The 576,716-nt window shown below is 37.4% G+C and overlaps 3 protein-coding genes, 1 non-coding gene and 3 pseudogenes across 17 annotated transcripts; 2 read left to right on the plus strand and 5 right to left on the minus strand.

Moving 5' to 3' along the window:
• Positions 1-28,292: 28,292 nt before the first annotated feature.
• Positions 28,293-54,383, plus strand: PON1 (paraoxonase 1). Its single transcript, XM_004045777.4, has 9 exons — positions 28,293-28,426; positions 34,421-34,491; positions 36,020-36,075; positions 37,315-37,483; positions 41,186-41,312; positions 44,530-44,730; positions 46,373-46,454; positions 50,405-50,533; positions 53,643-54,383. Exons 1-9 carry the CDS (start codon positions 28,353-28,355, stop codon positions 53,799-53,801), a joined length of 1,068 nt encoding a protein of 355 aa, XP_004045825.2. The 5' UTR covers positions 28,293-28,352; the 3' UTR covers positions 53,802-54,383.
• Positions 54,384-56,337: 1,954 nt separating this feature from the next.
• On the minus strand, positions 56,338-439,800 carry PPP1R9A (protein phosphatase 1 regulatory subunit 9A). Of its 14 annotated transcripts, none has more exons than XM_055347427.1 (20): positions 439,653-439,800; positions 435,478-437,088; positions 233,852-233,984; positions 224,406-224,526; positions 183,419-183,523; positions 155,892-156,027; positions 126,723-126,878; positions 105,201-105,254; positions 102,468-102,697; positions 100,866-100,962; positions 100,594-100,765; positions 84,046-84,203; positions 83,246-83,492; positions 78,756-78,843; positions 78,574-78,657; positions 68,515-68,713; positions 66,409-66,528; positions 65,601-65,624; positions 64,017-64,199; positions 56,338-62,644 (listed from the first exon to the last, which is right to left on the minus strand). In XM_055347427.1, the coding sequence occupies exons 2-20, from the start codon at positions 436,870-436,872 to the stop codon at positions 62,432-62,434; spliced, it is 3,915 nt and encodes a 1,304-aa protein (XP_055203402.1). In that variant the 5' UTR covers positions 436,873-437,088; positions 439,653-439,800; the 3' UTR covers positions 56,338-62,431. The 14 variants fall into 14 exon arrangements, with proteins under 14 accessions (XP_055203402.1, XP_055203397.1, XP_030869100.1 ...); XM_055347422.1 differs by lacking the exon at positions 439,653-439,800 and adding an exon at positions 439,272-439,603 and having other exon boundaries at positions 83,246-83,546; XM_031013240.2 differs by lacking the exons at positions 65,601-65,624; positions 439,653-439,800 and adding exons at positions 150,640-150,705; positions 439,272-439,603 and having other exon boundaries at positions 83,246-83,546.
• LOC115935516 (uncharacterized) lies at positions 76,060-76,154 on the minus strand (annotated as a pseudogene).
• LOC115935535 (U4 spliceosomal RNA) lies at positions 246,538-246,678 on the minus strand. The gene has a single exon (XR_004071144.1). It is a non-coding gene; the product is annotated as a U4 spliceosomal RNA (small nuclear RNA).
• Positions 439,801-514,388: 74,588 nt separating the features above from the next.
• LOC101145583 (ADP-ribosylation factor 1-like) lies at positions 514,389-514,933 on the minus strand (annotated as a pseudogene).
• A 3,480-nt stretch (positions 514,934-518,413) lies between these two features.
• Positions 518,414-519,199, plus strand: LOC109027668 (gametocyte-specific factor 1-like). The gene has a single exon (XM_019030653.2). It carries the CDS (start codon positions 518,481-518,483, stop codon positions 518,982-518,984), a length of 504 nt encoding a protein of 167 aa, XP_018886198.1. The 5' UTR covers positions 518,414-518,480; the 3' UTR covers positions 518,985-519,199.
• Positions 519,200-566,140: 46,941 nt separating this feature from the next.
• LOC101145956 (grpE protein homolog 2, mitochondrial-like) lies at positions 566,141-566,788 on the minus strand (annotated as a pseudogene).
• Positions 566,789-576,716: the final 9,928 nt, after the last annotated feature.

Raw genomic sequence — 576,716 nt, forward strand, 5'->3', positions numbered from 1 at the left:
AGTGAAAGGAAAGAAAGTATACTTGGAAGAGGGCCAAGCGGGCAACTTAAGAGATCCAAGTGCCTCATCCAACCCTTCACTTGGGGTTTTTATACATTGGCCTGGTTCTGAGGTTTGCATCTCTCCTTCCTTGATTTTTCCTTAAGGTGGGATTTCCACATGTGCAGTGGCCTGCCAGCACTTGGGAGGGGCTGCATATGCAATGTGTTTATTGAAGTTTTGTGTGTGCTTACTTGAGGCATTTTTCCCTTACCAGTTGAGCATTCCTAGAGGAAGGTCATATACCAGTTAAACTCCACCATTTTGCCTCTTAGTATGCATGCTCGGGCCCACTCACCCAACTCCTGAGACCTTATTGGGAAGCTGCTGATCATGTTTCAGGTGTTTTCTATCTGTTGGGAGCCTGCCTGTCCCTGGCATCAGCTGCAACCAATTACTATTTTAGTGAGACAGCTTAACAATCACCTGGCCATCACCTGATCATCTGATGGTCGCCTGAGATTCATGGAAGCAGCGGCGGGGTGGGTGCCTCTTTTGCCCTGTTCATGTCCGCCAAACTACCTACTCTTAACATTCCTGACCCAATTCTTTGGGAAAATGGACAAAGGTCAGTCTTCTGTAACTGCTTCCTGCTGACAGAAGGACGGTGATGATTGTTCTGAGGGTCTTGGCGTCTTGCTGTCAGGGCAGGGTGGATTTGTGGGTTGGTGAAAGTGGTATCCAGCAAGGTCCAAGGGAGACAGGGGCAGGATTTTGCTTCTTTCGTGTCTCACTGATGGGCAGTCTAGTGGTCCTCTGTAGAAGTGTGACTCTTGAATATTGAGACGATGGTATCTCTCACTGAGGATCATCTGAAGCTTGATGGCCTGAAGGTGTGAGGAGACAAATCGGATTGCTAGATTTAGAAGACATGGCCCAAAACGGAACAAAAGTAGGAGACTAACAAGTGGGCCTAAAAGGGGAATAACTCAGGAGAAGCATTTTCAGCTTCCTTCCCAATCTAACCAACCCTGAGAGGCTTGTTTCAGTAAACTGGAGGCTCAATTTAGGAGTTGTCTGATATTGTACTTTTCCCGATTGATTGACCCATAAGCAAAATTTTTCACCTAAGGCTAAACAAATTTCTCTCTGTGCTGCTGTTAACTTATCTAACTCCTGATAATTTTGGAGGACTATAGCTGCCAAAGAGTCAATTTGTTCTTGCACAGTTGTTAAGGTTTTAGCCGTGGCATCAATGTTCTTGGCTATTTCCCTTGAGGGCTGGCTATGGGTCAAGGAGGCTTTTGTGATTCTAGCAATTCTGGTTCCCATACTGGCTATAATACCAAGTCCTGTGAGAAGGAGAATTAATTGGATAGCCCTCCTCATCCTGGAAAAGATGGAATGCCTGTAGATTGGTGCTGGAAGAGAGAGATTGCCAGGGACTATGAAGATGTATAGGGATACATAGCCTATGGTACAAGTTCCAGTCCAGTTAGTGGGGAGGCACTGGTGAAGTGGCTGGCCACAAATATAGAAGGCTTCTTGGGTTTTAAGATAAGTAGAGATGTAAAAATGAAACAAGGGGGTGAGGACAGCTCCAAGAAATGCCAAGGCTGCCAACACAGCCAGGTAGCTGGTGGCTATAGTCATGCCTGCTAAGACTTGTGTGCATGGGCTTTGGTTCTGTTTAGTTCCCCTGGTTTTATTTTCCTAAAAAAGAGAATTTTGAGTCTGGTCCAATAGAACCCATTCTTCTGTAGAAATGAGATTGGTAATTTGCAGGCATTGGTTGTATCAGCAGGCCGGAACCAGAAATTTTGAATACTGCAGGAGCTTGGGTGTCCCTGGCAAAACTGGGTGGATTTATCAGCAAAGTTCCCAGAGGAAAGGTAATATTTGAAGGTTTGGGAAATCTTGTGTGACGGTAGAATTAGTTGTGGGTGTATGTTTGGCAAGTTCGTTGGTTAGGATCTACAGTGAGAGTAACATTGCTAACTGTACTGGAAAGAGCCCCAACATCCATTCCATTTTTCTTATTGGCCATAATGCAAATAGGGGCTAGTCCCATTAAAGTGGTATTAGAAAAGATGGATCCAAAATTGGGAGGTTCTTTGCAGATATCAGGGAAATCTTGCTTTACTTTTGCAAGAAGGCTATTTGCAGGCCCAAACATCTCCCATTAGCCTCCCATTGATAGAAAATATGCAGTTCTGCCTTTATACTTGTCCAATCTCTTGGTGAGGCTGAATAAGCTCTCCCTGCTGTTTTAGCAGAAGAGCTGGTACATAACCAGCAATTGGTGGAGTAAGGGGATCCTGTGCTTTGGAGCAGTTACTGAGCTTTTTCCAATAATGGGAAATCAGGATGGTAGTGTCCTGCTAGTAAAGGGGTGAGATTGAGAACCAACAGGAGCAGGCCCATAGCAACCTAAGGTGACTGTGAAGAGAGAAACTGGTCACAAAGAAAGTTGCTACTGGAATGCCTAGTGGTGTACAAGTTAGGGTTAAAATAGTGATAATAATCAGAGCAATTGCGAGTAAGATTTCTAATATTAAGATCATCTTACTCTGAAGAGAAAGGATGTTGAGGGGCATTACTTATCTTTTCACTTAAAGAGGAATCACAGATTTTCCAGTGCCTCTCAAGTGTGTTCCGGAGCTGAGGGCATTGCTTCCAGATCTGGTGTTTTGGATTCTTTCCATGGCTGCACTCAGGTGTGATGTATCCAACTGACAATCTCTGATACTTTAATGGCTCTAAGGGTGAAGAGGCCCCTTCAGACTGGAGTTAGTTGGGAATTCAGAGTTCCATCTCTCCAAGCTTTAATGAGAACTAGTGAGCCTGGAGGATACAGAGGCTGGTATTTTTCCCCTTCTGATTTTGGCTTTCTTTGTAACCAAAATTCCTGGAGAGCCTGTTGGAAACCTGCTAAAGAAGAGACACAGTAGGTGATTTTGGCATTTTTTCATCTAGCATTAAGTCTGAATATAGGAATGGCCTACCATGTAAGGCCTCAAAGGGGATTAATTGCAAGGGAGTCTGAGGGGCAATATGGATCCAAAGGGGGGCTAACAGTAAGAGGTCCACCCATGGCTGTGCTGTTTTCTGACAGAGTTTATTGAGTATGTGTTCGAGGGTTTCTTTAGTTCTTTCCACTTTTCCTGAAGGTTGTGATCACCAGGCAAAGTGACGGTACATTTATGCCTACTAAGGGCCCTACTCACCTGTTGATTTACTTAGGAAATAAAGGATGGACCATTGTCACTTTGCAATGACCTGGGTAGCTCAAACCAGGAAATGCGTTCCTTTAGGAGGAATTTAGCTACCTCCTGTGCCTTCTCAGTCTTTGTGGAGCAGGCTTCTACCCATTTTGTGAAGGTATCTACACAGACCAAGAGGTACTTTTACCTGAAGCCTGCAGGGAGATAAGTGAAGTCCATTTGCCAGTCCTCCCCAGGGTATGTACCTCTCCTCTGGATTGGACTTATTAATGGAGGGGGCTTCCCTCTCTGGGAATTATTTATGGTACACAGGGTATAGGCTTGACAAACCTGTTGAATAGTTTTGTTTAGTCCCTTCCTACTGAACACTTATTTACAAATTTGTCCTAGACTGTCCTTTGCAAGGTGGCAGAAGTTGTAAAAACTCTTAATGACTTTCCATTGGGAGGTTCCATTTTTGGACCTATCTTTTCTAATATCACTTTAATGGGAATAGCCCCTATTTGCATTATGGCTGAGAAGAAAAATGGAATAGATATAGGGGCTCTTCCCAGTACGGTTTGCAGTGTGACTCTCACTGTAGACCCTAACCAACAAACTTACCAAACATACACCCACAACCAATTCTGCCATCAACCAAGATTCCCCACACTTTTCTCCATATACCTGCCAATTTCTTCATCTCTCCTCCAATTTCTCCATCTACCTCCCAGTGGAAAGCTTTTCCCTGGGAGGCTTTCCACTGGGAGGTAGATGGAAAAATTCTTCCAATCTGTACCATCCACTGGTTTCTTCTTTATACCCATGTTGGGTGGCCCAATCTATTTCTTCCTTAGTGTATTGGAGAAAGGGCAGTTCACTGGGGAGAGAGAGGAACAAGTCTCCCATGAAGGTATCATTTGACATGGCTGCCTCTTCAGTGTTTTTGTCAGCTAACCTATTTCCCCATGTAGTTTAATAGGAGCCCCTGTGGTGTCCTTCACAATGCGCTACTGCCACTTCCTGGGGCAAATGAGCAGCCTCCAGTAGCTCTGAGATTTGAGGCCCATACTTAATAGGAGCATCCTGAGCTGTTAGGTACCTTCTTTCCTTCCAGATAGCCATGTGGGCATGAAGCATCAAGAAGGCATATTTGGAATCTGTAAAGATGGTTATTCTTTTTCTCTCCCCTAGTTTTAGGGCTCTGGTTAGTGTGATGAATTCGGCTAGTTGCACTGAGGTCCCTGGGGACAGAGCTTTAGTCTCTACAACTTGGTGATGGGACTCTATAGCATACCCTGCATATCTAGTTCCATCCCTGACAAAGCTACTGCCATCTGAAAACCATATTTTGTCTGGATTATCTATGGGCTGATCCTTTAAGTCTTCCCAGCTGGCATAAATTTTGTTAAGATTCTCACAGCATGAATATGTTGAGTTATCATCTCCTGGTAGTGGCAGTAAGAGGGCTGGGTTAATGGTGGAACACTGATCAACTGTTACCTGTGGGTTTTCCAACAACAAGACTTGGTACTTTATCAATGTGTTGTCAGTGAGCCATTATGGTCCTTTTAAATTCAATAAAGGGTCTATTTAGTGGGACATTAGGAGCCAGATTGATTGTCCCATTGTGATATTGAAGTCCTCCTCGAGAAGAAGGGCTGCTGTACCCACTACCTTGAGGCAATGTGGCCACCATTGTGCTGCTGGGTCTAGGTTCTTTGAAAAGTAACCTACAGCATGTTTGACTGGCCCAAAGGTTTCAGTTAGAACTCCTAGTGCTATACCTTGCCTTTTCAGTGATGAAAAACTGGAATGGTTTGGTTAGTATGGGTGGCTCAAGGGCTGGGACTTGTGAGAGGGCAGTTTTTAACTACCTGAAGGCTTGCTCCTGATTCTTTTCCCAGAGACTGTGTCCCTATTAGTCCCTTCTTTTAAAGCCTGATATAAGGATTTAATAATTCCACCACATTCCAGTATCCAAAGTCTGCAGTATCTTGTGATCCCCAGAAAAGCTCAAAATTGCTTTTGGGTGGTTGGTGTAGTATGCTAAGGATTGCCTGTATCTATTCTGCAGAAAGCTTGTGTTCTTTGAGGCTCATGATTATCCCCAGGTATTGGACTGCTTGTCTTAGTAGCTGTGTCTTGGCCTTGGACACTTTGTACCTTCTGTCTGCAAGGAAATTTAGATGTTGGATTCCTAACTCTCTTGTTGGGGAGCAGATTAACAGGTCATCCACGTACTGTAGGAGATACCCTCCCATATAAAGACTTAGGTCCTGCAAATATCTATCCAAGGCTTGCCCAAACAAACGGGGACTATCTCTGAAACCTTGTGGAAGCACTGTCCAGGTGAGCTGTTAACTTCTTCCTCTTTTATTCTCCAACTCCAATGCAAATATAAATTGGGAGGATGGGTCTAGGGGGATACAGAAGAAATTTTTGAAGTCTAAGACTGAAAACCACTGAGCATCTGGAAATCTTCTAGAATTACATAAAGGTTGGGGACCATTGGGTGTATTCGGACTACTGCCTCATTTATGACTCACAGATTCTGGACTAACCTGTATTCTCCATTAGTCTTTTTAACAGTTAAGATAGGGGTGTTATAGGGTGAGTTACAGGATATTAATCCATGTTTTAGAAATTTTTAAATCAGGGGCTGAAGTCCCTCTTTGGCCTCCAACTGAAGAGGAAACTGCCCTCCGCAAGGATAACTAGAAGGATCCTTGAGCTGAATTGCTATAGGCATGGCCATTACAGCCTTTCCTGGTATTCCTGGGGCCCAGACCTCTGGATTAATTGGAAGGTCTGTGGGCAGTTCATCCTTGTGTGTGGTTTCCTTGAGGAATAAGATTGCATTTGGAAAAGGGGGTGTTGGCCCTGGAGGAAAGGTTAACTGAACTCCTAGTCTAAACAAAATGTCTCTACCCAAAAGAGGCATAGGACATTCTGGCATCACTAAAAATGAATGAGAAAATACCATTTATCCCCACAGGCAGCACCAAGAAGGAGCAAACCTCTATATTATGGGCACCCCATTTACCCCCATTGCCTGGCAGGATTTGAGGATAATTGCCCAGAAAAAGAGGTAAGCACTGAACAGGCAGCCCCTTTGTCCAAAAGAAACCTTACAGTCATACCTGCCGTGTCCAAAGCAGCCCTTAGCTTCATCCCCTCAATAGTGATGTTCAATCCAGGAGCTGGCCAGACCATAGGGCCCCTTCAGCTCAAGGTCATCAGGGGTTGGGATTCTGTCCCAGGGGCCCTTTGGCCCTCAGAGAAGTCTCAGATCCAGTGGCTGAGCTTGTGGCAGAGGGGCAAGCCATGCGGGGCTTTTTCCCATCTGCTCCACTGGGGCTGTTTGCCTTCCAGTGGCCTGACTTCTCACACCAGTGTCAATTACCTGGGAGGGTTGTCTGAGGGCAACCTGGATGGGGCTAATGGACCCGTAGAGCAGCCAATAGTTGGAGCTCCCTCTTTTCCTTTCACTTCTCCTTTTCCTGAACACTTTCCTCTTCCTCCTGGTCCTGGTTGTAAAAGACTGAGGAAGCTATTTTGAGGGTGTCAGGCATAGGAGTGTTGGGACCCAGTGCTAGTTTCTGGAGTTTCTTCCAAATCATCTGGGGCTGCCTGAGTTAGGAAATGGTCCTTTAGGACCAGTTGCCCTTCTGGTGTCTCTGGGTCTAGGTTAGTATATCTCATTAGGGCCTCTTGTAGCCTCCCAAGGAAAGCAGAGGAGGTTTCAAGAAGGCCTTGATCTATTAAGGCCAATTTATTGTAGTTCACAGGCTTTGTTCTGCTAGCTTTCATTCCTTCTACCAGATAGAGGAATATGTGGTTCCTTGTCCACATGCCCCACTAGGTATTGTAATCCCAAAAGAGGTCCACGTGAGAAACTGTTGTGCCCCCTACCCGCCCCCACCCCCAGAGTAGGCACCAGGGTCAGCCATATGCATTGCATTTGCAAATTATTGGGCCACTTCCTTGATGGAGTCACATTCTCCCTTAGAGTTTGCCCTAGTATGACTGAGAGGTCCCTCCAGGTGAGTTTAAATGTTAAGCCTACCTTGTGGAACCCTTTCATGTATTTGTCAGGGTCTTCCATAAACTTACCTAGTTCCATTTTAATTTGGCTCAGGTATTGCATAGTGAATGGAGTTTGGACCCTAGTGGCTCTACTGGGGCTGCTAACCTCTTGAAGCGGCATAACTTAAGGGGGTGGTGTCCAGAGGATGGCCCTGGTTAGGGAAGGAAATGATCCAGGGCTGGGAGACTTGGATATAATAGGGTAGAAGGGGAGTTTGAGCTAAGCTCTGCCCTTAGTTTCTCTGGGGCTTGAGCCCTGGATAAACACAATAATGGTCTCCCAAACCAACCAGAGGGGGCTGCCTACTGTGGCTGCTATCATTGCTGGATCCATTTTACAAGCCTGACAAAGGTCAGGGTTGTTTCTTAGGACTATGAAGGCCTGTACATAGGGGATTTTTGCCCAATTTCCCTGCTGCCAGCAAAACAAATCCAGTCAATAGATCATATTAAAATTTATGATCTCATTTTCTGGCCAAGATTCCTGGTCCCTGAGCTTGGATTCAACCCAGGCTATATTACAGAAAAATGTTAGCCTTTTCTTTTTTAGGGTTTGGGGGTCAAACTTTTCCCAGTTCTTGAGGATGCATCTAGGGGTGTGTCCTGTCATATGGAGAGGCAATTACCCATCTGTGAAGAGAGAACAGAGGAGAAAAAAAGAAAAAAAGAATGCATTCCCTCTTATTCCCCTATCATCCTTTCCTAAACAGGGCATCCCCCAATTCGTCCTTACAGTTCCAAAATAAACCAGTCTCACCAAGTACCCCTAACCTTGGTCCCATCTCATCATGATTACCCACTTGAGAACAGAGGAGATACTGGAGTAAACAGGGGGCCCCTTCTTCATCCTTGGGGTCCAGAATGAACTGGTCTTATTGGGAACCCCTAACCTTGCTTTCCTTCATCCCTATTCTAATGGCAATCTGTGCCTATAGCCTGGGACCAGCCTTCATCTCTGTCCTATGAGTACTTTTGTCTGTTGTGCCTGAAGCCTTGGGCTGGCTCATATCTGTCTCTATGACCTTATGGTGACCTCACTTGGAGCATTCTAGCAACAAAATGATTATTTCTTTTCTGATGTTCCTATTTTGGGGGGCATAAAATTTGAATAAACTTTAATGAAAAAGGCAAATTAAATGTAAAAACATTGAAATTATTCTTCAGGCTTTCAAAGAAGTTGTTGGGTTTTTTATAATTATACTTTAAGTTCTTGGGTACATGTACAGAACGTTCAGGTTTGTTACATGGGTATACATGGGCAATGGTGGTTTGGTGCACCCATCAACCCATCATCTACATTAGGCATTTTTCCTAATGCTATCCCTCCTCTAGTCTCCACCCCCTGACAGGCCCCGGTGTGTGATGTTCCCCTCCCTGTGTCCATGTGTTCTCATTGTTCAACTCCCACTTATGAGTGAGAATATGCAGTGTTTGATTTTCTGTTCCTGTGTTGGCTTGCTGAGAATGATGTGCTTTAAGTAGATGGGAAGACTGGTTTTCAGCCAACGGCTGCAAGGGGTTGGACTTTCCTCCCTTCAAATATGGCCTTGAAGGTCCTTATACCTATTGAGAAGAATCTGGAAGTGATCGGAAGAATGGGGAAAATTTTGTATTTGGGGTTCCTTATCCTCCCGGGGTAACATGGAGAACAAATGCTTCAAAAGACAAGATAATCCCTCTGCTACAGGAGGAAATGGGAAGAAGCAAGAAGAATTCCCACGGAAAGCCTTCATGTGCTTGCAAAACCAGCAGCCCTTGGATTCGAAAGGGCAGCGTTTTTTGCCTTCTTAACATAAAGGAGGAATCTCCAGAGGACTTGGGGCTTGGAAGAATAAGGGTTTGCAAATGGCAAAGGAAGAATTTTCCTTCCTCCCAAAGGATTGCTTACTCAAAAAAAAAAAAAAAAGGGGGGGGAGCGGTGGTAGTAGGTGGGGTCCTTAAAAAGCCACAGAGTGAGATCCTATGCAGTGGATAAACAGCATCAAAAGACACCAAAAAACTTGGCCCTGGAGCACAGCATAAACGAAATGCATATGGTAAGTCATAAGGAGCTGGCAGAGTCAGGGTTCTGGTAAGTGTCTGTCCTAGGAATGAGCCAACAGACATCCACGAGGAAGCCCATCTCTTTGCTGCTATGCAAACAGCAAGAGCTTCAGGCATATAAATAACAAACCGGGAGTGTGTGTTTAAGGCAGAGTAGGAAGTCGTGTGGCATGCAAAGTGAAAGCGGGGAAAAGGCAGACTTGCCCCCTGGTGGGTATGCAAGACCATTTCAGAATTCACAGAGAGAAAACAGAATAGGTGGTGTTGGTTTTAGGGAAAAAGCCAATTTTAGTAGGAAAAAGAGAGGAAACCCCAGACATTGCACAGTCTTAGGCTTTAGCCCTACCCCTCTCATGAGCCTCCTATCCAGGAGAGCTGTTATTATCTCAGGTCTACTTGGTGCAGTCTCCAAGGTTTTATTCACCCCTGTGAGCCACCATCAGGGCCAGCTGAGAGATCAGCTATGGGGACCAGAGCTACTGTGACTGAGAGGAACCATTCTGGGGGTTAATTAATAAGCAGGAGAATGAAAGGGGAGAAGGAAACCATGTATGGGTATGGGGGTTGGATGCCTCCAGCCTAAGAAGGCAAGGCATAGAGATGTCTTACCAGTAGAGAATGTATCCAAGTCATGGTAGCAAAGTATTTTTGCACTGGCAAATCTGTACAACTCTACAACAGCTCAATTCTTGCCTCCTCAAAGGAAAGAATTCATCTTACTTGTATAAGACAGAGTGAGAGACTGAGGCAAGTTTTTGAGCAGGAGTGAGAGTTTATAAAGTTTTAGAGCAGGAATGAAAGGAAGTAAAGTACACTTGGAAGAGGGTCAACTGGGTGACTTAAGAGATCCAAATGCCTCATGTGACCTTTGACTTGGGGTTTTAATACATTGGTATGATTCTGGGGTTTGCATTTCTTCTCCCCTGATTCTTCCCTTGGGGTAGGCTGTCCACATGCACAGTGGCCTGCCAGCACTTGGGAGGGGCCACATGTGCAGTGGGTTTACTGAAGTTGTTCACATGCTCACTTGAGGTGTTTTTCCCTTACCAATCGAGTGGCAGGTTATATACCAGTTAAACTCTGCCATTTTACCTCTTAGTGCGCGTGCTTGGACCCACTCACCCAAGCCAAGATACTGAGATCTTATCAGGAAGCTGCTGATCACCAGCTTCAAGTAGTTTCTATCTATTGGGAGACTGGCTTTCTCTGGTGCCAGCTGCATCCAATTATTATTTTAGTGAGAGAGTTTAATAACCACCTGACCATCACCTCATGGTCACCTGACATTCCTGGTGGTGGGCAGTGGGAGGGGGAGGCTCTCCTTCCCTGCACATGTCTGCCTAACTACCTACTCTAACCCCAATACCGGAACCCCAACATGAACCCCAACATCCTCACTTCCTGGTATTCATGCCCTTGCATATCCCCCTACAACATCAAATAGGGCTGACCTGTTTAACCAATAGGATACTCTAGAAATGATGATGTGTGATTGTCAAGATCAGATCATACAATAACGCTACCATTTCCACCTTGCTCCCAGAAAGAATGTGTTATGATAAACATTTCTGATTATTTTTAGCTGCTAAGTTCCAAAGTAATTTGCTACGATAACCAGTACAATTAATGAAATAGAAAATGAACATATAATGGAGTGATTCAACAAACCTTAAAAGTTCATTCTTTAAAAAGATTGATAAAAACTAATACCCCTGTGATGAGACAATGAAGAAAAATAATGGCTCAAATATCCAATTTTAGAAATGAAAAATAAAACATGCAGATGCTATAGACAGAGAGGGAAAGAGGAGTCAATGAATCATTTTATGCCAACAAATTTGAAAATTTAATGAAATGGACAAACTTCTAGAAAAAATATATCATACTCTATTAATTAGGGTAAGACAAAATTACTATAACACATAGAACAGAAATATAGTAGCTTAAAAAACATGGATGTTTATTTCTCTCTCATCTAACAGTTCTTGTGAGAGTTATTAGTAGGGGAGTTTCTCTTGAGGGGGTCATTCAGAGACCCCACTCATCAAATCCTTCAGGAAAGAGAAGGCACACTCAGAAGGGCTATTGAGGGAAGTTCTTTAAGGGGACTATTGATGTAAGGATGGGAAAACTAAGGGAAATTAACAAGACACAATACAATACTCCAGTGCTAGCAATGGGATAGAAGAGGTGGGGTGAGGGGAAGGCCAGGAGCTCTTGCCATCTCTAGGTTTGAAGGAATAAGGAGTGGAAGCAGATACTGGCACAAGAAGAGGGTAGACAAAGTGGAGACTCTCCCAGTAGATGCTGTGGCCATTGGTAGAAGGATGAAGCCAACCTGTGACAGCTCAGCACAGAGGGCATGGAGGGAATAGATATCCTGACTTAACTTATTCCACCCTCTGAACTAGAAGCCAGAAGGCAAGAGAGCTATTGGTGGAGTTCATAATGCCTCCAGGGACGGAGCATTGAGGGGGCTGTATAGAGAGTGAATCTTGAGCAGTGAGTGGCTCTTTCATGTTGCTAACCATTCCTAGGTGACTGCAGTTATCTGCATGGTTGAATCTAGGTCACTACTGTGTCTGTGTTCTGTCAAAGTGGAAGAAGAAAGACTAGAGGGAATGTAAAGAAGTACCCAATGTCTTAAGGCCCAGGACCAGCAATGGTACTCAGCACTTCAAATTCCCTTCTAATGGTAAAATCTAGCCACCTGGCCATACCCAACTAATTGCAAAAAAGAAATGGGTAATGTCAAATGACTGGAGAGACATGTTCAAGGAAAAAGAAAATAAATTTTAGTGAGCAATTAGCAATCTGTGCCTGCCATTTGGCCACCAAATAGCCATCTGCACCCTTCTCTCACACATTGACTCCCTCATCCCTCACCAACGGATAAAACCCCAACCCCCATCCAATTTCTGCCCCCACTTCAAAGTACAGTATCTCCCGGTGATGTTCCGACCTCCACGTTAGGTCCACTAGGGCTGCATGAGGAAGCCTAGAAAACAAAATTATTATCCACCAACACATCTAGATTACAATCTAGAGTGTGATCAGAGTAACTATAATAAGCAGTCTTAGGAAAAGAAAGGAAGAAGGGAATACACTTAATAGTCACTGAAAAGTTGTTTCTTTTCTTTTCACATTGCATAGCAATGAGATTATTATTCCACCAGAGAGGAAGTGAGATGGTCCCCTGTCCTGACCATGGTGTACGTCCCCATGTTCTTTATGATTTCAAATTTTGCCCTTTGGAAGTTCTTCCTAGTCTGTTATGCTTTAAGGCCACCTCTGAAGTGGGTCTTGAAAAGCCCATGTAATTTTAGTATCCATTTCCTACAGGTATAGTCTGAGAGTCTGAGGACATTTTCAGGCCATGCTTCTGGTTGCTTTTGAAATATCAATACCTTAGAAATGTGATAGGCTTCTGGGTCTGTTTGGTTCCATGTGCCAGCAATGTCACCCAGATTTCATTTCAGGGCATGGTGTTAAAGCCAACTTTACTTCCTGGTTACCATGACCCATTTCCCTCTCTCATTTAAATGCTGTCTCTTTTGAGGCCATCAGAATATATGGGCAAGAAGAAGCAACACCTTTAATATAATCTCCCATGGCTAGTTTTCCTAATTTGGAGGCATTGGGAAGGGCTGTGAGCCATAACAATCTTACCTCCTGGTGTTAAGGACATAGCACCATATTTCTAGACATTCTCTGTAGCTTTTTCCTTTATACCTGCTAGTTCTCTCTCTCTCTCTTTTTTTTTCCTTTTTTTTTTTTTTTCGAGACAGAGTCTCACTCTGTCACCCTAGGTGGAGTGCAGTGGCGTGATCTCAGCTCACTGCAGCCTCCGCCTCTTGGGTTCAAGCAATTCTCCTGCCTCAGCCTCCTGAGTAGCTGGGATTACAAGCACACACCATCACACCTGGATAACTTTTGTATTTTTAGTAGAGACAAGGTTTCACCATGTTGGCCAGACTGGTCTCAAACTCCTGGCGTCAGATGACCAGCCCACATTGGCCTCCCAAAGTACTGGGATTACAGGCATGAGCCACCATGCCTATCCTACTAGTTCTCATTTGAAAACACAATTTTTCTTTTACTGACCTCTGCTAAAAGCATCAAGGAATGGCCAACACACATCAACATTCTGGTTGCTCTCTGGGTAAATGATCAATCTTTCAAGTTACTGCCAGAGAGAGTTTTACAAAATATTTTGTGATGACAGTACAAGAGTCCCCATTTTTGCAGCCTGTATGTGAAATCTGTTTCCTCAGTTCTGCTCTAACCACGTATTTATCTAGGTTCAAGTTTCTATATTTTTAAGGTCATGCTAAGCTGTTGTAATGAAGACTCCAAATATAGTGGTTTAAAGGACGTAGACATTGCTGGAAGGTAGTGCATCACAGTGGGTGAAAGCACAGATTTGGGAGTCCAATTTTCTGGATTTGAATTCCAGTTCGGTCACTTACTAACTGTGCAAATCTGGCCTTCTCTGAGCCTCAGTTTAAAAAAAAAAACTAGGTAATAATAGTTACTACTACCTTCAGCTGGTAATAAATCTTTAAAATTGAGGTAATAATATTACCTAGCATTGGTAAGAATATTAAAAGAGTTAATATATATAACATTTAGAGTTAATGTATATGACAATGCTATAGAAGTATCTGCTAATTTTTTTAGAACATTTATATTCTCTTTCACATAGGAGATCTCAGATAATTATTCCAAATCAGTGTGAAAATTCTGATACTTCAGGGGACTAAGAGCTTTCCATTGAGTTGCTTACACTCTATGGGGCATTGTCATTAGCTTCCTGATCAAAACTCGCTCACCATCACATCAGATTCCAGCCATGGAAAGAAGAAAGAGAGGATAAGAAAACACGTCAAATATCTTTGGGCCCAATTTGGAAATGGCACAAACTACCTCCACTGACATTCTATTGATAAGAGAATAGTTATACGATTACAGCTAATTGGAAGGAAGCTGGAAAATTTAGTTTAGCTGGTGGTATGGTTTAGCTGTGTCCCCACCCAAATCTCATCTTGAATTGTAATCCCTATAATTCCCAAGTGTCAAGGAAAGGATCAGTGGGAGGTGATTGGCTCATGGGGGCAGGTTCCCCCATGCTGTTCTTGTGATAGTGTGTGAGTTCTCATGAGATCTTATGGTTTTATAAGGCAGTTTTCCCTGCTCTTGTTCACACTCTCTCCTGCTGCCTTGTGAAGAAGGTGCCTGCTTCCCCCTCTGCCATAATTGTAAGTTTCCTGAGGCTTCCCCAGCCATGCAGAACTGTGAGTCAATTAAACCTCTTCCCTTTATAAATTACCCAGTCTTGGGTCTTTCTTTCTTTTCTTTCCTTTCTTTCCCTTCTTTCCTTTCTTTCCCTTTCTTTTCCTTCCTTTCATTCATTCATTCATTCATTCATTCATTCATTCATTCATTTTGAGACAGAGTCTCACTCTGTCCCCCAGACTAGAGTGCACTGGTGTGATCTCAGCTCACTGCAACCTCCGCCTCCCGGGTTCAAGCAATTCTCCTGCCTCAGCCTCCCGAGTAGCTGGGATTACAGGCGCACACCAACACACTGGGCTAATTTTTGTATATTTAGTAGAGACGGGGTTTTACCACTTTTGGCCAGGCTAGTCTTGAACTCCTGACTTCAGGTGATCTGCCCACCTTGGCTTCCCAAAGTGTTGGGATTACAAACGTGAGCCACTGCACCCAGCCTCAGGTATGTCTTTATAGCAGTGTGAGAATGGACTAATACAGCTGGGTAGCCTCTTGCCCAGAAAGGAAGGATTTTGGTAGGCAGTTAGTACATTCTACTACAGTTCCTTAAACTGACTCGAAAAGAGCTTGGAATGTATTATAATTCTATAATGATTGAGGAAATTAAGTTAGTGAATTAGTATAAAATATCTTTATATTAAAAGAAACTAAAAAATAAAAATGATGAAAGGTCTATAAACATTGAAATGGATAAATAAATTATAGTAGATTCATACAATGAAATATGGACAGCAGTTTATCCCACAACTAGAGATACATGCTAACAACATGTATGCATTTTACAAATAATGTCGAGCTAAAGAAAACAAAAGCAATTCATGTAGTATGATTTTGTTGTGGGGGAATTCCAAAAGAATCAAAATCAAACAATGTTGTTTGAAGATGCATGCCTAGGAGGTTAAACTAGAGAGAATAGAAAGGTGATGATTATCATAAGCGTTAGGACATTTGTTGCTTCAGGGAAAGCTGTCAAGGGAAGATACAGGGGAGGCTTCTGGGTTGTTAGTAATATTATATTTTAACCTGGATGGTGATTTACATTGGTGTTTGTTTTATAACTGTCCTATAGAAGGATATATGTATTTTATACACTCTCAGGTATATATGATGTATGTCACAATTTTCTAATGGATATGAGAGAGCAAAGTCAGCTTCAAAAAATAAAGGGCAAAGGTAGGCCTAATAATAAATTAGTTTAGTATTTGTGCAAGAAAAAACAAATAGACCAATTGAACAGAAGAGAGATCTCAGAAAACAACATATTTATGTATGCAGAATTAATATAAGATAAAGTTAGCAGCACCAGTCAATAGGGAAAGGATGTTTTGTTTAGGAGATGGCATTGGGAGAATGGTCTCACTCTAAGGAAACAAAACTATATCTCATCCAACATCTCTAGATAACTACCTAAGAAAGGTGGACTCTGGATGGGTTAAAGATCTTAAGGTGAAGGATAACTCTTAGTTAATAGAAGACAATAAAGGAGAGTATCTTTATGACCTAAAGGTAGGGAAGAACTTCTGAAACAAAATTTAAAAAGCATTAACCCTAAGACTAAAAAACCTGATTGAATTTGAATCATCACAATTAAGGATTTCCACTCGTTGAAAAACACCATGGCAAAGATAAACTGACAAGGTATTAGTAAGTAGACTATATTAGGAACTCTTAAAAATGACGAAGTGGGGATAATAACACCAAGGAATAACAGACAAATGGTGTGAAGAAGCAATTTACAGAAGAGGGGGAAAAATGACACACATGAAAGATGCTCAGAATCCTAGTAATCAGAGACGTGCCAATTGAAGCAGCACTTTTAAATTACTTTATACCTATTAGACTAGCAAAGAATTAAAAGGCTTAATATTGCCAAGTGTTGATGAGGAGGCGGGGATGTAGGAGACCTTATGCATCATTGGTGGCAGAGTAGATAGTTGTACCCGTGACAGTTAAGATCCAGAGCTCAAGGAACCACAAGAACTGTAGGCTCCAGAGCCACTCCTGCAGCCACAGGCTTCCCTGCAAAACAGATGCTTGCAATATTGCCTCTTTCCTCAATTATTTCTAAATTTAATTTTGCTCAAGTCCTGGCTAACTTAGATACAAAATTACATCCTATACTCTGGCTTCAAGGCAGTTGAAGGAATATAGCCTTTAGTTTCTATCTCTGCAGGGCAGGTATGCACACTAGAAGAGTGAGGTCCAACCCCCCAGTTGGGGTTCAGGAACTGGTATTTTATAAAAACTCCATACATTATTCTAATGTATGAGCCGATATTTAACAACACTGCACCAAAAGGATGCTGGAAAAGAGCTTGAAGGTCCTGATTTAGTGTCCTCACTACACATCACAGAAGTAAGACCTAGGTGCACACTAAGTATTATTGATGTGTTCATGTTTCATTGTCACAATACAGCAGAAATTTGTCTACAGCAAGAAAACAAATCATTTACTTTTTGCCAAAGTTCATTTTTATTGTGCAATGAGATTTTCTAGAAAAGTGATTCACTAGAAATGTAAATGACCATATTAGCACAGCCAAGGGCAAGTCATCCAACTGAGGGAAACCAAGAGGAATGTTCTTAAGCAGAAGCAGAGAATGTAATGAAAATTTCTAACATATTCAGTTTCATATTCTGTCTAACAGATGTATCAGAAAAAGCTCAGTCCTTTAGGGATGACTTTGGGAAATGGTGAATGAATAGGTATCACATACTTGTGTTCATCAAGCTCCAGGCTTTGCATACCAGAGGAGTTCTGTGGTTTCTGACAGCTAACTGGTGAATCACATAAACCATAGAATGTAATTGATTCTATCAAGGAGTAAAATCAAATGAAGTATAGATGGAGCATTCTGTGGACTGCTATCAATTTTCTCTAAGGAAAAAAAGAATTGGCTTCTGCCATGAATCTGAAGATTGTCTGTGGGTAAAATGCAAATGGAAAGTAAATTGTTCATGAATGAATTCTAGAAAAGCCCACTGGTATTCAGAGAGAGAGAGAGAAAGTAAATATCTATATAGAAATTTTGGGAATAATAAAGTCAGATGTGCCCTACTATTAATAGGTTTAAACATTTTGATCATTTCCCTATCTTTATCTTGCTTTACTCACTACTTTCCAGGACTTTTCCTACCAGGCACTGTCAATAAATCATGTGCTTCTGAATTCCTCTGTCTCCCATTCTAGGGAACCAGACAGACATCAAACATGTATCTAAGTTGCCCAAGACAGGAGCCAGATACTCACTTTATCAGCCTTTGCGGTACACTGGACAACTGTTTTCCAAATATTCCATTTCTCTTCTTGCTGTGCCACTCTCAGTGGGCTGAGTATACATCTCTGTGTTATTAAACTCAGGAATGGCCATGTGACTTAGTTTGGCCAATGAAATACTGGTAGATGCAACAAAGATCACTTTCAGATAGAAATTTTAAGAGCCACTGTAGTTCACCGTGTCTCTTTTCTCTTTGCCCCCAGACTGGTAATGTTGTAGATATAGTTTGCTCTGCCAGACTGGACCCTGGATTAGTGATAATCAGAAGCAGAGCCAGAGCTAACTTGCAATGGACAAGTAGCATGAGCAATAAATGTTAAACATAAACAGTAAACCATTGTTGTTACCAGCCTCTGTTGCAGCATGCTGCAGTAGTTCATTCTTTTTCATTTGCTGTGTGTGGTATTTCATTGTATGAATATTTCACAATTTATCCATTCCACTGTTGATAGACACTTATATTTATCCAAGTTTTTGTACATTATGAATAAACTGCAATGAATTTTCTTGTAAAATGTATTTTAATGCATGTATGTAAACATTTCTTTTGACTATATAGAATTGGAATTACTGATTAATAAAGCACATATATGTGCAGCTTTTGCAAGTACTGTCAAGCAGTTTTCCAAAGTGGTTGTAGCAGCATACTCCTTCACGAATAATGTTGGAGAGTTCTAGTTGCTTCATTTATTTGCCAACACTTAATAATATGAGTTTTTCTTCTTTAACTTTTAACTATTTGGATAGTTATGTAAGAATATCTCATTGTGGTTTTATTTGCATTTCTTAGATAACTAATGGAGTTGAACACTTTGTCTTATGGTTGTTGGCCAGTTGGAATCCTTGTTTGTGCAGTGAATATTTAACATTTTGTTCATTTAAGAAATTAGGTTGACATTATTTTTCTTCTTGATTTGTAGGTATGAATCCTTTGTGCATACATGTATTGAAAATATATTCTATTTTTTAGAATCTTTTTCTTAATCACTTCTGTTGATGAACAGAAAGTCTGCAATTTTAATGAAATCTAGCATCAATATTTTTGTTTATGAATGTTGCTTTGAATATCCTCTTTTAAAAATCTTTATGTACCCCAAAATTATGAAATATGCTTCCTTGTGATCTTATAAAATATTTATAGTTATTTTTCACATTTAGATTTTTCATCCACCTGGAATATAATTTTGGTTGTCCTGTGAGTAGGAATCAAGATTCATTTTGGCCATATGTATATCCAATCTATACAGCATCATTTTATTGAAAAGAAAATCTTTTCCCCACTCATTGCAGTGGCACTTTATCATAAATAAGGTAACCATTTATGTGTTGGTCTACATCTGGACCTTTTTTTTTTTTTTTTGAGATGGAGTTTCGCTCTTCTTGCACAGGCTGGAGTACAGTGGCACGATCTCAGCTCAGTGCAACCTCTGCCTTCTGGTTTCAGGCGATTCTCTGGCCTCAGCCTCCCGAGTAGCTGAGATTACAGGCGCCCACCACCACGCCCAGCTAATTTTTGTATTTTTAGTAGAGATGGGGTTTCACCATGTTGGCCAGGCTGGTCTCTAACTCCTGACCTCGTGATCCACCCACCTTAGCCTCCCAAAGTGCTGGGATTACAGGCGTGAGCCACCACGCCTGGCCTATATCTGGACTTTTTGTTCTGTTCTGTTGGATTATTTGTCAATCATTGCACAAAATCACAGTGTTTTAATTATAATAGATTTATAATAAACCTTGATTTTTGGTATTAAAATCCCCCAAATTTGTTCTTCCTCAAGATTTTTTATGGATATTCTTAACTCTTCGTATTTTCACTTAAATTTAGAGTCAGATTGCCAATTTGTACAAAACCTTTCTAGGATTTGTGTTGGAATTTTATTGAGCTCCTTATAGATCAATGCGGGGAGAATGTACATCATTAAATTGTCACCTTTCCAAGATCTGAAGTTGGTATATGTGTCTCTTTAAATGTTTAGTTTCTGTTAGTGAAGTTGTAGATTTTCGTGTAGAGATTTTGAACATCTTCTGTTACATCCTAAGAGTTTAGCAGTTCTGATGCTCTTGTAGATAGTATCTTCTTAAAATTTCATTTTCTAATTGTTTGTTACTACACAAGAACAAATGATTCTGTATACTGACTCTATAGCTAGCTACCTTAGTAAATTTATGTTTTTATTTTAAAGTTTGTCTGTAGAGTCTTTCGTATTATCTACATACCAAGCACACACTGTCTGTAAATAATGAGTGTTCTAGATCTTCTTTTCCAGCCTTGACATCTCCTCTTTCTTTTTCTTACCTTTAGTTTAATACTGGGCATAAGGGATAATCACAAATGTCTTTGTTCCTTTCTCAATCACCAGGGAAAGCTTTCAAATTCTCATCGAGTGTGAAAATTGCTGTAACTTTTTCTCTTTGGCAAATATTCTTCACCTGATTAAGAAATTTGCATTCTCTTTCTAGTTTACTAAAAATGTTTTTAATTGTAAATGCGTGTTGGATTTTTAAAATACTTTTTCTGCATCTATTGAGATCATCATTTTCCCCCTTTATTCTGTTAATTATATGTTGATTTGAAACTTCAAGCCAAACTCCCATATGGTGTATAAACCTTACTTGATTATGATATTATTATGTTTTTATAATTGTGGACTTACTTGACTAATATTTTAAGATATTAATGTCCATGTTCATAATAAAGATTGGCCTGTAATTTTAATTTCCCTTTTTTGTAATTAATTGTCAGGTTTTAGTATCAAGGTTATATTCACCTGGTGAAAGAGTTGAGAGTTATTTCTTCTTTTTTTATTCTCTAAAAGTTAGTGTAAAATTTAGCATTTTTTCTTCCTTAAGTGTTTGGAATAATTCACTTATGAAGCTACCTGGGACTAAAGATTTCTTTAAGGGGGATTTTAAAGTATAGATTACATTTATTTAAAGAATATAGAAATATTGCAATTAAATGTTTCTTCTTGTGTATGCTTTGATAAATTTAGCAATTCAGGCCGGGCGCGGTGGCTCACGCCTGTAATCCCAGCACTTTGGGAGGCCGAGGTGGGCGGATCACGAGGTCAGGAGATCGAGACCACGGTGAAACCCCATCTCTACTAAAAATACAAAAAATTAGCCGGGCGCAGTGGCGGGCGCCTGTAGTCCCAGCTACTCGGGAGGCTGAGGCAGGAGAATGGCGTGAACCCGGGAGGCGGAGCTTGCAGTGAGCCGAGATTGCACCACTGCACTCCAGCCTGGGCGACAGAGCGAGACTCCGTCTCAAAAAAAAAAAAAAAAAAAAAAAAAATTTAGCAATTCATTCTTTTCATTTAAATTTGCAGATTTAGTGGAATAAAGTAGTTCATAATATCCTTTTGTTACATATTTAGGATCTGCGGTAATATCGTCTTTATTTCTCACATTTAGAATTTGTTTTCTTTCTCATTTTCTTTCTGTCAGTCTTACCACAGTTTTATATCTTTCATTAGTCTTTTCAATAATCAACTTTTGAATGTTTTGTCCTAAGTTTTTATTGCAGTAAATTTCACATAGTATAAACTTCATCATTTAACCATTCAATGACATACAATTCAACGGCATTAAGTATGTTCACAATATTGTTCAACCATCACCATGATCTTGCGCCAGAATATTTTTCACCATCTCAGAAGGAAACCTATATGCATTAAGTAGTTATTCCCCATCCTCCTCTCCCCTGCAGTTCCTGACAACTACTAATCTGCTTTCTGTCTTTATGGATTTGCCTTTTCTGACTATTTCATGTAAATGGAATCCTATAATATGCTGCCTTTTGTGTTTGGCTTCTTTCACTTAGCATAATGATTTCGAGGTGCACCTATGTTGTGGCATGTATTAGGACTTTATTCTTTTTTTATAACTGAATGACACTTCATACAATGGATAGTCTCTCTTCAAGTTTGTTTTTTATTTCATTGATTGCTGGTTTTATCTTCATTTCCATCCTTCTCCTTTCTTTGGATTTTTAAGCTTTTTGAGATGCGTGCTTAGACAATTGAAGTGAAGTGACATAGTTCTGTTAGCTTTCCCTTTTCATACTTTCAGTTTCTGTTTTTAGGTGCACATCAGTTTTGGATTGCCCATATCTAGACATACAAACTTAGGGCTCCTACACTTCCTAATTGGATGACTTTGTATGAATGGGGATAATCGTATTGATCCTATCTCCTTGTCCAGGGTCTTGTGAGAGAATGTAAGGTAAAAGCATTTTGTAAACTAACTTCCAGACTTGGATAGTACCTTGTACTTTGCACTGCCATTGCTTTATATCTGCATAGTGGTTTCACAGGTTTTTAAAAATTTAATACAGCAGACCCACAGGAATTATCTCCATTTTACAGATGTTATTTCTGCTACTATAGAATTTTCAGGAAGTGACCATGAATTTAGTATTTAAAGCCCAGGGTTTTTGGGTTTTTTTTTCTTCCAGCTTTACTATAGCTGCCTCATGCAGAATGGTATTATTGGCATTCTTAAAACATTGGAATTTCACACTTTCAGAAACTTGAGAACATTGCAACAACTGCCAACAGGGCTCAGCATCCTCTGCAGATGAACAACACCAAGTGGTATAGTCACCCAATCAATCCTTTTGCACTTCTACAAAATTAAGCTTGGCAAATTTGGCTCTGGCTTTCTACCAATTCATTGACAGTTTTTACTGACTACTCCGTGAATTAGGCTTTTTGTGGGAAAATAAAAGAATGGGTTGATGTGATTTTTACCAAATATATTTAGGAAGAAGTATTTGAACATGTGCAAATAAATACTTAGCACATGAGGATCAAGGGAGGAAAGGAAAGGGATTCTAATAGTCAAGGTGAGATCTGAGTTTTTTAAGAAGTTTGCTTTTTAAATGTTTGGTTATACATTTCTGGTGATAAAAAAATTCTAAGTTTAAAACACCTTCATAATTTCTCATAACATTTAAAATCTTCACATTGCATGGACTCATACTCTTGTTTGCACATTTTAACATGTGTGAAATAGGAAATTATTGTATAATTAATAGTTTCTTAGAATTGTGTTGTAGATTAATTGTAGTTTTTCTTTTTTAGTAGTACATAAAATAAAAGAATAATAGTAAGCTGGTTATGTATTTAACACTGATGGCATTACGGTAAATAAAATATGGAACATTAAAGTATTCCAGAGGATTCTGTAATAACTTTTAAACATTCATTCATTCATTCATGTATTCAACAATATTTATTGAGCACCTAGATTTTGTTAGGTGCTGTACCAGGCGTTAGAGCTATAACAACAAGCAAGGCATTTTTATACAGGCTTCTGGTCTAGTGAGAAAAACAGTACCGTGATAAAGTATTAACAATACAGAGTGGCAGGAATAATAAAGAAGCAGCATGGTGCAATGAGACATACGAGAAGGGTATCCAAGATTTAGACATCAGGAAAAACTAGTAGAAATAAATTGCAAACAGTTGCCTGAAGGAGCAGGTAGGATTTGATCATGTTAAGAATGGGGACTAGTATTCATACCCTCATGTAATTCCTTCACCTTGAGAGAACAGAATGAATACAACATGGTAAAAATGATATGTCACTTTGAAAATTAGGTTACAAAGAGTTGGTGACTTCCATCTTGCTTGTTAAAATGAGATCACAGTCCTGGGCAATGCCTGGGCTACAACCTTGGGAAAGACCCTGAGGCAGAGGCACCAGGTAAGTTGTAGTCATACTCCTGGCCTGCAGAAAGTGAGAGGTGATAAGTGTTTGTTGTTATAAGCTGATACATTTCAGGCTTGTTTGTTACATGATGGTAGATAACTAATATATCTGTAGGGAAGTGGGGTGGACATAGGTATGAGAGGGATTGCAAATAGGCATGAAGAAATTTGGAGGCAAAGGATATATTTATTACCTTGATGCCTGTGATGGCTTCATGGGTGAATATATATGTCAAAACTTATTGATTTATATATAATGACATATATTGAATTATAAACATATATAATTATATTTATATATTATAAATGTGTGCAGTTTATTGTATATAAATTATATCTCAATATATTAAGATGTTTGTATTTTAAAATGGGGAATAAAAAGCTTATGGAAAGACAGTGTTTCAGGCAAAAGAGCAAATGAAAACAAAAGCCCAGAGCAAGAGCTCCAGAAAGAGCAGACCATTTCACAGTGTGCACTGACGTGGGAAACCTTTGCTCTTGGATTTGAAAGAGATAAGTAGGTTAAGGGAAGGAAGGAGGACAAGATTGGTTGTGAAAAGAGGTAAAAGAGAACAAAGAGAACAAATAGTCAGTGACTTCAAACAAATACCATGGATTTTTGTGCAAGAAAGACCACTTGGGTTCTTCAAGGCCCATAGGACAACTGGGTCAGAAAAGGAGAGAGTGGCATCTCTAGTCTACTCCCAAACCATCTTTCACTCCCTGCTCCTCCTGCCTCCTTTATCCCCAACCCCTTGCCATTCATTTATACTTTCCTTCCCTTTACAAATATTTGAGCATTTACTATGTGCCAGAAACTGTTCTAGGAGTTAGAGAGAAGGTAGTTAGCAAGTTAAGGTCTGTGACCTCTAAAAGTTTACATGCTAGTAGGGGAAGGCAGGTGGCATTAAGTAGGAAGATGATTTCCTATGGAGTGCTGTGAAGACAGTGGTGATAGAGTCCTTAACACCGGGTATGGCACAGCCTTAATCAGTCAGTTCAGTCCCAGCTGAAAAAAACACTATTTGGGAGAAGAATCCTAGAGACCCTACTGTGCCAGGAAATAATACCTTGGTTGCTAGATCATGGTAAAGTGAGGGAGGATTCCAGGGAAGAGAGAATGGTCAGTATTGTGGAGGACCTCTTGGAGGGTCTGAGGAAGTGGTTATTTAACAACCACTGTAGAAATATGTCATTATTCTAATAACCAGTAATTCTGTACTGGTGCTAACCATTTGATATCAGCACTGAGGTCTTAGTAACTGGTGCAGAGAGAGGGTTCAGGAGAAGAGGGTGTGGAGGAAGTCTACTCTAGATGGTAATATTGGGAAAGGCCTCTCAGAAGAAGTGACATTTAAGCTATGACCTGAATAAAGAGAAAGAGAAATGCAAGGGGCAGTTGGGAAGTTAAGTCAGGGGGATGGGAAGAGGATTCTAGCCAAAGAATAGCAAAGACAACGATGGTGAAGTGCAATAAACTTGGTGTGTGTATCGAATGGTACAAAAGCTAATGTTGCTGCAACGTTATGCTGAGTGAATTATAAGAAATTAGGTCAGATGATAAGCACAGCCCAGATCTTGTGGGGCCTTTCAGGCCACAATAAGAAAATAAAATGAGAAGCCACAAGAGGGAGGATTTTAAGCATGGAAATGATATAATCTGATTTACATTTTTAAAGGATTATGTGGGCCTTGGTAAGAAGAATGGATTTGTGGGGAGGGTGATTAGGGAGAGAACAATGGAGAATCTGTTCTAGCCTGGAGATGATAGCAGCCTGAACCAGAGTAATGGCAGTGGAAATGGGGAAAATTGGGTTGATTCAAGATTATTTGAAAGTTGTGGTGGTTTCAAAGAGCTATCTATACATTCTTTGATACGTGGGCTAGGCATCTTTGCACTGCTATAGACACCTGAGGCTGGGTAATTTATATAAAAAAAGTTTTAATTGGTTCATGGTTCTGTAGGCTGTACGGGAAGCATGGTGTCAACATCTGCTCAGGTTCTGGTGAGGACCTCAGGAAGCTTAAAATCATGGGGGAAGGTGATGGGCATCACTAGCATGTCACATGGCAAGAGAGGGAGTGGGGGTGGGGGGAGGTGCTATAGTCTTTTAAACAACCAGATCTCACGTGAACTCAGAGCAAGAGAACTCACTCATTACCATGAGGATGGCACCAAGACAATTCAGAGGGATCTGCCACCATGACCCAACACCTCCCACCCTGCCCCACCTCCACCATTGGGGATCACATTTCAGCATGAGATTTGGAGGGGACAAACATCCAAACCATATCAATATGCCTCAAGGCATAAGAAGGGGAGCCTCAAAAGGTGAAGTTTAATTCTTCTCGCCTTGAATGTAAACTGGAGTTAGCAGTTTGCATCTAACAAACAGAATATGACAGAAGTTAGGGGATGTCATTTCAGAAGTTAGGTTAATAAAAGATTGTGGCATCCATTTTGGAGGCTTGCTATCTCGCTCTTTCAGATTGCTCATTCTAGTGAAAGTCAGCTACCTTGTTCTGTTGTAGTTCTGTAGAGAGGCCCACGTATCAAGGGACTGAAGTCTCTGAAGAGCTGTGTGAGTAATCTTGGAGGCTGATCTCACCTCCTTCACCCACTCCAGTTGAGCCTTCAGATAAGATGGCAATTCACACTGACAGCTCAGCTGCTAACTCATGACAGACCTTGAGCCAGAGGTATCTAGCTGTGCCATGCCTGAATTCCTGACCCACAGAAATGATGAGATAATAAATGTTTGTTGCTTTTAATGGTGAGACTTTAGTGTAATTTGTTATGCAGCATATGATAACTAATACAAAATAGAGCCTATAGGACTGACTGATCTGTTTGGTGCAAGAGGGTGTGAGGAAAAGAGATGGATGAAAGAAGATATGTAGATTTTGGACTTGAGCAACTGGATGGTAGTGATGCCATTTATTGAGGTGTGAGTTTGGGCAGGGGGGATTAAGAGTTTTCCTTTGGACACATTTTGAAAAGACTATTAAACACCCCAGTGGGCATGTCAACCAGGTAGCCTGCTGGGCCCTGCCCAAATTCCTTATGCACTGTTTATGAGCATAAGAAAATGATTGTTTGGTTTAGCAGCTAACCTTGTGAAATATCTCCAATCTTCCATTCTCACCTTAACACATTCTAATATGGTCTATGTTCTTTTGACTCGTGTAGAATTTGTTCTTATTAAACCACCTATTGTATCCATGTTATCTAATTCAGTAGTTACTTCTCTGCCATAAGCATACTCAACTCATAGCCACATTGGACACAGATCATCACTCCCCCTCTTTTCGAATACTCTTCTCTTTTGGATTCATTGGTTCTACTTCTTAGGTAGATTCTTCTGCTCCACCTGGTGTTAACCAGGGTGGCTTAGCCAGTGGTATTCAATTGGTGGCCAGGCTGTGGTGGCTGGGCTTGTCTAATAGTCCACTTCATTCATTTCTGCTTCCTTGGTGCCGATGGTTAAGAGGTTGGCTTCAGCTGACCACTTTCCCTCTCCATATGTTCACGGCCTTTCATGTGGATGCTCCAGTGGAGTGGTCAGGTTTTTTACATAGTAGCTCAAGGCTTAAGAGCAAGTGTTCAGAAGGAGCAGAGAGAGAGGGCAGTAGTTACAATGTGAGGCCAAAGAAGCTTCCCCCCAGAAAACTAAAGGTGATAAGTAAAGCATGTTGGTATTGGCTGGCAATATTCCAGAAGAGATGAAAGGACAGATATTGCAGAAGAGAGAAGGTATAACTGGGACCAAAAGCCTTGAGAAGGAAAGAGACATGGAGCAAATCATTCATAGTAACAGCAGACAGCAGAGAAAAGAGACATGGTTGTACAGAGGCACCTCCTTTGGGTCTTTACTCAAATGCCCCATTATCAGTGAGAACTTCTCTGACTGCCTGTTCTTAAGCAGAGGGTATTCCTTATCCCCTTTCTTGCTTTATGTGTTTTCTCCATAACATATGTGCATATCCATAACACACACATGCATCACCTAGAGCATTATATATGCCACAGTGACATGTTTTGCTGATTTCTCAATTGACTCCCCCCATTGGAATGAACATAAGCTTGAGGAAGACGTTTTGTCCTGTTCTGTAGCATCTAGAACAGCGCCTGGCACATAGTAGGTACTCAATAAATGTCAACTGCATGAGGAAATGAATGAGCTGTGTGGGGAATGTACTTGAGTGAACTCTAAAGTCAGAGTGGTGTTGAGAGAAAAATGCTTGAAATCCAGATGTTGGAAGGTGACACAGAGTAGTAGCCTGGTGAGAACAGTTAGATCTTAGGGATTCCTACTACAGCCCTCCCTTCCGCACCTTTTTGGCTGTCACCATGATCAAGCTACTGAATCTCTCTGAGACGCAAGGACCGGGATGGCACAAAGTGTGTGCTCACCAAAGCTTGACTGTCCTTTCCCATGGCAATTTACTTCAGCTTGTTTGATTTCCCCTCCCCGACTGGACTAGGCACCTATTCTCTGTCTTCTCTCTTTACAGTTGGAAGGAGCAAAATGGGGCGTTTGGCTGAAAGTGCTGAGCTCCTGCGGTGGGGGCTGACCGCAAGCCCCCACCTGGCGCCTTCTGTGCACCTGGCCGGCCCAGCTAGCTGCGGAACCCGCGGGGAGGGGCGGGGCGGACCAATCGGCGCTGCCCCAGCAGGGCTGCGTCTGCAGGCAGGCAGAGCCTCCTAGCCCGTCGGTGTCTGCGCCCATCGATCCCTTTGTCTATCCCCGACCATGGCGAAGCTGATTGCACTCACCCTCTTGGGGATGGGACTGGCACTCTTCAGGAACCACCAGTCTTCTTACCAGTAAGTTGGGTTGTGGTGAGGGCTGCAGCCTTCGTCCTCCTCACTCCCTGCCAGCTCCACGAGCCCCCAGAAAGTTGGGTCCAGGCTGTTAACAGAACATTTACAAGCAGGTGCTAGATGCACACTCTGCCGGGGTTTCATAAATGTTTGTCCAGCCGTCATGTGTCACTTGAAAACAAACTCTTGCTCATGGCCTGAGGCATGGGATAAGGAGGCAATTGCCAGGGGTGTGAGTGCCCAGGTTGTCAGCATAAACGAATTAATTTTTCATGAAGATTTGTGTGCCCTGGCTACAGATTCACTTCTCAACCTGGAAAGAAACAAACTAACCTGGCTGGGGGTTCTCCTGATATTTTGTGTATTAGAGAAAGGAGCCCCTGTCGCTTCTGCGCCTTGACTGCCTGGCCATGGCAAACCTTCCAGGCTTGAAGATTCTCAAATTGAGGCTACTGAGGGCCACAGCAAAACTGCGTGTGGACCCGAGCAGGTGGAGCTAACGTGTGCTGTGATGGTTCGCTTCAGTGGGGGCAGGCGGGGAAGAGGGAACCCTGGAGCCAGCATCTGATGTCCTGGGGTTTAGCTCTGCCCCATGAGTATGGGATTTTGGGCAAATCACTTTACATCTCTAACCTTAGCTGCTTCAGTAAACTGGAAATAGTAATACACACTGCCTGCGACAGAGTAGCTATTCAATAAATGTTAGTTCCCTGCTTCCCTTTAAAGTATTTAATAAAGGGTTAAGTGCTATACAAGGGGGGGTGGGGATATTTTAAGAATGTATCAAAAGTTTCATAACTTTTAACAGGAGTTCAAAGTCTAGAGATCATCCTAGTCTCTAAGGCTTAGTCAACAATGCCTTATTTACTTTAAAGTAAAACCTAATAAAAATTAAATATAAAAAATTATATGAGCTTATGGACTAATTAGAAGCTTACATTCAGAATGGGTTTTTACTATTTATTGTGGAGGTTTTTCTAATTTTTTTAAGTTACAGAGTGCAGAAAAAAAGTAAGAAGCAGTTGGTATTCTTGGCTTTTAAATCATGTAAAAATTACAGTTTGTGAGTTTTTATTAATCACAGTGCTGGTGGCTGCCAAAGGAGATTATAGGTATAGATAAAAATATATAGATAAAGGATGGGTTGCTGAGCCTCCTGGAGTGGCCCAGACAGAGGAAGGAAGGGAAATTTTACCCACTGTTGGAAACCCCTAAAACCTAGCTACTCAACTGGGTCTGGGGACCAGATGCCTGAGCATCACCTAGGGGCTCCCTGCACAGGCAGAATCTCAAGCCCTACCCCACACTATTGAATCAGAACCAGCGTCATGGAACAGAGAATTAGAGATCATGAATCTGCCCCAGGGAGAGAAGGCAAGAGATGATATCATGAGGCCTGCATCAGGAGCAAGCCAAATCCCCAGGGTAGATGCATCCTTTTTTCTTCAGACTTGGAGTGTATGTGTGTGCGGCTCACAGGAAGCTATATATGTCTGGGCTGGAGGGAACTTAAGGAAGCACACAAGGGATGCCTCAAGAGATTTCTGAGTTTCCCAGGTGGGAGCAGTACAGATAAAAGAACTGAGAGAGTTCCCCTAGACCACGAGTCTCCCACCCACGAGTCTCCCACCTTTGTAGTCGGCTGTATGTGCCGCAAAAGTCCAGGGAATGCCTTGGATGATGGTAGAAACAGCTCCCCTCCCCTACCCCAACTTGGGCTATGGAATGTTGCAGCATCTGTATGGCAACTTCCTTGTCCCTACATTGCTAATTGCAATACGTGAGTCCACTGAGTTTCCCTTCTCAGAAGGAAACCACAAAGCTAACGTTGGGCCTCTCAATGCATTTCTGCCATTCCATGCTTACTGTAGGCAACACACAGTTGTGGGAAGACAGTAGTTGTGGATTCCTGATGACCTAGGTTAGATCTCATTTCTGCAACTTTCAAGTTATTTTACCACTTTATTCCAGAAAAGTTCCAGCCAGTTTCTCCACCCGAAAATTAGGGGATAATAATACATATTACAGCATATATATATATATATACACACACACACACACACACACATACATATTATATTTATATTTATATAAAACATAAATAAAACTAAGTATATATATATATACATATATATATATAAATCAGGCATATAGCAGATGTCCTGTAAATGTTAGCTTTTATAGCTGTCATATGTGATCTCAAAAATCTAGAGTGATACTTGAATATGTATTATAATCATACTTCATTGAAAGTCTGAGATAAGGACAAATAATCCTCCAACCCTCCAGTCTCCCCTATGAATGCAACCAACACCATCTTCTCAGTCCGATGTACTTGCCTAGTATCTCCACAAAACACTTCAGTGGACATCTGCAGAGTACCTTCTCTTTGCAAACGTTGTGTTTCTGCTGGAGGTTATAGGAATGAATAGGTTGCAGTATTCACTCACCAATTTTAAAGTCTACTGGGAGCAAAAGAACAAAAACTGACAGCTGTGAAACTGACAACTATGACAACTATGGTAAGAAAGTTGACAGATGTATATTTGAAGGTTCCTGAGGGTAAACTAAGGAGTTATTAATCCCAATGCAGAAGACTGGAGAAGCTACAAAGCATCATGAGTAGGGGTCTTCCCAGTGGGTAACGGGCTAAAGAGCATTCTAGGTGAAGGGAAAAGTGTGAGCAAATAAAAAGAGGTATGAAAGAAATACAGGGAAGAGTCCTTAGTATCATGACACCTGATTTCAAATCCCAACTCTACCCTCTTAAATAAGCAACCACATGCAATTTACTCAGCCTTTCAGTGCCTCCATTTCCTTACCTACAAAACAGGGTAAATATTCATCTTTTTCTCAAAGGTGGCTAAAAAGATTAAATGAGGAAGTATGTGTGAGAGCCCTTATTGGAGCTTGGCACATAGTAGGCCATGAAAAGCAATTTGAATGAATGAGGCGTGTGTAGTAGCAGAAAATAGACTGATTAGAGTGAATTGGCCCCAAGAAGAGTTTGAGAATGGATACGGATTTCTTAATGCCTAGGCAAAGATCTCTGCTTTCTTCTGCAAGCAGCCAGCATGTATTTTCACCGAATACTTCTGCCTTGGTTTGGATGTTCGTCCTCTCCAAACCTCATATTTGATCTCTAATGTTGGAGGTGGGGCCCAATGGGAGGTGTTTGGGTCATGAAGATGGATCCCTCATGAATAGATTAATGCCCTCCTTGGGAGTGAGTGAATTCTCACTCTATTCATTTCGAGAGAGCTGGTTGATTGAAAAGAGCCTGGTACCTCTCCCCTCTCTTACATTCTCTCTCATCCCATGATCTCTGTGAGTACTGGCTCCTCTTCATCTTCTGCAATGAGTGGAAGCAGCCAGAGCCCCTCACCAGATGCAGATACCCAATCTTGAACTTTCTAACCATCCAGAATCGTAAGCCACATAAACCTTTTTTCTTTATCAGTTGCTTAGCCTCAGATGTTCCTTTAGAGTGACACAAAGCAGACTCAGACAAGTTCACAGCAAAGGCTGTATGGTTTCTGCACAGAGTTCAGAGTCTAGTGAATCAGAGATATATCTCAGACATTGACCCTTATCTCTTAGGCCCAGAACATTTGGACTTAAGCCTTTGACAAGATATTTCCTAATAAATTGAAAATGAGGTAGAAAAAATATGAGTTGGATGATAATAACACAGGTGGGTCAATTTTCAGGTGCGTCTTCCAGCTTTTAAGCAGTGTTCTCTGTAGATTTTGCCTGGTCAGAGAGCTAAATATGAGCTTTGTGTTCATACTTGAATTCCAATCCCTGCTCAGCCACTTTGTAACTCTGTGGCCTTAGAAAGCCACTTAATCTTGGTCAACTATAACTTAGGGAAAATAACACCTCACGGAGGTGTTTGAGGATTAAACGCGGGCATATACGGTACCTGAACTATAGTAGTAATGATTATCCTGTTGAGATATGACATGTTTGGGCCACAAATTGGAACCCAAATCAACAAGTGCTGACTTAATGCCTCCTTGCCCACCCTGGGCTCCCTTTAACTGTGATTATTCTACGTTTTCCAGGCTAGAGATCATCTTCTATGAGATAGAAGCCTGAATTAGAATAGGAGCTGACCAGTTCTGCCTTTCTCCATCTTTTGTGAACCCATATGTTTAGTGACCCTTGTGAGTCAGGCAGCGTGAGTATTCTTCCCATTGGTTTTGAGTCTAAGAAAAGTGAATTTGACTATCCTTGGTGTTTTTCACAAGTCTTGGCCCATTCAGTGATTTTATGTCCTTGAATCTCTCCTTCCATGCCAGTCTTTGTGTTGTCCTCGGTTATGACCATCACCCTTAACATCTTGTACCTGCCCTTTGGTTCCTTGAGGGCATGCTACAAATATTCACTACACTTTCCCTAGACCAGAGTTTTTTCAAATGGTGGGTAACAAAGTCAATTTAGTAAATAATTACCAACATTTTAAAATAAATAAAACAGAATTGAACAGAGAAGTTATGAATGTATGACACAGATTAGGACGAGTATTGTTTTGTGAAGCTTGATTCAGATGTGTATGTGTATGTGTGTGCATGTGCTGGGTGTTTGCACCATATAAAATACTTTTCCTACTGTGAGTCTCTGTCTGAAAAGTTTGTAAGCCACTGCTTTATCACTTCCCCTTTTATTTCCTTATTGTGAATATTTGCAATTATAATGTCAGATTTTCATTTTGAAAATACCTTTCCCTTTCTTAGGTTATGGGACAGATTCCAACTTTCCTTTGAAGCCTGCTTTCTAAGTTCACATCTATCAATTAGGAAACCACAGTCTCCTCACAGTCCAAGCCTTCATCATCTATTCATTCATCTCCGTATTTCTAGTACCTAGACTGGTGGCTCTTTACTCTGGTTATACGTTAGGACAAACTGTGGCACTTTCACAAAGCAGATTACTAAGAGGCACTCCTTGCCTCTTAGGTCAGATTTTCTCAGACAGTGAAAATGATAGCCAGTGGCCTGATGGTAGGAATGTACTCATTTTTTTCTGAATGAATAAATGAAAGATCAATCACCCCCAAATTCCTATCATTTTGTACCACGTCGGTAAGAATTTTATCTAGCGTGTCTGTTCTGCCTGTAGCCCATCCTCCTCCTGTGAGTTCAAGTCATCAGGAGGACAAGTAAATTTCTTAGCCTATCTGAAGCCAAATAAGATTTCTAGGGATATTTGGATAATTGTCACTACTTGCTATGACAATACTGTATCACTAGTTCTCTAAAAAAAAAAAAAAAAGTTTATTGTTTAAATCTCTTGGTTGTGCTAACGTCGTCTGTTTCAAATGCAGCATCAGTAGCTTCGCTCTGCTCAGGCAGCCCTCTCACATCTGTTCATTTTTCCTTTGTCCTTTACTCAGATATTTTCTATGGTGTTTATGCACTCATATCTAATAAGTCGCTCCTGTGTATGTGTGTGAGTGCACCTGTGTGTGTGAAGTGCCTTTTTACATGCAGGCCTTGTGTATGATTTTCTGAAGTTACAAATCCTTTCAACGTAGCTGTATTTTTCAAGCACTACATCACAAAGCAGATGCCCAGTCCAGGCTGCGGAGTCAGATTGGGCAGATGAGTAGGAGGCTGCCCATCTGTCAGCAACTCTAAAACATCAATGGAATAAACTGGAACCATGTTGCCATTTACCCGGACTTTCCACCTAGGAGACCTTACACACTGATGAAATTGCTCCTGTTCCTGCCAAAGTACACAGAGCCCTAGAGAGGATATTATGTATCTCTTATGTGTACCTATCCACCTCTGCTAAATAAAAACTAAATGTTGTACCCAGAGTTCCCCACTTGTCTTGCCCTGGCCTTGCCTGGAAAAATTGCAGGAGAAACTCTGGAGTTGAAACTCAGGCAAAGTACAGTGAAGGAGAAATTTGTGGGCTGCCTACTTTTGCAACTTATTATAATTTCTGAATAGTTTTGTGTGTGTTTTATTTCTTTCTCCCCCACAGAACACGACTTAATGCTCTCCGAGAGGTACAACCCATAGAACTTCCTAACTGTAATTTAGTTAAAGGAATCGGTATGTATGTGAGAGGAAGAAGGGTCTCATTTGAACTTCCGATATTTTTTTGCTGTTTGTGTGATTAATGTGCCTGTTCAATTCTGTCCAAAAATAAAATTTTGAATCAGGAGAGTCAGTGGTAGTTAATGATAAATACCATGTTGTTTGACTTTTGACTTCACCAACATACTGCCAAGGTGTTGGGAGTTTCGGTTGTTTGTTTTTGTTTGATCAATAGAGCAAAAAAAAAAAAAAAAAGAAAAAAGAAAAATAGAATAATGTTTGATTCCATGGTAATCTAACCTGAGGAGATGGCAGAAGAGGGGAGGGAGAGCCAGATAAAGCAGTGAATAAAGGTAACTTTTTTTAAGAAAGGCTCTGACAGGACTTTGCAATTACCACAAGGCTTCTCCTTATGCATCTCTCTTTTGATATTGGACAGGAAAATTTTTTCCAGAAGCTCTCAGCAGATTTCCTCTTATATCTTATTTGTCAGAGCTGGAGGACAGGCTGGTGCCCTAGTTGCAAAGGATGCTGGGAAAGTAATTATCAAGCCTCCAATGTGGGAGGCAGGCCCTGTCAGCAAAGATAAAACGGTAGGAGAATAGCAGCTGGGAGGCAACCAACAAGGAGAGTTCCCGGGCTCAACTCTCCAGCTGGTTCCAACCAACCAGCTTTGTTATTTGAGGACAATTGGTTTGAGATCATGCTTTTTTGTGTGCTTTGGGTGTTTCTTTTTCTTTTTTCTTTTTTTTTTTTTGTTCTTTTAGAATTATTCATCTCAGTTGATTAAGGCTCAGGAGGCTAGATCAGATGACTTAGTACCACTAAATTTCACTAGATATCTTATGGTGCAATTGTTTTCTAGAAAAATATGATATTGATATCAAATATCACTGGGTTTTTGAAAAGCAAACTTTCCACTAAGTGTATAAATACCTATCAAATAGTTCATTTTTCTCTAGATAAATTGAAATGTTAAAAATTTACATGTACTTAAAGTATAACTAACTTGAAGACAGTAATATTTAACTGATGTTTATAATTAGTAGTAAAAATTCATATTCTTGATCACCTAAAATGTATCCCCATTTTAACTCAACTATTTGGAATTTGCTTATATCTTCAATATGGCTTTCCAAGGGTTTAATTGATTTGGAACTATTAAGTATCAACATATATTTGTAATTTACCTTGTATCTTTAGAAAACAAGTTCTTTTCAAATAATCATGGCTTTTGTACGTTTTATGAATTTCCATGAACTTTAAGAGGATTCAGTCTTTGAGGAAAAAGCTCTAGTCCATCAATTTAAAACAAATATACTAAGTGTAAATTTTAATTAAACTTGTTAATGATATTAATATATTTTTAATTTCCATATAATCGCATTCATCAATTTGAATAAATGAAAGAAATGAATTATTTTGAACCTATTAAAGAGGAGTGATGTATAGCCCCAGTTTCAAGTGAGGTGTGATAAAGAAATGGATCCACATCCTGCAATAATATGAAAAAACCTGTACTTTCTGTTCTCTTTTCTGGCAGAAACTGGCTCTGAAGACTTGGAGATACTGCCTAATGGACTGGCTTTCATTAGCTCTGTGAGTGTTTTCTTTCACTTTTCTGTGTTCTAGAACATTTTCTAGGACTGGCAGTTTAAGTCTTTCACTTAGGCTTTCTGTATACCCATGCCCACTTTCAAATAAAATGAACAGTCATGGTTTAAAAGACAAATTGTGTATGCATTTACACTTGTGCTATAATTATGATCATGTGTGTTCTATGCATATTTGTGTTCTTCGGTCTACATTGAACCATATTACGTTAGCTTCTATTGCAGCAATTTTTTTGTGAGTTCAGTGTATTCAAGAATTGTTTTCCTCTCAATTGTCTATTCCCTAAGCACTTAAAATTGCCATATTCAAATATTTGCTAAATTAAATATACATTTAATGTATACTACTTCACAGGTCATTTCAACTTTCACATTTTTAAACAAATTTCAGAATAAGCCCTTTAATTTAAAATTGTTGATAGGTCCCAATTCCCAATTCCCAGGCTTTGAAGACAGAATCCACCATATTTGCTGAAACTGTCCTGCATATAGATTGCTATGGTAGCTGATATAGTGCAAAACAAAAGAAGTCCACCATCTGGCCTAGGGATCATAACATGAGTTGATAGGAAATGATAGACAATCATCCAGCCATTTAAAAACCTTTGCTACCCCTTGTAATTTACTTAGTCCAGTTTTCTCTTACAAAGATGGTAGACTAGTCATCCTGCAAAGCAATGTCTTGCAAACTTTCTTGAGCAACATAAGGTGTATTTCAAGCAAAATCTTATATGGGAACACAATATATAAAACAACAGCTTTATTGTTTTGATTGAAGGCTAAGAAAGGAGTAGTTCCTCTGGCCCACCAAACCTCTGTCTTTGAGATGCTTCCAAGGACCTACCAGGGAACAGTTTAAAAGCCATAAGCAATATTCTCTCTGTATTCCTTGCTTATATCATTGAAGGCTATTATTAATTGCCTTTTTGGTCTGCTCTTCCATTTTTGATCTTTCTCATGGGCTGGAAGCTATAGTGTGGTGCACATATGACTTTGCTGCAGGGGATGAAATGGTTTGTGTGGGGTGGCCTAGTGGAGCATGTGGCTTCCAGAAGACTTCTCCTGGGGACCCATTACAGAAGCTAACTAAGAGGCTTCCTATGTGGCCATCTGGCTAGCCCTGTGGTTTGGAGCAGTCAACATGAACCCATGGGCCATGCAGCGCCTCTATTAGCATTTGAAGTACTGGTATTGTGCTTGATTTTTCTCCTCCATGGTTTATAAGGGATTAAAGTATCCTGGAATAAAGAGCTTCAACCCCAACAGTCCTGGAAAAATACTTCTGATGGACCTGAATGAAGAAGATCCAACAGTGTTGGAATTGGGGATCACTGGAAGTAAATTTGATGTATCTTCATTTAACCCTCATGGGATTAGCACATTCACAGATGAAGGTAACAATATTTACTATTTATTAAAACCAAAACCAAACTTAAAACAAAAACAGAAAAACATGCCAATAAATGAATTATTTTTTCTCATTCAAACAAAGCATAGTCATGAATAATGTTCTTACTCTGGGTTTTAAACTTACCCTCTATGTTAATTGAACTTTATAGTAAAACCACTTAAATACTTGAGAATGCTAAAATATTTAACATTTGTAAAGCATCTAATTTTGTAAAATACTAACATTCACATTATCCCTATAATTACCATAATAATCATATCCAGCCGTGATCATTATAGCTTTTCCATTTTAAACGATTTTCAAGACTCGGGCATTTACAGGAACAGATTTTTCTAACTCAAGGCATCTGTAAGCTATAGGTCCAGTGACAGAAAGTCACCATGGTCAGCTTTCTGCCGGTCCCATCACCTTCAATGCCTCCTGTCCGCTGGTTCCTCTGTTCTGTGTTCAAAATTCTCCTCTGCATGTTGGTCCCTTTCAACATAACTTGGTGTCATCCTTTATGTCTTTACTCCCTTTCTCCCTTTCCATTTGCTGTCACTTCCTTGTCTCTGTATTAATTTTCAGCCCCAGTTGCACAATGGTAGCACCTGAAGAGTTTAAAAAGACTCGATGCCCAGCCCCCAGCTTGACAGATTCCAATTCCGTTAGTCTGAGGGAGGCCTGGATCACAGTACTTGTTAAAAGTTTTTCAGTTGATAAAAATGTCAGGCTAGGGTTAAGAACCACGTTTATACCCATTACCTCCATTTCATCATCAGACGATCCCTCATTCAGTTCCTCTTCTGGACTTTCCCCACTGTGGGTGGCTAAAATTGCTACCTTGAGAATCATCAGTGATGTTCCTACTAACAAATCTCCTCTCTTCCCTTCCTCCCTCTCCTTCCTTCCCTCTTCCCTTCCTTCCTTCCTTCACCTCCTTTTGTTTTTTGTTTTGTTTTGTTTTTGAGATGGAGTCTCGCTCTCTCCCAGGCTGGAGTGCAGTGGTGCAATCTTGGCTCACTGAAAACTTCACCTCCCAGGTTCAAGCAATTCTCCTGCCTCAGCCTCCCAAGTAGCGGGGACCACAGGTGCATGCCGCCATGCCTGGCTGATTTTTCGTATTTTACTAGAGACGGGGGTTTCACCATGTTGCCCAAGCTGGTCTCGAACTCCTGAGCTCAGGCAATCCTCCCATCTCGGCCTCCCAAAGTGCTGGGATTACAGTTGTGAGCCACCGCGCCCAGCCTCCTTCACCTGCTTTTATGCTGTTTACCATTTTCTCATTCACAAAACTTGCTCTTCCCTGATACTGCAGTGCACCTAGCTGTTCCAGTTCTCATCCTACTACAGGTTTTCTCCCCAATTCATTGTTTTGTCACTCATTGCTACTTCCCTGAGCACTACCCCAGAGGTTTGATCTTTTATTTCCTCTATATTTTCTCTATTTTAGAACTTTCAAACCAGTGTCACACTGCCTGCTTTCTAGGAGGACATCCCCAAATAGGGGTATTATTATTCTTCTTCTTTTCATTAGCCATTCACTTTTAATGCCGCAGGTGCTTGCTGGACACTTCTATTTGGATTCCTTTCCTATAGACACTTTAAACTCAAAATGTTGAAAGTGATTTTCCATCCTTTTATCTTTCCTTCTCTTCCCCATGTAAGACACACACACACACACACACACACACACACACACACACACACACACATACATATACATATACATATATATCCCTTTCAATGGACTTTCCACTCATCCACCCATTCATCACCATTATGTTTTATTTTAAAAATATTTTTAAGTACAAAGAAATATAGTGTTTGATGTGTGGATACTTTTTAAAATAAAAATGAGGTAATATTACACAACCCCTTCTATAAATTGCTTCTGCATTAAACACTACATCATGGACTCCTTTATATATAGCACATTTGCAGTTGCTTTGCCAAGGCAGTTCGGGATTCAGTTGTGTGGGAGCACCGTAATATAGCTCATCTGCTAACAAATATTTAGGTTGTTCCCACCTTTATACTCATTGCAAACAATGCCAAAATAAACTTTCTCGCACATGTATTTTCTGAGACTATATCCTTAGCATACATTTCTAGAAGTAGAATCCACTGCACAAAATGTGAATTCAGGTTTTAATCCTCACTTGAATTTGATTTCCAACACCCTCCTTCCTCAGCTGTATTCAGGGCCTTTGGATTCTTCCTGTCAAATGCCTCTCATGACCTTTCCTGCCTTTTATTGCCAGTGGCATCCTCTTGGTCCAGTCCTTTCTCTCCACATTGCTGGATTACTGCTGTAGCCTCAGCTCATGTTACTCCTTGGTTCAAATCCCCCAGTGAGCAAAGCTTGGATCTTCATCTTAAGCCCTAACAAGACTGATTCTGGCTCCCTGTGGTTTCAGCCCTCTCACTCTCCCACTCTCTCTTGCCTTCACTCTGCTCCCAGCACAACCTCACAATTAAGTGAATATGTCCAGGAAGTTCTGCCCCGGGGCCTTTGCACACTCCCAGCACAACCTCACTATTAAGTGAATATGTCCAGGAAGTTCTGCCCCGGGGCCTTTGCACACTTTCTCCCCTCAACCTGGAATGCTCTTTCCCTAGATATCCACATTATTCATTCTCTTATTTCACTTAGGTTTTTGCTCTAACATCCCCTCATCAGAGAGAACATGCCTGACTCCCATGAAGATAATAGTTCGTTACTCTCTCGTTTATCCTGTTGTATTTTTCCTTTGTAGCATTTAACGCCAACTAAAATAAATTAAACACTTGTTTGCTGAATGGGGTAATGAAAAGCATCTTAGCAGCTTTCTCTGTTCAAATCTTCTCAATTCAACCTGCCAAATTTTGCATCTTAACATGGTGAAACCCCATCTCTACTAAAAACACAAAAATTAGCCAGGCATGGTGGTGGGCACCTGTAATCCCAGCTACTTGGGAGGCTGAGGTAGGAGAATCGCTTGAACCTGGGAGGCGGAGGTTGCAGTGAGCCGAGATGGCGCCATTGCACTCCAGCCTGGGCAACAGGACTGAAACTCCGTCTCAAAAACAAAACAAAACAAAACAAAACAAAAACGCCAATTTGATCATGTCAGAGGTTTCAAAAGACCTACTCTTTCTTAAGGCAAAGACCACAATCTAACTTCTTTTACTTGCCAACTCTGATCACACATTCTTGACCACTTAGACTGGTCACCTTTGTGTTCTTAAAGTCCCACTTATCCAAGGAAGCTGCTTCTGTTTGTTTGCTACTATTTCTCAGATGTTCTTCTATGGAATGTATCATCTCACACTGTGTAAATTATACCTGATCACACCTTCTCATATTGGGAGTTCCCATGGTTTTTATCCCTTTCATCACAACTGTGCATCTCGTGGAGACCATTTGAACTGGAAAACTTAAAGGGTTCTTTGGAGTTTTAGTGTCAGTGATACTCATTCTTGAGAATTTTTTTTTGTCCTGTGGAGTTTTGAGTTTTCAGAGACTGTCACTTGTTCTTCCTTGAGCCACTTTTGTTTGGAACAGGAGCAATCACAAATGCTTCTCTCTACAAACAGATGAAAATATTCCATCTGCCTGACATCCTAACTACTAGCTGGAGATGGGTTGAAATTGGTTTTTGGAGAGAGGGCTGACAGTGAGAGCTTAGTTAATGTTTCATTTTTGTTTTTAATCTCCTCTCAGATAATGCCATGTACCTCCTGGTGGTGAACCATCCAGATGCCAAGTCCACAGTGGAGTTGTTTAAATTTCAAGAAGAAGAAAAATCGCTTTTGCATCTAAAAACCATCAGACATAAACTTCTGCCTAAGTACTGAGATATATCACATTTCTATTTTCCTTTAGCTGTAGCGGATAGTTAATCCACTTTTAGTTTTTCCTTTTGGCCAGAGTACGTATGGCTGTTCAACTCTCATTTCTAATGATCACAAACTCCTCCACATGCTCTCCTGAAGAACCTTCTGAGGACTCAAGCCCCTCAGAGATGACCCATTCTTTTCCTCTCTTGTTTCTCGAGCTGATTGGATGCTGGCTCCTGGCCTCAGGATCTCCATTCAAGTTATTACCAGGAAAAAAATCCTCTTCTTCAGAACCAGACTTAGTATTTCAAACCCAAACAGGATTCATAGATAAATTTGACATCATGAGCTTATTTATTTATATTAAAAAGTAGACTCTTAGATGTTTCCATGAATTAGAAACACAGACCCAAGAGGAGACCCTGAATCAAGTGCATCTAAGACCTCCTTATACTGCCTCCGCTGCTGTTTGATTGCACAAAATTTATGCAATAGCAGATCTGTGGTAACACTCAATTCCCCCCTAGGCACCTTGTTCACGTAACATATGGTGAAATAAAACACTCAAGAATCTCCAATCTCAGTCAACTTCCTCACATGCCCTGTGAAGGTTTGGCTTGTAAGGCCAGTGATGGATTTAGGAGAACAATCCGACACTATCTTCTGAAACATTTACCTCCAACTGATTACGATTTTCTAGAATCCCAACCTATTTTTATATAATTTATGTACAGCATTTGACTACCTCCATATTTGTAAATCTAGATTTGTACTCTTTGCAGGTACCTAGCTAAGGGCCTGGTATGTAGTGTGCACTCTGTGTTACCAGGACCCCTTCCTCTTCTTTCTTATCTGGTGGTTTGAGGATGAGGAAAATGAGATTGGAGAGAAATTGAGTTACTGGATGAAGGCCAATCAACTCACTAGTGGCCAAGTAGGAACCCCAGCTCAGGTCATCTTCTGCCCCACCAAGATGAGTAAAAGTTCAGAGAACAGCTTTTGGTGGAAGAGTTTATTCATGCATTTATTTAACAAATATATTTTGGAGAGAGAATAAGGTCACGGAGTGGAGAATGTGAAGAACACCAAGATTTAAAGTAGAGAACAGTATGTAGAATGGAGAAGCTGGGCAAATGATAACACTAATAAATGAGCTTTCTCTGTAAGTCAGGTGCTACACTAACTAATTCAGATTATTTTATTGATGTTTTACAAATACCTTCTGAATTAGGTGTTATTATTATATCCATTTTGGATTTTTAAAAAGTTGAGGCCTGGCCTAATTGTTAAGTTTCCCCAGATGACATCATCAGTAAATGGTGCAGCTGTGATTCTAATCCTGGTAACATGAGTTCAGAGCTGGTGCTTTAAACCTCTACAAAATAGTGAAAAAAATTATGTGTTTTAACATTTAATCTTGGAAATCTCAGATTGGTCTACGTTACCGGATTGGAGTATTTTTTTCTTGAGCCAGTTGCAAAAATATTGGTCTTAGGCAGCATTGGAGACTGAAAATAACCACAGTGCCGTAATTAACTAGAGTTCTGCTCTCTCAACCCAAGGATTAGCTGTGTGTATTTTCTTCTTTGTATTTTATGGTTGTTTATAACATTAATATTCCAATAACTAAATCTATTATAATTTAAACCTGTTAATATTCATATATCACAACTGTTATTATTGGTCATTTACTGTATGCCAGGCATGGTGTGAAGGCCTTTGCATTCATTATTTCATTTTATTCTTACTCTAGCCTTTCAAGGTATACAGAGAAACAGAGGTTCAGAATAGTGGCTCAAAATTTAGTGACAATGCTGTGGCCCCACATTATGAGGATAGCAAGCAGTGTCAGGATGCAAATGAAGTCCATCAGATTTCAAAGCTATTACTCTATTACCCTTTAAAAATTTGTTATTTATTTACTTATTTTACTACACCTGGGGGTAGTAAATTTTCAGCAATAAAAAGCTATTGCTCTAAACCATTCCACTCTGCCCCTTTCTGTGAAAAACAGACAAATGATAGTCCAGCATACTAATTTAAGAAATTTACTTTTAAAAAAGAGAGAGTAAAATCAGATTGTAGATTTATGTCTGGAGCCCACCCAGACTAATCCTAAATTCTGAGACCTTTTTTTTTTTTCATGTTGTAATAGTGGCTAGCATTGATTGAGGGTTTATTGAATGTCATGCTCCCTGCAAAGCACACAACAGGCATTGTCTCATTGTAATTCCCACTGCAACTCCACAAATTAAGATCCTGACCCTTAGTCTTCTACTAATGAGCTGTATGATTTTGAGAATATCATTTAACCTCTCTTTACAGATGAGAAAACTGAGGCTCTGCATGCCCGTCTAACTTGCCTGAGAGCTCAGAGCTGCGTCAGAGCTGATGCGCTGGCCATGACGCCTCTGCAATAGAGCAGAGATAATTTTCTCCCAGATCATGCCCTGGGGAACTTCCATCACCTCAATCAGCAAAGAATGACTCACTTATGTGTTCCCTATTGTACCTATTAAAGCAGAAAAATAGACTCATATATCTTATATTTTCAGTAACAGAGAATCCTAATCAGAAAGGAAAAAAAAAAGCCATAGCATTCTATTTCTGAGCATTCTTGTTCATGGACATTTCATTCAGTTTAGAATCACGAAATCTTAAGGCTGGAAGATCAACCAGTCTATCATCCTGCTTTCACAGATAAGAAAACTGAGGTCCTGACATGTGAGAAGATTGATTTTTCTTAGATCACACGGCTAATAGTAGCAGAGCTTAAACTAAAATGCAAGTATCCAGGCTGCTGGTTCAGCATTTTTTCAATTTCTTATGGGAGTTAGTTCTATGTGAGCCCAGATATGTGAGCACATTTTTGCCCTGACAATGATTTCTGGCCTAATTTAATTTCTACTGAATTTAGTGTATTTACACACAGACACACACAGATACACACACACACACACATGACGTAACACTATTTTAAGATACATATAATAGGATTTTTATGTTACAGTGCTATAATCACCTCCTCAGATTTCTTAGACCAATGATTGTCTTTAAGGATTGTATCGGCAGGACTAATTTCATATTAATTGTGTTCCATTGTAGCTAGCACGAAGGCTCCATCCCATATCTTGATTTTAGGAATAGACAGTGAGGAATGCCAGTTAATAATCCTGTAATGTTCAATACCTTCACCTTATATATTGTGTGTGTATGTTTTAATTGCAGTTTGAATGATATTGTTGCTGTGGGACCTGAGCACTTTTATGGCACAAATGATCACTATTTTCTTGACCCCTACTTACGATCCTGGGAGATGTATTTGGATTTAGCGTGGTCGTATGTTGTCTACTATAGTCCAAGTGAAGTTCGAGTGGTGGCAGAAGGATTTGATTTTGCTAATGGAATCAACATTTCACCTGATGGCAAGTATGTGAACTCTGTGAAATGTAGTGGATTTACTCAGATTCTCAGGAGATATCTTGGAATATATTCTTTTTTTAAGTAATATGATACATTTTAACATGTTACCCTAGTGAGATAAAATTAGGAAAAATGTAAAATGTCTTAATTTTTCAGGGGGTGAAATTTATCAAATCAAAAATTTCATTGTGAAGGCATACTGGTTTTATTTCCTTTTTGGAAAGAAAGTACATTTTAAGAGGGGGAACTGTGATGAAGATTTGATATGTCTGAATAGCTTTGTTTTGAGTAAAGATGTGAGTGTATAATGAGTTGAATAGTATGCAGGTATAGATACGTCAGTAGTGCAGGTTTATGACAAGATGAGGAATTTGTACCAAAATGTAAATCAAGGCAATACTTCCTTCATCAAGAAAGTATTACTGTGAAAAACAAGTCAGTTTAACTAAGCAGTGTGCTTAGTGATGTATTTGATTTATAATGTTATCTCATGGTGAGCTACAACAAACAATTTGCAAACCAACATTGGTCTGGAGACTGCATTTTGGGTAGCATTGGTATATACATGAAATATCTATATCCATCCATATATATGCCCTTTCTCATCTTGTGTCATCATCAAGGATTTTAGAGTCAGTAACATATGCTTAGAGAAAGCAACAGGGGCCAGGTGTGGTGGTTCATGCCTGTAATCCTAGCACTGCGGGAGGCCAAGGTGGGTGGATCACCTGAGGTCATAGACCAGCCTGGCCATCATGGCGAAACCCCATCTCTACTAAAAATACAAAAATTAGCCAGGCGTGGTGGCGCACTCCTGTAATCCCAGCTACCAGGGAGGCCAGGCAGGAGAATTGCTTGAACCTGGGAGGTGGAGGTTGCAGTGAGCTGAGATTGCACCACTGCACTCCAGCGTGGGTGACAGAGCAAGACTCTGTTTTAAAAAAAAAAAAAAATAAAGAAAGAAAGAAAAGAAAAAGCAAGCAAGCAAGCGAGAGCAACAGGGACAGGGACAGCGTTTAATTATTCATATCATAGACCAGTTTTCAAAAAATAGAAGATAATTGAGCAGTAATTTCTCTTTTTTTTTTTTGTTGGGGGGATGCACAGTGCTTAGACTAACCCCAGATCTTTGTGGGGTATGACTAAAGCCACAGGGTCAGGACCACACTCAGGGCAGAAGAGGAGGAAGACTTCTCTCAATCCAAGCCAAGCAGCTTTTCTTCTCTCATATTTTCTCTGGATTAAAACAAGGGGCTGTTGTCCAAGGGCTTTCCTGCAACTTTCCCGAGAAAGAACTCACTAGCCCCTGAAATGCAGAACCTGGGGCTTGACACTAAATTGTCAAACCAAAAGAGAAACACTGTAATGCATTTTACTCCCAGATACTAAAAGTTAGTGTTAGGGCTAAGTTCCTTCCATAGTGATAAGGACAACTATGTCCCCTCCTTCAGAAACAACTTTTCAGAGATTAAACCCCTCTGTCACTGTAAACTCACTGAGTTCTTTCAGAATTTAGTGTGTTTGAGATGGGTTCCATTTTCCATTCGTTAAGCAAAGTTCTTCCCTATGAATAGTTATTACAACTTCATCTTAATCTCTCAAGTTGTGTTACTTCCAGTACTTTGATATAGCTCTTTCTTCTTTGAAGGTATATCTACATAGCTGAGTTGCTGGCTCATAAGATTCATGTGTATGAAAAGCATGCTAATTGGACTTTAACTCCATTGAAGGTAAGATGTATTAACACTGTAAGTCTGCAGAGTGATAATTAGATTCTAATTGATTTGTGAAATTAAATGTGAAGAAAAAAGGACTGCTTAATTGGAGTGGGTGAGAACCAATTTTTCACTCCTTTATTAAGAGTCATTAGCTTGGTTATGTGTTTGTTGTTCATTTTTACTCAACTGCAGAGTGGCAAACAGCAAACCCCACCTCTCACCCATGAACCTTGCATTCTTTCTGCTCTAGCAAATTTTAAGCTTGGCATTGTGTTCCCAGATCCTCCTTCCATCCCTCCCTTCCTGCCTTTCTTCTGATCTCCCTCTCCTCTACCTTCCTTCCCTCTCCTCCCTTTTCTTTCTCTTTTTTCCTCTACGTTGATGGAACAGCCAAGAAATAGTCTCAAATTGTACTTTATGCAGGGCTGCTCTCCACAATGTTTATGAAGTCCACGCGCTCACGATGGCTGCTAGGTGACCTGGCTGCCCCTCACCTCTCTGCCTTTAGCTCCAACCATTGTGTCCTTGCCCCACGTCTCCTGCCACTGTCTCAGAACGGGGCACTATTCCCTCTGCTAGGAGGAGAAACCTTCCTCCGGATCTCCATGACCCCCTGCTTCATCTCCTTTCATTTTTACTAAAACGTCACCTCGGCCTTCAAAACCTGGAACTGCTCCCTCCTGCTACGTATTTTCCCTCGCCTTTCCTGCTTTATTTTTCCATTCAGCACGTATTGCTAACATACTATATATTTTATTCATCCCCTTTATTACCTGATTCCCCAACTAGGGTGTAAGCTCCACAAGGACAGGCTGTTTTTCTATATGCTTCTGGTACAATTCGCATTGCCTAGTTGGCACTTAACAAATACTTGTTAAATTACTGCGGTGGGGCTGGGCATGCTTCAGGGATTCACCTCCTGCCCCCACCAATTCTGGTCATCTGAAGGTTGGAGTCAAAAGGGGTGAAAACACAAAGGAGAGGAAAAAGAGACCAAGAGCAAACTAGAGCCCTAAGAAAGCAGCCCTCTACCTCCGAAAAACAGCAAGACGTTGCTTTCCTGCCATAAACGCCCACTGCAGGAAGCACTGTCAGCGCCAATTGTATGACTGTTCCTGTCAGCACATCTGAGAGACTGTCATGAGGGGCCTCACTCAGAGAAAATTACCTTAAAGCAACATCAAATGTAACATCGTGTTTGACATTAAAAATCACTGGCAGGGCTAGTTTGGTATTAGCTCAAGTAAAATGGAATTTCACACGCTCATACTGGCTAAGGGAATAAAAAACAAGCTGCGGTTTTAACAACAGGTATTTCTGTAAAACAAAAGTTAAAGAATTTTATGAGAATAGAACCCAATGTAACAGACATTCACCACAGAATGTCAAGGCTCTGCTCTCACCAGGGCGAGACTGAGGGCAAGGCCAGTTTCAGCAACAGACCAGGCCTGTCTCCCATCATGAAAACCCCAAAAAGGTTATCCATCAATTGTCACATTATTCTTTCTTTTGAAAGACCGTATTAATTAATATCAGTTAATTAATGCCCGAGAGTGCCAAGTAATTTGATAAACTAGCTGAGGCTATTCTTAAATTTGTGATGAGGTGTGGATGGGTTTATGTCCAATTGGATATTATTCAGCCTTAAAAAGGAATGAAGTTCTTGGCCGGGTGCGGTGGCTCACACCTGTAATCCCAGCACTTTGGGAGGCTGAGGTGGGTGGATCACGAGGTCAAGAGTTCAAGACCAGCCTGGCCAACATGGTGAAACCCCGTCTCTACTAAAGGTACAAAAAATTAGCCAGACATGGTGGCACATGCCTATAATCCCAGCTACCTGGGAGACTGAGGCAGGAGAATCACTTGAACCTGGGAGGCGGAGGTTGCAGTGAGCTGAGATCACACCATTGTACTCCAGCCTGGGCAACAAGAGCAAAACACCATCTAAAAAAAAAAAAAAAAAAAAAAAGGAATGAAGTTCTGATACCTGCTACAACATGGATAAGCCTTGAAAAACATGATGCTAAATGACATAAGCCAGCTGCTACAAAAGGATAAATATTGTACAATTTACTAATAGGAAGTACCTAGAACAGGCAAATTCATGGAGACAGAAAATAGAATAGAATGGTGATTACTAGGAACTTGGGGGAGAGAAGAATAGGGAGCTATTGTTTAATGGGTACAGGATTTCTATTTGGGGCTGATTAAAAGTTCTGGAGAGGGATGGTGATGATGATTGCACAACATTGTGAATATACTTAATGCCACTGAGTTTTAGACTTAAAAATGGTTAAAATGTCAAATTTTATATATATTTTACCACGATAGAAATAATTCTGTCCTCTCTCCAAAAAAAGATTCCAGGACTTAGTCAATGAATTAGTCACACTTCAATGAACCTCAATGCGCAAAAACCTGGAATATTTGTTAACAGAGAATACTCTGTTTTTCCCAAAGAGAATAATTTATTATGTTTTCTTGACCAAGGAATGAGAATTTTTCGAGTTGCCTTTGTGGGAGTGTGAGATGTCATACGCAGGGGTCTTGCATGAGTTAGCATGGAGAGGAATTATTTATTTGCAAGGCAAAGAGTTCATTGCTGGACTCAGAACAGGCTCCCTGCTAGACTGTCAGCACTTCCATGGCATGAGCTGTGTCTGCTGGGTACCTGGTGCTCTCCAGGTGCTGCGTTCCTTGCAGAGCTCATGTAGGAGCTCAGTAATTGTGTCTTGAATGAATGGGACCCCAGGTTTCTGTGTCCTTCTCCAACTCCCACTCTCATCTCAGGTTTCATCTGCCATGGAATTCACCAATTGGCTGTACTGCTTCCAAAGATAAGAGCAAAGCCCTGAAACAAACATTTTCCTCATTTAAAGACATTATGGTATCAGAGTGGTGTGCTGACACTGGGATGGACAGGGGTTTAGGGATGGAGAAAGCATGGAGCCGCCTGTCTTGCCTGTCTCTGGGGTAAGAAAGACTGATGGCTCTGCATGGTGGCGAGATTGAGGCTCTGCCATGATGCTTGAGCCCTCTAATCCCTCCTTGGGCATGTGAGGAACAGCTCTCATTTTGAGTAGGAGGCACAGGGAAACGTTGGTTTTCTGCAGCTGTCTGCTCATGCCCTGGCTTTTGCAATGAGTCATGACCAGTTATTTACAGGTTCTCTGGGCACTGAGGTATGCTGGCCTCTGAGGTACATGGTAGATATTATTTCTCCAACTGAGAATTAGAGGTAAACAAATAGATGGCATTTCTCCCCAGTAGAAGGCAGCCAAGATGATGAATGGTGGAATTAAGAATCATTGATATTATTTATGATCCTTGTACAAAGCCTCGACAGCAATCTGTGCAGTCATCAAATGCTTGCAACTTATATTTAGAGAATAAACAGCAGAAGAACAGGGAGTTGAATAACATCAGGAAACTAAAGAGCAAACTTTTCCTCACCTACAAGGCAAAAATGAGACCCCGGGTGATCATTTCTTCTCTGGCTGCACAGCCTATGATTAGCCATTAAAGAGTCCACATTTCATTGATATTCTTCTGAGAAAGAATCTACATTTCCTGGTTGTTTTCTGAATGCTTATAAAAATATCATTAGCACATGCCATTTTAGAAGGAGCTATTTTATGATGCACCGAAAACTTCTTTTTTTTTCAGTTTTAGGTTCATGCACAGATGTTGGTACAAATGATTTTGTCTAACTTTTAACAGTCTTTCTTGGCTTTCTGTACCCTCACCCTACCCAATTCTGCCCTGGAAACTGACAAAATACTAGCATAGATGAAAGGTCAGAGGAATTTTGTGAGTCTTATTGAAATGGGGCAGAATTGTATCCTTGGAAGCAGCAGCGTGGTGACCAAGGACAAGAGGCAACTTTTCTCTGATATATTTTGCTCCATCACAATTGTGTTTTACTTTATGTCTTGTTCTTTTCTTGTTTTTAATCTTTTAAGTCCCTTGACTTTAATACCCTCGTGGATAACATATCTGTGGATCCTGAGACAGGAGACCTTTGGGTCGGATGCCATCCCAATGGCATGAAAATCTTCTTCTATGACTCAGAGAATCCTCCTGCATCAGAGGTAAGTTTTAAAAATGAACCAGATAAGTGACTTTATTCCCAGCTACTGTTTTTTCAGTTGACAACATAATTCTCAATTCTTGGTTTTTTTTTTTTTTTTGTGACAGAGTATCGCTCTGTTGCCCAGGCTGGAGTGCAATGGCGCAATCTTGGCTCACTGCAAGCTCCGCCTCCTGGGTTCACACCATTCTCTTGCCTCAGCCTCCCAAGTAGTTGGGACCACAGGCGCATGCCACCATGCCCGGCTAATTTTTTGTATTTTTTTTTTTTTTTTTTTTTTTAGTAGAGACAGGGTTTCATCCTGTTGGCCAGGATGGTCTCGATCTGCTGACCTTGTGATCCACCCGCCTTGGCCTCCCAAAGTGCTGGGATTACAGGCGTGAGCCACCGTGCCCGGCCAATTCTCAATTCTATGTGCAAATAAAAGGGGGGACATGGATAGATGATCCAAATGATCAGAAATGAAGGCTTTTGGAGGTGCTTTAGTCAGAGTCTAGGCAAGAAACACATGGCACACTTAAATTGGATAATTTGAGGGGAGTTTAATCAAAGGACTATACACAAAATGTGTGGACACAGTGTAGGGTAATCAACAGAGTTATAATGCAGTACCCCAGGGCTAGCAAGGGAGGGAGGAAATGAATACCAGAAGCCAGAACAGGTAGACGGTGGTGGGTGGAGAGGGTTGCCTGACAGGAACTTGGCCTCTGGTTAAGGGATCCTCAAAGAACATAATGATGCCATACTGCTATGGTTTAATCATTCATTACCTGCCTTCCTATTCAACTCCCCCTTCCTGTGTGGCGGTATACGCACAGGTCCATGCAATGGACCAGTCCTGGAGCACATTGGCCAGCCTCTCTAGATCTTCCTGCAGGTGGCAAGATAAATAGCTGGAATTATTCTGGCTTAGAAGATCTCATCTTCCACCTTAGTCACAGTACTCAAAGGTCCCATTTTTTGTCCACGGTCTTTATTCAGTGAACTATTTTGGGTACAAGTAAGAATTTGCAACCTACTTCAATATAGGTATTTGCACATTTACTGAGTTTTCAGTATCTACTGAGGATACTTCTTATTTACATCATATATATGATATCATTTTGACATATTTGTCTACTGCTGTGTATTGTTAAAGGTCAGTTTTATGAGTCCATTTCACCTGCCCAACAGGAAAAAAAAAAGTGTTAAAGCCCACATCTCTTGGGTTAAAAAAAAAAGAAACAAATGTGTATTTCCATTTACATTATGGCTCTCTTACCTTTTATCTCTAGGTTTGCAGGACAATTGTGATCATGTTTAATGGCAACCCTTTGTGCCTTTTGCTAGTTTTTAGCTATTAGGGTTGCTGAATGGTATGCTTAATAGAATTGAAGAAATGTATGCTGTGGAGTGTTCAATGCTCAGAACTGAGCAGAATGTTAGATTCTAATTTGTTCTTGCTTGTTAGCTCATTTAGTAATCTTGGGTCATTTGCTATAGCATGGACTTGGTTTGTTGTTCTGGAAAAAATACTTCATTTCTAATGATTGATCTGCAAAGGAATAGCAAAAAGTAGTAACAATTCCTTATCCAATGCACTGCCCCTAGAAGAGTGATTTAGTTTTATTAACAAGAAGCTTAGCTAAGCCAAGGTGTACCATCAACTATTTCCCTGAAACTACTACATGTTAATGCTATGGCAATTTCCTAAGACATCTGTCTTTGGTGCCAGCTGTTTTTAAGAGGTCATTTTGAATGTTCCCACAGACCCTTTTATATCCACGCAGTGGCCTTCACAGTCTGCCACATTTGTGATGTAGATATCCTTTCTTCAAGTCATTATATATTATCATAAAGGCTTAATAATAGAAAGTTAGAGCTGAAGGGAAATTTAGAGATAATCTAGTCCCACCCATTTCATTCTACAGATGAGAAACAAATGTGAGTGGAAGATCCAAGACATGACCCAGGTCTCCCACCTCAGTGTAGTGCTTGTCATACTAAGTTGTATCACACGCTATTGCTCTTTTTTACAGCCAGAATGATCAAATATTGGCTATTTCATATGGTTGGCTTAACATGATACTACACTGTTATTATTGATACAATCACATTTCTCCTCAATTAAGTGAAGGAAACTGAACTTACAAAATCTTATACATTTAGAGACAGGAGGTTAAGTTCAGAACATATGAGTATGGTACAGAGATATGGTTTTTTGAGGGCCACATTTTTTTTCTTGCCTGCATTTTAAAAACCAGGAATTAAGTGTAAACATCCAGTTCCCTGGCTTACCTGAAAATACATGAAAACGGACCTTAATTACTGCATGGCAACAGTTTGGCTATTGCTGAGTGTATTAGTCAAGGTTCCCTAGAGGGACAGAACTAATAGGATAGATATATATATATATATATGTAAAGGTGGTTTATTAAGTATTAACTTACCTGATCACAAGATCCCACAGTAGGCTGTCTGCAAGCCTGAGGAGCAAGGAGAGCCAGTCTGAGTCTCAAAACTGAAGAATTTGGAGTCTGATGTTTGAGGGCAAGAAGCATCAGCACGGGAGAAAGATGTAGGCTGGGAGGGTAGGCCAGTCTCTCCTCTTCATGTTTTTCTGCCTGCTTTATATTCGCTGGCAGCTGATTAGATTGTGCCCACCCAGATTAAGGGTGGGTCTGCCTTTCGCAGCCCACTGACTCAAATGTTAATCTCCTTTGGCAACACGCTCACAGACACACCCAGGATCAATACTTTGCATCCTTCAATCCAATCAAGTTGACTCTCAGTATTAACCATCATACTGAGTAACAGCTTCCTCCCTCCACATTTACTGAAATCCCCACTTCTCCCTAATGTCCCACATCCAGGATGCGCTGCTCATTTGCATTTCCTGCCTCATCCCTGTAGGTCTAGATACTCTCCACCTCTGCTAAAGATCACTTGAGATCAGTACCCACCTGTTCCCAAATGAAGGAACAGGTGTGTTAAGTGTAATTTTGGAACAAAATAGGATTTATCTCATTGTATAAGATTATATGGCTTCTTATGGAGGATGACCCTATTATGCATAAGGTTGTTTTAAGTGACTTAACAAAAATATTAACCCAATGTTATTTCTTCCACAGGTGCTTCAAATCCAGAACATTCTAACAGAAGAACCTAAAGTGACACAGGTTTATGCAGAAAATGGCACAGTGTTGCAAGGCAGTACAGTTGCCTCTGTGTACAAAGGGAAACTGCTGATTGGCACAGTGTTTCACAAAGCTCTTTACTGTGAGCTCTAACATACCGATTTGCACCCATGCCATAGAAACTGAGGCCATTATTTCAACCGCTTGCCATATTCCAAGGACCCAGTGTTCTTAGCTGAACAATGAATGTTGACCCTAAATGTGGACATCATGAAGCATCAAAGCACTGTTTAACTGGGAGTGATATGATGTGTAGGGCTTTTTTTTTGAGAATACACTATCAAATCAGTCTTGGAATACTTGAAAACCTCATTTACCATAAAAATCCTTCTCACTAAAATGGATAAATCAGTTATGTCAATTGTCAGATATTAAATAACAGTGTGTGACCCCAAAAGTACTTACCCTAAAACATGTGTTGCCTGAAAGCACATGTGTGTATCGCTGCCTTGCCATGTCTTGTTCAGAAGACACAGGGGAGCAGGGTTAGCTCACGTGTCTTTAGAACTCCAGTACTCACCCAGGGACTCCAGTTCACAGGCCAGAAAACATATGCATTATGAAGTTCCCCTCTACTCCACGCACATAGTAAGTCTGACTATGGCAGTCAGACTTACTCCCATTTTCCCTTCGATATATGACTTTCTCAGTAAATATTAACCTGAATTATTCCAACTCCCCTTGTACTCTTGCTTTTTCAATTCTCCTGTTGCAATGACACATAGGAAAATCTTAAAATTCTTGGGAGTGTTGTCACACCTGAAAATTATGAGTATGATCTTGGCACAAATTGTACATTTGAGTGTCTTTGACTCGGTTAAAGGAAGTTTGTTCACTTCGATGATTGGATACAGAATGAATCCCATAATTGACGTGGGCAAAGCTAAAAGTGTCCCCAAAGACTACACTGTTGTTGAGGTGGTGGTAGTGCTGGTGGGTTTTTGTTTAATATTTAAACTTGTTGTGGAGGCTGAAAAGAAAAAAAAATAATAGAAAGGTAAACAAACAAATAGAAAAGATCAACAACCCCTTTGGCTATCTACTGAGACACGACTAGGAAGAAAACATGACTTTATCATTTTGTTATAGAAGCTGATATATAAAAAGGTTACACATTTCATTATTTGTTTTTCTGATTTGAAGGTATAACCTTCATGATGAATTACTTCTTCGGGGTGTTAAGGCAGTGACTTTAGAAACAAATTTTTTTCTTGTTTTTGTTTTGTTTTTGAGACCGAATCTCACTCTGTTGCCCAGGCTGGAGTGCAGTGGTGCGATCTCGGCTCACTGCAACTTCTACCTCCGAGGTTCAAGAGATTCTTGTGCCTCAGCCTCCCGGATAGCTGGGACTACAGGCACACACCACCATGCCCGGCTAATTTTTGTATTTTTAGTAGAGACGGGGTTTCACCATGTTGGCCAGCCTGGTCTCGAACACCTGACCTCAGGTGATCCACCCGCCTTGGCCTTCCAAAGTGCTGGGATTACAGGTGCGACCCACCACACCCAGCCAGAAACGAAGTTTTTCTAAGGCACTTGTTATGATGATAGTCTGGCATTTCCGGGAAAATGTTTTGCCAATAAATTGAGAACCACCAACAGTTTAAGAAGAATCACTGACTTGAAGTAATAAACAGGAACATTTTGTTTTCAAAAAACCACTTTCTTCACAGCAAGATTGGAGTTACTCATGATTCCGGTGACATATTATCCCGTGCCCTACATGGGCTCAATTATTCTGAGATGCTGCTCACAGCCCAGGATGCTGGGTTCTCTGAAAGACTGTCCTGAAATTATCAATGAGTGTGATGCTTAGGGAACACCCCCAACATATTTCATTATTTAGAAAGAAAGAATTTCCTGAGTAGTTAGGCTCCCTAACATCTTCAATAAAATGACCACATTCTGTTCTTTCTTGTTCTTGATAGATAAGCAAATTCCACTGAAGAAACAAAAGCCTATCCAATTTGACACAGCACATACTCAAGATCACTCAAAAAGGGACATGGCTTGGTTAGAAATTTCATAACATACATTGTGAAAAAGAGGAAAACAGCTTAATTCATGTATTCTGTGATTCCCAGATCTAAATTTTCGCACTGACATAGGTTTAGTCACATATAAATTATAGTTTGCGTGTGTAAGAATGAATGAAATTAATAGCCCTCACTTGTTATATCCAAGTCTTCTGAATTTTTAAGGCTTTAGAAATAATATTGTTTAAAATAACCCCATACTCTATGATGGTCCTGATTCTTCCTTAGCTTGCCCCTCGCTATGTGAGACTGACTACTTAATGGATTTGTCACAGAGGTTTTCCTGGCTGAGAGATATCAGAGACTTTGATGGTGAAGCAGCGACAGGGGAACAAAATGACGGGCGAGGAAGCTTCGAGTGCAGGCTTTGCTCTTTTAACTTTATGCCCAGTTCCATAATTGTGCTTTCAAATGTAATTTCTAGCTGCCAATTTACACTTTACCACAGTTAAAACTTAGTTTCATTTCCATGAAAAATGTGCACTTTGCTCTTGATTGACAGATATGCTTTGACAATTGATACAGGTTTACCCAGTCAAGGCTTGTTTTAGTTGAAGGTGAAAATGGAAGAGGGAAAAAAAATTGCTTCAACAGACCTCAGTATTTCTTTTTATTGCATTCGTTGTCTAACAACAATAATACTCATTGGCAAGAAATTTATTTACACTAACAAATTAAATTTAATCACAGGTATTGTTAGATTGGTCAGAAAACAAAGGACCACTGTGATATTTTGCTTGAATGCCTCTGAAAACCAAAGAGTAAGGAATGTCATTTGAAACTTTTTGAACAATCTAGAGAAGTACATATTAACCAAGCACAAGAGAACAATTCAGACGTGGCACTATTGTCTCTTCCATGCAAATGATCAGACATCAAAATGTACAAATTAAAAGCTTAGGTAACATGCTATCCATACTTATCAGACTTAAAATTATTTTCAAACAATTCGTGTTCTTTACTGATATACAAAGAAAGCTGAAAAGAAATCAACTTCTTACAGTGGAATAGAATTTATTCTCTTTTATTTTCAGCTGCCCAGTTTTGTCAGTAGGGTGTAGCAGGTGTACAAGTGGTTGCAACACCATTAAAAAATATAAAAGCAGTAGTTATGATATTAATGTTGAAGAAAACATATACATATATATATATTTAAGGAATTTCACTAAGCACTAACTAAATTTCATGTTGTTGGGAGGTGTTATCTGGCTGGAGTGCCTCTTAATTCTTTTTAAGGTAATTTAATTATTTCTTGCCAATTGTTCTTTCTTGAATGAATGATTACATCCTTAACAGAAAACCTGGGTGTATAAATAATACAGCTGAAAGAAACAGAGGTGTACACCTTCCAACAACATACACTCCCAACCACTTGTGTTGTTTTTGGCAACAACCAAAATGCCATCGCTTGCACAAAAAGTAAATAAATGATCATATGATGTCAACATTCATCATAAGAGAGCCAGTAGGCAGTGACTTTAAGCATCACAGCCACCAATTATGTCATTTTAGAATTGTGAGCAAATTCACAAGAACACACAGTGCAATTTTTAGCTGCATACATTTCTTCTGAGCTCCAACTCAGCAATATGCAGTCTTGACATCAAAGCATTAGCCAAATATTTGAGGAAATTTTCTTACTAAAATACTAAGTATCTGATAAATCAATTTTACCAAAATATATAAACATATAGAAGGATAAGTGCATTTAGTAGAAATACTTACAATAAAAAAATCTCTTAAAATCTATGAGCCATTCAATGTATACACAACGCAAGAAGTGGCAATAAGGCTATGATTACAGCTCCAGGTCCTGACTGACCTCGCCAAGTTCCATACACAATATATTTTTTAATGCCATGTGATTGCAGTGTGTGTGCACATGTAAGGTGGGAGTGATATTCACACATATGTAGCTGAACATCTACACAAACGGCATGCACATTGTTGAGAAGTTATCTGTTCTCGTATTCCATACATCTTACTCACTGTTGAATCCCTAGCAGTTTTGGGGTTGGGTTAGGGTCAAGCATAGGAAATCATCATATTTCTTTCCTTCTCCACTCTTGAGGATCTGGAATCAGGTCACAGACTGTGCTGGGTCCACACGCTTACATATGTGAACCTTCAAGTAACTACCATTCCCTCAATAGGCCCACATAGACACCACGGACAAGCAAATAAGGACCCTCTGTCTACCATAAATAGAACTTGATGCTTTCACTCTCCAGGAGAAGCTGATTCTGTCGGCTTTCTCTTTGCCCCTCCAACTTCTTAGTTGGGCCTATTCTATGCTGCTACTTCAAGTTACTCAAATGTGTTTTGTCTGGTGTTATTTTTTTCTCCAGTGTTTTGGACCAAGACTAGATTTCCTGAGACTTTAAATACGCAAGACAAATGCAAACAAAATCTGCCAACATACCCAGGCTGCTTTTCAGGAGTGAATCACTGAAGCGCATTTGGATTTCCTATAACACTACTTTCTTTTGGGAATGTACAGCCCTCCCCCAGCTCCCCATCCCCCATCATAATGTAAACCATTCTAATAGAAAATATGGATGTTTTGGCTGGGGGTGGTGGCACATGCCTGTAGTCCCAGCTACTTGGGAAGCTGAAGCAGGAGGACCACTTGAGCCCAGGAGTTTGAGTCTGCAGTAAGACATGATGGTACCACTGCAGTCCAGTCTGGGTGACAGATGACAGAAAAAAAAAAAAAAAAAAAGAAAAGAAAATAGGGACATTTTATTTCTGGACTTTATCCTTAAATGCTTAGCTTTAGAATAGTGCACAGGTACATCCTTAATAAAAAGTAAATTTGAAAAGACAGGAAAGGACTGTGCTTTTCTCTTCCATTTTACCTTTTCATTCTGAGACCACTAAGGTCTTTGCATTAAGTAGGTGACGTGAACCCTAGTGACCACTGCCCACCAAAATGCCCCTCATCTGCAGCTCTGTCAGGAGTACCTTTAGTTACTCAAATGGAAATATCTCAGTGTAATGATGGGGCTACAACATATCCAAAGTATAGATGGTTCTCTCAGGGTTGCTGGGGCAGCTTCCTTTAGAATCCTCTAGAACACTATTGTTAAACACTGGATCTCCTCTTGAAGTTTAGTCTGCATAACCTTTAACACTTAAACATGAATCAGAGAATCTATATAAATGCAAATTTTCATTTCCCTTTTATAAAATGCAATTTTCAAGCACATGTTAATTCTGGTGCACAATGAACCCAGACAAATTTGTCTTCAGCACAAACTCTAATGGCCGAGGTGCTAGATCAAACCACCTGTGACCATTTTTGTAGCTTGGGACTGGGATATTTTAAGATTTCAGGCTAGTGATGATTACAGGGTCACAGATAGTGGCAAAGGTAAATCTGGTTCCTCATTTTCCCTCTTGCCACTTTGTTTCCAACAACAATGGAGCAAAAGGTGACAGTCCCATTTTGTGCCAGTTGAAAGCTGAGTTTGGCTTTAGTACCTATCATACTGCAATCATGAACTGCTGTGGGTTAAAAAAGCTTGTGATGTTGAGGGTGTGAAATCAATGTCAATCCCAGCTAAAGGATGATAGCCACAGAACAGCTTTATTGTCATGAAACTAAAGGGGGACTTCATCAGGAGTGTTAGAATGGATGAAATGAGGTTTCTTCCCTAACTTAACATTCTGCAGAAAATTCCTGATTCAGGTAAAAAAAGAATGAGATTAGTATTACATAAACTGTGAGTTACTTGAAGGGAGATGGTCTTAAACAAAGTAATCTGTTATAAAACTAACATCCTTTAATGGGAAACCCTGACCCAGATACAGCTCATACAATGCTTTCTGTCTGCAGCTTGGCCTCCTCGCCACACATTCCCTCCCAACAAAGCATAACCTATACCCCAAAACACTTTTGGCTATTGTTAGAATCATACTGAGCTCTCCTTTAGGGAATACAGTTCATAGCAACCAGATATTCCCTTTTTGTTCATTTTCTGATAATAAAAAACTGCAGTTTTTAAGGTTGATGAAATAACAATTCTGTGTTAAATTGTAAGGACACTGAAAACCACTAGCATTAAAGTAGGAATTGTGCAAGACATTGGAGCCTTGATTAGGTATCATGCACTACAGTCAATAAAAGAAATAATAGGAAAACAAAATGTGCACAAGATCCGAGGTCTTTCACTTTGCTTTCATACCCTTAATCAGTTTATATCTTATGCTTTGTGGGGCAATCAAACCAAATGACTTTTACAATTTCATCCGTTTTAAGTGGTAATGTTACAATAACTCATTTAGGCCTAAAATTACTATAATTTAACTTAAAAAATCAAAATACTTATAATACTAAATGATTTAAGGAATAAGAATTTGATTTATAACATTGTCAGTTGGACATTTACCTAAACATTCAATATACAAAGTTATAAAGAAAAATACTTCTAAGATATTTAAGAAAATGCAATATAATAGATCATAAATTAGGTGCAAAAACAAGACACTTACAGACATTTCCAGTATATACATCCATTTTCAAATATTACCAAAGTGTAAACATAACTTAAGATAATCATCCTTCTATTTCTACTCTTGAATACAGTGAAACTTCCAGTGTGATCCAGGTCACTTTTTTCCCAAAGATAAGCAAAAATGGCAAAAATTTACAATAGCAAGCACTAATATTACCAGATTTTTACTAATTTAGTGTTTTAGTATTTGAAAAGTTTTGCCAAATTGTATCGCTCATTAATAGTGGCTTCTTATTTCTCATGTTAAAAAATAACAAAGCACCAGACATCTCAAGACATTAATAGAGTATCCAATATGGGAGTTTCATTATCATACCCCTAATGAAGACAGACAGAAAAACATAATGGTGACTTTGATAACTGTAAAACACAATGTTACTTCATGTCAGCGTTTCTGAGGATTGAATGAATGGTCTGTACCTAATGACAAAAGAGCTGATGCATAACCGACAATACTCTGGCAATGAAAAGAAAACAGGCCTTGGCGGTAAAACAGAATTAAAAATGTCCAGTTTAGATAATTTCTGAATTCAGATTTTCAGATAAAAAAAATCACACTGTTATTAAAATACAAGATGGGGCTACAAGGGAGTTCCCTTAATCTGTTACACTCAAAAGCCTTGCTGAGGCTCTAAATATGGAATACTTCTAGTGGAAGATACGAGATGCTGGGAACAGAGCAGAGATTCCCATAAAGTAAAAGAAGTAAAATACTGTCCAAGAATTCATGTGGCCTAAAGTCTTATTCTGAAACTTGTCCTTTGGAAAGTGGATAACCTCATTTTTAGAGTCAACGCAGCAAAGAGAACCAGATACATGAGCATAAAAAACAAAAAACCCTCATCACATGAAATTTCTCAAAACGAGTTTATTTTCTCCTTCTTCTGCCCCAGTCTCCTGCACTTGACTTAGTTTGGTGAAACATGGAAATCCTTAATACTGGCTTAAAATTAGTGTAACTTCCCCCACTACTAAAGTGTATCCTATGCACTGCCTTAAACAAACTTTTTCTGTAAAATTGAGAATCTTTGAAGTATGGAAAGGAATGGTTCGGAAAAACCATTCAAAATCTCTCTAAAATGTTAACTGACAGTTTCCTCTAACTGGTATTTCTATTTTTCTTAAAAGTACATTTGTTAAAATACTAACTGAGCCCACCTGGGAAATCTTGAGTAGAAAATATGTGATGAGTTCCTGATTGTGACATAGGCAGGCTGAAGACCAGCCAGAATGTTCCCCAGGAGAGGAAACCTGAAAATGGTGGTTTCCTTAAAAATCAATTCCCTGTTCAATTTCTTGGGTTAGGTGGGGGGAAGAGGAACTGTGTTGTGTTTGCCAGTGTTGCTGAAATGCTGAACACACAGCAGTAGCAAGGTCAACAGATCCCAATATCCCATGGCTGCATTAATGTCTGATTTTTTTCTTTCTTGTTCAGCTGTATCTAGAGGATAAATATTACCCTCAGAACCCCAAGGTAATACCCACATCCACATTCTTAAGCCTTTTGCTTTTTTCAGTGGTTAACAAATAGCTATAATTTCTTTTCTTTCTTTTTGATGCCTAGCAAGCAGAATGACTTGCTTGCCTTTTCCCTTAGTAGGTAACTACAGAGCAGAGCACCCATGTTTCCACAGCGGGGTGGTCTCACTGTCCAGACTGCGAATTAAGAGCAAATCTTTCCCACACATTGGAGTAGGTGTTGCAGCCCTAGAAGTTAAGTACTGGTCTCAGATCTCATGGCAGGGTGCTCTCTGCCATGCAGACATGTGCAATTGCCATTTCAGGATCCCACACTGAAAATTCACGGCGCTCCATTAACAACACCAGGGTGTGTCATGCTCTTGGGTGGGGTCACACTAGTTCTCCAAGTGACAAAACACACCCAACACAACACAAGATGTTGGTAAGTAAGAGAAGAGCAAAACACAGCTACTTAAATGAAATCTCTGGTTTGTTAATGAACCAAAGGTGGCTTGGGATTATTTTAGTAGTTAAAATTAAGAGTGCATTCTATTGCAGAAAATGCAGTTATTCAACACAGTTCCTCAGCCGGCCTAGAGCCGCATTACCCTTATCATTTAGTTTCTTTTTCATCCTCTGGAGGAGAGCAGGGCAGGAAGAGGTGGGGACTTCTCTTGGAGCATCTCCATCATCTGTAAGAGGGTATGTGTTACTGCTCACCAGCACCCTCGGCTGTAGTTGACGTCATCTTTTCTGTCTTTTTGGACTTCCTCTGCATTTGCTCTTGCTCCTTTCTCCTTAGCTTTTCTCTTTGTTTTTCCATTTTCTCTTGGGCCTTCCGAGCCTTCTCTAGAGACATCTTCATTTCCTTGAGTTTCTTTTTGACCACTGCTCGGTCCTGGGATGCTGTCATTCCAAGAGCCTAAGAAAGAAACACACACACAAACTGAATTTGAAAACCAATGAGCCCTCTGATGATGTTAACATACCATATATCCAAGTTCGTAAACTAATTCAAACATTGAAGAGGTAAGAACAGAGGAAGAACTAGTTACATTTGCTAAAAACCAACACACTGGGGGCTACCCTTTATTTTTTCTTTTGTTCTTTGAAGTCCCTTGCAAAGTATACCCTAAAGCTCATTAATTAAATGCTTTCCAAATTAGTAATTAATGGGTGAATGAATGGAAAAAGGGCACAATTCTACTTCTCCAACCTTTGGGCTGTGGACATTTACAGGTAAAGGTATTGCTAAACTCATCAATATTTTCAAAGCATAGGAGTGAGCACCTGCTGTTACAGAGGGCTCCAAGAAGGGCAAGAAGAATTGAAATGGCTTCCTTTCTGCCAATGTTTTCATTACAATGAGAACCAAAAATGTCTTTGGGGCCAGAATGCTCGTGTCAGCATAACTAGCCATTCTTTCCCTGTAGGCAGACCTATAAAGGAAGTTGATTATAATGAGGAGGTTGCTCGATGAACTTAGAATTCAGAATAAGGGGAGTTGCTTATGTACTTTAAATGTTTTGTGACCTTCAGAATCAACAGCGGGATGCATCTATCTATCTCCCCAACAGGGACAGCCTTGTCAATGGGGCCTTCATATTCACAAGCTATTGATTGATCTCTAACCTTTTCAAGATTGTCAAGAGATACTCGTCTGCCCGTCAGCCCAGCAGGGGGCTGAGGCGGGGGTGGGGCTTGGGGGTACATGGAGTTGGCTGTAAGCTCCTTTTTCCCTTTCCCAAAGGGATGGATGCCACCTTGGTCTCTAAGAGAGATGGACTGGACAAGTGGAAATGAAAGTGCCATGGAGGGGAGGGAAGATGTGTGTACATATTTGGGGAAAAAACTTCTGGGGAGAACATCATCCCAGTTTGGGAGTGGTGTGTAAGGAAGAGTGGAGGTGAAGGAGAAATGAACAAGGAAAAGAAGATTCGTGGATCTGGGTCTTAATTCTAATGTGATGAAAAAGTCCACAGTGGCCATTATTAAAACTCATACTACATCAGATGTAAGGAGAGTTAATATATGGACCATGTGTTGCCAGGTGGAAGCAATGGAGTGAGTCCCTCGCTCTCCTAATCAGCAGCCTACCATTTGATTTGGAACCCCTGATAGACTTTCTGAGACTTCATTTACTACTCAGAAAGAATTCAACATCCTTTCTGCTGAATATTGATGAGAATTACCTCTCAGATATGCAGAATGCTCTTACCTAATGAAAACATTTTAGGTGATATGAGTAATACAAATTATACCTGGTAACCTAAGACAGACATATAATTCTTTACCTTAAGTTTATTTCCATCCAACTGCAGGAGCTGTTCTCCAGTGATGTTTTGGGCACTGAATTCAGATACATACTGCTCCAGATTTAGGCTCATTAACCAGTGAGAAACCTGCTGCACACTCCATTCCTGAACGGCCCGATTCTGACACTGACTGTGTTTGGGAGACTGTCCATCATCAAGGATCTGAGATAGGAATGTTACGTAGTGTTGTTAAAGGACCAAGATACTATGGCTCATATTATGCTATCAAAAGGAATTTCTTAACCTATGAGAGCCACATTTATGTTTAAACCAAAATATGATAAGCTAATGGTTCTAGTGGTGTTGGAAAAAATACTTATTACCTATATGTTTTTATGTTTTTAGAAGTTTAGAAATTCCCCATAATAAAAAAGCACCATTATTAATGTAGGAAGTTTAATATTGAAGAAAATATACTAATGTTGCAAGCTTTTACATCAAAACAGTCTGGACAGATTATAAGATGTAGAAAATAAATATTTCATAAATTTCTATATGCAATGCATCACTTATCCTCTAATAAGACATTGGAATTTTGTAAAAACATATTAACAAATACTGAGGTATCTTTCACTTGGGAGAGGAGAGCATTAAGCTCTCAAGCCTTCTTAGGGGAAGTTTCACAACCATTATTTCACTCGAGCAGCAAGCAAACTGTGAGGAAGGTAGGGCATATAATATCCATCATTACTTTCAAGAAATGAGGAAATGGCTGGGCATGGTGGCTCACATCTGTAATCCCAGCACTTCGGGAGGCTGAAGTGGGTGGATCACTTGAGGCCAGGAGTTCAAGACCAGCCTGGCCAACATGTTGAAATCCCCTCTCTACTAAAAATACAAAAATTAGCCAGTGTGGTGGTGGCGCATGCCTGTAATCCCAGTTATTTGAGAGGCTGAGGCAGGAGAATCGCTTGAATCCAGGAGGTGGAGGTTGCAGTGAACCAAGATTGTGCCACTGCACTCCAGCCTGGGCAACAGAGTGAGACTGTCTTAAAAAAAAAAAAAGAAACAAGAAAACTGAGGCTGAGAAAGTCTATGTGATCTGCCCAAGATCACACAGTTAGTAAGTGGCAGAGCTCAATAGTTAGGAGTTTATTCTAAATTTCTGGCTCTGTCCACTGCAGAATATTCCTTTTAATAGTGCAAAGGGACAGGTTGGTTCCTAGACCCACTAAGCTGAGAGGAGATGAAGGTGATGATAGGTCTTGAAGGAAAGACAGGAGTCACCTTGGTGACCCACACAGGGAACACAGAAGAAGGGATAGGGTAAGCTGAGATGAAGGCAAAGGAGAGGAAGAAGAATGGACCATGTCAATGTAATGGTGATGGAAGAGAAATCAAGGAACTTTGGAGGTGCAATGCGGAGATCCTCTTAAGTTAGGAACATCTTTTAAACTAAGATATGACAAAGGCAGAGAGTAAAGCTATTTAACACAAGGAAACCCTTCACTACAGAGGAAGGTATTCTTGTATTGTCTGATTTTTCAGTCATCTCCAAAGAGCGAAAAAACACATTCAAACAATAGCACACAAGCCACCACACACAGCTCACTGATAGCTCACCTCGTCATCTATCATATCCAGGCTCTGAGTGAGGGAGCAATAAAAGAATCAAGAAGAAAAGTGTTACAGAAACAGGAGACACAACATATATAGTACATAATTTTAATAAAATTAAAATTGCACCAAGCTTGAAGAATACGGGCAGAAAAGCTTACAAGAAAAAAAAAAGTTTTGTGAATAAAAAATTGTGTTAGAAAGAAATAGTATGAACAAATATTTAGAGCAAAAATATCTTTATTTATGGTGCCTTCTGTCCTCCCTCCATTTTTCAAGGAACTAAATCACTAACCTCATTTCCTGACTCTCTTGTACACATTTATCTCCTGATAATTTGTAGCAATACTAATTTTGACCCTTGTTTTTAAATAAATGGTTCTCATGCTATTTTCCCTCTTTATCAAAACTATTGATTCTCAATCAGAGACCTCACCCTAATCAGAGGCAGTATCAGAATCTTGGAGTGAGGGTGGTTGTCAGGGGAGGCAAGGAAAAAAAGAAAGGAGTAATTAGTAAACTTCTATGTGATTTCTGAGCTGTTCCCCCATGTTTAACTCTGCACTGCCCAGCCTCCCCATCATGTGTGTTTACATATACGTGTAAAAGGGGCCCCTGGAAAGCTTAAGAACAAGACTTTGCTTTTCTGTTGAGAAAGGGAGGGAGAGAAATCATGAAGACTTCAAATTAAATATAAACCATGGTCCTGATGATTTCTATGCAATATCTACCCTAAAAACATTTTCCTGGTGATGGTTCATGGGTAAAACGTCAGATTTGACAAAGCAGCTCTGTCATAGTGCCCTGGAATTACCTCATCTGATGACAGTGCTAAGGACTGAGAGAGCCCTGGTGTTTTAGGTTCTGCTCCTAAGCCGCTGAGGTCTGCTGAACTGGTACTGCTGGGACTGAAGTCATCATTGAAGGTAAAATTCTGTAAAAATAAATGAAGCTCAGTGTTAAATGAGTGCAGTGAGTGAGCAAGAGGTAGGTGTGTCTACAAGCTCTAAAAGGGCTCTTTTAAACAATCTTAGCAGAAATTCATGTATGATTTGGTGATGACCTTCAATGGGGCAGCGGTTGAGAATGCTGCACCTTGTCTGGTTGAGGGAATTCTGGGTGCTTTCTCCATGTGATGAAAGGATAGATGTTTTAGAGAGACAATTCTTCAATCACTCTTCAAGGGTACAGAATTCATTATCCTCTGCAACTGCTCAGAGGAATAATATTAATAAGCCTATCTTCTTTGACCCTAATCATGATGAGTAACAGTGTAAGTAAAAATACAAGATGGTGTGGAGAGGCTGAGTTATTAGGAACAGATGGCAATTCATATTAGAAAGGTAGCTAGAGCACCCCCTGGGAAGGATCGCTTATTGTTGGCCGTGATAAATACTGTGAGAAATGGCAGATCCTCTCCTGGATGTACCCTTCAAGATGATGAGTTCTGGGGGAGGTCACAGCCTGACAATACACTAGTAGTTACATGCTGAAATACAACTCTCTCACAGCACCCGCAGAGCATCAGAGAGGCTGCCACACAGCACAGACACAGGTTTCCAAATAATCACCTGGGGGTGGGGGAGGTGGGAGCGTGTAAATAAAACTTCCCCAGAACTTCATTAAAATATTCAGTGGATATGAAAATCAAACAACGACTACGTAGCTGCACTTGTAAAAACATTTTTAACCAAATCTGGAGTCTCTACAGTGCAAGATAATGGCAGAATTCTTCGAATAGCATTTAGATGCCTCAGATCCAATACCGAAAATGTTTCCAGACCAAAGTGATGTGCTGCTGTCAAAACTTCTTTTGCTAGTAATTCTAAAACGGCTGGATTTCCGGGAACTCTAAGCACTTCACCAACACCATCTTGTTTCTATTCCATTTCCTTAGGAATGGGACTGTTAGATTTCCACTAGGTTCCCTTACACTGGGTTTAGTTGGTTATCAAAAATAAATACCATGCCAGAGGCTGGAGAATTCAGTACCGAACAAACTCCAAAGTTTGCTAAAACTTCAGAAAAGAAGTCTAGGTTAGAGCACATGGAGCTAGGCCAGCAGAACATTTAAGCAGCAGGACATTTAACATGAACATTACCATTTGGTACCCCAGTCAAAACCCTTTGAGCTGTTGAAAAGATTTAAATTGAAACTGAAAAGAATTAAATTCAAGTAACATTAATCACGTTTCTGTTTGAGAAAGAAAAGCGAACACAGATAAAAGGAGACCAAACAACGTGTGAAAGTTAGCCACCATATGTGTTTCAATAAAATGTTAGATAAGGTTTGCAGTGTCATGCTGGAAATAACCATCATGCATTTAAAAACAAGTAACACCCATGCATATATTTCCTAATTCTGTTAAAGAACTTTGGTGATAGAATTATACAGCAGTTGTTCAACACAGAAGTTTGATATTAAAAGAAGAAATAACTAAGGATGCTATGTCATCATTGGTTTGTTTTAAAGAGTTTCACTTAGATGTACTGAACTCATATTCAGTCCCAAATTTATTTGCTTTTCAGTAAATCTTGAGAAGCACAGTGAAATAGTTTAGTAATGTAATTTAAAGTAGAATACTGGGTAAACAGATCTATCATTCTGTTCTATGATTCAAATGCATCTTTCCCAGCATGGCTTAACTGTCAAACTGAGATTAAATAGCAATATGTGAAAAGACAGGCAAATCAAAGAGTAATGTACAATCTACAATGAAACAGTATTAAAGAAGGTGATAGTTAAATGAGGCTTTCTTTTCCCCACATAAGAAATACCATGCATTGTTTATTGCAGTGTTATTACATTGGTTTCTTGGATCCAGACTACAGACATAAGTTGAGAATGCCTTCCAAAGATTGAAGAAGAGGAGGGATTTGGGTTTCTCTTGTTTGCTTTTGTAATCCATGTGTTTTCTACCTTGGACCCCTTTTTATCTGAAATTAGAGTCTCAGGAGAAGGCTGAAGGGAACTTGTAGGTGCAGGCAGGTTCCTGAAGGAATAGGATCCTTTCCGGCTGTCATTAAACCATGAGAAAGGCATGCAAGGGGAACGAGTGGAGGTCTGAGCTGTTGAACGTGGCTTGGGTGTCCAGTTTTCCAGTCTGCCTCTGAAGATCCTGTTTTGTGAAAAGAATGGGTGTGTTAGATAAAGAAAGGGCGGACAAAAGACCTACTGAACCAAAGGACTCTGAATACAGTTTGAAGCAACAATTTGAGAAACTGTTCTATTCAACAGAGTAAAAAGTTTGCACTTTTGACTACAACACTAATCTTAATAGTTATCTTTTTGCCTCTAAATGGATTCTGTGACAATGATCAACATTTTCGTATTGCTATTGCCATGGTGAATTTTTATAAAATGTGCCTAATAAGTGTACGTAGATGAATTATAATCAGGGAGGGGCACAGTCTTTTAGGAACTGCTATTAGGTTAATCATCACTGCATTCCCTTTATCTGGGTGACATGCCTCACAGCTAGGGACATTAGCTCATAAGCAGCATTCTTTCCTGTCTTCCTCTGGACTTGTGTTCCGAAGGGTCTGAGACTTAAGAAAATGATATATTTAAATAATTTTGAAATTTCAGGGTTCAAAATACTTTAGGTGGAACACATAGTTTATTGGTTTTTCACCAGAATCTTAGTGCCTTTTCACAGGAGGCGTAGGAGATCTGAAGTCCTCATCTCCCACTTGGAGGGCCAGGGTTTACCACCTCCTAAGTACATGGTCTCAGGCCTTCTCTCGGCTTTTAGTTCTCCATCTGTAAAAGGTGGATGTTTTTACGTATCTCATATGTGTTTGTTAAGAATTAAATAATATGTGAAAGTGCTTACAAATTGTCAATGGTCTATGTTTATTGTTTAACATTTAAAGGATTCGAAGGCATTTGAAGAATGCAGTTTGAAAACAGATTTTTTTTTTCTTAATGTAGGTTCTTTCATATCTGTAATTATCTTTTGGTTAAGAGAAAAAATAACTACCAGAAACCAAAGTAGGAACAGGCAGCAGTTTATGTGCATCTTGGAAGAGGTCACCCTTGCCGTTTGATGGAATGCCTATTATTTGACAGCTGCTGATACCACGATAACACAGAGATTCCCTTTCAATTAAAAGTGCCTGGACACCACAGCCAGACAACTTCTGTCCCACCACATGTATACTGAATTTCAGTCTTCTTACATCTCATTTCAAATATATTTTGAAATATATTTCCAGTTTATATAAATAGTATAACACCTAACAATTCCCATTTATTTCCAAATATTATTGTGAGGATCGAATGGGACATAAATGTAAAAGCATCTTGTAAACTGTAAAGCAAGATACAAATGTAAAGGGATTATAAGACTGATAACTAAAGAGAATGAAGAAGTCAGTGAGGTTCTGATAAAATATTGAGATCAGCATGCTGGGGGAACCAGATGTCATCCTACACATGGTCTACACTCTAGGTGATGAACTCCAAAAACCTGAATCTGGTTGATTATATAGGAGAGGGAAAGCTGTCCCCTCTGCAGCCTCTGGGGAGGGTGGAGGGAGGAATCTTATCTCCTTAATGTGAATTCAACTTGGGAAGGATCTTGGGCTCTGACCCTTTGGGATGTAAACATGTGTCTCTAGGGAAAGATATGACTAGTGGCTCCAGCTTTACAACTCTAGGAATGTCTCCATGGAGATGGTCTCATCCCCCTCTTCCACTTAGTCTCCTTAAAATGTAACCACATTACCTCTGCAGAGGTCAATCTCTCTGGAGTTCTCACTATCTATGCACCCACAATTCAACTTCTGTTTTCTTTTTTTTGAGACAGGGTCTCGCTCTGTAACCCAGGCTAGAGTGCAGTGGCACAGTCATGGCTCCCTGCAGCCTGGACCTCCTGGGCTCAAGCAATCTTCACACCTCAGCTTCCAGAGTAGCTAGGACTTATAGGCGTGTGCCACCGTGCCTGGCTAACTTTTTTATTTTTTGTAGAGATAGCGGTTTATTATGCTATTGAACTCCTGCCTTGGCCTCCCAAAGTGCTGCGATTACAGGTGTGAATCACAACACTCAGCCTCATAATTTATTTTCTGAGGCTTGTTTTTTAGCTTAGGTTCCACATTCTAGTAAAAATGCCTAGCAAGCTCTAGCTGTGTAGAAACATATAAATATTTTCTCTGCAGTCCCATACTCTTATAATTGGGTATCTCTGAGCAAAAACTAGACCTGATGATCATTATCCCCTCTGGTTACAGATTTCTGAATCAAGGGAATTTTTAAAAGAGTTCATCCACAATTTGCAATAAAATATAGTAGTGCTTAAATATATGGATATTGTTTTAAAGTTTATAAATAGGCCATGATTAATGACAGCATGACAATCTTGTCCTACTCCCAGTGAACAGCCTTTGTAACAATGCTTTTAGAACAATCACTATTACCTTTAAAAACAAATAGGGAGAAAATAAGAATCGTTTTCCACTTGTGGTCATTCCATTGCTTTAGTTGAAAAGGACTTTTGGTAGTCCAAATCCTGTCCAAGCAACATTTGAAAAGAAAAAAATCTGAAGGTCACATCTAATTAAACTCTTTCACAACATTTTCACTGTCAGAAAAATATTCAAGACTAATAATTCCACAAGGACCTGTGCATCCAGCACTGAGGAGGGTCTTGAGGCCATGTGGTTCTTACATGTGCGGTGAAGGAGATCACGGAAGCTGGGCCTCTGGTGATACCCAGAGGCTTTCTTTCCCTAGCTTTGCACACCAAGTAATAGACAGGAAGGAGGAAGAGCCAGGCAGAAGGCAACGAGAGGCCACTTCTGAGAAGACATCTACGTCTCTACAGTGGCAAATCACCAGATTCAGGGATATTTTGAAGAATATTTTTCAGTTTCCCATGAGGCTTGGCTGTGCCCCTGCTGAAGTTGTATCCTGTATCTCTCATTCCTCTGTGAGTATCTGTGATTTTAAAACCCCATGAACTGATGTAACCCCTGGGTACTTGCTAGTATCCTTAAAGAACTGAACAGTGAGTGGTATGCTTTCATTTCTCGGACCTAGAGAACATTCATTTAAAAAACGAAATTTTTACTTTAAAATTACAGACCTACCAGCTTAGCAGACATGCTTTCTAAAATAAATGTCAATTTCCTTCTGAATAAATTGAACTCTTGGGCCCACAATAGAAGCAGAAAGGGTTTGGCAGCAGTTATTCCATGTTGACCACTCTTATAGTCTATTTCACTTTGTGGAGAAATCCATTAGGAATAACACAAAATCCTTCTTTCCTTTCTTATTTGCTTCCTCCCTCCCTTTCTTCTTCTCCTCCTCCTTCCTTCCTTTTCATCTTCCTTTCTCCCCAAAATTGAGATTGGTAGAAATGAACGCTTGATGAATCTGAAAACAATTTTTCCAGTGGATCAAAATAGGTGGATAGTCTATATTCCCTTCACCTTCTTTTTTAGCTATAATTTACTGGCTTGCTATCATTTTTGGAAAAAAGAGAATCATACGTCACTCCTAGGAACTGGGAGAAAGAATGGCTTCAAATTCAGTTTTCATAATCCAAAGATACCATTTCAGAGGTAGCTGTTTCCTGGCATTTAAATGGTTTATGTAATATCTCTTATAAGTAATGAACTCATTTACATATATCTTGAATCCAGTGTATCCTGGGGCTGGCACCCCAAAATTAAATTGCCAGCTAAACATTCCAAGGTGATCTTTGTTGTTGTCATTCTAACTTTGAATACAGGTGTGTGAAGTATTCAGCATCTAACTGGATGTCATCAAAATATCATTAAGAGTTCAGAAACTGCCAGAACAGATGAAGTATAAAAGAAATACAGAATTTAAGCCAGGAGTAAAAGAAATTAATTGAAGAAAATTAGCTGCAACCAGAGGAAGATTGCAGACTTGTATTTACCTAAATCGAATGAAGTAATTCTATAAGGTTCTAACATCCACCAAGGAGTTTGAGGTTGTAAAGCTAGCCTCATCTAAATGGGATCTAGAGACCCTAATGGATAACAGCTGTGAGAAACATGTCCATCTAAAGCTCAGGGCCAACCCCCGCCCCCTACTCAGACATATCCTGCTCCCAGATCCTGAGTTCTGATCTAATCAATAATAGTTCATCTGAGATGGTCACTGTAGTGTTCAACTCTGAATCATTCGAGATGGTGAAACTATTCCCTTAATGAGTCTTCCCCATACTGGAAGGGTTTAAAATGAAATAGAAGAGGATCATGTAAATAAAATCCATACTATCAAAATATAAATGCTAAGTTTAAGAATAACAGATATATTGCTTAGGTGTTTAAGGAAATTTGTATGAATAGAAATCTGAAAGAGAAATGTGTCCACTGATTCCACCTTAAAATGTTAAACTCATTTTAATGATCTAAACTCATTTTAAATTTGAGTTTTTAACAAACACACAATATATTAAGCACTTTGATAACTACATTGGGACGTTTAGAGTCACTACAGTTAAACAGTAACTTATTAGATTTTCAAGAGCTTTTTTAAGTATGGAAAAGTGTTTGCCTGTTAAGAATGTAAGTTTGTCAGGCTTCAGGCATTTGAAATACTGTACTTAAAAAGAAAACTGAATATTAAATTGATAAATGCAGCTAAAAATGGGCTAGACAGTTATGGGGAATAAGTCCGATCTACTAGGGCTAAGCTGACATTATTCAAAGGTCTCCATGAAAATGACTACATTCACTGGGCCAGGCTTAGGCAGAGATGGGGTGTTTTTCTACTCACACACATGTGCTCATCTCCGTCAATTCTTCTAAAAGGTGTGTTTCCAGCCAGCTCAGATGATTCTTAAGCAGGGGTTTTGCTCTTACTCAGCAACAGGGGCAGAGCGGACCCTCCAGGTACTTGTCATAGGATATAATTTCAAACTCACTGTCATGCCATGATTTATCTAAAGCCTCTTTGAGAGAAATAGCCTATGAAGGACAGCCTGAAGTATAATCCATATAGCCCATTCATTCTTCAAGATATAACAAAAGTCATCCTTGGATGAACAAGACTGCCAGCAAAATACGCAAGAAGAATGTCATTTTGTATCCTTCCCATCAAACCTGCTTTAATAAACAATGATAACAATAGACATTTTTATTTAAGGATTTGAAATGTACTTAAATGTGACCATCTTAATCCTCCTAATAACATGAAGAGGTATGTGAGGGGCGGGTGTGTGTGTGTGTGTCTATGTCTCCATTTCACAGATGAGAAAACTGAGGTACAGAAAGGTTAAGAAACCTGTCCAAGAAGTAAGTGGCAGAGGTGGGATTTCAACCCAGGCTTTTAACCATACTGACATTGTGTTTTTGGCTTTCACTGGAAGGTCACTCTTATACTTACTATGAAGATGTTATTGAAGATGTTGTATTTTAAGTAACAATTTTACTTACTTTTTAATCTAACTTTTCCCTATTCAATTTACTTTTTAATAAATTATATTGTTGTAGCATATGTACTTTTGTATGTAAACAAATTATTTTGGAATAACGAGGAGAATATAAACAAGAAAATAAACAATAAATGAATATGTGCTCACTCATAGACCAACTGAATAATGGGGTAGAAATTAAAGGAAGATTTGTTTTTCATGGAATCCTACAGATCAACACTATCCAAAAAGAAATATAAATGAACCACATTGTAGACTAAAATTTTCTAGTAGCACCATGGAAAAAAAAGAGGTAAAATAATTTTAACAATAATACATTTTATTTACCCTCCAAACCCAAAATATTATTTTGATATGTAATCAATATTATAAAATTATGAAGATATTTTATGTTCTTTTTGTTCATACTAAGTCTTTGAGTCCAGCATTCATTATTCTCCTACACATATCCCAATATAGACTAGCCTTATCTGACTAGAGGCAACCATACTGGACAGTGTACGCAGAGGTGAATGGGAAGTCAGAGCCATGCAGTGTTAGCCCAATCCACTTATTTTCTGGTAGGAAACCAAGGTCCCAGGAATTCAGAGACTTGCCTAATGGAAAAGTAAGGACTACTACCTTGGATTCCAGCTCAGTGTTGTTTCTGTTGTTCACACTTTCTACTTGAATGCAAATTCATTTCCATAGAAGAGTGCCATCTCCTTTCCTTATCATTTTCTCAACATACTATCACCTAGCCCCAGCTGAGATACACACATCTCCCCATCTGAGATACACACATCTCACAGAGTTTTCCATTCCGTGACTACACTGGAAACTTATCTACAGAGCTCCAAAGTAGATGCTCCACTGACATCAGTGGCTACTTACTCTAGAATACAGAACAGGATTTTATTTTACCCTTTGGTATACATTTTAAGGGGTGAACAAGCTCTGACAACTAAATGTTTCCTGCTTTTGTTATCTGCTATGCTGTCTGTTTAAAATCAGAATGTTGGCTGGGTGTGGTGGCTTGTGCCTATAATCCCAGCACTTTGGGAAGCTGAGGTGGGAGAACTGCTTGAGCCCAGGAGTTCAACAACAGCCTGGGCAACATAGCAAGACCCCACCTCTACAATTTTTTTTTTTAAGCTGGACATGGTGGCACACACCTGTAGTCCCAGCTACTCAGAAGGCTGAGCTGAGAGGATCACTTGAGCCCAGGAGGTCAAGGCTGCAATGAGCTGTGATTCTGCCACAGTACTCCAGCCTGGGCAACAGAGTGAGACACTGTCTCAAACAAACAAACAAACAAACAAACAAACAAACAAAAAGACAATGCCACTGAGCACATATTTGAAAAGGGATGGAACCAAGTCATATTTCTTTGTTGGGTTTGTTTATTATTATTAGCCTCATCCATTTTCTCTAGTTGTCTCATGTCACGCATGTATCTGAGTCATTATGTATCCACAGAAACACAACAAGGTAAACTCTTTATAGAGAGGAAAAAACTAAAACCAAGACCAAATAGTGAAAGTCTTGCCTCTTTAAAATCTAACAGCCATAGGTTATAGCTGATGAATGATCTTATCAGAATCTTAGCCTAATAAGAATTGCATGAAATGCTTCAAAAAGATAACATTACTCAGTCCAAGGATCCTTCCCTCCTTTTTCTGAGGAAGTCTCCCAGGGTTGGTGAGTGTATTCCCAGTTGCCCACTACAATCATAGTGCGACCCTGCAGCTGATGGTGCTTACAGCCCACAGACTTTCACGACCCTGAGAATCCAACTCAATTGCATTAAGCTCCTACTGGGCAGCAATTCTGTTCTTCCTGGGATAGGTTTTATAAGGTTCTGTACCCATTATCAATCTATACAGAAGAATATAGCTGTCAACAGATTTTATTAGTGTTAACCAATTACTATGGCAGCTCAAAATTTTTTTTCTTGCAAGAGAAAAGTGTCCTTCTTCTTTCCTTGTTCTTCTATTTCAATTATATGAATTCCTTTCCATCCTGCCAAAATTCTACTATAATTACTAATAATTATAAAACTATGATTTTATTTTTTTTGGATATGCCAATGTCATAATAAGGTTTGAGGGAGGCCATCTCACACATGCCTGTGAACACCCAATCATCACACTTAGGAACTACAAAAGATCAAAATCATGATTCTAATTAGAAACTAGTTTGTAGTGTGGGTATGTGTACAATAATTTCTGACTGCTGAATCAGGGGGACTCCAGAGTTTTAAAAATACAGTGGTGGTGAGGCAGCTAATCTAGAAGTCTAGCTGTGGGTTCAAAGCAGGCATCGACTGTGGTGAAGCAGTGTGCTGATGGCCACCTGCCCTTGACAAGCTGTGGTTTTGCCTATAGTGAGGTGGGCGGGCACTCACCAACACAATCAAGATTGGCTTGACTTTCATTTGTGATTTATACAAGGAGGTGAATCATCTCTGGCTACTATGGCAAAATTCCATCAAACACCCTCCGCCTTTCTGGCTGCAGGTGCTTACATCCCTCTCAGGTGGTGCCTCAAAGATGAGAGGGAGTGACTGTCTTCAAAGCCCAGAGACCAAAGGAAGGACAGTGTCATTTTCAGTATCTGAGTTTCTCTCCCATCATGTATTTATGCATCTCTCCCTTAAACGGTTTCATTATTTGTTTTTTTCCTTGAGTATGTTTGATTTTTTTTTCTATTCTTAATTTTAACACACAAAGTGGACCATTCTCACTCCCGAACCACACAAAGTTAAACTACTTTCGAGTTGCATATAGCCTCAGATTTACCTTTATTTTCCTGAGATTGTTGTCCTCATTATGAGAGCATTCTACCCTTTTCCAATGTACAGTATAAAGGAAAGCCACACTAACAAAGATAATTAATTTGGGAATTCTCTCTCCTCATCTCCCGCCCATTATGCTCCTTTAATGCTCCTTTAATTCCAAGAAGAAGGTACAATTTCTCACCAAGGTATATGTCAGAAAAGAGAAAAAAGAAAAGTAAACAGCAGTGGACAACCTATGAAGTGGAGAAGTGGTCCCTGCATGATTTTATAGTCTTTTATTTTTAGTGTGTTTCTTCCTTAGTCTATGATATTGAGATTATTTCCAAATTTTATAAAGAAATTTAAGCATCATTAGATGCATAAGTAACTGAAGGTGGCATAGTATGTTGGAAAAACATCTACACAGGAGGAGCAAGCCCCAGGTTGACATTAACTGCCTGCTGCATAACCCTGCGCAAATCAATTAAATTCTATGAAGGTAAAGTTCTTCATCAATAAAGTATGGTATTATTATCTACTCTCCCAATCTTTTTTTTTTTTTTTTTTTTTTTGAGACGGAGTCTCGCTCTATCGCCCAGGAGTGCAGTGGTGCGATCTTGGCTCACTCAAACCTCCGCCTCCCAGGTTCAAGCAATTCTCCTGCCTCAGCCTCCCGAGTAGCTGGGATTACAGGCGTGCGCCACCATGCCTGGCTAATTTTTGTATTTTTGGTAGAGACGGGGTTTCGCCATGTTGGCCAGGCTGGTCTCAGACTCCTGACCTCAGGTGATCCACCCGCCTTGGCCTCCCAAAGTGCTGGGATTACAGGTGTGGGCCACCAAGCCCGGCCATCCTCTCAATCCTACAAGGATCAAATGAAATGATAAATATAAAACTGCTTTGTAACTTGCAAATAATAATAAGGTAATAGTAATGGCAATAGCAGCAAATTGTTATCTTTATTATTCTTTGAATACCTCCTACATGCCAAGTATCATTTTAAATGTTTTACATGAAAACTCATTGAATCCTTACACTGACCTTATGTAAAAGGTACTGTTATTACTCTCATTTTACATGAGGAAATGAAGGCACAGAGGATAACTCACTTGCCCAAGATTTAAAAATTATAAGTAGGAGAGCCATGATTCAAATCCAGGCAGTTGGGCTTCAGAGCTTGATGCTTTACTGACTCCCTATACAAATCTCAGCTTAAAATTATATAATCTCAGAAAAAAACTGGGAAAATTTGACAACATGCTGTTCAAAGCTCGCTCTTTATGGGAAGGTCTTTATTGAAGACTAAGCATAGTTGACAGTGCCCACAAAATCAATTAAATAGCCAAGTGCAGCAAAAGATGGTGGTCACTCCTACATACATGTGGACAAGACAATCTTGAATGTCAACAAGGTACTTAAATGCAAAACGATTATCCTTTTAGACTTAATACAATGCACTAGCATTGTGGGTAGCCAGGCAAAAAATCTGAAGTATCACATAAATATATTTGATATTTCTGAAGTATCACATAGATATATTTGTGCTGAATTTAGATAAACACTTATTGAAATGGTTCATGTGGCCATAATTCTGCAATTAAGAACCAATGGATATGCCCAAAGCTAGATGGAGGCTATAATTGGAGTAAGACCAATATAAACTAATTGTGCAATTTTTCTTCCATCTCAATTCTTGGCATATCACTTTAGCTCAAAGATACTGACCACTGATTTTGGTTAACAGTAGAAGAAGAGGGGGCCAGAAAGTTTAGGTACAGAAATACACGTGTTCTTAATCACACAACCGTACCTGCTACCTGCAGAAAACCTACTGGCTTCTTTTTCTTTTTCTTTCCACTTCTTTCCCTTGTTGGAATTCCTTCGCAAAGGCGCCCTATAATGATAGTACACAGTCAGAAAGGGGAAGCTGAAATTTTCTCTTTCAATCCTCCTTTTACAGAGGGCTTTCTTTTTACATCACGAAGTGCTTACCCCAGATCCACAAACTTCCGCTTAATTTTTCCTCCTTGCACCGCCAATGAACTGGATGCCCTTAGTGATTTGGGATCTTTGGCATCATCTAGGATATACACATTTGTGAAAAAGATCAATTATTATTATTTTTAAAGTCACAATTCAAAAGTCAATGCATCTCTGAATCTAAGGGCTTTGCCTAAATTCCTAATTGTAAAATAAATAATCAATGCCTTCTTATACGACCTAGGAGACACAGTTACATTGAGGAACTCTCAGTTAAGCAGGGGAGGTCCTCTATAGGACAGAGGCTCAACATTCATCACAAAGAGTTTTAGCTTCAACTGCATAGGAATGAACAAGGGAGAATAAATACTCTCAAATCATCCTCTGCATTCGAAGTAGGGACCAACATGACTTTTGTTCCTTCTCTGGCTCCAAATTCTTGGCTTCAAGTGCCTGGGCTCTGTCCTCCATTCCTTTCTTGCCTTGGGGTTGTAGTGCCTTCTAACAGGAACATAGCCCACTTCTCCCATATCTCCAAAGCCCAGCGCAGAATATCACCTCTGAGAGTCTGGGAGATTTAGGGGGAAAGTCAGAGTCAAAGTTTTCTTCTCTGGCTCTCCTTTGCTAATGGCCTGTGGCCAGTCCTGGAACAGAGGAGGGGAGGACATGGGGGAGACTCCTTAAACAGGGGCTCAGCTACAAAACATTTATATCTTTGAAAGGGCCTTCTTAATAGTTAGGTTACAGCACAACTTGGCTGGTTCCCCTTAATGTGGAAGATGCCAAAATCTCCTCAGTGTTCAGAGCAGACTGATCTTTGCCTCTAGGACTCTCAAAGGTAGCAGCTGCTGGGGAATGGGGACCCTCGAAATGATACCAAAAGCCAATAGGAAGACAGGCTTTGCAAATGGAGTTCAATGTCAAGGTGGGAACCAATTCCACTGGTGGCACTTGTTCCATCTCGGACAGGGTAGACAACTCGTATGGCTCTACCCAAACTACTCAGCAGAGGGTACTGATCGGCATCATGTTTCAGCATATCCAATTAGCTCAGATGATCAACAAATGCTGTTTTAAATTTGATGTTTTTTATGTGTGAAACTCTTCCTCCCCAGTTCTTTTTTGGTATCTGTTTTTCTGTCTCTTTTAAAATGTGTTTTAAATTTCTAGGAACTTTCTAGTATGGAAGCAAAGAGAACGGCCCTCTTAAAAAAGTGTTCAATTAACTTTGCAGGTTAATGTTGCTCATGATTTTTGTTTACTTCAAGAGAAATTTCTAAACACACATAGACATACACCTTTAAAAAACATGAAGTACACACACAGTTCATGGATAGCAGTCTAGGTTCAAAGCTCTCAAGCAGCACAGGACACTGACAAATACTCCAAGTGTTTTTAGCAATGAGCTTTTCATATTTTTAGTTAATGATACTTAGATTACAATAAGCAACTCACTGAAATGTACATAATGAAATACAAGAGTCAGAAACATGTCTGTGTCAAAAATCCACTTCAAGCCTCAAATATTTATTATGCATATTTGCATCATTACTCTTTGGGTAACTGAATTGTCACAGATGTGACACAATCACATAAAAAAATCCATAGACATAGACATGGCACAAACACCTCTAAGGTGATTTTACTAATGGATTTTATTTTTAAAAGCAGGATTTAAATTTTCTTAATAGAAGCTGAAGAAAAGAAAGTGCCAAATTCTTCCAGATCAATCCTAAAGCAACTCTTAATGGCTAGGACTATGCAAAGTTAAAAGGAGACTGCCTAATTATTTCCTGAATGAGAGGTAGCTGGGAGATGTTACAATGAGTGCTGAGAAGACCAGCTGAGGCAATGTACACGAAAACACTCTGTAACCCATGAGTGTTGCAGTTATTTGGACATCTCGCGACTAAAAGCCTGATTCTGCCTATCACAGAGCTTGGTGCTAGGCAACCTTACATCTTTATCTCACACATTTGCCAAAGTGTGTTCCCAGGAACACTGAAATGAATGCTTCCATAGGGCTGAAGAGGTTAAGAATAAGGAATAATGTACTTTCCCATTTAAAATCGATTAAATCCATCTTTAATGCACACTAGAACTTCTAGTCTGCATAAAATCCAACATTAGATTGGTATGATTTCAGGAAAAAAGAAACATACATTTTGTTTATTTAGCTCTACGTAAGACTTCTGTTAGGCTTTTTAAAATCTCTCCAATACTACCTTTGTGACCAATTATACATCTGAGCCCCCAGATTGGGTGCCTCAACTTTAAGCTGTGGCAACCTGGTTTTCATTTTCAAATAATAAATGATCTCCTGATGGCCAAATCCTAAGGTCTTGTACTGGACTGCATCTCCTTAATCTCACTGTAATAAGATACTTGACTATCTCTTCCTTTATAATGGGGACTCCCAAATCTACCTGGCAGCCCTGACCTCTCTCTTGCGCTCATGACCTCCTCTGTTAAAAAAATGAGTTAATCCTATTTCCCCCATCATGTTCCTGATTTCCTATTTTCTGTTAATGACAAGACCATATGTTCTGAGGTGTGAAGCCCATGATAGTTTTGCCTCACTTTCTTACCTGTTACCTAGTCAAGGTATGTCTCAAGGGTCCTTGAATCATTCTTTCCTGTCATTGTCTACTGCTCCTCTTTAGAGGGCACCACCTCATAAGGTCTCCTAACTCAGCTTCTCCATACCTGGTGGTGTCTTTTCCTTTTTATTCCTCTGGTCAAACTTCTTGTGGTTTCCTAGTAATATGGCAAGTTATCTAAGATGTTTAACTTCTAAAGCTATATACTTAACCTACCGGCTCACTTTTGTGTGTAACTACTCCATCCTGCATAAGCAAACTGCTTCAGCCAGGCTGGGATAGCCCTGTACCTTTAAATCATATGATATGTGCCTGTTTCTGTTAATGACATCACTTTACCCTCTATTCCCTCCTTACCTACCCTTTTTTTCCCTTAAGTGCTTTGACGGCTATTCTAATTGTACTTCCTTGGATAGGTTTTGTTTACCGACCTCAGCTGGATGCAACCTCTCTCTCTTCTGAGCGTTGATATAATTGTACTCTATCTATACTTGCAGAGGCCCAATGCTTTTAATAAGCAATAAATCCTGTAAATCTTTAAAAAAGCCAGTTTCTATTTACTAGACATTAATTCAATGAATATTTTTGAACACATCTTCTGGGTCAAATAATGTGTTATTAACCACGCAAAAAATTAGAATAATAATCTCTAGTAATTGTGAGTAGAAAATTGATAGTGTTCAATTTACTTTATTTAAACTTGACTGAACAAAGGCCCAGTGCTATGTAAGCTTCAGGACCAAAACTTTAGTATTAGGTTGTTTACATAACAGGAACGAGGAAAATATTTTCATGCCTTCTACTGGCATATAACCTGTTTTACAAATCTCTAGAAAAAAATCTTTTACTTCCTCTAATTTGATATTCCGTTAGATGCTTATCATTTAGCCAGTTATAATGGGACTTTTCCATCCCAATTTCCACTGATGTCCCTCAGATATGAAAAAAAAATGATTTGTAAATGTGGTATTGACGCAATTCAGAAAATCGCCAACTCCTGTTAGGGTAACCAGAGCCTTATCCTCAAGCCTGCAATCAAACATGGCTGTAATTAATCATCTTTGTGGTAACTTGATAGACCAAAAGTAAAGGTATAACACTTTTTAAAAATTCTAGATAAATGGCAACCAATGATGAAGCCATTTTCAGAGTTTATCCAGCAATTTTGAGTATAAGAAAATATACTTCTAGACCAGGCATCAGGAAGCTTTCTTTACCTTTCAGGGGCCACAGAGTAAAATATTTTAGGTTTGTGAGATACATAGTCTCTGTCACAACGACTCAACACTGCTACTGTAGCATGAAAATAGATAGTGTCTAAGTAAAAAAGTGTGACTGTACTCCCATAAGACTTCATTTACAAAAGCAGGTGGAGACTACATTTGGTTGATTATCCCTCTTCTAGAAGATCTGCACTGGTTACGTGGAGAGGTATATTAGCAATTCATCCAAGAACATTATTAAGTATCAATTATATGCCTGTGTTACTTTGATCTTCGTCTTTTTTTCCTATATGACTACGTTAGTGTTTACTGAAACTCTGGGCTGCTATTCTACAAAATCGCTCTATATTTTTCTATATGACTATGTAGTGTTTTTTTCTTTATGACTGTGTTAGTGTTTGTCGAAACTCTGGGCTGCCCCACTCCCCTGAAGAACTCCCTTGAGTAGTAAACTTATAGAGAGCTGAAGAGATAAAAATACTGAACCAGATAGGAAAAGATAAAACTAAATTAAAGTAAAATACATGGAGGGGTTGTTTCTCTTATTCTATAATATAAAAAGAAATTAATATTAATTATTAGCTATGAGAAAACAAATGACTTATGATTATGAGAAAAAGTCATTTTTATACTGTACAAGCTGAGGTGTTATGAAGTCAGAAAAAGAAATTAACAATACCTTTTTCTTGTAATATTTTCTTGTTGGTGGTTTGGTGATGGCAAGGAGATTCTTCCACATCATGATCAGACTTTGAAGTAGAAAACAGTGAAGTGTCTCCCCACACAGAGGAGAGAGGCCCCATTTCTGGGTCCAGTGGTTCTTCTTGAAATTCAGCTATGTGGTCAGACGAGAAGGGCACATTGCTATCCACCGGGGTGAGGGGTGGAACACCAGAATCTGATTCTGGAGAAGACGTTCTCAAACCCTTAGGTGGAAGTAATTTGGTAATATGCATGTGGTTATAGAAACTGTTTGATGGCTGTTGGTATAAGAGATTATAAGGAAGGTTATGCCACTGAGTATCAGTTCTATGCAATACTTACTTTGAGATAAGACCAACCTTTTATTACTGAATCCCCATGAAAACCAGTTTTTGTTGATTTACAGATGAGAATGCATGGTTCATACCAATTCACCATATTAACATCGTTACTAATACATATACCTAAGACCTACAGAAATAATTACTTGTACGTTCATTATTTCCCACTAAGTAAAACCAATAGCTGAATATCAAAAGCACCATCATGAAATATGACAATACGGATAACGCTCTTGGTTAGTTCACTGAATGAACAGACAAAATATTTTGAATTACAACAATATAAAGAATTCAGGAGACAAAGACGTGAACTATTCTAGCTGCTTACCAACTAGGACATAGACTCTGTTTGCAGAAAAATCATAATCTTCAATAAGCTGTAGGAACAATGATATACTTCAACAGTACAAATCAGAAAACGGTCAAGGGTGCTCACCTTTCTCTCTAGACTGTCCTCCCCATCTGTGGAACTAACACTATCATACAGTCTTGTCCTAGAGGGTCTCTGGCGTCTGTTCTTCACAGAGAGCTGGGCTCGAGTTTTCAGTGCTTTTGAATCCAGGCGCTCTGTCTCTGGGACTGCTTCATTCAAGTCTAAGAATATTGAAAGATAATCAGTGAGAGAAACCTTTGGAGAGAACTGATGAAGAGACCACAGACACTGATAAAATCTCAAGGTAACCAGTAACATCAGGTAAGGATCAGGTGACCACCATGACAGCCTGTAACCAAGAAATAACCAAGAAATCAGTGGGGCTTAGGAGAAATATACAAAGTCAAAGGAAGAAACCAACACTAAAGATGATGAAGGCGCTATAAAAATCCAACATCCGAAAAGCATACAACCTTCCTGCAGTATAATTATAAAAATCACTAATTTGTATTTACTATTTATGTGTATGCATGTTGGGAAGTTAAATGACCAAAGATATAGAGGAAGGTATATCAAAAGTTGACAGATCTTAGAAACCAAGGACAAAAAACCTACAAAGTCAGGTTTCCAGTTCAACTACAGGCAACAGAAGGTAACTATGATAAATTTACTGTAGCAAAATTTACTAGTAGTCTTCAGGTACTATATCATTTTCATTTTAATATATAATTTTCAACCCAAAACAGTTTCTGAAACTCTACCTTGTTCCTTTTTGAAACCTGTAGAAAGACCAGTGAGGAATTTACCTAATCAGCAAATTGACGATAGCTGGGGAAACGAAACAAGGTCTGGCTACACAAATGAAGAAACAAACAGTTAAAAAATCGTAAGTACTTAGTTTACTAGTATTGTGGATGGAGTAGGATAAACATTTCCTTTTCTTTCATTAACATCTAACTTTGTATTACAAGTTATTTGTATGTGCCTCTGACTCATCTCTGTGAATACCTTCTCTCCCCACCAGAAATGACGCTGATTTTCGAAGGGTAAATACTTAAGTCTTTAAATAAAAAGGCTAAAAGAAAAAGAGAGTAAAGTGGGACACAAAGAAAATGAACTATTAACAGCAAAGGCCACAGAGAGAATTCAATTAGTCCTCTTTAGCCTGGCTCTTACCACCTTTAATTTTGCTACCTAGATTTTAAGTTAGGACCCCAAAGTTAACATTCTAAAGGAAAGGTACCCATTAACATACCTGGATATTGGTTAAGGAAAAGTACTCTCTGGTGGAACTTATTTGAAATGCTACTACTCCTTTCATTTGCATATGTAATCACTCCTTAGAAATAAAGGAGTTTGATCATTAATCCTATTTTATCTCTTCAGAGTGGCAGTCATTAGCTGAAGTCATGTTCAAGGAATTAATAATTGAGTGCAAATAACTGAGTTGCAGAAAATTATGTACTTGTATTAACAGAATAAACAATTTCTTATAATATTATTAGCTCAGGCAATTCCTTTTTACAGCATTATTCTAGATGTGCTCTAAATATGCTATACTACAAAACCAAAGCAAGGAAGCACCTCAGTTTGTGCCTCTTGCCTATGAAACCTAGCACTTAGTATATGGCTCTAACAAACAAAATTAACTACATTTTTGCCCAGGAGATACATCCATTGAATGACAATATTTAGAGAAGGTTTTGACTTTTCATTTCCTACATCTGAATGAAGAATGAATACTCAGAAAATTCAGACCATTCAGGTACTTATAAAGAACAGCTAAATATTTTCTAATTAGCAGTCTCTTTACTTTTTACATGTCAGGGGAGAAAAAATAATTCCTTGATCACTTTAATTTCCTCCTTCCGATAAAATCTATATTTGTAGCTGCCCACTAAGAGTTCATTAGTTGTGATAACTGGGAGAGAGTCAATCTTATAAGCTCTTGTTTAAATATAAAATGTGGAACACCACATAGATGAAAGCTATAATATAATTAGAAACACTGTATGTAGTACATGCACGTTTTATGCCTTATCTAGCTCATATTTGGATTGTATGCTCTATAATACAAATCATGCCACATACTCTATCTCATTTGTTCCTTACAACAGCCCCATGAGATACCAATCAAGTATTTTTTTCTCTCCTGAAGCTCAGAGAACTTGAGTAGCATGCCCTCATTTACATAACTAATTAATGCGCTACCATGATTACTCTAGTGTCTTGATTTCCAGGCTAGTAGGCTATCCACTATGATTTAGCTAGTGTTGATAAACCTCCCATTGCAAGATTTTAATGCCATTAGAGTTTGGTGTTTTGGGTTATAAAATCATATATGACGTGACTAGTCTAGGAAACTCATTTCTCCAATAGGCTCCATCTAAAATATTATAATTAATCTTCCCTATATGTTAGATAACATGATAAAAAAAAAAGGATGACATGTTGAAAAGTATAGAATAAATTACTTCCTGGATGATTTTTTATTTTGGTCTGGTTGGTTTAATAACAGCTTTGGCTACTAAGTGACAAAAAGACCCAAGGAAGAATCTCACTCCACTTTTGTAAACATGGTTCCTTTTGCAGTAGAATGCTGGCCCTGAGGATCTGGTATGGAACCCAATATCCAGGACTACAATAGGTACTCCATCAATGGGAGCTGAACAAATATAAGTGAGAGAAAATCAGAACTACTTATTAGCAGGTTTTAATAGTGCAGAAAATTTACTCTGGGACTCCTGGCTCTATTACTATTCAATAATTTGTCTGGTGCTTGTGTCAGACAACCCAAAAATGGCAATCTGGTGTATCTGCTTTACCATTAGCTGACTAGGTGCAAACTGCTTGAGCACACACATAAAATTATATCTATTTATGATGCTGTTAGCTGGAATCTAAAAAGTTGTGCCTTATATCCAGTACCTAAGTGGCCAACAACACATTGTATGCAGTTAACAATTTTTGAAGGTCTGAAAGCAAATATCACAGAGCTACTTTATTGCAGTGATTCATGGATTACAAATCAGTAATTTATATTCCATTCTAAAAATAATTTTTTAAAAGAACCAGAAAAATAGGATGGAGTTGAAAACTTTCGCCTTAACAGCATTTACACCAGAAGGAAGCTGGAAGGAATACTGTCCACAAGAAGCACCTACCAAAGACACTACATGCAATATGTCTCCCTTAATAGTATTAGAGGACACGTGTGTACACGGAAGGAAAATGTGTATAAGATTTATGCTGCTGGGTAACTAGAAGGGTGACTGACCATCATATGCTATCTTTTTCCATCATGTAATATAAAAATCCTAATATTACAACTCCAAATAACCTTGGGATTCTGGTCTCAGCTTATTTCTCATATAAGAAAACTGAGGCTTAAAGAAGGTCAATTTGTGTATTAACTTGCACTACACAGTTAATCTGTGACAGAGAGTGAACAGAGCTCAGGCTTCAGAAGCCTATTCTCCTTCTGGAAGGTCAATCTCAAGTCTGGAAGTAAACTTCACATTCTTCTGCCTTCTTTGAGTCCTCTTTTTGGTCTTACTTTATGTTCCCAACAAAAGTACATGTCAAGGGCTAACTTTGCAAACTTGCAGAAGCATATAGCATCAGAGGAAACAAAAACCCCCAACACTGAGGGATTTTTTTTTGGCTTTACATATATCCAAGAATAAAATTCTTACAAAGAAAAATAGCTGTCAGTTTTGTGGATGGCAGTGTGGCAGGGGAAATCCAACTGGCTCAGTGTTTCTAAGTTATGTGCTGCTAGATGTAAAGGCTTAAGTGGCCATTTCTCTCATTGTCATTTGTTCTCTACAGATATTTTAGTCAATAATATTACACTGCTTTCATAAGCCCAAGACCTCAGTTCTTTCTTTTCCTCGTTTCTCCAGTGTGCCTTGTTCTGTTGTCCATAAGGGTCAGAGGAAAATTTCCTTTTCCTCCTCTGCTTTCTTATCTTCCATTTTTCTCAGACCCTCCAGTCTCTGAAATAGCCTACCTCTGACTCAATGCAGCTAGAAATACAGAACAGGAGAAGACTGAGGTGAATCAATAAATACAGACAGATAAATACACAGAAGATATGAAGTAGCTAACGACAGAGCAGTTTTGAGTGAGAGAGACTCCACCTCTATACCTGCATTTTAAGACTATTTTCAATACTGCTACAAATTGGATCCTTTAAAAGAATTTAATGGATTTGATGATTTTAGCAGCTGTTATGAAAAATGCTCTATGAAATTAGGATGCTATATATCATATTACACAGAGACCAGTTCCCTACAGTAATACTGTGAGTCATACAGTTTTTTTCACTAGATTGACGTTATTTTTGACGTAAGTGGAATGCTGCCCACAGATCAGATACAGGCAGCGAGGGAACTAGGGGAATGGAGCAGCATAACAATGGGGTCTGCTCCGCACAGTTACGCGCACTAACCCACTCAGAAACAGCCATACCTCATGCCATCACACTGCCTCGCCTGTGCTGTTACCAACGGAGGTGCTGAGCATCATGAGGCACTTGGTGGCATTTTAAAACTTGAACAGTATCTGCATATCATTTGCAGCCACTGCAAGTTCATAAAAGGTGGGCCCGCTGGGGTTTGGGCTAATAGATAATTGCCTTCAGGAGCTAAGTTTATGTACCTCAGAGAGGCAGTGTAAAACACTTACCATGAGAGTAGACCTGGAGTTGTTCCTTGAATAGAATTCAGAACAAGCGGCTGTCCCATTAAATTGGGCAATTTATTTAACCTCTGTCCCTCAGGATCCTCGATTGCAAAACAATCATGATAACAAAACATAATAACTGTATTGCTATGAAGATTATATATGCATTAATAGATATAAAAGTGCTTAGAAGAGTGGTACGTAATAAGCACTCAATAAATATCTTTATAAAGAGATTAGCAAGATGTTAAGTGGGTAAAGCAAGTTGCAGAATAACATGTACACTCATTTAAAATATTTAGAAAACATTACCACAAAATACATTTTCTAGTGGTAAACATACGCATATAGTTGCATAGAAAAACTGGAAAGAGGCCGGGTACAGTGGCTCATGCCATGCCTGTAATCTCAGCACTTTGGGAGGCCGAGGTGGGCAGATCGTGAGGTCAGGAGTTCAACAACGTGGTGAAACCCTGTCTCTACTAAAAATACAAAAATTAGCCAGTTGTGATGGCGTGCACCTGTAATCCCACCTACTCAGGAAGCCGAGGCAGGAGAATCACTTGAACTCAGGAGGCAGGTTGCAGTGAGCCGAGATCGGGCCACTGCACTCCAGCATGGGTGACAGAGCAAGACTCCGTCTCAAAACAACAACAACAAACTGGAAAGATATACTTCCTACTGATATAGTGGTTACTTACAAAGAAGGTATTAGATTAGGAGATGTTGGTCAAAGGGTACTTTAATCTTATTTGCAATGCTTAAAAATTTGGTATTATATTTTGTATTACGTAATTGTTTACATTTATGTATTACTTGCGTAGTTAAAATTAATAAAAATAGAGAAAAACATATATTTAGTATATTTTCTCTTAAAGGCACCTTAATTCTATTTTAATTTAATTAGATCTGGTGTCCTAGGACTCAGTATCTCCACATGTTGATATAAGCCCAGGGAACTTTGTCAAAATCTGCATGACTATCAGTCTTCCCCATTAGAGAAGGCTGCTCTTTCATTACATCTGTGGTGATTGTCTGCCTGACTTGCTACCTTACTAACTGCTAAATAATTTGGCCTAAGGTCTATGGCTTAGCTTTCAGTTATTACTTCATTTTAGTATTGTATGGGGAAGATGTATTGAATTAGACACGGTCATGGAGGAAGGGTATCTTTCAACAGTTCCAGAACAAGCAGAATATTATTGCTATTTTCTAATCTTCTAACTAGGTCTGAACTTTTGTTGTATGAGCTATACATTTAATTTGCTAATCGTTGAAAGAATATTAAGAAATTCCTTTTTCAGTTTTTTTGTCAATACATGCAATCTCAAAACTATCTGTATAGCCTTCAAAATGTAAGTTGGTTATTTGTTAGTGTAGTGCTTCTCTGGTGCAATCTGATATCTAATATACCCTTCTTCAGTTTATGATCAGCCTACACTCCTGTTCTCAGTGGGCAGAGAGGCTTAAATTCTGTTATCCATATCTCAGAAACAACTCTTCAGTAATACCGCTAGACTACCTGGAAAGGCAGTGACTACCAGTCAGAAAAAACTATAGGAAATGTCCTAACTGCTATCAAATATCATTTGAAACACTTGTAAGAGTTGCTTGATTCTAGACTATGAAAGGATATGGAATTTAGATTTAGACCACAGGGAAAGGCATTTAAATATCTCAGGGTTCTTTCAGTGTCAGATGTCTTTAGATTCTGATGGAAAAGAGATCTGCATAACCTAAAAGCCAGGGAAATACAAAAATGTAATCAAATGACAAACTGGTTGGGGACTGCAGGCATCTATGAGTAGAACTATGACATCATGTGGATAAGCTGGGTCATGGGAGCTAGGATATGTGAATGTCTTTTTCTTGACATTGATATTGTAGTGTCTTTGACATGGCAACAATAAGCAAGATTCTGTGTTTTCACTCAGGGTTGCCTACAAGAATCTAATCAGTTTCTCAATCAAAATCTATGGATATTAGGTAACCCCAAGCATGCTAAGTAGACACCCTCCCATTACATATTGTGATACAATAGCATCCTTGATTAGTACAGGAAGAATTCAGATTGTAGGCCTCTTATAGAAAGTAAACTCAGTTACCTGAGATGATAGTTATTTCCCTAAAAAGGAAAGCATCTTTCAATCATGGGAAGATTTTGTTATGTAAAGCATTAGAAAATGTAAGAAAACCGAAGGTTCACAATCCTTGGAAGTGTAATATAATAGATGTGTAAGAATTTTTTAAGTACTTGCAAAGACTGTCAGTCTCCTAGTAATAGTACTTAATAGTACTTAAATAGAAAATGGAATATATCAAATTTGTAAATGTATCATTAAATTTTTATAGGTGTTTCATTAGTTAAGCTTGGAAATAGTTTGTAATAAAGTTTGTAAATAAACTAAATAATAAAAATCCCTCAACAGTGACTTTCAACAAATTAAAAAATTTAAAGAATTAGCTTTTTGATAATGTCACTTGAGTAAATCAAACATTAACTTAAAACCAAAAATTAATACCTGAATGACTTTTTCAATGTTCAAAAAAAAAAACCCTTAGTGTCATCAAAAACTCACAAGCAACAGTGTTTTTTGGTATACCTATGTTCTAATGTTTCTTTAGTTTCCTTGTAAGTGGATTTATTCCTTATAGGTCTTAGACATGATTACTGTATAGTATTAAAACAGAATTATTTCATGTCTACTTAAAGGAACTCAGTCATAACCTGATGGACCTGATACTCTAATTACTGAAATAATATGGTTGGCACAATTTTCAGAACCATACACAGAGCAGAATTTTCTGGTACTAAATAACTGTTCATCTGTTCAGTTTTAACTTTACAGATGTTTCAACCTCTGTGACTGGTCATGTTTCCCTCTTGGCTATTAGATATCTTACATGAACACTGTGACCCACCTTGAAAACAATGTAGGAGCCCCGGGCAACACGTCATATACAAACCACACTGGGTAGCATCTTCTCCTTCATACTTTTAGATCCCTCTACCCTGATATCCTAGCCTAGTCAATTTTATCTTAGCATAGCTATATGGTTATTATTTAATCTATAATTAGAATTTCATGGTGAACCAGGTGAACCAGACCATAATATCATGTATATATCATGGTGAATCAGACCATATATCAATATAAGAAATAATTTGGAATACAGTAGTCTTCTGAAGTTTCCTTGAAAAGAAATTACTCACATTTGGGTTAAAATGATCTTTACTTATAAAAGATCATAATGTATCTTGTTCTATTAAAAGCAAGTAAAATTCAAAAGCCAAAACAAAGTAGCCCACTTTTCCTAAAATGAACAGAAAATTACTAAGTTAAAGCTCATTCTGACAAAGTAACATTGTGTTTCCTCTTGAAGCAACTTTTTTTTTTTTTTTTTTTTTTTTGAGTCAGAGTCTTGCTCTGTCCCAGGCTGGAGTGTAGGGGCACTATCTTGGCTCACTGCAACCTCCGCCTCCCGGGTTCAGGTGATTCTCCCATCTCAGCCTCCCGAGTAGATGGGATTACAGGTGCCCACCACCAGGCCCAGCTAATTTTTGTATTTTTAGTAGAGACAGGGTTTCCCCATGTTGGCCAGGCTGGTCTTGAACTCCTGACCTCAGGTGATCCACCCGCCTTGGCCTCCCAAAGTGCTGGGAAGACAGGCATGAGCCACCGTGCCTGGCCTAGATATCTCCCAGTACTATTTTATAACTCAGTATGACTGAAGGGTCTGGTGGATTCTACGAACTTATGAAGATGCAGTGAGAAATATGAATGAAGCAGAGCTGTCAATTTGCAACTGAATACCTTCTTTAGAATGTCTCATTGATTTGGCAACAAAAGTTTTAATAGTTTACAAGTAGTCAGATTCAAAACTTGCACAAAACTAGACAGGCAATTTAGGTGCTTTTCTTTTTAAGTAAGAGGACAGATTTTGGCCTTAATGATACACCAGAAAATAATCAATAAATATTGATTTCTCATTCACTTGGCTTGTTCATTAAAATTTCCCATAGTGATTTACCAGGAATGTTCACCCTTTAATTATTAGTGCAATTCAATATTTCACAGTCAAAATTATTTATTGGGGATTAAACAAAATTGAAAATAAGTTTTCAGGAAAAATGAAAATTGTGAAAGTTTACCACATTATATCTGTATGCATAATATATATATATATATTTTTAAAAAGGCTGAATCTACTCTAGAATTCCCTAGGCTCCAATTTAGAACTAAACAGTGTGACAGCATGAAATAATTACCTCATTGCTCTGTATCTAATGCTCTTGTATGAGACTCTCCTGATAATGCAGTGCAAGCATTCACTTTTCTTTTAATGACTTTCCATTTAATAAATTCTGGCTTTAATCATGCCTTTAACCTTATTTTAAAATTCTAGGTTCCAATGCTAAAAGAGAATGCTTAATGTACTCTCAAACTCTATCAGGAAATAAATCAGATATGGTGGTAGGGGTCTGGCCTGGCCTCAAACCCACAGGTATCTGAAAAGAGCTGCTGATTTTGAGGGCTCAAGAGAAAGGCAAAAAGGACAAAGGAAATGATTTCTTGGAGGAGTCCAATGACCTTAGGAACACCCTTATGGATATAAATGTCTGGCTGATGCTATCCTTTTTTATTTTCTTACTAAACCTTAAACTAATATATATTTTTTAGCTTAAAAAATCTTTTGTGGTTTTCTTATTCTTACCTTTTAATTATTTTAAAGTTTCTAGTCTAAAACATTTATATAAAAATGTATACCATATATGTAAGTCATATGAAGAAAGAAAAAAAAAAGACAACCATGTACCTCCATCAAGCCTAAACTATAAAATTATTACTTTTGAAGCCCTCTCTGTTCTCTATTTCTAGTTGTAACCCCTGTATTTTCTTCTAGTTATTCCATAAATTTATCCCTAAAGAATATATTGATTAGTCTTTCTTGCTTTTAAACTTCAGATGCATGGTAGTGAATTGTATATAATATTCTGCAAATTGTTTTTTAGTTAGCTGGTTTGTTTAACATTATGTTGAAAGGTGTAACTAAAATTAATTAACTTTTTACTGCAGCTATACAAACAATGCTACATGGAATGTTTTTGAATATGCCTTTTGGTATACACTGACAAGAGTTTCTGGAGGATACATATACACATCGAAGTAAATTTGTCGGGCCATAGGATTTTCACATCTTCTATTTTAATGGATAATGCCAAATTATTTTAATGAAACAGTTTTATGAATTTTCCTGTTTTTCCATGTGCTGGCTATCACATTTTACTGTGACACTTTATCTTTGCCAATTGTTTGATTTTTGCTAGTGAAGTTGAATGTCTATGTTTACTAATGTTTAGGTTCCTGCTTTTGTGAACTTCTTATGCATTTTGCCCATTTTTCTACTATGTTGGTTGTGTTTTTCTTATGATTTATGTGAGTTCTTAATTTATTGTGGACAACAATATTTTTTTCTTAGTTATACGTGCTACAAATACCCTCTTCAACTTTCGGTTTCTCTTTCCATGTACTTTATAATGTCTTTTAATGATCAGATTTTCTTAATATTACTGTGGTCAAATTCATCCAACCTTTTTACGATTTGGAATTTTTGTGAACAGGCAACCTACAGAATGGGAGAAAATTTTTGCAATCTACTCATCTGACAAAGGGCTAATATCCAGAATCTACAAAGAACTCAAACAAATTTACAAGAAAAAAACAAACAACCTCATCAAAAAGTGGGCGAAGGATATGAACAGACACTTCTCAAAAGAAGACATTTATGCAGCCAAAAAACACATGAAAAAATGCTCATCATCACTGGCCATCAGAGAAATGCAAATCAAAACCACAATGAGGTACCATCTCATACCAGTTAGAATGGTGATCATTAAAAAGTCAGGAAACAACAGGTGCTGGAGAGGATGTGGAGAAATAGGAACACTTTTACATTGTTGGTGGGACTGTAAACTAGTTCAACCATTGTGGAAGTCAGTGTGGTGATTCCTCAGGGATCTAGAACTAGAAATACCATTTGACCCAGCCATCCCATTACTGGGTATATACCCAAAGGATTATAAATCATGCTGCTATAAAGACACGTGCACACATATGTTTATTGCAGCACTATTCACAATAGCAAAGACTTGGAACCAACCCAAATGTCCAACAATGATAGACTGGATTAAGAAAATGTGGCACATATACACCATGGAATACTATACAGCCACAAAAAATGATGAGTTCATGTCCTTTGTAAGGACATGGATGAAGCCGGAAACCATCATTCTCAGCAAACTATGGCAAGGACAAAAAACCAAACACCGCATGTTCTCACTCATAGGTGAGAATTGAACAGTGAGAACACATGGACACAGGAAGGGGAACATCACACATAGGGGCCTATTGTGGGGTGGGGGGAGCAGGGAGGGATAGCATTAGGAGATATACCTAATGTTAAATGACGAGTTAATGGGTGCAGCACACCAACATGGCACATGTATACATATGTAACAAACCTGCACATTGTGCACATGTACCCTAAAACTTAAAGTATAATAATAAAAAAAAAGAAATCATATGAAATCCTACATTTTCTTCTAAGAGTGTTAAGTATCGTCTTTCAAATTTGAGACTGTAATCCATTTGGAACTTATTTCATGAATAATGTGAGGTAGAATCCAATTCATTTTTTCCATATGGATGGTCAATTTTCCTAGCACCATTTATTAGTCCATCCTTTACCCACAGAACTGCAGTGTCTGCTCTGTATTATTCTCAAACTGACATAAATGTGTCAGTCTGCTTCTGGACTCTGTATTCTGCATATTAGACCACCTGACAATTGCTGGGACTATACCACATGGTCTTAATCACTTTTACTTCATAATGAATCTCAGTATCTAGAAGAACAAGTTCCTCACCTTGTTCTTCCTTAGGAGAACCTGGCCCTATTCTGGGCCAAGCAATTCATCCATATATATTTTAGAAACAACTTACCAAATTCTAAAGAAGTTAAAAGCCCTGTTTGAATTCTAATTAAAACTGCATGGGATATATAGATTAATTTTGCATAAAAAGCATTTTTATAATATTGAGGCTTCCTTTCTCTTTCAATTTATGTAAGTCTTCTTTCATGTCTTTCCATGGGTCTTGAGATCTTTTGTTAAATTCATCACCGACTACCTTATACATAGTTTTTGCTATTTTTATGGCATATTTTAGAAAATTACATTTTGTTTGTTGGAAATGATTGATGTCTGATGCTTCTTAAATCCATCTACCCTGTTAATTCTTATAACATCTAATAATCAGAAGACTCGAGTTTTTTAATGTATTCAATTTTATTATCAGTGAATAATGAAAATTTTGATTATTTTCATTCCTTAAATTTTTGATTTCTTTTGCTTATCTGGTAGTACTTACTAGGACCTCTAGAACAACACTGAATAGAAGCAGTAGTAATACACTTAGTGAAGAAATATTAAAAGCATTCTTAATTTTAAAGGAAATTCTTGGAGTATAACATTTTTCCACTTCATATAATGTGTGACAGAGACTTTTGTTAGCCTCACAATATCAAGTTATGGAAGTTCCTCCATATTTTTAGTTTGATAAAACTTTTAAACTTGAAAAGGTATTAAACTTCATTAAATGTTTGTCTTCATCCATTGAAATAATCATATGTATTTTTCCTCTAGTTAATGTGTTAATTATATGAGTAGGTTTTCTAATGTTAAAACAATTTTGTGTTGTTTACATAAACTCAAGTTAGTCATATATATTTTAATTACATTTCTGGATTCAGGTTGCTAATATTAACAGGATATTTAATAGCTTTCAATGACACTTTTTTTTTTTTGAGACAGGATCTTGCTCTATCACTCAGGCTGGAGTATATTTTTTTCTTGCTCAGTTCTCATTAGAGCTAAGGAACAGTAAGTAACTAAGGGAACAAAGTATAAAATGCCTTATATAACCCTCCTTGTTCACACTTTTGGGAAGATAACATGCAGTATTACCTAACTGGTGGTCCACTCACTGAGTAGGTAGGTGGGAATGAAATGAAGCAGCACTTGGTAGCAATATTCAAACTTCACAGAAATCCTTGAATTACATTTACAAACCTACAAGTGACTAAGTTCCTGTTATGCTTCAAAACTGTGAATGGGTCACAATGCTTACAAGATAATGTACAAACCCTTCTGCAGTCAAAGCCCACTTCTACTCCAAGAACACACTATACCATTTCAAATGGCTCTACCTTTTCAACATAAAGACCATGAATCAGAAAAAAAATTATGCTAATGTTATTCAATTTTCTCTTCTTTGAATTTCCTCTCATCTTTTGAGATGCTTACATAGTGCCTTAAATTCTATTTATTTGTCTCCTACCAAACTTTTCCTCTTTCATTCTTGATCCCACAAATCATATAGCTTGCAGTATAATCGGCAGGACCTAGAACTTTCTTTCTGCCTAGTAGCCACTTTCTCTTATAAGTCAGTGTACCACCTAAGGCCTGCCTGGAAGCAGGTTTTCGGTGTTCAAAATAATTTTTTAAATGATATCACACTTACTCCTGATCTCTCACGGTAGAATAGTCAGAAATATGCCTTCATAGGTAACTTCCACCTATTGGCCCTAGTCTTTCTTTCAGTATCTCTATGGGATATGCACAATCCTTTAGCAAACCAGCCTTCAAAATATTTGAAGCTGCAAATGGTATCAACATAAGGATCCTGGAATATCTAGAAGCTCAGAATGTATTGCTTCTGTGACTTTTCTAGGAAATCCAATAAAACTAATATTACAAGCTTTTAGCCTACCAAGATCACTCTAACATACCTATTCTCTGTTTTTATCCTAATCCTGGCATTATTTAGGCACTAAGAAATGACAAGCATGAAACATAGCAGCAGGGCATAATTATCATTTTTCCTTTCCTAGAACACAAGGAAAATACTTTACCAGCACATTGATATAAACTAGAATGGATTTGGGGTCTGTTATGGCTCTTGGTGGAAAAACATTTGTTACATCTGCTTTAGGTAATCATGATAAGAAAAAAGTGTTACAATATATTAAATAACAAATTTATACTGATGATTGTTATCAAAATTTTAATAATACTTGAGTTGGCTTAGGTTTTAGTGAGAAACATACAAATGGTGGTCAAACGTAATTTTAAATTTGTGCTAAATTTCTGTATGGTTTGGAAAAAGGTTTTACTCCTCAAAAATTTATAATTCAATATTGAGAGTCACATCATTTTGGATGAGCATGAGTACACATGAAGAAACGGCTGCTCAGAGGCTCTTCCTTTCTTCCTCCTTAGCTTGCCTTCCCTTCCTTTTACTATTTCATTCTGACCATTTTCATTGACCTACACTTGATCATTCTTTTGCTTCATGAGCTACCTCAATGCCTAAAAACATGCTAAACCACTCATCCTACCACTCCAGTGCCTGAAAAGCAAATCAGAATTGGACAGTCGGTAGAAGGTCGGGAGGATAACACTTGCATCTAGGAACTTTGGGAACTACCGGAAGTGCTATACCTCTCCTGGTACAAAACGTTGGTGGTGGATTTTTAAATGGGGAATGGCCTATGTTAGGTCTGCAGCCTTACTTTCCTTTCTAAACCTCTAGTATTTCAGCATTCCCTAGCAACAGAAGCAAGAGATCAATTTCGAAAAGTGCTTTCCAGAGCATTCCTATCTAGCTACTGACCAAGCCATTTTAGTTTATGTGATCAAGCAACTGAAATTCAAAGAGATTTATCACTGACTGTCCTCACAGCAAAACAGGAAGAGCACTTGATATGTATGCTACTAATGCCTAAGATGACTGATTCTACCTCTACTGCACAAGCATGGATTGGTTTCAGTAAGAATTAGTAGTCTCCACATCTCACTGTGAACCGACAGTGTTGCTAGGGAAACTGATAATTATGTGGCAAAATGGAGGGTGTAGAATAGAAAAAGGGTTCAGATGAAATGTAAGGTTTTGATCCAAATCAGCATGTTAATAGTATAGTGTGTTGATCTTCTGTAGTCATATAATTTAATAAACACCATTAATTATATGTTTGACAAGATACAGATTTCTAAACTGAAAGAAATGAATAGAAATGAAAAGCTACTAGATACTGCTCATACTTTGAGTATGCCACAGCAGGAATATGTATTTATTATATATAAACTATAATTTTTTAAAAATTAAAATATTCAAAAAGGTAAAAAATGTGGTTTGATTCCTGATGTTTTTCTTTAGATATCAATCTTATAGTGTTCCAGGTATAAAAATTATAATTCCATAAGAGCTCAAATAAATTACTTTTTTGGCTTCAAAGACTAAACCATATAGTCTCAAAACAGGCCTTAAAGTGGTGAAGAAGGAAATACTACTTTTAAAATAATATGCACAGTAATATCAACCCAGAGAAGCTAAATACTCTTCCTGAAGTCACACAGCTCCTCACTTAGTGGTAATGCTAATGCTAAATCCTCCTCTTTCAGCTGCCTAAGAGGCACTATTTATAAATTACATCCTATTTAGGGGAAACCCATTAGAAGGATATAAACCCAGTGAATGGATTCAAATATCCAGATATCATTTTAACTTTAAATGAAGATTTCTAATACTTTCCATTTTTAATGGCTAAGAGTTTAGTTCTAAAAGTTCATGATAGGATATAAACACTTGCTTATCAGGAAAACTTCACTGGAGACAGTTTAATATGTGAGAAAGATCATGAAAAAACTAAAAAGCCCATTATAACAGGGTTTTACTGCACGTCAAAGTGTTGCCTCTGAGTTGTCAGTCCTGTCATGACAACTCTGCTGCACCACATTCTTTTATTTTCATTTTCCAGGGACTACTATGTATATATTTAAAAAGATGAAGCCACACATTCCTGTGTATTTATCTTTATAATTATTATGTGTTTTCTAATTTGCAAATATACCACAGATATTAAAAGTCATTCATGTTCATACACGTGCAATCTAAGAATGTTGTGTGTGTAAGAACATAAGTAATTTATTTATGGTTGGTGTATGAACGAAGATAATCATTTATAATACCAAATATTTCCAGTGTTTTGGTCTTATTTGGTCTTTGACATGAAAGACCTAAGAGGTATACACAGTACACCATGGTAAAAACACAAAACTATATGGACTTCGTTAACTACATGAATCTCAAGTGCTGAAAGCAGCAGTCTGCCTTCTGATATTATGAAAAAGATCTTTAGTCTAGTGACTTAAACATTCTAAAGCTTGGCTGGGTGCAGTGGCTCATGCCTGTAATCCTAGCACTCTAGGAAGCCAAGGCAGGTGGATCACCTGAGGTCAGCAGTTCGAGACCAGCCTGGCCAACAAGGCAAAAGCCCACCTCTACTAAAAATACAAAAATTAGCCAGATGTGGTAGCACATGCCTATAGTCACAGCTACTGGGGAGGCTGAGGCATGAGAATCGCTTGAACCTGGGAGGCGAAGGTTGTAGTGAGCTGAGATTGCACCACTGTACTCCAGCCTGGATGACAGAGTGAGACTCTCAAAAAAAAAAAAAAAAAAAAAAAATCTAAACCTTAGTCATTAACACGTAAGTAGTGTAGTTCATCCTAGATAGGATGAACTACAATTTGTAAGGCAGTTTATTAAATCTGTCAATTGTATGATGATTTTAAAATAGTATTTGGCTTATCTTTAGTTGTGATTTGTTAATGCTACATATTAAAGTATTTATTTTTGATAAGACGAGAGCTAAAATGATTGACTCCTATTTTGATAAGCCTTTTCTTCTTTCCCATAGTAGGAAGGTATTTCCAACTTTTGAATCTCTGGGTCAGAAAAAGAAAAATAAAAGGCCAAATTACACAGTCATCAAAAATGATTTTTGTGGTTGGGTTAAACAAACCTTGACTTAGGCCATCTTGGCAAGATGTCTGCTTGCCATCCAAGTTCTCCATGGTATCCCCTTTAGAGACTTCACCAAGAGATGTTCTTCTCTCAAAGATGTTGTTATTATTATTAACTTGAGTCCCATTTTGCTTCAGTAGCCTGAATACCTCAGCTTCCAAATCTCTAATCTAGGAAAAACAAATCCATTTATAAAACTCTAAACCAGCACTCCCCTCCAAGTACAGCAAAACCATCTTATTATTTAGTGTCTTAGGGAACACAACTCACCCGCACTTGGAGGCCTTGCACTTCCACAAGATGAGCTTTTTCCAAATCTTCTATTTTCTTTCTTTCTGCTTCCTGTCTTTTGATGAAATCAAGCTCTCTTAAGAAGAAAATAATAGTTCTGATTATATCATACACTCAGTAAATGAAAGTTCTTATCTGAAACAATAAACTGCATAGTAGGATAAGCAACTGAACAGTTATTTAAATGGACAACATTCAATCAGTTAGAGGAAAAAGTACAGTAATGAAAGAAACTAAAACATCTTTAATGGGTCACAAGGCAAAGAAAAATGATTTGATTCTGCTTACTATAATTTTCTTTTGTAGCTCCTGATTCTAGAACACCCATACATATTTAGATAGGAACAACTGCATTAATGACCCACGTTGGGTAATTTAGTGGAGATAATTACTTGTCAGGTAGAAATAATTCCATTTTTCCAATGTCATAAGCATAGTATAGTAAACTGATGTAACTAGATAAGAGTTCGAAAAAGATAATTCTAAGATTTCTATGAATAACAGTGAAGAGGGGGCTGGGTGGGTCAGAAACATCGAGAGGGGCACTCACTTATAGACCTAAGGATAATATGGGGAGAAGAGAAACAGCTCCATTTTGAAAACCTGGAATAGAATATGCAAATTTAGCAAAATTTACTATAAAATTATTTCATGAAAAAGAGTTTGGCAAATAGTTAAAACAGTGATGTATTGAATTTATAGTCACAGAGAATAATTACTCCCCTTTTAACAAGAAACTTTTGATAGCAATCTCTTTTAAATATTAAAAACAGTCTTTCACATAATAGGAAATAACAGAAATATGGTTAATCTTACATACATGCTTAGCTTCTGAGGCTTGGCATGGAAGACCAGAAAAGGTACTGGTACTACTTATTTGTTCTAACTAGCCAGAAGTAACTGATGAAAAAAATCTAGTAAAAATCTCCATGGTCAGTCTCCGTGACATTACACCAAGATCCAAGAGATGGAAGCAAAGGAGCAGTAGCTCAGAAACAGCTGTTGAAAATCAAAAGCAGAATGTGGTAATGGTCTCTCTCCCTGCAGTGAAAGGAAGCCCTCCTGATTCTCTCAACAGCTGAGAAATGCAGAGTGGCAGGGCAGGGGGCCTTGCTAGTCGATATGTGCACTGTCTGTAGTGGGAAATTCTGTAGTTACTGATCTAAGAATAGAGAGGAGCGGCCTGATTCAGGCCCCAGCTGTGGCTTGCGTGCTCCACATCCAATAGTCAGTCATTCTGCATGACTTTCCGCTGGGCTTCTTGCTTCTAAATCACAGAGGTGTTTCAAAAAGAATAAAGAAATTCAGATGTTTTAACAGTTATAAACAACGATTAATTATCAAAAATAGCAAAGAGGCCCTGGTAGCCAAAAACTATAAAATATACAAAACATAATCTCATGAAAAAGTGATAGAAGTGACTTCCAAAACTTAATGTGTATTTATGCTGTAACTATGCTCCTGGATAGGAAAGATATCTCTAAGGTCATCTTTTCTGTTCCACTAGATATTACAAAATTATTGGACATAAACCTTCTTTAGACAAACATAACTATTCTTTAGTTATTAGAAGCGGCTTACTTTTGTTGAAAATCCTTGATCAACTTCTTTGCCTTGTTGTATTTCTTTTCCAAGGCCTGATACTGGCTTTGAGTCTCTTTGAGATGCTCATTCACTGTGTGGCATAACGTTTGGGCCTCAATCCAGTAGCTTTCCAACTTCAACATTCTTTCCTTATTCTCTTCTATGTTTTGTTGGAGTTGGGTTTTTTCTAGTTCCCACCTCACTTTCTCATTTTCTGCTGCCTGCAGCTGGAGAAAGCAAATGTCAAGGCAAAGATAATTTGGCCACTTTTGTGGCAAAAATCTCTCATTTTTATAGCATGTTGAAGATCAAGTTCTATTATCATAAACAATCACTGAAACCACTTGAGATGAGAAAAGCAGGTATTATTTTTATAATTCCACAGATGATAAAATGGAAGCCTTGAAAAGTGAAATGATTTGTCCAAGGTCACACATTTGATAAGTGATAAAACATGGATTGGATTCCACCTCACATGATATTTCCATCACACCATGTGATCTGAAATTCTGTGAGCAGTAAAAGATGTTTCAGAGTTTGATATATCCAACGAATGTCAACATGTTTTGAAAGTTTTTAAAAAATATATAATTACATATAAAAAATTAACTAAAAAGGGAGTGGAGAGGGCCAGGGAGGAGAGAAGAGTTAGAAGCACAGTATGGCTTAATGGTTAAGAGGGGATCTCTGGAGTCATTCAGCATGGATTTGAATCCCAGTTCTGTCATTATTGGCCATTAAACCTTGGACATGTAATTGAAGTTCTCCAAGACTCAATTACATCATCCATACAACAGAATTGTGATATAACACATCAGTATGCTTGAAATAGCTCCTTGGGCATAAGAATCATCTGATAAACATTAACCACTTTCACTCTGTTTTTAACCCTTTTGGTGATCTTATTTCATTCTTTATTTCAAGGAACATGAACATATTCTATAGCTCATTATTTTACATGTAGTGTAATGAATTTCTCAAGCTTTATAAGCCTCAATTCCCATAAAAATATAAAAGATAGTGTAAGTAAAAGTATAAATTTTTGCTTGGTTAATTTAATTCCCTCCCACGGAACAGAAAGCCATAACCAGCTTTTTGTTTTTCTGCTTCTAGGGACTCTTAGGAATAGACAGTAAACTAGTCTAATACCCTCATTTCTACAGAAATCCAGGACTGATCATTTAGGTGAGGGCTCAAAAGTCATTCCCAATAACTCTCTGGCCTTCAAACTGGTACTTTATCTACTTTATATGCCTTCTTTAAAGCTCAAATGCATGCAAAGTCATTATAAACTATTAATGTTCAAAATCATATAGCACTTAGCAAAAGTAAACATGTATTTATATATACACACATCTATGTTTTTGCAAATATTTTTAACTAAACACATTTGCAAAACAGTTTACAAAGTTAGAAAGCATCCAAAACAATGTCAAGATTAGGAATTCTATTATCAAAATGAATAATAAAGAATCATAATAAAGTGCGAATCTGTGGATATTACATGCCAATATAATGATGAAAAAATATAAAATGCTAATTTATAGTATTTTCTAAGTTAAATGTCTATAGTCTAATACATAAGCGCCATTAAAACATTCACAATCACAGGGAAAAAGAGACCTTTTTAAAACAACAATTTAAAAAATCTTCAATTCTTTCTATGTCAAGAGACAATGACAATTTTAAACAGGAATAGGTTATTTACTGCATCTTTTATTAAGCAATGTTTTGTATCAAGTTGTTTATTTAGCAACCGCCACTAATTTAAAATTATTATTCACGGAGCTGGACTAACACCGTGAATGATGTATAGTCGTATTTTGACTAAAGAGCTGCAGAGTGAATTAGCTGAGAATAGCATTTAACCAAAATAGCCTTGCTAATTCATCTCCATTTAAAACACATGGAGAAACCAAAACAAGTGTTCAATGTGAACAACAAAAGAGATCATTAGTGGTAGTGGTGGTGGTGATTGGGGGCGGGGGAGGGTAATTATGTTTTAATTTTTAAAAGACCATCGAAACAATAAAGAATATTGCTTTAAAAGTAATTTAAAAAATATTTTTAAATCTTTGAAACTGTATATTTGATAAAACTAAACAAAATTGCTAGAATTGTGTCTCATACGAGTGCCTTAAAGTTTGTCAACGAAAATATATAGACTAATAATACATACTCCCTTTTATCAAGACCTTTTCTCCCCCACAAATTTAAATTATGTGAACCAAACAACTAAAAATTTCCAGTAGTACCTGGCACTTAAATTATGCATGTATTAAGTTTATAAGATTTAATTATTAGAAATTAGAAATGGTTTATAAAACATTGATGTGCTATACTAAATTTGTTCCTACAAATGATTAAATCTATTTATAATAAGGTAAGTAAAGAGGAGATATAGTAGCTTTGCTTAAGGAATTAGTAATCAAAACATACTTTGCATGCTTGAACCATTAAAAATATTACTTTTTAAGGAAATCTCAGAGGCCACATATGTGCAAATACATAAATATATATATCTAAAATATTGTGTTATTTGCACTGAGGGGGATGTGGGTGTTTGCTCTCACTGGCAGGTTTGTCTATGTACCTGACAGTGAAAATGAATCTATCACATTTGTATTCTTTCAAATATACAGGGACAAATCCTTTAGTCCTAGGATTGGATTTATTCATAGTATCTGAAGTTTAAAAAGTAAAATTCAAACACCATGTTTCGGTGCTTACCTTGGTCTTCAATTTTTGAATCTCTGCTTCTGTAACTGCATGTTTGATTTGCAACTGAAAATTGAAAAGAAAGAAAAAATCTGAACTAAGAAAGTATCTATAATTGTAAAGCCTCAGCAGCTACAAGAATGCCTTATTACATAGTAAAAGGCCTAGAAAAGTGCTGCAGTGCAGCAAGTTGTAAATTAAAGTGTCTACTGTGTGAAATGACACTGGGTGCAAACTAATTAAACACAGTTTATGGTCTATACTCCCTAACATCAGATTAGGTTACCAATTTAATTGCTCAGGGACCAAGAGAAGAAAACACTTTTTATTGCCCTCTTTGCAGCTCTTCCTTTATGATTTGAGCGTCAAGGAACTGTTTCCTTGCTAAGTCTAGCTAACTGAACGGCATACACAGGCAAGTGAGCTGATAGTGTGATTTAATTCCAAACCTGGAAGTGTGAAGATTTATTCCAAATCTGCAAGAAAGGTGGCGCTATGGTCCTGTGAGTTGCAAGCACATTCTGATCAGCAGCTCCACTGCAAAGGGAGAGAGGAGGAGGACTGCAGTTGCACGGGGAAATCTCTAATACATATTTTTTTCTTTTAATTGCAGGAAAGGTACAGATCCAGATTTCTGTCCTCCAAAAGATCTGCTCCTTTTGAAGACTCAGAACCCCAACAGCTTCTGCTACAGCTTATTAGCATAAGAGTCACAGTTTACATTTGTTTTGCTTGTCCCTCCCCCCCAGCTTTGTTTTCTTTGTAAGGGAAGAAGAAGGAACTGAACGAATCATTCGTTTCCTTAGGGGATCAATAAACACTCCCAAATTTAAGAAAAACAACTTATGGGTTCACAATTTCTTGTCTGAAATCCTTGGGGCCAGATGATTTTGGAAGTCAGCATTCTTCCAACTTCAGAAAAGTAGTTACGATGTATCTTCTACAAATTGCTTATTATCCACAGCAGGGTCTTTGGAGGCACTCTATAGTCAAAAACACATGCATTATTTTTGCCACCAAACATGAATATTCCCACTAAGCGAGGTACATAAAGACTGTAAATAGCATCCTGTTAGGTCAGGTTGTACCACTAAATTAGTTTGACACAAAATTACAAAAAAGACTGGGAGCATTTTGGATTTAAGACTGTACATGAGGGACCATAAACTTTTACTATTACTGTAATCAAGTAAGGCTAAGAGGTTTTCTTATCAGAAGTGAGTGAGTCTGACAGAAGGACAGAAATGTGGAGTTTTCAGACTAGCAATGTGAACCTGTGGAGACCACAGCACCTCATAAACCTCAGCCCTCTCTTGGGTTTGCCACCTGTATTCCCTTGGGTTTTTACCAAGTTCATGGGGATACATGGGAAGGATGATAAAGGGAAGATGGAAGAACCAAGGACAGGTCTATTCGACCCCCTTGGATGCCTGTGGCTAACTGCCCAGAACCTGAGGGTTCCTAAGTTCCTTGTAAAGTGCTCCCTCCTGTTATGCAAAAGGCATGAGGTCTGCACTGCCACAGCTCTTGTTACTGCTCTTGGTGCTGAGAGTGATTTTGAAACTTTTCAGTTTGATTCTGCTGCACTCACACTGCTTACATTCTTCCTGACCTGGTCACTCTGGCCATCTTGCTGGTGTGGCTATTGCTCCTTGCACCCTCACTGGCTCCTAGGGGCTTCTATGCTTGAACAGTTTCTAGAGTAGGACCCTATGTGGAAATGTTATTTTTATAAGGCACAAAATCTGGCTCTTTTAGTTTCTTACCACAGCACAAGTGGTACAATTCTTACTTACCTGCCTTTAGCAGATGCTCAGAGTATTAGTGCACCTGGCAAGGAACCTAATCACAAGTTTTCTCAATGACTAGATTGGAAGAAGGTATAAAGACACAACAGTGCTGCTCAGAAATCCCTGCAATTCCCTACCCCTTCACTGATGAGGTCTATACTCATCCTAAGTCCTAGTCTGGATGGATCTTTTGGAATCCTGACACACCAGGCTAGCCAGTCAGATAGGCTTGAATGCCCAGTGGACGCTCCAACTGTAGGCTCTTCTGAACTCATTTTAGACACGGGAAGACTAAAGATTGGAGAAGACAGCCAACCTGGTCTTTTCCTCACAGTGAATCACCATTAAAACCAGAACTAAAACCTGGATCTTCTCGTTCTGATCCATTGCCACTTTCCTTAGAAAATAAGGATGAATTCAATAGGCATTCGTTGAAGAGTTGCTATGTGCAGGATGCTGTAAAAATGACTTTTTCTCCCTCTAATAAATATTAGGGCTAATCTCCCCCACCAGTATAAACTAATAACGTAAAAAAGGGCAAAAGTACTTAGACATTAGACATATTATTTATATATAAATCTACAAAAACAAATAACGTATATGCACACAAACATATATGGCTATGTGCTAAGGCATCTAGAAAATCCATACACTTAGGTGATTTTAGAGGATTTGCAATCGCTGTTGACAAGATCTACTTCTTGTTCTTTCAACCACGTGCCAAGCATGAAGAGTAGTTAACCTAGACTGCTTGAATTCATCTCTGGTCTACCATGTACTCTATGAGCATTAGAAAATTACTTAACCTCTTTTATTTCACTTTCCTTGCCTGTAAAATTCAGTTCCTTATAAGTCATAACCTTCCTTATTGGATGATTAAGTGATATAACCCATATAAAGCACTTAGCACAGTGGCTAGCATATAGTATGTCCTCAATAAACTCAGCCAGGACCAAGAAAGAATGATCTGAATAACTCAAATATGATTACCCCAGCTTCACCTCTCAGTTAAATGTGCTAACTGCTGTAGAATGTCACACCTGAAGTAAAATGAACACCTCTGATTCAATTTAAAGAGAAGCAAGAAATCAAAAGGGCAGATTCCACAATGAACACTGCACTATGGGCAAGTGACAGATTTTATTAACTCCTCGTAGGGTAACCAAATACGTGGCATGCAGCTTGTTGGCATTTTGGACTTTCTTTTCTCAGATCACTGTGTCTTCTATAAGTTGCTTCTCTGGGCCTCAGTTTCCCATATGAAAAATGCTAGATGTGAGGAACTCCAAGGGCCCTTTCACATACAACAGCTGTGACATTAATGAAACAAAGAACCTGAAGGTAGTTGTCAAGGTTGCAGAGCTTAGAAATTCTTGTCTGAGCCAATATTTTCCTTCTTGTGAATAAATACACTAGATTAATCCACAAATTGTGGGACAAACCCAGGTAAAACTGTGAAACAGCCCATGTTGATCTATTCTACCCTTTCCATCTCACCAAAAATGGATAACAGGAGGGAACGGAACTAATTAGCAGTGAGGTGAGAACAACTGTGCAAAGTTTGGAGTGTTACTAAGTATAGCTAAATTCTTTACATATAGGAAAGCAGAATGAATTGTGTAAATTCACATTATTCAGAATGGACAAGATTTTCTTAGTACACATAAGCCTAAAATTAAAAATATGTGATTATTTTAACTCTTAATGTACATTAAGATAATTTCTACAAATCCATCACTTTTGACAAGAAAAGTATCAAAATACACTAACTGAACCCTTTTTGTTTTATATAGTGTGGACCTCTGTCTAGTGAGCTTACCTTGGAAGGCTATTAGGCGCCAAAGCCAGGTTTTAGAAATCCCAGCCCATGGTTCTTTCCACTAATACTAAATTTCTTACATTTGTAGTCCCCTTTATTTTTAATCATCTCCCTTTATCATTGTAAATGACTGGGGGAGGCAGGGCAGGTGTTGTGAACCTCATGGTTCAGATGAGGAAAGAGGCTCAGGGAAGTCACACGCCTTTTCAAGTTCCCACTAGAAACAGGTGATGGAGCTGAAACAAAACCAGATTTGACTCTTCCTACCTCTGTTCCGCCCTTAACCATGTATCTAACTGAACCAGTTGCTTTGGGATATATTTTTCATTTAATCTTCCCCCAAACCCCAAGCCATATGTCATCATCATAACCTCTCAGATGAGAAGTTATTACTCCAACTGGAAACCATGGATCACTTCTGGTAGTCTCTGAGCATTCTGACAGTGAATGCAAAATGGTGCTCGATCAGCTGCTGTTATTATTAATGAAGCTTAGAAAGCAGACCTCCACCTCCCTTAATAATCAATTGGCCTTTAGTGACTGAGACTACGTGCTAGGTACTATGCTAATCACTGAGGATACACGAACATGACATAGGATCTACTTTCAAGATACTTCAGGGAGATTAATAAAAACACCTTGTAAGAATTCTCCAGATCACCCTGTGAGAAAGGTCAGAGGCAACCTGCTGCTGGATGGCTTGTTTAGTCTTTTGTTCCTATAGCCAGATCAGATGTCATGTGTCTTTGGCCTGTTTGTCCAGACGTGGACCCTACTTTCCAAGCAAAGTGAGCAAGATGGACCCAAGTTATCTCCATTTCATGAGGAAAAGAAAATTGCTTTTCACAGGGGTGAAGGACCTTGACAAACGAAGCATAGTTGGTAAAAGGTTGAGTTTTCTTATTCTAGAGCAGTTCCCTTTCCACATGTTTAAGAGATTTATGTCAAGAATCAATAACCTTTTCAAAGTACAGGTCCAAGAGTTTGCAAGAATGGTCAGGCAGGCTGACTGCAGGGATAGAAGGTCAACAGGGCTGGTTAATAGAAATAGAGCCTGAGATGCCTGTTGGAGTTTTTGGGCTTCAGAGAAGCTAGGTTTGGAGAAAAGAGTTGGGATTAGGAGGGCGTAAATAAAAAGAAAAGGTTAAGGACTGCAGGTCAAAGTCTTTTAACTTACAAGACCATCATTTTCATCTCTTCCGTCATCTTTAATATGAAAGCCATAGATATGCACCTCAGGATTTCAGCATAAATAAACATACACATTCCTATGAGAACAGGAGCTTTCATTTAACATTCTGAAGGTGTACCTGCTGTGTATAATTTTTTTCCAAAAAGATGAATACAGAACATGCACTCATATTACCAGATCAATATAATCCAAATATAACTGTGCTAGAAATAGAAACATCCTTTACACAGAAACTTAAATAGTGAGACTGAACTTTTGCCCTCTCTCTACTTATCCTGTGAGAGCATGGAAACATTTTTCTTTAAAAAGTGAAAAATATCTTTGCAGGAAATGTTTTAAGAGAGCTCTAGTTCTAGAAATATTACAATCAGATAAGGGCAACGTTTTCTGCTGTTGCTTTACAAAAGCAAATCAATAACTAATATTTGCATAGAACTTTATAAAGTGCTTTCTAGATTGGGATCTAAATTTTTAGTTATCTTTGTGAGTATTTGAGTGATGTATGTCTTACCTACAACAATGTGGCTTCACAAAAGAAATCAAAGCTGTTTTTAACTACATTTTGGTGTTAAGATGAAGCTTTGCCATATTTCTTTGTAATTTCTGCTGAAAAGTTTACATATGGTATCTATCCAGTATTAATGAAAGTGTTTTACTTAGGGAATCATGTATGCAAAATGAACTAAAACTGGCTGACTGAACAATATGGCAATCTAATCTGAATGGTAACACTAATGGCAGCATATGTAGCACAGGGTGAGATTCTCTAACAAGGTCACTCCCTAAGTAGGTACTCATAAACTTGTTATTAATGATGCCGCTGCTGGATGTAGTTGATGGCCTGTAATCACAGCTCTTTTTTAAATAAGTAACTGTTTGCTATTAAGTAGGCAGCAATTTATAGCTTCCCTACATGGTAGTGGCAACTTCCATAAAGATAACTTAATGTTATTATCCCATGCATTTTATAACTTTTCTAGATTCTTTTTCATAGAATTAAATAAATAAAATAAACCAACTTTTAGACTCCATTTTTTCTTCAAGAGAAATGTCGAATTTTTTTAATTGTTGCAATTGCTGTGACTCCTGAGGAGGAATGGCAAGGGAGAAATTGGACAGTCACTTTAAATGGCACCTGGCTAACAGTTCCTGAGCCAGCCTCGCCGTACCTTCCATTAAACTGCCAGTGTAATCACATTAAAAACAAAAAAACTCATAATCCAAAAATGAACACCACAACTAAAAACAACAGTTCATAGAATATAAAAGAGTCATGAAGTTGAATTAAGAATAATCTATCCAAGATCCCCTCTGACATCAGGGAGACACTTTGTACCACCCTCACTGATGGCTTGAGATCCATTCTGTCCCAAGCAAAAAGTGGACAACCCCTACTGTCTTGCCCAGGAATGGGGCCTCAAACTGGGCTCTCTAACTTCCTCAGTATTCCATATTTGCTCAGAAAGCGACTGTTAGGGGGAAATGCAGGAAGGTGTCTGATGCATGGCACACTGCATACTTTCAGCTGCAGACCTATATAGACATGGGTGGCTTCAGTAAGTGCCTTGCTAGCAGTGAAGACTGGAAATTACGTTTTTTATCTCTTTAACTTAGAGAACTGTGTGGCAATACTTGGGAGTACCTGACCTTAGTACAGAGAATTGCCCTAGATGTCAGACTGCTAGAAAATAGCAACTGGGCTGGAAACGAGGCACCTAAATATCCCTCCTGATCTAAGTCTAGAAATGAGATTCATAATCAAAAAGTGAATAATTACTGACTAACCAATTACTAAAAGATTTTTGTCTCATTTCAAGATAAGGAAAGAAAAAACAGGTCACCTTAGCTCTATTAACAAATACTGCAAATCGAGGTAAAGAAAATATCAACTTGAACACACAAATAAGTAAACTTGTGAAAATGATGTATCCCACAAGTAAAAAAATATTTTAAGATCACTTTTTGAAATTCTAGGCTGAAGAGAAAGTAAAGAAAAGCGAGAAAGAATGAAGAGTAAGAAGACTAAACATTTAATAAGAGAATTAAGTCATGTTAGAAGTGCTAAAAAGCATAAATGAATTTGAATTTAAAAGCATATTTAATTACAATTAAACTGTACACTTAAAATGGTAAAGACAGTAAACTATACATGTATATTTTACCCAATAAAAAATTAACAAAAAGCATAATTAATGCTATAAAAAATAAAATCGCTGATATGACAAGACAAATTTAAGAAACAATCTCAGACACAGAAAAAAAGACAAAATAAAACCATAAAAAACGTAATAGATACTGATGACAGTATTTCTAGAAAAAAAACAGAAATAGGAAAAAAACTGAAGGAAACATTAATGAACTAAAATGAAAACAAAACAAAAACAGAGCAATGAAAGCAAATTAAAAAGACAAATAATCAATGAAAGAAGGCCTACTTCAATAAATTGTGCTAAAGATTTTTAAAGTACAAGGTGAAAACAATACAAGCATCCAAATACAAGCTTTATGTTAGACTTTTCCTTTAAAACACTCTTAAAACAATAAAACTTGCCCTACCACTTTTTCAGGGAAAAAGTTCATAAATGAATTAGAATGTCATTCTCAGTATGGGAAGCTCATGGAAACTATATCCTCCACAAATACTTAACAAATTACTTAAAGATATACTCTGAGAATGAGAAAAAATTCAGAATATAAGAATGAAGAAATTATTCTTTAAAAGGAATAATAGTGGATACTGATTAACCTGAAAGTATAACTATCTGTTGTAAATATCATTAGAAAACTAACAAAAAACATAAGTTTTTAAAAAAGTAACAATTATATTTTAATAATCTCACTTAGAACCCAAGATTGTACCAAAATCTTCCATATGAAACATTCAAATGATTATCTGAATTCAAATTATATTTTGTTCTTAATTTTTAATTTTTAAATTAAATTTTAATTTCATTTTTAATATTTTAATTTTTATTTTGTCCTTAAATTTCTAAACACTTTTCAAAAACTTAAAGACAAGCCTTAGTGTGAAAGCCAATAAACATAAAAGAAACATATAGCATAAAATAAGGTGGGAACACCTATATCTTGCATAATTATAATTATAAACTTAAATTGGTTAAATTTTCTTGTAAAAAATACAGATTCCAATATTATATTTTTATTTGTTTATTTATTTTGAGACAAGGTCTCACTCTCTTGCAAAGATTGGGGTGCAATGGCACAATCACCACTCAACTGAAGCCTCTACCTCCCAGGCTAACGTGATCCTCCCACCTCAGCCCTCTGAATAGCTGGAACCACAGGTGATTATATTATTTTAAAGCTACTATAAAACAAAGTTCTACAATTATGTTTATGTTAAAAATAGGCACACACTTATACACTGGTGTTTATCCAGCAACTGCAAACAAAAGTAGCAGTAAGAATATTAACATCAAAGTATACTTAAAGGTTGATAAATCTTGAAGTCATATTTTATGTACTTTCAACATGCTATCAACATAGATAACCAAAGCTGTAAGACACAAAATACAACAATGAGGTATAATTTCAGTATATATAATTCTCAATTTCCTAGATTAAGGAAAAATGAATATGGATCCAGATGATCTAAAACACATCGTGTCGCTTTTACCAAAAACACCAGTATTAGTCTACAATAAAAGCAACACATTGAAAAAAAGAAAAACTTGAAAAGACACTATTATCTGGCCTCAATGTAATAAAACATTAAATAGATTAAAAAGTTACAAATTAAAAAGTTTCCCCAATTGTTCAAGTCAAAGAGAAAATGAAAGTAAAAATAAAAAATATAGACTATTTATGAAGTGATGAAAATGAGAAGAACGCACGTTGAAACGAGATGTGGCCAAAGGCATAATAAGAGACAGGTTCATAATTTTAACTGCTCTCATATTTAAACAATCAAGTATGACAATAAATTCAGCATTGGTTTCAAGAAGTTAGAATATGAGTAATCAAACATTCCTAAGAGAAATAGGATGATGGAATAAATAAAAATACAAAGTTAGGGAGGGGGAAAGTGCCAGTGCAGTACAACATAGCAAACTAACATGAGCTATTCCCTGTCTCTCTTGAATTCAACTTCGGAGATGCCAAAAAAGAAAAATAGACTTTGTATGGGCTTCAGGGTCTTATTCATCAATTAATAAAACAGCTGATGAGAAACTCATACAGAACACAAGTAGTTGCAGATGTCTTTGGAAAACTGAGGATCTGAAGCAGGAGAGTACAGTAACCAGGAATGGGGGCCAGCAATTTAATCTTTAGGTTTCTCCACATAACCTGGGTAAGCCTGTATCTGGAGGTACATCAGGGATAGCCTATTTCAGGCCCTGAAGCTTAGACCTCCTAGACACTAACTTATTATCCTTTGGTGCCTTTGGTAGAAACCTTTGGTGTAATGTGGTAGGTAAGCTGCAGCACCAGAGATAATAGTGAATTAACACTAGGGCAGCACCAGAATCCCATTACAGTTGGATAGAAAGAAGTATAGGTGAGCTGGAACTAATTATTTTGTAAAAATTACACTTACAAATATATGTAACTAAAACTCCTGAAATACAAAAAGTTGGCAACAAGAGGAGAGGTAGAGGATGATATGCTATGGGTATTATTTTGTTAAACGATAAAGACATAGATATTGATCTGCTTTATATATTGCCAGGAAAAAATAACCTAAGTCAAAATAAGTCAAGGTAATAAAATACAAATGTATAACTTTTAAGCAGCAGATGAAAATTTGATGTACCTAATGGCAAGTAGGTAGAAAGACTTAAAAAAGAAACAAGAAAAAAGAATGGACATTATAAAATATGAAATAAGGTGGCATACATAAGTTCTAATATTAAAGTTATTAAGGTTAATGTAAATACATTGAACTCACCAACTAACTGAAAAATACTCCCAGAGTATTATAAAAGTAAGATGTAGAAATAGGTTGCCTAAAGGAAACATACTTAAACAAAAGAATACAGAATGGTTGAAAATAATGAGATGGAAAAAATAGATGCTGTGAAACAAATATAAAGCAAAAGAAAGCCAGAGTTAATTTTTTATTATGAGACAAGATATAATTTGGGACAAAGTGCACCATAAGGGACAAGAGAGATATTATAAATAAAGAAGTTGTAATAATCCTCAACATATATGCAGTTAACAACAAAGATGTAAAATATCTAAAACTACCACTGGTAGGATTACAGGAAGAAATAAATGATGGTAACTGGTGATTTTAATATATGCTTTTTCAGATTTGGTAGATCAAATAGACAAAATATAAGCCATAGTACAGAAAAAATGTGTATATGTGTTTGTATTATTAATCTTATTTATATATAAAAAAAATACGGCTGGGCATGGTGGCTCATGCCTGTAATCCTACCACTTTGGCAGGCCAAGGTGGGCGGATCACCTGAGGTCAGGAGTTTGAGAACAGCCTGGCCAACATGGCAAAACCACGTCTCTACTAAAAATACAAAAATTAGCTGGGTGTGGTGGCGCATACTTGTAATCCCAGCTACTTGGGAGGCTGAAGTAGGAGAATCACTTGAACCCAGGAGGCAGAGGTTGCAGTGAACTGAGATGGCACCACTGCTCTCCAGCCTGGGAGACAGAGTGAGACTCCATCTCAAAAAAAAAACCAAAAAACCATAAAAAAAATATATATATATATATACACATACACACACATAAACTTCACATCTAAATATGGAACAACGGTGCTTTTTGCATAAATGATTATTAAATAAAAACTATTTATGTATCAAGCTATTAATATAAAATATCTTAAAAAATTCTACACAATAGCTATTATATGGAATATGTTTTCTGATCAGAGTGCAATAAAGTTGCAACCCATAATACAATATAGCAAAATAAAGTTCTATATGTCTGGAAAATGAAAAAAAACACTATATCATTCTTTTGTTAAAAAGAAAATTGCAAGAAAAAATACATATAAATAACAATGGCATTCTACATGTAAAAAATTGTGACATGTAGTTAAAGCAATATTCAGAAAAAAATCAGTACAGGTGTCAGAATGTAAGAGTTATTAAAAATAAATAAACTAAGTGCAATTGATCAACAAAGAAGAAAAAAAGAAGAAAGAAAAAAGAAATATTGGTCTTTGTTTTTTTCTTTTTTTTAATCAAAGAAGAAACAATTAGGAACTAAAAAGCTAGAATGACAGATAAAATTCTACAAAAAAACCTAAAAAAGTAAAAATATTCAAATAAAGAGAAGAAAGAATATAAAAGGGATAACTACTTATAAAATACTTCAATACTTAAAAATCATTTTATAAAAATATAAGTTAATAAGTATAATAGCCTAAAGGAAATATCTAAATTTCTTGAAAAATGCAAAATACCAAACTTGTCCCCCTGAAATTGAAAACTTGAACAGAGTAATTATTATTATGAAAGGTACTTAAAATATTCCTCCACTAATGCACAGATGGTTTATATAAGGTTAGTGCAAAAGTAATTGTGGTTTTTGCCATTACCTTTAATATGCTGAATTAAAAGCTGAATAATAACAAACTTCCAGGAACGGAACTTTCTATCTTATCTACATCATTAAGTCTCTTTTATAAAAGTAATTTCTGAAAATAAAAAAATACGGAAAAACTTCCTAATTTATATTGAAGCAAATATAATCTTTGTGGCAGTTAAAATTTTTTTTGTTGTTGTTATAATAGGTTTTTGGGGAACAGGTGGTGTTTGGTTACATTAAAAAATTCTTTAGTGGTGATTTCTGAGGTTTTGGTAAACCCATCACCTGAGCAGTGTACACTGAACCCAATGTGTAGTCTTTAACCTCTTGCCACCCCACCTTTTCACTTGAGTCCCCAAAGTCCAACTTATCACTCATGCCTTTGTGTACCCATAGCTTAGCTCCCACATTTAAGTGAGAACATACAATGTTTGGTTTTCCATTCCTGAGTTACTTCACTTAGAATAATAGTCTCCAATTCCATCCAGGTTGCTGTGAATGCCATTATTTCTTTCCTTTTTATGGCTGAGTAGTATTCCATGGTACATATAAACCACATTTTCTTTATCCACTCATTGATTGATGGGCATTTGGGCTGGTTCCATATTTTTGCAAATGCAAATTGTACTGCTATAAAAATGTATGTGCAAGTATCTTTTCCATACAATGAGTTCTTTTCCACTGGATCAAATGATAGATCTACTTTTAGTTCTTTAAGGAATCTCCACACTGTTTTCCATAGTGGTTGTACTAGTTTACATTCCCACCAACAGTGTAAAAGTTGTTCCCTTTTCACCATATCCATGCCAACATCAGTTATTTTTTGATTTTTTGATTATGGCCATTCTTGCAGGAGTGAGGTGGTATCACATTGTGATTTTGATTCACATTTCCCTGATAATTAGTGATGTTGAGCATTTTTCCATGTTTGTTGGACATTTGTTTATCTTCTTTTGAGAACTGTCTATTCGTTCATGTCCTTAGCCCACTTTTTGATGGGATTGTTTGTTTTGTCTTGCTGATTTGTTTGAGTTCTTTGTGGATTCTGGATATTCGTTCTTTGTCAGATGTATAGATGGCAAAGACTTTCTCCCAGTCCGTGGATTGTCTGTTTACTCTGCTGATTGTTTCTTTCACTGAACAGAAGCTTTTTAGTTTAATTACGTCCCATCTATTTACCTTTGTTTTTGTTGCATTTGCTTTTGGATTCTTGGTCATGAACTCTTTGCCTAAGCCAGTGTCTAGAAGAGTTTTTCTGATGTTATCGTCTAGAATTTTTATGGTTTCAGATCTTAGATTTAAGTCTTTGATCCATCTTGAGTTGATTTTTGTATTAAGTTGAGAGATGAGCATCCAGTTTCAGTCTTCTACATCTGGCTGGCCAATTATCCCAGCACCATTTGTTAGTAATGTGTCCTTTCCCCACTTTACGTTTTTGTTTGCTTTGTCGAACATCAGTTGGCTGTAAATATTTGGGTTTATTTCTGGGTTCTCTATTCTGCTCCATTGGATGTGCTTAATTTTATACCAGTACCATGCTATATCGGCGACTGATAGTATAGTTTGAAGTTGGGTAATCTGATGCCTCCAAATTTGTTCTTCTTGCTTAGCCTTCCTTTGGCTATGTGGGCTCTTTTTTGGTTCCATATGAATTTTAGTCCTGAATGGTACTGTGAAGAATGATGGTGGTATTTTTATGGGAATTGCAAGGAATTTGTAGATTGCTTTTTGCAATATGGTCATTTTCACAATATTGATTCTACCCAGCCATGAGCATGGAATGTGTTTCCATTTGTTTGTGTCGTCTATGATTTCTTTCAGCAGTGTTTTGTAGTTTTCCTTATAGAGGTCTTTTACCTTCTTGGTTAGGTATATTCCTAAGTATTTTATTTTTCTTTGCAGCTATTGTGAAAGGCGTTGAGTTCTTGATTCGATTCTCAGCTTGGTCGCTGTTGGTGTATAGCAGAGCTACTGATTTGTGTATAGTAATTTTGTATCCTGAAACTGTGCTGAATTCATTTACCAGTTCTAGGAACTTTTTGGATGAGTCTTTAGAGTTTTTTAGGTATACAATCATACCAACAGCAAACAGTGACAGTTTGGCTTCCTCTTCACTGATTTGGATGCCCTTTTTTTCTTTCTTTTTCTTGTTTGCTCTGGCTAGGACTTCCAGTACTATGTTGAATGCAAGTACTGAAAGTGGGCATCCTTGTCTTGTTCCAGTTTTCACGGGGAATGCTTTCAACTTATCCCCACTCAGTATAATGTTGGTTGTGGGTCTGTCATAGATGGCTTTTATTACCTTAAGGTATGTCTCTTCTATGCCTATTTTGCTGATGGTTTTCATCATAAAGGGATGCTGGATTCTGTCAAATGCTTTTTCTGCATCTATTGAGATGACCATGTGATTTTTAAATTTTAATTCTGTTTATGTGATGTATCACATTTATTGACTTGCATATGTTAAATCATTCCTGCATCCCTGGTATGAAATCCACTTGATCATGGTAGGTTATCTTTTTGATATACTGTTGGATTCAGTTCACTAGTATTTTGTTGAGAATTTCTGCACCCATGTTCATCAGGGATGTTGGACTGTAGTTTTCTTTTTTTGTTATGTTCTTTCCCGGTTTGGGTATTAGGGTGATACCAGTTTCAGAGAATGATTTAGGAAGGATTCCCTCTTTCTCTGTCTTTTGGAAAAGTGTCAATAGGATTGGTACCAATTCTTCTTTGAATGTCTGACAGAATTCAGCTGTGAATGTGTATGGTCCTGGACTATTTTTGTTGGCAATTTTTTACATTATTTTTTCTTTTTTTATTATACTTTAAGTTCTGGGATACATGTGCAGAACATGCAGGTTTGTTACATAGGTATACATGTGCCATGCTAGGCTGCTGCACCCATCAACCCATCATCTACATTAGGTATTTCTAATGCTATCCCTCCCCTTGCCCCCTGACAGGCCCTGGTATGTGACATTCCCCTCCCTGTGCCCATATCTTCTCATTGTTCAACTCCCACTTATGAGTGAGAACATGCGGTGTTTGGTTTTCTGTTCCTGTGTTAGTTTGCTGAGAATGATGGTTTCCAGCTTCATCCATGCCCCTGCAAAGGACATTAACTCATCCTTTTTTATGACTGCATAGTATTCCATGGTGTATATGTGCCACATTTTCTTTATCCAGTCTATCATTGATGGGCATTTGGGTTGGTTCCAAGTCTTTGCTATTGTGAATAGTGCTGCAATAAACATATGTGTGCATGTGTCTTTATAGTAGAATGATTTATAATCCTTTGGGTATATACCCAGTAATGGAATTGCTGGGTCAAATGGTATTTCTGGTTCTAGATCCTTGAGGAATCACCACACTGTCTTCCACAATGGTTGAACTAATTTACACTCCCACCAACAGTGTAAAAGCATTCCTATTTCTCCACATCCTCTCCAGCATCTGTTGTTTCCTGACTTTTTAATGATTGTCATTCTAACTGGTATGAGATGGTATCTCATTGTCGTTTTGATTCACATTTCTCAAATGACCAGTGATGATAAGCTTTTTTTTATATGTTTGTTGGCCGCATAAATTTCTTGTTTTGAAAAGTGTCTGTTCATATCCTTAGCCCACTTTTTGATGGGGTTGTTTTTTTCTTGTAAATTTGTTTAAGTTCCTTGTAGATTCTGGATATTAGCCCTTTGTCAGATGGATAGATTGCAAAAATTTTCTCCCATTCCGTAGGTTGCCTGTTCACTCTGATAATAGTTTCTTTTGCTATGCAGAAGCTCTTTAGATTAGTTAGATCCCATTTGTCAACTTTGGCTTTTGTTGCTATTGCTTTTTGTGTTTTAGTCATGAAGTCTTTGCCCATGCTTGTGTCCTGAATGGTATTGCCTAGGTTTTCTTCTAGGGTTTTTATGGTTTTAGATGTTACGTTTAAGTCTTTAATCCATCTTGAAATAATTTTTGTATAAGGTGTAAGGAAGGGGTCCAGTTACAGTTTTCTGCATATGGCTAGCCAGTTTTCCTAACACTATTTATTAAATAGGGAATCCTTTCCTCATTGTTGGCAATTTTTTTTAAATTACCATTTCAATCTCTCTGCCTGCTATTGGTCTGTTCAGAGATTTTTATATCTTCCTGGTTTAATCTAGGGTGATTGTATATTTCCAGGAATTTAAACATCTCCTCTAGATTTTCTAGTTTATGCATGTAAAGGTGTTCATAGCAGCCTTGAATGATCTTTTCTATTTCTGTGGTATCAGCTGTAATATCTCCCATTTCATTTGTAACTGAGCTTATCTGGATCTTCTCTCTTCTTTTCTTGGTTAATCTCGCTAGAGATCTATCAATTTTATTTATCTTTTCAAAGAACCAGCTTTTTATTTCACTTATCTTTTGTATTTGTTTGTTTCAATTTGATTTAGTTTTGCTCTGATCTTCATTATTTCTTTTCTTCTGCTGGGTTTGGGTTTGGATTGTTCTTGTTTCTTCAGTTCTGTGAAGTGGGACCTTAGATTGTCAGTTTGAGCCCTTTCAGACTTTTTGATGTAGGTATTTAATGCTATAAACTTTCCTCTTAGCACCGCTTTTGCTGTATCCCAGAGGTTTTGACAGGTTGTGTCACTATTATCATACAGTTCGAATAACTTTTAAATTTCCATCTTGATTGTTGACCCAACAATCATTCAGGAGCAGGGTTATTTAATTACCATGTATTTGCATTGTTTTGAGGGTGCCTTTCAGAGTTGATTTCCAATTTTATTTCACTGTGGTCTTAGAGAACTTGAGATAATTTCAATTTTCTTAAATTTACTGAGACTTGTTTTGTGGCCTATCATAAGGTTTATCTTGGAGAAGTTCCATGTGCCGATCAATAGAATGTATATTCTGCAATTGTTGGGTAGAATGTTCCACAAATATCTGTGAAGTCCATTTGTTGTAGGGTATAGTTTAAGACTATTGTTTCTTTGTTGACTTTCTGTCTTGATGACCTACCTGTCTAGTGCTGACAGTAGACTATGAAAGTCCCCCACTATTATTGTGTTGCCATCTATCTCATTTCTTAGGTCCAACAGTAATAAATTTCGGAGCTCCAGTGTTAGCTGCAAATATAGTTAGAATTGTAATATTTTCTTGTTGGACTAGTCCTTTTATCATCATATAATTTCTCTCTTTGTCTTTTTTTAACTGCTGTTGCTTTAGTTTGTTTTGTCTAAGAATAGCTACTCCTACTTGCTTTTGGTGTCCATTTGCATATGGTATCTTTTTCCACCCCTTTACCTTAAGTTTATGTGAGTCCTTACGTGTTACGTGAGTTTCCTGAAGACAGCAGAAACTTGGCTGGTGAATTCTTACCCATTCTGACATTCTGTATCTTTTAGGTGGAGCATTTAGGCCATTTACATTCAATGTTAGTATTGACATGTGAGGTACTATTCTACTCATTGTGCTATTTATTGCTTGAATACCTTTTTTTTTCTGTTGTGCTATTGTTATAAAGGTCCTGTGAGATTTATGCTTGAAGAAGGTTCTATTTTGGTGTATTTCGAGGATTTGTTTCTCTTTGTTTTGGGGAGGTTTTCCTCAATTATTCCCTCAAATATCCGTTTTCCAAACTTTTAGATTTCTCTCCTTCCTCAGGAACACTAATTATTTTTAGTTTGGACATTTAACATAGTCCCAAACTTCTTGGAGGCTTTACTCATTTTTTAAAATTCTTTTTTATTTGTCTTTGGTGGACTGGGTTAATTTGAAAGCCTTGTCTTCAAGCTCTTTCTTCTGCTTGTTTGATTCTACTGCTGAGACTTTCCAGTGCATTTTGCATTTCTGTGTGTCCTTGATTTCCAGAAGTAGTGACTGTTTTTTTATTTATGCTATCTATTTCACTGAAAAACTTTTTTCATTTCCTGTATTATGTTTTTGATGTCTTTAAGTTGGACTTCACCTTCCTCTGGTGCCTCCTTGATTAGCTTAATAATTGACCTTCTAAAATATTTTTCTGGCAATTCAGAGATTCCATCTTGGTTTGGATCCATTGCTGGCTAACTGGTATGATCTTTTGGGGGTGTTAAAGAACCTTGTTTTGTCATATACCAGAATTGTTTTTCTGATTCCTTCTCATTTGGATAGACTACATTAGAGGGAAGATCTGGGATTCAAGGGCTACTGTTCAGATTCTTTTGTCCCACAGTGTGCTGCCTTGATTTGGTGTTCTCTCCCTTACCCTAGGAATGGGGTTTCCTGAGAGCTGAAATGTAGTGATTATTTTTGCTTTTCTGGATCTAGTACCCAGAGGAGCTACCAGGCTCTGCACTGGTACTTGGGAGTATCTGCAAAGAGTACTGTGATGTGATTCATCTTCAGGTCTTGTAGCCATGGATACCAGCACCTGCTTTGATGGAGGTAGCAAGGGAGTGAAGTGGACTCTGCAGGGTCCTTGGTTGTATTTTTGTTTAGTGTGCTGGTCTTGTATTGGTTGGATTCCAGCCAGGAGTTGGCACTTTCAAGAGCACATGAGCTGGGGTCCTATAGGGAGGATGCAAATTTGCCCTAGGGACACCTGGTCAAGTATTCAGGTTTCTCAGGCAGTCAGCAGGGCCACAGAGCTCCCAAGAGATTATAACCTTTGTCTTCAGCTACCAGGGTGGGTAGAGTAAGACCACCAGGTTGGGGGAGGGACAGGAGTGTCTTAGCTCAGTCTCTCCTTTGGTGGGGCTTGCTATGGCTGCTGTGGGGGAGGAGGTTGTGGTTCCCAGTCCAATGGAGTTATATTCCCAGGGGGATTATGGCTGCCTCTGATGAGTCATATACGCCACCAGGGAAGTGGGGGAAAGCCGGCAGTCATAGGCCTCACTCTGCTCCCACGCAGCCCAGAGTCCTAAAGGCCAGTCTCACTCCCACTGTGCCCTCCACAACAGCACCAAGTCTATTTCCAGGCAGCTTATGACCAGGGCTGAGAACTCACCCTAAATCACGAGCTTCCCTGTTGAGAAAGCAAGCAGACTCACACTTTTTTGGCATTTTAGGGAGCCTGCAGCAGTGATCCAGTTCCTTCAAAAGGTCTGTGGATTCTCTTGGCTTTCCTGGTATTTTCCTGCGGTAGTTCTTGGGGCAAAAGTTCACGATGTGAGTCTCCACATGCTGTTCTGTCCATCCAAGCAGAAGCTGCAGCAGTCCTGCCTCCTACCTGCCATCTTAATCCTCCCCGTTTTTGTTTATTTGAGATGGGGTCTTGTGTGGTTCTGTCACCCAGGCTGGAGTGCCGTGGCAACCTTCATTGCTCACTGTAACTTTGAACTCCTGAGCTCAAGCCATTTTCTCACCTCAGCCTCCCAAAGAACTAAGATTATAGATGTGAGCCACCATGACTGGCCATGTGGCAGCTTTTATTTAACCCACTCCAGTAATATGTCCTGTTACTTATAGCTGGATACTTAGGTAACTTATATATGTATGTGACTTATATAATGAATAAAGGGCGTGATAAAATTTTAGGGAGAATGAGAAAAAAGGCTTGAATTAAACAAATATATTCCATGAACTTGGATTAAAAGATTCGATGTGATTTTTAAAATGCCAGTTCTCTAGAAATTTACTAGTTTAACATAATTACAACAAAAAATGCAGCATATTTTTCAAGGGTATTTATAAAGTGATTCAAATATTCTCTTGAATAAGTTGAAAAATAAAGGCATTTTTGAAAAGTTGGAATGATGTGACTTAGCTCCTCAATATTGATGTATATTCTAATAGTATTGCACTAAGAAAAATGAGAAGATGGAGCAGACTATGAAGCCATAAGCAGTTCAGAAGGTAAAGGCACAAATTCTTCTGATAATAATGTTGACCCTCCCACCAAAGGGAAATTGGTAAAGGAGCATTTAATAAAAGGGCTAGCCAACTTTTGTTGGCTATTTGGAAACATTAAATTGGGTACATGTCTTATATCACACAACAAATTCCAGTATATGTTTGACACCATTCATTCCATAAATATTTCACCACTAACTATATGCCAAGAATTGTACAAAGACTGAGGACATGATAATAAGCAAAAACATGCGAGCTTTGAGTTTAGCAGGAAGATAGATACAAAACAGGCCCAAAGTATGACTGATTGAGATAATGTCAGTCTAATGTATTTTGCCCGAGTAGTAAAACACATACTTTTGCTTAAAATAATTAAGACAATCCTGTAACATGAAACTTTGTAAAGACTCTAATACAATATGACCCTTCACACTCACCCCAAGTTTCGTGGATAATCCTGTGAAAAGTGCCCAGTGCTCTATAATATTTGGACATGTATATTAATCACATAAAGAAATTTAAGACTATGATAGTGACAGTGTACAAGATACAAATGCCACAAAAGAGTGCCACACAGGTGATACACAGGGGCAATATTCTGAAGAAATGAATATATTAATGTTAAATGTAAAACAAAACAGGATAAAAGAATTGTTAAGTGGAACAATGTGATATTGCCTGTTATTGAGGTGAGGATGAAATTCCAATTCTTAGAAACCAAAACTAAAATAAAGTTACAGATCTGGTTACTCAAGCTAAAAATAAATCAGCCACATTACACAGAATGAATCCAGATCACACAGCAGTCTACACCAGGGTCAGTAACATTTTTCAGTAAAGGGCCAGAAAGCAAATAATTTAGGATTTGCAGGCCATACAGTCTCTATTGCAACTACTCAGCTTTGCTGTTGTAGTATGTTATCAGCCACAAACAATAAAGAGATGGGCATGCTTGTGTTCAAATAAAACTTTATTTATAAAAAGTAGGCCAGATTTGGACAATGTATCATAATTTGCTAACCCCTGGTCTAGATCACGCTACACAATGGTGCATGCTTAAAACAATATTTATGGAACTTTGAGTCCTTAGCTCAATTTTGAAAATGGAAGATATAACTTTCCATATATTATCTGTGCCCTGTAGGCTCTTCACCTCCCATAAAAGAATGTGGACCCTTCTTCCAGCTCAATTATCTACCAAAGACTAGGGGTCATACTCACCTGGTAAAATGAAAGAGCTGTATTATAGGCTTTCGCCAGGGAATACTATTTTGATCTCACTGCCTTCAATATTTGTTAAAGTTGGGATGTGAGTTAACATATTCTTAGAGAACAAGTCATCTACCTACTTTTCTTGATAACTTATATTCTTTGACCAAATAAGGGCTGCAGAGAAACAGGTAACTAGATTACACCTCTTCCTCCCACTCAGCCACTTTCTGCAGAACTTTTCTTTTACTGCATTGCTCTTTGGTTTGAAGATATCAGTTAATTTAGAAAGTCTTTAGAAGAAATGAACAAGTTGTAAATAATGACACATTTCTCTTCAATGATGGAGGATACTCTTCCAAAACAATGAAGGATAAACTGCTTTGGGACCTATTAATCACTGTTTCTGTTTTACATGTGTCATGGTTCTGAGAAGCTACTTTGGAAGAGTTATCCACATTTCCTCTCCCAAGGTTCTATTCTTGGCCCTTCTCTGAGAGCACATTGCCTCAGGAGTCTGATCTCTTCAAACTCTGAGACTGCATCACCATACTCCCTTGCCTGGGTTTGGAAGCATCAGCAGAAAAGGAAAGCAGAGTCAGGGTGTATTCTTACCCTTGCCCCAAGGATGCAGCTTTTACCAGTGGCTGTGCATCTTATAAAGCTGCAGATGTTGATGGTAACAGCCTCCTGCTGTTGCCAGTCCCTGTGCACTTCACCACCCCTTGTTAGTACTATTAACTCTGTTCAAAGTCTGTGTATTAAACTCTCTTCAAGTAAACCCTTTGGGTATGCCATCTGATGCTTATTAGAAACCTATTTCATGAACAGAAAGACAAAAAGAGACTTTTTAGGAAGTCTCTGCCTTGAGAGAAAAGCTTATCACTAGGTACCAAAACTTCTGTAAAACTGAAAAAATATAACTTAAACATCATAAAACTGCATATTTAAGTTACTGCTTGAAATTATGGGCTACAGGTATGTCACTATGACAAATAAGCATTTAAATCAATGACTGTGGAATGAGATCTACTTAAATTCTACTTGAAATTCAATGAGACTCAAGACAACCTGTTATTAAAAAGCTTTGATTTGCAAACTGATTATTCTTAATATATTATTTGAACAGAAATATATACTTAATGAAATGGACAGGCATAGAGAAATTATTTTGCAGCTTAGTGGCATACCTCTTTGAACTTGTGACTGAGCTTGCTTGTGTCCAGTTCTGATGGGGAAAACATGTCCTCATTCTCAGGCAGCTCAAAGACTTCAATGGCCATGTCGCTGCCAGGAAGGACAGGTCCTACCTCATCTTCTTCTTCATCTGTGGCATATTCTCCTGTCTGAAAGGAAGGGGATTTCAGAAACCCAGCTGTCCGTACCCCAGGTGGAGGTGAGTTATTTGAAAATATTTTATAAAAGACAAGTAAGACATGTACCCAAATGGTAAAAGTGTAAGTAGGTTTTTCAGCCAAGCATGCCTCATGCAGCCAATGTTATAAACAAATGTTAAAGATCCAAAGTGACAAACCTATGCCATATACAAGTGCGTTTCTAAAAATCTACTAGTATCAGTGGCATCTTTAATATAGAAACGAGAGTTGTTTTTTCTGAGTATTTGATTAATTTACCAAATAAAATTATGTTGCTGAGGGAAATAAGTCATTTCTTTAAATTCTCTTTGTGAATACGCCACCCAATACTGAGAGCAATGAAAAGGGAAGGGGAGTTTAATGAATCACAGAGTTGGAAGGGACCTTAATTAAGCCTTGCAAAGGTTTAGCTGATTAATTCTCCTAAGCGTTAGAGTTCAAACAGTTCTGTTTTGTTTGCTTGTTAATTATTGTGGTGAACTAGTGAGCTAAAGAATAAACCAAAGGTTTCTAACTTGCAGCCTGCACCAAGTGTATTGTTTTGCCTGCCTAGCACGTTTACAAATCTGAGTATTCTGTCAATGTGAGAAAAATGTTTCACATAAAGTTCTAGATTTCCAGCTTTCCTTGAGAAAGCCAAGCATCCGTTAATATTAGGCCTATTGGGACATGATAACAATTGGCCAGTTAGTAGTGGTTGCCCCTTTTAGAAGAGTTATATGCTTTCTGATACCCCACAATTTTTCTAATGTCATATAGTTCTATATTGTTAGCTTCACTCCTTTGTAATACCCACCTGTCCCTGTAGGTATCTGAGTTCCTGACCCCTGGAATAAACGTTCCTCTTTGCCACTAACTTCCTTAACTTTATTAGAAAGTAGATTCTCTCCTGGCAGCATCAAGCTATGATACTGTAATTCAAAATAATTGTTTGAAATCTATACCTTATGCTATAATTTAAAGATAAATCACCGACAGGGTTAAAAAGACAAAGTTCATTGAACTCATCCCTGTTCCTTCAGGTAGCACGTTATCTAACACATACAACAGAGACAGGAATTCATATTGCCTTTAAAAAACTTCCATGAACGGTGTACTGAATGATCTATTCCTTTGAGTAAATAGGCTCAGCATCTGATTGCTGTTTTCTTTTTCTTTTGATTCTGTATTATATTCTTCCTGCCAAAGCAGGAGCCCCTCACTTCCCCTTTCCCCCAACCTATGTTTGCACGTGAAGGAAATCTGGTCCTTAATCCCAATCTAATAATTCCCAGTGTCTGAAAGACCATTATTAAATTGCCTTCAGATTTCTCTTTTTCAAATAAAATAATTCTAGTTGCCTCCAAGGTAATTTGCTGTAATTGTCTTTGTGGTTGTGCTCTGATTTCTCTCCAACTTTTCCACATTTCTCTAAATTGCAGAGCCTGAAAGTAGACACAGTTTCTAGTAAGGAATTTGAAGGTCATCGACCATGATGAACACACTGCCACAGCATCCTTCACACTCTACCTCCCCACACAGAGGCTATTATCATGGAGAACTTGACATTGGTGGCATCTGTGTACAGAAGTAAGCTCAGAATATTCCATGTGGAGCAATGATTTTCCAAACTGGTTACAGGTTAGTTGGAACCTTTACTTTCCCCAAATATAATCACAGGTGATTTGACTGAAAGGAAAAGAGGTTGGTGGCCTCCAGTTTGATCCTATGTATCTCCTGAGTACCTGGAACTCTAGATCTCTGTAGAAATCAGTCTGAAAATGTCTAAACTATAAATACCAATTAAAGTGTCTTTGCCATAGGCAGGTGAAGGTAGCTGAAGAATGGGAGCTGGTTGGTCAGATAGCTTGTGCTTATTTATTAGCACAATGAGATCCTACAAATCTTAAAAAACTCTAATTCCAGATTTGGCTTTTTTTTTTTTCTTTTGTATTCTTGAATTAATTCATCTCCTGTTCACACCTATTTCTAGAACCAACAAATACTTGGTAAATTCCAGTGAAGTTAATTAATAGGAATGCAGCAAGACTGGCAAATAAATAATCTCAAGATACCTTGCTGAAAAATTTTCATATAGAGGTATAAAACTGTGTACTTGTTTTTAACCCTATCATTACAACTGGCAGCAAAACCCAAGCCTTTATTATGAAGGCTTACCCAGGTATATAGAATTCACTATATACAGCATTGAATGACTCAAGAAACTCTTATGCTAAATTTAAAGTATGACTAAGCCATAACAATGTGGCACGTTTTAAACATGAGTTGAAATGAACAATTTGATTTCCTTTTGCTAGCTTGAAAATAAATACTTGTTCACTATATGTGAGAGAATTAATATAAATATGTGCCTAGGATGGGACCTGCCATATAACAGGATCTCAGCAAATATTTTTAAAAGAATAAATCCAAGAATGCCAATGCATTAACTTGGTAATATACAGAACTTCCTAAGGAGATTTTCAATATCAAGAAAATGAACTGTGGTCACTTGTTAAGAAGGCAGTAGTATATTATACTAACAACCTTACTGTGAATAACAGGATTAGGGTATGCACAACATATGCAATTCTTACCTTTTAGTTGCACTTTGTCATCCATATACACTTTAATTATGAAAATTATCCTAATAAACATAAGTTGTTAAGCGTTCTTCTTGATTCTTTTGTGGACTTGGCCAGTATCCTCTCCTTCCCAATACCCAAATTACCTGCAGTACTGTTAAAATTCTTATCACTCATTTCATCTTTTCATTTACTAATGCCTTCTTTCTCCAATTTAGCCTTATAAGCATCCTGAGGACAAATATGTCTTTTGCTGTCTTGATTCTACTTATTACTTATTATAGGCTAAGGATGGCATGTTTAAAACATTATGTTATAATTCTCTCTTGCTGATCATTTGCCATTCCAACCTTAAATAGGCTTTAGGATGATACATTTACTACAGAATCTCATAAATACCTGGAAATAAAAAAGTTACACTTAGTGGACTAAGAAAAATAGGTTCTTCTAATATTTTATCTTTATTGAAAATGGAAATTATTTTTGTGGTTACACTGCAAATAAAATAAGTAACATGGAATGTGTCAGCAGAATGTTGTAAACTGCAAAATTAGATTGGATTAAATCTGCCATTTACAAAGGAAGATGAACAATGTTGTACCAAAAAAACCCAAAACCAACAAAACCCAAAATTACCACAACAAAGTATTTCCGTTGGTATCTAGCTCTATTTCTGTTCAAATTAAAAATCTTTCAAGTAACCAGAGACTCTTGAAATTCTTTGTCCTAACATGCAAATCCACTTCAAATGTGGCAGTAACAGTTTTTTGGGTAAAAAACTGACAGAGATAGTAAATTTTCCCTTTCATGTCTTTACCTACCTTTCTGATTAATATATGATATTTTTAGTAGCCCCACACAAAGGGGTAAAAAATGAAGAGCAATACTTTTGCAACTTACTATGTGCCCAGCATTGGACATTCCTCAACAACTATGGGATATGGGTGTTACCATACTATCTTAATTTGAGGAAACTGAGACTCAGAGACCATACCTAAGGTCAATTAATTAAGTTGTTGAAGCTACATTCAACATATTTTAAAGCCCATGCTCCTTCTTTTATGTTATGATGCTTCCAGTCTACAGAAACTAAAGTTCTGCAGAAAAAAAATTGGGAATATATTTTTTAATGATCCCATCCCCAAACCTGGGTGGATAATCCTGTTGTATTGAAATTCACCTTCCACGGCTTTAAACATTATCACTGTATTCACTTTGAAGACTTGCACCTCTGTATAGTGGGCTCCAAAGTTCTTGTCCTCTTCTCCTCTCTCATAATATGCTTACCCTGGGCAAGAATATAGAATTCCCCTTTGAAAGAATCGGGAGCAGTACTTGTGAGTTAATTGCAATACAGAGAGGAATCGCTGACAAACGAACACACAAACATACGCATACCATTTTATGTTAACTTAAATCATAGAAGTATTCATTTATTTGCTCATCTTTTAATTGCAGGGCCAAGTCTTCCTCTTGGCTTATGGGTCTGCTGACTGACATTTTATGCACTCTTGCATAAACTACAACCATAACATATAGTGTATGAAATTACTGTAGCATCTTTAAAACAGATGAAAAAGATCCTTCCAAGGCAAAATGAATGCAAAATTTCTCTAGAATTTTATGGTTTTCCCCTCTTTTATATTTCCTTCTCATACCTAATTTTCTTGAGCTGCCAGTCTTTATTAAATCTTCCCAAAGCACTGTATTTAGTTTTCATAGATACAACTTCATTTACACACATATTACATCACTTAATATTTTATAAAATAACATAATTATAGTAACAAGTACAACCAACAGGTTGTGTCTCTTGGTAAACATATAACTTTTGACTAGTGGGAGACATATGTAGGCATACTAGAGCCTGGGACACTCATAAGAGCTATAGATATCAGTCTAGGTTTTGCAGAAGGAACAGAGAGTATCTGTTATATTGGCGAGTTGGTTAAGTGGGGATCAATGAAAGAATTTTGGTTTTGAAGTCACGTAGACCTGTGTTCAAGTCCTGTTCCTGAGACACTGGGAATTAGCGTCTATATCTAAGCTTTAATCTTTTCATCTATAAAGTAAGGACAAAACAGTTCCTTAGCATAAGAAAGCTGTCATAAGATTAAGTTAGATGGTGCCTATGTATTTAACACAAGGTCTGGCACATGGTAGGTGCTCAAAACGAGTGACTGCTATTGTTGCTGCTGCTGGTGTCAATACTGCAATAGCAACATGCTAACGATTTTCTCATCTGTATCTTGTAACCACGTTTGCTAAACTTTGGTCTCATAAATGTAAGTTCCTAGAAGACCTCAACACATGAATCTTTTATAAGCAAATTGGTCATTTCTGAAGTAAAACTTTTCCTTTCCTCTATATATACCTGTTCCTCTACTTATATTCCCAGTTTGGGGTAGGCACCAGCTTCTACCCAAGCCCAAGAAAACTTCCATGCCTCTGTCCTCCTCACTTACTGGCCCTAACCTGCCCCAGGGATTCAAGATGAATAACCGTGTACATGAGAACATCCTGTGAAGCTGCTGCCCTTAAGACTTTCCTAATTCACTCCTTTGTGCTCCCACTGTGTGGCTGACATCACTCATAATGCTTTGATGTTTCTATATCTGCCTTCTCTCATCAGCTTCTTTCATCTGAACATTCCTAGAGAGTGCCAGGTACAATTTATCCCTGCAATACCGGTGTGGCTAGTACATTGCTTTGCATATAGTGGGCACTGAACAAATGTTTGCTGAATAAATTCAGATAGTTGTAGCCACATCTGCATAGCACAGTAGAGCCTGATTTTCCTGTTAATCTCAGCTTTCCAGGATGAAATATAGTGAAACACAGCTGCAGCTGGGGCCTAAATGACCCTTCTGGGGATTTTCTCTTGTTGTTAGGTTCAACCATTAGCAGTAATTTTTGCTGTAGCAATGTTTGCTCTGGTAAATTCAGGGAAACTAAATGGCGCTAATCACAAAAATAGCCTTAATTATGCAGTTTTTGTTGGAATTTGTTTACTGGATTTGAATTTGGTGCTATGTATTTTCAGACGCACTTCTGTGAGAGAATAAAGGAGAGCTGCTTCTTTCCTGGAGGAGGAAAACCTCAAACTCACATTTTAATGTTTAAAATTCCTAAATCTGCACCAACCATCCAGAGGCCTTTCGGCAAAAACATCCCTCTCTCTGCCGAAGCATCTCTCTTTCCATTTTTTTGTCAGTGACTCCTGTGTGTCCTAATTTTATAATGTTAGTACACTTAGTCTCTTTGAATGTTGTTTCTTCATCTATAAAATGGAAATAACAGCACCTTCTTCATTTAAAGAGGTTGCTATGAGAATTCATTGTAGTGATATGAAAGAGTTAACCACAGTGCCTAGAATATGCTAATTGACTGCATGACGTTATGATTATGATTGTTTTCACCATCCCTTATTTCTCCAGGACAACACCATAAACTAATGCAACAAAAAAAGCATTTGGGGTTGGAGAGATGAGGGCCAGAAGAGAGAGAAATCCTAATGTCCCAGTTGCATAACAGTAAGTAAGTCATTTAGTTTGTATCTTTTGTGGTCTCTTCTATAAAATGGTGTAAAAGATACCAATCTCATAGGATATTGAGAGGATTCGAAGAAATGAAATACGCAAAATATCCAAAATGATGCCTGGGCCAGCATACATATTTATTTTTTTCTCCCACTTATCAACTCATTCAAAATTTTCTTTTCAAACTTTTGTTATCAGAATATTTCCTGATTTTACCTGAAAGTGACGGGGAGAACGGAACCAAGTTGGAAAACACTCTGTAGGATATTATCCAGGAAAACTTCCCCAATCTAGCAAGGCAGGCCAACATTCAAATTCAGGAAATACAGAGAATGCCACAAAGATACTCCTTGAGAAGAGCAACTCCAAGACACAAAATTGTCAGATTCACCGAAGTTGAAATGAAGGAAAAAATGTTAAGGGCAGCCAGAGAGAAAGGTCGGGTTACCCACAAAGGGCAACCCACCAGACTAACAGCGGATCTCTCAGCAGAAACTCTACAAGCCAGAAGAGAGTGGGGGCCAATATTCAGCATTCTTAAAGAAAAGAATTTTAAACCCAGAATTTCATATCCAGCCAAACTAAGCTTCATAAGTGAAGGAGAAATAAAATGCTTTACAGACAAGCAAATGCTGAGAGATTTTGTCACCACCAGGCCTGCCCTAAAAGAGCTCCTGAAGGAAGCATTAAACATGGAAAGGAACAACCAGTACCACCCACTGCAAAAGCATGACAAATTGTAAAGACCATCGAGGCTAAGAAGAAACTGCATCAACTAACGAGCAAAATAACCAGCTAACATCATAATGACAGGATCAAATTCACACATAACAATATTAAACTTAAATGTAAATGGGCTAAATGCTCCAATTAAAAGACACAGACTGGCAAATTGGATAAAAAGTCAAGACCCATCAGTGTGCTGTATTCAGGAAACCCATCTCATGTGCAGAGACACACATAGGCTCAAAACAAAGGGATGGAGGAAGATCTACTAAGCAAAAGGAAAACTAAAAAAGGCAGGGGTTGCAATCCTAGTCTCTGATAAAACAGACTTTAAACCAGCAAAGATCAAAAGAGACAAAGAAGGCCATTACATAATGGTAAAGGGATCAATTCAACAAGAAGAGCTAAGTATCCTAAATATATATGCACCCAATACAGGAGCACCCAGATTCATAAAGCAAGTCCTTAGAGATCTACAAAGAGACTTAGACTCCCACACAATAATAATGGGAGACTTTAACACCCCACTGTCAACATTAGACAGATCCACGAGACAGAAAGTTAACAAGGATATCCAGGAATTGAACTCAGCTCTGCACCAAGCGGACCTAATAGACATCTACAGAACTCTCCACCCCAAATCATCAGAATATACATTCTTCTCAGCACCACATCGCACTTATTCCAAAATTGACCACATAGTTGGAAGTAAAGCCCTCCTCAGCAAATGGAAAAGAACAGAAATTATAACAAACTGTCCCTCAGACCACAGTGCAATCAAACTAGCACTCAGGATTAAGAAACTCATTCAAAACTACTCAGCTACATGGAAACTGAACAAGCTGCTCCTGAATGACTACTGGGTACGTAAGGAAGTGAAGGCAGAAATAATGATGTTCTTTGAAACCAATGAGAACAAAGACACTACATACCAGAATCTCTGGGACACATTTGCAGTGTGTAGAAGGAAATTTATAGCACTAAATGCCCACAAGAGAAAGCAGGAGAGATCTAAAATTGACACCCTAACATCACAATTAAAAGAACTAGAGAAGCAAGAGCAAACACATTCAAAAGCTAGCAGAAGGCAAGAAATCACTAAGATCAGAGTGGAACTGAAGGAGATAGAGACACAAAAAACCCTTCAAAAAATCCGTGAATCCAGGAGCTGGTTTTTTGAAAAGATCAACAAAATTGATAGACTCATAGCAAGACTAATAAAGAATAAAAGAGAGAAGAATCAAATAGATGCAATTAGAAATGATAAAGGGGATATCACCACTGATCCCACAGAAATACAAACTACCATCACAGAATACTATAAATACATCTACGCAAATAAACTAATCTAGAAGAAATGGATAAATTCCCAGACACATACACTCTCCTAAGACTAAACCAGGAAGAAGTTGAATCCCTGAATATACCAATAACAGGCTCTGAAATTGAGGCAATAATTAAGAGCCTACCAACCAAAAAAAGTCCAGGACCGGACGGATTCACAGCCGAATTCTACCAGAGGTACGAGGAGCTGGTACCATTCCTTATGAAACTATTCCAATCAACAGAAAAAGAGGGAATCCTCCCTAACTCATTTTATGAGGCCAGCATCATCCTGATACCAAAGCCTGGCAGAGACACAACCAAAAAAAAGAGAATTTTAGACCAATATCCCTGATGAACATTGATGTGAATATCCTCAATAAAATATTGGCAAACCGAATCCAGCAGCACATCAAAAAGCTTATCCACCATGATCAAGTGGGCTTCATCCCTGGGATGCAAGGCTGGTTCATCACACGCAAATCAATAAACGTAATCCAGCATGTAAACAGAACCAAAGACAAAAACCACATGATTATCTCAATAGATGCAGAAAAGGCCTTTGACAAAATTCAACAGCCCTTCATGCTAAAAACTCTCAATAAATTAGGTATTGTTGGGACATATCTCAAAATAGTAAGAGCTATTTATGACAAACCCACAGCCAATATCATACTGAATGGCCTAAAATTGGAAGCATTCCCTTTGAAAACTGGCACAAGACAGGGATGCCCTCTCTCACCACTCCTATTCAACATAGTGTTGGAAGTTCTGGACAGGACAATCAGGCAGGAGAAAGAAATAAAGGGTATTCAATTAGGAAAAGAGGAAGTCAAATTGTTCCTGTTTGCAGATGACATTATTGTATATTTAGAAAACCCCATCGTCTCAGCCCAAAATCTCCTTAAGCTGATAAACAACTTCAGCAAAGTCTCAGGATACAAAACCAATGTGCAAAAATCACAAGCATTCTTATACACCAATAACAGACAAACAGAGAGCCAAATCATGAGTGAACTCCCTTTCACAATTGGTTCAAAGAGAATAAAATACCTAGGAATCCCAACTTACAAGGGATGTGAAGGACCTCCCCAAGGAGAACTATAAACCACTGCTCAACGAAATAAAAGAGGATACAAAAAAATGGAAGAACATTCCATGCTCATGGATAGGAAGAATCAATATCGTGAAAATGGCCATACTGCCCAAGGTAATTTATAGATTCAATGCCATCCCCATCAAGCTACCAATGACTTTCTTCACAGAACTGGAAAAAACTACTCTAAAGTTCATAGGGAACCAAAAAAGAGCCTGCATTGCCAAGACAATCCTAAGCCAAAAGAAGAAAGCTGGAGGCATCATGCTACCTGACTTCAAACTATACTACAAGGCTACAGTAACCTAAACAGCACGGTACTGGTACCAAAACAGACATATAGACCAATGGAACAGAACAGAGCCCTCAGAAATAATACCACACATCTACAACCATCTGATCTTTGATAAACCTGACAAAAACAAGCAATGGGGAAAGGATTCCCTATTTAATAAATGGGAAACTGGCTAGCCATATGTAGAAAGCTGAAACTGGATCCCTTCCTTATACTTTATACAAAGATTCATTCAAGATGGATTAAAGACTTAAATGTTAGACCTAAAACCATAAAAACCCTAGAGGAAAACCTAGGCAATACCATTCAGGACATAGGCATGGGCAAGGACTTCATGTCTAATACACCAAAAGCAATGGCAACAAAAGCCAAAATTGACAAATGAGATCTAATTAAACTAAAGGGCTTCTGCACAGCAAAAGAAACTACCATCAGAGTGAACAGGCAACCTACAGAATGGGAGAAAATTTTTGCAATCTACTCCTCTGACAAAGGGCTAATATCCAGAATCTACAAAGAACTCAAACAAATTTACAAGAAAAAAACAAACAACCCCATCAAAAAGTGGGCGAAGGATATGAACATACACTTCTCAAAAGTAGACATTTATGCAGCCAACAGACACATGAAAAAATGCTCATCATCACTGGCCATCAGAGAAATGCAAATCAAAACCACAATGAGATACCATCTCATGCCAGTTAGAATGGCGATCATTAAAAAGTCAGGAAACAAAAGGTGCTGGAGAGGATGTGGAGAAATAGGAACACTTTCACACTGTTGGTGGGACTGTAAACTAGTTCAACCATTGTGGAAGACAGTGTGGCGATTCCTCAAGGATCTAGAACTAGAAATACCATTTGACCCAGCAATCCCATTACTGGGTATATACCCAAAGGATTATAAATCATGCTGCTATAAAGACACATGCACACGTATGTTTATTGCGGCACTATTCACAATAGCAAGGACTTGGAACCAACCCAAATGTCCAACAATGATAGACTGGATTAAGAAAATGTGGCACATATACACCATGGAATACTATACAGCCATAAAAAAGGATGAGTTCATGTCCTTTGTTGGGACATGGATGAAGCTGGAAACCATCATTCTCAGTAAACTGTTGCAAGAACAAAAAAACCAAACACTGCATGTTCTCATTCATAGGTGGGAATTGAACAATGAGAACACTTGGACACAGGAAGGGGAACATCACACACCAGGGCCTGTTGTGGGTGGGGGGAGTGGGGAGGGAAAGCATTAGGAGATATACCCAATATAAATGACGAGTTAATGGGTGCAGCACACCAACATGGCACATGTATACATATGTAACAAACCTGCATGTTGTGCACATGTACCCTAGAACTTGAAGTTTATATATATTAAAAAAAAAGAATATTTCCTGATTTTTCACTCCATTCTCATTGTCTAGTCACCAACTCAAGAAACATCTAAAATCCTTCTCTAGATTACTCATATGGCCTCTGTGTTCCTTACCTTTAGGCTCTCACTTTGTCAGGTCATTGGTAATATTGCTGAAAAATTATTCTTCCTCAAATTTTGACCAAAAAAATCATTATTTGCCAATAAAATCTTTTCCGACATCTCAAATCCACTCTTTAGTTTTTATCCCCTTCCTTTTAGAAAGTATACTCCGGAAGCTGGGACTCTATTTCCTACTATAGGAGGCAGACTCCAAAATGACCCCAGTGACCTTGCTTTCTGGGTGTTCATGCCCTTGTATAATCCCTTCCCACTGAGTGAGGGCTGAATGACAGATTTCCAACAACCAGAATACAACAAAAGTAATGGAATGCCACTTCTCAGATTAGTTGAAAAAAAAAAAAAAAAAAGACTGTGATTTGTGCCTCTTTTGTCCTCTTGCTCTCTCTCTCTCAGCCCTCACTATTGGGAAGCAAGTTGCCATCTTATGAGCAGGGAGAGGCCCACATCCCAAGGAGCTGATGTTTCTGGCCAACAGCCAGTGAGGACCTGAGGCCTGCCAGGTCACATGAGGGAGCCTGGAAGTGGGTCTTCTCAGTCCCGCCAACAGCTGTGAGTGAGCATGGACGCAGATCCTCTCCCAGTGGAGCATTTGGATGACCACGGCTCCGGCTAACACCTTACTTACAGCCTTGGGAGAGATTCTGAGTCAGAGGCATCCAGCTAAATTGACCCACAGACACGGTAATGTACAAATATTTCTTCTTTTAAGTTGCTAAGTTTTGGTGGTAGTTTGTAATGCAGCAAATTGAAGAGGGATGCTGCCAAAACAAATACAGAAAAAAACAGGGAAGTGGCTTGGAAACAGGCAGTGGGCGAAGGCTAGAAGGATTCTGAAGAGTGTATTGGAGCAAGCCTAAATTGCACTGCACAGATTGTGAGTGGAAACTGGAAGGGAGTGTGCTTATTATGTAGTGACACAAAGCTTAGCAACATTATCACCTTCTCTAATGAGAAAGTAGGAAGTGTTCCTTGTGAACAGGGTGATCTGGCTAAGTAGACTTCTAAACACAGTGGTGAAGGTGCTGCCTGATTTCTTCTTGCTGCTTGTAGTAAAACGTAAAAAGAATAGAGTTCAGTTTAGAGTACTATTAAACAGAAAGGAATTCTTTCTGTTTAAACAGAAACTTGATGGTTTTCAAAGTCTTAAAATTAAGTCTACAGTTAAGAAATGGCTTCCAAACAGAGTTCAAATCCATGGAACTGCCAGAGGAATGCGGTTTAAAAATGAAGCAGAATGTATAACCAGGCTGGGCGTGGAGGCTCACACCTGTAATCCCAACACTTTGGAAGGCTGAGGTGGGTGGATCACTTGAGGTCAGGAGTTTGAGACCAGCCTGGCCAACATGGTGAAATCTTGTTTCTACTAAAACAAAATGCAAAATTAGCTGGGAATGGTGGCACTGGCCTGTAATCCCAGCTACTCGGGAGGCTGAGGCATGAGAAACGCTTGAACCCATAAGGCAGAGATTGCAGTCAGCCAAGATTGCATCAATGTGCTGCAGTCTAGGCAACAGAGCAAAACTCTGTCTCCAAAAAAAAAAAAAAAAAAGAAAGAGAAAGAAAGATAGTACAACCAATAAAATCTTGTTAAGAATTCTGCCCTTAGGAAATTCAAATTTTTGAATAATGAGTGATAAACAAACCTGTCACTGCCTAAAGGGACATACTGTCTCCCAATGATACCAACATCATTGGAAAGATAATCTGAAACATAGGCTGCTGGTGCTGCTGCTGCTCAAAAAACAAGCAGAGAAGGGAGAACCCATGGAGGAATTGTCTCCAAACAACGTCCACCCTCATTTCTACACAGTCTTGGCTTGAGGTGAATTTTCCCCGAGTATGGCATTCCCTTGGCCACACTGATCAATGTGACCAAGAGTGGCTAGGACCAAAGCCATTCAGTCTATCTCAGAGCATATGATTAATACTACTATCAATAGGATTCCAAGCAGCAGAATTAGTCTAACTTTCGGCATTGATAACAACTATATTCTCTAGGCTCCCAGACCCAACTGGTTAAAGAAATCCCATAAACCATCAGGATATACCTTAGAAACCCAGGACTTTGTCCTTAAACTTCTGTATTGACCTTTCCACTTGGCCTAAGGTATTGAACCAGGTACAGCAGGATCAATAATTACATAGACTCAAACCTTGGCATACAAGGAGGAAGTCTAGGGGTTAGAGCAATTCTACTGTCCAGAAAAACCCTGGCCAAAAGGTTGAGGCTGACATGACTGCTTTCCAGGACTGAGGTGGTACCAATAACCACATTACCTAAAATCAAGAACCATTTTCATAAGATCTTATCTGATTAAATGACTTTAATCATAAGGACAATTGCCTGTAGGGCTCATACAAATAATAAATTAGTTATCCCTCAGGAAAGCTCCCTTTAGTAACTAAGAGTAGCCTCATTTTGGAGGGATCTCTATAATCATCTGAAGGCTACATGATCTAATGGTGGTCTTTCTTTAAATACATATATATATTTTTAAATTCTTTAAAATATCCTAAAGAAAAGATTTCATTTTTTCTTTATTTTTAAGAAAAGACTTCTTACAAAGGTCTTTCTTTGGTGATGGATATCCCAAGTAAACGGATTTGATCTTTACAAATTAAATGAATATATTAAATTGTCACATGTACCCTGAAATGATGTATATCTTATGCATCAATAAAAATATTTTTAAAAGAATCACCTGGAGATTCTATTAAACTGCAGATTCTGATTCTATTTTTAAAAGCCTTTCTTTAAATACATTTAAATATATAAAAATTCCTCTAAGGTGCAGCTACATGAGCAGTTCAAAGAATGTGACCAGTTGCCACAATTTGCTTCCACTGTTTGCCATCCCAAACTTTTTTTTAATTGATTGATTAGAGACAGGGACTCATTCTGTCACCCAGGCTGGAGTGTAATGGCACAATCATAGCTCACTGCAGCTTCAAACTCCTGGGCTCAAGTGATCTTCCCACCTCAGCTTCCCATGCAGTTGGGACTATAGGCATGCAGCATGCCATGCCGGGCTTTTACAAAATTATTTTTTTAGAGACAGGTCTTGCTATGTTGTCCAGGCTGGTCTTCAACTCCTGGCCTCAAGTTATTCTCCCACCTCAACCTCCCAAAGTATTGGAATTCCAGGTGTGAGCCACCACTCCTAACCCTATCTATCCCAAACTTTTATATGTCAGTCTGTAATCTTAGGAGTGACAGACCCAACAAGTCAGTCGTAATAGACCCAGAGTTAGTAAAAATATAACATGCTTCATCAAGGGGAGTATTGGCCAGTGATATAAATGGGCTTGAGTGCTGCCTATTGAGCAGAGTGGCCATGTCCATTCTGGTGTCTGCATAACTAGTGCTGAGATTGAAAAACCAGAAGACAACATTGAACAACTTGGCAGAACTATCAGTGAACCAATACCAGGGATTTAAAGAAAACCTATGAATTGAAGACATCATCAAGCCAAACTCCCTGTTTCAGGAAGCAGAGAGACAAAGTTTTAATCAAACAGAAGGCTACCACTTGTAGCCAGGCTGGCAGCTTTCTGGAATCTGTCATTTCTACTTGACAAACAATGTTTGTTGAACCCTTCCAATCTTGTTGGTCATGAGTTCAAGTTGACCCATCTCAAACTGAGAGTATCAGGCCAAAGGTATTGTCTGTCCATGGGTCAGACATTCAATTTCTTTTTATTATTATTTTTAATGTGTTTTTTTTATACTTTAAGTTCTGGGATACATGTGCAGAACATGCAGGTTTGTTACATAGGTATGCATGTGCCATGGTGGTTTGCTGCACCCATCAACCGGTCATCTACATTAGGTATTTCTCCTAATGCTATCCCTCCCCTAGCCCTCCACCCTCTGACGGGCCCCAGTGTGTGATATTCTCCTCCCTGTGTCCGTGTGTTCTCATTGATCCACTCACACTTATGAGTGAGAACATGTGGTGTTTGGTTTTCTATTCCTGTGTTAATTTGCTAAGAATGATGGTTTCCAGCTTCAACCATGTCCTTGCAAAGGACATTAACTCATCCTTTTTTATGACTTCATAGTACTGCATGGTGTATATGTGCCACATTTTCTTTATCCAGTCTATCATTGATGGGCATTTGGGTTGGTTCCAAGTCTTTGCTATTGTGAATAGTGCTGCAATAAACATACCTGTGCATGCGTCTTTACAGTAGAATGATTTATAATCCTTTGGGTATATACCCAGTAATTGGATTGCTGGGTCAAATGGTGGCATGTGCCTGTAGTCCCAGCTACTGAGGAGGCTGAGGCAGGAGAATCGCTCGAACTGGGGAGGCGGAGGTTGCAGTGAGCTGAGATCATGCCACTGCACTCCAGCCTGGGCGACAGAGCAAGACTCTGTCTCAAAAAAAAAAAAATTTTTTTTGAACACACCCTTCATTGCCACAGCTGCTTGTGCTACAGAAAATAAACAAAAACAACAAAAATCTCCTTTCAAATAAAAATAGAAACCAGAAATATCAAATTAATTTTTATTTTTTATGCCTTAAAATTGTGATGATTCTTTTACACTATCGTTATTGGATCTTTTGACAGGTTGCCTTGAAAAGGATTTAATTTTTTTACCATATATATTTACTGTTTCCACAGCAAAATAAGCTGCTTGTGAGTATAAAATATATTCACCATGTCTTAATATTCTTAATTCAATTCCATTTAATACATTTACCTACTTATAAAGAGAGAAATGCTATTGTATTTAAGTCCCTGATAAATATATTCTATATGAGAAGGGAACCAGTGATCTTTTTTCCCACTGAGATCCTGAACTAACCAGTCGACAGACCAAAGTGGACCTCTATAATTCAAATGCCACACTGCAAATTCAAACTGGCAGTCTTCCTTGAGTTTCATTTTACTTGCCATGAGAACAATGAAGCACTTATTCTGATGCCAGTAGAACTGTGGGAAGAAACTAAGAGATTTGTATTTCCCTGAATTTTCCTCTATAGAAGAGGGCAGCTATGAGTGACTGAAGAGACATGTTATCATTATTTTAGTAATTCTATAATTGTACAAGTAATTGAATCTTGAAAAATATGGTGTTTATATAAAAATTGATTCATATAATTGCAAAAATGCTATCAGATCATCAAATAGAACCAGAAATTACAGTTACAGAATTTAAAGTACAAAAAAAAGTAAAACCAACACAAATGTCATTGGTGGTATTACATGGATTATGGTATTACATAGATTAATGATAAACATAGTCTCAATCTTACAATCTCCTTCTAGGGAGAATAATTCCAGTCCTTTCCTCACATGGCTGACTTGTGGTTTGTGGCAGCCATTCCTTCTTGCAAAGTGCTTGCAATACCAGGACTCAAAGATCTTTACTGCAAGATTCCTGGCATCTTTACACTGGACCACTCCAATACTGATTGCATCTAACCGCTTCCCACAAACATCCGCAGGTGACACCCTTGCAAGCCATATTCAGATTTGGTAGGTCTGAGGCTGGGTGGGTAAATCTGTACTTTTAAAGAAGTACCATGATATTCTCATACTGAAGCAAGTTGAAGACACAGAGTTTTAAGCCATTTTGTAAGTCCTCAGAGAGCAGGAACTATGTCATATTCATTTTATATGCACATAATCACATAACTGCAAAATACATTATACACAGCAGATTTTAAATTATATTAAATACTGAGTTGACATAAAGCCTATTCAATAAATAAATTTAAAACATAATGAATAATTATATAACCACCACCAATAAACTAACAACTTATTTAAGGAAAAGGAACAGAACCACTCATTTTCATTGAAGTTCTCTGTGTGTGCCTCCTTGATTCCATTTCAGTTGCTTACTCTTCTGGAGTAATTCTGCTGAATTTTATCAGAGTTTTTTTTTTTTAGTTTTGCTATATTTTTATATCCAAACTATGTGTCATTTTGACATGATTTTATGCTTTATATAAATGGAATAATATTGTGTGTATTTTTCTGTGCCTTTTTGCTTTCAATCCTGTGCTCCTAAGATGCCAGCAGTTGTTGTGGGTTGCTGAATCAACATACAATTTCATTGTATGACTATACGATAATATATTTATCCATTCTCTTGTTGATAGAGATGTCAGATATACTCAATTTTTTTTACTACTACAAGAATAATATTATACATGTCTTATGGCTCATGTATATCAATTTTACTAGGGTGGTTAACAAAAAATATAATTGTTGAGTCAACTTTATTAGATAATGCCAAATTGTTTTTCAAAATGGTTGGGCTTATTTATTTTCCTATGTGCAGGGAATAAGAGTTTCCCTTACTCCACATCCTCACTGAAACTTAAAATATCTGATTTAAATCAATTCAGTTGGTATAAAGCAGTATTTTGGTTTTTAATTTTCACTTGATGATTGCTAATATATTTGGACGTCATCTGGTATGGAGATTTCCTCTTCTGAGACATACCTGTTCAAGCCAGTGGCCCACTGTAGTCTTTCCTTACTGCCTCATAGAAGTACTTTTTATATACAGTCATGTACCATATAACGACATTTTGGTCAGTGCTGGGCCTTACATATGACAGTGGTCCCGTAAGATCATAATGGAGCTGAAAAGCTGTCATAATGTCATAGCACAATACATTACTCATGTTTGTGGTGATACTAGTGTAAACAAATGTACTGTGCGGCCAGTTTTATAAAAGTATAGTGCATACAATTATGTACAGTACATGATACTTGATAATAAACAGCTATGTTAGTGGTTTATGTATTTACTATGCTTTTTACTGTTATTTTAGAGTGTAGTCCTTCTACTTATAAAAAAAAGACTAACTATAAAGGTGGTATTCCAGAAGAAGGCATTGTTAACATGGGAGATCACAGCTCCATGTATGTTATTGCCCCTGAGACCTACCAGCAACACAGGACATGGAGGTAGAAGATATTGATGATTCTGACCTTGTGTAGGCCAAGGCTAATGTGTATGTTTGTGTCTTCATTTTTAACAAGAAGATTTAAAAAGTAAAAAATTAAAAATAGGAAAAATCTTACTGAATAAAGATAAAATATTTTTCTACAGCTATACAGTATATGTTTTAAGCTAAGTGTTATTACAAAAAAAAGAGTCAAAAAGTTTTTAAAAATCTATAAGTTTATAAAATAAAAAAGTTAGAGTAAGCTAAGGTTAATTTATTTTTGAAGAAAATATTTTTAAATAAACTTATTGTAGCTTAAATGTATAGTGTTTATAAAGTCTGCAATAGTGTAATGTCCTAGTGTTCACACTTACTCACTGACTCAGCCAGAGCAACTTCCAGTCCTGCAAGCACCATTCATAGTAAGTGGCCTACACGAGTGTACCATTTTTTATGTTTTATACCATATTCTTACTGTACATTTTCCATGCTTAGATACACAAATACCCTTGTGTTAAAATTGCCTACAGTATTCAGTACAATAACATGCTGTACAGGTTTTGTGCCTAGGATAAATAGGCTGTAACATCTAGCCTAGGTGTGTAGTAGGCTACACTATCTAGGTTTGTTAAGTACAGTCTATAATGTTCACATGATGATGAAATTGCCTAAAAGCACATTTCTCAGAATTTATCCCCACCATTAAGCAACATGTTACTGTCATTTACTTTCGGTTATTTATTTTTTAAACATTTTATTCCAGCGTATGGTTTATCTTTTCACTTTCTTAAAAGTATTCTTTCGATGAACAGAAGTTAAGTTTTAATGTAGTCAGTTTTCTTAGTGGCTCATTTAAGAAACATTTATTTTTATTTATTTATTTTTTTTGAGACAGAGTCTTGCTCTGTGGCCCAGGATGGAGTGCCGTGGTGTGATCTCGGCTCACTGCAAGCTCTGCCTCCCAGGTTCATTCCATTCTCCTGCCTCAGCCTCCCAAGTAGCTGGGACTACAGGCACCCACCACCATGCCTGGCTAATTTTTTGCATTTTTAGTAAAGACGGGATTTCACCGTGTTAGCCAGGATGGTCTCAATCTCCTGACCTCGTGATCCACCCGCCTCGGCCTCCCAAAGTCCTGGGATTACAGGCATAAGCCACCACATCCAGCTGTAAGAAACATTGCTAAAAACTGAGGTCATAAAGGCATTCTTCTATGCTATCTTCCAAATTTTATATTTTTGCTTTTCACATTTACGTAGTCAGTTCACTTGAGATGGAATTTTGGGTATGGATTATATGGGGGCTCAACTTCACTATATTCTCTTTATTGAAGAGCCAAACATTTCTCAACTCTTCTAGAGTGTAATCTATGTCATAAATCAGGTTTCTGTATATCTACAGTGCTGTTTCTGGGCTCCCTGACCAACTTGCCCATTCTTTTGCCCCAAAGTATAAATTTATTAAAGTTTAATAATAATTATTTCCATTTTAAAGCATGTGAAATGCCATGGTTATTTCTCATGTATTGCCCTTTCATGCATATTTTAGCAATAGCTTATCAAATTCCATTTAAAAATCTTTTGAAATTATTTTTACTAGAATTGCACCAAATCAACAGTTACTGAATCTTCCAATCCATGAACAAGGTTTCTTTGTCCTATTTTATACACTTTCTTTAGTATATCTCAATACAATTTTGTTTTTCTCTATGAAGCTCTTCCCTATCATTTATGTCTTGAAGTCTTGTAAATGGTAACTTATAAATTATGTTTTCTCCTGGTTTGCAGACATATTGAAATAGATGTTTTATTTTACATTAATTATGTATTCAGCAAAGTTGCTATAACTTTATATTATTTCTAATAACTTATCTATAGGTACTTTTTGAGATTTTTTAATAGACAATCTCATCATATGTGAATAACAGTTTCATTTCTTTACAATTTATTTCTTTAATTTCTTTTACTTGCCTTCCAGTACAATGTCAAATATAAAAAGTGACAGATTTTCCAATGTTAAACCATACTTGCATTCCTGGCTAAACCCAACCTAGCTATGATATATTATCTCTTTTATATGTTGCTTCATATAGTTTGCTAATATTTTGTTTAGGACCTTTTTGCATTGTTTTTATGAATGGGATGGACCTATAAGTTTTCTTTCTCACCATTGTTAGCTTTTGGTACCAAAGTTATGTTTTATTACTTCATACATCTCACACTGTCAAAGTTTTACTGCATTCCTGGTATCAAAGTTGTACTATTTTTGTTTTTGTGTCTTCTGGAATAAGTTATATGCAATTGGAGATATTTGTTCTAGTTTGGTATAATTGATAACAAAATGATTTTGACCTTATATTTATTTTCTTTCTTCTTTCTCTTTTTTTTTCTTTTCCTCCCCCCCTTTCTTCTATTTTCTGCTGTTTTTTACTCATGGTGCTTTATTTCCCTGTGAACTTTGTACCTTGAAACCGTCAACTCACATTTCTTGAAACTTTAACTTTTTTTCTTTGAGTAAAGATGAACGCCCAAGGAAAGATATGCTTTTTTTTTCTTCTGAAAAGTAACATAAATTAAGGCTACTTGTGATCATAATTTCTTAGAAAAAAATTTTTTGGCTTTTCCACTCAGCACCCAAGGTTTGACACTGGCAATTTTCCATGCAGTCCCTGGGGTGACAGATTTATTTTCACCTTACAGAAAGGTGTAGTCCATGGGGTTCCAGCTTTATGATGAAGTTTCCTAATTAGGCATCCCATATCAGGTGGACCCTGGGTTTTGTCTACTATAACTCAAAGCAATACCAATTACAGTATCATCATAACATTTAAGCATTAACGATAATTATGACATTATGATGAGTGAAAGATGCAGTTCAAGAAAAGTATGTTCTGCTTTTATTGTAATTACATTCTAGAATTAAGTATGTTGTGCTTTTATTCTAATTACATTCTAGAATTGGAGAAATTAACTTACCGTTTCAAAAAGCAGACTGAATAGTTGTCTCAGGCTGAGAGTGACTACAAAGTTCCACAAGGTAACTATTTGAGGTAATAAAAATGTCTTATATCTTGATTATGGTGGTGGTTACTCATCAAACCATTAACTTAAATACACTTAAAATTAGTGCATTTATTGTATGTAAATTATTACTCATTAAAGTTAATATTTAAATGGGGCTATGTAATGATAATATATAAAATTATACCTTTAAGATCTGTGCATTTCACTCTATGTCAAATTTATCTCAATAAATCCATTAAAAAAATCCCTTTAGGAACTGAAACTTCAGAAATCAATTAGAGTTTTTAACATCTTTTATCAAGCCTGGCAAAACTCCATGATAAAGCAGCTTTACCATCTCAGTCCTTGGCCACATCACCATTCAGTTTTTATTGCAGATGGAAACGTATTTCTGTGATAGAAAATATGTTTCTACGATTTAAGGCTCTTTCTAAGTGAATACATTGGGAAGGAGATAAGGACATATATGCAGTATTGTAATTTAGGCCATTTTGACTATTCTGTTTCAACTGCAGGTTTATTCAGTTATGACTAAAAAGAAGGCATGTTACTGTGAGTCACCAAGTTGCTATTTTGATAGTCCCAAAGGTTTTCAAGGGCTAAAATATGCATGTTCGTTTTTTTTTCTGGTTTTACATGAAGAAGATTGTGGTTTAGTGTGATAGAGATAGGGTCTTCTTGCAAATTCATGGACTCTCAAGACAATTAAAATGCTGTAGCAAGCAAAAGCCCATTGAAACCTGTCACTGAAGAGATTACAGGCTAATGGGGGGAATTTATGGATAAATAATGACAGAAAGAGATACACACAGTGCTACTGACACACTTTTAAAAGACCACTAGCCCAGCAATGCTTTGGGAAGGAGGTGAAACTTAAATGGAACCCTGAAAGGTGCACAGGATTAAGCTGACATTCAAGGGCAACAGAGTCAGTGTACTAGACACCACAAAAGGTATAGGAAACAAAAGACATAGAAAATCCAGGGGATCCCGATGGCCCCTGGGAAAGTAAGTCTGTTTCCCAGGCATCCGTCTCTCACTATGTCTTTTAGCATTTTAGAATGTTTTGGTAAATTATTCAACTAATAAAATATATGTTTTTAAAGTCAGAAAAATACTGTCATTTGTGGTAGTTTCTATGACATCTCTTTAATACTGCAAACTCTGTGTTTCATCATTGTAATATTGAATTGTTCTAGCATCATTTCTAGGGAGTACAAAGTCTACACTTTCAGAGAAATTTAATTACATGGAAGAATTTGATAAAGTTTATTTGGTATTTCGTATCTAGCTCATGGGTAAATAACATCACAATGTGGCAGTGGGAAGGAAAATATATTCAAATCATTTGCATCATAATTTTTTTAAATCAAAGAAAATGATCTGCAAAAAGATGACATTGTTTAGATGAAGGTTCCTATCCTAACCTGTATCTCCCCTTTACCCATCTTTCTGTCTGTACACAGTGTATTAAAAAATAACATCTCCATATATGAAGAATATTTCTAGAGAGAATCTTTCAAGTACAGGAGGATGTCTACCCTGTGGGATCAGAGTGTGTGTGTGTGTGTGTGTGTGTGGCATGTGTGTGGTGTGTGTGGTGTGTGCGTGTGTGCGTGTGTGGTGTGTGCGAGTTGTGTGTGGGTATGTGGTGTGTGTATGGTGTGGGGGCGTGAGGTGTGTATGTATTTGTGGTGTGTGTGGTGTGTGAGGGTGGTGTTTGTCATGTGTGTGGTGTGTGTGTGGTGTGTGTGGGTATGTGTGGTGGGTGTGTGTAGGTATGTGTGGTGTGTGTGGTGTGTGTGTGGATATGTGTGGTGTGTGTGCATGGGTATGTGTGGTGTGAGTGTGGTGTGTGTGTGGTGTGTGTGTGTGTTAAGCATGTGTATACACTACTTAGGCCAGTGCACATATGGATAGGGTCTTAAACGGAATGTTTTCCAAGCACCTTGTGATTCTTGGCTTCGGTGACAATGACTGTTGCTATAGATTTGGGGATCATAAAACAAAGGATATAATTAAATTTAATGATTTTAGAGATTAGACCAAACTGGAGTCATGAACAGGCTGTTAAATATATTTCTTTTATTCTTCAGGTTCCTCTAATTGCCATAAATCAGCCTGCCTTTTACATACACTCAACCTCCACTTTTAAGCACTGCTATCTATATTAACAGCAACTAAACATAACGAGAATTATTTTATTATTTAAAGTATAGTATCATTTTAGATATTTTGATATTTTAGATATTTTGATATGTCTACCATATAAATCATGCAACTAAATACTACTATAATTTAAAGATATATTTAGTGTTTTGAGAAATCAAGAATTTTGTATCAAAAGATTATTTTCTAAAAAAGTACTGGATTTACAGACAGTATAAATCACTATGTGCATTATTACTGTGTAAACATCATACAGACCTGCTATTGGACATTTGCTTTTTCCCTTTAATTTGAATCACAAGATATTTAAAGTGTTAGGGGTTAAAAATATCCATGGCTAAATATTAAGAAAGGAGTCTAAATTGCAGAACCTATACCTAAAATATATGCTATGTTTCAGAATTGTTTTTTGAATGATTATTTTCAAACTATTATTCAATGCACAAAACACATCACTCTAGAGAAGTTCTTCAGAACATACAGATAGTTAATAAGACACAAAGAATATTTAATTTTACATATGAAGCAGGAAAGTACAGGTAAGCATTACTTTAAACCAAAAAACAAACCTTAAGAAAATAGTTGTTATTGTTATTGCAGTTGCCAGACATTCCTTGCAATTCAGCCACAGTGTTCTAAAATGGTTGACAAAAAATATTAAAGAAGGCTTAACCCCCACCGCAGAGAGCAGCCTGATAAAGGATTGAAAAACACTGAGTCCCAGTGCTTACTGTAATACACACTGTTAAGTACTAAGACAATATTGCTGCATGTTGGTAAAAAATGCCCCCACTCTTGGTTTCTCAGTATTATAGATACAGTATAAAGTCTATTTACATTATTATATTCACATTATTAAAAGGCCAACCATAATAATTGCAATCTCTTGTTTACACACACAAGCTGTTTCCAACTAGGAATGGCAAACAGTATGAGTCAAACTTAATGTTATCCCTCTAACACTTTTTATAACATAAATATTATATTATTGTATACCTTTTAATACTTATGCAAACCAAAGCTTCCATTATATTTTTGCCTCTATTACATGCTAACACAAGCAATAAAAAACCATACCCATGAGGGCAGCTACTCTAAACTGTATTCAATACTTTAAAAGATTCTAAAAAAAAGTTGCTATAATATTGTTATAATGATATTAATTTCCAGTAATGAAAACAAATTATGAAAGAAAGATTAAATTATATTTTAGGGGCTTCAGTATAGAAGGGGCTTCAGTTTATGGAGTGATGATTAACCTTCTTATGAACTACTGCCTAAGGAGACTTTGAAATGCTATCTATAGCTAAGACTTTACAATGTAATAAATATTATATCTTAAAAGAATATTTAAGGAAGCCAAATAATCATAATTTTTAAAGTGTAATACTTTATTTTAATTTCAATGACCATACCTATTTTCTAACTCAAAAATGGAATATAGCACTAGTTCATACTGTATTTCTAGTCTAAGCCTGCAGCATTTCAAACTGCATAATGCTCTTAAATAAAAAATACTCATAATATATACACACTACACAAAATATATACCATAATTACATCATCTCACTACTAAAAGGCTACAAACTGATAGTGGTGGAGTATGACAAGAGATTAAATGTTACTAAAAAGTTAAATTCTAGTTGAAAAATTTATCATACCCCCCGAGTGTCATGAAATAGTGCTGATTGTCTGAGAGATTTATTGAAATCCTCCATGGCAACCTTTCAGATTATTAAAAAAAAGAAAAGAAAGAGAAAGAAAGAAAAAAAAACAAGTGATCAATACTTCGATTAAACAGAAATTAAATCATGAATCACAGATATATTCAGATATACATTTAAAATTTTTCAATTGTTCAAATATTCATCTCCCTCTTCTTAAATAGGATCCTCCTTTTTATTCTACAGCTTTTAGGCAGAGCCATTTTAACATTTTTTTTAATCAGAATGTTTAACAGAGAGTAAACAAAAACAGGGATGCAAATTAAAATAAAACTGGCTGTTTGCTTATTTTAAACCCTTCTAAAGATGTAGAGGAAGAAAAAAACAGAAAAAGCAGAAATTTAAATAGTTTGAAAATTATCTACATAGCTTAAATTCTACTAGAGTATGACTTATAATTTCCTAAAGCATTGAAACAGATATGTCTAAGCATAAGCAATATATTGTAAGGTAATCTTTCTCAATATAGTTTTTAGAGCTCCACTGTAGGTTTATAATTTCAGGATCTATTTCTCCCATTGTGATGTTTTCCATGTAGTGAATGCAAGCAACCAAATACCCTCTGTCAATGTGACAAGCTCCAAGTTACAATCAACTTTGGATGATTTGATCAAAAACAGAAGCTATCTATCCTTCAGCAGAAAATGCTGACTAAGAGCTGGCTCTGGAAATCAGTTGGATGAACTTGGTTGTTCTGTATCTAAATGGAGGTTTTTCTGGCTGGTGCAGGGAATGTCACAGGGGATATTGTCAAATAAAAATAACTCTAACTTTGAAATCACAAGATGATTCTATAAATCATAAAAGTAAAAAACCAAGTGACTGATTAACAAAGATATATTAATCAATAAATTGTTCAATTATATATGAAATTAACTCAATTATTCAAGGAGCATTTATCCATTAGCTATCCAATATTTGTTCTTCTCATTTCCTTTATGCCTCTTGGACATTTTATTCTTCATTCACAAAGGAAGACAGAGAGTAAATAGAAAATAGCGAAAAAGCACTCAAATCAATCCATTTAATAATGTTTTCAGCATTAGAAAAAAGAATTTGAATCAAGTGATAATTTGAAGTTTTAACATTGGAGTGGATTTTCACTATTTGTACAGCTTTCATCTCTCCTATGCACTGAAAATTAACAGTTGGTTTTATCTGGGCATGTTTCGGTGAGGCAGTGTGTAACATACAAGAAAGGGAAAAAACCCAAGTCACAGAGGATGAGAGACAGATACAAAGGAGAAGTCTCCTTGACTTTTTTCCATAAAGTGAGTTACTTGGAGTAACATAGCAAGCACCTTGTTTTTACTTCTACAACTTGCAGAAAGAAAAAACAGTTTAACTTAAAGCTAAGCTAATTTAAAAAAATTTGAGTACTCAACTATTCTTCCCTTTAAACTCTATAAAGATGATTCTTATGGACTGTTGCATAGAGAAAATAATTATCCAAAGACTTGATTTCCCTATTATTAGAAATACAGAACAAAGAATCATAGAACCTAAACTCCATCACCGCAAACAGTAATTCTCTTAACATCTTTTGTTACCCAGTTATTCTGTGTCTGCAGGAGTGTTCTTACATGCTACTCAAAAACAGCACAGTGTGTTACAAAGAGTCCAGGCTTTGGAGCCAGCAAGACTTTATTCCAATTTCAACTCTGCCAGCTACTGGACGTACCACTAGAAAAAACCTCAGTTGCTGCATTTCTAGGGAAAAAAAGAAAATCTTTTCTGGCTGCATTAAAGATTAAATGCGATCATGTGAGAAAGACACCTTGCAAAGTGCCTGCCACTGAATATTTACTTAATTTCCTTGCCCCTGAAAATATCTGCTCAGGTGACAACTCTGATTACTTTACAAAAACAGGCAAACAAAAAAAAATCTATAAGCAATCTTCCATTTAAGATGTGATACATTCTTAAGTATAAATGTCAAGTAAAAACTATTCTTTTTCCATCTATTCAAATTATCAAGTTAAAGAAAAATCTGGGCCAGGTAGGGTGGCTCACACCTGTAATCCCAGCACTTTGGAAGGCTGAGGCAGGAGGACTGCTTGAGGCCAGGAGTTCAAGACAGGCCTGGACAACATAGTGAGACCTCATCTATAAAAAAATTTTTTTTTTTTTTTAATTAGCAGGATGTGGTTCTGTGTGCCTGTTGCCCCAGCTACTCAGGAGGCTGAGGCAAGGCAGGAGGTTGGCTTGAGCCCAGGAGCTCAAGGATATAGTGAGCTATGCTTGCACCACTGCACTCCAGCCTGGGTGGCAGAGCAAGACCCTGTGTCGTAAAAAAAAAAAAAAAAAAAAAAAGCAAAATTTTATATCAACTTTTGGGGATGAATGTGATCAGTGCCTCAAAATAATACCTGCAGAAAATGTGTGGTCTGTGATCTAAATGTTTTACTTGGAGTGCCTTAAAAATGTGACTATCTTCTTTCTTTGCCCCCTCTGCTTGTTAGACTTGATGTCTTATTTCATATTCATGGAACATTAGAAGCTGGAAGGAATTTTGTGATCTAGCCCAATCCCTGTGCTTTCATGCCAAAGACACCAAGGCACACAGACTAGAAAGCCTGGCCATGTCCCCTTCCACCACTTGATGTCGCTGTACTCCCCTGAACCTAAGACCAAAAATCCTAGCACAGTGAGGACGCAAAAATCAAACCTGCAGAAAATGATTCTACAATCTCAGAATAAGCTTGCAGCAAAAGCAAATCAGTGTCTCTGATAAAATACAAAATACTAATGTAGAGAATTGAAAACCAGGTAAGATACAAGTTCAAAATATTTGAGGAAATCCCTTTTTTAGTTTGAAAATTCAAGAGAACATTTTTCATACAAAATATCTCAGTGTAATGAAAATATACTTGCCATTTCAAATGGACTCACCAAGTAAGAAAATAAATTAAATCAAGTTCTAAGAGTCTAATTCATTCATTTAAAGGATTTCTAATATATTATTCTTTGATCAAAAGTTAACGGATATACCACCTCTAATTTTCTGCTATAAGTGGAGAATATATCCTCATTATACCACATATTCATGAGATCTTAATAAACATTGGGATTAAAATATCTCAGATTAAAAATATGTGAAAATATTTGAATGTCTGTTTATTAATCTCTATATCCTGGCTAGAAAGCAAAATTCTGAAAAATTATATATTCAGATAAGAAGGGGTTGAATACATGAAGTTTCACTGTGGTTATATTAGCTGGAATGAAGAATATTTGTTTTATCTGAATATGTACTAGTTTATGGAGTATAAAATACTACAATTAAATTGTTGATGGATCTTTTGACACACCAATATGAAACATATGAATGTTTAAACGTGTTTATAATAAAGCATGTTGTCCCATTATATCAATGTACATTTCAAAGACATTAGAAATAGACCAGCATCTGTATTATATTACAGCACACAAGGGTTCTGGAGAGCTGTTTTCACTTGGGGGTTAGCTTCCATTCATTTACTTGATCTTTTACAGAAAGCAGTATGTAAAATTATTCCAATATGTATCTGCTCTATGGAACATGTGCTAGTGGAAAGCTTTGTTCTGCATTATGTTAGCACAAATCATAGTGAGCAGATCCAAAGAACTTTTTCTTCCTGGGGGAAAAAGACACTGGAAACACTCAGCAATCTTTAGTACTTTTCTATGTATATTTGTTTGTGTATGGGTGTGTTTACCGATTTTTTGGAAAAGCATTACATACCATTGTAGAACATTTGAAAAAGATTGAAAAAATATAAAGCAGAGAGAGAAAATCACCCAATTCCACCAATAAAGACGACATTATTCACATTTTTGTGTTTTTATCCTTTTCTGTTTCTATGACTTCCTTTATAATAGTGCAAAAGATAAGACTTATTTGTGTCCACAGTCTTCATACTGTAAACAGGATACCATGACTTGATTCTTAAGCGTATATCAGATGCGAGTAGTATTTCTTTTCTAAGGTAGAATTTTAGTTCAATGTGGACACACCTTCCTCAAGAAACTGCATAAAACCTGTCATACTGTTATACAGTAGAGAGTTTCATGAATTAGAAAATGTGGGAAAAAGAATCTTTGCAAGCACTACTGACCTCGTCATCGTCGGCATCATACTGGGCATAGTGCTGTTCCAGCAGCTCTCTCTGGCGCCTCTCCTGTTCCAGTGTCTGGCTTATCAACTGGGCAACCTCACTCACTTGTCCTGGTTTTTCCCGCCCAATAACAAATCTGTGGAAAGGTTAACAAAGACTAATATTTAAGACTCTCCAACAAAAAGGAGTTTTAAGAAAAGTAAACAGGTTTGATCTCAGCAGGGTCCATCAAGCCTCAAGAAAGTAATATCACCTACGTACTTCAAAATGGTTTTCTTGGGTAAGAAGAAAGCTTAGATGTACAATTAAAGTGATTTTTAGGGACACAGCTCATAAAGGAAAAGAAGGGGGAAAAAAGTAAAGGACCATAAAAATTATCATTTTAAGAGAAGATGTAATATACGTAACCCATTCTGCAGTACTTTACACATTTTTGATGCCATACAAAATGGAAGCAAGCTCATAATTTCCTGTACCATTGAACTCAAGAAGCATTTGTGTAACTGTAACAAAAATTACTTCAAAAACATTTTGAGGGCCGGGCTCAGTGGCTCAAGCCTATAATCCCAACACTTTGGGAGGCAAAGGTGGGTTGATCACCTGAGGTCCGGAGTTCGAGAGCAGCCTGGCCAAGAAGGCAAAATCCCGTCTCTACTAAAAATACAAAAATTAGCCGGGCGTGGTGGCACGCACCTGTAGTCCCAGCTACTCTGGAGGCTGAGGCAGGAGAATCGTTTGAACCCGAGAGACGGAGGTTGCAGTGAGCCAAGACCGTGCCACTGCACTCCAGCCTGGGTGACAGAGACTCTGCCTCAAACCAACAACAACAACAAACATTTTGACGTATAGCATAACTTAGGTGGCTAAATCTATAACTTTGAAATAAGAGAAAGAGAAAACTTAGTGTTTTTTGTTTTTAAAATGAAAAACTGTAATAACAAGAGGTAGTGAATTAATTCACTTCCTTTGGGAGAAAAGATAGTATGAGAAGGGGTGTGGTTCAATAAATAAGGAAGGAAAGGAAATATTTGTTATTAATGCCTGTAAAAAAAGCCTAAAGAGAAAAACAAGTAAGATATTTCCTTATTGCAAGCTACAGTCACTTATGGTATATTGTTGCCAACATAATGTGTTGTGCTCAACAATTTAATATTCATTTTTTAACATCTTTTCACACTAATATGTTTCTGTTTTTCTAAAAATACAAATAATGTGTCTCTAGGATGCAGTTTCTAAGTATTACTTATCATTATTTTAATATGAATCTTTGTTTAAATCTTGTTTCTACATTTAATTGATGCTTTCCTCTGATTAATGTATGTTGCTGTCTTCGATCAATTTTCAATGAAATATACCACAATTTTTCTGCACAATACACTAAAGGTCAAAATTTTCACACTTGGATGTTAGTAATTAATTGCCTTTTAATAAATACTTTTATATAGTTTCAAGCAAGATTTACTTTGAAATTACCTTTAAGTGTTCACTTATCTTTTGTGTTATTTTCCTTTGGAAATCAAGTATTAATAGAATTTATAAATACTATCTTTTTCATCTTTATTCAGGTACAATTTACACACAATAAAATACATGAATTTTAAATGTACAGTTTAGTAACTGTGATACATATGTAAACGTGTAATTACCACACCAATGAAGATACAGAACATTTCCATCAACCCAAACTATTTCCTTATAATCCTTTCCAGTAAGTCATCTTCATCCTGGGCCTATATTAATCTTTTCTAGAATTCTATAAAAATGGAATTTTAGAGTATCTAGCTTGTTTGGCTCACCACAATGATTTGGAGGTTTATCCATGTTGCTGTAAGTATCAGTTATTTGCTCTTTTTTATCACTAAATAGTTTTCCATTGTATTCAATATACCACATTTGGATTATCTATTTTTCTACTGATAGGCATTTGGATTGATATTATAAAGAAAGTTACTATAAACATTTGTGAACAAGTCTTTATGTGAACATAAGTTTTCATTTCCTTTAGACAAATAATGGAATTGATAAGTCATATGGTAAATGTATAATTAACTTATAAAGAAATTGTCAAATTGTTTTTCAAAGTAATAGTATCATTTCATATTCCCACTAGCAATGCATAAAAGCTGTAGTTGCTTTGCATCCTCATCAACACTTAGTACTGTCTTTAAAAATTTTGGCCATTCTAGTAGGTATCTTGTGGTATTTCATGTTTTTAATTTCCATTGCCCTGATGACTGATGATATTATATTATCTTTTCATGCACTTATTGACCATTCACATGTCTTCTGCAGTGAAATATCTTTTCAACTGTTTTACCCATTACTGAAAATTGGGTTGTCTTTCTATTATTGAGTTATAATTGTTCTTTATAGACAAAAATACACACACACACACACACACACACACGTATGTGTGTATTTTATTTTTAAAACAGAGTCTTGCTCTGTCACCCATGCTGGAGTGCAGTGGCATGATCACAGCTCATTGTATCCTAGAACTCCTGGGCTCAAGCAATTCTCCTGCCTCAGCCTTCTGAGTAGCTAACAAGCATGTGCCCCATGCCTGGCAAAGCTCATTTTATAATTTTCTGTAGAGATGACATCTCATTGTTTTCCCCAGGCTGTTCTTGAACTCTTGGCCTCAAGTGATCCTCTCACTTTGGCCCCCCAAAGTGCTGGGATTACAGGCATGAGCCACTGCACCTGGCCCTTTATATATTCTTGACAAATATCCTTGTCCATGTATGTTCAATATACATATACAAACATACACAATACACATGTAGGTGTTTATGCATTTAATTTATTTATTAACTTGTCCCAGTCTGTGGCTTGCTTTTTCATTTTTTAAATTGTATCTCTCAAGGAAGTCTAATTTATCACTTTGTTATAAAAATTCATGCTGGACACGGTGGCTCATGCCTGTAATCCCAGCACTTTGGGAGGCCAAGGTGGGAAGACTGTTTGAGCCCAGGAGTTCAAGATCAGCCTAAGTAACACAATGAGACCCGTCCCTTAAAAAACAAAACATAGCCAGGTGTGGTGGCATGCACCTGTAGTTTTAGCTACTTGAGAGGCTGAAGTGGGAAGACTGCTTGACCCCAGGAGGTCAAGGCTGCAGTGAGCCATGATTGCACCAATGCCCTCCAGACTGGGTGACAAAGCAAGACCCTGTCTCAAGAAAAAAAAAAAAAAATTGATGGCTTTTGCTTCCTATCTAAAAAGCTTCTGCCTGATTTAAGATTGCTAAGATTTTCTCCTATTTTTCTCCTTAAAGTGTTTATGTTTTGCTTTTATATTAGGTCTATGATATCTTGTAAATTGATTTCCATGTATGATGTGTGGTAAGGGTGGAGTTTCCTTTTGTATTTCTAAATGGATAATGAATTGTTTCAACATCATATGCTAATAACACACTTCTCTGATTACTATATAATAAGTATTTAGGTGGTGTGAGTTTTCTAACTCTGTATCAATAGTTTTTCCTCTGCAATTCCATATAAATTTTACAATCAGCTTGTCAATTTCTAAAATAAAGCCCATTGGGTTTAATTTAGAATTGCTTTGAATTCTAAATTAATTTGTGGAGAACTGACATCTTAGCAAAATTGACTTATCTGATCCCTGAACATGGTGTATCTCTGTATTCATTCAGATTTTTACTTTCTCTCAATAATATACTATGGTTTTCAGTATATAGGTCTTAAAAAAATGTTTGTTAAATTTACCTCTAAGTATTTCATTTTTTTTTTTTTGGTATTGTAAGTCATACTGGCTTTTAAATTTCTGTTTCTGGTTATTTGTTTTTAAAGTATAGACATATAATTGATCTTTGAATACTGGCCTTGTATTCTGCGACCTTGCTAAAGTCATTTATTAATCCTAGTAGCTTTTTGCAGATTTCCTAGAATCTTTTGATATATAATATCACATCCACTATGAAGAAATACATATTTTACTCCTTCCTTTCCTATCTGTCTATTTATTTATGTATTTACTGCCTTAATGCCCTGGCTAAAACTTCCAACATATATTAAAAAGAAGGGGTAAGAGTAGACATCCTCGCTTTGTTCACTGCTGATCTAGAATTCTAGAATATGAGTTCTAGATTGCCTAGAGATACACAGAATAATTTTATTTAGCAATATTATGTTTTTTATGGTTAAAGATACATAAAGTCTTTAACATGCTTAAAGAATCCATAGACATATAATGACTACCTTGAATTCATTACATTTTTGGTAAATTTTTAAATGTCAGAAATTATGTCTAATGATACAAATACAAAGCAATTCAGAAGCTTATATCCTAGAATGGTAACTTTAGAAAAGCCTAGATTGACCTTTTATCTTTATTTATTTATTTATTTATTTTTAATTTTTTTATTTTTATTTTTTTTTTTGAGATGGAGTCTGGCTCTGTCGCCCAGGCTGGAATGCAGTGGCGCAATCTCAGCTCACTGCAAGCTCCGCCTCCCGGATTCACGCCATTCTCCTGCCTCAGCCTCCCGAGTAGCTGGGACTACAGGCGCCCGCCACCACGCCCGGCTAATTTTTTGTATTTTTAGTAGAGACGGGGTTTCACCATGTTAGCCAGGATGGTCTCGATCTCCTGACCTCGTGATCCGCCCGCCTCGGCCTCCCAAAGTGCTGGGATTACAGGCGTGAGCCACCGCGCCCGGCCTTATCTTTATTTAAATGCATCATAGAGTAGCATTTGACAGAGTATCGCTTACTACAAAGTTGACAGGAAATTGAGGGTAGCAGTTAATGTATAAAATGCATATAAATTGAAAACAGCAGCCAAGCTCAAGGTAAAAGGTAAATTAGAATTCAGATTAATTTAAGCCATAAATTCTTTAAACTTATTCAAGAATGTTGTTGTCAGATCTTTTAGTTTAACAGTTTTTCTAATAGGAATAAAGTTCATTTTCTCTGAAAGACAAGTGCTACCCAAACTACAATTCGGGGAGAAAGAAAAATGATTTTAGAAATTATCTGCTAGCCAAAGATTAGAAACTACTGCTGCTATTTCCAGAGGTGAATGAAGGTGTCTTAAGAAAGACCCTGTGAGAGATTTTAAAGCAGAAAATTATTTTTAAATAGTTCAGATTATAACAGATTATATAATAAATTAGTCAATTATCACAATAAATGAAAACTCAAATATAATTTGCAAATTTCTTCCTATCCTCAAAAAAAGATCCCTAATTCCAAACCAGCATTACCTGTGAAGCTAAAATTAAAAAGAATAAATGCATTTATAATAGAAGTTTGAGAGGAAATAAGAATTGTTCCATACTGCATAAGAAAGTTGCATTTTAAATCATGAAGGCACAGTTGCTCAAAATCACAGCTTCGCTTTCTCAATTTGCCCTACAATTTAACATAATTTGCTATTTGTCCAATATTGCTTTGTATTCAAAATCACTCTACAGTCTTATGAAATAGAAATGATTTATAATTGCGCATAAGACAGACAATTCATCTCATGAAATATACTCACTTTTAAAAAGTGTAATGTTAAAGTACATATATCTCTTCATTCAGGCAGCTATTTTGAGCAGTGTTATAGCACCCAGATCCACACATCTTTAAAGCTTTGTAATCCAATAAATTTAAAGCACAGATTTGCAATAATAGAATGTCATCCTGATAAGTACGATCCAGATGGAAAGCACACAGAAGTGGAACCAAACAACAGTCCCCTGCCTCATTTTCCTCATGTGGAGATCAGTATATAACCTCATGTGTCTGAAGGAGTGATAAAAGAATAAGATGTGGTACATACATGAAAGAATTTGAATGCACTATTGTTATTATGATGAAACTGATAAAATCTCCCATATTGAAAAATCTGTAACATTCAAATTACCTTCCTATACGTTCTTAAGTGTCTGGCCTATTTTAAGCTGTCTTTATAAATATGTCCTATAAGATTATATATGCAACTAGCATAAAGAGAATTAAGCAGAAAATGTAAAATTTAAAGTAAGGTTATTATTTCAGTTATGAATTCAGAGTATGGGTATGCTATGATAGTACAACTTAGGAGTTAAAATGGTAAGTAAAAGGGAAAACCAACCTTGATGGGACAAATCCACCAAACTATAAATACCACCTACTGATTCTGTGACCTTGGATGTATTAATATTTCTAAGCCTTAGTTTCCACAGTTGTAAAATGAGTATACTAACCAGAATAAATATTATATAATCCTTAAAAAAACTAAGTATCTGGTGCTTAGTGAGTGTTTAATAAATGTATGCTGTTGTTTTAATCTAGACAAGGCCAAATGCATTTAAAAGTACCTCCTATAGATTGATCTGACACTTTGGTGGCAACATCAATAGATCATGTATCATCTTTTCACTAGTAAGCAAAGAACATTAAATTGAAAAGAAAATAGAGATGCCATTTCCTATCTATCCAGTTAATAATAAAATAATAAATTAAAATAATAAAATTTAATAGTGCTGAGGCCATGGTGAAACTGCATATTTATACATTACTTATTGATTACAATGCACACTGTTACAATATCTTTGCTGGGCAATCTGAGAGCAGGTAATAAACACGATGAAATGATGAAAAAAAAGTACTTACTCTACACACTGTCCCAATTCCCTTTTATTTGATCACAGTATTGAAAATAGAGTTGATTTTTTATGAGTCAACCATAGGAAAAGGATAAAATCTTTAATCTCAGATGTGCTCTGAAAACCAAGATTTCTGTTGCCACTGAAATATTAAAGTATAAATCTATATAACCACTTTAATTGAATTTTTAAAACCTTCAAAAATATAACAATAGTCAGCAATAATCAGTCCTAAATATGTGTGACCAAATCAATTGATATTTCTGCACAACTATGATTCATATCTTATATATTATCTGAAACTGAAATGACAACATGTGTTGAATCGGCCTGTTTTGAAACTTAAATTTTCTTTAAGATTAATAATACTTTCTCTTGTCACATTCTAAATTTTTTTTTGCTTCAACAAACAAAAATAATGTGTGATAGTAAAATAGTGTGATCTTTTTATCTTTTAGCTATAAAGAATAAATTAACAGAAACAAAATCTAATGAATTAAATTAAAAATTAAGTATTTTTTCTAAGCTTATCATCGCCAAATAATGCAATACCAAAACTAACATCTACAATTAAGGTTTATGTTTTTAGCATGGCTTTTTATTGTGTTAAACAAAATTACCTTGGACAAAATTACCACTATATAGAAGGAATAAATACTAGTGTTCTATACCGTTGTGGGATGACTCTAGTTAACAATAATATATTACACAGTTTCAAATAGCTAGAAGGAGGACATTGAATGTTCCCAACATAAAGAAATGATAATGTTTGAGATCATAGATATGCTAATTACCATGATATGATCACTATACATTATAAATCAAAACATAATTATGTACCACTTCAATATATGCAATCATTATGTCAATTAAAATTTTTTACCTTGTTTTAATGTGCATTATTTCACTAAGAACTGCCCTCTCTCCCCTTCATGCTGAGATACAATAAGTCAAGGCAGATACATCAGTTATTCCTTTCTTTTCATTTATTATCAGGCCAAGAAATATCCATGTACTGTTCTTTGGAGTTTAGGTATCTAGATTACGTGGGATTCATTTCATTAGTTTATTTGGTAAGCTGCCAAATACAAGTTAAACAACAATTAAACTGTATTTACAATTTACTAAATTGAAGTCATAAAGATCCTACATGTTCCATGTAAATGACGAGAGGTTATAAAAATGATAATTTATGAATTCCTTATTTTTCAGATGTAGTTGTTTTAATAAAATTTATATACTAGTCAAAAATGGCACTTATTTAATGCTGAAATTTAAAAACTCTTAATGTGGAATTAAGTTTCAGTAAAAATGAAAAAGCTGATTGTGGAGTCAAGATGGCAGACAGGAGACAGGGCTGACATGCAGCTCCCACTTGGACAGACAGAACAATGGTGGGGACTCACAATGTGGACTTTTAATCCAGGAACCACCACAGGAATGTACCAGGAAAACTAAAAGAATTCACAGATGCTTTGAAAGAAGTGGCAAGCCACTGCAAGTTCTGAAAGACAGGCCAAAAACTCTGGGGCTCTCTTGAAAGCGCCACCTCCTGGATGGAGGCCGACCAACTTAGGACATTACAGCAACTCATGACAGAACAATCCTGTTCCAAGGAGGGAGAAGACAACAGCTAATTTCACTGCCTGCAAAATCCCAGCAAACCAGTGGTTCTCAGTGTGTCCACGTGACAACTTTACTGCTGGCATAACCAGCATTCAAGAAAGCCAGCATCCTCAACGTGTCTAAAACCAAGGACTCTCACACAGTCTATTTCATAGCCCTGCCAACTCCACCAGAGCAGGTACTGGTATCCATGGCTGGGAGACCTGAAGAAGGATCACATCACAAGATTCTTTACAGACATTTCCCAGCACTAACACAGAGCCTAGTAACCCTGCTACGTGTCTAAACCCAGAGGAGCAATAACAGTCACTGAAGTCTGGCTTGCAGGAAGTCCCATCCCTAGGGAAAGAAGAAATGTACCACATCAAGGGATCACCCATGGGACAAAAGAATCTGAACAGCAGCCCTTGAGTTCCATATTTTTCCACTGAAACAGGTTACTCAAATGAGAAGGAATCGGAAAAGTAATTCTGGTAATGTGGCAAAACAAGATTCTATAACATGCACAAGGGATCCAAACCAAGAAGAAATCTCTGATTTGCCAGATAAAGAATTCAGAAGGTTGATTACTAAACTACTCAAGTAGATACCAGAGAAAGATGAAAACCAGCTTAAAGAAATTAAGGAAAAAATACATATATGGATGAAAAATGCTCCAGAAAAACAGATACCATAAAGAAAAATAATTACAACTTCTGGAAATGAAGTACACACTTAGAGAAATAAAAAATGCACTGGAAAATTTTGACAATAAAATTGAATGAGTAGAAGAAAGAACTTCAGAGCTCAAAGTCAAGGTCTTTAAATTAACCCAATCAGACAAAGACAAATAATTTTTAAAGAATAAACAAACCCTCCAAAAAATTTAGGATTATGTTAAACAGCCAAACCTAAGAATAACTGGTGTTCCTGAGGAGGAAGAAGATCCAAATACAATGAGGCTCAAAGAACACCTGGGAAATAAATCGCAAAAAGATGACCACCAGCAAAAAGATCATCACCCAGGCACACAGCCATCAGGTTATCTAAGGAAAGAATCTTAAGAGCTGTGAGGCAAAAGCAAGCGGTAACCTAAAGGAACATAAAGTGGTAACATAAAGGAAAACCTACCAGATTAACAGCAGATTTCTCAGCAGAAACCCTACAAGCCAAAAGGGATTAGGGTCCTAACTTTAGCATCCTCAAACAAAATAATTACAAACCAAGAACTCTGTATCCAGCAAAACTAAGCTTCAAAATGGAGAGATAAAGGATTTTTCAAAGAAATAAATGCTGAGAGAATTCATCACCACCATACCAGCACTACAAGAATCTTGAAACAAACCCTTGAAATGCACCAAAATTGAACCTCCTTGAAGCATAAATCTCATGGGGCCTATAAAACAACAACACAATGAAGAAAAAACAAAGTATTCTTTGGGAGGCTGAGGCAGATGGATCACTAGGTCAGGAATTCAAGACCAGCCTGGCCAAGATGGTAAAACCCTATCTCTACTAAAACTACAAAAATTATCCAGGTGCAGTGGCAGGTGCCTGTAATTCCAGCTACTCAGGAGGCTGAGGAAGTAGTATCACTTGAACCCAGGAGGCAGAGGTTACAGTGAGCCGAGACTGCACCACTGCACTCCAGCCTGGGCAACAGAGTGAGATTCTGTCTCAAAAAAAACAAAACAAAACACAACACACACACACACACACAAACAAAAACAAACAAACAAACAAAGTATTCAGGCAATAACTAGTGTGATGAATAAAATAGTACCTCACATCCCAATACTAACACTGAGTGTAAATGACCTAAAGGCTCCACTTAAAAGATACAGAATGGTAGAATGGATTAAAAATCCACCAACCAAGTATATGCTATCTTCAAGAGACTTACCTAAGGCATAAGGATTCATATAAACTTAAAGTAAAGGGGTGGAAAAAGATATTTCATGTAAATGGAAATGAAAAGCAATCAGGAATAGCCATTCTTATATCAGACAAAACAGACTTTAAAGCAACAACAGTTAAAAAAGACAAAGAGGGAAATCATACAATGATGAAAGGACTAGTCCAACAGGAAAATATCACAATCCTAAATATGTATGTACCTAACGCAGCACTCCTAAATTTATAAAACAATTATTACTAGATATAAGAAATGAGATAGATGGCAACCCAATAATAGGGGACTTCAATACTCACCTGACAGCACTAGACAGGTCATTAAGAGAGAAAGCCAACAAAATAATGGACTTCAAATGGACTTAACAGATATTTAGAGAACATTCTACCCAACAATTGCAGAGTATACATTCTTTTCATCAGCACATGGAAAATTCTCCAAGATAGACCAATAAATTAATAAATTAAACAAGTCTCAATAAATTAAGGAAAATCAAAATTATATCCAGTGCCCTCTCAGACCACAGGGGAATAAAACTGGAAATCGACTCCAAAAAAAAAAAACCCCTCAAAACTAAACAAATACAGGCAAATAAAATAATCTGGTCCTGAATGATCTTTGGGTCAACAATGAAATCAAGATAGAAATTTAAACATTCTTTGAACTAAACAATAATAGTGACACAACATATTAAAACTTCTAGGACACAGCAAAAGCAGTGCTAGGAGGAAAGTTCATAGCATTAACTGCCTACATCAAAAAGTCCAACAGAGCACAAACAGACAATCTAAGGACACAACTCAAGGAACTAGAGAAAGAACAAAATCCAAACCCAGCAGAAGAAAAGAACCAACATTAGAGCAGAACTAAATGAAATTGAAACAAACAACAAAAAATACAAAAAATCAATGAAATAAAAAGCTGGGTTTTTGAAAAGATAAACAAAATTGATAGACCATTAGTGCAACTAACCAAGAAGAGAAAAGATCCGAATAAGCTCAATTAGAAATGAAATGGGAGATACTGCAACCAATACCACAGAAATATAAAAGATCATTCAAGGCTACTATAAACACCTTTATGCATGAATCTAGAAAATCTAGAGGAAATGGATAAATTCCTGAAAATATACAACCCTCCTAGATTAAATCAGGAAGAAATGAAAACTCTGATCAGATCAATAATGAGTGAAATAGTAATTTTAAAAACTGCCAACAACTACAACAAAAGTCCAGGACCAGAAGGATTCACAGATGAATTCTGTCAGGTGTTTAAAGAATAATTGGTACCAACCTTTCTGAAACTATTCCAAAAGACAGAGAAGAAGGGAATCCTCCCTAAATCATCATATAAAGCCAGTTATCACCCTAATACCAGAACCAGGAAAGGACAGAACAAAAAAAGAAAACTACAGACCAACATTCCTGATGAACATAGATGCAAAAATCCTCAATAAAATACTAGTAAAACAAATCCAACAGCATATCAAAAAGATAATCCACCATGATCAAGTGAGCTTCAAATCAGAGATGCAGGGATGATTTAATATATACAAGCCAATAAATGAGACACACCACATAAACAAAATTAAAAACAAAATCATATAATCAACAGATGCAGGAAAAGCACTGACAAAATCCAGCATCCCTTTACAATTAAAACCCTCAGCAAAATTGGCATAAAAGAGCCATACCTTAAGGTAATAAAAGCCATCTATGACAAACCCACAGACAACATTACACTGAATGGGGAAAAGTTGAAAGCATTCCTCCTGAGAACTAGAACAAGAAAAAGATGCCCACTTTGACCACTTCTATTCAACATAGTACTGAAAAGTTCTAGCCACAGCAATCAGACAAAAGAAATAAATAAAGGGTATCCAAATTGGTAAAGAGGAAGTCAAACTGTCGCTGTTTGCGGATGATATGATCGTTTACCTAGAAAACACTAAATACTCATTCAAAAAGCTCCTGGATCTGACAAATAAGTTCAGTAAGATTTCAGGATGCAAAATGAATGTACACAAATCACTAGCACTGCTGTACACCAATATCGACCAAGCTGAGAATCAAATCAAGAACTCAACCTTTTTTACAACAGCTCCTCACCCTCCTAAAAAAATATTTAGGGAGTTTCGAAAGATCTCTACAAGGAAAACTACAAAACGTTGCTGAAGGAAATCATAGATGGCACAAATGAATGGAAACACATCCCATGCTCACGGATTGGTAGAATCAATATTGTGAAAATGACCACACTGCCAAAAGCAATCTACAAATTCAATGCAATTCCTATAAAAACACTATCATCATTATTCACAGAACTAGAAAAAAAAATCCTAAAAATTTCTATGGAACAAAAAAAGAGCCTGCATAGCCAAAGCAAGAGTAAGCAAAAAGAACAAATCTGGAGGCATCACATTACCTGACTTCAAATTATACTACATGGCTATACCAGAACAGCATGGTACTGGTATAAAAATAGGCATGTAGAAAAAAGGAACAGAATAGAGAACCCAGAAATAAAGCCAAATATTTACAGCCAACTGATGTTTGACAAAGCAAACAAAAACATGAAGTGGGGAAAGGATACCCTATTCAACAAAAGGTGTTGGGGTAATTGGAAAGCCACATGTAGAAGAATGAAACTGCATCCTCACCTCTCACCTTATACAAAAATCAATTCAAGATGGATCAAAGACTTAAATCTAAGATCTGAAATCATAAAAATTCTAGATAACGCTGGAAAAAACTCTTCTAGACATTGGCTTAGGCAAAGAGTTCATGACCAAGAATCCAAAAGCAAATGCAACAAAAACAAAGGTAAATAGATGGGACCTAATTAAACTAAAAAGCTTCTGCACAGCAAAGAATGTTTTCAGCAGAGTAAACAGACAACCCAAAGAGTGGGAGAAAATCTTTGCCATCTATACATCCGACACAGGACTAATACCCAGAATCTATAGAGAATGCCAATCAGTAAGACAAAAAAAAAAATCCCATAAAAAAGTGGGCTAGGGACATGAATAGACAGTTCTCAAAGAAGATATATAAGTGGCTAACAAATGTATGAAAAAATGCTCAACATCACTAATGATCAGGGAAATGCAAACCAAAACCACAGTGTGATACCACCTTACTCCTGAAAGAATGGCCATAATTAAAAGACAAAAAACATAGATGTTGGCATGGATGTGGTGAAAAGGGAACACTTTTACACGGCTGGTGAGAATGTAATCTAGTATAACCACTATGGAAAACAGTAGGGAGTTTCCTTAAAAACTTAAAAGTAGAACTACCATTTGACCTAGCAATTTAACTACCAGGTAGCTACACAGACAAAAGAAAGTCATTATATGAAAAATACACCCACACAACTCACGTTTATTGCAGCAGAATTCTCAATTGCAAAAAGATAGAACACCCTAAATGCCATCTATCAATGAGTGGATAAAGAAAAGCTGGTACATATATATACAGCATGGAATACTACTGAGCTATAAAAAGGAAGAAAATAATGACATTTGCAGCAACCTAGATGGAGTTGGAGACCATTATTCTAAGTAAAGTAACTCAGTAATGAAAAACCAAACATCATATGTTCTCACTTATATGTGGGAGCTAAGCTATGAAGATGCAAAGGCATAAAAATGTTATAAGGGACTATGGGGACTTGGGAGGAAAGGTTGGAGTGGGATGAGGGATAACAGACTACACATTGGGAACAGTGTACACTGCTTGGGTGATAGGTGCACCAAAATCTCAGAAATCACTACTAAAGAACTTTTTCATGCAACCAAACACCACCTGTTCCCCCAAAACTACTGAAATAAATAAATAAATAAAATGAAATAATTTTTTTAAATGAAAAAGCTACACCAGGATATAGTTACCAGTTCTTATATAACAAATAATTTCATTCAAACATATATTTATTGTATGTACATTTAATACGTGAAACATATATCTCTAAAAAATAAAAACAGATGCACACAACTTATACTTGAATATTGGAATACCCTCGTGAACTATGGGTCACAAGATCCTAGAGTGTTTTAGAAAAGCACAGTGCCTAATTGTTTCTGTTTGATTATATTACATGGCCTTTCTCTGAATTTGATAGCTTTTTAATATTTAACTTGATTTCGATGAGCACGTAGTGGTAAATTTAACTCCAGCCACTTTCACTAGTTTGCTGACAGTAGTTAAGAGTTAAAAGTCCTAGACAACCAAACTCTTGCTCCTTATTTGTAACTGCATATTCTTACAATATTTTTCCTTTCTATATTGAGAGCTAGATTAATATACCTTACTACATACTTAACATTAAAAAATTTAAAAATTCATCTATGAAGATGATTGCTTTTGAAAGCTGGATCTGGCCACTGCACTCCCGCCTGGGTGACATGGTGAGACTCCATTTAAAAATAAAATAAAATAGAATAAAATAAAAAATTTTTAAAATAAAGCTGGATCTGAAATATTTAAATTTAATTATAGGCATTAGTTCTTTGAAATGAATTTCCTATCTAACCCAATACTAATTATAAGAATATTTTCGGCTGGGCGCTGTGGCTCACGCCTGTAATCTCAGCATTTTGGGAGCCCGAGGCGGGTGGACCACGAAGTCAAGAGATCGAGACCATCCTGGCCAACATGGTGAAACCCTGTCTCTACTAAAAACACAAAAAAGCCAGGTGTGGTGGTGGGCGCCTATAGTCCCACCTACTCGGGAGGCTGAGGCAGGAGAATCACTTGAACCCGGAAGGCAGAGGTTGCAGTGAGCCAAGATTGTGCCACTGCACTCCAGCCTGGGCAACAGAGCAAGACTCTGTCTCAAAAAAAAAAAAAAAAAAGAATATTTTTGCCAGGAAGGGTGACTCATGCCTGTAATCCCAGCACTTTGGGAGGCCAAGGTGGGCAGATCACCTGAGGTCAGGAGTTTGAGACCAGCCTGGCAAATATGGTGAAACCCCATCTTTACTAAAAATACAAAAAAATTAGCCAGGCGTGGTGGTGAGTGCCTGTAATCCCAGCTACTTGGGAGGGTGACGCAGGAGAATCACTTGAACCTGGGAGGCAGAGGCTGCAGTGAGGCGCCACTGCACTCTAGCCTGGGTAAGAGAGAGAGACCCTGTCTCAAAAAAAAAAAAAAAAAAGAGTATTTTTCTATGCTATATTTCATTGTAAACAAAAAGTTGAATTCTTAAAAAAAAAAAAATTGCCTAACACATGCTACTTCAAGAACTACACACTATTTAACAGGTATAAACTTAAGATATTTTCCAAAAATACTACATCCCTTCCAGGAATAACATTTCTCTGCTTAGTAGTTAGCCTTGATGTCTTAGGTTTAAATATTAATGTATATGAACATTAAAAACGTAGTTTGCAAAATGTTAATCTGTATATAGTGACACCAGAAAATGTCTCATCAAGCCAAAATCTCATTTAATTAGTTTTTTTGAAATCCTTGCTGGTTTTACTCTTTCTCTCAACAGTGGTTGTTGGCCATTCTTATATATTCAACGTTAAGGAGATCTAACATCCATGATCCAAAATCCATAGTAGTTGCTTCTCTCATCTTAGAGCAAGGGGTAGTCTTAGGAGTAAGTACAAAATCCACAATGGTGGATGATTTCCATGAATATGAAAATTCCCTCACTGCCCTCCACTGCATATAACACTTTATTATTCAAAATCACAAAACTAAAAGCTCTAATAAAAAGTGAAATTCTCAATTGCCCCTTGTACTATAGTGGCAACAAAAACAATGAAATGATATAAATAAAGTAAAAACATTTCAAGGTTTATTGCATTTCAAATGGAAATGATCTTAAGTAAATATAAAAGAAACAAAAGCTTCCATGTATAGAAATTACACATCCAGGTGTATATCCAAATATAAACGTGCATATCTATTAAAAAACTCATGTGTCATTCATTTATATTTTATTTTATTTTGAGACAGGGTCTCATTCTGTTGCCCAGGCTGGAGTGCAGTGGTGCCATCATTGCTCACTGCAGCCTTGAACTCCTGTCTCAAGCAACCCTCTTGCCTTGGCTCCCAAGTGTTGGGACTACAGGTGTGAGTCACTGCACCTAGCCTATATATATATTTTTATTTTTTTATTTTTCAGTTTATTGGGGTACAGGTGGTGTTTGGTTACATGAGTAAGTCCTTTAGTGATTTGTGAGATTTTGGTGCACCCATCACCCAGCAGTATACACTGCACCCTATTTGTAGTCTTTTATCCCTTGCCACCCCAACCTTCCCAAGTCCCCAGAGTCCATTGTATCATTCTTATGCCTTTGCATCCTCATAGCTTAGCCCCCACATATCAGTGAGAACATACAATGTTTGGTTTTCTGTTTCTGAGTTACTTCACTTAGTATAATAGTCTCCAATCTCATCGAGGTTGCGTGAATGCCATTAATTCATTCCTTTATATGGTTGAGTAGTATTCTATCATATATGTATATATATATGATGGAATATATATATATTCTATATATATGTGACGGAATATATATATATTCTATATATATATGTGATGGAATATATATATATTCTATATATATGTGACAGAATATATATATTCTATATATATGTGATGGAATATATATGTGACAGAATATATATATATTCTATATATGTGATGGAATATATATATATTCTATATATATTCTCTATATATTCTATATATATGATGGAATATATATATTCTCTCTATATATTCTATATATATGATGGAATATATATATTCTCTCTCTATATTCCATATATATTCTATATATACTATATATTCTATATATTTTCTCTATATATTCTATATATATTCTCTCTATATATTCTATATTCTCTCTATTCTATATATATGATGGAATATATATATCCTCTATATTCTATATATATTCTCTATATACTATATATATTCTATATATTTTCTCTATATATTCTATATATATAGATAGATAGATAGATAGATATATCTATATATAATCACAGTTTTTTATTGACTCTTTGATTGATGGGCATTTGGGTTGGCTCCATGATGTTGCAGTTGTGAACTGTGTTGCTATAAAAGTGTGTGTGCAAGTATCTTTATCATGTAATGACTTCTTTTCCTCTGGGTAGATATCCAGTAGTGGGATTGCTGGATCACATGGTAGTTCTACTTTTAGGTCTTTAAGAACTCTCCACACTGTTTTCCATAGTGGTTGTACTAGTTTACATTCCCACCAGCAGTGTAGAAGTGTTCCATGATCACTGCATCCACGTCAGTCAACATCAGTTTTTTTATTTTTTGATTATGCCCAATTCTTGCAGGAGTAAGGTGGTATCACACTGCGGTTTTGATTTGCATTTCCCTGATTATTAGTGATGTTGAGCATTTTTTCATGTTTGTTGGCCATTTGTATATCTTCTTTTGAAAACTGTCTGTTTATGTCCTTAGCCCACTTTTTGATGGGATTTTTTTTCTTGCTGATTTGTTTGAGATTGTTGTAGATTCTGGATATTAGTCCTATGTCAGATGTGTAGATGGCAAAGATTTTCTCCCACTCTGTGGGTTGTCTGTTTACTCTGCTGACTGTGACTTTGGCTGTGCAAAATCTCTTCAGTTTAATTAAGTCACAGCTATTTATCTTCGTTTTTATTGCATTTGCTTTTGGGTTCTTGGTCATGAAACCCAAAACTGCCTAAGCCAATGTCTAGAAGGGTTTTTCCAATGTTATTTTCTAGAATTCTTATACTTTTGGCTCTTAGATTTAAGTCCTTAATCCATCTTGAGTTGATTTTTATATAAGGTGAGAGATGAGGATCCAGTTTCATTCTCCTACAGGTAGCTAGCCAACCTGTAACCCAGCACCATTTGTTAAAAAGGGTGTCCATTCCCCATTTTATGTTTTTGTTTGCTTTGTCGAAAATCAGTAGGCTGTAAGTATTTGGGTTTATTCCTGGGTTCTCTATTCTGTTCCATTGGTCTATATGTCTATTTTTATACCAGTACCATGCTGTTTTGGTGACTATGGCCTTATAGTATAGTTTGAAGTCAGGTAATGTGATGGCTCCAGATTTGTTCTTTTTGCTTAGTCTTGCTTTGGCTATATAGGCTTTTTTAGTTCCACATGAATTTTAGAATTGTTTTTTCCTAATTCTGTGAGGAATGATGGTGGCATTTTGATGGGAATTGCATTGAATTTGGAGATTGCTTTTGTCAGTATGGTCATTTTCACAATATTGATTCTACCTATCAATGAGCACGGGACGTGTTTCCATTTGTTTGTGTCATCTATGATTTCTTTCAGCAGGTTTTGTAGTTTTCCTTGTAGAGGTCTTTCCCCTTCTTGGTTAGGTATATACCTAAGTATTTTTTTTTTTTGCAGCTATTGTAAAAGGGGTTGAGTTCTTGATTTGATACTCCACTTTGTTGCTACTGGTATATAGAAGAGATACTGATTTGTGTATATTAATTTTGTATCCAGAAACTTTGCTGAATTCTTTTATCAGTTCTAGGAGTTTTCTGGAGGAGTCTTTAGGGTTTTTGAAGTAAATGATCATATCATCAGCAAACAGTGACACTTCTGACTTCCTCTTTATGGATTTGGATGCCCTTTATTTCTCCTCTCTGATTGCCCTGGCTAGGACTTGAAGTACTACGTTGAAGGGGAGTGGTGAGAGTGGGCATCCTTGTCTTGTTCCAGTTCTCAGAGGGAATGCTTTCAACTTTTCCCCATTGAGTATTATGATGGCTGTGGGTTTGTCATAGATGGCTTTTACTACATTGAGGTATGTCCCTTGCATGCCAATGTTGCTGCGAGTTTTAATTATAAAGGAATGCTGGAGTCTGTTGAATGCTTTTTCTGCACCTATTGAGATGATCTTGTAATTTTTGTTTTTAATTCTGTCTATGTAGTGTATCACATCTATTCACTTATGTATGTTAAGCCATCCCTGCATCCCTAGTATGAAACCCACTTGATCATGGTGGATTGGCTTTTTGATATGCTGTTGGATTTGGATAACTAGTATTTTGTTAAGGATTTTGGCATCTGTGTTCATTAGAGATATTAGTCTGCAGTGTTCTTTTTTGGCTATGTCCTTTTCTGGTTTTGACATTAGGTGATGCCGGCTTCATAGAATGATTTAGTGAGGGTTCCCTCTTTCTCTATCTGGAATTGTGTCAATAGGATTGGTACCAATTCTTCTTTGAATGTCTGATAGAATTCTGCTGTGAATCTGTCTGGTCCTGGACATTTCTTTGTTGGCAATTTTTAAATTACCATTTCAATCTCGCTGCTTGTTATTGGAGTGTTCAGGGTATCTAATTCTTCCTGATTTAAGCTAAGAGGGTTGTATCTTACAAGCAATTTACCCATCTCTTCTAGGTTTTCTAGTGTATGCACATAAAGTTGTTCATAGTAGCCTTGAATGATCTTTCGTATTTCTGTGGTGTCAGTTATAATAGCTCCCGTTTTGTTTCTTATTGAGGTTATTTGGATTTTCTCTCTTCTTTTCTTGGTTAATGTTGCTAATGGTCTATCAATTTTATTTATCTTTTCAAAAAACCAACTTTTCATTTATCTTTTGTATTTTTTTGTTTCAACTTCATTTAGTTCTGCTCTGATCTTGGTTATTTCCTTTCTTTTTCTGGGTTTGGGTTTGGTTCGTTCTTGTTTCTCTAGTTCCCTGAGGTGTGACCTTAGATTATCAGTTTGTGCTCTTTCAGTCTTTTTGATGTAGGTGTTTAGGGCCATGAACTTTCCTCTTAGCACCACATTTGCTGTATCCCAGAGGTTTTGATAAGTTGTGTCACTGTTGTCACTCAATTTGAAGAATTTTTAAGTTTTCATCTTGATTTCATTTTTGACCCAATGATCATTCAGGAGCAGGTTATTTAATTTCCATGTATTTGCATGATTTTGAAGGTTTATATTGGAGTTGATTTCCAGCTTTATTACACTGTGGTCAGAAAGAGTGCTTGACATAATTTCAATTTTCTTAAATTTATTGAGGCTCATTTTGTGGTCTATCACATGGTCTATCTTGGAGAAAGTTCCATGCACTGTTGAATAGAATGTATATTCTGTGGCTTTGGATGGAATGTTCTGTATATATCTGTTAAGTCTATTTGTTCCAAGGTATAGTTTAAATCCATTGTTTCTTTGTTGACTTTCAGTCTTGATGACCCGTCTAGTGCTGTGAGTGGAGTACTAAAGTCCCCCACTATTATTGTGTTGTTGTCTATCTCATTTCTTAGGTCTAGCAGTAATTGTTTTATAAATTTGGGAGCTGCACTTTTAGGTGTGCAGCTCCCAAATATGTTTAGGATTGTGATATTTTCCTGTTGGACAAAGCCTTTTACCATTATATAATGTCCCTCTTTGTCTTTTTTTAATTGCTGTTGCTTTAAAGTTTTGTCTTATATAAGAATAGCTACTCCTCGCTTTTGGTGTCCATTTGCATGAAATGCCTTTTTCTGCTTCTTTAAGTTTATGTGAGCCTTTATGTGTTAGGTGAGTCTCTTGAAGGCAGCAGATAGTTGGTTGGTGAATTCTTACCCATTCTGCTGTTCTGTTTCTTTAAAGTGGAGCATTTAGGCCATTTACTTCACATATATCAGTCATTTCTATGTCTTATTTTGAGAAATGTCTATTCATATCCTTTGCCGACTTTTTAATGAGACTATTTTTGCTTTTTTACTGTTGCTTTGAGTTCCTTTAATATTCTAGATATTAGAATCTTGTTGAATAAATAGTTTATAAATATTTTCTCCCATTCAACAGGCTGTCTCTTCACTCTGTTGTTTCCTTTGCTGTGCAGAAGTCTTTTAGATTAATATAGTCCCATTTACCCATTTTTTTTCATTGCCTGTGCTTCTGACGTCTTAGCCATAAAGTATTTGCCTAGACCAATGTCCTGAAGTGTTTCCTCTATGCTTCCTTCTAGTTGTTTTGCAGATGTGGGGCTTACATTTCAGTCTTTAATCCATGTTGAGTTGATTTTTATATATAGTGAGGGATAAGGGTCCAGTTTCATTCTCCTGCAAATAGATAAGCAATTTTCCCAGCATGATTTATTGAAGAGGGTGCCCTTTCCCCAATATATGTTCTTGGTGTTTTTGTCAAAAATCAGTTGGCCATAAAGGTGTGAATTTGTTTCTGGGTCCTCCATTCTGTTTTATTGGTCTATGTTTCTGTTTTTATACCAATATCTTGCTGTTCTGGTTACTAAAGCCTTGTGATACATTTTGAAGTCAGGTAACGCGATATCTCCAACTTTGTTCTTTTTGCACAGAATCACTTTGGTATTTGAGCCGTACTTGGTTTCTTACACATTTTAGGATCTTTTTTCTATTTCTGTGAAAAATGACATTGATATCTAGACAGGGATTGTACTGAATCAGTAGACTGCTCTGGGGAGCGTGGTCATTTTAACAATGTTAATTCTTCTAATCCATGAGCATGGGCTCTTTGTTTTGTTTGTGTCCTCTTCAATTTTTTTCATCAGTGTTTGTAGTTTTCCTTGTGAAGGTCTTTCATCTCCTTGGTTAAATTTATTCCTAGGTATTTTTTTTTTAACTATTGTAAATTTGGTTGTCTTCTTGTGTTCTTTCTCAGCTAGTTCATTATTTTTGTATAGAAACAGCACTTATTTTCTGTATGCTGATTTTGTAACCTGTGACTAACTTTACTGAATTTGTTTTATCAGATCTAAGAATTTTCTGGTGGAGTCTTCAAATTTTTCTAGCTATAAGATCACATCATCTGAAAAGAGGGACCGTTTGACATTATCTTTTCTTATTCAGATGCCTTTTATTTCTTTCTCTTGCCTGATTACTCTGGCTAGGACTTCCAGTACTATGTTGAATAGGAATGGTGAAAATGGGCATTCTTGTCTTGTTCCAGCTCTCAGAGAAAAGGCTTTCAGCTTTTCCCCACTCAATACAATGTTAGCTGTGAGTTTGTCATATGTGGCCTTTATTATGTTGAGGTATTGATATGGTTTGGCTGTGTCCCCACCCAAATCTCATCTTCAATTATTACTCCCACAATTCCCACATGTCATGGGAGGAACCTGGTGGGAAGTGATTGAATTATGGGGACAGGTCTTTCCTGCGCTGTTCTTGTGATAGTGAATGGGTCTCATGAGATAAGACGGTTTTAAAAATGGGAGTTTCCCTACATAAGCGCTCTCTCTTTGCCTGCTGTCATCCATGTAAGATGTAAGATGTGACTTGCTCCTCCTTGCCTTCCACCATGATTGTGAGGCCTCTCCAGCCACATGGAACTGTAAGTTGACTAAATCTCTTTCTTTTGTAAAATGCCCAGTCTCAGGTATGTCTTCATCAGCAGCGTGAAAATGGACTAATACAGGTTTTTTCCTTCTATAAGTGCTTTGTTGAGGGTTTTCATCATGAAGGGATACTGAATTTTATCAAATGTTTTTTCTGCATCTACTGAGATGATCATATGGTTTTTGTCCTTCATTCTGTTAATGTGATGTAGCATATTTTATTGATTTGCATATGTTGAGCCATTCTTGTATCCCTGGGATAAATCCCACTTAATCATGGTGTATTATCTTTTTAATGTACTGTTGGACTTGGTTTGCTAGTATTTCGCTGAGGATTTTTGCCTCTGTGTTCATTGGGAATATTGGCCTGCAGTTTTCCTTTTGGTTGTGTCCTTATCTCCTTTTGGTATCAGGGTAATGCTTGTCTCATAGAAAGAATCAGGGAGAAGTTCCTCTGCTTCAATTTTTTGGAATAGTTTGAGGAGAACTGGTGTTAGTTCTTGTTTGAAAGTTTGCTAGAATTTGGCATTTAAGCCATCCAGTCCTGGACTTTTCTTTGTTGGGAGAATTTTTATTACTGATTCAATCTTGTTACTCATTATTGGTCTGTTCCAGTTTTCTATTTCTTCCTGATTCAATCTTGGTAGGCTACATATATGTATCCAGAAATTTATCCAGTTTGTCTAAGTTTTCTAGTTTGTTTAACTTGCTTTATTTTTAACAGTTCTTCCTTTAGCTTACCTATCTTCTCATAAATTTTACTTACATACAGCAAAAAGCAGCTAGTGACACTTTCAACAATGGCTTGAAATCTTATGAGTTAAATGTCCCAGTCAATATTCTACTTTCCATATTACTAGAGGTAAGTTTTGTTAAATGTTCTGTTATTACATAATGAAGATCCTCTTTCTTCTAATTTTCTTTTCTTTTTTTTTTTTTGAAATGGAGTTTCACTCTTGTTGCCCAGGCTGGAGTGCAATGGTGCATCTCGGCTCACTGCAACCTCTGCCTCCCAGGTTCAAGTGATTCTCCTGCCTCAGCCTCCCAAGTAGCTGGGATTACAGGCATGTGCCACCACACCTGGCTAATTTTGTATATTTTTAGTAGAGATGGGGTTTTACTATGTTGGCCAGGCTGGTCTCGAATTCCTGACCTCAGATGATCCACCTGCCTCAGCTTCCGAAAATGCTGGGATTCCAGGCATGAGCCACTGCGCCTGACCCAATTTTCAATAACATTTAGAGTTTTCTTCTTTAAGCCCTCACCAGCTTCCTCCTCACAGACCATCAGTTTTCTCCCAGCAATCACTGTAAGATCTCTTTGGCTTTTACTAATACTCTCCTTATAGTCCTTCCAGCCTCACTAACAGTCCAGTCCCAAAGCTACTCCCACATTTTCAGTTTTTGTTAAACTAGAGCCCACATTCAGGTACCAAAATATGTGTAAGTTGTAGCTGCTGATACTAATTACCCCAAAACTTATAAACAATTACTATCTTCCATAGTTTCTGTGAGTCAAGAATTCAAGGAAGGCTTGTCTGTTCAATTGTGGCTTGGTGATTCCCACAAAATTCAACCAGTTGTTAGCTGAAGCTGCAGGCATCTGAATGCTTTACTAAGGCTGGAAGATCTTCAAAGGTGCCTCCCCACATGTCTGGTTAAGTTAGTGCTGGCTGCTGGTAGGCCCAACGTCTTCCCTGTGTGGGCATCTTCAAAAGGGTATTTGAAAGCCTCCTGATATGGCAGCTACATTTCCCTAAAACTGGTGATCCAAAAGAGCAGGATGAAAGCCACAGTGCCTTTTATAACCTAGCCTCAAAAGTCACGGATCATTACTTTCATATTCAAATTATCATACAGACTAGACAGGAATCAATACAGTAGAAAACCCAAAAGAAAGTCAATAACCAGGCGGAGAGGATCAGAAGAGGATCAGTAAATGAATGCTATGTAGAAAACATGGTAACTGAGATAGAGTGAATTGGAGTTTGGACAACACAAGTATGAGGAAAGCTCATTCATTGAAGAATTGATATTTGAACTGAGACTTGATAAGGTGGAAGCAGCCAATTGTATGTCATGTGATATGGAGTTTTTTGGGGGAAGGGGGCAAAGCAGGAAAGTGGGGCAGAAGACAGGGAATGGCACAAATAAAGGATAATACTTGGAGTATATTAAATTTGATGTTCCTTTTAGAATGCCATATGAAGATGTCAAGTAGGAAGCTGGATATACTATTCTTAAGCTCTGGGAAGAGAGAATGGAGCTAGAAATAAAAACAGAAAATAGAGAATAAAGGATGGAACAGTTAAAATAGGCCATGCCTGAAAAAAAAAAAAAAAAGAAAAGAAAAAAAAAACCATGGTAATCTGGAAGAGAAAATTAAAGAAACTCTTATACTAGCAAAAATTCAAACAGATGGAGATCCTGAGAGAAAATAAGATTCTAGAGGATATGCCCAGAAAATCTAAGCCCCATTTAATACTGGTTTGAGAAGAGAGGCCAAAGACAATGCAGAAGAAATAAAGCAAATAAACAAAGCATAATAGAAACTTTCCGAAATCCAAGTCTTCAGATTGAATCCCAAGAAGAATTTCATAAAACCAAATAAACAAACACAGATCTAGTTACAGTCTGATAAAAATTACAAAAGCCCAATTATAAGAGAAAAAAATCCAAAAGGGGGTAAAAAAGAAAATACTATAAAGGATTACAAATCATATTAACATGAAACTTTTCATTACCAGTTGTAAATATTAATGGACAATGGAGGTAAATGGAAATTAAAGCAATCAGATTCCACTATACACCTATTTGAATAGTCAAAATCCAAAACACTGACAACAAATGCTGGCAAGGATGTGGAGCAATAGGAACTCTCACTCATTGCTGATAGGAATACAAAATGGTATAGCCAGTTTGAAGATGGGTTGGTGGTTTCTTACAAAACTAAACATACACTTACCACATGATATAGCAATTATGCTCCATGCTTGGTATTTACCCAGTAGAAAACTTATGTCCACACAAAAACCTGCACATGGGGCCAGGCGCAGTGGCTCACACCTGTGATCCTAGCACTTTGGGAGGCTAAGGTGGGTGGATTACCTGAGGTCAGGAGTTCAAGACCAGCCTGGCCAGCAGGGCAAAACCCCGTCTCTACTAAAAATACAAAATTAGCTGGATGTGGTGGCGGATGCCTGTAATCCAGCTACTTGCGAGGCTGAGGCAGGAGAATTGCTTGAACCCAGGAGGCAGAGACTGCAGCGAATTGAGATTGCGCCACTGCACTCCAGCCTGGGTGACAGAGCAACACTCTGTCTCAAAAAACAACAACAACAACAAAAAAAAAAAAAAAAAAAAAAAAAAACCATGCACATGGAAGTTTATACAGGTTGAGCATCCCACATCAAAATATCTGAAATCCAAAATGTTCAGAACACTCAGAACTTTTTGAGCACTGACATGACACCCAAAGGAAATATTCATTAGAGCATTTCAGATTTCGAATTTTCACATTAGGGAGGCTCAACTACTAAGTATATAATGTAAATATTTTAATATGCCAAAAAAATCTGAAATCGGAAACACTTCTGGCTCCAAGCATTTAACATAAGGGATACTCAACCTGTACTAGAGTTAAGCAGAATAAGGTCAATTTCTTTTTCCATGATAGCCCTTCATTTACTTGAAAACTGTAATTATGTCCTTCCATGAGAGTAATGATGAACAGAGCAGACTGAGGAAGTGAGAATGTGAAATCAGACAGACCAGTTAAGAAGACATTTGAAGACTTTTGAAATTTGTACAAGGCTGAAAATAATAACACAAGATTACGCAGTCAACAGAGGTGAAAAAAGGGATGGCTATGGTTTCATGTAACTACAAATTCTTTTCCAACTGAGAAATGTTCTTATGAGTTGAATGTATATCTTACCTATTTCATTTTAAAATTTACTTTAAAGTCTAATGGACAGCTTCAAAACCAAGTTCTATACAGACATGGGAAAGTGCTGTCTTAAGAACACATAGTGATCTTCAAAAAGACAATCACATTTACTGAATGGGCCCACCCACACAACTCAGAGAGCACCACACAGTTTTGCAATTATTTTACATTCTTTTCTCAGGACTGTGGATATTCTAGAAACATCAACATAGCACCCACAGAAGTAGTTTAGGTAATATTCCTTAAGGCATCCCTTTAGCATTAGAAGATGATTTACAGTTGAAAAAGCCTAAAGTCTAAAACTTAAATCATGCTTCGGCAAAATTAGACATACTGCAATAATATCCTAATGTTACTGTCTGTATAGCAATGTTAACTCATTAATATTTTCAGAATATTTAGCAGTTTCATTTTGATAATGAGAACACCCAACCATTTTCATCATTACACATACTAAATAAGGTTTCCTTAATGTTTCTTACACAAGATGTATGGAAAAGTATATGATATAAGCAATACTGAAGATAAATAAGTAACCTATAAGCAAAAAAAAGACCTGATTTCAAACCTTGACTTCAACTAGCTCTAAACTGCTTCTTACTTGTTTTCCAATATACAATATTCACAATCCCAAGGTTGAATATAAATTTCAAGGTCCAAAAAAAAAAAATGCACCCTAAGTGCATTAAGTTGGAAAAGTTATAATTCCAAACATTGGTCATGGCTGATTCCTTAAAAGAATATATACATTTAAAAAATATACTTATCTTTATTCAACCTGATTGTCTAAAAAACACAGAACATTGAATATATGTATAATCATTTCAAGTATTGTATAACTGTTTTCCTTAAAAAGATTTGGGACCTAATTCACATTTATTGAGGTTTTAACTAGAAATCATATCTTCCTGGAAACCATAGTATTTTAGAAAGATATGAAGACAAGTGCTTGTTTTTGTATCTTTCTAAAATACTATGATTTGTAATTTTAAATTCTATTTTCATGAACTAATTATAATAAAGGTGAAAATATTTAAAACTAAAAGCAAAGTTTTACTATTCAGGTAAAATTGTCATTGTAATTACATTTATTTGCAGGTTAAACTATAGAAAATTAAAATTCAACTAAAGTAACAACATGGTGTATATTAGAAGGCACGTATTTACCTGACGTTGCCCTTGGTGTTTCTGAGAACTGTTGCTGCAAAATTCTGTGTCACACCCACCAAGCTGATTCCATCCACTTCCACAATCTGGTCATTGACTTGTATTCTTTAGAAAGAGGAAAAAATTACCCACATAAATTACATAAAAAATTGATTTATATAATAATCATTTCCAACAAATCAGTTGACAAAATATGTGATTTTTAAGATACTCTTTTTGATCCAAAATCTATCTTTTACATACAGTCAGTTCTGCTTTCTGTTATCAGTGGGTTCCACATTTGTGGATTCAACCAATTGTGGATATAAAATATTTTGAAAAAATAAAAAAAGTAATACAATAAAAAGTACAAATGAAAAAACTTAACTACACAGCATTTGCATTGTATTACATATTAGAAGTAATCCAGAGACGATTTAAACTATTTGAAAGATGTGCACAGGTTATATGCAAATACTATCTCTATACTATACTGTAAGAGACTTGAGCATCCGCAGATTTTGGTATCCACTGAGGTCTTACAAAGAATCACCTGTGGATTCCCAGGGATGACTATAGAAGCCCCAGATCTTAGTCAAACACTTAATGTTTTAAAAAGACTATTTCCATTAAAAACTGGGCAAAAGACACAAACAGACATTTCCCAAAAGAAGACATACAAATGACCAACAAACATAAAACAGTGCTCCACTTCACTAATCATCAGAGAAATGCAAATCAAAACCACAGTGAGTTACCATCTCACACCAGTCAGAATGGCTATACTAAAAAGTTAAAAAAAAAAACAGATGCTGGGAAGAATGTGGAGAAGAGGGAATGCTTATCCACTATTGGGAGGAATATAAATTAGTTCAGCCACTGTGGAAAGCAGTTTAAAGATTTCTCAAAGAACTTAAAACAGAACTACTATGTGATCCAGTAATCCCATTACTAGGTATATATTCAAAAGAAAGCAAACCTTTCTACCAAAATGATACATGCACGTTCACTGCAGCACTGTTCACAACAGCAAAGACATGGAATCAACCTAAATGTCCACAAATGGTGGATGAGATAAAGAAACTGTGGTAGATATACACTATGGAATACTATGTAGCCATAAAAAAGAATGAAATCATGCCCTTTACAGCAACATGGATGCATCTGGAGGCCATTATCCTAAGCAAACTAACACAGGAACAGAAAACCAAATACCACACATTCTCACTTACAAGTGTAAGTTAAACATTGGGAACTCATGGACATAAAGACGTCAACAATAGAAACTGGGGACTACTAGAGGGGAAAGGAAGAGAGGGAAGCAAGGGCTGAAAAACTAAATATTGGGTACTATGCCTGGTACCTAGGCGACAGGATCATTCATATCCCAAACCTCAGCCTCACACAATATACCCAGGTAACAAATCTGCACATGTACCCCCTGAATCAAAAATACAAGTTGAAAAAAAATATAAAAATAAAGACTGTTTTAAAGGATAGAAACAAGTAATACTAAATGGAGACATTCGGTTTACCAAACATACATATTCCTATCACAAAAATTGATAACTGCAAATGACATATTTATATATTTATATCATTTTTGTCCTTAATAACTGTACATAAAACATAAGAGATCCAGATGAAATATGCTTTGGGCCTAATACCTAGTCTCACAACACATCTATCTTCCCTAAGGAAAAACTTAACCAGGAATTACAGGGAATCCTTCCCATTCAAGGTGTATATTTCAAATCTGTAATGCTCATTCATGTGCATTTGTATACTTACATATACATACAAGTGTTTGTGTGTGTGTTCATACTTATGTTTTTGAGCAGTGTATGTATTGATACTGTTTATTGTATAATACTTTTACATTTCTATATATATTTTATATATATCATTTTTATTCTTCATAATGAAATACTTCAAACATGAGAAATGTAGTCAAACAGATAATAAACTTTCATGTACCCAATACTCACCTTTATAAAATCCTAGCATTGTGCTATATTTGAGTCACATTTTTTCTTTCTTTTTTTATTTTTTATTTTTTTGAGACAATGTCTCCCTCTGTCACCCAGGCTGGAGTGCAGTGGTGTGATCTCGGCTCACTACAACCTCCGCCTCCCGGGTTCAAGAGATTCTCCTGCCTCAGCCTCCTGAATAGCTGGGATTATAGGCATGCACCACCAAGCCCGGCTAATGTTTTTCGTATTTTTAGTAGAGATGGGGTTTCATCATGTTGGTCAGGCTGGTCTTGAACTCCTGACCTTGTGATCTTCCCGCCTCGGCCTCCCAAAATGCTGGGATTACAGGTGTGAGCCACCACGGCCGGCCCGAGTCATATTTTTTCTAAAGAAGCACATTACAGAAAAGTTGAAGCCCATTTATTATTTGTCTCTAGTTTTATTCTCTTCATTGCTTATACAGAGGTAATCACCATACTAATTAGATGATGGGTTGACGGGTATAGCAAACAACCATGGCACATGTATACCTATGTAACAAACCTGCACGTTCTGCACATGTACCCCAGAACTTAAAGTATGACACTAATAATAATAATAAAAGAATAAAGTGTTTGACCTTTCTACGGATTTTTTGAAACAGGATCTATATATATGCATGAATAGGCATAATTTACATACAATTGTTTATTTTCAAAAATTATGATGTATACCTCTCTTTCTGCAACTTAGTTTGCTTCATTCAGCATTACATTTGAGATTTAACCATGACTATTATAACTGTAATTCTACCTAATTTATTTTAACAACTATATAGTATCATCTTTTATCAATATGCCAAAATGTATTTATTCATTATTTTGCAGCTGGACAATTGTGTTGTTTTCCAATTTAGGTATAATAAAATATTGCTGTAATAGTCAACTTCATACATGCCTCCTTATGCACATGAATGAGTTTTCTCCAGGATATATACCCAGAAATAAAATTCCTGAGTCAAAGAAAAGAATATAAGCATTTTTAATTTTATTAGACATTAACAAATCTCCATGCCCTCAGGAATACTTGGTATGCTCAGATCCTTTAAGTACTGCCAATCATACAGGTGTAAAAAGATATTACAATGTGATTTCAATTGCATTTCACTGATTACTAGTGCGGGTAAACATTTTTTCATATGTTTGTAAGTCACCTGTCTACTTCCACAAATTGTCAAATCATTTCTTTTACCCATTTGTTACACTGTTGTTGTTGGGTTGAGTGACTTTTCTTATTAACTTAAATGAGATGTCTTTATATATCTTGGATATTAATATTTCCTTAAACATATTGCAAATACTTTCACCCTATCTGTAGCTTGTCTTTTTATATATCTTTGAAACATGGTGGTTTAGAGGAAAATAATTTTCTAAAGTATATCCACATTTGTAAGTAGGTATTTTTTTGTGTTTTGTTTAAGAAGTACTTTTCTGCCCAAAGTTTATAAAAAGATTCTATATTTTCTTCCTTTTTTGGGGAGGTGGGGGATGGGGTCTCACTATGTTGCCTAGGCTGCTCTCAAACTCCTCGTCTCAAGTGATCCTCCTGCCTTGGCATCCCAAAGTGCTAGGATCACAGCTGTGAGCCACTGCCTTGGGCCTATGTTTTCTTCAAAATGCATTAACATTCTGATTTTCTGTATTTAGGCAGTTATCCACCTGGAAATTTTCTAAAATTATAATATATGTTGGCAATCTAATTTTATTTTTTTCAAATGTATAAACAACTGGCCAAACAACATTTAATAGAGTCCATTTCCCCCCCAGAGTTAAGTAGTGCAATATATGTCAAGTTTTCAAATGTGCATCATCATGTTTGTAGGTTCCCTATAGGTTCTATTTATCTCTTTGTTTATCCTTGCATCAATGCTACATTGTCTTAGCTAATAAAGCTTTATAACTAGTTTTTGCATTTCATAGGGCAATTCTCCTAAAATGGTTCATTTTCTCCAAATTTGTCTGAGTCATTCTTGATCCTTTGCTCTTCCTAATTAGTTTTGGGCTTATTTACCAAGTAATATGAAAATATTTGTTGGAGTTTTAATGAAATCATACTGATTTTAAAGATTCCCTTGGGGAGAACTGACAACTTTATCGTATTGACTTTTCCCTTCAAAGAAAATTTGAGTGTTACCATAAGCACCCCTGGGTAAGAGTGGCATAAATCACATTTTGATCCCAAATGTTAAGAAAAGTTATTCAAAGCTTGGAAATAAGGTCAAAAGTAGGGCAACATATTCTTTCAATGTCATATGAATGCATTAACAGATCCACATAAGGATAATTAAGGGAAATGGACTTATTTGATTCACTGTTTACTACTGATTAAAGATCCTAGTTATAGCAGCAGCCACTCCAGACGGCCTGCCACTGCCATCACGCCGACTGCAGCAGGGAGGTGCTGCCGAGGATACATGCTCCATGGAGCCCCAGGCAGCAGGGGACAAGCGTAAACCCTTCTCCTTCTGAGGTGGGGTGGGAACTCCCCGGGTGCAGCTGCAGCTGCCCAAATTGCAGCTGCAGACCTGGGCCTCTGCCTCCTTGGAGGAGGCAGGAGCCTAACCCTCCTGGGAAGGGCTGCAGGTGCCCGAGCTGTGGCTGCAGAATGGAGCTTCCCTGTACTTTTGGGGAACCAGGAGCTCCACTTCCCTAGGGTCGCGGGAGCAGCCCATATTGCGGCTGCAGACCCAGGTATCCCTGCACTCTGTGGGGGAGAGAGGGGGGAGTTGAGAAGGCCCCCCTGCCCCTGCAGGCTCAGAAGTGCCTGCTCCCGCCGCTTGGCTTCTCCCTGCTGTGGGCACCTGCTCCCATCTTGGAGCAAATCGGGGTCAAGCCCATGTGCCGTGAACAGCAGGGGGAGGCAGACAGATACCTGGGCAGAAGGGGGCAGATCCCTGAGAGAAGGCCTGAAGCCTGGGGACAGGACTGGCAGTCCTGCTGATTTGGAGGGCAAACTCGTGGTAGTTTTTCCTGGATCTGCCCATGGACTGATCGGAATGCACTTCCCCTCTAATAGGCCTATAAAAGCCCCAGGCTCAGCCAGAGCAGAGCAGATGATGGATGACCAGCTGCAGAGAAGAGCTACCCTTTCTGCTGACAGCAGGAGATGTCCCAACAACCAGCAGAAGAGAGAAGCTACCCATTCTAGGGCCTCTTCTCTGCTGAGAGCTTCAGAAACCTGCAGAGACATCGAGACTACCAGCTGCAGAGTGGAACAATCCACTCCAGGGCCACCTCTCTGCTGAGAGCTAAGAAGACAATGAGATGACCTGCCTGCTAGGAGGAGCTTCCCTCTCCAGGGTCTCCTTTCTGCTAGGAGCTGAACTCTCACTGGAACATCCTGGCTGTGGAAAGGAGCTACCCTCTGCAGGTCTCCTGTGTGCTGTTCTATTGATCAATAAAGCTCCCCTTCATCTCGCTCATCCTCCACTTGGCTCTGTACCTCATGCTTCCTAGTTGCAGGACAAGAACTCGGGACCTACCAAATGGCAGAGCTAAAAGAGCTATAACACAGGATTGAAACATGCCCCCTGCTTGCCACATTGAGGGCAAAGAGAAGGACAGAAGATCTGTGCCTTCTCAGGCAGCCCAGACCTGGGAGCTCCCTGAGCCAGGGCTGTTACTCCCTCTTTGGGGTCCTGTGGTGCCTAGTATCTCCAAGCTTCCAGGTGCCAATGCATTTCCCGGTGCCAGCCAGGGAAGCTTCCTGCAGTGCACCTGGTCTGGCCACAGCCTCATAGAGAGTCAGTGCCTGTGCCAGCACCTGTAACTGCCCACCCCATTGCAGCAGCCGGCATGTCCAATTGCACACTGGCTGAACCCCATGCTCCCTCACACACCCCTTGCCACTCCATGCCTGACTTGCCCTTGGCAGGTATGGGATCCAGGCCAGTAGTGTCAGCCAAGTAAAGTCTGCCAGGCCAGGTAGGCAGAACAAACCCAGCGGGCCTAAGCAAGACTTGGGCAAAGACATCACCAGCCAGAAAAACAATATCCCAAGAATCTTGTGACACTAGGCATAGTAAAGTTCTTTATTAATTTGTAGATTTCTATCCTGGAAAATTCTAATATTTTCAACTATTAAAAAAGATAATCCCCAAAATAATGCTTTATTGTCATGTAAAATATTGAATAGATTGTATGTAACTTAGCTATATTATTCTAAGATAAAATTCACTAACTTGTCTTCAAGAAACTAGTTCCTAAAATGCACTTTGAACCGTATTTATAATCTCACTAGTCCTCTACTTAATTAGGAAGTGGAATAAAATATTTGATATATTTTCTTTTTATATTTACAAAAGTCACCATTTAAATTCTTTGAATTTTAACATGTTATACTTTTGGAGGATCCATTGAGACACTAAAGTGGGTTCATAAAGCCAATCAAACTGTGATAGCACAGAAATGTACTTCAGAAGCTGTTTAGGAGGAGGGACTTTTCTTTCTCCTCAAAGTGATTCTCAAAAAGCAACAGAGTCCTGGTGCAGTGGCTCATGCCTACAATCGAGCACTTTGGGAGGCCAAGGTGGGAGAATTGTTTGAGCCCAGGAGTTCAAGATCAGCACAGGCAACATAGCGAGACCTCATCTCTACAAAAAATACAGAAATTAGCCAGGTGTGCTGGCATGTGCTGTGTTTTTTGTCCAGCTACTTGGGAAGCTGAAGTGGAGGGATTTCTTGAAACTGGGAGGTCAAGACTGAAGTAAGCCATGATCCTGCCACTATACTCCTACATGGGGGAAAGAGCAAGACTCTGTCTCAAAAAAAAAAAAAAAAGAAAAAAAGGCAATAGAACTGTACCTTTGCTGTGATGCTAGTCCACTAGAAGTTGGCTTTTTTCTTTAAATTTTGAATTTTTCATTTTCTTTTCTAGTTCTTCACCATTTTGGTTCTGGATATAGTTTCCACTAGAAGATGATAATGATGATAATGATAATCCCCATGCATGCATTAATAATTAGGAATGTAATTTTATAATCTGAACTTTAAAGACCTCTGTTAAGATTAAAGGGATTTCTTGTCCTTCATATGAGACATGACAAGGAATGAGAGTTGTCATTTTTTAAATTCTTTGTTTCTTTATTTGTGTATCCAAATAATTTCATAAAACATTTTATAACTACTAGAAGGGAAAATAATCCTTTGAAATCTTGAACAGTGAATTTTGATGTTTCCTTGATTACTTAATCTGTTGCAGAGATTGTATAATTAAAGCTACAATTTTCTCTGTGTTGCCATAACTCAGAAGTCGTTCTCTCTCATCCTGTATGAAGTATTTTCCTAAGAAGAGTATTAATAAATAAAATTTAGAAGTCTCTGAATTTTAAGGAGCTAAGATATAATTGGTTTACATAGTATAAGAAGTTCATGGATCTATAGTAATATCTAAAGAAAACTTCAAATGTACTAGTAATTTAGGGAAAAAATTCTTCTTAAAGGATCTGCTAGCAGCTTAGAAAGATTTTAATTTACAAATCTAAATTCATGCAATAAAAGTGAATCTTTGTAGACTATGTGTTAAGCCACAAAACAAGCCTCAACAAATTTTTAAAAAATGAAATCACATCAACTATCTTCTCAGACCACAATGGAATATAACTAAAAACCAGCAACAAGAGAAACTTTAAAAAAATGTACAAATACAAGAAAATTTAAAACTATGCTCCTGAACAAACACTGGATCAATGATGAAATTAAGCAGCAAATATAAAAATTTATTAAAACAAATGAAAATGGAAACATAACTTACCAAAACCTATGGTAGATAGCAAATGCAGTGCTAAGAGGAAAGTTGATACCCATAAACTACATAAAAAAAAACAAAGAAAAAAACCACAACTAAAAATGAGTAGAAGGAAACATATAATAAAAACTAGAATTAAACAAAATGGACACTAAAAAAGCAACCAAGAAAAGGATAAGATCAAAATAAACAAAATCAGAAACAGAAACAGAAAACAGACATTACAACTAATACTACAGAAATACAAAAGTTCATCAAAGACTATTATAAGCAACTAAATCTTAATGAACTGGAAAGTTGGAGGAAATGGATAAATTTCTGGATACACATATATAGCCTACTGAGAGTGAATCAGGAAGAAATAAAAAACTGGAACAGATCAATAATAAGTAATGAGATTGACTCAGTAATAAAGTCTCCCAACAAAGAAATGTCCAGGACTGGATGGCTTCAATGCCAAATTCTACCAAACATTCAAGCAAGAACTAACAACAATTCTCCTCATTTGATGCATGTAAGAAAATATCACATGTACCACATAAATATGTACCAATATAAGGTATCAATTAAAAACTGTTTAAAAATTTAAAGCTAAAAACTGATTCTTTGGACAAATCAGACTGATTTAAAAATTTTATCTGAAATACATATCTGTGTTTTCTCCATAATTTTGTATGGATGTTGAGTTTCTGTTTTCAGAAAAGACTAGTTAACCTGAACTTCTTAAAATTCTGATAATAGTGTATTGATCAGATAAGCTAATGATATCCATACCTAAAGTTTAAAATGATAAAAAAGTAAAACTGCTTGACTGAACTGAATCATGATTCTAACAATGTTTTATATCAATAATTACATTTTTAGAGTGTCCTCTGAAATGTGATTTCTAAGATTCTTGTGTACTTATCTTCAAGATCTTGAATAGCAAGCATAGCGCTTACAATATACAACTCTACTTCTTACCTTAAAATGTTACGATGTTACCATGATTTTATATCATGTTAATGAATGTGCTCATTCTTGTCACTTGAAGACATAAATATAATGTATGTGAGGCTGGGCGCGCAGTGGCTCATGCGTGTAATCCCAGCATTTTGGGAGGCTGAGGTGAGTGGATCATTTGAGGTCAGGAGTTCGAGACCAGCCTGGCCAATATGGTGAAACCCTACCTCTATTAAAAATAAAAAAATTAGCCGGATATGGTGGCAGGTGCCTGTAGTCTCAGCTACTTGGGAGGCTGAGGCAGGAGAATCGGTTTGAACCCAGGAGGTGAAGGTTGCAGTGAGCTGAGATAGTGCCACTGCACTCCAGCCTGGAGGACAGAGTGAGACTCTGTCTCTGTCTCAAAGGAAAAAAAAAAAAAAAAAAAAAGGGTGTGGCTGTAGATAATGATATTTCCTAGTCACCTAAATTGCTTGTGCATGATAGGCAATTATTATCAAGTTCCTATCCACCAGAGAAGGTTAAATACAAGTTAATTAACAATGGTAATATGGGTAACTGAGTCTATTTTAGCAGGGACAGTTTTAAGAAAAAGTGTAACTATGTAGGTGATGTAATAGGATAAATGTTTATTTTTCAAGAAAAAGGACAGAATTTTAGTTCTCAGATAAAGTGAAAGGTTGCTCCAGAATTAAAAAGAAACAAAATGAGGACAAAAACTTGAGTGTACATAGTGAGGTGAGGAAGGTTTAAATAAGAATTTTTATTTGCCTTGATTTATAACATATGGGACAAAACGGAAGCTATAAATGGGTTAAAAATTTGACACAATTCACTCAACTTTGAAAGCCTTATAATATAAATTAGAAAAAAGAATGCATGGATCCTTACTGTAAAATATTAACTTAATGTAAATATAGAATAGATTACATATTAAAATAACAATTTATCTGGAATTATTTAGCATTCTCTTATTAAGGGATTTTAAGAGATTATGCTTCTCATCAGAATGATTTTCAGGCCAGGCGCAGTGGCTCACTTCTGTAATCCCAGCACTGTGGAAAGCCAAGGCGGGTGGATCACGAGGTCAAGAGATGGAGACCATCCTGGCCAACGTGGTGAAACCCCGTCTCTACTAAAAATACAAAAATTAGCCCCACGTGGTGGCACGCACCTGTAGTCCCAGCTACTCAGGAAGGTGAGGCAGGAGAATTGCTTGAACCTGGGAGGTGGAGGTTGCAGTGAGCCGAGATTGTGCTACTGCATTCCAGCCTGGTGACAGAGTGAGACACAGTCTCAAAAAAAAAAAAAAAAAAAAAAAAAAAAAGATTTTCAGTACTATGTGTTGACATTATCACTTCCTTTATTAATGTAAAAAACAAAAACAAACTTATAAATAAGCAAAGCTTCCTACAGTAACATTACCCTTCTCCTACCTGTTTTGGAAATTAATAAACTTTCCTTTTGTAGAATATTTTTATGTTCAGAACAAAATTAAGTGGGAAATTTGGAGAGTTTCTCTATAGATCCTGTCTGCACACATGCACAGTCTCCCCCCATCAACCCATTAACATCTTACATGATAGTGGTTCACATATTACAGAAAAAAAAAAAAACCTTTAAAGACACATCATTATTGTTCAAAGCCCACAGCTGACATAAGCATTCACTCTTGGTATTGCACATTCTATGGGTTTTGACAAACGTATGATGGATGACATGTATCCACCATTATAGTATCATACAGAATGGTTTCATTGCCCTAAAAAAATCCTCTGTGCTCCACTTAGTCATCCCTCCCTCCCACCAAATCCCCGGCAAACAATGATCTTTTTACTGTCTCCATAGTTTTGAATTTGCAAGAAAGTCAGATAATAGGAATTATAAAGTATGTAGGCTTTTCACATTAGCTTCCTTCATTTACTGATATGCATTCTTCCATGTCTTCCATGGCTTGACAGCTCATTTCTTTTTAGCACTGAATAATATTCCAATGTCTGGATGTACCACACTTTTTACATTCACCCAGTGTAGGACATCCTGGTGGCTTCCAAACTGGAGTAGTTATAAATAAAACTGCTATAAACATCTATGTGTAAGTTTTTGTGTGGACAAAAGTTTTCAGCTGGGTCAGATCATGAGAGTGTGTTTATTTTCATTAAAGAACTGTCAATCTGTCCCCCAGAGTGGCTGTACCATTTTGCATTCCCACTAGCAATGAATGAGACACCTTATTGCTCTACATCCTTGTCAGCATTTGTTGTCAGTGTTTTGAATTTTAGCTATTGTAACAGGTATATAGTGGTATCTCATTATTGTTTTAAATAGCAGTTCTCTCATAACATGATATTAAACAATTTCTCATATGCTTACTTGTTTTCTGTATATCTTCTTTGGTGAAACGTATGATCAGGTCTTTTGAGCATTTTAAAATCAAGTTATAGTTTTCTTATTATTTAGGTTTTAAGAGCTTTTCGTATACTTTAAATAACAGTCCTTTATTAGTTTTATCTGTTTTAAATATTTGTCCTAGTCTATAGCTTCTCTTCTCATTCCGTTAACACTACTTATCACAAAACACAAGTTTTTGATTTAAAAGAAGTCCAGCTTATCAATTATTTCTTTCATAGATTATGCCTTTGGTGTTGTTTCTAAAAAGTCATTGCCAGCCGGACGCAGTGGCTCATGCCTGTAATCCCAGCACTTTGGGGGCTCAGACGGGCAGATAACAAGGTCAGGAGTTCGAGATCAGCATGGCCAATATGGTGAAACTCCGTCTCTACTGAAAATACAAAAAAATTAGCCAGGCACGGTGGCACACTCCTATAATCCCAGCTACTCAGGAGGCTGAGGCAGGAGAATTGCTTGAACTTGGGAGGCACAGGTTGCAGTGAGCCGAGATTGTGCCACTGAACTCCAGCCTGGGCGACAGAGCAAGGCTCTGTCTCAAAAATAAAAAATAAAAAGTCATTGCCATACCTAAGCTTACCTAGATATTCTGTGTTGTCATTTAGGAGTTTTGCTTTTGCATTTTACATTTAGGTCTGCAATTCATTTTGAGTTAATTCTTGTGAAGGGTGTCAGGTACTTCTTCAGATTTTTTTTTTTTTTTTTTGGCAGGGGGATGTCCAGTTATTCCAGTACAATTGTTGAAAAGACTGTCTTTTCTCTAATGTATTGCTTTTGCTCCTTTGCAAGGTTCAGTTGAGTATATTTATGTGGGTCTATTTCTGGGCTTTCTGTTCTGTTCCACTGATCTCTTTGTCTATTCTTTTGCCAGTACCACACAGTCTTGATTACTGAAGCTTTATAGTAAGTCTTGAAGTCAACTAATGTCACTCCTCCAACTTTGTTATTTCCCTTAAATATTAAGTTGGCCATTTTGTGTCTTTTGTCTTTCCATATAAACTTTAGAATCAATTTGTTGATATACACAAATTAACTTGCTGAAATGTGGATTGAAATTTCATTGAATCTTTAAGTAGGGAAGAACTGACATCTTCTTATCCATGAATGTAGAATATCTTACCATTTATTAATTATTTGAAAACTTTGATCACGGTTTTGTAGTTTTCCTCATACAGACTTCAGATTTTATTAGGTTTATACCTAAGTATTTCATTTTTAGGGGTGTTAACAGAAATGAATTTTAATATGTTTTTAATTTCCAATTCTACTTGCTCATTGCTGTTATATAGGAAAATGAATGACTTTTGTATAATAAGCTTGTATTCTGAAACCTTGCTATAATTGCTTATCAATTTTCAGAGGTTTTTTACTCTATTTTTGAACAGTTATACATAGACAAGGATGTCATTGTGATCAAAGACTTTTACTTCTTCCTTCCAAATCTGTGTATTGTTCATTTATTTTTCTTATCCGACTGCATTAGCTAGAAAATAACTGTAAGAAAGGATATCATTGTCTAGTTCCTAATCTTAGCAGGAAAGATTTTAGTTTCTCACTATTAAATATAATGTTAGCTCTAGGTGTTTTGTAGGTATTTTTTTTTCAAGTTGAGAAAATTCTGCTCTACTCCTAGTATACTTAGAGTTTTTCTCATAAATGGATGATTTTTGTCAAATGCTTTTTTCTGCATCTACTGATATAATCATGTTATTTTTCTTCTTTAGCCTGCAGATGTGATGGACTATATTCATTGACTTTTGAATGTTGAGCCAGCCTTCTATACCTGGGATAAATCCCACCTGGTCTCTGTATATAATTCCTTTTATATGTTGTTGGACTCGATTTGTTAATATTTTACTGATATATATTTGTATATATCAATATACATATTGATATATATTTGTTTTTGCATTTATGTTCATGAGAGATATTAATCTATAGTTTACTTTTCTTGTAACGTTTTTGTCTGATTTTGGTGTTAGAGTTCTGGTGGCCTCATAGAATGGAACACAAAGTATTTATTATCTTTGCTTTTACATTCTGGAAGAGATAGGAGAGGATTGGTACACTTTCTTCCTTAAGTGTTGGGCAGAATTCACCAGTAAATCCACCTGGCCCTGTGTTGTTCTCTCTTTTTGAAGGTTGTTAATTTTTTTTTTTTTTTTTGGTATTTTTAGAGAACTGGGGTTTTACCATATTGGCCAGGCTGGCAATAAACTCCTGGCTTCAAGTGATCTGCCCATCTCGGCCTCCCAAAGTGCTGAGTTTACAGGCATGAGCTGCTGTGCCCAGCTGGTTGTTAAATATTGATTCAATTTCTCTACTAGATATAGGCCTATTCAGATTGCCGATTCTTGTAAAGTTTTGACAGATTTACGCCTTGGAAAAAATTGGTCTATTTCATCTTGGTTGTCAAACTCGTGGGCACAGAGGGGCTCATAATATTCTTTTATTGTCCTTATAGTGCCCATGCCATCCACAGTGAATTGTTCTCTCTCGTTTTTAATATTACTAATTTGTGTCATCTCTCTTTTTTTCTCAGCCTGGTTAGAGGCTTATCAAAAATACCGATCTTTGCTAAGAACCAGCTCTTGGTGTTACTGACTTTCTCTACTGATTTCCTGTTTTCAATTTCACTGAATTCTGCCCTAATTTTTATTATTTCTTTTGTTCTCCTTACTTTGGATTTAATTTCCTCTCCTTTTTATAGTTTCCTAATGAAGATGCTTAGATAGCTGATTTTAGATCTTTCTTCTTTTCTAATATATATGCATTCAATAATATAAATTTCCCTCAAAGCACTGCTTTTACAGCATACCAAAATTTTTAACATGATCTATTTTCATTTTCAATGAGGTCAAAATACTTTCTAAAAAATGACTCTTCACAACAAAAAAAGAAAATTTCAGGCCAATATCCCTGATGAACATCAATGCAAAAATTCTCAATAAAATACTGGCAAACCAAATCCAGCAGCACATCAAAAAGATTATCCATCATGATCAAGTCAGCTTCATCCCTGGGATGCAAGGCTGCTTCAACATATGCAAATCAATAAACATAATCCATCACATAAGTAGAACGAATGACAAAAACCACATGATTATCTCAATACATGTGGAAAAGGCCTTCGATAAAATTCAACACCCCTTCATGATAAAAACACTCAATAAACTAGGTACTGATGGCACATCTCTCAAAATAATAAGAACTATTTATGACAAACCCATAGCCAATATCATATCGAATGGGCAAAAGCTGCAAGCATTCCCTTTAAAAACCGACACAAGACAAGGATGCCCTCTCTCCCCATTCCTATTCAACACAGTATTGGAAGTTCTAGCCAGGGCAATCAGGCAAGAGAAAGAAATAAAGACTATTCAAATAGGAAGAGAGGAAGTCAAATTGTCTCTGTTTGCAGATGACATGATTGTATATTTAGAAAACCCCATCATCTCAGTCCAAAAACTCCTTAAGCTGGTAAGCAACTTCAGCAAAGTCTCAGGATACAAAATCAATGTGCAAAAATCACAAGCATTCCTATACACCAATAATAGACAGAGAGCCAAATCATGATTGAACTCCCATTCACAATTGCTACAAGGAGAATAAAATACCTAGGAATACAACTTACAAGCGATGTGGAGGACCTCTTCAAGGAGAAAAACAAATGACTGCTCAAGGAAATGAGAGGACACAAACAAATGGAAAAACATCCCATGTTCATGGATAGGAAGAATCAATATCATGAAAATGGTCATACTGTCCAAAGTAATTTACAGATTCAATGCTATTCCCATCAAGCTACCATTGACTTTCTTCATAGAATTTGAAAATCTACTTTAAATTTCATATGAAACCACAAAAGAGCCCATATAGCCAAGACAATCCTAAGCAAAAACAACAAAGCTGAAGGCATCATGTTACCTGACTTCAAATTATACTACAAGGCTGCAGTAACCAAAACAGCAAGATACTGGTACCAAAACAGATATATAGGCCAATGGAACACAACAGAGGCCTCAGAAATAACACCACACATCTACAACCATCTGATCTTTGACAAACCTCACAAAAACAACCAATGGGGAAAGGATTTCCTATTTAATAAATGGTGTTGAGAAAACTAGCTAGCTATATGCAGAAAACTGAAACTGGACCTCTTCCTTACACCTTATACAAAAATTAACTCAAGATGGATTAAAGATTTAAATGTAAGACCTAAAACCATAAAAACACTAGAAGAAAACCTAGGCAATATGATTCAGGACATAGGCATGAGCAAAGACTTCATGACTAAAACACCAAAAACAATGGCAACAAAAGCCAAAATTCACAAATGGGATCTAATTAAACTAAAAAGCTTCTGCACAGCAAAAGAAACTATCATCAGGGTGAACATGCAACCTACAGAGTGGGAGAAAATTTTTGCAATCTATCCATCTGACAAAGGGCTAATATCCAGAATCTACAAAGAACTTAAACAAATTTACAAGAAAAAAAACAAACAACCCCATCAAAAAGTGGGCAAAGGATATGAACAGGCACTTTTCAAAAGAAGGCATTTATGTGGCCAAAAAACTTATGAAAACAAGCTCATCATCACTGGTCATTAGAGAAATGCAAATCAAAACCACAAAGAGATACCATCTCACACCAGTAAGAATGGCAATCATTAAAAAGTCAGGAAACAACAGATGCTGGAGCAGATGTGGAGAAATAGGAATGCTTTTACACTGTCTGTGGGAATGTAAATTTGTCCAACCATTGTGAAAGACAGTGTGGAGATTCCTCAAGGATCTAGAACTAGAAATGCCATTTGACCTAGCAATCCCATTACTTGGTATATACCCAAAGGATATAAATCATTCTACTATAAAGACACATGCACACGTATGTTTACTGCAGCACTATTCACAACAGCAAAGACTTGGAACCAACCCAAATGCCCATCAATGATAGACTGGATAAAGAAAATGTGGAATATATACACCATAGAATACTATGCAGCCATAAAAAAGGATGAGTTAATGTCCTTTGCAGGGACATGGATGAAGCTGTAAACCATCATTCTCAGCAAACTAACACAGGAACAAAAAACCAAACACCACATGTTCTCTCTCGTAAGTGGGGGTTGAACAATGAGAACATAGGGGCACAGGGAGGGGAACATCACATACCAGGGCCTGACAGCGGTGAGATTACAGGTGTGAGCCACCATGCCCAGCAATTTCCGTCTTTTAGTAGATGCATGTAAACCACTGACATTCAAAGTGATTAACTGATGTACTTAAACCACTGACATTCAAAAGTAACAAATATTGACTAATATCTACAATATTTGCTACTTTTTTTCTATTTGTTGCCTTTGTACTTTCTTCCAACGTTTGTCTTCAATTCTTTTTCTGCCTTTTGTGGTTTTAACTTTTAATGAATCTTGAAGACTGAATTTTGGGGCTGGTTTCCCATGCTCATTCTCATGCTTATTTGCGTCCCTTAAACTTTAATATAGTTTGGTCTGCACCACTAACAATATATTCACTGCAGACAGCATCAGTGATGAAAAGGTGAGAAGGTACTCTTTTCTGTTCTATCTTAGCTCTTCTACTTGTAAATATTAGGTGATCTCCTCTAAAGAAGTGGCATTGTATTATTTCCCTGAATACTTGAAATGTTTATTACATATTTAGATCTGGGATAGCTAGTACGGACATTTCTACAATATTCTTCCAATCCATGAACACGAGGTATCTTTCCATTTATTTGTGCCTTCTTCAATTTCTTTCACCAATGTATTACAGTTTTCAGTGTGCATATCTTTCACTTCCTCAGTTAAATATATTACAAAGTATTTTATTCTTTTTGATGTTATTGTAAATGGGATTGTTTTCTTAATTTTTCAGGTAGTTCACTGTTAGTGTGCAAAATACAGCTGATTTTTGTACGTTGTCCACTCAGTAAAGTTGATCCTGCAAGTTTGCTGAATTTATTTATTTATTAGTTCTAACAAATTTTGGTGCATGCTTTAGCATTTTTTTTTAATCAGGTCATGTCATCTAGTTTACCTTCTTCCCTTCCCGTTTGGATGCCTTTTACTTCTTTTTCTTGTCTGATTATTAGGCTAGGACTCCAGTACTATGTTGATAAGTGGCAAGAGTATCTGTGTCTTATCCCTGATCTTAAAGGTAATGTTTTTAATTTTTCACCGTTAGTATGATATTAGCTGTGGGCTTGTCATATGTGGACTTTATTGTGCCGTGGTACATTCCATAATAGAAAACAACATAGAGGTTCCTCAAAAATTAAACTAGAACTACCACATGATCCAGCAATCTACTTCTGGGAATATATCCAAAGGAAATAAAATCACTATGTGGAATCACTATTTTCCATGTTCATTGCAGCATTATACACAATAGCCAAAATATGAAAAAAAAAAAACCCAGTTCTGTTGATGGATAAATGGATAAAGAAAATGTGATTTTACACACTCAGACATGATAAAGTATTATTCAGCCTTAAAAAAGGAAATCTTGTTATTTGCAATAACATGGATGAATCTGGAAGACATTATGCTAAGTGAAATAAGTCAGACACAGACAAATTCTGCATGATCTCATATATATGTGGCATCTCAAAAAGTCAAACACACAGAAACAGAGTAGAAGGCTGGTTATCAGGGATTGGGGGGAGTGGGGCAAATGGGGAGAGGTTTGTCAAAGAGTAGAAACTTTCTGTTATAAAATGAATAAATTCTGGAGACCAAATGTATAACATAGTGAGTATAGTTAACAATAACGTATTGTGTACTTATAATTCACTAGTAGAGTAGACCTTAAATGTTCTCATCCCACACGAAATTAACCATGTGAGCTGATGAATATGTTAATTAGCTTGATGAATATGTTAATGATACACTCATTTCACAATGTATATGCACATCAAAATATCACAATTTTTACTTGTTAATTATACTTCAATAAGCCTGAAAAAAAAATTAAAAATTAAAAGACGATTTGGGACAGGAAGTAGAACTAGGAAATGTCAAATAAAATATTAGCTAATTCATGTAACCAGACCTGCATCTATTATACTTGCTAGATAATAATGCCCAGGAAGTACCAGCCCAGGTAATAATGTATTAGCTCTTAGCCTCCTACTAAGCCAAGACTCCTTTCTCACAGGGGCCTCTGCCTGGGGTTTCATAAGGAGGAAAACTGAATGTTAGGATTTAGGCACTACTGACTCGGTAGGGTAAATACCAATAAAATCACCTCTAATATCCTTGTAACCAAAATAACAAATTGGCTTAGAAACACCCAAAAGCAGAGTTCCTCTAACCATCTATATCAGAATTACCTGGGGGCACGTGTTTAAAATACAGTGGGCCCCACTCTGAGAGCAGATCTCACCAATCAGTATAATAAGTCTGAGATCTATGGTCTTAGGATATCTAAGAGGTTTTAAGTAGAAAAAAAGAAAAAAATTGTAATATTTGTCTTCTAGCAAGGCAGAATGGCCTGGCAGCTATGGAATGCCAATAAAGACTAAACCAGACCAAAAACAAGAGATGATACCTGAAAATCACAAATGACACCAGAAAGCTAAGCAACTAATAACTAATAGGAAGATGTGACAGTTCATTAGAAACTGATTATAAAAAGCCAGAGGGTCCAGAGCTGTACATTGGAATAATATGGGCAGCTATATAAAATACAAGTAACTTGGTCTAACCCTAATGTGCTAAATCAAATTCAACAAAGAGGGCCAGGACTCCAATCTTCAGAGAATTCCTTGGGATATTCAAGCATACTTCACAGCTGAGAAGACTTACAGGAGACTCCTCTGTTCCCAAATTCATTTCACACAGTCCAGTTAGTATGAAATAATAACATAATATTCAGTCATTGGATAAAAGAGAAGGAATGATTATAATGGAAATGTAAATAATATATATAACACATAATATACACAAAATGCATACTGAAGACATAATAATTCAGCTTTGTCTCTTTACATGTATCACCCAACAAACTTCACTGGTTTAGGTCCATACAGTTTCACAATGGTACTTCCTCTAACTCATCTCATTATCATTGGCTCTATGTGTTCCTCAAATTCATTCTGCATATCACTCATTAAAAAATTAATCTTGTCCATATGATAAACACTTATATTTATGATCAACAGATTTTCAACAAGGATGCCAAGATCATTCAACGGAAAAAGACTAGTCTTTTCAAAAAATGATGCTAGAAAACTAAATATCCATATGGAAAAGAATGAAGCTATGAATATATCCCTTCCTCACACCTTATACAAAATTAACTAAAATGGATCATAGACCTAAATATAAGAAAGACCAAAAACTACAAAACTCTTAGAGGAAGATGAACGAGTAAATCTTTATGATCTCAGAATATGTAAAGTCTTCTAGGATATGAGATCAAAGTATAAGTGACAAAAAAAACTAGATAAATTGAACTTCATCAAAATTAAAATATTTTATGTTTCTAAGGAAACTATCAAGAAAGTGAAAAGGCAACTCATAAGTTAAAAGAAAATGTTTACATATTATGTATCTGATAAGAAACTTCTGTCCAGAATCATAAAAAACTCTAACTCAATAATAAAACAACCCAATTTTAAAATGGGGAAAGAATCTGAATGTTCATTTATCCAAAGTAGATATAAAAATGGCCAATAAGCACATGAAAAAAATGTTCAACATCATTAGCCACCAGGGAAATGCAAACCAAAACTAAAATGAAATACTTCATACCCACTCAATAATCAAAGAGATAAAAACAAGTGCTCATGAGGATGTAAAGAAATTGGAACCCTAATACATTGCTTGTGAATAGGTAAAATGACTCAGCTGCTTATGAAACCACTCTAGTAGTTGCTCAAAAGGCTAAACATAGTTATTATATGACCCAGAAACTCTACCACTAGATATATTCCCAAGAGAAATGAAAATATGTCCACCCAAAAACTATCACATGAATGTTCATTGCAGCATTATTCATAAGAGCCCGAAAGTGAAAACAACCCAAATATCCATCAACTAATATCAAAATGAATAAACTAAATGTGGTATTATCAAGTCAATGGAATATTATTTTGCGATAAAAATGAATTAAGTACTGATAAATGCTACAACATGAATGAACCTTGAAAACGTTTTACTAGTTAAAAAAAAAAAAAAGCCAGTCACAAAAGACCACATACTGTATTCCATTTACATGAAATGGCCAGGAGAGCCAAATGTATAGAGACAGAAAGTAGATTTGTGCCTATGGTAGAGAAGGGAGAGGAGAGCTGGGGGGAAAGGAAAGTGACTGTTAATGGATTTGGGGTTTCTTTTTGAGTGGTAAAAATATTGGGTGGTAAAAATTCTAAAATGAATTGTGATGGTTATATAACTCTTGAATATTCACAAAACCACTGAATTGTACACTTTAAATGAGTAAACTATATGGTATGTGAATTATATATCAATAAAGGTGTAAAAAAATAAATCTTAGAGAACAATTTTATCTGAAACACCACCAGCTTCATCATTCCAATAAAATATATTTCCAATCACTTGGCCTAGTTTTCAAGTTTCTTCAGCATTGGGTCTTCACCTAATTCTGGTATTTTCATCCTAGATTATCATTCTTGACATTTAAATTTTTTTATTATCTGTCCCTTATCTGACTTCACCTCACCCTTATTTCACCATGCATAAGACTGAAATACTTTACCCATAGAAAATAGGAATGTTGGTTAAGTTCAAGAATATTTTATTGTTTACTGTGGTGGTTTCATTAAAACTAATTAAGGCTGGGAGTGGTGGCTCAAGCCTGTAATCCCAGCACTTTGGGAGGGCAGGGCAGGCGGATTGCTTAAGCCCAGAAGTTCGAGACCAGACTGGGCAACATGGTGAAGCCCCACTTCTTTAAAATAAATAAATAAATAAATAAGCCAGGTGTGGCAGTGTGCACCAGTGGTCCCAGTTACTCTGGAGGCTGAGGTGGGAGGATTGCTTGAGCTTTGGAGGCAGAGGATTTCAGTGAGCCAAGACTGTGCCACTGCACTCCAGCCTGGGTGATAGAGTGAAACTCTGTCTCAAAAAAATAAAAATAAAAACTAAAACTACTCTCATCTCCTGGCCAGTTGTGGTGGGTCATGCCAGTAATCCCAGCACTTTAGGAGCCTCAGATGGGTAGACCACTTGGGACCAGGAATTCAAGACCAGCCTGGCCAACATGGCAAAACCCCGTCTATACTAAAAATACAAAAAAATTAGCTGGGCACAATGGCATGCCTGTAGTCCCAGCTACTTGGGAGGCTGAGGCAAAAGAATCACTTGAACCCAGGAGGCAAAGGCTGCAGTGAGCCAAGATTATGCCACTACAGTCCAGCCTGGGCAACAGAACAGGACTCTGTCAAAAAAATAAAATGAAATAAGCAATTATAATTGATTGAAAATTAATTAATGGATTAAATATTATAGTGGATTAAAAATTCTAGAATACTGTATATATGCCTTCTCCCACTTGATCCATGTGGTTAGAGGGACAGAGGCTCTGTTCTCTCATACAGTAGGTCCATAATCACTTTTTCCCTTTGTTAGTCATTCTTCCCAGAAATTTAGAAAAGCATGGCCTTCTCTAGTTCTCTCTAGCTTACGCTCCACTCCCCTACAGTGGAAAAATGAATGGAGCTACAACCACCTACTTCTACTTTCATTTCTAGCAAGTAGCAAGAGCTGGGTTCACTTTGAGCTACTCAGCCATCTCTCTTATTTTCTTCCAGTATAGCCTCTTTCTACTTTTCCTCTAGCTCTAAGCAGTAATGCCTTTGGTAGCAATGTGGTAGTAATATTAAAGATTTGCTTTAAAGGAAAACAAAAAACAAAAAGTCTTCTAGCTAATTCCAGACTCATCTAGTTTAAATACTCTGCCAGATTAAGCTTACTCGTGATGAGGTTGGGAGTCAAAGCTTCAGGGTTTTTTTTTTTCTTTTTTTTTAATGTTTTCCTTTATGTAATGTACATGAAACAATGAACTACAGCTCCCACTTGAGGGAATATAAAGAAAGCTGAAATTCAGTCTTCATTCTAGCTGCCAGGCCATACATCAATAAGACTGCATGTTTCCAGAAAAGACATGTTTTTCCAAATTTGCAGAAAAGTACTCTACGGATTAGCAGCGTCCCTACCTTACTGGATAAGATAGTCTAGGGCACTGGTTCCCAAACTGCCTCACTGCAACAGAATAACATGAAGCAATTTTGAAAATCACAGATTCCTGAAGTTGCACCTTCTGCAAAAGTCTCATTCAGAAGACATGAGGCAAAAGCACAAAATAGAAATTTGAGTTGTGATATGGTTTGGCTTTGTGTCCCCACCCTAATCTCATCTTAAATTGTAATCTCATAATCCTCACATGTTGTGGGAGGGACCCGGTAGGAGGTAACTGAATCATGGAGCTGGTTTTCCTCCATACTGTTCTCGTGATAGTGAGGGAGTTCTCATGAGATCAGGTGGTTTTATAAGTATGGGGCTTCCCCCTTCGCTCTGCACTCATTCTCTCTCCTGCTGCCCTGTGAAGAGGTGCCTTCTGCCATGACTATAAGTTTCCTGAGGCCTCCCCAGCCATGCTGAACTGTGAGTCAATTAAACCGCTTTCATTTATCAATTACCCAGCCTTGGGTATTTCTTCATAGCAGTGTGAGAATGGACTAATATAAGTTGTTTCCTGATTTTGTCTATTATGAATAAAGTTGTCATTCACATGCAAGACTTTATGTAGACATATGTTTTCATTTCTATTGGAAAATATCTTGGAGTGGAATTGCTGGATCAAAAAGTTAAGTGTATATTTAACTTTAAAAAAAACTTCCAAACTGTTTTCCTAAGTGGCAGTGAAATTCTGCATTCCCACTAGCCATAAGGGAGCATTTCACTTCTCTGTATCCATGTCAGCACTTTATATTGTTAGTATTCTTATCTTTAGCCATTCTACTAGGTGTGCAGTAATATCTCATTAAAGTCTAATTTGCATTGCTATTACATTGAATATATTTTCACATACTATTGGCCAGTCATAAGTTTTCCACTTTGAAGTGGCTGTTGAATCTTCTGTCCATATTTTAAAAATTCAGTGGTTATTCTTCTTGTCGTTATTAGTGTTCTTCATATTCTGGATACAAGTTCTTATATATATTTGAAAATATTTTCTCCTTGTCTATGTCTTTGCTTTTCAGTTCTTAACTGTGTTTCTCAAAGAACGAAAATTTGGATATAATGAAGTTCAATTTCTCAGTTTTTTCTTTCATGGTTCGTACTTTGTGTCCTGTCTCAGAAATCTTTGTTTAACATGATTTTATAAAGATTTTCACCTCTGTATTCTTTTAGAGCTTTTATAATATTAGACCTATGTCCAGATCTACAATTAATTTTGAATTAACTTTGTATATGGTGTGAAACAGGGTTTGTGGTCCAATTTTTTATTTCTCCATATGGGTATCTAATTATTCTAGCACTTTGCTGAAAAGGCTATACTTTTTCCAATGGAATTATCATGGTACTTTTATTGAAAGTCAGCTGGCCGGGCGCAGTGGCTCATGCCTGTAATCCCAGCACTTTGGGAGGCCAAGGCAGGCGGATCATGAGGTCAGGAGATCGAGACCATCCTGGCTAATACGGTGAAACCCCATCTTTACTAAAAATACAAAAAATTAGCCGGGCGTGATGGTGGGCACCTTTAGTCCCAGCTACTTGGGAAGCTGAGGCAGGAGAATGGTGTGAACCTGGGAGGTGGTGTTTGCAGTGAGCCGAGATCATGCCACTGCACTCCAGCCTGGGTGACAAAGCAAGACTCCGTCTCAAAAAAAAAAAAAAAAAAGTCAACTGACTATATGTTTTCATCTATTCCTGACTTTTTTTCTATTACATTGATCTATATTTCTATACCAATGGCATACTGTGCTGATTATTGAAGCTTTATAGCAAGTCTTGAAAAACCAAAGAAGGTCAGTCCTCTAACTTTGTTCTTCTTTTTCAGAATTGTTATTCTTGGTCCTTTGCATTTCCATATGCATTTTAGAACAATCTTGTCAATTTCTCCAAAAACAACAAGAACAACAAAAAACCTGCTAGAGTTTGATTGGGATTTCTTTGACTCTACAGACCAATATGGGGAAATTTCACATCTGAAAGACAGTGAGCCTTCTGTTCTATAAACATCATGTATGTTTCCATTTATTTACCTGCCAAATATCCTACTGCCATCAACCCTTAATTTCATTTCAACAGGACTTGATTTCTTTCCAGCAACATCCTCACATTAACTAAAAGCTTTAAGGCAAGCCACACTCTGAAAAGACTTGCATCTTTTTTTTTTTTTTTTTTGAGTTCATGTCATTTGTAGGGACATGGATGAAGCTGGAAACCATCATTCTCAGCAAACTATCGCAAGGACAAAAAACCAAACACCCCATGTTCTTATTCATAGGTGGGAACTGAACAATGAGAACACTTGGACACAGGAAGGGGAATATCACACACCAGGGTCTCTTGTGGGGTTGGGGGTGGGGGGAGGGATAGCATTAGGAGATATACCTAATGTAAATGATGAGTTAATGGGTGCAGCACACCAACATGGCACACGTATACATATGTAACAAACCTGCACGTTGTGCACATGTACCCTAGAACTTAAAGTATTATAAAAATATACATTAAAAGAAAAGACTTGCATCTTTTATGAAACTTTGCCCATAAGTCCTTTCTCTACCCTTTCAAAAGCCTTTTCTTGAAGGTCCAGCTCAAATAACTTCTCTTTGAAGTTACCTGCTTATCCAAGCTTGAGATCTTTTCCAACCCTTGAAACTCTTCTATATCACTGAATACCTCAAACTTACATTACATATTACCAGATATTGTGTGGTATTTCTTGATGTATAAGGTCTCTTTAAGCAGACAGATTGCAAACTTCTTGGGTCTTATAGCTAAACCCGGAGCAATAAATATGTTTTCCTAATCTTATTAAGTCATTTTAGGAAAAGAAAGAATTCCTTTTATTTGTGGTTTTATTTTCTGGATGGAACAAAAGTTAGGATGTCAAATATTAGGAAAGTATTTCTGATACATACTTGTTAATGAGACTTAAAAGAAGCAAATATCCTGCTGAGTTCTCCATCATTACGTACATGCCATTCTCTTTCCCACAATCACATATTCTCCTAGCCAATCATCATTTAAAATGTTATTTTCTGACTATCTAGAAAACATCTTTCCTGACTAAATGTTACATGACCTTAATACCATTTTTAACTTTATATCTTTGTGCATGTTTATATACGACTTGCATCATTTTATTTATTTATGATTTTAATTTTGAAATAAGGTCTTGATATGTTGCCCAGGCTGGTCTCAAACTCCTGGGATCAAGTAATTCTCCCACCTTGGCCTCCCTGATAGCTGAGACTATAGGTGCATGTCACTGTGCCCAACCATATAATTTAATATTTAGTTGTATTGCTTTATAAAAGTTATTATGTTGTGTAAAGATGTGTTAGGAGCAGAGACTTTGTGTTATAAGTTGATTCTAGACTATCTTAAAGCATGAAATTATGCCTTTTATTTTTTTTTAACTTATGCATAAAATAAAATAGAATGCTATGGAATTAACAAGTACTCAATATATTCTTTGATGGCAATAATCATCAATGTTTCTGAGTGACAAATGACTACAAATGGCAATCCTGCCAAGCAACTTTCATGGCACTACAAGTTGGTGGACTTAGGGATGTATATGGAAGATAAAGGCAAGAAGAAATTCTTTATCTTTCACATATTTAATTTAAAATATACTTTGTATTTTGAAAGCCAAATTAAAGTTGAGCCATGGCATTTGAAGGATGAACAGAGGTGGCTTTCCAGCAAAAAAAAAAAAGTAAAGCTGAAAGCTTAATCTCTCAAACAGAAAGATAATCACTGTCACATACTTTCATGAAGTGAAAGGATTAATAATGCAACTTTAATAAGGCAAGAGCACTTGAGAAGGCAAATATTTTTTTAAAGGGCAAAAAATTAAGAGTGAGTAAGAGGAATGCTAAATAATAGATTATAAAAAAACTTTGAAAACAAGGTTTTTTTAAAAAATCAAATATGTACAGAGCTAGTATTTACTGGGAAGAAAAAATAAAAGCAAAATACAGGTTTGTACAATATCAATAGATAGAATGATCAGAAGTGAAAGAAAACTAAGGTGATAATTGCCTTAATGGGCAAAAATAAAGAAAGAACAAACTAGATCAAAAAATGTCTGAAAATAAGCATCCTGTCAATTCTGATAAAATGCAATGAAATAAGCACAACTGAAGGGACTAAGTAATCTAATCAGAAGAAAGATAGCAAAAATGCTGGAAAAATATAAATAGGGAAAATAATATGCTTGCTTCATTGGTTTGGTTGAATAATCCAGTTAGTAATTTAGCAAAAGTAATTTGATCCTGACTATAGCAAAAGGACAGAGAGTTACTGGGATACAAATTTAAATAAGACATGATCTCTGTTTAAGGATACCATACACATACACAAATACACACATGTACACATACATGTAAATATGTGTATATGCATATACAGGATATGTGTTGCAGGCATTAGAGACACAGGAGTGTGATAAGCTATAAAAAACACTATAAGTGTGCTAAGAAAGGTATGAATAAAATAGGTTGATGTTAAGAGGAGGGGCTGCTGACTCTTTAAAGTGAAGATAAAACAAAATGAGAGCAACAAGAAGACTGAGAATAGATGGATTCAGAAGTCACAGTGTTTTTCCAAATAACGAAAGTCATCAGCCCTAACGTATAATACTGTTTTTTAAAAAAAGTAAATGGCAATATGACCCTCACAAAGACTAGAGATTATTGAAAATTGCCTTTAGGAAAAGTAATAGAACAAACATTAAAAACTAAAGTTATAAGGAAATTTGCCAAGAAAAAAAATTGGTTCCTGAAACTGGAATCATTCCACTCACAAATGTGTTTGAATACTTATCAAGAGTCTAACATAGGCTGGGCGCAGTGGCTCATGCCTGTAATCCCAACACTTTGGGGGGCCAAGGTGGGTACATCACCTGAGGTCAGGAGTTTGAGACCAGCTTGACCAACATGAAGAAACCCCGTCTCTACTAAAAATACAAAACTAGCTGGGCGTAGTGGTACATGCCGTAATCCCAGCTACTCAGGAGGCTGAGACAGGAGAATCACTTGAACCTGGGAGGCAGAGGTTGTGGTGAGCCGAGATCACGCCATTGCACTCTAGACTGGGCAACAAGAGTGAATACATGTGCAGAACGTGCAGGTTTGTTATACAGGTATACATGTGTCATGGTGGTTTGCTGCACCCATCAACCTTCATCTAGGTCTTAAGCCCAGCAGGCATTAGGTATTTATCCTAATGTTCTCCCTCCCCTTGACCCCCACCCACCAACAGGCCCCAGTGTGTGACGTTCGCCTCCCTGTGTCCATGTATTCTCATTGTTCAACTCCCACTTGTAAGTGAGAACATGCAGTATTTGGTTTTCTGTTCCTGTATTAGTTTGCTGAGAACAATGGCTTCCAGCTTCATCCATGTCCCTGCAAAGGACATGAACTCATTCTTTTTTTATGGCTGCATAGTATTCCAAGGTGCATATGTGCCACATTTTCTTTATCCAGTCTATCATTGATGGGCATTTGGGTTGGTTCCAAGTCTTTGCTATTGTAAATAGTGCTGCAATAAACATATATGTTTTTAAAGCATTTAAAATTTAATGCACCTAGGGCCGAGTGTTGTGGCTCACGCCTTAATCCCAGAACTTTGGGAGGCTGAGGCAGGAGGATGGCTGCCTGGTTCAAGACCAGCCTGGGAAACACGGTGAAAACCTGTCTCTACTAAAAATATAAAAATCAGCCAGGCATGGTGGTGTGCGCATGTGGTCCCAACTACTTGGGAGCAGGAGAACTGCTTGAACCCGGGAGGTGGAGGTTGCAGTGAGCCAAGATCATGCCACTGCACTCCAGCCTGGGTGACAGGGCAAGACTCTGTCTCCAAATAAATAAATAAATAATGAAATCAAATAAAATGTAATGCACCTGGACATGGTCTTCTGGTCCTAAGAATTCATTTCAAAGAATGAGGCACAATAATTTTTATGTAAAAATGCTTACCTCACCAATATCTTGAAACAACATGCTCGTAAAACAATATGTAAATGATGTGCATATATATATATATAAAATATGACTGCATAATATATCCTTAAAGTCTATTATAAAAACTAATGACATGATATAAAGTAATATATTATATAAGTATAAGCACTAGAGTCAGATATCCTAGGTATACAGGCAGGCTCTGCTACTTATTTGCTATGAATGACAGCATAAGGAGGCAGACAAATTCCTAGGCAGACAGGGACAGGTCCCTGGTGAAACCTGACCTACAAGCCAAATACAGTTTAAAGACTGAAAACTGAGCTACCAGTCCATAGAGCCCGTGACTGGAATGAGAACTTCCTTGATGCCTTTTAACCAATTGAATGGTGCTTTTTCCAGGCATGCCCATGGACCAATCAGCATGCACTCTCCTATTATTAGCCCATAAAAATCCTGGACTCACCCTCACAAAGGGCTACCTGCTCTTGGGTCCCTTCTCTGCTGAGAGATCTCCTTCTGTCGCTCAATATAATTCTTCTCTGCCCTACTCAGTCTCTGGTGTCTGAGTATCTAATTCTTCTTGGTCATGGCACAAGAACCCAGAATTTGCCACTCTGCAGGCAGCAGGAGCAAACGATCTGTAACACGAAGAAGTTATAACATTTCTTGGGGATCTCAGATCTTGGGACTCTCTGGGTGAGAGCTGTAACAGCACTTGGGGCTCAACAGTTGCTGGCACCTCTGAGTTTTTGGGTGTCACCACATTCCCCTTGTCTAGATGCCAGCACCCAAGACCAAAGCAGGTTGCTGCACACCCAACCCAGCCATAGACTAAGTGTGGATCCTGTGGCGGGTGCAGCATCCAGACTGGGGTGCAAGCCAAGTGCAGCCTGCAGTGGGCGGGTGAGCAGCGTGAACCCAGTGAGCCTGAGCAAAGAGGCATCGGCCGCAGAGATTTCCAGCTGGTGAAGCGGCACCGAAGGGGTCATGTAACAGTAGAATCCTCCCTCCTGCTCACCAAACTATGGGGGAAAAAGAGCTGCTAGGTGTGTTTCTCACCCACCACTGAACTACAAAAGCCATGACAGTTGGTTCAACATATACAAATCAATAAATATGATTCACCACATAAACATAATTAAAAACAAAAACCATGCGATCTTCTCAGACAGGGAAAAATTTTAGATAAAACCTAATATTGCTTCATGATGAAAACCTCAAGAAACTAGGCACTAAAGAAACATACCTCAAAATAATAAAACCAATCTATGATAAACCCACAGTCAACATTAGGCCGAATGGGCAGAAATCTGGCAGCATTCCCCTTAAAAACTGGAACAAGATAAGGGTGCCCACTCTCATTACTCCTACTCAACATAGTACTGGGAGTTCTAGCCAGAGCAATCAGGTAAGAGAAAGAAATAAGACATCCAAATAAGAAAAGAAGAAGTCAAACTATCTTCATGGACAATACAATTCTATACCTAGAAAGCCCTAAAGACTCCACCAAAAAGCTTCTGAAACTGATAAACAACTTCAGGAAAGTTTTAAGAGACAAAATCAATGCACAAAAATCAGTAGCATTTCTATACATCAATACCATTCATGTTGAAAGCTAAAGCAAGAATAAAATTCCATTTACAATAATACACACACAAAATGAAATACCTAGGAATACATCTAACCAAGAAAGTGAAAGATATCTATAAGAAGAACTATAAAACACTACTAAAAGAAATTATAGATGACAACAACAAATGGAAAAACATTCCATGCTCATGGATTGGAAGAATCAATATCAGCAAAATGGCCATACTGACCAAAGCAATCTGCAAATTCAACACTATTCCTATTGAACTACCAATGTCATTTTTCATAGAACTAGAAAAAATACATAAAATTAAAAATTCAGATAGATTCCAGCACCTACCTCCTGAAAGACAAAAAAAAAAAAAAAGTTAAAATTCATATAGAACCTAAAAAGAGCTGAAATAGCCAAAGCAATCCTAAGCAAAAAGAACAAAGCAGGAGGCATCACGTTGCCCAATCTCAAACTATACTCTAATGCTACAGTAACCAAAACAGCACACTACTGGTACAAACACAGACATATAAACCAATGGAACAGAATAGAGAACCCAGAAATAATGCCCCATACCATTCTGTTTTCATGCTGCTGATTAAGACATATCAAAGATTGGGTAATTTATACAGGAAAAAGGTTTATTGGACTTACAGTTCCACATGGCTCGGGAGGCCTCACAATCATGGCGGAAGGTGAAAGGCACATCTCACATGGCAGCAGACAAGAGAACAGCTTCTGCAGGGAAACTCCCCTTTTTAAAACCACCATTATCTCATGAGACTCATTCACTGTCACGACAACAGCACAGGAAAGACCCATTCCCATAATTCAATCACTTCCTAGCAGGTTCCTCCTATGACGTGGGAATTGTGGGAGTTACAATTCAAGAGGAGATTTGGGTGAGGACACAGCCACACCATATCATTCTGCCCCAGCCCCTGCCAAATCACATGTCCTGACATTTCAAAACCAATTACACCTTCCAAACAGTCCCCCATAGTCTTAACTTATTTCAGCATTAACTCAAAAGTCCACAGTTCAACATCTCATCCGAGACAAGGCAAGTCCCTTCTGTCTATGAGCCTGTAAAATCAAAAGCAAGTTAGATAGTTGATACAATGGGGGTACAGGCATTGGTTAAATACTGCTGTTCCAAATGGAAGAAACTGGCCAAAACAAAGGGGCTACAGGCCCCATGCAAGTCTCAAATCCAGCAGGGCAGTCAAATCTTAAAGTTCCAAAATGATCTCCTTTGACTCCATGTCTCACATGCAGGTCACATGATATAAGAGGTGGGTTCCTGTGGTTTTGGGAAGCTCCACCCCTGTGGCTCTGCAGGGTACAGCCTCCCTCCCAGTTGCTTTCATGGGCTGGTGTTAAGTGTCTGTGGCTTTTCCAGGCATACAGTGTAAGCTGTCAGTGGATGTACCCATCTGAGGTCTAGAGGACAGTGGCCCTCTTCTCATAGCTCCACTAGGCAGTGCCCCAGTAGGAATTCTGTGTGGGGGCTCTGACCCCACATTTCCCTTCCACACTGCTCTATCAGAGATTCTCCATGAGAGCCCCACCCCTGCAGCGAACTTCTGCCTGGGCATCTGGGCATTTCCATATGTCCTCTGAAATCTAGGCAAAGGTTCTCAAACCCCAATTCTTGACTTTTGTGCACTTGCAGGCTCAACACCATATGGAAGCTGCCAAGGCTTGGGGCTTGCATCCTCTGAAGCCACAGCCCAAGCGCTAGCTACCTTGGCCCCTTTCAGCCAAGGCTGGAACAGCTGGGAAACAGGGCACTAAGTCCCTAGGGTGCAAGCAGCATGGGGACCCTAGGACCAGCCCATGAAACCACTTTTCCTCCTAGGCCTCCCAGCCTGTGATGGGAGGGGCTGCCCTGAAGACCTCTGATATGCCCTGGAGACATTTTCCCCATTGTCTTGGGGATTAACACTCAGCTACTTATTACTTGTGCAAATTTCTGCAGCTGATTTGAATTTCACTTCAGGAAATGGGATTTTCTTTTCTGTCTCATTGTCAGGCTGCAAGTTTTCCAAACTTTTATTCTGTTTCCCTTTTGAAACTGAATGCCTTTGACAGCACCTAAGTCACTTCTTGAAGCCTTTGCTGCTTAGAAATTTCTTATGCCAGATATCCTACATCATCTCTCTCAAGTTCAAAGTTCCACAGATCTCTAGGGTAGGGGCAAAATGACAACAGTCTCTTTGCTAAAACGTAACAAGAATCACCTTTGCTCCAGTTCCCAACAAGTTCCTCTTCTCCATCTGAGGACACCTCAGCCTGGACCTTATTGTTCATATCACTATCAGCATTTTGGTCAAAGCCATTCAACAAGTCTCTAGGAAGTTCCAAATTTTCCCACATTTTCCTGTCTTCTTCTGAGCCCTCCAAACTGTTCCAACCTCTGCCTGTTGTCCAGTTCCAAAGTCGCTTCCACATTTTCAGGTGTCTTTTCAGCAATACCCCACTTTTTCTGTGGGGTATTAGTCTGTTTTCAAACTGCTGATAAAGACATACCTGAGACTGGGTAATTTATACAGGAAAAAGGTTTATTGGACTTATAGTTCCATGTGGGTGGGGAGGCCTCACGTTCATGGCAGAAGGTGAATGACACATCTCACATGGCGGCAGACAAGAGAAGAGCTTGTGCAGAGAATCTCTCCTTTTTAAAATCATCAGATCTCATGAGGCTCATTCACTATCACAAGAATAATGTAGGAATGATCCACCCCCAAAATTCAATCACCTCCCACCAGGTTCCTCCCACAACATGTGGGAACTGTGGGACTTACAATTCAAGATGAGATTTGGGTGGGGACACAGCCAAACTCTATCACCTACAGACATCTAATCTTTGACAAAATTGACAAAAATAAGCAATGGAGAAAGGACTCCCTATGCAATAAATAGTGCTAGGATAGCTAACTAGTCATGCTCAGAAGAATGCAACTGGACCCCTAGCTTTCACTGTATATAAAAAATTAACTCCAGATGGATTAAAGATTTAAACGTAAGACCTCAAACTGTTAAGAATCATAGACGAAAACCTAGGAAACACCATTCAGGACATTGGCCTTGGGAGAGAATTTATGACTAAGTCTTAAAAAGAAATTGCAACAAAAGGCCGGGCATGGTGGCTAATGCCTGTAAGCCCAGCACTTTGGGAGGCCAAGGCGGGTGGATCACCTGAGGTCAGGAGTTCGAGACCAGTCTGACCAACATGGTAGAAACCCTGTCTCTAAGAAAAATACAAAAATTAGCCAGGCGTGGTGGCACGTGTCTGTAATTCCAGCTACTCCGAAGGCTGAGGGAGGAGAATCGCCTGAACCCAGGAGGCAGAGGTTGCAGTGAGCCAAGATCGCACCATTGCACTCTAGCCTGGGCAACAAAAGCGAAACTCCATCTCAAAACAAACAAACAAACAAACGAACAAAAAACAAAACAGAAAAGAAAAGAAAAATTGATGAGTGGGACCTAATTAAACTAAAGAGATTCTGCACAGCAAAATAAATTATCAACAGAGTAAACAGACAAGCTACAGAATGGGAGAAAATATTTGCAAACTATGCATCTGACAAAAGTCGAATACCCAGAATCTACAAAGAACTTAAACAACTGAACAAGTGAAAAACAAATAACCCAATTTAAAAATGGGCAAAAGACATAAACAGCACTTCTCAATAGAGGGCATACAAGCAGCCAACAAATATATTAAAAAATGCTCCATATCACTAATCATCAGGGAAATGCAAATCAAAACCCCAATGAGATATTATTTCACACCAATCAGTATGGCTATTATTAAAAAGTCAAAACAACAGATGCTGGTGAGGCTGTGGAGAAAAGGGAATGCTTACACGCTGTTGGTGGGCATATAAATTAGTTCAGTCACTGTGGCAGGCAGTTTAAAGATTTCTCAAAGAACACAGAAGTACCATTCAATCCAGCAATCCCATTACTGGGTAGATATCCAAAAGAAAACAAATCATTTTACCAGAAAGACACATGCACTTACATGTTCACTGCAAACCTATTAATGACAGCAAAGACACAGAACCAACCTAGGTGTCCACTAACAGTGGACTAGACAGAGAAAAATGTGGCACATATGCACCATAGAATACTATACAACTATAAAAAAAATGAAATCATGTCCTTCACAGCAACAAGGATGAAACTGGAGGCCATCATCCTAAGCAAACTAATGCAGTAACAGAAAACCAAATATTGCATATTCTCACTTATAAGTGTGAGCTAAATCCTGGGTAATCATGGACATAAAGATGGCAACAAGCGAAACTGGGAACTAATAGAGGGGAGAGCAAGAGAGGGAGGCAAGGGTTGAAAAATTAACTATTGGGTACTATGATCTGGGTGATGAGATCATTCATACCCCACACCTTAGCATGACACAATATACCCAGTTAACAAAAGTGCACATATACCTCCTGAATCTAAAATAAAAGTTAAAAAAAAAAAGAAAGAAAAAGAAGACAGAAGAGATACAAGATGCAAAGTATTCCATGCAACAGAAACAGTAACGACAGACTTTCGGCTGGATTTGCTCTTTGCATTCAGAGATCAGAGATCAGTGTGAAAAAGAGGAATCCTATGACTAAAATACTGATTCTACATAGTTCTTCCTGTCTACCTTAATACTGAAAACATTAAGGGGGACAAAGAAAGCTTCATGCTATTTGATTATTATTTTCATCAAAAGGGTGTCCATTTAAATTTTTTTCTCATTTCAAAGTGATACATTCATTAAAGAAAAAATTTGAAAATCTGATAATTAAAAAAATGAGGAAATAAAAGCCATCTTTAACATTTTTAAAAAGAGTGAGTGAGGGAGGGAGGAAGAGAAGTGGAGTTCTATGGAGTTTGCTATATAAGGGGCTTTTCAATTTACCTTTTTATGGAGGTAAACTGTGATGATTAAGGTGGAGATAAGTTCAAGAAACTAAAAATGAGGAGAAGAGGAAAGAGAGGTAAAGAGGATAATGGGTGAGAGATGAGGGGAATAATGGATGAAAAAGGCAGTGGTTCAGGTTTATTCCCACTATAGATTGCTCCTACAACTCCCTAGAACATGAGCCAGCAGAGTATTAAACACAAAAAATGGTTACTGTGACGGGAAAAATTTTCTGGTGTCTAACACCCACTTTGCTTGTAACTTTTATCTCGTGAGAAGACAACTTTTAGATGCAACCTCACAGAACAGTAACACTGATAATCTCTCTTAAATCTTAGCTGTAATGAAAAGCACAGAAAAGACAAGGGAAGACTCTCAGTGGTTAAAAACAAAAGAATACCTAGACAGAGTTCTGTATCAGACCATCCCAGACCACAAAGAATAACCAGTTCTATGGATTATCTAAACTTTTCAAAATTTTCCAGGATAGCAGAGGAAATAGCCTGTTTCCCCTGGAAATACTGTCGACTGGAATGGAATTTATGGGAACATACCTGGCTAGTTTGTAAAAACCATCTCATCCTGGCCAGTTCCTCAATAGTTTCCATGTGCTTACCATAAAAAAAAGTGCACAACACTACTGGTCTTCAGTCTCACTGTGATATTGCTGAGATCCTGCAATTCTTAATCTGAAAACCAGAATCAATAGGGATAAGGCTAATGAAAATACATAAATTGGATTATTCTAGGTTTTGTTTAATGTTACTGGATAGTTACTTATTGACACAGTGTTTCTGGGAAGGGAAAAAAAATAACCCTACCTCACGGGGCTTTTGTCAACAAAGCCACCAAAGAAGAATGACAGGGAGACCAGGTGGAGCAACATTAATGAACTTTGGTCAACAGAGATCTTCCTCAAAATGCTAGATACTGAAGTTTTAAATGTATGTGAAAATTGTGAAAATACATATCAAAGCAGTAATAGCCCAAATCTAAGGGGTGAATAGGCAAAATATTTTATTAGAAGACTAACATGAGAGTGTGTGCACAGAGAGGAAACCATCGAATAGGGGACCATGACAGATTCAATTAAAACAAGTTTCCATCCAGGGTTCTCTTAGGCTGGAGGGTACTTCAAGCAAAGATGGCTCCTAAGAGGGGGTGAATTTGCTGCAGGATAAGCAAAAGAATAGGACTCTTTAATCTATTGTATATGTTGGTATTACCCAAAAGATGGGAAAAAAAACAATTAAAATCATTTAAAAATCAAACTTGAATGAGGATAAACTACATAGAACCTTAATTTCATATGTGGTATCTCTTCCAATAAAATTGAAAAGGACAGTGATTGAAAATGATGATGAGCAAAAGCTTGTGAAACAAAAACAGGACCCAAAAACAAAGTGTGTCCAAAACGGATTTTTAATTTGCCTCTAATTTAGCACAGCATTATTAACATCCTTTGTCAGTTACCATCCATGTGATTTACTCTACAATTCAGCATTTTGAATTGTTTTTATGAAACTAATTTTGCTTTATGGAATCATGAATGAGAACTGGGAAATCATTAGTGTGCGAAAGTGTCCTCTGTGCAATCCCAAAAATTACATTTATGACAACAAAAACTAATAGTCAATATATTTAATATTATTTTACTAAAAATTTAGAAACAGGAAATAGAAATGGCTGTCATATCATTCAACTAAATTATAAGCTACTCTGTAAAAGGAAGGTAGCACAAAAACAAAATAGAGAAAAATGATAAGCCCAAGTAAAGGTTTCAAAAGTGACTAAAAGCCCCGCACTGTGGCACTCGCTTATACTCCCAGTTACTTGGGAGGCTGAGGTGGGTAGTTCACTTGAGCCCAAGAGTTTGAGGTCAGCCTGGGCAACATAGTGAGACCTCGCCTCTAAAAATAAAAAATAAAAATAAAAAGTGACTAAAGCACAAGGATTCACTCATTCAACAAATATTTATTGAGCACCCTGTAAGTTTAAGGCATCATAGGAGAAAGTACACACATGAAAAGCTTGACAAACGAAAATTGTGAATGTAAGAGATAATATCAAAGAATAAGGAAGGGTCAAAATTTTTTAACTATACTGGATAAACTCAGGAGGATAAATACCCACGGCAAATTTTTTAAACTACTCAAAATGTGGTGAGAGTTTACAAGCCATTTAAGCCGGAATACAAACGATCACAATGAAAAGGCTTCTTGTAGGGGCAGGAAGGAGGGAGGAGGGGGAGAAAAAAAACTTTCTATATATACATGTCTGCTCATTTAACATTCCTTGAAGGAGGTATGACTAAATCTGAGATTAAATTGAAATAAATTTCCTTAACTAGAAAGAGTTATTAAGAATCTAAAGCAAGCTAGAAAACAATAATACAGAATCTTATCCTTTCAAGGCTAAAAGGAACTACCTTAGAGAACATCTAACCCAGAACTTTAATTCTGTCCATAAAGGAGGTCTGACAATTAATTTCCTCGGGGTGAAAATCTTATCATTTTTAGTTTTAATTCAGAAACTATACACAAGTGGTATATATTCTCTACAAAATTAGATATTCTATATCAGCCAAAATTGTAAAAAACCCATACACTAGAGCCATTCAACACTTTTGTATATATTAATTTTAGGTTTTCTAAGAAAGAGAATGACTGAGAGATAACGACAAAAAGGAACAAAGAGAGAGAAAAGAAGAAATAGAATATATACCCTACACAAGAAGGGCATCATATTAATCACACTATTTTGTAAATCCTTAATGGAATATTTTTCTATATCAGTAAGTGTATATAACTTAAAATGTATTATTGACTAGAGGAACTGCACTTTTGTATGTTGATACCTTTTAAATAGTAAACATCAGTAAACAGTAAACACTGTGCAAATGAACACACCAGTAGTGGTGGAAATAATAATTTAAAAGATATAAATCTGTTCTAAGTGTAATAATAATTTTATTTTGTCATTTTCTGACACCCACACACATGTGCACATATACAACCACCCTCAATTTTATTATTAATAGACAAGAAAATGTATTGATTATAAAAACTCTAAAGTTTCTCTGACCTCTAAAATTTTGATTCTGTACTTACGTTGTACACCTTTAACAGTTTTCCATGAGGCTTCTCCCATAATAACTATTTTTTTATTAAGTTTCAAGCTTACCCTTACTTGGTTCAAGAACAGTTTCATATATATGAATAGCACTATGGAAGGTTATTCACACAAACTTAGTTAATGCTTACCACAACCTGCCATGAAGATAACATGAAAATTAAGTAATTTGTTGAATATCCCCAGATGATAAGTAGAGGGAATGGAATGAAGGCTCCTAGTTACATTTTCTTAAAGATTCTATCCATTACATCACATCAAGTTTTTTTTTGTTTTTTGTTTTTGAGACTGAGTCTCATTCTGTCCCCCAGGCTGGAGCTCAATGGCACAATCTTGGCTCACTGCCACCTCTACCTCCCGGGTTCAAGCGATTCTCCCGCCTCAGTCTCCCGGGTAGCTGGGATTAGAGGCACCCACTACCACGCCCAGCTAATTTTTGTATTTTTAGTAGAGATGGGGTTTCACCATGTTGGCCAGGCTGGTCTCGAACTCCGGACCTCAGGTGATCCACCTGCCTCAGCCTCCCAAAGTGCTGGGATTACAGGCATGAGCCACCTCGCCTGGCCCAAGTTACATGTCTTAATATATTCACTGAGGCATTTGTTAAGCACCTATTATAACAACAACAGGATTAGTATACTAGGAAAATACTCATTTAAAAGGACTGAGGAAATAAATGTACACTGGGACTGGTAAAGCAGAGTTCTAATGTAGTTATAAATAATGAAACTATGTAGAAGAATAAATAATTAGTAAATAGATTAATAGAAAGCAAACCTAATTTTAAAATGATTGAAGGAAAAATAAATATGTCTATGTTTAGAACAACAGGAACTGGTTAACTACTAAATGTAAAATTTTATTTTTGTTTCTTTTTTTTTTTCAGGACACCTGTTACATGGCTATTAATGCAAAATATTCTGACTTTTTCTTCTTTTAATCAAGTTGTACTTTGGTTTGGCTTTCTGGATGGTTCATAACAATTAAGCATGTTTGAATACTAACTAGCATTATTTCCCATGATCTTAAAATTTTCATCAAACTTAATAAGAAATGAGGTATATTTTACAAACAAGTTTTAGCTCTCTTGGAAGAAAGGTGGTAAATTAATAACTGGAAATACTACTATCATTATATATAATTTATTAAAGGGGCAAAGAGGTTATTTCCTTAACTACTCTGAAAAGGAGGAAGACCGTTAGTAAGTTAATTTAGGACACAAGATAGTCATATTCCACATTCTTTGTTTTAAATGTAGACAGCTGAATGTTCACTCAAAAGATTTATTTCAGACCTTCTCTATGCAAAGCATTATACTAAGTGCTATAGGAATACAAACAAGGCTACTGACTAAGATGTTATCCCTAACCTCATGGAAAAGAAGATATAAGGTGTGGTTTTGTATTTACATAAATCAATTTAGCTCTCTTCGAGAACTATCTGTGGGTATCAGTATGCATTTTTAGGATTAAAACAGAAACAATGGGCCAGGCACGGTGGCTCACACCCGTAATCCTAGCACTTTGGGAGGCCAAGGCAGGTGGGTCACTTGAGGTCAGGAGTTCGAGGCCATCCTGACCAACATGGTGAAACCCCGTCTCTACTAAAAATACAAAAATTAGCTGGGCGTGGTCCACGCCTGTGGTCCCAGCTACTCAGAAGGCTGAGGCAGGAGAATCACATGAACCTGGGAAGCAGAGGCTGCAGTGAGCAGAGATCATGCCACTGTACTCCAGCTTAGGCAACACAATGAGATGCCATCTCAAAAAAAAAAAAAAAAAAAAAATGCTGCTCTGGGTCTCCTCACAGATTCACAAATTCTTTCCAACATGCTTTATTATTTCTTGATAAGATGGTCAAATGATACATACTTAAACATAAAAAAATTTAAAGCTATTCATTAAATGTACATAAAACAACATAATAATTCTTTGAATTTAGCAGTCGTATATTTGGGTCTACTTTTATTATATTGCCAACTGCTACGGTTTGAATGTCATATGTTGAAAACAATCCTTAATGCAACAGTGTTGAGAGGTTAGACCTTTAAAAGGTGATTAGGTCATAGGGCACTGGCCTCACAAATAGATTAATGTCATTATCATGGAAGTGGATTTATTTCTTTGATAATGGGTTTGTTATAAAAGCAAGTTTTGCCCCTTCTTGCTCTCTCTCACTTGGCCTTTGCACCTTTTGCCATGGGATGACTCAGCTGGAGTGTCCTCATCAGATGTGGCCCCTTAATCTTGGACTTCCCAGCCTCCAGAACCATGAGCCATATAAATTTATGTTCATTATAAATTACCCAGTCTCAGGCATTCTGCCATAACAGCACAAAACAAACTAAGACACCACCTTCTGCTTCTAGCCTCAACCTGATATATCAGAGCCAAGTATGAGGGTTAATCAAAATCTTCGCCTAAGATAGATAGATAGATAGACAGACAGACAAACAGCTTGAGATTATGAAAGCTAAGACAAAACAGTGATTATCTGGATGCTCTGCTGTGTACTAGAATTATCCAAGGTGCAGACTGCCAGACCCCTCTACTGGAGATTTTAATTCTACAGGTTTAGATGCACCCAAGAACATGTGTTTTTACATAAATATATTTGGAGAAACACTGACCTTCAGAATTACCATCAATACAGAATTAGAGTTCCTAACTTACCATCTACATGTGTCATTTTTTAAGATGCCAGAACTATTATCATTTCTTTCAATATTTCTGAAGTGCAACTATGTGCTGACCTCCATAGCACACATTTACAACTATATACACCCATGTTTCTGCCCACTTCCCACCAGATAGATGAATGGATAAAGACAGGTATAGACTGATAGATCTGCCCACTCATTTACCTAATATATATTAAAGAAAGCAGATATTTTGCCTGCATATCAGAAAATAATTCAAGTGTTTAAAGATTTTCACATCTGAGAAACCTGAAATTCTATCCTAAAAAATCAACAAACAAAAGCAAAAAGCTACAACTGAAGGAAACTTCCAGGAAAGTTCTCTAAAGATTTTAAGTTATTAACAACAGTCCTTAATTTACCTGCCATCCCGTTGAGCAGCACCACCTTCTGTTACTGTCTTGACGAATATTCCCAGCTTTTCAAGTCCAGCATCTGCTCCAACACCCATTCCAATAATACTTATACCAAGACCATCCTCATCTATTAAAAAGAAAAAAAGGGGGGAGGTGAAACAACTTAAGTTTTACACTAGTCTGCAATTAGCTGGTGAGACCTACTTGCTGTTTCTAATTTTATTTTTCCTTATGGATAGGACAATAACATGCTTGCTTTAGCAAAATTCTTTTCTAAGATACGCAGTAAGGGTATCTAATGAGATCCTCCAAAAGGCTCATGCATTTAGCATCATTTTACTACTACTGTTGGTAATTCACTGTGGTCTCAAGAAAAGGTAACAACTTGATTATTGAATAGTCACTCTGCCTTAAAACCTAGATTCTCTAAATAATGCAATGAATTATTTTAGGCGCAAGAGTACACATATTCAAACATATAATTTTAAATAAATCTGATCATAACATATCTGGAATTCCTCCTTCACTTATATGGTCTTTTCTTCTTTACTTGTTTATTCATGTTAATAAGATAGTACATGTGGCTGGGCATGGTGGCTCATGCTAGCAATCCCAGAACTTTGGGAGGCTGAGGCAGGTGGATGGCTTGAGGCCAGGAGTTCAAGACCAGCCTGGCAACATGGTGAAAGCCTGTCTCTACTAAAAATACAAAAAGTTAGCCGGGTGTTGGGGCAGGCACTTGTAGTCCCAGCTACTCGGGAGGTTGAGGCAGGAGAATCGTTTGACCCCAGGAGGCAGAGGTTGCAGTGAGCCAAGATTGTGCCATTGCACTCCACCCTGGGTGACAAAGCGAGACTCCATCTCAAAAACAACAACAACAAAAAAAGATAGTATATTTGAGTACTTTCCTCTGTGCTTCTATACCCAAGAATATATACTCATCAACAACTATAATATATAATATACTTAGACATATATGAATGTATATATATGTATATATAGCTTGTTTTTCCTTCTTATTTGCTTACACAAATGAGATTATACCTACTTCTCTTTACTGCTTACTTTTTAAAAACCAATGAAGCGCCTGGGCACAGTGGCTCACATCTGTAATCCATCACTTTGGGAGGCTGAGGTGGGAGAATCCCTTGAGCCCAGGAGTTCAAGACAAGCCTGGGCAACAGGGTGAAACCCTGTCTCTACTACAAATAGAAAAATTAGCTGGGCATGGTGGGGCACACCTGTAGTCCCAGCTGTTTGGGGGCTGATGTGGGAGGATCACCTAAGTCTGGGAGGCAGATGTTGCAGTGAGCTGAGATCATGCCACTGTGCTCCACCGTGGGCAACACAGCGAGACCCTGTCTAAAAAAAAGATATGTCATGGATATCAATGTCCTCAACGTCCATAGCTCTAAATTATTTCTAATGAATGAATAATATTTCATGGTGAGATGGTATCATAATGTATCCAACCATTCTGTATTCACATTTTTATTTCCATTTTCCTGGTCCTATGAACAACACTGTGTGACTTTTTTTTTAATTCACTTACAAATCACATGTTTATCCATATTTCCATTTGTCCTTTCTGTGAATATATAAAAGATACACTATTTTGCGTGCCACGTTTTAGTTAAAGTTCAAGGTTATTTTCTGATAGCCTCAAAGTCTTTGTAATCATGCTTTACTAGCAGCATAAAAATACTAACTAATCAACAGTGATGGATTATTAAAGAAATATTGGTCCATATACTCAACAGAATGACACTTTTTTAAAAGACTTTTCAGCAATAACCTTTACTTTCTTAAGCATTTTTTTCTGTTTTTCTTTCTTCTTCTTCTTTTTTTTTTTTGTTTGAGACAAGGTCTCACTCTGTTGATCAGGCTGGAGTGCAGTGGCGCCATCATGGCTCACTGCAGCCTCAACCTCCTGGGTTCTGGTGATCCTCCCACCTCAGCCTCCGAGGTGCTGGGACTATAGGCATGTGCCACCACATCTGGGTAATTTTGTGTGTGTGTGTGTTTTTTTTTTTTTTTTTTTTTTTTTGTACAGACAGGGTTTCACCATGTTGCCCAGGCTGGTCTCAACCTCCTGGGCTCAAGCAATCTCCTGCCTCACCCTCCCAAAGTGCTGGTATTATGGATATGAGTCACCAGTCCTGGCCAGGATTCTTGTAATTAGTATTCTTTGGATGAAGGTTTATCTCATACATTACTACTTATAACCAACTTATGCCTGAAGTATTTCCAAGTACACCTGACAATCTTATATCTTTATTCTACATATGTTTTAAAAGATGTCACTTGGCAAAAGTGTGATTTGTTTGCTCAGTTGTATGCTAGAGGAATCTTTACAGTGTTTCCCCTGGATGAGCTGCCTGATACACACCCCAGCTGAAGGCACTTCCACATTGATTCTAAGCATAGGTATCTCTTTAGTGTGAAAACTTTAATGTTGACTAACATAAATAATCTCTGAAGACTTTCCTCATTCATTACATTTATTAAGTTTATATACATGCGATTTCTCCTATTTATTCAAATTGTTTCTCTGGTATAAAGACTGATTTCATCAAGAGGATTTATCTTGTTAAAGATTTTCTACATTCATTATAGTTTTAAAATTTCGCCACAGAATGAGATTTTTTGTGTACATGAAGGTTAGATGTGTGCTGAAGTCTCTCCCACACTGGTTACATGCATAGGGTTTTCCTCTCTCCCACCATGAATTCTCTTGTGTGTATAAAGTTAGCAGATAGCTGAATTCTTATTGACATTCGTCACATTCATAGGGTTTCTCAAGAAAATGAATTTTTTTTCACACTGATGAAGGATGAATGATTGCTGAAAGCCTTCCCATAGTGTTTACATCCATGTAAGTTTTTCCCCTCAGTGTATTGCTCTTGTGTTGTTTAAGAGATGATCAATGTAGCCTCTTCCATGCAGAAAAATACCACAGAATTTCTCTCCTGTATGAAATCTCTGGTGTATATATGTATTAGTATTCTGGCTGAATTCTTGCTCACTTTCATTATACTCACAGGGTTTCTCTTCATTATAACTTATCACATGTCAAGCCAATGTAGAGCTGTGAGTCAAATTTTCCCATACTCATTACCGTACAAAAGGCTCCTCTCAAATGTGAAATCTCCATACTGTCACACCATTAAATAATTTCTTCCTGCAACTATCTTGAGTGAAAATTACCTCTTGGTTTCTAAATCCATTTTCTCTGCCTAGACTCAGGTCTTGGTAGAATTCTCTTTCTTCCTTCCATTGCTCCTCTCATTGCTTTTAACTGGAAAATTACTCAGATTTGCAGAGCTGAAAATCCAGTTGCAGAAAAAGCAATATTAACTCAAGCCATCCTCAATTCTAACGCAAATTACTTACAAGGACAACATGATGACTGAAGGGCAATACAAGAAAGAGCACAATCAACGCACAGAGACCAGAAGACTGATGTTCTCCAGCATCTTATTTACGTACAGCTTTCTCTAAGATGAGTGAAGTCTGGAACCTCATCCTTAAAGGCCACTTATTATTCCTGTGGCTGACCCATCGAGAACCCAGCTGCACCCTGTCTTCCTCTCCATACATTCCTAGGGACAGGCAAAGCACTAAGGCAAAACAGCCATAAAATGACGGCAAAGACAGAGGGACTATGTTATTATGGAAGACACTATTGTCATACTATGGAGCCCAAAGCTTATTTTCTAACTTCTGGTTTCCCATTTTGGTTAAGACTCTCCTGCCACAAGCCTAGATGATATATGCAGTCATTTAAATTTTCTTTACAACATCTTTAATATGTTATTATTTAACCCATGTAGAGTTATTTATTTTTACCTATGCTGTAATGAAGGTATCCAACTTTAGATTCTTCTAGATAGATTCTAAGTTATGCCAGAACAATTTATAAAGCACACAATTACTTCTAAGCTGAAATATCATGTGTGTCATATATTAAATTCTCACACATACTAACATCTTTTTCTGGATTTTCTATTTTGTTCCACTGATCAATTGCCATTTGAATACAATTTGTTCTGATTACAAAAGCTTTACATTATATTTAGATATTTGGAAAATTAAGTCATTCATATTCTTTTTCATACTTCAGTCTGTATTTCTCCAGACTTACATTTTACCAAAAAAATTTAATACTGTTTTTTGCAATTCTCCTCTCCCAACCCAACTTTGTTGGCAGTTCTATTTGGAGCCTTCTTCTCCAAGAATATGGTTTGTCTTTCAATTTGCTTTCAAATAGAAATGACTTTCAAAAAGATATTATTATTTTATCTAGATAAATTCCATGTTTTTCTTAGTAATAAATATTTTGCTGTTTTGGTGCTACTGTAAATAAAATATTTTTCCCATTTTCATTTCTAAATTCTTAATGTGATTACATAGAAAAAATTGATTTTTATACATATCTTGACTGTAACCTCTTCCTCCACAAATTATTTTACCAAATCTAATATTGAATCAATTTGGTTTTCTAGATAGATATGGATATGAATATATCAGCAAAAGATGATGCTTTTCATCTTTTATTTGCTGTTATTTATACTGGTCATTTCATTTAAAGGGCATTACGAATTTGATTTCTGGTTTTAATTAAAATATCTTTAGTGTTTACTCAATTTAGAATTAGAATTCTCTGTACGTATTGTAAATTTATAGTTTGCATAAATTTAGGCAGCTTCCATCATGTGTTAATTTACAGTCTTTCTTTAAAGTGGTAAATGTTACCAAATTGACATCTTTTCATACCAATTTGACATGAAATTTAAAAAAATTTAAGGGCTTTTCCTTTAAATCGTATGTGGATAAATCTTTGAATAATGAACCACTCTGTAACCTTGTATCTAAAACTCCATTTGACCCTAATGAGTCTTTCTTTTTTTTTTTTTTTTTTTGAGACAGAGTCTTGTTCTGTCGCCCAGGCTGGAGTGCAGTGGTGTGGTCTCGGCTCACTGCAACCTCCACCTCCCAGGTTCAAGCAATTCTCCTGCCTCAGCCTCCTGAGTAGCTGGGACTACAGGCACGTGCCACCACGCCGGGCTAATTTTTTTTATTTTTAGTAGAGATGAGGTTTCATGTGTTAGCCAGGATGGTCTCAGCCTCCTGATTTCGTGATCCGCCCATCTCAGCCTCCCAAAGTGCTGGGATTATAGACATGAGCCACCCCACCTGGCCTTTTCTCTTAAACTATTTCTATATTTGATATTTTATTTCATTTAGCATTTTAAAATATATATTCACAATTGTAGTTGTACTATAGCAATCTTTTTTGTAGCATATTAGTTTTGGGTATAAACTTATATGGTATTTCAATGAAATGAAGAGTTTTCCTTTATTATCTATGATCTAAAATAGTTTAACACTGGCTTTATGCATTCTTTAAAGGTACAATAGAATCATCTGGTTCTGATGACATTTTAATGTTTTATCTGTAGTTGTCATTCTAGTTTCTTCTATAGCAATTAGTCTATTTTACTAAAGTTGATTCTGGTAATTCAAATTTTGTTAGGACATAAATTATTTCTGGGCATTCACCTCATTTGACAAAGAAATGCAGTGACTGACTGATCTTTTATAGTAACACTATATATTTTTCTTCCATTCCTAATTTGCATAAATTTGCTTTCAATTTTCTCCACTCAGTATTATGATTGATATATTTTATAGATGTCTTCAATGAAAAGGATTTGTATTACCTTATTTTACTAGATTTTCTTTTCTATGTTATTAATAGTGTTTTTACATATACCACTCTTCCTTGCTAGTTTGTTTGATTTATTTGGTTTACTTTTGCTGATTTCTAAGACAGGTCCGTTTTTTGCTTTTCAAGTTTTTTATTTTAAAGAAAGAAATCAAGGATATAGCTTTTCCTCTGAGTAAAGGTTTTGCTGTGTGCTACAGACTTTTTTTTTTTTTTTTTGAGACGGACTTTTTAAGTTTAATCCTTTCCACGATGGTTTGGGATATGAGTTATAATTTTCTCTTCAATCAAACATCTACCTAGGAATGTATTACATAATTTCCAAATTCTCATATTAAAGGAACCTTTAACATTTTTCCAAAGGATAAAACTTTTTCTTTTAAAATACAGCTTGAAATAGAGTTCATTATATTAACCCACTCCTCGATTTTTGTTTTCTGTCCATAAATCTGTCCAGTTCTGAAAGAAATATATTGAAATCCCCAATAATTGTGTTTGATTTGGTTACCTTCTAGTTTAATTTTTAGTATGAAATATGGCAACATACAAATGAGTTTAAGAAAATATTTATCTACAAAACATTATGTTTAAAGAATAAAAATAAAACAAACATCCATGTACAAAGACACAGAATATTACCGACATCACAAAAGCCACTATATATCCCTCCCTGACACAGCAACTCTTTCCTCAGTGACCATTATACTAAACATTGTGTTAATCATTCCCTACTTTTTAATACTACTTTTTAAAAACTACTCATTTGTGTATCCCAAAACAATATGCTATTTAATTTTCTTGGTTTGAAATGTAAGTAAATGCAATTATATTACACTAAATGGTTTCTTCTGTGGTTTGCTATTTTTACTTTCCCTCGATATCATGTTAAGAATCATACATACTGCTGCATGAACTGTGGCACCTCCACTTTCACTGCTGAGTAATATTTTATTGCCTAGATATGCTACAATTTATAGACCCTTTCTACCATTGATGAATACTTGGATTGTTCTTGTTTTTTTGCTACTACTAAAATAAGTAATATGATGGCCCAGCTGTGTTTGTATGGCCAATGAACTAAGAATGGCTTTTACATTTTAAAATGTATGAAAAATGTAAGCATTACTCTTTAATTCACTTTAACTCCAAATGAAAGTGTCTTTTAACAGGAGTAATCCATCAGTCATGTTTGGTGTAATATGACTAGTATTCTTCATACTTTTTCATTTAAGCAATTGTATGTTTAATACTTCATAGTTTTCACCTCTTTTTTCCTTGCCCTTGCTGTTTTGAACAAGCTGCTCTTTGTTTCACTCCCTCTCTGCTAAATTGGACAGTGAATTACTCAGATAAAGTATGTAGGCAATGTGTTCTTTAAATCCTTAGATAGCAGCAGATGTCTTTCTTTCACCAGGATAGGTAAATGCTTTCTGGGATGGATATGGGATTCTTGGATCACCATCCTTTTTACCCTCAGTGGCATGTAAAATGATTTCTACATCTCCCTGCTTCTAGTGTTACAGTCTGATGCTAGTCTAATTATTTTGCCTTTGCAAGTATATTTGCTTGTTTGTTTGGTTGGGTATTTTTTGGCCTGGAATTTTTTAAGCTTTTTCACTTTATCTTTGAATATTAGGATTTTTTCCCAGGCTATGCCTAAGTGTGGGATCAGTTTGGGGTTATTTAGACCTCTCACTCGTAAATGGATAAGTTCTTCCTAATATAAGCCTCAGATCTTTTTTTTAAGGACAAGAAACTTTTCTTCTATGATTATTATTAGTCTGTCCTTCTCCATTGTCGTTTGTCTCTTCTGTTGCCTACAACTTATATATTGGGACTCTTTCATGATTTTTCTTGGATTTTTGCTCTGTCATTTGAGAATCCTTTTTGGAACATCTCTCAAACGTCATCTTCTAGATCGCCAGCTTAAGTCTCAACAATAACTATTCTTTTCAATTCTTCCGGTGAAATTTTTCATTTCAAAATCAAGTAATTTGTTCTTGTTGCTAAGTTGCTCAAGAATGTCTTTTTTTAAATCTGTATAAATTCAGCGGAGTACATGTGCAGGTGTGCTATATGGATATATTACATAGTGGTGAGTCTGGGCTTTTAGTGTAACCTTTACCTGAATAGTTCACATTGTGCGCAAGTGGTTATTTGTCAAGCCCCATCCCCCTCCCACCCTCGTAAACTTTTGTAGTCCCCAGTGTCTATTACTCTGCTCTGTATGTTGATGTGTACCCACTGTTTAGCTCTCACTTATAAGTGAGAACATGCAGCAAATAACTCTGTGTTTCTGAGTTATTTCATGTAGGGATAATGGCCTCCAGCTCCAACCATATTGCTGCAAAAGACATGATTTCATTCTTTCTTATAGCTGCACAGTAGTCCATAGTGTATACATGCCCCATTTTCTTTATCCAGTCATCTATTGATGAATACTTAGGTTGATTCCATGACTTTGCTATTTCCAAGACTATTTCCATTAAATAGTACTCTGTTAAACATACAAGCACAAGTCTCTTTTTGATATTATTTCTTTTCCTTTGGGGAGATATTCAGTAGTGGGAGTGCTTGGTCAAATGATAGTTCTATGTTCAATTATTGAGAAATCTCCACACTGTTTTCCAGAGATTGTACTGATTTACATTTCCCCCAACAGTATCTAATCATTTCCTTTTCTCTGCATCCTTGCCAACATCTGCTGTTTTTGACTTATTAATAATAGCTGTTCTGACTGGTGTAAGATGGTGTCTCATTGTGGTTTTGATTTCCATTTCTCTGATGATTAGTGATGTGGAGTGTTTTTTCATGTTTGTTGACTGCTTGTAAGTCTTCTTCTAAGAAATATCTGTCCGTGTCCTTTGCCCAATTATTAATGGGTTTCTTTCTTTTTGTTGTTGTTGTTGTTGAGTATTTGAGTTCCTCATAGATTCTGAATATTAGTCCTTTGTTAGAGGCATAACTTGCAAATGTCTTTTTTTAAGCCATGCTTGAGTATCCTTGGGTAGGTTTTTGTTTTTTTTTTTCTTGTTATTCAAGTCATCATCTGTTTGTTCTACTCTTTTTATTTTCAAAGCTCTCTCAGAGGTGTTATTTCTCTGTTCACTGAGTGACAGTTCAGTTCTTGGGTGCCGATCTTACATCTTACCTGGTAATCTCTGATCCCACGGGTCAGCAGTTACTACAGTAGGCAGGGTGTCATTCCTGGGAGAGAAATCAGAAGGAAGCCTTTCTGCTCCCTCTTCTCCCTGCTCTCTTTCAACCTTCTCCCCTCAGAGGGGGAGAGGATGTAGCCCTACTATTTAAATTTCCTTGGATTCTACCGCCTTTATTAAAAAATCTCCATAATTTTCCAATTATCCACCAAAACAAAAGAAAGCAACCATTTGCCCCAAGCTCTCATATACCAGCTCTTTCTGGGCTCTCAGCTGTAGCAGCCCTTTCCAGGAATACCAACAAAGCATTAGGCCTCACTTATACCTCCCTGATCCTAACCACCATCGCAGCCAGCTAAGATAGATGGGTTTCAGTTGGGAGTAAAAATTTCAATCCACCATCTACTCAGAATCCATATCAACTATTTTTGAAACTTAATAAATAAGATCCTCTGTTAGAATTAAAATTTTATCCAATCCTTAGAAAAAAGGCTACATTTTGGAAAAATAATTCGGTATTATTAACATAGCAACATAATGATATTAACACTGTAGCACTCACGAACCTTTCTCTAGCTCCACTGGGAAAAGTTCCAGCTTTTCTACACGTTTTTCAAGTTCATACTCAGCTGAAGCAGCCACAGGGTCAACTTCATCATTTCTCCTGTCATAGTCTTCATTGGAGTATGTGTTGAAAACCTGTAGTAAGAGGCCAACAAGATGATAATACAGAAAAAAAAAAAAAAAACTGCCAGGTATCCAAAACTATGTAAGTTTAAACATTCACGTGATGAATTTCTTCTAAACAACTGTTTTGTCTTTAAAATCAATTGAGATGTTAAGAAAAGGAAAATTGAGTCAGTATAAAAGTAACTTACTAATTTTTAAAATGTGTAAGCGATAGTACCACTTTTAATCATTTAAGAGACAAAGTAGCCGCAGAACACATTATGTGAATAGCAATATTTATCACCTTTTATAGAATCAGAATGAACCATATTAGCTGGAACGCTCTGCTGTTTCCCAATAAAACTAAGGTAAACCATCTTGAAGCTACCTAAGCAAATACCTACACTGAACCTGTTTCATGGTATGACCTATACTAGCCCTGAAGTAGCAGTGTGTCAGTATTATAATGCTGTCTCAATCATAAGATCACTGAACCTGACCTCCATTCTAACACTGTCCTGGGCTCTTGTTTGTCATCCCTCATTTTACTTGCATATACATTTAAATTGAATGCTCACTGAAACTTTCTATGAAATTATTATGAAAATATTGCTAAAGGGCTGTACAGCAAACAGGATATTGAAGCTGTTTATTTCTTACCTACATCATTTAAAAGACAACTAAATGTGGCCTTCAGATATAGCCATAAGAAACTTGATTGTCCTTATTTCTGCTGAAATGTTTATCTTAAAAGGAACTGAAGTAGTTGTCCAATCCCTCTCTTAATACAGGAAAAAATATATGAAAGAAATAAATGTATAATTCATCAAGTCCAATTAATATACATAACAAACACTGGCATTTTCAATAAAATTCAGTAATTATTATGCATCTAAACTGTGCCTAAAGAAACTGTACTCCCCCAAAAATCGTAAAATCTAGGATTAGATTTTAAAATAATATTTATAAAAAGATGCAGTAGAAACAGAAGGCAGAAAAGAAGGCCAAAGACTAAAGAAATTATGTCTATTTCCTACAAAGCTGGCCCTGCTGTTCTATGGACACTTTACATTTGTATTATTGGAAAACAAGTAATTCCTATATTCTATATATGGTAACCTATAAACCAAAAATACATATGCATATATAGAAGCAGATATAATGTAGCTCCTAATGGTATATGCTTCTTAAATAGTATCATTTGTAGGATTTGTACCTGAGTGGGTACTGTTTTCTTCTTGACTTTCAACATGTTTTCATAGCCTCATGCCACTTGGATCCCTATTTGGTCTCTACCATGTTTCTTCACCATAGTAAACCTTACTGCATCAAAATGCACATTTCCATAGCATAGGGTTAGTGCTTTTATTTATCTTTTCATAATATTTCATAAATATTAGCATGTTTCCCATGCTAATATTTTTCTTTTTCTTTTCTTCTTCTTTTTTTTTCATTGAGATAGGGTCTTGCTCTGCACTCCAAGCTGGAGTGCAGTAGTAGGCTCACTGTAGCTTCCGCTTTCTGAGCTCAAGTAATTCTCCCACTGTAGCCTCCTGAGTAGCTTGGATTACAGGCACATGCCATCACACTCAGCTAATTAAAAAAAATTTTTTTTTTAGAGGCGAGGTCTCACTATATTGCCCACGCTGGTCTTGAATTCCCAGGCTCAAGCAATCCTCCCATCTTGGCCTCCCAAAGTGCTGGGATTACCAGCTTAAGCTACTATGCCTGGCCTAATATTCTTCTTAAATTGTCATACTTACAACTTTCTCTTAGACAGCTCTTTTGATCTTTCACTTCCTCTTATATTTTTAGTAATCACTTATTCACATTTATTCATTCAACAATATTTTACAGTTCTAAACTCATGTTTGACATTGTGCTAGGCACTGGAGAAGGAATAGTTTCTAGTAGCTTACAGTTTAGGAAGGACACAGAAATCAAAATAAGCACCTACAAAATAATGTGGTAACTGATATAAAAGCAGCATATACCAACTATTTTGTTTTTATTTTCCTGAGAAGGTAATGAAGTTGTGAAGGCAAAGATATTTGACCTGAGTCTTGAAGAATAAACAGAAATTCACATATTTGAGTGCAGAAGAGAAGGAATATATATTTCAAATATAAGACCCTAGACCAAAATATATATACACACACATACACATATCTATAGTTTTTTGGAAAACATTGATAGTTGAGTGTACTGCAATGGAAAATGCCTATAGGAGCAAGCTTTACACACAAAATAACAGTTAGCTGGGCCTGGGTCTCATGCGTCCTGGAAATCACTGGCAGATATGACTGGAAATTACTCATTAATATTTACCACTTCTCTACTTCTGCTAATAGGTCCCGGTTTATGACCGCAAAACAATGGTTTAAATAGTATTCATTCTGGAACATCACTCAATTTCACTAGTACTAGTAAGTAAATAAATATGTATGTGTGTGTCTATATATAAAGTAAGTATGAAAGAACTGTTTCAAATAAATAACTCCTTCCCTACATTTTTTTTTCAGGATCCCAAACACTCTGATACCAGAATGTTCTTCCCTATTCAGGCTAGTTTATAAAGTTCATTTGAGAGTATTCTGAAACTAAATAAAACAAACCTAAAACAGTAAGACTGCATATTGGAAAATGATACTGTGTATAATTTTTGAGACATCTAGCAATCAGATGACTATGCCACCATTTCATTCTTTAATCTCAGCATTTTGGGAGGCCGAGGTGGGCAGATCATGAGGTCAGGAGATCCAGACTGTCCTCGCTAACACGGTGAAACCCCATCTCTACTAAAAATACAAAAAAATTAGCCGGGCGTGGTGGCAGGCACCTGTAGTCCCAGCTACTAGGGAGGCTGAAGCAGGAGAATGGCATGAACCCAGGAGGCGGAGATTGCAATGAGCTCTCGTGCCACTGCACTCCAGCCTGGGTGAGAGAGCGAGACTCAGTCTCAAAAAAAAAAAAAAAAAAGAAAAAAAGAAACGAAAAAGAAAAGAAAAGAAAAAGAAAATAATGTAATACACTCTTCATCTTCACCTTACTTATAGGCTTGTAAATTAAGTAGGCATGCAGAAAACACTGCAAATTACTGAAAAAGAAAAGCCAGAAGTCGTTATTTGCAGATTAAACAACTGATTACTTGGAAAATCCAAGAGCTTTAACAGAAAAAGTATTAGAACTAATAGGAGTTCAGTAAAGCGATGTAACTTTTAAAACTCAATACCTATATACAAAAACAACTTAGAAAATACAACAAAATGATCAAAACAATAAAACACTTAGTAATTACCAACCATAAATGTACAAGCATTTTTCTCTCTATAAAACTAAGTGATGAGTACAAAAAGCCCTGAAGAAAGTGCAATGCCATATTATTTCCCTGGATTAAAATCCTTAATATTATAAAGACATCCACATTTCTAAATAACTGTAAATATCAGTTTACCCTAAGTTAATTTATGAATTCAGGACAATAAAAAATAAAATCCTACCTACATTTTTCGTGAAAACTAACAAGCAGTTTGAAAAAGAATAAGGGTAGAATCAGGCCCTAGTGGATATCAAAACACATAATAAAACTTCGCTTATTAAGGCAATATAGTTTGAGCTCTGGGATAGATTCATTTTTATATTCTATTATGTTCCACTCCTTTTCTATTCAAATTAGAGTGGTCTACTTAATAAATTATGAAAAGAATTAGATACCTATCTGAAAAACATTCCTATTTATATCACAAAGAAAAATACAATTCAGAACAAAAATATATACATATATAAAAAGTGCCAAAAGAAAATTTGGGACAATGTTTAGCTAACAGGTTAGAAAGAAATTTACAGATCCTAGAAGTTCTAAAGGAAATAAATAATTTGATTAAAAATAAAGCCCAAAAACCTCTAGGCAATAAAATATACCATAATGAAGTTAGAAGAAAAGTCACAGATTAGGAGAAAGTATGACCAAATATTAAGATGAAACATGAATATTCCTAATATATAAAGGGCTTTATCAACTCAAACAATTGCATGTATAAGTAGGTAAAGGAAATTGAGAATTGAACAAAGAAGAAATACTAATGTCCAATAAATGATATAAAGATGTTCAGCTTTATTAAAAATTAAGCAAATGCAAATTATAACAAGGAGATACTATGCATTCATCCATAAGAATAGATTTTTTTAAAAGGACACAGTGGCTCATGCCTGTAATCCCAGCATTTTGTGAGATCTAGGAGGGCAGATCACTTGAGGTCAGGGGCTTGAAACCAGTCTGGCCAACATGGCGAAACCCCATCTCTACTAAAAATACAACAATTAACTGGGCGTGGTGGCGTGCACCTCGGGAGGCTGTGGCAGAACTGCTTGAACCTGGGAGGCAGAGGTTGCAGTGAGCTAAAATCATACCATTGCACTCAAGCCTGGGTGACATCATAAGCCTCAAAAAAAAAAAAAAAAAAGACTACAACATCCAGTGTTTGTGAGGATATAGAAAAAAAGGATACTTTTGAAGAGGAAAGCATAACTAGAAAGTAGTTATCAATATTTTAAATGTAAATGTCTTTTACATAATCATGTCACATTTAAGTGTTTACAGAAATACTTGCAAATGTGTACAAAGATGTATTTCGAAAGAAGTTCATTACAGCACTATCTGTAATAGCCCAAAGCAGGAAATTGCCTAATTGTCCACCAGTAGAGAAAATGGCTTGCTAAATTATGATATATACAAATATGTAATTCAATGCAGTGACTGAAGAGATGTATATCTCTCTACTGACATGGAAGACCCCGAGATACACACATCGTTAAGCTGAAGAGCATGCTGCAGATAAAGAGAAAGATATTCCCAATTCATACGATCCCCAATTGGTATGGTTCCAATTTTAACCTAATTTAAAGCCCCCTAAATTCCCTAGCTATGTAGCACTTGCCAAGTTGTAAAACCATGGTAAGGCGCAGTCTCCTTATTTACAAAATGGTTTTTATAATAATGCCTATCCCCATAAGAGTATTATGAAAATAAAATGAAATAGTCCATGTAATTATGCTTGGTTCAATGAGGGGAGAGGAAAAGCTTTCTCAGGGTAATATGAGGGATAATATTTCCCCTGATACCTACTACCCATATCATACTCTCTTTTTTTAAATTAAATTTAAAAACATTTTTAATAGAGATTGGGGTCTCACCATATTGCACAGGCTGGTCTTGATCTCTTGGCCTCAAACGATCCTTCCACCTTGGTCTCCCAAAGTACTGGGATTATAGGCATGAGCCCAGCCTCATACTCTCTTTCATAAACATGTTTTGAATATATCACCCACTAGGATGTTTAATACCCTTTAAGCAAAAATCTGCGTAACTGACTTAGTATTAGAACATAGATGAGGCTGCCAAAATCCCCACCTATGTCCAGAGCAATGCACTGTCATTACACAATGGCTCATGGCCTGCCAGGCTTTCTGTGTTTTCTCTGACCAGGAAGCCCTTTCATCTACATGATCTTGATTCTTTCCATTTTCTTACAATAGTTCTATTATTTTTATTTTATTAACCTTAATTGCTCTACAAAAATATGGAAAATTAATCAAATAATAATCAGAGCATGACTCCTCCTGGTATTCCAGCAACACAAAAAACTCTAAAAGCCAACAGCATTCTGGGCCCTAATGTTCAACACCAACAAGATATATGTATTTTTGTAGTTCAAGCTACCTTCACATTGTTCCTGTTTTATTTCACTGAGAAAAGTAAACAAAAGATGTTTAAATTTAAGACTTCTTGTTTCAGAGCCAATAAGCGATATTCTGGTTTCTCGATCAAAGGAAACAAAACAAGACCTCATCCACTGCTTCACAGCAGAGACAGGCTTTCAGGGGTAACAAGTTTACAAATACGGTTAGCAAGGACATTTCTGAACGAACAACCGAAGGCTATGAAAAGCAAATAAAGTAAAAATTAGCTTATTTTAAGATTTCAACTAGAATCATTATCTTATATACATTTTCAGTAGTTTGAACCACAACACTTTTTCAAAACAGCAGCAATACATTTTCAACAATAAGAAAAAAACTTATTTCCTTCACTTCTTTATGACACATTTTCTTTAATCAATGCAGGTCTAAATAAATTCAGCATATTCTATAAATACTGACTGGAAGGAATCTCCCACAATGCTTCCACAAGGTCTCAGTTCAGGCTATGGTCCAGGTTCTGTAAAATCTTCCTGACACATCAAAGATGAAAAATGTTCCAGGTCCTAGCACGCTGAGTTTCAGATGATGGCTTGGCAAAGCGTGCTCCTGGAGATAAGCCAAACATTCACATGCTTCCACAGACAGGCTACACTCATCACAAGCTTCCTTGGCAGAACCCTGACTCACCTTCACATGATTTCAGTGGCTCTGCAAAATAAGCTCTAAATTGAAACTAACAATAAGCCTGGACAAGATAGCCACATATTAACATTCCAAAAACCAACCTGGCAAGGCTCACAAAGGAGGATTCTAATAGCTTTAGAGCAATGTATAATCTCAACTTTCCTTTTCTTCCCCCAAATTAAGGTTAGTTCACTGATCGACAATAGGTAGAATTATCTAGTGTATTGATTGTCCAGTGTGTGCCCGGGAGTATGTTAGGTGCTTGCTGCAAAATGAAGTAAGCCAAACTGGAGTTTATAATCATCAGACAATTTAGGGTAAACACTGGTAGTCCCCAAAGATGTAAACAGCTGAGGGCTTTAGTCTACTCCTCTGCAATCTTATAACATAAGGAGTATGTTACAATGAAAAGAAATTTCAAACTAAATTCTGCTCATGTAAAAACATTGCTTAACTGGAAGGTGCAAAAAACAGACTCATAGGCCTATCTCATAAAACTCTAAAATCCCAGATTTCTGTCCTTAAAGTCATTTTGAAAAGTAGCCTGTGTGAAAGGTTTACTTAAAGCAGTTGCAACTACAGTCTACAGTAGGATACATTTAACCTTCTAAGTGGATCACTCACCAGAATCCTACATACCACAAAACAGGATCAAATGGAGTACTAGTTAGGTTATTACTCCAAAAGCTGTTAATCTGCAAGCCTCGCCTGACCCAAAGTCTAGTTACATAAAATATTTCTAAGGCTAACCCCTGTATCTTCAACATCATTTATTTCACCAATTATTTGTAGCATACTTAACGTTAATACATTGTCTTGTGTAGATTTAAAGTACCAGTATCTGGGTGTAGGCTTCTAATCAGCATCCTTCAAATAATAACTTACTAATCCTAGTGTGTGGATTCATGATTGAAATACCTAGAAAGTTAACTAAAGGGTCCTAAAGCAAAGTTACTCCCATAAATATTATGTTATATATGCCAAAGTACTTTAAATTATAGACAATATAGCACTTTACACAAATTATCTCTTTACCAACCAATCTAGGGAGTAAGGCAGAAAAGGGTAAAGAGAGTTCCCACGGTTTTTCATATTTTTACACGAGAAGTTCAGAGGACAATACACATGCTATATATAAGACAAAGTCTATTAGGACAAAAAGTACATTTCACTAATTGTAAGCCTAGTGTTTTAATGGATTGCTAAAGAACAAGAAGTTGGGCTGGGCTCGGGGGCTCACGCCTGTAATCCCAGCACTTTGGGAGGCTGAGGCGGGCGGATCACCAGGTCAGGAGATCTAAACCAACCTGGCTAACACGGTGAAACCCCGTCTCTACTAAAAATACAAAAAAATTAGCCGGGCGTGATGGCAGGCGCCTGTAGTCCCAGCTACTCAGGAGGCTGAGGCGGGAGAATGGCATGAACCCGGGAGGCGGAGCTTGCAGTGAGCCAAGATCGCACCGCTGCACTCCAGACTCCAGCCTGGGCAACAGAGCGAGACTGTCTCAAAAAAAAAATGAAGTGAAAAAAAAACAAACATACTCTATATAATGGGAGGTAGAGAGCATGCTAGTTCAAATGGCAACACAAGGAAGCCTACCTTTGTCAAGGTTTTCCAGAAAAACAGAATTAATATCTTTATATGTGTTTTTTTATACATACTATATATATTTATATTAAAATTGATTTTAAGGAATTGTCTCATATGACAGTAGGGACTAGCAAATCCAAAATCTGCAGGGTAGGCCTGCAGGCCAGAGACCCAGGAAAGAACTAATGTTGCAGTTCAAGTCCAAAGACGGTCTGCTGGCAGAATTCCCTCTTCTCTGATGGAAGTCAGTCTTCTTCTATGAAGGTCTTCAATGAATTTGACGAGGCCAATCCACATTAAGGAAGGTAATCTGCTTTAGCCCACTGCTTTAAATGTTCATCTCATCTAAAAGATACTTCATAGACTCTAGAATAATGTTTACCCACATATCTGGGTACTGTGGCCTACCAACGTTGACCCATAAAATGAGTCATCACAAAGTCTTTCAAACAGGATATTCTCTGGCTGCAAAACTGAACTTTTTGGTATTTGACAAGGATAGTCAGGAATATGACTTCCTTACAAGTAAGTTATATAAGACCACAGATTTACAACACCTACAAGTTACAGGGACACTTCTGACAAGTTAAAGTATTTCATAAGGATAATATCATTATTTCCATACTTAAACTACTAGCTTAGAAAAGAAAAAGCCAACCTAGCTAGGACTGCAGTAAGAAAGAATATTGAGGGGAAACTGCATGGGGCCCACATGTAAGGCAGCGGTCAATGAGAACTTGTGCTGCCACACTCTGCGGGCTTGGCCAACTCACTGGGCCTTTCTGAGCTCAGGCTTTTATGTGCAAGAAGGTAGGATCGATTATGATACTGAGGCTGCTGGATTCTAGGGTCAATCGCGACTCTGAAACCTAATCAAAATTCTTATCACTATGTGTCGCTCTGATGACAAGTCTTCAACTATTCATACCTGCATTTGATGGTAAGTTAACTAAAAGCATGAACTCTAAGTTGTGGCTTATTTATAGCAAGTTATCTGTTCCACATTTTTTAATATTGCCACATAAATACACAATCCTATAGAGCATTTGAGGAATGGATAATCTGGGACCCATATTTCTATCTAGAAGATATTATTATGTTTTTTAGATAGTTAAGCTTTTAGTTAATTTTACCACTCTGCTAGTTTCATTCTCATATCTAAATCATCTAATAGGCATTATAAATGCCAAACCAAAACACTTAGTTTACTGCCCTCCACTAAATATAGGTCAGCAAGGCAGCTGAAACCCCTCTACCCAGGTAAAAGATAATATCCATAAGCTACTTTTGCAAGGAGAGGTTTCTGAGGGATACCCCATTTGGGAGCATTAACAGGCCGGATGCTCTCCTTAACAACCAAAAATCCACATAATGACTCAAACTCTGAATTCAGCAGTTAATGTACAAAAAGGAGGAAAAGGAAATGTAAAGATTAATACATGTAAAAATCATAAAAGTAAGTTTTTTCTTGCAAAACTATGGGAAAAAAAGAGAAAGTAAAGGTCAATTTATATTTGTTCATATAAATAGTAAGCTCACTTCTGTAATCCATGTGAGCTAGCCCAAAGAAAGGTAAACTAGTCTATCTATGAAGATGTTAGTGCTGCTAAGCAGTATTTCCAGTTCTCCTTCTGGGTACAAAGGGTATTTTCTTTCTTTACCCTTTGTTGCCTTGGGGTGGGGCTATGTAAATAATTCTCGCCAATGGGTTCTGGGCAGTGGTGGTGTGTGTCACTTCTTGACTGAGCCATTTTACTGCGGAGGCAAGACCTTTCAGTGTTTTTTTCTTCTTATATTTCTGGAATCTGGAAAGTATGTATGATGGAAATGGACAAGTTTAAGTACCTTAGTGACTATACTGAATACAAGGAGCTTCCCTTTGACCTAACATGGACATGTAACATTAGTGAGAAGTAAACATCTGTTAGAAGATATTAGGATCATTTAGTAATGCAATATAAACTAGCCTATGTTAACCAGGCTACCATCTAAAAGAATCACTTGCTCACTATTACTATGGATTGCAAAGATCCTATCTTGGTTTAAAAACACAAGATTTGGGGCCAAGAGATTAATATAACTAAGAACCTTTCACCTCATTTTAAGTGAAAACATTAATGACAATAAATCAGACAAAGAACCTGGGGATGTGTCAAAAGCATTAATCTCAAGTCAAGGCCCTATTGTCTGTTCTTCTGCTCTAAGCCCAGTTCCAAAAGCCTAGGGGCCTCAGGAAGGGGACTGAATACCACCTTCCATCCAAGGTGGTCATAGATCTTCTTCCCAGCTTTTCCTCACACAAGGCTGTGGGAACCTAGGCATGGCTGCTTATAGTGGCATCCATCATATCCTCCATATTACCTACCTCTCATGTGTTTCTTCCCTTATGCAATACAAAGAGGGATAGTTTTCAGAATCAGTTCTTATCTAAGGACAAAAGAAGGCATGAGCAAAATAGTCTTCAGAAGTATGTGGTAAAGATACTGGAAAACACAACTTACGCTGCTTACTAAGTCCTCTCAATTCATATCTCCATAGTATTCTTCTTATATTATTTGGAGTAAATTGTTGTATCCCCAACATATTCATATTCAAACATATACAAAAGTCCATGATAAAATCAAGTATGTATTTTTGTATTATCAATAGCACCAACCACCTCAAATACAGAGGATGCAAACTCTCTAAATTTTTAAACTATTTATTATTATTTTTAATAGAGACAGGGTCTTGCTATGTTGCCCAGGCTGGTCTCAAACTCCTGGGGTCAAACAATCCTCCCACCTCGGCCTCCCAAAGTGCTGGGATTACAGGCATGAGCCACCATGACTCCTCAAATTTAAAATAGCTACGGTTGACTTTGTGGAAAGTTTTATATATACATACATGCACACACATACACACACATGCATACACACACATATATAAGTAAAATATATATGTAACACATATATGAAAAGTTAAATTTTCATATATATGAAGATTTTTAGTGAAATAATATTTCAAGATAAGCAGAGTTTTATTAGGGTCACACATACAGAAATATTAATGAAATAAGATTAAATCTCTTGCTTTTGACAACATAGAATTCAATCATAATTAGTACCATTTATTGGCAAATATGTGTTGTTAAAATACTTGAAAAGTATTTTTTTATTTTAATTTTCATTTTTATTCTAGTGAGACTGAACACTTTCAAACAATGGTTGGTCTTTTTACCATCTTCTATTTATGACTTACTGGTTACTATACATTATTTTTCATTGATTTTTAATAAATTTTAAGGTATAGTATTGCCTAGAAAAGCCTTAAAAATAAGTTCTTCCTGTAAAAATAGTTTATGCCATTAAAGTAATCAGGGAAAAAAATCCTTCATAAATGTAAACTTAGCTCATCCTGAATTTGGACAAATTCTAAGACAATTAAACCTAAATTAGTGAGTTTTTTAACAGAGAACTGGGAAATTCCACTGATGTTCATGTTTTCCTCAGTATTTTTCAATTTATTGTAAACAATTAAACATCTCCATGAGAAATTAGCAACGTTCTCTTTCAGTTCAGCCAGAGTTTTAAATTGGAGACATATGTTTTGCTAACTGACAACTGGTGGCCAGCATGAAATAAATTGGTGGCCTTGGTCCAGTTTCCACTGGACAGGAGTCCTCATCACAGAAACATTTAATTAATTAACCCAATTGGCACCCATTTGGGGGCAGTGGACAGTCTCCTAGATGAAATAACTTATTCCTCATTCCAAGAAGTAAACACTCTTTTACAGATGCAGCAAGTTAAGTTAGTAAATCAATTTTTGTTCTAGCATGTGTCACAGCAGTTGGTCCTTCCTGCTTCTTTTACTACAACTGCCAGCACTGTGTTTCTAAAAGCCCATGGAGGAAAATTAGTCTAAATTGTCTACATAAGAAAACAGATGGAGAGGACCAATACAAGGTGTATGTGTGTGCACACACAGTGAGATTACAGAGGGGAAATGGGGATAAGGGGATGCCAGGCACACCAAAGAGGGTTTGAGAGCTTCTCTTGAGCATGAAAATGGAAAGTGAGACTTTTAAGCTTCTCCAGTACAGAAGTTTACACTCTCCCATGAAAATCCCCCAGGGTGACTGGACCTCTGAATGGAAGGGAGAGTGGGGTAAAGAGTATCATGAAAAGCAAACATTAAACTCTGAGGTCTTGAGTACCTTGGGAAGAGTACCTCAAGCCCCAAATTTTACCTGGAAACAGAATGAAACAGCCTTGAAAGGAACTTAACTGTTCATTCAAGGAGGTCATCAGAAACAACTGTGGGCTAAAGTGAAAGGTGCTCTCAACACAAGGACCTCTGTAAAACTCCCAGGAACCGTACATACATTTACCCAGGGTAGTGGAAGAGAATGCCAAAACACGGATGAGGCCAAAGAAGTGGGTGAGGATCTTAAGAAGGTTAACATTAGTGCAGAGGAAAAAAGGAATGTGATATAAAGTGGTGGGCAAACTAAAATGGATTCCTACTCCTTACATAAAAAAGGATGATGACCAGGCTCTTCACAGTACTATGATGGTCTTTTTTTTTTTTTTTACATTTATTTTTTATTTATTTATTTTTATTCAGTCTCCATAGAGACTGCCAAAAAATGTTAATGCCGACTGTATTGTAAGTCCTCACAGTGGGATATTGGGAAAAGTCTTCAATTAGCTATAATCACGCCTAGGATAAACCTCATTTGCTGTGATACTGCCACTGCACAAAGCTATGGTGATCCTTCCATATGTCAACATGACTAGGCTACACTTCCCAGTTATTTAATCAAACATGAATCCAAGTGTCACTTTGAAGGTATTCTGTAGATGCAATTAAAGTTCAAAATCAGTTGACTTTAAGTAAGGGAAATTATCCTAAATAATCTGGGTGGGCCTGACTGAATCAGTTGAAAGGCCTGAAGAGCAGAGCTGAAGTTTCCTGAAGATAAAAGAAATTCTGCCTGTGACAGCAGCTTCAACTTATGCTTGAGGCTTCCAGCCTCCCATCTTCACTGCCTGCCCTACAGATTTCAGACCTTCATAGCCAGACTCAACATATGCATAAACCAATTCCTGGTGGTAAATCTCTTAAAATGTTATCTTCTACTGGCGGTGCTTCTTTGGTTGACCCTGACTGATACACCAACAGTTCAACTCTTCCTCATAGAAAAGGTACAGTAATTTAGAGCAGTAGTTTTCAAAGTGCTGACTGTGACCTAAGGAGGTTGTGAATCAATCTAATAGGTCATGAAGAGCATTGAGAAAAGTAAAATTAAAAAGGATAGAATAGAAAAACATCAGCATTCATTATAAGTAGTAAGAGGACATATTGTACTTCAAAACTTTTGGTTTCAAATATACACATACATATACACATATGTATGTATCATATCTCGATGTGAAATGGTTTTGATTTAGAGACTAAAAGAACAGTAGCACTTAAGAAATAGTGAAAAAGTCAAAGCAGGAAATACAGGTTTCTCAAACTACTGAGCCTGTGAATGCTGACTGCAGATACAGAAATTACACTTCATACTTTCTCTCTCTTTTGAGCCATTGATTCTTACTTCAAATCCTTATTAAGCACCAGCTCACTGGTTGGCACTATGCTCAGTATTGAAAATACCTTATGAGGCTAGACACGGTGGCTCACACCTGTAATCACAGCAATTTGGGAGGCCAAGGTGGGCGGATCACCTCAGATCAGGAGTTCAGGACCAGCCTGGCCAACATGGTGAAACCCCTTCTCTACTAAAAATACAAAAAAATTAGCTGGGCGTAGTGGCAGGCGCCTGTAATCCCAGCTACTCAGGAGGCTGAGGCAGGAGAATCGCTTGAATCTGGGAGGCGGTTGCAGTAAGACAAGATCGCACCACTGCACTCCAGACTGGGTGACAGGAAAAAAAAGGAAAAAAAAAAAACTTTACTAATCTCAGACCTGTCATTGTAACCAACATAAGGGCCGTAATAAAGGGATGTGGGCCATGCTATGGGAGCACACAGTAGAGACATCTAAACCTACCTGGGAAGAGAGGTGAGCAAGAAAGGATTTCCCAAGTGACCCCGAAAGCAAAGACTTCAGCCTGCAATGGTTAGAGTGAGCAAACATAAGGCAGGGTGGGGGTAGTATGTGTGGAAGGCATTCTGAGAAGAAGAGTAGCATGTGCAAGGTAGGAGTAAGACAGAAGAACCCAATAACAGGACAGGAAGTAAGCCAACATGGCCAAGACTACATACAGCAGTGAATGAACAGGAAGAGATGGTAGAAAAATAGGCAGGGGAGCTCTGGGACACAGCTTTTGTGAGTAAAATCCACATGCCATGCAGAGTCCCTAAAAGCATTTGTCTTTCAGAGAATGGGAGTTTACGAAGAAGATTAGAGAGAACCAGCGCTAAAAAGAAAGAGAGGAGCCAGAAGCTCTAGGAAACCTCTATCTTCAGTCCTTTTGGAGGACTCAGTGGGAGTCTAGGCCCTCTCAGAATACTAAGAGATTTTTCTCCAAGTGATCCTGGTGAGGGGGGCCAGTAATTTGTGCAACAGAAGAAGGAAGGCAAGAATATGATTGCACTGTCCTTGCAACAAGAGCAAAAAGAGGAAAGGCAGCATCAATCTCAGAAGGCCATGAGCAAACCAAGGTCCTGAGAACTAAAGTTCCTCCTGCAGAGTCAGTCAGGCACAAGAGGAACACATGAGGGAGAATGACAGCAACAAAAGCCCTTCCTTTGCCAAATACATGTTACATTTTTAGGGTGAAATTATGTAAAATATATGCATTGTAAAGGCCTATCTAAAATCCTGTATTTCCACAGTGTTCTGGTCTCATATAAAGAGAATTCATACTTGAGGTTTAGCACTATCTATAAGAGTCAAATAATAAAACAAAGGTTGCACAATTTTCTACAATCTCAAACTGCTTCAAATGCTGATAGAGGTTTAAAAAAAAACTGTTTTAGCAAGCATTTCTAGCACTGAGACCTACACAGTACAACCAAAAATTTTAATTTCTGTAAAGGTCAAGAGTAAAATATGCTTAATTTTTAAACTCTTCAAGCTGAGGCCAGACATCACATGGTGGGGAAAAAAAAACCTTCAAAACAAGATTGAAGCACAAACAACTAATTGTTAGGGAATGCATATATACATGAGGACACTGATGCTGTGGTACAAGGCTGAGCTTGTAAACCTAAGACTAGACTCACAAAAAATCTTTACTGCATTCTGGGCAGCTGTGATCCATGTTAAAAAATAATCATGTTACCCTGAAAAAGCAGGAAAGACTCCATTTCCTTACAAACAGATTGTCCCTTCCATTTAGACTTCTCCAGGAACTGCAGTCATATGTAATTGACCAATTCTGGATCATGACTGAAAATGTCAATATACAGCTAAATCTACAAATGGTATCTGTCTCATGTTCCCCTTACTTATTGGAAAAACTCAGAGGGTGGAAATCCTTTACAGGAAACAAGATAATCAACTACCTTTGTTAAAACATGTCGAGGACAGTGTTATCTCATTATTCTTAGTGTTTTTGAAGTAAAAGCTGCCATTACTTCCGTTAGTATAGGATTAATGGTCAAATCTGGGGATCACTGACCTTGAATCACACTAACTTTGACCTCATGTATCTTTTAATAGAACTGATGGTTTTGTAAATATGCTTCTTAAATCAGTTGTCACCACAGCCTCAGAAACCATCCACATAAAAGAACACACTATAAAAACTGGTAATTTCTTTATTAAAATAAATAAATGAATGCTCTGTAAGCAAAAAATCAAATGCAGCAATCATCTGCACCTCCTACCTGGGTTCCTGATTCTGTATAGACAGTTCATACTTCTGGACCAGTTAGATGACTTGATAGCACCTCAGATTTAAAGTACCCCAAAGCAAAATTATAGTGTCTCCCATCCTGTCTTCTGTAAGGTTTCTCATGTTTGAGGACAACAGGATCCTTTTGGCCACAGGGGCTTGAAAGGGCAGTCAATCACACAACAAAACTTCCTCTTCTCCTACACACCCACATGAAATCAGTAAAAATCGCCTTTTGTTCCCTTTTTTTTTTTTTTTTTTTTTTTGAGACTGAGTCTCCCTCTGTCACCCAGGCTGGAGTGCAGTGGCGTGATCTCAGCTCATTGGAACCTCTGCCTCCCAGGTTCAAGCGATTCTCCTGCCTCAGCCTCCCAAGTAGCTGGGATTACAGGCGCATGCCACCATGCCCGGCTAATTTTTGTATTTTTAGTAGAGACGGAATTTCACCATGTTAGCCAGGCTGGTCTCCAACTCCTGACCTCAAATGATCCACCTGCCTTGGCCTCCCAAAGTGCTGAGATTACAGGTGTGAGCCACCGCGCTCAGCCTGTTTCTATCTTTAAAAGGATTCTTGTTCTACTCACTTCTTCCTATTCCCTCTGCACACTAAGATTCCTAATAAGTTATCCTGCAACTTATGACACACCACATCTAGTTGCCATTCCTAAAGTGTGGCTCTAATCACATCACTGTGGGTCAGGAAACAGCACTGGAAGACGGAATGGAGTAGAGTGACAGAGGAGAGAGAATGAATTTATGAATGATTTTACATTTCTTTTGTATACTTTTTTGTACTTTCCAAATTCTGTATAATGAGCAAGTATTACTTTCTAATGGAGATGGAGAAGGGCACAAAAAGTCCTCCTAAGTTTCTCCATATTACCTGGAGAATATAGTTCAAACATGCAGAAAGACATCCAAAGTCTTCTAAGATCTGGCTCCAGCATACACGGCCAGCCTTCACTTAGCACTACTCTTCCTTTCACTCATCCTATCATCCAAAAATTGTTACTATTTTGTTATATGTTTGCAAAGCTTTCTTTCATATTTTTTGGTCTCTCCTATAGATTTATTACATTATGCTATATATTGTATTTATCTGTGACTACAGTTTTTATTCAAATAAATCAGCCGCTTTGGAGTGAGGCAGAGTCTTATCTTTCTATCACTTAATGTTCACAGTACAATGTTTTAGAAGCAATGTGTCTTTAATAATTGTCAGTGAAACATTTAAGGTTGGTGCCTTAAATCAGAACCACTTCTGAACAAAAGAAAAGTGACCTATGAGAGGCAAAAACTCACAAAAGGATAATAATAAAATTTATAACTTCAAAACAAAGAAGTCTTATGCATAGTTCAGGCTGTATTCTAGAAGACATGCCTTAATAACATAGATTTAATGTTTATGTCAGGAATCAAGTATTACCAAAAAAGGAACATTTGTTAATATTACCAAAATTAATTTTTGTATCATATGGTAGACAATATAAAAAAAGACTTCTCTCCTTTTCCTTTTGATGGGTTAGGTTTTTCCTGGCAAAAAATTTTATAATGTTTCCATTTTTTGATCATTTTAATGTGACTAAGTAGAGAATCTAGTTTGGAAGAACTCATAATTTACTTTTCAAATGTATTTTGAAATGCTAAAATAAAATTGTATTAGAAATGCTACAGTCAAGGGTAATTAGCTTTACTGTTGTGGATGAAAGTATATTATTTGGGTCCTCAGGTTGAAATACAGAGCTGGCAGGAAGAATTAAAATGCTTACAAGTATTTCGATTGTTGCTGGAGAATGGATTTAAATATGTAAATATATAAAAGTGGTTGGCTCCCTTTGCAGCCTTGAGTGCAGCACCTATCTTTAGGTGATGTAGGGTCAATTAGGGCTTTAATGTCCCACAACTGTGGCAGATTTGCTGATTAAAATATAGCAGTCACTTTTACAGTTTTGCATTCTAGTCATGGTGATCTATCCTGAGAAAGTCCATCTGTTGGTGCCTGTCCTCTCCCAAGCCAAAAAAACAAGATAAAACAAAACGTCATCCCATGTATAAGAACTCAAGTCTACCAAAACCTGTTGGCATGGCATGTCATCTCCACCTGCCATATTGATATCGGGAAGGTAAATACATATGCCATATGTCTTAAACAAAAGTGTAGTTGTACTCAAATGTCCATTTGCTTCTTACAAGTCACCCTGACATAGACAAAGCAATTATAGCAACACAGTTTAATACAGGAGAGAATTAAGCCTCACTCTCTCACTTTGGAAGAAACCAAAACCTCTTCAAATTATAGGTCTCAATTTCTTGAATATCTTGGAACTTTCCTATGACAATATCCTCCAATATTAGATGACTATCCTCTTGTCTAGAACACCTATAGTCCTTTCGTACTTATATGCTGCATTTCATTTGTTAATGCTATTTTCTTGTTTAAATCTGCCATCTTCAGTACAGGATTAGTGTCTTACTTCCACTGTATCTCCAAAATTTGGCATTGTGCCTGACAGAGGATCTACTCAACAGGTGCTTACAGGGAGTCTGCCTGATAAAAGCAGTTCTTTTGGAAGTTCTGTAACTCCCTTTAATATATACTTCATTCATTCATTCAAACAGCTGTTCAAGATTTCAGATAAGCTGACAACATGAGCAAAGGAATCTTTTTCACTGTCTGGTCCACCCTGCTGGCTTCCACTGTAAGCACTGGTATTTAGGGCATCCAAGATTCTGGCAGCAGCTAAAGTTGGCATAAAAATGCAACACAGAGAACTAGTCTTTAACCAAAAAAAAAAAAAAAAAGCGTGTAGTATAAGATACAGAGAAGAAAAAGCTGCTCCTCTGATGGCTGGGCCTGTTCCAATGCTGGCTCTCTTTCCACTCCTTTCTCACTAAATATAATGTAAAAGTATATCCATCAGCTGTCATCATAAGAATTGAAAAGATTTTAACAGTGACTATTGGGTGGTCAGTGAGATTGTACCCACTCTGCTTACAGGCAAATAGCAGACTTGAATGGCGTTTTCCTTCAATTCTGTTCAAAAATGCCTAAAGAGAGAAATGACAGGTAGGTGATAATGAGGAGGTGAGAAAAAGGAGAAGTGCAGCTACCATCGAGTGATTCTTCTGGGATAGGTGTCTCATTTAAATCTCATAATCATCTTTTTTGGCAGGTCAGTCAACTTCAGGCTCACAGATGACAGACAGTTGGCCCAAAGACACACAGAAAATACATAAGTGACAACGAAATACAAGTCCATGAATTAAAAATCCATGCTTTTCTCTCCTTGCCACACAGCTTTAGTTTAAAAAAAAAAAAAAGCATTATTAACGCACCAAATGCCAAAACTAAAATAAGCACCCCTACATAGAATAAACAACACATGCCCCGCCCCCACAACTGCAAAGGGCCATAAATTGAAGGGGGTAGAGATTCAAACTTACTAGTAACTAAAGAAATGCAAATTAAATTACATAAGTAATTTTTCATCTACAAAGATTTAAGGCTGGTCATGGTGGCTCACGCCTGTAATCCCAGCACTTTGGGAGGCCAAGACGGGCAGATCACTTGAGGTCAGGAGTTCAAGAACAGCCTAGCCAACATAGCAAAACCCCATCTCTACTAAAAATACAAAAATTAGCTGGGTGTGGTGTCATGTGCTTATAATCCCAGCTACTCGGGAGACTGAAGCAGAGGAATCACTTGAACTCTGTAGGCAGAGGTTGCGGTGAGGTGAGATTGTGCCACTGCACTCCAGCCTGGGTGACAGAGCAAGACTCTGTCTCAAAAAAAAAAAAAAAAAAAAAGAGTTAAAACAAGGCAAAGAGACAGACCAACTCACTCTAATACACTGTGAATAAAATTTTAACAGGCATAACTTTCTGGGGGACAAAAATATTGAAAACTTTAGTATCAGCTGACCTAATAGATTCTAACAGTTTAATGAAATCACAGATATACAGAAATATTTCTGCACACTGACATTAATCACAACATTACTTTAAAAAGTAAAAAAAATCAACTCCAACAGAACTTAAAGAAGAAAATAAAAATTTAAAAGACGAAAAACTTGGAAGCAATCTAAATGTCAAAAAGGAAGGGTTAAAAAAGTGGTACATTGATATGATGGCATATACTGATTCTTACAGATGTATCCTAAAAATCATGCTCTATAAGGTTATTCAGTGACATAGAAAATGTTCAAATATTTGGTATGTGAAAAGATTATAAAACTACATCAGTATGTCCATACATGATCCCAATTATGTAAATACATATAGACATCATAATTTCTGGATGCTAAGATTATGAATGTTTTTTTTCTTTTTCTTTTTTTGAGATGGAGTCTCACTCTGTTGCCGAGGCTGGAGTGCAGTGGGGTAATCTCGGCTTACTGTAACCTCTGGCTCCTGGGTTCAAGCGAGTCTCCTGCCTTAGCTTCCCAAGTAGCTGGGATTATATGTGCACACCACCACACCTGGCTAATTTGTGCATTTTTAGTAGAGATGGTGTTTCACTATGTTGACCAGGCTGGTCAGAAACTCCAGACCTCAGGTGATCCGCCTACCTTGGCCTCCAAAGTGCTGAGATTACAGGCTTGAGCCATCGTGCCTGGCTGATTTTTTATTTTCTTTATAGTTTTCTGGATTATTAAAATATAGCGCTTTGGTAAATGTTATCTTAAAAATGTTCATTACAAAACCATGAATGATCAATGGGCATAAGTCTTTCCATACACTATAAAAGCAAATTTGTCTATATATTAACTTAAAATATATGTTAATAGCACTTCCAGTGTTCATTTACTTAGTGATAACTGATGTTTACAATGATGAGACTATGATACAAAAAGACCTTGTATTCTATAAATTTCAAATGCAAAATAAAATCAGGTTTTTTTTTTTAATAAGCTTGTATTTGCCAGGCAGTAAACTGAAACTATGCTTTGCAGTTAAGCTGTCATTCACCCCTCAAGAAAAGGATTAGTGAGTGTTGACCTTAAATACTAAAAACCACCAAAGACTTGATCCTTAATAACAAAGGGAATCTAAGATCTCACTTCCCATTTAAGACAGCTTAGTTACTGGGACACTTTGATTTTAATTCTCAGACTATGTTATAGGAAAGTCCACTGTACTTTATCTTCTTTCAGACATTTGGCTGAGGGTCTGGAAAACTACTGCTCATGCTGAGAAACATAATAATAATAATACCATGCTTCAGTTGAAATTTTCTGAGCTTGGTTCACAATGGCTTTTTTAGTATGTGTGTTTGTGTGGAATAATCTGTCATCATATGACAACAGAAGAATTAGTTCCCTGAGTTACATCTATAGATGGTTCTAGCATATTGATTAAAGAATAAAACTTTATGTAAAACTCAGTAATATTATAAGTTAGTTTAATTCAGAAAAAAAAAACAAACGAGCTTCTAAAATATACAGTTGCAGAATGTTATAACCCAATGGGATCTGAGCAATTACCTAAGTAGGGATGGAAAGAACCACAAGGCATGGGACTCCGCTCCCTGTGGTGGATTATCCAGGTGAAGAATGTGAGGCAAGTGCAGCCATCTTCCCAGAATCTCCAAAGCAGTTAACTATGAGATCAATTTAAGGGAAGGACAAAAGAAACGCATTTGCCATATCTGGTCTAATCCTATTTTAGATTCAAGGAAAGAAGTACACATTCACACAGCTATTCAAAGCTTATGTTAGAAAAAAATTCCAGATACAGGGTATTCTTGATATATCTACCTCGTATTCTTTCAGAATGGTTCTCTATAAAAAAGACAAGCAGCAAAATGAGTCCTTTCACATGAAAGAGATGGAGCCCTCTTGTATTCCAATTTGGATGCTGCAGTTACACCTCACATATAAATTGTATGCATTAAAAAGCATTTGAAAAGAAATGTGTAAAAGTGGTAGTAGTCATTGTAAAGTAGCTGGAGTACTAATTTGCTTTATTGTGTTTAAGATTCTCATATTTTGGTTTTCTATATAAGAAAATAGAAATGAGAAATTTCACTTAATTTTCTATTGAAAAAGCAATGCATTAGCATTCCTACTTATAAATAGACGTTGGCATGGTGACTCAGAAGATCTGCTCTTCCACTTGTGTTATCTTAAGTAAGTTGACCTTTTTAGGCCCACATCTTCCTCATCTGTAAAAATGAGGGGAGTTAAGTAAATGATCTCCAAGATCACGTTCAGCTTTGAAATTCCAAAACTGTACCTACAATAAACCTTCTATTTGAGAGTAGCAAATTATCACTGCATTAATGTTTTCCAGTCTCAGCAGTAAATACTGACTAAAAGACAAGGAATCACCTTTTCCCAGCTTTATTTTTCAAGGGAAGAGATATCCATTAGTGTATGCCTCCAGGTCCTCCCACTTACTCACATCACCCCAGGCAAAAGTGATTTACTTGTCTGGCTGGTCCCTTAGGTACAAGAAACTGGGCCTGTGTAACAACCTCCTACCTAGTATTTAACTGGATACTTTGATCTCTACAGCTCTAACTTTTGTCTTACCTCTCAAGTAGTTCAGAATTAGTCAGAGAAAAGAAATATTGTTCAATAGGCTTCTCAAACTTCCAACTTCCAAAACAATATTCAGTTAACACAAGCATTTGCAATCACGGGTGTGATTTTTCCTCTACTATCTTTAAACTGCCCAGATTGCATGGTGGTTTTCCCAGTGCCACGAACTTCAGTGAAACTTTCCAAATTCAACGTTAGAAAGCACATAATACAGAACACCATGGTCCTTTAAAAAAAAAAAAAATGGAGTCTCCTATAAGGGGACCACCATATATTTTAAATCAGAGGTTGAGGTCCAATATATTCCACCTTCTTTAAAAGCTTGAGTTTCTTTCCTCTTCTCCCAGGTGATGAATGCTCTTCTCATTGATAAATTATATTGACTATTACATCCCAATTATCAGCTACTACTCAAGTACCACTCTAATAATACCAAATTGTTTATTAGGATTCTACTCTGATTAAAGAGCCAACATTTCTTTTTCTTGGTTTCAATTTTTAAACCCTCCAAGAGCTTCTTATAAGCCACAGAATAAAGCTCAAACAATATAGTGTATCTTGCAAGATTTTATTTTTTAAAATTCTTATTTCCCATCTTCTCTCTGACACACTCTTATTGGTATCTCCAGAAATCTCAAGATCTCAAGCTACTTAAAGTGAACAGAATTCCCTTTCATGATTCCTTTTTTTTTTTTTCTCTTTCTCTTTTTTTTGAGATGGAGTCTCACTCTGTCACCTAGGCTGGAGTGCAGTGGCACGATCTCGGCTCCCTGCAAACTCTGCCGCCCAGGATCAAGAGATTTTCCTGCTTCTGCCTCCTGAGTAGCTGGGATTACAGACGCCTGCCACCACACCCAGCTAATTTTTGTAGTTTTAGTAGAGACAAGGTTTCACCATCTTGGCTAGGCTGGTCTTGAACTCCTGACCTCGTGATCTACTCGCCTCGACCTCCCAAAGTGCTGGGATTAAAGGCGTGAGCCAGCGGCTCCCGGCCCATGATTCTTCTTATCCATCCAAAAAACTACTTATCCTTCAAGGTTAAATGTAGACATCTATCCTTTTACTATCAATATTTCATCATGTTTCACTTTTTCCCCATCAGAGGGAGTTCTTCAAGCATTACGCCCATGACCCAGCAAAAACACTGACCCATATTAGAGATTCCATACTACTGTGAATGAAGAAAATTTACTTTATTTGTAGTTTAAAATTATAGAGACTAATACTTCTAGTAAGCTACAATTCTTAAAACTGAAGTATTTATATAAAACATTGAGACTATTTGATTAGAGAAAGAGAAATCTAAAACGGATTAGCAATTCTCATGAGATAAAAGTAAACATCTGAGTGCTATACACCCATATCTAAATTATGTTTATTTCTGTGTCTTAAAGAGTGAGAAACTATTACAGAAGGCAGATTCACAATCGTAGCACAACTACACTAAGTGTGTTAGGTGGCTTCTCAGAATGAAATTACCATAATTTGAACTCTCAGTAAAATGGGTCAGCCTTATGCTTTTGGCTTTCTCTCTCTCTTTTTTTTTTTTTTTTTTTTTTTTTTTTTTAGCAAATCCATCTTTTATTTACTTATTTTTTGAGACAGTGTCTCACTATGTTGCTCAGGCTGGTCTCAAACTCCAGGGCTCGAGAGATCCTCCCTCCTCAGCCTCCCAAAGTGCTAGGATTACAGGTGTGAGCCACTTGCTCCCGACCTAAACTCTCTTTTCTGAACGAAAATAGCATTTTCATGAATTTCACTGATTTCTTGTCTAAACTAGCAACCACTTTATAAGTTATGTTCACTATCTTCCTTGATGTGATTTTCACTGATCTTGGACTAAATTTCAAATATGAGTGCTACATGCCCCCTTTTGAGTCTCCAAATTTTAGTATACATATTTTATTAGTGAAGTGCAGTAGAAAAGAATAAAAGTAAACAAAAGAGTGCTTGGCCTAGTGCAGCAAAACTAGGAGTAGGTTTTAAGAAAAACCTTTATTCCCTGTTTCCCCACTCTAGAATTTAGAACTGACTACAAAGTCCCCTTAGTGAGTAATCAACAAACTCTATAGTTGTAAATGTTGCAAGGAAATTCAAGATATTTTGGCAATAAAAAGGCAACAGACTAAAACATCATTTGCCAAGTTAAGACTCTTCCCCAAATCTTTTTCAGGTAAAACACTTATTTATATTTGTGTCAAAATTTATGACACAGTCACCCCAAATCTTTTTTAGGTAAAACGCTTATTTATATTTGTGTCAAAATTTATGACACAATCACCCTGTTTTGATTTAAACTACCTATAAAATATGTGTTAAGACATAAAAATCCTAAACTAAAATTCCCTAATGTTGTGTTGTAAAAATAAAAACCACTTCTACAATGTGTAGAGCAATATGTACTACAGTCTATTTTAAAACTATGCTAACATAAGATGTTAACAATTGAGGAAACTGGGTGTGGAGTATACAGGAATTCTCTGTACTATCTTTGCAGGTTTCCTACAAATTTAGAACTATTTTAAATTTTAATATTATTTTGGAAAAAATTTGGGGGAGAGGAATTGGTTACTTACATAAAATAAAATAAATTTAAAAAAAGAAAAAAAAACATTAAATTATATCCCTACCTCACGTCATACAGAAAATAAATTCCAAGTGGATTAGTGTATTGAAGACAAACTGAAAAGCAAACTCTTAAAACCTTCAGATGAAATTACACAAGAAAATGTTTATGGTCTTAGGAAGATTTTTAAAACAAAAAGAAATCAAACATTAACCATTATGATAGTATTAAAATTTAAAACTCCTGTATGATAAGGAAACATATACCAAGTGAAAATACAAGTTATAAACTGAGAGAATATACTAATAAAATGCTATTCACAATGTATTTTTGGGCTGGGTGCAGTGGCTCATGCCTGTAATCTCAGCACTTTGGGAGGCCAAGGCAGGTGGATCACTTGAGGTCAGGAGTTGGAGACCAGCCTGGCCAATATGGCGAAACCCCGTCACTACTAAAAATACAAAAATTAGCCAGGCACTGTGGTGAGCATCTGTAATCCCAGCTACTCAGGAAGCTGAGGCAGGAGAATCGCTTGAACCCGGCAGGCGGAGGTTGCAGTGAGCCGAGATCGGGCCACTGTACTCAGCCTGGGTGACAGACCAAGACTCAAAAACAAAAAACCAAAAATTTTTTTTTCTTTTTTGCTGAGCGCAGTGGCTCATGCCTATAATACTAGCACTTTGAGAGGCCGAGATGGGAGAATCGCTAAGTCCAGAAGTTTGGGCTAGCCTGGGCGACACAGTGGGATCTCACCTCTTGTTTTCCTCTTTTTATGAGACAGCTCTCAAATTCATATAAATAAGAGAAATAAAAATCAAACAAAAAAATGGGGCTAAGATATAAACACATCATTCACAGAAAAGGAAAATCTAATGGTTAATAAACACTTGACATAGGGCCCTACTTTACTAGTAATAGGCAATATAAATTAAAACACTGAATTCCATTTTACATCCATTGGAGAGGCCGAGTATGGGTGAGAATGTGGAAAAACAGGAACTAGTAAATCATGTGAGGGTGGGTATGGCCCAGTGATAAGTAATGTGACAACAGACACTAACGGTAAAGATACATATACGAACCTAAAACCTGGCTAGTTCACATGAAGACACACAACACAGAGAAACACTTGCTCATGTGCCTATGTAAACATGCACAAGGATACTCACTGCAGCATGGTTTGTGATGGTGATGAATTATAAACAATCTTAATGTCCATAACAAGAAAATGATTACAAATTCTATACTATTCATACAATAGAATACATGTACTAACTATATAGATTACAACTAAGTGGGCTATGGCTCATGTATCAATAAAGACACATCTCAAAATAAAAAAATTCAACAAAGAGTATATTTATCTGACACCATTTATAACAAGTACAATATGTTGTAAAAGAATATAAAATGCTTGGTAACTAAAAGCACCAAATTCAAAAGAGTGATTACTTCTGGGAAGGGCTACAAAACGATTTTATATTAGGGAGTGAATACTGTGGAAATCTAAGTCTGTGATATTATATTTCTTTAAATAGAAAAATACAAAGCAAGCATGAAAAAAATTAAAATTTTACAAAGCTCAATGGTGGGTACCCAAGTTGTCATACTATATGTTCTATGTTCAAAATCCTTTATAATAAAAATGTGTTAAGATAAAACTTGGCAAAAATAATTTCTTAGTGATGTTTAGCCTATTTTTTCAAGATTTCACTACTAAAGTTAATTTTTATTTCATCATGTCCTTCTAAGTTCTCTGCCCTTAGGTATATGATCCTTATGTAAATAGCAACAGACTGACTTCTCTGTCTACATCCAATAACTCAGAATTTTTCCCTAAACTTTTCTTTCAACATGGGCATTAAATTTTGTGTTAGCTCACTGGTAAGTGGTAACACTTGTTCTTTTCTATTTTAATAAACTGATGCCTATGGCATATACATGCTATCTAAGTATGAACAATTTTTTAAGAACTTTAAAAAGATGTCTTTGCCTTGTTTTCTAGCATACAATATTCCTGATAAGAAATCTGCTGTCGTCTTTATTTTTATTCCTTTCTGTGCAATGTTCCCTTTGTCTCTGGCTACTTTCAAAATTTATCATATTCACTGATTTTAAGCAATGTGATTATGATTGCAACTTGGTGTAGTTTGCATTTTTCTTGTGGTTGGGTTCATTGAACTCCTTGGATCTGTGAACTTAGTGTTTTCATCAAATTCAGCAATTTTTCAGCATTATTTCTTCAAATATTTTTTCATCCCTCATCTACTTTTTGGAACCCAATTACAAATATATTTCTTGCTGCTGTTTTATTGTGGAGGTGGTTGAGATTGTTTGTTTAGAGACTTCTACACTAAAGTCTATATTCCCTGTGGTATGGAGCCTCTGAAATCTCTGCTTGATTAGCTTAGCAGTTAGCTAAGCTGGAACGACCTGGAACCACCTGGAACCACTATGTTTCCTAGTCTTTGCAGCAGAGCTCTGAAGTGTTAAGGTAAACTTTTGACAAAGTTCAAGACATGCTACCCCAAAATATGGCACCTTGGAAGCTGAGGAAACAGCAGAAGCAAGAGGCCACTTGCACCTTCCTCTCATCACATTCCTCCCTGAAACAGGCCATAAGACCTAGGTTACTGTGTAACCTTCTCCCTCCCTTCTCCCTTGAAGAACGTAATGTGACAGGTGTCTTGCCCTATACCGGGGGCAAGGAATGTCACACAGGGAGAAGAAGAAGAATCTGAAAAAACAGACATTGCCAAGTTCCCCTAGTTTATTACCATTAGATCATACCCTTTTGTCCTCCAATCATAGTTCTGCATGACTGTCCATAAAAATACACAGATTTACCTGTTTCTCTGGGTCTTCATTCCTGAAGGCTCCTATATCACATAAAATATATACTAAATATATATGCTTTTCTCTTGTTAATATGTCTTTTGTTATGGGACCACAGCCATGAACCTTGCAATGGGTGAGAAAAGAAATCCCGGCTGGGCGCAGTGGTTCACGCCTGTAATCCCAGCACTTTGGGAGGCCGAGGTGGGCGGATCATGAGATCAGGAGATTGAGACCATCCTGGCTAACACGGTGAAACCCCGTCTCTACTAAAAATACAAAAACGTAGCCGGGCGTGGTGATGGGCGCCTGTAGTCCCAGCTACTTGGGAGGCTGAGGCAGGAGAATGGCGTGAACCCAGGAGGTGGAGCTTGCAGTGAGCCGAGTTCACCTGGGCAACAGCAAGACTCTGTCTCAAAAAAAAAAAAAAGAAAGAAAGAAATCCCTTCCACCCTACACTTTTTTTTTTTTTTTTTAAGAGACAGGATCACCCTGGCTGGGGTGCAGTGGCATGATCATAGCTCACTGTAGCCTCAAAATCCAGGGCTCAAGCCATCCTCCCACCTCAGCCTCCCAGGTAGCTGGAATTACAGGCACACGCCCCCATGCCATGCTCATTTTAAATTTTTTTGTAGAGACAGTGTCTCGCTATGTTGCCCAGGCTGGTCTCCCACTCCAAGCCTCTAGCAGTTCTCCTGACTTGGCCTCCCAAAGTGCTGGGATTACAGCAATCAGCCATCACACCAGGTCTCTACCCTCTACACTTTAAATGTGCACCAGGCAGCAGACAACTCTGCCTTAGCCTCCACTTCTGGCTTACACAGAGCCTCAAGGTCAGCCTAAGGTGAGAGTTTAGGGCCTTCTTAGGTATTTTCCGAGCATGCTCACAGCTCTACACATGCATGTAAGTCTTCTGAATTCCCAAGAATGTGTCAGAACTTCCTTCAAACCTCATATGAACATCTAATTCCCCAGCTTCTCCTATTAAGTTTTTTGGTTAGCCCTATTTTTTGTTTTAACTGCTATCTACCAGTAAGACAGCAGAAATGTAAAGCAAGTATTTATGACAAACGCCCCTCTTTCACACCTCGCCCCAAAAAAACAACCTGTTAGCACTGAGTCAGGTCAAATAAAAATAATCTTTGTGAGTGGGGTTATCCAGACAATCGCCACACAGGTCAAATAATGACAATTCAATGAAAATGGGATTTCTAAGGCAATCCAATACTATAAGCCCCTGAAGTGGCTGCCAAGGTGGTGGTTTTCACTGTGATTTCAGGCTGTTGGTTTCAAGGCTATCATGGCACTGGGAAGTTTGTTGGGGGCAGGGGAGAAGGTAAAGGTAATAGAGCAAATTAAAATCCCACTAAATTTGCTGTTCTTACAGAGCTTATGGTCATTTTCCTTAAATGCTTCATAATTGTAGCAAGACTTTGGTTAATTTCCAAAATTCTGAAAAAAGGTGACTGACCATTTTGCCAGTATTGCTTTTATGAAGAGGAGCATTTCCAGAGTGCCTTATCCCACCATTCCCGCTGATGTCACTACATATTTGGCCACTTAAGTTACCTCATGGTTTACTAATGCACCTTTCAGGGAGTTCTTCCCCAGTCATTTTTATTCTCTCTGTTTCATTTTGGAAAGTTTCTATAGCTGTATCTTAAATTTCACTTACCTTCATTTGTTCACTGTCTAATGCACAGTTAATTCCATCCAGTATATTTTTCATCTCATTTTTCATTATAGTGCTTATCTCTAGAAGTTTGATTTGGACCTTTTTCATAGTTTCCATATCTCTTCCTAATACGTTTTTCTCTAGCACCTCAAAACATATGGAACACAGTTAAAATAACTATTTTAATATTCTTGTACACTAATTCTTCCATTTATGTCATTTCAGGGTCAATTTTGATTGATTTTTCTCCTTGTTATGCTCTTTTTAAAGTCCCTGCCTCTTTGCATGCCTGGAAATTTCTGAATGAATGTCAAATATTGTGAATTTTTACCCTGTTACTGCTGGCTATTTTTGTGTTTCTACAAATATCCTTAAGCTTTTTTTTCTGGGATGTGGTTAAATTACGTAGAAAGTTTGATCCATTCAGGTCTTGATTTTAAGCTTTGTTAGGAATAGATGAAGCTGCATACCCTTCTGAATTAATTGATTCTAGTCTTATTCTTTGTCTTTGAGCTTTTTCTCAACTCTTTGTAAACAATAGTTAACAAGCAGATATGTAAATTGACCTGCCTGATAATGTTTTAATTGACATCTAACCCCATATGGAAAAATAGTTTTGTTCCATTTGCAACTCATCTGGACATTTCTTTATCTCATATAAATCTCTGCTGTTTTGACTTTCTCTGAACCTGTTATAACATCTACTTGGTTCTGTAGGAAACCAGAATATGCCACCCAAAAATATGACTGTAGGAGACCAGAATGCCACCCTAAACCATGCCTCTTTTGCATGTTGATTATTATGAGAAACAGCGAACACATGAGAAGCTCTAAAAACAGAGTAGAAGTATAGTTTGAAGTCAGGTAGTGTGATGCCTCCAGCTTTGTTCTTTTGACTTAGGATTGACTTGGCGATGCGGGCTCTTTTTTGGTTCCATATGAACTTTAAAGTAGTTTTTCCAATTCTGTGAAGAAAGTCATTGGTAGCTTGATGGGGATGGCATTGAATCTATAAATTACCTTGGGCAGTACGGCCATTTTCATGATATTGATTCTTCCTACCCATGAGCATGGAATGTTCTTCCATTTGTTTGTATCCTCTTTTATTTCATTGAGCAGCGGTTTGTAGTTCTCCTTGAAGAGGTCCTTCACGTCCCTTGTAAGTTGGATTCCTAGGTATTTTATTCTCTTTGAAGCAATTGTGAATGGGAGTTCACTCATGATTTGGCTCTCTGTTTGTCTGTTATTGGTGTATAAGAATGCTTGTGATTTTTGTACATTGATTTTGTATCCTGAGACTTTGCTGAAGTTGCTTATCAGCTTAAGGAGATTTTGGGCTAAGACAGTGGGGGTTTTCTAGCTATACAATCATGTCATCTGCAAACAGGGACAATTTGACTTCCTCTTTTCCTAATTGAATATGCTTTATTTCCTTCTCCTGCCTAATTGCCCTGGCCAGAACTTCCAACACTATGTTGAATAGGAGTGGTGAGAGAGGGCATCCCTGTCTTGTGCCAGTTTTCAAAGGAAATGCTTCCAGTTTTTGCCCATTCAGTATGATATTGGCTGTGGGTTTGTCATAGATAGCTCTTATTATTTTGAGATACGTCCCATCAGTACCTAATTTATTGAGTTTTTAGCATGAAGCGTTGTTGAATTTTGTCAAAGGCCTTTTCTGCATCTATTGAGATAATCATGTGGTTTTTGTCTTTGGTTCTGTTTATACGCTGGATTACATTTACTGATTTGCGTATATTGAACCAGCCTTGCATCCCAGGGATGAAGCCCACTTGATCTTAGTGGATAAGCTTTTTGATGTGCTGCTGGATTCGGTTTGCCAGTATTTTATTGAGGATTTTTGCATCAGTGTTCATCAAGGATATTGGTCTAAAATTCTCTTTTTTGGTTGTGTCTCTGCCCGGCTTTGGTATCAGGATGATGCTGGCCTCATAAAATGAGTTAGGGAGGATTCCCTCTTTTTCTATTAATTGGAATAGTTTCAGAAGGAATGGTACCAGTTCCTCCTTGTACCTGTGGTAGAATTCGGCTGTGAATCCATCTGGTCCTGGACTCTTTTTGGTTGGTAAGCTATTGATTATTGCCAAAATTTCAGAGCCTGTTGTTGGTCTATTCAGAGAGTCAACTTCTACCAGGCTACAGTGACCAAAACAGCATGGTACTGGTACCAAAACAGAGATATAGATCAATGGAACAGAACAGAGCCCTCAGAAATAATGCCACATATCTACAACTATCTGATCTTTGACAAACCTGAGAAAAACAAGAAATGGGGAAAGGATTCCCTATTTAATAAATGGTGCTGGGAAAACTGGCTAGCCATATGTAGAAAGCTGAAACTGGATCCCTTCCTTACACCTTATACAAAAATTAATTCAAGATGGATTAAAGACTTAAACATTAGACCTAAAACCATAAATACCCTAGAAGACAACCTAGGCATTACCATTCAGGACATAGGCATGGGCAAGGACTTCATGTCTAAAACACCAAAAGCAATGGCAACAAAAGACAAAATTGACAAATGGGATCTCATTAAACTAAAGAGCTTCTGCACAGCAAAAGAAACTACCATCAGAGTGAACAGGCAACCTACAGAATGGGAGAAAATTTTCGCAAACCTACTCATCTGACAAAGGGGTAATATCCAGAATCTACAATGAACTCAAACAAATTTACAAGAAAAAAACAGACAACCCCATCAAAAAGTGGGTGAAGGACATGAACAGACACTTCTCAAAAGAAGACATTTATGCAGCCAAAAAAACACATGAAAAAATGCTCACCATCACTGGCCATCAGAGAAATGCAAATCAAAACCACAATGAGATACCATCTCATGCCAGTTAGAATGGCGATCATTAAAAAGTCAGGAAACAACAGGTGCTGGAGAGGATGTGGAGAAATAGGAACACTTTTACATTGTTGGTGGGACTGTAAACTAGTTCAACCATTGTGGAAGTCAGTGTGGCGATTCCTCAGGGATCTAGAACTAGAAATACCATTTGACCCAGCCATCCCATTACTGGGTATATACCGAAAGGACTATAAATCATGCTGCTATAAAGACACATGCACATGTATGTTTACTGTGGCACTATTCACAATAGCAAAGACTTGGAACCAACCCAAATGTCCAACAATGATAGACTGGATTAAGAAAATGTGGCACATATACACCATGGAATACTATGCAGCCATAAAAAATGATGAGTTCATGTCCTTTGTAGGGACATGGATGAAACTGGAAACCATCATTCTCAGCAAACTATCGCAAGGTCAAAAAACCAAACACCGCATGTTCTCACTCATAGGTGGGAATTGAACAGTGAGAACACATGGACACAGGAAGGGGAACATCACACACTGGGGTCTGTTGTGGGGTGGGGAGAGGGGGGAGGGATAGCATTAGGAGATATACCTAATGCTAAATGACGAGTTAATGGGTGCAGCACACCAGCATGGCACATGTATACGTATGTAACTAACCTGCACGTTGTGCACATGTACCCTAAAACTTAAAGTATAATAAAAAAAAAAACAAAGTAGAAGATACTGTTTTGTAAGGGAAACTTAGATTTATGAAGAAAAGCTCCATTTGTAAGAGTATCTCCCTCTGTGGCAGGAAATGAAGAATTATTAAATCATAAGAGACTCTTATCAATGGAGAAGGCAGGGACTCAAATCTGCATAACAAACCTTACTCTTCACCATGCTTTTCCTGGTCACCTCCCCACAACTGGCCTCACACACAACCTTTCTTCGTTTTTAGCTGAAGATGTTATTTAAATCTGAATCCTAGCTATCTCTTTGAGATTTACCATTATTTCTTACATACCTCCCTTGTATACAAGAGGTGTACATATTAATAAACTTCTGTTTGTTTGTTTTTTCTTGTTAATCTGTCTTTGTTATTGGGGGGGCAGCTAACAATGCAGAGGATATAGGAAAAATTATTTTTTCCTCCTCTACAGTTCCCTCATATTATACTATGGAAAGAAATCCTTTAATGTGCATTCACTCTTAAATCTGTATAAGAGATACAATTTTCCTTTTTCTTAAAAATTATCTTTTAACTCAGTAAAATAACAAAAGTCAAAAAGATGAGGGGAAAGTCAAGGGATTAAAAAAATGGAAGTAAACTAAGATCCTCATATTCACTAACATGTTGGTAAAAGTCTACTGATTTTTAAAAATCACGGATTATATAAATTAACTGTTTGAAGATCACTACTTAAGTGAAAGTAACAAAGACACAGACCACAAAGCAAAAACCAGAAAACAAAGTGATTATTAAAAACAAAAAAAATAAAAAGAAGTTGATATAATTAAGAGCAAACATTTATCTCGTAACAATCATTGCTTACTGAAGTCAGACATTTGAGGGAAAGAAAATTTCAGACTAAATTAAAAATCAAAAGCCAACTCTATATTTACACAAACGGCTTATTTTGAATAAAGTCACTCTAAAAGGTTAAAAGTAAAACGGCATTATTTGAAAGGAATCATTCTGTGAAATCAGACAAGAAAAAAATAAAAGGTATAAACATTGGAATGAAGGCATAAACATTGGAAAGAAAGAGATAAAACTATAATTTGTAAAGGATATAACTAAAAAATAAACTGGAAAAGATTAGCAGTGTAACTAAGAAGTCAGGTTATAAAACTAGTAAACATAACCTAAAGGCATTTTCATATATATACAATAATGAGAGAAAATAAAATGAAAGAAAATATCTCATTTCTGATTACCTCAGGAATTAAGTTCTATTTAAGGTATTAAGTCCTACTGAACTCAGAAACTCCAATGGATTCTCACAAAATAATGAACAAATACTATTTTTATTTTGAAATATGACAAAAAAGTTTAAGTTTGCCTGGAAAAAGTACACACTAACAAACTAAAAATTTTTGAATAAAAATAGTATTGGGGGAGAGCAGCTAGATATAAGAGAAAATTTAAAGTTTTGTAAACATACAATAATTGTTATTACTAGTGTAGGAGTAGACAGATTGATGAAACAGAGAGTCCAGAAAGATCCAAATTCAAATATATAAAACTTTGGTTTATGAGATATAAAATACGTCAAAATAATGAAGAGAAGGTGGATTATACAATAAAAGGTATTAGGAAATTATGCTAACCTTATGAAGAAAAATAAAGCTAGAGCCTCACCTAATTACTTTCACCATGTGAGTCTGTGAAGGGAATCAGAGTAGGCCATTGCAAAATATGCCACTTTAGACTAAGAACTGTGTTTAACTGAAGGCAATTGTTCTGTGACCTGCAACATTCTGTCTAAAACTAGGACATAGGCTGAGTGTGGTGGCTCACACCGCTAATCCCAACACTTTCGGAGGCCAAGGTGGGAGGATCACATCAGCCCAGGAGTTTGAGACTAGACTGGGCAACAGAGTGAGACCCGATCTGTATGATAAATAAACACAAAACCAGGACATAAATTTCCTTTTGTAAAGATGACATATTTTTCCATTTGTGAAGGTGTTCTCCTCTTCCATATCAGAAAGATGACCCCTAATCTGCAAAACAAATCTTAGTAAACAACTCTTAATTACTATACATTTTCTAGTTACTTTCCCACAAGTTACCCATTGCTCTGCCCCACAGAAGCCCCAAACCCCTTTCCTTTGTCTAGCTACCTCTCCATACATTTTTTTTTTGAGATGGAGTCTCGCTCTGTCGCCCAGGCTGGAGTGCAGTGGCGCGATCTCAGCTCACTGCAACCTCTGACTCCCAGGTTCACACCACTCTCCTGCCTCAGCCTCCTGAGTAGCTGGGACTACAGGCACCCGCCACCACACCGGGCTAATTTTTTTTGTATTTTTAGTAGAGACGGGGTTTCACCATGTTAGCCAGGATGGTCTTGATCTCCTGACATTGTGATCCACCTGCCTCAGCCTCCCAAAGTGCTGGGATTACTTTACAGGCGTGAGCCACCATGCCCAGCCTACCTCTCCATACTTTATCACCTTTTGTTAAATTGGTATATAAGCCCCAAATTCTAACCACCTCCCTGAGTCACATTTCGTCATGAACTCCCATGCAGATGTATTAAGTGAATGTTTTTCTTCCTGGTAATGTCTTTAGTTTGATTCCTGGGTTCTAGACTCTGAACTTAAGAGGGCAGAAGATGACTTTTTTTTCCTCCCCTACATTTTTAGTAGATCTAAGATTTAAAGGTAAAAATAAAATTACAAGAGGATCTAGGAACAGATTAGTGAATCTTTTTAAATGTGATCCTGTGTTGGCAAAGATATTTTGAAGAATGACATAATACTCAGAAGCAATAACAAAATAACAAATATAAGAATCTGAAAACATAAAAATTGGAACAATCTATATGACTATAAAGGAAGAGAAGTCAATAATAAACTGAGAAAATTATTCATGGCACAAATGAACTAGCTAATGGTTATTTTACAACAAAGTGTTCTTTCAAAAGCAATATGAAAAACATTGATAAACCAATAGAAAAATGAACCAATTACATGGACATGTAGTTCATGAGAAAAAAATACAAATGTCTCAAAAATATAAATAAATATTCAACTCCACTTACAATATAACTTAAAATAAAAATTAGCATTCATCACCTATCATATTAGCAAAACTTAAAAATTAAGTGATACTTAGTATTGGAGAGAGTAGGAGGAGAAAAGCAATCTCACAAACTTGAAGGACAATTTAGCAACACCCATGGAAACTTCAAATATGTAGTCTTTGGGCCGGGCACGATGGATCACGTCTGTAATCCCAGCACTTTGGGAAACCGAGACGAGTGGATCACCTGAGGTTGGAAGTTTGAGACCAGCCTGACCAACATGGAGAAACCCCATCTGTACTAAAAATACAAAATTAGCCGGGTGTGGTGACGCATGTCTGTAATCCCAGCTACTCGGGAGGCTGAGGCAGGAGAATCACTTGAACCTGGGAGGCAGAGGTTGGGGTGAGCCAAGATCGCACCATTGTACTCCAGCCTGGGCAACAAGAGAGAAACTCCGTCTCAAAAAAAAAACAAAAAACAAAAAACAATGTAGTCTTTGACACAGGAATTATACTTCTAGGACTTCATCCCATATATTTACTTCACAAGTACAAAATCCTAATAATAAAGACAGTCTTTGCAGCATTGTTTCAATAATATAAAATAGGGAAATAACACGATGGCTTGTAATGGGGGGATCAATAAATTATAGTAATATTAAGATGGGATAGTCTAAAAATATTAGAATAAATTTATATTCTCTTACATGAAAAGGTAACGGCTAAATACAATGACTCTATTTTGCCAATAACTAAGTACTTTTCATACACAAATTTACTGAAAGCTCACATCAACTCTATGAGATAGACATTTGTATTGTTCACCACGCTAAGCATGAGGAAACTGAGACACATTAAGATGTGAAATAACTTTCCCAAGATGTCACACATAGTAAATGTGGGAATTGGGGTTCAATTCCAAGCAGCATAGCTGAAGATACTGTGCTTCCAACCTCATTCATCATTCTTACAACATATCTTAAAATGAAAATTCATGTTGCCTAATAGTGTGTGTGAGTGTGAACATGCTTGTATAATATTTTTTGTTTAAAGAAGTTATGGGCTGGGTTCCATGGCTTCTGACTATAATCTCAGCACTTTGGGAGGCTGAGGCGGGAGGATTGCTTGGGCCCAGGAGTTAAAGACCAACCTAGGCAACACAGCAAGACTGTCTCTACCAAAAAAGCAAAAAAACAGTATTTATTTATATATATATGTATTTATATATGCATCTAAAATTTCTAGAAGATTACAAAGAATATTTATCAGTAGTTCTTCTGGTGTGTGAGCCTTGACAAAAAAAAAAAAAAAAACCTTATCTCTTTCAGGTATTGCATTGAATAACAGTGCAAAATCAAAAGATACTGATTGTGTAGAAATTAGGTAAAAAAATACAACAATTGGGATAAGCATCAATTAATTTTAGAGAAAGGTAGCTGCAAATGTTTTATTAAGTTATAAAAAAGACAGGCAAAATCATTAAAAAGCAAGCCCTTGGCAAGAAGTCTTTCAAGAAAGTAAGTTCTAAAACAACTATACCAGAGTCAAATCCAAAGTTACTCTTATGCTGTGTTCTATATATTCTGGTAGCTTTACATGTAGCTATAATTAAAACAATATAAATTCATAATATAAACCCTGAAACATAAAAGTAGGCCAGGTGGAGTGGCTCATGCCTGTAATCTCACCACTTTGAGAGACCGAGGCAGGTGGATCACCTGCGGTCAGGAGTTTGAGAACCAGCCTGGCCAACATGGTGAAACCCTGTCTCTACAAAAAATACAAAAATTAGCTGGGTGTGGTGGCGGATGCCTATAATCCCAGAAACTCAGGAGGCTAAGGCAGTAGAATCGCTTGAACTCAGGAAGCGGAGCTCACAGTGAGCCAAGATTGCACCAGTGCACTCCAGCCTGGGCAAGAGAGTGAGACTCTGTCTCAAAATAATAATAATAATAATAATAATATTATTATTATATTATATATGATATATATTATATAATATATATAATATATATGCAATATATAATATATTGTATATATTGCATATATATGCAATATATATGGTATATTATATAATATATTATATTATATAATATAACTTATATTATTATATATATAATTATTATATATAATTATTATAAATATAATATATAAATATATATTATATTAAATATATATACATATATATTATATTAAATATATATATTTGATATAATACTATATTATATTATATTATATATTGTATATTACATATAATATAATATATAATATAATATGTAATATATAATATATATTTTATAATATATTATATATTATAAAATTTCAGAATTTTACATTTTTTAAAAAATCACTAATATACTTAAAATTTCCTATAATGAGATATTGCCTGCTAATTCTGACAGACACCGTGATAGCATGAAACCATATCTAAGTATGATGACTTAGTTTTATGAGCCCTGAATACATGTGAATCAAGTGACAATCTTTAGTGTATAGTCACAATTGAAAACTACCTTCCAGTTTGAGATGAATCATAAATAAATGTCCCTGTCTCCTCTTTTTCCCCTTGATATTCTCACAAATAATATTATATTATATTATAACTTATATTATAATATATAATCTTATATTATTATATATAATATATAATCTTATATTATATATTATTAATTTTTTATAATATATATTATATACTATTATATAATATTATATATTTAGTAAGGCAAAAGCTATATGTATTATACAAATATGAGTTTATAATAAATAAGAAAATAAAAAGAACAGTTTCCCTTTAAAAAGAAGTAAGTAACAAAAGAGAAGTTTGGTTAATATATTATGGATTTAACATGAATATACATATTTCTTTTATAATAAACCTAGTTAATAAAATAGAATTAGTTCATTTAAATTAAACATGACATTATGGTTCACTTATGTAATATAACAGTAAGCAGCCATTAAAATTATACCACAGAACAATATTTAATAAAATGGGCTGCTCTTTTAAATATGATATAAAGTAGGCAAAAGACTACAAAAAGGTAGATAAAATACGATCCTTTAGAAAATAAAAGCATATGTCTTCATAGGGAAATAGCCTGGAAATCCAATTTCAAATCGTAATAGTGTAATAATTAACACTGGGTAGTGGAGCTACAAAAAAAGTTTATTTCTGTATTTTCTAAAACAAACATGCTTTTATATTAAAATAATTATCTTACTGTATTTCAAAATGTAACATTAAATAATACAGATTTAAATTTTACTAAGCATATTCTTTTATAATAAAACATTTTCTTTTAATTTTAAAACTACTAGATAATCAGCTATTCAAAATGGCCCCAGATAGCTAACATTTTTGTAAACTCTATTTTGTGACATTTAAAAGAAATAAAAGTGGAAGGTAAGTTGAGCTAAGCTTTTCACATTCCTATTTTCCCACGCATCCACAGTACTCCTAGAACTGCCACATAAAAAAAATTTCAACTAGATATTGTATCTAGGAAAAGTAAAATTTAAAAACTAAAACATTCCCAAAGATCTGGTACAATTATACCTTTGCAAGGAACTCCCGAAATAGATTATTCTGTATTACATGGCCTCAATATCACCCTAGTGAGCTTGTTTCCTAGTTTCTCTCACTATATTACAAATACTTGCGTCCCATTGCTAATTCACAACAAAGAGGATGGGCTCAGGTAGTTATTCTCCAAATCCTAAAATCTCAAAATTTTACATTTTTTAAAAAATCACTAATATACTTAAAATTTCCTATAATGAGATATTGCCTGCTAATTCTGACAGACACCGTGATAGCATGAAACCATTTCTAAGTATGATGACTTAGTTTTATGAGCCCTGAATACATGTGAATCAAGTGATAATCTTTAGTGTATAGTCACAATTGAAAACTACCTTCCAGTTTGAGATGAATCATAAATAAATGTCCCTGTCTCCTCTTTTTCCCCTTGATATTCTCACAAAGAATATTCCTCAATTTTTTTAGCCAATTAACATTACCGTGATCATCTGAGGCCTGCCTCTCTTGGTGTTCAAAGTCTCAAAGCAGAAGCCATTGTTCACTAATATTCTCTTTCCATATGATAGAATACATATAATGACTTCATAATACTCTTGAAAGAACAAAGATACTAAATACCTATAAAGTAGAATTAGATAATGACTCTAAAATGGGGAAATTGAAAGCATAATCTGACAAAATGCTCAAAATAATCACAAAAAGTCTCACTTATTATGATCCTGAACTTAGAATTTTACAAGTACATGAATTCTGACAAAAGTCTTACTTCATAAGCAAAAACACCTTATATATATATGTGTATATATGTATATATATGTGTATATATGTGTATATATATGTGTATATATATATGTGTATATATGTGTATATATGTGTATATATGTGTATATATATATATACCAGAGATTTAAATAATTGAAATTTAAATTTTAGTATTAGTCATTTAAGTGGGGTGCTCTGTATAGTCCTATGAAATAGAAAACAAACAAAAAAAGCTGTTTATTTTCCTTCCTTGATCACTGGTTTTCAGTAATTGCCTAAATTTGCTTTCACTAAATAATTTCAAGGGAAACTATTACACGGTCATGGTGATCTATGTTTACTCAAGCAATTATTTCAACATCTCTTTCTTAAGACGTATCTCCATTCAACAATTTTTTTTCAAACATAATTAGGCCAGAAACCACCTCCAATTAACACAGAAATTTTTCCATGACATACAGGGAAAGAAAGCAGGCTTACAAGGGTGAGGTTACATATATGATGTTTACCCACTTAGGAATGATTTCTAGACAAAATCAGGTGCCACTGGAATGTTACATCAAGGTTAACAAAGAAAACCAAGTAAGCCAATAGCCTGGAAACCTGTGATATGCACAGATTTTCTGTAAGTAGGGCTAGGAAACGTCTTTCTTGCAATAACATAATAGTTGCACCCACAAAGGGAATCATGCATATTTTTTTAAAATGCGTGAAGACAATAAGAAATAGAAGGGAATTTTATGGTTGTAGGCTCAAAGAGTAAGAAGAGATCAGTTTACCGTGTGCTAAAAACATGAACAGCATATAGTAGTATTTCCTACATTGACAACATGAAGCTAAAGGACCCCAACACATATAGTAAGATGTAATGGTTCACTTCACTCTCTTCCCCCTTGGCTGTCTCTTCGCTTGGTCTCTGACAAGAACATTCTCATGAAAAAGAAAAACAAGTCCTTAGAAACATAAAGGGCTTTCAAGAAATGGCAGGCATGTAACAAGAAAAACACAGCATATAGGTGGAGAACCCTGACTGCTACTAATCTAACTTCAAGTGTCAACACTGAAAAGAACACAAGCTGACTGGGGAGCAAGTAACTGCAAACAAATACAATGGTTGGGGCATATTAATATTTATTAATATGTATATACATAACCTCCACTGGGGTACCCGTGGAGTGTCTCAACAGTGTCCTGATTTTTCCTTTCTTCTCTCTCTCCCTAAAGTACTTCAAACCCAACCTATACTCCTCCTTCCCTCTCCTTCCATTTTAACTGCCCTCCCTTCTGAATGTAATCTATCTAAAGTGTAGCCCTACTTCCTTTACTAGTATTAATATTTTTCCAAAAGAATATAATTATAGAAGTTTAAAAGCCAAACACTTAGGTTTGTTATATAACAAAGTGTAATCCTCTGCCCTCCCCCTCCACATTTCTGATTCTTGTCCTCCATCCCTCCTTTAAGGCAGTCATACACACACTATCCTCCTCACATGTTGGGAAAATCATTAGGTAGACAGCCCTTCATATCCATGAGTTCTGCAGATGGCTGCATTTGTACTGAGCATGTACAGGCTTTTTTTCTTGTCATTATTCCTTAAACAATATACTATAACAACTATTTACACAGCATTTACATCACATTAGGTATTATAAGTAATCTAGAGATGGTTTAAAGTAGACAGGAGGACGTGTGTGGGTTATATGCAAATACTATGCCATTTTAGGAGACTGATTTGGGTAGTAATAAACTCCAGTCTCCTGCACAGCCGGCTCTGCATGAATTACTCTTTCTCTGTTGTAATTCCCGTCTTGAGAAATCTGCTCTGTCTAAGCAGTGGGCAAGGTGAACTCATCGGGTGGTTACAAAAGCAAGTACCTGACTGCTGGGCCTAGGTCCCCTCTTCACCATCTCCCCTCAAGTGTGTAGACCAACATCTTCTTCTAGCCTTCCTTGGTCCTACAGCCCATTATCCATAGGGATGCTGAGAGCATAAGCTCAATTTTTGAAGGGTGATAGACATGACTAGGGAAGGGAAGCCAGAGACCTGAGTTTGGGGCTGGCTCTGACATTTTCTACCTATAAACTTAAGGCTCTCTGACCCTCAGTTTCTTCATCAGTAAAAGAGGCATAAAACTAACCCAGGCTATTTGGAAGTTAAGATGAATGTCACTTTTGCTTTTTGTGTTTTGTTTGTTTGTCTTGCTTTTTTTTTTTTTTTTTTTTTTGAGACAAGAGTCTTGCTCTGTCACCCAGGCTGGAGTGTAACGGTGCGATCCCAGCTCACCACAATCTCCACCTCCCAGGTTCAAGCAATTCTCCTGCCTCAGCCTCCCAAGTAGCTGGGACTACAGGCGTGTGCCACCACGCCCAGCTAATTTTTGTATTTTTAGTAGAGATGGGCTTTCACCATGTTGGCCAGGCTGGTCTCAAACTCCTGATCTCAAATGATCTGCCCACCTCGGCCTCCCAAAGTGCTGGGATTACAGGAGTGGGCCACCACGCCTGGCCGAATGTCACTTCTTGTCTCCCAATTCTTGCTAACAGTCATTACTTCTTAATAGGTGCTGAGGTTTGCAATATTTTAGGAGTTTGCTAGAGGGCTAGGCCACATATCCAGTTTTTTTTGGTTGTTTGTTTTTGTGCCTTTAGCAACAAGGATGTTTATTTCATCTGGGTGCACGCGAGCTGAGTCCGAAAAGAGAGTCAGCGAAGGGAGATAAGGGTGGGGCTGTTTCATAGTTTGACCGTAATTTTCCACATATACAGTTTTAACCAGGATCTAGCCAGATAGCCAGATCTGAGGCCTAGATAGAAATTTGGTCCTTTGTGGAATTGCTTTTACTGAACTTCCATTTGTAGCTGACCAGTAGTTACCTGGGTATACACAGGTGTGTTACTGAAGCTGTAGACCACCTGATTGGGCACTGCTGTATTTATGAGCTTCTTGGAGAAATTCTCTCAAACCTCAGCACTTAGAAAAGAAAAAAAAAATACTTTGCCATACATGAGTTGAGCATCCATGGATTTTGGTATCCGTGGGGAATCCTGGAACCTATCCCCCACAGACACCGAGGGATGACTGTGTTATTATTATCATAAAAGTTGTTTATACCTGAGCTACTTCATGTATATAAGTATCTCTTCTTTCTCACACAAATTTTTGTTAACTATAAAGTTATAAACTGTCTTTGTTTTTTGAATAACTTTTTGGTGTACATTCACTAATTCAGCCCTAGACATTCCAAAAGGACTACAAAACTTCCTTCCCGCCAGTGTATCGCCTCAGATAATATATTAGCTTCATGCTTGTTTGTTTTCCTTAGACACTGTCCTGGAGTCTTCTGACTGTTTTAATCTGGACTATAAACTCTCTAGGCACTGAGCCAACTATTAGCCTAAACTTCACAGTCATTGTGGGAATTCCCTTCACATCTCTCTGCTGGATCCCATTTCCTGGATTCCACATTTTCCTTCTTCATTTATTAATTCCCTGAATTTCATGGTACACAACTCCAGTAGCTTTCTGAGAAACAGCAGACAAAACATATCTTTAACACACTGTAGGTATAAAAATATCTTTATTCTGCTCATGCATATGATTGATAATTTTGGTATAGAATTCTAAGATGAAAATTACTTTTCCTCAGAATTTTTAAGACATTGCTCTGTTTTCACCTTGCTTTGTTATAACGGAGAAATCCGATACCATCCAGATTTCCCAACCATTAACGTGGCCTGTTGTTTCCCCTGAAAGTTTTCAAGTTCTCCTTGTCTCTGGTGCATGAGAATTTCTAAATGACATGCCTTGGTGAAAATTCCTTTCTTCTTTATTGCACATTTAATAAGGCTTTCTATCTCAACATTCACTTATGTCTAGCTCTAGGACAATCTCAGTATTACTTGCTTGATAATTTCACTTCCTTTTCCTCTGTTCTCTAAGTTTCTGTGTATTAGTTGGATGTTGGACCTCCTGGATTGATTAACTTCTACTGTCTAATTTTTCTCTCCTACTCTCCATATCTACTATTTCTACTTCATTGGGAAATTCTCCTAACTTTTTCTTCAAAAATGTAAGACATCTTAAAATGTCCACTCTCCTTTTAATGTCCTTTTGTCCTCTGAATATCACTTTATTAGAAAACTTTATTCCTTCTACATATAGTATCTTCTCTTCTATTAATTATAATATTTTTAAAGTTTACTTCTCCTTCCTACATTATCTCCATTCTCTTCTACTCCCATTTTTCCTTTGGGTTATCTTACATGTTTGGCTCTACATACTTAATTCTTTAAGAGAGCTAAAATATTAGTTTACTAGGGCTGCCATAACAAAATACCACAGTCTGGATGACTTAAACAGAAACTTATCTTCTCACAATTAGGCAGGCTGGAAGTGCAAGAATGCAAGATCAAGGTGTTGGCAGGGTAGGTTTCTTCTGAGGCCTCTCTCCTAGGCTTGCGGTCTAGTCACCTTTTGTATCCACACAGTGTTTCCTCTGTGCAAATACCACTAGTATGTCCAAATTTCCTATTCTTATAAGGACACCAGTCAGATTGTATGACAGCCAATCCAAAAGGCCTCATTTTAACTTCACCGTGTCCAAATTCAGTCACGTTCTGAGGTGCTGGGGTTTGGGACTTTAACACGTGAACTTGGGGGTAGGGACACAATTTGGACCATAACAGTACATTTCTATAAAGTTGATTGGAGTACTGTGCCCTTGCCTAGGCTTATTAACTAGTGAATCTCTTTGTAGGATGAAAAAGTAGTGACCACATGAGCCAGTGCTTATTTCTCTTCTCCACGTGGAAAAGCCTATTTTTTTCCTTGAATTTTAGACTACCTAGATGTTATCAATCTCAGCTGTCTAGTGGGTTAAAAAAATTGAAATTGTGTAGATTATCTGTCTTTATCCTTATTGTTCTGTGGGAGTGATATCACTATGGGAATGACATTCTTTCTGGCTTTTCACATCCCAAGATAAAGTACAACCGAGCTGTGCACTCAAATTAAATCACTACTTTGGTCTGTGCAGAAGATGGATGTTGCTTGAAGAATAACAGTAGTTTATTGTCAGCTTAATCCAGTGATGACTCCAGTCACAACAGACAATTCCATTTTCTTGGAATAAGTCATCAAAGCCCCTGAAAACAGGCATGTACCTAACAATCTTGAAAATTCCTGTTTTAAAAAAAGTAAACTTAAAGTTGTCCAAAGTAATTTTAAATCACCATACTTACTAAGATGTATATATCTAGAATAATTCTGAACTAGCTAATCTAGAAAAAGGTGAAAAATTAAGAGTGAATTAAAAATGAAAGCAACTTGGGGCGAGGTGCAGTGGCTCGCGCCTGTAATCCTAGTACTTTGGGAGGCCCATGGGAGGATTGTTTGGGGCCAGGAGTTCAAGACCAGCCTGGGCATCACAGCAAGACTATGTCTCTATGCAAAATTTTAAAAATTCACCAGGTGTGGTGGTGCACACCTGTAGTCACAGCTACTCAGGAGGCTGATGTGGGAAAATTGTTTGAGCCCAGGACGTCGAGGCTGCAGTGAGCTATGAGCATGCCACTGCACTCTAGCCTCAGTGACAGAGTGAGATCATGTCTGAAAGAAAAAATAAATAAATAAAAAATAAAAACACTTGGGCTCCAGTTTCATTTCCACAACATATTAGTCAGGTCAACAGTGGTAAGTCACTTACTTAATCTGTCAGAATCATAGTTTTTCAACTACAGAGCAAATTAATTATGTACCTGAAGTACTATAAAAATTTTATAAGACATTATACAAATGTGGTTAATTTCATTATTTAAATCAAAGATGTTATAGTAAAGTCATTTTAATATGTTATACCACATCAAAAGTTCTCATTAATTCTCCAGATTCTTCAAGCATTTAAGTGACTACACAGGTTATTCCATAATTTGTAATTTTTGGCAAAACTACTTGTAGTCAATTCTCATTATTCATGGATTTCAATATTTGAAAAGTTGCCCACTTGCTAAAACTTATCTGTTACCTCAAATCTGTAGGGCATTTTTGGCATTTGCTGACAGGTCAGAGTGACAAAAACTTTGAGTTGCCCAATGGGCACGTTCCCAGCTGGGGTCAAATAAGGTGCACTTTTCCTTCATTTTTCAGCTCTTATTCTGTAAGCAAATGTCCTTTCTTCACTCCACTTAGTGCCATACTTTTTGTAAGTTTGTGCTTTTTGTTGGTGATTTTGCTGTTGAGAATATCCCCTATGCATAGTGCCAAAGTGCTGTCTAGTGTTCCTAAGTGCAAGAAGGTTGTGATGTGCCTTATGGAGAAAATACTCATGATGTGCCTTATAGAGAAAATATTCATATCAAATAAGCTTCATTCAGGTATGAGCTATAGCAGTATACTAGCCATGAGTTCAAAGTTAATGAATCAAAAATGTACATTAAAGTGTCTTTAAAAAGAAACACACGTGAAACATGGTTATATAATGATTTACTGATGAAAATGTGACCAGAGGCTGGCAGGGACCTAATGCCGTATTTTGCAAACAACAATGGTTCTATATTCACTGATTCAGTGTTTTCTGTGACTTTACAGAACTTAAATAACAGCAAGTAACAGTACTACAGTTTAAATGATACAAGAAATTCTTCTGAATGTACAGAGTTAAACAATTTAAGAAGTCCTAGTTAACTATTACCAAGATAAGTGGATCTCAAAAGTCCCCATTTTTATAGTAAATTTATAAGGCTCTCTTTACTAACTTGAGATGAATTAACATGGTAAAACCTGCCCCCACACATAATTTCAAAACAAGTATTATGCCCTGAGTAATATAAGGAAAAAATAAGACTATAATTTATGTTAAATAATGTATTTCATTATGAATACGTCTCAGACTCAACTACATTAGAAAACACATCCCCACAAATTTCCGCAACTCTCCTGATGAGAATCATCCACATTCATTTGGCCCTTTTGCAGTTTCAAGAAAACTGATTATAGTGTACAAGTGCAGGCCAAAGTAGCATCCAATATGCAAACCTATCACATCCAAATTTCATCACATACACATGTAAGAATCTGCAGCAAATGAGAAGATAAAGGTAAGATGCACCTTTATTTAAAAATTTTTTTTAAAAAAGTCTTGCTCTGTTGCCCAGGCTGGAGTACAGTGGCACAATCACAGCTCACTGCAGCCTTGACCACCTGGGCTCAAGTGATTCTCTTGTCTCAAACTCCCAAGTAGCTGGGATAACAGGCATGTGCTGCCACACCAAGCTAATTTTTTTAATGTTTTGTAGAGATGGGGTCTAACTATGATGCCCAGGCTGATCTTAAACTGCTGGACTCAAGCAATCCTCCTGCCTCAGCCTCCCATTAAATTGCTGGTATTACAGGTGTGAGCCATTCCCTCCACCAAATGTACCTTTAATTGAGTAAGGCACATATACAGGGTCACACAAGATTAGTTTGTGACATGAAACATTCTTACAATAAATAAAGGAATTGTTTTCTCTTTCATCAAAATACTCTATTAGTGATACTTTTCTCCAGTCATTCCCTTGAGTCCTCTCAGACTTACAGCCCACCAATCCCCTGCCAAGAAATCACATCAATACTGGTCTGCATAAAAGTTTACATGGCTCAGATAAATGTTTTTCCTCTTTTTCACATTAGACTTTCAGCTCTGCTTCATCACAACACTCTATTTGACCAGTCAATTTCCAATGGAAGTTTATTTTAACAATATTTGCAGGACTGCAGCTGCAACCCTGCAGTCCCCCATCTGCCATCTAACACCTACAGCCGCTACTGCTACCAAGCAACACTCCTCCTTTCATAATAGAAGAAACATGGATATGTAAGTGCTCTATGGCAGCAAAGCCTGTTATGGATATATTTTTTTTAAAACATAGAAGCAGAAAAAAGTGGGGCAGGGTAAAGAAAAAGTATAGTTTTATAATCATACTTAGGGCAACTAAACTGAAAGGAGAAAAAAAAAATCCCCCTTGGCCGGGTGCGGTGGCTCACACCTGTAATCCCAGCACTTTGGGAGGCCGAGGCGGGCAGATCACCTGAGGTCAGGAGTTCAAGACCAGCCTGGCCAACATGGCAAAACCCCATCTCTACTAAAAATACAAAAATAAGCCAGGTGTGGTGGCACACACCTGTAGTCCCAGCTGCTCAGGAGGCTGAGGGTGCAGTGAGCTGAGACTGCACCACTGTACTCCAGCCTGGGTGACAGAGTGAGACTCCATCTAAAAAAAAAAAAAAAAAAAAATTCCCTAATCTATGGAACTGAACTACTTCCACCTGAAGGAGCAAGAAAGACCTGCACAGGACATTTTGGGTTCTCTTTCACACTGATGCATAGGGAATTTGGGAAGTTAATGCCCTTCTTATGCCATCTCAAATGTGAACTGTCATGTGACTTCATACAAGCAAGGGTGAGTGTGAATCTGAAGACACTGGTTTCCAAAACTTTACAATAATGAACAGTCTCAGGCAGATTGCTCCACTCACCCTCAAGGGCCACCTAATGCATGCTCCTGACTGCATGCACCCTGCCAGCTGTGCAGAGGAGTCACTCCACCATCTTCAACATCTACACAATTGCCAAAGGAAAATAAGAACAGAAACAATTACCAGAGAATGCAAGTTAAAGAAATTCTCCTCAATTACACTGCCTGAGTGGTTTAATTTAAAAAGAATTTGGGGCCCTAATATAACATCTTGTCAGGGTCATACAAGTTTGTTCAAGTCACTAAGATATTTTCAGCAAATTATATCTTCATTAGCCTAATATCTCACTTTTATTTTAAAAACCATTAATGCACAAGCCATTTTCAGGAATATTGCTGTGTGTTAATAAAGTTTTATTGTATCTTGGGTAAGACTAACATTAGTCTTTATTATGTTGCAAACACAGACAAAGCCATGGCTCCTTATTTTCATTCATTCATTCGACACAGGGTCTCATTCCGTCACCCAGCTGGAGGGCAGGGGCACAATCATGGCTCACTACAGCCATGACCTCCTGGGCTCAAGCAATCCTCTCACCTCAACCTCCCAAGTAGCTGAGACCACAGGTGTGCACCACCACATCTGACTAGTTTCTGTATTTTTTGTAGAGATGGAGTCTCCCTACGTTGCCCAGGCTGGTCTCAAACTCCTGGGCTCAAGCAATTTGCCTGCCTTGGCCTCCTGAAGTGCTGGGGTAATAGGCATGAGCCACCACATCCAGCACCATAGCTCTTTGCACATCATTCAAAGAATGATAACAAGTTATATTGTAAAGACCTATGGTATTGTTAAAGAATTATTTTATAAGTGATAGCATTCCAAACTGCAATTAGAATATCACTTACAAAATTTTTGCCTATTCACTTAACATTTTTATAGATGTTAGCTCATACACGTATTTTTAAGCTTCCTATAGATTTCCATAGAGAACTTCATATGGGTGACATTATATTGAGTCCCAGTACAAGCCCAGGAAGGCAAGAAGTTCAGAAAATCCCAGGTGTTTTGTTTTTGATTATCTGGACTTAGGAGTCCCCTTATAACACAAATGATTTTCTTAAATTCCATGTTACTATGGGATTCTGTTGTAATCAATTAATACACGCACATACAGGGTCAGAGGTAATGTTCTATTTATGTACTCCACCAATAGTCCATATCACAGTCACAATATGCTGGCTCGCAACTTTTCTGGGTCATCTACCCCTTAAACTAGCGCTAGCTCCCACGGTAACATTTGTACATTCACAGTGTGAGTTATACTGGGATTAACGCAATACTTACATTCATTCCAGAGGCCTTGTCTGGAGACTGTATAGTCAGGTTATATGCATGTGAATTTGCTGCCACATGGCACAAGCATATTTTATTAAAATCTTTTCTAAACTGGAATATAAATCCCTATAGCCAATCAGGTCATACTGCCCACCCCTCTGACAACCTGACTCAGTAAGGTTTGGGTCGAGTAAAAGTGCCAACTTCTTAAGGCTGCAAAACCATATCTAGATGATGTCAGCATCTAAATCCAGTTGTAACTTATGGGGGAAAGTTTGGGGTCTTCGGACCTTACATTTTCAACTGTGCTATCTAACTAACCAAGACTGATTCCATCATCTAATTTATATAAACAGCAGACCTCAGTTTACAGTCCTACTCATAAAAGACCCTCTTATTTGGCACTGGTGAAGGAGGCATAGCCTGGGTGATGGGTCATGGTCACTTCACCTTTCTTTTACATATCTATTCTGTATTAGTTCATTCCAAGTTCAAATCCTAACCTGTACCTTAATCCCTGGTTCCATAAAGTTGATTTATACAAATCCCCAAATCTGCCCCACCCCCTTGCTAAAGCATGGCTGACTCTAGCTTCCACTGTCGGAGAGGTCCAGCACAGGATGTTCAGTCAACTCAGACACTTACTTGTCAGCCTCTCAAAACTGTGTGGCAAGAACCTGGATACCTTAGATTTCAGTTTCCTAAGTAAGTCTCAGCCTATGAAAGGCAGGGCTATAGCTCCATTAGAGTGAAGGCACTATGGTACTTACAGAGCTGGTGTTTCAGAGTCAGACAACCTCTGCTGTGTGGGAGAACTGGGGATGGGGTAGACTTCAGAGAATCACCAGTCTATTTCCAGGAGTGTTTTCACTTCCAGGACTGCTGCCAAGTTGTCTGCTCAGTCTCTCTCAGCCTGTATCTTCTCCCGCACCTTAACCCCTCCCAACATCTGAGGCAAAACACTCAACTACACATTTTTCAGAGACCTTGATGTTCCTGTCTCCCCTCCAAGTCTTGCAAAACAAAAGCAAAAGGGGTGAAACAAGGTCTAGATCAGAATCCAAGGTTTCCACAGTCCCAAAATGACGCAGTACACATTAGGAATGAAGGAAGCTAAATAAAATTCAAGTCTAGGTGGTAGAGTATTGAGCTACAAAGTTCCTTTATAGGGACTAATATATCACAAAATTTTTGTCCTTCAAAGTCACACTCAGCATACATACATTCTGTTATGCTCAACCTCATACAAACTGCTTATGCTCTAGAAATAACAGATACAGAAAAACGAAGTAATAAAATATGAACTTTAGGACTACCTTTCATGCTCAGGCTAGTCTATTTTGGGACATATGTTTAACATTAAACTGATCATACAGTCAGATGCACTGACTCAAGACCTTCTAAAGTCTGGGCCGAGAAACTTCAACCTATTACTACTTTGTTATTCTCTTGTATGGTTTGCCTCCGTAAAATGTGAATAAAGAAAAAGTGGGATTTTCACAGGACTAAAAAGCTATTAAAAGAGTTCTCTGGGATTTTGTAAAAAGAAATATAAAAGTATACACAAGAAACTAGTAAGAATGGCTGTTATAATCAATGAGGAGAAAGGGGTAGAAGACGTTTGGGATGACTGGTAAAATAAATCTTAGCCTATACCTTTTAATAAAATTTGTATTTTTTAACCATGAAATTATAATACCTACAAAAGTAAAGATAAAATAGTGAAAAATAGTTAGCATGGCAATTGGAAATGGAAAGAAAACACATGGAGGTGATACATGAATAACTAAAGTTTGAAAATTACCACTTTGAGGCTGGGTGTGGTGGCTCATGCCTGTAATCCCAACACTTTGGGAGGCCAAGGTGGGTAGATCACTGGAGGTCAGGAGTTCGAGACCAGCCTGGCCACCATGGTGAAACCCTGTCTCCACTAAAAATACAAAAATTAGCTGGATGTGGTGGCACACGCCTATAATCCCAACTATTTGGGAGGCTGAGGCAGAAGAATCACTTGAACCAGGGAGTCAGAGGTTGCGGTGAGTTGAGATCATGCCACTGCACCCTAGCCTGGGTGACAGAGCGAGACTTCATCTCAAAAAAAGAAAAGAAAAGAAAACTAAAGCTTTGATGTAAGAACCTTCTCCCTACTCCACCCCGCTCCACCCCCGATCCCACTCCCATCCCTTTTCTTTCCTTTGCTAAAGCCAATTTTCTTGTATCATTTTTCTTGACCTCTTACAACAGCTTCAGCACATTTGACTATTTCCTTCTGGAAACCTTCCTTTGGCCTGATAGTCATGACATATCTTTCTCGTCTTCTTCCTACCTCTCTAGCAACTAGTACACAGTCTCCCTTTCAGACCCTTTCTCCTTTAACCAGACACTAAAGACTGTACTTCCTGAGGATTCCACAGCCCTCTTCTCTTCTCAGTTTACATTCTCCCCTTTAGTCTCATTTACTTGGTTCAAATTACAACAAAGAAGCTGCCACTCTAAAAGCATCTTCGGCCCAGATGTACATCTTCTTGTGTGTAATTTTGTTTTGTTTTGTTTTTTCCAGGAAAAACATATTGAAATTCCTTGCATTCTCTATCTTACCAAGGTATAACATCTAATACCTAGTAAGGGATCTGTAAATAGTCCAGTTAACAATTTTAATTTAGCCTAAGCCATTATTTTTTACTTATAAATTCAACTAAATAATCTAATTAAAGGTAGAACTTTCGGGAGGTCAATCTACAAAGGAACAAAAGACCAATCCTTACAGTATTATTTAAGATGATTATTTATAGTACTCATTCACAGGGCCACTTCTGACTTACTGAATCAGACTCTCCAGTTACAAACTTCAGAATACATGTTCCCTGATGTTCTGCAAGAATTTCTAGTACTCTGGTTTATAACCATTGGTCTACATATCTCTCTAATTGACAAATATGGTCATTCCAATTATTTAGAACAAAGGTCTCCCCAATTCCTGATCTATTACCCATACCTGAAGTTCAAACTGAGAAGAAAATGGATTATTAGAGAGGAAGTAAGTGAAACAAATTTAAGAACATTCATTCAATATAATGAATTCCTCTTCAATACTATACTGAAAGGGCATAGGAAGAAGGAGTCAAGTGGATTCTATCACACTGAAAATTATCCCAAGAAGAAAGCTGGGTAAGTGCAAGGAATAAAAATGAGTAAGAATAGGGTTATTAACAAATGAGATCTGAGAGGAATTTAAAAAATTAAACAGAGGGATGGTTTCCCAAGTTTTAGACGTTGTATAAGCTGTCTATAATCATTTCTTTAATGTACCTAAATTCATCTGCTAGTTCTTTGTGGGGAAAATGCCTCAAGTTCATGGAGTAGACCCAAATTAAATCTCTCTACCATGACCATAATTTCTTTTAAACCGTTCTAGAGATGTAGACTATTTCACATCTGCACTAAATGAGAAACAAACCATCAGCTTTTGATGTCACATTAAAAACAAGGTAGTTACTACTAAAATATAGCACTTTGGCTGTATGAGTTATTTAATTACTACAGAGACAATTTAAATTTTCCCCCTTTTCTTTTCTTTATTATTTGCTTTTTCTCCATGTTCAGGGGAAAAAATCAAGTTCATAGAACTACAATTTGTGGCATATCTAAAACAGCTGTGGTTGAATGATACAGTATTTGAAATCCCCCAAATTATGTGAGTTTGAAGACTGTGAATTTCTTGGAAACAAACAACAGCAGAAAAAAAGAAAAGGAAAAAAAGACAACTCAACATGAAAGCCAAACATATTCCCTAATGAGGCTTCTGATGAAGTCATAAATTCCTCTTTTTCTTTTCTAAGTGAAGTCTCCAAATAATACATTTGTCATGGAGAGAGAGATCAAAATTCAACAATTTTTAAAGCAGTAAATCACATTAATAACTTAAATCTATTCTTATATATAACTTGAAGTTGTCTAACAAAGTTTAGTGAAGGTGTGTCTGATAATTTTTAAAAACTGGTCTGGCAGAATGACATAATTAATGTCCAAACATAAATATTCATTTAGATTTTGGCCTTTTTAAGATTGAATCATTTTTTCTTAGGAGCTTCTCCTAAAGCAAATACCTGCAAAAATATACTAGTTAAAATATTTCGTTTAAACAGATCAGTGATAACTTTCATGAGTTGAATTCATATTACATACAGCTGTAAATGCCATTAGTATTACTTCAGGCAAACTTGACTATCACAAAGCAACTTCTGGGAATATGGTCAAACAATGCATGCAATATTTGCAAACTGAAAAATACTGCAAAATCATATGGCAGGGGAAAAACTCATATGGCAAGGAAAGCCTGTTATTTTGTGACACCATAAGGTTACCATGGTTAATAAGAATGCAACACTTCATTAACCTCAAACCACTGTGAGCCCCAGGGTTTGAAGTAACCAGTACTACAAGAAAAAATATATCTACTATGCTGCTCAAAGTACTCCAGTGTTATACTGAAATTATCTTTGCATGACAATAAACCAGCATATTGATCTGTTGGGTGGCAGGGTGAATACTACATAAATCCTATGTCTATAAACTTGTTCCTGAATAATGAAAGATTACAAGAAAAATACCAAATTCACTGAACTTTTGTCATTCCAATTTAATTGTTTAGATGAGAACTTCTTGGACCATTAAAGTTCTTTAGCACACAAATCCATAGGTATTAAGTGTGCCCATGATAAGAAATGTCAGCCTTTAGGAAATGTAAAATATGCATGCCATTTTAACAAGTAAAAGTGAGAAATTAATATTGCTAATAGTATATGCAAGTAAAGAAGTATGAGACATGAGTCTTGCCTTCTGAAAGCTTTTGAAATTTTTATAATGAAAACATATTTATATACAACAGTTAAATAACAATACAAGTTAGTAAATAACTGGATTAATACTTATTTGGGGTTGCTCTGTATTGATTAGCAATGCTTATTAGTATGTTATTCTGGCACATGGTAGGTTCTCAGTAGGTAGAAGCTCAAATAGGTATGCAATGGTTTATGTGAGAGAAAATAAGAACAAGAAATTCTTAACGTATGTTGAGGTCAAACTTAAGAGTGTATTGTCAGGAAACGCTTCCTAGAGTACAAGGTACTTGAGCGAAAGGGCATTCTGGGGTAGAATGAGAGACAAAAGAAAAAGACAGAAATGAGTGTACTAATAAGAAACCAAGGAGATGTACATGATGCAGAATTAACATGTTATGACTAAAGTCAAAGGCTAGGCTTAAAAATATGCATATTATCAAATAAGCTATGGGGATCACTAAAGGTTATTGGCAAACATCACTTTTAAAGAAGATTAACCTGTCTTTGGTGAGCTCGATGGAGAAGAGAAAACAAACATGTTAAATGTTATCATAGCAATCTAGAAAAAAGTGATGACACTAGGGGTGGGTGTTAAGTAGTGGTAATAAAAACTGAAACTGGAGATGTTTCCAAGGAAGAATTAACAGGACTTACAAAATTAACTCCATTTCAAGAACAAAAGAATGGGTAGGGTTAAGAATTTTGAAGTTTTCAACAGAAAACTTCAGTACTAGAGTTCTCAACAGAAATGGGTAGGTTGGAAAATAGCAATATTTTAACTGGGGAGAGGAATGGAAAATATATAATAATACTTCTAGTCATAAAATGCCCCCTAACACTCTGCACAGTCCTTTCCCAAACATTTATTTTATGCTAATAGTGGCAAAATGAGCAATGCACATATTATCTCCACTTAACAGATTTGGAAATATAAGTATCAAGGAGGGAAGGACAGTCAGTGAATGCTTAATCCAATACATAGATTTCTCTCCCTCCTATACCAAGGTTCTTTTCCCTAAAATAACTTTGTTTTTAACACCATGACATATAATTCATCAGGAATTGATCACGTAAGTTAAAATAGTTAACTTGCTTTTATTTATTCAAAGAACATTTTTGAACATTACAAATAGGCCCTGTGCTAAGCACTGGAAGTAGGGTAATGAATGAGATCAACACAGTCCCCACTTTCCATTTTATGAAGAAACAAGTAAACAAATACAAAACAAAAATTTTCAAATACTATTCAATGCTATGAAAAACAAATGTCAATGTGCTGGGAAGAAGAGCTCATCTGGGGGCAAGTACAAACCTAGACCAGTCAAGAAAGAGAAAAAGGTCACATGTGGAAGATGGAAAAAACAAGCAGTTAGTGTGGCAGGGACAAGCAGGGACCAGGGAGCCAGGATGCATAGGGCCTTATAGCTCCAGTAACCACACCTTCTACTTCACCTGGGACAGGACTGGACACACCTATGCTCCAGGTACAATCAGTAATAGCACTTCCTTTTACTCTCAAAAGAGTTCTAATTTCAATGATAAATTAAATGGTCACCCTAGTTCCAGACAATGTACGGTAAGGATATAGAATTAAATCCAAAATAAAAGCCAGGCATGGTGGCTCACACCTATAATCCCAGCACTTTGGGAGGCCAAGGCAGATGGATCATTTGAGGTCAGAAGTTCGAGACCAGCCTGACCAACATGTTGAAACCCCGTCTCTACTAAAAATACAAAAAAAAAAAAAAAAAATTAGCTTGAACCCAGAAGGCAGAGGTTGCAGTCAGTTGAGATTGTGCCACTGCACTCCAGCTGGGCAAGAGAGCAAGACTCCCTCTCAGAAAAAAAAAAAAAAAAAACACAGTGGGGAACCACTGGAGGAAGCCATAGTGGACTAATCTAATATTATCAATGTATCTATTCTAAAATGTCATGCTTCTCTGTATACTCAACATAAACTGTCTATGTATACTCATTTTAGCTGATTTAACATTTCTTTCTTTTTAGGCTAAACGTTGTTTTGTGATTGCCCTTCAGATCTTTCCTATCTTCAATAGACCTGTCTGAGCTGAACTCTATATACTTCTATAGAGCAATGTATAATGAATTTTGTTAGGGAGCTTTCCAAAGCATGCAGTTCCCTTTCTCCAAGCTACTGCCTACTGCCCAAATAGACCAAAGTTTGGTGAGGTCAGTAGAAACCTAAATGAGGGAAGATCCTAGTAAGCCTACTTTACAGACCACCACATATAGCAATGTAACAAGTGCCTCACAGACAGATTCTGTATTGAGCTGCCATCCTTCTCTTCAGGATTAGGAATCCAAGTTGTAAGCATCCTCTCCAAAAAGTGAGTATTGGACTTCACTTTCATCCCCCTCTCCCATCATAGTTCAAAAGTAAAATTACATCTAAGAATAGGCTTTCTACGCAGTTTCCAATATTGTTATTCCTGTTATCTAGCATTTTTATTTTTATTGGTGTTAAGAAACTTACTTAAAACCTTATTGAATTTTGCTGCAATACTTCTTTCGTGTACATGAACGAAATTTCCCCAGAGCCAATTGCATTGTGGGAAAATTATACATAAACTTCCTTAGTGTGAGGTTCAAGTTCCACATTCACTCTATTCCCTGTTCCCTCTGCTTTGTAAAAAACTGACAAGCACATACCAACACCTTACTGATGAAAGCCATAACCCATTTCTATTACATTCCTTCAGATTTGATTTTGTGAAAACTTTAATCACTTTATTTGCTTTTCTTTTAACAATGAGTTTCTTCACATCCATCTCAACACAGAGAGACCCTAACTGTGAACAACATTTTAATGAAACTTCCCCTGAGTGAGGATGGAGGGAAGTCATCCCACCAATGCTACTATTAATACAAAGAAATGAAACAGGCTCCATGAAGGCAGCATGCTTTATCACACAGGAAGATTGTTCTGGGGGCTTAGTCAATAATAGGCTGGAAGAAGGGGAGACTAGAGGCATGCAGAGAATCCCAGGCTTCTGAGCTTTTCCAGGGTAGAAATGATGAGAGCATGATATAGAGCAGACACAACGACAAGAGAAATGAGCAGAGGTAAAAGAGATATTGCAGACTTAGAATTGATGGCACTTGGCAACTGACCGGACACATAAGGTGAGGGAAACAGAACATTGAAAATGACTTCAAGATTGCTGTCCTAAGTTCCTGACTATTGGTTGATGCCAATAACTAAAACTGGGAACACAGAAGAAAAATCTGGCTTTGGAGAGAAGATGAGGAACTGACAAGGCCCTCCCATTTAGAGATATCCAGCAGGAAGAAGAAAATTTAATGACTTAACATTATAAAATTGTATGACGTAAATTCTTAAGCATGTCCTTATCCTTACCTACTTCTAAAATTAAAATGCCTACAATTCAACACATCTGTCATGAAACTCAGTATCTTCTCCTATAGCCTGCTTTCTTGCTTGTATTTCTTATCTTGAAAGATGGCAACACAATCCACGGGGCTCCCCAGCCAGAAACCTGGGTACGATTCTTAACTCCTCCTTTTCAACCATTAGATTCCTGCCACCTTCTAACTAACTCTTCAATCTTTCCACTTTTCTCCATTCCCTCTATCACAGTCTTGCTTCAGGCCATCATAATCTCTTATATGAACTACTAAAATAGCTTCTTATCTTGCCTTCTTTTTCATTCTTGCTTTTTACCAATTAACAAGTTTGGCAAAACAATCTTCCTAAATTTCAAGCCAGTTCGTAGTCTCCCTGACATTAAGCCCATTACTGACTGTTTATTATTTCCTTATAGTAAAGAGAGGCAATGACTATAAAATTCATCTGGGCCAGGCACAGTGGCTCCTGCCTATAATCCCAGCACTTTGGGAGGCCGAGACAGGTGAATCACTTGAGGTCAGGAGTTTAAGACCAACCTGGCCAACACGGCGAAACCCCATCTCTACTAAAAATACAAAAGTTAGCTGGGCATGGTGGTGTGCACCTGTAATCTCAGCTACTCAGTAAGCTGAGGCAGGAGAATCACTTGAACCCTGGAGGAGGAGGTTGCAGTGAGCTGAGATCACACCACTGCACTGCAGCCTGAGCGAGAGAGAGACTCCATCTCAAAAAAAAAAAAAAAAATTAAAATTAAAAAAAAAATTTTTAATGCATCTGGTTCTGTAGATGTTCAATAAATAGTGATGGTCATGGCTGACTTTTTTTGTTGTTTTGGCGTAAAGGATCTTTTGTAATTGAGTTTCTAAATACCTCTCCAGTTTTATCTTCTAACTCTGAATGGTATGTTCCAATAGTAGCAAACTGGGTAACCCCAGAAAATAGTATACTTTTTCATACCTCAGTAAATTTATACATACTATTTCCTCTTTCTGAAATGACATGTATAAAGATGCCAATTTTTCCCAATTAAATATATAGATTCAACATAATCCCAATCAAAATCTCAGAAAGTTATTTTGTGGATATTGATAAACTGGTTCTAAAGTTTATATGGAGAAACAAAAGACCCAGAATAATTAACACAATACTGAAGGAGAAGAACAAAGCTGGAGGACCAACACTACCTAACTTCAAGACTTACTATAAAACTACAGTAATCAAGACAGTGAGGTACTGGTGAAAGAAGACAAACAGATCAATTGTACACGATAGCCTAGAAACACACCCACACAAATATGCTTGACTGATCTTTGACAAAAGAGCAAAGACAATACAATGGAGAAAAGACAGTCTTTTCAACAAATTGTCCTGGAATAACTGGACATCCGTATTTGAAAAAAAAAAAAAAAGAGTCAATAAAAAAAAAGAACCAAGACACAGACCATAACCCTTCCCAAGAATTAACTAAAAATGAATCACAGACTTAAATGTAAAAATGTAAGATGCAAAACTATAAAACTCCTAGAAGATAATGTAGGAGAAAATCTAGATAACTCTGGATAGTGATGACTTTTTAGATACAACACAAATGCACAAACCATGAAAGACATAATTGATAAGCTGGACTTACTAAAATTTACTTGTGCCAATAAACAAGTTTGGCACTGACGGGACCCCCATTTAGAGACATCCAGCAGGAAGAAGAAAATTTAATGATGCAATATTATAAAATTCTATGATATAAATGCTTAAAAATGTCTATATCCTTACCTACTTATAAAATTAAAATGCCTTAAATTCAACACATTTATAATGAAACTATCTTCTCCTATAGCCTGCTTTCTTGCTTGTATTTATTTCTTTTGAGATGGAGTTTAACTCTTGTTGCCCAGGGTGGAGTGCAATGGCACAATCTTGGCTCACTGCAACCTCCACCTCCCAGGTTCAAGCGATTCTCCTGCCTCGCCTCCCATGTAGCTGGAATTACAGGCATGCATCACCATGGCCGGCTAATTTTGTATTTTTATTAGAGACAGGGTATCACCACATTGGTCAGGCTGGTTTGGAACTCTTGACCTCAAGTGATCCACCTGCCTCAGACTCCCAAAGTGCTGGGATTATAGGTGTGAGCCACCAAGCCCAGCCTCTTGTTTATATTTCTTATCTTGAAGGATGGCAACACATCCTTCAGATACGCCTATCACAAGAGGTATCAGATAAAGGAGTATTATCTAAAGTAATTTAAAAATTCTTAAAAGCCAACAATAACAAAACAATCAATTTGATTAAACAGATATATCTCACCAATGAAGATATACACATGGTAAATAAGTAGATGAAAAGATGCTCCACATATGTCATTAGGGAACTACAAATTAAAACAACAACATGATACCCACTACATGTATTAGAATAGCCAAAATCCAAAATACTAACAATACCGAATGCTGCTAAGGACGTGATACAACAGGAGCTCTCATCATTGCTGGTACAGCCACTTTGGAAGACAGTTTGGCAATTTTGTACAAAACTAAATATACTCTAACCATACAATCCAGCAATCACACTCCTTGGTATATATCCAGATGAACTGAAAAATTATGTGCACACAAAAATCTGCACACAGATGTTTATGCCAGCTTATTCATAACTGTCAAAACTTGAAAGCACCCATAGGTGAATGGATAAACTGTGGTATACTCAGAAAATGGAATACTATTCAGAGCTAAAAAGAAATGATCTATCAAGCCATGAAAAGACAGGGAGGAAACTGAGATGCATTTTAAGTGAAAGAAGTCAATCTGGAAAGGTTGTATACTACAAAATTCCAACTATAGTACATTCTGAAAAGGGCAAAATGCAGGGAGACAGTAAAAACATTAGCAATTGGCAGGAGGAAGGGATTAATTGGCAGAGCACAGTGGATTTTTAAGGCCAGAAAATAATACCATAGTGCATGATGTGGATATATGTCATTATACATATATCAAAACCCATGAAAAATACAACACTAACAGTGAACCCCAATGTAAACTATGGACTTTAGGTGATAATGCTGTGTCAAAGTAGTGTCACTGATTGAAACAAATGTACCACAGTAAGGCAGGATCTTAACAGTAGGAGAGGCTGGGAAGGAGCCAGGGTATGTATGGAGCCTCTCTTTACTTTCCACTCAATCTTACTATGAACCTAAAACTGCTCTAAAAAGTAAAGCCTATTTTTAAAAGTAGGTGGGGTCCTCTTTTTTTTAACCCAATCTCTTCGCAAATTAGTGGTTTATCCCCTGGAGGTAAAAATTGACCTTTCTTCTCCAAAATAAACAAATTGGAACAATCCCTTCTGATCTTAATCCCTGAAATTTTAATATATGGAGCCTGGAAGTGACTGTTGATGAAGTTTATTCCACATGTGACCTTCTACATACTCCTATGCATATCTCTTTCTGGCATGGTGTGGGTTTGGGATGCTACAACCAAGCACCCAGTGGTCACACAAACAGAAGCATGATAGCCCAGGGTCTGACCAGACTTCTCCCTGTGCTTGTTTGTGTTTGTTTTATTCTCTTTTGCTTTATTTTTCAACTGTTCAATACATTGTAGAACATGATTTTGAAATGCCCAAGTCATTTTTACTTCTCAGTATTTGTAAATTTATAGATATAACTGAAATAATTTCAAATAACAGATACACTTATATAAATGGTTATATCAATAAAAACACAGTAATTAAAAATAATAGCTGTCATAGGGCCGGGCATGGTGGCTCACGCCTGTAATCCCAGCACTTTGGGAGGCTGAGGCACGCAGATCACGAGGTCAGGAGTTTGAGACCAGCCTGACCGGCATAGTGAAACCCCGTTTCTACTAAAAAAAAATACAAAAAATTAGCTCGGCGTGGTGGCAGGCACCTGTAATCCCAGCTACTTGGGAGGTTGAGGTAGGAGAATAGATTGAACCCAGGAGGCGAAGGCTGCAGTGAGCCGAGATCGCGCCACTGCACTCCAGCCTGGGCAACAGAATGAGACTCTGTCTCAAAAAAAAAAAAAAAAAAACAACAACTACAAAAAACGCTGTCATGGTTAAAAAAAAAATACCAGTATATACGTTAATTTCTCCAGAAAATTTACCCTTAACTACTCAAGCCAATTACTTGCTCTTCCAAGACACTGCTATAATAATATTTCTATTATTGTACTCATCATATAGTATTTCCTTATCTTTCATATCCAAACTTCTCAGATTACTTCTTTGAGGCTAAGTATGATCCTGTTTATCTTAAAACTTTGTTATGTAACTTTTTGTTGAATGAGTACTTAAAAATGATGAATGAATGAATTACAAGAAGCCATAAATTAGACTTAATAGATGCTAACTATTAAGGAGAAAATGCTCTCAATTTTTGTCATCCTAGTGAACAAGAAATAAATATCAACATTTGTACTACAGGCAGTTTTATGCTGGACTTTATGTACTACCATTTAATGTACATTTCATTTTACATAACATTAGATGAGTAATTAAAAATATAATGAAGTTTTCTTATTCTGTTAACAGCTATTCCTTTTTAAAATAAATATTCTACTTGGGAAAGTATAATTAAAGTCTTACTCTTGTTTAATAATACAAATAAAACTGAATTCTGTCTAAGGAAAAACAGGAAAGATTTATTAACCAGCATGTTTTTATACTTATAGTTTGTTCTATCTGTTCAGCCTACAGCATACATTTTTGTAAAAACTTCAAACACTTTCTATATGGAGTACTTCCAACTGCAAAGGCCTAATAGAAAAAGCTACCCCAAGAATGTGTCCCCTTTACATCTGTGCCTCATACCACAATGCAAAAGATAAAGTGGTCCCCAATGAATCACTCTCTATAACTGGCAAAAGTTATTGCAAATTTAAATAGAAAATTTAAGGCCATTAAAATAATCTGGTGAGATCAAGAAAATTCTTCAAAATCTACTTCTTCAGTTTCAGCAAAGGTACCACCTGACAAAAAGTGTACTCAAACAGTCTTTTTGGGCTCAACAAGCATGTCAGCTAGGGCACTCAACTATATTTACAACAAAGCAGTATCAGAAACATTCTTTACTGTGAATAAACAATAAGCTCATTCAAAACAGACAGAAAAAGATCCTGGAGAATTGAAGCCATTATGTCTCAAAAAGTGAATTTCTAAAAAGAAAGGTTTCTAGCAAGTTAGAAAATGATAGATTTTGTCACTGAAGACTGAAACTGTATTGACAGCTCTCTATAACTGGCATAGTACACATCAACGAAAAAATGTACTCTAAAGCATTTGTGCCAAAACACTGCTTAATAGTCCCTGCTGATAAAATTTATTCATGTATACTATAAAAGTAAAAAGCCATTCGAAATAATAAAAAGAGATGACATGCTGACTTTAATCGTGGGGCTGGAACCACCACAACGCCCTTAGAGATAAATATGAAGCAAATCTCAGCTGCTGCCAACTATGGTGTGTGTTACACAGAACCTGGAGAGCTCTAACTGGTCCCTCTCTGTTCTCCTGAATTACTCCATTGTTGAAATCAACAAATCCAGGAGAGAGCCCAGCACCACAACCAAGACATACAAAAAGCTTTCAATTACAAACACAATAGATTTAGCTTAGTGGTCACAGTTGGCTGCAAACCGTTTCTCTGAGAAGGAAAAAGAAGACTTTATCTACCAAGGTGGTTATAAACATTAGAGAATAATTTTGGAATGCAGGGTCAAGAAGACCAGAATGTGTGCTTTTCATTTAAGGATTCATGAGCTTTTATTACTGGTCTAATTTAATCAAAGATAACGCATTGTTTAGAAACAAGCAATTGAAAGCTGGTATGAAAAAGAAGGAAGTGAGAAATCAGTAGCAAATAAGTAGCAGCTGATGTCCCCATAGCTAAAATGTATGACAGAGAATTCCCTGGGCTCAATCCAAGTATTACCCATGCAGGCCTCTATCTTTTCTCTCTTAAAAAGTATCTTCTTAGAAAATGTGCATATTAAGAAAGAATTTAAATACAACAGAAGAGAAAAATAAGAGTTTCATATGATATTCCACAATTCCGTGTTATCAAATAGCAGAGTCCAAAAGGTTTTAGGCAATGCCAAAGGCCATCGGGTTATCTGCTTTTAGAAAATACAATATCACCTAATCTTGACCAGGTATGGTGGCTCATGCTGGTAATCACAGCCTTTTGGTAGACTGAGGCAGATGGATCACTTGAAGTCCAAGACCAAGAACTTGAAGTTCAAGACCAGCCTGTCAACATGGTGAAACCCCATCTGTACTAATACAAAAATTAGCCAGGCGTGGTGGCACATACTCCTGTAATCCCAGCTACTCGGGAGGCTGAGGCAGGAGAATTGCTTGAACCCAGGAGTCAGAGGTTGCAGGGAACCGAGACTGTGCCACTGCACTCCAGCCTGGGCGGCAGAGTGAGACTCTGTCTCAAAAAAAAAAAAAAAAAGAAATACTACCTAATCTTAATGATACTCAACACTGATAATTATACAGCCTTCTTTAGTAGCCTGGTATGTGTTTAATAACCCGTTAAATTCAGAAATTATAATTAACTATTTTCTGTTGCTCCATTATAAGCCCATTTTCTCCATTTGATTTTTGTTGCATCAATATATTACAGTAGGTAGTTAGGCATGAGCAGGGCAGATGATGGCTCCCCTCGCCCACTAGAAATGTCAGGCAACCATCAGGTGATGGTCCCACAGTTGACACACCACTTCTCTAAAAATGATCATTGGTCACAGGCGCCAAAAAGAGGCAATTTCACAATAGATAAAAACACTTGAAATTGGTAACTGGCAGCTCAGGAATTGGGCAAGTAGGCTTGGGCATGTGCATTAAGAGACAAAATGGCAGAGTATGACCTTCCAGGGGCATTCCACTGAAAAAGGGAAGAAAGCCTCAGGTGAGCATGTGTACAACTTCTTAAACACACTGTGCATGCTCACCTCCCAAGCGTTAGCAGGCCATTGTGCATGCGGGCAGCCCACCCTAAGAGATGGGAAAAGGTAAACAAGGCCCTGTAAGGATGCCAACATATAAAACTCCAAATCAAAAGGTCATACACCACCATTGACCTCCAAAGTGCCCGTTTAGGTCTCTTCCAAGTGTACTTTCCTTTGTTTCCTGCTCTAAAGCATTTTAATAAACTTCCATTCCTGCTCGGAAACTTGCCTTGGTCTCTTTTTCCACTGCATGCCCCTCGGTCGAATTATTTCTTCTTAGGAAGCAAGAATTGAGGTTGCCATAGACTCGTATAGCTTTGCTGCCAGTAACTCGGATATTTGCCACCCCTAACAAATATATTATTTCATATGCTTGAAGGAGTTAAAAGGAGTCAATCATCTTACCTAATTTTCTAAGGGCAAAATGAAGACCCAAGCCTTTTCAACTCTAGTCCTAGAACCCATTTTCTATTATTTTCATCATTTTTATTGCCCTTTACTGAAACCACTTAAATTTTTAAAACCAAACCTATTCCACTAACGAAAACTGGGTCAAACTATGTCAAAATCAAACACTGAGGTCAGGCACAGTGGCTCACTTTGTAAATCCCAGCACTCTGAGAGGCTGAGGAGGGAGGACCACTTGAGCGCAGGCATTCCAGACCAGGTTGGACCACACAGTGAGACACCTCCATCTCTACAAAAAAAAAAAAAAATATATATAGATATATATATATATTTAATTAGCTGGGTGTGGTGGCTCACACCTGTAATCTCAACACTTTGGGAGGCAGAGTTGGAAGAACTGCTTGAGCCCAGGAGTTTGAGGCTGCAGTGAGGTTTGATTGTGTCACTTAACTCCAGCCTGCATGACAGAGCAAGACTGTCTCAAAAAAAAAAAAAAATCCTGAAAAAATAGTTAATAGTATCAGCTTATTGATTGTATAGTCCCTTACTTTTCAAGACATTTTCAGCTTTTTTCTCTTTTAGACTCATTAGACCCTTTCAAGTTAAAAACAGAAACTTGAGATAATATTCCTGATCTTGCAAATGATACTGCATGGGCAAAAATGCTCATATTTTTTTTTCTTTTAAACTTCAATTACTTACATAAAGCAGAGGAAACACAGGAGGAAAAGAGTATAAAGAGCCACAGCCAAGGTAGAGGAGGAGAAAGTAGAGGGAAGTCCCTTCAGGTGGCTCATTCTTTTTAGTAAATAGGTGAGAATGATGGATAAAGTGTGGCTTTCAAGATCTGAGGCAAGAGGAAGCAGTCAGAACAGCCACTGGCAGACCCCCTCCAGAAATAAAGGACAAACAACTAAAACACTGTAACTGCCTCATTTCCCGTTCACCTAGCCTAAGGCTTCTTTTGATTTTTCTCTTTTTCAGTTGAGTTTTGAAGCAGTCTCCAATGTATTGTTGTGCTTCTGTGATAAGAAGGATTTAAATCTTGATCAAACTAAGGAGTGATCCACTAATCTTATTTCTGATATTAATGTACTTTAAACCGTAAGAAAATTAATGAACAAGAGGCTTAGGTATTTCAGGACAGAACTGGAAGAATCAGAGCAGAAAACAAATGGCATGGAGTAGCCAGTAAGAGGAAAGTTAAGACTGGGTCTAGAGATGATGTTTTAACAGTTTATCGTTAGAGGAATTTGATGTTAGAATTCCCTAAATGTTGCCAGCTAGTGACTACCTGGGCCCAGTGGCACAGGCAGTAAGGAAATTTAACAAGACAATAGTAGATAAAGAAAAGCAGATTTATTACAGAAAGTATGAAAATATGTTGTAAGACAGGCAGCACAGCAGAGAAGGGGGCTGTCCGCAAAGATGCAGGGGCTGGAGGGAAGTTTTACAGGGTAATGCTAGAGGGGATACCTGGAGAACAAGGTCACTGTGCCTGCAGAAGTAGGTCGAGATCACTGTGCCCTTGTGTTGTTTGTGACTAGCCATCTCTCAGAACAGTTGTTCACTGTTCTTCCCTATCTGGGGCCCTTCCTCCTTGTTGCTTACTTATCAGTGATGACTCCACACAAAACATCATGTACAAGTTTTTATTCATTTGTGTTGTATGTTATTACTGTCCAAAATATTTTAATTTTATAGAAAGCACAAGCAAGGGTATTTAGTGGAATGTGCCTGTTTTTTCTCACACAGTTATTCAAGGCAGATATGTCTTACCACTCTGCTTATATTATCCTACCGAGGTACCACTAATTATCCCATAGCATAGGCATACCTCAAGTAAAAGAAAACTCAAGGGGAATTTAAGTCTCTGTAGAATTTAATTTGAAATCTCATTCCCTTAAGTGATGGAAATATCACAAAAGAATAACGTAGGTTTAAAGAAGGTAAAGAAGAAAAGACCTAATTTAGCAGCCTCATTTTTTATATACGCTACAGGGACTGCATAGTAGCAAATTTTCCGTATGTATCTTACCTGTGTGGAGAAAACATTTTAAAAATATGGTTCTAAGTTAATGAAATTGTGTAGCAAATGGAGTACCTAAAATCTGTCTTAAAGGGACTTTTTTTTTTTTTTAACAAAAATATGCTTTTAGATGTACCAGAAAAATAAAATTTCAAAGTGAGAGTCATCAGCTAAACTCTGTTTATTTCAATGTGTGGATTATTTCAAAACATGAAATTTATTTTAACATGTAGATGACACAAAAACCATTGTATTTTGTCAGCTTGATGATATCTTTCACCTCTTCTTGAGCATAAAAATAACCTATTGACTAAATTCAACATCGACAAGAAGTTTTACTTTAGATCAACACATCATGAAGTCCTCATTAATACACACCTGTGAAGAGCAGGTGTGTTGAACAGAAAGATATTTTGCATAATAAAACTGACACACTATCAACAGCCTAAATGTGTAATAAATGAATCATGTGTATGGTTTATTTTTCAAGGCATCATAAATGAAGCACAACTTTATCAAAATTTGGTATTTTCACTTGATGAGATGAAAAATGGTATAGATGCCTTCATGCAAAAACAAGGTCATAAGATAGCATTCTTAAATTCATTTGATATAAAAAATTCTACTTCTAAACAGACATGTCATCTGACTCTTCTAATAAAACATATCAGTTTTAAAAAATAGTAGCATAAGTAGGAATTTCAGGTTGTGTAGACAAAATTTCAGAAAAAGACCCATTGCACTGCACATGATGCATGAGTATCACGTATTCCCTAAATGCTTATTCTTCCTTGTCTACTCACAACTCCACACCTCCTGAAAAACGGAATATTTTTGGTATCATCTTAAATGCTTACATATAGGTCTATTTCATGCACAAGTAGACTAGAAACTCCCTGAGGGCAGTAAAAGCACACCTGGCTACCTGCCTTCCCTGACATCACCTTCCCAAGTAAAACCTATTGCCCAAGGGCCTCGAGATGGATGGTAGGACCCTCTCCCCACCAGTGAGTGAAGCAAATAATGTCCTGTTCCCAAGGATGTACTACATTACTGGCCATGTATTTTGACCTCTGATTAAATAAAGGTGCCATGTAAAGTGTTGTAACTTCTATTTGCACCTAGTGTGCAAATAGATCTCAAATTTATCCTTCCAGCACAGGTTCTGGAAGTCTCACTGAAAAAATTTTCAGGAAATAATGAAATTTTAAATTATAATAATAAGTAAAATAATGTATAGTAATAATGTATAGTTAATATTTGTGATGTGCCATAAGTCACTTCAGAGTGATATAGTACTCCTTAAGGACATGTCAATAAATATTCAATTATTCCTATTTCAGAAAAGCATGAGATTTCTAGTTACGAGAAACTACAAATAAAAGAAAACTGAACGAAGCACAGCCTTTGCAATAGGAACATTAACAAGTATACATTCATATTTTAGAGTGACAATTGGATAAATATAAATAGTATTTAGGGAGGCTATAGAAATCTGCACAAAAATTCATAAGAAATGAAAACACATTCTTCTTAAATTTGTCAAACAATCTATACTTACATTGTCAAGATGAAATATAACAACAAATGAAATAAAACTGAGCTCTCTGGAAGACTTTAAATTCTACCAATGCAAGTTTCCAGAAACATGATTAAAATCTTTTTTTCTCCTGAGATTAAGAGCGGAAAGGTTTTTCCTCCTATTTTTCTGCATGACAGTCTCTGCAGATTACAAACAGACGCAGGGGATCATTCTAAAAACCTTGGAGAAGAAATCAGCATTTTGAGATTCGTCTACTAATGTATGTCATAACCTCATATGCAGCTGGGCTATTCTCCATGCTCATTACTACTAAGATGACCTTAGTCACGCATTTCCCTCCTGTTCCCTTTCCCAAATGTTCACGTTCTTCCTTCAATCCCAGCATTTCCCAAACTGTACTCTGCAAAACATTAGAGACCCAGGAGATACTAAGTGGATATTTCTGTCAAATAAATTTGGAAAATATTTCATGGGATATCTCCTCTCAGAAATCACAAACTATAGTTTGGGGCAGAATAAGAAGGCCCTTGAAAGACAGGCTAAAGAGGTAGATTTTATTCTGGAGGCCAAGGTGAGAACTGTAGAGGATTTTCAGCAGGGAGAGAGAGGATTAATCTCTTTCATGGAGAATGCATATTATGCTGGGAGGGCAGTATTGGGGAAAAAATTCAACAGATCATCAAAATAATCATGCAAGACAAGCCAGTAACTGTAAAATTCAAGAGTAGATTAAACAATTTCTTCAGAGAATGAAAAGTGCCTAGTGAAATCTAGATGTGGCACAAGGGAAAGGATGGAGATAAAGATGGCCCAAGTTCTCTATGATCACTATTTTCTCAGTAAAACAGAAAGCAAAATAACCTGAGTAAGGGAGAAGATACAAATTTCAAGAAACGAGAGGAAAATAACAAAGGTCAAGTTCTGAGTCAACTCCTGTGGGCAACAGGAGTACGTCCTGTATTATTATTATTAAAATAATATCCTGTATTATTTTTAATTTTTTTTTGTAGAAACAAGGTTTCCCTATATTGCCCAGGCTGGTCTCAAAGGATGCTGGCTACTTATAAGTCAAATAACTCCTTAACATCATCATGCATGGAGCCGTTACTGACTCAGCCATGCTATCTTTTCCTCCTCTAAATCCCTTATAGCACTTTTTTTTTTTTTGGTACCTCCCTAGGATACTTTAAAATCTGTGTTATATTTTTACTTATACACTTTTTTTACTTTCTTCTACTAGATTTTAGTTATTTGACTGGGGGAGAGAGAGAAGTTATTAGGTCTTATTTATCTGTATTATCTTTCATAAAACATGCTATATGGTAGGTGTTTAAAACATCTATGTGAAATTGAAGGTACAATTACATGTCATAAAATATATGCAACCTTGCTTCAAAATCCACCTTTCTGATCCTCGTTCCTCTATAGGATAGATGTATCTTCCACAGTCTCTCTTATTTCAAGATCTTCTCTGTCTTTGATTTTTGGCAGTTCGAATATGATGTGCCCAGGTGTGGGCTGTTGGTATTTGGTTTTTGTTTGTTTTGATATTTATGCTACCTGGTATTCTCTGAGCTTCCTGTGTTTGTGGGTTTCTATCTGTCATTAATTTTAGAAAGTTGTTAGCCATTATCACTTCAAATATTTTTCTCCTTTATCTCTTTCTCCTCCTGTTATTCCAATTATGGGTATGTCACACCTTTAAAAATTGATCCACAGTTCTTAGATGCTCTATTCTGATTTTTTTTCCTTCATTCCTTTTTTCCCTTACATTTCAATTTGGGAAGCTTCTATTGACCTATTTTCAAACTTACTTATTCTTTCCTCATCCTTATCAAGTCTATTGATACACTGAAGGCATTCTTCATTTCTGTTACAGTGTCTTTGATTTCTAGCATTTCCTTTTAATACATTTTTTTTTTTTCAGATGTAGTCTCCCTCTGTCGCCCAGGCCGGAGTACAGTGGCATGATCTTGGCTCACTGCAACCTCTGCCTCCCAGATTCAAGCAATTCTCCTGCCTCAGCCTCCAGAGTAGCTGGGATTATAGGCACACACCACCATGCCCAACTAAAAAGTAGAGACGGGGTTTCACCATGTTGGCCAGCCTGGTCTCGAACTCCTGACCTCAAGTGATCTGCCTGCCTCAGCCTCCCAAAGTGCTGGATTACAGGCATGAGCCACTGTGCCTGGCCTCCTTTTAATTTTTTATTCGAGTTTTCGACTCCATTCTTACATAGCCCATCTGTGCTTGCATGTTGTCTACTTCTTAAATTAGAGCTCTTAATATATTAATCAGTTATATTAAACTGCCTGTCTTATAGTTCTAACCTCTGTGTCATCTATGATAAGGGCTCTGATGATGGCTTTGTCTCTTCAGATTGTGTTCTTTCTTGCCTTTGGCATGCCTTATAAGTTTTTGTTGAAAGTGGACATGTTGCAATGGGAAATAGGAATAAGGTACATGGACTTTTGGTATGAGGATTTATGTTCTGCTGGCTATGTGTTGGGCTGTCTAACGTTTGCTGCAGGGTGCTAGAGGTATAAAATTCCTCCAGTGCCCTTGTTTTCAACTTCCCTTTTAACTATGGGTTTCTTTAAGTACTCTTCCTCGGAGGGAATTTGTGTCTTGAAGTTCTTTCAGCTGTCATCTGCTGTTATTAAACTGGAGACGTGCCAGTGTGATAGTGAAATGGGGGCAAGGAGTAGCATTCTATAATCTCTGATTAAACTAAACCTCTGTTTAATCAGAGATTACCAAATGTCTTTTAGTGAGTCTTTGTCTCTAGCCTGTGACCTTTACAAGTTTTTTCATGAATTGTTTTTTCCAATTCCTTCAGTGAAGCAGGAAGGCTACAGGGCCCAGGCAGTAATGTCCTACTCCCATGGCTGCAGCACAAGGCTCTGATACAGTCTTTCACCCTGGAGTGCGGATATTTTATTAAAAAAAAGGCTCTGGGTACATTTTAGGATGATTACTTGTCCACTTCTCCCACCAGGGCCATGAGGGAATCATTCTCAGATCATCTGTGAGAAACTGGTGGGGTTCCTTATAGGTAAAGCCCATGAACACTGGTGGGGAGGTAGGTAGGAGTTTCTAAGTCACGCCCTGCTGAATACTTAGTCTTCAGCAATTTATCAAAATTGCCATTTAAAGTGTTCCTACCAGTTTATGACTCTAGCAGCTTCTTCTCCAGGTAAATAGATCTTGGCTGAGACTCTCTGGATGCACCTGTCTCCAGATTTCAGGGAGGGGGTTTGCCCTGTAACCTCAAATATCTGCTTCAGGGTCCAAGAAAAGTCACTAGTTTTTCAGTTTGTCCAGTTTTTTCTTGTTCTAACGATGTGAATAATAACGTCTTTTTTTTTTTTTTTTTAAGACATGGTCTTGTTTTGTCACCCAGGCTGGAGTGCAATGACACAATCACAGCTCACTACAGCCTCAAACTCCTGGGCTCAAGCAATCTTCCTACCTCAGCCTTCTGAGTAGCTGGGACTACAGGCACTTGCCACCACACTTAGCTATTTTTTATTTTTTTATTTTTTTGTAGAACAAGGTTTCCCTATATTGCCCAGGCTGGTCTCAAACTCCTGGGCTCAAACAATCCTCCTGCCTTGGCCTCCCAAAGTGTTGGGATTACAGGTGTGAGCCACCACACCTAGCCAAGATTAACAACTTCCTTGATCTTAAAATGTCATAGCTGAAACTGGGAGACTCAATATCTAATTTTTATATTAATCCAGTGTTAAAGTGCACGTGTGTGCACGCACACACACACGCGCACGCACACACACACAGCATTCTTTCAGATTTGTATTCTCAACAAGGGCTAAGGAAAGAAAATGTATGAATAGAGCATATTCAAAGGTGCTAATGATAGAGAGCAACTTAAGGATATTACAATAGTGCAAACCTGGTATTCAGAGTAAGAAGATTCAGCCATGAACCTTTCAGATGTACTAAGTTGATTATTTAACTCCTCTAATCCTAATTCATTAAAATAGATATGAAATCACTTTTGGTCATAACACATGTGGTCCTAATAATTATTATAACTCCAGGTGACATTTTCATTTTAAAATAACAGGCCAAGAGTGACAATGCTTTATATTTATGAATGTAATCACTAATTTAAAAATTTCAGAAAACAAGGAGAATCAATATTCTTTGTACAGTTATCTCAATTTTTTTCAGTTAAAGAAAAGCAGATACATTTATATATAAAATTTCCATTACTAATAATGGAAATTTTCAAACACATACAAAAACAGAGAAAAATAATGGACCACTATATGCTCATAATTGATTCTCAATAATTATCAACATTTCTGCCATGAAGTCTCATCTCTCCCTCCCCCTCTTTTTTTTCCAGAGTACTTTAAAGCAAATCCCAGACAATATATGAATACTTCAGTATGTATCTCTAGGGATAGAAAAGTCCCTCCACTGGGTACAGTGACTTTGCTCTCACTCACTTTGGAGGAGAAGTGAACTACTTTTCCTGTGTATGAATGACAGCAGCATGTTTTCACCACTAGTGTTGCCATTTGGAAACTTAAGCATGAATGGAAGAGTTAGTGTGAGTGGTGAGAAATCAAATTGATGAACTGAGTTGGATAGTGTGTATGGATTCTCTTATCTGCCCTCCTACCCTCAGTCTAGATCACTGGAGAGGTCAATAATAAAACATTTCTCTTGCAGTTCAAATTCTGGATGAGAATTCGCTTCTGCAAATTAGAAGCAATTCATCTAAGATAATGAACACAGAAGCAAAGCAGAAGCCATTTTCCTACATCCTTTCGACTGTTTTAACTGCAAACAAAGATAAAGAAATGCAAGGTATTAGCAGTGCTTTTTGTGGCACTTTCCAATTTTCTGGGTGTCAAGAGGCAATTGTGACTACAGCATTAGCAGTGTAACTCTGGCTTCCTGATGACTGGATTGCAGCAAGAGGAGTATATTCATAACTCACAGTTGCAGCAACCATATTAGCTATAACTGGCTCTTGGGTGGATCATTTCTGTACTCCCTAAAGTCATTCCAGCAAGAACAGCCTAGAACTCATATCTTAGATCTTCCAACTATTTTATAAGCATCAAATTCTCTTGTATTAAATATCTTCCTGTTTTAAATAAATGTAATTTTTGTTTCCTGGACTAAATCCTGACTCACACACTATTTGATGTATCTGTGTGTCTGTGGAACTAATACTAAAGTTTCATGAAAATCCCCTTTTTATGTGTGATACATTAATTTTTCTATTTTACTTGTCCTATTTACAATTCTCTTAAGTTTGTAGTCACTCTTAAATTTCCATGCTATTCTATGTCTATTCATTAAATAAAATGCTAATTGCAATGTTTAAAATCTACTTCATGACCCACCAATGAGTTGCAAGCTTCAGTTAAAAGACACTGCTTACAGCATGATCTTATTAAGAGAGCCGAAGTATACTGCAGAATATCACAACTGCATTACTTATTTTTCTTTTATTCCATCCTGGTCTTCATGATAGACAATCGAAGCTTTTCCAGCTATCATCTTATTGGCCTCTACCTAAATAGGAGACAGCATTCAGGCAAGTCTCCACATAGCTAAAAAATGTTTTCAACAAATAAACAAAAATGGAGAACAGAAAATAAGAAGAAAATCGTATGACTGACATTAAGGTTTGGGGGAAAACTGCTCTTGATCTAAAAAGAATGCAAGGTTTTTTTATAAAACCATTTTCTGAAAGCTTTCATTGACCAGACTTGATTTTGTTATTAAAACATACCTCCAGAAACCATAAGCAGTGTTTGATTCTTTTTCCTCCATCTACTTATTAGTCAAACAGAAATAAATCTAATATGGACCAAAAGAACTTTTAAAAACTAAACATCCTTAAATCTTGTTATATGAATAGTGAACTATATTCAGATTTTGGTTCTTGATTCCAAAACCAATAAAATCACAGCAAAATGTTAAATGAATCCACAGATCTCAGAGGATAACAGATCATAAAACTCCCACAGATTTGGCAAGGTGGCAGTCACTGACAGAAGGAGAAAAGATATATAAATATAAGCTAAAATTTCACATTTTTTCCTATGCTAAAAAATTGAGCTCTATGTACAATGTGGAGTATTTAAATATAAAACATTTTTCTATTTTAACAAATATATAGCATTAATGAGTACTATATTCATGCATTATATGTTCTCTTTACTATAGGAAAAATATTTTTAATTAATTTGAATCATTAATTGAAGCTCAGCAGGCTTAAACTTTGATTTTAATGTTTTGAATAGAAATCTGAAAAATGTAGTACCCTCTTTTATGCCTAATAAAACAGAATAAACTGAATATTAATTAGTCTTTTGATGCTTCAGATTTCTCATTATCATAGTCAATTACCATCCCCATGCTGAAATACTGCACTGAGCTCAGGAGTTATTGATATGTGGCAAAATATTATAGTGAAAACATCATGGATGTTGGTGTTAAACACAGCCTGGTTCAGATCATGGTACTCACAACTTTCTAGCCCTGTAACATTGTGCAAATTAATTAACATCCCTGCATTTAGGTCTCATCTGCTATAGAACAGAAATCATAATGCTCTACTCTTAAGGTTGTTAAAAAGATTAAACAAAAATATAGGCAAGAAAGTAAAGTATTTTTTCTTGCTATTAACACTATAAAATCAAGTATCTCTTACTTCTCAAACTAGAATATTCCATAATTCTCAATAATTGATATAAATGTACAAATAATTGGTAAATGGGGCACTACTGTATTTGTAGACTCAAATATCATAAACTTCTAGAGTTCAAAGGACAAAATACGGCCGGGTGTGGTGGCTCATGCCTATAATCCCAGCACTTTGGGAGGCTGAGGCTGGCAGACCAATTGAAGTCAGGAGTTCGAGACAAGCTGGACCAACGTGGTGAAACCCTGTGTCTACTAAAAATGTGAAAATTAGCTGGCTGTAATTCCAGCTACTCGGGAGGCTGAGGCAGGAGAATCACCTGAACCTGGGAGGCAGAGGTTGTAGTCTCAAAAAAGAAATAAAGGACAAAATACGATGTGTGAGAAATTTACACCTTAATTTTAAATATATTTAGAATAAATGCTATTGTATTACTTAGAATATTTTTAAAATTAATGCTGTATTTTAAAAATGTTATTATGTTTATTGATATTATATAGATATAACTAATTTTTATTTTAATCTTGTATACCAGAAATCTTGCTAAATGGGACTACAGCTAGCAAAGGACATACAAAAATCTCTAAAGATAACTTCATAAAATGTTATTGAGACATTTAAAAAGACCTGGATAAATGAAAATATACACTATTTATATGGATTGAAGAGTAAATATAAAGACGACAGTTTTCTCCAAATTACCATGGACTAAATGCTACCCCAGTCTATATTCACAAAAAAGTTTCTGTGGAAACTGACTGATTCTCAAATTTATATGCAAACGCAAAAGGCCAAGAATAAAAAACAAGGTAACTTTGAAGAACAATGTGTAAGAACTTTATGAGATATGAATATTTATTATAAATAAATAGCAATTAAGATAGTGCAGCATTGGTATATAGCATCACAAAAACAAAAGACAAATGGGACAGACCAGAAAAACCTAGAAACAGACCCATACATATATGAATCATTGATTTAAGACAAAACTGGCACACTTCATAGAAGCAGAAAAAGGACAGACTTTTCAACGACAATGTTGAGACCACTAGATGTCCATATGGAAAAAAAAAATAGAATTGGATCCTTCTCTGACACACACAAAAATCAACTTCAGGTAAGTTTTCAGGACTTAATGTGAACACAAGCAAAATATAAAACTTTTAGGATACAGGAGAAAAATCTTCATGACCTTGAGATGGGAAAGATTTCTAAAATGACACACAAAAAGCACTAACCATCAAGGAAATAACTGATAAATTTGGCTAAATTGAAAAAAACTTTTGCTCAACAGAAAACATAATGAAGAGTGAAAAGACATGGTGCAGAATGAGACAGGACACTGTGACCCATAGAAGCAATTAGGTTTCCAGTCAAACTACATATAGAAATTGTACAAACTGATAAGAAAAGATAGCTCACTAGAATGAAAAATAGACAAAGGACTTGAACACATACTTAAAAATAAAAAATCAGGCTGGGAGCGATGGCTCATGCCTGATTTGGGAGGCCGAGGCGGGTGGATCACGAGGTCAGGAGATCGAGACCAGCCTGGCTAACACGGTGAAAACCCCTCTACTAAAAAAAAAAAAAAAAATTAGCCAGGCGTGGTGGCGGGTGCCTGTAGTTCCAGCTACTCAGGAGGCTGAGGCAGGAGAATGGCGTGAATCCAGGAGGCAGAGTTTGCAGTGAGCCAAGATCATGCCACTACACTCCAGCCCAGGCGACAGAGCAAGACTCTGTCTCAAAATAAAAAAATTAAAAAATTAAAAATTAAAGAGTAAGGTATACTACTACTATTTAGGAATGCATTAAATAATATTATTTTAAAGGTAACAGAATGATTACTGTTAAATCAGGAACAGTGGTTACCTCCAAGAATTAGAGACTTCTGAGGTGAAGACAATATTCTACTTCTTAATGTAGGAGGTGGTTTACACAGGTGTTTATTTTATAATTACTCGTAATTATACACAATATAAGACTGTTTTACACACTTTTGTATATATTTTGTAATAAAGCAGACTGTCTTAATTGTACTAAAAGAACTCAGTGACAATTTTCCAGACAACACAGGCTATATAGCCCAAAATAAAGATTCTCCTGAAAAATGGAACTTCTAGATTCAGATTTTCCCCATTTTGTTGTTCTAGAGTCAGACTCACCATTGTGGGTAGAATATAGTAAGATATATTGCTTTTGCCAGAGAAGGTTACAGGGAAGTGGGGGCATTGGTCTAGAAATTGACCAGCTAAAGCTGAAGAAATAAGCTTTAGATAAGGGTAGATTTGGGGGAAATGATTCAATTAGTTTTACTATTCCTACCCTTAGTTTGATGAGTAAATCTTCTTGAATAGCGAGCTTGCTCCTCTAGATCTGTTTCTCATTCAATTTAAAAAAAAAAAGATTATATCTTAGTAAAAACACAAGTATCAAGTTTTCTCTCTCTGTGACATGTTTTCATAAAATGCATTTTGAGAAATCGTCCATGAACCTGCACCATCTACTAACTCTCACCATAATTTTATGCAACCAAGAGAAGCACGGATGGATACCTTTGGCTAGCTACACAGGAATGGTGATAAACTGCATCTTTGACATCCACCAGCATGACCAGTGAAATAAGATCTAAAACCAGGAAATTCTGGGACTCAGTTTCCCCAAATTTCAAACAGAAACAATAAAATCCATGCTACATATCTCAAAGGCTATATATCATAATGGTTGCCAAAGTGATTTGAAGCAGACAGATTATAAAATAGACCATCACTTCTGAATACAGATAGGGTACAGTAGAAATAATAGGAAACAAAAATCCGAGGTTTTGCCTCAGGCATTTACTAGCTGAGTGACTGACTGACTACAGATGAGTTGGACCAGTCTAGTTGAAATAATTTAAGGTTATCTTCCCATTTCCATAATTACATATGAATCAGTCCTTCAAAAACTATATACTATTTAAGGTTCTATATTGTCTTTTCTTTTTTTTTTTTTTTTTGAAACTGAATTACCAAATCTCACTCTCTTGCCCAGGCTGGAGTGCAGTGATGCAATCTTAGCTCACTGCAGCCTCCGCCTCCCAGGTTCAAGTGATTCGCCTGCCTCAGCCTCCCGAGTACCTGGGATTACAGATGTACACCATCAGGCCTAGTTAATTTTGATATTTTTAGTAGAAACGGCATTTCACCATGTTGGCCAGGCTGGTCTTGAACTCCTGACCTAAGGTGATCCCACCCACCTGAAACTCCCAAAGTACTCGGATTACAGGCATTAGCCACTGTGCCTAGCCAGTTTCTATAATACTGATTTTACAGCAAAGATTTTATTAAAGATCCAATATTATGCCCAAGATAAATTAAAATTATCACTTTATGAAAGGATTCCAAATAGGGTTTCTTCAAATAATTTTCCCAGAACTTATATTTTTACTTATTAGAGGTAACGCTTTCTGTATACCTTCCTAAAAATGTTAGAAATTTAATGTTACATCTAAGTTATACATTCAGCTGCCAATGTTAGGAATTAAATGTTATATTAAGTTATTCCTTCAACTGTCTCCTACAACTGATTAAAGTAAACAAAAGGAAGAACAAGTTTCCATAAGACAAAATTGAAAACCAGTATTATGAATCCAGTTTTGGGTAAACACATTCAGGTAAACGCAAGGTTTCTGCCCTACTTGGCCATCAGCTGCTGTTTAATAGAGGGCCCAACTACCCCTTTCCCACACGAGGTTCCCAGTCTCCTCTCCCAGAATCCCTGAATAAGCCACCTGCCCTAAATTCCCCACAACTCCACAACTAAAGAGCGAAACCCCAGGAGGAAAGGGCAGGCCCAGTATGCTGTTCCAGTCCTGAATCCTTGGTGCCTATGCCACATAGGTTGTTAAATATCTGGAATATCACCCTTGGGTAAATGCTATGTGGGTGAAATATACTTTATGCCTTCTAAAGGAAGAGTAAGAGATTTAGCGGATCTGACTTCAAACTTTTCTATCTCTTTGGTTGAGTCGATCAAATTACTGGCAGCTTTATGCATGTAGGTAGGCAACGTTGCTCCCTGTTGTTTTTGGGGTTACCACCTCTTTTTTCTTTGTTGTCATTATAATGGTAAGAACTTCAGAGCTAACACTTGGACAGGAAAACTCAGTCCAAAATATTTGCCTCTAGGAAATCAGACATCTAAAAGTATATGTCAGTCTCTTTCCCTGATCTCAATCTGTGCAAAATTAAAAAAAAAAATTAAAAGATTACAAAAATGTTTTTCAACAAAACATATCAAAATGTACAGTTTTTCTCTACAGTCTCAGAGGAACTTAACGGAATAGTAACTACTGGCTATCTAGAACACCACCAAATGCCAAAGAGACTGTCAGTTTGATTCAACTTGCTAATTAAAGTGAACTAAGATAACATTTGAATGATGTTTTTAAAAAGTGTTTTACTAAACACTTGTTTACTTATTAAAAATCTTTCTAAATATTTATCACTTGGATCTGACCAGCTACATTGTGATATGTTATTAATACTATTTCACAGATGAGGATATTGATGCTCTCAGACATTTGCCCAATATTACTCTGCTGTTAATTAAGAGAGGGCACTGTGCACAGCAAAAGAAGCCTAAGAAGTACCCTAGAGAAACTTAAAATTCTAACTAAAGGACAAGCTCAAAGGGCTAAAATAGAGTTAGCAATGAGATATATGTCTTTGGAATCTCTCTTGCACTGTCATTACCATATTCATCCTACTGCAAAGGCGAGAGCCCTAGTACCTGATGCTCAAGTTAAGCCTGCTGTCGCTTTAAAACAATAACATGTAAACTTAGTAAATGTACCAATCATTTAGTAAAGTAAATGCCAACTAAAATGGCAATGTATGTCAGTTTTGATTCACTAAGATATGCATCAGAAATATGAAATCAAACACATGTCTAAAATAATTTTCCAAAAAGCCAATAATGAGTATGATAGGAAAGACATGCTTCAAAATAAAATTTTCTTCCCTGGGATTTATTAGATAAAATTCCCATTTAAAAATTAATTACAATAATTCCAGCAGTAGCGTGATATAAATCTCCTATCCCTAATAGTTCTTTACCAAACTTATTAAGTGGAAAAATCACTTTACAACACACAAGTTGTCTTCTGTAATTACTTAAGACTAAACAGACCTTCTGGGCTCCCTTCATTCACTGATGGTTGAACAGTTGAGCAATATTTTAATATACATTCTATCTAATTGCACAGAATTTTAACATCATAAGCTATTGCCTGGGATCAATTATCTCAATCACAATTTCTCTAATTGTTTTTCCAAATATTTTTTCTAAATCAAAATCTGGTCTACTTCCAATGGACTCAAAACTTGCTTACAGTTCCAGAACACAAAAATTTCCATTAAGTTAGGACTTACTACACAACAATAATAACAATAACAATAATACATTTCAATTCATGTTTTCATACCATCTTTTAAAAAGTAGCTTGGCCTCCCATAAAACACTTCCTCACCCTATGAAAAAGATTTGTGACAGAACAGTGTGAACAAGGAAAGTATTTGGTGCAAAGAATATACGCGGCCTCTATATGTTAACATTTATCAATGCTACAGTGTCTAGGATATAGTCTAGCGCCTACACTCCAAAAGGCAAAAATTATTAAATGAAGCTCTTCAAACAGAAAGGCTCAGCTGTGACATATGCACCAAAAACAGGAGTTCTATTTTCCTTGGCTTTAAAAAAAAATCACTTCTGAGAATTTCTTCTGAGACCAATCTGCAAATAGACTTTTCACACTGACCTCCTTGTTTGTCCAAGCAGGTCTAAAGAGTGAAACCACAAGGTTCAATCACTTAAGCTATCTTCCTGCTTTAGGCTCCACTCAAAGAGGGCTATTATGTCAATGCAGCCCTGCTACAAACAACTTCTGTAGGTGTTTAATTTCTGTCACCAGGGAACATCTGTCTATGGAATTTGTTTGTATGTATTAAATAGGATGTTCTTTACGTAACGAGCATAATAGAGTAAAACTTATATGCACATTCTAAGAACTTTAAACTTCATAAAAAGCACTTTTTCAAAAACTTCCCCACTCATGCTCCACATTCTATTCAGCCAAGTGAACACACATTATTTCCTCTAGCTCTAAAAAGTTACCTAATATTTATTCCATCACATGATTTCTAATAAAACTTACCTAGATTACATGTTAATATATGCAATTACATGAACAATATATTAATAAAATGTGTTGTGTTAATTTTTAAATTTCCCTCAAATAGCATTTGAGATTGCTATTCTAAATTATTCCAAATATATAGTAAGCAATATGAATTCATTTTTATGAAAGAAAATTTCATATTTCTCATATTTCATTTATACCCCTGATTAGAAATATCAGTTATTCTAGGCTGAGTTTTCATCTTTGGGCAGCTGCTTTCTGTTTGTCCAACTTTGCATCACTAAATTGATCTAAAATCATCAAAATATTCTCTAAAAGGATTACACATGAGTTGTATGATTAAATATACTTGATTTCTCCACAGTATTGTCTTCTGAGGTGATTCTGAATCCTGAAAGACTCATTTATCCATAATCACAATACAGAATTTTAGTCACAGAAGAACCTTTGGTGATATGAGACAGCCCTAAATTTATGGTTGAGAAAAGTGAGGCCAAATAAAATGAAAATAATTTTATGTTATCCTGAAAACTAATATATGTCACTCAATGGACCTAAAAGTAAATACACAGGCAGGTCATTCATGAAGCCACAGCACAAAAAAAACAAAATACATAAATCAAATACAGTCACATGAGGCATGCAGCATAAAGAGGTTTTGGCTGACAATAGACCACAAAAATGAGGGTGGTCCCATAAGATTATAATACCATACAGTAATTTTACTGTACCTCTTCTATGTTTAGATATATTTAACTATACAAATACTTGCCATCGTGATACAACTGCCAACAGTATTCAGTACAGTAACATGCTGCACATGTTTGTTGCTAAGAGCAATAGACTATACCATATAACCTAGGTGTGTAGTAGGCTACATCATTTAGGTTTAAATAAAGTCCATGATGTTTGCACAACAACAAAATCACCTTGAAGCATCTCTCAGAACATATCCCTGTCACTAAGTGACACATGACTATAAAAATGTAGCTCTTTTCAAGGGAGGCTGGCAAGAAAGCTGAATAGGAACAGCTACGGTCTGCAGCACCCAGCTAGATCAACGCAGAACGTGGGTGATTTCTGCATTTCCAACCGAGGTACACAGCTCATCTCATGGGGACTGGTTAGACAGTGGGTGCAGCCCACTTAGGGCGAGCCAAAGCAGGGTGGGGCATCACCTCACCCAGGAAGTGCAAGAGGTCAGGAAACTCCCTCCCATAGCCAAGGGAAGCCGTGAGGGACTGTGCTGTGAGGAATGGTGCATTCTGGCCCAGATACTACACTTTTCCCACTGTCTCTGCAACCTTTAGACCAGGAGATTCCCTCTGGTGCCTATGCCACCAGGGCCCTGGGTTTCAAGCACAAAACTGGGTGGCTGTTTAGGCAGACACCAAGCTAGCTGCAGGAGTATTTTTTCATACCCCGGTGGCACCTGTAACACCAGCAAGACAGAACCATTCACTCCCTTGGAAAGGGGGCTGAAGTCAGGGAGCCAAGTGGTCTAGCTCAGCAGATCCCACCCCTATGGAGCCCAGCAAGCTAAGATCCACTGGCTTGAAATTCTCACTACCAGCACAGCAGTCTGAAGTCGAACTGGGACACTCAAGCTTGGTGGGGGTAGGGGTGTCCGCCATTGCTGAGGCTTGAGTATGTGGTTTTCCCCTCACAGTGTAAACAAAGCAGAGGGGAAGTTCCAACTGGGCAGAGCTTTCCACACCTCAGCAAAGCCACTGTAGCCAGACTGCCTCTCCAGATTCCTACATTCTGGGCAGGGTATCTCTGAAAAAAAGGCAGCAACCCCAGTCAGGGGCTTATAAATAAAACCCCCATCTCCCTGGGACAGAGCACCTCAGGGAAGGGGCAACTGTGGGTGAAGCTTCAGCAGATTTAAACGTCCCTGCCTGCCAGCTCTGAAGAGAGCAGCAGATCTCCCAGCACAGTGTTTGAGTTCCACTAAGGGTCAGACTAGACCACCTCCTCAAGTAGGTCGCTGACACCTGTGTCTCCTGACTGGGAAACACCTCACAGCAGGGGCCAATAGACACCTCACACAGGAGAGCTCCGGCTGGCATCTGGAGGGTGCCCCTCTGGGACGAAGCTTCCAGAGCAAGGAACAGGCAGCAATCTTTGCTGATCTGCAGCCTCCGCTGGTGATACCCAGGTAAACTGGGTCTGGAGTAGACCTCCAGTAAACTCCAGCAGACCTGCAGTAGAGGGGCCCAACTGTTAGAAGGAAAACTAACAAACAGAAACAAATAGCATCAACATCAACAAAAAGGATGTGCACACAGAAACCCCATCTGAAGGTCACCAACATCAAAAACCAAAGGTAAATAAATCCACAAAGATCAGAAGAAACCAGCATGAAAAGGCTGAAAATTCCAAACACCAGAAAGCCTCTTCCTCCAAAGGATCACAACTCCTCGCCAGCAAGAAAACAAAACTGAATGGAAAATGAGTTTGACAAACTGACAGAAATAGGCTTCAGAAGATGGGTAATAAAAACTCCTCCGAGCTAAAGGAACATGTTCTAACCCAATGCAAGGAAGCTAAGAACCTTGATAAAAGGACAGAGGAATTCGCTAACTAGAATAACCAGTTTAGAGAAGAACATAAATGACCTGATGGAGCTGAAAAGCAAAGCCCAAGAACTTCGTGAATTATACACAAGTATCAATAGCCAAATTGATCAAACGGAAGAAAGGGTATCAGAGATTGAAGATCAACTTAATTTAAGAAATAAAGCATGAAGACAATATTAGAGAAAAAAGAATGAAAAGGAATGAATAAAGCCTCCAAGAAATATGGGACTATGTGAAAAGACCAAATCTATGGTTGATTGGTGTACCTGAAAGTGACAGGGGGAATGGAACCAAGTCGGAAAACACTCTTCAGGATTTTATCCAGGAGAACTTGCCCAACCTAGCAAGACAGGCCAACATTTAAATTCAGGAAATACAAAGAACACTAAAAAGTTACTCCTCAAGAAGAGCAACTGCAAGACACATAATCGTCAGATTCACCAAGGTTGAAATAAAGGAAAAAATGCTAAGGGCAGCCAGAGAGAAATGTCTGGTTACCCACAAAGGCAAGCCCATCAGGCTAACAGTGAATCTCTCTGCAGAAACCCTACAAGCCAGAAGAGAGTGGGGGCCAATATTCAACATTCTTAAAGAAAAGAATTTTCGCCAGGCACAGTGGTTCACGCCTGTAATTCCAGCACTTTGGGAGGCTGAGGAGGGCGGATCACGAGGTCAGGAGTTCAAGAACAGCCTGGCCAACATGGTGAAACCCTGTCTCTACTAAAAATACAAAAATTAGCCAGACATGGTGGTGAGCACCTGTAATCTCAACTACTCGGGAGGCTGAGGCAGGAGAATTGCTTGAACCCAGGAGGCAGAGGTTGCAGTGAGCTGAGATCATGCCATTGCACTCAAGCCAGGTGACAGCAAGACTCCATCTCAAAAAGAAAAAAGGATTTTCAACCCAGAATTTCATACCCAGCCAAACTAAGCTTCATACGCGAAGGAGAAATAAAATCCTTCACAGACAAGCAAAGGCTGAGAGATTTTGTCACCACCAGGCCTGCCTTACAAGAGCTCCTGAAGGAAGCACTAAACTTGGAAAGGAATAATCGATACCAGCCACTGCAAAAACATACCAAATTACAAAGCCTATTCACACTAGGAAGAAACTGCATCAACTAATGGGCAAAATAACCAGCTAGCATCATAATGACAGTATCAAATTCACACATAACAATATTAACCTTAAATGTAAATGGTCTAAATGCCCCAATTAAAAGACACAGACTGGCAAATTGGATAAAGGCTCAAAACCTATCGATGTGCTGTATTCAGCAGACCTATCTCATGTGCTAAGATACACATAGGCTCAAAATAAAGGGATGAAGAAATATTTACCAAGCAAATGGAAAACAAAAAAAAAGCAGAGGTTGCAACCCCACTCTACGAGAAAACAGACTTTAAACCAACAAAGATCAAATGAGACAAAGAAGGGCATTATATAATGGTAAAGGGATCAATGCAACAAGAAGACCTAATTATCCTAAATATACATGCACCCACTACAGGAACACCCAGATTCATATAGCAAGTTCTTAGAGACCTACAAAGAGATTTAGACTCCCACACAATAATAGTGGGAGATTTTAACACCCCACTGTGTATATTAGACACCTCAAGGAGGCAGAAAATTAACAAGGATATTCAGGACTTGAACTGAGCTCTGGTCCAAGCGACCTAATAGACATCTACAGAAATCTCCACCCCAAATCAACAGAATATACATTCTTCTGAGCACCACATCACACTTACTCTAAAATTGACCACATAATTGGAAGTAAAACACTCCTCAGCAAATGGAAAAGAATGGAAATCTTAACAGTCTCTCAGATCACAGTGCAATCAAATTAGAACTCAGGATTAAGAAACTCACTCAAAACCACACAATTACATGGAAATTGAACAACGTGCTACTAAATGACTACTGGGTAAACAAAGAAATTAGGGCAGAAAACAATTTCTTTGAAACCAATGAAAACAAAGACACAACATACCAGAATCTCTGGGACACGGCTAAAGCAGTGTTTCGAGAGAAACTTACAGCACTAAATGCCCACAAGAGAAAGCAGGAAAGATCTAAAATCGACACCCTAACATCACAATTAAAAGAACTAGAGAAGGCCGGGCATGGTGGCTCACGCCTGTAATCCCAACACTTTGGGAGGCCGAGGAGGGCGGGATCACGGGGTCAGGAGATTGAGACCCTCCTGGCTAACACGGAGAAACTCCAACTCTAATAAAAATACAAAAGAATTAGCCAGGTGTGGTGATGGGTGCCTGTAGTCCCAGCTACTCAGGAGGGAGGCAGGAGAATGGCGTGAAACCAGGAGGCAGAGCTTGCAGTGAGCCAAGATCGCGCCACTGCACTCCAGCCTGGGCGACAGAGCAAGACTCCATCTCAAACAAACAAAAAAAAGAACTAGAGAAGCAACGGGCAAATAAATTCAAAAGCTAGCAGAAGACGAGAAATACCTAATATCAGAGCAGAACTGAAGGAGATAGAGACATGAAAAACCATTCAAAAAAATCAATGAATCCAGGAGCTGCATTTTTGAAAAGATCAACAAAATAGACCGCTAGCCAGACTAATAAAAAGAAGAAAAGAGAGAAGAATCAAATAGATGCAATTAAAAATGATAAAGGGGATATCACCACTGATCCCAAAGAAATACAAACTACCATCAGAGAGTACTATAAATACCTCTACGAAAATAAACTAGAAAATCTAGAAGAAATGAATAAATTCCGACACATACACCCTCCCAAGTCTAAACAAGGAAGAATTCGAATCACTGAATAAACCAATAACAAGTTCTAAAATTGAAGCAGTAATTAACAGCCTATCAACCCAAAAAAGTCCAGGACCAGACGGAATCACAGCCGAATTCTACCAGAGGTACAAAGAGGAGCTGGTACCATCCCTTCTGAAACTATTCCAAACGATAGAAAAAGAGGGAATTCTCCTAAACTCATTTTATGAGGCCAGCATCATCCTGATACCAAAACCTGGCAGAGACACAATAAAAAAGAAAATTTCAGGCCAATATTCCTGATGAACATTGATGCTAAAATCCTCAATAAAATACTGGCAAACCAAATCCAGCAGGACATCAAAAAGCTTATCCACCACGATCAAGTTGGCTTCATCCCTGAGATGCAAGTCTGGTTCAACATACACAAATCAATAAATGTAATCCATCACATAAACAGAACCAATGAAAAAAACCACGATTACCTCAATAGATGCAGAAAAGGCCTTCAATAAAATTCAACACCCCTTCATGCTAAAAACTCTCAATAAACTAGATATTGATGGCACATATCTCAAAATAAGGCCAGCTATTTGTGACAAACCCACAGCCAATATCATACTGAATGGGCAAAAACTGGAAGCATTCCCTTTGAAAACCAGCACAAGACAAAGATGCCCTCTCTTACCACTCCTATTCAATATAGTATTGGAAATTCTGGCCAGGGCAGTCAGGCAAGAGAAAGAAATAAAGGATATTCAAATAGGAATAGAGGAAGTCAAATTGTCTCTATTTGCAGATGACATAATTGTATATTGTATATTTACAAACTCCATCATCTCAGCCCCAAATCTCCTTAAGCTGATAAGCAACTTGAGCAAAGTCTCAGGATAAAAAAATCAAGTTGCAAAAATCACAAGCATTCCTATACATCAATAATAGACAAACAGAGAGGCAAGTCATGAGTGAACTCCCATTCACAATTGCTACAAAGAGAATAAAATACCTAGGAATATAACTTACAAGGGATGTGAAGGACCTCTTCAAGGAGAACTACAAACCACTGCTCAAGGAAATAAGAGAGGACACACACAAATGGAAAACATTCCATGCTCATGGATAGGAAGAATCAATATTGTGAAAATGGCCATACTGCCCAAAGTAATTTAAATATTCAATGCGATTCCCATCAAGCTACCATTGACTTTCTTCACAGAATTAGGAATAAACTACTTTAAATTTCATATGGAACCAAAAAACAGCCCACATAGCCAAGACAATCCTAAGCAAAAAGAACAAAGCTGGAGCCATCACGCTACCTAACTTCAAACTACACTACAAGGCTACAGTAACCAAAACAGCATGGTACTCGTACAAAAACAGAGATATAGACCAATGGAACAGAACAGAGCCCTCAGAAATAACACCACACATCTACAACCATCTGATCTTTGACAAACCTCACAAAAACAACCAATGGGGAAAGGATTCCCTATTTAATAAATGGTGTTGGGAAAACTGGCTAGCCATATGCAGAAAACTGAAACTGGACCCCTTCCTTACATCTTATACAAACATTAACTCAAAATGGATTAAAGACTTAAACATAAGACCTAAAACCATAAAAACCCTAGAAGGAAACCTAGGCAATACCATTCAGGACACAGGCATGGGCAAAGACTTCATGACTAAAACACCAAAAGTAATGGCAACAAAAGCCAAAATTGACAAATGGGATCTAATTAAACTAGAGCTTCTCCAAAGCAAAAGAAACTATCATCAGAGTGAACAGGCAACCTACAGAATGGGAGAAAATTTTTGCAATCTATCCATCTGACAAAGGGCTAATATCCAGAATCTACAAAGAACTTAAATAAATTTACAAGAAAAAAAAGAAAAAACAACCCCATCAAAAAGTGAGCAAAGAATATGAACATCAAAAGAAGACATTTATGCGGCCAGCAAACATGAAAAAATGCTCATCATCACTGGTCATTAGAGAAATGCAAATCAAAACCACAATGAGACACCATCTCACACCAGTTAGAAAGGCGATCATTAAAATGTCAGGAAACAACAGATGCTGGAGAGGATGTGGAGAAACAGGAATGCTTTTACACTACTGGTGGGAGTGTAAATTAGTTCAACCATTGTGGAAGACACTGTGGTGATTCCTCAAGGATCTAGAAATACCATTTGACTCAGCAATCCCATTACTGGGTATATACCCAAAGGATTATAAATCATTCTACTATAAAGGCATATGCACACGTATGTTTACTGCAGCACTGTTCACAATAGCAAAGACTTGGAACCAACTCAAATGCCCATCAATGACAGACTGGATAAAGAAAATGTGACACATATACACCATGGAATACTATTCAGCCATAAAAAAAGATGAGTTCATGTTATTTGCAGGGACATGGATGAAGCTGGAAACCATCATTCTCAGCAAACTAACACAAGAACAGAAAACCAAACACTACATGTTCTCACTCATAAGTGGGAGCTGAACAATGAGAACACATGGACACAAGAAGGGGCCTGTCTAGGGGACAGGACGGGGGCCGGTGGCTAGGGGAGGGATAGCAGTAGGAGAAATACCTAATGTAGATGACGGGTTGATGGGTGCAGCAAACCACCATGGTACATGTATACCTATGTAACAAACCTGCACGTGCTGCACATGTACCCTAGAACTTAAAGTATAATACAAATAAATAAATAAATAACAACAAAAATGTAGCTCTTTTCTATGATAAAGTTGAACTTACAAATTGAGTATTCTAAAAAATAATAAAATATTTAATTTATATCTTCGTTTTAAATTTTATTGGCATTTGATTCACAATGACCTGGATATGTAAACTGTACAAGTTGATGATTTCTGACCTATATATTCCCATGAAACCATCACTACACTTAAGATAACAAGCATTTCTACCAGACCCTTTACAATCCATCTCTCACTGTACCCTGTTTCCAGGTAACATTGATCTGCTTTATGTCACTACAGGTTCATTGCACTTTCTAGAACTGTATATAAGTAGAATTATATAATAAACATTTCTCTATTGGTCTGGCTTCTTTAAGGGTAATTATTTTGAAATTCATCAATGATGATGATGATGATGATGATGATGATGATGATGATAATGATATAGCCATTTGTTCCTTTTGACTGCTGAGTCCACTGTTTGGGTATAATACAGTTTGTTTCTCCATTCACCTGTTGATGGATATTGGGTTGTTTCCAGTTTTGGCTATTGCAAATGAAACTGCTATCAACATTCATGTACAAATCTGTGTATGGGCACATGTTTTCATTTCTCTTGTATAAATAACTAGGAGTGGAATGGCTGGTTTGGGTGAGGGGGGATGCTTAATGCTTCAAGCAATTGCCAAACTGTTTACTGTTTTACATTTACTTCAGCGATATATATAATTTCCAGTTGTTCCACATGCTTGCCATCCTAATGGGTGTAGAGTAAGATAAAATTGTGATTTTACTTTGCACTTCTCTGATAACAACCTATGCTAATCATCTTTTTATGGTTTATCGATTATTCATGTATTTTCTTTTATCAAGTATCAGTTCAAAAATTTTGCCCACTATTTTAAAATTGGATTGTCCTGTTATTATTAAATGGAAAGAGTACTTTATATATTCTGGACACAAGTCCTTTGTCTGATATACGTTTTGGAAATGTTTTCTTCAATTCTTGCTTTTTTGTGATGTGACCTTACTGTGTCATGCCCCAAGGGTGAAGATTTTAAGTTATGTTATTTTATTTATTTATTTATTTTAATTGAGACTGAGTCTCGCTCTATCGCCCAGGCTGGAGTGCAGTGTCGCGATCTGGGCTCACTGCAACCTCCACCTCATGGGTTCAATTGATTCTTGTGCCTCAGCTGGGATTACAGGCGCCTGCCACCACACCCAACTAATTTTTGTACTTTCAGTAGAGATGGAGTTTCACCATGTTAGCCAGGCTGGTCTCGAACTCCTAACCTCAAGTGATCTGCCTGCCTTGGCCTCCCAAAGTGCTAGGATTACAGGTGTGAGCCACCACGCCCAGCCTATTTTTTCTAAGTAGTATAGTTTTAAGTTTTACATGTTGGTCTATGATCCAATCAAATTTTTATGTCTGGTATGAAGTTAAGGGTTAATGTTAATTGTTTTCCAGATGGATATCTGGTTAATATGGTGCCATTTCTGAAAAGATTTTCCTTTTCCCTTTTAATTACCTTGGTAATGTCAAGAACTATGAAGGGTCTGAGATTTTACCCTACTTGCAAGCTACAAGTTAGCCCACAATGGCTTCCCTCACGCCGGCAGAAGACCCAAGATACCTGAATCAGAGACAAAGCACCTTATTACTCTCAGCACGTCAGGCAGTAAGAGCTTCATGTTTGCATTGGTCCTCCTTACCCACCAATGCCCACAGGGAAATGCAGAAGCAAGGTCAGATGAAGGCTGGCACACAGCAGGTCAGTGTCACAACTGAGGAACCATAAACTTAGCAAACCCTCACTCTTACGCAGTGGCTGCTAGCAACCCTACCCAGGCTTTGCCTAAGTTGAAGACATTATGCTCACTATTGTGGTCAGAAAACAAATCCAGTTCCTCCCTCCTGTTAGCACTTGAGGGAAAATGTCACGAAAAGCAAGATACTAGTCATACTTAAAAGTGATTTTAGCTGGGATTTCTTTGTGGAAAATATTCCCAAAGATTGTGTTGTCACCAGGCCAAAAGACATGAGCCTTGGTGATGTCATCTGCCATCTTGGCCTCTTCCAACACATTTTCTAGTGATACACAAGAAACATATATCCCAGATTTCTGTTGCAGAAGATGATAACGAGAGCCTTCTTGGACATTTAATAATTGTTGGCAAGAAATGTGCTGCTCATCTGGGCCTGAGTAAGGGTTACTGAATGAATGGGTGGTGAATGAACATTCAGATGGTGGACAGTCTGTCTATCATGTTCATCTTCATGTTCTTGGAGTCAGCAGATGAATCAGCCTCCTGGTTAAGCATGTTTTGGGGATAATTTTCCCTTCTCTAGGCAATGATTAAGTTTGCACATTCCAATATGTTAAATAGCACATTTATTTTTGCCTGTGTATGGAGAGATTCAGGAAATAATTTTTGAAACCTTTAAAACCCATACATAATAAGCTATTGTTGCATGGTTAAAAATAAAAGAAAACAAATCCAGACTCTTCTCCCAGAGAAAGGCACTATCTCAATCTCCCAAGCAAGTTTACTATACAAATGTCTTTGGAAAGGCAGTCTAGAACAAACATGCCAATGCATCTTGCTCAAAAGATGTGTAGAAATGTCAGAGAACCACAAGAATTTGTCTTAGAACAGGTACATCTATTAAAAAAATCAATTGATCATATATGTCTGGGCCTATTTTTAGATTCTCTATCATGTATAATTTCATCATACCAAAATGTGTTGATTATTGTAGCCTTATATTAGTTCTTAAAATCAGGTAGGATAAGTCCTCCAACCTTCTTTTTTTAAAACTTCTTTGGTTATTCCAGGTCCTTTTTAACTTCCACATAGTTTTTATAATCAGCTTCTCAGTTTCTACCCTCCTACTCTATTGGCAACATTTTGTATTTTTCAGTGTAGGGGTCTTACACATCTTTTGTTTTGTTTATACCTAAGTATTTTATGATTTTTGGTGCTATTATAAATGGGATTCTTTTAAAATTCATTTTCCAACAGTACGCTGTTAGGATAAATGAATGCACCAATTTTAGTATATTAACTTTGTAGTTTGCAATTATGAAGATTCACTTACTAGTTCTAGTAGTTGTTTTATAGGGTTCCTAAAATATTTTCATGTAATAATCATAACATCTGTAAACAGTAACAGTATTATTTCTCATTTCCCCATCTTTATTCCTTTCATTTCTTTTACTTGCTATATTTCAGTTTCCCAGAGAGTACCACAAACTGCTTGGTTTAAAACAACAAAAATTTATTATCTTGCAGTTCTAGAGGCTAGAAGTCCAAAATTAAGGTGTTACTGGGCCATGCTCCCTCCAAAGCCTCTAGGAAAAAATTCTTCCTTCCCTCTTCTAGCTTCTGGTTGTCCTAGAAGTTCCTTGGCTTGAGGGAATATAATTCCAGTATCTGTCTCCATCTTCATACGGCTGTCTTCCCACTGCATCTCTTCTCTTCTAATAAGGACACCAGTCATATTGGATTAGGACCCACCCTAAATCAGCATGGCCTCATTTTAACTTGATTACATTGCAAAGACCCTATTTCTAGATAAGAATACATTGAAAGGTACCAGAGGTTAGGACTTCAACATAACTTTTTGAGGTACACGATTCAATCCATAACACATACCTTATTACAATGGCTGGGACCTCCATTACAATGCTGAATGAAGTGGACGAAAGTAGGCATCCTTGTCTTGTTCTTATTCTCAGGGGAATAAGATTCTGTCTTTCACCATTAAATATGAGTTACAGATTCTTCCTAGGTGTGCAGAGTTTGAAGAATTTCCTAATTTTTCTTTAATAAATGGATTATTGTCACAGGCCTTAAATGCATCTACCAAAATAATAATGGGATTCATTTCTTTTTTTAATTACACTGATTGACTTTAGAATGTTAAATAAACCTTGTATTCTTAGGATACCTTCTACTTAGGCATGTATTATCCTTTTATATATTATTACATTTGATTTACTAATATTCTGTTAAGATTCTTGCATTTATATTCATGATAGATTTTTGTCTATAATTACCAGCTTTTCAATGTTTTTATCTGGTTTTGGCAATTTTCGAAATTTTCAAAACATTTATTTATTTCATCTCATTGTCAAATGTGTGGCATAAGACTGTTGCTGTATTCTCTAATTATCCTTTTAATGTCTGTAGTACTATTATATATCCCCCCTTTTCATTCCTGATATTGATAATTTTTTTTTCTTCATCTATCTGTCTCTAGCCCCCATGATTTCCAATGAGAAATCTGTGGTCATTTAAGTCATTATTCTATTGTATATGATGAGTAATTTTTCTCTGTTTTAAGACTTTGTTTTCATCTGTGGTTTCAGCAGCTTGATTACAATCTATCTAGGCAAGATTTTCTTTCTTATTCTTTAGAGACAGGGTCTTAGGTCTTACTGTTGCCCAAGCTGAAGTGCAGTAGCGCAATCATGGTTCACTGTAACCTTGAACTCCTAGGTTCAAAAGATCTTCTTGCCTCAGTCTCCTGAGTAGCTAGGCCTACAGGCACACACCATCATGCCTGCCCTAATTTTTTTATTTTTTGTAGAGGCAGGGGTCTCACCATGTTGCCCAGGATATTATTAAACTCCTGGCCTCAAGTAATCCTCCCACCTTAGCCTCCCAAAGTACTGGGATTACAGACATGAGCCACCATAAATCACCTAGATTTTCTTTGTACTTATCCTAACTGGTGTTCACTGACCTTCTTGAATCATTAAATGTGACTTTCTCTTCATTTACAAGACTTTTCACCCATTATTTCTTCAAACATATTTTCCTTGTCAGTCTCTCTTCTCTAAGAGTCTAATTATATTAACATCATAAATTTTGATATTATTCAGCAGCTCCATGAAACTCTGTTCATTTTTCTCAATCTTTTATCTCTACTTTTCAGACACAATAATTTCTAATGATCTATCTTCTAGTTCACTGACACTTTCCTCTGTTACATCCATTCTATTATTAAGCCTATCCAGTGAGATTTCATTCAGAATTCTATATCCAGTGAAAATAATCCTTACAATTGAAGGCAAAATAAAGACATATTTGATAAAGCTTCCTATCATTCTGTGTAGACATTAAGTTGTGGCAATGATAAATAGCATTACACACTGCAGATTTTTAAATATAGATAGATCAACACAGAAACAGATATATATGTATGTGTGTGTGTGTATGTGTGTGTGTGTGTGTGTGTGTGTGTGTATATATATATATTCGTGTGTGTACATATATATTTTATGTTTGCCCACTAAGAGCAACTAGAAGCAATGATAATTCATTATAAATTTTCACATGAAGTGCCCAGGTCTTGGTTTCTAAAAATTATATTCAAATAAAAGAAACTATAGCTCCTTGGAAAAATGGATTATTCCTAGACAGGAAGAGATCCGTATACAATGAGTCTAGAACATCTTTTTGTGCCACAGAATAAAGAAGAATTCAAGGAATCATGGAGATTTTTCAACAGGAAACGGAAACCATCCAGAAAAGGTTCCAATAGGCCAAATCTGGGATAATTTGAGCAAAACACTAAACCACAGTAATGGATTTTAACTCATAGATTAAGATAAGAATCCATGAGTTCATGCTAATATAAATAAATAAGTCAGTAAGCAAATGAGAAAGGAAAGTTCTTTCTTACAGTACAATGACAATTAGTAAATACAGAAGTGACAGGATGAGAAAAATCATTTTACAACTATCATAGTAATGCTTTTTTTTAAAGCAGTAGTGCTTCAGTCATGCAAGAATCAACAGGTACTAAAACTAGTGCATTTAACTTTGATGAGAAATAGATATTTACAAAGTCTCAAAGTATTTTCACACAAGATATTTATTAAAGGATAAAATAATAACTTCATAGGGGACAAACTGGCAAAGTTGAGAAACCACCTTAACAAAATGATCAAAGTTAATATAATCAATAATTGGACAAATCTTTATAATGTGTCTCCAGATCTGATGCACTGAAAAGAAAACAAAAACACTTCCACAGTATTCCTGCCAAGACTGCATAAATTGAAAGCTAATCATGAGGAAAGAGCAGATAAACCCAAGCTTATGAATATTTTATCAATTAACTGGCCTACACATTTCAAAATATGTCAGTATCATAAAAGACGAAGAAAAAATAAGGAACTCTTCCAAATTAAGGCAGACATGATGTCTAAATGTAATTAATGTCTGAGCCTAGATCAGATTCTAAATCAGACTTCTTTTGTTTTCCCATAAAGGACATTACTGGGCCAACGGGTCTAATTTGAATAAAGGATACAGATTAAATAAATAAAAGTACTGTATCAATGTTAAGTTTCTGACTTTGATCAATGCATGATGGTTGTTTTAGACCATGTTCCTGATTTTAGGAAATGCATACTTGAGTATTTGGGGATAAAAACATAATCATGACTGTAACTTTATCTCAAATAGTTCAAAAAGAAAAAAGAAGAAGGCAGAGAAAACAACTATGATAAAATGTTTCCACTTTTCATTTAGGAAATCTGGGTTGTGAGTACATGAGAATTATCTGTAATTCTTCCTACAATCTTTCTTTAAATCTGAAATTATTTCAAAACAAAAAGTTAGAAAAGTAAAGAGAAAATGCTAAAAACTTGTTGATCAAGTGAAAGGTTTGAGAAGGGCTGCAATATTAATAATTTTTAAATCACTTCTACCTTTTAAATGTGAACTGAAAAATTTCTTTGTGCACTGGTAGCAAACCAAACTAAATAATTTCTTAATTAATAAGCACAAGCACTAATTATTTCCAAATGAACGAAAAAAGTATATGTTACTAAACTGGGGATCAAAATCTGTCCCACTACAACAGCAGTCAGGTAGGAGTCTCTTCAATGACTACACAGAAAAGATTTGGTGAAATTTGCAGAAAAATATTTATTCCCACTTGTATATCATCTTACTCTGGTTTAGTTCTTAAACATTTGGATAACCCTCTGCTTGCTAGTACTAGACTAATGCAATCAGCAGGGACAGAGAAATTATATAATAAAAAATGATAGTCCATGGAATAAAAACTATTTAAGGAATATGAATGAAGGAAGGAAACCACTGAACTGTGTAAATGGATGGGAAGAATATACAGTAATTAAAAATTGACTAAACTTTACCATACTGAATTAAGGTTATGAATGTCTAGGAATTATATTCCCATATACATATCAGTAAAACAATGAGACTGCCCCATCGGTAAACCCCTATCCTTCAAATAAAACCATCAGTTGGTTAATTTCTTATGCAGTGAAAATGACAAAGGCTCACAAGATTAAAAATGGTCAAGTGGCACGGGTAGTGAGTCTGCATGTATCAGGAAGCCTGTTACAATTCCAACACCAACCTCTTTCCCAATTCATACTTTGAGGAATAATGTGAATTCAGAGGGGTCCACAACAAAAACAAAAACTTCCCAACTCTTCAATAAAACCTACTACATATACAAAAAAAATGGAAGGGGCCAGAGAAGTCATCCCATCCCGCTAGTAAATTAATCCCCTCTTTACAATAATAATCTAGACAAATTGCCATGTAGCTTGACAGGGAAAGGACTCACTTTGTGAAGGCAGCCCAATCAATCCATATTGAGTGATTCCAACTTTTCACATCATTACATATTAATGTAATCTACTTCCCTAAAATTTCTATATACTCAGTGATCCTAGTCCTGCCTTTCACAAGAAGGCGGAATAATTTTATGCTCATTGCCAGAAATCTTTTCTCCAGATCAGGTTCCCTAGAATTGAGAAGTCCTTCTCTAGACTTCTCATGCATTCCCTCCAAATAAAGTATCTCTTCCTAAAAGCATGATCTTGTTCATCTTACGGATATCCAATTATTCCTTAATATATAAAGTGTAGAATGAAACAAATACTCCAAAGGTATCCGAAAGAGCAGACAACAGAGTACAGGTTTGATATGGTTTGGATCTGTGTCCCTGCCCAAACATCACATGAAATTGTAATCCCCCATGTTGGAGGTGGGGCCTGGTGGGAGGTGATTGGATCACGGGGGTGATTTCTCATGAATGGTTTAGCACTATCCCCCTAGTGCTGTTCTCATAATAGAGTTCTCAGGGTATGTGGTTGTTTAAAAGTGTGTAGCACCTCCCCTCCCTGTTCCTCTTATTCTGGCCATGTAAGTCGAGCCTGCTTCCTCTTTACTTTCCGCCATGACCTCAGTAAGTTTCCTGAGGTCTCCCCAGAAGCAGAGGCCGCAATGCTTCCTGTACAGCCTGTAGAACCATGAGCCAATTAAACCTCTTTTCTTTATAAATTACTCAGTCTCAGGTATTTCTTTACAGCAGTGCAAGAACTGACTAATACCAGGGGCCTCTTGGAAACTATTTAGAAACTATTAACTACTATAGTCCATTATTATTTTGACAATTTTACCAGCTTTATCATATTGTTGGCTCATATAAAACATGCAGTCAACTAAAACCTTTCTGCATTGTTTCCTTGAAATTAAGTGAATATTTTATATATCATTAATGCAGACATATATATTTATTCACATTAAATAACATATTATTTGCCATGACATAGCACGTCAGTCCACTGTGATAATGTTAAATTCCTATTTCTCTACTCAACATATTAGCTATTCCTTTCAACTTTTCATGCCCTAAAAATTTATTTTGTGTACCTTCATCTAAGTCATTCATAAGAAATGTGGAGCAGATTTCAAGAGCTCCCTTTCCAAGCCGGTGCTGATTCATCCAAACCACTCTCTTTTGGAATCTTTAGTCACCCAACCATGAAGAATTTCAACTGAAAGTTGTTCTCTCCAGTAGAGTAGTTTTTAAATTCCAGTCTTCATAATTCCTGATTAGTAGTAAATGTGTGATTAATAAATTTTAACTGAAGAAAGTGAAAAATATTAAGAAATCAGAAGAGCAGAAAAGGAATCACTTACAGAGAAAATAAGGATAAAAGGATAAGACCACATATACGGTGATTACTTTTGAAACATTATCTTAGGTTTTAACTTGATTGTTTAGTTTGAAGAAAATCACAAAAGTAAATAGCATCATTATTTCCCCCTACAATCAGTAGCTCATAGAACAGAGCACAGTCTGCCAAGATTCCCTTATAAAAAGAAACTCTGAGAAAGACTAAGTAAGCCAAAATTTTTCAGATGCTTTTACTGTAAGATAATCTAAAAATCAACCTTGTGAAAGAAAACTCTATTGTAATTCCATATTTGAAAGAATAAAATTAATTTTGGTATGTTTAATTCAGATATTAATGTTTGCATGATTCTCATTTTAAATATACCATAATATTGAGCATGAGGTATTTTGGATGTAATATGCTGATATGAAAAATATCTTTAAAGAAAGGCTGAATTCTGAAAGGCAACACTGTTACCTTAAACTTAGGCCAAGTGTAAAGAGATTATACTGAAAGAGAAAAGTTTTCTCTCAGACTGCATTCTGTCAGGCAGAATCCAATTTATCATTTTTACCTACTTTCTACGTGCAATACCAACATCAGTGGTACTTGTATATCTTTATGAACAGTAACATCTGCAACTAAATGCAGAACATCAATATAAGAATACTGCTCCCCTAACACAGCCTCCTGTTTATCTTTAAATTTTAAAATATTATCTGTTATAGCAATAGTACCTAGTTCAAATAGTTATAATTTTCAAAAACAGTAGTATATAGAATTTTTTTAAATTATATATTTTGATTGTATATTTTGGGGTAAACTAAAGGTGAAGGCAAAAAGGAAAAAAACTGCCTGAAGGCCTACTAACCACATAAGGGACTACTCCATCTTGCTAACATACACTTTCAATATTGAGTAACTACACTAGAAACACAGACTTCGACTAAATTCATTGTGAGTAGAATTCAGTAACAGAAACCAAAAAGACCAAGTAAAATTTAAAGAATGAATTTCCTTTAATTTAAAAGCAGAGATAATTATCAAACTTGTAAAGAAAAATAGAAGTTCCGAAATCAGACTGCATTTAAAGGAAGCTATTTTTTTTTTTCTTGAGGTAGAGTCTCACTCTGTTACCCAGGCTGGAGTGCAGTGACACAATCACAGCTCATGGCAGCCCTGACCTCCCGGACTCAAGCAATCCTTCCACCTCAGCCTCCAGAGCAGCTAGGACTACAGGTGTGTGCCACCATGCCCAGCTATTTTTATTATTATTATTATCATTATTTGTAGAGACAGTGTCTCACTGTGTTGCTCAGGCTGGCCTCAAACTCCTAAGCTCAAGTGATCCTCCTGCCTCAGCCCCCTAAAGTGCTGGGATTACAGGCGTAAGCCACAGCATCCAGCCAGTATGAAATTTAATATATAGGTAAATGCTCTTTGATATTAACATTTCTGGAACTGTGAATAGTTTGTACCCTCTGAATAGTACATACAGTACCAGAAATGCTAAGATCTCTAGCATGGAAAGGCTCTTAATAGAACACATCATTCATTAAATAATTTAATACTAAGTTCCATTTTTATTATAATCAAATATTTGCTGCTGTTCAAGCCTATAAAACCTGAGGAACTATTTTCCCTATGTGGCAAGGAACACTACTTTCCTGCTAAGCCATTCTGCCCCTGTCCTCCTCTTTACCTGGCTGGATATGCTGTGTGCACTATTCCTGCCTCTTTACAGCCAAGTAACCAGAATTCACTTCATCACTCTATGAATATATATTTATTCTTTTCATTTCAACTGGCTGTCAATAATTCCAAGCTCCTAGTTGCTTGGCTAACAACATTAAGCCCTAACTGCTCAAACTGCTGAAGCACAAGTTCTGGCAGAATTGTACAACTCCCAGTATTCTTGAAAATCCAAAGGAGCACTTGTAAGAGTCCAGTGATTACTCCTGACCTCTACATTTCATTACAAGTCATCAGGATGCGTCTCTGATGGGTCTAGAGAAGTGCTAATCAAAGCTGGAACTCAAAACTTCCCTACTACCTAGCCACTGGTAGCATTAGGAAACCGCCACATCTTGATGGCGAAGACGTAAGAATCCCAGCACACCTGGATGCTAGAGAACAATGCTATCATCCCTGTCAAGAGAGTAGGCAGCAACCTCTTTCTTTAAAGCAAGAGTCTTTTTTTTTATATATTTTTTCTTCATTATACTTTAAGTTCTAGTGTACATGTGCACAACGTGCAGGTTTGTTACATATGTATCCATGTGCCATGATGGTGTGCTGCACCCATTAACTCCTCATTTACATTAGGTATATCTTCTAATGCTATCCCTCCCCCCTTCCCCCACCCCATGACAGGCCCCAGTGTGTGATGTTCCCCTTCCTGTGTCCAAGTGTTTTCATTGTTCAATTCCCACCTATGAGTGAGAACATGCGGTGTTTGGTTTTCTGTCCTTGCGATAGTTTGCTGAGAATGATGGTTTCCAGCTTCATCCATGTCCCTACAAAGGACATGAACTCAACCTTTTTTACGGCTGCATAGTATTCCATGGTGTATAGGTGCCACATTTTCTTAATCCAGTCTATCACTGATGGACATTTGGGTTGGTTCCAAGTCTCTGCTATTGTGAATAGTGCCAAAATAAACATACGTGTGCATGTGTCTTTATAGTAGCATGATTTATAATTCTTTGGGTATATACCCAAAACTCCACTCTCTCTCATTTTTCAATGGGGTAGGTGTGACCATGATGCCAAGTTCTCACCAAATAAGAACAAACAGAATATGAGCAGAATTTAAATATCCCACTTCCAGACCACTGCTTTTAGGAAAGCAGTGGTACTCCTTTTACACGTTTACCTCTTCTACCAGAGGACAACAGTGAAGCTTACAATGTACACGGTGATCCCATTAGATAGAAGGAGCTTCAAGTTCCTGAAAGAATGTCCAACAAACCTGAAGCAGTAAGGACTATCATGTGAGTAGGAAATAAACTTTACTGAACTGAGCCACTAAAGTGTGGATTTGTTACTGCAACTTAGCCTACTCTTTAACTAAAACAGAATCCCACAATAAGGCTGATTCCTTCATCCATTGTTCCTCTTGGCAAATAGAGATAAATCTATAAGGAATCTCTCTAATGCATTTTAAAGCTTCATATATATCTGTATGCCAATTGTAGGGAGATTTCAAGTAGGTTTTTCCCCCTAAAAACCCCTTTTATGAATCAGATAACAGAAATGTTAAAATGGAGTAGAAGAGTACCATCAAACTACAACCCACCAAAGGCATCTGATTCTCAGCTGAGCTTAGCTGACCATATTTATCATGTAATTTGTTTCTTACCATAAAACCATAAAATAGACATTATTTCAATTTCACAGAAGAAAAAACTGAAGCTTAGTTTGTTCGTGTGTTTGTTTATTTATTTGAGATAGAGTCTCACTCTGTCCCCCAGGCTGAAGCGCAATGGCATAATCTCAGCTCACTGCAACCTCCACCTCCCAGGTTCAAGTAGTTCTCATGCCTCAGCCTTCTGAGTAGCTGGGATTACAGGCATGCACCACCACGCCCAGCTAATTTTTGTATTTTTAGTAGAGACAGGGTTTCACCATGTTGGTCAGGTTGGTCTCGAGCTCCTCACCTCAGGTGATCCGCCCGCCTTGGCCTCCCAAAGTGCTGGTATTACAGGTGTGAGCCACCACGTCTGGCAAAGCTTCGTTTCTATAACTTTGTAACAGCCACATATGGAATACTAAGGATAGTATTTAAAATCGATCCAACAGATACCTAAAGCTAACTCTTATTTATACTATACATGGATTATACAATATTTCCTCTCCAGGTTTTTACATATTTGTTGATACATACAGGCTATAACATAAAAATTACCATTTCAATACAAGATAATCAGGCCTTAAAATAAAGTTACTATTTCAATTAAGTAAAAATTACTGGGTTCTTATACATAATAACACAATTGAGGAGACACATGTATGGGAAATGAGAGAATACAAACACAAAAGACCTTCTTGCACTAGAGCAGTGGTTCTCAACTGCAGATTTTGCCCTCCAGAGGACATTCAAGCAACGTCATCTTAAGACATTTTTATTTGTCACAAATTGGGCGAGGAGGTACCAATGGCATCTATTGGGGTGAGGCTGGGAACGCTGCTAAACATCCTACAATGCACAGGACAGTCTCCCATGACAAAGAATTATCTGGGTTAAATGTCAATAGCATCAAAAATATCTCCCTAGAATAATTTACAATCTATGGCAAAACTCTGTACTCCAATGAGGCACCTAAAATTTAGGATGGCCATTCAAAAATTTATTATGGCCGGGCACGATGGCTCACGCCTGTAATCCCAGCACTTTGGGAGGCTGAGATGGGCGGATCGCCTGAGGTCGGGAGTTCAAGACCAGCCTGACCAACATGGTAAAACCTCGTCTCTACTAAAAATACAAAATTATCCTAGTGTGGTGGCGTGCTCCTGTAGTCCTAGCTACTTAGGAGGCTGAGGCAGGAGAACTGCTTGAACCTGGGAGGTGGAGGTTGCGATGAGCCAAGATCGCAGCATTGCACTCCAGCCTGGGCAACAAGCGCGAAACTCCGTCTCTCAAAAAAAAAAAAAAAATTATTATGGCCATTCAATGAAAAAAGATCAGGCAGAGAAAGGAGACAATGGTAAGACAACTGAATTGCTTAACAGGCTATTAGCAAATAAACCCTGTCTCACCTCCAGCAGACCATATCAGAATTGAGAAGGGTAAGGGATATGGCAAAGTACTCTTTATAATTAGAATGTAGTAAATTTTATTTTTTCTCAGTAGTTTACCAGAAGGTATTATCCTACTAAATAAAATGTTAATTTCCTGTGTTGCAGAAATATATAATAGGTCATGCACTTTATATTTAGGATCTTCCTTTCAAAAAATCAAAGGCCTAGCCAAATATCTTCTTATATAAACAAGCATTAAAAATGTTCTTGGCCGGGCAAGGTGGTTCACGCCTGTAATCCCAGCACTTTGGGAGGCTGAGGCAGGTGGATCACCTGAGTTCGAGACCAGCCTGGCCAACACGGTAAAACCCTGTCTCTACTAAAAATAACAAAAATTAGCCGGGTGTGGTGATGCATGCCTGTAATCCCAGCTACTCGGGAAGCTGAAGCAGGAGAATCACTTGAACCTGGGAGGCAGAGGTTACAGTGAGCGGAGATCGTGCGGCTTCACTCCAGCCTGGGCAAAAGAGTGAAACTCCATCTCAAATAAATAAATAAATAAATAAATAAATAAATAAATAAATAAGTTCTTAAGATCTCAGTTTATTTTAATCCTTATGAACGGTGCAAATTGAAGCAAGTAATTCAGATTTTGTGGAAAGATTCTTGGCAAAAATTAACAAATAAGGCTACAGAGAGAACATTAAGACATTTAAAAACTTAATAAAAATATCCTACCATCAAAATACCACTAAGGTTTTTACAAAATTGAAATCTATAAGCAAGATGCTAAAAATAAGTGTAGATTACTTCTAAGATACTTTCCACTTCTAAAAATTCTATGATTCTTCTCATCAATTTTTTTTTGTATCTTTAGAAGAGAATAATAATTTATGTCTGGTAACAAGGGAAAGGCTAATTAATTTTTCTATTTGCATCTGTTCAATGGAGAAAAAGAATTCACAAAAATTGTGAAGTGGTAAGGTTTGTAGCACTTATTTATATAGGCTACTATAAATATAGCCAGAACATTTTTCTAAACCAAAGATCTTAAAGAAATGCTATATTAACTTTCTTGGTAGGTGCTGACCATAACCAGATGCTAGTATATATCACTTTTACAACATATAAATGATCCTAAAATGAGCTGAAAATTGAACTTTTGAAAATGAAATTAGGTTTAAATTCACAAGGTGAGTTTGTAATTTAAAACCATTCTGTGGATTTTCTTTTTTGCATATTTAAGTGTTTTGAAATGTGAATAAATCTGTGTGATTCTGAATAGGTTTTCTTAATGCATTTTATATCTGTGATTATATGCCTTGAAACTTCTAAAAATTTTCTTTAAACTTTTTTAAAAAGTTTATTATAAGACAAAAGTTCAATACTAATGCTCGAGTCATTAGTTTTTTTAAACTGTTATTCTCTATAAAATGAATTCATACAGTATTCACAAATCCTCAGTTTACTGAGTGCCCTGAATAAACAATAAATTGTTACCATATTTAGCCCTGTGGAGAAAACTAAAAATAGATTATATCATATAATTACAAAGTGAAATAACAAGTGGAAAAAATGAAAAAATTAAAAAGTAAATAAATCACTTTATCAAAATTAAAATCATTTACCTTTCATCAGGAATACAACAGTGAGCAAAACAAAATCCCTGCCCACGTGGTGCATAGTCTAGCAGCCTGGCACCCAACCAACAAAATGCCAATTCTAACAGCTTACAAACAAAAGTACATAGTTTTTCCATGAAAAATTACTTCCATTATCTCTGTTCTAGGATAATCAGAAATCTTTACTCAAGTCAGCAAGAGAAAAATATATTAAAATCCTCTTTTCCACAGGGAAACATTCGACAGATCTTTGTTAGGATATGGACTGTAGTCTGTGGGAAGGAATCATCATTTGTAGTGTGTCCTTCCCCTTCACCATGACAACGTGCAGCAGCAAAGCTGGATGAAGTGCATGTACCCATCTGTCATCAGGAGTATATTTAATCAATGACTACAGGACAGCAGCATCCAACAGGTCACCAGTCATACCACAGTATACGGTATCTACTCTCAGTCATATCCAGTCATATCCATTCTATTATTGAGCCTATCCAGTAAGCTTTTATTCTATGCATGAGTACTCTGGATTAGCCCTCTAAAGAAGGTTCATTTAGGCATGTAGCATCCAGAATTGATATTAATAAGACATTCCTGTTCTCTTCAGAGTCTTTAAGCAGCTCCATATACATGGAACTCATTCATTAAGTCGGTACTCATAGATTAGTTAATTTAAAAAGGTATAATTATGTTGATTATAGCAGAAATGGGATAGTGACAAAGAAAGCTTTCTTTAAAGATTTTTAAACATGTCTCACAGACTTAAAAGGGGCAAAATGTAACCCAGGTGTGTCCTCTCTTCCTCTCCTTCCAATAGCTTTTTTTTGGCCATCATACTGTTTTAAAATAAATTTCTTTACAAAATAACCAGTGATTGTGCTGTCACAGCTTAGCAAAAAAGCACAAAGGAATGCTTTTATATATCTTTAGTTTGAAGTGATACACAGATCTGCTCCATTCATATATTTTTATGACAGATTACCTGATACTCTTGGCACAATAATTTTTTTCCTAAAATGCTAAAAAAGCAGGAGATGCTCAACTTTTTACTCAAAGTCAAGCAGAAGAAGAAAAGTTAAAACAATCTATCATTCCCTTCTCTCCTGACAAGAAATGCCACCTCACTATAACATCCAAGAACTTTACTTCCAGTACTGCACACTGGCCCATGCGTTCTGGTACAAAGGGTGCAAAATCCAAGCCTTCACCTGCTCCCTACCTTGATCTTTTAGAATAAGTACAGATGGGTAGCTAATCTACAGGTCACTGCTTTTCTTCCTCTTTACTTTTCTGATTCCACATGAAGATAAAAGAAAGTTCAACTCTGTGTTTCTAAGGCAGTGGTTTTCAATTCTGACTACACATTAGAATTACCTAAGGAATCCAATTAACCATGCCTAGGCCCTAACCCAGACCAACAATAAATCAGAATCTCTGGGGTTAAGATCACACTGGTAATTTTAAGAAGCTCCCAGGTGATTGTAAAGAGTAGCCAGGGTTGAGAACCAGCATTATAGGTCAAACAAATTACTAAGTATTTGATCTATGTTTGGGATTGAAAGTTACCTCTCCCTATTTTAAATTATTTCTGCAAAAAGTTACATAAATATTAAAACCAGGATTATATTTTTGTTCCCTCATTAGAGAGTTTTCAGAATAAAGGAGCATCCCCTTAACAATCTCATTTTTATACTCTACATGGTAGACTTTAGCTTCTAAATGCTCTTACTTGGAATCAACAAGGAAGTATTTTTTTCCCAAGGTGCAGAATAACAAGTTGAGTTACCATGTTTTCTAACAACTAACAGAACCCGGAAATTTTATTTCCTTGTTTATTTTAGAGATAAGCATGGACTACATTTTATGCATGATTCTTCATATTAATGGAGACGTGTAAGAATAATTATTCAAGTTTTTCCTAGTAGGCTTGAATCTGATGACTGAAAACAGGAGACGACTGTTTTCTTTAGCAACTAAGAATGACATTTACTAAAATTACTTATTAAAGAATCCTAAAGAAAAGAAAGACACAATCACCAGCTAAAAAGCTTTTTAAAAAGCTTTTTTTAAAAAAAGGCAATTTTCTGATTTATTCTTACATACTTTAAGACTTATCCTTTACAAGTGTCTTATGGGACTTTTTTTACAAGTTATGATGACACTGGCAACTCTCCAACCAGCAGGACTCAGGATCAGATTCCCATACTCACATCCTCTGGGTCCTACTGCAGTGTAGCCATCCAAGGGGTAATGAGGCTGGCCCTCCCTTTTATAGTCATAGCCATTACAGACATCATGGATAGAATGTAAATACAGAGTAAATTCAGATGAACACTTACATCACAGTTTAAGGACACCTAAAGAGAGTAAACTATGTACGGGTAAGTTAGATACCTATACTGTGCCATCCAATTAACTAATCTCAGCTTGAAGACAAATCATGATTTCTTCCTGACTCTACACTGTTCTGTTTTTGCCTAGGAGATGATAGTTCCTCTTTCACTTTTCTTTCCTGCTAAATCATTCTACTTCCAATTTTAGGCCAGCTAATATTTTTCAATTCTGTATATTTTCTTTTAACTCTGGGTTCCAAGCTCACACATGCAACCTCACATCTAAGTTGCTCTCCTCACCTCCCTAAAAGGAATCCCTAATTTGACTTTCCTCTGACTTTAGGCACCAAGCACCTTTCTCAGGTCCCCTGAACTTATTCCCATCTTCACGTGTCCTACCTGGAGACACCCACCTCAGCTACCTCTCAACTCTTCCTTCTTATAACTTACAGGTCTTGGATAAACTCTCAGATTGCTCATGATCCTGACTCCTCCTTCCAAGGCCTTCTTAAATGAAATATAGTTCATATCAACATATGAGACCTTCAGTGTATGAATAAATCCTAATCCATAATATAATTTTTGTTGTAATAGTCATGTACTTAAAATATCACACTCATTATTTTTAATAGCATGTTTTTGAACATGAAATGGCCTCTTAATCACTGGGGGTTAGTAAGTTTCAGTACGAAAGGTAATTTTCACTCCCACAAAGGTATTTTGAAGGGCTAGCTATTTCCCTCTTAATAGACCAACTTAGTGTTTACCATAGATGACGCCACTTTTTAATTGCTGCAGAGAGAGCACTTATTACAAAGTTCTGGTTTCTAAAAAGCATGGCTTGTGACACTCACACGAACACTAAAACATTTCAAAGAATTTTGTCAGTGATTAACTTTTTGAGTAGAAACTCCTGAATTAAAGCATCTCAGGAAGAGCTCTATGGTTTCCCTTGTGTTTTTTGTTTGTTTGTTTGTTTTTCTGTTTTTCAAATATGCCTCTGGAAAGTGACAGTTTAATATCAGATTTTAATAAATGGCTTTGTCTTCAATACATTTAGAAAACTTCTAATGTAGGCTGCAGCTTTCAGAGGGCTGCAAATAGTAACTCTGAACTGATTAACAAAAAATACTAATCAAAATGATGGGAAATGGAAAATGAAAAATAACTAGTTGGATTGGACTCACAAATCAAAATAAAATTTGTGTTTCAACTGGGTTTGATGTTGCAAAAGTCACACTAAGCATCCTTTTATTCTCCTCATACAGGATAACATTGTGAGAGTCACATGGCAATTGGATCTCTTAAGATTTTCAGAACATACTTCTTAGGGTATTATATGAATCACAGGCTCTCATTTACCATAAAGATTTAATACCTCTGGACTTTGAACTTTTTTGCCTTTATATATAATTGTATGCTTATCACCATCATGGTTATGCGACATGAGAGAGGAAAACACCATTGAAAAGCTTCAACTTTTCTGTCAACAACAACGCAAAGCGTTTTTTGCTGTTGTTGTTTGTTTGTTTGTATGTTTTACTTTCAATAGCTCAACTGAATAGCTATATAAAGAAATGTTACTTATCATGCAAACCAAGTCCTTATTTATAACAGCCTTCCCTGAATTCAAATACAAGTATACTTCCAAATCCAAACAATACAGGTCCCCAGAGACATGTGAATTCTAGACCAGCCTTCTACCAGTCAAAATTCTTAACTATAAAACATCAAATTACCACAGCAGTAATGACAGATCTGGGAATCACTGTTTTCTCACCATCTGCTTATATGACAAACAAATTATTAAATGAGGATGTTAAGACACAGGGCTCTAGACAAGATAATTACAATTACAATTTTTAAAAGATCAGAATCAACCTTTGAAATGACATTTTCCCACTAAATACAGTGATTTCCTTTTCATTCTCTTTAACCAAAATTGCAAGTCAATTCTGAGTTAACTAAAGCAAATAGATTATCTATCCTTTTTTGAAAGAGAATATTCAGAGATAGTGTAGAATCAGCAAAAAGAACAATGACCCTGGAATCTTAACCCTGCAACTTAACTGTGTGACTTGGAGAGAGACGATTAGCCTATCTGCATCATTTACCTCATCTGTTTACCTACCTTACAAAGAAGTTGAGGGAGAAAACAAAACAATATGCATAAAAATCCTTCCTAAATGCCCTATCTTTTATCAATATAAGATAAATCAGTCAAAAACTACAAATTATATTTCCAATAGGTAGGAAATTTTCACCTGGAAAAAGGAAAAAAATAAAGGAAAAAGGACTCAAATTACGTAGGCTATAGTAAGAGTACATGAAAAAGCATCAATTACTACATAAAATAAGATTTGTTTAAAAAAAATCAAACTACTAAGTACCAATGTTAGAAAGGAAATGGCTACTAATATACATCATAGAGATGTAAACATATGTGTATGTGAAGTATACATGCAAAAATCTACATGAAATCAACAGCCATGAAAGAACAGTTTTCTTGAGATCTGTTAGGCCTGTCATGTGCACACACTGCAATGCAATAGAACAGATTTGTTTTCTCATTCTACAAACACTTCCTGAACACCTATATCATGTATGAAGCATTATTTTGAGTGTTTAGGACACAATGATGGGTATGAAAAATTTTGCCGCACTACTTACAAAAGAACTACATCAGAACTGCATGATGAATCTTAATTTAAATAAGGTATCTTGGCTGGGCGCGGTGGCTCATGCCTGTAATCCCAGAACTTTGGGAGGCCGAGGTGAGCAGATCAGTTGAGGTCAGGATTTTAAGACCAGCCCAGTCAACATGGTGAAACCCTATCTCTACTAAAAATACAAAAAATTAGCTGGGCGTGGTGGCAGGCACCTGTAATCCTATCTACTCAGAAGGCTGAGGCACAATAATCGCTTGAACCCGGCAGTCCGAGGTTGCCATGAGCTAAGATCGTGCCACTGCACTCCAGCCTGGGCAACAGAGTGAGACTGCATCTAAATAAATAAATAAATAAATAAATAAATAAATAAATAAATAAATAAAATAAAATAAGGTATCTCAGCTGGTTTTGGTAGTGATGCTATTCTTCTTGTGCTAAAAAGTAATGCAACTCAAACAGTTGCACATGATCAACAATTTCTTAGGAGATGTTTTGTTGATTTTATTGGGCTTAGTTCATCTGTTCATTGGATGAATATTCATTGAGTCCCTAGTAGCCACTACAGATGCATTTCAAAGGAAACCTTTCTAAGACTATCTGAGGACATATGTATAACTAAATTATTTGGTGTTTTCTGTTGATTTTCTTTTTTAAGTAAGAAGAAAATGAAATAATAGAATAGCAGCAACATAATTCTTCAATATTAAAGTCTAGCTATAACCAGTAGACTGAAGAGATGAACCTAGTGCTTCATCTATCCTGCCTGTCCACCTCTCATCCATCTAGAGTGGCTGTCCCATTTCTATACCATAGGCCATACTAATGAAGCAGTGACTGAACACAGGACAGCTTTCAGGAAGAATTAAACTGTAGCTCTTAGATTCAGACTGCCGACTGCCCATAAAGAAGATTTCTGCCAAGTAACACAGTGCAAGCTGTTGACATTCCCTGCTTCCTTCGATATGAAACTTCCCCAACAATTCAAAGTCACAATCCATGATCTACTACTTAGAGTTCAAAGTACATCATTCATCGCAATATAGTCCAAATAGTTTCTAGGAGATTAAATGACATAAACACAACAATTGAAGAGGAATAAGGAATAAAACAAGATGGATGGCAGTGGCTCACACCTGTAATCACAGGACTTTGGGAAGCCAAGCGGGGAGAATCACTTGAGCCCAGGGGTTCAAGATCAGCCTGGCAGCATGGTGAGACCCTGTCTCTACCAAAAATTTGCCAGGCATAGTGGCTTATATCTGTAGTCCCTGCTACTTGGGAGGCTGAGATGGAAGGACCACTTGAGCCCCAAGGTCAAGGATGCAGTGAGCCATGGTTACACTACTGCACCCCAGCCTGGGTGACAGAGTAAGATTCTGTCTCAAAAACAAACAAAAAAACATCAAGAAGTATGTAGCCATCTTCATACAGTTTTTGTAAAATGGATAAGCAGAAATCTTACATACTGAAGTGTGAGAAAACAGAATAAACCAAATGTTGGACTGGATTTAATATAAACTATTCCAAGATTGTTTAAACAGCTAGAAGTTACAACAGAGCCCATGTGGACTCAATGCGCCATACAAAGATTAATAGGAAATGGAGTTCTCAAGAATCTCATGCTGAAACAGCTCAAAATCAAAGAGACCTTTAAAAAAAAAATCAAGCTAAGAAAAACAAGACACTGAGTTAGGATATGAGGTCTTATTTCAAATGCTAGAAAAACTCATATAAGCCAGACAGTTTAAGATTGATTACTTTAAGACAAAACATTTGACCCTTCTAGAAGTTAGTTTCCTCCTGTAAAATGAGAGGGGTAAATAGTTCACAGGTTTTCAAATTTTATTTTCGGGAGTACCAGATTGCTTTGGTGTTAGGTAGAGACCAACAGAGCTATAAACCTAATTTAAATGAGAGCAGATGAAGTTTTAACTATTTTCTATATTGGGGTCCTGTGTAGAATTTCATTTTTTAAAAAAGGAGGGAGGGCTATAATTCTGTGAAGAGCTACTCACTAAACAAGAAAAATAAACAACCTCAGGTTATATTTATTCAAAGTCACAATTAAAATAAATTCTTCTATTAAAAACAGAAACTGTTCCACTTCTGCCATGATGGAATAAGTAAAATTGTCCACACCTTCTTACTGTAAGCTACTAGAAAACTGAGGAAAAAAAATTTTTTTTCAAACATTGAGACAACAGGCAGCCCAGAATTATGATCCATGAGTGAAGGAAAAAAACTGAGTAAATCCCTTTTCCATAAGACCCTTTCCATAACAGTGCAGGCTAGGAATCCCAAGTAGATCACAGCAGTTTCACTCGGTTGAGGAGTTAAAAATAAGACTCTAGGGAGACTGAAGAGGCCAGAGTTTGTAGGGCTGAGTACTAGTGAGTTCAGAGCTTGGCAGAGAAAAACTCCAGAAATCTTCACAGAGGCCCCTTACGCCAATAGCTAACTACTAAGTTACACATATACACGGAGGAGAAAATTATATGAGACTGGGTGACCTATTACTGGGGAGCTGCAAGCTAAATAATTCCCAGTGGTCTCACTGGGCTGCAAGATGCTTGAGTTCTGACAGACATGAATAGAGAGACTCAAACACCCTAAACACTGAGCAGAGTGTTACATCTTAGTAGGAGAGCTACCCTGCCTCCACAGGGGTGTCACCAGACCCACTATAACGAAGTTTTGATAAAAGCCTCAAAAAATGAAGCTAAACCACAGTAGCTTTGACAGCACTCAAAACAAATTTCAAAAAATTTAAAAGAAGATAATAAAATCTAGACAATAGTATAGTAGTCATAATATCCAACATCCAATAAAAAATTTCAGATATGAATTTTAAAATGTGATTCATAAATGGGTGAAAAAAAGAGACTAGAACAGACCCAAAAATAAAAGAAATAATAAACTTAGCAGACCATGGAAATGTTAAAATAATTAATATAAATAGGCTCAAATATTTACAACAAAATATGAATATGATTTAAAAAATGGAAGATATATAAAAGAAAATGGAACTTTTAGAGACCAAAAACATACAGAGTATCTGGCCAGGTGTGGTGGCTCACACCTGTAATCCCAACAATTTGGGAGGCCGAGGCAGGTGGATCGCCTGAGGTCAGGAGTTTGAGACCAGCCTGACCAACATGGTGAAACCCCGTGTCTCTACCAAATACAAAAAATTAGCTGGGCGTGGTAGCACATGCCTCTAATCCCAGCTACTTGGGCGGCTGGGGCAGGGGAATTGCTTGAACCTGGGAGGTGGAGGTTGCAGTGAGCTGCAATTGTGCCATTGCACTCCAGCCTGGGCAACAAGAGCAAAAAACTCCATCTCAAAAAAAAAAAAAAAAATACAGAGTATCTGAACTGAAAAATGAAAATTACAGTAAATTTTAACACACTGCAATACAAACTAACAAAAATGGAAGAGTGAGAAAAAATGGACTGCAAAAAATTAATAGAGCCTAAGTAGCCTATAATAGTAAACAAGTGACATATGTGTACTTTGAATCCAAGAATAAGAGAAGGTCACAAAAGGAATTTGAGGAAACAGTGGCCAATAATTTCCCAAATTTTTATGAAAACAATAACTCACAGATGCTCAAGTAAGATATGCATAATGAAAACCACACCAAAGCCACATCAATATCACATTAGTAAAAACCAGCAAAAAAGAGAAAATCTTAACTCATCTTTAGGAGTTCTTTAAAAAGTCTAAAGAGGACTTTTTTTTATCAGATACATACATGACAAATATTTTCTCCCAGTATCTAGTTTTCTTATCCATTTATTAACAGTGACTTTTTATAAAAAGCTTTTAATTTTTATCATGTTCAATTTATCAACGTCTTTTATGCATATTTTCTATGTTCTGTATAATAAATCATTTCTTATCTTCAGGACATGAAAATGTTATTCTGTTTTTTTCCTAGAGATGTTAAAGTTTCAGCTATCTAGTTAGGTCTACAATTCATCACATATTAACTTTTGTATAGCATAAGTTAGAGGTCAAGGTACATTTTTTTCCCCAAGATATATCCAGTCCTTCTACCAGACTGGAAAACATTGTAATTTATGGAGCAATAGACTGGGTATTCAGAAGGACTTTGTCTCACTAGTGAAATAATTATGAGCCATGGACCAGATGCTGTTCTTGTACTGCTCAAAACTTTTTAAAGCAAGATCCAAAAGGATAAAATTATTTCTATATAACTTAAGTGCATCCCAGAAAAAAACTCAAGAATATTTATAGAAATACAAAAATATCTAGTACCCAATAAGGTAATTTTCAGAATGGTATCCAATCATAGAGTCTCAGAAATGTAAAGAAGCAAGAAAGTTTGAACAATAATGCTGAGAAAAATCAATTCATTGAAATCAATATAGAATGGACACAATGGGCACAAATTTTAGAAATGGTAAATATGGACATAAAACCATCATTATAACTGTATCATAGAGTCAAAAATTAAGTAGAGGTATGGGAGATACTAAAGAAGACTCAAGCTTCTAGATGTGAAAATTATAATGTCTAAGATAAAAAATATGCTGAATAAGATTAACAGTAGAGTATAGAAATTGCAGAAGAAAAGTGTAGTAAATTTAAGACATAACGGAAACTATCCAAAATGAGACACACAGGAAAAAAAAATTTATAATAAAAAAATTAAAAGAGCATCAAGTGAAATATGGGACAACTTCAAGCAACCTAACATATGTGTGATTTGAGTCCCCTAAGGAAAAGAAAAAGAAGGGAAAGAAAACATTGGGCAGAAAAAATGGCCAAATTTTTCCAAGTTTTATAAAAACTCTAAACCCATAGATCCAAGAAGCTCAACAAAACCCAAGCATGAGAAACATGGAGAAAAAGGCACCAAGGCATATCATAACCAAATTACTCAAAATCAGCAATAAAAGGAAACTCTTAAGAGCAGCCAAAGATGAGGATGAGAGGCCATTTCTCTTGAAAAACAATGCTAGCAAGAAGATAATGCAGCAACTTCTTTAAAGTAATGAAAAAAAGAATCAACTTAGAATTGTATAATCGGTAAAAATATCTTCAAAAATAAAGGCAAGAAAAATACTTTTTTTCAGATACATAAAAGCTGGAAGAATTCATCACTACATTAGCAAACTGCATTAAACAGTATGTTGAAAGGATAATACATTATGACCATGTGAGTTTTATCCCAAAAATGCAAATTTGGCTTACCTTGAAAAAGCAATTTGGGTTTTGTGGGGTTTTTGTGTTTTTTTTTTTGAGACGGAGTCTCGCTTGGTCACCAGGCTAGAGTGTGGTGGCGCGATGTCAACTCTGCAACCTCCGCCTCCCAGGTTCAAGTGATTCTCCTGCCTCAGCCTCCCAAGTAGCTGGGACTACAGGTGCACACCACCATGCCCAGCTAATTTTTGTATTTTTAGTAAAGACGGGGTTTCACCATGTTGGCCAGGATGGTCTCGATCTCTTGACCTCGTGATCCGTCTGCCTCAGCCTCCCAAAGTGCTGGAATTACAGGCATGAGCCACCAAACCCGCCCAGCAATTAGTTTTTTAAAAAAATTAATGTAATTAACCAAATTAATAACTTAAAAATCTAACATTTATTCCTAATAAAAACTCTCTATTTAACAAAGAATAGAAAGGAACTTCATCAATTTGATAAAAAGTACATTTTTTTAAAACAGCTAACATCTTACTTAATGGTGAAAGACTCGGTGTTTTCCTTTTCAGGGCTCAGGACATTATATCCCAAAATACAGCATCTTGGCATGAACACAAAGATCACTCTGATCTTCTCCCACCTTTTCTTCCTGGGTCCATAAAAAGAATTCTCCCCACCTTCTCCCCTGAAGACCCTATGTGACTGGTGTCCTGCCCTATACCCAGCAGGAAGGAATGAAGACACAGAAGAATCTGAACAAACAGGCCTTTCTAAGTTTTCTCTACGATCCCAATAGATTATATCTTTTCAGTCCAATCATACTTCTACATGACTATTTATTTGTTCATCGCACCAATGCAAAAAAAAATACACAGTTTTCCCTGGGTCTTTAAGTCTTCATTTCTGAGGGCTCTTGTGTCAGATAAAACTTCGGGTAAATAAATTTGTTAGGCTTCTCTCTTGTCAGTCTGTCTTTTGTTATAGGATGTCAGCCATAAACCTTGTAATGGGCAAGGAAAAGATATTTCTTTTCCTCCCCTACATCCCTACAATCAGGAATAAGACAAAGATGTCTGCTTCACCATTTTTATCCAACATTCAGCTGGAGGCTTTAGCCAGTTCAGTAACTCGAGCAAAGAGAAAAGGAAGATGTAAAAGTATCTTTATTCACAGACAACATGGCAGTCTGGGTAAAAAATCTGACAAAATTTCCAAGCTACTGCTACTAATAGAGTCTAGTAAGATTAAAAGATATAAAATAAAAGTATTTTTAAAACCCACTGCATTTCTAGATACTAGCACCGAAAATTGAAATTTTAAAAATTGCCATCTACCTTAGCAGCAAAAATAGGAAATATTTAGGAATAAACCCAGCCAAAAAAAAGTGTGTTAAGATATGTACACTAGAAACTAGAAAGCACTGCTGAGAGAAATTAAAGAGACCTATACAAATAGAGCTACAGCTTGTTCACAAAAACTCCATATTGCTAAGATGCCAATTCTCCCCAAATTGATTCACAGATTCCAAACAATACAAATCAAAATACCAGCAGACTCTTTTGTATAAATTGACAAGCTAATTCTAAAATTCATATACAAATGAAAATACTTAGAGGAGCCAAACAACTGGAAAAGAACACAGTTCAAAGGCTAACTGTTCCTGCTTTTAAGGATTATTATTAAGCTACCATAACAGAATGTGGTACTGGCATCAACACAAGACAAATAGATCAATGGAACAGAATAGAGAACCCAGAAATATATAAAATACATAAAATAGAGCACCCATGCATATATAAAAAACTGATTTTTGACAGAAGCAATTCTGTAGAAAAAGGATGGTCTTTTTGAAAAAAGGTACAGCAACAACTGGATATCCAGATGCAAAAAAGAAAAAAAAAAACCATACACATACTAATCCATACCTCTCAACATACATAAAATTAACTCAAAATACATCATATACTTAAAAGTAAAACTAAAACTACAAAAATCTAGAAGAAAAAGTAGAATATATTTGTGACCTTGGATTAACCAAAGATTTCTTAGATATGACACCAAAAGATGATCCATGAAAGAAAAACTTGCTAAAGCAGACTTCAACAAAATATTCAGAATAAATATATTACTTATATTCAGAATAAATAACTCTTAAAACAGTAAGAAAACAACTTAATTTTTAAAAAATCAGAAAATATTTAAGCAAATTTTTCACAAAATAAGATACACATATGATTGCAAAAAAAGGCAATAAAAAGATGCAAAATCATTAGCCATTAGAGAAATCTAAATTGAAACCACAATAACATTCTACTACATATCTATTACAATGGCTAAAATTTAAAAAGACTGCCCAGCCCAAGTGCTGGCATGGATGTAAAGGAAATTGAATGTTCATATACTATTAGTGGGAATATAAAAATGGTACAATCACTTTGAAAAACAGTTTGGCAGTTTCTTTAAAAGTAAACATACACCTACAATACGATCCACTCCTAGGTGATTACCCAAAAGAAAAGTGCATGTTTATATTAAAATGTGTATACATCTGTTCATAGCAGCTGTATTTGTAATACCCAAAACTGAAAACAATTCCCACATCTGTCATCAGGCGAACAAACAAATAAATTGTGGCACAGCCATAAAAAAAAGAATCCTAGCTAGCAACAAGAAGTTATAAAGTATTGATACTTGCACAACATGGACAATTATGCTGAATAAAAAGGCTGGATTTAAAAAAGAGTACATACTCTGTACTTCCATTTATATACAATCCTAGAAAATGCAAACTAGTCTATTATGACAGGAAGCATATCAGTAGTTGTCTGAAGCGGGGGAAGGGAAGATTATAGAAGGACTCAAAGAAAACTTTGGGGTGTTACATTCATTTTCCTCATTGCTGTGATGATCACATAGGGTATACATTATGTTTAAACTTACCAAATAGTACACTTTAAATACGTGCAGTACATTGGATGTCAACTATACCTCAATAAAGCAATTTTAAAAGGAGAAACTTTGAATAAGAGTGGTGACAACAGGCCGGGTGCACTGGCTCACGCCTGTAATCCCAACACTTTGGAAGGCCAAGGCCGGTGGATCGTTTGAGCTCAGGAGTTCAAGACCAGCGGGGGCAACATGGCGAAACCTCATCTCTGCCAAAAGTACAGAAGTTAGCTGGGTGTCTTGGTGTGAACCTGTGTTCCCAGCTACTCGGAAGGCTGAAGTGGGAGGATCACTGGAGCCCAGAAAGTCAAGGCTGCGGTGAGCCATGACCACGCCACTGCACTCCAGCCCTGGGTGACAGAGCGAGACTCTGTCTCAAAAATTTAAAAAATAAAAAAATATAAAGAGTGGTGAAAATAAAAAGGAAAGAAAAAATAAAGATTAAGAAAAGAAGAACTATTACCAATCAGACTCCCAAAAGCATAGGCAACAAACACAAACAAATGGTACTATATTAAACTAAAAAGCCTCAGCACAGTAAAGGAAACAATCAACAGAGTGAAGAGATAACATGTTGAATAAGAAAAAATATTTTCAAACTATTCATCTTACAGGAGATTAATATCCAGAATATACAAGAAACTCAAACAGAAAAACAAACAAAAAGGCAAATGATCCAATTTAAAAATGGGCAAATGGTCTGAACAGACATTTCCCTAAAAAAGACAAACAAATTGCCAACCAATTTAGGAAAAAATGCTCAACATCACTAATCATCAGGGAATTACAAATCAAAACAATTAGGTATTATCTCACTCTAAAATGGCTATTATCAAAAAGACAAGACATAGCAAATGCTAGCAAGAATGGGGAGATAAGGGAACTCATACACTGTTGGTGGGAATGGAAACTAGTACAGCCACTATGAAGAACAGTATGGAAGTTTCTCAAAAAACTACAAATAGAACTACCATTGCTGGGGCATTTTTCCAAAGGAAAAGAAATCAGTATATTGCAGAGACACCTGCAACCCTATACTTACTTACTACAGCACTATTCACAATAGCCAAGATATGAAATTAAATCAGGTGTCCAACAACAGAGATAAAGAAAATGCGGTATATTTATACACAATGGAGTACTATTCAGCCATAAAAAAGAAGGAAATCCTGTAATTTGCAGTAACAAGGATGGAACTGGCGGACATTATGTTAAGTAAAATAAGCCAAAAACAGAAAGTTAACCACCACATGTCTCATTCATATGAGGAAGCTAAAAAAATGTTGATCTCATAGAAGTAAAGTAGAACAGAAAATACTAGATGCTAAGAAGGGGAAGCACAAGGAAGGGAAAGGGAGAGATTTGTTAAAGAATACAAAATTACAGCTAGATAAGAAGAGTAAATTCTAGTGTTCTATAGTATTGTAAAATGAATACATTTAACAATAATAGAGTTTCATATAGCTAGAAAGAGGATATTAAACATTCCCAATACAAAGAAATGATAAATATTTGAGATGATGGATATGCTAATTACCCTGATATGCAACATCATTATGTACTCAATAAATATACACAATTATTACGTGTCAGTTTTAAAAGTTAAAAAAAAGAAAAATGAGAGAGAAATGGTGAACAACTCCGATTTAGCACACACTTGTTTAATGTTTTCCACTGTGCAATATTCAAAGTATCACATAATGTTAGTGCTTAAGACAACCTTGGGTCTCATTTGGCTCTATAATCCTTATTTTGCACATGAGAAAACTGAAATCCAGAAAGCAAGCACTTATGTCATCACAAGAGCTTTGATGCATTTATCTTTATGTCCTCACCACCATTGTGAATTACAAATTAAATAACTTACTAGCTACAAAAAGGGAATAAACTAAGACTGACCTCCTAAATCCAGGGATCTTTATATTACATCAGCCAGCTTCTTAAATTCGCTAGGTCCTTTCAGAATTGTGAGAGGCATTTTATTATGTATAAAATGACTGACTAAAGATAAGCCCTATTAAAAGCTCTTCAACTAAAATTTTTCATATTTTAACTAATCAAACGCTTCATGAAGCACATTTTATACTCGATCAACAAAGAGTCTTTTTTCTAATTATGTTCAAAAACTTCACAACTACTTTATTATATAAATGCATATTTAATTCCTTTATAGGCAATCAAGAGGTTAAAATATCAGCTAACAGGGGCAATCTGACCTTGATTTTTCAAATAATGAACTGGCTACGTATGAAATAATTTGTATAAGAAATAAGTTGTATAAGAAAACATGATTTAGTAAATAAGTATTACAAATATACTAAATATTTTGTCTGTTACATTAAGCCGATGGTTCTCAAACTTCAGACTGCATCAGAATCACCTGAGGAGTTTGGTAAAAAGCCACTGTAAGGAAATTGGGAATGAGAAAAAAGATGACAGTGCACTCAAGATGAAAAAATATGGACTTTGTGGTACAAAACCTCCCACGTTTTCTAATTCTAGCTTTTCATTGACTTTGAGCTATACTGCAACTCAAATTGTTGATTAACTGCTGTAGATAACTGAGAGCAATGCAAATTATTCTAGTCTGGAGACATGCAAGAAAATTCTGTCCCACGGAGGTTCAACTGACTACCCCCAATAGAAAGTCAGTTTGCTGACCACTTGGAAATTTAGTTCAATATCCTTTACTCCACATAAATTTGTGCTTCTTTGAACTGTTTATAATATCTGACTAGTTCCATCATTAATGACTTAAATAAAATCTTCAAAATGTGTTCAATACTTAGATAACTCATTATTTGTATCTAGATAAGAGTGTTAATTTTACATCTCTTTGAAACCCTAAGTCAGTGGGGTTTTTTTTCAAATATGGTTCTAAAACCAGCCTCATTAACATCACCTGGAAACTTGTTAGAAATGCACATTCTCAGCCTACATTTAGACCTACTTTTCTAACCAAACTTCCAGGTAATTCTGATGCAAGCTAAAATCTGAAAGCTACTGGACTAAAAGAGTCCTCAAAACTGTGATAACCATTGTTTTAGAGTTAACTATTTTGATTGTTTTCTGTTGTAAAGTCAAAGGGTTCACCAAATTTAATCAGTAGTTTTACATGGGAGTAAAATAACCTAAAAGATTTAATGCAAATTTTAAAACTACTGAACAGCTAAGGACTGAAAAAAAAAACAGGCTAAATTATGGGGTGGGAGGCAGGCTATCAATCCAGGATGTTAGGATATGAAACAGTATATGTATATGTATATGTATTTGTATTACATCTATTCTAAAGCTGAAACTCTGCCTACTCTACACCTACAGAATGGTTTACTCTCAACATATATTTTGACTCATAACTTCTTATTTTCATTTTTTTAGAAAGTAGACGTTTCTCATTTCACTTTTCCACTGTTTTCAATAAAGGTTAAGAAAATGTAACAGAAGTAAATACCTACATAATGCAGACACTCAAATTCTGTTTCTATACTCACTAGGAATTATTTAGCCTAGTTTTCAGATCTAATCAGATCTGCTGGAAATTGGCTCATCTCTCCAATTCACTAATTACTTAAATACACACAGTGTCACCACTTGGAAACATTACTAAAACAAAAAAAACTTACTAAACTGTTGAGCTGGTGTCTTATCCAATAATTTTTAATAAATTGGAAAGGTCTCTTCTTAAATACTTAAGTTACAAATATGTAAAATAAGCACCAGAATATGAGAAGATATGGAGGATCTATTGTCAAATTATAAAAGACTTTTAATATTCTTGATTTTTGTTTTGTTTTAACTGAGGTATTTCCTCCAGAATTGTAATATACACATATTTGGGTTATGTCTTCATATTCCCAACATCTCCTTCTAACAAAATTTTCTGGTATTTTAATTGTAATAAAGACCAAACATCAGCAGGCAGAGTTTCCCATCTGGAAACAGATGAAAAATTCCTAGGCCTTTAGCCCACAAGTGTCCAGGGTAATGAACCTCTGACCCAATTCCAAGTATTTACTGTGTTAACTATTTCTTTAATCAAATAAATAAAACTTATACACAGTAGGATGTGTTTTATCACCTTTAAGTTAGAATATTAAGCGACTTATAATGCAAAACGTGACAAGAACTGTACTTTAAATGACAGTTAATATTTTACAAAGAGAATAAAGCTGGAAATCTGAATAACATCTCAAATGTATGTAATAAGATAAGGAGGAATTGAGAAAAAACAATAATAGTAAGTTAGCAAATAAGCTAACAACTATTCTAAACATGTTTTCAAAAGAAGAGAACATCTTTTTAAAGTTAAAAAATGGCTCATACATAATAGTGTACAAATTGCATTTTATAAAACATTTTTACATGTCCCATACCACTATAAATAATTTCATAAATATCCTTTTCAATGGTTGTATAAAATAGCATTCAGGGAAGATACCTAAAATGTGTCACTTTTAGGGTAAGGGTATGTGACTGTTCACTAGTTTAAATAACGCTACAGAGAACTTTCATCCTTTTGAATTATTTACATAGAATACACTATGAGAAGTAGGCTTACTAGCTCAAAGGATACGAATACATCTTGATTTTTACTGGAAGAAATACCTCCTCTCCTGCTATCATACTTGATACAAAAGGAATATTACTTTATCCATACAGTTAAGATACTGTTTTCTTAATAGGAATTAATTTCTAAATCTTCAACCATATTTGCAGTTTCACTAAATTTACAATTTTTTCTTTTAAATAAATTTTGAGACGCTGCTTATCTGCTGAATAGGACACAACAGAATGAGTTACTTTATGTGACATAAACAGCAGAGCCACAGCCAAAGCTAGGTTTAAAAGAGAAAAAGGTTTCAAAACGACAAATATTCCCTACTTTGTCAACCACACAATGTTCTCCTCTGGTTGATATTTTATCAATTTCTGACCATTTGCAAACATTTTATTTTTATTCCTAAACTTCACTGGTCTCTTACTTTGAGATCACCAAGGAACTGGATAGTTCATGTTATCAATTATAAGAGAAAAGTGGCCCAATCCATACCCCGACAAGAGAACAGCTCCACACCAAAGGCTGCTGCCCAAACCCTACTAGCCAGCTCCTATATGGCTGGTGAGCAATGGATACTTTTACAACATTAAAGATCTGGCATAAGCCAATCTTATAATAAAAAAGACAAAACAAAGTTACCTAAAACTAGAAGCAGCAGCAGCTTTTTAAAAGTATATAGTCTATTCAAAAGTCAAAATCATGAATCTATTTCTTTTTCCCTTTTCTTTTTAATTGACACATAATAATTGTACATATTCATGGAATACAGTGTGCTATTTCAATGCCTGTGTATCCAATGTATAATGATTAAATCTGGATAATTAAGATATGCAGCACCTCAAACATTTATCATTTTGTGCTATGAACATTCAAAATCTTCTAGCTTTTTGAAAATATACACTAAATTACTGTTACCCATAATCATCCTACACTGCTGTACAACACTGGAATTTATTCCTCTCTTCTAGCTATAATTTTGTATCTGTTAACCAACCTCTCCCAGCCTCTAATAACCACAATTCTACTCTATACCTCTATCCGCTCATGTTTTAGCTCCTATATATGAGTAAGAACACAGTATTTATCTTTCTGTGCCTGACTTAGTTCACTTAGTATAATGTCCTCCAGGTTCATCCATGTTGCAGAGAAGCATGACTCTATTTCTGAATGTCAATATTTTAATCCATGTAACAATAATTTTAATAATTTTATTATAAGAGAGCATGAAGTCAAGTGGACAAGAATATTGGAAAAGGAAGAGACAACAGAACAGGTTCTTCTAGAACTTGAGCAATGGAAATGCAAGTTTAACTAAAAAGAAAATAATGGTAGTGGTAAAAGTATAACACAACCTTGAAAGAACCTACCTAACATATTATTCACCAAAACCAGTGCTACAAACCTTCCCCCAACCATCAAAATTTTCTCCATCATATTTTTTGCTTGCTGATATCAAGTTAGCTTCCAAAGATTTTAAAACTTGTGCAAACTCACTTACACTGAATATCTGAAAAAAGCTATCATGTCTCCTCCTCCCACCAGCCAAATCTTCCTCAAGACCAATATCTCATTTTTCTCAAAATTTTCTCATATCCATCCATACATGGCAATTGCCATTAGCTATTAAAATTAAGTTGAAGAATATTTAACAATCTGAAAGAAAATTTTATGATTCCATTTTTTTATAGAGTAATAGAGAAGAATTGGGGCAAGTGCCCTCAATCATAAGAAACTCTCCTCTAAGACCCATCTCACGTGCAGAGACACACATAGGCTCAAAACAAAGGGATGGAGGAAGATGTACCAAGCAAATGGAAAGCAAAAAAAAAAAAAAGCAGGAGTTGCAATCCTAGTCTCTGATAAAACAGATTTTAAACCAACAAAGATCAAAAGAAACAAAGAAGTCCATCACATAATGGTAAAGGGATCAATTCAACAAGAAGAGCTAAGTATCCTAAATATATATGCACCCAATACAGGAGCACCCAGATTCGTAAGGTAAGTCCTGAGAGACCTAAAAAGAGACTTACACTCCCACACAATAATAATGGGAGACTTTAATACCCCACTGTCAATATTAGACAGATCAACGAGACGGAAGGTTAACAAGGATATCCAGGACTTGAACTCAGCTCTGCACCAAGCAGACCTAATAGACATCTACAGAACTCTCCACCCCAAATCAACAAAATATACATTATTCTCAGCATCACACTGCACTTATTCCAAAATTGACCACATAGTAAAGCACTCCTCAGCAAATGTAAAAGAACAGAAATAATAAACTGTCTCTCAGACCACAGTGCAATCAAACTAGAACTCAGGGTTAAGAAACTCACTCAAAACTGCACAACTACGTAGAAACTGAACAACCTGCTCCTGAATGACGACTGGGTAAATAACAAAATGAAGGCAGAAATAAAGATGTTCTTTGAAACCAATGAGAACGAAGACACGACATACCAGAATTTCTGGGACATATTTAAAACAGTGTGTAGAAGGAAATTTACAGCACTAAATGGCCACAAGAGAAAGCAGGAAAGATCAAAAATTGACACCCTAACATCACAATTAAAAGAACTAGAGAAGCAAGAGCAAACAAATTCAAAAGCTAGCAGAAGGCAAGAAATAACTAAGATCAGAAAAGAACTGAAGGAGATAGAGACACAAAAAACCCTTCAAAAAAATCAATGAATCCAGGAGCTGCTTTTTTGAAAAGATCAACAAAATTGATAGACCACTACCAAGACCAATAAAGAAGGAAAGAGAGAAGAATCAAATAGACGCAATAAAAAATGATAAAGGGGATATCACCACTGATCTCACGGAAATACAAACTACCATCAGAGAATACTATAAATACCTCTATGCAAATAAATTAGAAAATCTGGAAGAAATGGATAAATTCCTGGACACATACACCCTCCCAAGACTAAACCAGGAAGAAGCTGAATCTCTGAATAGACCAATAAAAGGCTCTGAAATTGAGGCAATAATTAAGAGCCTACCAACCAAAAAAACTCCAAGACCAGATGGATTCACAGCCAAATTCTATCAGAGGTACAGAAAGGAGCTGGTCCCATTCCTTTTGAAACTATTCCAATCAATAGAAAAAGAGGGAATTCTCCCTAACTCATTTTATGAGGCAAGCGTCATCCTGATACCAAAGCCTGGCAGAGACACAGCAAAAAAAGAGAATTTTAGACCAATATCCCTGACGAACATTGATGCAAAAATCCTCAATAAAATACTGGCAAACCGAATCCAGCAGCACATCAAAAAGTTTATCCACTGAGATCAAGTGGGCTTCATCCCTGGGATGCAAGGCTGGTTCAACATACGCAAATCAATAAATGTAATCCAGCATGTAAACAGAACCAAAGACAAAAACCACATGATTATCTCAATAGATGCAAAAAAGGCCTTCGATAAAATTCAACAGCCCTTCATGCTAAAAACTCTCAATAAACTAGGTATTGATGGAACCTATCTCAAAATAATAAGAGCTATTTATGACAAACCCACAGCCAGTATCATACTGAATGGGCAAAAACTGAAAGCATTCCCTTTGAAAACTGGCACAAGACAGGGATGCCCTCTCTCACCACTCCTATTCAACATCGTGTTGGAAGTTCTGGCCAGGGCAATCAGGCAAGAGAAAGAAATAAAAGGTATTCAGTTAGGAAACGAGGAAGTCAAATTGTCCCTATTTGCAGATGACATGATTGTATATTTAGAAAATCACATCATCTCAGCCCAAAATCTCCTTAGGCTGATAAGCAACTTCAGCAAAGTCGCAGGACACAAAATCAATGTGTAAAAATCACAAGCATTCTTATACACCAATAACAGACAGACAGAGAGCCAAATCATGAGTGTACCCTCATTCACAATTGCTACAAAGAGAATAAAATACCCACGAATACAACTTGCAAGGGATGTGAACGACCTCTTCAAGGAGAACTACAAACCACTGCTCAACGAAATAAAAGACGACACAAACAAATTAAAGAATATTCCATGCTCATGGATAGGAAGAATCAATATCATGAAAATGGCCATACTGCTCAAGGTAATTTATAGATTCAATGCCATCCCCATCAAGCTACCAATGACTTTCTTCACAGAATTGGAAAAAACTACTTTAAAGTTCATATGGAACCAAGACAATCCTAAGCAAAAAGAACAATGCTGGAGGCATCATGTTACCTGACTTCAAACTATACTACAAGGCTACAGTAACCAAAACAGCATGGTACTGGTACAAAAACAGAGATATAGACCAATGGAACAGAACAGAGCCCTCAGAAATAACACCACACATCTACAACCATCTGATCTTTGACAAATTTGACAAAAACAAGCAATGAGGAATTTATTAAATAGGAATTCCCTATTTAACAAATGTTGCTGGGAAAACTGGCTAGCCATATGTAGAAAGCTGAAACTGGATCCTTTCCTTACACCTTATACAAAAATTAATTCAAGATGGATTAAAGACTTAAATTTTAGACCTAAAACCATAAAAACCCTAGAAGAAAACCTAGGCAATACCCATTCAGGACATAAGCATGGACAAGGACTTCATGACTAAAACACCAAAAGCAATGGCAACAAAAGCCAAAATGGGATCTAATTAAACTGAAGAGCTTCTGCACAGCAAAAGAAACTACCATCAGAGTGAACAGGCAACCTACAGAATGGGAGAAAATTTTTGCAATCTACTCATCTGACAAAGGGCTAATATCCAGAATCTACAAAGAACTCAAACAAATTTACAAGAAAAAATCAAACAACCCCATCAAAAAGTGGGCAAATGATATGAACAGACACTTTTCAAAAGAAGACATTTATGCAGCCAACAGACACATGAAAAAATGCTCATCATCACTGGTCATCAGAGAAATGCAAATCAAAACCACAATGAGATACCATCTCATGCCAGTTAGAATGGTGATCATTAAAAAGTCAGGAAACAACGTGTGCTGGAGAGGATGTGGAGAAATGGGAACACTTTTACACTGTGGGTGGGACTGTAAACTAGTTCAACCATTGTGGAAGACAGTGTGGCAATTCCTCAAGGATGTAGAACTAGAAATACCATTTGACCCAGTGATCCCATTACTGGGTATATACCCAAAGAATTATAAATCATACTACTATAAAGACACATGCACACCTATGTTTACTGTGGCACTATTCACAATAGCAAAGACTTGGAACCAACCCAAATGTCCATCAATGATAGACTGGATTAAGAAAATGTGGCACATATACACCATGGAATACTATGCAGCCATAAAAAATGATGAGTTCATGTCCTTTGTAGGGACATGGATGAAGCTGGAAACCATCATTCTGAGCAAACTATAGCAAGGATGGAAAACCAAACACTGCATGTTCTCGCTCATAGGTGGGAATTGAACGATGTGAACACTTGGACACAGGGCGGGGAACATCACACACTGAGGCCTGTAGTGGGGTGGGGGGTTGGGGGAGGGATAGCATTAGGAGAAATACCTAATGTAAATGATGAGTTAATGGGTGCAGCAAACCAACATGGCACGTGTATACATATGTAACAAACCTGCACGTTGTGCACAGGTACCCTAGAACTTAAAGTATAATAAAAAAAAATTAAATTAAATTAAAAAAAGAAACTCTTCTCTGTAATAATCACAGCAACTTCTAACAACCTCAATTCTGCTTCATGACTGCTATGAAAATATGGACACTAGTGTGAAAAGACAAGAAATACAAAATTGTATTAGAATATATGTACATATGTTTGTATAATAGCCTAAGATGAAGACTTCACCTGAAAATAACACCAACTGGAGGTTGAAAAGAAAATTATCTGTAATACGAGGTGAAAATATGCCCACAAGATAATTATCTGTAATAATAAGTTTTTTAAAAAAAAATGTAGGCCAGGCACAGTGGCTCACGCCTGTAAACCCAACACTTTGGGAGGCTGAGGCAGGCTCATCAGAGGTCAGGAGTTTGAGACCAGCCTGGCCAACATGGTGAAACCCCATCTGTACTAAAAATTTAAAAATTAGCCGAGTGCGGTAGCGCACTCCTGTAGTCTCAGCAATTCAGGAGGCTGAGGCAGGAGAATTGCTTGAACCTGAGAGACAGAGGTTGCAGTGAGCCGAGATCGAGATCTTGCCACTGCACTGCAGCCTGGGCGACAGAGTGAGACTGTGTCTCAAAAAAAAAAAATAAATAAGTACACTGGGCCTCCTGCCTAAGAAGGTTTACGGGAACAAGGGTACCCTACTCAAGAGAAAGGATGTGACATCTGAGACCAAAAACCTAAGCTTCTAGCTCACATTTTCTTCTTTAAGCTAGATACAAATGAGATGATCAAAAACTGTGAGCAAGCAACCATCTCCCATTATTCTCTATCACAGCTGCACAGCAATTTACAAATATTTATTAACTTGCTTATTATCTCTTCCACTACACTGAAATTCCTGGAGATAAGGACGGCCTCTGTTTGTTCACCTTCAAATAGGCAGTGGTAAGTTCAGAGCGTGGCACACAGATGCCACTCAACAAAGATTAGTTATACAAATATATGACTCTTCTATATGCATTTTTAAAATTATCTGATGGTAGAGATCACTTTCTTATGGTCAGTGGGTTTTGAGTAATATTCAATATTTTTATCCTTCTCATAAGAACCCAGAACAAAGAAGTTATTTTTATGTACACTGTCACAGTAACATACTCCATAATTGTGCGGCACCTCAGAGATAAGGTAGGCCAGGATTTTTCAAAAAGCAAGTTATGACTCAGTAAGGGTTATGAAATCAATTTAGCTCATGTCCAACTTTTTCTAAAAAAAAAAACAACAACACTAAACTGGGCATGGTAGCATGCGCCTGTAGTCCCAGCTACTTGGGAGGCTGAGGTGAGAGGATTACCTGAGCCCAGGAGGTTGCATCACCACACTCTAGCCTGAGCGACAGAGTAAGACCCTGTCTCAAAACTGAATATTTTATAAACAGCTAGAAAAGTATTAGAATGTACTGTACAATGTAAAAGTAACTACTATTTCATGAAACTTTTATTTTATATATATAACTGTAATATTAATACATATGTGTGTGTGTATATATATATATATACACACACACACACATGCACATAAATGTGCCAATGCACTGGTTAGAGCAAGCTTGTCCAACCTGTGGCCCACGGGCCGCATGAGGCCCAGGGTGGCTTTGAATGCGGCCCAACACAAATTCGTAAACTTTCTTAAACATTATGAGATTTTCTGTGATTTTTTTGTTTTTTTTTTTTTAGCTCATCAGCTATTGTTAGTATATTTCATGTGTGGCCCAAGGCAATTCTTCTTCCAATATGACACAGGGAAGCCAAAAGATTGGACACCCCAGCTTAGAGTGTAGAGTTGTGGCCAAATTTTAAGAACAAGCACCAATCTAGACAATTACGCCAATGGTAAAAGAAGCATTAGTCTAGACAATTATACCAATTCATGAGTATTATGAATTTTCTGACTTAATATTTCAATCCTTACAGGTAAATACTAAAAAGCTACCCCAAAACCAAAAAAAAATACCTTTAACATTGTCAACCAAAGTAACATATACTCAACTATTCTCTTTCTCTTGTCAGATAATTGAGTTATGCCTGCACACCACCAAACTAGCACTTGGCTTTCACTATTTTAAATAACTAGCCATAGGACATAGGAGACATCTGCACAGTTACAATTAAAAACAAAAGCTGAGTAAAGAGCCTTACTCTTTCACCTAAGCCACCACAGAATTTAGTGTTTCCCCTGGAGAAAATTAAGAGGTAATAATGACACTTGCCTCATTGGGTTTTCAGAGATCTTCCATGGGGTGACCTTGATAATAACAGATTACAAGTAACTCTAAGTCAACTGAAAACAGCTTTCTAAAAAACTTTTTTTAAGTCCACACTATCTAGAAATAACCTAAAATTACTGTCAAAGCTTTGCATCCATTTGCTAAGTAGCATTTAACATTAGTGCTTATTATCTTTTGTAAAAACCTAAGGGCGATACACTCAAACCACAAATCCCATTGAGAGATCTCCAAGAAAATTCACAGAGACAGCACTGATTAACAGCTACACTGTCCTATAAAGACTCACTAATGGAGATATACAGGATATACCTGGCTATTAATAAACTGAATTTAATACAATTTATTGCAGAAAAACTAAAAATGTAATCTGGCACTACAAATATATGACAAATCTGATTAACAAAATAAAAGAGTTTGCTCAAACAAGTAAATTCTAATAGTAAACCAACTGTCTCTCCCTTCAGAATTTGCTCAGAAAGCACCATAAACTTGATCTAAACAGCTCAAATTCTATCACTATAAATGTTGATGTTGGCTGGACATGGTAGCTCATGCCTATAATCCCAGCACTTTGTGGGGCCAAGGCGGGGGAATCACTTGAGGTCAGCAGTTCGAGACCAGCCTGGCCAACATGGCAAAACCCCATCTTTACCAAAAACACAAAAATTAGCTGGGCCTGGTGGCACATGCCTGTAATCCTAGCTACTCGGGAGGCTGAGGCAGGAGAATAGCTTGAACCCGGGAGGCGAAGGTTGTAGTGAGCTGAGATCACGCCACTGCACTCCAGCCTGGGCAACAGAGCGAGACCGTGTCTCACAAAACAAAACAAAAACGGTTGATGTTTTAAGAAGAAGCACTGCTCTCCCTCTCCCTCTCCCTCTCCCTCTCCCCTTTCCACGGGCTCCCTCTCCCTCTCCCCTTTCCACGGGCTCCCTCTCCCTCTCCCCTTTCCACGGTCTCCCTCTCATGCCGAGCCAAAGCTGGACTGCGCTGCTGCCATCTAGGCTCACTGCAACCTCCCTGCCTGATTCTCCTGCCTCAGCCTGCCGAGTGCCTGCGACTGCAGGCGGGCGCCGCCACGCCTGACTGGTTTTCGAATTTTTTTGGTGGAGACCGGGTTTCGCTGTGTTGGCCGGGCTGGTCTCCAGCTCCTAACCGTGAGTGATCCGCCAGCCTCGGCCTCCCAAGGTGCCGGGATTGCAGACGGACTCTCGTTAACTCAGTGCTCAATGGCGCCCAGGCTGGAGTGCAGTGGCGTGATCTCGGCTGGCTACAACCTCCACCTCCCAGCCACCTGCCTTGGCCCCCCAAAGTGCAGAGATTGCAGCCTCTGCCCGGCTGCCACCCCGTCTGGGAAGTGAGGAGCGTCTGCCTGGCCGCCCATCGTCTGGGATGTGAGGAGCCCCTCTGCCCGGCTGCCCAGTCTGGAAAGTGAGGAACGTCTCTGCCCGGCCGCCATCCCACCTGGGAAGTGAGGAGCGTCTCTTCCCGGCCGCCCATCGTCTGGGATTTGAGGAGCCCCTCTGCCTGGCTGCCCAGTCTGGAAAGTGAGGAGCGTCTCTGCCCGGCCGCCATCCCACCTGGGAAGTGAGGAGCGTCTCTTCCCGGCCGCCATCCCATCTAGGAAGTGAGGAGCGTCTCTGCCCGGCTGCCCATCGTCTGAGATGTGGGGAGCGCCTCTGCCCGGCCGCGACCCCGTCTGGGAGGTGAAGAGCATCTCTGCCCGGCCGCCCCGTCTGAGAAGTGAGGAGCCCCTCCACCCGGCATTTGCCCCGTCTGAGAAGTGAGGAGCCCCTCCGCCCGGCTGCCACCCCATCTGGGAAGTGAGGAGCGTCTCCGCCCAGCAGCCACCCCGTCTGGGAGGGAGGTGGGGGTCAGCCCCCGCCAGGCCAGCTGCCCCATCTGGGAGGGAGGTGGGGGGGTCAGCCCCCCGCCCGGCCAGCCTCCCCGTCCGGGAGGTGAGGGGCGCCTCTGCCCGGCCGCCCCTACTGGGAAGTGAGGAGCCCCTCTGCCCGGCCAGCCGCCCCGTCCGGGAGGGAGGTGGGGGGGTCAGCCCCCCGCCCGGCCAGCCGCCCCGTCCGGGAGGGAGGTGGGGGGTCAGCCCCCCACCCGGCCAGCCGCCCTGACCGGGAGGGAGGTGGGGGGCTCAGCACCCCCGCCCGGCCAGCCGCCCCATCCGGGAGGGAGGTGGGGGGCTCAGCCCCCCGCCCGGCCAGCTGCCCCATCCGGGAGGGAGGTGGAGGGGGTCAGCCCCCCGCCCGGCCAGCCGCCCCATCCGGGAGGGAGGTGGGGGGTCAGCCCCCCGCCTGGCCAGCCGCCCCGTCTGGGAGGGAGGTGGGGGGGTCAGCCCCCTGGCCCGGCCAGCCGCCCTGTCCGGGAGGTGAGGGGCGCCTCTGCTCGGCCGCCCCCACTGGGAAGTGAGGAGCCCCTCTGCCCGGCCACCACCCCGTCTAGGAGGTGTACCCAACAGCTCATTGAGAACGGGCCATGACGACAATGGCGGTTTTGTGGAATAGAAAAGGGGGCAAGGTGGGGAAAAGATTGAGAAATCGGAAGGTTGCTGTGTGTGTGTAGAAAGAAGTAGATATGGGAGACTTTTCATTTTGTTCTGTACTAAGAAAAATTCTTCTGCCTTGGGATCCTGTTGATCTATGACCTTACCCCCAACCCTGTGCTCTCTGAAACATGTGCTGTGTCCACTCAGGGTTAAATGGATTAAGGGTGGTACAAGATGTGCTTTGTTAAACAGATGCTTGAAGGCAGCATGCTCATTAAGAGTCATCACCACTCCCTAATCTCAAGTACCCAGGGACACAAACACTCTGCCTAGGAAAACCAGAGACCTTTGTTCACTTGTTTGTCTGCTGACCTTCCCTCCACTACTGTCCTATGACCCTGCCAAATCCCCCTCTGCGAGAAACACCCAAGAATGATCAATAAAAAAAAATAATAAAATAAAATAAATTTAAAAAAAAAAAAAAAGAAGCACTACTCTGAACATCTAAATTAAATGGATTCTGGAAAATAAATCAGTCTAGAATTTTCAGAAATGTTGAAAAGTTGAAACAGTATTCAGAATACTTACACTAGGTCATTATTTCATTCTAAATATGACTGGTGTTTATTTTGGGAAAAGCACTCAGCAAAGAAACCACTGAATGAAAATGAATGCAGCCCACAAAAAAAAGATCAAGATAGAAAAAAGTGTCGAGAAATGAATTGGCAATGTAAAATTTTTAAGCAGCCTCCAAGAAAAGGAGTAAGATTTTAGGAAAAATACTATCATGCCTAGAATTATTTATCAGGCTTTCATAACTTTACTGAAGGAGAAGCTGTAATATTTATTCAGTCTTTCAAGCATTTATTCTTTCAGTAGCCATTTACATGTCACATAAAAATTTAGTCTACTCTATAATCATAAATCAATTAAAAACATGCAGTCTCTATATTTAGTAGATAGCCATAATTTGGCTTTTTGGTACAATTCAATCTCAGGTAAACTGAAACAATTTACTTTCCCAGATTATTCCTTAGCTAGATATCTTATAAGAAATCACTTTATGGCCTAGGAGAATTATGCCACTCCCCATTCCCTATCCCTCAACGTTCACAGGCTTTGCATCACAATCTACTTTGAAGACACTGGAGCTAAACACTCACTTTATCCCCTTCATATCAGTCACCATAAGAAGACCAAGATGGGCCAGGCATGGTGGCTCATGCCTGTAATCCCAGCACTTTGGGAGGCCGAGGCGGGTGGATCATGAGGTCAGGGGTTCAAGACCAGCCTGGCCAATATGGTGAAATCCCATCTCTACTAAAAATACAAAAATTAGCCGGGCATGGTGGCATGTGCCTGTAGTCCCAGCTACTCAGGAGGCTGAGGCAGAAGAATCGCTTGAACCTGGGAGGCAGTGGTTGCAGTGAGCCGAGATCACACCACTGAACTCCAGCCTGGGTGACAGAGCAAGATTCTGTTTCAAAAAAAAAAAGAAAATGAAAAAGAAGCCCAAGATACCCAAGTCATCCTTCACCACCTAGCCTCTTATCACCATAACATTCTCTATATCCCCTGATTTGGCCTCATATCCCAACCATCCTCTCAGGAACTCATTGTCAATTGTCTACAGATGATAAACAGTCTGACTTGTTAATCTTCAATTTAATTATCTCCTCTAAATTCTCCCCTGAACTCACCCCATTCAAGCTTTTGTCCCACCTCTCCATGAAAATGACTCCATTCAAAGATTACCAATGTCTTCAATGTTGCTCAATGGTCAATTCTCATCTTAGTCGAACCATCAGCAACATTTAACAAAACTGATCACCCCATTTTCTTGAAACATGTTTCTTAACTTGGCTTTTGGGGAACCATCTACCTCAGCTATTCTTGATGGTCACGGTTGCTCTTCTTGGTCTACTTTGCTGATTCCTTGTCTTCCCAGCCCCTCAATAATGGAGAGCTCTGGGGCTTGTGACTCGAATCTCTTCTTTTCCTATATTCACTCTCTAGTGACAACTGCCAAATTTCTCTTCAACCCAGACATCTCCCCTAAACTGCCTTTCGAACACCCCAATTTGAATGTCTAACAGGCACCTCAAGTTTAATATGTAAAAACCATATCCCTGATCCCCTCTTACTCCCACAAGCCCCCATATCCTTCAGTCTTCCCCACTGTAGGGAAAGGCAATTACAGGCTTCTAGCTGTTTAGACCAAAAACCTGGCTGATATCCTTTACTCTCATATACCATAGCCAATCTGTTAGCCAAGTTGGATCTACCTTCCCAATATATTGCAACACACACTTACTTATTCAATTCTCATTTATTCTCTAGATCCCCAGCAAGAATATAACCTACATAAAGAAGGGACCATGTCTGTTTTGGTCATTGTAGTATCCCCAATACCTAGAATAGAGCCTGACACCAAGCAGATACTCAATAAATACATGTAGAGTGAATGATTAATAAATAAAAGGTTCCAGATCCTTGATTCCATTCAAAATAACAGCCATCCCATCAAAGTAAAACATTCCCTGAGGCTGAAGTTAAAACAGCCTTACTCCCTGCTAAATAGAACCTCTTTTATTTAATGAACACATATATTCACCAACCATAACCAGTCAAAACAAAATATGCATTAAGAATAAAACATGTTAGGCCGAGATAGGCGGATCACGAGGTCAGGAGATCGAGACCATCCTGGCTAACACACTGAAACCCCGTCTCCACTAAAAATACAAAAAATTAGCCGGATGTGGTGGCACGCGCCTATAGTCTCAGCTACTCGGGAGGCTGAGGCAGGAGAATCACCTGAACCCGGGAGTCAGAGGTGCAGTGGGCCGAGATCACACCACTGCACTCCAGCCTGGGTGACAGAGCGAGACTTCATCTCAAAAAAAAAAAAAAAAAAAGAATAAAACATGTTAAATATAACAGATAATGTATTATGCATGACTCACCAAAGAACTAAAATCCAACATAATAAACAATGCCGTAATAATTTTTGTATTACTTTGTTATTAATAATTTAGCAGGTATTTTAGTTTTCTGTCCTGTACAATACCAGTCATCACCATACTTGACAGATAACAGATAATTTCCCAAATAAACTTTATATCATAAGCCCTTATCAGTCTCTTTTAAAGACAGAAAGTGATTAACTCTGTTAACCAATGCTGGCTAAAAAAAATACAGGAGCACTAACCATTTTGTAACCCAACCTGAACACACAATCCCTGATATAGAGACATAAACTTAATAATGACCCAACATTTAGAGAGAAAAGAGAAAGTAAAGAAAGAGGAAGACAGAGAAACCGGGGCTACCTTTCTAAAATAGTAATCACTAGGGGAATGAATAACCTGAAATTGTACCTTTATAATTGAGAGGAAGGGGTTAAAAATGTACAATTAATAAATTACTGGTTTTTATGAATGACCAGTGACATCTTCTGAGAAGACCCCAACCCAGCTAAGCAAAGATAACCTATTTCTTTCAAACTGATTTGGGATATATTTTCCCACAGAAACAAAAATATCAACTCAATAAATGGAAATTGTACAGTTAATACTTAAAGTACATTTGGGTGAAAAATATTTGTGAACTGGCCTGGGAACATAGCCAGTAATTTTTGTACTGCTTCAGTAAGGAAAAAAAAAAATGTGTTCTGAGTTCCAAACAGCTGTCTTACACATAAACTTCTGAAACACAACTAGCTCATGTTCTGGAAACTGTATATACAGGTTATATTTCAAGGGATTCAATTTGGCCCACAGCATTTCTGAATATGTTTAAGAATGAGTCACTTTACACTAGACCTCTTCCACTCAGATGCAGTTTCAAAGACCTCTAGCTTCAAGGATCTTAATCCTTAAAAAAAAAAAAAAAAACAAAAAAAAAAAACTACAGCTTGTCCAGAGGTAAATGGAAATGTTGAACATTTTATAAATCTGCAGCAAAGCTAAAAGAACAGCTTCAAGCTACCAGGCTACTTTTCTTCATCTATGAATGAACTAGAGTAAACTTCCTTTATCACAGTGATTCATATCAATTTTTAGGTTATAGCACAATGTCACTGCTTATTTGATTTTGAGACCAGAGTATGTTATATACTAAGATTCTTCTAAAGACTGCAACACAGTATTTTTTTGCAAATTAAGAGAAGAGTTCATTTTTTCAAGAATTTAAAAATGCTAGCTAAACTTATCTGAAAAGCTCTCTAAGCGTCCTGAAAAATATGGATTAAGAATCATTTATATATAGGGACATATCAGATACTATAAACTTTCCTCTCAAATTCTATTACTGCTTACCAGAGCCCAGGATCTTAAAACTACAATCAATTTCCTGTATGGTGTCTACATTTCCTCAAATTAAAACACCATTTCTGTTTTCTCTTCTCTATAACTTGTCTTATTTATGAGTTATTTTAATGTGCCTCTACTGAACAACTCAAATAGCTGACTTTAGTGATTGAAAATGCTGTTATCCAGTCAAGACCAGCTTGACTGTGGCAAAGACATTTATGTACGTTTCCCAGGAGTTAAGAAAATAAAACAAGAAGCGTCAATGTTTTTTTAGAAGAGAAACAAGAATGAAACTGTGTTGACCTGACATAACTAAAGAGACCCATCACTGCCCCAGTGTTTCTTAGATGAATTAATCAGAAGAAAAGGTCATGCTCTTGTTCTTTTTCCAACACCTTCCTCTGATACATCATCCACTCTCACAGACAGACAGACACACTACAATCCAACACAAAGATCTATTTTTATTGGGCAGCTCGTTCCATTTGGATGTCCTGTCATCAAACTCATTGCAATATATAAAGATAACACTCAACTTATCCAAAACTAAACTTACCATTTCATCTTATAAAACTATTCTCCTAATTTCCATTTCTCTATCTATGATTATCCTGGTGTCTCTGGCTAGGAACTTGTTTACCATTTACATCAGAAATGCCGAGACTGCCTTTAAAAATGCAATTTCTGTCCTCTTACCCAACCTGCCAAAATCAGAACCTTACCAAGCTCCTTAGGCGATCCTAATACACACTCAAGTTTCAGAACCTCTATCTCAGATTCATCCTTAACTCATGCAGTTCAACCAATATCACATCCTTCATCTCTCAAAGCCTACTATTGTTGCCAGAGTGCAGGATCCTAAAACCACAATCAATTTCCTAAATGGTGTCTACATTTCCTCAAATTAAAATTTCTGAGGTCAGGCATAGTGGCTCATGCCTGCAATCGTAGCACTTAGGGAGGCTGAGGTGGAAGGATTGCTTGAGCTCAGTAGTCTGAGACCAGCCTAGGCAACATAATGAGACCCTGTCTCTACGAAAAATAAAAAATTAGCTGGATGTGACAGCATGCGCCTGTAATTCCAGCTACTTGGGAGGCTGAGATGGAAAGATCACTTGAGCCTTGAGGTCGAGGCAACAGTGAGCTATGATTGTGCCACTGCACTCCAGCCTGGGCGATAGAGCGAGACATTTTCTCAAAAAAAAAAAAAAAGAAAGAAAAAAATAAAATTTCTAAAACACCACTTTTGTTTTCTCTGTTCTATAACTTGACTTATATACCATAAATAAAGCTCATCTTCCTAATTCTGATACTATCTAATCCCTATCTCTCTCTTGTCCCCTATGAATTATCTACTCTGATTACAAATGTTCATTCAACATGCTAATTCCTATCTCACTAACTATATTCATTTTAGTCTGTCATTCTCCACCACCAACAGTTCAACTCTCCAAAATCTATAACGTTCACTTTTTTTCTTATCTATCTATTCTTCAAGGGAATGCTTAAGTCCCAAACTCGCTTTTTGGTTCTCAACACATGACATTACAATTCAAGGCATTCTTTTAGCCTATCATTCTCTCTACATCTCCTAAACAATAATCTTATTAAATCGCTTTTTAAAAATAAGCAGTGGCCGGGCGCGGTGGCTCACGCCTGTAATCCCAGCACTTTGGGAGGCCGAGGCGGGCGGATCACGAGGTCAGGAGATCGAGACCATCCTGGCTAACACAGTGAAACCCCGTCTCTACTAAAAAAATACAAAAAATTAGCCGGGCGTGGTGGCGGGCGCCTGTAGTCCCAGCTACGTGGGAGGCTGAGGCAGGAGAATGGCATGAACCCGGGAGGCGGAGCTTGCAGTGAGCCGAGATCGCGCCACTGCACTCCAGCCTGGGCGACAGAGCGAGACTCCGTCTCAAAAAAAAAAAAAAAAAAAAAAAAAAAAAAAAAAAAATAAGCAGTTCAGCCCTTTTCCACTCTAGTTTATAATCTAAGGTAGAAAATAACTTAGTAAACAATAACCAAAATATAAAAACACATTATTTTTATGATGTGGTAGATATATTTCTTACTTCAATATTTTGTGGAGGTTTCTTGTTTTCACAGTATTTAAGACAAGGGACAAAATCTCATAAAGCAAAAAAGTGAAGGAAGTGAAATCTCAGCATTGTTTTAAATGACTGAAACATCCTGGAAAAGTACGAAGTAATTTCTACTTCCGGTTTTTAAAAATATATTGTGTCCAGGAAGTCATTATTTCCTTACCATTAAGAATCTATTCATTCCATCGGTCTTTATAACTGTTATGGAATGGAAAGAACATGAAACTTGGATTCAGTAAGAGTGTATTAAATTTAGAATGGGATGACTTTTTGACAAGATCCTCTAACTCTCTAAGATCCAGTCTCCCCATCAGTAACATGGTAGTTACCAGGTCCCATGACTTGGCAACACTTAATAGTCAGATCATCTAAATCCTAAAATATTCCAGGTGCTCTCAACCTGTCTTCAGATTAATCTTCCTCTAGGCTGCCAGTGTACACCTACTGCAAATCTACTTAATCGGCCATTCATTCTCTTCTTGCTCAGAAAGGCCAGTTCCTGGGAAGAAAACTCAAACCCAGGAAACACAGCTGGAATAAGTTAGTATCCCAGTCACTGTGCTAATGCTAGCAAAATCATAAATCTATTATTCACGGGATAATGCTTAGCTACTTGTGACAAATTGAAGGTTGAGAAAATATTTGCACAAAGAACCATCATACCAGCTGAGTCAGGGCCAAGGTAGAGGTCGCTGCTAGAGAACAAGAAGCCTGTCACATTTGCAGGGAAAAAAAAAAAAAAAAAAATTGGTCCTAACAGCATAAGTTAGGAATGCATTGCTTCATCTAAGAAAGGTTGTTGCTTTTCTCTCTGGTCAATGTTTGATTTGCATTAATGTAATAAATCATGAAAGTCAAAATCAATGTGAATCTTATCCACTTACATAACTAGAACTAAAACTTAAATAAACTACCTCATAAAAATAACAAGACCATATATACACAGTACAAAAGACCAGTAATAAGTACAGTACAATACCAAGGTTGTATGAAAAAACAGACAACTGCTTTTATGAATTAAAATTAGGCATTATTATTCACATCCCACAGCCACCTTCTATGTGTGCCTGGGTCATCATGGCCATAACAGAAATATCTCTGTATTTTAATTTAGAATCAACTCATTATGAGAATACAAACTGGGTAATAAGTTGTACTGAAGTATGTAAATAAATTGCATAAGTAGAGTTTGTAATGATGGAAGCCTTCTTCAACACAAAGCTTTAAATCAGGTTTTAAAGGAAATGACTATGAAAGCAAAGGGAAAAACTTAGGAAGAAAGAATTCTTATATCCTGACCAATTTAAAAATCCTGAAAATCTCAATAGATTAACAAAGTTCAATGTATTTGTCTTTTGAATAGCACTGAAGAGATTGTTAAAATACTTCAACTAGATTACTATGTCTATGAGTTGAAACAGCAACTTTCAGCACACCTTTTTTGGTTATTGCTTTGTTTGCTTCTCCGCTGACCTGCAATCACATGCAAACACTCCTATCTAACTACTGTGAGTACCACAGACTGACCCATACAGAGGGTTCCAAAGGTACATAATTTCACCTGCTAGCAACAAAAAGAATAGAAAACTGTGAATTCTCAAGATGATCTCAAAGAGTTTTGAAGATAACTACAATAGTCTAAATAAGAGTTAAGAGTTATTTTACACTTAATCAGTTTGTTTCACATTCTTTTGCAATGAGAAAATAACTAGGAAATCTGGCCATGGGTAATAAAGAAAAAAAGTGTTGCAGTCTTTTCTTGCTTGGTCATCTTTAGCAATTCATTTATCCAAAATTTCAAGCATGAAATGATTACCAAGTAGCTTTTGTCATAAAATGCCATTTGCCCATTAATACACTTGGCTGACTACCTGAGGATTACTTAAATGTGATTTCTACCAAGAAATCTTCCTAGACCTCCCCCACTGCACCCTGACCCCCAGTGGGAGGCTCCTCAGTGGTCCACCACTAAGTGATTATCACTCCTGAGGCACTCACCACACTGGCTTCTAACGGTTGACTTACAAGTATTGCTTTTTTTTCTCTTTTGTCCCTTTCCCCTCTGTCCTACTAGACTCTGAGCTCATCTGAAGACAGACTATCCCCAAGTTCTTACACAAATTCTGCCACAGAGTAGACACTTGACAAATGTTTGCTGAATGAGAAAGCATAGAGAGAGGGTGAGGACGCTAAAGACCACAGAGATCTTCCAGTTGTTGAACTTCCACTTACTATGTAAGAAATTAGAGGTACAGAAGATTTAAATACTAAAGCCATGGTTAGAAAACCCATTTCCACTACTCAAGGATGCTTCCTTATGTCAGTTCATTATATACAGAATACAGAACCCTGTTTACTCTTAACAATGTAAAATTAAGTAGTCCCAGCTACTGAGGAGACTGAGGCAGAAGAATCGCTTGAACCCAGGAGGCGGAGGTTGCAATATGCTGAAATCGCGCCACTGCACTCCAGCCTGGGCAACAGAGAGAGACTCTATCTCAAAAAAAAAAAAAAAAAAAAGGTGGCTGGCAAGATGGTCAAATAGGAACAGCTCCAGTCTGCAGTTCCCAACAAGGTCAACACAGAAGATGGGTGATTTCTACATTTCTAACCGAGGTACGCAGCTCATCTCACTGGGACTGGTTAGAGAGTGGGTACAGCCCACAGACAGTGAGACAAAGCGGGGTGGGGCATGAGCCAAAGCAGGTTGGGGCATTGCCTCTCCCGGGAAGTGCAAGGGGTCAGGGAACTCCCTCCACTAGCCAAGTGAAGCCCTGAGGGACTGTGGAGTGAGGAACGGTTCACTCCAGCCCAGATACTACACTTTTCCCATGGTCTTTGCAATCTGCAGACCAGGAGTTTCCCTTTGGTGCCTATGCCACCAGGGCCTTGGGTTTCAAGCACAAAACTGGATGGCCGTTTGGGCAGACACCAAGCTAGCTGCAGGAGTGTTTTTTCATACCCCAGTGGCACCTGGAATGCCTGTGAGACAGAACCATTCACTCCCTGGAAAGGGGGCTGAAGGCAGGGAGCCAAGTAGTCTAGCTCAGTGGATCCCACCCCCATGGAGCCCACCAAGCTAAGACCCACTGGCTTGAAACTCTCGTTGCCAGCACAGCAGTATGAAGTCGACCTGGGACACCCCAGCTTGGTGGGGGCAGGGGTGTCCACCATTACTGAGGCTTGAGTAGGCGGTTCTCCCCCTCACAGTGTAAACAAAGCCACCAGAAAGGTCGAACTGGGTGGGGCCCAACGCAGCTCAGCAAAGCCACAATAGCCAGAATGACTCTCTACATTCCTCCTCTCTGGGCAGGGCATCTCCAAAAGAAAGGCAGCAGCCCCAGTCAGAGGCTTATAGATAAAACTCCCATCTCCTTGGGACAGAGCACCTGGGGGAAAGGGTGGCTCTGGGCACAGCTTCAGCAGACTTAAACACTCCTGACTGTCGGCTCTGAAGAGAGCAAGGAGTCTCCCAGCACAGTGCTTAAGCTCTGCTAAGCATCAGATTGCCTCCTCAAGTGGGTTGCTGACCCCTGTACCTCCTGATTGGGAGACACCTCCCAGCAGGGGTCGACAGATACCTCACACAGGAGAGATCTGACTGGCATCTGGAAGGTGCCCCACTGAGACAAAGCTTCCAGAGGCAGGAACAGGCAGCAATCTTTGCTGTTCGACAGCCTCCACTGGTAATACCCAGGCAAACAGGCTCTGGGGTAGACCTGCAGCAAACTCCAGCAGACCTGCAGCAGGGGGGCCTGACTGTTAGAAGGAAAACTAACAATCAGAAAGGAATAGCATCAATATTAACAAAAAGGACGTCCACACAGAAACCCCATCCAAAGGTCAACATGAAAACACAAAGGTAGATAAATCCACAAAGATGAGGAAAAACCAGCACAAAAAGGCTGAAAATTCCAAAAACCAGAATGCTTCTTCTCCTCCAAAGGATCATCACAACTCTTTGCCAGTAAGGGAACAAAACTGGATGGAGAATGAGTTTGACGAATTGACAGAAGTAGGCTTCAGAACATGGGTAATAACAAACTCCTCCAAGCTAAAGGAGCATGTTCTAACCCAATGCAAAGAAGCTAAGAACTCTGAAAAAAGGTTAGATGAATTGCTAACTAGAATAACCAGTTTAGAGAGGAACATAAATGACCTGATGGAGCTAAAAAACACAGCACGAGAACTTCGTGAAGCATACACAAGTATCAATAGCCGAATCGATCAAGCAGAAGAAAGCGTATCCGAGATTGAAGATCAACTTAATGAAATAAAGCATGAAGACAAGATTAGAGAAAAAAGAATCAAAAGGAACAAACAAAGCCTCCAAGAAATATGGGGCTATGTGAAAAGACCAAACCTACATTTGATTAGTGTACCTGAAAGTGACAGGGAGAATGGAACCAAGCTGGAAAACACTCTTTAGGATATTATCCAGGAGAACTTCTTAACCTTAAATGTAAACAAGTTATATGCCACATTTAAAAGATACAGACTGGCAAATTGGATGGAGTCAAGACTCATCGGTGTGCTGTATTCAGGAGACCGATCTTATGTGCTAAGACACACATAGGCTCAAAATAAAGAGATGGAAGAATATTTACCAGGCAAACGGAAAGCAAAAAAAAAGCAGGGGTTGCAATCCTAGTCTCTGATAAAACAGACTTTAAACCAACAAAGATCAAAGGAGACAAAGAAGGGCATTACATAATGGTATAGGGATCAATGTGACAAGAAGAGCTAACTATCCTAAAAACACATGCACCCACTACAGGAGCACCCAGATTCATAAAGCAAGTTCTTAGAGACCTACGAAGAGATTTAGACTCCCACACAATAATAGTGGGAGACTTTAACACTTCACAGTCAGTATTTGACAGATAAACAAGACAGAAAATTAACAAGGATATTCAGGACTTGAACTCAGCTCTGGACCAAGTGGACCTAATAGGCATCTACAGAACTCTCCACCCCAAATCAACAGAATATACATTCTTCTCAGAACCACACTGCACTTATTCTAAAATTGACCACATAATTGGAAGTAAAACACTCCTCAAAAAATGTAAAAGAATGGAAATCACAACCAACAGTCTCCCAGACCACAGTGCAATCAAATTAGAATTCAGGATTAAGAAACTCACTCAGAGCTTGCACTGAGCCAGGATCACACCACTGCACTCCAGCCTGGCAACAGAGCAAGACTCCACCTCAAAAAAAAAAAAAAAAAGAAAAAAAAGAAACTCACTCAAAACCACGCAACTACATGGAAACTGAACAACCTGCTCCTGAATGACTACTGGGTAAGTAACAAAATTAAGGTAGAAGTAAATAAGTTCTTTGAAACCAATGAGAACAAAGACACAAATGTACCAGAATCTCTGGGACACAGCTAAAGCAGTGTTTAGAGAAAAATTTATAGCACTAAATGCCCACAAGAGAAAGCAGGAAAGATCTAAAATTGATACCCTAACATCACAATTAAAAGAACTAGAGAAGCAAGAGCAAACAAATTCAAAAGCTAGCAGAAGACAAGAAATACCTAAGATCAGAGCAGAAATGAAGGAGATAGAGACATGAAAAACCCTTCAAAAAAAAATCAATGAATCCAGGAGCTGCTTTTTTGAAAAGATCAACAAAATAGACCACTAACCAGAGTAATAAAGAAAAAAAGGGATAAGATACAAATAGACACAATAAAAATGATAAGGGGGATATCACCACTGATCTCCCACAGAAATACAAACTCCCATCAGAGAATACTATAAACACCTCTATGCAAATAAACTAGAAACTCTAATAAGAAATGGATAAATTCCTGAACATATACACTCTCCCAAGTCTAAACCAGGAAGAATTCGAATCCCTGAATAGATCAATAACCAGTTCTGAAATTGAGGCAGTAATTAATAGCCTACCAACCAAAAAAAGCCCAGGACCAGACGAATTCACAGCCAAATGCTACCAAAGGTACAAAGAGGAGCAGGAACCATTCCTGCTGAAACTATTTCAAACAACAGAAAAAGAGGGACTCCTCCCAAACTCATTTTATGAGGCCAGCATCATCCTGATACCAAAACCCTGCAGGGACACAATAAAAAAAGAACATTTCAGGCCAATATTCCTGAAGAACATCAATACGAAAATCCTCAATAAAACACTGGCAAACCAAATCCAGCAGCACATCAAAAAGCCTATCCTCCATGATCAAGTCAGCTTCATCCCTGGGATGCAAGGCTGGTTCAACACAGGCAAATTAATAAACGCAATCCATCACATAAACAGAACCATGACAAAAACCACATGATTATCTCAATAGATGTAGAAAAGGCCTTCAATAAAATTCAACACCCCTTCATGCTAAAAAATTCAGTAAACTAAGTATTGATGGAATGTATCTCAAAATAAGAAGAGCTTTTTATGACAAACCCACAGTCAATATCATAATCAATGGCCAAAAGTTGGAAGCATTCCCTTTGAAAACCAGCACAAGACAAGGATGCCCTCTCTCACCACTCCTATTCAACATAGTATTGGAAGTTCTGGCCAGGGCAATCAGGCAAGAGAAAGAAATAAAGGGTATTCACACAGGAAGAGAGGAAGTCAAATTGTCTGTTTGCAGATGACATGATTGTATATGTTGTATATTTAGAAACCCCAGTGTCTCAGCCGAAAATCTCCTTAAGCTGATAAGCAATTTCAGCAAAATCTCAGGATAAAAAAATCAATGTGCAAAAATCACAAGCATTCCTATACACCAATAAGACACAAACAGAGAGCCAAATAATACGTGAACTCACATTCACAATTGCTACAAAGAGAATAAACTACCTACGAATACAACTTAAAGGAATGTGAAGGACCTCTTCAAGGAGAACTACAAACCACTGCTCAAGGAAATAAGAGAGGACACAAACAAATGGAAAAACATTCCATACTCATGGATAGGAAGAATCAACATTGTGAAAATGGCCATACTGCCCAAAGTAATTTATAGATTCAATGCCATCCCCATCAAGCTACCATTGACTTTCTTCACAGAATTAGAAAAAAACTACTTTAATTTTACATGAAACAAAAAAAAGCCCATATAGCCAAGACAATCCTAAGCAAAAAGAACAAAGCTAGAGGCATCATGTTACCTGACTTCAAACTATACTACAAGGCTACAGTAACCAAAACAGCATGGTACTGCTACCCAAAACAGATATATAGACCAATGGAACAGAACAGAGGCCTCGGAAATAATGCCACACATACAACCATCTGATCTTTGACAAACCTGACAAAAACAAGCAATGGGTAATGGATTCCCTATTTAATAAATGGTGTTGGGAAAACTGGCTAGCCATATGCAGAAAACTGAAACTGGACCCCTTACTTAAACCATATACAAAAATTAACTCAAGATGGATTACAGACTTAAACATAAGACCTAAAACCATAAAAACCCTAGAAGAAAATCTAGGCAGTACCATCCAAGACATAGGTATGGGCAAAGACTTCATGACTAAAACACCAAAAGCAATGGCAACAAAAGCCAAAATTGATAAATGAGACCTAATTAAATTAAAGAGCTTCTGCACAGCAAAAGAAACTATTACCAGAGTGAACAGGCAACCTATAGAATGGGAGAAAATTTTTGCAATCTATCCATCTAACAAAGGGCTAATATCCAGAATCTACAAGGAACTTAAACAAATTTACAAGAAAAAAAACAAACAACCCCACCAAGAAGTGGGCAAAGAATATGAACAGACACTTTTCAAAAGAAGATATTTTTGCAGCCAACAAACATAAGCTCATCATCACTGCTCATTAGAGAAATACAAATGAAAACCACAATGAGATACCATCTCATGCTAGTTAGAATGGCAATTATTAAAAAGTCAGGAAACAGCAGATGCTGGAGAGGACGTGGAGAAATAGGAACACTTTTACACTGTTGGTGGGAGTGTAAGTTAGTTCAACCACTGTGAAAGACACTGTGGCGATTCCTCAAGGATCTAGAACTAGAAATACCATTTGACTCAGCAATCCTATTACTGGGTATATACTCAAATCATTCTACTAAAAAGACACATGCACACGTATGTTTATTACAGCAATGTTCACAATAGCAAAGACTTGGAACCAACCCAAATGCCCATCAATGACAGACTGGATAGAGAAACTGTGGCACATATACACCATGGAATACTATGCAGCCATAAAAAGGATAAGTTCATGTTCTTTGCAGGGGCATGGATGAAGCTGGAAACCATCATTTACAGCAAACTACGACAGGAACAGAAAACCAAACACCACATGTTCTCATTCATAATTGGGAGTTGAACAATGAGATCACATGGACACAGGGAGGGGAACATCACACACCGGGGCCTGTCAGTGGGTAGGGATTTAGGCGAGGGATAGCATTAGGAGAAATACCTAATGTAGATGACAGGTTGATGGGTGCAGCAAACCACCATGGCACATGTATACCTATGTAAACTGCACATTCTGCACATGTATCCCAGAACTTAAAGTATAAATTTAAAAAAGTAAAATTAATCTTTCAAATATTAACCATACACTCCCAGATAATTATCTAAAAAAAAGAAAGCCTATGTCCCTGCAAAAATTTCCACATGAATGTTTACAGCAGCATTATTAATAACAGCCAAAATGAGGAAACTACCCAAATGTTTCTCAACTGATAAATGGATAAATAAAATATGGTACAGTTTGGGCAACTCTAACCCAGAAATTCAAAACATTTTGAGCACCAATATAACTCCATAAACGGAAAATTCCACACCTGACTTCTTGTGACAAGTTGCATTCAGAACACAGGCGCACAATAAACAATTTAGTCAGTGTCCCCAAGGGAAAAAAGACCCCTCCAACTCTCTTCAGTTGGAATATATATTTTCCTACATGCCCTTATTCTCCTACACAAACACTCAGACAAAGGGTAATAAAATGGCACATGTGCAGGTGGATATGCCAATGGGATATGCCAATGCCAGGTTCCCCACAATGCCCCCACATGAGGCCAAGACCTATGTGCATCACTCATTGTGGTTTTTCTGATTATTCTTTACTATCTGGTGTAAAGATATTGTTGAATATGTCACAAAGGCTTGCCTAATACATAAAGTATTGCAAATATTCAAAACTTCAAAAAATCAAAAATCCAAAACATTCTGGTCCCACGCATTTCTGAAAAGGGAAACTCAACATGTATATCCATACAATGAATATTATTTGACTACAAAAAGGAACTAAATATTGGTATACACTACAACATGGATGAAAACATTGTTAGGTGAAAGGTAGAAGACACATAAGACCACATATTATATGATTCTATTTACATAAAATGTACAGAACAAGCCAATCCAGAAAAAAACATATAATTAGCAGCTGCCTGTGGCTAATGTGAGCCAGGGATGGGGTGATGGAAATTTCTAAAATTGATTGTGGCTGACCAATTCTGCAAGTATACTAAAAATTTTATGGTATGTGAATTATATCTCAATAAAGCTGCTATAAAAAATAGAAACTATACTTTAAAATTGAGTTATCCATCATATTAAAATGTAGAAAGTCTCATTAAGAAAGGGTTTTCATTTCCACGCTTCACCAATCCAAGTTAAGTGTGGCATAACTGGTAAACCCAAAATTCATTTCAAATTCCTAAAATGTCACATTTACACAAAAACTACTTATTCAAAGAAGTTTCCATATTAAATATATTTTAATATTTTGAGAATTGTTTGTTCATATTTTATGGCTATGTGGTTTCATAAACCCAAATGCTTGATTCCCCAAGTATCTTGAATAACTAGATTTTTTTGCTGTATTTAAGCAATTTCTATTTTGAATTTTCAATTCTGTGACTTCGTGTGTTTAAAAGTAAGTCATTTTACTGATAAAGCATGTATGAACAGGAAGCAAATCCAGGAAAGGAAAGTTCTACTGTGAATTATCCTGTTATTCTGTGGCAAGTCTTCTGCCTACACCAAAACCCACAGATACAGAAATTCAAAGGGAGCTGTGTTAATATGCGAGCTTGACTCCAGCAGGAATATACTTAGTCCTTTTATGCTCAAGTCAATGACATTGTAGTCACTCAGACTCCCAAGATCAAGCCCAAAATTAAGGTGGAATTCACTGCATTTCACGTATATTAATTTTTTTTAGATTACACATACATCATTTCAATGTATTTTTTAATGTGTGATTTTGCTAGTTATTTATCTGAATTTTCAACATGAGTTTTTTGATTGAATACTATACGCTTATAAATAGAACTCCAGATGTTTTCCTTATAAGGAATAACTTCTGCATTCCTTTAACAGAAAAGTGAAATTTTTTTATGAGAAAAAGGTTAAAGAAATCCAATTTAGAGTCATATGTCATACATTCACAACATGGGGAAAACCCTTGAATATTTTACAATATTTTACTAAATTTTGAGTGGCTTTTTCTTTTTTTTTTTTTTTTTTGAGACGGAGTCTCGCTGTCGCCCAGGCTGGAGTGCAGTGGCTCCATCTCGGCTCACTGTAGGCTCCGCCCCCGGGGGTTCACGCCATTCTCCTGGAGTGGCTTTTTCTTAATTAAAAAAACCACTAATTTCAACTGACAATCCAATATAATAATATATGAGAACTTTGCTTTATCAGGACATTCTTTAAAAATCTAAGAACAGCTAAGGCACCAGAGTTGACAAAAGATTATTTATAAAAATAATTAATTACTGACATCTCAGCAGCAGCACATTTTTGTGGTTTATAAAATTTGGAGACAACAAACTACCCAGAAACATACCATGAGTTAATGTGAGGATGGATTAGACATAAACAAATATTTTTTAAAGTCTCATTCTATATAAAGGACCCATTCACAGGTGACCTGCACCAAAAAAACCTGTCACTCCTGATGTTGAAAAGATTTAAATTAAGACTAGGGGATTAGCTGATGTACAGTGAATCCCAGAAAATTCATTCGACTCTAAAGTTTCTATCCCAAAACCCAATGAAGATTCAAAAAGTAGATTCAATACATTTCTCATAGAATACTTTTAGGCACATAGTAGGCATTGAAATATTTATAAAATAGTCAACAATATTGATTAAAAAAATAAGGCAAAATGACCACCCTCTGACATATCTACACTTGGGCTCCACTCAAATGCATTGGCTGTACCAATACAAATCTGTTCTATGACTTGTGCTTAATTCACAAGTAAAACATGAATGTGTTAAACGATAAGGGCAAACATTTTCCAAATACTTTAATTCATACTTTAAATAGTACTTTGCTGCCTAAAAGGACATTTGTATCCAAATTTGGCACTATTTGATACTACAATTCATATAAATAGTTCAAAATAGTTTTTGCAAAAGGGCACCCAGTCATTTCTAAAAATAACCTTAACTCTGAATACTTAAACTTCCTATAAAGATAACCAGATAGAACTCCTAAATCTATCCAATTTTATACATATAAGGAACCTCACAGTCTTTTAAACATAACCTTTTGCTTAAAATATTATAGATTTTTGGCTCTGAATTTGTCCGGCCCGATGACTCAGGCTATCAGTTTTTTTTATTTACTCATTAATGAAATGGGAATAATACCTAGTATACGCAACCTACTGGGTTATTAGAATAATACTAATATTATTATTCATGATATGATTTTGAAAAGCACAAAACATTCAATACAACCAAAAGACACCCAAGTTATCTGAAAAAATAAACCACCCCTCATTAAGGTTCAAGTTTCCCTTTTAAGGCAAATGTGTCATTTATTTATAAGTTTTGTTTTTTTATTAACCAGTCTTGTTTTCTTATAAAGCAGAGGAAGGAGAAGAGAACATTTAAAAGAGTCAGGAAGTTAGTGAATTTACAATTTTTCCTTCCAGACTAAATACATCATATCACTACTCAATTCTCCCCTTTACCTATTCAAACTAATTTACATAGAGGAAAGGCTATAGAAACCTGCAAGCAGATGCCAGTTCTATAGAACATGTATCTTCCCTGCCAATAAATGGGTCTACAAAACCAATAGGGATGATTTAGAAAGCACATTGGAACTTTGCTTTTCTATTAAATACATCTGCAGGGAAAACAAGCAAATGAAAAGAAACATAGCCACAAGAAACATCTTTTAAATGAACACAATTTTAATTTTATTGTCATTTATCTTCTGACGAAGGAGATCTGGATTTAAAAAAAATAAACACATCTAGATTCAAATTTTGGCTCCTTTGCTTAATAGTTTTATGACCCCTGAAAAGTTGTTAACTTTACTGAATAACAGTCTCCTTATGTGTAAATAAACTTTATGAGGGATTAATATTACTTACCTGGGCGTTTATGGTAAGAATGAAATCAATTTAAATTAAATAGTCTATGAAAAACATCTGGTAAGGTGTAGGCATTTAGTGTTATTTCCTTTTTCTACCCCTACTTTCAAAAAGGGTTTCAGGAGCTTTCTCTTCATTTTATTTTGACCTCAACCGAAAGGAACACAGACTATCATTTATAACATAAAGGACACTATACGATTAGTATCAGTGTACTTTTTAAGAGAACTCTTATTTCCCCCTCCCTCCCTCAGCATAGAGGACAACACACAAAGCTGGAAGAAGGGTCAAAGGACTAAAAGATTTCACTGATCAGTTTTACTTAGGATCAGTAGAATCATCTTGTAAGTTATAACTGAACAGTCTTAAGAGAGTGCCAGAATTCAATCAGATATTTTAATAACAGTAAGATTTCTGTGCTTCTGCCAGATAGGAAGAACATGAAGAAAAAAAAAAAAAGAGAGAGAGAGAGAGAAAGGAGTCCATATAGTTCAAGGATCTTTAAAGCTTGGTGAAAAGGTATTTAATTATCTTAACAGCCAAAGAAATAGAAAATCCAATCAAGTATTACAGACAACATTCTACAAATGAATAGAATAGGGGTATAGACCACATGGTGAAGCAGAAATTAATTTTTACATGCCTGTTATCAATAAATAAAGTTTGATATATCTTAAATGAACTAACAAAAATCTGATGAACATCTTGCTCAAATTCTTCATGCAGCCTCAAATAATTGAGAAAATTGCTTGGGATAATATACTTCTGAGGAGATTTAAAATATGAAATATTTGGGAGAATCAAATTCATACTGTTAACATTTTATAATAACAAAACCAATCATATTTTAAGTATGTGTAACTTATAAGAGAATATGACCTATCAGAGTGACAGGACAATAATTCCTTGTAGTTCCGATTAAAATTAAAAATTGAATAACTGATTGAGACTTGTGATTATAAGTAGAAATCTTACTAGCACTAAACATAGTATTGACATATTTAAGAGAACATTACAGTCACTATATTTGTAAGTTTAATTTGTGACATGCATAAAATTTTTTTCAATTCTCAGAAAAGTAATTAAAAATCAAATATATTAAATATATAGAGTTTTAAGTGGTTTAGTGTGGTTAAATTTGTAAATGACTAAGTATCATTCAAAAACCCTTAAATGTTTAAAATTTGATATACTTATAACAAGAATAATGTGTTTTATAAACAGAACTTAGAAGCCAAAGATAAAACTAGGTGTTTGAATCTGTAACATTAATAAATTTAATATTTATTTTTAAAATCAAAATAATCTTTTCATTTTTTTATGTCCACAACCACTATTGCTCAGAAAACACCAAACACATCACATTAAATAAAGCAAATTTAATGACAGGTTTTAGAAGTGACTATTTCTTTTACAGAATCTCAATTCATAGAATCCTCCAACTATAGGTAGTTATTAAATACCGAGTAACTAAGTAACTTGATAAATCTAAGTAAATGATTCTTTCCATAAGCAAAATGAAATACTAATCTTGCAACATTTTGTGCTTTTTCATTTACATCCAAACTAAGTCAAGAGTTGTCCTTCCATTATCATATGCTAGATTTAGTTTGGATATAAATGAAAATTTTATTCCTACATTCAAGTGGTTGTCCATTAACTATTTCTATTAACTTTCTAGTAGTCGTTCATTAACTATTCTCCAAACTTTGAAATCAGTAAAATATGTAACCATATCCATCTTTGGTATTTTAAGCTTAATTATCATAAAAGCTCTTAAGGAAATTTAAGCATTAATACAGAAAATGTATCTTTTCTTTGAAAATAACCAAATCCATTTTAAAAAGGAATTGTTTATACAGTCTGGGATTTTACCCAAGTTACAATTTTTAATGAATGAAAATAAATATATAATCAATGTAACAAGAGAGCGAATACAATCTCAAAGCTTAATTTAACATTGCTGATGACTTAATGAAACTGTATTTACCTCAGAGCCCTGATTTGATAAGGCCATTCATTATTTTTTAGGGCACACCTATTATTTATTCCCATAATAACTCTAACAAATAACAACATAATAACTCTAACAAATAAAAGTAAGCAAAAAAGAAAAAAGAAGGTGAGAGTAAGAAAATGTACCCATTCACTTGGTGAATATTTTTTGTGTACCTGCCTTGCGCTAGGCAGTGGCCTAGGCCCTGGGGATAAAGAGGTGAATGAGATAGACAAGGGCTCTACTATCCTGGAACCTATAAGTTCTAATATGAGAAAAATAAATGAAGAAGAAACATCAAGTAATGATAAGTTACACTCTGGAAATAAAAAGAGTGATATGATAGAGCCTGAGAAGCCAATTTAAACTGCAGAACAGGGGAGGTCTCCAAGGAAGTGATATTTAGGCAAGTGGTTTGGAGGTGAGAAACTATCCATACACAAACTCCTTCCGGCAAATCATTCACAAAATTTAACTAGTTTTATTAAGTTCTAGGCAAGTGCTGGATCTACTGAGACCAACAACCACATTTTAGGCTTTTTTTGCACACAAAATACAAAGTATGTCTTGTCCTCAAAGGGCACTTATAATCCACATTTGAAACTGATTAATGATTAATAAAGTATAAGGGTCTAACACTAGTACCTTACCACTAAGCCACTTTCTAATCTAAAAATGAGTAGATTAGAAAGCTGCTTATGAAATTTCTACCCAGAAATCATGACAGCAGGCCTCTCAAATATATAGTTGCTTTCTCATAACTAGTTAGTCAAAGGTAGAAAAACAATTAAAATTGCTTTAGTTAGTATGGCTTACTGCCTACTATTCCTGTCGTTCCTACAAAACGAAGTGTGAAGAAAGGGGTTGTACAGTAAAGTGGGCTAAGTAGGATATCTCAGGTACCAATTTTTAACTCCTCCAAAGCTAGGCATTGTATATCTCCATGAAATCAACAGAAAGAATAATAATACAGATTCTTTCTTTTGTTAAAAGATGAACGTTTGCTCCCAAATCCTATAATTTCAAAGGTAACAGTCAGCATTTGGAAAAGGAATTAAAATCATCTCCCTTCCCTAAGCTTTGGAACCCAGTTCTAACCATACCTGCCAATCTAGTCACACTTACTTTTGCTTCCTGATAACTCCCTAAAATTCTGGCTTTCATCCTCCCATATGTACTCCAAGAATTTCTTTTCTCCCATTCTATCTAGCAAAATCATTTATTTTCAAAATTCTTCCTTCCTTAGGACACAGTCTTCCAAGAATGTTGTCAGTAATCTTAACAGGATTAAACTCAGAAACATAAAAATGTTTAAGAGATAAGGAACTTTAAGTTTTAACCCCTGTCAAGCATGACACCCAAGCAGCTAGACTGAAGTCCAGGCTGTCCCATGGCTTTAAACTGTACAGCACATGAGTGACTGAGGCAAAAACTATGTCTTCCCTTCAACTATCTGATGCAGTGCCTTAAGAATAAGTCTATTATTAACCGATAAAACTGTAGAGTAGCTTTAAAAAAAAGAACACAAGGAAACAAATCTTCCACTTGTTCCAAAATAAGATGTGAAATTATGGCAGAGAACTCTGCCATTTCATAAGTCCCATTTATACTAAAAACCACTTTGATGTTTAACACTTTATTTGTGAAAAAGAAAACTGATCAAACTGATCACGTACATTTATATCTGGATATAAATTACTTCAGTATGCAGTTATCTTATAATTACCTATATTTCTGCAATTTGATAAATGAAAATTCTGAATCCAAACTTTAATGCTAGCTCATCTGGTTGATTTCTATTCAAAACATTAATGGAAGACTGACTATGCACTATGGGTAGGCACTGAGCCAGTAACTGTGAAATTAAAAATAATAATAAGATTTGCCTTCAGGGAGCTGACCATCTCTACATACCACTTTTTTTTCCTTAGGAGACAAGGTCTCACCCTGTTGCCCAGGCTGGAGTGCAGTAACGCAATCATAGCTCACTGCAGCCTTCAACTCCTAAGCCAGCCTCCAACTCCTGAGCTCAAGCTATCTTCCTACCTCAGCTTTCCAAGTATCTATGACTACAGTACAATGATATTACAGTATAGTCCTATTACTTCTGCTGATTTACAGAAATTAATCACCAGGTAACAACCAGAAAATGAAATAAATCAATGAGGTAGTATTTCAGTACTGTAGGAAAATAATCCATTTGTTTAGATAAATTAAATAGAATAATATGAAATTCAACATGAATAAAGTTAAGAAATCAACCTTTACATAGAAAATAAAAGATCTAAAATTCTACTTCTATGGCACGCAGGTTTTTGTTTAGAAATAAACTAGAACCAAAGAATATTAACACTCAATATGTTTACAATAAAAAGAAGGTTCTTAATTGCAGCTAATTTTCTCTTGAAAGCTTGTGTCCTTTCTGAAATGCTCACCGGTACTTTAGAGTCAAGGGTTCAACTACCAACAAAATGGGCTGTCTGAGAAAATTAAACATGCCTACAGAAATGTTCTCCTTGGAAGTCTGTCCAACCAGCATCACTGATGAAAAAAATCCAACCAAGCTAGGGGCCAGCAGTAACTGGAGAACATAGTGTCAGGCAACAGGACAGAGTGAGCAACATTGTCACAGGTACAGGCTGGCAGGTAGGCAAGTAGGCAGGCAAACCTGGCAGCAGATAGCGAGATCCCAGTTAAAGTTGTCCAGGTAATCATGAAGGCAGGTAACCAAACACAGAAAGCAAGACAGGAACTCTCATCCTACAACAGGGGCACAGAACACCTAAACTTCCCCAACTCTAACAATACTGGCCCCAAAGTCTCTATCAAGACTGACACAGAAAATGAGGCAATCTTATAGGATACTGGTAGACTTTAGTGACACTTAGTCATGCAAGTTATCACAACGTGAGAACTACAAATATGCAAATGAAGAACTCCTAAGTCCTAGTTCTGCTTCAAATAAGCACTGATTTTCTAAACCATACAAAATAACAAATTTGTGACAAGTGAGAATGCATTGAGAATACCTATACCCGTTTCAGTGCCCAGACAGTTAAGGGAACTAAAGAAAATTAACACAAGTCAAGTTCAGACATTTTTTTAGAACAGCAATTAGAGCAAGCAAGAAAGTACTATCCAGTGGGAATCAAAAGAAATAGGAGAACTATTTTGGACTAATTTTGTAATAGGAAAAAAAAAGATTCTGAATCTTCTACAGGTTATTCTTGATTATCCATGTCGCAAGAACAGTATAGGAGTATGGATAAAACAAAGCAATAGATAATACACAAATCATTATACTTTGATAGATATTTTAAGAAGTAAAATTTTATACTAAGTTTATCTTACTATTTATGTTTTCTTTTGAACAACAGGAATCAGATAGTGTGCTATTTACAGTTGCTTAAGAGTAAGCATAAGATTTCAGACAAAAAAATGAGAGGGCTTAATAATCCTTTATTAAAAGATGTACACTTCAGGAAAAAGGAAACTAATACTAGAGGAAAATCTATGATACATGAATAAACAGTGAAAAGAAAAACAGGTATGTAAATGAAAATAAACAATAATTGTATTAATGACAGTAAGAATTATCTGATTCAGAAAGTTTTTTAAAAAATCTAAATACGAGCAATTTTGTAAACACAAGAAGCAGAATAACAAAAATGACCTAAATGGTTCACAAGGAGAGTAAGAATATTGAATAACTGTAGACTTTGTTAAGATACACATATATAAATACAAATATATGTGGACATATACATACACACACACACACACACACATATTTACAAACATATATTCTAAAATAACAGAATAAACAATTTTAAAAATAACTAAGCTCCCTGCTAGTGGAGGGGACAAAACAAATGAGAAGGAAAAACTCAAAAAAATCACCAAAAAAGAGGAAAAAAAAAACCAACAGAAATGGAAATGTTACATTAAAATGCTGAAAATAATCACAAATATATTAATAATTATAATAAATCTAAGTGAACCAAATTCCCTGTTATCTTTAAAAGTCTGAATTTTTAAGAAATCTATTGATATGCTGTTCATAAGACATTCTTAAAAAATAAGGACACAAAAATATTGCAAATAAAAGACTTTAAAAGAGGCCTTCAAGGAAAGCTAATGTAGCTATATTTGCATCCAACATATAGACTTAAGTAGAAATAAGGAAATGGCATATAAGTACATAAGGAAAGAATGACTTTTAAAATTATAAAGGAAGACATAAGTCTAAACTTATATATACTTAACAAAGAGCTTTGAAATATATTAGTAAAAAACTGTCAGTAAAAAAATTAATACTTACAAATAATTCATGGCCAAAGGAGTAAACAATAGAAATCAGAAAACACAAAACTAATGACAAACATACAAATATAAAAACTTGCGAGATGCAGCTAAGCAGTAAAATTTAGTCTTAAAATCTTCTGTTAGAAAAAAAGGCTGAAAATTAATGAGCTAAGCATCAAAATAAGAAAAACAACAAAAAAAGTAAAATAGAAGGAAAAAACCCACAGCCAATATCATACTGAATGGCCCAAAACTGGAAGCATTCCCTTTGAAAACCGGCACAAGACAAGGATGCCCTCTCTCACCACTCCTATTCAACATAGTATTGGAAGTTCTGGCCAGGGCAATCAGGCAAGAGAAAGAAATAAAGGGTCTTCAAATAGGAAGAGAGGAAGTCAAATTGTCTCTGTTTGCAGATGACATGATTATATATTTAGAAAACCCCATCGTCTCAGCCCAAAATCTCCTTAAGTTGATAAGCAACTTCAGCAAAGTCTCAGGATAAAAAATCAATCTGCCAAAATTACAAGCATTCCTATACACCAATAATAGACAAACAGAGAGCCAAATCATGAGTGAACTCCCATTCATAACTGCTACAAAGAGAATAAAATACCTAGGAATAAAACTCACAAGAAATGTGAAGGATCTTTTCAAGGAGAACCACAAACCACTGCTCAAGGAAATAAGAGAGGACACAAACAAATGGAAAAACATTACATGCTTGTGGATAGGAAGAATCAATATCATGAAAATGGCCATACTGCCCAAAGTAATTTACAGATTCAATGCTATCCCCATGAAGCTACCATTGACTTTCTTCACAGAATTAGAAAAAACTACTTTAAGTTTCATATGGAAGCAAAAAAGAGCCCATATAGTCAAGACAATCCTAAGCAAAAAGAACAAAGCTGGAGGCATCATGCTACCTGACTTCAAATTATACTACAAGGCTACAGTAACCAAAACAGCATGGTACTGCTACCCAAAACAGATATATAGACCCATGGAACAGAACAGAAGCCTCAGCAATAATGCCACACATCTACAACCATCTGATCTTTGACAAACCTGACAGAAACAAGCAATGGGTAATGGATACCTTATTTAATAAAAGGTGCTGGGAAAACTGGCTAGCCATAAGCAGAAAACTGAAACTGAACCCCTTCCTTACACCGTATACAAAAATTAACTCAAGATGGATTACAGACTTAAATATAAGACCTAAACCCATAAAAACCCTAGAAGAAAACCAAGGCAATATGATTCAGGACATAGCATGGGCAAAGACTTCATGGCTAAAACACCAAAAGCAATGGCAACAAAAGCCAAAATTGACAAATGGGCTCCAGTTAAACTAAAGAGCTTCTTCACAGCAAAAGGAACTATCACCAGAGTGAACAGGCAACCTACAGAATGGGAGAAAATTTTTGCAATCTATCCATCTGACAAAGGGCTAATATCCAGAATCTACAAGGAATTTAAACAGATTTACAAGAAAAAAAACCAGACAACTCCATCAAAAAGTAGGTGAAGGATATGAACAGGCAATTGTCAAAAGAAGACATTTATGTGGCCAACAAACTTATGAAAAAAGCTCAGCATCACTGGTCATTAGAGAAATGTAAATCAAAACCACAATGAGATACCATCTCATGCCAGTTAGAATGGCAATCATTAAAAAGTCAGGAAACAACAGATGCTGGAGAGGATGTAGAGAAATAGGAACACTTTTGCACTGTTGGTGGGAGTGTAAATTACTTCAACTATTGTGGAAGACAGTGTGGCAATTCCTCAAGGATGTAGAACTAGAAATACCATTTGACTCAGCAATCTCATTACTGGGTATATACTCAAAGGATATTATAAATCATTCTACTATAAAGACACATGCACATGTATGTTTATTGCAGCACTGTCCACAATAGCAAAGACTTGGAACCAACCCAAATGCCCATCAATGATAGACTGGATAAAGAAAATGTGCCACATATACACCATGGAATACTATGCAGCCATAAAAATGGATGAGTTCATTTCCTTTGCAGGGACATGGATGAAGCTGGAAACCATCATTCTCAGCAAACTAACACAGGGACAGAAAACCAAATACCACATGTTCTCACTCATAAGTGGGAGGTGAACAATGAGAACACATGGACACAGGGAGGGGAACATCACACACTGGGGCCTGGAGGTGGGGTGCTAGGGGAGGGATAACCTTAGGAGAAATATCTAATGTAGGTGATGGGTTGATGGGTGCAGCAAACCACCATGGTACATGTATACCTATGTAACAAACCTGCACATTCTGCACATGTATCCCAGAACTTAAAGTATAATAATAATTTAAAAAGAAAGAAAATATAACCTTACCAAAATTGACTCCAAAAAATGGTTTTAACGTTGAGTGCTATAGTCTTCAAAGAAGCTGAATGAAAAATTTAAAACTCATAATGCAAAAAAAAAAAGTCCTAAATGGTCTTAGAGGAAACTGAATGAAGCACTCAAAGAACAAACCAATCTAGTATTACAAAAACTGCTTCAGAAAACCTAAGAGGTGAAAACATTCCTCAGGTCATTCTAGGAGACTGGTATAACCCTTATACCAAAACCCAGAAGGACAGTAGGAGGAAGGAAAATTATGAGTCTATCTCACTCACAACCATTGATGCAAAACTCTGAAAAAAAATTAGCAAATATGATCAGCCAGTGAATAAAAACATAAAATACAACAAAGACTTATCCCATGAATTCAAGTGGTTTAACATGAAAAGTACCTATTAATATCATTAAAGGAGAAATCTTATATGATTATATCTATATAGATGTATTTTAAAAGTTCAATGAAACTCAATATCCATTCACAATTTTTTAACACATAGCAAATAAACAAATGGCAGTTGAAGAGAACTTCCTTAACCTGATCAAATATACCTAACAAAAATTAACACCAAATGCCATATATAATAATAAAATATTAAAATCTTTAACATTAAAATCAGAAACAAGACAAAAATGTCCACTACCCTCACCTTTGGTCAATATTTTAAAGGAGGTCCAAGTAAGACAAAGAAGAAAAAAAACAAAAGTATAGGCATTTTTTTTCTTTTCTAACAAAGAAATAAACTATCATTATTGGAATACTATACAATCACCTATTTAGAAAATCTGAAATCTGCAGGCAAATTTTTAAAATTAATAATAACTCAGAAGTTCTAAGAAAGTTAGTATCAAAAATTAATTGCCTTTCAGGCTGGACATGGTAATCATACAGGTGATTACCTGTAATCCCAGCACTTTGGTAGGCTGAGGTGGGCAGATCACTTGAGCCCGAGAGTTCGAGACCAGCCTGGGCAACATGGCGAAACCTCATCTCTACCAAAAGTACAAAAATTAGCCCAGTGAGGTGGCACATGCCTGTGGCCCCAACTACTAGGGGAGGCTGAGGTGGGAAGATCACTGAAGTCTAGGAAGTTGAGGCTGCAGTGAGCCATGATTGCACCACTACATTCCAGCCTGGGTAACAAAGTGAGACCTTGTCTCAGAAAAATGATTTTTTTTAAATTAATTGCCTTTTAATTCATGGACAAAAAGAAGACACTATCCACAACAGTAGCAAAAAATGTTTTAAACAAAAGTTGTATAATTATATAATAAATATATTAAAGAAGACCCAAAGAGATAGAAAAGTATGATCTTAGCCAAGGACCGGAAAATTCATTATTTTAAACATTCTCTCAAATTTAATCTACAGATTCAATGAAATTCCAATCAAACTGAAAGAAAAATGTTTTATGAGCAATTGCACAGGCTAATTCTAAATTACACAGAAGAACAAAGGGCTAAGAAGAGCTCTCTTAATGAAGAACAAGATGAGAAAACTTGCCCTATATGATACCAAACGTATAAAACTATAAAAATCGACAAAATCAGTTTGTGACATAGAAATAAAGCAAATAAAGCATCATGACAGAAAAGAGACCCCAGAAGCAGAATCCTGCTTACATGGAAATGAACATAAAAAAGAGCTGGCCCAGTCAACTATTCCCAGCTAAGCAATTCAGGTCTCTGAACTATACCAAACTATATATAAATTTCGTATTCCAAGAATGACAGAAATCTCACTCATCCTATCTCAAGTTTTTGAAAGGAAAAAGGTATATACATTACTGAAGATATGTAAACAGGCAAAACAGTAGAGACAGTTACTTTCCATAAAATCCTAACTTATTCTTCTTGTGCAATAGATATAATTCACCTAGACAAACTGTTTTTGGGATCCCTCATAATTTTTAGGTAAAAGGGTCTTGACACCAAAAAGCTTGAGAATAGCTGCTTCTGAAAAAATAAGAAAAGCAGAAAAGTTCAAAAAAAAAGTGACCATTCAAAAAAAAAAAAAAAAAGAACTGTTTTACTGGGGAAAGAAAACATGTCATTTTGAAGCATGAACCATTTTGAAATGCCTCCTTTACTAGCCAGAAGACAACCTTAGTAGAGAAGCACTCAGTGGAAAGGAGCAAACTATCTCAACATCACACCCTATGATTCACCTCCCCTAGGCGCTCTCTAACTTGTTTCCTCCATCACCACCCCACCCTCCCCCAGGTGAGGTTCCTGCCCCATTAGGAAGCTTTCCAGAGCTGAGTGTCCTGTCATAGCACTGTCATTAAAAGGCTCAGCATACTCAAATAAATTCCCACCACTGTCTGAGCTGCTAACTAGCCCAATAGAGGCTTCATAGTCTCTAAAGTAAGTCAGAGTAGCCTTCTACTTTGGGTAAATCCCATTCTTGTTTTATATGGGGGCCACAACACTTGCATCCAATTCTGAGGACCCTATTTTATGCCCTCCTTGACCTGACCTAAGTATCCCATTCCCTGCTTCATACCTCCAATGTCAGACCAGCAAGACATTTGAGTATTACACTTCTTAATACAACAATAGTCCTCATGAAATTCACCTTTCATTGCTCCTATTCCTCCTCCCTGCATGTGTGGGAGAATGGTGGAAATCTGTGAGTGTAGAAACCAAAAGGCATATGAGAGTTTTGAAAAAACTGACATTTCAACTCCCAAAAGCAAGTGCTAGCCCTTGAGTCAGCTCCATGTAAGCCCAGCCAAGCTCACACACAGGCAAAATCCCACAAACCTTCTCTGCTTAGACTAATCAAAACTGGATAGAAATGGGCAAAGCTCTGTAATACATTTGTCAGTTTTAAAAAGTATTTTCTTACCATTCTCCCTTGGTATTTAAGAATTTCTTTTTGAAAATTCTGGCTCATCCCAGGTGTGCTTAATGGAAACAAAGGTAAAAACATTAGGCCATGCTTGGACCAGAATGTTAAGGCCAAAGTTTTCTAAGGAACATTAAGGTTGCAAGTTAGCCCCAGGGTTTTGGCATAGTGATATATACCCTTGACACAAAATGAATAATAATAATTGGAGTACTTAGCCTTTCTCTCTCTTGGGAAATACATTGTCCCCAGAGCTCTCTGTTTAAACCTGGAAAAGTTCTGAAAGACCATGGAGTCCCAAGTTTCAAGTATGCTATAAATGCCAGGAGAATGACAAAAGGATTACCAGGATGCACAAAGAGAAGTTACAAGATGCAAAAGATGGATTTTACTTACTTCAAAATTATGCCTGGGACTAACCATGTAACTTGGAAAGAGAGGGGAAAGCTAGCTACACTTCCTTTCTACCCCTTAGTATATCTCAGAGACATAATAAGTTAAATAAGCTTCTGTAGGCTAGCCTGGAAACTAAATCATCAGCTTCTTTGGGAAAATGTGTCATGGTACACACCCCTCTGCCCCATCCCAATGACTGGCAAACCAACATCAGGCATATGACCACTAGCTACTTAGAGGATACCCAAATAGAAACCTCCAGCTGCTAGGAATGGGAGTGATGGGGGAATGGGGAGAACATAGGAATGAAGAGGGAAAATGTAAAAACAAAACCACCCCATTATGGTAAATAAAGTAAAAGTGGTTAGAGTTTGCCAGATAACTCTAATGCGCACATTTGGCCTGTCCCTCCCTGCTCCTGCCCCACCACTGTACCAACTAAGTGACAGGTTTCTAATTCATCATGATCATCATGTTCCAAATTTACAATTAATTCACTCATTACTTATTATAATATATACCAATATATTCCTACGGACCCATACTGAATATGAAAGACCTGCTCTTGGGAAGGAGAACCCATCATGGGATTACAAGGTGGCATGGGAAAAGGAGAACACGACATCAGGAGACCTAGATGGACTGTATACAGAGCTGAGCATCAGGTGGATGGGTCCATTATTTGAGTAATAAAACAGACTTAGTCACATGGCCAGACTCAATATTTCACTCAGGCCTCCCCAAACCCCACCCAAAAGGACCTGACTACTTGGCTATAAGTGTCAATCCTATCAGGAGGCTACATTTTTGAAACAAGCTTTCATCTTACTGTTTTGACCTGCACCTGTTATTAGCATACATATTTTCCCCTATTGTTTCACCTTCTAGTTTGTTTTTTCATGAAACTTATTACAAATTCTAAGTCACTATCATATATACTCAAAACATTAAACACAGCAAAAACTATAAATTAGCACCAATCTGTCTTTCAAAATATGTACTAGAACTCTTCTCAACATAAGTGACACCTGTACTATGGTAGTACAGGTTCTGAAAGCTTCTTGTCCCTTCTAGCATGTCACTTTACAGCTCTCTGGGAATGCAGCGACTGCCCCCAGAGAAAGCACTGTTCAGTACCCAGCATCTGAACCCACTTTCTGTGTTTGAAGAATCTCTTACTTCATGAGGCAGAGCTCACTCTTCACTGTAGCTGTAGAAAATGCCACATACGGCTCTGCTCAACCTTCCTTGTAGCTAGGACTTAGGCTCAGGATATAGGCCCAGCCAACTAATCCAAGGGTCCACAGATTTTCAACAGAAGCTGGGGATGAGAAGAAGCTAGGACCACAGGAATTCAGGAGAGGGTGGCAAAACTACATTCTGTTTCCAGAGGCAGCAATTCTGGAGCTTGATAAAGGAGTGTCCAGCACTGATGGTCAGGCAGTGCAAGCCAATGTCTGTCCCTGGAAGCAGGGGTGATATGTCTTCACCTGACCAGCTCCAGAGGGTGAGCATATCAGTTCCTGGCTCCATGGCCTGCAAGCCGACTTTTCTATAAAGTAACAACTTTCACTTAAAAGTAACAACCATATTCAAATACTGTGCCAAATCCTCAAAGAAAAAAATTAAAAAGATAGAATGTCTGATCATTGGGCTTTTAGTATTTACTAATAACAATAATAAAAGGATACAAATAATAGAATGCAAAATTCATAAGAAAGTGATGCAAAGATATAAACACAGTTCTCTGAGGTAGGACACATCAGATCAATGCAGTTATATAAAAAATGAGCCAAAAATCCACATATTTAACTTAGGATGACAACAGTTCAAACAGTAAACAGACATCTTGCCCTTACCTTGCATTTTGTGCAAGCATTTAAAATACAGTAACTAAGATCAAGTCAAAATATTGTTGGTACAGTGAAGTGGTATCTTCAGAACACAGAAAGTAAATTTGAATTACATAATCAATCATGTGGGTCTTTGTATTCCATCATCCCCAAATAATGTATGCCTGAAGTCTGACAGTCAATATACACAGGCTAAATCCTATGGAAAGAATATATAAATTATTTTAAGTGTTTTCTGACTAAAGAAAAAGAAATAAAATATGCAAATGAGTATTAATGAATTTCCTGTAAAATTAACTGAAGTGAGACCACCTAGACACACGACCTGAAAAAAGTAAGGTAAAATTGGCCACTGTGTTATATCCCTAAACCATGATTCTGACTATGGGATTTTCACCTGACTGCTAGATGCAACTCACTCTACACAGTGCCTCCATAACAAAGTAGAGATTGTCCAACTAAGATTCCTAGTTATATTGACTTCTAAATTACACTTCAAAAAAGGCAAGTCCTAATACTATGTTCTTCTACAAACTCTCCAGGCATGGCATCTAGAAGCCCAAATCAGACAGAAGAAACCAGTTGCTTCACACATTTTTATCTATTCCTCATTTTAGAGAATGAAAAAAAAAAATCACTCTAACTTATTTAAGTAATGGTACCTATGGAAACTGAAGACACTAAAATATAAAATGCTGGAAATACCAATGTGTTCTACATATTTGCTATCCTATTAGATTTCCTTTCATCTGTCCATAGTGTTTTATCTAAGTACTTAAACTTATCTTTAATCACAATAAATTTTCAAATCTTTCTAATCAAAGCTTAAAATCTACAGATTCATTTTCATGTGTAATTTTGAACTTTTTTGGAATCTCTTATATTTTTAGCATATTAGTTATCTGAAGATGAAACATTCCCAGAATAAATAGTGTGTGAGTTACTGATCTAGTAAAGTATATTAAAATTAATATTCAAACTCATAAAATAAAATCCAAGAATTAAACTCTATACATAAGTATATAAGTAAGCCTCTTAACAAATTCTTTTGTTTCTATCCCGCTTTGGGCATGTCAAATAATCAGATCAGTAAGAAAATCTTTAAAAGATTCAAATTGTTTCAGCAAAACAAATTTATATCTTTATTGATTCTTTTCTTCCAACATGCTTCCAATTTCAAAACATATGTTCATAAATATTTAGCCTATTTCAACTGATACACTGTAATAGAATATTATTCTCTTTTGTCTGTGACTAAACAGCAAGGAGATATTTGTGAACTGGGCATAAATATGAAGTGACTACAGTTTTCATGTCAATTTGATACAAAACAAAATGAAAGACTGGTAATTTTTCAATGACCCAGACATCCACAATGAATCAAGTTAAATTATTTAAATACTCTCCCTAATATATGTCCCTCCATCCCAACGAAATCTTTTTTCTCCAAGCTTTCAGCTTTAACTATCCAGATAACCTAACCCTAGCTGTATTCATTTGACCTTAAGAATCCCTGTCTTTTGTATATGTCATGAAAACAAGCCTCATAAACTTCACTTAAGAAGGTATAATCACCCTCATTTTTAAGAGGAAAGAAAAGCACCAGAGGTTAAGCAACTTATATGAGATTATTCAAACTTCTAAGAGCTGAGAGACCTAACACAAATCCTTTTACTATCATACTTGATTTTTATTTACATATATATGAATATATCATATATACAGGCATATAAACATATACAGGGTATATTCATGGCCCATGAAAGCTAAAAGGTACGTATCTCATGTAAGGAAATGAAATCAAGGTAATCAATAGATCCTTAGGAGCAAAAGTTTACCTCTTGGCTATCACACACTTTCAAAAAGCTTTTAGTCTTATCAAACACAGACATTATACGTCATCCCCTCAAACCCATTGGAACCAGCTCGTGAATCTGGACTTGGAATCCAAAGTTTGTTTAAGAATTTCATTTTTTTTTAATCCTTGGAATCTAACTTTCCATATACATCTGAAAAGCATTACCTCCAATGCAATTAAAATTCTACAGTATCTCTCAAAATCTTCTTTTCAGAAGTACCTGGAATAGCAAATCCAGGCATCTACTATTTTGAGAAAAAGATTCTGAGAATCCAACAAACAACACAAAAAGTGATTACAAAAACTGCTCTGAAAAGGGTTTGGGATTTCCACAAATGAACAAATCTGTCAAAGAAACGGTTCTGATCACGAGGTCATCACTCTGCTTTTAGTCAGTTTAACTCTACAGTTTTATAAGAAATGAGGTGCCCTCTTCCCCCTAAGTAAAAATTAGCAAATCTAAAGAACCATGACTCACTTCCCAGGCATAGATAGTAATGACCTTTTTTTTTTAATAGGGGGGGGGCGGATATTTCTACTATAGTCACAAACTACTTCGCTAAATGTTTAGTGAGTGTGTAAGGGGCATGGTGCTAAGCACTACTGGTGATAAACTCCAGCATTATTTTATGTAAATATCATAGGAGGTGTCTGAAAGAACAGGTGATCAAAGGGGATATGTGTTGGAGTAGAAGGGCAGGGAAGGCAGGAAAAATTCAATGAGGAAGTGTCATCAGACATAAGCTTGGAAAACTATAGTAAACAATAATTTATTGTATATTTCAAAATAGCTAGAAGAGAAGAATTGGAATGTTCCCAACACAAGGAAAGATGAAAGTATAACGTGATGGATATCTCAGTTACCCTGATTTGATCACTAGGGATTGTATACATGTATCAAAATATCACATATACCCCCAAAATGTATATAACTATTATATATCAATTTTAAAAAAGAAATGGACTTGGAAGTTTGGCAGGACACTCACACAGATGGCATGAGGTAAGTACTTTACAAACAAAGGGAATAACAAACTCAATAATTAGAAAACTGACTATATTTTTAAAACAAATAACCTACTTTTGCTAAAATGTAGCTCACAATTTGTCCTTCACTGATTTTCTCAACATCACTCTCCACTGCAAGAAATCCATTTCTAAACTCTTTCATAAGCTATCACTATTTTCCATGCATAGAAATGAGGGTTATTTGTTTTAAATATCATTATGAACAAAGACCTAGTTTTGTATCTGAAACATAATAAATAATATCTCCATCCCATCTCCCAAGGTCTACCACACTACCTTGAACCTTGATAGTTCAAAGCATGTCAGTAGATGACTTAGAGGCAATCATAAGCTTGACTTCCTCAAGACCTCTCCTTTTAGACAGCTATAAAATTTGCCTGGGAAGGCAAAGCAAAATCTCTGAGTAACAGACCTAATCAAAGTTGACTTATTTCAGTAAATATTACCTTACTTTTTCCCCCATTTTATTGCCCAAGAACCTGAACTCATTCATTCACCGATAAACATTTCTACAGAGCTTAAATGGCACAAGCTAGGAAATCTCCATGTGAAAATATAAAGCATTTGTTTACAGGAAGAAATTTCAGAAAGCCTTTGTTTACATTCTAACTGATGTGCCAACAATCTTTTAGGAGAGATTTAGAAAGCTCAGCTTTAATAATGACAGAAAGCTATACCCCTCTGGGGAGATATTTAATGGCCTATAGTTTATCCCAGAGAGATGAAAACAGATGTCTACATAATATAAATAAAAATAGTTATGAAATTATTTTAATCAGCAGTTTACTCAATTTTAGTAACCTTGAAACTTCTGAAGTTTTAAGAAAACATATGAAGAATAGTAAACAGTACATGTTCTACCCAAAATAACTAAATAGTCCATGAATGATGAAATGAGATCTATGAATTCCAGACCATCTTTTAGCTCACCCAGAATCATTGTAGCAAATACTTGAAAGTTATGAGATTGATTTTTTAAGGAGAAAATTTGCAGATATTTAAACATGATTTTAAACCAGTTTGTCAGGAATATTCACCTAAAGAAATGATCACAATTTTCTAAATCAGCAGTTGGCAAACTTTTATTTATTTATTTATTTATTTATTTATTTATTGAGAGACAGTCTTGCTCTGTCACCCAGGCTGGAGTGCAGTGGTGCGATCTTGGCTCACTGCAACCTCCGCCTCCCAGGTTCAAGTGATTCCCCTGCCTCAGCCTCCTGAGTAGCTGGGATTACAGGTGCCCGCCACCATGCCCAGCTAATTTTTTGTATTTTTAGTTGAGACAGGTTTTCATTATGTTGGCCAGGCTTGTCTCAAACTCCTGACTTCAGGTGATCCACCCGCCTCAGCCTCCCAAAGTGCTGGGAAGGCAGACAACTACTTGCTCTGCCTTTACAGTAGGAAAGCAGCCATAGACAATACTTACAGGCATGAGTATGGCTGTATTCAATAAACCTTTATTTACAAAAGCAAACAGAGGTCTAGATTTGGCCTAGGGGCCATAGTTTGCCAATCTCTGTCCTAAATTACTCAATTAAAATCATGATCTTTTCATTGATAGGGTTGACTTATTCCTAGACAAGTTCATAATATTTATTCTCCCACCCAAGTCTAGGAAGTGGTTGTTTCCTGCTGCAGAATACAAAAGGAGAACTAATTTGAAGCTCAGGTTAAATTCTCTAGAGCCTAGCAAAATTGACTTTAGTGCTATTATGGCTTCTGAGTGACAGGCCAAGTGACTAAGAATTGGAGAAATATATTCTGACTGAGAAGAGAGAAGTGGGAGAAATGATATTTAGACATTTAATCATTAAATTTCTTTCCTTTTCTTTTTTTTCCTAACCTCATTAAGAATTATAAAATTCTGAGTCAGCACTATATATCAGACACAAAACCGGGCCCTTCATATATATACTTCATGTGATGTACCAAACCATATGTGCCAGAAATTATTCCAATTTTCAGGTAAGGAAACTAAGGACCAAAAAAGAAACTTTGGCTTAAGGTCACAAAGATGCAAAAACATAGCCAAGTACTCTTTCCATTAACTGCATTGTTTCTCTAAAAATTCAATGATTTTTTTTTCATTCTCTTGTCTATTTCAAAAATAGGACTCCAACTTTCATCATCAAGATAAATCATAAAAGATCATTTGTAAGACATATAGAATTTATAACTTAATTGTACAAAAATCAAGATTTAAACGGACATTAGGTTCCCACACTTGCCAGCCCACAAACACTTATTTATCAGATCCCAAATATGAGTGGCTTTTAATTTTGAGAAACGGGTCAGCCTAGGCCAAAAAAAAAAATAGTTGCTGATTAATTGAGAGTTGAAACCTTTCCATATCAAACTATACTTTAAGAGCATTTAGATAAACTCCTTTCTAAAGTATGCAAACACACTTTCTTCCCTTCTTAAAGAGAGTACAATGAAGAGGTTCAAATTATCAATGAATCATACCATCACATATGCAGAAGTACAGATACCACTTACCAGGGTTAAAGATGCATATAAAGATACAATTCCAATCTTGTAATTACTAGGGATAAAGATGCATGTAAAGACACAATTCCATATCTTACTGAGGTTTAGGCAATTGTCTTACCACTTACACACTCTCATCACAGCACCCCTTCAAGGCAAAACTGATCTCTGCTTTGTCCATTTGTTACTAACTCTAAGCCTTGTTTGTCCTATTTGATCTCTGCAACAGCTTCTAAATGCCACTGCTTTTTCTTTTAACTTCTTCCCCTCTCTACTCCCATTTTATTTTCATCTCTTCTATATTACTGTCTGTCCTGAGACTTCTGAATTTTAAAAAATATTAGTCTTTCATAGACAATATCAAACCAAGTAGAGTATACTTTTCTTTCTGCAAAATGAAGACATACAGTAACTGTGCATAATGTATTCCCCAAATCTTCAGCTCTTCTCTGATTTTGTTGTTGCCTAAAGGGGTCTGTTTCTTCATTATGAACAACTCCTTATAGCTTACAGAAAGATGGGAGCTGGGCAAGGTGTATTTTGGCAGAATTAATTCCGTAAGACTTCCAGTGTCCTAACTTATTTTTTAAGTGTTCTAATTTACAAAAGATTTTTCCTATTCTAAAAAATAAAATAAGATTGTTTCCAGCTTTGAAATTCTATGAATCTACCAGAAATCAATATTATATATAATATTTGATTTTTTGATCTTGCATTCTGGTCTTTCAAGAGAAGCAGTTTTAAGCAGATAAAGACAATAAAGGAGATGAAGACATTTAGAGGGATTCTGAAGAGACTTTTAATGATTTTTAAGAACTCTAGAGGCTAACAGAGCCAACTTATTTTACTTTAAGGCTAAATGTTTTCCTTTTCCTTTATTATACAAACATATAACATTAATACCAAACTCATGTTTATGAGCTATGATTAGCATCATCTTTGGCTCACAGATATAGTGAAGAAAGGGAAAGAATTCTCAGAGTAACTGGGAATAAGAAGAAAAATAGTATTAAGGAGGATGTTACACATCTGGATGAAATAGGCTAAGCTCCAATGAGCTGTAGTTAAAAAAAAAATTAAAAGAAAAAGAAAAAGGACACTCTACATTATACTTGATCCTGCTAAATGGAAAAAAATATGAGAGATGGTTATATGACACTGGCAAATTATCTAACCTCTCTGAGACTCCAATTCTTCATATGTCAAATGTGAATAGTAACAGCAGCCTCCTCAAGATGTTATAAAAGGATTAGTTACTGTCCGAAAGTTACTTAGCCTAGAGCATGACACATTATAGGGGTTTAATTAATAATAGCCATCATGATTATTATGGTTCAAATTCTTTTCCATAGAAATACTGCTAAATCAGAACTTTCATCTATTCATGACTCAACAAATATTAACTGAGCAGTTATTATGTCCTAGGGGCCTACCAAGTGCTGGTCATAGAAGTGAACGACATAAAACCTCCTACTTGTAGAGCATGCAATCTGTGATTAGCACAGGTCAAGGTAAGGAATGAAGAGATAGTGTGTTTAGGTGTCTATAAGTTTGGGTCATAACACTATACAGTCTCCTGGGACGTGTGTGTGTGTGTGTGTGTGTGTGTGTGTGTGTGTATGTGTGTGTGTATGTATATATACACATATATACATGTATGTATACATATATATACATATATATATATACATATATATATATATATATAATCTTGTCCCTGTCATAACATTATACAATCTTCTGGGACGGGACACATGGTATCCTCCCAGTCAATGTTCACCTAAGTCACTAAGTGCTAAGTACATAGTGTATGTTCAAAAAATATTTATTTGTTACATACACTGTTCAATGATATGAATAATTTGTATGCTTAGTCTGTTTTGCTGACTAAAGCACTTTATATAAAGTCCACTGGAATACTCAGCAACTCATTATTATTATCAAAACCTTGCCTCTATGAAAAATCTATATTGGATTAATATTTATTTTCTTGAATTGAAACATACAGAAGAAAGAAAATAAAAAGGGGTAACCTGAATGCTTCTGCTAAGAAGCAAATTCCTCCAGTTCAGTGTTACTCTGTTTCATTTATTCAGCAAGTAGTTATTGTAGACTCACTTTCTACCAGCACTGCTGTAAGTGCTGCCATAATAATATCTATCAACAATATAGGTATCTGCCAATGTAAATAATAATGCTTTTAAGTTTAGAAAGTGTCTTGACATACTAATTTAATTCCCAAAACAACACTGTGAAAAAGTATTATTATCCCTTTTCCTAGATGAAGAAATGAGGCTGGGAAGACATTTACACAAAGTCATACAACTAGTAAGCACCAGAGCTGAGTCCCAAACCCAGATCTTCTTGTTCCAAATCCATCATCCTTCTCAGTGCCTCCACTGGGATTCATTTCATCACACAGTAATGAATTCCTGGCTGAGCATCTCTATACCAGTAAACAAATAATACTAATACATTTGCTTATAAAAGTTCATCCTCTTCCACAATTTGAGGGAAAAAACACCATTTATCTCTCCCTTTAAAAACACAGGAATAGCGTATCCACATCACGATACGTGTCTAAGATTATATGAGAAAATACTGCAAGAACTCTTTCAATCCCCAGAACTACGTACAGCATGGCATATTTCAGTTTCTACCCCCCAAAAAGGAACTTAGAGGAGAACCAACTGATTCTATCTCTGATAGCTTATGCTTTTGAAAGTAGTTTTACTGTTTGTTCACATGGTTTAATGAAATTTACAGATTAGTTTAAAAATTGGCTTGCCCAAGAAAGATGAGAGCCAGGACCATTTCTGATCTTTTCAACAGCATAATCATTCAATTTGAAACAGGACAGTCAAAGAAATTTTTTAAATAAACCACATTAAGGAAGATGACAGAAAAAAAAGACAAGAGCTAGCAATGAAAACATGAAATGATTAACACTGGTAAATTAGGAACACTTTTCTCCTAGTAATAGCAGTGCCACAGTCAACATATTCATACTAAGAAAAAAAAGAAAACCTTTTGAAAGCATCAGGTATGTCTGAATGGCAAAAAACTGAACAGTAATTGTCCAAAATCTCTGAAATACTTATCAGTTATGACCTTCTACTCCAGCATTCCCCAACCTTTTTGGCATAAGGGACCGGTTTCATGGAAGACAATTTTTCCACAAAAAATTCAGGGGCAGGTGATAGTTTCAGGTCTCATAAGGAACCTGCAACCTAGATCCCTCCACATGCACAGTTCACAATAGGGTTCATGCACCTTTAAGAATCAAATGCAGCCACTCATCTGACAAGAGAAGGAGCTCAGGCGGTAATGCTCACTCACCCACCACTCACCTCCTGCTCTGCAGCCCAGTATCTAACAGGCCACAGACTGGTACCAGACCACGGCCCAGGGTCTGAGGACCCCTGTTCTACTCTACCAGAGTACCCCACTGATATAGAAAACTATAGTGAATATGTTGTCAGCCCAGCTCCCCTCAAGATTGAAAACTCTGATGGTACCTGGGAAGGGAACTAATATTTCACAAGTACGTACCTGTACCAAGTCCCACATTAAACATTTCACATTCAAGACCTCCATTAGCCTTTCCAGTGCCCTATCTTAATCTAGAATACTATCTTCATTTTACAGAGGAAAAAACTGGATCTCCCATAAACCAGTAAACTCACCCTAAGTAAATGGCTATAGAATACCACAGAGAAGATGCTTTCAAACATCAACTCCAAAACCTGTATTCTTTTCAATCTACCACAATGCTGATTACATAAAGGTTCTCACCCCTGATTTCTAATTAGGAGAATTATCTCAAGAGACTTGGAAAACATTTATTCTCTAAGAAACTACGCCTGTGTAATTGGGTCATGACAAGCTTCTGAAATGTAAGTTGCAAAGAACTGAGTTACCTATATGTTGATAGCTGTGGCCATCAGGAGATCTATGTTATGATCCAATTATACTAGGGAAAAAAATTATTGCAACATTGAAGAAGTCTGTAAAAGACAGGCCAAGACTTTAAAATTAAAACATTGGATATTGATTTTCAAGTTTCAAGTTCAGTTCAAATTTATTTTTAACTACCGTGTGCTCAGTGCTGAGGATACGACAATGAATAAATGACAATCTGTGCCCCCTAGGAACTTCCAGTGAAGGGAACAGCCTCATACTTTCAATAAAATATGGTTCATTACATGCTAGAAGGATTTGCAGGGAGCTTTGGGAGCTTAGGAGAGGGAGAGCTTGGAGGACAAGAAAGGGCTCTGAGCAGCACTACTTCTAGGAACCTATCCCACAACACTCAGACATGTACACAAAATATATCAAGATGCAGCATTATTCATAGAAGCAAAAACATCGGAAATAATCTAATATCCATCAATAAAGAAAGGATAAATAATAAGTTAGGGCACATTTATACTAAGGAGCTATTAAAAATGCTAATACATGGACACGGAATGGTCTTACATGCCTGTCAACTGTCATACTTATATCAATTGAAAAAAGCCAGAGGGATAAAACAAAAAAAAGTACTCCTATTTTTGCTTTAATACGTATAAATTTATTCAGAATACCCTAAGTATATATAAGAGCTAAAGAGTCTTTTAACAACTGGAGAAATTACTTGCCCAAAGTCAAGGAAGCAATTAATGACCAGGGACTGGTAATTTACTAAACAAAACATATTACAGAATTAATGTTTTACCATTTGGTAACATTTCCCGCCAGTATGTTTAGAATTCTTAATTATTTGAGTTGTTAGATCACTTTTGGAGGGAAAAAATATATACACAAACACACACACACACACCCCTACACAGTCTCCCCATACTTCGTGAAAGGTTTTATTAGTACACTGGTTAAACAACTTTAACATTACTTGAAGGCAAAGTACCTTAAAAGGTTCTTTCATGCAATCTTTGCTCAGGTTTTCCTGTTTACAATACTCAAGTCCCTTTAGAATAAGGAATACAGAACATGACATAAGATACTAAATGGTAAGATGAAAACAGAGATGTCCTTTATCCCTGGACCTCCAGTATTGCTAAAGAGCAAAGAATACTACTGGCAGAAGCCTGATTTAATGTTAAAAGCTTTCCTGGGCAAAACAGAAATAAGAACTAGAATTATTGTTTAGTTACAGAATTAAAGAAGACTGATTTTAGGAGCTGAAACAGATCTTAGATCATCTAATAGAACCTTTTCAATTTAAAGAAGAGGAAACTGGCGCCCAGAGGAAAAAGATCACCCATAACAAATAATTACCACTAAGAAAACACAGACAGCAAAGTCTAAAAGTATCCACACTCCAAGTCCATTGTCTTCTCTGGTACCCAGACATCAACACTTAAACCTAGTTATTGAGGAAAATTACTTTAATTTAGACTTGATTACCCAAATGGGCTTTCTCTAAGGGATGAAATTACTGCTCAAATCTTCTTTTACAAATGTAAACATAGCCTAAAATATTTACTTTACTACTATCAATTATTTAAACAAAACAATGTTTATAATTTTCTCATATTTTACAGCAATATGGTTATCATGAGACAGAAAGTACAGCATGTTATAATCCAGGCTGATTCAGGAGATTAAAAGAAAATTTAAAATCCGCAATCTCTGGTTTCCAGAATGAAATGGCAAAAATGGTCTACTTAGTGCAATCAACAAGTTTTACTCAAAGGTGAAACTACTTTATCACAGCAATACTTTTGTTAATTGAAACCACTTTATCATAAGCCTACATTCATTATTATAAAATTTTCAGATTTCTGGGATAATCATTGAGGTGGGAAAGGTAATAAGAACTGAACTTATGAAACACAATTCAAAAGAATAATTCCGTTTTTAAAACTGTACAACAAAAATTTTTATCCAACTGTGTTCCTGAAGCCACAGAATGTTAAGTAATATCACATTTAAAACAAGGCAAGAAGAGAACTTTTTAAAAAATGTAACAATGTGGTCTTTCAGGTGCCCTGCATACGTTAATAGCTTTGTGATTTTCTAAGAAGGGGGCATGGTATGAAGTTTCCCAAACATATTCAACCACAGAACCATTTTTTTCACAATGCTCCCTAATATCTACTAAAACCTATCTTTGGCATAGGCCACATGTTGTCATCATTTGGCTCTAGACTGTACAAAGTCCTTGGTTCACTGGTGCTATATGAAGGTTTATGAAAAGGAATAATATTTAAGTAGTAGCTTAGCCCTGCAATCTTCTTTTCATACTTTGGCGGAGAGATGAGAAGGAATTGAAGGTGACCAGTTTCAGGCAGTGAAAATGACTCTCCATAGACAATGTATGAAAACACAATGTACATTATTCATGAATATAAAATTCGTATGTCTTAAAGTTCAAACCACTGCACCAATTATTCTCACACTTCATTACATAATATTCTCTTAGAATTGCTGTTAATCAAAAAATTATAAGCTGGGTGCAGTGGAGCGCAACTGTAGTCCAAGCTACTAGGAAGGCTTGGTGCAGTAGGATCACTTGAGCCCAGGAGTTTGAAGCTTCAGTGAATTATGACCGCACCTGTGAATAACCACTGTACTCCAGCCTGGGCAACACATCTCTTAAAATATATATGTGTGTGTGTGTGTGTGTGTGTGTATGTATACGTACATATACATGTATGTGTGTATATACATACACACACACACTGTGTATTTGATGAAAGCTTTTAACATCAAATATATACACATATATATGTATATAGACGTATATATGTGTACATATACATATACACACACAGACATATATGTAGTTCCAGAAACATGTATATATTTTTAAAACATAACATCAATAACAAAAGCACCAAAAACGGTAAATAAAGGCTCAGCTAATAGCCTAAACAGAACACAAAGGTACTGTGAATTTCTGACTATACTTGTTTTGACATATTTTCTTAACTACACTGAATCTGATCTGAATTCAAAGGCCAGATCTTTTTGACAAAAAAAAAAATGTTCTATAAACATGAGGGATAATACTTGGGTGATAAAACTCAGGATAGATCTCAACAATAAAGGTTGCGAAGCTCTCAAATTCATACCACATGTTAGAGATCTTGAAAGGTCACATTAAAGGAGATGAAACAAAGGACAAAATGTTCAAAGCAAGTGTTTGATGTCTAAATTGTTACGGGTGTGCTGTTGTGACTCAATTACTTTCTGAACTGTCAGTGTGAGTCTGATACAGGGAAGACACATTAACTGACCCCTGATCTAGTGCTCTCCTCTGCTCATATGCATTTTATACAGTAAAAAGGCCAAAATATTGCCCAAACAAAATTCTACATTCAAATAATTCCTGGGTCACCTCTTACTTTACCCTCATTTTGTGGATTTAAGACTCTGCCTCTGGTTCCTCATCTGTTAAATATGAACTATTTCACAAAAGCTTTCAAAGACTAGTAAATAAAATAACATTAACAAAAAAACTAAAAATGTTAGAGTTTTATTTGTCCCAAATTGAGAACATACATCTTTACTCTGATCACATTATTCAATGGCAGTCTGCTTCAAATTCAATTAAAAGCATTAAAGGGATTTTCCAAATGGGATAAAAATAGAGCAAGAAGATAGCTTATCATGAAGGGCCTATTGTAAAACCTGACTCTTACATCAGTAAACACACAGGCTCAGGCCAGACTACCTAGGCTGCATGCTGGGTCTGTTCATAAACTGTGGACTCCATGCTTAAGTTCTTGGTGCCTGGGTTTCCACTGCTAAAAAGTGATCGGCTATTGTAAGGACCAAGTTAATTAGCATAAATAAAGCCCTTTACTTGGTGCCTGGTATGGTGAATGTTATCTATTTTATTATCATCATCAAAATCGTAATGTCCCATTATCATTTTGGAACAAAACAAAAGCTTTGTTTCTTCTGAGGTAAAAAGATGCCATTCGTCCTTAGCACTAGAAGCATGTAATTGAGTATACCTCCTTTTCACAGTGTTAATCACACTGGAGCTGTGTCTCCAATACAGTTGAGAGAGGGAGGAGAATGCCTCCCACTTCACATTCTATTCTGATCTCTCTGCCTGTCTACCTAAATTCAGTCATGACTTAAGAAGCACTTTGATACTTTATATGTTTCAGCAGCATTTCTGCAAATAGTTCAGAATATGTTAATTTCACCTTGGTTGTATTTCTGACTTTCCAGAGAAGTAGCAGGCCTTATTTAAAAACTAAACCATAATACATTTATCTTCCTTAATCTCTTCGTAAATTTGCACATTTCAAGTGGAATCATGGCACACTACATTCCCAAAGAATTTCTTTCAGCTTTGTAGTTCAATAATGTAACTGTTCTTAATAATTACAGCACTGAAATCTTCCTACATGATGATAGGACACTAAATATGCTGTGTATATATATGTCATATATATACATATATATGACACTAAATATGTGTGTATATATATATACACACACAGTGTGTGTGTACATATATAAATGCATATATATGCAAACAGATGTGTGTATGCCTAAATTGTCAGAGAAAATCTATATCTGTGTGTGCTTATTTATAGACAAAGTTAATTCATTCCTGACTTTTTATCATACAGTCACATCTTTAGTCACATTGTGCTGGTTCACTCTGTTCCACATATATTTACTGCACTCCCAACCATCTGTCTCTCAGGTATGTGATAGCAGTCATACGGGAGAACGAATAGTGGAATGAAGATGGGTTCAAACCCTGTTACCTCTCCTGACCAAAAAAAAAAAAAAAATGCTTCAGGTAGATTGGAATGTCCAGCACCATCTTTGCAAATGAAGAGAGACATATGAAAAAGATGTATCGTACTTATTATTGGTAGAGCAGGTGGTTAATTTAACTCATGAACTGTCGTGATGTTGAGTTCCACCACCCCTTTCCCTTCTCCACCACTCCTACATATAATTTCAAGGTCAAATGCCATGAATACATACTCTCTCAATTTTAAGATAGGTAAAAATTTAACTTCCAGAATTAGCTCTACTCCAAGGGTCTCCAAAACTCTGCCTCAATTCTAACAAACTTAGCAAACACTGAATACATACCTCAAAATAACATTCACAAAACCAAGGGGTCTGACTATTTATGTAGCATATTAAGAAGAATTCAATAATAAATGTTTGAAATGTTTTATCTAGATAGATCATCTAAACCAGCACTTATTTTTTAGAGAATTCAAACATGGAGCTGGCACCAATTCAATCTTTTTGACACAATTTACAAAATCATAAAGCAAAATATAATGACACAAAAGCCTTTTGGCTGGTAGGTACTCATCTGTTTTGAAAAATCATCATCATCATAATCCATTTTTTCTAAGAAGGGCAATACTAAGTTAATGGATTTCTGACCACCCCTAAGGTGGAAAGGCTCAATCACAACCACTTGCCAATTTATCTATATAACAGCAGAGAAAACTAAACTTGTCTTTAAAACTGGCTAATGACTCTTCCATCACCTACCTACTTCAAGTGAAGCTAATACCCAGAGCCAGGTCACTGAAGACTCAGCAACAAAAATTCACTGAAGAAGAAATAGCCATGGAAACAGCCACTCCCCTGCATTTACCATCCAAACACTCTGAGACACACATAGAAATTGTATTTTAAGAATCCACAGTCAGTCGGGCACGGTGGCTCACACCTGTAATCCCAGCACTTTGGGAGGCCAAGGCTGGCAGATGACCTGAGGTCGGCAGTTCGAGACCAGCCTGACCAACATGGAGAAACCCTATCTCTACTAAAAATACGAAATTAGCCGGATGTAGCGGCGCATGCTTATAATCCCAGCTACTCAGGAGGCTGAGGCAGGAGAATCACTTAAACCTGGGAGGTGGAGGTTGCAGTGAGCCGAGGTTGCACCATTGTACTCCAGCCTGGGCAACAAGAGCAAAACTCCTTCTCAAAAAAATAAAAATAAGAAAGAATCCAGTCAGTCTAATTCATGCAGAAAAAAAAATCCCTAAAAGGAGCATTTACATTATTATCATGTTGGTTAGTATACCTAGTATTTGCATAAACATACATTGTAAGTTCTCTTTATTCATTTTCATGACTAATTGTAGTATTTTTATAATGTGATATCTGTTTCCAGAAACAAAATACCACTGTACGACACTGGGCCAATAGGAAAGGGATTTTAATTTACAATGACCTGTCAAGTCTATTACTTGAAATCAACTGGGTCAATTGGGTCAATGGCGTTCCTGTAACTTAGGAGTTACCGGAACATTATCTGAAGTTCACCTGCCGTCAGAAAAGAACATAAAACCTCTTACTGGTGAGCACTTCTTTTTTCAGTGTAAATTAATATTGAAAGAGAAATTACTTCATTCTACTGCTGATGAAGAATAATATTCATGTATATTTCTCTGAAGACTTTAAGATCATTATAGACCCAGTATTTCAGAGGGCAAAACAACAGCTGGAAAAATCTGCAAAGGAAAAAAAGAAAAACTTCCAGCTGACCAGGCAAAATCATTCTACAGAAGGCAACATTAACCTTCATAACTATTTTGTACGGATACGCTAACAGTCTAGCTTAACCTGCAAAACTGACAGCTAAGCCCAGCACTGGTTCTTTCAGGACCTCATCTCTGATTCCAAATCTGCCACGACCTTGTGCACAGCTCTAAGTTACTATTACATATTTTAAATGGCTAATTTTAAATGGCTAAATAGGTAATGTTAACCTACTTTACCAGAAATAAGTGCAAGTCTCTATCTTTGTATCTCTGTAACTCCTTTCCCCTTCCTGATGTGCAGTACTCTTTCCCCAGTCTCAATCCACATATACCATTGGCTTTCCTCAGAGTTACTTACTTCACCTACCAACCCATCTCTATAAAAGTATAAAGATAGGGCTGGGCATGGTGGTTCACGCCTGTAATCCCAGCACTTTGGGAGGCCGAGGCGGGCAAAATCACTTGAGGTCAGGAGTTGGAGACTGGCCTGACCAACACAGTGAAACGCCGTCTCTACTAAAAATACAAAAATTAGCCAGGCATTGTTTGGGGGCACCTGTAATGCCAGCTACTTGGGAGGCTGAGGCAGGAGAATCGCTTGAACCTGGGAGGCAGAGGTTGCAGTGAGCTCAGATTGCACCACTGTATTCCAGCTGGGGTGACAGAGTGAGACTCCATCTCAAAAAAAGAAAGAAAAAGTTTAGCAAACTTTATGCTTCTTAAAATCTTTCTAATCTTTTTCTCCAAACTTTCTCTGAAGCGCTATTTCTCAAACTCTATTTCTCCAAAATGTGGGGCTCCCCCATCATGCTGCCTCCCAACATTCTCCTGCTCTTACCCCTTATTCTCATCTTTCCTCTCCTCACAGTATCCCAATGACATAGATACCTGGATCTAACACTCAGATCCACAGCCTTGGCTCTAAGGCCCCTATGAGTTCATCCCTCCTATTTTGCAACTATTGGATCAAAGACAATCAATTCCCTGTTTATGTCTAGTTAATTCCTACATTAGCTTTCATTTGCTGAGCATCTGTTATCAACCAAGCACTAGGCAAGATCCTTTGTGGGGAGAGTAGGAAAAATACATGGATAAATAAAAAATAGTCACATATGATTTTCGCACTTAAAAGTTAATTTCACACAAAATAGCACCTCTTATCATCTTCTGCCTAATCCAGCTTGCCCAGTTTACCCTTTGCCTGTTTCAGCCTCCATTCTGACAAACATTCATCAGTCTCATCCGTGTTCACTGTGACTGCTGCATACCCACCCCACACCTAGCCTTTCTATCTATCTCCACTCTCTATTAGAGTGGTTTTCTAATATACAAATCTAATAATGCCTTTCCATGCTCAAAACCCCCTCCAACTAGTATGTTTTCAGAAAAGTGTGCAAACTAAGTCTAGCACAAAGGAAGCTTCTTAATCTGCCCTTGCCTTAACATGTACCAACAATATTAAACTTTGTGGTACATGCCTTACCATGTACCAACAATATTTTGCCTATAAATAAATCATACTCTGAGATCTGCAAAAGACAGCATTTTTTTCTCTTTTCTGTGCCTTGCTGTTAGGTTGCACACTTGTCCCTTTTTCTACCAACACTTACTAAACCTTCGAAACTCAGATAGAGTTTGGCTTCTCCCAGGAGTTTCCTGGAACTTGCCTCCAGAACCCAAGTGTCCCCTCTCCACACTCACAGCATCCTGTGCACACCTCTATTGCAATGCAACTCTCAGTACATTGTGACTTACGTGTCCGTCTCTCTCAAGCGAATTCAAGCTCCTTGGGAGATGTATTCTAATATGTAATTCAGGTGATTGGCATACTGCCTAGCTTAAAGCAGACACTTTTTACAAAAAGATGCTCTCTTAGAAGAAGCAATTTAGACTAAGAATTTGTCCGATAATTGAAAATGGCAGTTAAAGTTAGAAATCATAAAAACTGATGTATATTTTAATAGGTCTATATTAATGTAAGACACCTAGAAGTATATTCATTTACCAATCTTTTGACATCAGGCCAACACCTTTACTTTGAGTTTAGGTCTGCAAATTAATGATCCACAGTATCTTTCCTGCATAATTCATTGGCTATGATGGCCACTTTGGTTTTCTTTAAAGTGGGACAAAAACTTGAAGACACTCACAAAATAATTGGAGTGGCACATCTTTTTAGATATTTGTTGAAAGAGTTTCTGTCATCTATATCTCCCTCATCTAATTTAACAAGATCTTTAAGTGACATATTTTATCAGCTCTTCCCCAAAGAATTCAATTTACATTTTTATAGCAAAAAAAATATTTTCACACTCATGTTTTATCAATTTACATAGTACTGAATACACACTTAGAAAGACAAATAAAGAGGGCAAAAACAGGTTTAGGAATGTACACAACCAACTCCTAGTCAGCCTATGACTGTAGGTGGTGAGGTGAGTAGTGAGGGCATAAGAACAGTCTGTGAGGTCATCAGTCAGCATGTCCTATCCAGCAAATGGAAGACATCAGTTAATCCAGAAAGCTGAATAAACAGAAGTTGGTTGAAAGCTTCTAGGATAAATGTTTACTGAAAGAACAGAGAGAAAAAATGGGGGACCAATGGATCTTCTCCACCCTTCCATAACCACCAACAAATAGGAGAGGTGTATATAGCAAAGTGATGATGTCATCTATCCCTTTAAATTATTCAATGACTTCCCATAGTTTGCATTTCATTTCCAACTCCTATGTATACAAGTCCCTCCTTGAACTACCACCTGCCTACATTCTTACACTACACACACACACACACCCTTCATGTTCCTCCAACTGTTCTGGTTTACTCTTTTCTCAAACACACTTTTCCCTCAGCTTAGGATTTTTCACTTCTTTACCTAATTAATTCTTATTCGTCTTTAAAGCTTCAACTCAAGCATCACTTCCTCTGAGAAGTCCTCCCTAATGATTCCTCTCCTCCTGATAAAGGTAGACTCCCCTGCTTAGGAGCACCACAGCAAGCTGCTATATCAAAGTTGACATGTGTACTGGCTTCCCTGGGTCAGTTCCATATTATGTCTGTTGCCCCAGTGTAAGTATTCATAACATCCCCTTTCATTCTCAAAAAGTGTCCCAGTTTTGACAATAAATCCCAATGGTCACCCTAGACATTGCATGATCCAAAGAGGACTAAACAATGGTCTGTGCCCTTATTTTTAAAGACAGTAATAATAATCAGAACACTGAATTTCTCAACAGTTTGGACAATAAATTATATATGGTCACCCTATGTATATACCTCTATCACAGCACTTATCACACTATCCTACAAATGTTTACTTCTCTATCTCCTTCATAAGTCTACAGTCTCAAGGAGAAAAGGTTTGTCTTATTTATCTCAATATCTACACTGCAGAGCTCGAAGTCAACACATTTTAAACATATTCAATGTTTGTTGACTATTATCAATCAACTCAGAAGACAATGCTTCTCTAAATAGCTGTAGCATAACCACTTATTTATAAACACTTGAATAATAGGCGATTTATCAGCCTTGACTAATGCCTATATAGTAATTATAAAATGTTATAATATTAATCTCAAGATGAAAAACAGCAGTAACAAAATCACATCTGACATAGTAGCTCAATTCATTCAAATAATATAATGAACCTTCATATTAAGTCATATATTCTTACCAACATCCTGCTAAAAGGTGCTTTTATTAAATTCATTTTAGAAATGGAAAAACAATAACTTTTATAGCTACATTTTTAAATAAAGAGGATATTATCAAGGGCCCTGAAAATACTAAGATTCTTCTACTTCAATGTCTACAATGCATTTTACAAAACATTGTTTTTACGTATCTGCAAAAATATACATAACCCCCCCAAAAAACTATTGTACATTTAAAAAGAAAATGCAGAAAACAGCTTAACCATTCTCTTCCTTAGGATGCTATCAAAAGCTATTTCTGCCTAGGAAAAACTTGTTTCTACATAAACAAATTTGCATGAACAAGCAAAGCTATTTCATATTTCAGCTTAATAACAACTGTCAGACATTTTCCAGATAATGTAATTCACGGAGGAAACATACAGGCAAAAAATACGATTTCAAGACCTTGGATTATTTGGTCCCATGCAATTTATTGCTAATTACAAGTCACCAAGAAAATGAAAAACTGTTTTCTGGATAAACAAAATTCACAGTCAGCAAAAGCTTGATTAGAGAATGAGACAACCGACTACAAAAATAATTACAAAATTATAACTTAGCTATGGAATTAAAACCAAGCACATTTCTAAAATCAATATTAAGGGAGTAGGGGGACAGAAATGACCCCAAAAAAGTAATTCCTCTCTAACCACTGAAAAAAAACAAAAGAAACCACATTTTAGTAAACAAGTCAGGAAATAAAAGGAAGACAAAAAGACTAAACAGTAAAAGAAATAATTCAAATTTTTTAGTTAATTACATTTTTGATAACTTTCATTTTCAGAATATAGATACACTCACATACTCAAGTTACCAAAGGTGAGGCAAGTTACTGCAACCTCTAAATAAGTAGCTTTACAACTTTCTGATGGAATCTCAATTTTTAGATTTTCTTGCAACTAATTACAAGCTTTGGTGATCAAAGTAGATATAAAGTTAAGGCAAAATGAGTACTCTCCCCTTCAACTTCCATAGTTATATCTCAAACAACCATATTTTAATGACTGTGGTTACTTATGAACTATCATTACCTTACAGGGCAATAGATTGAGATTTCCCAAATGAAAGAGAGTACAACAGCTTCAGCAAGCCAGAGCAGTGGCCAGGAAAGATTATAATCTGTAATGGAATTACCCAGCTTTCATTTGTAACTGCTAACCTGAAGGATTTTACCTATAAATAAATCATACAAGCATTATACATATAAAAATGTTAGCCCAGCAGTGGCCCACACCTGTAATCCCAGCACTTTGGAGGCTGAGGTGGGAGGATCGCTTGAGCCCAGGAGTTCCAGACTAGCCTGAGAAACATAGTGAGACTCTGTCTCTACAAAAATGGAAAAAAAATTAGCTGGGCATGGCAGCGCACGCCTGTAATCCCAGCTACTCAAGAGCCTAAGGCAGGAGAATCCCTTGAGCCCAGAGGTTGAGGCTGTAGTGAGCTGTGATCATGTCACTGCACTCCAGCCTAGGCAACAGAGTAAGACCTTGTCTCGAAATATAATAAAAATAATAATATTAATATCATCCCAACTTGGACCTTCAGGTGGGGGGAGGGGGAGAAGAGGAAGGAGAAAGGGCAGAGATGATGAACATAAAAGGTTATTAACACCAACTGTGTACCTACAATGTGCCAAGCGGTGTGACAATCCTAGAGACACAACCATAAAACAAATTCCCTGCCCTCAAAATTTAAACAAACTTTCTTAAAAGATCAGGTGTCTGCAGGATCTGAACACAGGTCTGTCTGATTCCAAACATATAATCCTCTCCTACAACACACTGCCCAACAGAGGGAATCCCTTCAGCAAATTTTCTAAGAATGAGAGGGAGAGAGGAACCAACTCCCCCACTAAGACATGTGGGGGGAAAAATGAGTTTTCTCCCTGAAACAGCTTCAGAAGGGGCAATCAAAACAAGAAAGCTTGACTGTGATGGTTAATTTTATAAGTCAACTTGGCTGGGCCATGGTGCCCAGATATCTAATCAAACATTATTCTAGATGTTTCTGTGGGGGTGTTTTTAAATATAATTTGAGGAAAGCTCATTTCTTTCCATAATGTGGGTGGGCCTCATTAAAACAGTTGAAGGCCTGAATAGGGCAACAGACTGACTCCCCCACAAGCAAAAAAAAAATTTTCCAGCAAAAGGCTTTTATACTTGAACTGCAATGTCAGCTCACCTGCCAACCCACCCTGCAGCTTTTTGACTTGCCAGTCTCCATAATCCTGTGAGCCAACTCCTTACAATACATTTTTCTCTGTATATATACACATCCTATTGGTTCTGTTTCTCTGGACAACTCTAATATGCCAGCTAAACGTTAAATATAGGATATGGAAAAAGGATACCTTCAGAAATATTTCATATCAATATTCTGTTTATTTCAACCATCCTCCAGCTACAGACTTTCAACCATCTGAGGGACAGGCTTCAAGGGTTCTAATGGATGAACTCTCAATAGTTCTCATTCTAGATTAAGAGTAAGAATTTCGTTTGGTAGGCCAGACGCAGTGGCACACTCCTGTAATCCCAGCACTTTGGGAGGCCGAGGTGGGTAGATCACCTGAGGTCAGGAGTTTGAGACCAGCCTGGCCAACATGGTGAAACCCCGTCTCTACTAAAAAAAAGAAAAATTAAGCCAGGCATGGTGGTGCGCGCCTGTAATTCCAGCTGCTCAGGAGGCTGAGGTGGGAGAATCGTTTGAACTCGGGAGACGGAAGTTGCAGTAAGCTGAGATCACACCACAGCACTCCAGCCTGGGCAACAGAGCAAGACTCCGTCTCAAAAAAACGATAATAATGCAGTCAGAGTGAGACTCCATCTCAAAACTAAATAAACAAAGAATTGTATTAGGTAATAAGAGTCAAAACCCAGTAACTCAAACTAAAACTCTTCTGATTGCTACATCTGCAAATGGGACAATCTCCTGAGGGAGCTCCAGTTCACTAATGCTACTACTCACAGAACTCGTTATACAGAGAAGGAGCCAGCAAGATAAAAATTCCACAAGTGTCATAATCTCTATGGAAAAACATAAGCCTCGTCTCAAACTTGATTGGGTACATGATTAACTAAAAAAAGATATCACTGCCTCAAATCATTCACAAATTTACATAAATATGCAAAATCACAACCAGTGAAATTATTTTTTTCTTGAACTCCAATTTTCTTTTTCCAGTGTAACCATTTTATAGAAAAGAGTCAAAATTTTACATGGTTTGTCTGTTAATGTTGCCTCTTTTTCTTTAAATAGTTCTTATATACAATCATCTATATATCACTACTAGAAACCCAGTATACAATAAAATATTAACAGAATTTATCAACCATATTGTAGTAAGGTTTAAGAATACTTAACAAAAAGTGATAATCCAAACACCAGATTATATTGTAAGGCAATTTAATTAGGACTTCACCAGAATTTATAAAATCCCAGAACTGCTTAAAACTGTAAGATCAGAGTAATCTGCTGATCTCATTAAACAAAAAGCAATAATTTAAACTTCCAATTTCAGAAAACTCTGCCACCCAACAAAAATATGTTTGTCATCATTTATATACTACAACATTATCTACCAAAGCTTTTCAAAAGTAGAAAATTACCCAATAGATGAGAGGAACTGACCCTTTGACTCTAACTAAAAATATAACATACTACCATATAGTCTAACCATACATCAAATGAATCTCTTTTCAACTAATATGTTTTTTAAGAGGAACAACAGGAAACCACATATTGGCTGGTGTTTTAGGACAGGAAACATATTCAAATGGATTCTGTGGAGGCCTAGAACTCAAAATCCTATTTTTAACTGGGTGTGTACGTGAGTTTTTTCAAAGGATTATATATAAGCAAGATAATGAACTTGACATCTCCACTGTCTTACCTTCACAGAGAGCAAGCCTGTTGAGGCTCAATAATCTAAGACATCAGAAAGACATTATGCCACACGGGAAAATGGTTAAGTTTCCTTTAAGTACATGTTTATTATTTTTAGTAAGACTACTCATTAAAATATGTTTCACTTCAAATTCATTATACCCAGTGTTTGAAAGCATATTTTAAGTAACACATTAGAATATCATATACACAATAGTCGAACTTAAGGAAAATATCTCAGGCATCTGCAAATGCTATATAATCACAATTTAAAATGAATTGGAGGGTCTCCTTCCCCATAATACTTAACAAGGTTAGCCACAAATGTGGGATCAATTTTACCAAGGTTTAAGAAATATGCACTTAATGAATTCAACTGTCAAAAGTTCATCCATTTTCTTAAAGTAACACCTTCTTCAGTGTTACATAAATTTACACTATTAAACCAAATTTTTTTTCTGTGACATGTTGTCCTCCAAATAAAAGTACATTAAAAGATTAATTATTAGAATTTGGGGCAGCATTTTAAAAAGCGTTTTTGTTAACTTCCTTATGTTGTTATTGCTGATCATTCCAATTGTGTCCCACCACTATCTTTTAATGTAATTAAAGAAGTAATACATGCTCATTGTAGAAAAGTAAGTAAATTCAGAAAAGTATACATTCATTTAACATTATCACTGTTCTCTCAATCCAGAAATTACCAGAGTTAACATTTTGATGTATGTGTTTTTAATCTTTGTCCTAGGTGCAAATACACATATTTTTAAAGTAAAAATATGACAGAAATGCATATTCAGCATTTAACCAGACTTTTTATTATGAAGTATTTACATCTTTAAGTAATCTTAGAAAACATGAGTTATACAGCTTTATCTTATTATACTATATGCATTTATCGTAATGAATTTAACCATATCCCTATTACTGGATATGTGAGTTGCTTTAACTTTTACCAACTCATTTAAATAACACATTGATGTAGTCTTTACTAACAAACATTGATTTAGAAAGTAATAAAAACCACTCAGAACTCATATCAAAAAAGCCTATAAGCACATAAAAAATCTTCAATCTCAACAATATATCAAGTAGAAATTATAAGAGTTATTTTCACCTACCAAACTGAAAACTACAAAGCATATAAATAAAACTAAGTACTGGTGCAGGGATTGTGAGAAAACTATTCCAATGCAGTGCTGATTATAAACTAATACACCCTTTCTGAATAACAATTCCGGCAATAACAATAAAATTCACCCTTTCTGAATTATATATAAAGGGCTTTAAAATAATTTTATTTTTAATTAATGTAAATATAATTTAATAAAATTATAAATAATATTATAAATTAATAAAATTATTTTTTTAGGAATCTATCCTAAATAATAGGTAATTCTAGACGCTAAGCAAGAAACTGTATATAATACAGATATGAAAATCATAGATTTCGGGCCCAGCCCTTCTTTTTCTTTTTTGAAACAGGGTCTTGCTCTGTTGCCCAGGCTGGAGTGTGGTGGCTCAATCACAGCTCACTGCAGCCTCAATCTTCCAGCCAGCCTTTATTTTTCAAAAGACTTACTTACAGGTTTGCTTGTTTTAGTGCTCAGTGCTCAATGTTAAGATTTCTAAAAGGAAATAGATGCTTTGGACATAGAATATTATATAACACCTGGGGTATAATTTAAATTACTGTATTTTATTATTCCACCTACAGAATAAACTTCTAAAAATAAACACATTCTAGGTAATGGTAGATAAGATGTCATTCAAACATCCTACAATAAGTTTTGCCTTTCCCCCTGAGAAATGGGTTATTTAAAAAAATAATAATTTTATACATATATAATATCAATTAACAATGAAAAGTGCAAATTTATGTCTTTCTCTTCGTTTACAAAACAATTTTGCACATCAATTTTACCCAAAACAAGTACTTAGTAAAGGAATCCATCAAAATAACACTACTCAAAAACAGACCTTTTTTTTTTTTTTTTTTTTGAGCCGGAGTCTAGCTCTGTCGCCCAGGCTGGAGTGCAGTGGCGCCCTCTCAGCTCACTGCAACTTCCGCCTCCCGGGTTCATGCCATTCTCCTGCCTCAGCCTCCCGAGTAGCTGGGACTACAGGCGCCCGCAACCACGCCCAGCTAATTTTTTTGTATTTTTAGTAGAGAGGGGTTTTCACGGTGTTCGCCAGGATGGTCTCGATTTCCTGACCTCGTGATCCGCCCGCCACAGCCTCCCAAAGTGTTGGAATTACAGGCGTGAGCCACCGCGCCCGGCCTCAGAAACAGATCTTAAAAACTAACCAATAAACCTGCTTTTCCCTCTCCTCTGTGGACCCTAACCATGAAAAGAAAACTCTTCACAAGCCTGAAAAGGTACCTCTGACTGTGAGTACTATTTAAGATTCTTATATTGAAGATTAGACAATTTTCTGATATGAATGTAGCCTCCATGAGGCTGTATACTTACATATTTTTAAAAGAGGAGGAGTAAAAAGAAATTTTTGGAGGAGAAATCCGAGGTGAATAAAAGAGAAAAGACCATCTTACTATACAGCAACAGACTCAACATGCAGGTCACTCAGTTTCGTAGGGTCATGCCAGTTCAAAGGCATCAATACAGAAATACCAAAGACCTAATCCGCAAGACTCTCACTGCTTATTCCTGTAAAGAAACCTTCATGGTCATGACTCTATTCACCTTTTTGACCCTTGCCAACCACTCTATGTCCGAATCTAGCCCTATATATTTCAACTGGCATGGAAAACAACTTGGAAGCTTAGCTTTCCCCGGCACAAAACTCATCTGACTTACAAAAGAGGGCAGGAGACTAACAGATCTGTGAGCAGTTTCATTTACCATTATCCATAAATACTTGGTGAGCAGTTTTAACTCCACAAATACTTTTTAAAAATACCAATGAAATAGATTAAGTAAGCAAAGAACAAAACTTTCCTCCTAAAATATAAAATTTCCTGATATCTTCATACTGTATTTCGCTGTCTTCTTTGTAAGGATATGTGCATGAGAAAGAGTAAGTTAGGCTGAAAACTGGGAACTGTAAAAAAAAAAATTATCAATATTTCAATCATGTTGAACTGTGCTATGAAGCTATTTCCAGAGCAAAAGTGAGTGAAGCAATTAATATGTCAGCAACTATATTACAAAACATTTCTTTCTTTATTCTTAGTTTCCTCAGCAGGGTGTTTTAACATATAGTTAAACCCATACTTTCAAAAGTCAAGTTGCTCTAAAAATCCACTCTATAAAAATGTGCTCCCATGGACTTAATATTTTACTCATTTTAAGGTTTTTACTATAATCTATAGAATTATTGTTCTCAAGAACAATTTAACATAAATTTTTCATTTCGATATTTCAACAAAAGATGTCCAAAATTTTCTCTTTGAAATCATAGCACAAATATTTATGATTATGGTGTAGTACAAATATGTTTAAGACATAGAGAATTACAGGATGGTAAAGCCGAGAAACAATCTTAGTGATAAATTACAAGTAAGACAGCCTCAATTACAGGTAAGAAATTCAAGGCCTCAAGAGGCACACTTGTCCAACCTGACAGAATATCAAGTCCCTCTCGATGTTACCATTATTATTACTAGTTAATGATATTTAATAGTAATATAGACTATATAGTAATATGCTCCAACAGACAATACATAGTAAACTAAATAAATATCTGCCTCAAATCACTCATCTTATAGATGGTTACAGTACAGATAATAGCATGTAGGCACAGGAAATCTATATCGAAATATTGAAGGATGAGAAAAAATTTTAAAGTAGTGAAGCTGTCCGTGAACAATTCCAATCAAAGTAAAAGAATAAGGAAAGTGACAATATAAGAGAAGTAGGATAGAAATAAGCATCAGATTATTAGAAAAGGAACAGGATTCTTTCACGCTATAAAAAGACCAATGTAAAGATGAAACTCAGCATCAGTGCCACTTGTACCTTTAAAGAAACCCTATGTTGGCAGGACATGGTGGCTCACACCTACAATCCCAGCATTTTGGGAGGGTGAGGCAAGAGGGTCACTTGAGCCCAGGAGTTCAAGACCAGCCTAGACAATATAGCAAGACCCTGAATCTACAAAAAAAAAAAAAAAAAAAAATGTAATTAGCCAGGCACTGTGGCACACACCTGTAGTCCCAGCTACTTGGGAGGCTGGGGCAGGAAGATCCCTTGTGCGCAGGAGTTCAAGGCTGCAGTGAGCTTTGATCGTGCCACTAAACTCCAGCCTGGGCAACAGGGCAAGACCCTGTCTCTAAAAGGAAATAAAGAAACCCTATGCTGAATCAAACACTCATGCTTCATGTGTAGCAATTTTAGATTACATTAAGAGAAGTGCGGTGTCCCACGCAAGGGAGTTGTTCAGCCATCCTCTCAGCCACATAAACCTATTCTTCCTCAGTTATACATTTCATTCTTCTTGAATCCTACTGTCTCCTCAGCTTCATGTGTTCTTCCTCTCTATGAAACGCATAAAATGGCAGACAGCATTTGTTGCTCCCACATCATGCCACTTAACTTTTAGACCATATCACCAACCAGAAGAAAATTCTTTGTGCCATTGCTCTCTAGACTTTCCTGTAGTGTGCTATCCTTTTGATATCTTAAATTTAATATATCCCAAGCCATACTCCTGTATTCTTCTTCAAGTCTCCTATGTTCTTTTTTAAAAGCATTTGTAAGAAATGTCCAGAAGTAAGTCTACAGAAAAAGCAAGTCAATTGCTGCTTGCCAGAGGATGAAGAAGGAAGGGGAATTGGGAATGACAATTCACAGACACAGGGTCTCTTTCTAGGACGATGAAAAAGTTCTAGAATCAGATAAAAGTGATGGCTGCACAACACTGTGAATATACTAAAAACCACTGAATTGTGCACTTCAAAGTGGTGAACTTTGTTACCTGAATTTTATCTTAATAAAAAATTGCAAATTAAAATTAAATAAAAAGAAGAGTGAGTGCACCACCTCCCTACACACACCAGCATGCCCCTCCTTCTAACTTTCCTTTTACCTTCCAAAGTAATAAACTCTCCATCGGTAGAATTATTCAAGCAGAAGCTGAAACATCATCTGTCAGGAGTATGCTACTGAAGGGCTTCCTGAAGTGACTGGGAAATGACGCTAGATTACCTTCAAGTATATTTCATCTCTAAATGTCTATGTCACAAACTAAAGAGATGAGAACCAGGAGAAAACTGTAAAAGTGACCAGAAGAAAAACTATAAAGCATAACTTGAAAAGTTTTCTTCCTTTTCAAAACCATAGCTATAGAATATAATGAAGCAAAAGAACAAAAAGAAAATAGGTCCAAATGAGAGCATAGAAAATCAAGAAAAATATCAGGTAAATTAGATAACAGCATACAAAGCAACAATCTATAGTAATGTTTGTTTTGTTTATACAGAATTTATCCCACATCTAACTATATTTCTCTATGAAAATTCCTAAACTTGTTTTCAAGTGGTAGAGAAAGTGTTAGAAAAAAATCTAATGCAGTTGAGACTTCAATCAAATTACTTGTAATGGGCATATTAACTGGGTTAACAAGGTAAACGACACATGGATAACATAACACAAAGTGATTTTCCTCCAAATTTGGCATCTTTTCTTTCAAGTACATGAACCCAACAATTAGTGTCATTTGTGAGAAAGTTTAGAGGGAACACAAAGTATGTATGATCCAAAAAGCAAGAAACTGCTGGGCACAGTGGCTCATGCCTTTAATCTCAGCACTTCGGGAGGCCAAGGCAGGAGGGTCGCTTGAACCCAGGAGTTCAAGACGAGCCTAGACAACATAGTGAGACTTCATCTCTACAAAAAATAAAAAAAAATAACAAGCATGGTAGCGCTTGCCTGTAGTCCTAGCTGCATGGGAGGCTGAGGCAGGAGAATTACTTGAGCCCCAGAGGTCAGGGCTGCAGTGAGCCATGACTGCATCACTGCACTACAGCCAGGGTGACAGAGCAAGACCTTGTCTCAAAAAAAATTAATTAAATTAACAAAAAACAAAAAACTTTAAATATTTCTATTACAAATAAATACCAGTAAACATCTGAAATAATCTGCTGTCAAAAGAATCCCTTTTTAAACACTAAATGATCACTGTTCAGTTTAAAAGTATAGATATACCTCTGGATTTTAGAAAAGGAGTTCATTCAACAAATCTTCATTATTTGATTTTACAAAGTATATTAAAATATTTGACATATTTCATTTACCTGGTTATGAAGCATAGGTCATAAAACATAAAAATTTAAAAGGAAATCCAATTTAAATGTTATACCATCGGCTGGGCACAGTGGTTCACGCCTATAATCTCAGCACTTTGGGAGGCCAACGCGGTCAGATCACTTGAGGTCAGGAGTTGGAGACTAGCCTGGCCAACATGGTAAAAACCCTGTCTCTACTAAAAATACAAAAATTAGTCGGGAATAGTTGTGCATGCCTGTTGTCCCAGCTACTCAGAGGGCTGAGGCCTGAGAATCTCTTGAACCCAGGAGGTGGAGGTTTCAGTGAGCTGAGATCGTGCCACTGCACTCCAACCTGGGTGACAGAGCAAAGCTCCCTCTCAAAAAACAAAAAACAAAAATCAAACAAACAAAAAAGTTGTACCGTCAAAGTTATCCAAGAAAAGCAAGTTAAATCATATGACCATTCTTATACTGTCTAAGTTTATTAATTTACACTTGCAAAAGAATGAAAGAAATGAAATTTCTGATTCCATTAAAAACTTCTTCCTCCCAACTTTTTATAACTAAAAACTTAAACCACACAAAGAGCCTAGGATGTGACTTTTTAATGACCCAAATGCCTTGAGTTAAGGATAATAATCCACTTTGGGATCCAGAAACAGAGTGTTCATGCACTTTACAAGATTATACCTTATTTTATCTTCAGAGAATATTATTCCACCCAACCAGCTATAGCAGCCCATCTGGAAAGGAAATTTATTACATGTTGCTTCCCTAACATGCTATGGCCAGCCACTTTCAGAAGCCAGAAGATTGTACTTCAAATTCATATTCCAAAGAGTGATCTCTTGATCAGCGGCATCGGCACCACTTGAGAGCTTGTTAGAAATGTAAAATCTAAGGTTCCCCTCCAGACATACTGTTAACGTGGTTTTCCTGTATTATTTCAGAATATGAAATTCTATTATAGAGGTAAACAAAACTAATGGGATGGATGAAACACTTAAGAAGTGGTAATCATAGATGGTAAATAAACTAACAACTTATGAGACAGAGGCAACACTCAGGCTGGGCCAAGTATTGATAATGAGAATGCAAGCTGGTGAAATGAAGGCAGTCAGCAGATGCGTAATAAATAGGTAAGCTGGGAGTAAGACATGACAACAATAAAATAAATAGAAATTATGATAAAATGAATGAGATTTACTTATAGACAAAAAGCAGTGGAAATACCAAGTCACCATTATGCCTGGACTGATAGCTACATTACTTCCATATCAGTCATCTACTGAGGACACCAAGGATGGTCCCATGGCTCATCAGCAGGCAAACTAGCAAAGCTACGGCTGTACCTAAGTGTATTTGTCACATCTCTTCAACAGAACAAGTGTGTATCATCGACCCAGGAAATCATTAGTCTATGGAGTCTTGGCTCAAACATCAGCTCTGGTCCTCATAACCACGTCATTAATTGGGAAGGGTTATGTGAAAGAAAGATGGGACACAGGAACATTGTTTATCCAGGACAGGTAGCGTGGTCCTTCCAACCTGGTTTGAACCTGAAGTGTGTTAACTTACTCCATAGCTTTCCTCTTGCTTCTGGATTTGTGTTTAACTGGTTTGGTAATTCATGTGATTCAAGCATTTTAATTTGTTTTCTGAGTCTTCTATTCCATAACCTCTGAGATAGCTTGCCTGCTGGTGTACTTGTAGCTCAACCATTGTATCAAGGTAATTTCCCATAGAATACCTACTGAATCAGAATCTTGATGCTAACAAGATCTCCCAAGTGATTCATATGCATATTAAAGTTTAAGAAGCACTGACAAAACTGTTATAAAGGGAAGCCTCCGCAAAGACAAAAAGTTGGATCTCAACAGAACTATTCCCTGAAAACCATCCTGAACAAAAAAACTTCATATATCCATGAATGCCCTAACTATGACTCAGAGCCCCAAAAAAGGGAAAGAATACAAGAAGATCCATTTTCAACAACTATCATGTAAGGTTTGAAGAAGCTCTGGTGCCCTTGCTGATTATTTGAATTCTAATCCTGTAAAGCTCCATATGATTTGAGAAAACACAAAATATAGCACATTGTACCTCAATATTAACTCTGCAATATCCTTCTTACTGTGAGTTAGAAAAATCTTTTTCAGATATGCTGTTTCAAGAATAACAATCCATTGTAACACAATACTATTTGAGGGGGAAAAAAATACCAATCCAAAGGACATAAGAAACAGAGAAAGGTTGTGACTTCCTTAATGAGGCTGCAGCAACCTTAGAAAGATCATCAAAGCACAGAGTTGGGAACAGCCTGAGAGCTTCCTTAATGGGCTGTACACTTCCCACTGACCAGCAGCTCCTTACTTCATCAGCTCCTCATTTTATGTATTTGTTGTATTTGTTGTATTTGCATTGTCCCTGACACATATTAGGGGCTCCATAAATGTTCTGAATTAGTAGAAAAAAATGACATGTCACCCTCTCTTGTTTTGATTCATCTAAGACAAATTTACTTTAATTCAATCCTTTCATTTTGAAAAATTCCTGAAAATGAAGGCATAATTCCATCTCGAATTAGCATGGTTCATAACATTCTCCCATTCCATATCTCAAAGTTGGATTTTAATTTGCTATTATTAATCTCATTCTAATATTTCATGACCCTATGAAACATATCAATCTATCTAATAAGAAATAACTGTCTGTGAAAGATAGGAAAGTCATACTAACTGATGGCTGGCAATAGAGTCTGACCATTTTTAAAAATCAAGGTATATGTACAAGTACAAGGTATATGCTACACAGGAAAGATCAACTATTATTCTGATGTTTTTCTAAGTACAGATTTAAGACATCTTATGGAAATATCTATGTAAAACATCTATAAAAAGAACTGAAGTAGTCACTGAGGACAATATTACACATACAAAGATGATAAATAAGATCTATAACAAAAAACTAAAGGTGCTAGGAATTTTTAACCTAGGACAGAATAAAGTGACAGCCAGGAAAAGAATGTAAAAGTTCTAAAAATCATTTATTTAAAGAATACATTCCCTGTTGCTTCTTTAAGAGGAAGTATGTTTAAGCTTCAAAGGAAAAGACTGAGGTCAGGAATTGCAACTTCCCATTCCATAAATAAAGTTTTATGAAAAGAATAAAGAAACACAGATAGAAAATGGTTGCATGTATTCCTTTCCAAATAATCTATCAAATCCCTTTCACTATACGCATTTAGTACAACCAAGTGCCATTAAAGGACTCACAGGACATTAAAAATTTTTGCATAGTTTTTTATACTGTTTTTTATGGATTGTAAATACAATCTGTTTAAGAATTGACTCTACAAACTCACAGAGGAAAGGGGTAACCTTACAGATTTTTGTGTCTTCTTCAGCTAACAGCATGAGAGAACACACATGATAAGCCTTCAATAAATACTTTAATTGGATCTAATAAGGTATTACCACCCTCTGCGGCAAAAAAAAATCTTAATTGGAGAATAACCCAAACACTATGGCCACCACCATGACCAGTAAAAAGCAGCTCTCAAATTTTCCAAGTGAATCCACTTGCATATTTAACAATGGAAGCAGCAAGAAAGAGTAATTGTTTTATTCATTACAAAGGGCTAAGAATGAATCTTCTGTTTGCAAACTTAATCCACTCCAAGAAGTCCTGTTAACTGCCCAATAAAATGCAATACATTATCTTTGTTTCACAAGTCTTATGCTTGATCTAATTTGTTTTAGAAATCTTATTCTTGATGAAATGCATTAAATGTAGGTAATGTTTCATTCTTTGCTAGATAAAATTGTCATTATATGAAAATTAAGAGGAAAATACTTATTGTTATAAGCAATAATAGCACAAATTAGTTGAACTTCAAAATATCATTCCCAAAAAGCTGGTTTGTTCACATATAAACAGACACATTTCAATGATAAATCCTTTAAAATCCATTAAACCAACTAGTGCACAGTTATGTTTTGTGCAGCACAGGACCCAAATACAGGCTGGTGTCCCACTTGGTTGATTGGGTAGTGGTCTACTTGATAAATTTTCATAAGCTGCTATCCCTTGTATTAAAAAGTTAGTCACTGGGTTTAACTCCTTGAAGAGTTCATTTCAGTTATTCCTGCCTTTCTCAATGTGAAACGATTTAATCTTATTGCTTTCTTCCTAAAGGGTAGAAAGATGATGTTCAAGGGGGATGCAAATGGCAAAGTTTAGGAGCTCACTGGATAGGCTTGGGGGAAAGGCACCTTTAAAGACCATCTAGAGTAGGGCAGTGGGGGTTGGGGAGGAGTAGGAAGGCAGGAGGAGATAATCACAAAGGAAGGTGGTAAAGCACTGCAAAGAAACTTACTTTCAAACTGAATTGACATCTGTAGTTTATTTTAAACTACAGTTTAACTTAACATGACCCATTCTGACCCAGAACTTCTGCCTTACACTAATAAAATGAAAGTCTGCCTGCTAACATCTGTAAATAATTTCATAGATTATTACTTTATTTCAGAATAGCATTTCATAATCAGAACAATGTCAGATTTCTCTTTAAATATTTCTATGTAAATTTATATTTTAGAGCCTTATATGGAAGGTCCCAAAATGAAAATAACAGACAGTGATTTTAGATTTTGAGGAGAAAATTTACAGGAATATATCAAATTCCAAGTCTATCATATATACACACTGTGTAAGCTAGAAGCCCCTAGAATGTGGTCTAAAACTACACGTTCTGCCACCATAACCTTCCAGATTCCCCAAGGAGAGCATGCCAGCATCTCAGGACTGAGCTGTGGGCAAGTACACTTTGAAAAAGCACCCCAGGAGATTCTGGTACTCAACCAACCACCTCCTGCCCCTATTGCCATTATCCACTAATAACATTCTACCACCCACTGCTGATGTACTTTGTGCTATTCTTCCATACCAAATGTTAACTAAGTGAAGTCATTAGAGCATGTGAATTCCATTGGCATTTGTCCAGTTTTTAAGAGGTAAAAATAAATCCATGAATGGCAAATCAATGTTATTTCTTTCAAAAAATTCATTTTAAAGCTATGTAACAAATTTTGAACTCAAACTGTTTACAGTCAAAGCTTTTCAAAGTATTTAAGTCAGCTAATATATTTCCATAAATTAAATTTTCACCACCAACTAGCAGTACCCCCAAAAAAAAGTTCCAACAAAATTCCTCACAATCCACTTACACTTAAGTAATAACTCAGATTTTTTTAAGAAAGTAAATCGAGTATTATTCCCAGATTACCAAAATTCTCCCATTGTACATTATACTTCATACCTTAAAGAGTGCACATTCAGAAAATATTATTTATGAATAATTTTAGGTAAAACTAAAGTAATTACATTTCAAGCTAACACTCCTGGTTTTCAGTACTCACAATACTCATACTCCAGTTCATTGGAATGTATCTCACAATTCCCGAACTTCTTCAGCTTTAATATTACTCACTATTGGTGTATGCCATTATAAAGCACATTTAAGAAATGTAATTGATATCTCTCAAACTCTGAACTTTTAAAATCACCTGACAACAGGTGATTTTAAAGATATCAACAATCTTGAATCCCTTACAAAAACTCCTACTAGTTGTCAAGTCTATTCTACATACAATTAGGCCCTAGTACTAAAAACAAATTTAGAAAACAAAATGGAGAAAACACACTTACCTTAATAGGAGCACTACTAAACTTAATTTTCCTATTTGCTGGGATTTCTTCTTCTTCTGGCAATCCAACAATTTCCGAGTATTCCATATCAGGCTGATAGTAACTGTTCTCATCACTATCTTCCTCCTCATCCTGCTCAGTACCTGTCTCTCCCCAGTCTGAATTATACCTGGATCTCACCCTATACACATTATAGTCACTGTGCATGTACACATGGGAACCATCAAAATTATTTGAATCTTCAGGTACTTCTTTTCCACAACTGGATGCAGAAGCATCAGGAGAGGTGAAATCACCACCTGCAAGTTCTTTCCTCTGTTGCTTTGCTGCCTCACTTCCAACCAAATTAGCTTCAGCATCTTCTAACAGTTGGCTTTGTGGTGAAGGGATTTCGGACTTTGGCATTGCTTTACTTTCAGCACAAGGTTCTTCAGGACCGTCTTTGTCAATGCTGTCGGGAGTCTGTTGATTAGATGTGGAGTCCTCGGGTTCCTTGCTCTGCTGGATCTCTTCACCAGGTATCGAAGCTAGAGAGGTACTTTTAGAAGCCACTTCTGGTACTGGAGTTGCATTACTCTTGTGAGCATCCTCTGTATCAACACCTTGCTTGTTTGAAGGAGGCCAGGAATTAGAATCCTTCAGGTGACCAAATGTGTCAAGATTTGTAACAGTAACAGATGGTAAATTCAAGGGATAATGCCCAGTCACTGAGTATTCATTGTTTTCAGCCTTCTCAGAAATGATGGCACTGGGAGAATCAGTGTTCTCAAATACTGCACTCAGTTGACTCACAGTTGGGGAGACAGCCTCAGTTCGGGAGCTAAGGCTGTCCAAGGAATCAGTACTGCCTCTGTTGGACTTGGAACCTCCCCATTCATCCTGAGGTTCACTCCCTCCAGCTTTCTCTTTCTTTGGGGAATAGCGGTTGTTCTGTCCTGATTCATGCACACTTCTCTCAAACATCTTTCGAGTCTCAGTGAACTTGGAATATGAAGGGCCATCGTACATAGTGTCAAATCTACTAATTCGTTCAGAAACAGAAGACTCCAACTTAACAACTGAGCCATCTGTTTTTTCCAGAAATTCTTTGGGCTTCATTCTTCTCTGAGGAGATGAATGTCCACCTTTCCCCCTTGTTTTGGCAATGACTGCAGCATTCTCGTTGGGTTCCATACCCATCTGCATAAATAGGTTTTTAATTCTGTTGACATTGGAGCCATATTTCCTCCCCCTGCTCTGCTGGGAGCCCTCACCTTCTTTTGTTTTTTGTTCCCCATCTGACTTGGGTTTGTCAAAGGTACTTTTCAGTGCCTGAAACTCAGTTCGATATGCATTCCTGTGAGGAGAGGCACTTCTGAGAGTGGTTCGTTCACCTGAAGACTCAGTTTTCAACATTTTCACTTCAGGGGTGAAAAGCCAATGTTCATAATGATCAAAGAAAAAAACCAAAAACCAAGATACCTCTCTTCTCTAATCACCAGTATTGGGTCAAGAAAAGTACCTCTCAAATGGTATACTGTGTCAGTGATCGTCCCAACAGGTGTATTAGGAACTTAGTCACAGTCAAGAGTTACACAGAATGATTTTTTCAAAGCAAGACTAGAGGTTCATCTGCAATAGAAAAGAATGAATTTCTGAATTCATTTACTTATTTGAATTTATGTCTAGTCAAATAACATACATTTTATTTTCCAAATGGCTTAGCCACGTGGCAAACAGAAGAGATTACTCATTGAAATGGGAAGTTAAAAGTCAAGAAGTTATCATTCTGATTGGTCTTTGGTTAAAAAAAAATTTCCAAACACAATTTGGAGATACCTATCAAAATCTCTCTCACACACACACAACACATACACACACTCACAAATACAAGCTACACATAAGTATATTTGAAAGCAATACTTTAGCCCAAGTTTTGGTCGCTTTTGTGAATGCCCTTTAAAAAGAAACCAGCAGTTCATCGATCTTTAAGAAATCATCAAACTGTCCAGAAAATCAACTTCATTTAGGATTCTCCACAATTAGGTAGAACTTATTCTTTCTAAGTACAATTAAGTTTGGAATCTATGTTTACAAACTCCAAAACATGCCTACGGCGGCATATTTTACTTTTTTTGGTCCAATATTCTCATCTACAGCATCCCCAAAGCAATACTAATGCAATTTCAGACCAAAACAAGGAGAAAAAAAGTTCCTGAATAGCAATAAGTTTCACTAAGTTCAGTTATAACAAGTATTTGGAAGTTTCCTAACAGTGGTTATTATTAATTATGGAGTGGGATGCAGACTACCAAGGGAATAAATGCGTAAGAATGTGACAATCAGAAAGCAAATATACTGTGACATCCCTTTTCGCAGCCCTGATTTGTTTATTCTTTCTTGCCTCTTACTACAGTTCAACACGCAACGCAATGCATGCTTGCTGCTCTCTTTAAGCCCACAGCAGGATTTTATATCAATAAGCCAGCAATCAAATACTTCAAGATATGCTGAGGAGCAGACAATGCAGGCAGTTCTAAGATTTTTCATTTTATTTTTGTTTTGTTTTGATATTAGACCGAGCCACATCACCCTCACGCACAATCAGCTGAGGAGGCACACACTTTCACTTAAACCGTCTCCAAACTCGGCTCCTGGCCCAGCACACATGCATGGCCCATGCAGACAAACAAGAAAGGCTTTGGAGTGTGGTGCCTGTTTTTTTCTTTTTTTGTAAAGCATCGACAATCTCCTTTTACCCTGACCATTCTTTTTAAAGCCACCAACACCCTCCCCTCTCCCCTACACACACACCCCATTCCCTCCCCCGCCAATTCCAACCCAAGGAGGCGGGGGCGGGGGAGATGGGGCCGCCGGGGGATTCAAAACCTGCCCTCACAAAAGACAAACATAAATAACACCAACTTGAGAGGCAGCCGATTCCCAAGCCCGGTTCGGGACGCAATCCCTCGGCCCTGGGGCAGGACCGGGAGAGCAGGTGACGCCAAACGCTATGGTAGGAGGTCGCAGTCTAGCTTTGTGCCAAAAAGCACCTGAAGTCCTAACACATTGGCTGCGGCTCCCGGCGGCTGCCAGGCGGATCCCACTGTGACACGGAGAGAGACGAGCTCCCTGGCCACATTTAAAAAAACAGAAAAAAAAAATTACAGGGTAATGAAAATAAATCCCTTTGTTTTTCCTCCCAATGTGCCAGGAAACAATAGATCCCACTGATAATGCCTCCGATCTTCAACCTATTGCTCCTCCACCACAACCCACCCCCACCCCCAGCCTGCAACTCAGCCTTTGTACAAGCCGATTTTTTCCTCCTCTCCACCCTCCCCAACTCCTCGCCCCGCGCTCAGCCTCCCCCTTACCCGAGCGGGAGCGCCGCGGGCGGGGAGGGTCGGGCCGCCGCGGCTCCCACCCCCTCCTCGCAGGCGCCCCCCGCCCCACGGTGGACGCGGCGGCTCGGCTCGGCGCCGGCCCGCTGGGTACACCGCAACCCGCTCCTCACGGCGCAGCGCGCAGGGCGGCTGCGGCGGCCGCTTCCACTCGCGCCTCGGCCCCCAGGCGCTCCCTGCCCGCGGCGGGCGGCCCCGGGAGGCGCGCTGCGCTCCCCAACGCCATTGCGGGCGGGCGGCGGCCCGAGCAGCGACGCGCCCGCACGCTCGGGCCGGCCTGGGGCCAGGGGTGCCGGCCGGGGAAGGGGTTTGGCCCACGTGCGGTCGCCACGCCGGGCCGTTTCGGCGGCCGCGGTGTAATGGAGGAGAGGCCGCGGGGGTGAGGAAGGCCAGGGGTAACAGGTGCCTCACCTCGGCTGATGGGATTAACTCTAGGGCCGCAGAGAGAGGGAGCCCGGCAGCAAAATCCCGGGAGAGGGAGAGAGAGGGAGCCTCTGGCGGCCAAGGAAGGGCGAAAAGCACCGGCCCGAGGCGAGGCCGCCCCACCCCCTCGGCCGTGGGCGAGGGGCCTCTCCGGCCTGGGGCAAGGCCCCTTCCTGTTCGGGTGTTGGCTCCGGAACTTGGTTCTGGGGCTGACCGCTGCTGGGGCCCCACTTAGTCTGGGTCTGCAGTTAACTCCGTGACCCCAAGGCATCCAAGTCCCAGGCCACTCTGCTGGCCTGGAAGGCCAAGACGTAGGCCCACGTCTGGTGTGGCCTTCACCTAAGCCACTGCGCCTGGCCTACTACTCACCTTGACCTTAAGATCTCACTGCCAAAGAGAAAGGGATGAGGAGGTCTTCTACCTTTCCTGTCTAGGGAGAGTTTTTCAGCTCACTCCCCCCCCCCCCACCCCGCCCTTTTCTAAACGCTCAGTACTCCCTCTTACACCCCCAAGTACCGGAAGTGTTACCACCTTCCTGCAAAATATAAAACTGATCATGACTGTCAATACATATCTTTAAACCAATCCTTCCAAAAAGCCTAGGGAGCAGGAACTCTTAAAAAATAATTTTTCAAGAAGGTAAAAACATGACAATGGTAGAAATATAAAATGAACATTGGTCAAAATTTTTATAACTCTTTTAATTAGGAAGGGAACCCCAGCAAGATACTGCAACCCATTCACGTGAGACTGTGAAGAATAGACATAGAGGCAAGAAGAGGCAAAGCTGCTTAATATTCTATAGAGCACTGAAATGTAATGTTTATTATTATCTGCTTTACAGGGCGGTAACCAGTTGTATCTGTAAAGTAACAAATTTGCATTCTGTAGATAAAACTCATTTACATTACCAAACGTTTCTACAGCTTACTGAGTAGTAAAATAGCCTAGTGAAAGTCATTCTAAGTAAGGTGCAGACGACTGTAAATTTCACAACACTCCGGAGTCCTGTAGATAACATCCAGCATTCCATTGAAAGGACAAACAGTAATCTTTCGCTCATTTCAAAGTCTTTCCACAAGTTTTCCCAACATAACTATTTTTAGCCCCATTTCACTGATGGAAAAACTAAGGTTTAGGTTTTGTAACTTACCCGCTTCTTTATTGGCTATTAATAGTAAATGATTATGGCTGAATATGAACCCAGGCAACTCCGTACACAGATTCTATATACTCTGGGAGCAAAATCTTTTCATTTCAAAAGGATTCTGTAACTACTCAATACTCAATTCTATGTATTTTTTAATTTTAAGCAGCAAGGGCTTTTTTTTCCTTTAAGCATCACCAAATTCTGGGTCCTTTCCCAAGAAATTGGCATTCTCTGTCTACGAAGTGGATGTCACTTCTATAAGCATAAACAGATGTAACAGGCAATGTGAGGGGGCTGTGGTTCCAGGCTCCACTTATGGAAAGAACATTTGTGCTGTCTGGGATAATCTAGTGGAAAAGTTCCTGTCATTTATTTGCAGTATGGAAACCAGGTTTTTTAGGCGAATAACCTAAATAAATGCAGAATCTAATCACTGAGTTCTGTCTGTAGAAGAGGGGGCAGAGTTGGCAATAAAGACAGTCTTACACCTCTTTGCAAAAAGATGATTCATACAGAAAAGCACCCTAAAGGATTTGGTTGGTTTGAGTTTTATCTTTTGAAAATGTGAAACTTCTGGAAAAATTCATACTGAAGGAATGATAGAGTTTTAAACCCAATGGTGAGAATTTAAGATTCCTAGATTCCCTATAATGGACCTTCCATTTCCAACACTTACTTGAATGTTTGAAGGGTCTATTAGACTGCTAATCCAATACATGCGGCTATTTAACTTTAATTAAAATTAAATACAATTTAAAATTCAGTTCCTTAGTCACACAAGCCACATTTGAAAGGCTTGATGGCTACATGTGCCTAGTGGCTGCTCTGTTGCACAGTGTAGATACGCAACATTTCCATCACAGAAATTTCTATCAAACAGTGTTGTTCTAGACCACATTTTCACTTCTGTGAACTTTATAAGGGTTAACTTAGTTCAATAGATCATTAATGTATTAGGCATTAGAGGTCATAAATTTTATATGTTCCAACTGGAAAGGTGGTGAAAAGTGAACTTCATTACTGACATGCAAAAAATCCAAAATGTGTTTGGGGTGGGGGAGTTCTCAGTTTTCATATATGATATCTTAACCTTTCATAAATTATATAGAATATTGTGGGCTGTTATTTTCATTTCCTTTGCAACCAATAATACCATGATTAGTATTAACCATGTGGTCACAAGGTTAGAGGATAAACAAAAGGTACAAAGTATATTCTACATTGTTTTAGGGGTTTTCTCAATGTATTTTTAAGTTTTCGTGATGGACATTCTAAGAACTATTCAAAGAATTAAGTTATTCATGTGTGTATGTGAATCATTGGGTGCAGCTGTGAAATTAAGCCCAAACTAAGCCTGAATCAAATTTTAAGACTAGGGAAAACTGGCTAAGCTGGTACTGAAGACTGCCCATCACACTTTCATTTCTAGCAGGAAGATACCTAGCTGGTTGTGTACTAATGGAAGTTCCTGAAGGGAGAGAAAACACCAGAACAAACTAAAAGGTCTCTAGACTTAACTTCTTTATGGAGAAGGCAAAGTAATGGGAAAGCAATTTCGGTAGGTAATTTTACACATAATTGTAGCGTAAAAGGACATGTTATTCATACCACTGTTTTCTTACCGATATGCATAATGTTTTGATAGTGATGAGGCAGCTTTTTAATTAAAAGTTTAGTTATAACTACTTATTTCACATTTGTAAGTATCACAGAATGCTTTGTTGACTTCAGTCTTGAATGTTGATATTCAATTTTCTTAAAGGTCTATCTGTTTAAAATAAATATCTGTATCTGAGGATAAAAGTTTAAGTTTACTTTTGAGTCTTATAATAGTTCACACACACTCCATCATAGAGGTAGAATATACTTCTCTAAAATAGTCCTCAGGCTCACATTCAGATTCAAAGATATCTATGATCAGTCTTATTTTGTGATGTCAGCTATAAAATTAACATTAAAGGTGTCATTTCTACCCCAATAAATTGATAATGATTCAGCATGGCTTTCTACCTACACTCATGGCTTGGACATGCCACTGAAAATTTAAACCATCATCTCTGTCCATTTCCCATTCTACAAGTATCTTGGATTTTCAGCTTTAAAAGTTCATAAGGTTGAGTATTTAGTTTTATTTGCCATGAGTAATGAACTGTAGAACTCCTTGGGATTCCTTTAGGTCATTTTTAAGTTACTAATATCTTATCTCTACAAATAAACAACAATAAATTTACACAGTGTGTTTAGGCTAAAGTGATACAACTTCTCTTTCTTTGCTATTATTACTTTGTCCACCCACACAAAACACAGGAAAACAAGAGTTTTATTGGACAAGACATTGGTATAATGTTTTCATTGCTGTCACAGCTTCTGAGGTTGAAACAACAGCTGCTATAACCATTAGTTTTCAGTTTTGTAGTGGTGCATGTTACACTTTTAAAGACAAGTATGAGGCATTTATTTGTTTCTACAGAAGCTCATTTTTCTTTCAACAGATTAGCCCCTCTAGCAGGACTCTAGTTGTGGTTTCCATCTGCAAATCCTCCACCTACAAGTTGCACCTGAACTCTAATTGGCATGTTGCTGATCTTACTTCAGAATAATTTATTCATAATTTATTATTTCAAAGTAGGCTCTGTTCCTTATTATTTTGAAGTAGCTCTATTCCATAGCATTAGCCTTGGTGAATTAACTATTAAAGTAAATAAATAAGCATCCATGTTTGTCTACAATTAAACAGGAGATTTCTGTGACTTTATTTCCATTTTCAATCTAGTTCTAGTAATAAACCTTCTTGGTGAGGTCCACAATAGTCCCATTTTATACAAAATTTACATTATAACAGAATGCATTTTAAGAACATCGTAATATTTAATTTGTGTATGCAGTCATCAGCTTTTGGAAATAATTCAATGATAAATTTGCTCTGAAGTTACTAGTACATTTTTCATAGGTTCTTAAACAGCCATAATCCATGTTCATCCAGCATAGTAATTTATTACCATTACTTTAACGCATTGTCTCAAATAAAGTTTGAAAATGTATCATAATCCCTTACATTGTTTGCACACCATTAAATTTCTCAGTTGGATCAATAATGAACAAGTGCTTATCCCCATCCATCAGAAGGCAGATCTTGAGCTGGTAGCATTCTCATTCTTGTCCCTGGACAGTACTCAACATCGTGATTACATCTGGAAATGTTGCATGTCTTAGACTCTCCTTAAGTAAATGATACTACGAAGTTATAATCACTTAACTAGTATTTTTTTATTAGATTCTAAATGTATGGATGGATCACATAGAAAGGCTTTCTGGCATTATTAGAAGAAAAAATTTTCAAACAAATTGTAACATTTTAGATTTCTAAAAATATATATAGACAAGATGAAATAAACAGTCTGGAAAATCTTGTATCTGAATCCTGTTATTTTTTTTTTAATTGAACAAAACACTGTTACATTTAAGTTGCTCTTTGGCAAGGAATTCTCTGAGCACAGCAATCCCAGACACAATGATGGGTTAACAATTATTTGGTGAACATGGATATTTCACAGAGAGGTCAAGATGTCAGTTTGGGCATCAACTAGATCCAGATTCCGTGGGATAACCCGGACTGCACATCGAGGTCTTCAGCCTTTGCCTCTGATAATTCTCTGGACTACAAGCCAAGTGTTTGTTTCCTTATACCAAGTTACTTTTAAAGGAAAGCTATGGACACCAAGGTTATATGTGTATATGCAAAATGACAAGATGCTTTTACTTTCAATATTGAATTTTGACCAAAAACCATAAAAACTAATCTAAATATTTATTTTGTGAATACAGAAACAGCATGTGGACAGTTAAAAGCAATACCTAGCTGCATCCTCAAAGGACATGAAATTCATATCTGATGATACCAAAAATAGAAATAAACATATTAATGTGAAATGAAATGGAATTGATATGAATTAAAATTGTAAAAGAAGCTTAAATGTATCATTTTTTTAAACAAAAACGAGATATCATTTTTATGAGGAATGCAAAGTTGGCCTGTTGTAGCTTTAAAGGGAAAGAAACCAAAGTCTATGGATTTTTTTAAATTACACTTTGTTCTAGAATCTAACGACCTAGTCTGACATTATTTTGTGTAGCTGGAATGATTTTCTTATAATAAATTACATGTCTGTGAGTGCAGTGTACTATAATGTAATTTATGCAAAGCGTACATATTTTGTTATTGCTTTTTGAACTCATCTCAAGAGCCTCAAAAATTAAGCAAGGCCAGCAACATACCAAATGATAGACTACCGCATGCTTACCCAAAGGAGAGTTGGACCAAGGCCAAGTGAAGCATTTAGATGCATAAATAAATAGTCGTTTATTATGCGATGTAGCTTTATTTTCCAAAAATCTAACACTAAGCTTAAAATTGACACTGAGATACTCTTGGATGACTACTGACCTAGAAACATCCATATTTAGAGAAAGGCTCAGTTTCCAAAATATTTGTACATCATTATCACCTCATTAAAACTGTTCTGATCTCTTCTGTGGGATTTTCAAATCACAAGATTATTGCATATTACAATGATTTTATTTTGCTTTAAATGAAATTGTTCCCAAGTATGGAGAATATGACTTCTCTAAAAGATTCTAACCATATATTTGGGTTGTAAAGTCTAAGAAATAAAAGGACTATATAATTCAGAACTGACCAAGGGATCAATAAAAATAACACAACATGCTTCCAGTAGACAGTACAATCTTGTAAGATTACTTATGAAATTTGTAAAAATCAAATATGCAACTGATATTGAATAGTTCTTGGCAGGATTTACACTTTGAAAAAAACGGAAACTGCCGTGTAGGTTAGGTTAAAATAAAAAACAATGATGTGGCCTACATAATTTATATTAAATAAGTTAATAAAATCCCACTATGTTCCTTGCTCATAGAAAGTTTGATTATCTGGATTTAAATCCTCATCCTAGTGCTAGGCACCAAAGATTAATTTTAGTTGCCCTTGTCTTTGTAAAAGATGCTTGGAAAGCCGTGTAAGAAAACACATAAATTATATTGCAAAACTGGAAAAGTTTTCCCTTTTTATGAGTATCATATTCACTGACTCAAAACCTTGGGTGAAAATCAGAATCACCTAGAGAGCTTAATCAGATTCAGATCCCTGGGTCCCATGCCAGCCTTTCTGAACAAGAATCTCTTGGGTAGGATCTAGTAAACTCCAGAATGCTCTGAAGGTGATTCTGTTGAGCAGCTGGGCTAAGGATGGATGTTAGGGAACACTAACTAGATTATGTAACTGATATTACAATCTAGTAAGTTGTTAGCATCTAGTGTACACCTAAAGTTCTCACTCTTGTATTACTATTTGGTGGACCCTGTGTAGTAGGGTGTTCATATACATGGAGACGCTTATGGGACTATGAGCAGGAGATACTAGAACCCATTCTAACCCCATCTTCCCTGATGTTTTTGCTTAAAAAGCTCTACTCCTGGCTTTTTGGTTAAGATGATAGTGAGAGCCATTGCTTCTATAGTTACTACCCTGATTAGCTCTCTACATTGATCCAAGTAGGCTAGAAAAATGTATAAATGTGGTACTCACATTTCCAAGAACTGAGAAGTCTTCTTGAGTTCCACTGTTCAAAACTTTCCTCTAACTTCAAGACTATTCAGAAAAATGTTAGTCTCTTAGATAGAATTTATTTAAATATGTAAGTACTGTAGTATATTAGCTACCTCTGTTGAGATTTCAGAAATGTTTAGAACTGGTGGATATTTCTCAGAGTCACTGAAATTCTATTTCCAGCAGAAAAAGAAATTATGGAGTCAGTCGAATATTGAGCATGTTGCTAAAAGATCATTCTAACAAAACAGGTAAGATCATGACTCTCATACATATATAAAATGAAAACAGGCTAACAATTTTATTTAACTCATTAATTAGGAAACTGGCAAGGTATTACAACCAGATCAATGGACATCGTAAAAAAAAAAAACAACACAGTTATAGTCAGGAATACTGAACTGAAGGTGTAAGTGAAAGCAAAAATGGCGTCTTCCTCAGTGAAGGAGGGAAGGCAAGGAAACCTCCAACTGACAGAATTTACAGGTCTATACGTGGGAATTATTTTGCATTGTTATCAGCTCTCTATAATTCAGAGAACTGTAAAATAGCTCAAAAACAAGGAAAGATTAGAATTGAATACCTGGAAGAGTGTAATCTAAACAATGTATAGTTTTCCATTAAAGCATAATGTTCTTCTTACAATGTCAGACAACAGGACTTCTATAAGGTTTTTATTTTTATTCTTAAACACTTATATTAAGAATCTTTGGGCTATGCACAGAAATGTTCATAGCAACATTATTCATAATAGCCAAAAAAGAAAAGCAACACAAATGTCCATCAAATGATGAATAAATGAAACATAGCATATCCATACAATGGAATATATTTGGCAATAAAAAGAATTGAAGTACTGACATGTACTAAAACATGGATGAAGCTTGAAAACATTGTGCTGAGTGAAAGAAGTCATCACAAAGGGCCACATACCGCATGATTCCATTTACACAAAATGTCTAGTATAGGTAAATCTACAGAGACAGAAAATAGTTTGTGGTTGCTTAAGGCTGGGGCTAGAGGATTGGGGCTGGTAAGGGATAGCAAATGAGTACAGAGTTTCTTTTAAGGGATACAAAAATATTCTCAAATTAGATCATGGTACTGGTAGCACAACCCTGTGAATATGCTAAAACACATTGAATTGCATACTTTAAATTGAGCAATTGTACAGTAATATGAATTATATCTCAGTAAAGTTATAAAAAATATTTGGGCTAATCAATATTGAAGACCACAGCCTAATAACCAATTGCCTATCTCTGGTGAAATTTTCATATCTTAACCAAGTTTATTGATTAACACTGTTGTCTACCACTGAATGATTCTCTTAAAGGACTAGACACATGAGTCAGGGCTATTCAAATTATAGCTTAAGAGTTACTGAACTAAAACTAAGTGTAATAATTCAGATTCTTACAGTTATGTGAGAGTTTGCACACAGAGGGGAAACAAAATTGGAAATAAATAATATGTTTCATCTCTATACAAAAGCATTAGATAAATAATTTCACTCTCTCTTGGGATTTACAGAATCTCCATGATTTGAAATGAGTTAACTATACCTTGCTTAAAATCCTTTTTGGAATACAGGGAATATAAATTAAAATATAAATAAATAACACTGCTGATTTGACATATCTAAAAATTTAGAAGGGAATATGTGAGGTATTCATGGATAGATAACCTCTGTGGATACCTGGTTTTATTTGTTTGGTGTTTTCTTTATTTTCTCAGATGCCTCATAGTCAAAATTTTTTCTACACATAAATAAGTATATGTCAGGCAATGTGAGTGATTTTTAAATAAATATGTCAAAAATTTGCATCTAAATGAGTTTCATCTCAATGTAATTTCCTAAGTCTACTCAGTAATGAACATCTTCATACCTCGAGATAGAATTTGACATATATCAACAATCTAAAGTCATTTGCAGTCAAATATGACATGAGAAATGAAAGTAGTGAATCCACTTTTATAAAGTAGCACAATGACTGAATCAGAGGCTGATTTATAACAAAAGAGAAGTTCCAAAGGATTTTTTTTTTTTGGCATTATTTGAAAAGGCATATTCTTGGAAGGGGACAAGACTCATTTCAATGCATTGGTTCTGTATTTATTTTATTGCATTTTAGTCACATCTCATTATTGTCACAGCAACAGCTTAACAATATTTTACAATTTATTATACAAAAAATATCAAAGACAAATAAGAATTATTGCTTGTAATACACTGCACAGCTTCATTATACAATGTGTGTTGTTAACATGGCACAGCTTCACTATGCAATGGATAGTTGTCACTGACATGCCAAATAATGGATAAGAAGCTGACACAGAACATTGTCTCATAGACAATTTTCTTGTTAAAAGTATGACTTCATTTTGAGAAAGGAAAACAAAGCTGGAGGCCTCACACTTTCTGATTTCAAAACATGTCATCAAGCTACAGCAATCAGAACCACATGGTGCTGGCAAAAATACAGACATATAGACCAACAGAGAGCCCTAAAATAAACCTTCTTATATATGGTCAAATGATCTTTGATGAAGGTACCAAGGCTACACAATGTGGAAATGATAGTCTTTTCAATAAATGGTGCAGAGAAAACTGGGTACCACATGCAAAAGAATGAAGTTGGACCCTTACCTGATACCACCTATAAAAATTAACTCAAAATGGATTAAAGATCTTAATATCAGATCTGAAACTATAAAATTCCTAAAAGAAAACGGAGAAAGCTTCTTGACATTGGATTTGGCAATGATTTCTTGGACATGACACTAAAAGCACAGGCAACGAAAGCAAAAACGGACAGGTTGGACTATATCAAACTTTAAAACTGCACAGCAAAGAATCTAACAGAGCAAAAGTGCAAACTATGGGATGAGAGAAAATACTTGAGAGTATATATCTGATAAGGTGTTAATATTCAAAATATATGAAGAACTACAACTGAACAACAAAAGCCCAAACAATACAATTAAAACATAGGCAAAGGACTTGAATAGACATTTCTCCAAATAAGATATACAAATGGCCAGAAGCATATGAACTACTAATCATTAGGGAAATGCAATTCAAAACCACAATGAGAAATTACCTCATACCCAGTAGGATGATAAGGGTGTGCAGAAACTGGAATCCCTGTGCATTGCTGGTATTAATATAAATGGTACTGTTGCTATGGAAACCGGTCTGGTAGGTCCTCAAAAATAATTAACATAGAATTACCATAGAATCCAGCAATTTTACTTCTAGGTACATATCCTAAAGAATTGAAAGCAGAGTCTCAAAGAGATTTTTGTACATCCATGTTCATTACAGCATTATTCACAATAGCCAAAAGGTAAAAACAATCTAAATGTCCATCAACAGATGGATGGATAGAGAAAATGTGGTGTATGTGTAGAATAGAATATTATTCAGCCTTAATAAAAGGAGGAAATGTCATATGCCTCAATATGATGTACTCTAAGGACATTATGCTAAGTGAAATAAGGCAGTCACAAAAAGACAAATAGTTGACTAAAATAGTCAAACTCAGAACAGAAAGTAGGACAGTGGTTGCCACAGGCTGGGGTTGGGGAGGTGAGAAGGGAATTTGTTCAATGGATGTGAAGTTTCAGTTTTGTAAAATGAAAAAGTTCTGGAGCTGCATTACACAATAATGTACATATAGTTAACAGCACTGTGCTTTACACTTTAAAAAGATTGATTATAAATTTTTTGTTATGTGTTTTTGGCCACAATTTTTAAAAGGGTGATTTCATTGCTGCAAGACAAACCTATAGCAAAGAGAACCGATTTTACACGTATGATAGTCCCTGAAGAATCAATGGAATCAAGGTGAATTGGTAGGAGAAATGTACTTTGTTAGTTTTTGCATTTCTAGCTTTGCAAATGCCCCAGAAGGTATAGCAATTGCCTCCTAATTTGGGGAGAACTTTATTACTTAGCTGTGTTTTAAAAAGATCCTACAACACAGGTGAATGGCATTAAGTCACTTAGAGACTCAAACAGTTTGAGACCTGGCTAAATTCTGTTTTGCTCCCAAGGTGTTTTAAAATGTAGGTTTTATTATTATTCAGGTTTGACTAGTTTGAATAATTTCGGCAGGCTCTGGGGTGTAGAGGTTGTCTCTAGTTTTCAGGTACCTGGTCCTGGGGTGATTATGGAAAGGAACAGTGTCTCAGAGTGTGAGAGCTCCCTGAGAGCCTCATAAAGGAGGTGGTAGTGGGGATGGGCTCTGGATAAATTGGTTTACATTTGAAGGGTGCTCTCCCTGGAACTGACTAGCTCTGGGAGGGGTGGTCCCTCCAGGTTCAGCGAGGCCCCAGATGTGAAAGCATTAAAACTACAAAAAATAAAAAAGCATAATTAATACAAAAGGAGAAATGAACTTTAAATATTTCTATCAATTCTCCAAGAAATTTGTATTTTTTCTCCTATAGGGCTTATAAGAATTGGGTAATCAGCAATCTAGGGACATACTCTTTGATAGGAATCTGGAATGAATATATTCTGTTTTGCCAAAAAAAAAAAAGGGCAGATGTTCTGTGACAATCAACTAATTGTCAAAGTTGGAAGATTCCTTCTTTAAAAAATTAAAGCTGTCAAGGAGGCACATGTTTTAATAGAAGGCCACTCCATGTCTGTAATGATTTGGCTGTGTTCTCACCCAAATCTCATCTTGAATTCCCATGTGTTGTGGGAGGGACCCGGTGGGAGGTAATTGAATCATGGGGGCATGTTTTTCCCATGCTGTTCTTGTGATAGTGAATGAGTCTCACGAGATCTGATGGTCTTAAAAATGGGAGTCTTGGCTGGGCACAGTGGCTCTCCCCTGTAATCTCAGCACTTTGGGAGGCCGAGGTGGGCAGATCCCTTGAGGTCAGGAGTTCAAGACCAGCCTGGCCAACATGGTGAAACCCTGTCTCTACTAAAAGTACAAAAATTAGCTGGACATGGTAGCACACACCTGTAATCCCAGTTACTAGGGAGGCTGAGGCAGGAGAATTGCTTGAACATAGGGGCACAAGGAGGTTGCTGTGAGCCAAGAACGCACTACTGCACTCCAGGCTAGGTGACAGAGCAAGGCTCCACCTCAAAAACAAAAACAAAAACAAAAACAAAAACAAAAAACCAACAACAACAAAAAAGCAAAAATGGGAGTCTCCCTGCACAAGTTCTCTTGTTTCTTTTTTTTTTTTTTGAGACAGAGTTTCGCTCTTGTACCCCAGGCTAGAGTGCAATAGTATGATCTCAGCCCACTGCAACCTCCACCTCCCAGGTTGAAGCGATTCTCCTGCTTCAGCCTCCTGAGTAGCTGGGATTACAGGCATGCACCACCACGCCAAGCTAATTATTGTATGTTTAGTAGAGACAGGGTTTCACCATGTTGGCCAGGCTGGTCTCAAACTCCTGACCTCAAGTGATCTGCCTGCCTTGACCTCCCAAAATGCTGTGATTGCAGGTATGAGCCACTGCACCCAGCTGTTCTCTTATTTCCTGCCATGTGAGACGTGCCTTTCACTTTTTGCTGTGATTGCGAGGGCTCCCCAGCCACATGGAACTGTAAGTCCATTAAATCTCTTTCTTTTGTAATTTGCCCACTCTTGGGGTTGTCTTTATCAGCAGCAAGAAAACGGACTAATACAACTTCCAACAGAGATGGACCCAGGGCCTATTTGTGGGCAAAGCCAAGATTTTCTTCCACAAGCAATTCTAGGTCTTCTTAGTACTTAGAGAAACGAATGAGGGAGACTGCCATGTCCTGCTCCGGAGAGCAACAGAACTTTGCCATAATTATTTTTGCCTGGGGAATTTTTAAAGATGATACATAAAATAACTCAAAAGCTCCCACAAAATGTGTGACTTTGAAATATATTCTAGTGAACCCTCCAAGATAAACTGGTTGCAAAATATATCTCTAGGTATATTCATTTGATCGTCCATGTAAGATCATTATCAAATATTAGCAAATATCTGCCTCAAATGATTATTTACAACTCATACTGGTGGCTCTTAAACCATTCTTTATGGGAATGATTTAATAAAAAAATCACAGTTTATTGAGGTATTATCAACTTCATTGACAATAAAAATATTTCATTGGGACACTTAATTTAGCATTATCTCCTTGGGACTATGTTTATTACATAAAGCAAAGTATATCATGAGCGGTTATACTAAACCCACATAAGTGATCAATCACACAAATTCAAACACATTTGTGTGCACAATTTTGGTTGTGGTTTTCTGGGTTTGTAAGTGCAATAGCTTCTGAAAGTTTGAAGTTGCTGAGTAGAAGGGATGCTTTTTGTCCTGATAAACCTGTGGCTGGAGTTGTCCTAAAAGCAGAAGCAAGGGAGTACCCACTGGGGAATGTCCCAAATCGTCAAACAGGGCCAGTTGGGATTCAAAAAAAAAGAAGCCATAAATACCAGTATGATCAGTCCAAAGCATTCATTTGGGAAACTTACCTACCAAGCGGGCTCCAGCAATCCTCTAGTTGGACAGCAAGAGAAAAGGGATATCCTACCTAGGTATGTCTGCAGTGAGGGGGTCAGGGTATGGAGTTTATATGAAGGCTTAACAGATTTGGCTTAGGGCTGCTGCCAATTTATTTCTAGTAAACCTAGATACTTTTATCAGTGTCTGGGAATACTCAAGGTTTGGGTTCAAGCCTTCTGGGAAAAAAATCTGCAACTGGTAGGGTCACAAAGTGATGTAGGCACTCTGTGATTTTTGGTGCGGACATAGAAAGAAATGGGGAAGTGTGGGGGATAGGGGATAACTGGGGGACCCTGCAAGGGGTGAGGAGCAGTCAAAAGCCAGCCAGATGGCAAATTGTATTTTGTGTTCATCTACATAGATATCTCCCTGGTTCTTTTAATGCTCCTCAATTCCCAAGGTGCCAGAGACATTGTTTTCTTCTGGTCACAAACATTTCCTTTCCCTAGTAGAATCTCTCAGTGCAGTGCTTCGTGTTCCTGACTTTCTCCTCTCCATTGTCAAAACTTTCCAATCTAGTGTTTCAGTCATGGAAACTTTTGCTTTTGTTGCCAACTAAACAGTGTTGGCAGTTCAATAATTGTCGGATTCTTTTTAAAAAATATTAGTGGGCCTCGGCCGGGTGTGGTGGCTCATGCCTGTAATACCAGCACTTTGGGAGGCCAAGGTGGGCAGATCATGAGGTCAGGAGATTGAGACCATCCTGTTTAACATGGGGAAACCCCGTCTCTACTAAAAATACAAAAAATTAGCCGGGCGTGGTGGCAGGTGTCTGTCGTCCCAGCTACTCCGGAGGCTGAGTCAGGAGAATGGTGTGAACTTGGGAGGTAGAGCTTGCAGTGAGCCAAGATCGCGCCACTGCACTCCAGCCTGGGCAACAGAGCAAGACTTCATCTCAAAAAAAAAAAAAAAAAAAAAGAGTGGGCCTCATCAATTAAAGGCAAGTGGTTGACTCTTGGGACCAGATCTCAGGTTATACTAAACATCTTAGGTAAAAATCTTGGCCTGTTTTTATTAGGGTTCATGCATTTTCCTTGCTGATATGCAAGAACTCCTCATGTATTACATATTGATCTCTTTTAGGTTTTAAGCACTGCTAATATCACATATCCCAGTCTGTCATGTCTCTAACTTTGCTCATGTTGATGCTTAATTTTTATGTACTCATGATCTTCTTTTTTTTTTTCTTGCCTTGTAACTTTTGCTTTGTGGATTTTCTTAATGAACTGATTCCTTATCTTTATACCACAAAGATATTCTCCTACATTATCTGTTTTTTAACACAATGGTTTCACTTTTCATATTTAGACCTTTTGTATTAGCCCACTTTCATGCTGCTGATAAAGATGTACCCGAAACTGGATAATTTATACGGGAAAAAGGATTTAATGGACTTATAGTTCCGTTGGCTGGGGAAGCCTTACAATTACGGCAGAAGGCGAAGAGGAGCAAGTCACGTCTTAAGTGGATGGCAGCAGGCAAAGGGAGAGCTTGTGCAAGGAAACACCTCCTTATAGAACCATTAGATCTCCTGAGACTTACTCACTATCACAAGAACAGCACTGGAAAGACCCACCCCCATGATTCAATTACCTCTCACTAGGTCCCTCCCACAACACGTGGGAATTCAAGATGAGATTTGGAGGCCTGGAGCAGTGGCTCATGCCTGTAATCCCAGCATTTTGGGAGGCCGAGGCAGGTGGATCACTTGAGGCCAGGAGTTGGAGACCAGTTTGGCCAACATGGTGAAACCCTGTCTCTACTAAAAAATATAAAAATTAGCCGAGTGTGGTGGTGCACACCTGTGGTCCCAGCTACTCAGGAGGCTGAAGCAGGAGAATCATTTGAATCCAGGAGGCGGAGGTTGCAATGAGCCAAGATCACACCACTACACTCCAGCCTGGGTGACAGAGTAAGACTCTGTCGCAAAATAAAATAAAATAAAAATAAATAAATAAAATTAGGGGTTTTTTTCTACCTATATGTGCTAGCCACTAATATTTGGAGGTAAAGGCTAGTACAATCTCACTATTAGGTGATATGTATTACAATTAAGGAACTCCTGGACTAAATTTTACCACACTTACATATACTTATTAGCAAGCAGGCTCAAGTTGTTCTATAAGCTCAAACAAGTCCTAATTATCTCTTCTTTTAGGCACTCTAACAAGCTCCTTGTATGAAAATTTATTTGGAAATACTGTGTAATATTATAGCAGCAGGATCCAATGAACGTTTTAGGAGTCAGAGGAGGAAATTTTAAGCTATGTAATTGAATACAGGACAGTTCAAATATTACGTGTGGTGTATCGCTCAGTGCATTTCAAACTTTAAAGTGCATTCAAATCTTGTTGAAATGTAAATCTTTTAAAAATACTAATCTGGAATAGGTCTGGGGTGAATCTGAGATTCTCAGTTTCTAACAAAATTCCTCCTGTTGCTGGTGCTGCTAGTTTAGATTTCACTTTGTCTATCAAGGGTATTAAACCACTCATCTTGGTAAATTATTTCTTCTTTTCTTTTTTGAGACAGGTTCTTGCTCTGTCACCCAGGCTGGAGTGCAGTCGCGCGATCTCAGCTCACTGAAACCTCGACCTCTTAGGCTCACGTGATCCTCCCACCTCAGCCTCTTAAGGAGCTGGGACGACAGGAACACACCACCATGCCTGGCTAATTTTTTTTTTTTTTTGTAGAGACTGGGTTTTGCCATGTTGCCCAGGCTGGTCTTGAACTCCTGAGCTCAAGCAATCCTCCCACCTTGGCCTTCCATAGTGCTGAGATAATAGGCATGAGCCACTGCGTCTGGCCTAGTCTTGGTAATTTTTTTTTTTTTTTTTTTTTTTTTTTTGAGACTGAGTTTCCCTCTTGTTGCCCAGGCTGGAATGCAGTGACACAATCTCGGCTCACTGCAACCTCCGCCTCCCAGGTTCAAGCGATTCTCTTTCCTCAGCCTCCCAAGTAGCTGGGATTACAGGCGCCTGCCACCACACCCGGCTAATTTTTGTATTTTTAGTAGAGATGTGGTTTTCACCATGTTGGCCAGGCTGGTCTCAAACTCCTGACCTCAGTTGATCCGTCTGCCTCAGCCTCCCAAAGTGCTGGGATTACAGGCGCGAACCACCACACCTGGCCTAGTCTTGGTAAATTTTTATACCCTGTTCATTCAGGGGTAGGACGGCCTATACAGTCTTCTTAGTCACACATATATCTTGAACACCAATGAACAATTTCTAACATTTTTTGTATTTTATTTTTTATTTATTTATTTATTTATTTATTTTTATTGATCATTCTTGGGTGTTTCTCGCAGAGGGGGATTTGGCAGGGTCATAGGACAATAGTGGTGGGAAGGTCAGCACATAAACAAGTGAACAAAGGTCTCTGGTTTTCCTATGCAGAGGACCCTGTGGCCTTCCGCAGTGTTTGTGTCCCTGGGTACTTGAGATTAGGGAGTGGTGATGACTCTTAAGGAGCATGCTGCCTTCAAGCATCTGTTTAACAAAGCACATCTTGAACCGCCCTTAATCCATTTAACCCTGAGTGGACACAGCACATGTTTCAGAGAGCACATAGTTGGGGGTAAGGTCATAGATCAACAGCATCCCAAGGCAGAAGAATTTTTCTTAGTACAGAACAAAGTGAAGTCTCCCATGTCTACTTCTTTCTACACAGACACAGCAACAATCTGATTTCTCTATCTTTTCCCCACCTTTCCCCCTTTTCTATTCCGCAAAACCGCCATCGTCATCATGGCCCATTCTCAATGAGCTGTTGGTTACACCTCCCAGATGGGGTGGTGGCCGGGCAGAGGGGCTCCTCACTTCCCAGAAGGGGCGGCCGGGCAGAGGTGCCCCCCACCTCCCAGACAGGTCGGCTGGCCGGGCGGAGGCAACCCCCACCTCCCTCCCAGACAGGGCGGCTGGCCGGGCGGGGGCTGACCCCCCACCTCCCTCCCGGACGGGGTGGCTGCCAGATGGAGACGCTCCTGGCTTCCCAGACGGGGTGGCTGCCAGGCGGAGGGACTCCTCACTTCTCAGAGGAGGCGGCTGCCGGGCGGAGGGGCTCCTCACTTCTCAGATGGGGCGGCTGCCGGGTGGAGGGGCTCCTCACTTCTCAGATGGGGTGGCTGCCAGGCGGAGGGGCTCCTCACATCCCAGATGGGGTCGCGGCCGGGCAGAGGCACTCCCCACATCTCAGACGATGGGCGGCCAGGCAGAGACGCTCCTCACTTCCTAGATGGGATGGCGGCCGGGAAGAGGCGCTCCTCACTTCCCAGACTGGGCAGCCGGGCAGAGGGGCTCCTCGCATCCCAGACGATGGGCGGCCAGGCAGAGACGCTCCTCACTTCCCAGATGGGGTGGCGGCCGGGCAGAGGCTGCAATCTCTGCACTTTGGGAGGCCAAGGCAGGCGGCTGGGAGGTGGAGGTTGTAGCGAGCCGAGATCACGCCACTGCACTCCAGCCTGGGCAACATTGAGCACTGAGTGAACGAGACTCCGTCTGCAATCCTGGCACCTCAGGGGCCGAGGCTGGCAGATCACTGGCGGTTAGGAGCTGGAGACCAGCCCAGCCAACACAGCGAAACCCCATCTCCACCAAAAAAATACGAAAACCAGTCAGGCGTGGCAGCGTGCGCCTGCAATCGCAGGCACTCGGCAGGCTGAGGCAGGAGAATCAGGCAGGGAGGTTGCAGTGAGCAGAGATGGCGGCAGCACAGTCCAGCTTCGGCTGGGCATCAGAGGGAGACCGTGGAAGGAGAGGGAGAGGGAGAGGGAGACCGTGGAAGGAGAGGGAGAGGGAGACCGTGGAAGGAGAGGGAGAGGGAGACCGTGGGGAGAGGGAGAGGGAGAGGGAGAGGGTTCCTAGGATAACTTTCAAGGGGACATTGCAATGAAAGTTTAGTTTATGGGAGATGAATAGCCATGTTTTCAGAAAAGAATGGTTAAGCTTCTGTTTAAAACCTCTAGTGGCATCTTGCTGACCTTGCCATGGCCTCCTGAAACACTGCAAGTTCTGGCTGCCACCCACTTCCTACCAGCCTCATCTCACACCCATTCCTTATACCTTCAACTTCAACTTCCCATTTTTTGTATTTTAAAATGCACCTGGTGTTGATAGTAATTGGAACAGCTACCTCTCTAAAGCCTGGATTATGGAATTACTTGGTCTTTCAAATTGAAACTACCTATCCCTGAACTGTGTATTCAGTATTAGGGTGCTTATAATGTTAGCTCACATTTATATTATGGTGCCTGTGGTGGATCATTTGATATAAATTAGCCTCATTCCCACTCTGAAACTCTAAGTTTGATCCTCTTCTTTACCATTTCTTCTTCTCTGTTTCAAATCTGAATGCAGGCCAGGCTCAGTGGCTCACACCTGTAATCCCAGCACTTTGGGAGGCTGAGGTGAAAGGATCCCTTGAGGCCAGGAGTTTGAGACCAGCATAGGCAAAATAATGAGAAGTTGTTTCTACAAAATAAATAAATAAATAAATAAAGACAATAAGCTTTTCTCCTCACCACTCTCACTCATTTTCACTTTGAATTGTGACTGTAGTGCCTTTACCTTCAACCCAGGCTGAGACATTGAACATCCTGGGTAACATTGTATAATAGAGCAACTTTTAAAGAAATGTTGGTGCCAGATTAATTAAATGAGATTCTCTGGAAGTGGATCTCCAGGTTGTTGTAGTTTAGTTTGTACACTTTCCCTAGGTAATCCTAATATGCAGCCAGGGTTGAGAATTATGACTGTAGTACACTGATTCTCAAACTTGGCTGAATTTTGGAATCCCCTGAGGAGTTTTCTAAAAATACAGATGCATGGGTCTCACCCCAAAAGATCCTGACTTCATTGTTGCGGAGTGCAACCTAGGCATCAGGATTTTTAGGAGTTCCCCAAGGGATGTTAATATTTCTTAAAATTTGAAAATCACTACCCCAGTAAGTGATAATTAGTAAGATCATAACTCGACAGCCAATTCCCAGAATGCTGCTTGGTTCTGTTTATAACCTCAACTTCCAGAACTGGTTGAAGCAAAACAGCAGGATGCCTAGAAATTTCTTTCACATTAGGGAAAAGGATTTGGTTTACTTTCAAGGCATACCATACCCAGGTCTCACTGAAATCTGGTCAATGTTATTTGTAAGAAAGTTATATTTGTTTTATTATATGCATGTGCCTAAGGATACACTAACAGAGTTTTAACACAACTTAAGTTGCATAACTAAATTGACAATGCAGATCAGAATCTCGAGAGATGGGTTAGGAAGAAGGCTTATTAGTCTACATTTTTAAGGAGGCTTACAGTTGATGCTAACAGCATTTGTGAGACTATGGTGAGCATGCCATAAAAGTAGAATTGCCTAAGTGCTTGGTAGCCATCTAATTGTTTATCTGGTGTCTTTTGAGGCTGAAGGGGATCAGGATATGCCACACCAAAATTTGCCACTTTGGTATAAGAATTATTTTGAATTGAAGGCAACTGAAAATCAACAGATGCAGGAGGACTTCTCTGCTCTTCCCTTATCTGCCTAAAAGCAGCACATAAATTTTCTCTTGTGCTGTTTCCCTTTCCTGTACCAGGAAGAGGAGAGTAGCTCATCACTGGAGATGGAGAATTGACACTAAGATGAGTTTGCATAAACAGACTTTACTAAAATAATCTTATTCTCCATCAGTTCTCCCATATATTTCCTAATCACTTCCCCATGATTTCTTATTGGGTTTTAAAGCCCAACTCCCTTTCCCTTTGTCATAATGGTATGCAAGTCCCTGAGTTTAACTGTTTCTTTTAGTTCTTTTTCATGAACTCTCATGCAGGTAAATATTATAAAACATGTGTGTCTTTACTCCTGTTAACCTGTCTTTTGTTAGTTTAGTTCATAGGCCCTGAGTCACTGATCTAAGAGGGTGGCAAAAAACATTTTCCCCTCCTTGACAGTTTTGGCAATGAGGATGGGCTGGTTGGGCTTGAAGTCTTTGCTTGCTCCTGAGGCTCTGGCTGAGATCTCAGGACGTCCAACAAAGCTGGCAAGATAAGAATAATTACCAGTGCAGCCACCTGGATTCCTACTTAGAGTCCAATTAAGTGAGGCCTGTAAGGACCTCTTCCTAAGTTTAGCTTAACAGGAAAAAAATGTTTGTAAGAACTAGTTCTTTGGATATTGCAACTCTTGGGATTTTGATTTGAGTCATTTTGTTATTGATCTTTTCCTTCCCTGGGATGGTCACTGTTTTATCTTAATCTCTGTGTTTTGTGTCATTTCTCCATAAGGAGGAGAATCATAGAACACAAGAATAAGTCTTACAAGCCTATTGTTCAAGTCGGCCTCACGGACTGGTGAATTTATAGTTCTCACCAACCCAGCATTCACGTTGACAAACTTTGTCGTGGGTCACTGATTAAAAAATACTGGATAATGTTCTCTTTCCTTGTTTTGTGTTCTGAGAGCTTGGCTTGGATCCAGAGAGTGTTCTCTCTCTGGTATTCTGCCTGCAGGGGGAGGAGAGTAGCAGGCACAGGTTCTTGGGCCTTTGTCTAGCGATGACTAGCTATCAGGATAGGGCACCCAAGACACAAGGTGCACAAGCAACCCTTTCTGTCTGACTATGCCAGCTCTCAGAGGAATTAGTCTAAATAATTTTGTTTTTTCCCTCCTGCAGTTTGCATTCAAAGAATTAGTCTAAATAAAGGGCCCTAGTCCATAAGGAGCCCTTGTCTCTTCCCACATTGCCTTGTCAGTACTGGGGAAGTCCCATCTCTGTATTGCCTGCCTGGTGTCAGTCTCATGGATTAGCTGGGCTATGATTGGCAGCATCTCACTATTTGGGAGACTGGAGACATGACTTTTCACAAACATCATTCTTCACTGCCTGTGGCAATGAAGTCCTTTGCTTTAGTTCTTTTTAGCTATCTTTGGGAAAGCCTTTGGATCATGAGAGCTATATCTTCTGCATCCTCTTTGGGAATGCCTCTTGTGACCATGGTTAAGTCATAAAAAGGCTTATTGGTTTTGAGTCACATTAAGAATAGATACGCCTTTGGAGGTATCTATTTTTAAAGAAATTTAAATCCTTTTAAAAGGATTTAGCTCTCACCCTAAACAAATGTCCTATTTGTACCTATGGGAGGATCAAATTGAAAGAGGATGCAAAAAAGCACCATGGCTAGCCTAAAAGACTTTCTCAACAAGATTAAAGAGCAGAAATCAGATTTAAAAGTTTTTATTATTTTTATTTATTTATTTATTTGACGAAGTCTTGCTCTGTCGCCCAGGCTGGAGTGCAGTGGCTTGATCTTGGCTCACTGCGACCTCTGGCACCTGGGTTTAAGCGATTCTCCTGCCTCAGCCTCCGAAGTAGCTGGGATTACAGGCTCGTGCCACCACACCCAGCTAATTTTTGTATATTTAGTAGAGATGGGGTTTCAGCATCTTGGCCAGGCTGGTCTTGAACTCCTGACCTTGTGATCCACCCACCTCAGCCTCCCAAAGTGCTGGGATTACAGGCGTGAGCCACTGCACCCGGCCTGAAAGTTAAATTCCACACCCACTGTAAATTCCTCCTCTCACCTCCCTCCTATACTTCCCTTTACTCCAACTCCCTTTCCCCGACCCTATAGAAGATTGTTTTGAATCTGTGGATCTCTGCCTCAAATTCTCCTCTCCATGATCTGGCCCTACCTCCACAAAAATTACTTTAATTCCTGAAACTCCTCTGATTTTCCCAGAAAATCCCTCAATCACTCAACTGTCCACTTTAACCTCTCTTTCTTCGCAAGAATTGCAAAAAGTACTCTAGCCTGACCTACAGGTGTAGAGATACACATTACTATGTAAATGACAATAACCACAGATAGTTCTGGCAGAGGCTCTGTGAATGCTCAGCAAGACTTATTTTACTTTCCCTTATAATCCCACCTTCTTCCTAGGACTCCGTAATCAGATCCCATCAGCTCCAGGTCTTCCCATGCAATACGCATTGTGAATGTATCCTGGATTCCCACCATGAAGAATTCGTTTACCCTGGACAGTAGCAGGTCTTTTAAATTTTATATCGCGTTTACCTCCACTTTCTGAAAATTCTACCAAATTTAGAAAGTATGTAGAAAGAATCATGGCTGTCCATAGCTTGACTCATAGGGCCCACAACAGGTTTCCAAGAGGTTTTCTTCCCACTCATGATTATATTGTAGTTATTCAACAAGCCAGGAGGCCCTCTGGGGAAAATCCTCTTCAACAGGGAAACAGATGGCTAGTACCCCTCCTTGGACCCCCATGAATGACCAGGAATTGACACAGTTGGAGACTGACATTCAAAGCTTAATAAGGGTGATTGTGAGGATTTCACCCTCTAAGGTTGAATTCTTCACTTAGAAAGAAGGTGAACATCAAGCTGAGTGTGGTGGTTCATGCCTGTAATCCCAGCACATTGGGATGCTGAGGCAGGAGGATTACTTGAGCCCAGGAGTTTGAGACCAGCCTGGGCAACATAGTGACCCTGTCTCTACAAAAAAAAATAAAAAATCTTCCAGGAGTAGTGGCACATACCTGTACCACTCACCTCCTACATACCTGTAGTCCCAGCTACTTGTGCGCCTGAGGTGAGAGGACTGCGTGAGCCCAGGAGGTCAAGATTGCAGTGAACAGTGATTTTGCCACTGCACTCCATCCAGGGCAACAGAGTGAGACCCTGTCTCAAAAAAAGAAGAGGAGAAGGAAGAAGAATAAGAATAAGAAGGAAGAGGAGGAAGAGAGGGAGGGGGAGGGGGAGATGAAGAATAGAAGAAAAGAAGAAGAAGAAGAGGAGAAGGTGAACAACCTAAAGACTTCATTCAACAATTTATAAAAACATTCTTTTTTTTTTTTTTTTTTTTTGAGACGGTCTCGCTTTCTTACCCAGGCTAGAGTACTGTAACATGAACATGGCTCCCTGAAGCCTCAACCTCCTGGGCTCAAGTGATCTTCCCACTTCATCCCTCCGAATAACTGGGACTACAGGAGTGCACCACCATGCCTGGCTATTTTTGTATTTTTTTTGTAGATATAGGGTGTCACTATGTTGCCCAGGCTGGACTTGACGCCTGAGCTCAAGCGATCTGCCTGCCTCAGCCTCCCAAAGTGCTAGGATTATAGGTGTGAGCCACTGCACCCAGCCAATTTATAAAAACATTCTGTTACAGTAGGTAGCTAGTCAGGCATGAGCAGGGCGGGAGACGGCTCTGCCTGACCAGGAATGTCAGGCAACCATCAGGTGATGGTTAGGCAGTTGTTAACTGACTCTACAATAATGACTGGCCGTAGCCATTACCAGGGAAAGGCAGTCTCCCTATAGTCAGAAAAAATCTGAAACTAGTGATCAGCAGCTTCCCAATAAGATCTCAGGAATTGGGCGAGTGGGCTCACACATGCACATTAAGAGGCAAAATGGTGGAGTTTAACTGGTATATGACCTTCTAGGAGCATTTGCTGGTAAGCAAAGAATGCCCCAAGTGAGCATGCATACGACTCCAGTAAACACACTGTACATGCTCCCCTCCCAAGTGCTGGCAGGCCACCCACTGCACATGTGGACAGCTCACTCCCAAAGGATGAATCAGGGGAGAAGGGATGCAAGACCCCAGGAGTATGCCAGTGTACAAAACCCCAAGTCAAAAGGTCAAGCTATACACTTGATCTCTCAAGTCACTCCCTTGGCCTTCTTACAATTGTACTTTACATCCTTTCATTCCTGCTTTAAGCTTTTCAATAAACTTTCACTCCTTTTCTAAAACTTGCCTCAGTCTCTCTTCCTGACTTATGTCCCTCAGTCAAATTCTTTCTTCTGGGGAGGCAAGAATTGAGGTTGCTGCAGACCCCATATGGATATGAATTCTCCACTGGCAGCAATTCTAAAGGTACATTGCAGTAAATCCACACGTTCAGAACATAGGAATTGCTTAATTTCTGCCTTAGTTTGCAATCTTCTCTCAAAAGACAAAAGCAAAATACAGATGCTCCTCAACTTACAATGGGGTTACGTCTCAAATTCACTATAAGTGGAAAATATCCTAAGTCAAAAATGCATTTAATATACCTAACACTATCATCATATGAACATCAAAGCCTAGCCTCGCCTACCTTTAATCATGCTCAGAACACTTATATAAGCCTACAGTTGGGCAAAATCATCTGTCAACAAAGTACCTTATATTGACCTAAAAGGAAGAAGCTGGCTGGCACGGTGGCTTACACCTGTAATCCTAGCACTTTGGGAGGCTGAGGCGGCTGGATCACCTGAGGTCAGGAGTTCAAGACCAGCCTAGCCAACATGGTGAAACACCATCTCTACCGAAAATACAAAAAATTAGCCAGGCATGGTGGCAGGCACCTGTAATCCCAACTACTCGGGAGGCTGAGGCAGGAGAATCACTTGAACCCAGGGGGCGGAGGTTGCAGTGAACTGAGATGGTGCCATTGCACTCCAGCCTGGGCAACAAGAGCAAAACTCCATCTCAAAAAAATAAAATAAAAGGAAGAAGCTGAGGCAAAATTAATATAAGTAGAGTTTATTTGGCCAGCCTTGAGGATTGCAATACAGGAGCATAGATTCAGATTGCCCTGAATATACACTCTGATCAGTAGAAGTTACAAGCGGATTTTTAAAGGCAAAAAAAAAAAAAAGATAGGCACAGGGAGCAGCTGATACAAATTTGTTTGTTCAGAAATTCTCATTGGTTTATAGAAATAACATTGATTAGTGATTGTACATTGTTAAGCTATAGGGTATGGGTTAGCGTGTCCACTGTGGCATTATTGGGCTAATTTATAGCTACTTGTGGCAATAGCAAGAAGTTTCAAGAGATGAATACATAGCTCAAAGGTGGAGGAGGGAGTGATTGCTGTCTCATTTTAATGCCTCTCTGGGCCTAATAATAGGAAAGGGCTCATATTCCTCTGATGAAAGTTCTCTTTATTCCTCACCTGTGGAGTATCAGTTGTGGTCATCCTTATGATTGTGTGACTGACTGGGTGCTGAGGCTTGCTGTTGATGCCCTACACCACAAGAGTAGCATATTACTAGCCCTGAAAAAGATCATTCAACACTTGAAGTACAGTTTCCACTGACTGTATGACTTTCACACCATCATACAGTTGAAAAATCCGAAATGGAAACATTGTAATGAGGCAGGATAGTAACCAGGTAGTCAAGAAAGCAACTATGTCCTCAGGATTCAGCAACCATGCCGCCCCAATAAGCCCAGTGTTTGCATTGTAGTCAAGCTCATTCAAGCAAAACTATCTCCAGTAGGAAACCTCCCCTGTAGAGAGCATGTGCATTATGATTTTACCAGTCATCAGACTGACCCTTTGCTTATTATAACAGTAAAAATCACACCCCTGGGTGGAGCTTTAAAATATTAATGAGACATGTGATGTATAAACAAGCATGTACAGCTACTGTGCATGTGCACCCAGAGGACCACCCAAAACATGCTTCCTAGCAACACCTCTTCCCACCCCCTTATGAATAATCATGTAAGCCTCCATAAAGGGAGTTTCCTTAGTAATGGTCAGTGCTGTCTTGTCCTCATGAGCAGTCCCCTCTGAATTGCCTCTTAGGGTATACTGTCTATTCTGAACCTAACTTTCAGAGTATTCTTTCTCCTTTGCAATAAATTGCTCTATGCAATATCTCCCTTGCTGTGTGTCTCTTGTTGAAATTCTTTTAAACTAAGAAGACAAGAACCTAGGATTCACAACAGCCATCAAAAGTAAGTCAGGGACCATCTGTAGTGTGTAGTTGGATGGACAGGCAAGGTTATCATTGATTTTGTCAACCAATTCTTTCAAGAGTTAAAAACAACAGTTCTTGTCTTACTAATTGAGTCTTACAAAGGCAGCTCTAGAGGTAATGCAAAGCCTACCTATGTTTCTTACCAATCTCAAAATTCACCTTAAAATGCTTGTAGATAATGTAGTAGAAGGTCAGGACATTGCAAAAGGGACTGTCCTATACTAAAAAAAGAAACTTAAATACTAATTACTCTAGGTCCTGATAATAGGCAAATATGCTCCTGAACTCCTCCTTAGAGCTTTAGAAAGCTAACATCATTTCTCTGTCATTCTGTGGTCAGAATGAGTTGGGACAGAGCAAGTAATCAGAATGAGTCAGGGAGGAGCAGGTAATCGGAATGAGTCAGGGTAGAGCAGGTAACCGAAAAAGATTGCTTTATGAGGAAATAAAGTTTAAAAGTAGAAGGCAAAGAATTGAACATACTGACATATTGATTCTTTGAAGAGAAATTTAGAACTCATATCTAACACTCCCTCCTCTTGCATCTTCCTCACAGTTCTTTCTCTTCAAACTTCTTTAACATGTCTTGGCTTAGTTGTTCTACTTGATTTTCCAAAAGAAGAAGCTTCTCTGGATAAGGTGGAGGATAGCTAAGGGAGGTTTTAGTAAGTGCCATTCTTTTGAGCCTCTGCACCAACCCACAGATGCATGGTGTGACATAGCACCCGAAAAGAATAAGTACCCCCATTAAGGCTGTGAGTGAAGTAAGAATTGAGGCTATTATTCTTTTCCATTTACTGAACCATTGTTCTAGCCATCCTGTAAAGAGGTCATTTACCCTGAGTTGTTGGCTAACTCATTGGACAGAGCAGTCAGACCTTGCAATGTCTTTGTTATACTTCCATCAGGGGCGGTGTTGTTTGGGATGAAGATACAACATTGAGTGTTAATTATGATGTAAACTCTTCCTTTTTTTGCAAATATCATGTCTAAGGCTATCCTATTTTTTCCAAGCCATCTGGCTAGTAGGCCCTAATTGCTCAGCTATTCCTTTAACAGCATTTCTAGTGTAGTTAACAGATCGCTGTTGGTTTTAATAGATGTAGTTTATCTAATCTACATTTTATTAATTGTCACCCACCAAAATATTGACTCAAATCCTGCAGGTGTTTGATTTCGGGCTTTAAATTGATCTGGTATTCCCCGTGGGACTCTAATTGTGTCTAAATAGACTTGAGAGTCGAAAGACAAAGACACATAAGGGGCTTCTTTTGCTTTACGATGTCTTATTTTTCCTTTCTCTGACTGATGAAATGCAAGGGTGAACCAATTGGACTAAAGCACAAGTGCCACTTCAGTTACTTGGCAGAGTGTCCAGTCAAGGTCCACCATAATACCAGTACACATCCGCTCAGGGATGAATAAAGGCTGATTGATTGGTAAGCTCCTGAAAATTCTTAAGGTCACTGCATCCCTTCAGGTCTCCAAGGAACACTAAGTTTCCTTCCTGTCGTGAGGGACATGAAATGAACTTAGTGTTGAGAGACGGAAGCTGGATAGCCCCTGGGGGCTGACCCTCAGGGTGTCAAACTTTGGGATATAGCAGAGAGAGAGCTTGGCACAACTTGTTACCTCAGGCTGCAGAATCCTGGAAAAGAGCTACCATGCAGCCCACACCCGGTCGACTGGAGGACCACCCTAGTGGAAAGGGGACAATCTGGGCCTCTGGCCTGCTGTGCACACAAGCATAACAATTGCCTTTGTTTAACGTATGGACGGAATATTTAATCCATTTTAACCAGGCATTTATGGCTTTATACCCCGTTTCAATGGCTATGGTTTGCCTTAGGTTTCCTATTTTTACTACTGAGACCTTGCTTTTGTCACTTGGCATAAGGTGAGTCACAGTTTGATTTCGTAGGTTTGGAAAAGGGGCAGCTGTAGGAGGTGGAGAAGGGAGAACAAAGCACACCTTAAAGAAGCCTATAGGATCTTTTCCAGTGACCTCTGCTCCTAACACAGAAATGCTCTAAAGTGGGGTTAGAGTTGCTAGGGTTAGGAATAGTAATGGATGTAAGCACCGGGGACGGAAAGGAAAGGAAAAGATAGATAGACTAAGCTTCCCTTAGCTTTAATTTGGTAGGGCTTGATCCAGGAATAATGGCCCATGATTCTGATGATAATGGCACTTGCTTGACTCAGGTGTGATGTGTCCATCCTTTTCCACTGTACGAACAGCAGTCTCGGTGGTTAGCAGCACAAGGTAGGGTCCTTCCCAGGCTGGCTCAAGTTTCCCTTCTTTCCACCCTTTGATGAGAATGTGATCCCCAGGCCGATGCTGATGTACTGGAAACTCCAAAGTTGGCGCCTGTGCTAAAAGACCTCTTGTTTTAAGGGAAGAGAATGTGGAGGATAAAACAAGTATATAATTTCTAAGAAATTGATCTTTTGTTTTAAATGCAGGGACATCAGCAGTGGACTTTATTGTTCTTGGTGCCTTCTTGCTGAGAAATTTTCTTTAGCACCTATTTTTATTAGTTTTTAGACAAAGAAAGCCAAACACCATTTTATATTTCACAATGCTTCCTGTATGATTGTTATACCAGATAAGCTAAATTTCACCTTTAGCATGTTGTTAATGTTAAACTTAATTTTAATAAAACCTTGTAGACATATTTATCCAACTTTAATTTCTGACCATAAGGTAAGATTTTTATAGACTCTTTTTAACCTTTTATAATTTTTGTTAAAGAGCAGGTTAGTGCTTTAAGAAAAACCAGTTGTGCTTTTAATGTCCAGTTCACAGAAAAACTGGATGATACCCCTTTAACTGTAGCCAATATGTTTACACACAGAATTTCCTTTACAATTAATGTTTCGAAACTTACTTAAATCTTTTAATAAAATATTTTTTAACCTTTTAATGTAGGTAAAAATCAAAATTCTTATGCTTCCCTATAATCCTTTTACCAAAAGTATATTTTACTTTCCTTACACACCTTGCACATAAACTGTTTCTTCAATAGTTTTACATTCAGGAGGCCTAATTGCTTTTAAATTATACAACATTTCTTGCATAAATTCCCTTTTATAACATTTTTTCATGACTTTCACAGACAATTCCTCAACATGTCTCAACTTTCTGACTTGTTGCAAACATCCCTTTCTTTAAACAGCCAGTTATTTTAGAACAAGAATTTACCATATAACATTCTTTCTACATAAATTCTCCGCTGCCCCACCCCCTGCTTTTTATTCCCCCCCCCCCCAAAGATGATAACCATTCTTTTCCAAAGCAAACTTCCTTTAGGTCTGTGGACTAGATTGCCTAAGGCCACAAAATTAGAAGTTAGGATAGTACATGTTATACTATTAACTTTTAGCAAACTTTAGTTTTGTTGAAAACCTTGTAAGTTTGGGAATTCAATTATTCTTTGCCATTAATAAGACCTCATTCAGTCCATATTAACTTAGAATTGGTATAGATGGCTCCTTCCTGATTCTGTTAAGTACTTTAAGGCTTGGTCGAGTGCAAACAGCTCGCAGGTTTGAGCAGACCATTTATTAGGCAATTTTCCTAACTTTGTTTCTACAAGAGTTTCCTTATCACTTACTGAATACCCATTGTGTCTTTTTCCCTCAGTCACCCGGGAGGAACTATCTATCGTACTGTACTGAAGGGAGTTCCCCCTAGTCGGGTCGGACCTTTTTATAGTAATTAATTAAGATTTAGATCCCCTGTTAGGAAACCTGCTGGGTTAAGGGAATTTTCAGTGGTTACTATTAAATCATCTTTTTCTAACAGAATAGCCTCATACTTTAAGGTTGTTGAGTTAGTAAGCTACCTTTTTGCTATTTATTTTTTTTAAACTTAGGATAGTTCTGTCCTGATGAGGTGTGCTCAAAATGAGGTTTCCTCTAAAAGTTATTCTTCTACTTTCTTCTGTTAGCAAAGCAGTTGCTGCGACAGATTGAATGCATTTGGGCCATCCGTGGATTACTGGGTTAAGGATTTTTGATTACGAAGGCTATAAGTTGTCAGTGGCCTCAGTGCTTTCAGGCCATACCCTTGTTTACACTGATGACAAGGTGGTATTGGAGTGTTATAGGGTCATGGAGAAGACCTTCAATTATCAATTATACGTTTTAAATTTACCCTGGCTTTTAAAGGAATAGGGTACACTATTTTCTCTTTACCACTTCTCTTTCTTTCTTTGACTCCCTCTCTCTTTCTCTTTCTCTCTTTGACTCCCTCTTTTTCTGTCTGTTTCTCCCTCTCCCTGCCTCTCTCTTTCTCTCTCTCTCTCTGACTCTCTGTCTCTTTCTCTCTCTTTCTCTCTCTTTCTGACTTCCTCTCCCAGTTTCTCTTTCCTCTCTGCTGGTCTTTCTCTGCCTCTGCCAGCCGCTCATGCTGCTGTTCTCCCCTCTCCTTCCCCTTCCCCTGGGGGAGGGACTGGCGGGAGTGGAGCTACTCTTTCTTCCCCTGAGAGGAAAGGAAAGGGGAGTTCTGAATATACATATATATTTTTTACTACCGAGGTTTGTGTGAGGTTCAACCCCCTCAAATTTGCGGAAGGCTCAACCACTCAAACCAGAGGTGTCTTGTCTTGCCTGCCCCGGAAGCCTCAACCCCTCAAACCAGGGATGTCTTGCCTTGCCTGTCCTGGGAGGTTGACCTGTTTCTCCCCCTTCCCCACTCTGAAGGTCCTTTGCACACTTCCCACTCATGCTGTCCTCTCTGGCCACTCCCCTAAGGGGGAATTAGGATCGTCTTAGTGTTGGTGTGCCGGTATAAATCCTACGGGAGGATCCACCCTAAGCCATATGAGGTAGCTACGGAAACACAGAGAGGACCCACTCACTCCGTCCAGCAGTAGAACTTATCACCATCCACATGAACAACACCACAAATAGGGTTGTTTGTGATCATTCATGCACACATACATTCAGCCCTCCAGAATTTGACTACCAAGGAAGTACTTTACTGACTCCCATGGCTTCTCCTTCCTTGGTCTGTGCACAGAGTCATCGCCACAAGTATGTGAGGATCCTTTACCCCAGGTTGCCAACCTGTTTCTTTCTGTGTTGCTGAGAGCTCGTGTTATTCCTGGCACTGAGTGGGTCCTGATTTCTCACCCCTGTGGCCACCACAAGGGGTGGGACACGGCTTCTCACAAGAAAGAAACACAGACTGCCCCCAGAGGGGAATGTAACCCCAAATTGTTATAAATAAAGTTTTGGTGCTGCAAAAGAAATAACACTCAAATGTAAAATTTTCTTTTTTTCTTCTCAGCAAGGCAATTTACTTCTACAGAAGGGTGCTCCCTCACAGATGGAGCAATGGTGAGTGCACACCTGGGCCAAGAGAGGGGAAGGGGTTCTTATTCCTGAGCACGTGGCCCCTGCTGCTGTGCGGTTCCCCTATTGGCTAATGTTAAAATGGTTATGGAGTCAGGGTGGAGCAGGTAATTGGAATGAGTCAGGGTGGGGCAGGTGATCGGAATGAGTCAGGGCAGAGCAGGTAATCGGAATAAATCAGGGTGGAGCAGGTGATAGGAATGGAGTGAGTCAGTATGGTGCAGGTGATCAGAATGAGTCAGGGTGGAGCAGGTGATCGAAAAAGGTTGCTTTACGAGGAAGTTAAGTTTAAAAGTAGAAGGCAAAGAATTGAACATACTGACATGTTGATTATTTGAAGAGAAATTTAGAACTCATATCTAACATTTAAAAATAAATATTGTTAAAAAGCTTTAGCCCTCATATTGAGCAAGTAATCTTAACTTGCTACATCTGCTAGAAATATAATTCAGATTTTAAAAAATGAAGCAGAGGCCGCGTGCAGTGGCTCACACCTGTAATCCCAGCACTTTGGGAGGCCGAGGCGGGTGGATCATCTGAGGTCGGGAGTTACAGACCTGCCTGACCAACATGGTGAAACCCCGTCTCTACTAAAAATACAGAATTAGCCAGGCATGGTGGCACACACCTATAATCCCAGATACCCAGGAGCCTGAGACAGAAGAATAGCTTGAACCCGGGAGGCGGAGGTTGCAGTGAGCTGAGATCACGCCACTGCACTCCAGCCTGGGCAACAAGAGTGAAACTCTGTTTCAAAATAATAATAATAATAATAATAATAATAATAATAATAAAAACAAAACAAAGCAGAAATGATTCATATAAATGAGTGAATTTTGTGTTTCTGTATTTATACCTCACTCATGGCTAAAATTTTAGAAGATCTCTACGTGCATCTGTCTGTATGTTTATGTATATGTATGTACCCTGTGTAGATGTGATATCTATCTACCTCCAAATGATCTTAAGGTCAATTGACAATAAAGAAATGCAGGAAGAAGGTGAGGCACGGTGGCTCACACCTATAAGTCTAGCACTTTGGGAGGCTGAGGCAGATGGATTGCTTGAGGTCAGGAGTTTGAGACCAGCCTGACGAACATGGTGAAGCCCGCCTCTACTAAAAAATACAAAAATTAGCTGGGCGTGGTGGCTGGTGCCTGTAATTCCAGCTACTTGGGAGGCTGAGGCAGGAGAATCACTTGAACCCAAGAGACGGAGGTTGCAGTGAGCTGAGATTGCCCTACCGTACTACAGCCTGGGTGACAGAGTGAGACTCCATCTCAAAAAAAAAAAAAAAAAAAAAAAAAAGAAATGCAGGAAGAGTTTTCTGCTCTCTTCTGCCTAAAAGCAGGGCATATTTTTCTTTGTGAAGTTTCTTCCTCCCCACCCCACCCACTCACACCTAGGGATACAGAGTCAAAACCAAGATGAAGTGCATGACCAGACCTTACTAAAATAATCTATCTTCCATTATTTTCTTTACATATTTTCTAGTCACTTCACCAAAATTTACCATCCCCTGAAGCCCAAATCTCTTTTCCTTTGTTACAATAGTGAGTAAGCCCCTGAGTCTGTTTTGTCTAGTATCTGAGTGTTACTTCTTTTCTATGAACTCCCACTGGGTAAATATTAACAATTTGTGCCCTTTCTCCTGATAATCTGTCTTTTGTTAGTTTAATTCACAGGTCCTCAGACACTGAACCTAAGAAGATAGAAGAAAAGTTTTTCCTCCCTGAAAAATTTTACATTATGAAGGTCCCTGTCCACCAATACCCCCTTTACTGGACTGGGTGTGACGATTATAATTTCTACTCTGGACTCACTCCTTATAATAAGGGAACCTTTCCTCAATTAAAGGTAAATATGCCAATATATGTTAAAGTTGATGGTACAAGTTGGATCGTTTTTGTCATATCTAACTAAATCAGAGTGAAGGGGCCAGGGGTAAAAAGCACTCAGGTACATAGCACCAGATCTAATAATTGAATTTTCCTTAAATCCAGCTGCTGAAAGGGCCTGCTGTAACCGACACCAGTTCTACCTAGTAGCTGCTGAAACGACCTGCTATGACTTTAAGACAGGTCTTGAACCCCTGACCTCAAGTGATTCCCCCACCTTGGCCTCCCAAAGTACTGGGATTACGGGCATGAGCAACCGCACCCAGCCAAGGGCTTTTAAAGGCAGAGGTAAATTTCAGGAGAGTAGAAGTTATGGACAAGATCATACATGGACAAGATCATACATGGATCATACATTGGCTTTGGCCTAAAAGGGTGGGATATCTGGAAGCCGGGGCTTACAGCTTGTAGGTAGATTCTAAGATTTTCTGACTTGCAATTGCTTAAGGAAGAGAAGTTTGTTTAAAAATTTGGGAGCAGCAGAAAAGAATGTTAGCTCTAGCCCCTGGGTGTGACCTTCTTCAGGCCCCCCAGGAGGAAATTTAGAACAAAGAATGGAGGTCAGTTTAGTCCTCAACTCCCCCTTATCTGAGATCTACCTGACAGTAGATCCATTTGGTGAGGGTCCAGGTTGGGGTCCAGGTTTCTGAAATAACAACTCAGGGACATATGTTAAGATGTTTCCTTTAGTTTCTATAGATAAGTCAAACATATTTAGACTCTAACTTTCTTGGCTATGGTTTTAGGCTACTATTATCTTCTTGCTTAAGAAGATACTTATTTACCTCTCAGAGTTAGCTAGGTGCCTGGAATTTCCCTTGAGGGAACTCCAGACTTTATTTCCCCATCCTTGGGGTGGGGAGGGGCTAGTCAGGCCCCTAAGAGGGAGTCCCAGCTCAGTCTCATTTATTGTTGAGAAATTCATTTATTAACCATTATCTAACATCCATTTAATTCACATATTCTTAGCAAGTATTCTTGGATTCTTCAGGATGATTTCATGAGATATTAAATAAAGCAGCCATCATCTTAAGTTAGTTTCTTATTAGGCAAGTATCAAAACTCACAGAAGCAAAAAATCTAAAAAGTTAAACATATGGCTTCTTTATATTGCCATGTTTGACATACATCATGCAATTCATTTTTACTGTATATTTTTTCTTAGATTGAATTTATAACTTTATAATCTTAAATATCCAGCAGAGATAACATAAATGTATTTGACTAGTAAACCCAGGTAGAATAAAAATGCATGTCTGCATTATATTTAATGATAACAACTCTGAAGACAAACCTGTTTTTATTAAGCCAATAATATTAAATTAGTTTTATTTGCTAAAGGTTTTCCCAAATCATATGAACTTGAAAAGCATTTGGGTTTGAAAAAGAAAAAAACCTTTTATCTCAGGGATGTGAGCCCCTTTAAATGATCAGTCCCAGAAAGGCATTTAAAATATGATAGCAGTTATGTCTCAGTCCCCTTTGAACTAAATAATTATCTCTTGGGGCCACTTGCTCTGTGGGATCTAGACTAACAGACGCCAAGTAGCCATAAAACGCCATACATTCTGTAGTTCAACAATGTATAACCAATCACTAACCAATGTTATTTCTATAAACCATAAGAATTCCTGACAAAAAACATTTGTAATCACCCCCTCTCCTGATTCATTCTTTTTTTCTTGAAAAATTTAAGCCTCTCTTTTGTTCTCTGGTACAATCCCCAAGGCAACTTGGAAGTGTGTCCTGGGTTGCAGTCCTCAATATTTGCTCTTGAATAAGCTCTCTTTAAACTGCATTCTGACTCTTTTGATTATTTTAGGTTGACAGGTTAGTTCCTATATTTCTGAGAGTTTTAGGAATACTTAAAAGCACTTATTTACTTTTATTTTTGAGATAGAGTCTCACTCGGTCACCCAGGCTGGATTGTAGTGGCGCAATCCTGACTCCCTGCAACCTCCACCTCCCGCATTCAAGCAATTCTTGTGTCTCAGCCACCTGAGTAGCTGGGATTACAGGCATGCGCTGCCACGCCTGGCCAATTTTTTTTTGTATCTCTTGTAGAGATGTGGTTTAGCCATATTGGCCAGGCTGGTCTTGAACTCCTGGCCTCAAGTGATCTGCCTGCCTCGACCTCCCAAAGTGCTGGGATTACAGGAGTGAGCCACTGCACCTGGTGGAGCACTTATTTACTTCTAAACCAATTAGAGCTTTTTAGGTGATTTTGGCAATACTATTTGGAGGTAGATAAATATCACATCTACACAACATACCTGCATATACGTAAACATACAGGCAGATGCACATAGAGATCTTATAGCTTTCATTCTAAAATTTTAGTCATAAGTCAGGTATAAATACAGAAATGCAAATCTCACTAATTTATATGAATTGGTTCTGATTTATGCTTCATTTTAAAAAATCTGAATTATATTTCTGGCAGATGCAGCAAGTTAAGGTTACTTGCTCAATATGACGGTTAAAGCTTTTCACCAATATTTATTTTAAAAGACTTCTAAGATTTTCATTTGCCCTGATATATCATCTCAGAGAGACTGTGAAATAAATTTTGGAGGAGAGACATTTTGGGAATACTTAGTGGCTTTCTGGGTTTCCAAAGCCCATCTGAGTGAGACTGACTTTTCGGGCTTGGACTGTATAGGAGATGGGTGAGGCCTGTGGCTGCCGGCATTCTCCCACTTTTCTGGCAACACATGTAATGCAGCAGAGGCAGCCATAATCTCTCTGGGAATATAACTTTATTGGCCTGGAAACCACACCCTCATCCCCAGAGCAGCCACAGCAAGCCCCACCTAAGGAGAGTGTGAGCTCAGACAGGTCTAACCTTGCCTCCACCTGATGGTCTTTCTCTACCTGCCATGGTAGCCTAAGACTAAAAACATAATAACTTGGGAGCTCTATGGCCCTGCCCACTGCCAGCCCAGAGCACGGTAGCTCCACTGGGTGGCTAAATCCAAAAAAAGTAATAACAGTCACTTCAGTTCAGCTCTCAGGAAGCCCCATCTCTAGGGGAAAGGGGAAAGCACCACATCAAGAGAGCACCCCGTGGGACAAAAGAATCTGAACAGCAGCCCTAGAGTCCCGAATCTTCCCTTCAACATAGTCTGCCCAAATGAGAAGAAACCAGAGAAACAATTCTGGTAATACGACAAAACAAGGTTCTTTAACACCCCCCAAAAATCACACTAGCTCACCATCAACGGATCCAAACCAAGATGAAATATCTGAATAGCCAGAAAAAGAATTCAGAAAGTTGACTAATAAGCCAATCAAGAAAGCACCAGAGAAAGGTGAAGTACAACGTAAAGAAATCAAAAACAGATACAGGATATAAATGGAAAAATCTCCAGTGAAATAGATAGCATAGATAAAAAATAGCCACAACTTCTGCAAATGAATGACACACTTTGAGAAGTGCAAAATGCACTGGAAAGTCTCAGCAATAGAATTGAACAAGTAGAAGAAAGAACTTTAGAGCTCGAAGACAAGGCTTTTGAATTAACCCAATCCGACAAAGACAAAGAAAAAAGAATTTAAAAAAATGAACAAAGCCTCTAAGAAGTTTGGGATTATGTTAAATGACCAAACCTAAGAATAATTGGTGTTCCTAAGAGATCTAAAAGTTTGGAAAACATATTTGAGGGAATAATTAAGGAAAACTTCCTGGCCTTGCTAGAGATCTGGACATCCAAATATAAGAAGCTCAAAGAAGCCCTGAAAAATTTATTGCAAAAAGATCATCGCCTAAGCACGTAGTCATAAAGTCATCTAAAGTCAAGATGAAGGAAAGAATCTTAAAAGCTGTGAGGCAAAAGCATCAGGTAACCTGTAGAAGGAATCTATCAGATTAACAGCAGATTTCTCAGTAGACACCCTACAAGCTGGAAATGATTGTGGTCCTATCTTTAGCCTCCTTAAACAAAACTATTACCAGCTAAGAATTTTGTATCCAGTGAAACCATGCTTCATAATGAAGGAAAGATACAGTCTTTTTCAGACAAAAAAAATGCTGAGAGAATTTGCCACTACCAAGCCATCATGACAAAAACTGCTAAAGAGAGCTCTAAATCTTGAAACAAATTTTCAAAATACACCAAAGTAGAATCTCCTTAAAGCACAAATCTCACAGGACTTAGAAAACAACAACACAATTAAAAAAAAAAAGAAACCCAAAGGTATTCAGGCAACAAATAGCATGATGAATATAATAGCATCTCACATCTCAATACTAACATTGAATGTAAATGGCCTAAATGCTCCACTTAAAAGATACAGAATGGCAGAATGGATAAGAATTCACCAACCAAGTATATGCTGTCTTTAAGAGACTCACCTGACACTTAAGGACTCACATACACTTAAGATGAAGGGATGGAAAAAGATATCACGTGTAAATGGACACTAAAAGGGAGTAGCTATTCTTATATCAGACAAAACAAATTTTAAAGCAACAGCAATTAAAGAAGACAAACAGGGACATTAACAATAGAAGGACTAATCCAATGGGAAAATATTGCAATCCTAAATATATATGAATCTAACATGGGAGCTCCCAAATTTATAAAACTACTAATTTTATAAATTTATTTAATTTTATAAATTTAAAAATACTAAATTTATAAATTTATAAAAAATTTATAGAATTACTACTAGACCTAAGAAATGAAATAGACAGCAACACAATAATGGTGGGGTACATTAATACTCCACTGACAGCAGTAGACAGGTCATGAAGACAGAAAGTCAACAAAGAAACAATGGAATTAAACTATACCCTAAACAAATGGACCTAACATATATTTACAGAACATTCTACCCAACAACTGCAGAATATGAATTCTATTCATTAGCACATGGACCAAGCGCTAGACCATGTGATAGGCCACAAAACAAATCTCAACCAATTTAAGAAAATTGAAATTACAGCAAGTGTGTGGTCTCTGAGACCACAGTGCAATAAAATTGGAAATCAACTCCAAAAGAAACTCTCAAAACCATGCAAATACATGGAAATTAAATAACCTGCTCCTGAGTGATCATTGGGTCAACAATGAAATCAAGACGAAAATTTAAAACACTTTTGAACTGAATGATAATAGTGACACATCCTATCAAAACCTCTGGGATACTGCAAAGACAGTGATATGGTTTGGCTGTGTATCCACTAAAATCTCATCTTGAATTTCTATGTGTTGTGGGAGGGACCCAGTGGGAGATAACTCACAGAAGCATGGGGGCAGGTCTTTGCTGTGCTGTTCTCATGATAGTGAATAAGTCTCACAAGATCTGATGATTTTAAAAGGAGACTTTCCCTGCATAAGCTCTCTTCTCTCTTCTCTTGTCTGCCCTCATGTGAGATGTGCCTTTCACCTTCTCCCACGATTGTGAGGCCTTCCCAGCCATGTGGAACTGTAAGTCCATTAAACCTCTTTCTTTTATAAATTTCACAGTCTCAGGTATGTCTTTATCAGCAGTGTGAAAATGGACTAATACAGATGGTGCTAAGAGGAAAGTTCATAGCATTGAATGCCTACATCAAAAAGTCTGAACGGGCACAAGTAGACAATCTAAGGTCACACCTCATGGAACTGGAGAATCAAGATCAATCCAAAACCTAACCCAGGAGAAGAAAATAAATAACAAAGATTAGAGCACAACTAAATGAAATTGAAACAAACAAAAATACAAACAATAAATGAAACAAAAAGCAGTTCTTTGAAAACATAAATAAAATTGATAGACCATTAGCAAGATTAACCAAGAGAAGGAGAAGATCCAAATAAGCTCAATTAGAAATGAAATGAGAGCTATTACAACCAATATCACAGAAATACAAAAGATCATTCAAGGCTACTATGAACACCTTTATGTGTATAAACTAGAAAACCTAGAGGAGATGGATAAACTTCTGGAAATATACAACCCTCCTAGATTAAACCATGAAGAAATAGAAACTCTGAACAGACCAATAACAAGCAGTGAGACTGAAATGGTAATTTAAAAGTTAAGAAAAAAAAGTCCAGTGCCAGATGGAATCACAGCCAAATTCTATCAGACATTCAAAGAAGAATTGGTACCAATTCAATTGACACTATTCCAAAAGACAGAGAAAGAGGGAATACTCCCTAAATCATTCTATGAAGCCAGTATCACCCTAATACCAAAATCAGAAATGGACATAGCACAAAAAAGAAAACTACAGACCAACATCCCTAATAAATATAGATGCAAAAATCCTTGACAAAATACTAGCTAACCAAATTCAACAGCACATCAAAAAGATAATCCACCACGATCAACTGGGTTTCATACTAGGGATGCAGGGATGGTTTAACATGCTCAAGTCAATAGATGTGATAAACCACACAAACTATTAAAAACAAAAATCACATGATCATCTCAATAGATGCATAAAAAGTATTTGACAAAATTCAGCATCACTTTATGATTAAAACCCTCTGCAAAACTGACATAGAAGAGACATACCTTAACATAATAAGAGCCATCTATGACAACATTATACTGAACGGGGAAAAGTTGAAAGCATTTCCTCTGAGAACTGGAACAAGACAAGGATGCCCACTTTCCCCACTTCTATTCAACATAGTGCTGAAGTGCTAGCCAGAGCAATCAGACAAGAGAAAGAAATAAAGGGCATCCAAACTGGTAAAGAGGAAGTCAAACTGTTACTGTTTGCTGATGACATGATCGTATACCTAGAAAACCCTAAAGACTCATCCAAAAACCTTCTAGAATTTGGTAAATGAATTCAGCAAAGTTTCAGATACAAAATTAATGTACGCATTAGTCCTGCTATCCACCAACAGTAGCCCTGCTATCCACCAACAGCAACCAAGCTGAGAATCAAATCAAGAACTCAACCCCTTTTACTACAGCTGAAAAAATAAAATAAAATAAAATAATAATATACCTAACCAAGAAGGTAAAAGACCTCTACAAGGAAAACTACAAAATGCTGCTGAAAGAAATCATAGACAACACAAACAAATGGAAATACATCCCATACTCATTGATGAGTAGAATCAATATTGTGAAAATGACCATACTGCCAAAAGCAATCTACACATTTAATGCAAAATTCCCATCAAAATACCACCATAATTCTTCACAGAACTAGAAAAACAATTCTACAATTCGTATGGAATGAAAAAGAGCCTGCACAGCCAAAGCAAGATGAAGCAAAAAGAACAAATCTGGAGGCATTAGATTACCTGACTTCAAACAATACTGTAAGGGCATAGTCACCAAAGCAGCATGGTACTGGTCTAAAAACAGGCATATAGACCAGTGGAACAGAATAGGGAACCCAGATATAAAGCCAAATACCTACAGTCAACTGATCTTTGACAAAGCAAACAAAAGCATAAAGTGGGGAAAGGACAAATGGTGCTGGGATAATTGGCAAGTCACATGTAGGAGAATGAAACTGAATCCTCCTCTCTCACCTTATACAAAAATTAACTCAAGACGGATCAAAGGCTTAAACTTAAGACCTGAAACTGTAAAAATTCTAAAAAATAACCTCGGAAAAATCCTTCTTGACAGTGGCTTAAGCAAAGACTGTGACCAAGAACCCAAAAGCAGATGCAACAAAGAGAAAGATAAATAGAATGGACTTAATTAAACTAAAAAGCTTCTGCCTAGCAAAAGAAATAATCAGCAAAGTAAACAGATAACCCACAGGGTGGCAGAAAATCATCACAATCCATACATCTGACAAAAGACTTATATCCAGAATCTACAAGGGACTCAAATAAATCAGCAAGAAAAAAACAAAAACAAAAAGAAAAACATCAAAAAGTGGGCTAAGGACATGAATAGACAATTCTCAAAAGAAGATACATAAATAGCCAAAAAACATGAAAAAATGCTTAACATCGCTAATTATCAGAGAAATGCAAATTAAAACCACAATACTATCTTACTTCTGCCAGAATGGTCATAATAAAAAAATCGAATATGATAGATGTTGGCATGGATGTGGTGAAAATGGAACATTTTTACACTGCTGGTGGGAATGAAAAATTGTAAAAACACTATGGAAAACAGTGTAGAGATTCCTTAAAAAACTAAAAGTAGATCTGCCATTTGATCCAGCAGTCCCACTACTAACTAGGTATCTTCCCAGAGGAAAGTAAGTCATTATATGAAAAAGATATTTGCATGTGCATATTTATAGCAGCACAATTCGCAATTGCAAAGATATGGAACCAGCCCAAATGCCCATCAATCAATAAGTGGATAAAGAAAATGTGGTATGTGGTGGCCAAGTGCGGTGGCTCACACCTGTAATCCCAGCACTTTGGGAGGCCGAGGAGGGCAGATCACGAGGTCAGGAGATCAAAACCATCCTGGCCAACATGGTGAAGTCCCGTCTCTACTAAAATAAAAAAAATTAGCTGGGTGTGTTGGCATGTGCCTGTAATCCCAGCCACTTGGGAGGCTGAGGCGGGAGAATTCCTTGAACCCTGGAGGCGGAGGTTGCAGTGAGCTGAGATCATGCCACTGCACTCCAGCTTGGCTACAGAGCAAGACTCCATCTCAAAAACAAACCAAAAAAATGTGGTATGTGATATACATATATATCTCATGAAATACCACTCAGCCATAAAAAGAAAAGTAATTGGCCGGCACAGTGGCTCATACCTTAATCCCAGCACTTTGGGAGGCCGAGGCGGGCGGATCACAAGGTCAGGAGATCGAGACCATCCTGGCTGACACAGTGAAACCCCGTCTCTACTAAAAATAAAAAAAAAAAATTAGCCGGGCATTGTGGCGGGTACCTGTAGTCCCAGCTACTCAGGAGGCTGAGGCAGGAGAATGGCGTGAACCCGGGGGCGGAGTTTGCAGTGAGCCGAGATTGAGCCACTGCACTCCAGCCTGGGCGATAGAGTGAGACTCTGTCTCAAAAAAAGAAAAGTAATTATGGGATTTGCAGCAACCTGGATGGAACTGGAGACCATTATTCTAAGTGAAGTAACTCAGGAATGGAAAACTAAACATCATATGTTCTCACTCATAACTCAGAGCTAAGCTATGAGGATGCACAGGCATAAGAATAAAACAATGGACTTTGGGGACTCAGAGGAAAGGGTGGAAGCAGGGGTGAGGATAAAAGACTACACATTGGGTACAGTGTATACTGCTTGGGTGACGGATACACCAAACTCTCAGAAGTCATCACTAAAGAACTGATTCACGTTACCAAACACCACCTGTTCCCCAAAACCTATTGATATTTTTAAAAAATGCCAATCGATTCAAATAAACTTCAAAAAAAATTCCTTCTATGGTGAAGGATAAGTTGTTGCATTTGGCCCCACCTACAACCAAGAAAAGAGGTTTAATTGGCTCATGGTTCTGCAGGCAGTACAGAAAGCATAACAGCCTCAGGAAACTTTCAATCATGGCAAAAGGCAAAGGGGAAGCAGGCAGGCCTTACACGGCCAGAGCAGGAGGAAGAGAGAGTGGGGAGGTGCTACACACTTTTAAACCACCACATCTCCCGATAACTCACTCACTATATAGTACCAAGTGGGTATGGTGCTGAACCATTTATGAGAACTCTGCCCTCATGATCCAATCACCTTCCACCAGGCCCTATCTCCAACACTGAAAATTACAATTTGACATGAGATTTGGGCAGGGACACAAATCCAAAACCATATCTTGGGTTCTCAAAGTTCAATGGCATGCCAAGATAATTCCCTGCTTCTGGGACTCCAGCTGGTGACATATTCAAACACTATGGGGATCAGTCAGTCTGTTTTTCTTAAAACTAAAATAAAAGATCATAGCTATAACATCATACAGTCCAAATAGGACCCATAACTCAAACTGTATCTCAAGGCTTTCAAAACACATTTAGGACTCAAAGATTACATCACTGCTAAATACTGTCTGAAAGCTAGCTGAGACTCTTTCTTCTCTGAACCCTTTCTACACCTTCTCACCCTCATCCCTCTCTAAGCTAAACTCTTTTTCCAAAACTCCTCAGCTATTCTGGCATTCTTACTATTTAGGTAAAGACACTTGAAACCCCGTAGATATAAAATAAAATCACTTTGACATTTGTGCTGTTTCTTAAAGGCAAAAGATGGAACTCTCATATAAAAGGCACCCTCCCTATACTGAAAGGAAAGGTAACACTCTTCAAAAATGAAGAATTGAGAGCAAGAAAATATGGTACAGACCTTGTTAGAATGATTCTTATCTTTTGAGCCTCCTCACATAATTCAGTCACATTTTCATAGTTAACGATGCATTGTCCAATTCAGTATATTAGTAACTGACTCAAATTTCTTCACCCAAAATTTGGTTCAAAGGCTTCATAAGATTACCTGTTAGAAGAAAAAAAACTTAATATTTAGTTTTATTTCATTTTGTCAGGTATATAATTTTGACTTGTGTTAGCATGTTCTTGCATTGTTATAAAGAAATACATGAGGCTGACGAATTTATAAGAAAAGAGGTTTAATTGGCAGATGGTTCTGCAGGCTGTACAGGTAGCATAGTGCTGGCAACTGCTTCTGGTAAGGCCTCACGAAGCTTAAAATCACAGCAGAAGGCGAAGTGTGGCAGGCATCTCACATGGCAAGAGTGGGAGCAAGGGAGGGGGGCGGGGTATGTGCCACACTTTACAACCACCAGATCTCATGAGTAGTCACTCACTATTGCTAGGACAGCACCAAGCCATGAGGGACCTGCTCAAACACCTCCCACCAGGCCCCACCTCCAACACTGGGGATTACATTTCAACATGAGATTTGGTAGGGACACAGATCCAAACCATATCAGGATCCAACCATCTTCTTATAAACCAGTGCATTTATATTACTATGTTTTACTCATGACTAAATTTTTAATACATATTATAAGGTCCTTATTTTCATTTTTATTATTATTATTATTATTATTATTATTATTTTGAGACGGAGTCTCGCTCTGTCCCCCAGGCTGGGGCGCAGTGGCATGATCTCTGCTCACTGCAAGCTGTGCCTCCCAGGTTCACGCCATTCTCCTGCCTCAGCCTCCCCAGTAGCTGGGACTACGGGCACCCGCCACCACTCCCGGCTAATTTTTTTGTATTTTTAGTAGAGACGGGGTTTCACCTTGTTAGCCAGGATGGTCTCGATCTCCTGACCTTGTGATCCTCCCGCCTCAGCCTCCCAAAGTGCTGGGATTACAGGCGTGAGCCACCACGCCTGGCCCTATTATTTTACTATTACTGCAACCTCCGCTTCCCGGGTTCAAGTGATTCTCCTGCCTCAGCCTCCTGAGTAGCTGGGACTACAGGCGCATGCCACCAGCCCTGGCTAATATTTGTAGTTTTAGTAGGGACGGGGTTTCATCATGTTAGCCAGGATGGTCTCTATCTCCTGACCTCGTGATCTGCCCACCTCGGCCTCCCAAAGTGTTGGGATTATAGGCGTGAGCCACCGTGCCCAGCTAGAATCAGGACATTCTAAGAAAATATTACCCAACAGGAAGAGCAAACCCAGGAAATGTGGAAATACTGGACCCCAGGTCACGTGGTTATCAGATACCTGGGATAGGTATGGAAGTGGTAGTGCCCTGGGTAGCGGGGGAATGAGATGATATGGAAGCACCTGCTGTAATTTGGAGAGAAACAATAAAAGGGATAAGGAGGGAGTGAGGAACGAAAGGCATGTAGGTTCACCAACATCACTAGTTGGCTTCCTGCTAAATAATAACTACCATTTATTAAGGATAATGCAGATGCTGGGCACTGTACTAAGTATGTTACATTGGCTCTCATGTCAATTTCTGCAATACTTCTATGAGTTACACTGTATTTTACCACTTTGTGGAAAACAAAACAACAAAACAGATTCTCAGAGAGGTTACATAATCTCCCTAAAGCTATTAATAGTGAGCCTGGGATGCCAACCAGCCCAATTAAATTCCAAAGTCCTTTTTTTCTCCTTAATATCTTTCATTAAAAAAAGGCAAATTAAATTTTGTGAAGAAGAAAAACTAGCAGAATCTAAGCACCGTTTGTTTTAACCATGGTGATTGAATTAACTCTTCAACATTTGCTGAGAATTCATAAATTGTTAATAGAATTGTGAAAGTATTATCACCTTTGCTGATGCCTACTTGAGTAGAGCTTCTTAATTTAACTCCAGGGTATTTAAATTGTTTGGCTTCTCAGAAGTTTCATTTAATAGGCCTTGACCTGGAAATTGGTCAAGAGCTCTTGATAATAGACGTGGCAACTACTCCAAGAAATCTTATTTCTTGTTGTATTAAGAAGCAGAGCAAAAGGAAGACATCACTGAGTACATATTGGTCTATTGATCCAGCCTATGTGTCTTGTAAATTATTAATGGTTGGCACATATTCCCAGAAAAGTGGAATGAAATACAAATAAACAGAAAAGCTCTTCTTATTTGAGAAGCAAAGTAGCTTTACAGACTGTACAAGATTATAGAAGTCAGATGCTCTGATTTTTTCCTCTATGGTGGCCCATTCTTTTAAAACGCTAATGGAACTGAACAGCTCAAGGGCATTATAAGAAAGCAAATGAGGCTCATACTCTAATTAGAAGCAATTTGAACTAAACTACTTACACTGTGCCGAGACTACTTTATAAAATTGAATTTAAAAATGTAAGAAAAAATAATGACTAGTATAAAAAGTACACATGAATATTTACCAGTGATACTAGTCATGCAGGAATTAGGTGAAGTTGTATTTTTATTATCCCAGAGAATATATGAATAAATAAGAGAAATAAGAAAAAAAGGGGAAAGTATAAAAACAAGCATCTATTAATATTTCACACCTATTCTTCCCTGGGCAAAATAAATTTATTGTGCTGAACAAAGAATAAAAAGAGATCTTAAGTTATTTTAGTTTTTAAAAAATAATCCTAAATGTTATATATATATATATATACACACACACATATATATACACACACACATATATACACATATATATACATATGTGTGTGTGTATATATGTGTGTGTGTGTATGTATGTGTGTATATATATGTATATATATTATTTTTTTTTTTTGAGACAGAGTCTTGCTCTGTTGCCCAGGCTGGAGTACAATGGTGCAACCTCAGCCCACTGCAACCTCCGCCTCCTGGGCTCAAGCAGTTCTCCTGCCTCAGCCTCCCGAGTAGCTGGGATTACAGGCACGTGCCACCGAGCCCAGCTAATTTTTGTATTTTTAGCAGAGATGGGGTTTCACCATGTTGGCCAGGCTGGTCTTGAACTCCTGACCTCAGGTGATCCACCCGCCTTGGCCTCCCAAAGTGCTGGGATTACAGGGGTGAGCCACCGCACCTGGCCCTAAATGTTATATATTAATCTTCCTCACATAATCATGATAACTCACAGGTAGTGCTGTTTTTCTTTGATAATATGCACTAGTAGACATGTAAATCAGATGGAATTCTAATGAATTCCTAGACTTTTATAATCAGCATTTTAGATATTTAAATGACCTCACAGATTGTCTAATCCAGTGTTTCTCCCTTGTTTTAAAAAAAAATATTTTATTTTTTATTTTTAAAAATAGAGATGAGGTCTCGCTATATTGCCTAAGCTGGTCTTGAACTCCTGGGCTCAAGTGATCCTCCCACCTTGGTCTCCCAAAGTGGTAGAATTATAGGTGTGAGCCACCACACTTGGCCTCAGTGTTTCTCAAAGTGTAGTCCAAAGATTGAGTCAGAATCAGTTGGAATGACTGATAAAAATGCATATTCCCAGAAGTCACACCAAATGAACTAAATGAAAAATCTGTCACTGAAATGTATCACAGCAGCCTGCTAACTTTGAAAGCATACAACATTTTCTGTACTTTCAGACATCACAGAAAACTCAGAGGAATACGCATGGCCCTCCTTCTCTCATCCTTTGCCCAAGTTCTGAGGATTGGGTTTAAATACCCACTGCATGGACTGCATGCTTTTGTCTCCCTCAGATTCATTCATATGTTGAAGCTGTAACCCACAATTGATAGTATTACGAGGTGGAGGCTTTGGGAGGTAATCAGGTTTAGATGAGATCATGCAGGTAATGCCACCATGATATGATTAGTTCCCTTAAAGGAAGAGGAAGAGACACTAGAGCATCCTCTCTCCATCCTGCAAAGATATAGCAAAAGGCAGGCCGTCTGCAAGCCAGGAGGAGGGCCTTCATCAGAACCAGGCCATTCTGGCATCCTGATCTTGAACTTCCCAACTTCCAGAACTGTGAGAAATAAATTTCTATTGTTTAGGCCACCTAGTCTGTGGTATTTTGTTATGGCAGCATGAGCTGTCTAAGACATACATCCTGGGTTTGCCTTCAGTGTCATTTTCTATAACATGTTTTTGCCTTTCTTTTTATATCCGGTATCCATAAAATGATTATTATAAAATGAATTTTTATTGCACCTATTCCTATATCTTATCAGTGGGAGAATGTTAACATTTTGTAGGAATCAGACATATAGGCATTTGGGATTTGTAAGGCCCATGCCTGTCAGATTTTAAGTTTTATGAAGTTCATATGTATCTCTGAAAGTTAATCATGTGTCATCTTTTAAACCCAGCAAGGGGCACAACCAGAATTTAAACTCGGTCCTGGCTCAGTGCCTTTTCTTTTTATTTATGTAATGCCTTCTCTAGCAACAGTGAAAATATTATACAACTTATGTCACATAAACAGTCTTAATGATATTTGAATTAAAAAACAACCACAGCTATGAAGGTCTACAGAGTTATTTTTGTTGTTTTAAATTCAAGTGAATAAATCGGAAAAAAAGATGTTAATGCTTTCATAGAGAAAGACTAGAAAGGATCTTAAAACTAATAAAATTTGACCTCCACATTTTACAAATGAGAAAACTGAGGCTTACGTGTATTAAGTTACTTCTCCAAGATAATACAATGTACAATGGCAGAATCATATCCAGACATAAGACTGTTGACTCATGGCCTTCTGCTCTTTTCTCTGACCCTGTTATTCAGGAGTATTGTCCATGGACTAGTAGTATAACATAATCTAGGAGCTGGACCAATACTTCTCAAACGTCAATGTACATGATGAATCTACTGGCATTAAAATAAAAAAGTTGATTCTGATCTAGTAGGGCTGGAGTGATGTCTGGGGTACTACATTTTTATTAAGCTTCCAGTTGCTGTGTAGTGAATTCTTATAGTTTTATGTTGCCTCAGTATCTGTTTTGAGTATAAGTTGGGCTTTCTCATACCAAAAGCAGGACTTGGTCACCCTTGATCCAGTTTCTAGTTTTCTTCTTTTTCCCACTTCCTCAGATTGATGGATCCAGATGTCTGCCTTTTGTAACCACCTCCTGGTGACCACGTCTTTGTGGTACAGCTAGATACAACTGACTTTACTTGCCCCACAGACTTCACACCCTGCGTGGACTGTGCATATATGCCACAGTGACCACCTCTCAGTCACAGTGTGACTCCATGGAGCCAATGCCTGCTTGCTTTAAATTCACCAATTAGAATTCCCCTTGAGCAACCAGCTTGGGTAGCACCTTAGACTCCAATACAGGCTTTGGGCCACAGGCCCTTATCTCTCTCCTGCTCCCTACCTGTTTTCTGTTGGCCCAGGGAGGCATGTTATCTTCTTCTCCTGGATCTGTGAGTAATATTCTGCTTCTGTTGTCTTGTGTGTTCTATTGTGCTGCCTCCTCTGTGTCTTACTTGATGTGCATATCCAGGCCCAACTCTCTTAGAGGGTGGCTATCTTGATTAGAATAAACTGGACACAGATCAGACAAGAGTCACAAGGGTGTCTGCCAGTATAAACAAGTTCCTGTGAAAGGGGTACTTGGTCACATGTTGGACACTTGGACATTAGGCCATTCACTAGGACAAAGAAGTATCCTGTGGGCCTGGTGTGGTGGCTCATGCCTCTAATCCCAGCACTTTGGGAGGCCGAGGTGGTTGGATCACGAGGTCAGGAGATCGAGACAATCCTGGCCAACATGATGAAACCCCATCTGTATTAAAAATACAAAAATTAGCTGGGTGTGGTGGTGCGTGCCTGTAGTCCCAGCTACTCAGGAGGCTGAAAGAGGAGAACCGCTTGAACCCAAGAGGCAGAGGTTGCAGTGAGCCGAGATCACACCACTGCACTCCAGCCTGGGGACAGAGTGAGACTCTGTCTCAAAAAAAAAAAAGGCATTCTGTGAAATGTTCACTGTAAAGATCAACCCATGCTGTCCGGGCAGGGCTACAATTTATAGCCATTCTCCAGAGACAGAGTTCAAGACCAAATTAAATGAAAAAAATCACAACATGTTGTCCATGCTGCTGATCCTCAGGACACAATGAGTAATAACAACATGTTGATGGGTGAATGGAGACCCCTTTCTCCTGGAGGATCACTTTCCTCCAGCAATAGGAAAAGGAACGGCTCTGGCTGCAACTGAGGCTTAGGTCTAAATGTTGTTCAAGAGATGGCTTCTCTAAGCTTACATTCTTCAGTCAGCTTCACCAATTTAGACATACTTGAGAAATAAAAGATTAATAATTTGATTCTTAATTGTGAAAGGTATTTACTCCCTAGTTGCCATAAATGGCTGATGAAAAATATAGGTGGATTGATAATTATTTACATTTGATGAATCAAATATATCAAAAGGCTTTTAATAAAAAAGAGTTAACACCCCACTTTACCACCAAAGATATGTGTGACTCCTAAATTGAAAATACATCTCAGGGCTAACTTAGTGTTTTTTACAAAGAAGGCCTAGGAATAAAGAACACAGATGATCATTTAAGGGGGAAAACCATTGCATTCATGGTCATAATTTTTAAAAAGTCATGAGTAGGTGGGTTTGAACACCATGTACTCCTTATTAACAAAGATCAGACATTTATTCAGCAAACATTTATTTGATGCCTACCATGAATCAGAATGTACAAAAGTACCTACAATTCAAATAGGAGCCAGATCCTAACATCTAGAAACATACCAGAAAAAAGATAAACAATCCTATATAAAATGTAAATATTTCTTGAAGAATATTGAGTGGGACAGCAGTAATAATTAGTAATTAAAAAGTATGTTACCTTTTCAAGATGATTTGCACATTAGTTCATTAACCCCATTGTGAGAAAAATAAATCTTGAATTTCTTTTAATAGCAAGAAAAATGAGGTCAAGCAATTGTGTGATTTGCTTATAGCAACCAAGAGGGTAAACTAGTGTTAAAAAAATTATCCAAAACTTGGAAATCAGGATGAAACAGTATGACTATCCAATATAATATAGAATGTTGTATATAAGGCCCACCCAGGGATTATTTTATAAAGTGAATCTACCTGTGACTAACTTTGCTATATTACTATCTGATTAGAGTCCAGGTACTGTGAATAACATGCTAACTTATAGATTTTTATTTGATAGAAATGGCATCTACAAAGGATATGGTTTAACTGTCCTGTAGGACATTGAGCAGTTTGTATTTAACATCCCACTTAACCACCCCTGGCCTCCAAAATGCCTGAAAGTAAACAGTTTCTCAAAATGGCATTTGAAGGAGCTTTATCATCTTACTGGCTCCCTTGTTAATGACAATATATCTATGACAAATATCTATATTTGTGTGAGAATTACTTTAACATTTTTTGAAAATTATACTTCAATACTAGGCCAATGACTCAGAAATTTATTGAACTTAATAATTATGACAATTTTCCTTGGTCAGATAGTGGAAGGTGAAAAAGAAAGTTATTTTTTTATAATTAAAAAAATTAAAAAATAATATGACAATTAAAATGACATTATTAGTCTGAAGTTCAATAAGAAAAATAAAGTTTATTGATTAATTGGGCAACCACTGATTACCCTTTGTATTCTTATAGCATTGTCTGCAACCCTAATTGTTTATTTAATATAGATTAGTGACTTTTTATTATATAATCTCTCTTCCTAACCACATTTTAAAATATCATACTTGTAGGCCAGGCACGGTGGCTCACGCCTGTGATCCCAGCACTCTGGGAGGCCAAAGCAGGTGGATCACCTGAGATCAGTTCGAGACCTGCCAACATGGCGAAACCCTGTCTCTACCAGAAATACAAAAATGAGCTGCTCGTGTTGGCACTTGCCTGGTCCCAGCTATTTGACTTGGGAGGCTGAGGCATGAGAATCGCTTGAACTCAGGAAGCTTGGGTTGCAGTGAGCCGAAATCGCTCCACTGCACTGCAGCCTGGGTGACAAAGTGAGACTCCATCTCAAAAGAAAAAAAAAAAATTATACTTGTTTCCATCCTTCAGGATGCTAAATGAGTAAGCATGGCAGATTCTCAATATTTATTTTGTAAAGAAACTGAATTAAATATATAAGGCATTAATGTGCACGAAGCCAATATGCCCAAATTGGTATTTACTGAGTAAGTTTTAGAAAATTCTAACAAAATATAACTGGCTGTAAGGGAACTGGAAAAGAGAAATGGTAAGATTCTCATGCTTCATACACATGTAAGTTTATATGCCCCATCTTGTTTTAAGAATAATTTAAGCTTTCAAGAACAAACAAACAAACAAAAACTTAAAAATACATGTTGCATGGTAGCATATATCAATTAAAAGCCAAGTGAAAGAACAAAGAAAAGAAAGTGATTGGCTCAGCATGATACAAGTAACCAGGGTTCCAAATGAAAAATTGATCACAGTGAGGGTAAAAGACTTCCTAGGTTTACTGTGGCTATGTACATAATGATAAGGAAAAGCTAAAAAAAAAAAGCAGCAGAATAATTACTTCTTGACTTTCAAAATCATCATATTGCTGTTAGAACTGAAACATTCTATGTAACTTTTTTCTCTGTCCTTCTAAGCCCTATATCAGTATATACAGTAAATTACATTCAATATATATTATTAAGTTACTAGGCTTTTGTGATCCCACAGTTTGTGGAGGTCCCATTTCTTCCTTTAAAATAGTTTAAGAGATAAAGGTGACTGGACAGAAGAACATTTGTCAAATGGTCTCACAGTACTCACAATAAAATCAATCATTCATAAACAGTCAAAATACTCTTCCAAGCCTTATTTTCAGAAGAGCTTAACATGCTGTACATAGCTATCAAATATGAAACATTCACAGCCCTAAAAAAAAGATGATAGGCAACCCAAGATATCAAGCATATTTAATTAAACAGATTTCATGAAAAATTCAAGTAAACAATTGTGTTAGAGCTAGCAGATAACCTTGTATAGTCTTACTCATTTGATGTTCATTTGTTCACAAAGACATGGTTTTTCTTGTGGTTTGTTATAATGCCAAGTTGCATGCAGGGAACAATCATAACAGTTTTGCAATTTAGCTAAATATTTGTACAGCTTTATTATAATGTTGGTTTTTGTGAATCTATTGATTAAATACCTCTCTTGCAGCATTTGCTTAGTTTTTCTCCTTTTATGTCACAAATGGAGTCAGCTCATTATTCTCACAAATGCTAAAGAAAAACAATGCTGGTATCTCAAAACAAAAGAGACTTCAGGAATGATTCAGGATTCAGGGTATCATTTACTATCATACTGTTATACTTCAACCCAAAGCAGACACTTAACTCCCATCTTTACCCAGCCTTAATGCTCTCCTGATTTTGCCCTACAGGACCATGTTGGGGAACTGTTTGAAAAATGATGAAATGGAGAAGATAATTTGTGCATCCAGTTGAAAGGTAGGCAGATGAGAAGTAGTGTATGTATGTATGTGTATTCATATATATTTATGTTACATTTGCCTGGAATGTGAAGAACCAAGTTGATATCATAGTGGATATAAAAGAGTGTTATTTCCTGACCGGGCACGGTGGCTTATGCCTGTAATCCCAGCACTCTGGGAGGCTAAGGCAGGTGGATCACTTGAGGTCGGGAGTTCGAGACCAGCCTGGCCAACATGGTGAAAACCTGTCTCTAATAAAAATACAAAAAATTAGCCAGATGTGGTGGAGGGTGCCTGTAATCCCAGCTACTTGGGAGGCTGAGGCAGGAGAATTGCTTGAACTCGGGAGGCAGAGGTTCCAGTGAGCCGAGATCACACCATTGCACTCCAGCCTGGGCAACAAGAGTGAAACTCTGACACAAACAAACAAACAAACAAACAGAGTGTAACAGTGTAGATTCTGGTTAGAAAGATAAGATACAAATAAGAAAAATTATCAACCATGATATGGTTTGGATTTGTGTCCCCACCCAAATCTCATGTCAAATTGTAATTCCCAATGTTGGAGGAGGGGCCTAATTGGAGGTGATTGGATCATGGGGGCAGACCTCTCCATCACTGTTCTCATGTTAGTGAGTGAGTTCTCACAAGATCTGGTTGTTTAAAAGTGTGTGGCACATTTCCCCTCTCTCTCTTCCTCCTTCTCCAGCCATGTAAAACGTGCCTGCTTCCCCTTTGCCTTCTGCTATGATTGTCAGTTTCCTGGGGCCTCCCCAGCCATGCTTTCTGTGCAACCCATAGAACTGTGAGTTAATTAAACCTCTTTTCTTTATAAATTACCCACTCTCAGGTAGTTCTTTACAGTAATGCGAGAATGAACTAATATAAACCATTTGAGAAATTAAAGTCAATCATTTGATTTGAAATCCATGGAGAACCTCAGAAAAATCACCTTGCTATCAGTGTTTGTGTTGATAGAAACGTTCTGTTATTAATGACCTGTCTTGCAAAAACGTTGCTTACAAAGTTTGAATGAAGTTTTATTAAAAGTTAGAAAGATTCATGGCCTGGGCAATATGGCAAAATCCCATGTCTTTACAAAAAATACAAATACAAAAATACAAAAAAATGCCAGGAATGCTGGCTTGCACCTGTAATCCCAGCTACTTGTGAGGCTGAGGTGGGAGGAGCACCTGAGCTTGGGAGGTCAAGGCTGCAGTGAGCTGAGATCACACCACTGTACTCTAGGCTGGGAGACAGAGTGAGACTCTGTCTCAAAAAAAAAGTTGGAAATGTTCGTTAGATATAATAACAACGGTCTATTTTTTCAATATTTCATTCACAGGATAAAAAATCTTCAGCATGTTCCAGAGTAGTACTGTTAGCCAGCTGCACTGACCTGTGCCACCCAGGTCCCTTTGCTCTTATGGCAATATCCCATCTCTACCATCTCATCTCATCTCCTGGTGACAGTCATTGTAGAGTCCCTATTGACTACACTGTCCTCTGCTGGTGTAGCCCAATATTTCCTTGTCATGCCTTTCTTTCAGGCATCTAGCTCATCAACAGTCCTTGGGGATTTATTTAACATTTAGTGAGCATCAATATTGCCAGGCACTGGTGATAGCCACTTAGCCACTTTAGATCTTTTTAAGAGAAACATTTAAGATTTCTTTTACTCCAGTTGATGTTCTCAGCAATTCAGTGTACCTTGCAGTTTTAGTGCTTGAGGTGCTAAAGGAAGAACTTTCACGAAATCTTGCCACTTGGGTGCCTGATCTATTGGGTACTCCTTCTGGGACTAACCCCTTGTTTTATAATTCAACCCCATCTACAAACATTGTATTCAATAGTGTGGTCACTGTAACTCCAAACACCACTCATCCTAAATCTTACTATTGTGCAGGGTTCCAGATTAAAAACCCAGAGGAGAGGGCCATATGGCAAGTAATAATAAGGGTATAATTTGAAAAGTACTAGCTCCTAAAAGATGGGCCTTGAGAAAAAAGCAAAAGGGGCAATAGGTAAGAAATATAAAAAGGGCAATGCATCTCGGTAAGAAATATTAAGAAACATTAAGAGAATGATGTTTCATTTCATCTAGAAGACAAACTCGGCAAGATTTCATGAAAGTTCTTCCTTCTCTTTCTATTTATTTAAGAATTATACTTCAGAAATGGTTGTCACCGAGACCTGCAGTAACATGTATATTAGATTTTTTTTTTTTGAGACAGTCTCGCTCTGTCACCCAGGCTGGAGTCCAGTGGCACGATCTCGGATATATTTGAATATTTTAAGAATTTTTTTTTTTCTGATTTGGTTTATAATAATGGGGACTGTTTTTGCCAATTAGGTAATATGCAAGATACTTACAAATAGAATGAATTAAATATGAAGCTCTGAGGTTTCAACAAAAGTATATTTATGGAGAACAGTATGGAGGTTTCTCAAAAAACTACAAATAGAACTACCATATGATCCAGGAATCTTACTACTGGGCATTAATCCAAATGAAAGGAAATCAATATATCAAAGAGACATCTGCACCTCCATGTTTACTGTAACACAATTCATAATAGCCAAGATATGAAATCAACCTAGTTGTCTAACAACAGATGAATAGATGAAGATATGCTGTAAAAACACCATGGAACATTATTCTGCCATGAAAAAGAATGAAATCCTGTCATTGGCAACAACACAGATGGGACTGGAGGATATTAAGTAAAATGAGTCAGGAACAGAAAAGTAAACACCTTATGTTCTCAATCCTATATGGAAACTAAAAAAAGTTGATTTCATGAAAGTAAAAAGTAAAACAGAGGATATTAGAGTCTAGGAAGGGCAGGGAGAAGAGAAGGATGGGGGAGACATTAGAGGATACAAAATTAAAGATAGGAGAAATAAGACTAGTGTTATATAACACTGTAGGAAAATTATAGTTAATATAAAGTTTCAAATAGCTAGAAGGAATGTGTTAGCCCATTTTGCATTGCTATAAAGAAATACCCAAGGCTGCGTAATCTATAAAGGAAAGTGGTTTATTTGGCTCACAGTTCCGCAGGCTGTACAAGCATGGCACCAGCATCTGCTTGGCTTCTGGTGAGGCCTCGGGGAGCTTACAATCATGGCAACAGCATATCACATGGCGAGAGAGGGAACAAGAGAGGGGGAGCAAGAGAGGTAGTGGTGGGGGTCCCAGACCTTTTTTAACAACCAGATCTTGTGGCAACTCATTACCATGGGCAGGGTACCAAGTCATTCACGAAAGATCCTCCCCCACGACCCAAACACTTCCTACCAGACCCCCACCCAACACTGGGGGTCACATTTTAACATAAGATGTGGAGAGGACAAATATCCAAACTATATCAAGGAGGATACTGAATGTCTCCAACACAAAGAAATGATACATGTTTGAAATGATGGAGATGCTAATTACCATCATCTGATCACTATACATTACATGTATGGAAAAATTACTATATATGCCATAAATATGTACAATTATTATGTGTCAGTTTAAAAACTTTTTAAAAAATTTATGAAATACAGCAAAGTTGATGGAAAAAATCACGCATAGTCTTACAAACACTAAAATATTCTGATATTTAGAAAAAAATTCTAACATTTTAAAATTTAGTCTTTTTTGATTTAATAGTTATTTGAAATGTATATGCTCCATAAGCCAATTTTAGTAAAAGTCTTCAATAAGCTAGGTTATAAACTATAATATATACAATATGTGTTTGTTTGTGTGTGTATGGCATGTATACTATAAAGGATATACTGAAAATGTATCCTTTACAGTATACATGTATACTGTAAAGGATACACTGAAAATGTATCCTTTATAGTATACATGCTTAAATTTTTTTATACAATTTAAGGCATCATTTAAAAATATTCAAGGGAGTATATCATTTTAAAACATTCTTTTAGAGAGCACATTAATAAAAATATTTGAAGACTACTGTCCTAAAAGGCCTCTCTCCTCTCAATTTCCACTTCAGTTTTAGGCTTTGGAAGTGAATTGCTATAGAGGCTCTACTCTCTGAGGAGTGAGTGACCAACTATGGTTTTTCTGACTTATTACCAAGAGGCTAGGCAATCTTTTCCCCAAGAAGCTACTTTCTATTTCCCCTGGAGAACAAGGCATATAACCCCTATTTTTACTTAGGCCTAGAACTGGAGGCTATTCTTACTAACATAAAGCTGGTTTTCCATACCTAAGTTTCCTAAGCTGCATAGAAATTGGCAAAGTCAGGGCTCAGAATGATTCTTTTAGTCAAGCAAATATTGCATTGGATATACTTATATAAAAGATGTTGTTTGTCTGAAATGCACTTTAAACTGAGCATCATATATTTTTATTTGCTTAATCTGACAACCCTACAAACGGATCTGCTAAATATCAATACTATATTTACTGGTTGCCTGACGGCTGTATGCTATTGAAAGGCAGGATATTTTGTTACTATGGTTGTAGTTTTACTAGAATATCCAAAGGGACATTTCAACAATTTTTTTTTTTTAGAGAAAAGTAAATAAAGACAAATGTTATAAGCTCCAAATAATGCTTGTATTGGGGGAAGGAAAAGAAGTGATTTTGTTCTTTCACAGCAAACTCTTTGCCATTCCATGAAGAAGGAAGTTGAAAGGAAGTTCCCTCCTAAGCTGTTCAGCTGTTGATCATGTTCCCCCACATTTGCCACCATATAAGAGGTTCTACAAAGCTCCTTGAGAGCTTTCAGCCACCTCCTAAGTCCCTGATAAATTGGTGAAAACAGCCAGCCTTCTAATTTAATTGCCTTGTTGGTTTGCGTTTCTCAGATGTCAAAGCAATCAATCTGATACCAATGCTTTGAGGCCCTAAGCTACAGTTATAGCTAGCTAGGTTTATACGCCAGCTCTGGGCTGTGCAGTTTCCACGTGGAATATCTCTCTTGATTTTTTTTTTTTTTTTTTAGACGGAGTCTCACACTATTGCCCAGGCTGGAGTGCAATGGTGCGATTTCAGCTCACTGCAACCTCTGCCTCCTTGGTTCAAACGATTCTCCTGCCTCAGCCTCCCGAGTAGCTGGGATTATAGGCACATGCCACCATGCCTGGCTAATTTTTGTATTTTTAGAAGAGACAGGATTTCACCATGTTGTCAAGGCTGGTCTCAAACTCCTGACCTCAGGTGATCCACCTGCCTCGGCCTCCCAAAGTGCTGGGATTACAAGCATGAGCCACCATGCCCAGCCACTCTCTTGGTCTTTCTAAACAGAAGACAAATTCAGCAGGAATCTGTTTGGGCATGATGATTGTGATACACACTTTTTGTTACCCCTCTTATCTAATACTTACAAATGGGCAAATGATAAGCTGAGCTCTTGTAAGTCTCAGTATGTTAGTTTTCTAAGCATATGGGGTTTGCTTATTAATGTGTCTTTTTTTTTTTTTTTTTTTTTTTGAGACAGGGTCTCACTCTGTGGCCCAGGCTTGAGTGCAGTGGCGCAATCACAGCTCACTGCAGCCTCAAACTCCTGGGCTCAAGTGATCCTCCCACCTCATCCTCCCGAGTAACTGGGACTACAGGCACACGGTCCCATGCCTGACTAATTTTTGTATTTTTTGTAAAGACAAGATTTCATCATGTTGCCCAGGCTGGTGTTGAACTCCTGGAATTAAGTGATCCTCCAGCCTCAACCTCCCAAAGGGCTGGAATTACAGGCGTGAGCCATTGCACTCAGCCTATTAATGTATTTTTAAAACTGGGCCTTAGGAGAACATCAACTACATTGATAATCATTGATTTCATGAGACACTAGCATCACTGGGCTAGCCTTCTTTGATTGACTTATTTCCATTTAATTAATTAATTAGTTCATTTACGGATTTAGAGCAAGTCTCAGAGATATGTACTTATTCTCAAATTTATTTCATCCAGCCCAATGGTAGTCTATTTTCTCCAATTTTTGAAGGATTTAAAAAACAAAGTATTGCATTGAGGTTTTAGCTAAGGTTGCCTTTTAAATTAATTTTATTATTTTATTTTGGCTCTCATAAGAAAGGAAAATTATGAGACTGTCCAAATACTTTGCTTTTATTTTGTACCTAGTATAGGTAGATTGCAATGAATACATTTGCTTCTTCTTTTATTTCTTTATTTTAGGACAAGGAATATATTTTTAGTTCTGATTTGGGACAAAAAGACTTGTTTCTGGATTTCAGGGTGTTTGTGGACATTAACAGATGGTTTTAGCAGTTCTCATCCTCATTTTCCTGGCCCTAGATAACTAATTGACTAGTCCACTAAATAGTCTATTTTGCTGAAAATAAACTGAACAAATAGTTCCATATAAAAATACATTTGGCCCGGCCGCCCCATGGTCTGGGAAGTGAGCAGTGCCTCTGCCCGGCCACCCCACCGTCTTGGAAGTGAGGAGCACCTCCGCTGGTGGCCGCACCGTCTGGGAAGTGAGGAGTGCCTCTCCCAGCGGCCCAACCATGTGGGAAGTGAGGAGGCTTCTACCAGCCGCCACACTGTCCGGGAAGTGAGGAGCGCCTCTGCCCCGCCGCCCCACCCTCTGGGAAGTGAGGAGCGCCTCTGCCTGCCACCACACTGTCTGGGAAGTGAGGAGTTCCTCTGCCTGGCTGCCCCACTGGGGAGTGAGGAGGGCCTCTCTCGGGCTGCAGCACCTTCTGCGAAGTGAGGAGCGCCTCTGCCCAGCTACCCCACCGTCTTGGAAGTGAGGAGCACCTGAGCTTGCAGTGAGCGGAGATCGCGCCACTGCACTCCAGCCTGGGCAACGGAGCAAGACTGCGTGTCAAAAACAAACAAAAAAAAGGAAGTGAGGAGCGCCTCTGCCCTGCCGCTGCACTCTCCAGGAAGTGAGGAGCGCCTCTGCCCTGCCGCCGCACTCTCCGGGAAGTGAGGAGGGCCTTGCCCTGCCGCCGCACTCTCCGGGAAGTGAGGAGCACCTCTGCAGGGCCGCCCCACCATCTTGGAAGTGAGGAGCATCTCAGCCTAGCCACCCCACCGTCTGTGAAGTGCAGAGCACCTTTGCCTGGCTGCCACACCCTCTGGAAAGTGAAGTGCACCTCTGCCCGGCCGCCCCACCATCTCCGAAGTGAGGAGGGCCTCTGCCCCGCCGCCACACTGTCTGGGAAGTAGGAGCCCCTCTGCCCCGCGGCTCCACTGTCTGGGAAGTGCAGAGCAGCTCTGCCTTGCAGCTGCACCATCTGGGAAGCTAAGAGTGTCTCTGCTCCGCTGCCGTGTCACCCTCCAGGTGTGAAGTGGCAGCCTTGTGTGTGATCTTTCTGCCCTCCCCGAGTTTGCATCTTCCACAGTGAAGTTTACTTTTAAACGGAAAAAGATTGAAAAAAAAATTTGGAAACCGTTGTGATTTTTTGATTTTATAAAGCAAAGTCTTTGAAAATGCACCATTCAATTGGCTGTGGGTAAATGATGAAGACCATTTAACACCGTGATTACAAGGAAAATAGCATTATATGACTACATACTTCATTTGTGTCATCACGCTAAATGAAATAGTTGTGCTATAACCTTGACAAACTAATTCACATAATTCAAAATAACAAGATGCTACACTTTTGCTGGATAGTTCCCAAAAAGATGATTAATAGCCATGGGTCTTGTGAGATAGCTATCTAATATGGTTTCTTCTATGTTGATATGTTGAAATTAAGAGTGATTTGATATTAAAACAAACAGACCATGTTTGTATCTTCAACCAGATAATGGTTGAAAATGATCCTCAATTATCTCCCATAAGCTTAAACTTAACCTTTCTTTATGCCCTTCTGTTAAAAGTCTGTGCTGATCTATCAGGTAAAGTCTGTGTAGTAGTTTACTTCAAAATATTTTGGTATGTGATGCATTTGTATGTGATGTTTGTGAGGGTTTTAAACTTAATCTACAACCTGGGAGCCTTTGGGTAAATTTAAGGAACCCTACGTAGTGATCCACATTTCAGTGGTAGCAATATTAAAAGCAAATTTTCATTGGCAAACTGAGTTATGTTTAAGACTTATGGTTTTGATAGGAGTTAGAAGATAACTTTTTAAAAAGTAAAATTATACTTCTCATACAAATATAAAATGAACACATGCAAATACATTTTAATACATTAATTAATGTAAGAGACAGTAAAATGTCACAACCAGTTCAAAAGAGAATTTATAGAAAATACATATATAAATACAATACAATCAGAAATACAGATTTTTTTTTTTTTTTGAGATGCAGTCTTGCTCTTGTCACCCAGGCTGGAATGCAGTGGCACGACCTTGGTTCACTGCAACCTCCACCTCCTAGGTTCAAGCGATTCTCCTGCCTCAGCCTCCAAAGTAACTGGGATTTTTTTTTTTTTTTTTGTATTTTTAGTAGAGACAGGGTTTCACCACATTGGCCAGGCTGGTCTCGAATTCCCGACCTCATGTCATCTGCCCGCCTCAGCCTCCCAAAGTGCTGGGATTACAGGCGTGAGCCACTGCACCCAGCCAGAGATGTTTTAAATAAATGCAGAAATAGTCAATATCCATGGAATAATAAATTATTGAATTCTTCCCCGTGAAATCTGTTTGCATTGTTATGGAGTCATTGGCATTACTGTCTGATTTCTACAATTTAGCTATAAAATAGTTCAAAACATAATGAAAGATACAGACAGCTAACTAGGCAGAGTCCACTAGACAGAGGGTTCAACAATCTTTTTTTGCCCATTTCAAAGAATTTCACCATTTCTCCAGCATGAATACAATTTCAGTACTATAATACCCTTCATATGAACCAGGAATAAGAATACAGCAGGCATTCTTATTTCAGTAATGAGAGTAGATTTTATTGAACTCATACTCATTAGATAAAATTATAAACTCTAGAAAAAAATTGTAAAACAATGATTTGAAGTCATTGGAGAGGAAATGGGAGGGGAGAAGTAGTCAGAAACTGAAGGGGATTTGGCTCTTGATAGAACAGAAATGTGTTGAGTAAGAAATATATTTATAGGAGTTTTACCCCAGGGCACTTCCAAGACCTCTAGCTAAGGTGGCTAAAAAATTAAGTAGTCTTATTGGATTTCAGGATCAAAGCATGAAGTTCCAGGCTGTAGAGTAGCTGGAAACTGAGAGATGATATTTCAGAAAAAGAAAGAGGCATAGAAGAGACACCCCGAAATATGCACACACATTTCCCAAAGGGTCCACTCTTAAGTGGCAGAAACCAGGGGCTTGACTACAAAGAACCTGATGAAAAGAAACAAAGACTAAAAATGATGAATAGAAATTTTAACTTCTACTCAGTCCATGGGAAACAGAGTTTTGAGTTTGAACTATGCAAAGTTCAAAGTTAGAGCAGATTAGTAAGCACATTGTGTTTTCCATTGAAATGGCCACTTCTTAGGAGTAACGACTATGTCCCTGGACTATGAATTTTTCATAAACCTAAGAACAAACTCAAAGTAAACCACCCTAACAAAGTAAAAAATCAAACTTCCACAAGTTCATTAGACTATTTGTGAGAACAAAATCAAGGCTCTTCAAAATAAGAAAACCTAGAGTCTCTACAACACATCTCCAAAACACCTAAGACATAATAAAAATTAATAGAAATGAGAAGAAACATGAAAATATAACCACTGACAAGACAAAAAGTAGATAATAAACAAGTTATCAAGATGACCTACCTGTTAAAATTAGCAGACAATGATGTTATTACATAAATGTACATGTATAATATTGTTATGTTACATATACATTACATGAATATGCTTAAGAGCATAAAGATAGTCACAAAGAATAAATAAATGGGAACTATCAACAGAGAAGTAGAAACTATAAAGAAAAACCAAGTAGAATTCTAGAAATGTAAAGGCTAATAACTAAAATTTAAAAAAAACTTTGAGTTTAGTAGCAGTTGGAAGATGAAAAATTATTGGATTAGTAAAATTGAAGACGCATCAGTAGAAATTATCCAACTGATAAACAGAATAAAATATTTTTAAACTAGATTATGGTAAGAATTGCACAACTTAGAAGTTTCCTAAAGAATTATACACTTAAGAGGATAATTTTTATGATATGCAAATTGTACTTCAATAAAGTTACTTTTAAAATAACAGAATACAAAGGAAAGTCTACAATATTTGGGAACTAAAAATATCCTTAAAATTAACATGAATCAAAAAAGAAAGCACTAGAGAAATTTAAAAATGTTCCCAACTAAATGATAATTGAAAGAAAACATATGAAAATATTCAGAATGCAGACAAAACAGAATTTAGAGAAAAATTTATAGCTTTAAGTAATTGTATTAGAAAACAAGGAAAGTTTACAATCAATGCTTCAAGCAGCTACTATTCAAAAACTGAAGAAGAAAAAATTAAACCTGAAATATGTAGAAGAAAGGAATAATAAAGATCAGAGCAGAATCAATGCAATAGATAACAGGAATATTAACAAAACCAAAAGTTGAAAAGATTAGTAAATTACCTCTAGCTAGACAAAAAAGAGAAGACGCTAATTGCCAGTGTTAGTTATAAAAGTACTCTTACAGATGCTACAGACATCAAAAAAGGTAAAAAAGAGACTATAAATAACAACTTGAATGAATACATTAAACAAATGAAATGGAAGAATTTCTTGTAAAACACAACTTTGCAAAACTGACTTGTTTTAGTCTGTTTTCATGCTGCTGATCAAGACATACCCAAAACTGGGCAATTTACAAAAGAAAGAGGATTAATGGACTTAACAGTTCCACGTGGCTGGGGAGGCCTCACAATGATGACTGAAGGCAGAGAAGAACAAGTCATGTTCTACATGGATGGCAGCAGACAAAGAGAGAGAGCTTTTTCAGGGAAACTCCTGTTTTTAAGACCATCAGATCTCACTACCATGAGAATAGCATGGGAAAGACCTGCCACCATTATGTAATTATTTCCCACCAGGTCCCTTGCACAACACGTGGGAATTATGGGAGCTACAAGATGAGTTTTGGGTGCAGACACAAAGCCAAACCATATAATTCTGCCCCCGGCCTGTCCCAAATTTGATGTCTTCACATTTCCAAACCAATCATGCCTTCCCAACAGTCCCCCAAAGTCTTAACTCATTTCAGTATTAACTTAAAAGTCCACAGTCCAAAGTCTCATCTGAGACAAGAAAAGTCCCTTCCACCTATGAGCCTGTAAAGTCAAAAGTGAGTTAGTTACTTCCTAGATACAATGAGGGTACAGGCATTGGGTCAATACAGCTATTTCAAATGGGAGAAATTGGCCAAAACAAAGGGGCTACAGGAACCATGCAAATCCGAAATGCAGCTGGGCAGTCAAATCTTAAAGCTCCAAAATGATATCCTTTGACTCCATGTCTCAAACTCAGGTCACACTGATGCAAGAGGTAGATTCCCATGGTCTTGGGCAGCTCTGTCTCTGTGGCTTTGCAGAGTAGAGCCTCCCTTCCAGCTGCCTTCACAGTCTTGTGTTGAGTGTCTGCAGCTTTTCCAGTTGCACAGTGCAACTTGTCAGTGGATCTTCCATTCTGGGGTCTGGAGGATGGGGCCCTCTTCTGACAGCTCCACTAGGCAGTGCCCCAGCAGGAACTCTGTGTGGGGGCTCCAATATTTCCCTTCTGCACTGCTCTAGCAGAGGTTCTCCATGAGTGCCCCACCCCTGCAGCAAACTTCTGCCTGGACATTCAGGGGTTTCCATACATCTTCTAAAACCTAGGCAGAGGTTCCCAAACCCCAATTTTTGACTTCTGTCCACCCACAGGCTCAACACTCTGTGGAAGCTGCCAATGCTTGAGGCTGGCACCCTCTGAAGCCATGGCCCAAGATGTAGCTTGGACCTTTTTAGTCATGGCTGGAGCAGCTGGGACACAGGCCACCAAGTCCCTAGACTGTACACAGCAGAGGGACCCTGGGCCCAGCCAATGAAACCATTTTTTCCTCCTAGGTTTTGGGCCAGTGGTGAAACGGGCTACTGCAAAGGTCTCTGACATGCCCTGGAGACATTTTCCCCATTGTCTTGATGATTAACATTTGGCTCCTTGTTACTTACGCAAATATCTGCAGGCAGCTTTAATGTTTCCTTAGAAAATGGGATTTTCTTTCTTATCGCATTGTCAGGCTGCACATTTCCAAACTTTTATGCTCTTTTTCCCTTTTAAAACTGAATGCCTTTAACAGCACCCAAGTCACATGTTGAATTCTTTACTGCTTAGAAATTTCTTCTGCCAGATACCTTAAATCATCTCTCTCAAGTTCAAAGTTCCACAGATCTCTAGGGCAGGGGCAAAATGCTGCCATTCTCTTTGCTAAAACATAACCAAGGGTCACCTTTGCTCCAGTTCCCATCAAGTTTTTCATCTCCATCTGAGGGCACCTCAGACTGGATTTCATTGTCCCTATCATAGCATTTTGGTCAACACCATTCAACAAGTCTCTAGGGAGTTCCAAACTTTCCCATATTTTCCTGTCCTCTTACAAGCCCTCCAAACTGTTCCAGCCTCTGCTTGTTACCCAGTTCCAAAGTTGCTTCCATAGTTTAAAGTATCTTTTCAGCAACACCCCACTTCTGGTACCAATTTACTGTGTTAGTCCATTTTCATGCTGCTGATAAAGAGATACCCAAAACTGGGCAATTTACAAAAGAAGGAATTTTAATGGGCTTACAGTTCCATGTGGCTGGGGAGGCCTCACAATCCTGGTGGAAGGCAAGGAGGAACAAGTCACATCTTACATGGATGGCAGCAGGCAAAGAGAGAGCACTTATGCAGGGAAACTCCTGTTTTTAAAACCATCAGAGCTCATGTGACTTATTGACTATCACAAGAGTAACATGGGAAAGACCCACTCCCATGATTCAATTATCTCCCACTGGGTCCCTTGCACACACGTGGGAATTATGAGAGTATAAGGTGAGATTGGGGGGTGCGGGATACAAAGCCAAACCAAAGAGAAAAGCAAAATCTGATCATTCTTATAATGTATTTAAAATTGTAATGTATAATTTGAAACCTTCCCATATGCAAAAGTGCTATATCAGATTGATTCACTGGTGACTTCGTTAAAAACATCTAAATAAAATAAAATACCAATTTTCACAAACTTTTTTTCTCACAAAGCTGTTATATTAAAAAGTTGAAGAGATATACCATGTTTATGGATAGGAATACTCAATATTGATAAAATATAAAATCTTTCCAAATTAATCTGTAGATTTAATATAATTCCCAATTATAATCTTAAGCACATTAACAAAAGACATTTTTATAGAAACTGATAAGTTGATTCTTTTTTTCTTTTTTTTGAGATGGAGTCTTGCTCTGTCACCCAGGCGGCAGTGCAGTGGCATGATCTCAGCTCACTGCAACTTCCACCTCCCCAGTTCAATCAATTCTCTTGCCTCAGCCTCCTGAGTGGCTGGGACTATGGGTGCTTGCCACAACATCCAGCTAATTTTTGTATTTTTTAGTAGAAACAGGGTTTCACCATGTTTGCCAGGCTGGTCTTGAACTCCTGACCTCAGGTGATCCACCCGCCTTGGCCTCCCAAAGTGCTGGGATTACAGGTATGAGCCACTGTGCCAGGCCCTGACAAGTTGATTCTAACATTCAAAGGAAAAGGAAAAGCTACTTAAGTAGACAAAATTGTATTGAAAAGAGAACCAAAGACTTACACTACTTGATTTTTAAGACTTAATATATAGTGAAATATCTCAACCTTAGCACAGATATTTTGGCCAGATAATTTTGTGCATGTGTGTGTGCATGTGTGTGTCAGAGCTGTCATCTGTATTACATGATGTTTAACAACATCCCTGGCCTTTACATACAGGTGCCAAAAGCACCTCCCACTCAGTTCAACAACCAAAAATGTCTGCAGTCATTGCCTAATGTACAGGGAGGGCAAAATTACTCTGCAGTTGAGAACTAATGTTATACAGCTACAGTCATGGGGACAGTGTGATATTGGCATAACAGAAGACAAGAAGAATAATGGCACAGAATACAGAGTCCAGAAATAGATCCACACATGCACAGTCAATTTCTGCATTTGACAACTAATCAAGGCCAGCACTGGAAAGTAAAATATATTTCCAATAAGTGGTTCTAGAATAACTAGAAATCAATATATAAAGTAAATTTTGCTGCCTAGCTCACTCTGCATATAAAATTAATTTATAAAGGGTAATGTCAGCAAGATGGTGGACTGGGAAGCTGTAGATCTTGTTTTTCCTATGGAAACATCAAATAAACAAGGACATACTTACTAAAATGTCTTTACTGGCCTTCAGGAAACCAAAGATCATAGAAACAAAGTGATATCCAATCAAGAAAAAGCCACATTCAAAACACTAGCAAATTTCATGGCATTTTTTACTTGCTCTAGCCCCAATATCTCCCTGGTGTCACCTGGACCAATTCCTTGTTCCTTCCCTCAAAATGGAAGGAGCATAACAAAACTTCTTTGTAAAATTCTGGTCTTTGAGCTGCTCCAGGTGCTGGTTTTGGTCTCGCCTGACTCAATGCTCAGGTGGAGTAAAACAGCATAGCTTGTTTCTAAGGATGAAAGCCATGAAAGGAAGTGGTGGGTGCTATAGTGCAAGAAAAATGCAGGGAGATTGCAGACCAATGGACACCTGGGGACAAGAGATTACCGGCAGAGGAATACAATAGAAATCTAAGCCTCTGAGAAAAAGCTGTGATGAGATACCTATATGATTTGAATGTTTGTTCCCTCTGAAACTCATATTGAAATTTAATTTGCATTGTAACAGTATTAAGAGGGTAGGGCCTTTAAGAGGTGATTAGCTGCAGGGCTCTGCCCTCAAGGGTGGCATGAGGGCCCTTATGAAAGGGTAAGTTCATCCTCCTTTTGCTCTCTCACCCTCTTGCCTTCTGTCATGTGATGACTCAGCTGGAAAGCCCTCACCAGATGCTAGCAATTTTGATAATGGACTTCACAGCTTCTGGAACTGTGAGCCAATGCATTTCTGTTCATGATAAAGTACCCAGTCTCAGCTACTCTGTTATGAGCATAAGGGACAATGGGAAACCATCAAGTGAAACAATATAAATATAAAGGGGGCCAAAAATACCAATTTTCACAAAATTTTTTTTCTCACAAAGACAGAAAAAGAAGAGAGAAGAGAGCAGAGAGATTATCTGAAGAAGTAATAGCTAAAAGTGTCCCAAATATGAGGAAAGACATGGATATATAAATCCAAGAAGCTCAAAAATCTCTAAAGAAAATAAATCCAAAGAGACACATTATAATAAAACTGTCAAAAGTCAGGACACATTATAATCAACTTTGAAAAGTCAGAGACACATTATAATAAAACTGTCAAAAGTCAGGACACATTATAATCAACTTTGAAAAGTCAAAGACAAGAGAGGATTCTTGAAGATGGTGAAGTAGTAAGCTCCAGGAATCTGTCTCCGGGTCCAGACAAAAGTTGACTGCCATAATCTGTCTGTTGTAACTATTTTGGAACTCTGGATTCTATTAAAGGTTTGCAACTTCTAGAGGAATGGTGGATGGTAAATTACATTAATTTCAATCACATTCAGCTCTTAGCACAACAGCAATTAGCATCCTCTACACATAGCCCTGTAGCAGGCAGTTGTGCATGTTTCCCTGGAGCAACTTGCATACAGTTTATAGGAGGCAAGGTTGGCAAAAATAACTCTGTCCCCCAAATATCAGTGATCTGTGTTCTGATTATTGATGGATGCTTCTGAGCTTAGAGGTGCAAAGAGTTAGGCAGCCATTGCTGTTACACCTTCCCTAATTGTTGCCAGCCCTTCCTCTCCAACTGAAGTGACTTCCAGGGGATATTAAGGGCCAGTGACATTTTTCTTTTTTCATCAAAGTTTTCTCATTTTCCCCTTTTGGAAGCCAGACTTTAAAAACTAGGACATGTAGAAACAACTGCACATATGGGGAAAATTTAAAGGTGATCATATATGCCCAGGGAAAGACACAGGATCAGAAAAGTTGTGAGAAGACCTTAAGTTTATTCCTTAGGCTGATCCTTGGCACAGAGACAGCCTATTACAATTAAAAAGAAAACCACAACAAGCAAATACAATTTAAAAAAAAAAACCAGCAAAACGTGGCTAAGGGGGAGAATCTGATTTCTAGATTTACAACAATATTAGATTCAAATGTCTAGTTTTTGGCAAAAACAAACAAACACATGACATACGAATAAACAGGAAGGTATGACTCATACAAAGGAAAAAAAATGACTGAGAAATTAAACAAAAGTTGGGGGAGTTCATTACCACTAGACCTTTCCTACAGGTAATGCTTAAAAGTGTCCTGTAGGGTAAAATTAGCTGGGTGTGATGATGTTTGTCTGTAGTCCCCACTACTTGGGAGGCTGAGGTGAGAAGATTGCTTGAACCCAGGAGGTTGTGGCTGCAGTAAATCATGATTATATCTCTGTACTCCAGCCTGGGTGACAGAGCAAGACCTTATGTGTCTGTACTCCAGCTTGGGTGACAGAGCAAGACACACACACACATACACATATAAATATATATTATGTATAAGAGACAAAGAAGGATATATATAAATCCTATATATAATATATGGATCATATATATATCCTATATATAATATATGGATCATATATATATCCTATATATAATATATGGATCATATATATATCCTATATATAATATATGGATCATATATATATCCTATATATAATATATGGATCATATATATATCCTATATATAATATATGGATCATATATATATCCTATATATAATATATGGATCATATATATATCCTATATATAATATATGGATCATATATATATCCTATATATAATATATGGATCATATATATATCCTATATATATTCTTTGGATTTATAGATCCTTCTTTGTCTCTTATAACCTTTTTTAATTTTTTACTTAAAGTCTATTTTTTCTGATATTAGAATATAATTACAATTGAAAACAGGTTCTTAAAGAGATGTTTGTACACTCATGTTCATAGCAGCATTATTCACAATAGCTAAAACATGGAAACAACCCAAGAGTCCATTGCCAGATGAATAAATAAGCAAAATGTATATATACACACACCAGAATACTATGTACTCTTCAAAGAGAAGGAATTGCTGACACATGCTACAACATGGATGAATCTTGAAGACATTATTCTAAGTGAAATAAACCAATCACAAAAAGACAAATACTGTATGAGTCCACTTATATGAGTTACTTAAAGTAGTCAATATTATATAGATAGAAAGTATAATGGTTGTTGTCAGGGATTTAAGGGAGAGGGGAATGTGGAGTTATTGTTTAATAGTATTAATATTAGTTTTACAAGATGAAAAGAGTTACAGAGATGAATGGCGGTGACGGTTGCACAGCATTATGAATATATTTAATACCAGTGAACTGTACACTTCAAATGATTAAGATATTATGTGTATTTTACCACACACGCACACACACAAAAGTCAAAGACAAGGAAATAATCCTGAAAGGAGCAGGAAGAAAGTGACTTATCACATACAAGGGGTCTCTAATAAGACAATCAGTAGATTTCTTAGCAGAACTCTCGCGGGCTAGAGTGTGGTAGGGTAGTATTTTTAAAGTCCTGAAAGAAAAAAAATTGTCAGTCAAGAATTTTATATCTTGCAAAAATGAGGGAGAAATTAGGGTATATTCAGACAATCAAAAGGTACTGGAGCTCATTATCACTAGACCTACCATACAAGAAATGCTAAAGAGGGTACTTCAAGTGGAAATTAAAGGACACTAGATGGTAATTTAAAGCCATATATAAATATAAAGTTTTCTGGTAAAGGTAGATACATGGACAAAGATAAAAAACAGTATTATTGTAATTTTGTATTGTAATCCACTTTTATTCTATAAGATTTAAAAGATAAGTGCACATACCCATGACCCTCTGATCTTCAACAAAGCTGACAGAAACAAACAAGGGGGAAAACACTCCTTACTCAATAAATGGTGTTGGGATAACTGGCTAGCCATATGCAGCAGATTGATGCTGGACACCTTCCTTACAACATATACAAAAATTTAACTCAAGATGGATTAAATATTTAAATGTAAAACCCAAAACTATAAGAACCCTGGAAAACAACCTAGGCAGTACCATTCTGGACATAGGAATGGGCAAAGATTTCATGACAAAGATACCAAAAGCAATTGCAACAAAAGCAAAAATTGACAAGTGGGATCTAACTAAACTTAAGAGCTTCTGCGCAGCAAAATAAACTATCAACAGAATAAACAGACAACGTACAGAGTGGGAGAAAAATTTGCAAACTATGCATCTGAAAAAGGTCTAATGTCAAGCGTGTATAAGGAACTTAAATTTACAAGAGAAAAACAACCCCATTAAAAAGTGGGCAAAGGACATGAACACTTTTCAAAAGTAGACATACATGCAGTCAACAAGCAAATGAAAAAAGCTCAGTATCACTGATCATTAGAGAAATGCAAATGAAAACTCCAGTGGGATACCATCTCACACCAGTCAGAATGGCTATTATTAAAGAGTCAAAAATTAACTGATGATGCTGATGAGGCTGGAGAGAAAGGGAACACTTATCCACTGTTGGTGTGAATGTAAATTAATTCAACCATTGTGGAAAGCAGTAAGGTGATTCCTCAGAGAGCTAAAGGCAGAACTACTATTTGACCCAGTGACCCAGATGAATATAAATCATTCTACCATAAAGACACATGCACATGAATGGTCACTGTAGCTCTACTCACAATAGCAAAGGCATGGAATCAACCTATATGCCCATGAATGGTAGACCGAATAAAGAAAATGTGGTACGTATACACCATGGAATACTATGCAGCCATGGAAAAGAACAAGATCGTGTCTTTTGAGAGAATATGGATGGAGCTGGAGGCTATTATCCTTAGCAAACTAATACATCAGCAGAAAACGAAATACCATGTGTTCTCACTTATGCATGGCAGCTAAATGATGAGAACATATGGACACAGAGGGGAACAACACACACTGGGGCTTATTATGGGGTGGAGGGTGGGAGGAGGGAGACAATCAGGAAAAATAACTAATGGGTACTAGACTTAATACCTGTGTGATGAAATAAGCTGTACAATAAATCCCCATAATACAAGTTTACCTACGTAACAAACCTTCACATGTACCCTGAACCTAAAATAAAAATTAAAAAAAAGAGAAGTGCATAAAACATAATTATAAATCTATTTTAATGGGTATACAAAATACAAAGATAAATTTTTTGATAGTAATAACATAAGTAGAGGGGACAGAGCTATAAAGTAACAGTTTTTTTCATTAAAATAAATTTGGTATCAATTTAAGATAGATTTTCATAATTTAGGATGTTATGTGTAATCCTCATGGTAATTACAAAGAAAATATTCATAGAGTACACAGAAAAAGAAATGAGAATGAAGTTGAAACATGTCATTACAAATCAATTAAATATAAAGGAAGGCAGCAAGAGAGGAAATGAGTTATGAAAATGTATAGAACTTACAGAAAACAAATAACAAAATGATAAAAGTAGGTGCCTGTCAGTAATCACTTTAAATGTAAATAGATTAAATTCTTCAATCAAAAGATAGTGGCAGAACGGATTTTAAAAAACAGGATCAAATTCTGTGCTGTTTATAAGAGACTCATTTTAGACCTAAAGACATGGATAGGCTAAAATTGAAAGGATGGAAAAGATATTATAGTCACCAAAAAGGAGTAGAGGTGGTTATATTAATATTAGGTAAAATAGACTTTAAGTCAGAAACTCTTCAGACAAAAATGGTCATTTCATAATGATAAAAGTTTCAATACAGTAAGAAGATGTAACAATAAAATAAACATATATTCACCCAACATCAGTGTTCCAAAATATATGAAGCAAGCATTGACTGAACTGAAGGGAAAAATAGCTCTTGAATAGTAGGAGATTTTAATATCTCACTTTCAATAGTAGATAGAACAACCAGATAGAAGATCTATAAGGAAATACAAGAATTGAACAACCCTATAGTCTAATGGGACCAACAACAGCACAAAATAATTTTGCCAAGTACACATGGAACATTCTAAAGGATAAATCATATGTTAGGCCAAAAACCAAATCTTTATACACATTCTAAAATTTATTGATTTATTTTTAATAGTTAAGAGGTTTTATTCTAATACCAATAATTACAATGCTTGTTTGTCTAAATGAAAACTGAAAACAAGTATACAAAACCGTTGATTCCTAATTGTGTACTGAAAACAGTAAGAGGTTCCACAACACCAGATAGACCAGTTCTGAGATTTTCCCCAAGGCAAACTTCACAGCTCCAGCTTCTTTAGTGTTTATCAAAATACAAAATAAAAAAATCGAGGTCATCTTTTTTTCTTTTTCTTTTTCTTTTTTTTTGAGATAGAGTCTCAGTCACTCACTCTGTCACCCAGGCTGGAGTGCAGTGGCACGATCTCGGCTCACTGCAACCTCCGCCTCCTGGGTTCAAGAGATTTTCATGCCTCAGCCTCCTGAGAGCTGGGATTACAGGGACCCACCACCACTCCTGGCTAATTTTCGTATTTTTGTAATTTTGTATTGTATTTCGCCATGTTGGTCAGGCTGGTCTTGAACTCCTGACCTCAAGTGATCCACCGACCTTGGCCTCCCAAAGTGCTGGGATTACAGGCGTGAGCCCCCACACCCGGTCAAGGCTATCTTTTTTTTTTTTTTTTTTGAGACAGTCTCGCTTTGTGCCCAGGCTGGAGTGTAGTGGTGTGATCTCGCCTCACTGCAACCTCCACCTCCCAGGTTCAAGCAATTAATTCTCTGCCTCAGCCCCCGAGTAGCTGGGATTACAGGCACCTGACACCATGCCCAGCTAATTTTTTTGTATTTTTTAGTAAAGACAGGGTTTCACCATGTTGGCCAGGCTGGTCTTGAACTCCTGACCTTGTGATCTGCCCGCCTCAGCCTCCTAAAGGGTTGGGATTACAGGCATGAGCCACCGTGCCCAGCCCAAGGCCATCTTTTTTTATGGCAACTTGGATGCTTGCAGTCTGAGTGAGAGACAGGTAAGACATATATGGAGATGGGGTGCTCCTGAGGGGCTGTGGGTGTAGGTGCACAGTCCACTTGCCTTGCTCTCATTAACACTGCTGAGGCCCCAGATATCGCACCAATGTGCCTCAATGAGCACAAGAGCTGAAGACCATGGGCCTGCTCTGGCCACATGCTGACCAAGGGATAGTAGGGCCCTATGTCCTCTGAGGAGGCTGTAGGCAGGCAGGTGGGTAGGGAGGTGGCCTGGGGGAGAATGAGGCAGCCATGGGCTCTAAGACTAGCCCGCAAGAACCATGGGAGCACAGGGACAAGCACAAGGCTATGAGATGCAGGGTGATCTAAGGACAAGTGTGTCACAGACATCTCTATTGTGACCATGCAGAATTGATGGCAGTCTTGCTGTGCCACCACCTCATGTTCCTGAAAGGAATAGCCAAGCCGGTGACTAGCATCCAGGCCATAACTGCAAACCCATGCTAAGCAAAGTCTCTCTTTTGTGTGTTCGAGTGTTCTTGACGTAGATTCTAAACTATTTTTAAAAATGCACCGCGTTTGGGTTAAAAACCAACCACCAAAATGGGTATCAACACAGCTCTGAAGTTAGAGGCATCCCCAGCTCTCCCAAATTGGCGACTCTCAGAGGCCAGGTACCCATGAGCCTATGTCCCCTCTCAGCACTGAAGAATGAGTTGATTTTTCTTTTTACAGTAAAACAAACAAACAAAAAACCTGAGTAATATTGCATAGGAGTAGCAGAAACTGCCTCACTGGAAACAAAAACTATTTACATTAAATAAAAAGTCTGGCCACAGGCTATGTCTGCCACATTTACACCACAGTATGATGCACATGGTGACCAAACCAGGGAGGCAGGTTCTGGCACTCACACTACAGAGCTGCACATTTGCCACATGAGGATAAAGTGAGGGGGAAGAGGAGCAATGAGAGCAAGAGGGTGTTGCATTCACTTCTGGTTCCAGAGTTGATTGGACAGCCAGTCCAGTCCTTCACAGAGCCTGTCTCCACTAATGGCATAGGTGGCCTAAATGCACCAGTTCCTGTGGCACAGGTAGTGCAGCCCCAGCTTGTCTGTGATCTTGGCTGCATTCCTGGCACTGGGGAGGCCCTGCTTATTGGCAAATACCAGGAGGACTGCACACAGAGCTCATCCTCAGCCAGCATCCTAGAGAGCTCCTCCCAGGCCTCCTTTCCACACTTACTATCATTGCTGTCCACTACGAAGATCAGTCCTTGTGTATTCTGGAAGTAGTGGTGCCACAGAGGCCAGATGTTTTCTTGGCTGCCCATGTTCCACATGGTTAAGCTGATGTTCCTGTACTCCATGGTTTCCACATTGAAGCCTATGTTAGGGATGGTGGTCATGATGTCGCTCAGCTTCAGCTTATACAGGATTGTTGTTTTCCCTGCAGCACTGAGGACCACGATGAGGATGTGCATTTATTTTTTGCCAAAAAGGCTTTCGAAGAGGTTGACAAAGATGCTCCCCATGCTTGTGGACAGGTGGAAGGATGCTGGCCAGGGACACTTCAGTGACTGCTGCTCTGAGCTACGTGTTGATTTTGCTCCCTAATACATTTTAAACATGAAAATCATGCAAAGTACCTTTTTCTATCACAATGGAATGAAGCAAGAGATCAATAGCAGAGGGAAAACTGGAAAATTCATGAATATGTGGAAATTATAAAACACTCTAAAATAACCAATGCGTCAAAAAATTAATAGCCAGGGAAGTCAGAAAATATTTTGTGACAAGTGAAAGTGAAAACATAGGACACCATCATTTATAGAATGCAGTGAAAGCAGTGCTGAGAGAAATATATAGTTATAAATGTTTACATTAAAAATATCTCAAATCAACAATCTAGCTTTACACCTTAAGAAACTAGGAAAAAATGTTCAAATTAAATCCAAAGCTAGCAGAAAGAAGTAAATAATAAAGTAGAAACAGACAAAATAGAAAATAAGAAACAAAATTAATAAAACCAAGAGCTGGTTCTTTAAAAATATAAACAAATTTAAGAAACTTTTAGCTAGACTGACTATGAAAAAAAAATGAGAAGACTAAAATTAGAAACGCAAGAGGGAATATTACTACTGAATTTACAGAATCAAAAAGAATTATAAAAATATACTATGAACAAAAGTACTATGAATTTGTGTGCCAGCACATTGGATAACCTACCCACTCCATATTCTTAGCACAATAGATGATAATTTATTTCCCCAAATATAAATAATGTATTTTATGTTCTTTCTATATATATGCTGTTCTTTTTCTTCGATCACCCTTTCGTTGCCTTCCTCATTCACAGAAGACCAACTAATTCTTCATATTTCAGCTAATATGGTGTTTTTCCCTGACAAATCCAAGTAGAATGAGTAATGAGGGAGAGAATGAAGATATACCATGGAGAAAAGGGCCTGTAACTGAAGAAGGAAAGGCAAGGGTGTATGTAAATTTGAGCATGAATGGAGGTTGCCCATGAAGTCTTAGGAAAGTTAATTAGTTTTAACAGGGGAGAAAGATAGAAAAAGAAAATGGACGGAAATATAGAAATGGGCGGATGAGGAACTTTTTCTTTGATACTTCGATATTTTCAACATTGTCAATTTTTTAAAATTAGGCGTGTGTTGGCATGGTGGGACATGCCTGTAGTCCCAGCTACTTGGGAGGCTGAGGTGGGAGGATGGCTTGAGTCCAGAAGGTCAAGGCTGCACTGAGCCCTGATGGTGCCACTGCTCTCCAGCCTGGAGATCTTGTCTCAAAAAATAAAAAATTAAAAAATCAGGCATGTGGAATGGCACTTCTTTCAGATATATGTACCCAAATGTCTAGGAACAACTGAGTCTCACAAAGTCCGGAGTTGCTTGTGGGTCTCTACCTCCACAACTTTCACCATACACTTGATGATAAGATATAAGAAAATGAGGAGTAAAACAATACCTTCATGTTAGTAATTCAGGGACAATGAAAAGGAAGAAATAAAATCTGGACTTTTGACATCTTCTTGACATTTAGGACAGATGTAGTAGTAGAATTTTTCCTCTTTGGAGGGATGAAACAAAAACTTAGTCATGCTGAGTGAGTTCAAGCTTCTTGAACTGGGGGAGAAAAGCAAAAACAATGAAGCTGATACATTATCCCCTTGAATTTCTTTTATTAAAGTTTAGAGAATGCCTGTGACTAATTTCTTGGTCTTCACAGACTTAGCATTGTCTGCAGGTCAAGCAGCAGAAGTGAGGAAAGAGGTACAGGTAGTAAGTCTTGGAAGACAATGAGAAAGTAAACATTGTAGCTTCAAAGGAACTGCCTGTGTTCACAGTGGTGATAAAGCTCAAGGATGACTTCTCCCTACCCTGAGTTAAATGAGGTGTGAGAGGAGAAAAAAATGTCTCTAATTGGTAGAACAGTGGATGAAGCTAGAGAGAACTAGGTTTTAGTTAAGGCGGAGAAGTGAAGTGTAACTTTTAGAAAAATATTGATTCATTTTCAAATATTTATTAACATCTATTCTATTTCAGACCCTGATCTAGCTAAATGGGTGATATATTTCTTCTCTTCTACAAACTTGCTACGGGAAAATGCATCACAATGAAAGTAAGTCTCAGACAAAATCCCAACAAACTTAAAAACATTTATTAACAAGCAGACACAAAAACAGTCATGTAACCTATTTTTTTAAGCTGGAGAGAAGTCCATATTCTTTGTTCTCAGGGTCTCTGATATGCAGATGCAATGATATCTGACAGTAGGAACTAGTTGGATCTGGAAATAATTGCCTATGGGGAGTAGAAAAGCAGGATTTCTCAAACTATTTGTTGTAATGCCCAGGATTTTTAAAATTTCTACCCAATCATAGACCAATACTTTTGTAAAACATAATAGAAATAAAGTACTAGAAGTTTTTGACCTCTAGTAATGGTAAGGTGGCTATAGTAGACTAGTCTTCCTGATTACAACAAGTATAAACTTCGGACTAAATGTAAAAAGCAATTTTTGAAGGCATTGGTGAGTGACCATTGAAAGAAGGGAGACATACTAAGTGAAAACCACATTTGCTCTACTATTCTGCTGACCATAACTCCTAGTCTGTCTTGCACATGGGCAATGGAGCTTAAGCAGAAAGTTGCAGTTTTATTGAGCTGATGAGTTAAAGGTCAGGATTTGGGGGTGACAGAAAAGCTGGAAATTGAAAGGGATAGCTCAGAGAAGAACAGGGGACCTCCAAATTTGCATACAGTTTCAAATCCTTGGATGAAACCTGAAATTTGTATGGTCATAACAACACTTCCGGAGTGATACTTCCAGTCGAAATAAAGAAATGGAAGCCTGAAAGAACTGGTCAGAGATTTTGGAAATTTCCCAGTGCTGGAGAGACAGAGTTTAGAATTGTTGTTCTATCATGTTAGAAGGATTCGGAAAACACCTTGATTTTTCCATTGAAACCCCAAACAGTCACCCTTAGGAATAAGGACCACATTCTAAAACTAAGGTTTATACATTAGCACTAAGGGAAAAATGGAAACAGACCCTCCCTAACAAAGTCTAAAATCAAACTTCAACAGAATTAAGATGATCAGTCTTAATGTAACTGCACGCGAGAATAGACCCCAGAACTTTTCAGGGGAAGATAAAATCTAGAATATCTATAGCGTGTTCTATAATGTATACTTTAGAATTTAAAACTTACTAGTCTTTGGACACATAGTGAGAAGAAAAAATAATAGTCAATAGAAACAGACCTACAGAGGACCCAGATATTGAAACTAACAAAAGAGTTTAAAGTAGGAATGTTACATTTGTTTTAACAAATTTGCAGAGAAGGTGGATATAATAGATGAGGATACAGGATATCTTTGCAAATATATAAAATTCAAAAAGAATCAAGTGGAAATTAAAAATATAGTATCTGAAATAAAAACATAACTGAATAAAATCAACCTTTTAAAAAATTCAAAGAGGCGTGGGAGGAAGGTGACTGTGAGGAATGTGTGTGTCCACCAAGCACTTGGATTCAGCTTCTTCATTTCCAACATGGAAGAAACTTACACCGACTCCCTGGACCCTGAGAAGCTATTGCAATGCCCCTATGACAAAAACCATCAAATCAGGGCTTGCAGGTTTCCTTATCATCTTATCAAGTGCAGAAAGAATCATCCTGATGTTGCAAGCAAATTGGCTACTTGTCCCTTCAATGCTCACCACCAGGTTCCTCGAGCTGAAATTAGTCATCATATCTCAAGCTGTGATGACAGAAGTTGTATTGAGCAAGATGTTGTCAACCAAACCAGGAGCCTTAGACAAGAGACTCTGGCTGAGAGCACTTGGCAGTGCCCTCCTTGCGATGAAGACTGGGATAAAGATTTGTGGGAGCAGACCAGCACCCCATTTGTCTGGGGCACAACTCACTACTCTGACAACAACAGCCCTGCAAGCAACATAGTTACAGAACATAAGAATAACCTGGCTTCAGGCATGCGAGTTCCCAAATCTCTGCCGTATGTTCTGCCATGGAAAAACAATGGAAATGCACAGTAACTGAATACCTATCTCATCAAATGCCAGACCCTAGAAGACTCTTGCTTCTTCCTTCTACCAGTGGGTTCTCATTTTCCTCCTAATCTAATTATAGAATGGTAAACTCTCTGTGACTTTCCAAACTGACAAGCACACTTTTTTCCTCCCCCCTTGAATCCTCATTTAATGCAAGAACCCTCATACTCAGAAGCTTCCAAATAAACCTTTGATACAGATTGCTTAAAAAAAAAAAATTCAAAGAAAAAATATCCATTTCCATAAAGGAAGGTCAATAGAATTTTTCAAAGTGAAACAAAAAAGAAAAAAAAGAGAAAATTAAAGATCCTCAGTGACCCGTAGTACCATATTACATAATAAACACATATAATTTAAGTCCCAGAAAGAAAAAAGACAGAAAATAGAAACAAAAAGTTTCAAAGAATAACTAACGTAACGTTTTTCAAATTAGTTTAAAACATCAACTCACAGATGCAAAAAGCTGACTAAGCATTAAACAGAATGAATGCAGAGAATGCTATACCTGGACACATCAAGAGTTAGAAAGTTTAAAGGCAGCCAAAGAAAAAGATATACACATTACAGTGATAGGAAATGGTTGGTTGGCTTCTCAAAAAAATGGAGACAAGAAGATAATGGAATGACGTCTTTAAAGAGCTAAAATAAATTTCAACATTTTGATATTTCTGATAATATTCTCTGTTATGAGGTCTATTTTGCCTGAAATTGCCATAACTACTCTAGATTTCTAATGTTTATTCTTTGCATGTTATATCTTATGCCAACCTTTTGCTTTTAAATTACTTGGGTGTTTATAATTAAAGCAAATTTCATATAGCATATACCATGTAATAATGGTAAGTGAGCAAATTCACCAAGAAGACATAAGAATATTAAATGTATACGCAATGAATATCAAAGTTTCAAAACATAAGACGTAAAGAAATGACAACATTGAAAGGCAGAATACAGAAATCTATAATTTTGTTAGAAGTTTTAGTACTCTCATTAACTGACTGAACAAGTAAATAGACAATCAAAGAGGATATAGAAGACAAACAATACTGTCAAACTTGTTAGCATTCTCCCAAACAACAGCAGAACATATACTCTTCTTCATATACACATAGAAAATTCACCATGTGCTGGGCCACAAAACTTGAAGTTTCAGTGGATTTCTAAAGAAAGAAATCACACAGAGCATGTCTTCTGATCATAACAGAATTAAATTGAAAATCAGTAACAGAAAGATACATGGATAATTCCTAAATATGTGGAAATCAATACTCTTCAAAATGATTCATGAGTCAAAAATGAAATCATAGGGTAATATTTTCAACTAAATGAAAATTTAAATATAACGTATTAAAAATTGGGAGGTACGATTAAAGTAGCATTTCTAAATGATAGGTTTAATGTCAAGAAACTTATATTTCTTACCTTATGAAACCAGAAAAACACAAGCAAATTAGTCATAATATGTAGACAAAAGGCAATAGTAGGCCAGACGCAGTGGCTCACGCCTGTAATCCCAGCACTTTGGGAGGCTTAGGCAGGGAGGTCACTTGAGGTCAGGAGTTCGAGACCAGCATGGCTAACATAGTGAAACCTCATCTCTACTAAAAACACAAAAATTAGTCAGGTGTGGTTGTGGGCGCCTGTAATCCCAGCTACTCAGGAGGCTGAGGCAGGTAAGTCACTTGAACCAGGGAGACAGAGGTTGCAGTGAGCCAAGATTGCGCCACTGCACTCCAGCCTGGGTGACAGAGGGAGACTCTGTCTCAAAAAAAAAAAAAAAAAAAAAAAAAAAATGCAATAGTAAAGCTCACAGCAGAAATCCATGAAATAAAACACAGACAAATAATAGAGAAAGTAAAAGCAAAAGGTCTTTTTGAAAAGAACAATAAAATTGATAGAATTCTATTCATACTGATCTGAAAAAACAGAAAAAATTACCAATATTAGGAATGAAAGAGGAGACATTACCTGAATATATTACAGATATTTGAAGAATAATAAGGGAATAATACAAACAACTTTATGCCAATAAATTCATCAACTTAAATGGGTAAGTGCGTTGAAATACATACAATGTCAAATCTGACTTGAGAAGAAATAGACAATCTGATTGTCCTTGTACCTTTTAAATGAATTGAATTTGTGATAAGACCCTTCCCACAAAGAAAACGCCAGGCTCAGAGGGCTTCAATGGCCAATATAATTAATATTTAATGGAACAATAACTCTAATCCTAGAAATCTCTTTCAGAAAATAGAGGAGGGAGTTCTCATCAACTCATTTTATGAGGCTATCATTGTCCTTGTACCAAAACCAGACAAAAACATTACAGGCAAACTACAGATCAATATTCTTCATAAACATAGTCACATATCCTTAATCCTTAACAAAAAAGCCCATTTTTGGTTGGATGGGATCATATTGGTTTGTCCAGTGATTATGTGTAGAACTCATATGTCATCTCCCTATTGAGGCATTTATTGTTGATTTAAAGCTCTTGAAAACTGTAAGGGACATTATTCTTGAACTTGAGAATTGGTGAAAGATTCGTGTCCAATAGCCTGCTAGTTATACTCAATCCTCACTATTCATGGATTTTGTATTTGCAAATTTGCCTATTCAATAAAATTTATTTTTAACACTAAAATCAATACTTGTGGCATTTTCAGGGTTATTCACAGACATACATGGAATGGTGAAAAATTTGAGTTGCCTGACATTCATGTTCAGAGCTGAGATCAAACAAGGTGAGGCTTTGCTTTCTTGTTTGGGCTCTCACACTGTCCTTTTCATTTAGTGCCATAGTTTTTGCTTTTTTATGATGTTTATTGGCGATTCTGCTGTTCAGAATCGCCCCCAAATGGCATAGTGTTGAAGTGCTGTCTACTATTCCTAAGCGCAAGAAGGCTGTGATGTGCCTCGCGGAGAAAATGTACCATCAGATAAGCTTTGTTCAGGCATGAGTTATACTGTTATTAGCTGTGAGTTTAATGTTAATGTATCAACAACATACAAGAACACATGAAACAAGATGATGTGATCTGAGAGACCACAAAAGTACCCCCTTATCAACTAAGATAAACCCTAAAGTTAAGGTTATGAAAACAAAGTTACTTATGGGTCAACGATTCAGGGCCCAGCTGGAATGGCAAATTTCTAAATTCCTATGGCTCTCAATTCCCTACAGTAGGAGCTGTTGGACCCCTTCTAACTCTGCTTTGCAACCCAGACCACTACAACTCTGGTTGGACAGAGGACCAACCTTACAAACATTCTTTTCTAATAAGCAATTGCAGATCTCAAGCCAGTTTTAGCCAGCTTATAGCAGCTGTGCACAAACTGTCTTTGTATCCTATAGTTCATTCTTGATGTAAAGAGCCAACTTCCATCTCATTTTAATGCTAAAATCCTGCCCCCAAATGAACATGGGATGTATGTTACACATATGTTTACCCATTGCACATGCACTTGACTCCCCTCATAAATACCTATAGCTTTACCCTAAAATCTGCTTACTATATATGACTCTACTGTGTGAAACAGGCCCTCTGAGGAATAAAACCTAGCCTTTTCCCCCCTCTTTGTAGAGAGAGCACTTTCTGCACACACCAGTGATGATCTCTTCCTGGTTTGCAAACTGATACTTCCAATAATACTCTCCTTTCTATTATTTAGTCATTCTGGTGGTCTTTTGGATGACAGTTGGGTATTAATCAGCTGACAAAAATGTTGTAACCAGATGCTAGCAGGAACCTAAACTTGTGTTTCCCCTAGGAACAATTGTTCAGTATTTGCTAATGTGGTAATTCACAGTGGCTTTATAGAACATGAATACTGTAAATAATGAGAATCAAATTTATTTCTTCTGAGAATCCTTTCATGTCTCACACAAAACATGCTTGGGAAAAAAAAGCTAACACACTTCTCAGCTGATAAAAATACTCCTCATTTTTTTACATTGGACTTGTTTCTTATATTCAATAAGGTTGTCAACAAAAAGAGTCAAGCTCTGTAAAATTTTTGAAGACATTTATTTTGAGCCTACTGTGAGTGACTAATGGCCCATGACACAGCCCCACATCCTGAGAACATGTACCCAAGGTGGTTGGTTTTGTACATTTTAGGGAGACATAAGACATCAATCAATACATGTAAGATGAACATTGGTTTGGTCCAGAAAGGCAGAGAAACTCGAAGCAAGTACTTCCAGGTCATAGGTAGGCTCAAAGATTTTTTGATTGGCAATTGGTTGAAAGAGTTTATCTAATGACCAGGAACGAATGGAAGGGAGTGTCTGGGTTAAGACAAGGGGTTGTGGAGACCAAGGTCCTTATTGCGCAGATGAAGCCTCCAGGTAGCAGGCTTCAGAGAGAAGATTGTAAATGTTTCTTATCAGACATAAAAAGATGCCAAACAGTTAATTCTCTAAGGGAAGGGAATTCTCTACAGAATATAGATTTTCCCCACAAGAGACAACTTTGTGGGGCCATTTCAAAATATGTCAAATAAATATATTTTGGGATGAAATATTTCAATTTCTTTCAGAGCTTGCTATCTGTCATGTTGATATCTTCTTGCTACAAAGAATCTGATTTGTTAGTCTTAAGGTCTGTTTTAATATTAATGCTGATCAGCCATGCCTGAAATCCAAAGGAGGAAGGTAAAATGAGGCATATCTGACACTCCCTTTCCCATCAGGGCCTGAATAGTGTTTCAAGTTTACTTTAGAATGCCCTTGGCTGAGAAGAGGGGTCCATTCAGTTGATTGAGGGGGTTAGAATTTTATTTTCATTTACAGGTGCATAAAATAATCTTAAATGAAGAGTTAATTGATTTTATTAATACATGTATACACTTGTGAAACTACCAACTAGATGAAGACATAGAAAATTCCATAATTTTTTCTCATATCCCTTCCTAGATAATATCCTCACCTTGATAAGCATTTTTCCGACATATATTACCATCTATCCATTTTATATGTTTTTTGAACTGCATGCAAATGGAATCACACTGCATGTAGTCTTTTGTGTCTGGCATCTTTTCTTCGATGTGATATCTGTATAACAATAGTTTATTCTTTATATATCATTATGTAATATTTTACCATATAAATTTTTCACAATATATTTACTCGCTGATAGACATTTGCGTTACTTCCGGTTTTAGTTTATTAGAAACAAAATTGCTTCAGACATTCTTGTGCATGAATTTTCATGGACATATGCAGTTATTTTTCATGAGTAAATATCTGTGGCTAGAACTGTTAGATGATAGGATAGATAGAGTTTTATTTTTATAAGACATTGCCAGTTTTCTTAAATGGTTATAACAGCTTGCTTCTCATCAGCAATGTGTGAGTCCAGTGCTCCACATCTCACCAACATTTGGTATAGTCTTTTTATATTTTAGCCATTCTATTGAGTGTGAAATGTTATGTTGTGGTTTTAATTTGCATTTCCTTGATGACTAATAATATTGGCTAATGATACTGATAAATTAATTTCCTGTTTTCTTGTGCTTTGTTTAAGAAATATTTGCTTACCCCAATGTTATGAAGGTATTCTCCCATGATATAGTCCAAAAACTTTATCTTTTAAATTTAGGTCCATGGTCCTATAGGGGATCAGAATATGCCATCATAAAATATGCCTCTTTGGCATAAACTTTTTTTGAGCTAAATATTTTCAGAATCTATAGTCACAGTACAAACTCTGAAAACAGAGTAGATGTTATCCTTTTGTAAGGGAAATTAACATCTATAAAGGAAATGAAGATTTCTTTGTAAGAGTGTCTCCTCTCTGTATGAGGAAGAGAAAAATGACTGCATCACTAGAGACTTATTAGTAAAGAAAGTACTCACTTAAATCTGCATAACAAACCTTACCTTGCTTACCAAGCTTTTATTGAATACCTTTCCATAACTGGCCTTCCCCCACAGGCTTCTTGCTTTATTTCAGTGAGGATGGTATTTAAGTCTGAATTCAAAGCCACTTCTTTGAGACTTACTGTAGTTCCCCATCCATGGGGGATACATTCCAAGACCCCCAGTGGATGTCTGAAACCGTGGGTAATACCGAAGACCATATACACTGTTTCTTCCTATACATACATATCCATGATAAAGTTTAACTCATAAATAAGGCAATAAAATATTAGCAGCAATGACTAATGAAACAGAACAATTATAACAAGAAACTGTTCACAATTTTACAGACAGAAGATTCATTCTTACTGTAGATCTTAGCAACTTCAGCATACAATTTTTTTTCTTTCATTAAGTCAATAACTTTCACCTTTTCACTTATACAAGGCACTTTATGGCTTTCCTGTGGCATATCTGAATTGCCAGCATCACTACTCTTGCACTTTGGGGTTATGATTGAGTGAAATAAGGGTCACTTGAGCCAAGCACTGTGAAACCATGACAGTTGATCTGATAACCAAGATGGTGCTACTAAGAGACTAATGTGTGCATAGTGAAGGCCATTTGGATATGGGAGACAAAGGGATGACTCACTTCCCAGGCATGCTGGAGGAGGATGTCTGGCAATTTCATCACACTACTTAGAAAGGTGTGCAACTTAAAACTTATGAATTGTTCATTTCTGGAAATTTCCATTTAATATTTTCAGACCATGGTAGACTATGGCTAATTGAAACTTCAGAAAGTGAAACCACAGATAAAGGAGGACAACTGTATTCATTTGTCTGGGTATCTCCAACATACACATAAGGTTTATGTGTTATTAAACTTCTGCTTGTTTTTCTCTTGTTAATCTGTCTTTTGTTAAAGGAGTCTGTCAGACCAAAAACTACCATGAAGTGTAGAGACAAAATTATTTTTCCTTTCTTACAATCCATTCTAAATTATATTTTAAGTATGCTATCAGCAGGGTTAATTCCTTCCTTTCTCCATATGGCTATCCAATTGGTCCAGCAATATTATTGGAAAGACAATTTATTTGCTTTTGAAATTGAAGTGAAATTAATTAGTCTTAATTTGTCATACATACATGCTTTTATCCTATACTTTTCTGTTCCATTGAACTCTTTGTCTATTCTTTGCACTAAAACTATACTGCTTAATTCTTACAGCTTTATAGTAAGTCTTAAAATCTGTACTATATGTCCTATACATTTGTCATTTTCAAAATTTTCTTGAATATCCTAAATCTTTGTGGTTCTGTATACATTTAAATCAACTTTCTAATTCCCTCTGTGAATTTTCTTCTGGCATTTGGATTGCAACTGTGTTAAATATGTAGGTAATTTTTCTAATAACTATGATCTTTGAAAAGTCTAAATAAATATCTGTGAATATTTATTTAGATATTTAAAAAATCTAGATAGTATTTATGGAGCTATAGAGAAATTTTAAAGTGTTTTTGTATTTTAGGGATTTGTATGGTTAGGGCTTTCTGAAGCAAAGAAAACAAAACCTGAGCTAAAAAACAAGCCTTGTCAGTTAAATAATAATTGAATCAATAATGAGAATTCAAGAGACTTACCTTCACAGAGGTATGTATTTTCATTTCAAGGGATTGAGTCCTGGGCCATGGAGATAAAACCCCTGGTTATAAATACATAGATGCTCATTTTATCTTCCCCCTAAAGACATTTATTTACATTTCAAAAGGTAAAAGCTCAGGATCCTTCCCTTTCTCTTTTTGAGGAATATTGCCATTAAGGAGCAAAGGCTTTCATTCCCGCCCTAAATAGGAAAAGCTGGACAGCTGTCCCTGTCCTGTATAAGCTACGGAATTTTTAAAGCTTATAGCCAATAATATAGACTCTAATACTGGTTTGCTTTACTCTTTTCACATCTTCCTCGAAGAAAAAATAATTGGGACAAATGCGTTCGTGAGGTTATTGCTATGAGCAGAAAGAGTACGCCCTCTGTATCCAAGAGTTCCAAATCTATGTATTCAGCCAATGGCAGATCAAAAATATTTTTTAAAAAAGCATCTTTATTGAACATGCACAGAATTGTTTCTTGTCATTATTACCTAATAGTATAATAACTATTTATATAGCATTTACATTTCAGTAGGTATTTGTAAGTAATCTATTAATGACTTAAATTATATGGGAGAATGTGCATGGGCCATAAGCAAATACTATACTATTTTATGGGCATCTGTGAATTTTTATTTCCACAAGTAGTCCTGGAACCAATACTCCATGCATATCAAGAAATGACTGTAATAATCAGTTCCTGCCCTAGAAAGCCCATGCCTAATTTCAGGCAAAATGAATAAATATAGATACTTTTAAGTATTTTATATTTTTTAGTAAAGAGAATTTGCACATCTTTCAATAAATTATATCTGTTTTAAAAATTCTAATATATCATTTGTAAATTTATTTTTCCAATAGTTTTTTGCTATTTTATAAGAAGGAATATATTTTCTATTTTGCTATTAAAGTATGTAGAAATACAGTTGATATTTGTACTTTAACTTGTATCCATCAATCTTACCAAATTCAGTATCTAATTCAATGGTTTCTTTGTAGATTATTTGAGAGCTTTCTATGTATAAAAACATATGGTTCAATCTCTTTTTCTTTTTTTTATTGACTAATTCTAACACCCTATCAGTTAGAATTATGTTGATACTAAGTTGATCTTTTTCTAGGTTTTAGGGAGAAAACATTCAAAATTCCTCATTAAGTATAATGATAGAAATCGTTTTTTTGTAAATACACTTTGTCAAATTACGGAAGTGCTATTGTATTCGTGCACTGTATTCCTCACTTACTGAGAAATTGATTTTTTTAAACATAAATGCAAATTTAATTATTTAAAATGCTATTCATTCCATCTATTGAAATGATCATTTAAAAATTTATTCTGTTAATGTGGTAAATTACATTATTTTTATTCTCACATGTTAAACTAATCTTACATTCATAAAATTTAAAAAATATATTGTATATATGTTAATATATGTGATTTTATATAAATAGGTTAATATTTGTGGTTATATATGATTCACTTCATTAATAATATATACATAGCTAATGTTTAGGAAAAATATTGCTTATAATATTATTTTCTTAAGGTTCTTGTTAGAATATGGTAATTTGATATCAGAGTTATGTTGGATGCACAGAACAGATTGGGAGGCTTTCCTTTTGCTCTTTTGTGTTAAAGAGTTTGGATAAGGATTTCCCGGGCAAGATGGCTGAATAGGAACAGCTCCAGTCTGCAGCTCCCAGCAAGACCAATGCAGGAGGTGGGTGATTTCTTCATTTCCAACTGAGGATCACAACTCCTCGCCAGCAAGGGAACAAAACTGGATGGAGAATGAGTTTGACAAATTGACAGAAGTAGGCTTCAGAAGGTGGGTAATAACAAACTCCTCCGAGTTAAAGGAGCATGTTCTTATCCAATGCAAAGAAGCTAAGAACCTTGATAAAAGGTTAGAGGAATTTCTAACTAGAATAACCAGTTTAGAGAAGAACGTAAATGACTTGATGAAGCTGAAAAATACAGCACGAGAACTTCGTGATGCATACACAAGTATCAATAGCCAAATCAATCAAGCAGAAGAAAGGATATCAGAGACTGAAGATCAACTTAATGAAATAAAGCATGAAGACAAGATTAGAGAAAAAAGAATGCAAAGGAACTAACAAAGCCTCCAAGAAATATGGGACTATGTGAAAAGACCAAACTTATGTTTGACTGGTGTACCTGAAAGTGACAGGGAGAATGGAACCAAGTTGGAAAACACACTTCAGGGTATTATCCAGGACAACTTCCCCAACTTAGCAAGACAGGCCAACATTCAAATTCACGAAATACAGAGAACACCACAAAGATACTCCTCGAGAAGGGCAACCCCAGGACTCATAATCATCAGATTCACCAAAGTTGAAGTAAAGGAAAACATTTTAAGGGCAGCCAGAGAGAAAGGTCTGATTACCCACATAGGAAAGACCATCAGACAAACAGTGGATCTCTCAGCAGAAACCCTACAAGCCAAAAGGGAGTGGGGGCCAATATTCAACATTCTTAAAGAAAAGAATTTTCAACCCAGAGTTTCATATCCAGCCAAGCTAAACTTCATAAATGAAGGAGAAATAAAACGCTTCACAGACAAGCAAATGCTGAGAGATTTTGTCACCACCAGGCCTGCCTTACAAGAGCTCCTGCACTAACTATGGAAAAGAAAAACCAGTACCAACATCTGGAAAAACAAACCAAAATGTAAAGACCATCGACACTATGAAGAAACTACATCAACTAATGGGCAAAATAACCAGCTAGCATCATAATGACAGGATCAAATTCACACATAATAATATTAACCTTAATTGTAAATGGGCTAAAGGCCCCAATTAAAAGGCACAGGCTGGCAAATTGGATAAAGAGTCAAGATTCATCAGTGTCCTGTATTCAGGGGACACATCTCACATGCAAAGACACACATAGGCTCAAAATAAAGGGATGTAGGAATATTTACCAAGCAAATGGAAAGCAAAGAAACAAAAAAAAAAAGAGCAGGAATTGCAATCCTAGTCTCCAATAAAACAAACTTCAAAGCAACAAAGATCAAAAAAGACAAAGAAGGCCATTACATAATGGTAAAGGGATCAATGCAACAAGAAGAGCTAACCATCCTAAATATATATGCACCCAATACAGGAGCACCCAGATTCATAAAGGAAGTTCTTAGACACCCACAAAGAGACTTATACTACCACACAATAATAGTGGGAGACTTTAACACCCCACTGTCAATATTAGATCAACAAGACAGAAAATTAACAAGGATATTCAGGATTTGAACTCAGCTCTGGACAAAGCCGACCTAATAGATATCTGTAGGAGATCGGTCAGGGTGGTGGGAAAAATTATAAGGAAAGACACAAACCTTCTTGGAAGGCCAGGAGGTTTTGCAAAAGCTTTGGGAGAGAAGCTGAAGGCAGCTGATTCTCTTATCTGGAGGCTGAGAGCAAAGGGTAGATAACAAGCGAACGTAAAGGAACTTATGTAGATGAATTGGTTTACTTATGTCTCCAGAAACCAACCTTTGATCATGCACGCACAGGGCTGCTCTCTATTCTGGGGGGTCAACAATGTTAATTAACCACAAATTGTGTTTCCTCCATGCCTTTGTCATTAAATCTGTACTAAATAAATGCAAGTGTTGCCAGCTTATCGAGGCTGCACTCTTGTCAGTGGTGCTAAGCCATGCGGTCCCCTAGCCACGCTGTCAGGCACAATACCCATGTCAGTGTCAGCAGACTTCTTTCATTGGTTGCTTTGGCAGAGTCTGTGGGACAGACTCAGCAGACATCTACAGAAATCTCCACCCCCAAATCAACAGAATATGCGTTCTTCTCAGCACCACATTGCACTTATTCTAAAATCGACCACATAATTGGAAGTAAAACACTCCTCAGCAAATGCAAAAGAAAGGAAATCATAACAAACAGTCTCTCAGACCACAGTGCAATCAAATTAGAACTCAGGATTAAGAAACTCACTCAAAACTGCACAACTACATGAAAACTGAACAACCTACTCCTTAATGACTACTGGGTAAATAATGAAATTCAGGCAGAAATAAATAAGTTCTTTGAAACCAGTGAGAACAAAGACACAACATACCAGAATCTCTGGGGCACAGTTAAAGCAGTGTTTAGAGGGAAATTCATAGCACTAAATGCCCACAGGAGAAAGTGGGAAATAACTAAAATCAACACCCTAACATCACAATTAAAAGAACTAGAGAATCAAGAGCAAACAAATTGAAAAGCTGGCAGAAGACAAGAAATAACTAAGATCATAGCAGAGTTGAAGGAGATAGAGACACAAAAAACCCTTAAAAAAATCAATGAATCCAAGAGCTGGTTTTTTGAAAAAGATTAACAAGATAGATAGACTGCTAGCCAGACTAATAAAGAAGAAAAGAGAAGAATCAAATAGACGCAATAAAAAATGATAAAGGAGAGATCACCACTGATCCCACAGAAATACAAACTACCCACAGAGAATACTATAAACACCTCTATGCAAATAAACTAGAAAATTTAGAAGAATTGGATAAATTCCTGAACACATACACCCTCCCAAGACTAACCCAAGAAAGAAGTCCAATTCCTGAATAGACCAATAACAAGTCTGAAATTGAGGCAGTACTTAATATCCTACCAAATAAATAAAGTCCAGGACCAGACGGATTCAGAGCTGAATTCTACCAGAGGTACAAAGAGGAGCTGGTACCATTCCTTCCAAAACTATTCCAAACAATAGAAAAAGAGGGACTCCTCCCAAACTCATTTTATGAGGCCAGCATCATCCTGATACCAAAGCCTGGCAGAGATACAACAAAAAAAGAAAATTTCAGGCCAATATTCCTGATGAACATTGATGCAAAAAATCCTCAATAAAATACTGGCAAACCAAATCCAGCAGCACATCAAAAAGCTTATCTACCACGATCAAGCCGGCTTCACCCCTGGGATGCAAGGCTAGTTCAACATATGCAAATCAATAAACGTAATCCATCACATAAACAGAACCAATGACAAAAACCACATGATAACCTCAATAGATGCAAAAAAGGCCTTCGATAAAATTCAACACACCTTCATTCTAAAATCTCTCAATAAGCTAGGTATTGATGGAACTTATCTCAAAATAATAAGAGCTATTTATGACAAAACCACAGCCAGTATCATACTGAATGGGCAAAAACTGGAAGCATTCCCTTAGAAAACCGACACAAGACAAGGATGCCCTCTCTCATCACTCCTATTCAACACAGTATTGGAAGTTCTGGCCAGGGCAATCAGGCAACAGAAAGAAATAAAGCGTATTCAGATAGGAAGAGAGGAAGTCAAATTGTCTCTGTTTGCAGATGACATGGTTGTATATTTAGAAAACCCCATCGTCTCAGCCTAAAAACTCCTTAAGCTGATAAGCAACTTCAGCAAAGTTTCAGGATAAAAATATCAATGTGCAAAAATGACAAGCATTCCTATACACCAATAATAGACAAACAGAGAACTAAATCATGACCAAATTCCCATTCCCATTTGCTAAAAAGAGAATAAAATACCTAGGAACACAACTTACAAGGGATGTGAAGGACGTCTTCAAGGAGAACTACAAACCACTGCTCAACGAAATAAAAGAGGACACAAATAAATGGAAGAACATTCCATGCTCATAGATAGGAAGAATCAATATTGTGAAAATGGCCATACTACCCAAAGTAATCTATAGATTCAACGCTATTCTCATCAAGCTCCCACTGACCTTCTTCGCAGAATTAGAAAAAAACTACTTTAAATTTCATATGGAACCAAAAAGAGCCCATATAGGCAAGACAATCCTAAGCAAAAGAACAAAGCTGGAGGCATCATGCTACCTGACTTTATATGACAAAGCTACAGTAACCAAAATAGCATGGTACCAAAACCATGCTACCAAAACTGGTACCAAAACAGATATATAGACCAATGGAACAGAACAGAGGCCTCAGAAATAACACCACACATCTACAATCATCGGTTTTTTGACAAGCCTGATGAAAACAAGCAATGGAGAAAGGATTCCCTATTTAATAAATGGTGCTGGGAAAACTCACTAGCCATATGCAGAAAACTGAAACTGAACCCCTTACTTACACCTTATACAAAAATTAACTCAAGATGGATTAAAGATTTAAATGTAAGACCTAAAACCATAAAAATCCTAGAAGAAAACCTAGGCAATACCATTCAGGACATAGGCAAGGGAAAAGACTTCATGACTAAAACACCAAAAACAATGGCAACAAAAGCCAAAATTGACAAATGGGGTCTAATTAAACTAAAGAGCTTCTGCACAGCAAAAGAAACTATAATCAGAGTTAACAGGCAGCCTACAGCATGGGAGAAAATATTTGCAATCTATCCATCTGACAAAGGGCTAATATCCAGAATCTACAAAGAACTTAAACAGATTTACAAGAAAAAAACAAACAACCCCATCAAAAAATGGGCAAAGGATATGAACAGACACTTTTTGAAAGAAGACATTTATATGGGCAACAAACATGAAAAAAGCTCATCATCACTGGTCATTAGAGAAATGCAAATCAAAACCACAATGAGATACCATCTCATGCCAGTTAGAGTGGTGATCATTAAAAAGTCAGGAAACAACAGATATTGGAGAGGATGTGGAGAAATACAAACACTTTTACACTGTTGGTTGGAGTGTAAATTAGTTCAACCATTGTGGAAGACAGTGTGGTGATTCCTCAAGGATGTAGAACTAGAAATACCACTTGACCCAGCAATCCCATTACTGGATATATTTCCAAAGGATTATAAATAATTCTACTATAAAGACACATGCACATGTTTGTTTATTATGGCACTATTCACAATAGCAAAGACTTGGAACCAACCCAAATGCCCATCAGTGTTAGACTGGATAAAGAAAATGTGGCACATATACACCATGGAATTCTATGCAGCCATAAAAAAGTTGAGTTCATGTTCTTTGCAGGGACATGAATGAAACTGGAAACCATCATTCTCAGCAAACTAACACAGGGACAGAAAACCAAACACCACATGCTCTCATTCATAAGTGGGAGTTGAACAACGGGAACATATGGGCACAGGGAGGGGAACATCACACACTGAGGCCTGTCAGGGGGTGGGTGGAAAGGGGAGGTGCAGCATTAGGAGAAATACCTAATGTAGATGACGGGTTGATGGGTGCAGCAAACCACCATGGCACATGTATACCCTATGTAACAAACTTACACATTCTGCACATGTATCCCAGAATTTAAAGTATAATAAAAAGAAAAAAGAAAAAGCAAGAGTTTGGATAAGACTCGTATGATTTCTTCCTTAAATGTTTGAAAAAATTTGCTTGTCAAGTCACCATGGCCTGAAGTTTTCATTGTGGAAAGAATTATATTACACTTACAGAAAAAGGATGATTCATATTTTCTATTTCTTTTGGTATTCGTTAAGTTTTTAAAGGAATTTTGTTACTTTATGCAATCCACTAAATTTACAATTATTCTGTAATTTTCTAATAAATGCATTTAGAATGGTTCCCTTTTAATTGTGATTGCATTTTTTTCCATTTTTGATAGTGTAACTTGTATTTTACCATTTTTAACAATTTCTAGATCAGTCTTAGAAGGGGTTATCAATTTTAAAACATTTCCCAAGAACTAACTTTATTTCTATGGATTACCTCTATTGTATGCCTGCTTTTTAATTTACTTTTATTCTTGTCTTCATTATTTTCTTTTTTTAAAAGTTTTTTTTTCAGTTTAATTTGCTCTTCTTTTTCTGTTTTCTTGAGAATGGAAACAGTTTTTTCCACTTTTCATTTTTCTAATATATGACTATAAAGTAAACAATTTCCCTTTCAGTACTTAATTGTATTCCTCAAATTTTGACACCTAATATATTTTTTCCCAAGTAAAATGCCAGAATGTAGACACATCATAGTTTTTATTATTATTGAGTTTGAGGTATTTTCTAATTTTCATTGTGATTATTTTCTTACTTATTGAGTTGCTTAGAAGTGTGTTGTTTAATATCCATATATTTAGGGAATTTTCTATTTCTGCTGTAGATTTTTAATTTAATACTGTATAATTTTATTTTTTTGTAATTTATGAAGACATGCATGGTCCAATGTATGATCTATTTTCAGTAACATTTCTTGTGCACTTGAAAATTATGTATTCTGTATTTGTTGGATGTAGTAATCCCAACATGTCATTTAGGTCACATTGGTTAATAGTATTATTCAAATCTTCTACATTCTTACTGATTTTTTTTGGTCTGTTTGTTGTAATAATTGCTGAAAGAGTTGTGTTAGTATCTTTTACTGCGATCCACAAAGGTTTACCTATTATTTCTCTCTTGATTTTGTCCATTTTTATTTTGTATGTTTTGAAACTATGGTTAGGTGGAAATAAAATTAGAATTCTTTTTTGCTTCCTGGTGAATTGGTTCTTTAATAATGAGATGTACATCTTTAACTCTAGAAATGCTATCTACATCATAGTTTACTTTGCCTTATACTGAATTAATATAGTTATACCAGGTTTCTCTTGGTTAATATTTGCATGGTATATATTTTTGTACTCTTATACTTTCAGCATATCAATTTTTATACTTTTAAGTGTGTTTATTGTGAATAGAATATATGTAGGCCATTTAAAAAAATCTGTCTTACTGTCTTCTTTTGATTGTAGTGCTTACATGCAATGTAGTTACTGGTGTAGTTGGATTAAATCTACCATGTCAGCTTGGTAAGGCTACTGTAACAAAATATTTAGACTGGGTAATTTATATAAAACAGAAATTTGTTTTTTATATTAGTTATTTATTTATAATAGTTACTGAGGCCAGAAAGTCCATAATCAAGGTTCCAGCAGATTTGGTGTCTGGTGCTCTTTACTCTTTGTTTTATAGATGTCACCTCTTGCTATGTCCTCACATGATTGAAGGGCCAAGCACACTACCTCAAGCCCTTTATAATGGTATAAATGCCATTCACGAGAGTGGAACTCTCATTAAATTACATCGTAGGCCAGGCACAGTGACTCATGCCTGTAATCCCAACACTTTGAGAGGCCGAGGCAGATAGATCACCTGAGGTCAGCCTGCCCAACATGGTGAAACCCAATCTCTACTAAATACAAAAAATTAGCCAGGCATGGTGACCGGTGTCTGTAATCCCAGCTACTCAGGAGGCTGAGGGAGGAGAACCTCTTGAACCTGGGAGGTGGAGGTTGCAGCGAGCCAAGATTGCACCATTGCACACTAGCCTGTGTGACAGAGCAAGACTCCGTAAAGGTCCACCTTTTGATATACTGCTTTGAGGATTAAGGTTCAGCATAAATTTTGGATGAACAGAAACATTCAAACCATCTTATTGCTTGTTTTTAATATTTGTTTCATTTATTATTGTTCCAATTTTTTCCTGCCTTTCTGTTGGATTAAACAAGTTGTTGTTGTTGTTGTTGTTGTTTTTTGAGACAGAGTCTCTGTTGCCCAGGCTGGAGTGCAGTGGCACCATCTTGGTTCACTGCAACCTCCACCTCCCAGGTTCAAGCGATTCTTCTGCCTCAGCCTCCCAAGTAGCTGGGACTACAAGTGCCTGCCACCATGCCCTACTAATTTTTGTATTTTTAGTAGAGACAGCGTTTCGCCAAGTTGGCCAGGCTGGTCTCAAACTCCTGACATCAGGTGATCTGCCCGCCTCAGCTTCCCAAAGTGCTGGGATTACAGGTGTGAGCCACCGTACCCGGCCAGATTAAACAAGTATTTTAAAAATTACTCAGTTTTGTCTTTTGTAGCTTTTTAGATATATTCTTTGTATTATTCTTTGAGGGATTATGTTATCGGGTATAGTAATCTTTGACTTATTCCAGACTACATTGTTAATAATTTTACCATTTTATGAGCAATTTAGAAACCTTTTGTAACTTGATTATTTTTGTAAAGAAAAAGAAAAGGGGGGAAAAAACCTTTCCACAGCTTAACTACATTTACCAATCTCCTGCCCTTCATGCTATTACCATTGTATATTTCACTTCTACATTTGTTATAAACTCTGTAAGACATTGATGTTGTTCCTGATTTAAATACTTTTTAAAAATTCATATTTACCCACATACTTACCTTTTCTTCATTTCTTTCTGCACTTCTATTCTTCCATCTGGGATCAGTTTATTTTAGCCTGGATAATTTATTTTAGTATTTCTTTTTAAAAGATTTGTAAAAATATTATGGGGCATACATGAATTTTTTTACATGTATATTATTCAGAGTGATCAAGTCAGGGTTTCTAGGGTGTCTATCACCCGAGTACAATACATTTTTGTTAATATAGGCGTCCTGTTATCAAACATTGAATATAAGCCCTCTGTTAACAAACATTGAATTTATTCCTTCTATCTTACTGTATGTTCATACACTCTAACCCACTTCTCTTCATTCTCTCCTCCCTCAAATCATCCTTCCCAGTCCCTGTTATCTACCTTTTCACTCTCTACCTCCATGTGATAAAATTTGTTACTTCTCACATATAAGTGAGAACACATGATATTTGTAATGTTTTGCTTGGCCTGTTTCATTTAAGATAATGAACTCCAGTTCCATCCAGGTCGGTGCAAATGAAATGAAGTCATTCTTTTTTATGGCCAAATAGTATTACATTGTGTATATATACCACATTTTCTTTATCCGTTCATCAGTTGATGGACATTTTGGTTGATTCCATATCTTTGCTATTGTGAATAGTGCTGTAATAAACATGTCACTGTAGGTATCACCTTGCAATATTGACTTCTTTTCCTTTGGGTAAATACCCAGTAGTGGGATTGCTGGATTGATAATTCTATTTTTAGTTTTTTGAGAAACTCCCACACTATTTTCCATAGTGACCATACTACTTTACATTCCCAGCAACAGTGTATAAGAGTTTCTTTTTCTCCACATCCTCAGCAACATCTGTTAAGTCTTTTTAATAATAGCTATTCTCACTGAGTAAGAGGATATCTCATCATGGTTTTAATTTGCATTTCTTTGATGATTAGTGATGTTGGGCGTTTTTTCATATACTTATTGGCCATTTGTATGTATTCTTTTGAGAAATGTCTATTCATGTCCTTTGCCTACTTTTTAATGGGATTATTTGTTTTTTTTCCTGTTGAGTTGCTTGAGTTCCTTGTATAATCTGGATATAGCCCTCTGTTGGATGAGTAATATGCAAATATTTTCTCCCATTCAATAGGCTGTCTCTTCACTCTGTTGACTATTTCTTTCATTGTGCATAAGCTTTTTAGTTTAATATAGTCCCATTTATCTATTTCTAGTTGTGTTGCTTTTACTTTTGAGGTCTTAGTCATACATTTTTTGCCTAGACCAATGTCCTGGAATGTTTTTTGTAGGTTTTCTTTTAGTACTTTCATGGCTTTGGGCCCTACGTTTAAGTCTTTAATCCACCTTTAGTTGAATTTTGTATATGGTGAGAGATAGGGGTCCAACTTCATTCTTATGCATGTGGCTATCTAATTTTCCCAGCACCATTTATTGAAGAGGGTGTCCTTTCTTCAATGTAGGTTTTTGTCAGCTTTGTCAAAGATCAGTTGTGTTAAATATGTGACTTTATTTCTGGGTTCTCTAAGCTGTTGCATTGGTCTATGTGGTCTATCTTTGTACTAATACTGTGATATTTTGGTTACTGTGGCCTTGTAATATATTCTGAAGCTAAGTAATGTAATGCTTTCAGCTTTCCCCCCCGCCCTGCCTCCCCAGGATTGCTTTGGATATTCAGGCTCTTTTTTGGTTCCATATGATAAATTTTTCCTAATTTATTACTTAAAAAGAATTGCTTTTCCCTAATTATTCGAATAATGACATTAGTATTTCAATAGAGATTGCACTGAATCTGTAGGTTGCTGTAGGCATTATCGTCATTTAAACAATATTGATTCTTCCAATCCATGAGCATAGAATGTTTTTCCATTTGTTTGTGTCCTCTTCAATTTCTTTCATTAGAGTTTTGTAGTTTTCCTTGTAGAGATCTTTCACCTTCTTGGTTAAATTCATTCCCATGTATTTTATTTTTTAGGTATTTATTGTAAATGGGATTGCCTTTTGATTTGATTATCTATTTGATTGTTATTGATGTATAGAAACACTACTGATTTTTGTACACTGATTGTCCTGCATCTTTACTAAATTCATTTATCAAATGTGAGAGTTTTTGGGTGGACTCTTTAGGTTTTCCAAATCATCAGCAAACAGGGACAATTTGACTTCCTCTTTTCCAGTTTGGATGCCTTTTATTTCATTCTTTTGCTTGATTTCTCTGGCTAGTACTTCCAGTACTATGTTGAATAGGAGTGGGGAAAGTGGGCGTCTTGTCTTGTTCCAGTTTTTAGAGGAAGGAATTTCAACTTTCCCACATTCACTATGATGTCAGCTGTGGGTTTGTCATATAAAGGCTTTATTATTTTGAGGTATGTTCGTTCTCTGTCTAGTTTATTGAGAAGTTTTTTTTTTAATCATGAAGGAATGTTGATGTGACAGTTAGTATTAAGTGTCAACTTAATTGGACTGAAGGATGCCTAGATGGCTGGTAAAGTAATGTTTCTGAGTGTGTGTCTGTGAGGGTGTTTCCAGAGGAGACTGACACTTGAGTCAGTGGACTGGGAGAGGAAGCCCCACTCTCAATTTGGGTGAGCGTCATCCAATTGGCTGCCAAGGTGGCAAGAACAAAACAGGTGGAAAAAGGTGGGATAATCTTGTTTGCTGAATTTTTTGTTTCTTGTTTAGCTTCATTCTTTTTCCCATGCTGGATGCTTCCTTTCACTCCTCCTTCCCTTGAACATCAAACCTCAGATTCTTTGGCCTTTGCGCTCTAGGACTTGCACCAGTGGCTCGCCGGGGAGTCTTGGGCTTTTGTCAACAGACTGAAGGCCACACTGTCAGCTTTCCTGGTTTTGAGGCTTTCAGTCTCGTACTGAACCACTACTTGCTTCTCTCTTCCCCAGCTTGCAGATGACCTATTGTGAGATTTCACCTTGTAATCATGTGAGACAATTATCCCTAATAAACTCCCTTTCATGTATACATATATCCTACTAGTTCTGTCCCTGATTAATATAGTTTAATTTTTTCAAATGCTTTTTCTGCATCTACTGAGATAATCATATGGCTTTTGTCCTTTCTTCTGTTGATGTGATGTTTCATGTTTAGTGATTTGTGTATGTTGAATCACCCTTGCATTCTTGGTATAAATCACACTTGATTATGACGCATTACCTTTTTGATGTGCTGTTGAATTTGGTTTGCAAGTATTTTGTTATGGATTTTTGCATCTATGCTCATCAGGGATACTGGCTTAAAGTTTTCATTTTTTGTTGTGCCCTCGTCTGGTTTTAAAATCAGGGTGATGCTGGCCTCATAGAATGAGTTGGGGAGAATTCTCTCCTCTTTGATTTTCTGGAATAGTTTCAAGAAGATTGGTATTACTTCTTTGTATGTTTTGTAGAATTTGGCTATGAATCTAACCAGCCCTGGGCATTTCTTTATTGGGAGACTTTAAAAATTTTTTAATTTTAATTTTTAAAATTTGTTTGTTGTTGCATTTTTTAAAAATAATAATAATATTTTTTAAGTTCTGGGGCACATGTGCAGATATGCAGGTTTGTTACATAGGCAAATGTGTGCCGTGGTGGTTTGCTGCACCTACCAACCTATCACCCAGGTATTAAGCCCAGCATGCATTAGCTCTTTTCCCTAATGCTCTTCCCACACACCCTCTCCTGTCAGGCCCCAGAAAGTGTTGTTTCCCTTCCCATGTCCATGTGTTCTCGTTGCTCAGCTCCCACTTATAAATGAAAACAGGTTGTGTTTGGTTTTCTGTTCCTGCATTAGTTTGCTGAGGATGATGGCTTCCAGCTTTATCCATGTTCCTGAAAAGGACATGATCCCATTCCTTTTTATGGCTGCATAGTATTCCATGGTATGTGTGTATCACATTTTCTTTATTCAGTCTATCATTGATGGGCATTTGGGTTGATCCCATGTCCTTGCTATTGTGAATAGTGGTGCAATGAACATATGCATGTATGTATCTCTATAATAGAATGATTTATATTCCTTTGGGTATATACCCAGTAATGGGATTGCTGGGTCAAATGGTATTTCCGGTTCCAAATCTTTGATGACTCACCACACTATCTTCCACAATGGTTGAATTAATTTACATTCCCACCAACAGTGTAAAAGCATTCCTATTTCTCTGCAACCTCATCAGCATTTGTTGTTTCCTGACTTTAAGAATCGCCATTCTGACTGGCATGAGATGGTATTTCATTGTGGTTTTGATTGCATTTCTCTAATGATCAGTGATGTTGAGCTGTTTTTCATATGTTTGTTGGCCACATGTATGTCCTTTTTTGAGAAGCAGCTGTTCATATCCTTTGACCACTTTTTAATGGGGTTTTCTTGTAAATTTGCTTAAGTTTATTGGGAGACTTACTACTGATTCAATCTGACTACCTGTTATCAGTCTGTTAAGGTTCTGTGTTTCCTCTGGATTCAATCTTGGTGGGTTGTATATTTCTAGGAATTTATCCATTTCCTCTAGGTTTTCCAGTTTATCAGCACATGGCTGATCATAATATTCTCTGATGACCTTTCATATTTCTGTGGTACACATTGTAATGTCTCCCTTTTCTGATTTATTTGGGTGTTCTCTCTTTATTTCTTGGTTAGTATAGCTAGAAGTTTATCAATTTTGTTTATCTTTTCTAAGAACCAACTTTTTGTTTCCTTGATCCTTTGTATATTTTTAAGTCTGTATTTTGTTTAGTTTTGCTCTTTATTATTTCTTCTGCTAAATCTGGCTTTGGTTTTTTCATGTTTTTCTAATTTCTTAAGGGGCATCATTAGATTGTTCATTTGTAATCTTTCTACTTTCTCAAGGTAGGCATTTGTTACTATGAAATTCCCTCATTACACTGTTTTTGCTGTATTCCACAGGTTTTGGTGGATTGTATTTCCATTTTCATTTGTTTCAAGAAATTTTTTTAAATTTCCACCTTAATTTCTTCATTGACTCAGGGGTCATTCAGGAGCATGTTTTTACATTTCCATTTAGTTGTATTGTTTTCAATGTTCATCTTGATGTTGATTTCTGTTGTGGGAAGTCAGGGACCCCAAACGGAGGGACCGGCTGAAGCCATGGCAGAAGAACGTGGATTGTGAAGATTTCGTGGATATTTATTAGTTCCCCAAATTAATACTTTTATAATTTCTTATGCCTGTCTTTACTGCAATCTCTAAACATAAATTGTAAAGATTTCATGGACACTTATCACTTCCCCAATCAATACCCTTGTGATTTCCTATGCCTGTCTTTACTTTAATCTCTTAATCCTGTCAGCTGAGGAGGATGTATATCGCCTCAGGACCCTGTAATAATTGCATTAACTGCACAAATTGTACAGCATGTGGGTTTGAGCAATATGAAATCTGGGCACCTTGAAAAAAAAAACAGGATAACAGCAATGTTTAGGAAACAAGAGAGATAACCTTAAACTCTTACCGCTGGTGAGCCGGGCAGAACAGAGCCATATTTCTCTTCTTTCAAAAGCAAATGGGAGAAATATCGCTGAATTCTTTTTCTCAGCAAGGAACATCCCTGAGAAAGAGAATGCGCACCTGGGGGTGGGTCTCTGAACTGGCCCCCCTGGGCATGGCCATCTCCTGTGGTCGAGACTGCAGGGGTGAAATAGACCCCAGTCTCCCATAGCGCTCCCAGGCTTATTAGGAAGAGGAAATTCCCGCCTAATAAATTTTGGTCAGACCGGTTGATCTCAAAACCCTGTCTCCTGATAAGATGTCAATGACAATGGTGCCCAAAACTTCATTAGCAATTTTAATTTCGCCCCGTCCTGTAGTCCTGTGATCTTGCCCTGCCTCCACTTGCCTTGTGATATTTTATGACCTTGTAAAGTACTTGATGTCTGTGACCCACACCTATTCGCACACTCCCTCCCCTTTTGAAACTCCCTAATAAAAACTTGTTGTTTTTTGCGGTTTGTGGGGCATCACGGAACCTACCGACATGTGATGTCTCCCCCGGATGCCCAGCTTTAAAATTTCTCTCTTTTGTACTTTGTCCTTTATTTCTCAAGCTGGCCGATGCTTAAGGAAAATAGAAAAGAAACTACATGAGTGTCGGGGCAGATTCCCCAATAGATTTCTAGTTTTATTCTATTGTGGTCTGAGAAGATACTTGATATAATTTTGATCCAAAATTTTTTAGACTTGTTTTGTGTCCTAACATATTGTCTATCCTGATGAATGTTTCATGTGCTGATGAAAAGAATGTATGCAGACAGTTAGGTAAAATGTTCTGTAAACCTCTATAACATCCATTTGGTCTGAAGTCCAGTTTAAACCCAGTGTTTCTTAGTCGAATTTCTGTCTAGCTAATCTGTCTTATGCTGAGAATGGGGTCTATTATTGTATTGTAGTTTATCTTTCTCTTTAGATCTAGTAATATTTGCTTTATGAATCTGTGTGCTCCCTGCTTCTCTCTCTTGCAACTATATATATATATATATATCTTGCAACTATATATGTGTATATTATATACACACATATACGTGTATATAATATATATACACACATATATGTGTATATTATATATATACACATATATACACACATATATATACACACATATATAGTTGCGAGAGAGAGAAGCAGCTCTCGCAACTTCTTTGTACAATAATCAGGAAAAAATTGGCCTTATACGATTATTTTATTCTTAATTATTGTGAGTCATATGGTTTGAAAGCTGAGTTCTGTAAGCAAAGCCAAAAGTCATTTTTCTATTTTTTAATTTGTTTATAGATTGTAAATAAAACAATTTTTAAAATGTGAAGGTAAGCACAATTAAAGGTGTTAATTATTAGATATAGTTTAGTCACTCTAACCAAACATATTTACTAACATATTATGCAAATTAACACATTTATTTAACACAATAATTATTATTCAGAAGGATTGAGGGATTTTTTTTTTTAAAAGCATGGGGCCTTTGCTAACAAAGCCTCAGAAGTCATGTAGCATCTCTACTGGCACGTTCTATTCATTGATGAGTCCTCGCTGGTTCAAGTGGAGGGATTGTGGACTCCTCTTTATGAGAAGAGCATCAACAAATTTGTGTAAGTGATTTAAAACTACCACAATGACTGCCTGTTTCTGTCTAAAATCCAGATAAGTCTTTTTGGTAGATTGCATTATTGGCCCAATTATTCAACTACCTCTGTATGACAATCTGTTTTGGTCTGCTTTGGATGAGATAACAAAATACCATAGACTGGGCAGCTTAAATAACAGAAATTTATTCTATCATAGTTATGAAGGCTGAAAAGTCCAAGATCAAGGTGCCAACAGATTTGATTCTTGGTGAGAGCCTGCTTCCTTGCTTAAAGATAGCCAACTTCTCGCTCTGTCCTCACATAGTGGAAAGAGGAAGCTGTTGCCTTCCTCTTACAAGAGCACTAATCTCATCATGGGGGCTTTACCCTCATGACCTTATCTAAACCTAATTATCTTTCAAAGAATCTACCTCTTAATATCATCATATTGGGAGTTAGGGCTTTGACTTATACATTTAGGAGAAACACAAACGTTCATTCCATAACACAACCCTTCCATGTGACTTTGCAGTCTCTTGTATGCCTTCATAGGAAAGGTAATATTTTTTTCCTGCCCATTGACTTTGGCCATGAACATGTGGAGTTGCTTTGTTCAATAATATATTAGCAGAAGTAACACAGCAGAATTTGAAATGCTCTTGGGTCATAGGGATGCCCTCTTGAGCTTTGTCACTGCCATTAGAACTTTATCTAGCTTTATTTTAGGTCCCAGAAGGAAGACGAAAGAGTTAGAGAGCAGATCCATCCCAGCTACCACAATCTGAAAAGGAAGCACCCCAGCAAACCTACAGAATTATAGGAAAAAGCAGACGTGCCCAGCCAAATTCCTCCCAGGCCAGCTAAACTCCAGGAAAGCCATAGATAAATAAATATTTTAAGCTACTTAGTTTTGGGGTTGTTTGCAATGCAGCAATAGTCAACCAAACTAGTTTTATATTATTCAAGTATACCCTGATTTAACTTTCCACAGTGGAATTACGAAATATTTCTATATATGTCCTTTATATTTCCTTTCAAGTGTATGCTTAAGTGTTTTTGCTTTTGTGTTGTTACTTGAACGACTGTTGTTGCATTACATTTTTGAATTGTAGACAGCAAAGCAATTAAGATTTGATTATGAATTTTGCTTCCAACTGCTTTATGTCTTATTATCACTAATACCTTTATAATATTAATTGTAAAAACTTGATTTTATTTTGTATAGATACCAAATAGTTTGCTTATATTTAAATCTATGTTTCACTGTATTTAAAGTTTAACACTACATTTTTTTTCATTCAGAATTTTACCAGGGAGTATATTATTTCAAGTCATCTTTTATGTAACTGGACAATATCCTTAAATGATTTTTTAATCAACTCAATATAGACATAATTTACATGCAACAAAATATGCATATTTTAAGTGTACAGTTTAATGAGTTTTGACAAACATATACAACTATGTAACCACCACTATAATCAAGATTCAGAATGTTTCAATTACTCTAAAAGGATCTGTTGAGCCCCTTTGAAGTCAAACTCTATCCTGAACTGCAAAGTATCCCAGATCTCCTTTCTGTCAAAATAATTCTCTTCAAGAATTTGGTAAAACTGTAATCATAAAGTATATATTCCCTTGTATCTGGCTTCTGTGGTTTAACACAATATTTTTCAATTTATTCATGTATCAGTATTATTGCTGAATTAAAATTTTTTTAAATTACCAAATAGTATTTTGGTATATGAATTTATCAAAATTTACTCATTTGCTAATCAATAGACATTTGGGATGTTTCCAGATTTGGGTTGGTATGTTAGTCACTCACATTCTTATTTAAGTACTATTCTTTTGTGAGTGTTTTATTGGATATGTCATTTCTCTTAAATATATACCTAACAATAGAATTGCTGAGTCATGAGGTAGACGTATTTTTATTGTTATTAGAAATTTCCAAAAAGGTGGCCAGGCATGGCGGCTCACACCTGTAATCCTAGCACTTTAGAAAGTTGAGGCAGGCAGATCACCTGAGGTCAGGAGTTCGAGACCAGCCTGGCCAACATGGTGAAACCCCATCTTTACTAAAAATACAAAGAAAAAAAAATTAGCCAGGTATGGTGGTGGGTGCCTGTAATCATGGCTACTCTGGAGGCTGAGGCAGGATAATTGCTTAAACCAGGGGGCCAGAGTTGCAGTGAGCTGAGATTACACCACTGCACTCTAGCCTGGGCAACAGAGTGAGACTCCATCTCAAAAAAAAAAAAAATTGCCAAAAAGGCTTACAAAATGGTTTTACTATTATGCACTTCTACCAACAATCTATGAATGTTCCAGTTGCTCCACATTCTTATCAATATTTGGTAATATTAGGTGGGTGCAAAAGTAATCCTGGTTTTTGCCATTACTTTTAATGTTTAATATTAAGGTTTTCAATTTTAGCCATTCTAGTGGATAGGTAGTGTTATCAAATTGTGGTCTTAATCTGCATTTCTATAATGAATAAGGATGTTGTGGAACATCTTTTCATTTATAGTTATGTATCAGTTAACAACAGGGATGTTTCCTGAGAAGTGTGTTATTAGGTGATTTTGTTGTTGTGCGAATATCATAGACTGTACTTACACAAACCTAGATATTATAGCCTACTACACATTAGGCTGTGTGGTATAGCCTATTGCTCCTAGGCTACAAACCTGTAGAGCATGTTAAAGTGTTGAACACTGTAGGGAACTGTAATACAATGGTAGGTATTTGTGTATCTAAACATAGAAAAAGTATAGTAAAAATATTATACAAAAATATAAAATGGTCCACCTGTATAGGGTACTTACCATAAATGGAGCTTCCCAGACTGGAATTTGCTCTGGGGAGTCTGTAAGTGAGTGGTGAGTGAATGGAAAGGCCTAGACATTATTGTACACTACTGTAGACTTTAGAAACACTGTATATGTAAGCTATACTTAATCTATTGAAAAATATTTCTCTTTCATCAGTAATAAATTAACCTTAGCTTATTGTAATTTTTTTACTTTATAAACATTTAAATTTTGTAACTTTTCAACTTTCTTATAGTAACACTTAGCTTAAAACACAAACACACTGTATAGTTATACAAAAATATTTTTTCTTTCTACCCTTATTCTATAACATTTTCTGTTCAAAAATTTTCATAAATTTTTTCACTATTTAAACTTTTCTGTTAAAAACTAAGAAACAAACACACACATTATCCTAGTCCTACATAGGGTGAGGATTATCACTGTCACTGTCTTTTACCTCCACATCTTGTCCCATTGGAATGTCTTCAGGGCGGTAACACGTGGAGCTGTCATCCCCTATGATAGTAATGCCTTCTTGTGGAATATCTTCTGAAGGACCTGTCTGAGGCTGTTTTACAGTCAATTTTTTAAAAAAATAAGTAGAGTACATTCTAAAAAAAATAGGGGCAAGGTGCAATGGCTCATACCTGTAATCCCAGTGTGTTGGGAAGCTGAGGTGGGAAGATCTCTTGAGGATAGGAATTCAAGACCAGTCTGGGCAATATAGCGAGACCCCATCTCTGAATAAATATCGTTGGGCATGGTGGCATGTATCTGTAGTCCTAGCTACTCAGGAGGCTGGCTTCCAGGAGTTTGAGGCTGCAATGAGTTATGTATGATAGTGCCGCTGCACTCCAGCCTAGGCAACAGAGCAAGATCTTGTCTTTAAGTAAATCAATAAAATAACAACTACAGTAAAATAAATACATAAACCAACAATATGGTTGTTTATTATTATTATCAAGTATTATACATAGTTACATATACATACATAATTGTATGTGCTATACAAGTAGGTTTGTTTACACCAGCAACACCAAAAACACATGAGAAATACTTTGTGCTAGGAAGGCTATGATGTCATCAGGCAATAGGAATTTTTCAGTTTCATTATAATCTTATGGGACCACCATCATATATGTGATACATTGTTGGCCAAAATGTCATTATGCAGCTCACAACAGTATTTCATGTCCATTCAAATATCTTCTTTTGTGAAATGTCTATTTAAATCTTTTGCGTATTTTTAAATTGGGTTGCTTATATTTTGATTGATTAGGAAAAGTTATTTCTATATTCTGTGTCATATACTTGTGTTGAAATATATATATTTTTTGTCTGTGTCTTTTCATTTGCTCAGGGTCTTTGGACCTTGTTTGGAGGTTCTGGCAGGCGAACACAGCTACTCATTTATTCTTGATGGAAGGAAGGTCCTCCTCTGTGAGAGAAGCTCATGCTCTTCAACCCAAGCTTGCAGCTTCAGGAGGGAGGCACATGGAGCCATAAAGGAAGAAGGGGACACCCGCCTTTCCAGCCAGATCAGCCAAATCAACACTGGCGATCAATGAGGTGACAGATGTTGCAGCTAGATCACCCTCACATCCAATTTGGTTAGGGTCTTTGGAAGAACAGTTTTAGGAGGCAATTCTTCATGGGACTGTTATGTTTCTTCATTTATTTTAAGCAAGACACTATTGTGAGCTTTTCTCTGGAATATCATTTAAAGGATGTTTGCATAGCAAGCAGCCATAGAAGAAAAACAAGTTGTCTTCCTTCATAGCAAAGCACGGCATGCTGACTGCCAGTATAATAAAGAGCATGTCTCCTTCCGAACCGAAGGGCAGCTATGCTTGCTGCACATAGTAAAAGATTTGAGTTCCCTAAGCTCAGGGTTCCTCTTCAATAATGCAACTCACTGCATGTTTGGGCATTCAGCTGGGCCCATCTGCTTCACTTCTGCAGGATTTGGGGACAAAAGGAACTGATAAATGCTAATGGTCATGCTGCTTGCTGTGCCATGAGTGATGACTCAGGAGTCTGGGAGACAGTGTTCACGGGACAGAGCTAACTTCCTAGTTTGTAAGTTGGATAAAGTCAAGTATCTCAATACTTCAGTTCTTGACAAGTAGACATATTGAATATTGATGCAGTATATTTGGTCAATTTTTGATCTTCTACTTTGTGCTTTTTTGTGTTTTTTAAAGGAAAATATTTTAAGGTCACTAGGATTTTCTTCTAAAATTTTATAGTTTTGCTTTTATGTTTAAGTCTGTGATCCTTTCCAATTTAATTTATGTGTGTGTTTTAAAGTACAGGTCAAGTTTCATTTTTAAAAAATATTAATATCTATTTGTTCTAGCACCATTTATTGTAGAACTATTGTTATCCTCACTGAATTATCTGGGCACCTTCATGGTCAAAGGACCATAGATGCATGGGTTTAGTTTCAGACTCTCTTTTAGTTTTAATAGCCTAACTTTTTTTTTTTTTTTAGACAGCGTCTTGCTCTGTTGCCCAGGCTGAAGTGCAGGCATGATCACAGCTTATCGCAACCTCAACTTTTCACCATGTTGTCCAGGCCAGTCTTTTTTTTTTTTTTTTAATTATACTTTCAGTTCTAGGGTACATGGGCCCAACGTGCAGGTTTGCTACATAGGTATACATGTGCCATTTTGATTTGCTGCACGCATCAACTCGTCACTTACATTAGGTATTTCTCCTAATGCTATCCCTACCCCAGCACCCCACTCCCCAACAGGCCTCAGTGTGTGATGTTCCCCTCCCTGTGTTCATGTGTTCTCATTGTTCAACTGCCACTCATGAGTGAGAACATGTGGTATTTGGCTTTCTGTCCTTGTGATATTTTGCTGAGAATGATGGTTTCCAGCTTCATCCATGTCCCAACAAAGGACATGAACTCATCCTTTTTTATGGCTGCATAGCATTCCATGGTATATATGTGCCTCATTTTCTTTATCCAGTCTGTTATTTATGGACATTTGGGTTGGTTCCAAGTCTTTGCTATTGTAAATAGTGCCACAATAAACATACATGTGCATGTGTCTTTATAACAGCATGATTTATAGTCCTTTGGGTATATACCCAGTAATGGGATTGCTGGATAAAATGGTATTTCTAGTTCTAGATCCTTGAGGAATCACCACACTGTCTTCCACGATGTTTGAACTAATTTACACTCCCACCAACAGTGTAAAAGCGTTCCTATTTCTCCACATCTTCTCCAGCATCTGTTGTTTCCTGACTTTTTAATGACCACCATTCTAACTGGCGTGAGATGGTATCTCATTGTGCTTTGATTTGCATTTCTGTGATGACCAGTGATGATGAGCTTTTTTTTGTATGTCTGTTGGCTGCATAAATATCTTTTGAGAAGTGTCTGTTCATATCCTTTGGCCACTTTTTGATGGGGTTTTTTTTTCTTGTAAATTTGTTTAAGTTCTTTGTAGATTCTGGATATTAGCCCTGTGTCAGATGGATAGATTGCAAAATTTTTCTCCCATTCTGTAGGCTGCCTGTACTCTCTGATGAGTTTCTCTTGCTGTGCAGAAGCTCTGTGGTTTAATTAGATCCAATTTGTCAATTTTTGCTTTTGTTGCCATTGCTTTTGGTGTTTTAGTCATGAAGTCTTTGCCCATGCCTATGTCCTGAATGGTATTGCCTAGGTTTTGTTCTAGGATTTTTGTGGTTTTAGGTCTTACATTTAAGTCTTTAATCCATCTTGAGTTAATTTTTGTGTAAGGTGTAAGGAAGGGATCCAGTTTCAGCTTTCTACATATGGCTAGTGAGTTTTCCCAGCACCATTTATTAAACAGGGAATCATTTCCCCATTGCTTGTTTTTGTCAGGTTTGTCAAAGATCAGATGGTTGTATGTAAGGCGTTATTTCTGAGGCCTCTATTCTGTTCCGTTGGTCTATATATCTGTTTTGGTACCAGTACTGTGCTGTTTTAGTTACTGTAGCCCTGTAGTATAGTTTTAAGTCAGGTAGCATGATGCCTCCAGCTTTGTTCTTCTTGCTTAGGATTGTCTTGGCTATGTGGGCTCTTTTTTGGTTCCATTTCAAATTTAAAGTAGTTTTTTCCAATTCTATGAAGAAAGTCAGTGGTAGCTTACTAGGGATAGCATTGAATCTATAAATTACTTTGGGAAGTATGGCCATTTTCATGATATTGATTCTTCCTATCCATGAGCATGGAATGTTCTTCCATTTGTTTGTGTCCTCTTTTATTTCGTTGAGCAGTGGTTTGTAGTTCTCCTTGAAGAGGTCCTTCACATCCCTTATAAGTTGTATTCCTAGGTATTTCATTCTCTTTGTAGCAATTGTGAATGGGAGTTGACTAATGATTTGGCTCTGTGTCTATTATTGGTGTATAGGAATGCTTGTGATTTTTGCATGTTGATTTTGCACCCTGAGAGTTTGCTGAAGTTGCTTATCACCTTAAGGAGATTTTGGGCTGAGATCGTGGGGTTTTCTAAATATACAATCATGTCAACTGCAATCAGAGATAATTTGACTTCATTTTTTTCCTAATTGAATACCCTTTATTTCTTTCTCTTGCCTGATTGCCCTGGCCAGAATTTCCAATACTATGTTGAATAGGAGTGGCGAGAGAGGGCATCCCTGTCTTGTGCTGGTTATCAAAGGGAATGCTTCCAGTTTTTGCCCATTCAGTATGATATTGGCTGTGGGTTTGTCATAAATAGCTCTTATTATTTTGAGATACGTTCCATGAATACCTAGTTTTTTGAGAGTTTTTAGCATGAAAGGCTGCTGAATATTGTCAAAGGCCTTTTCTGAATCTATTGAGATAATCATGTGGTTTTGTCATTGGTTCTGTTTATGTGATGAATTACATTTATTGGTTTGCATACGTTGAACCAGACTTGCATCCCAGGTATGAAGCCGACTTGAAAGTGTTGGATAAGCTTTTTGATGTGCTGCTGGATTGGGTTTGCCAGTATTTTATTGAGGATTTTTGCATCGAAGTTCATCAGGGATATTGGCCTAAAATTATCTTTTTTTGTTGTGTCTCTGGCAGGTTTTGGTATCAGGATAATGTTGGGCTCATAAAATGAGTTAGTGAGGAGTCCCTCTTTTTCTATTGATTAGAATAGTTTCAGAAGGAATGGTAATGATTCCTCTTTGTACCTCTGGTAGAATTCGGCTGTGAATATGTCTGGTCCTGGACTTTTTTTGGTTGGTAGGCTATTAATTATTGCCTCAATTTCAGAACCTGTTATTGGTCTATTCAGAAATTCAACTTCTTCCTGGTTTATTCTTGGGAGGGTGTATGTGTCCAGGAATTTATCCATTTCTTCTAGATTTTCTAATTTATTTGCGTAGAGGTGTTTATAGTATTCTCTGATGGTAGTTCGTATTTCTGTGGGGTCGGTGGTGATATCCCCTTTATCATTTTTAGTGTGTCTATTTTATTCTTCTCTCTTTTCTCCTTTATTAGTCTTGGTAGTGGTCTATTTTGCTGATCTTTCAAAAAATCAGCCCCTGGATTCATTGATTTTTTGAAGGGTTTTTTGTGTCTCTATCTCCTTCAGTTCTGCTCTGATCTTAGTTATTTCTTGTCTTCTGCTAGCTGTTGAATTTGTTTGCTCTTGCTTCTCTAGTTCTTTTAATTGTGATGTTAGGGTGTCGATTTTAGATCTTACTGCTTTCTCTTGTGGGCATTTAGTGCTATAAATTTCCCTCTACACACTGCTTTAAATGTGTCCCAGAGATTCTGTTATGTTGTGTCTGTTTTCATTGGTTTCAAAGAACATCTTTATTTCTGCCTTCATTTCGTTATTTACCCAGTAGTCATTCAGGAGCAGGTTGTTCTGTTTCCATGTAGTTGTGCAGTTTTGAGTGAGTTTCTTAATCCTGATTTCTAATTTGATTGGACTGTGGTCTGAGAGATAGTTTGTTGTGATTTCTGTTCTTTTACATTTGCTGAGAAGTGTTTTACTTCCAATTATGTGGTCAGTTTTAGAATATGTGCAATGTGGTGCTGGAAATAATGTATATTCTGTTGATTTTGGGTGGAGAGTTCTGTAGATGTCTATTAGGTCTGCTTGGTCCAGAGCTCAGTCCCCATCCTGGATTTCCTTTTTAATTTTCTGTCTTGATGATCAGTCTAATATTGACAGTGGGGTGTTAAAGTCTCCCATTATTATTGTGTGGGAGTCTAAGTCTCTTTGTACGTCTCTAAGAACTTGCTTTATGAATCTGGGTGCTCTTGTATTAGGTGCATATATATTTAGGATAATTAGCTCTTCTTGTTGAATTGATCACTTTACCATTATGTAATGGACTTCTTTTCCATTTTGATCTTTGTTGGTTTAAAGTCTGTTTTATCAGAGACCAGGATTGCAACCCCTCCTTTTTTTTTTTTGCTTTCCGTTTGCTTGGTAGATCTTCCTCCATCCCTTTATTTTGAGCCTATGTGTGTCGTTGCACATGAGATGGGTCTCCTGAATACAGCACACTGATGGGTCTTGACTGTATCCATTTTGCCAATCTGTGTCTTTTAATTGAGGCATTTAGCCCAATTACATTTAAGGTTAATATTGTTATGTGTGAATTTGATCCTGTCATTATGACGTTAGCTGGTTATTTTGCCTGTTAATTGATGCAGTTTCTTCATAGCGTCGATGGTCTTTACAATTTGGTGTATATTTGCAGTGGCTGATGTCGGTTGTTCCTTTCCATGTTTAGTGCTTCCTTCAGGAGCTCTTGTAAGGCAGGCCTGGTGGTGACAAAATCTCTCAGCATTTTCTTGTCTGTAAAGGATTTTATTTCTCCTTCACTTATGAAGTTTTGTTTTGCTGGTTACGAAATTCTGGTTTGAGAATTCTTTTCTTTAAGAATGTTAAATATTGGTCCCCACTCTCTTCTGTCTTGTAAGTTTCTATCGAGAGATCCTCTGTTAGTCTGATGGGCTTCCCTTTGTAGGTAACCCGACCTTTCTCTCTGACTGCCCTTAACATTTTTTTCCTTCATTTCAACCTTGGTGAATATGATGATTATGTGTCTTGGGGTTGCTCTTCTCGAGGAGTATCTTTGTGATGTTCTCTGCAGTTCCTGAATTTGAATGTTGGCCTGCCTTGCTAGGTTGGGGATGTTCTCCTGGATAATATCCTGAAGAGTGTTTTCTACCTTGGTTCCATTCTCCCCGTCACTTTCAGGTACACCAATCAAACATAGGTTTGGTCTTTTCACATAGTCCCATATTTCTTGGAGGCTTTGTTCATTTCTTTTAACTCTTTTTTCTCTAATCTTGTCTTCTCGCTTCATTTCATTAATTTGATCTTCAATCACTTCTATCCTTTCTTCTGCTTCATCAAATCGGCTATTGAAGCTTGTGTATGCTTCACGAAGTTCTTGTACTGTGGTTTTCAGCTCCATCAGGGCACTTAAGCTCTTCTCTACACTGGTTATTCTAATTAGCCATTTGCCTAACCTTTTTTCAAGGTTTTTAGCTTCCTTGCGATGGGTTAGAACATGTTCCTTTAGTTTGGAGAAGTTTGTTATTACCGACCTTCTGAAGCCTACTTCTGTCAACTCATCAAACTCATTCTCCATCCAGTTTTGTTTCCTTGCTGGCAAGGGGTTGTGTTCCCTTAGAGGAGAGGAGGCATTCTGGTTTTTGGAATTTTCAGCCTTTCTGCTCTGGTTTCTCCCCATCTTTGTAGTTTTATCTACCTTTTTTCTTTGATGTTGGTGACCTACAGATCGGTTTTTGGTGTGGATGTCCTTTTTGTTGATGTTGATGCTATTCCTTTCTGTTTGTTAGTTTTCCTTCTAACAGAGAGGCCCCTCAGCTGCAGGTCTGTTGGAGTTTGCTGGAGGTCCACTCCAGACCCTGTTTGCCTGGGTATCACCAGTGGAGCCTGCAGAACAGTAAATATTGCTGCCTGATCCTTCCTCTGGAAGCTTCATCCCAGAGGGGCACCCACCTAAATGAGGTGTCTGTTGGCCCCTACTGGGAAGTGTCTCCCAGTCAGGCTACATGGGTGTCAGGGACCCACTTGACAAGGGAGTCTGTCTGTTAATGGGGCTTGAACGCCATGCTGGGAGAACCACTGCTCTCTTCAGAGCCATCTGGCAGGGACCTTTAAGTCTGCAGAAGCTGTCTGCTGCCTTTTGTTCAGATATGCCCTGTTTCCAGAGGTGGAATCTAGAGAGGCAATAGGCCTTGCTGAGCTGCAGTGGGCTCTGCCCAGTTCTAAATTCCCTGCCACCTTGTTTACACTGTGAGCATAGAACCACCTACTCAAGCCTCAGCAATGGTGGACGCCCCTCCCCCCACCAAGCTCCAGCATCCCAGATATATCTCAGATTGCTGCACTAGCAGTGAGCAAGGTTCTGTGGATGTGGGACCTGCTGAGCCAGGCACCGGAGGGAATCTCCTGGTCTGCTGGTTGCGAAGACCATGGGAAAAGTGCAGTATTTGGGCAGGAGTGTACCATTCCTCCAAGTACAGTCACTCATGGCTTCCCTTGGCTAGGAAAGGGAAATATCCCAACCCCTTGTGCTTCCCAGGTGAGGCAATGCCCTGACCCAGACCAGTGTTAGACTCCTAAGCTCAAGCGATCTGCCCACCTCAGCCTCCCAAAGTGTTGGGATTACTGGTGTGAGCCACCTGACCTGGCATGGTCTAACTTTTTATGCCTATGTACTGCAACATTCAGATATGTCTTGATATTAGGCAGTTTCATTTCTCCAACTCTGTAATTACGAAGTTATTCTGACTTTTATAGATCTTTTGCTTTTTCAGATATACTTCAAAGTCATTTTAGCAATTTCTACAGAAGACTGGTTTTGATTAGGATTACACTGAATCTATTTATAAATTTGTAGAGAACTGAATCTAAACATTTAATCTTGTTATCCATTAGCAAATATTTATTTATTTGATTTTTCTTAGCAACGTTTAGCACTTTTTAGCTATAATTCAGTTATTTTGCTAAATTTATTATTATTTCATGTTTTGGGATGACAATTATAAATAAATGGTATTGTTTTATAAATTTTATTTTATTTTTCATTGTTTATTGCTAGTATAAATATTAATTGTTGTTATCTTGATTTGGGTCCTACTACATTGCTAATTTTACTTATTAGCCCTAGCATCTCTTTATAGATTCCTTAAAATTTTCTGCATAGATGATCATGTTATCTATGAATGAAGAAAGATTTACTTCTTTGTTATCAATTTGTATGCTCTTATTTCTTTTTCTTGTCTTTTTGCACTGTGTATTTCTTTGTGAGAGAATATTTAATTAGAATCTTAATTTCTAAAATAAATATAGGGCTTTTTGGCTACTTGTCTTCATGAGTCTATTTGTAAATTTGTGCTTTTTAATAGAAAAGACCTCAACCAATTTGGCTTTTCTATTTTTTGGGGGGGGGGGGCTGTTTTGTGATTTGTGTGTTTCAAGGAACTTCTTCACTTCATCTAGGCTATCAAAATTATTGACATGCATTTGAAAATAATGTTTTATTCTTTTAATGACCAGTATCTTTAGCCATTTCTTTTATTTCTGATGTAATCTGAGTCATCTTTTTTTGTTACTCTTCAATCTAGCTAGCATTTAAATATATTAATCTTTTCAGAGAACAGCCTTTTGTTTAATTTGCTCTATTTTTCTCAGTTTTAAAAAATTGATTTCTGCTGTTATGATTTTTCAATCATATTAGGTTTAATTTTCATTTTTATAGCTTGTTAATGGGGAATCTTAGTAGATTTTAGAACTTTTTTTCTAAGTAATTGAGTTACATCTGACAAATTTTATTATGTTTTATTTCAATTTTCTTTTAATTCACATTTTATAATTTACATTGTGATTGTTTTGGATACATGTTTATTTGGATCTATGTTATTTAATTTCCAAATATTTGGGCATATTCTTGTATTTTTCTATTATTGATTTCTAATTTAATTCTGTTGCAGTTAGAGGACATAATCTGTAATTTATAGGAACTGCTTTTATAGGTATAGTAAATGCTTTATCTTAATGAATGATTCATTTATGTTTGAAAAAGCAGGTATTCTGCTGTTGTTACATGGAGTGTTCTGTGTCAGGTCAAATTGGTTCATAATGTTTTGTTACTATATTCTATACCTTATTTTATTTTTAATTGTTCTACCAATTACTGAGAAACGTATGTCAAAATCTCTATTATTATGCATTTGTTTATTTTACTTTATAGGCTTGTTATTTCTTTGTTTCATGTACTTGGGTTTACTATTTCTGGCACTCTTCATTTTTTTGTGTACACCCAAGGTCCATGTGGTTATATATTTTTTGTTTGAAATACTTTCCTTAACATTTCTTACAGTGTACTTCTTCTGGTAACCAATTCTTATAGCTTTTTGTTTGTCGAAAAAAAGTTTTTAATAAATTTTTCTTCATTTTTGAAGATAATTTTGCTAGGTGGATAACTTCAGATTGACTGTATTTTTCTTTCAGTATTTTAAATATGTCACTTCATTTTTTTTCTGACTGACTTTATTTATGACCAGGAATCTGTATTCATTCTTATTTTATATCCTTGAGAATAGAGAAACAAAGAAGGTAAACCTTACAGCTCACTGCCTGGAGAGAGTTTACACCTTGCAGCACAGAGATGCTGATGCCAAACAGAGCCTTACTGTGTTACTGAATTAAGGAGATAAAGTTGAAAGTTTGTGTTGGCTGCCACAGAAGCTATAATTCTCAGGATATAGTGTTAAAGAAAATAAGGCTGCCAAGGAAAAGAGTTCTGTAGAGGTGCGGGTGGGTTTTCTTAAGTCTTTGACTGAATAGTGATCTGTGCATGCATGTGAGAAAACTACTAAAGCTGAGGAAGAACCACCATACAGGAGCGGGCACAGCAATCCTTAGAGCGCACATAGAGGTGGGAATTCTTTATGTTCTAATCACTGGACGTAAAATGTCTTTCTAATAAATGGGCAGCAAATACGATTCTCAGAAGTGCATTTCTTCTGCACAAGGGCCAAATTAGCCTTCAACTAAAGGCTGTTCTGTACCCTTATTAATGAAGCATTAAAATTAAATCTTGAGAAGTTCAAACTAATTCCAAGTAATCTACCTGCCCCCAAATCGTTAAAGAAATATCTTAAAAATATAAAACAATGTAAAACAGACAATTTCTGGCATTCAATAAGAATTATCAGACATGTAAAGAAGTAGGAAAAAAATAATTCATAATCAAGGGGAAAATGAATTAACAGCAAGTGATCAAGAAATGACAAAGATGATAAAATTAACAGAAAAAGATATTATACAGCCATTATAAATTCATTACATATATTACAAAAGTAATCTCTCATGCAAATAATAAGGGATTAATGAAATATTTTTTACAAAGACCAGAGTGAACTTCTAGAAATGAAAATATGTGAGATGAAATATAAAGTGATGACAGTATTAGACAGATAATTGAGGCAGAAAATTAACAAAGGACCTGAACTCAACATTGGGCCAAATGGATCTGATAGACCTCTATAGAACCCTCCACCCAAAAAACAACAGAATATACATTCTTTTCATCACCACATGGCACATATTCTAAAATTGACCACGTAATTGGACATAAAACAATTCTCAGCAAATGCAAAAGAACAGAAATTATACCAAACACACTCTTGGGCCACAGTGCAATAAAAATAGAAATCAAGACTAAGAAATTTACTCAAAACCATACAATTATATGGAAATTAAACAACATGCTCCTGAGTGACTTTTGGGTAAATAATGAAATTAAGTGACAATAAAAATAGAAGTCAAGACAAAGAAAGTCACTCAAAACCATACAATTACATGGAAATTAAACAACGTGCTCCTGAATGACTTTTGGGTAAATAATAAAATTAAGGCAGAAATCAAAAAGTTTTTTGAAACTAATGGGGACAAAGATACACAATACCAGAATCTTTAGGACAGCTAAGGCAGTGTTAAGAGGGAAATTCACAGCACAAAATATCCACATCAAAAAGTTAGATCTCAGTTAACAACATAACATCACAACTGAAAGAATTCAAGTAGCAAGAGCAAATCAACCCCAAAACTAGCAGAAGACAATAAATAACCAAAATCAGAGCTGAACTGAATTGAGACCCCCCAAAAACCATTCAAAAGAGGTCCAGGAATTTGGTTTTTGAAAACATTAATAAGATAGATGGACCACTAGCTAGACTAATAAAGAAGAAAAGAGAGAAGATCCAAACAACCACAATTAGACATGACAAAGGGAATGTTACCACTGACCCCACAGAAATAAAAATAACCATCAGAAGCTACTATGATCACCTCTATGCAAACAAACTAGAAAATCTGGAAGAGATGGATAAATTCCTGAACACATATACCCTCCCAAGACTGAACCAGGAATAAATTGATTCAATGAACAGACCAATAACAGGCTCTGAAATTGAATCATTAATAAATAGCCTACCAACCAAAAAAAGTCCAAGACCTGATGGATTCACAGCCAAATTCTACCAGATGTACAAAGAAGAGCTGGTACCATTCCTACAGAAACTATTCAAAAAACAGAGGAGGGGGGGCACCTCCCCAACTCATTATATGAGGCCAGCATCATTCTGATACCAAAACCTGGCAGATACACAACAACAACAAAAAATTCAGGCCAATATCCTTGATGAACATCTACGCAAAAATCCTCAACAAAATACTTGCAAACAGAATCCAGCAGCGCATTAAAAAGCTAAAAGCTAATACAACATGACGAAGTAGGCTTCATCCTTGGAATGAAAGTTTGGTTCAACTTATGCAAATCAATAAATGTGATTCATTACATAAACAGAACTAAAGACAAAAACCACATGATTATCTCAATAGATGCAGAAAAGGCTTTCAATAAAATTCAACACTGTTTCATGTTTAAAACTCTCAATAAACTAGGTATTGAAGGAACGTATCCCAAAATAATAAGAGCCATCTATGACAAACCTACAGCCAACATACTGAATGGCCAAAACTTGAAAACTGGCACAAGAAAAGGACGCCATCTCTTACCACTCCTATTCAACATAGCATTGGAAATCATAGCCAGAGTAATCAAACAAGAGAAAGAAATAAAAGGCATCCAAATAGGAGGAGAGGAAGTCAAACTATCTCTGTTTGCAGATGACAAAATTCTATACCTAGAAAACCCCATAGTCTCATCCCAAAAGCTCCTTAAGCTGATAAACAACTTTAGCAAAGTTTCAGGATTCAAAATCAATATACAAAAGTCACTAGCATTCCTATACACCAACAGCAGCCAAGCTGGGAGCCAAGTCAGAAAGGCAATCCCATTCACAATTGCCACAAAAAGAATAAAATACCTAGGAATACACTTAATCAGGGAGGTGAAAGATATCTACAATGAGAATTACAAAACACTGCTCAAAAAAAAAATCAGAAAAGACACAAACAAATTGAAACAATTTTATGCTTATGTATAGGAAGAAATAATATCATTAAAATGACCATTTTATGCCCAAGTATTTTACATACTTGGTAAAATACTGCCCAAGTATTTTACAGATTCAATGCTATTCCTATCAAACTACCAAAGATATTCTCTGCAGAACTAGAAACCAAAAACAGCCCAAATAAACAAGGCAATTCTAAGCAAAAAGAACAAAGCTGGAGCCATCATGTTACTGTACTTCAAACTATACCACAGTGCTAAAGTAACCAAAACAACATGGTATTGGTACAAAAACAGGCACATAGACCAATGGAACCCAAAGTATAAAAACTCTGGAAGACAACCTAGGCAATACCATGTTAGACATAGGAACAGGCAAAGATTTCATGACAAAGACACCAACAGCAATCACAATGAAAGCAAAAATTGACAAGTGAAATCTAATTAAATTAAAGAGCTTCTGCACAGCAAAAGAAACTATCAATAGAGTAAACAGAAAACCTACAGAATGGGAGAAAATTTTTGCAAACTGTACATCTGACAAAGGTCTAACATCCAGCATCTATAAGGAACTTAAACAAATTTACAAGAGAAAAACAAACAACCCCATTAAAAAGTGAAGGAAGGACATGAACAGACACTTTTCAAAAGAAGGTATACATGCAGCCAACAAATATATGAAAAAAAGCTCAATATCACTGATCATTAGATAAACACCAATCAAAACCACAATGAGATGCCATTCACACCAGTCAGAATGGCTACTACTAAAAATTCAAAAAATAACAGATGCTGGTGAGGTTGCAGAGAAAAGGGAACACTTATACACTGTTGGTAGGAGTATAAATTAGTTCAACCATTGTGGAAGACAGTGTGGCAATTCCTCAAAGAACCAAGACAGAACTACCATTTGACCCAGCAATTCCATTATTGGGTATGGACTCAGAGGAATACAAATCATTCTATTATAAAGACACATGTATGTGTATGTTCACTGCAGCACTATTCACCATAGCAAAGACATGGAATCAGCCTAAATGCCCATCAATGACAGATTGGATAAAGAAAATGTGGTACACATACACCATGGAATACTATGTAGCCATGAAAAAGAACAAGATCATGTCTTGTGGGAACATGGGTGTCACTGGAGGCCATTATCTTTAGCAAACTAACACAGGAACAGAAAACTAAATACCTGGTGTTCTTACTTATAAGTGGGAGCTAAATGATAAGAACCTATGAACTCAAAGAAGGAAATAATAGGCACTGTGGTCTACTTGACGGTAGAGAGTGAGAGGAGGGAGAGGAGCAGAAAAGATAATTATTGCAAACTGGGCTTTATCCCTGGATTACTAGATAATCAGTGCAACAAACCCCTGTGACATGAGTTTACCTATGTAACAAACCTTCTCATGCACCCCCGAACCTAAAATAAAAGTTAATAAAAAAGAGAAACAATATGAAATGATTAGGATTAAAGTGCAACAGAAGGGATTCGTGAACTTAAAGATATAGCAGTAAAAATATTCAAAATGAAACTGATAAAAAGATCAAAAAACAAATGAAGCTACATCAGTGATCTGTAGTACAGCATCACGCAGCCTAGTGTTGTGCAATTAGAGAAGGTTTGACCAAAACCAAAAACAAAGTGAAGAAATAACTTAAACATTTTCCAAATATCAGGAAAACTATAAACCTATAGATCCAAAGAAAAACCTCCACAAAATACTCAACAAACTTCAAGCAGAAGAAACAAAGAAAACCTTAGGTAAATTGCCCATTGCAAGCAAAGTATAAAAATACCAGAATATTTCTCTTCAGGAGTACAAGGCAGATGATAATGGAGACTTCTTTTTGCAGTAAGGAAAGAAAAAAGAAAAGCCAGTCTAATATTATATACCCAGAAAAAATATCTATTTTAAATATCTAGTTAAAATAAAGACTGTTCTGGCATGTAAAAGTTGAGAGAATTAATCACCAAGCAACCAGCACTATATAAAATGATAAATGAAGTCCAAAAAATGTTGGTATTAGATAGAAATTGGAATTTCTACAAAAAATGAACATCTGAATGGTAAATATCTAGGCAAATATAATCAATCTTTTTTAATGCCATAATACTTATCACATTCTTTGTTACTGAATGCTGGAATACGTCTGTTCTAATGCTCAGCTAGTATTTTTTTGCTAAGTAATCATTTCTTTTATTATAACGTTTCAAGACTTCCAGGAATGTTCTCTTCTACTTTTTCTTAAATTGTTTTAAAATTACAGAAATATCAATAGATGGAATCACTGTTGTCTGATTTTTATGCCTAGCATCATCTTACTTTATATGTTAATTCTTTTCCTTTTCAGTTTATAAAATTTATGTGCAATTTTCAATTTTCTTCTGTTACTTCAGGAAAGTTTTCTGTAATTTTTTAAAAATTATACTTTAAGTTCTGGGATACATGTGCAGAACATGCAGGTTTGTTACATAGGTATACATGTGCCATGGTGGTGCGCTGCACCCATTAACCTGTCATCTATATTAGGTATTTCTCCTAATGCTATCCCTCTCTTAGACCCCAACCCTCGACAGGCCCTGGTGTGTGATGTTCCCCTCCCTGTGTCCATGTGTTCTCATTGTTCAGCTCCCACCTATGAGTGAGAACATGCCGTGTTTGGTTTTCTGCTCCTGTGTTAGTTTGCTGAGAATGATGGTTTCCAGCTTCATCCATGTCCCTGCAAAGGACATGAACTCATCCTTTTTTATGGCTGCGTGGTATTCCATGGAGTATGTATGCCACATTTTCTTTATCCAATCTACCATTGTTGGGCATTTGGGTTGGTTCCCAGTCTTTGCTATTGTGAACAGTGGTGCAATAAACATACGTGTGCATGTATCTTTATGGCAGAATGACTTATAATCCTTTGGCTATATACCCAGTAATGGGATTGCTGGGTCAAATGATATTTCTAGATCTTTGAGGGACCACCACACTATCTTCCACAATGGTTGAACTAATTTACACTTCCACCAACAGTGTAAAAGCATTCTTATTTCTCCACATCCTCTCCAGCATCTGTTGTTTCCTGACTTTTTAATAATCACCATTCTAACTGGCATGAGATGGTATCTCATTGTGGTTTTGATTTGCATTTCTCTAATGACCAGTGTTGATGAGCATTTTTTCATGTTTTTTGGCTGCACGAATGTCTTCTTTTGAGAAGCGTCTGTTCATATCCTTTTCCCACTTATTGATGGGGTTGGTTTTTGTTTTTGTTTTTGTTTTTGTTTTGAGAAGGAGTCTCCCTCTGTAGCCCAGGATGGAGTGCAGTGGTGCCATCTTGGCTCACTGCAACCTCCCCATCCTGGGTCCCAGTTCAAGCAATTCTCCTGCCTCAGCCTCCCGAGTAGCTGGGATTACAGGAACGCGCCACCATGCCCAGCTAATTTTTGTATTTTCAGTAGAGATGGGGTTTCACCATGTTGGCCAGGCTGGTCTTGAACTCCTGACCTCATGATCTGCCCACCTTGGCCTCCCAAAGTGTTGGGATTACAGGCGTGAGCCACTGAGCCTGGCTGTTCGTTTTTTTCTTGTAAATTTGTTTAAGTTCTTTGTAGATTCTGGATATTAGCCCTTTCTCACATGGATAGATTGCAAAAACTTTCTCCCATTCTCTATGTTGCCTGTTCACTCTGATGATAGTTTCTTTTACTGTGCAGAAACTCTTTAGTTTAATTAGATCCCATTTGTCAATTTTGGCTTTTGTTGCCATTGCTTTTGGTGTGTTAGTCATAAAGTCTTTGCCCGTGCCTATGCCCTGAATGGTATTGCCTAGGTTTTGTTCTAGGATTTTTATGGTTTTAGGTCTTACATTTAAGTTTTTAATTCATCTTGAGTTAATTTGTGTATAAGGTGTAAGGAAGGGGTCCAGTTACATTTTTCTGCATATGGCTAGCCAGTTTTCCTAACACCATTTATTAAATAGGGAATCCTTTCCCCATTGCTTGTTTTTGTCAGGTTTGTCAAAGGATGGTTGTAGATATGTGGTGTTATTGCTGAGGCCTCTGTTCTGTTCCACTGGTCTATATATCTGTTTTGGTACCAGTACCATGCTGTTTTGATTACTGTAGCCTTGCAGTATAGTTTGAAGTCAGGTAGCATGATTCCTCCAGTTTTGTTCTTTTTGCTTAGGATTGTCTTAGCTATAGGGGCTCTGTTTTGGTTCTATATGAAATTTAAAGTAGTTTTTTCTAATTCTGTGAAGAAAGTCAGTGGTAACTTGATGGGGATAGCATTGAATCTATAAATTACTTTGGGCAGTATGGCCATTTTCACGATATTGGTTCTTCAAATTCATGAGGATGGAATGTTTTTCCATTTGTTTGTGTTCTCTCTCATTTCCTTGAGCAGTGGTTTGTAGTTCTCCTTGAAGAGGTTGTTCACATCCCTTGTAAGTTGGATTCCTAGGTATTTTATTCTCTTTGTAGCAATTGTGAATGGGAGTTCACTCACGATTTGGCTCTCTGGCTATTGTTGGTGTATAGGAATTCTTGTGATTTTTGCACATTGATTTTGTATCCTGAGAGTTTGCTGAAGTTGCTTATCAGCTTAAGGAGATTTTGGGCTGAGATGATGGGGTTTTCTAAATATACAATCATGTCATCTGCAAACAGAGACAATTTGACTTCCTCTCTTCCTATTTGAATACCCTTTATTTCTTTCTCTTGCCTGATTGCCCTGGCCAGGAATTCCAATACTATGTTGAATAGGAGTGGTAAGACAGGGCATCCTTGCATTGTGCCAGTTTTCAAAGGGAATGCTTCCAGTTTTTGCCCATTCAGTATGATATTGGCTGTGGGCTTGTCATAAATAGCTCTTATTATTTTGAGATATGTTCCATCAATACCTAGTTTATTGAGAGTTTTTAGCATAAAGGGGTGTCAAATTTTATTGAAGGCCTTTTCTGCATCTATTGAGATAATCATGTGGTTTTTGTCATTGGTTCTGTTTATGTGATGGATTATGTTTATTGATTTGCATATGTTGAACCAGCCTTGCATCCCAGGGATGAAGCCAACTTTCTCGTGGTGGATAAACTTTCTGACGTGCTACTGGATTCGTTTTGCCAGTATTTTATTGAGGATTTTCACATCGAAGTTCATCAGGGATATTGGCCTGAAATTTTCTTTTTTGTTATGTCTCTGCCAGGTTTTGGTATCAGGATGATGCTGGCCTCATAAAATTAGTTAGGGAGGAGTCCCTCTTTTTCTATTGTTTGGAATAGTTTCAGAAGGAATGGTACCAGTTCCTCTTTGTACCTCTGGTAGAATTCGGCTGTGAATCTGTCTGTTCCTGGGCTTTTTTTTGGTTGGTAGGCTATTAAGTACTGCCTCAATTTCAGAACTTGTTATTGGTCTATTTAGGGATTTGACTTCTTCCTGGTTTATTCTTGGGAGGGTGTATGTGTCCAGGAATTTATTCATTTCTTCTGGATTTTCTAGTTTATTTGCATAGAGGTGTTTATAGTATTCTCTAATGGTCGTTTGTATTTCTGTGGGATCAGTGGTGATATTCCTTTTATCATTTTTTGTTGTGTCTATTTGATTCTTCTCTCTTTTTCTCTTTATTAGTCTGGCAAGTAGTCTATCTATTTTGTTAATCCTTTAAAAAAAACCAGCTCCTGGATTCATTGATTTTTTTGAAGGGTTCTTCGCGTCTGTATCTACCACCATGAAGCTTTATCCTCTAAGTATCCAAATGTTGAACCAATCCGTGCCATCTCCTTTTTCCACAAAATACAAGATATTATACAGTCTCTGTTATAGGGACCACTAGGAAGGAACATGTAGTTGAAAACACATAGTTAAAAGGATTTTGGATTCAAATTCATCAGAGTACTAATTTTCCTAAGCAGGTTTTGATAAAGGCCATTGGGACACTTGTCACACTGTTCAAATGCCGAATGGTAAGACTTCTGATGAGACCAAACACGTCACATTAAATCAACAGAATATCTTAGAAATAAAGCCAATATGACTAAATCCAAAACATATCACATGAAGTACCTCATGTACAATAAAAACCTAATTTAATAAATAAAAGAAGCATAGGTGACTGGACTCTGGGAGAACATCCTGTTCCTGATGGCCTCTTCACAGTCTTCTCTGAGACTCCACAGCCACTTCCACCCGGACAAGTCTAATGGTGCAGCCATGAAGTTTGTAGCCATCTGGTCTTACTAATGTCATGGTGCTAGGCTGCACCCCAACAGCAGCTGTCACATGACAGATGAGTTCATGCTCTTGGGGGTCATATTTGTCACCAATGGGTGATAGCTTCTCCAGGCCATGCTTGGCAAACACATTTTTCAGCTTTGCTTCTAAAAGTGACAACCCTCGGAAGACCTTCTCCAGACTGAGCTTCTGGTTCCCAGGCTCTGATTCTTCAGAAATTTACTGTGTAGTCTTCTCCAAAATGTCAGCCACCTATCTTGGCATCTTCCACACATCTCTCGGTTTGCCTCCTTATGTTTTCACAAGCAGCTACAGCTCTGTGCTATCTCATGGTTAAATCCCGGACTTCCTTCTCCAGTTTAACAGCTTTACTCTTAAGGCTTGTTGGGCAAGAGAGGGCCCAAGCTCATCGGGAGGGTCCTCAGAACAGCAGTCCACACCAGCAGTTATCAGGGTGGCCGTGCAGAATGGAAGCGGCCATCCCTTGCTCTCCTACGAGGCACTCGAGGCCAGTAGGTGCTGCACCTGGTGCCTGCCCGCCCACAGCGACCATACGGCCATGTTCCTGACTTGGGTTGATGGAGGCAGCGCATGCGCACTTGCCCTGTAATTTTATCTTTACAATTTTCTGTTACTTTAAAAAACACTGCAACACTAATTTTGTGTATGTGGAAAGTCTGTTGTCTAAGTTTTATATTTAGCATCTTCTCACTCTTGTCTCTAGTCTCATTTTATTCTGTAATTTTTTTCCAATCTCTATAAAATTAATGTTTATAAAATATTATTTAAGGGTTAAATAAATTTAAGTTATATGCTCTCCTTTACTTTGTTCTCCTTGTATCATTCTTTATGAAACTTGGAGCCTCAAATATACATGTGGAAAGCCTCTGTAGATTCATGTTAGGATTGAAATTTTCTTGGTATATAAACTTTCAACAGAAAATGGGAAAGTGACCAATTAAGTTTGCATAAACTGTCTTTTAGATCACATATCTTTCTTTCCTTTTATAAGTGATATCTCATTAGTTAATTCAATAAATTTTTATTGAGACCATTGTATTTTACACATTGATAATGCAGATATGAAAAAAATCAGACAAGATCTCTCCCCTTGTGGCTATTAGAATTTATTGGTATGGTTATGACCATGCTTATGTCTTTTGGAGTAATATGAACATATGACAATATACATTCAATTCTATTTTTCTTGTTCGAAGTTAAACAATTAAAGTCCCACTTCTATATTTCTGATTAAAGTCCCACTTCTATATTTCCTTTCACCTCTGCACAGTGGATCTCTCCCTTCTTCTAAGATATTATATTGTTATTGTAGCAATGTGCAGGCCTTATTTTGTACTTTCAATTTAATTAATCAAATTTTCATTTTGCATTTTATAGTCATTTCTGAACATGGTTGTTTTCCATACTAGAATATTTTCTTTAGATCTCTCAAAGATAAACAAACTGGACATTAGTTCAAGTGCTAAAAACAGATTTTATTCAGTAACTACTGACAGTGAGGGAACAACCTAAGCTCCATTCCAATTTGTGCAGAGGTGATGGATGGGGCATTTTAAAAGGAGAATAAGGGAGTAGGAAGGAAAAGTGAGCAGGGCTCAAGTAGTGTCAGGGAAGTAAAAAATTACCAGAAGTAAATAAGAAGGTTGGTCAGTGTAAATGTGATTAGGCCAGCTGTGTATGCTAGTTGGCAATTATTGAAGTTGGAATTCTATCTTCCCACAGAGACTGAGATACAGAGGTTCTATCTTTCCTGCTTATTATATTTTAGAGGAATGGCTTTTAAGTCCTTGAGAAAGATACCCTGGGGCATAGGAGATACATACATATATATCTCAAAGTTACAGAGGAAGGATTTACAATTATAAGCTCTTTTTAGTAAATTCTCTAAGAAAGGGGAGTCAGGGGCCTATTGTCAAATGTTGGCTAGAACAAACAATAAATTCTTTCGACAGGCTTGAGCTTTTTCAGGCAGGAACTCAAGGAGGGGTTGAGTCTTTCCAGGGATGTAGCCTTAGGCAGCCAGAAGCCATGTTAGGGTTGATCAGGTCTCTTAGTGCAGGGGTTTGTGTGGAGTCATTATGTGCCAAGAGTTCTTTTGTAGTTCTCAGATCCTATCTTTGTATTTCTTATATAGTAAGAACGTAGTAGGTTCTCTATGAATGTTGATCCAATTAGTATTTACTGCTTAAATACTAACAGTCCTTTAATAATGAGATCCTAATTATTGTTTTCTGCTTGTGTTGATTGGCCTGTTCTATTCATCGCTGCATATTGAAGATCCTGTGCCAGAGCCACCTGCACAGTTGTGCAGCTTATATACTGCACAAGTGTGTCTGAATGAAGAAATGAGAGGGAGCTTAAATTCCAGTTGTGCTTTATTTGCTGTAAACCTCAACACCAGTGTGTCCTCTAAATTGTACGAAGACATTATGTGGGCTAGTTTCTATCCTGCCTATTACAATACCTGTTACAGGATTCTAAAATACATGGGATCTAAAAAAATACTGGTTGGACACGTTCTAACGTTTTGCTCTGGAAAGTTAAAATAAAAAGAGTTTTAGTTCTAGATCCCTGAGGAATCGCCACACTGACTTCCACAATGGTTGAACCAGTTTACACTCTACTGGGTATATAGCCAAAGGATTATAAATCATGCTGCTATAAAGACACATGCACACGTATGTTTATAGCGGCACTATTGACAATAGCAAAGACTTGCAACCAACCTAAATGTCTAACAATGATAGACTGGATTAAGAAAATGTGGCACATATACACCATGGAATACTATGCAGCCATAAAATATGATGAGTTCATGTCCTTTGTAGGGACATGGATGAAACTGGAAACCATCATTCTCAGCAAACTATCGCAAGGACAAAAAACCAAACACCGCATGTTCTCACTCATAGGTGGGAATTGAACAATGAGAACACATGGACACAGGAAGGGGAACATCACACACCGGGGACTGTTGTGGGGTGGGGGGAGGGGGGAGGGATACCATTAGGAGATATACGTAATGCTAAATGACGAGTTAATGGGTGCAGCGCACCAGCATGGCACATGTATACATATGTAACAAACCTGCACGTTGTGCACATGTACCCTAAAACTTAAAGTGTAATAATAATAAAATTTAAAAAAAAAAGGAAAAAGAGTTTTAACCCCAAATTTTCAATAATTACCTTGATTCTTGCTTTGCCTTTTTAATAAGAGAAGTTTGGTTTGTTAAGGTCTAGGTGTTTGAACACTGGAAAGCACAAGTTAGTCTATTATAATGGTCTGTTTGCTTCAGATTCTACTGAAGGTCTTCAAGATCATGGATTTGTAGCCAGGGGCCTCTCAGATATAACCACTACCTTGGTAACCAGTGTCACAACCAAGAGAAACACAGATTCCTCCAGGGAGTTGACTGTCTTTTTGTTGATTTTGTTTTCAGCTTGGGGTAGATTTAGCTGTTTTTATTATCTTTGCTATACATATTTATGCAGAGATATTTTCAAGTAAAGTCAGGATTTGTTCTTGGGTGATACCAATTTTCTTTTTATAAGGTCATGGGTTTTGGGTTTTTAGACTTTTGAAAGGCTGTACCTGTTTTTCAACTCAATAGTTTGAAATTCTTTTATTTCTTTATGTGCTGACTTAAACATTCCCATTAATCGATCCCAAATTTTTCTCTACCAAAAAAGCCCCATAAAAATTAAACATCTATTTTGATATTTTATATTGTTACAACTCTGCACTCCATATTCCATAAGAGATTATTTAAAAGCAACAATGACAATGGAAAATCTGCTTGGATTAACAAAATTAATTTTAAAGTTTTTTCATGGTAGCACAAGTATTTAATACAGTAATATATTCCTCCCTTTGGAAAAAAAATACCCTGGAAAAGCTAGAACAGCTGGGACATATATTACTATGCTGTACTCACCTCAATTTTACTAATTTCTAATTTCAGGCTTTGAAATTGTATATTAGTATAATTGACATAACTTTCTTTCAGTTTTTGTCTCAAACCAAAATAGATTCAAATGTCTTCCATTAAGCATTAGAGAGATAAATCGCTGCCCACTTGTAAGAAGCAAAAATTCATATTTGTGTGTTTCAAGACTCAGTAGAACATAGTCTTCAGTTCCCATGGAAACTATCTCTAGCTAAATGGGAGGAGGTCGCAGAACAGAACTGAAATGCCTACACCAATAGAAAGAGCTGTATTTTAATTCTTCTGGAAGTTATTTACTTTTTTTTTTTTTCGGTCCTAGCTATGGTGCCAAATTATTTGGTCAGACCACATTTACTTGGACATTAATGATCTTGAAGATAATACTTAAGTGGGGACAATTTTTTTTGGTAGGGAAAAGAAAAATTGTAATGTTGGAAAAACAAAAGCTGATAGAATTCACACTGAAGAATAAGGTTTTTAGTTTTCAAAGCTGGACATTTGAGCTATGTAGATTTTACTATTGATTTTATCAGCCATACTCAAAAGAGAATGTCCTGATGTCCTGATGATTCATGTTAGTTTTTATGTATGTGTTCTCAGATAAATGTGGGACAATCTATGAAATGTTTATTTTTAAAAGTTATTATATAATCCATAGCACTGACATAGTTACATTTTTAGTCAACACATCACAAACACTGCAGATTGTCCAAGATTAAGAGATACTTACAATCTTGTCTCAACTGGTACAGTTACATGGAAGCTTTCCTTGGCTATGTTAGCTCTTTTGAGTAAGTGTAAAAACCAGGTGCAACTACAACTATTTTCTTTTCTTAACCCTAGAAGAAATACCTATTTAAATTTTAGATGTTTATGTTTTCATAAACACAAGAATTTTATTTGAAATTTATTTTCATGTTTGAAAAAACTTAGAGGAGCCAATGAATTATGGAATGGAAGAGAACTGAGATATTCTCTAGATGTCAGCTCAGTCCTCTGATTTTCATTTGAGAAAAACAGTCCCAGGTGATTTGCTAATTTCCTCATGTAAAACCTGTAGCACGAACTCCACTGGAACCTGGGGTTCTTAGACCCTAATCCAGTATGGTTGTCCTTTCCACCTGACTTATTTAAAATATTCGTATTTCTCACATTTATATCTGAAGACTGTGCAAATGGTGCTATTTTAATGTCTTTTAAATTGATTGAAAAACCCAAAGGCTTACTTCGTGTATTAGCCTTTTGGTCAGATGTATAATTTGCCTCAGTAATAAAGATAAGCAGTTCAGTAAAAGAAAGATAAACTTCCAAGTTTTCTAAATATGAGTGTGTTGGAAAACCTCAATCTGGGTGGCACCACTATTTTAGACAGAATATATGTGGGAAACAATCAGGAGTTGACTATATGGTGTTTGTCATGAGACTTAAATATGAATGGATGTGGAAACACACATTTACTTCTTTGCAGATGGAACCTATCTCTATCTCAGGTGGTAGGCTAGTTACGGTTTTTTCATTTTTCATGTGAATGTTCTTAATTGGCATGGATAATGAAGAATTTACTGTGTATACATATAACCTGTTCCTATGGAAGTGAAACCTTGAAAATACTGCTTTCCACCCTGAAACACAAAACAATGTTTTAATAAACCCTGATATGAAATAATGTAAAGTCAAGATGTGTCTGGAGTTGCTTCCTTCCCGTGGGTTCTTGATCTCGCTGACTTCAAGACTGAAGCCACAGACCTCCATGGTGAGTGTTACAGCTCTTAAAGGTGGTGTGGACCCTAAGAGTGAGGAGCAGCAAAATTTATTGAAAAGAGTGAAAGAACAAAGCTTTCACAGCATGGAAGGGGACCCGAGCGGGTTGCTGCTGCTGGCCACCTTTATTTCCTTATTTGTCCGTGCCCACGTCCTGCTGATTGGTCCATTTTATAGAGTGCTGATTGGCCCATTTTACAGAGTGCTGATTGGTCCATTTTACAGAGTGCTGATTGGTGCATTTACAATCCTTTAGCTAGACACAGAGTGCTGATTGGTGTGTTTTTACACAGTGCTGATTGGTGCATTTACAATCCTTTAGCTAGACACAGAGTGCTGATCTGTGCATTTTTACGGAGTGCTGATTAGTGTGTTTACAATCCTTTAGCTAGACACAGAGTGCTGATTTGTGTGTTTTTATGGAGTGCTGATTGGTGCATTTACAATCCTTTAGCTAGACACAGAGCAATGACTGGTGCGTTTACAATCCTCTAGCTAGACAGAAAAGTATATATATTTATATGTGTATAGAGAGATCTCTCCATATATAGAAAGGCTGAGACAGAGCGATATTAAGAGAGAGAAATAGAAAAGGAGAGCGAGAAGTTGATTGATAGTCAGCCAAGAAATAGAAGACTTGCTGAAAAAAGTTTACTCGGTAAGAGATAAAACTGATTAATGTCCTACAGGGCAATAAAACTATAACCTTTTGGGTTGTCTTTCCTAAGAGAAATAATTTGCACCTCTACTGGACAAAACAATCTATACCATTGACATGTAATTCGTAGAACCTGGGCCTTTATCAAAGGTAACTAGTAAATCGAACAAAGGTACATCCCCTTGAGAATTAGATAATCCTTGGGTGGTCCTATTAGACAGTGTTCTGTCACTGAAAGGCAATACGGTGATTCCTTTGTCCTATTTCAAATTTGGCATAATTTTTTTAGCGCAACTAATTTCTTTCCCAAATACCTAAAGTCTGCTTTCTGTAGTTCTAACATTATCATGCTCTAGTGAAAGCCCTCCAGTTTGAGCTAAATTTCCCCCCTTTAAATCACAGAATATGCATTCCTGCCTAAAGGAAACAACTTTCTTCCCAGAGTTTTTCCAGGGTTGTGTAGAATTTTTATGTCACAAAGGGCTTTTGATCTTATTAAATATTCCAAAAGCAGGGAAACAGGAACTGACTGTATGTTAATATAAATATGACTAGCAGGCCTCCAAATATATTCCTATGCTATATTGAGAAATTCTGAAAAAAGTGAAGAACTTTATTACAAATATTATTTCTAACATATATAAATATTTTTACCGTATGATGTGCTTTGAGTGTTTTATTTTGCTGTGTTTGATTTACTTTCTTTTTGCCCTGGTTGCCATCATTTACTCATTGTTGGAATAATTTTTTCAATTCCGTACTGGGAGTTCTTCATTTCAGGGTCACTTTTAGCCCTCAAGATCCATAATTGTGTTCACATATTGCACTGTATTTTGTTTATCTCACAAGGCACATTTTCCTTTTCAGAGTAAAAGTAATATATATGAGACCTGCATTTTGAATGTAAGATTTATTTGAACGTGTAAAGGGAAGAACTAATGTCCTTCACTCAGTAAAGTTGAAAGCACAACTCCATAAGGTATTGTTTCTGAAAAGAATTTATATTAAAAACATTGCAATAAGAGGTTTCAGAATAGCACATTAAGCATATGAACTTATGTGGACATTTTAGTCTGGGGCAGTGAAAGTAAATAATTTTAACTCATTTTATGAAAAGAATGCAGTTACCATTGCAAAACAAGGAAAGAAAAATAAGAAGTTAAGCTAGAAATAAAGATTTGAAATGTTCACAACAAAAAGAAATGATAAATGTGTTTGAGATGATGGGTGTCCTAAATATACTGATTTTATCGTTACACGTTATATGCAAGCATCAAAATATCACATGTAACACATAAATATGCATAATTATAAATCAATAAAAATAATAGACAAAGAATTGAATACAATTGACTTTAGACTTCTAATAGTTTATACATATGAACCCAAATCACCTAAACATTTTATACTTTAACATGTACTTCTAAAAAACCCTAACTTTTTAAAATATAGTTTTGGATTTACAGAAAAATTAAGGTGATAGTATAGAGTTCCCCTATACCACCCACCCGGTTTCCTGTATTGACATCCTACTAATGTATGATACATTTGTCACAATTAATGAACTAATATCGATACATTATTGTTAGCTAATGTCCACATGTAATTCAGATTTTCTTTTCTTTTCTTTTTTCTTTTTTTTTTCTTCTGAGATGGAGTTTTGCTCTTGTCACCCAGGCTAGAGTACATTGGCATGATCTTGGCTCACTGCAACCTCTGCCTCATGGGTTCAAGAGAGTCTCCAGCCTCAGCCTCTCTAGTAGCTGGGATTACAGGTGCCCACCACCACACCCAGCTAATTTTTGTAGTTTTAGTAGAGACAGGGTTTCACCATGTTGGCCAGGTTAGTCTCAAATTCCTGACCTCAGGTGACCCGCCCACCTTGGCCTTCCAAAGTGCTGGGATTATAGGCGTGAGCAACCGTGCTTGGCCTTTTTTTTTTTTTTAAGTGTAAATATCTCTGTTTTATTTGGCTATGGAAAGTACATGGGATTCTTGAACTTCATTATTGTTGAACTCCTAACCATATCCGTTCTCAAGAATCATCCCTGTATTCATCTGTTTTCACACTGCTGATAAAGACATACCCGAAACAGGGTAATTTATAAAGAAAAAGAGGTTTAATGGACTCACACTTCTGTGTGGCTGGGGAGGCCTCACAATCATGGCAAGAGGTGAAAGGCACATATTAAATGGTGGCAGCAAGACAGAATCAAAGCCAAGCAAAAAGGGAAACCCCTTATAAAACCATCAGATCTCATAAGACTTATTCACTACCACAAGAACAGTATGAGGGAAACTGCCCACATGATTCAATTATCCCTCACTCAGTCCCTCACACAACATGTGGGAATTATGGGAGCTACAATTCACGATGAGATTTGGGTGGGGACACAGCCAAACCATATAATTCCACCCCTGGCCCCTCCCAAATATCAGGTCCTCACATTTCAAAACCAATCATGCCTTCCGAACAGTCCCCCAAAGTCTTAACTCATCTCAGTATTAACTCAAAAGTCCACAGTTCAAAATCTCATCAGAGACAAGGCAAGTCCCTTCCACCTGTGAGCCTGTAAAATCAAAAGCAAGTTGTTTACTCCCTAGATACAATGGGGGTACAGGCATTGGATAAATACACATTTTCCAAACAGGAAAAATTGGCCAAAATGAAGAGGCTAAAGGCCCCATGCAAGTCCAAAATCCAGTGGGGCAGTCAAATCTTAAAGCTCCAAAGCAATCTCCTTTGACTGCATGTCATACAACCAGGTCATGCTGATGGTAGGTTCCCATGGTCTTGGGCAGTTCCACCCCTGTGGCTTTGCAGGGTACATACTCCCTCCCAGTATGAGTGTTGAGTATCTGGTGTTGAGTGTCTGCAACTTTTTCAGGTGCATGGTGCAAGCTGTCAATGGATCAGCCATTCTGGTGTCTGGAGGACAGTGGCCCTTTTCTCACAGCTCCACTCGGCAGTGCCCCAGTGGGGACTCTGTGTGGGAGCTCCCACCCCACATTTCCCTTTCATACTGCCCTAGCAGAGGTTCTCCATGAGGGCCTCGCCCCTTAAGCAAACTTCTGCCCAGATATCCAGTTGTTTCCACACATCCTCTGAAACCTAGGTGGAGGTTCTCAAACCTCAATTCTTGACTTCTGTGCACCTGCAGGCTCAACACCATGTGGAAGCTGCCAAAGCTTGGGGCTTGCACCTTTTGAAGCCATGGGCCAAGCTGTACTTTGCCCCCTTTTAGCCATGGCTAGAGAGGCTGGGATGTGGGGCACCAAGTCCCTAGGCTGCACACAGCAGAGAGGTCCTGGGCCCAGCCCACAAAGCCATTTTTTCCTCCTAGTCTTCCAGGTCTGTAATGGGAGGGGCTGCCACAAAGGTCTCTGACATGCCCTGGAGACATTTTCCCCATTATCTTGGCGATTAACATTTGGTTCCCTGTTACTTATGCAAATTTATGCAGCAGGCTCGAATTTCTCCTCAGAAAATGGTTTTTTCTTTTTTCTCACATCATCAGTCTGAAAATTTTCTAAACTTTTTTGCTCTATTTCACTTTTAAAATGGAATCCTTTTAACAGCATCCAAGTCACCTCTTGAATGCTTTGCTGCTTAGAAATGTCTTCTGCCAGATACCCTAAATCAAATCAAATCTCTCAAGTCAAGTTTCATAAATCTCTAGGGCAGGGGCAAAATGCCACCAGTCTCTTTGCTAAAACATTGCAAGAGTCACCTTTACTACAGCTCCCAACACGTTCCTTATCTCCATCTGAGACCACCTCAGCCTGGACCTTATTGTTCATATCACTAACAGCATTTTGGTCAAAACAATTCAACAAGTCTCTAGGAAGTTGCAAGTTTTCTCACATTTTCTTCTCTTCTTCTGAGCCCTCCAAAGTGTTCCAACCTCTGCCTGTTACCCAGTTCCAAAGTCCCTTCCACATTTTCGGGTATCTTTACAGTAGGACCCCACTCTACAGGTATCAATTTACTGCAGTAGTCTATTTTCACACTCCTGATAAAGACATGCCCAAGACTCAGTAATTTATAAAGGAAAAGAGGTTTAATGGACTCAGAGTGCCACGTGGCTGGGGAGGCCTTACAGTCA

The sequence above is a fragment of the Gorilla gorilla genome, chromosome 6 (assembly GCF_029281585.2).
Source record: "Gorilla gorilla gorilla isolate KB3781 chromosome 6, NHGRI_mGorGor1-v2.1_pri, whole genome shotgun sequence".
NCBI classification, from domain to species: Eukaryota; Metazoa; Chordata; class Mammalia; order Primates; family Hominidae; genus Gorilla; species Gorilla gorilla.

Excerpts from the sequence above, each read along its gene's own strand:
- PON1 (XM_004045777.4), top strand. The coding sequence starts at position 28,353 with ATGGCGAAGCTGATTGCACTCACCCTCTTGGGGATGGGACTGGCACTC. Across the intron at positions 36,076-37,314 it reads GACTGGCTTTCATTAGCTCT|GGATTAAAGTATCCTGGAAT; the intron begins GTGAGTGTTTTC and ends ATGGTTTATAAG. Across the intron at positions 50,534-53,642 it reads AGAATCCTCCTGCATCAGAG|GTGCTTCAAATCCAGAACAT; the intron begins GTAAGTTTTAAA and ends TTTCTTCCACAG.
- PPP1R9A (XM_031013240.2), bottom strand. The coding sequence starts at position 436,872 with ATGTTGAAAACTGAGTCTTCAGGTGAACGAACCACTCTCAGAAGTGCC. Across the intron at positions 150,706-155,891 it reads ATGATGCCGACGATGACGAG|AACACTGTGGCTGAATTGCA; the intron begins GTCAGTAGTGCT and ends CAACCATTTTAG. Across the intron at positions 105,255-126,722 it reads TCAGTCACAAGTTCAAAGAG|TTGCAAATCAAACATGCAGT; the intron begins GTATGCCACTAA and ends TTCAATTTTCAG.
- LOC109027668 (XM_019030653.2), top strand. The coding sequence starts at position 518,481 with ATGGAAGAAACTTACACCGACTCCCTGGACCCTGAGAAGCTATTGCAA.